Source organism: Balaenoptera physalus, assembly GCF_965194825.1.
Source record: "Balaenoptera physalus genome assembly, chromosome: 17".
NCBI classification, from domain to species: domain Eukaryota; kingdom Metazoa; phylum Chordata; class Mammalia; order Artiodactyla; family Balaenopteridae; genus Balaenoptera; species Balaenoptera physalus.
In genome coordinates, this window is record NC_138895.1 from 29,095,559 (window position 1) to 29,672,274 (window position 576,716).

The 576,716-nt window shown below is 37.7% G+C and overlaps 3 protein-coding genes and 2 long non-coding RNA genes across 6 annotated transcripts; 3 read left to right on the forward strand and 2 right to left on the reverse strand.

The window, feature by feature from the left end:
- Positions 1-35,141: 35,141 nt before the first annotated feature.
- Positions 35,142-465,384, reverse strand: CA1 (carbonic anhydrase 1). 2 transcript variants are annotated; one of them, XM_082434050.1, is made up of 9 exons: positions 459,990-465,384; positions 81,883-88,281; positions 45,332-45,392; positions 44,632-44,829; positions 43,173-43,291; positions 40,510-40,605; positions 39,703-39,765; positions 36,981-37,136; positions 35,142-36,032 (listed from the first exon to the last, which is right to left on the reverse strand). In XM_082434050.1, the coding sequence occupies exons 3-9, from the start codon at positions 45,366-45,368 to the stop codon at positions 35,916-35,918; spliced, it is 786 nt and encodes a 261-aa protein (XP_082290176.1). In that variant the 5' UTR covers positions 45,369-45,392; positions 81,883-88,281; positions 459,990-465,384; the 3' UTR covers positions 35,142-35,915. The 2 variants fall into 2 exon arrangements, with proteins under 2 accessions (XP_082290176.1, XP_082290177.1); XM_082434051.1 differs by lacking the exons at positions 81,883-88,281; positions 459,990-465,384 and adding an exon at positions 55,556-61,217.
- Positions 161,009-170,523, forward strand: CA3 (carbonic anhydrase 3). Its single transcript, XM_082434052.1, has 7 exons — positions 161,009-161,368; positions 162,113-162,310; positions 164,500-164,618; positions 166,357-166,449; positions 167,512-167,574; positions 168,431-168,586; positions 169,542-170,523. Exons 1-7 carry the CDS (start codon positions 161,335-161,337, stop codon positions 169,659-169,661), a joined length of 783 nt encoding a protein of 260 aa, XP_082290178.1. The 5' UTR covers positions 161,009-161,334; the 3' UTR covers positions 169,662-170,523.
- On the forward strand, positions 185,237-200,277 carry CA2 (carbonic anhydrase 2). Its single transcript, XM_082434053.1, has 7 exons — positions 185,237-185,399; positions 186,502-186,699; positions 193,356-193,474; positions 193,903-193,995; positions 194,997-195,059; positions 197,947-198,102; positions 199,466-200,277. Exons 1-7 carry the CDS (start codon positions 185,366-185,368, stop codon positions 199,583-199,585), a joined length of 783 nt encoding a protein of 260 aa, XP_082290179.1. The 5' UTR covers positions 185,237-185,365; the 3' UTR covers positions 199,586-200,277.
- LOC309647097 lies at positions 227,198-265,042 on the forward strand. Its single transcript, XR_014255792.1, has 2 exons — positions 227,198-231,234; positions 257,038-265,042. It is a non-coding gene; the product is annotated as an uncharacterized lncRNA (long non-coding RNA).
- A 12,192-nt stretch (positions 465,385-477,576) lies between the features above and the next one.
- Positions 477,577-494,385, reverse strand: LOC309647022. The gene is made up of 2 exons (XR_014255736.1): positions 484,284-494,385; positions 477,577-480,556 (listed from the first exon to the last, which is right to left on the reverse strand). It is a non-coding gene; the product is annotated as an uncharacterized lncRNA (long non-coding RNA).
- Between the last annotated feature and the right edge of the window lie 82,331 nt (positions 494,386-576,716).

Genomic DNA, 576,716 nt, shown 5'->3' on the forward strand with positions numbered 1-576,716 from the left:
TCTTGTAAGTAAATATAGTCAAAGTATAGCATAGTGCAGGTAAGGCATTTTTCTATACTACCAGGAGCTGTAGGTAGGAAAGAGGAAAATAAGCCACTGAAAGATAATTGAAAAAGTATTAAAAATGTTTGAAATTTACCTGTGCTTTCTTATTAACCATAGTAATTCAGATGCAGAGAGGGAGAACTTCTATAAGTGAACTTAAAAAAAGCACGATTGAGACATAATTCACATACCATACAATTCACCCATTTCAAGTGTAAAATTCAATGTTTTTTATTGCATTACAGTTTTGAGTTTTTTCATTGCAATAAAATATACAAAAAATTTGTCATTTTAAGTGTGCAATTCAGTGGCATTCATTACATTCACAATGTTGTGTAACCATCACCACTATTTCCAAAACATTTTCGTCACCCCAAATAGAAACTCTGTAACCATGAAACAATAACTCCTCATCCCTCCCTCCTCTCAGTCCCTGTAACTTCTTTTATTTTTTTTTTAACGTCTTTATTGGAGTATAATTGCTTTACAATGGTGTGTTATTTTCTGCTTTAGAGCAAAGTGAATCAGCTATACATATACATATATCCCCATAACTCCTCCCTCTTGCGTCTCCTTCCCATCCTCCCTAACCCACCCCTCTAGGTGGTCACAAAGCACCAGCTGATATCCCTGTGCTATGCGGCTGCTTCCCACTATCTATTTTACATTTGCTAGTGTATATATGTCCATGCCACTCTCTCACTTCGTCCAATCTTACACTTCCCCCTCCTTGTGTCCTCAGGTCTATTCTCTACGTCTGCGTCTTTATTCCTGTCTCGTGCCCCTAGGTTCTTCAGAACAATTTTTTTTTTTTTTTTTTTTTTTACATTGCATATATATGTGTTAGCATACGGTATTGGTTTTTCTCTTTCTGACTTACTTCACTCTGTATGACAGACTCTAGGTCCACCCACCTCACTACAAATAACTCAATTTCATTTCTTTTTATGGCTGAGTAATATTGCATTGTATACATATGCCACATCTTCTTTATCCATTCCTCTGTCGATTTCTGTTTTTACAAATTTGTCTATTTTAGATAGTTCACGTAGTAGAGTTCTTTTGTGTCTGATTTGTTTACTTAGTATAATATTTTCAAGGTTTATTCTTTTACAGCATGTATCAGAACATTTCTTTTTATGACTGAATAATATTTCATTGCATATATATGCCACATTTTGTTTACCGTTCATCTCTTGATGGACACTTCAGTTGTTTCCACGTTTTGACAATTGTGAATAATGCTACAATGAACATTGGCATATAAGTATCTATTTGAGTCCCTGCTCTCAGTTCTTTGGGTATATACCTAGTTATGGAATTGATGGATCATATGGTAGTGTATGTTTAGCTTTGTGAGGGACAGCCGAACTCTTTTCCAATGTGGCTGCACCATTTTACATTCCCACCAGCAATGTACAAGGGTTCCAATTTCTCGGACCCTCATCAACACCATCCTGGTAGGTGTGATGTGGTATCTCATTGTGGCTTTGTGTAAATGAACTTTTAAACTCAAAGCAATTGCTGAAAGTTTTGACTGCAATGAACAGAAATAATTTATGTTGTTTTTCCATGATGTTTGCTACTACTCCCCAAGTTACTCCCAGATCATTAGTGGTCTAGCTCTTTCCCTTTCTTAGAAAGAGCCAGGTCATCTGGAAGGAGACTCAGGAACAGGAAATAAAATATAGATGTAGGAATTCTGTGCAATAGGGAAGTGTATGTGGTAAATAAAAGAGGGCGAGAAGGGAGTGTACATAAAGAGGTATACAGTTTATAAAGGATTATAAAAATTACGTAAGATAGAAAACATGGGTGTATTCATGGAAACATGATAGAGAAAATGCAAAGCAGCTGCACTCTGTGAATATAAGTCATGGTTCAAAGTTGTCAGGTCTATGACTTTAGGCTTTGTTGTAGAGAGAGGATGGATTTGGATTCCTTAAATCCCACTTAATGAAGAATGACAATATCCCCTTCTTCTCCCCTAGGGCAGGTAGGAGCTCCTGACACCCTGTTAAAGACAGGAAACTCATTTCCCCAAGCCACCTTCAACTGCCACAGATGATCAGACATGGCCCAGTGGATCTGCTGTGGGTGCTAAGGCCAGTCTGCAAGATTTAGGGAATCTCAAGTTTCCCTCAAATGAGAGCAAAAACCCGATATTATTTTTTCCTAAGGAGATTCTCTTTATCAAAGCATTAGAGCCTATATTTTGTTGATTGTCCCTGAGCAATGACAACTGTGATCCCATATGGAAGAGGACTCCTCACTGTCCCTAGGACACCAGGTGTGCCTTTCAGAGGAAATTATGCAAATTTCAGAGGAAAAAAGCTTGAAATATGCCTACTCTTTCATCTTTTGTAAATTTATGCCAAGAAAAAAACTGCCAGTGTGTAAATATTTATGTACATGTTGTTCAATACAATCACCTCAGAGTCACCTGAAAAAAAATATTGACAACAACTCAAATGTCTAACTGTAAAGGATAAATTATAGCATTTACTAGAATACTATGACTTACTAGAATACTATTTTGTCATTAAAGATTACCTTATAGAAATTTATTAACTGACATGGAAGAACATTAAAAAATTATTGACAAACAAAACAAGCAAATCATAAAAGCATAAAGTCTCAATTTGTCCTCCGTTCCTTCCTCCCTCCCTCCCCCCCTCCCTTTCTCTCTCTCCCTTTTCCCTTTCTCTCTCTCTTGCTCTCTCTCCAGGTTGATTTTGTCTATCTAGAGATTGTGTACCAAAATCTGAGTAGTGGTCTTTGTGTAGTAAGATTATGGATAAGTTTTATTCATTCATTAGGATGATTTGTATTTTACAAAATGAACTTGTATTACAACACTGCATCCTCTACACACACATCCTGGAAAATGCCAGGTGATGGCAACTTCACAGTTCTGTTTATGAAAGGGGATGCTTCTCCTGCACATATATAGCATCATATCTCCTAGTCTCCATATATTCAGAAGACTAGCGTGATATTCTGGGTCTCCTTTAAAAAAAAGCGTTCTAAATTCTTCTTAGAGAAGACCAGCAAGATACAATGCTACAAGGCAGCAAATGCTGATGGGGAGAGTAGAAGTGAAGATGGTTCAGCAATGACGAATCGTACTGGTTTGGTTACAGAAAAGGGGAGCGTTGCCAGTTCCCGTAGTCGGGATGCCTTTTGTGTTCTGCGTCGTTTTTTTAGCTCAGGGATTATCAGAGCAAGGTTTCCATTCCAGAGCATTCAACACGGCACGCCCACTCAAATTCAGAGCTCAGTGTGATTACTACCAGCTTTTAAAAACTTTGCTAGTTAAAGACTTAGCTCTTGTTAACAGGGTCCATTTCTTATGGATAACGTATTAGTTCAGGAAGTAAGGAAAAAATGCTATGGTGACTTTAATGCACCACAAAGGCATTTGCTTAGAGTCAATTTCAGCAGAATATAATCTTTCAGTTGCTTTGTTACCATAATGTCCAAATCGTCTTTTCCACACTGACTCTTTATATACTTGGCTCTCATAGTCTGTGGGTGTCACAGAGACACACAGGACCTGATGGTCTAATTGCCATTTATGCTGTCAGTAAGGAGCAGTGGCAGAACTGAGCTCAATATTCCTTAGTTCACCTGATATTCATTTTTAAGATCTAAATAAAATATTAAAAGTGAACTTTTGAAATGTTACACCACAGAGTGAAATGTGTAGATTTTTAAAATTATTTTTTGTAGTTACTTCTGAAATGTCCCTTGAAAGAGGTTGGGTTGAGCCAGTGTTTGGTCTCTAAGCCTGTTTTTCCAGAGGCTCCCATTAACAAGGTCCTGAAGGGAATTGTAACAAATCTAAGACCATCAGGTCACAGACTGAGAAAGATGTTTCAAAATTGAAGCCATGCACTGATAAGACTTAGGTTCTTAACTCAATCTGGTTAAGAGTGTACGAGAAAAGATCTTTATTCCAGTAAACTGGAAAAGGATTGAAGAACTTTCTTCACGTAGAGTGATTTGGGAAGTCCCTTAGCAAGATCTTTTAAATGGGATCTTGAAGTTTTCTATATCCTAGTTCTCATGTAAACTTGAGATAACTTTCTCTCTTTCTCCTGGAAATATCTCTTCTAAAGGACAGTATTTCTACTCGTTAGAGTCAACAAGATTTATTGAATGTGGACTCTGCCTCTGATTCTTTAATACTTGGTGCCTTAGAATATTCTTTAAAAATCATTGTTGTCTCAGAATAGTCTCAAAAAAGTATCATCAATTTGCACATGAGAAAATGAGGTCCAGAGGGCTGCTTTCGTCTGTCCGCTAACTGGTTTACCCCTCCTCCTGTCTTGCCCAACTCCAATCCATCCTATTCTTGCTGGTAATGTTTCTTTAATTGGACTTGTTCCATATGAGAAGTTTAGGAAATGGAAGATTTTGGAAGTTAATAAAGAACTTACATAGACAACCATTGGGTTGTCTGTGTAAGCCTTGCTACTACCATACTAGAATTCTGGCAGACATTTTCTATATAATTTCACAAATCTGCTCTTTTTTTTTCTTCCCCAAGAACAATAAAATTTCACTCAGAACAGAAACAAAACAAACTTACCTACTGACAAATGTGTTGTCTGTATCAATGAACAAATATTTGTGTAGTACCTACTATGTGTCAGACAGTTGGAATGTGGCAGTGAAATGATAAACAAGGCCTGTGACCTCATGGAAATCTCAAACATCAATCTGTAATTATAAGTGTGATGAGTGCTGGGAAGAATGGCAATGTGGGACTATCTATTGTTTTCTCTCTTTCTCTTCCTTTAATGACTCCTATTAAAAGTTAATGTTATCATATATACAATGGAATATTACTCAGCCATAAAGAGAAACAAAACTGAGTTATTTGTAGTGAGGTGGGTGGACCTAGAGTCTCATACAGAGTGAAGTAAGTCAGAAAGATAAAAACAAATACCGTATGCTAACACATATATATGCAATCTAAAAAAAAAAAAAAAAGGTTCTGAAGAACCTAGGGGCAGGACAGGAATAAAGACACAGACATAGAGAATAGACTTGAGGACATGAGGAGGGGGAAGGGTAAGCTGGGACGAAGCGAGAGATTGGCATGGGCATATATAGACTACCAAATGTAAAGTAGATAGCTAGTGGGAAGCAGCCACATAGCACAGGGAGATCAGCTTGGTACTTTGTGACCACCTAGAGGGGTGGGATAGGGAGAGTGAGAGGGAGGTGCAAGAGGGAGGTGATATGGGGATATATGTATATGTAGATATATGTATATGTATAGCTGATTCACTTTGTGATATAGCAGAAACTAACACACCACTGTAAAGCAATTATACTCCAATAAAGATGTTAAAAAAAAGTTAATGTTGTGTCTTATGCCTCTGTGCTCTAGAATCTACACTCACTATGTACAGCAAATGAATTCTTTAAGAATATACTATGAACTTGTAGACAGTATAGAGTGTGCTCAGAGAATATAAGAGCAACAGCCTGAAGCAGGAAGAATACATTGTACAGTATTTCCAGAATTGTGATATTGGATGTCTCTCTGTCCTTTCATCTATCCTTCTTTCAATTCTAGCAGGCCTCCTCAATTTTCCCATTGGTAAATTATCACTCTATGGATTAGTACAAATCTATGGCATTTCTACTATGACATCACCATCTTGACTAAATCCATTTATATGGACTGTTCTTACTTCAACAGGGCAAGTGGCTTGTCATGTTCCTTCATATATGATTCCTCTGTTGACATTTGATCTATTTCTTAGTATGCTTTCTGACTATACTATCTAGTTCTGCCTGCCAGGGTAAACACAGAATTATGTAATATCCCCAGATTTATAAATTTAAATCCCTCCCATTTCTGGCCATGTTAGCAGGTACATTTTATAAAACCTGTGCCTGGCTATTTTATTTTCCTATTAGATTATAAAATCCTGAGGGTAGAGAATATCTCATGAAAAGTTTATAAGTCTGATAGCATAAAACACAGTGACAACACCCTCAAATCCCATGAAGTAGCTTAGTAATACAGATCTATGGAGCTAGGATAATTCTAATTTGTTCAGGAACAAGCATCAAAGTCATTGTCTTAGCTCCAAAGATGACCTGACAGAAGTCATTTCATTTCATTTTTTTTTTCATCAGGAAGGTATCCACGATTTTTATGTACTTCCTGTACCATAAAATAAATATAATAGTGCTTATAAAATCCTTCAATATCCAAAGTCTTTTAGGAGGAGCATGCTGTATTTTGGAGGAGCATGCTGTATATCTAATGACATAGTTATTTAAGCTCATTTCTTTTATTCACATTTAGCAATAAAATATATTACTTTTTTTGACTTGTTGTCTACTAAACTTTTATTGATTTGCTGTTTGGATTTAAAACAACTTTCCCCTTGAAATCTTTTTAGAACATCGTGACAATTAAAAAATTAAATAAAATTTAGCTTTAAAAAGAGCACTTTTCTTAAATTTTCATAATTTATGTATATGTACATATATTTCAAAGTGATCATATCTGGAAAGAAAATTCATTTGGTGGTTAAGGGTTCAGGCTCTGCTGCCACAAAAATTGGAATTCCAGTCCTGGTTTTGCTACTTTGTGGTTTTTGGGCAAGCATATAAAGCCCTTCAAGCCTCAATTTCTTCATTTGTAAAATGAGGATAATAACTGTACATAATTCATAGCATTGCTGTGATGATGAAATGAGATACCGTGTCTAGTGAAACCTAAACAAATGTTATCTGATTTAATTTAGGGACTGATTTAGCAAATACTAACTACCTAACGTGCAGCCACAATTTTAAGTTTTTCTAAATATTAACTCATTTAATACTGCGTTTAATACTTCAGCGCTAGCAACAAACTTTTGAGGTAGGCACTCATTACTTCTACTTTGTAGGTGAAGAAATCCAGGAGCTGAGAGATGAAGAGGTTACTACTCTAGATTAAGAGACAATATCAGAGCCAGGATCGCAACCTGGGCAATTAGGCTCAATAATTCATGTCCTTAGACAATGCTGCCTTGTTTTATTTATGTATTAATTCAACCAATTTATTTAACTTCTACCACGTGTTAGGACTTTTCCTAAGCACTTGGTTTACAAAGATGAAGAAGTCTCTACCCCTGAGACTACCACAGTTAATACCAAGAAAAAGTTTGTGAAAAAATAATTATAATGCAATATTACACATCCATAGGAGACAAATGTGCAGGGGCTAAGGAAGCATAGTGGAGAGAAAGCTTAACCCAGGCCCACTCATAACATTTGAGGGGCTGGAGAAAGTACAAATGGAGACCCACATTCCGTATGCCCAAATATTTAAACATTAAAAATAAAGTTTCACAAAGCAGTTTCTGTAATGAAAAAATTAAAAATATGTGTAAATCTATGAATTTTTTATTACTAGAAGTTGGCACAATATCAAAGGCAACTGAATTAAATATTAGTGGGCATGTCTGTGTATTCTGTGGAAGGGCTGGCAATATTTGGATGGGTAATAAAATAAAAATAAGCACAATTAATAAACAAAACATATATTTCACAAATATATTTTTCTGGACCTAATTTTAGCAAAATAACAAATGATAATTTAATAATTGAGATTTTCATGTAGTTTGTATACTGTTGATGACTAAATGTCTAAATATACACTGTTTAAAGTGTATAAAATTTGAACATATTTTCATCAAATTGTAAGTTTAAACAAATATAGAAAATGTAAAATTTAAATTATTCTTTCATATTTTTTCAAAAATGTATTTTTATGTATTCAAATATATCTATTAAAAATAAAATAGAAAGTGAAAACTTATTAAAAATTTTTATTTAGCTACAGCTGAAATTTCTTATTCATTCTTTTGAAAATTTAATGAAATTGTATTAAATATTTTTATAAAAATCAAACGAATCCCAATTAACAATCAATATCCATGTAGTTGTCAGTTGAGGTGATGAGTTACACATGTTACATCTAGACCTATTTATATACAAATTTAAAAGTAATATGGGGCTTCCCTGGTGGCACAGTGGTTAAGAATCTGCCTGCCAATGGAGGGTACACGGGTTCGAGCCCTGGTTTGGGAAGATCCCACATGACACGGAGCAACTAGGCCCGTGAGCCACAACTACTGAGCTTGCGCGTCTGGAGCCTGTGCCCCGCAACGGGAGAGGCCGCGACAGTAAGAGGCCCGCGCACCGCGATGAAGAGTGTCCCCTGCTCGCCGCAACTGGAGAAAGCCCTCGCACAGAAACGAAGACCCAACACAGACAAAATAAATAAATAAATTTATTTAAAAAAAAAAAATAAAAGTAATACGTATTGCAAAATTTTCCCAGCTGCCTGTTGTAAATACTAATTTTTGAGTAGCTCTGGAACCATACATTTGAGCCCACACACGAACAAGAAAATGGATACTTGTCTCTACTGAGACAGCAGTTTGTTTTGCAAGGACGTATGCTATCTGAAAAGAATGATTACTGTGGCCTTTCTCTTGCCTGTGGCCCGTGGTTGCTGCTCAAATCCTCCCCACACTCTGCAGCAGGGGCAGAGCCCACAAACATTTGTGACATTCAGACACTGTTCCTTTTTGTTTCAAGGATGTAGGGCTAGAGATATGGAGAGGCTCTCCTGGGGAATGAATCATGTTAGTCATGAGAACAGATATTTAGGGCTATGGATCTTGCTGTGCTAGTGCTGAGCACCAGACCCTGAGAGACAGAGGTGTCCATATGATCTTTCATAAATTTATTTTTGCTTATGATGTCTGAGGCCCTCTGAAGGGCAGAGCCCAGCCCAGGGTCCTTCTACCTTGGGTCTAAGGGTGATACTGTGTAACTACTACCTCTGGGACCAAGGAATTTTTAGATGAGGCAAATATTTGGTTGAATCTTGAAGGAAATAGAGCACCATGAGGCATGTTGCTGGCGGCATATGCAAAGGCACTGAGGTATTTAGTTGTGTAGCCTGTTCAGGGAACTGCAGACCTGCCTGTATGGCTACAGCACAGGAGGCCTAGGGAAGTAGTGGGAGGTGAAGCAGGAGAGACAAGGAGGGACACATTACAGAGGTCTTAAGGACCACTTAGAGTTTATCCCAAAACAAGGAGGAACAGTAAAGGGTCTTATACGGGGGAGGAGTTTGGATTGAACCTTGTTGTGGAGCACAGTTAGAGCAGGACCAGAACAGAAGCAGAGGTACCACTTGGGTCGGCCAAATTATTCCAGTGAGAAACAATGATGACCTTAACAAAGTTGTGGTGGTGGAAATGGAAATGATGAGAGGGGCTGAGGGGGATTTGGGATATCAGATGCCAGACGTCCTGGTAGGCCTGGCACATTGTAGTGGTTTAATAAATGGTTGTTGAAGTGAAATGTGCTCCTGTTTCCAGTGCCTCCAGCATTTTAACTATGTACACTATCACATACCTTTGTTTCACTGTGAATTAATTTAAATATATTGTTTTAATACTTTGAGTTGCAAAGTGGGTACATTCTTACCAAGGAAAGATTGATTCCAAGGAGAGTCAGTACTAAGAAGTTCTCAGTGAAACTGGTCTGATGCTGTTACACAACTGTGTTCAATCCCAGTATGAACAGTTTCTTGGCTACTGTCTCCTTGAGTCCAAGATGTTCATCTCACAGGCCTGTCAGGTCATAGATAATTGGGTTATAATATAGCTGCTCATCAAAAATTTTCTGTACATACTATATTGCCCTGCAGTTACCTTTGGTAAGAGTCTTTGTCTACTTTGTTCAGTGGGAAACAGTTGGAATCCTTCTTGAGTTTTCTGAATAGACTTTAACTTTACAGAATGTTCCTTTGTTTTTTAAAGTGCTGAATCATTTATTTATAAATCAAGTTTAACTTAAAATGACTTTTTTGGGTTGCTTTGTTGTGTTTTATTTGACTTCATGTAACCTTTCAAAACTGATTGGGAGCAGATTTATAACACTTGTAGCTTGAAGTTGACCAGGCAATGAGGATTATGCTGTTTATCTCTTCTAAAAAATTCTTTCTTATTCATGCTTATTATATATCGTCTCATCATAGCTGGGGCCACTGGACCACTTGATGCAAATTTAATTCTGCTGGTCTCTAAAACTTATCCTGACCTTAAATAGAGGGATATGATAAATCTAGCCATAACCTAAGACTACACACCTGCCAACCCTGCTACTGACCTTGTTACTACAGCTTCGAAAATTACTGCTTCTGCCCAGACTGTGTATAGCAAATTCCAGGCAATGATAACCCAATTCGCCTAAAATATGGACAATAATTGCTTTAATCCACTTTTAATTTCACTCAGGAATTGAAGTCTGGTTCCTCAATCTCAGATTTCTGTCTGGTGTTCTTCATTCTGTGACCACATTCTGGATTATCCAACTGGTCCTGGTTTTCTCCAGGGCATGACATTAGCTTGTGTTTGAACTTTCAGTATATGTCCACTACTTTTTGTCTGTTGTCTTACCTCTTACATATTTTACTTTGCATGACAAGATGGCCTTTCTTCAATTCACTGAGTTAAGTCTATTCCCCTAGCACATTCCTCATTCCAGGAGACAAGACTGAAAATAGATTCCAAACTCTTCTATTGTGTCCAACTTGTTGAAGCAGGTTGATTGTGCCTTGAAAGATAGACAAATTTGTATCTCATATAATGGTAAAGAAACCTGGCTACATGAATAGAAATAGGAAATTAAAGTTAAATCATTCTTCTTCTTCCTTCCCATAGCATTTTTTGCATTTATATTATTATATTTATATTATTATATTATATTATATTATATTATATTATATTATATTATATTATATATTTAAGCCTAATTTGATTTACAGTTGTTTACATGGATGTCTCCCTCAACAGATTGTAAGCTCCTCTGTGACCCATTCTATTTTTCTTTATTTCTGTATTTACCCAGCATTAGCATTAGTATAGTGCTCTCCAAGTGGTAAACACAGAGTAAATGGCTGAAGAAACAGACATAAAATTAGAGTTTGTAAGATGCTTATTAATAGGATCAGTGTTTTATTCATTTCTTTATCTCCCACAACATTAGTGTAGTGCTTTCTACATACGAAAATACTTTGTAAACGTTTGAAAGAAGAATAGAATTCTAATTCAGTTTTTCAAATGTCTGAGTTAATAATTTACTGTTTGAGATTTTTCCCGCTTAGAATCAGAAACCACTATTAAATTGGTTGTTTTTGCTTAATTTTCAAAGGCAATGTGTTATTCTTTTTTATAGCCAGAATAACTACATGTTTGTTCAAGTCAAATACGCTAAATGCTCATGATATGCTCTAACTTTTTGAGTTGTTCAGGAGACACAAAGATGAGTGGTACAATGAATCACTGCCTTCCTGACTTTTTCTTTCACTTGCTCTTTTTGAGATGTTTATAGGTTAAAAGAAGAGATAAATGAAGTGTGCAGGAATTATGAAACAAGACAAGAAAGAAGAGCTCAGTGAGATGCCCATGTAATGTTCTCTGGGGAATTCTATGCTAGGGAAGACTTGTATCCAGCTGTGGCAACTCAGGAAGCTTTCTTGACAAGTGACATTTGAAATCAGCCTGAAAGTATGGGTAGGATTTTAATGGTAGAAGGAGTAATAAGCCATTGGAAAAGGGAAGAGCATGAGCAGAGTCAGGGAAGCACTATGTCTAGAGAATGACAAGTGGGTTTACCAGGCTAAATCATAATGTGCAAATAGCAAATAAGTGGGAGGTAAGTCTTACAAGGTAAGGTGGTGATGTGGATGGGTGGAGCATAATATAAGCTTTAGGGAACTTGTACTTACTTTGGAAGATGATGGGGAGCCACAAACTATAACTACAGCAGGTCATCATAATCACTTGGGGGATCTTTGAGGAAGATATTGAATCATCTCGGGTCTGTAGAATGAGAACATTAGGGTGACTTAGAAAACTATACTTAAAAAACAAACAAAAACTCCTCCGATGATTAATATTTCCCAGGTTTGGGAGTCACTTATGGATTATAGATTACTGGCTAGGAAATTCTATTCATTCATTTATTAAAAGTCTATTGAGTACTTACTGTATAACAGACATTGTGCTAATTACTGGAAATATAGAAAGGAAGTCAACAGACACTGTCATTGATCCCAAATTATAACTGTATTAAGTACTGTCAAGAAGTATAGGGTGTCATGAGAACATATAATGGGGAGCCTGACAACTCTGGCTGGGGGAGACCACCTTGAGGAGGAAGAACTTTAATTAACCTCAGGGCTCAGGTAAGGAAAATGTTTGAAAGCCATTTTACCAATAGTAATTCAGGGTAAAACAAAGACCTGAAATAGAGTAAAGGAGGGGCTTGATGTGTTTCAGTTTCCTCGTGAAACCAAAGGAAAAAATATTACAAGAAAAGTACCAAGAGGTAAAGCAAAAAAAAAAAAAAAAAAAATGAGCAAGAAGAACGTGAGCCAACCTATTGATGGAACTATACCTTTGCCAGGTTTTTAATGACACTTGATGCCATTGTCTGAGCAGTTAAATTTGGACTTGAGACTTTGCTCTCTGGAATTGAGAACTCACTAACTGCTCCTTTAGTGCAACAGAAAACTACATGGCTGCTGGGGTAAGGAATTTAGAGTTTACAGATCATTCTTGTACAATGCAGATTTACAAAAAAACAAAAGGGAATACATTATTTTTCCAATTTTAGAAAGGAAAAAATGGCTAAGTGATCTCTTAGTTTTGAAATATTTCTCCAGATATCTTTTCTCTCTTTAGCTTTCACTGAGTCTTAGACATCTAAGAAAGTGATAAGTGTCACCAAGGAAATCAATTTCTTTTTCTTTACTTGTTCTTTAAGTTGCAGAACTTTCTGGGCTCCTAATTTCTATGGAACTAACAAAGGCCCCTGTTTAACCTATGTTCCATCTGAGAGCTTAGATATCATTTTGAGTTAGTTTTCTGAAGATCATAACAACTTGTTTTTTCCTGGACCTGGCTTAATGATTAGCTCTGGCACTTACAAGTAAAAATAATTTCTTGACCTGCTATTCAATTCATGTAGTGAGTGGAAGGAAATTGCTGCTTTTGAAGCCCAGTTGCCATTGCATATATTAGGGAACATTCAAGATTTCAGAGTTGGAGACATCTTTCTAAACTATGGCCAGTTTAAACTTTACCTACCAGTCTAAATATTTCTTTTCTTTGTTTCTCTCACCTTTAAGGCAGTGGTAACCCATTTTGGGGTTTCCATTTGTCTCACAATAACTCTCTAAACTGCATCTGCTCTCAGAGACTATCTGTTCCTGGAAGCCAGTGAATTCAATGGGATCCCCATCCAGTGCCCAGCCAGAGTTGATAGGACCAACACTGAGCTCCATCCAAGCTGGGTCAATTGAAGTCCTTTTCCTAGGAAACTGAGACTAGAAAAATGCAGAAAGTAACTACTAAACGGGAGTTTAGCTTAGTCTGAGAGCACTTTGCTTTTGATGACAGTGTTGACCTAAAACAAATAGAATGTCAGTTATTTCTTTAGAAAAAAAAAAAAAGAGGGGGTTATTTGGGATCAATTGTTTTTTACAATTCAAGGTATGCAACCATGGTGAGCCATGTGCAAGTTCCATACAGCAAGGGAAGGAGAACTCTTACAGAGAGGAAAAGAAAGCTGGGAGGGCTAAAGTAAACAAAAAGTTCATGGTTTTTCATTGGATGAGTTTTTGCCAAGAAAGGAGTCTTTCTTCTTTCTTGTTGGGCTCCCCCTTCTGGTATCCTGACTCTATTTGATTGAGGTTTCTGTTTATTAATTTTTTACATTTCCCACTTTGATCAAGGTCTTTCTCTGAATGCATTGTTGATCAAGTGTTAAGATTCCTGGTTTCAGTAACTTTTTGTCCCTCAGTAATAGAAAGAACCTTTCCTGGGTGTAATGTCTCATGTTGGAGGGAAATTTCACAGACTGGAAACCTATTGAAGTCACATTTGTGTAACAAGGAAAGGTAGGAGGGAGAACTCTTAGGCACTTTTAATCTAAAATCCGTATGCTATCAAGACCAAAGATCAATGTCTAATTGGAGATCATCTAAAGCACATGTCGTCATCAAAGGATTGGTGACAAACTTCTAACAGGCCTGATCTGGATATCTAGGGAAAGCTGTGTCATCAGATGTCATCTGCTTCAATTCTGGATAATGTTTACTTTCAGGTCACCAGATGATGTGCAGGTCCAGTTGGGGTTCAGTGCTTTCTTCAGGTATGTACCCTGAATCCAAGTATCTATTCCTTAGAATTTGGTGGCACAAGAGTTGGTTAGCAGTACCTGATAGGGGCCTCTCTAGTGAGATTGAAGTGTTCTGGAGGTGCCTTTTCCAATGGACAAAATCTTCAAATTGCATGGTGTAATGCTTAAGGTCTTCGTCTCCTGAGAGCACACTGTGAAAAGATTGCTCTACCAAAACATGGTTCTTTTTAATAAAAGCAATTGGGCCTTTGCAATAATTGGAATATCTCTCTCTTTATGGTTTGTGGGTCGAAGGAGGCAGGATTGAAGTGCACTGGGCATCCTGTGACTATCTCAAAGCTTAAGAATTTATGAACTCCTAAAAGTGTGGATCTGAGACTTATAAAGACAAATGACAATGCTTTTGGCTGAGGTATTTGGAAGGCCTCTACAAATTTTGCCAATTCTGTTTTAGTAATGATGTTAGTGTATTAGACTAAACCAGAGGATTAAGGGTGGTAAGCACAGTGAAAGTGTTGTAAAACTGACCAAATAGTGCACACTTGTCAAAATATCTGACAAGTAAAATGGTTCTTTGATCACTATGATATTTGAGAGGGCTTCCCCAGGTAGGGATAATCTTTTCCAAAAGGACTTTAGCCACATAAGAAGCAATAGCCTGTCTTTAAGGGAAGACTTCAGGCCACTGTGAAAACATATAGACCATGACTAAAATATATTTATATCCATTAGACAGAAGAAGCTGTATGAAATCCATTTGCCAGATCCCAAATTGCTCATCAAGCAGTTTAAAATGTCTGGAGCAGTAAGAACAGGCTTCCCTGGTTTGTACTTTGGACAAGTGGGTCTAGTGAGGCAGACAATTTTTGTGACTTTGTTCATTTTTTCCACCAATATTGATTCATGAAGGCTATCACTTTTTCAGTAGAACAATAGTTCAATGCATGTACAGTGGTGAGAAGTGAGAATTTGAGAGTCTCCAGTAGGACTAGGTTGTTATTTGGTCCAAACCAGAGCCTTCTCTTTTTATCAAACCAACAATTGTTGAATTTCCCTTTTTTTTTTTTTTTTTTCCTGAGGCCAGTTGTTGGGCTTCTCTAGTCAGTTTTTTGAAATCAATATTTGGGGAAGTATCTCCTTGGAGCATGACAGAAGTTTGACTGCTGTTGGTTCCTCTAAAGGCAGCATTCCTTGCAGAAATATCAGGAAGGTGATTTCCTTTAGCTTCCAGAGTCAAGTTTAGACTACCCCCAAATCTTAATAATAGCTAAAGTAGCAGGTAAAAGTATTGCGTCTAAGAATTCCTGAATATAGAGGCTATTTAAAATTTTATTTCCACTGAAAGTAAGGAAGCGATGTTGCTTCCACATTTCAAAGTCATGAGGTATACTCTAAAAGTATATCTACTATCAGTATAAATGGTTCTGTTTAAGGGCTTTCATTTGCTGAATTTGAAGATTAAGCATTTTGGTGGTCTTCCTTTTAGGTGCCTTATCCAGATGTATGAGAGAGCTGATTTGCCAGATTAACTAAATCTGCAGTGTACATAGTTTCTCATTCCATTCTGGTCCATTTTACTTGAAGGGAAGGGTCCTAGTTCAGCCCATTAATAAACATAGATAAATAATAACATAATAAACATAAGCTACTCAGGGGGAATCAATATCTGAAGGAAGACCAGAATTTTCTTTAAAAATAATCCGAAGTCAATTGTAATAGCCATGAACATATACATCAGATTTTTGTGTGCAGGCCTGAATTTCGTTCCAATCAACAGGCTTTTGAAAAGCCCTAGGATTTGTCTGATGAAATCATCTAGCAATTGCCCCAACCTGATCATATTATAAGTTAGCTGGCTGGTCTCCAAATTTTAATTCTAGAGATCTTTCAGGATTTTCCCAGTTAGCAGTTTTCATCCAATGCTGCACCTGGCCCTCACCAATGAGCATATGAACTAGCTAATACAAATCAGAGAAACCAGGTTGATAAGTTTGAATGACTATATTAAATTCCTCCACAAATCTGTGAGGTTCTTTGGCTACTTCGGAAATTCTTTGACTATGGCTTGCAGTTCAGCTTCAGTCTGGGGAATACAAAAAATTAAGGGTTTAGCTTCCAGATCCTCAGAAAGCTTAATTTTAAAGGGACAGGCTCTGATAAGTTTAGAGAAAAAGAGAGTGGGGAAAATTCCAGAGAAAAGGGTAAGTTCGATGAGAGAAGTAGTATGGGAGAACTGAGTGTAGAGGAGGTGTAAGCAGCACACAAGAGAAAGAGGAAGATGGTGCTGGTGCTGGGGCTGGGGCATGACCACCAAGACCAGAGAGAGAAAGATAATGCCAGCAGCAGAGCCTGAGACAAAGAAGCCAAGGAAGAAGTCATGAGGTTTTGGAAACCATTTTATCTATCTTTCTTTAATAGTTTGTTTGCCTCAGTTATTCTTTTTTTTTTTTTATTGGAGTATAGTTGCTTTACACTACTGTGTCAGTTTCTGCTGTACAGCAAAGTGAATCAGCCATATATGTACATATATCCTCTCTTTTTTGGATTTCCTTCCCATTTAGGTCACCACAGAGCACCGAGTAGAGTTCCTTGTGCTATACAGCAGGTTATCATTAGTTATCTGTTTTATATGTAATAGTATATACATGTCAACCCCAATATCCCAGTTTATCCCATCACTCTCCCTTTTCCCTTTGGTGTCCATATTTTTGTTCTCTACATCTGTGTCTCATTCCTGCTTTGAAAATAAGATTATCTATTCCAAATTTTTGGATTCCACATATATGCGTTAATATAAGATATTTGTTTTTCTTTTTCTGACATACTTCACTCTGTATGACAGTGTCTAGGTTCATCCACGTCTCTACACATGACCCAATTTCGTTCCTTTTTATGGCTGAGTAATATTCCATTGTATATATGTACTGTACCACATCTTCTTTATCCATTCTTCTGTTGATGGACATTTAGGTTGCTTCCATGTCTTGCCTATTGTAAACAGTGCTGCAGTGAATGTTGGGATGCATGTATATTTTTGAATTATGGTTTTCTCTGGGTATTTGCCCAGGAGTAAGATTGCTGGGTCATATGGTAGTCTATTTTGAGTTTTTTAAGGAACCTCCATACTGTTCTCCATAGTGGCTGTATCAATTTACATTCCCACCAACAGTGTAAGAGGGTTCCTTTTTCTCCACACCCTCTCCAGCATTTATTGTTTTTTTTTTAAAATTTAATTTTATTTATTTATTTTAAACATCTTTATTGGAGTATAATTGCTTTACAATGGTGTGTTAGTTTCTGCTTTATAACGAAGTAAATCAGTTATAGATATACATATATCCCCATATCTTTTCTCTCTTGCATCTCCCTCCCTCCCACCCTCCCTATCCCACCCCTCTAGGTGGTCACAAAGCACCGAGCTGATCTCCCTGTGCTGTGTGGCTGCTTCCCACTAGCTACCTATTTTACATTTGGTAGTGTATGTATGTCCATGCATTTATTGTTTGCAGATTTTTTGATGATGGTCATTCTAACCAGTGTGAGGTGATACCTCATTGTAGTTTTGATTTGCAGTTCTCTAATAATTAGTGATGTTGAGCATCTTTTCATGTATTTGTTGGCCATCTGTATGTCTTCTTCGGAGAAAAGTCTATTTAGGTCTTCTCCCATTTTTTGATTGGGTTTTTGGTTTTTTGATATATAGCTGCATGAGCTGTTTGTATATTTTGGAGATTAATCACTTGTCAGTTGCTGTGTGCAAATATTTTCTCCCATTCTGAGTGTTGTCTTGTTTATGGTTTCCTTTGCTGTGCAAAAGCTTTTAAGTTTAATTAGATCCCATTTGTTTAGTTTTGTTTTTATTTTCATTACTCTAGGAGGTGGGTCAAAAAAGATCTTGCTGCAATTTATGTCAAAGAGTGTTCTGCCTATGTTTTCCTCTAAGAGTTTTATAGTGTCTGGCCTTACATTTAGGTCTCTAACCCATTTTGAGTTTATCTCTGTGTATGGTGTTAGAGAGTGTTCTAATTTCATTCTTTTACATGTAGCTGTCCAGTTTTCCCAGCACCAGTTATTGAAGAGACTGTTTTTTCTCCATTGTATATTCTTGCCTACTTTGTCACAGATTAGGTGACCATAGGTGTGAGGGTTTATCTCTGGGCTTTCTATTTTCTGTTTTTGTGCCCGCAACATACTGTTTTGATTACTGTAGCTTTGCAATATAGTCTGAAGTCAGGGAGCCTGATTCCTCCAGCTCCATTGTTCTTTCTCAAGTTTGCTTTGGCTATTCAGGGTCTTTTGTGTTTCCATACAAATCGTAAAATTTTTTGTTCTAATTCTGTGAAAAATGCAATTGGTAATTTGATAGGGATTGCATTGAATTGGTAGATTGCTTTGGGTAGTATAGTCATTTTGACAATATTGATTCTTCCAATCCAAGAACATGGTATATCTCTCCACCTGTATGTGTCACCTTTGATTTCTTTCTTCAGTATCTTATACTTTTCTGAATACAGGTCTTTTGCCTCCTTATGTAGGTTTATTCCTATGTATTTTATTCTCTTTGATGTGATGGTAAATGGGATTGTTTCCTTAATCTCTCTTTCTGATGTCTCATTGTTAGTGTATAGGAATGCAGGAGATTTCTGTGTATTAATTTTATATCCTGCAACTTTACTAAATTCACTGATTAGCTCTATTACTTTTCTGGTGGCATCTTTAGGATTTTCTATGTATAATGTCATTTCATCTGCAAACAGTGACAGTTTTACTTCTTTTCCAATTTGGATTCCTTTTATTTCTTTTTCTTCTCTGATTGCCATGGCTAGGGCTTCCAAAACTATGTTGAATAATAGTGGTGAGAGTGGACACCCTTGTCTTGTTCCTGATCTTAGAAGAAATGCTTTCATTTTTCAACACTGAGAATGATGTTTGCTGTGGGTTTGTCATATATGGCCTTTATTATGTTGAGGTAGGTTCCCTCTTTGCCCACTTTCTGGAGATTTTTTTATCATAAATGGTGTTGACTTTTGTCAAAAGCTTCTTCTGCATCTATTAAGATGGTTTTCATTCTTCAATTTGTTAATATGGTGTATCACATTGATTGATTTGTGTATATTGAAGAATACTTGCATCCCTGGGATAAATTCCACTTCATCATGGTGTATGATCCTTTTAATGTGTTGTTGGATTTGGTTTGCTAGTATTTTGTTGAGGATTTTTGCATCTATGTTCAGCAGTGATATTGGTTGGTAAAATTCTTTTTTTTTTGTAGTATCTTTATCTGGTTTTGGTATCAGGGTGATGGTGACCTTGTAGAATGAGCTTGGTAGTGTTCCAGCCTCCGCAATTTTTTGGAAGAGTTTGAGAAGGATAGTTGTTAGCTTTTCTCTAAATGTTTGATAGAATTCACCTGTGAAGCCGTCTGGTCCTGGACCTCTGTTTGTTGGAAGATTTTTAATCACAGTTTCAATTCCATTACTTGTGATTTGTCATTCATATTTTCGATTTCTTCCTGGTTCAGTCTTAGAAGTTTGTACTTTTCTAAGAATTTGTCCATTTCTTCCAGGTTGTCCATTTTATTGGCATATAGTTGCTTGTAGCAATCTCTTATGATCCTTTGTATTTCTGCAGTGTCAGTGGTAACTTATCCTTTTTCATTTCTAATTTTATTTATTTGAGTCCTCTCCCTTTTTTTCTTGATGAGTCTGGCTAGAGGTTGATTAGTTTTGTTTATCTTGTCAAAGAATCAGCTTTTAGTTTCATTAATCTTTGCTATTATTTCCTTCATTTCTTTTTCATTTATTTCTGATCTGATCTTTATGATTTCTTTCTTTCTACAAACTTTAGGTTTTGCTTGTTCTTTTTTCTCTAGTAGTTTTAGGTGTATGTTTAGGTTGTTTATTTGAGATTTTCCTTGTTTCTCGAGGTGGGATTTTATTGCTATGAACTTCCCACTTGGGACTTCCCTGGTGGTGCAGTGGTTGAGAGTCTGCCTGCCAATGTGGGGGACACGGGTTCGAGCCCTGGTCTGGGAGGATCCCACATGCCGCGGAGCAACTAGGCCCGTGAGCCACAACTGCTGAGCCTGCGCGTCTGGAGCCTGTGCTCTGCAACAAGAGAGGCCGTGATGGTGAGAGGCCCACGCACCACAATGAAGAGTGGCCCCCACTTGCCACAACTGGAGAAAGCCTTTGCACAGAAACGAAGATCCAACACAACCATAAAAAAAAAACAAAAAACAAAAAACTTCACTCTTAGAACCACTTTTGCTGCATACCATAGGTTTTGGGTCATCGTGTTTTTGTTGTCATTTGTTTCTAGGTATTTTTTGATTTCTACCTTGATTTCTTTAGTAGTCTCTTGATTATTTAGTAACATATTGTTTAGCCTCCATGTGTTTGTGTTTTTTAGTTTTTTCCCTGTAATTGATTTCTAATCTCATAGCATTGTGGTCAGAAAACATGCTTGATACAATCTCAATTTTCTTAAATTTACCAAGGCTCGATTTGTGAACCAAGATGTGAGCTATCCTAGAGATGTTCCATGTGCACTTGAGAAGAAAGTGTATTCTGTTGCTTTCAGGTGGAATGTCCTATAAATGTCAATTAAGTCTATCTGGTCTAATGTGTCATCTAAGGCTTGTGTTTCTTTATTAATTTTCTGTCTGGATGACCAATCCATTAGTATAAGTGGAGTGTTAAAGTCCCCCAGTATTATTGTGTTACTCTCACTTTCCCCATTTATGGCTGTCAGCATTTACCTTATGTATTGAGGTGCTCCTATGTTGGGTGCCTAAATATTTACAATTGTTATGTCTTCTTCTTGGATTGGTCCCTTGATCATTATGTAGTGTCCTTCCTTGTCTCTTGTAATAGTCTCTATTTTAAAGTCTATTTTGTCTGATATAAGTATTGTTACTCCAGCTTTCTTTTGATATCCATTTGCATGGATTATCTTTTTCCATCCCCTCGCTTTCAGTCTGTATGTGTCCCTAGGTCTAAAGTGGGTCTCTTGTAGACAGCATATATACAGATCTTGTTTTTGTATCCATTCAGCCAGTCTGTGTCTTTTGTTTGGAGCATTTAATCCATTTACATTTAAGGTAATTGTCAATATGTATGTCCCTATTACCATTTTGTTAATTGTTTGGGGTTTGTTTTTGTAGGTCTTTTTCTTCTCTTGTGTTTCCCGCCTAGAGAAGTTCCTTTAGCATTTGTTGTAAAGCTGGTTTGGTGGTGCTGAATTCTCTTAACTTTTGCCTGTCTGTAAAGGTTTTAATTTCTCCTTTGACTCTGAATGAGATCCTTGCTAGGTAGAATAATCTTCATTGTAGGTTTTTCCCTTTCATCATCACTTTAAATATGTCCTGCCACTCTCTTCTGGCTTGCAGACTTTCTGCTGAAAGATCAGCTGTTAACCTTATGGGGATTCCCCTGTCTGTTATTTGTTGCTTTTCCTTTGTTCCTTTTAATATTTTGTCTTTGTATTTAATTTTTGTTAGTTTGATTAATATGTGTCTTGGCATGTTTCTCCTTGGGTTTATCCTATATGGGACTCTCTGTGCTTCCTGGACTTGGTTGATTATTTCCTTTCCCATATTAGGGAAGTTTTCAACTATAATCTCTTCAAATATTTTCTCAGATGCTTTCTCCTTCTCTTCTTCTGGGTTGTGTATAATTCGAATGTTGGTGCATTTAATGTTGTCCCAGAGGTCTCTGAGACTGTCCTCATTTCTTTTCATTCTTTTTTCTTTATTCTGCTCTGCAGCAGTTATTTCCACCATTCTATCTTCCAGCTCACTTATCTGTTCTTCTGCCTCAGTTATTCTGCTGTTGATTCCTTCTAGTGTATTTTTCATTTCAGTTATTGTGTTGTTCATTACTGATTGTTTGTTCTTTAGGTCTTCTAGGTACTTGTTAAACATTTCTTGTATCTTTTTGATCCATGCCTCCATTCTATTTCTGAGATCTTGGATCATCTTTACTATCATTACTCTGAATTCTTTTTCAGGTAGATTGCCTATTTCCTCTTCATTTATTTGGTCCTGTGGGTTTTTACCTTGCTCCTTCATCTGCAACCTATTTCTTTCTCCTCTCATTTTGTCTAAGTTACCGTGTTTGTGGTCTCCTTTCTGCAGGCTGCTGAGTCGTAGTTCCTCTTGCTTCTGTTGTCTCCCCCCTGGTGGGTGAGGTTGGTCCAGGAGATTGTGTAGGCTTTCTGGTGGGAGGGACTGGTGCCTGCACTATACAATTGCCTGGGTTCAGTCACGTATTCAGTCGGTCTCAACATTTTATTCTCTCAAGGCAGCATCCTTGGAACAGCACTCACTGAGGGAACGGTGGGCAGATGACCTTCCAAGAGAGCTGAGCTTGTGAGGTGCCTCGGAGTTATATTCAAAATCTTGTAATAAACTATAATGGGAAAGAATCCTCTGGCAAACTGATGCACCAGTGTGTCCCTCTGGCTCATTCTCTCTCTCGCATGTCCTCTGGGTGCTGAGGCGGGATGCAGATCTCGCCACACGCAACGGCCGCACCTTCCACCCCAGACTAGAGCTGCATGGTGCCCCAGTGATGGTGAAGGAGCTGATACAGACACAGCTGCGGAAGGCGAGCAGCGCAGCCCTCCCCGTGGTGCTTCAGCCACGCCACCTCCTGCTCTGGCTCGGTGCTCACCACTGGTGCTGGAGGACAGTGCCTGCCTCAGTTATTCTTAAAATCTTATTTTGCAGAGAGGCAAATTTAGGCTTCTGATAATGTTTGGATGCCTTCAAATACCAATCAAAATAAGCATTCTGTTCAATTTTAACAGTATTGTAGTGCAATTCAGGTTTAAGAAATTTAAGTTGGGGATTTCAAAAATTCCCCATAATGGCCACTGGTATTCTAAATTATTTTTGGTCAGGTAGGTCCATTTAGCTAGAAATGCACATGAGGAAGGACATCACTTTTTAAACATAAAAATCAGCTGGAATTTCTGTAGGGGGTGTGCCCTTGAAATATTTAGATAACTGGGATTCCATTTCTCAGAGGTTTTTTTTTTTGTTCAAAGAAAATAAGTATTTTCAAAACCTTCAACAGCACAGAGAGCATATAGCTCAAACAATTCAAACAGCTTTCAATTCAAACAATCTGCAGACCTAATACCAGTCAGTTCTAAGGGAACAGCTTGATCCCGTAGGAGCCGAGCCAAAGGATTTTCAGCCAGTTCCCATAGAATAGCCCCTATTTCAAAGGAGTAGGCTGAAGGCTTAACTAGCACAGTTTCTGTTGAAACAGTCTTATCTCAAAATCAGATCAAAGTGCCGAATGAGTAGTCACACATAGAACAAGACCTTAACTGAAAAGATGAAACCTTAAAACAGATCCTGGATAAAGCCTGGAGAGCTTCAAATGCAAGAATGGCGTAAGTTTGGATCCAGGAGAGAAGCAAACCTTCAAGCTCCAGTGTCAGTGAGAAAAACAGTGAGATCAATGGTCTCAATCGTGGGTACCCCATCTGTGTGTTCACCAGCCCCAGAGCCTATGGGGGTCTTTTCTGGTCCCTGAATGGGCCATCAAAATGTTGACCTAAACCAAATAGCCTGCCAGTTATTTCCCCAGAGGTGAAAAACAGATTGATTCAAGATCAGCAGAGGATTGCAATTCGGGGTCTTCAACCATGGTGAGCTACCTTCAAGTCGCTGCATGGCAAGTGAAGGAGAAGGCTTTTATAGTGGGGCAAAAGGAAGTTGGGAGGCTACAGTAAACACAATCCCTGGCTTTTCATTGACAGAGTCCTTGCCAGGGAAAGTAAGTCTTTGGGGCTTCTTCTTGTTGGGTTCTGCTACTGTCACAGGGCATGAGAGCTCTCCCTCTGGTCTCCTGACTCTATTTTATTGAGGTTTCTGTTTACTAGTTTTTTTTAGAATAGACAAAGAGGGTTATAGCGATAAAGGGAAGGTTATATTTGAAAGTTAGAACCAAAGGAATCACTTCAAGCTCAGTGGTGGCATCAGTTAGTCAGGGTCATATTTTACCTGTTTCCACCCTGCAATTGCTCCCTGGGCTGTGAGCAAACCATCCTGCCCTGTCACCTCTGTGCCCACTGGGGCTGGTAGGCACCAGGTCTGGGTGGGCTCCAAGAGTTGTGTTTTGAATAGGTTGAGATGTCCTTGTGACAACGAAGTGGAGACATCAAACAGTCAATTGGATGAGAGAATTTGAAACTTGATCTCAGATGAAAATATAAATTTAGGGATCATAAATGTAAATAAATAGAATTTATATAGCCTTTGGAATCAGGGTAATAGATAAGATAATCACATTATAGCAAATCTAAAATTCTGCAATTTAAATTTCCTTTCCTACATTGAACTTATAGTTTACTTAGTTAATTTTTGGTAATATAATTTCTTCTGGAACACAACTTTTGCTTTATTCGTGAGCAGACTGTACTATTGATATTTTATGCTCTTTCCAGCAATGTATGAGTTTTTATTTCTTTACTTCACTGACAACACTGTGTATTATATTTAAAATATTTACCACTATTATATGCAAAGAATTAGAGAACATTGTTTAAAGTTGTACTTCTTTGATTATTAAGATTGAGCATTTTTTCATATATTTATCAATCTGTCTTTCTTTTTTACAAAGTTGCCTGTTCATATCTTCTTGCTATTTTCTCTTGGGGATTCAATTTTTATGTTAATAACTAGGGAAAGCTTTTTCTATAGCAGAGACTTTGTATCTGTGGATGTCATTTATATTGAAAAATTTTCCCCAGTTATCACTTTCCTCTTCATTAAAATTTTTTTATTATTGTTGCTTGACCTACATATTTACATTTTTCATAGTTCAATCAATTATTCTGTTATTTCTTGATCTGTGCATTTGGTGTGCTTTTTTTTTTTTTTGAGAAAAAGTTCTTCTCCAACCGTATATTTAAATATTTACTTATTTTTATAGTACATTAATTATTTCATTGAAAAATCTAACCCATCTCAGATTTATTTTGGTGTATGAGTGAGATAAGTGTCTATTTTTTTTTTTCTGAGTAACAAAGCATTATTCCTGCATGGTATGCTTGTTTGTTTTTGCTGGTAGTTTAGGTGATTTACTAACATGATGGAAAATAACATATCCAAATAGCTTGGCATGTATCTGTTTCTAAAGGGTGTTAAAATACTTGTTGATTATTTGAGGAAGTTATATTCTCTAGTCTTTGAGGGGAAAAAAATAAGGCCACTTAAACTCTATTCCTTTCTGACGTAATTGCTGTCTCTACCTTCTCATAGTAAAGGGATTAGTCCAGATGCCATTCTGAGAAACCTTTAGTAAGTGCACTTGTCCTCTGAGCATTCTAATGCCTGCAAACATTACCCTTTGTCCATCCATTTACTTTTAGGATAAAGATACTAAAGATACAAGATGAGGGTATACACGATTCTTTAAGACTCTAGGTTACTCCTAGGAGTTGCTTCTCAATTGAAAGTGAGATCTGTAAGCAGGAGTGCTTGAGGCTCTTTCTCCTAACTTCTTTCAAGCATGTTACATTTCTATTAAGATCTTTTTTATTTTATGCATTTTCTCCTTAGCTTTATAAATGTGTCCATATAAGCCTAGGAATATAAAATCCACTATCTTCTTGCAGTAGGTTAAATAACCCACTATTATTCTAGGACTGCTCCATTTTGTCAAATAGAGAAGTCCTAGAATAAATGCAATTATCTATTCATTTATATCTATGCTTATTTGTCTATCTGTCTCTTTGTCTATCTAGTGAGATTTAAAATAGTCAAATCTAATAAGAGTAATAAGGGAATCCTAGTACAGTGTCTCAAAGAGAACAGTGGGTAAATAAGTATTTGGTATTTATAGATAATCATGAAGAAAATGCTGAAATAAGTATTTCTTTATGCTTTCATGGTCTTAGATACAAAGTGTGTTGATGACTTTCAGAGTGATTTGGGCCCAGTATTATCTGATGATATCTTCCCCAAACAATTTTTCTTCTAAGCCTTTTTACTCTCATTTGTAACTCTTTGTTTGTCTACCCACTAATAAATGAACCAATTCACTAAGGTTTGGATTATCTTTCTTTTTTTATCTTTTTATATCTGTTTTACAGTGGGACCTCATACCAACTCAAAATAATATTTGGAAAATAGAAAAACAACAAAAAAATAATTCATGAGCTATAGTGGAAATATACTGTCATTCCACCTCTAGGGATCTGCTGTAAAGAATGAAGTAGAAAAGCAAAAATAAATGTTAAGTTAGAAGTGAGATCAAGAGAGACATGGAGTCCATTGTAGCTCAGTTTTTATAGTTTAGAGTCAGGATCTTATCCTGGGGTCCAGGACTGACTTTGTGATGAGAAAGGAAGGAAAGGAATGAGTCCCTACATACTGTAAAACTCAGTGTAAAATTTCAGCTATATATAATTATTTACATTTTGGGGGGAGGTAGGGAGAAGATTCATAGCTTTAATCACATATTTATAGGAATTTGTGGTCACAAAATTGTGAAGAACCACTGATAATAGAGTAACCAGGATTATAATAAATGAAAATTTTCTCTTTTGAGTTCTGTCAGGTAATTAATTCTTTCAACATTTCTCTCCCCTCCTTTCCTTTGCCCTAATTCCCTCTGATGAATTTAATGTTTTTAGAGTTATTTTGCTAAAGCTTACCAAAATGAATAATTTAGAAAATATCTTGAGTTACCTGGACTCACAAATTAGCTAAAAGGTTTCATTAATGCTCAGCATGATATTTATGAAGAGGGAGGTGGTAAATAAGACAAAAAACAGCAGGGAGTAGGAGAATCCTTCTACCCCTGAGCCTACTGCTGAGCCCCATCAGTTGGTATTGTCATTCTGGATGATTAGAAGCCCAATAGATTTGGCATAAAGAAAGTCATGGAAGAGATAGAGAATCCTTGCAGGATGTTCGAAGTCTCCACCTAAGTTGGCAAGGGAAGAGAGCACACAGCAGGAGGGTGAGTCACAGAAACATATGAGTTGCGTTCTCAGATGATCCAGTGCCTGTCCACATACCTCCTTTCAACAGCTGCTTTTATCGGCTACTTCAGAGAAGAGTGGAAAGCTCCCATAATGCACCTCGTCTGTTCTGCCAAATATGTGAAATTTTGGCAGAAGCAAGTAAGGGGAAACATGCTTCCCAGTTGGCATTTAGCTTAGGGATAAAATTTGATGGCCATCATATATCTTCTGTCACTTCTTTGCCCTTTTCATAATAAGACTTACAGATTTATATTTAAATCCTGGAATCCATTTTAACATTCTTAAAGAATATTGGTCATCAAGTCAAATACTTTTCAGGTCCTTGTCATGACATTTAATTTTAAATTGCACAATTTCTTTATTTTGTTTTTTTTTTATTTTCTATTTTTTTATTTTTAATTTTTTACAACTTTATTGGAGTATAATTGCTTTAAAATGGTGTGTTAGTTTCTGATTTATAACCAAGTGAATCAGCTATACATAGACATGTATCCTCATATCTCCTCCCTCTTGCGTCTCCCTCCCACCCTCCTTACCCCACACCTCTAGGTGGTCACAAAACACTGAGCTGATATCCCTGTGCTATGCGGCTGCTTCCCACTAGCTATCTATTTTACATTTGGTAACATATATAAGCCCATGCCACTCTCTCACTTCACCCAGCTTACCCTTCCCCCTCTCCATGTCCTCAAGTCCGTTCTCTACGTCTGCGTCTTTATTCCTATCCTGCCCGTAGGTTCTTCAGAACCTTTCTTTTCTTTTCTTTTTTTTTTTTTACGATTGCATATATATGTGTTAGCATACGGTATTTGTTTTTCTCTTTCTGACTTACTTCAATCTGTATGACAGACTCTAGGTTCATCCACCTCACTACAAATGACTCAGTTTCTTTTCTTTTATGGCTGACTAACTTTCCATTGTATACATGTGCCACATCTTCTTTATCCATTCATTTGTCAATGGACACTTAGGTTGCTTCCATGTCCTGGCTATTGTAAATAGAGCTGCAATGAACATTGTGGTACATTACTCTTTTTGAATTATGGTTTTCTCAGGGTATATGCCAAGGAGTGGGATTGATGGTTAGTATGGTAGTTCTATTTTTAGTTTTTTAAGGAACCTCCATACTGTTCTCCATAGTGGCTGTATCAATTTACATTCCCACCAAGAGTGCAAGAGGGTTCCCTGACTGGTGTGAGGTGATACCTCACTGTAGTTTTGATTTGCATTTCTCTGTGATTAGTGATGTTGAGCATCTTTCATGTGTTTGTTGGCAATCTGTATAGCTTCTTTGGAGAAATGTCTGTTTAGGTCTTTTGCCCATTTTTGGATTGTGTTGTTTGTTTTTTTGATATTGGGTGGCATGAGCTGCTTGTAAATTTTGGAGATTAACCCTTTGTCAGTTGCTTCATTTGCAAATATTTTCTCCCATTCTGAGGGTTGTCCTTCCGTCTTGTTTATGGTTTCCTTTGCTGTGCAAAAGCTTTGAAGTTTCATTAGGTCCCATTTGCTTATTTTTGTTTTTATTTCCATTTCTCTAGGAGGTGGATCACAAAGGATCTTGCTGTGATTTATGTCATAGAGTGTTCTGCCTATGTTTTCCTCTAAGAGTTTGGTAGTGTCTGGCCTTACATTTAGGTCTTTAATCCATTTTCAGTTTATTTTTGTGTATGGTGTCAGGGAGTGTTCTAATTTCATTCTTTTACATGTAGCTGTCCAGTTTTCCCAGCACCACTTATTAAAGAGGCAGTCTTTCCTCCATTGTATACTCTAGCTTCCTTTCTCAAAAATAAGGTGACCATATGTGCTTGGATTTGTCTCTGGGCTTTCTATCCTGTTCCATTGATCTATATTTCGGTTTTTGTGCCAGTACCAAACTGTCTTGATTACTGTAACTTTGTAGTATAGTCTGAACTCAGGGAGCCTGATTCCTCCAGCTCCGTTTTTCTTTCTCAGGATTGCTTTGGCAATTTGGGGTTTTTTGAGTTTCCATACATAATGTGAAATTTTTTGTACTAGTTCTGTGAAAAATACCATTGGTGGTTTGATAGGGATTGCATTGAATCTGTAGATTGTTTTGAGTAGTATAGTCATTTTCACAATGTTGATTCTTCCAATCCAAGAACATGGTATATCTCTCCATCTGTCTATATCATCTTTAATTTCGTTCATCAGTGTCTTACAGTTTTCTGCATACAGGTCTTTTTTCTCCTTAGGTAGGTTTATTCCTAGGTATTTTATTCTTTTTGTTGCAATGATAAATGGGAGTGTTTCCTTAATTTCTCTTTCAGATTTTCATCATTAGTGTGTAGGAATGCAAGAGATTTCTGTGCATTAATTTTGTATCCTGCTACTTTACCAAATTCATTGATTAGCTCTAGTAGTTTTCTGGTAGCATCTTTAGGATTCTCCATGTATAGTATCATGTCATCTGCAAACAGTGACAGCTTTACTTCTTCTTTTCTGATTTGGATTCCTTTTATTTCTTTTTCTTCTCTGATTGCTGTAGATAACACGTCCAAAACTATGTTGAATAATAGTGGTGAGAGTGAGCAAGCTTGTCTTGTTCCTGATCTTAGTGGAAATGGTTTCAGTTTTTCATCATTGAGAATGATGTTGGCTGTGGGTTTGTCATATATGGCCCTTATTATGTTGAGGTAAGTTCCCTGTATTCCTACTTTCTGGAGGGTTTTTTATCATAAATAGGTGTTGAATTTGTGAAAAGCTTTTTCTGTATCCATTGAGATGATAATATGGCTTCTCTCCTTCAATTTTTTAATATGGGGTATCACGGTGATTGATTTGCATATTTTGAAGAATCCTTGCATTCCTGAGATAAACCCCACTTGATCATGGTGTATGATCCTTTTAATGTGCTGTTGGATTCCCTTTGTTAGTATTTTGTTGAGGATTTTTGCATCTATGTTCATCAGTGATCTTGGCCTGTAGTTTTCTTTCTTTGTGACATCTTTGTCTGGTTTTGGTATCAGGGTGATGGTGGCCTCGTAGAATGAGTTTGGGGGTATTCCTCCTTTTGCTATATTTTTGAAGAGTTTGAGAAAGATAGGTGTTAGCTCTTCTCTAAATGTTTGATAGAATTTGCCTGTGAAGCCATCTGGACCTGGGCTGTTTTTGTTGGAAGATTTTAAATCACAGTCTCAATTTCAGTGTTTGTGATTGGTCTGTTTATATTTTCTATTTCTTCCTGGTTCAGTCTCGGAAGGTTGTGCTTTTCTAAGAATTTGTCCATTTCTTCCAGGTTGTCCATTTTAATGGCATATAGTTGCTTGTAGTAATCTCTCATGATCCCTTGTATTTCTTCAGTGTCAGTTGTTACTTCTACTTTTTCATTTCTAATTTTGTTGATTTGAGTCTTCTCCCTTTTTTTCTTGATGAGTCTGGCTAACGGTTTATCAATTTTGTTTATCTTCTCAAAGAACCAGCTTTTAGTTTTATTGATCTTTGCTAATGTTTCCTTCATTTCTTTTTCCTTTAATTCTGTTCTAATCTTTATGATTTCTTTCCTTCTGCTAACTTTGGCGTTTTTTTGTTCTTCTTTCTCTAATTGCTTTAGGTGTAAGTTTGGGTTGTTTATTTGAGGTGTCTCTTGTTTCTTGAGGTAGGATTGTATTACTATGAACTTCCCTCTTAGAACTGCTTTTGCTGCATCCCATGGGTTTTGAGTTGTTGTGTATTCTTTGTCATTTGTTTCTAGGTATTTTTTGATTTCCTCTTTGATTTCTTCAGTTATCTCTTGGTTATTAAGTAGTGTATTTTTTAGCCTCCATGTGTTTGTTTTTTTTGCATATTTTTTCCTGTAATTGATATCTTAACTCACAGCGTTGTGGTTGGGAAAGATACTTGAAACGTTTTCAATTTTCTTAAATTTACCAAAGGTTGATTTGTGACCCAAGATATGATCTATCCTGGAGAATGTTCCATAAGCACTTGAGAAGAAAGTGTATTCTGTTGTTTTTGGATGGCATGTCCTATAAATATCAATTAAGTCCATCTTGTTTAATGGGTCTTGATTTTGTATCCAGTCAGCCAGTCTATGTCTTTTGGTTGGAGCATTTAATCCATTTACATTTAAGGTAATTATCAATATGTATGTTCCTATTACCATTACCTTAATTGTTTTGGGTGTGTTATTGTAGGTCTTTTCCTTCTCTTCTGTTTCCTGCCTAGAGAATTTCCTTTAGCATTTGTTGTAAAGCTGGTTTGGTGGTGCAGAATTCTCTTAGCTTTTGCTTGTCTGTAAAGGTTTTAATTTCTCCATCGAATCTGAATGAGATCCTTGCTGGGCGGAGTTACCTTGGTTGTAGGTTTTTCCCTTTCACTTTAATCACTTTAAATATGTCCTGCTACTCCCTTCTGGCTTGCAGAGTTTCTGCTGAAAGATCAGCTGTTAACCTTATGGTGATTCTGTCTGCTATTTGTTGTTTTTCCCTTGCTGCTTTTAATATTTTTTTCTTTGTGTTTAATTTTTGATAGTTTGATTAATATGTGTCTTGGCGAGTTTCTCCTTGGAATTATCTTGTATGGGACTCTCTGCGCTTCCTGGGCTTGATTAACTATTTCCTTTCCCACATTAGGGATGTTTTCAACTATAATCTCTTCAAATATTTTCTCAGTCCCTTTCTTTTCCTCTTCTTCTTCTGAGACCCCTGTAATTTGAATATTGGTCCTTTTAATGTTGTCCCAGAGGTCTCTGAGACTGTCCTCAATTCTTTTCATTCTTTTTTCTTTATTCTGCTCTGCAGTAGTTATTTCCACTATTTTATCTTCTAGGTCACTTATCTGTTCTTCTACCTCAGTTAGTCTGCTATTGATCCCTTCTAGAGATTTTTAAATTTCATTTATTTTGTTGTTCATCATTGTTTGTTTGCTCTTTAGTTCTTCTAGCTCCTTGTTAAATGTTTTTTGTTGCATTTTCTCCATTCTATTTCCAAGATTTTGGATCATCTTTACTATCATTACTCTGAATTCTTTTTCAGTTAGACTGCCAATTTCCTCTTCATTTGTTTGGTCTGGTGGGTTTTTACCTTGCTCCTTCATCTGCTGTGTGTTTCTTTGTCTTCTTATTTTGCTTAACTTACTGTGTTTGGGGGTCTCCTTTTCACAGGCCGCTGGTTTGTAGTTCCCATTGTTTTTGGTGTCTGCCCCCAGTGGGTAACGTTGGTTCAGTGGGTTGTGTGGGCTTCCTGTTGGAGGAGAATAGTGCCTGTGTTCTGGTGGATGAGGCTGGATCTTGTCTTTCTGGTGGACAGGATCATGTCCGGTGGTATGTTTTGGGTGTCTGTGACCTTATTATGATTTTAGGCAGCCTCTCTGCTAGTGTGTGAGGTTGTGTTCCTGTTTTGCTACTTGTTTGGCCTAGGGTGTCCAGCACTGTAGCTTGCTGGTTGTTGAGTGGAGGTGGGTCTTAGCATTGAGATGGAGATCTCTGGGAGAGCTTTTGCCATTTGATATTACATGGAGCTGGGAGGTCTCTGGTGGACCACTGTCTTGATCTCACCTTTCCCACCTTAGAGGCACAGGCCTGACACCAGGCCGGAGCACCAAGACCCTGTCAGCCACACAGAAAAAAAGAAAACGGAAAAATATATATATATCATTGCTCCCAAAGTCCACCGCCTCAATTTTGGCCTGATTTGTTGTCCCTTCAGGTATGCCACAGATGCACGTACATCAAGTGGGTTGTGGAGATTTAATCTGCTGCTCTTGAGGCTGCTGGGAGAGATTTCCCTTTCTCTTCTTTGTTTGCATAGCTCCTGCAGTTCAGCTTTGGATTTGTCCCCACCTCTGTGTGTAGGTTGCCTGAGGGCATCTGTTCTTTGCTCAGACAGGATGGGGTTAAAGGAGCAGCTGATTAGAGGGCTGTGGCTCACTCAGGCTGGGGGGAGGGAGGGGTACGGAATGCGGGGCGAGCCTGCAGTGGGAGAGGCCAGCATGAGTTGCACTAGCTTGCTGTGCACTGTGTGTTCTCCCGGGGAATTTGTCCATGTATCGCAGGACCCTGGCAGTGGCAGGCTCCACAGGCTCCCAGGAGGGGAGCCGTGGATAGTGCCCTGTACTTGCACATGGGCTTCTTGGTGGCTGCAGCAGCGTTTCATGCCCATCTATGGTGTCCCCGTTGATGGCTGTGGATCGTGCCTGTCTCTGGAGCTCGTTTAGGTGGTGCTCTGAATCCCCTCTCCTCACGCACCCCGAAACAATGGTCTCTTGCCTCTTAGGCAGGTCCAGACTTTTTCCCAGTCTCCCTCCCGGCTATCTGTGGTGCACTAGCCCCCTTCAGGCTGTGTTCATATAGCCAACCCCAGTCTTCTCCCTGGGATATGACTTCCGAAGCCCGAGCCTCAGCTCCCAGCCCCACCCATCCTGGCCGGTGGGTGAGCAGAGAAGCCTCTTGGGCTGGTGAATGCTGATCAGCCCCGATCCTCTGTGCGGGAATCTCTCCGCTTTGCCCTCTGCACCCCTGTTGCCACGCTCTTCTCCGTGATTCTGAAGCTTCCTCCTGCCACCCCCTGTCTCTGCCAGTGAAGGGGCTTCCTCGTGTGTGGAAATTTCTCCTCCATCACAGTTCCCTCCAAGTGGTGCAGGTCCCATCCCTATTCTTTTGTCTCTGTTTTTTCTTTTTTCTTTTGCCCTACCCAAGTACATGGGGAGTTTCTTTCCTTTTGGGAGGTCTGAGGTCTTTTGCCAGTGTTCAGTAGGTGTTCTGTAGGAGTTGTTCCACATATAGATGTATTTCTGATGTATTTGTGGGGAGGAAGGTGATCTCCACGTCTTACTCTTCCGCCATCTTGAAGGTCTCCCTGCAATGATCACACTCCAGCTACAGAAGCCGTCTTCCTGTGTGTTCCATTCAATTTCTTTTCAGAAAACACTTTCAAACATTGTAGGTCAAGAGCATCTTTTGCAAATATATTTCTTGAATTAAACTCATACTCCTCTTTTGGCCTTCATGATGACCACTGATAAATGTAGATTAAAATCCTATCAAGGTAACTTAAGTGAAATAAGAGGGCCATAGGACAGGTGTAACTGTTTCATGCTTTCTCAATATCTGGTAAATATATATTAATATACACAGTCAAATTACTTTTGCAAAGAAAGTATTTTATTTTTATAGACAAATTATGGGGGTTGAGCTAAATGAAGTGTTACTTGGGTCCATTACATTTTTTTTTTTAAAGATTTATTGATTGATTGATTGATTGCTATGTTGGGTCTTCGTTTCTGTGCGAGGGCTTTCTCTAGCTGCGGCAAGAGGGGGCCACTCTTCATCGCGGTGCGCGGGCCTCTCACCATCGCGGCCTCTCTTGTTGCGGAGCACAGGCTCCAGACGTGCAGGCTCAGCAGCTGTGGTTCACGGGCCTTGTTGCTCCACGGCATGTGGGATCCTCCCAGACCAGGGCTCGAACCCGTGTCCCCTGCATTAGCAGGCAGATTCTCAACCACTGCGCCACCAGGGAAGCCCCCCATTACATTTTTATTAAAGAAGATTCACTTAAATTCTGGGCTCCAAATAAAAATATCAAAACATGTCTCCTCGGATTTTTAGGTAGAAAATAAACACAGCCTTTACACAAAAGCTCCCTCAGAGTTATGAAAATCTGCTTTGTCTGCCTTTTTAGCTACGATTACAGTTATTGAGAGGTTCTGACTGATTCTGACATTAGACAAGACTAGAACATTGGAATGGATGTGCTCTTTGTCTCTAATATGATTTCTCAGAGGAGAGAAAATAAGTAAATCACAAGACTAAACAATGGACACAAGATTTGTAGAATTCTGAATGTAGATATGGCTTCAGAAAGAACGGCTTCAGGTTCAGGTTATCATTTTTATAAATAATTCACTGGTAACTTTTCTTCCAAATTTGAAGTACAGATTCTCCATGCTAGCTAACTAGTTATAATAATGGAAAAAAGAAAAACAACACAAAAACAGTGACCTTGCTAATGGTGGGTGGGTGGGGGGAATGGAAGCAATAACCAGAAGCATCATTTCCTGTATGAAATATATCATTTTTATCACAGGGTACACGAATGGTAGCAACGTTGGCCCAGCATAATAATATTAAATCCATTGTCATCCTAGGTGTCTTTGTCTTCAAGAGTAAGCAAATGAATTCTCAACATTTCATCTCAAGCTACTCTTAGGTTATTACATTTGAGGCAAAATAATGTTGCAAATAAAACATTTAAAATTCTTGAATGTAAGTGGGGTAGAAACCTAATGCCTTTTAAAAGTAGACTACATAATAGACAAGAAGAAAAGGATACAGTTATTTTATTAGTTCAATTAAAATGAATAAAATGGAAAGATAAAAATCACTAAGAAATTAAGTACAAATCACTAAGAAATTAATTGCATTATAAAGAATTCAACAAAATAGACTTGAATTTAAGCACAAGTTTTGTAAACTTACAGATTACTATTTGAGTTAAGCATTAAGAATAAAAATTAAAGCTTTTTAGTTCTGCAGATTAAATTTGAAAGTAGACTGTCTTGCTAGTATTAAAATAAACTTGTTTCTTAAAATTTGCTTTATTGGATTACATCAGAAGCAGAGTTGTGTTCCTTGAGGGAGGATAAGTTTCTTCCTGGGCCCATCAGAATGAAGCTTTCACTGTTCTGCCCTTCAGAGGCTGGGGTGGTCGGTTGTTGTGCTTAATGGGGACTTCTTTATCACCTTCCACATTTGATAGAAGACTGCGGAACTGTGCCAGCTTGGAAGGAGGATAGAATATTTAAAGAGTCAAAAGCTATTAAAGTTACACAGAACACTTTTCTTCTAGTATAATTGATGCACTGATATGTAGAAAATCAGGTTGAAGGTTGCAATGGTTTCACAGATGGGAAGGGAAGAAGCCAAAAATTCCTTCACATTTCTTTGCACTAGGCATTTGGCTTAAATTATCAATGATTGACTGGATTAGAATACTAGCTTTCTCACTCTTGGGTAAGAGACTTATCTGCTTGGTGCCTCAGTTTCCATATAGTACTATTTCATTGCATTGTTGTGAAGACTAAATGGGTCAATACGTGTAAAGTTCTTAGAATGGTGTTTGGCCTATGGCATATGCTCAAGAAGTGTTAGTTACCAATAGGTCACACCGCCTGCCCTAAAGGTTTGTTATGAGAATTGACTGACAAAACGTACATAAGTAACCTAATAAAAGTAGTTGTTCAATCATTGGTAGTTACTATTTGCATAATTATAAACAATAATTAATGGGATATTTTGTTGAACATTTAAGAGCTTAAGTTTCAAAAAAGAATAAAAACCCATGTCAGCTATCAAAATATGCCACTTGAGAGTCACAATTCCCCAAAGTCTTAATAGTACTTCTAGTGCCAGTTTTTTCTTGTTTTTGAAACTCTTAGGAAGATATTTAACAGAGTTGGATTTTTCCTTATTAAGGCGAAAAGAATAGCAAGAGTTCTGAATCTCATATATTTTTTCCACATAAAGTAAAAAAAGTGTTTATAAATACACTTTTATTTTTGATTATTCAATAGACCTTATGTCACAAATAAATCTTTTTCAGTTGGAAGGGAAAATGAACTCTTCAAAATCTAATTGAAATAATAATTTCCCCCAATAATACTAGGAATTGAAATGGTATTCCTGCTTTGCACTTCTAATGCTCACTCATTCACCTTTGATACTCTACCTGCTCTGAGCTGATACTGATGTTTTCCTTAAAGATGATCCAGATTATACTCTCATAAAGGGGAGGATGAGTCAGAGAGCCAAGGTAGGTCCAGTAATCCCGGGATGAAGGAAGGAGAACAGAGGGGTCAAAATTTGTGAATGGGGCTTTTTTGCCCTGAAAGAAAAAGAAAAGTAATATATTATTATATCATGATATAAACTATTTGCATCATTACATATATGACATATATGTTATATTATTTAGTAGATAGATAGATCTTAGCTAAGAATTTAATCAATTTTTCTACTATATAGTATTTCATGACTGGTATGTTTGTGGATATAAACAATAAAAGTAATAGAAGACTGAGAATATGCTACACTGGAATTTTGACTGAGCAATCTGCCTCCTTCTTCATTTGGTTGAAGATAAGCAAAGTTTCAAAAACTTTTTATAATCTGTATTCTTTAAAAAGATATTTAATTTCCAATATAAAACATTTATTGCTTCTCTAGGAATGATACCAGATACTGTTCCAGTGGTAAAGATATTTATTGACATGTATATTGGTATGTTTTATCTTTATTCTATTTATTCCTATTTTCTTTTCTGATTGGTTATATTGGTGTATAGAAAATGAATTGATATTTGTATGCTAATATTTTATGTAGTCAACTTTATTAAACTTGTGTATTAATTCTGTTTTTTACCTGTTTGATTTGTATTTTCCAGGTGGATGTCAATGATCATATCCTCTGCACTTGAGGATAGATTTGTCTTTTTTTTCCTAATATTTATCCAAATATGTACTCTTATTTCTTTTCTTTCTTTATTACATTGATTAGGACATTCATTGTAATGGTCAGTTGTGGTGGTCACAGTTGACACCCTGGTCTTATTCTTGATTGAAATTGAAAGGCTTCAAATATTTCACTACTAAGTTTGATGTTTGATCCAAGTTGGTATGTGGTATTCTTTCTTAAGTTCAATAAGTTTTCAGAGACATTTCTTTCTTTTTTTTATTTTCAGGAATTGGCATTGAATTTTTATCAAATGCTTTTCAAGCATCTAACAAGTTTGTAATATGATTTTTCACCTTTAATTCGTTACTGTACTGACATATATTGGAAGATAGTCTAATATCAAACCATCCTTGCATTCCGGGGATAAAGTCTACTAGTTTGGAAGCATTACTCTTTTAATATACTGTTGAATATGATTTGCTGTAATCGATTTCAGTATTTCTTTTAGCTATATTCCTAAGAAAGATTAGCCTATGATTTCCTTTTTTGTGGTGTTCTTACCCAGTTTGGGTATTAGGTTTCATTTAATAAAATCAAAATAAAGATTTCTGTCCCCTCATCTGAGCAGTTTAGTTAACAGTGGCATGATTGTTTCTTAAAAGTTGTGGAACACTTCCCCATAAAGTGGTCTGGGCCTAGAGTTTTCTTTCATTAGATACATTTTTTACTATTTTTTCAATTTCTTTTTAGATTCTTGATCTGTTTAGGCTTTCAACACATTTTGAGTCAGTTTCTCTGCATTTTCCTAGAAATTCATCCTTTTAATCTAAATTTTCAAATTTACTGGTATAGTGTTATACAGCTGACCCTTGAACAATGTGGGGGTTAGGAGTGCTGACTCCCTGCACAGTCAAAAATCCACGTATAACTTTATGGTCATCCCTCATAACCATAGTTGTGCATCAGCAGATTCAATTAAGTGGCAATTTTGTAGTGCTATAGCATGTATTTATCAAAAAGAAAAATCCATGAATAAGTGGACCTGTGCAGTTCAAACCCATGTTGTTCAAGGGTCAAGTGTACAAATTTTTCTCTTTTAAAACTTTTTACCACATCTTTAATTATGACCCAATTCCTTATTTCTAATAAATTTTTTGTATGTGTACCTTTTTTTCCATCATCAAACTTGCCAAAAGTGTGTTTTTTGTTGTTTTTTCCAAAGAATCAACTTTTCATTTTATTAATAAAATTTTACCTTGTATTTATTCATTTTCCTTCTTATTTTATTAATGTTTTGCTTCATCTTCATTAATTATTTCCTTCTATTTTCTTTTCATATATTATTTTTTATTTTCCTGAGTTGAGTGCTTATTTATCTTCAGACTTTCCACTTTATAATATATCCATTTGAAGATTAATTTTTTAGACTAAACATGAACTAGATTTATTTTATATAAAAAGACCATGAAAGAAAATGACATATCTCTGACATATGATTTAACTATTTACTATTAAAATAGTAAAGCTAAGGTTAAATATATCAGAAAATCCATCTTTTTTTTTTTTAAAGCTGACAGGAGGAATCATGGTTATAAGACACTGCATATTAAAGAGATTTTAAAACAATACCCTTAACTTCTGTATTTTTGTATTGATAAAAAATAAAGATATCTTTCTCCATGATGTAAAAAAATTCACATTTTAGTTGGTTATAGTTTTTAAACAAATTTGAACAGCTATGAAACCCATTCTTCTACAGGCTTCATCCTGCCGAAATAGATGACCAATAACTATGAAAAACAAAACTAAAATAAAACAAATATCTGAGTCAGAGACCTTCTCAGAAGCAAGGAACATCTAAGTAGTACCTTGATTTTCAGATTGGTAGTTTTTGCTTCAGACTTCCTACTCCTCACATCAAATATGCAGTTAAATGACTTCTGTAGTTCTGCGGATTCTTGTTCTCTGATTTAAACTAACTTAATTAGTCTATTTACCTTAGTTTTAACTGCTTTTAGGGCATCAAGTACTTTCTGCAGGTTTGGATTGGCCTGACCCACCTGGAGATTAAAAAAAAATAAAGTGTGAGATAAAAATTGTTATCAAGTCAAATCCTATTTAGTTAATTTTTTTCAATTAAAAACAGTAACTGAAGAAAAAATATGCAAGTCAAAATATAGGAATTTAGCAAAACGGTAATACAAAAACAAACCTCTTACCTTTTGTTCTATTAATTATAATTAGTACAATGAATGGCATGTTGTAAGTGTTCAATAAAGGTTAACTAGAATCACTATAATTCCAAAAGTTAGTCACCCAAATATACCCACTCTAATAATAACTTCCCTATAGAACTTTTCAGGGACTCTCCTACAGAAGATGTGAACAAATCTTCCATTTTAAATATCAATTGAACTTTCTTTATGGGACAAAAATCCTCTTAATATATTTTTCTTATGAAATATTAAATTGATAAACTCCTGACTCTATGAGGTAGGAAGTTTAGAAGAAAGGGACTTTGGAAGAGCTGAAAAATAAAAAAAAAATTAGCCTCACCTTCAACACCTTTCCATTTCATCTCTACCTGAAATTTATTTCTCTCTTCAAGTGGGAAAAGCCAAGAGAAAACAAACTAACAATACGCTAAGGAACTGTTTGTTCACCTGTGGTCAGTCATTAGTAGAAGGGGAACTTTCCAAAAAGAAAGAAAGACTCAAATATTCTTTTGCCTTATTTCATCCTATTTTGAGGTCTGATTGGTAAGAAATAGTTTTAGCAGAGCTCTGTAACTCTCTATAACTCACCTTCACCAAAACACCAATAAGTGCCAAACCATCAGCCTGTGAGGCAGCTTCAGCAAAGCTGGAGTACTTCGCAGAATTCCAGTGAACTATATGAAGCTAAAAATGACAATGTGGTTGAGTAGTTATTTATACGTTGTGAAGGTAAAAAGTAAGTTAGACGTTAATGTGTTAATATATAAAGATATATCTTGGCTTTGATAGATAAAACTTATGTGACCCTTCATCCAGGGCATGGAAAGGGCTATGTTCTCACTCTTAAGAAGGGTTATCTGTGTGTTGAACAGAGTGGGCAAGTTGCAAATACTGGAACCAGTAAGTAAAATTTCTTTTCTAACAATGTCATAACTATTCAATATTACTCCTTTTAAAAAAAAAAAACCTCTTTGGTATAAGAAGATCAGGAATTCTGGCTAACTAGTTTGGCGACAAAAACTTAATTTGCTCTCACTTGAGGTACTTAGTAACTTTATGAGAAGGCGTTCCTGAAGTATCTGGAGTCTTGGCCAAGGACAGATTCTCTTGAGCACATCCAGACACCTCTCAAGCCAACATCTCTAGCCTAACCTCTCTATGGAACTCTAGACTTGTATATCCAAGTATGTGTGTATGTCTTCTTGATATTTTCTTGATATCTCCACATGGATGTTTAATATGAATCTCAAATTTAATATGGCCAAACTAGAACTCTTGATTTCCTCCTTGCCAGACCTGTTTCATTTTCCCTTCTTAGGAAAAGGCACCACCTTCCATATAATTGCTCAACCAAAAAATACAACAGTTGTCATTAATTTCTTACTTTTCTCCACTTATCAACATCCATCTTTCAGCACATCTCATAGATTATACCCCTTCACTTGGTTCACAATTTTGAGTCTTTGCATTAGCTGCTGATTTTCTCTGGGGTGTCCTTCCCCATAATCTTTCAACAGCAGGATTTTGACTTGAATTAAGGCTGAATTCAAATGCCAGTTCTGAAAGAATCCTTTTCTGACCACCCAATGTAAAGTGATCATCTGGTCACTTGTATCACTCTAAATCAAACCAATTCTCTCCATGCCATGTATCCCTTCCCTTCCCTTCTCTTCCTTTCCCTTCCCTTCCCTTCCCTTCCCTTCCCTTCCCTTCCCTTCCCTTCCCTTCCCTTCCCTTCCCTCCCGTCCCTTGCCCTCTCTTCCCCTGCCGTCCCCTCCCTTCCCCTCTTCTCTGTCTCTTCTCTCTCTCTTTCTCCCCACCTCTCCCTTTCTCCTGCTCTCCCTTCCATCCTCCCTCCAACAATCTGTCATATGTTGAACTTTGTGGCTAAGTGCCTGTCATCTCTACCCTGGATTAATTTTATTTTTCTCAAATTAGATGAGAGAATAACCAGTTTATATTTCTTAAATACAACCAAATACCCTCCTCCAAAGATGCTATTAATACTAATTTAGGCTTTCAGCGCATTTGATTTTAGTCCACCTTCAATTTTATGAAGGAGAAATAGGAAAAAAAAACATTTAATGGATTTCTGCAACATTGAAAGTTATTAGCCTGGCTTTACAATGTAACATAAAGTAAGTTATATTTGTATACTATTCCCAAATCCTCTATTAAAATGAAAAATGCATATACCCTGTACCTAACAATCTCTCTTATGAAAATCTGCCCTACATAATTGCTTTCACTAGGGTGTAAGATATATGTACAGATGTATTTATTGCAGCATTTTTTTTCCCTTTGGTAAAAGCAAAAAACCCAACAGAACAAAAAGGAAAAGGCATTGTAATTGTCCATATGTAGGGCTCAGCTAATAAATTCTAACATATGCATACACTGAAATATTGTACAGACAGTAAAAGAAGAGGTGCAATTAAACCTACTGACTTGAAAAAATGATCATGATAAATCGGTAAGTGAAAAAAAAAGCATGTTGGAAAACTATATATATTATGAACTCATTTTATAAAAGTAAAATAAAAATGCCAACCAGTCTATATTGGTACAAATGTATTGTATATTCATACATATGAAGAAAAAAAGTTCTTTGTTTTCAGTCTTCCATACCCTCTGTTGACAGTTTGCTGCAAATGTTCTTTATTTTTCCATGGATATCAGACAGAATGTCTTGAATTAGATCACAAACTTCCATGTGGGGACGAATCAAGAGGCCAGAGGGTAGTGGCCTGCAGCCAGGGAACCTCAAACCCTTATCTAGAGTATGCTACTCTGTGATGACTCCTGTGATTAAACTTGCACTCTTAGTAGAGTCTTACCAAAGTGTTCCAGCCTAGTTACACCTATGCTACTGGTGTGTCCAAACATGAACATTTAAATAAGAAGAGAATGATGGTGTGTTCCATTTGGGGGTCAGAGCTTTAAAAGGAGAGCAACATTTCCCCTTGAGGCTAGACTGACATCAAGATAAGTTTTCAAGGCATTCTGAAATGAGAGTATTCTGGGGCTCATGAGTTTGACTCCAAGTTCACCTGCCACTTTCACATGAAAAATTTCCCTCTACTGCCAAACACAGTGTGTCTGTATTTGATTTTAATGGAGCCTGGGAGTGCCTTTCAGGGACCAGAATGCTCATTCATTTGGAGCCATTATAATGGTGTCTTATGTTATAAGGGAGCTGCTTCTGGGAGGACTCTCAGTGTAGTTCTCGCTCACTCGCTAAGCTACCTTACCTCTGCAGAATATTTGACTCCATCCACTAAGTGCTCAGAACCATAGTCATCTTTGACACCCCAGTGAAAATGGAACTGATGGAGCCTATAGCTTTCAGGGAGAGGACCGCCTTTCAGCACTAGAAGAAAAAGGAAACTACTGTTAGTGTTACAATCATAAGCTCCAGCTTATCTTTGCATTTAATATAAACTAACATTAAATTGGATTCAGTAGAAATGAAAACAAACAGTAGCGCCAAAACTTCCATCTTGTTGGTTTTTTTCCCCACATCCACAATGATGGTCTTCATATGTATGGTGCACCCTAAGATAGTGCATGAGTTATATATAATTCTCAGCACATGAGCTGTAATTTTACCTTTTTCTGCCTTCAAGAAAGCATATTGGAAAATGAGTGAATTATATGATTACAGGGCTTTCCTTAAATCTGCTTTAATTTGCAAGTTCATTCATTCATTCTTTTAACAAAGACAGTAGTGGGCAGTATGCATCAAGATCTTTAGTAATTTATTTTTAGTAACAAATTATTCAACACATACCTTGTAACTGATCAGGACACAAGAGGGTATCTTGACAGCTTTGTTGAGAATCCCTAGCCAGGGACCAAAAGAATGTTCCAGTAGAACAGTACGGTCACTTTTAAAATTCTAACATTGAATGACCATGTTTCTTTAGAGAGTCTATCCAATCATATGATTAATAAAACACACATAATACCAGACCTAATCCTAACAGTGGACATAGCAGCAAGGTGTCTAAAATTTAGGCTCAGAACCTTGTAGGAAAGTGCTAAAATAAATTTTGCCTTTTGTCAGTAGAGTTGTTTTATGGAATTGTCATTTAATAAATTATTCAGTAAACAGTTTTGAAAATTTTACTATGTGCTAGATTCTGGGATATGAAGATAATTCAGTCACCATGGCCTAGCAAGGAGAGGGGAATATAGACAAGTATACTTATGCACAGAATTGTTCCATGCAAGATGCCCACAAGATCATTTTCTTACTGGCACTTCACAGTTACGGAGCCATTTTTCTGGTCACACAAAATAAATATATTCTTCACCTCTGTTTTTCTTCCCTGCTAGGATCCTCCACCCTCATCTCGATTAGAAAATATTTGCCTTTTCAGTTTTTATATTCATGATAGTTCCTAGACCTTTTTGAAAAGCTACTGTTTATTCAGAGGGTGTGAAGTGAGCAAAAAGACATTGGAAACAAGAAGAAATGGAATAGTGTCCCTGTAAAGGAGAAGGACTGAAAAAAGACAGATCTGGGGGTCCCCAAAATCATCTTTACCACTTGTAAATTTTCTAGAAATTCAAGATAGTTCACCAGATTCCAGCAATGTTACACACGTGCACAAAAGACTGCAGATGGTCGTTTGTGTTTCTTAAAGCCCCATTGTTTTAATTTCCCCAGTAAAGTCAAAGAAAAATTAGAAGGGTCTTTTGGCTCACCTGATCGATTATCATTGTCCTCAAAGTTTACATGGAAGGAATGTCCCACGTTGATGATTTCTTTGGCTGTGTCTGGACTGTAGGAGACACTGATAGGTTTGAGAGAGGCATCATGTTTGGTTTCACTGGTTTTGATGTCGATGGGAGATTGTCTATTTCCATTTGCGATGGGGTACAGCTTGCCCCACTGTTCAGGACCTACCAGGACAAACATATGCTTACAATCAAAACTTGATCAAATGCTCAAATCCAAGTTTTAGGAATATAACTTTGTTTATTAGATTAGGATTTACTGAGGATCTTAAATGATATTCTGTTTAACTTAATGGAAATTCAATGTTTGAGAATGCCCCTTTTCTATGCTATACAATAAAATAGTGTATTTGTCAATACAAGTAATATGCTCATAGTCTGTGGGATCAGACTATACATATTTTACTGTTATAGCAATAGATTTCTAATATACACATATGGAGAGAGAGACAGAGGGAGAGAGAGGAAGAGAGACAGAATGCATTTTGTAGACAACAATGACCCAAAGGACAACTGCTAAGAATACATGCAAAGCTATTATAATTCAACGTCAGGCAAACCAAATCATTAATCTATGACTACATAGGTATTTTAAGTGCTCAATATCTCTTTTATTGGAAAAGAGAGGAAGCCGTTATTTGATCTACATGAACAGAAGAACGCTTACCATTTTCACCGTCATATCCCCAGTCAGGACTTGCCATGATCTTCTACTTAGTTTTCTTTTTCTGAAAACAAAGATAATACCTGAAATAACTGACTGCAACTGAATGTGCAATAGACAACTGAAACCACAATTTGTAGGTTTTTATAGAACCATCTCTACCCTTAATATGTTACTATTTCATCACCTCTACCTATCAGGAAGTATATACATGTAAAAAAAATAAGTATTCTAAAAGAAGCCCACAAGGGTAAGGTCAGTTCCAATTGTTTTATTTTCTTATATTGTAAAAGAGAAATACAGAAATCTTAGCTTTTATAAAACCAAGCGCTGTTTCTCTCATGTTAGTAGAAGATATGGCTGAGTATTATCATATATGATTCTTTGAATTTCTAACTGAAAATGACTGTGCACTTGAGATTTCCAATTTTTACCCTTGCTGGACACTTAAGCAATACTAGCAACAGTAATTTAGTAAGAAGAATAATTTGCGTGTTTACAGGCTGATCAGAACAAGTATCATGATGTTAATTTAAAATCAGGTAACAGAATCACTAATTATTTGTAATATATATTATTCATAATGGTACATTTCAAAGACACACATGATGAGAATAAAGTCCTTCATTTTTAAAGGAGTTTGGATTCATAAATGGAGAAGATTTTATTAATATTGAAATTAAATATGGTCCAATATTTATTTTACACATCAAATAGAGGTCTTCTGTATAGTTCTATACAATTTATAGAGCACTTTCATATTATTTTATTTTACCATCACCACTACACACATAAATCCTATACAGTGAGAATTATCATCTTGTAGCTGAGAGATGTTGAGGGTCTTCACCACAACTAGCAAGAAGCCAAGAAGCCAAGACTTCAGCCTCCAAGTGCAGTTGTTTTCTTTACTACACCTCTGCTGAATGCCACACTGAGCTATGAGGTGGATGATCCCTAATTCTCTTTCTATGCCCACAATTCTCTTAAGTCCAATTTAAGCTTGGACCATGGTAAGACTTGCCACTTGTTGAGTGATGAGAAGATCTACAGGACTTTTCAAGGAGGCAAAGAAAACCAATTAGTATGTGTCAGACTGGCTAGGTCCATATTTCCAAGGCTCTAAATGTGCTCAGAGGAAACACAATTGGAAAACATAAGCTTCCATAGTAATGACTGATTTCCATGCCTTGGTAGTCATACTTCCTTTCACACTCTGGAATTGTCTGAGCTACCTAGGCTTTCTGAAATAAGTGAATCTGGCACAATTTTTAGCAAGGCTGACCAGAGGCACATTATTTGTCCCTTTTGGCTAATGATAGCCAACTAGCTCAGATGCAGATGGACTATGTATGGCTCATGAACAAAGTTAGAAGAGGCCTAAGCTTCCATTCCACACTTTAGTAGGCAGAAGAAACTATTACTTGAAAGGGAACTTTTTTTAAACATACCATTTATTAAATGTCCAGTATTACTCAAATGCTAGGCTAAACAGTTTATATGCAGTAATTTATTTAATTCTCACAATAACCAAATTAGGCATTAAAATGTGTATTCCATATAAGAGGAAATTGAAGACAATTCCTCAGGGTTATGCAAAGCTTGTAAGTGGCTGCTTATATCTTACAAGCCTAGGGTTTAAACTTAGATCTGTCTAACTCCAAAGCTTGTACTCTTTCTTAAACTTCCACTGTCAACAAATGCCCATTGACCTCCACTTGATTCTGTTTTCTGGAGGATTGGATTGGTTGATCTGGTCTGGTCTGGCTCATGATGACCAGTAGTCAGACTTGACCCTTGGGCTATTTCATTCTAGACCCAGAGTCTCAGATTGGCCAGAAGCTCATGGAATGATAGAAACAGGCTACTCTTTGCCAGATAAGTTGCTCCTCCTAATTGCTACTTTGTTAAAAGTAACTTTAAATCAAACTACTATACTAATCAACCTATTTGGAAAAAAGGACAACTTCCAATTGAATCAGGAGCAAGTAGGCTGATGGAAAAACCTATAGTTTTTTTAAAAAGTAATGTAAAACTGGATAAATAATTTTGATTAAGAATTGGTTAATTGGTAACTCTTAGAAGTATCAAGTTATATGTCAATTATATGTCAATAATATGGAAAAAAAACCAATTGTAGTACTTTAAATAGAGATTTTTAAATGTTGAAAGAATGATGTGCAGAATGTTTAATTTTAATAATTACATTGGTTTAATTTGCAAATTTGATGAAAATGTATTAATGGGCTGAGGGTAGAAGGGAAAGAAAGATTTCTTCTTTTACCTTATGAAATGGAATTTTAGAGGCCAAATATTTACTGAAAAAAATATTTAAAGATAAAATGTTGATATTATCTTACCCTTAAACCATATGCCATAATTTTATCTTTTGACCTTCTTTCACAATAAATAAAATTCTTGCAACAAACACACAAGCAAAAAGAATTATGAAAAGTGATAAAAGATTTACTATTATTATTAAGGAGAGCTATTTCACCGTGCACTCATCTAGGGGTACTGGAGTAGGTTAGAAAAGACTATTGTTCATTGAATAATTACCATCTGTCGGATCCTTTAAAATAATGACTTAATTCAGCTTCACAGTAGACCTAAGGATTAGGTTAGTCTCACCCCACTTTTAAAGAGGAATAATTGAGGCTCAGAAAATTCAAGGAGAAGAGCCAGGATTTGAATCCATTTCTGGTTACCTCTAAAACCCATAAGTGCATCCTCTTCTCTATTTTATTACACCACCATTTTAACAGGCTGTCTATAAAACATTTGCTTTAAAGTTACTTAATAGGACTTCCCTGGCAGTCCAGTGGTTGGGACTCTGCGCTCCCAATGCAGGGGCTGAGGGTTCAATCCCTGGTTGGTGAACTAAGATCCCACATGGGCCTGTGGCCAATAAAATACATACATACATACATAAATACACAAATACATAAAGTTACTTAATAGCTTATTACATTTATTTATTGAGTAGCATCAACTAACTTTGTTGAAGATTTTTTAGTGCCCTGAAATGTTTTCAAAAAAGCAGAGACATTTTCTCAATGTTTTACAAAATTTGAAAACAATGTTTAGCTAATTTTAAATTATATTTAGCATTTCTTATTTGAATTTTTTTCTCCTAATCTCTTAAATGAACATTTTCCTCTGATTCCTACTTCAATCTTTTAAAACTGAAAGCATGAACTCTTATGAAGGCAAGTAAATTATGATGAGTTTCAAATTTAAATTTATAATTAAAAAATAATTCTTTGGTATGGAAGGAACTAGGAATGTGAAAGAGTGCTGTGTCTAACTATGGTAGAGATCTGCTAAATGCCACTGAAAAGAAATTCCAAAAGGCAATACAGTTCTATAATCCTTAGCATTACATAAGGATAGGTGGCTTCCCTGGGACCCATATTTTCCCTAAAATAAGGAAATATACATAGTGAAAATCAAGTGTCATGTTTATTAAATTTGGCATAACTCTCACTTTGCTCCCTAATTTCCCTGCTTCTCCAGAATTGATACTGTTTAGGGTGACAAGAGAAAGCTTATTTCTAGTGGAGAAGTGGGTCATGGAAAATGGTTATATTATCTTGTACATTTCTGCAGTAAGACAACTGGAAATTCTGCTGAATCAGTTTAAATGGCAGGATGGTTTATCTGGATTTCACAGCTATTATTTCTTCCAAACTGGTCTTTCTCTCCACTTGTAACAAGATGTCTTACCAACTTTATTCTTCCCAGTGGATGTCTTTGTCTCCATCCATACCAAGCTTGTTCCCATTTTAGGACTTTTGCACTTGCTGTCCCCTCTGTCTGGATGCCTCTGTATCCAGATCTTTACACAGGCTCAAATTTCACCTCCTCAGAGACAAGTTTCCTGACGTCTAAATTTAATATACCCCCTGCTTCTCAGTCACTCTATTAATTCAGTCTGTCTTCTTTCTTTCATAGCATTTGTTACATCCTGAAATTATTAATTTTTTTGCATCCTGAAATTCATTTGCTTACTTGCTTAGTATCTATAACCATCTCTATAATGACACCTGGATAATGATGGACCATTTTATTTTTTTAAATCACTGCATGGAAAACAGTGGTGTTCAATAAATACTTTAGAGAGAACAATTAAGTGGTCATTTTAAACTTCAATTATTGTATTTCTATAAAGACTTAGAAGAAAAAACACTCATCAGGGACTGCACCCACCCAAACGTACTGGTCTGAAATCAGGGGTGTGTGAATGAGTTTTGCTGGAGATGAACTCATGTTCGTATTTGGAACTAAGGAAAAAGAGCCTTTCCTCTCTCAGTTCTATTAATGGAGGAATGAAGTGACCCGTCTGTGTCTGTCAGTCATTGCTGGGAGAGTGAGAATGTTGGTCTTTATAAGTGTCAACTTTTTTGACACTTTGTAAGTATCAAAACTGAACTCTTGAAATGTGGTTTGAACTTTTGACATAGAAATTTCACAGATCCATAACTCATGGATTTTATTACTGTAATAAAAGAAAAACTTTCAACCTTATATTTCCTGCCTTGGAACATTTTATTTTTATTTTTGAAGGCAGTTTTAAAATTCACTAATGAATATTTTTTATTAACCTAGTCAACTCTACATAGGTAACTATTTTAATCCACAGCATAGAGGTATTCAATTTCTTACAATTTCTTGCTTTTGAAAACATTACATTTTAAATATACCTAGTTGATTGTCATATGCATTGAAATTACTGGTTGGAACGATATATACTGAATACACTGAAAATATAGGCTGTGCACTTTTTTAAAAAAAATTATTTATTTAAAAATTTTTTTGAATTTTATTTTATTTACTTATTTTTATACAGCAGGTTCTTATGGCTTGTGCACTTTTAAGCTAATTGTTAGGAGTCTCTTCTACTGGATGAATGGGTAACTTGTGCAGATTAATTGTACCATCTTTATATTTATTTTTAAAACAGACAAAATAATATTTGTCTTATCTCCTATAACTGTTTAGGGAATTGATGGGCTCCTCTATAACAGATGACATAATTAAGCAATATTTTTCATCTCAGAAGAAAATAACACGCATAATCCTTAATGAACCTTAAAATACGGCACAAATGTAAATGATTAACTTCAGCCTCAAAAAAAAGTTTGATTTTAACTCTCAGGTAAATACATAATATAAATACATGAAATAAAATAAAATAGTTCGAGTGATTGCATGTGGCCTGAAATTCAAACAATTGAGTAAAATACATCTGCTTGCCACAGATTAAACTAAAACCCACATGTAAACGTGAAAGGAGATAAGTTCTCAAATGTAAATATTAATGGAGGTGAAGGTCAGTCACATCAGTCACCTTATCTTAAGATGTTTCATGCAACCTTTGTTGGGGTCCATCTACCTAAAAATTATCTGAAGATTTAAAAACATTTTCTATCGACTTCCCCAAATAATTCTGTTAGCTCTCAAACCCTTTTATCAAAGACTAGATTTCTAAAACACATTTGAAACTGAATATGTCCTCTCTTAATACCGTGTTTCTTAATGTATAATCTGTAGATCACCTGCTTCAGATTCACATATATGTGAACTAAAATGCACATGCATGTCTCATCCACTCCCTTACTTTTGTGAGATGACCTGATGCAATTTAGATTGCTAACATATATCAAGCTCTGTTGGTAAGTATTGGTAGCCTTTTATAGACGTATCTGGGGGCTATAGGAATCTGCCTTCACAATCTAATTACTAATGATATGTTTCAATGAAAACAAGTCTCTGATCAAACCCCCTCCATTGTACATCCATTAGTAGCAAATTGGCACAAAATAGTCATGTGACTTGTCTGCAGTTTCAGGAGGGCTTGCTGCAAGTGAGGCTCACCACCCAGCACCTTGAATGAAGGACTCACTTCAAACACGCTTTGATGATATCAGGACTGGTGATCTTTGTTGTTGGTTCAGGCAGCTGGGTCCACTGGGGCCCAATGGGGCCTAGACTTACATACTACATCAATGGCATTCAAGTATTGTACTTGTCCACTCATATATCTTGTTCATGTAAGAACTATGGATTTAGCAAATTTTCTCTAGTCACTTATTACTCTTGATACCACTAATTTCATGAGCACAAAATTATTTTGAATATCCTTTATAGTAAATAACTAACCTTTCAGTGCTGAGTTAGCTGTAGATATGGTAAGTAGTCACCTCTGAAGATCCTAGGTCCTGATTAGGATGCTATTATGCATTCCTATTAAGCATTAGATTATATTAACAAACACATTATTAATACTGAAGTAACACCTACTGAATCAAAATTTCTTCACAGGAGGCCTGAGAATCTGTTTTAATGAACATTCCAAGGTGACATTTTAAAACACATTTGGACACTTTTACCAACACTCTTTTAAGAGGAATGTCATTTTCCTCACATGCCTTCCTCTTTTAGGAAGAATACCAAATATTAGCAGCCACTTGTAAAAATATTTACTGTTTTACTAGTTTTTATCCTCATAAGACTTTAAAAATCCTTTAATGCTTTTACTAGTACCTGCCTCCAGAGGAGAAATCTTTTTTTCATTTTTTTTTTTTTTTTTGATGCTTTTTTATCTGTTGGGTCAATGTGCTAACAACAGGGTGGTGACGTCTTCTGCAGGGGTTTTTGAATCAAATGCTCAAGTCGGTTACATGGTTAAGTGAAGACAAGCATAATAACCAAATGCCTTTTAGTAGTGGAAATATCCATGGCTGCATGCAAGAAGTTGCCACTTTAATTCTCTCTTAACTGATTCCTGTCCTAGTAGGGCTACCAAAGAAAAGCGGCAAGACCACTAATTGAAATACCGGTTTGCAGAATGACTCAGAGTGCACAGAAGAAGTACATTACAGAGAACCCCTTTACTGATCTTAAAAGAGTGATCACTTTGTTATAAAGCAGAAACTAACACACCATTGTAAAGCAATTATACTCCAATAAAGATGTTAAAAAAAAAAAAAAAGAGTGAACACGGACACCTAATGCGGATGAAGCCATAGCTACAATGCTCCTTTGGTCTCTAAAGACTTTCTTTAGAGTCACAGCTATTTTCAGGTGTTGTTAGCATTAACTAAAATTTGTCTATCTGTCTAACCTAATTTCTCTGAATCATTCTATTTCTTTATTGTAAAGCGGGCTAATGATCGTACTCACCTTGAAGGTTTTGCTTTTTTATGAGGATTAGAGATAAAGGCACATAGCAGATGCACAGTAAAAGATAGCTATTATGTTTTCACTGAGTGTACTACTAATAATGGAAAACTGCGTGGGTTGTGGTTAAATTGGATGGGAGAGTTAAATGACCCTGAGAGTTGAGGACACAGGTCTGTGTCAGAACTTCCAAGACTTTGACTGATGAAGTATATTAGCTAATCAGCCTTTAAACCATGGGACATAATCCTCCTTAGGGTTTTTTTTTTTTTTTCTAAGAAATAGGTAAGAAATAAATTGAATGATTATAGATGCTTTTCAAGAAATAAACTCTTTCTTCTAGAACAGGCCCATAGAAAGGGGCTTTTACTCACTATAATTTTACTCACATGATCTTACTTATAACTTTTAAGAAGATTGTGAGCTGAGTAGAACAAATGTTAGTATCCCTCTTTCAAAATGAAGAAAGAGGCTTTCACAGATGAGAAAGTTAAGCTACTTACCCAAAGTCAGATGTAAGTGTTAGAACAGTGTCTTCAAGCTCTGTATCAAGCATCCTTTCCAGTGACGAATTATAAAATCAAACTAAAAATAGTGTTTCTTTCATCATTTTGTACTTCATTATTAAAAAAGAGTTCAGTGATATGGTTAGTTATTACCTCTCAAACAGTCTTTGTATTTTCCTTAAAATAGACTTCTTAATGTCAACATAGACAGGGCTTGGCTTTTTTGTTCATGGGAGGGGTCAGGGTGCTATACGGGCCATCATCTTTCCTGAATGATGGCTGCTGTGGGTTTTTGTATCTCCAAAGCCAGGCTGTCCAGGCCCACAGAGCCATCACACATCCTTCTTGATGTTCTTTCAGTGTCTACCCTTCTAACATTTCTGTAGAGAAACCAAGCTACACATGATTTCAACTCCCTGGTTGCAATGTAGCTCGTGAACATATATCTCTACATTTCCACAAAAATCTACTTTATTTCTTCTAGTCCTAGGGTGAAGGATCAGAGCCAGGATGGAACATAACAGATCCTCCTCCCTTATATTTCTAGGTCTGGAGGAAGAAAAAGTAAATTTATATTAGATTCCCTACAACAAAATTTCAAAAACAATCTTTGTTCTTTTAGCTAAAGGCTAAATAGCAAGATTTTAATGAAAGTCCTTCCAGATCCTGTCTCCTGTAAACAGATTACTTGTGTAATTTAGTTGCTAAAGGCCATATGTCTTATTCTGACTTTTCTCTGCTTTTCTTTAAATTTTTTAAAAAGTTGCTCTAGGCAAATGAGAGCTACTTAAATATATAACTTATACTAAGCTGATCTCAAAGATAGACTTGGCTACAAGTAAGTGAAGAATATTAAGAACTCTTGAAGATCTCTGGTAAAATATAACTCTTCCTTCAGCACTGACTCACATAGTGAGAGTGCACAGGGTCTTTTCCTGTAGTTTCTTAGGGATCCTTTCTGGAATCAGAAAACTTTGGAGAGGCTACTTGGGCAACAGTTCTCAACTGTTGACTTGAAAGGCCTTGGGTTTCCAAACTCCAGGGTTGAGAGTGAAAAGATGTTGATTGCATTCCCTTACACCTCTTTTATCTGGTCTGTGGTGGAGTTCCTTAATATGCAATAGTTAGGTAGTTCAGTAACAAGCCTAAGTCCTTTAAGACTGTCCCAGACTGTGCCTTTAACTACTTGGTAAAGTTCCACACAACTTTTGTGCAACTGCCTGAGGATTACAAAATGAGGCAATGACATGTAGATTAGTGCCTTAGTTTTCCGTCATCACCCAGGAGGCAGCCGGAACCAGTCTGGTGAGAAAGAACTCCAGGAAAAACACTTCCCCAGGTTCATGTCAGTAATGCTTTTAAAATGAAGACCCACAGAGTCCAAAGGACTCCTTAAGGGCCTTAGTGGCTAAGAATGAAGCTCCAGTTAGAATGAAGCTTATGAGCATAAACTTCCTAGAACAAATAGGACTGTTTTATGCAGTGATTTGATCTGGGGAAGATGAATTCCTGGCAATGTTATCAGTTCCTCCTGTTGGTAATTTCTGGGGGTGCTAGCTAGCTGGGTTTACATTTGACGTTCTTACAATGTGGTCTTTTGTTTCTCCTGTTGCAGGCTCCAAGAGTTCTCAGAGATCCCCCTCAGAGTTGGACATGATTCAACTGTGCGGTTGCTTGCAGCTGGCACCAGCTGTTGCTACACTTTTCAATCTTAATTTTGTTTTTTGGTTAAGATTGTGTTTCTAGTCCTCCCCCAACTTCTGATACTACACATATAGTGCCAAGTTGTTTGCTGGTGAGCATGATATTATTAGTAAAGGCCAGTGGCTCCTTTCAAAGGAGCCTAAACTATTAACATAAAATCACTTCTGGAAATAAGGCTGACTGTGTCATTTATTTTGGTTACTACATTTTTAAAAGAATCATTCTAAGTTTAAAATAAGAGGTGGCAAATAAAACTTTGCTTAAGGATTCAAGTCATTAAAACATAAAGTTGGAGTGGTGAGGAAGAAAGGAAATCATCATTTAGCAGCCGCTAAACGTCATAAAGCTTGAAGAAAAGATAGGGTGACTTTTATTAGATCAAATATTAGCAGCAATGCTCTGGCATGATGAACATGCCTTCTGTATGACATGAGTTTGATATCCACTCAAAAAACAGCCTAGTGAGGAGAGAAACGCCAACCATAATAGATGTGACCTTTCAGTGCCTTGGCCATTGGCATTGCATGAGGGTAATCCTAGATCACCCATTTTTCCATTTGGATGTAGCTGAGACTGACGGGGCAGGTGTCCTGCCTAAACCAACTAATTTACGATCTGCTTTCAGTCTCCTTCCTACTTGCCTCTTCCAAAGTGAGCTTGAAAATCCAATTCTTTCCACTACCTCTTCAGAGAACCTAGAGGTAAGGTAGCGATATAGTATTTTTGTTACTGGTAAGGCTGCTTGAGCCAATGCAAAGATTGATGATCAATGCATGCACCTGAAAAAAATATTTAAATCTATTGAATTTAGTAAGATTGAAATGCAGCTACTCACTGAAGACTTGAATTGCAGTGTCTAGAGAAAGCTAAATTGAGCACAACTTAATCCCCTCATCATAATATGAACAAAGCATAAGACAAATGGTACCACGGCAGTCGGGCACCACAACTTATGGTTGTCAAAATGAGCTATGGATTGATTTTGTGACTCACAATTACTCACACACTTCCATTAAGGTCACCAGGCTGCCTCCTTAATCATCAGGGCTGCCCCCAGATCATTCAATCCAACTCCAGGCGATGGACAGTGACAATTTGTTGGGATTTTGGTGACCCATCACTTCTTAGAGTATAAAATTGGGCTGGACAGCACTGCATGTGAATGGGGAGAGAATCACATTCACTACATGTTACAAGCAACACTTACAGATTCCTGCTCCTCTCTGATTTGTCCTCAGCAGGAAAAGTGCTTAAAACCAGTCCAGAGGGGATGTCATAGTTCCATTCTGGAGTAAACATGTGTGAACCTATCTTTTCTGGAAGTTTAACTCTGTTTTTAGTGCCTGGCTTGAATGTCAAACCTACACTTGTATGCCCAGGTTCAGTTCTATCTGATGCCATCCAGAGAAGCTTCGCTCTCTGAACCTCCCACCTGGACTCTGACCTTGCCTTTGTCTGGGGCTGGCCATCACAGATGGACTGCTGCCTGCCTCAGGACCCATGTGCCTTCTCTGCCTATCCCCTGCCTGCAAGCTTAGCCCAGCTTCTCATCCAGAATCCTCTTATTCTATCCTGTTCTGTGACCATTAGTTGAATTCAGGCTCAGATGACCACTTAGACCAGAGGCTGAGAGTATTTGCCAGAGAAGAATACTGTCCGGGGACCTAAGTGACAGAGGGATAGTGCAGCCTGGCATGAGCCAAAAACAAAAAACAGTGTGTGCTCTTCAGTGATCAAAAATGTGTGGAAAAACATCTGGCCTAAATGGGAAAAAGGTGAAAGCAAGAAGAACATGAGCCATTTATTATGTGCCACACTAATGACTAATGCCAAGCTGTGCACTTGTAACTCAGCTGACTTGGGTAGCATTTGTGTCTTGAGTCTCTCACACATTGTGAAAAATCATTCATGGATATATTTATTTATGACTTTAATTTTTTGAATGGATAATAAGTTCATATTGTTCTAAATTATGAAAGGGTACAGAATAAAAAAAATCTCCCTCCCATCATCCCAGAGAGAACCAAAGTTATCAGTTTTGCTCATACTCTTCTAGTTGATGCATATACATGAAAATAACTGCATATATTTTCTCTTTCAAAAAATACAGATAGTATTCTCTGTATACTTTTTTGGCCCTCACCTTTCCCCTTTAACACGTTATTTAATTTTAAAATTAAATGTCTTTTTGCTTGAACAAATGACCCCAAACTTCTCTTGGGATCAAGTACAGCTAATACCTTGGAATCACAGAATGAAGTTACTTTAAAGAAAGCAAGAAGATAAGGCACATTAGAAAATTCCCTAAATTCCTCTTTGTGCATGAGAGGAAAATGATATAAAATTACTTCAACTTTGAAAAAGCTTTGTGGACTATAGAGTCATTCACAAATATAACAGATTACCAGTTGCTCATCTGAAACACTTGGGACCACATGTGCTTCAGACTGTAGAATGTTTCAGATCTTATAAGAGCATTACAATGCAAATATTATATAAGTAATGCCCTTAGTGGTGCCTAGTGGAGCACCCTGTAATTTAACACATTACTATTTTTATAGCAAAATGTATAAGCAGTCATAATAAGTGGAATAAATAAGGACTATAATTAGCTTCATATCAGTTCAGGTCAAGTTTTGTTCACAAATGAGTTCAGGTCAAGTCAGGTCAGAATTTTGCAGAAAAACTTGGTTTTCAGAAACTTTGGGATTTCAGGGTTGGAAGCAAGTCATAGTGGACCTGTATGTCCCTCTCCTATGTTGAGTGGGTCAACACAACGGCAATGTGGGTGGTAGGAAAACAGTCAGATCTAGACTCAAGGGTCTAAATACCTGCTCTACCATTTAATCCTTAGATGACACTGTGGACGTTTCTTGACCTCTGTAAGTCTCTGTTACCTCATCTGAAAAATGAGGAAAAGAATTCCTACCTTGCAGGACTTAGTGAGGGCTAAATTATGTTTCAAGTATCTGGTACCTGGTAAGCAAACTAGGATGATTGACAGCTGTTATCATTGTTTATGGAGGTGTAGTCTAATGAAATAGAATTAAAATCTTTTATTTTTCATGAAGAATTTGAAAGTAGCCAGAGAGAGAGGTAGGAATTTAGTATAAGAATCCCAGGAGAGTTCTTTAAGGAATAAGGAGCAATACCCCAAAGTTCCCTTTCTGGAATTTAAATTTATGGAAACCTGTTAGGGTAGACAGTGCAGTGCTGACCTAAGCTCAGAGTCCTGGAAGTTCCAAAGAGCTTCTGAAAATGAAATCTCCAGAAAGTGGATAGTCCAAAACCAACCTGGAATGAGAAGGACAACAGTAGTCTGGACCCATCAGGAATCGGACATATGAAGATGTCCCACTCCAGGCATTTGTGGTCACACTTTCAGACTGGGATTAACTATGTTAATTCCTTTATTAATTCATTTAGCAATTATTTTTGAATGCTGAATAATCATTGTTCTATGAAAATATTCAAGAAATTTTGGGACATGACCCTATTTTATATGGGTATTATAGCTTATTGGGGACTTATAATAAATAAGTAAACAATAAGCAAATTACTGAAAATTGTAAATTCTTTAAGAGAGAAAACTGGGTAGGGAGTAGTGAGGGCAAGAATAGGCTACGTTAGATTAGGCAGACAGAGAAAGCCTATTGAAAATAGTGATCTTCAAGCTGAGATGAGAAGGCAGCAGCTGTGTAAAGAGGAAGTCAGGAGGTGGCCAGGGAGGGTAGTGGTGGAGGTACAGGAGCTATTTCTTCTGCTTGGAATACTCCTTGCCTGTAACGCCCTGTGGCTGGCTCCTTCTCATCATTCGGATTTCAGATTCAGTGCCATCTGCTCAGATCTTCCTGACCTTCTTGCTAAACTTAACTTCTCCACTTTTGCCAGTCACTTTCTACCCACTACCCTGATTTATTTCTTCAGAGCTCTTATCACCATCTAAAATTATCTTGTTTGTCGTTGCACTTGCTTACTGTGTGTTTCCCCTCTTTAGAAGGAAAACCTCGTAAGAGCCCTGAGCACTTTGTCCAGTACCTGTGGGTATCTAAATATTTGTTGAATGCCTAAAAAAAGAAACTATGGAAAGACCCTAAAGTAGAAAAGAACTTGGTGGATTCCAGGAAATGAAATCAGGCCTTTGGTTCTTGTCACATTAATGGCCCCCAATGAATCTTGCCTCCTGGTATCCATGCTCTTACAAAGCTCTCTCCCACATTGACTTTGGGCTTGGTCACATGACTTCTTTGGCCAATGGGACATCCATGAACAACATAAATTTGGTAAGTGCTTATTTGGAACACAGATGAGCCATGAGAGAGAGCCCTGTCTGGTCTTGCCTCCTTCAAATGGAAATACCACTTGGAGAGCAAAGCCCTGTCATCTCAGAGTCCCAATTGAACTTTGCTTCCTGCTGATCCTCTGGTTAAATACAGCTGCATGAGTGGCAAAACCAGAAGAACAACCCTCCTAATCCCCTGAACCCCCACACCACAGAAATGTGAGATAAAAAATAGTTGCTTTAAACCACGGAGTTTTGGGGTGGTCTGTTACATGCAAAAGAACTGGACCAAAGCTGAAGTATAGTGAGCAGGGGAAAGTGATATGAAATGAGTTTAGAGGAGTAGACAGGGAAACAATCATTCAGAGCCTTAAACATGTAAAGTTATTTTATATTAAATGTGATGAGAAATTATTAATAGGTTTGAAAGAAAGAAAGAATTTATGATTGAAGAGATCATTGAGGAGGCTATTCCAGTCATCTATTGATGCTTTGACTAATGGAATATCGTAAAAGAAACTTTACTGATTTCCAGGCTCAGGCCTCGAGACTGACACCTTCTACTTTCTTTCTCCAGAAATAATCTCTTAGAGGCCTGAGCCTCCATTTAAAAAGTTGATCCTCTGCTGGAGAAATCATGTTAAGAGGCCCTAAGTCACAGAACGCCCCCAGATTCAACAGGAGCGGATCTACTCCAGCTATCTTTGGGAAGAGTCCAGTCTGCCGTAAGGCCCCAGATATTATCTTTCATTCCTCACAATAACACTCTTAAGTCATTAATATCATTTTAATTTTTATGGATCAGAAAAATAAAGTTTAGTTGGGTTATACCACTTTGTTTAAACTTTCATAGAGGTAGAAATTCCAAAAGCAGACTACTTCTACTATAAGAGATTAGATGGGATCTGGATTGGTAATATACGAGAAACTTAGTGGCAGAAAGAGGAGAGGCAAACGTTGTTAGAGTCAGGGAGAAGATAAGAGAAAAGGAAGGAATATTCCAGGAGAGCAACTCTTTCTTCTTACTGCCCTTTTCCCAAACTATACCCCACCCCAAGTACCTTCAGTGACAGCTATAACCACAATCTCTGAAGAATACCTCCTTATTCTAAGTTTTCCACACTACAATTGCTTCAAATCCCTTTAGAAGGAAAAAAAAAATTATTAAAGCATTTTTTTGCAGTAGTTAATAGCTAAAAGCTGGAAACAAATATCATCCAACAGAGAGATGTACAAATACATTGTGACATTGTCCTACAATGGAGTATAAACAGAACTATATGCATCAACACAGATAAATCTCAAAAATGTAAGCAAACTAAGCAAAAAAAAGTTAAATTGAATAACAATGGATATAGTATAATACCAATTACATAAAGTGTAAAATATACATAACAATGCAAAATATTATTTATGGATTTATACTATGTAGTAATAACAAACAATATAATTGAGGAAAGTAACCATGAGTTTCAGGTGATCATGGTCACCTCTAGGAAGGGAAAAATAGAAAGAGAACAGGAGGTGTAGACTAAAGGCTTTAATTGTATCAATAAGTTCTTATTTTCTTAAAAAAAAAAAAAGCAAAATGGCAAGTAGAAGTCAAAGGAACTGTCTTTAAAATGGATTTTGTAAGATCAAAGGCCAAAGCAAAATTGTTTAAGGGCCCAGCTGACAAATTGCAACAACTTGGGGGACATTCGACCCATTAGTTCACAAAATACCACATAGTACCTGGAACACAGTGGGAACTGAAAGAAGTAAACTGCAACATGATACCTTGAAGTAGTGCAGTTGGGGAAAAAAATGCATGGATTTTACCCTAGTCAGGGATGTAGCATTCCCACAAAGGTTTTCAGCAGCCAAGGTAGTGGGGTGGCATCTCTTTCAAATTGCTTTTGAGATAAGTAAGGCTATAACAGGAAGGCAGATGGAGGAACATGAGCAGACTTGCCCCTGAGCATACAAAACATCCTGAAAGACTCCAAGGGTGAAAATGGGGTGAGGTTTTGATTGGGGTGGGAGTATAGAGAATCTTATTCTAGCAGGTCGGATCAAGAAATCAGTGATTTAATTTGCCTTATAGGTTGGTGGGTGAGGCCTAGGGAAATATAAGTTATACTTAAAAATAGAAAAACCTGGATTAGCTAACATAAAGAAAAATGAGGTTTGACCAAATGCAAATGATAACATCAGGACCTTTTTAATTTTAATTTTAATTGGTGGAGAGGGTTTGAAAGGAGAAAAACAATGGGCCTCAAACTAAAAGAAAGGCTGACATGGAGATAAAAGTGAGGCAGAAAGGGATGCTGGAGAAACAGAAGACCAATTTTGTTGAAGGTTATTTTCTTTTCTCTTCATCTTTGCAAGAACCCAGTGGAAGCTGCTTGCAATGGTACTTTACATCTAGTTGACAACTTAGTGAAAGTTATAATAAAGCTCATTTTACCATGACCCATGATGAACACTGGCCTCCTTCAGTTACTCTGAAATACCCAGATTCTCTGAAAACTGAGCCCTAAGGTAAGCACAACTGGCTAAAAACCATCTACTGGTGTTATATATGACACACTAATGAGGAGACCAAATTCCTTGGAGGAACACAGAGAGCTTGTGGTAATGCTCCAGACAGATTATGTTTCTTGGTTGTAGCATTTGGTTAAATGGAAGAAATTAAAAAACAAAAGACATAAAGATACAGAAAGAACAGTTTAAGCTCCATTAAATTTTTGTCAGCCAATCTTTGGGAACAAATTACATAGTCCTTTCCCCATAAATCCTTCCAGGAAAATAAAAAATATGAGATTTTATAGGTATTTTTTTTATCGCCTGTAGCCCTACATGCATGAAATAGTCACTTTTTCATATATTAAATAGAAAATTAAGCCAACCAGATTTTATTTATAAGTTGAAATACCAGCATCCCCTGAAAATAGGCATACATGTGTTCTAAAGACACTACTCACCTTTACTTGTCAACCTATCAGGTGAAAGTTATATATCAAAATTGGCCCAGGAGGTGTGTTCAAGATGGTGGCCTACAAAGATCCTGAATTCATCTCCCAAAGACACAACAAATCTGCAACTACATATGAAATAATTCTCTCTGAAAGGGACATGAAAAGTGGATGAACAGAGCCTCCACAACAAAGGGTAAAAGGGTATCATTGAGATAGGTAGGAAAAACTGAGATATGGTCATGCTGAGGTAAAAACCATATCCCAGCCTTGGTGATCCACAATCAGGAAGGATCACAAAGGTAAGATTATTTTCCCTGAGAAGCAAGAGATTTGAGCTCCACATCAGGCATCCCAACCCTTAGATCCTGCACAGAAGAGAAGAGCTTCCAAAACACCTGGCTTTGAAAATCAATGGGAAATCCAGGAAAACTATTAAAACTACAGGGAATGGGAAACTCACTCTTAAAGGGCTTGCACACAGACTTGGCCCCAAAACCAGAACAAAAGCATTAGATTGAAAATTGCATGGACCATAGGTAAAGGGGATCCACTTACTAACTTTGAAATATCTGCTGGAGAGGCAGGGAATAGTTGGAATGCTCTCTCTGGGGACTGAGACACTGGCAGGAGCCACCTTGTTAATGCCAGCACAGGTTGCATTTTGGAAATCTCCATCTAACCTGTTAGCCCCAGTGGGCACACCTGCAGAGAGCCTTGCTCACCCCTGCAACCTAGCCAGGACTTACAGCTGATTGGGCAATAACCATGCCCACCAGCACCTGGCAGCATCCATGGCCAGGCCCCATAGCAGTTCTGAGGTCCAGCTTTGCCCATCAATACCCAGCAGCTGCCATGGCTGGGTTCCAGAGCCATTCCAGGGACTATCCCTGCCCACCAGTGGACTGCAGCAGCAGCTGCAGCCCTACCACAACAGGAGAGTGTATGTAGCCCACATAGGAGACATCACCTGAGCATCTGGCTCTGTTGGCCAGTTGGGAGTGCACTTCTGAGCCTCACAGAACATATCCTACATAAGTGTACTCCTTTAAGACTGGGAGAGGCAGCAGATTTACCCAGTACATAAAAACAAAAACAGAGAATTAGGCAAAATGAGGAGACACAGAAATATATTCCTATCAAAACAACAAGACAAAGCCTCAGAAAATGATATAAAGAAAACATAGATAAGCAATCTACCTGGTAAAATGTTAAAAATAATTGGTCATAAAGATGCTCGCTGAACTTGGGAAATGAATGGACAACACAGTGAGAACTTCAACAAAGAGACAGAAAATATTAAAAAATGCCAAACAAGTTATAATTGAACTGAAAAATACACCAGAGGGATTCAACAGCAGATTGGATGAAGTAGAGGAATGAATCAATGAGCTGGAAAACAAAGCAATGGAACTCACCCAGACAGAGCAGCAAAACGAAAACAGAATTTAAAATAGTGAAGATACTTTAAGGGACCTTTGGGACAACATCAAACAGAATAACATTCACATTATAGGGGGTCCCTGAAGGACAAGAGAGAAGAAAAATTATTTGAAGATATAGTGGCTGAAAACTTCCTTAATCTGTAAAGGAAACAAACATTCAGGCCCAAGAAGCCCAGAGAGTTTCAAATATGATGAACTCAAAGAGGCACACACCAAGACACATTATAATTAAAATGGTAAAAGTGAAGTATAAAGAGATAATCCTAAAAGCAGCAAGAGAAAAACAACTTGTTATATACACAGGAAACCCTGTAAGGCTATCAGCAGATTTTTCAGCAGAAAGCTTACAGGCCAGAGACAGTAGCATGACATATTCAAAGTCCTAAAAGGAAAAAAAAAATCTTTCAAGTCAAGAATTCTCTACCCAGCAAGGTTATCACTCATAACTGAAGGAAAGTTTAAGAGTTTCTCAGGCAAGCAAAAGCTAAGGGAGTTCACCACCACTATACTGGCCCAACAATGTTAAAAAGGGCTCTTTAAGCTGAAAGAGATGGTACTAATTAATAGTAAGAAAATGTATGAAACTAAAAATCTCACTGGAAAAGGTAAATATATAATAAATGTAGTGGATCAATCACATATAAAGCAGGCATACAAGTTAAAGACAAAACTAGTAAAATTAACTAAAATTACAAGAATTAACTAAGAGGTACATAAAATAAAAAGATGTAAAATGTATCATCACAAGTATAAAAGGGGGGAAAGATAAAGCTTTGGAATGTATTCAAATTTAAGTTGCTACAAACTATTTACATAAGATGTTATATGTGAGCCTCATTGTTGACTACAGGGGAAAATCTTATAGTAAATACTCAAAAGGAAATGAAAAAGGAAACTAAACATAACACTACAGAAAGCTACCAAGACACAAGGGAAGAGAGCAAGAGAAGCAGAAAGAAACAGAGAGGTACCACAAAACAGCCAGAAAACAATGAACAAAATTGCAATAAGTACATACCTGTCAATAATTACTCTAAATGTAAATGGACCAAATTCTCCAATCAAAAGACACAGAATGGATGAATAGATACAAAAACAAAACCCATCTATATATTGCCTACAAGAGACTCACTTCAGAAGTGAGGACACACAGACTGAAAGTGAAGGGATAGAAAAAGATATTCCATGCAAACGGAAATAAAAGAAAGCTGCAGTAGTTATACTCATATCAGACAAAATAGACTTTAAAGACTATAATAAAAGACAAACAAAAGCATTACATAATGATAAAAGGGTCAATAAGCAAGAAGATATAATATTTATAAATATATATGCTGCCAACATAGGAGCACCAACATATATAAAGCAGATATTAATGGACCTAAAGGGTCCATTACAATAATAGTAGGAGACTTTAACACCCCACTTACATCAATGGATAGACCATCCAGACAGAAAATCAATAAGGAAGAGCAGACTTAAACAACACATTATCAGATGCACTTAATAGATATATACAGATATAGAACATTCCATCCAAAAGCAGAAGAATGGGGCTTCCCTGGTGGCGCAGTGGTTGAGAATCTGCCTGCCGATGCAGGGGACACGGGTTCGAGCCCTGGTCTGGGAGGATCCCACATGCCGCGGAGCAACTGGGCCCGTGAGCCACAATTACTGAGCCTGCGCGTCTGGAGCCTGTGCTCCGCAACAAGAGAGGCCGCGATAGTGAGAGGCCCGCGCACCGTGATGAAGAGTGGTCCCCGCTTGCCGCAGCTAGAGAAAGCCCTTGCACAGAAACGAAGACCCAACACAGCCATAAATAAATAAATAAATAAATTTGAGAAAAATATAAAATAAAATAAACATTTAAAAAAAAAAAAAAAAAAAAAAGCAGAAGAATGCACATTTTTCATGGCTGCACATGGAACATTCTCCAGGATAGATCACATGTTAGGTCACAAAACACGTCTCAATAATTTCAAGAAAATTAAAGTCACATCAAGCATCTTTTCCAGCCACAATGGTATGAAATTAGAAATCGATCACAAGGGAAAGAATTGGAAAAACCACAAAAACATGGAGATTAGACAACATGCTACTGAATAACCAGTGAGTCAAAGAAATCAAAGAAGAAATTTTAAAAATACCTATAGAGAAATGAGAACAGAAATACAACATATCAAAATTTAAGGGATACAGCAAAGTGGTTCTGAGAGGGAAGGTCATAGCAATACAGGCTACCTCAAGAAACAAACAAATAAAATTCCCAAATAAATAATCTGACTTTATACCTAAAGGAACTGGAAAAAGAACAAAGACCAAAATTAGTAGAAGGAAGAAAATAATAAATGTCAGAGAGGAATAAGTGAAATAGAGGCCAAAACTACAATAGAAAATATCAATAAAACTAAGAGCTGATTTTTTGAAAAGATAAACAAAATCAATAAGCCATTAGACTAGTCAAGAAGAGAGAGCTCAAATAAAATCAGAAATAAAAGAGAAGTTACAACTGATACCACAGAATAGACTACTATGAACAATTATATGCTAACAAATTGCACAACCTAGAAGAAATAGATAAATTTCCAGAAACATTGGTCTTCCAGGACTGGACCATGAAGGAATAGAAAATCTAAATTGACCGATTACTAATCAGGAGATTGAAATGGTAATCAAAAAGCACACAACAAGCAAAAGACCAGAACCAGAATTTTCACTGGCAAATTTTACAAAACATTCAAAGAAGATTTAAGACCTATCCTCAAACTCTTCCAAACAATTGAAGATGAGGGAAAATTTCCAAACACATTTTACAAAGCCAGCATTACCCTATTACCAAAAGCAGACAAGGATAACACAAAAAAAGAAAATTACAGACCAGTATTCTTGATAAGCATCAATGCAAAAAATCCTCAATAAAATATTAGCAAACTGAATTCAATATATTAAAAGGATCATACACCATGAATAACTGGAATTTATTCCGCAGATGCAAGATGGTTCAACATTCGCAAACCAATCAAATGTGATACATGACATTAACAAAACGAAGAATGAAAATTATACTATTATCTCAATAGATTCAGAGAAAGCTTTTGACAAAATTTATCAGCTATTTATGATAAAAACTCTCAACAAAGTGGGTATAGATGGAACATAACTCAACATAATAAAGGCCATATATGACAAACCCACAGATAACATCACATTCAACAGCAAAAAGCTGAAAGCTTTTCCTTTTAAGATCAGGGACAAGACAAAAATTCCCACCCTTGCCACTGTTATTCAAAATAGTACTGGAAGTCCTAGCCACAGCAATTAGGCTAGAAATAAAAGGCATCCGAATCAGAAAGGAAGAAACAAAACTCTCACTATTTGCAGATGACATGATACCATAAATAGAAAAACCCTAAAGACTTCACCAAAAAATTGTTAGGACTAATAATGAATTCAGTAACGTTGCAGGATACACAATCAATATACAGAAATCTGTAGGGTTTCTGTACATTAATAATGAACTAACAGAAAGAGAAATTAAGAAAATAATCCCAAGTACAATTGCAACAAAAAGAATAGAATATCTAGGAATAAATTTAACCAAGGAGATGAAAGACTTGTACATTAAAAAACTATTAGACACTGATGAAAGAAATTAAAGAAGATATCAGAAAATGCAAAGATACTCTGTGCTCATGGATAAGAAAAATTAATATGGCTAAAATGTCCATACTACCCAAAGCAATCTCTATCAAAATGCCAATGGCATATTTCACAGAACTAGAACAAACAATTCTAAAATTTGTATGAAAACATAAAAGACTCCAAATAGCCAAAACAATCTTGAGAAAGAAGAACAAAGCCGGAGGTATCAAGCTCCCTGATTTCAAATCATACTACAAAGCTATAGCAATCAAAACAATATGGTACTGGCCCAAAAGCAGACATATAGATCCATGGAACAGAACTGAGAGCCCGAAAATAAATCCAACACACATGGACAACTAATATGGACAATTAATCTACACAAAGGAGAAATGAACATACAGTGGAGAAAGGACAGTGTCATCAATACATAGTGCTGGGAAAACTGGACAGCTACATGCAAAAGAATGAAACTGGACCACAATCTTACACCATACACAAACATTAATTCAAAGTCGATTAAAACCTTGAATGTAAGACCGGAAACAATAAAATTCCTAAAAGAAAACATAAGTGGTAACTTCATTGACATCAGTCTTAGTAATGTTTTTGTGGATCTGACTCCAAAGGCAAGGGGAAAAAAGCCAAAATAAACAAATGGGACTACGTCGAACTAGAAGACTTTTGTACAGTGAAGGAAACCATCATCAAAATGAAAAGGCAATCATAAATAGAGCTACAATGAACATTGTGGTACATGACTCTTTTTGATAGCCAGGACGTGGAAGCAGCCTAAGTGTCCATTGACAGATGAATGGATAAAGAAGATGTGGCACATATGTACAATGGAATATTACTCAGCCATACAAAGAAATGAAATTTAGTTATTTGTAGTGAAGTGGATGGACCTAGAGTCTGTCATATAGAGTGAAGTTAAGTCAGAAAGAGAAAAACAAATACCATATGCTAACACATATATATGGAATCTAAGAAAGAAAAAAAAAGGGGTTCTGAAGAACCTAGGGGTCTGACAGGAATAAAGACGCAGATGTAGAGAATGGACTTGAGGACACGGTGGGGGGAAGGGTAAGCTAGGATGAAGTGAGAGAGTGGCATGGACATCTATACACTATCAAATGTAAAATAGATATAGTGGGAAGCAGCCACATAGCACAGGGAGATCAGCTTGGTGCTTTGTGACCACCTAGAAGGGTGGGATAGGGAGGATGGGAGGGAGACGCAAGAGGGAGGAGATATGGGGACATATGTATATGTATAGCTGATTCACTGTGCTATAAAGCAGAAACTAACACACCATTGTAAAGCAATTATACTCCAATAAAGATGTAAAAAAAAAAATGAAAAGGCAACCTACTGAATGCAAGAAGATATTTGCAAATCATATATTCAATAAGGTGGTAATATCAAAAATATATGAAGGATTCATACAATTCAACAAAAATTCCCAAAACAACCTGATTTAAAAATGGACAGAGGATGTGAAAAGACATTTTTCCCAAAGAAGCCATAGAGATGGCCAACAGGCACATGAAAAGTTCAACATTCCTCTCAGGGAAATGCAAATCAAAACCATAATGAGGTGTCACCTCACACCTGTTAGAGTGGCTATTATAAAAAAGTCAAGGAATAACAAATGTTGGAGAGGAAGTGGAGGAAAGGGAACCCTTGTACACTGTTTATGGGACTTTAAATTGGTACAGCCACTATGGAAAACAGTACGAAATTTCCTCAAAAAATTAAGAATAAAACTACCAGATGACCGAGCTATTTCACTTCTGGGTATGTATCCAAAGAACATGAAAACAATAATTCAAAAAGATATATACACCTATGTTCATTATGGAAACAAGCTAAGTGTCCATTGATGGATGAATGGATAAAGAAGATGTGGTATATATAGATATATATACACAATGAAATACTACTCAGCTATATAGAAGAATGAAATTCTGACATTTGTGACAACACGGATGGACCTTGAAGATATTATGGTAAGTGAAATAAGACAGAGAAGGATAAGTATTGATTACTATATGATTTCACTCCTATGTGGAGTCTAAAAACAAAACAAAACAAACTCATAGATACAGAGAATGGATTAGTGGTTGCCAGAGGGGAAAAGTGTTGGAGGGTGGGCAAAGTGGGTGATAGGGGTCAACTGTATGGTGATGGATGGTAACTAGACTTGTGGTGATGATGACTGTAGTGTATATAGGTGTTGAACTATAACACTGTCCACCTGAATCATATATTTAAAAGTTTGGCCTGGACACTCAACATTAAAGCTCTTTTTAGAATGAAACAGAAGCTAGCAAAGTTAACATGTCCAAAATGTAACTCTAATCTCCCATCCCCCACAATGCTTCCTCTCAGTATTCCACCTATAAGTGGCACTACTACCTTCCCTATTTCTTGAGGAAGAACCCTGGGAGACTTTTTTGAGCATTTCTTTTCATAAAACCTATAAAATAAACACTAGCAGGTTTAATATTTTCTTCCTTTTAAATATATTTTAAGTCCATCTACTTTTGCCCAACTTCATTACATCTTCCCCTTTGCCACGAGTTCTCTCTTACAGAACTACCAGGCCCTGGAGAGATTTCACTCTTGGAGAAAATTCTGGTCATGCAAGAGGTAATTGATCCTTTCAGGAAATGCACACTCTCTCTCCTAAACAAACCCCTAAATTGAGAGCCGGGTCTTAGGGACAGGTGTGGCATCACCCTTAGAATGGGTACCAATGACCATTCTGAGGCTTGGGTCACTGGAATCTGAACCCATTACTCTCCTGCTGAGCCAAGACTCTCAAGGGAACTGAACTGGCCCATGTTGGGGGTGATAGCCACTGTATACTGACCTCTCTGAAGGAAAGATTGCCCAATTTAGAATTTAGAACTCCCACAAATAATGATCAGATGATGAGCTTACTACAATCAAAGACTGTGCATACTCAAGAAGACAAGCACTGTATATCTCACAGACATTTAAAAAGATAATACAGGAGAAAAAGTCAAAGAGGTAAGATATGTAAAGCATTTAGCACAATGTCTGAAATGCAGTGGGGGCTCCTTACTAGAAGCTCTATTTGGATCTCACTTCTTCCTTTCTTCTCTGAACCAGTGCACTCAGCACTGGTTCTCCAGCTACTGTCATACTGAGCTATGCACTGATCATATAAGTTACCTCACTCTGAGCAAGCAGTCCACAGCTTCATGGTCCGGGGTTCATGGCAAAAGATGCATAGAGGTAATATAGTAGTTTCCTACTGCTGCTGTAACAAATTACCCAAAATTTAATAGCTTAAAACAATGCAAATTTATTCTCTTAACACTTCTGGTGGTCAGAAGTCTGAAATGAGTCTTAGGGGCTAAAATCAAGGTGTTAGCAGGGCTGCATTCCTTCTCGAGGCTCTAGGGGAGATCTGATTCCTTGCCTTTTCTAGATTCTAGATACTGCCAGGATTTCTTGTCTCATGGCCCCTTCTCTATCTTTAAAGCCAGCAGCTTAGCATCTTTTCTCTTTCTGCTCTTCTGCCTCCCTCTTATAAGGAATCTTGTGATTATATCAGGCCCACCTGGATAATTCAGAATAACCTTCCCATCTCAGGATCATTAATTTAATTGCTTCTGCAAAGTCCCTGTAAAGTAACAAATTCACAGGTTCTGAGGATTAGGACATGCGCATCTTTGGGGGCCATTATTCAGCCCACCACAGTTAGGGAGCAGAGAGCAGCTTCTCAAAGATTCATTGAATAGTGGCGGAGATTGGTGGTGGTGGTGTATTGAGGAGGAAAGTGGCTAAATGGGGAAAAGAGATGAATTTCAGCCCTGGACATGATGGGCTTGGCACATTTAGGGAAGGAGAATCAGGGAAATTAGCTTCATCTTGAGCTTAAAATGATCCAGGGATTTTGCTTTCTAAAATGCAGGTATAATTGTGTGTGTTATGGGTGTGTTGGGGGCGCGGATAGGGGTGCTTGAAATAATATGATAAACTAATAGTTTCATTACTACTGTAAAGAGTAGTATTCTTTGGATATTTTTTAATTGACTGTGGTTGATATAGCAGAAAGGAGTAGATTTTTCTACATTGCTATTTCGTCTGGTGATCTTACTGGATTTTCTAAGTTCTAATTGGTCACCCATTGATTCTATTGGATTTTCTAGGCAGATAACATATCATATATTATTTTCAAGAAAATATCAGTGCAGATACTTGAAGAAAATATCAATAATAGACACATAAGAGGAAGTGGTTAAGGAGAGCTGAAAATGTATATTTTGGCAAAATGATTACCAATAAAGTCATTTATGTGCACTGTTCACCTTTAATTCCCCTGCGGCACAGTAGCACGAAGGTGAGTCAGATTGATTTTGATGTGAGTTTTATTTTATAAGGGCTGTTAAGTCTACACAGCTTTCCTTAGTCATCATGGTTGGTGTTTTGTGGCATGTTCATCCCCTCACAGCTTAAGGAAAAAGTAAAGGGAACATTTTTCTTTTTCAACACTTTGGCTTCAGGTTGCCCCTTGTTACTTTTACTACTAATGGGAGAAACTCCAATTTCTTAGTAGTTAATTTAAACACTAACTTTTTTTTTTTAAACATCTTTATTGGAGTATAATTGCTTTACAATGATGTGTTAGTTTCTGCTTTATAACAAAGTGAATCAGCTATACATACACATATATCCCCATATCTCTTCCCTCTTGCATCTCTCTCCCTCCCACCCTCCCTAGCCCATCCCTCTAGGTGGTCACAAACCACCGAGGTGATCTCCCTGTGCTATGCGGCTGCTTCCCACTAGCTATCTATTTTACATTTAGTAGTATATATAAGTCCATGCCACTCTTTCACTTTGTCCCAGCTTACCCTTCCTGTTCCCCATAAACACTAACTTTTACCCATATCTTTCCCGCTCCTGGTGGAGTGCCACGTACAGGAGCACAGCACAATAAATAATTTTGTTCATACAGGTGATGAATGTTGTCAAGTGTTCCATCTGTTAATCATTTAAGAAGTGTAGATTTACATACTTGCAAGGCATAGCTATGAAAATGTTACTTCTTTAACTAAAAACTTATCTACTTGATCTTTCTGCTAAAAGATCAGCACTAACTGAATGTCTTGCCCTCACTCTGAGCTCTTCCTGCCTCCAGATGATCTCATGCTCGTTCTCCTCCTGTCTCCAGTATGTTGGTTAATGTTGCCACCAAAGCCCAGGGTCAGGGTCTAAGCCCACAGGCCTGGACTTCTCATGTCCTCCTTCCCTTTCCTTAGGCTTCCACATGTGAATGCTGTCCATTTTATCTCCACAACACCTCTGGCATTCCTCCCTTCCACTTCCTTTTCATTGCCACTGCCTCTCACCTGCTGACTTAAATTGCATCCTACCTGGCCTCATTGCCTGAGCCTCTCTCCCCTCCAATCCAGCTCAAGTCCTCCTGTGAGAATAATATCCCTGAAGCCTAGTACCAATCAGCTCACTCCCGGTCTGTTAAATTGCAACAGCTTCCCAATACTTTGCATAAAACGTGAATACCACAGCCTGGCATTCAAGGGGTGCAAATCTATTTTTCTAGTCTTGTATCTTGCTAGTTCCCTTCATATTGTTTATGTTTCAGTCAAGAGGATTATATGTTATCCCCAAGTTGATTCTGTGTCTCTCTCCACCTTCAGGCTTTGCCACGTGCAGCTTTCATGTGAAACATCCAGCTTCTCAGCCCAAACACACATATCCACTTGTGAAAATCCAAACTATTAATCAAAGTGCATCTCAGATGATAAGTATTTCCTTAATGAAGTCTTTCGTGAAATTCATACTCTTCCAAGTGTTTTGGCTGCATTGGGTCTTCGTTGCTGCGCACGGGCTTTCTCTAGTTGCAGCGAGCGGGAGCTACTCTTCATTGCGGTGCCCGTGCTTCTCATTGCGGTGGCTTCTCTTGTTGCGGAGCACGGGCTCTAGGCGCGCGGGCTTCATTAGTTGTGGTACGTGGGATCTAGAGCGCAGGCTCAGTAGTTGTGGCGCATGGGCTTAGTTGCACCGCGGCATGTGGGATCTTCCTGGACCAGGGCTCAAAACCATGTCCCCAGCATTGGCAGGCGAATTCTTAATCACTGCGCCACCAGGGAAGCCCTGTTTTGTATCTTTCTTATGACACTTCTCATATTCAAACCTTGGTTACGCTTATGTGTATACTTGTCTCTCCACTGGATGATAGGATGCTAGGAATCTTCCACTATCCTTAACAGATCCTCAATAAGTATTTGTCAAATGTTGGATGGATAAACAAGGGAGTTGAGTTTGTTCATTTATTTCCATGGGATGTGTGTGATGCTGGGAACAAGCAATGTCAGGCCACCAGAATATGTGCCTGGAGCTGGAATGACAGCATTTTCAATCGAGGAAGACTGTTGTAATATACACTAAGCTAAGAATGATCTCGTCTCAGGAAAATTGGCCAGAATCTTAGCACACCATTTTCAGGAAAGGGATACTGTCTCTTTACCTAAGACTTGGTCTAATCTTAGTACCAGAAACCTGAAACCTCCTAACTGGAGAATAAATGTTTCAATTTTTAATATGTCATAAACGGTGACAGAGGTGAAAGTATCATATTAGCCTGAATACTGGCCACCCCACCATGCCAGCCAAGGGGTATGTGGTGACAGAGCAGCTAGAGAAGCCTGAGGAGGGTGGGTCCTCAGCTTCTGGTCATGGTACTGGCAGCAACAGCTGCTACTTGGCTCTGAAGGCAGCCTTCTGCCCTCCCTCTTTGGCTAAGAGATGGATGAGAAAAGTCACACAGCTAAGAGATCCAAGAAGCGATGGGGAGGTGGGTGTACAGATGGGGCAGGGGCTCCAGGAAGACTCTGGCCTCAGAAGTGCAGCTGAGCTGCATGAAACAGGGTGACTCGTTAGATTGTCTTCAGCCTATACAATGGTGATGATCTCTAAATTGAGTCATAATATCTGCTTGAGAGACTGGGGTGTAAACTTACAGGTGCCTCAGTTTGGAGCAACATGAAAAAATTACAGGCACATAAATCTAGAAGTAGATAGCTTCGGCTCTATCATAATGGATGATGAAAAGTGAGATTAAATGATTCTGAAATTTTACCTGACATGATAAACCTCTATGACTTAAGAAAGTGAAACCTGCTTGGCTGGACACAGCCTCCCTAATATTATTATGGTAAAAGGAATTTCTTATATTGCAGGTCAGGGAAGCCAAATATGGTCTTCATGTCACAGTGTCCTGCACCCATCCATACACAAGATATTACTTTAAGATTAGCATTTGCAAGAATTGGTAAATCAGTTAATAGACTTTGTGTGGGTTTTATTCTAGATAAATATATAAAGGGTTGATCCACTTTTAATATTTAAAATTTTTTCTCCTTTTCACCTTCAATATAGCCTGGACTTGTTAATTTGTTTTTAAGTTCATGGAGAACAACTGTGGCCATAATCTCTTAGCACACAGATGAAGAAGACACAAAAAATTGGGAAAGATGAAAATCTGATTGCAAATCCATGACCCCCTCTCCTTGTCAATGCCTTGCTGGCAAGATTCAACCAGTTGATAAGCAATGTCTGTGGGTCTCCAAAATACAAAGTCTTAAGAACACACACAAACGTGGGCATCAGTGTTTACAGAACTGAGGAAGGCAGTGGCTTCTGGCTGGAAACAGGCTTGATGTTCTAGGGTGAGAAACTCAGAAACTTTGGCTCCCAGAGTGGGGACAACCAGTTAAGCCCAGTGGATCCCCCTTGGTCTTTGGAGAAAATTTGCTCAGCCAGTTTCCAGTGTGCAGCCTGCTTCTTGGAGGTCAATTCTAGAAGCTCTGGGGAAGAACTGCAACTTTGTGCAGAATTTGCTAATCCACACAGTTGAAGAGGGGAGAAGCCCACCATGCTCTTTCTCACAAAACACAAAAAGGTTTTTTGCCTTTTGCCTTTTGCATCCAAAAGAAGAGATTTTAGACTCTGCTCACCAATAGGCAATAGTGTGTGAAAAGACTCTCTATGTGACCATTGTGTAGGAAAATGAAATTCAAAGCAAAGAGAAACCAAAAGAATGGGGGGTAAAATGCAAAGCATTGATAATATTCCTTATCGAAGCATAAAGTGGTACAATCATTAGTTTGTATACTCATTTGAATTATAAATGGATATAGACTTGGGTCCCTAAATCTCATGTTTAGAACTCTATGCTACTGAAGAATTGACCAAAATAATTTGAAGTATAAGGACACTAATTGAATCAGAGTTTGTAAGAGAAGGCATTTCAAAGTAACCTAAAGACTGAAATAATGATCTTAGGCAACTGTGCTTGTAATATTTTAAGTGTAAAAAGTGAATTGCAGAGCAACAGCATAATATGATCCTGATTTTGTATATAACACATTTTTTGCATGTATACATGCTTATGCATTCATTGAAGAGTGAGCGGAAAAAAAACACTAACCTGGTAACGTTTGTTGCCTTGAAGGGAATATGATTGGAAAGAACAGGAGATGAAGGACTCAACTTTTACAGCTACTCACATTAGAAAATAAATAAAAACACAGAGTATTGGAGGGAAAAGAAGGCTGATTATTTGTGAATTGCATTTGTAATTTAAAAAATCCTTTCTGTCTTTAGTTGTGGTCCATAACTGCTTTAAGCATATGGAAGTATTTTTTCCATTTTATTTCTATAAAACAAACATAAATACCCTTTTGATGTTTGTGTTTTATTCTAACTGAGGCAATTGACATGCACAGTAAGCTCTTTTGGGTTTCCCTATAATATTTTCAAGACTGACCCTCTGCCTTTCTTAAAATTTAACTGTTTTTGAAAAAGAGAAACATGTTAGAAAACTCCAGATAGATATAATTATGTAATATTTGGGGGAGGGGTAGTGTTCTATTCCTAAAATGGTCCAATAGCTATGCATCAAACCAGGAAGTTCCAGGCTCGTCACCATCATGTCAATCTTACAACTTTCCCAACAAGGTCCTGCCTCCCAGAAACTAAATCTGACTTTCTCCTTGAGCCAGTACCAAGTCTCTGGGCAGAGCTTTAATGGGAGGATTTTGGGGTCATGGGTTTTCTCCAAGGAGGCTCAGAAAATGCTTCCCTTGCAGTTGGAGTTTGAAGGCTGCAGCTCAGTGGCAGACCAGGACAGCTAAGAATATTTTTAAGCAAGTAGCCACTTTTCTTCTCCTCTCACAGCCTTGTATGTACCCTGTTCTCTGTGCTCTTCCCTCTGAGGTTCTCCCCTGTTCCAATTAAACTGTACATCGTAATTGCATGGCCATCTCAGATACACTTTAAAATAACATGTTTACTTTGTGGAAGCTCTTACTTTAGGGAAACCAGAGGTCAGGATTGCAGTTTGTTGACACATTTGTGAAATGGCTTTGCCGTCCTACTTCCTTGTTCACATCCATTTTATCTTTCATGGTATTATCTCTTTTCCAAGTTTATGGTTTTCTAATACTACCTCTTGTCTATACTACTTTGGACATTGGACTGCCTAGGACACATCTCTCTACCTTCCAACCCTGTATCCAAGCTTGTCTAACTTTAGCAAGTTAACCATCTTGAAATGAATTCACATCAGTGTGTTAATGGCAGAAAATGGTTTAATATGTTAACTTCTTTCAGTCACATCTGCATTTTATATAGTGATTTTAAACTCAAGTGAAAGAATATATTTTCAACAACATTTTCATGGACTAGCACAGGCTAGAGAAGGAGAGATCTTTGGCCACAGCTGCTTCTCAGGGTCCCTCACATTGTAATAGTTACCCCAAGTTGAGATGTTGCAAAGGTTGTACTTGACAGGAAACAAGTGAACAATGTTCTTTTTAAAAAGCATACTCTCAGCCTCTACCTGAAGAGGAAATGAATGGGCACCCTGAAACTGTGATGGATTGATCTCAACATCCTCCATTCATCCTAAATCCATTACTCATGTTATTATATTCCTTACTGATTGGAAGTTATGTTTACTTGTGTGATCCTTGCATGTTCTTTGAGTAGCCCCCAGCTATTATGACTTTATTACCATCTTTAGCATCGATCTACAGGCTCTGGACCAATCCCGCGTGTAGGTAGAGGGAGTTTAAAGGAGATTTAAATTATCCCTCCAGCTTCACTGACACTTAGGGCTGGAAGCTGATTCTGTGGCTTAGTCCTATCTTGCTTAAGACCTGAACCTAAATCACAATTTGTATAAAGAGCTCTATTTTTTTCCTGAACTTCAGACTCTGACTTGATAATTGGTCAGGTGCCCCAGGCCTTCTAGATTTGTCATTTTTAATCCTTTTTGGTCATGAACTCCTTTGAGATTCTAATAAAAGTCCTATGTATGTCTGCACATATTCTCAGACTCACATACCCTCCTCAATTTCAAATATAGTTTTAAGGTTTTTATGAACCCTAAGGCCCACCTAGGAATGGGATCCCCAAATCTTGTAGGCTTTTGTGTCACATATAGTGCACCCAAGCAGAAATCAGCTCAGCTGAGGTGGTACCTAAAACACATGCTACTGATCTCATCTGCCCTTGGGGCACCAAAATCTCGTGAGCAATAGTCAGGTAGAGTCCACCCAGGACAAATATTTGTCTAAAGTAATACCCAGAGAGGCTCTTTGACTTACAACTTTATGAGAAAAATAAAACTATTTGCTGAGCATGAGTGAGCACTAGAGAAGGAGAACAATACAGAGTTTACTATACTGATAAGACCTTAATTGCATAGAATGAATTACAGAGCAGCAAAATTCTGATATGTACTTTCAGTTCTGCACTAAGGAACTTTTGAACTCCTATATTCACAGTGGTTAAAAGAATTGTGACCTGTGCTCTACAGACTAATATAAGCTCAACCATGAAATATTTGTTAAACGCTGACTGTGTGTCAGACCCCAAGCTAGGTTTTGTATATAAAAATATGAGTGAGAAGCTCAAATATAGTACAGGAGAAAGATGTGTAAATAAATAATAGTAAAAGTACTGCTACTTTCTAAGTGTAGGCACTGTGTTAAGGGTGTCACATATATTACTTCACCAAATCTTCAAAACAATTCTAGAGGCTGGCTTATTATTACCCTCATTTTATAAATGGGGAAACAAAAAACATAGAGAAATTGAGTAAATTGACCATATACCATGGTGGAGCTGAAATTCAGACCTGAGTCCAGGGAAGACCCAAGTTCTGGGGACCCTCTGAAATATGGAATACCCTTCATACACATTAGTTGGCTATTATCAAAAGCCAAGAAAAACGAAACCAAAAAAACAGAAAATAACAAGTGTTGACAATGATGTGGAGAAATTGGAATCTCTGTGCACTGCTTGTGGGAATATAAAATGTGCAGCCACTGTAGAAAATGGTATGGTGGTTCCTAAAATATTAAATATAGAGCTACCATATGATCTAGCAATTCCACTGCTGGGTATAAACCTAAGAGAATTGAAAGCAGGGACTTGAACAGATATTTGTACTCCCATGTTTATAGCAACATTATTCACAATAGCCGAAAGGTAGAAACAACCCACATGTCTGTGGACAGATGAATGGATAAGCAAAACATAGTATATACATACAATAGATTATTATTCAGCCTTTAAAAGGAATGATACAACATAGGTGAACCGTGAAGACTATGCTAAGTGAAAAAAGCCAGACCCAAAATGACAAAGGAATAATACAAATATAATTCCACTAATAAGAGGTACATAGAATAGTCAAACTCACAGAGCTGGAAAGTACAATAGTGGTACCAGGGACTGAGGGAAGAGCAATTGGGGATTTATTGTTTAATGGATATGGAGTTTCAGGTTGAGAAGATGAAAAAGGTCTGGAGATGGATACAGTGGTGACAGTTGCACAATAATGTGATATACTTAATGCCACAGAACTGTACACCTAAAATGGTTAAAATGGTAAATTTAATTTTTTCACAAAAAAGAATACAAAATTAATAATAAAAATTAGTTACTAAAGTGAATATCTACTTAGGACGAAAAAATCATAACAAACATTAAAAAAATTTAGCAAATATCAAAACATCACAAAATCCAGAAAAATAATACAATATTTTATATTAAGCTGCCTGATACAACTCTGTAATACCTTTTCCTTACATTTTTGTTTCATAACCTTCAATTACCTCTTCATATGACAAAAAGTATATCATTTTCTATAGATAGAATAGAAAGATAATTTAGTCTTCCAGCCTGGTTGATTAAAATTTGTTTTTTGTTATTGATAATGGGATGCATAAAACTTCACACACATTTGAAGTTCTGCTTCACATTTGTGCCTTACAAGCAGGATTCTCATAAATTTAATTTTGTATTATTCCCATCAAAAAATATGATGTGGTTTTAATTGTATATAAAGCACTATCAGATCTATTCCTAAGAGGAAAGAATTACTGTCTTGACTAGGATGAGAACCAAATTCTCTGTCTACAATTTTATATATTTGGTGATTGAATTTTTTTTCCGACAATCTGCTCTGTCTCTACATTTCACAGTCTCTCTTCCACAGTCTACCAATTTCCAGAGCTGGGAGCTGTTAGGACACTTTTGCATTTTGATAAGACTTTGGGCTCTGCATGTTTCTTTTGGCATAGTGGATGCTACCATAATGGCTAGCAATAAATTATCAATATACAGAAATGACTGTGAACCACATAAATATATCCCATTAAACCCAAACTAAAATTCAACATTCCCTCATCTGGATCTCAAAATACCTGCAGCCTCTCTAACAACATCTGACACAGGAAACCTGATGATGGTGACATGTCAAAGTATAATTGTGGTTAAATATCTTTTGTAAATTTTATATAAACATATGACCACCTGAAGACATTTCTAGGGCCTTTCCAGGATCTTGGAAGTGGGTTCAAGCAAGTTGAAGTGTCCTGAAGCTTAAGCATCATATTTTCACATTAACACCACCTTTACCCAAGTCTCAACGTTTTTGCTTCTCAAAACAATACTATTCCACCACAGACAGTTATAAAGTAGGCAAAGGCAAGAAGAGAAACCTAACTAGACATTAAAGTCACACCAACAAAGGACACATAAAACAGCCTGGGTCAAGGAAGGCTTTGGATGAATTCACCTACCTCGTGCTGGCCTTTACTAGGATAGCACTGTCGTATTTCAAGCCTTTCATCTCCACTTTCAGAAAATTAACACTAAGCACCTCTAATTCCACATCTTGCCCACCTGCCTTATCCTGCCCAATGGTGCCATAAAAGATCTGTTTACTCCTTTTTTTAAAAAACAAAAAGCTTTGTTTAGAACACATATTTACAACAAATTAAAAGATTAAAACAAATGTCGGCATGACAGAAGCAAAGAATAAAGTAGGCAAAAGTTCCCAAGGCAAGAGCTCCATGCTTTCAATGAATTTATGTCTTTTCAAGAGGTATAAGATGCATGGTATTGAGGGAATGTTTGGATAAGATGGATGAACCGCAACCAGGAACTCCAAGGTACAGTGGAGACTCCCGTATGATGACCGTATCCTGGCACCTGCTAGCCCAAACCGCAGAGATGGAAGGGTGTATGTAGGTGAGCTACAAATCGTGAGCTCGATGCAACCCTAGGTAATATTCTAAAATAAGTATCAAATCAATTGTGTTAATCAGGTAGGTAATAGTCAATAAAATGACAATAGGGTTATCGATAATGAACAAGATACGTAAAGTACAAAAACATGCAGACTTCAATCATGCAATAAAGAAGTAAATTAAATTTAGTCAAATGGTGAAGAATATTAGCCTGTAGAGGGAGTATCAACTAACAAATCAGACAATTAAAAGTTATAAAAGAGATTAACATTAAAAACTGGGGAAAGATACACATAATGTACAAGGTTGTACAAAATAGTGTGAGCTTGAAAAGTTCCATTGCCTCAAGGACACACCCACATGTTGACCTTTGGCTCATGAGGAGGCCCCCTGGTCCTGGGTAATACCTAACTGCGTCCCTGCTCCTCTCTCAAATTCTTTAATTGACATTTCAACCTCGACCCTGATCTTCTGATACAGTAACCTCAGCCCAACGAGATCATATGTCTCTTCTCTTTATTTTAATCAGAGACTATGCAAAACTGTGAAAACAGTAAAGTTGAAATTAATCAAACCTACAGTATTAACATGTTTGTATTGAGTTTAGGAATAATTTAACCATTGGAATAATCTATGAAATATTATTTTTAAGGTGCTTAAAACAGTTAATAGAACTTGACATTTTAGAATATTATATATATGAGCCATTTTATTTCAAAGGTATAAGAGAACTTTCTTAAGTTTGTACAGTGTTTAAACATTTAAGAGAACATAATTTACTAATGCATACATTTGATTTATTACTTTTACCAGAGTTACTTTAATTATTAGAAAAGCCTGTCCCCCACCCCTACCCCAGCCTTTAACTTGTCAAGTGTGTAAAAGACTAACATGTCAGGCATTTGAAATATTTGAAAGACTCCAATAAACTAAATTTATAATTCATATATTTTAAAATATTTAAAGCAACTTTTAGTTAACCAGGCCTATCAATTCCATTGTATGTTTAGGGGAATTAACATTGGATTGAATACTCATCAAGGATTAAGTATAATTTGTATTTTCTACCTAAAAATACAAAAGCTTTAGAAAAACTAATTTTTAAACTTGGCAGCTTTAATACAGTAAATGGTGATTAAAGCCTATGTAGGACTATATTTTATAAGATTTAAAGATACCTTTGGTGGTGGGGCACAACACACTGAAAGGCAGAACTTTTTGTTACTTACAGCTCTGAAGGAGAGAAGGCTGCCAGGCAGGGTGGCACAGTGGGTTGCACCTGGAGACAATGTAACAGCAAGCTTGAGCTGTAGGAGCAGGTTATGTATGGCAAGCAGGGTGGGGTTAGCTAGGTTTCCCGGGCTCTCTATGGATTGGCTAATTTTAATAATTTTGGCGGGCCCTGGGGCATGGGCATGTCCCCTAGTTGTCTGATACCTGGCCTGGTAGAGATTAGGATAAGTGTACAGAGGCCCCAGAGTGTGTGAGCCTGATAAGGAAAGTGGTTGAGGTGTGGACTTAATCAGTTGTTCAAGAAGGGGAGCTGTCTAGTCTCTAGCCAGGGCCTCAAAACTGAGTCAAGACAGCACAATAAATTAAAAGTTTATTAAATTAAAATTAAAAATTATGTCTATACCTATATATATCTCAGTTGAGCCCTTAATGTTTTGACACCAGTTTTCTTTTTTTTTTATTGTGGCATTATTTTTAATTGCAAAACATCAAAAATAATCTGAATCCCATACGTGAGATATTGTTATATTATGAAGCTATACCAAAAAAGAGGGTGATGTGTATTAATTATTTGTGATTTTTAGCATATACTGTTGGGTTTTTTTAAACAAGTAAAGTTAGCATGCTTTTTAATGTCAGAAATTAAGAGGAAATATGCATGTACGCATGTTTGTTTATACATATATAGTCCTTATTTTTGCAAATGAAAACTAGAAAGGTATTATAATAAGAAATTGGTTACCAACAGATGGTGATTTGTAAATAAGGAGAAAGGAATGAGGAATGAATGACACTTCTTTACATATGCGTTTTGCATAGTTTTGATTTTGGAATTTTTAAATATGCATATTAATAAAAGAAACTAAATCAACAAAAATGGAGAAAAAAGTAAAATTGAATGTAAATGTAAAAAACCCCAAGTGTATTTCCAATGAACAACACCTCACATAGAAAAAGAAAATACAAATAATTTTGAACACAGCACTTTGACTATATTCTCTCAGTCTAAGAATAAAAAGAACTTAAAAAATATTGAGCCCTAATTAGTAAGCCTGTTGTTCACAGTGATAGGGGTGTAATAACTCTGAAACTGCATTGTGTGTTTTATAGGACTGAGCAAATGAAAAAATATATTGATTGACATCAGTTTTGAGCTCAAATATTTGGGTATTTGAGTGGCCTGAATAGCAGAGGAGACCTCTAGAGAGTAGGATATAAGTTGCCCTAAACAGCACAGAAAACATTTCATTATGACAGTAAAAAGGAGGAAATGAAAGCAGAAGCAAGAAAAATATGAAGAGTCCTTAAAGGCTGGTTTGCAGCCAGGCTCCACATTTGTTTGATGTTAACCAGAAGAATAAATCAGTCGTGAAAGAGGCCTCCAGTAATATTTTGGTTGAATTACAGAGTACATTAAAGGCGCAAGTTATGCTTTTTAGGATGTTGATTTCGTGGTCCAGGCTTTCTGTTGAGTGGACACTAGGTTGGTGTTCTTATCCCATGTACAAAGGGAAGTATTAATAACATCACAAACTTCTCCTTGACTAGCTAGGGCAAATCTATTGTCAAAAACTATTTTTGCCAGGGTTCTCTGGCCTTGATTAAGCAGGCTTAATATTTGTTGTACTTTAGAAACATGAGATACTAGAGTTTCAGACATTGGTAGGTTAGTTTCAATGATTTTTGACTGTTGGGTTAGAGCATTGGCCTAACCCTGTGGCCATTCCAGCAAGTCCCAGAGTAGTAGCGAATCCCAATATTACAGGTATAAATGCTGCATGTCGATGATGTTTGGCCAGGGTCAGGAAAAATTATTACAGTTTATATAAATTGAAGATCATTAGAGGCTGGAGTTCATCATGTGGCTTGTGGCTGGGAGGTAATGGAAGGGCAAAGTAGAGGAGATGAGACCCTCGCTCGTAGGACCACAGTGTAGTTCTGTGCTGTTGCCTTTAGATTGAAAAGCTGTACCTTGATTTTGGTAAATGGTAATTATCAAAGAATGGGATTGGAGGAAGACAGCAATTTTTGCTGGGTATATGTTGAGGGTCAGTAGCTCCCACGTGGTATGTACTGAGGAAACGTGACAGCAGTGACTTGCCATGAGGGGGCACTCCAGAATCAGGGGAGATGGCTACTTCCCGATATTTTCCTCCTCTGGGCCAGATATCACCTGGATAAATGTGTGATGTGGTATATGTGGAAACAGATTGATAGCAAATCCGACAGTTATAGGTAGTCAGTGCCTGAGAGGCTATTTCAGTCAAATGTATGCCTATGTTAGATATGTAAATATTCAAGAGTCTAGGGTATTGGGTTTGCATTTTACTTGCCTTATAGTCTTTTAGAGGGAAAGAGGCATAGACACTTAGGCATAGACAGACTAAGGTGTGGGTGTGGGTGCTGAAAACTGTGGAGGGGGAGGGGAAGAGGATGAAGGGGAATGCATGGTCTGAACATTGAGAGGCCAGCAGAATTCTCCTGTTAAATCTAGGAGAGCACACAGTGTGGATACTTTGGTAAGGCTGCCCTTTAGGAAGGAGCGGTGGATGGTATTAGAGCAACCTGAATCTTGGGAGCATTGGGGAGACATTGGACTTGGTCCCATAGGGGCTTAGAATGGTATAGGTTGAATTATAATCATAGGGATAGAACTTATTGTTTTACAGGTATCAAAACGTAGAGTTGGGTCATGCAACAAGCAAATTGCTATACCTGGAAAGTCACTCAAGTCTGGTGGGTCCCACCTTTTATAACAGGACTCAATAGTGATAAATCATTGGAAAATCAAGAGTCTGGGTCTTCTGTGGGTGGTGAGGCTTTCCCAGCTCTGGTATAGTTGGGACTCCTGGTAGTTGGTTGAGAGTCAGAGGTGAAGTCATCTCTTGGGCACTGTGATACTGCAGTATCCTTCCCATGTAGATATCCACTCAGGTTGCTGTGGGTCATATCTTTGTGGCTCTATGGTTTTAAACTGAGGCTGAGCAGCTTGTAGAATTTGAAGATAGCGTTGGGCCCTGGAAGCTTCATTTGCAAATATCTTTTAAGTCAAAAGTTTTGTGGGTACACAGCTAGCATGATGCTGGCATCCATGATACTGCTGTCATTAGAGCAAAGTGCCAGAACATGACAGGCATAATTAAAGCTCCACTTAAAAGTAGCTGAATCTAAAAGTTCTCAGTTGTCCAAGGTTTTGCCCAGATAGGTGATGAGAGGAGTTCTGCTGCAAACAGGTTTTAAATCATAAGGCCTGATTTGGATCCATGTGGTTAATAGGCTTTTAGGTGGTTTGACAATTAAAATATCCATGGCTGAGGTTGGAGCTCCAGTATTAGCTTCAGACAAGCCCCCCAATTTAACCAATTACTATGGGGTTTTTGTCTCAGTTATTTTTTTCTTGGTTGGTGTTGGGCAAGCCATTGAGATTTGGGGCTACAGGGTTTGCATTATTGAAATTCAATGGCATTTGGGCCTCAGAATTTGCCATATTTGGTTGAAATAATGGCTTATTTGGAGGGTTTGTGTGTCTGGATTGCAAACCAATGAAAGTACCTAGACCCATAATAAGACCAAGATCCAACAGAATGGTGTGCAGCTACATCTTAAAGGTTTTTTGTTGCTTGGTGTTTCTGTCTGGCATGAATTATTACCAAGGAGGGGATTCTGGTTTTATCATGATGGGGTAGAGTGTTGGTTCTAACATTATTTTTAAGTGTGATTTTAATTTATCAAGTGGAATTGCTCATCTCCCTTCTTGGTAGTCCACATCATCTGTGGAAATGGCCCTGGAGCAATAATTTCAATTTCCTTGAGGGGTTGAGACTGAAAGGCTGGATTAATCATCCATCCATTATAGCTTGAATAGTACAGAAGATTTTTAGGTGATGGAAATTTAGGTTCAAATGGGTCCCCTAACAAGTGGATGCATGCCGAGCCTGTAGGACAACCTATCATGGATGGGTCAGCTTGTTCATTGAAAAGAGCCTCAGGCCTGTTGGCCTTGGTATGAGCAGGGACATAGGTGACCCAGATTTTAAGACAATACTCATCAGCTGTTGCCAAATGGATGGCCCCTATGGCTCATTATCCTGGATAACGAAATTGTTCTTTTTCTATTGGCCAGACCAAAAGCAAGAACTTTGGCTATTACCCAGGAATTTTATAAAAGTTGTCAGTCTTTGAACATTATGTGGAGTGATAGCCAACCTCTGATTTGAAACCGAGTCACTGTGGCATCCAGGTCTTCCTGGATGGCCTTTAGTAATTGAGATTTTAAGAGAATATCATATATATAATGACAGCAGTGAGTAGAAACAAAGTAGGTATATTATCCAGGTCTTGGTGACAAAGGTTATGGGCCATGACAAGGCTGTTTAAATATCCCATAGGTAAATAAGTAAAGGTATATTGCATACCTTGAAAGAAGGCAAATTGAGTCTGCGAAGCCTCAGTATAAGAACAGAATAAAACACATTGGCTAGGTCAATGACAGCAAAATATTTCCCAAGTGCCTTTGTCTTCAGTCACCTCAACAATATTGGGTATGGGTGCTTTGATGGGAGAAACCACAGCATTTAGATCATGATGACCAATGGTAAGCCTCCATTTTTTTAATGACCCTTTGTACATTTTTATCATTAAGATTTTACTTTCTGAAGAGACTTTTAGGTTCACAGCAAAATTAAGAGGAACATTCAGAGATTTCCATATATCCTCTACCCAGACACACATACTCTCTCCCACATTATTAACATCTCTCACCAGAGTGGTACTTTTGTTACAATAAATGAACCTACATCGGCACATCATAATCACCCAAAGTCCACAGTTTACATTGGGGTTCACTCTTGACATTGTGGGTTTATGTTCATTTTATGTGTTTGGATAAACATATAATGACATGTATCCATCATTATGGTATCATACAGAATATTTTCACTGTCTTAAAAATACTCTGTGCTCTGCTTATTCAACTCTCCCCATTTAACCCCTGGCAACCACTGATCTTTTTATTGTATCCGTAGTTTTGCCTTCTCCAGAAAGTCATATAGTTGAAATCAGACAGTATGTAGCATTTCAGATTGGCTTCTTTCACTTAGTAATATATATTTAAGGTTCTTCCATATCTTTTCAAGGCTTGATAGCTCATTTCTTTTTAGTGTTGAATAATATTCCATTGTCTGGATGAATCACAGTTTAATTATGCATTTATGTACTGAAGGACATCTTGGTTGCTTCCAAGTTATGGCAATTATGAATAAAGCTGTTATAAATATCCATGCATAGGTTTTTGTGTGAACGTAAGTTAACTCATTTGAATAAATACCAAGGAGCACAATTGCTGGATAAAATGGTAAGATATGTTTAGTTTTATAAGAAACTACCAAACTGTCTTACGAAGTGGCTGTATCATTTTGCATTCCCATCAGTAATAATTGAGAGTTGCTGTTGCTCCACATACTTGCCAGCATTTGGTGTTGTCAGTGATATGGAGTTTGGCCCTTCTAATAGGTATGTAGTGAAATCTCATTGTTGTTTTAATTTGCATTTCCTTGATGACATATTACGTGAAGAATCTTTTCATATGTTTTTTGTCATCTGCATATTTCTTTAGTGAGGTGTAAGTTAAGGTCTTTGGCCCATTTTTTTCTTTTTGGCTGCACCACGCAGAATGTGGGATCTTAGTTCCCCGACCAGGGATTGAACCCATGCCCCCTGCAGTGGAAGTGCAGAGTCTTAACCACTGGAACACCAGGGAAGTCCCATGGCCCATTTTTAAGTAGGGTTTATTTTTTATTTTTATTTTTTATTTTTGGCTTTTACCTTCTTATCACTTCTTTTTTTTTTTTTTTTAACATCTTGATTGGAGTATAATTGCTTTACAATGGTGTGTTAGTTTCTGCTTTATAACAAAGTGAATCAGTTATACATATACATCTATCCCCATATCTCTTCCCTCTTGCATCTCCCTCCCTCCCACCCTCCCAATCCCACCCCTCTAGGTGGTCACAAAGCATCGAGCTGATCTCCCTGTGCTATGCAGCTGCTTCCCACTAGCTATCTATTTTAATTTTGGTAGTGTATATATGTCCATGCCACTCTCTCACTTTGTCCCAGCTTACCTTCCTCCTCCCCATGTCCTCAAGTCCATTCTCTAGTAGGTCTGCGTCTTTATTCCCGTCTTTCCCCTAGGTTCTTCATGACCATTTTTCTTTCTTTCTTTTTTTTTTTTAGATTCCATATATATGTGTTAGCATACAGTATTTGTATTTCTCTTTCTGACTTACTTCACTCTGTATGACAGAATCTAGGTCCATCCACCTCACTACAAATAACTCAATTTTGTTTCTTTTTATGGCTGAGTAATATTCCACTGTATATATGTGCCACATCTTCTTAATCCATTCATCTGTTGATGGACACTTAGGTTGCTGGCACGTCCTGGCTATTGTAAATAGAGCTGCAATGAACATTTTGGTACATGACTCTTTTTGAATTATGGTTTTCTCAGGGTATATGCCCAGTACTGGGATTGCTGGGTCATATGGTAGTTCTGTTTTTAGTTTTTTAAGGAACCTCCATACTGTTCTCCATAGTGGCTGTATCAATTTACATTCCCACCAAAATGCAGGAGGGTTCCCTTTCCTCCAAACCCTCTCCAGCATTTGTAGTTTGTAGATTTTTTGATGATGGCCATTCTGAATGGTGTGAGATGATATCTCAATGTAGTTTTGATTTCCATTTCTCTAATGATTAATGACGCTGGGCATACTTTCATGTGTTTGTTGGCAATCTGTATATCTTCTTTGGAGAAATGTCTATTTAGGTCTTCTGCCCATTTTTGGATTGGGTTGTTTGTTTTTTTGATATTGAGCTGCATGAGCTGTTTGTAAATTTTGGAGATTAATCCTTTGTCAGTTGCTTCATTTGCAAATATTTTCTCCTATTCAGAGGGTTGTCTTTTCGTCTTGTTTATGGTTTCCTTTGCTGTGCAAAAGCTTTTAAGTTTCATTAGATCCTATTTGTTATTTTTGTTTTAATTTGCATTTATCTAGGAAGTGGGTGAAAAAGGATCCTGCTGTGATTTATGTCATGGAGTGTTCTGCCTATGCTTTCCTCTAAGAGTTTAATGGTGTCTGACCTTACATTTAGGTGTTTAATCCATTTTGAGTTTATTTTTGTGTATGGTGTTAAGGAGTGTTCTAATTTCATTCTATTACCAGTAGCTGTCCAGTTTTCCCAGCACCATTTATTGAAGAGGCTGTCTTTTCTCTACTGTATAGTCTTGCCTCCTTTATCTAAGATAAAGTGACCATATGTGCATGGGTTTATCTCTGGGTTTTCTATACTGTTCCATTGATCTATATTTCTGTTTTTGTGCCAGTATCATACTGTCTTGATTACTCTAGCTTTGTAGTATATCTGAAGTCAGGGAGCCTGATTCCTCCAGCTCCGTTTTTCTTCCTCAAGATTGCTTTGGCTATTCGGGGTCTTTTGTGTTTCCATATAAATTGTGAATTTTTTTGTTCTACTTCTGTGAAAAACGCCATTGGTAGTTTGATAGGGATTGCACTGAACCTGTAGATTGCTTTGGGTAGTAGAGTCATTTTCACAATGTTGATTCTTCCAATCCAAGAACATGGTAAATCTCTCCATTTCTTTGTATCACCTTTAGTTTCTTTCATCAGTGTCTTATAACTTTTTGAATACAGGTCTTTTGTCTCCTTAGGTAGGTTTATTCCTAGATATTTTATTCTTTTTGTTGCAATGGTAAATGGGAGTGTTTTCTTAATTTCACTTTCAGATTTTTCATCATTAGTGTATAGGATTGCAAGAGATTTCTGTGCACTAATTTTGTATCCGGCTACTTAATCAAATTCATAGATGAGCTCTGGTAGTTTTCTGGTAGCATCTTTAGGATTCTCTATGTATAGTATCATGTCATCTGCAAACAGTGACAGCTTTACTTCTTCTTTTCCGATTTGGATTCCTTTTATTTCTTTTTCTTCTCTGATTGTTGTGGCTAAAACTTCCAAAACTATGTTGAATAATAGTGGTGAGACTGGGCAAGCTTGTCTTGTTCCTGATCTTAGTGGAAATGGTTTCAGTTTTTCACCATTGAGGATGACGTTGGCTGTGGGTTTGCCATATATGGCCTTTATTATGATGTGGTAAGTTCCCTCTATGCCTACTCTCTGGAGGATTTTTATCATAAATGGGTGTTGGATTTTGTCAAAAGCTTTCTCTGTATATTGAGATGATCATATGGTTTTTCTCTTTCAATTTGTTAACATGGTGTATCACATTGATTGATTTGCATATATTGTAGGATCCTTGCATTCCTGTGATAAACCCCACTTGATCATGGTGTATGATCCTTTTAATGTGCTGTTGGATTCTGTTTGTCAGTATTTTGTGGAGGATTTTTGCATCTATGTTCATCAGTGATATTGACCTGTAGTTTTCTTGATTTGTGACATCTTTGTCTGGTTTTGGTATCAGGGTGATGGTGGCCTCGTAGAATGAGTTTGGGGCTGTTCCTCCCTCTGCTATATTTTGGAAGAGTTTGAGAAGGATAGGTGTTAGCTCTTCTCTAAATGCTTGATAGAATTCACCTCTGAAGCCATCTGGTCCTGGGCTTTAGTTTGTTGGAAGATTTTTAATCACAGTTTCAATTTCAGTGCTTGTGATTGGTCTGTTCATATTTTCTATTTCTTCCTGCTTCAGTCTCGGAATGTTCTGCATTTCTAAGAATCTGTCCATTTCTTCCAGGTTGTCCATTTTATTGGCATAGAGTTGCTTGTAGTAATCTCTCATGGTTCTTTGTATTTCTGCAGTGTCAGTTGTTACTTCTCCTTTTTCATTTCTAATTCTATTGATTTGAGTCTTCTTCCTTTTTCTCTTGATGAGTCTGGCTAATGGATTATCAATTTGTTTTATCTTCTCAAAGAACCAGCTTTTAGTTTTATTAATCTTTGCTCTTATTTCCTTCATTTCTTTTTCATTTATTTCTGATCTGATCTTTATGATTTCTTTCCTTCTGCTAACTATGGGGTATTTTTGTTCTTCATTCTCTAATTGCTTTAGGTTTAAGGTTAGGTTGTTTATTTGAGATTTTTCTTGTTTCTTGAGGTAGGGTTGTATTGCTATAAACTTCCCTCTTAGAACTGCTTTTGCTGCATCCCATAGGTTTTGGGTCATCGTGTTTTCATTGACATTTTTTTCTAGGCATTTTTTGATTTCCTCTTTGATTTCCTCGTGATCTTTTGGTTATTAAGTAGTGTATTGTTTAGTCTCCATGTGTTTGTATTTTTTACAGATTTTTTCCGTAATTGATATCTAGTCTCATAGCGTTGTGGTTGGAAAAGATACTGGATACGATTTCAATTTTCTTAAATTTACCTAGGCTTAATTTGTGACCCAAGATCTGATCTATCCTGGAGAATGTTCTATGAACACTTGAGAAGAAACTGTATTCTGTTTTTTTTGGATTGAATGTCCTATAAGTATCAATTAAGTCCGTCTTGTTTAATGTATCATTTAAAGCTTGTGTTTCCTTATTTATTTTCATTTTGGATGATCTGTCCATTGGTGAAAGTGGGGAGTTAAAGTCCCCTACTATGATTGTGTTACTGTTGATTTCCCTTTTTATGGCTCTTAGTATTTGCCTTATGTATTGAGGAGCTCCTATGTTGGGTGCATAAATATTTACAATTGTTATATCTTCTTCTTGGATTGATCCCTTGATCATTATGTAGTGTTCTTCTTTGTCTCTTGTAATAGTCTTTGTTTTAAACTCTATTTTGTCTGATATGAGAATTGCTACTCCAGCTTTCTTTTGATTTCCATTTGCATGGAATATCTTTTTCCATCCCCTCACTTTCAGTCTGTATGTGTCCCTCGGTCTGAAGTGGGTCTCTTGTAGACAGCATATACATAGGTATTGTTTTTGCATTCACTCAGCCAGTCTATGTCTTTTGGTAAGAGCATTTAATCCATTTACATTTAAGGTAATTATTGATATGTATGTTGCTATTACCTTTTTCTTAAATGTTTTGGGTTTGTTATTGTAGGTCTTTTCCTTCTCTGTGTTTCCTGAGTAGAGAAGTTCCTTTAGCATTTGTTGTAAAGGTGGTTTGGTGGTGCTGAGTTCTCTTTGCTTTTGCTTGTCTGCAAAGGTTTTAATTTCTCCGTCAAATCTGAATGAGATACTTGCTGGGTAGAGTAATCTTGGTTGTAGATTTTTCCCTTTCATCACTTTAAATATGTCCTGCCACTCCCTTCTGGCTTGCAGAGTTTCTGCTGAAAGATCAGGTGTTAACCTTATGGGGATTCCCTTGTATGTTATTTGTTGTTTCTCCCTTGCTGCTTTTAATATTTTTTCTTTGTATTTAATTTTTGATAGTTTGATTAATGTGTGCCATGGCGTGTTTCTCCTTGGATTTATCCTGTATGAGACTCTCTGTGCCTCCTCACTTGGTTAACTACTTCCTTTCCCATATCAGGGAAGTTTTCAACTATAATCTCTTCAAATATTTTCTCGGTCCCTTTCTTTTTCTCTTTTTCTTCTGGGATCCCTATAATTCAAATGTTGGTGCATTTAATGTTGTCCCAGAGGTCTCTGAAACTGTCCTCAGTTGTTTTCTTTTGTTTCTTTATTCTGCTCTTCAGTAGTTATTTCCACTATTTTATCTTCTGGGTCACTTATACGTTCTTCTGCCTCAGTTATTCTGATATTGATCCCTTCTAGAGAATTTTAAATTTCATTTATTGTATTGTTCATCACTGTTTGTTTGCTCTTTAGTTCTTCTAGGTCCTTTTTAAACGTTTCTTGTATTTTCTCCATTCTATTTCCAAGATTTAGTATCATCTTTACTATCGTTATTCTGAATTTTTTTCAGGTAGACTGCCTATTTCCTCTTCATTTGTTAGGTCTGGTGGGCTTTTACCTTGCTCCTTCATCTGTTGTGTGTTTCTCTGTCTTCTCATTTTGCTTCAATTACTGTGTTTGGGGTCTCCTTTTCGCAGGCTGCAGGTTCATAGTTTCTGTTGTTTTTGGTGTCTGCCCCCAGTTGCTGAAGTTGGTTCAGTGGGTTCTGTAGTCTTCCTGGTGGAGGGGATTAGTGCCTGTTTTCTGGTGGATGAGGCTGCATCTTGTCTTTCTGGTGGGCGTGCCCATGTCTGGTGGTGTGTTTTGGGGCATCTGTGGCCTTATTATGATTTTAGGCAGCCTCTCTGTTAATGGGTGGGGTTGTGTTCCTGTCTTGCTAGTTGTTTGGCATAGGGTATTTAGCACTTGAGCTTACTGGTCGTTGAGTGGAGCTGGGTCTTGGTGTTGAGATGGAGATCTCTTGGGGATTTTCACCATTTGAAATTACGTGAAGCTGGGAGGTGTCTTTTGGACCAGTGTCCTGAACTTGGCTCGCCCACCTCAGAGGCACAGCCCTGAGGCCTGGCTGGAGCCCCAAGAGCCTGTCATCAACATGGCTCAGAATAAGAGGGAGAAAAAGAAAGAAAGAAAGAAAGAAGAGAAAGTAAAATAAAATAAAATAAAAGTTATTAAAATAAAAAATAATTATTAAAAATAATTTTTTAAAGTAATAAAAAAATGAAAGAAAGAAATAAAGAAGAGAGCAACCAAATCAAAAATCAAATCCACCAATGTTAACAAGCACTGAAAACTATACTAAAAAAAAACAAAAAAAAAAACCGGACAGGGGCTTCCCTAGTGGCACAGTGGTTGAGAATGGGCCTGCCAATGCAGGGGACACAGGTTCGAGCCCTGGTCTGGGAAGATCCTACATGCCGCGGAGCGATTAGGTCCGTGAGCCACAATTACTGAGCCTGCGCGTCTGGAGCCTGTGCTCTGCAATAAGAGAGGCCACGATAGTGAGAGGCCCGTCCACTGTGATGAAGAGTGGCCCCCACTTGCCACAACTAGAGAAAGCCCTCGCACAGAAACGAAGACCCAACACAGCCATAAATAAATAAATAAATAAATAAATAAATAAATAAATAAATAATAATTAAAAAAAAACAAACCAAAAAAAACAGACAGACAGTACCCTAGGACAAATGGTAAAAGCAAAGCTATACAGACAATATCATACACAGAAGCATACACATACCCACTCACAAAAAGAGAAAAAGGGAAAAAAATATATGTATTGTTGCTCCTTAAGTCTACCTCCTCAATTTGGGATGATTCATTGTCTATTCAGGTATTCCACAGATGCAGGGTACATCAAGTTGATTGTGGAGATTTAATCCGCTGCTCCTGAGGCTGCTGGGAGAGATTTCCCTTTCTCTTCTTTGTTCGCACAGCTCCTGGGGTTCAGCTTTGGATTTTCCCCCACCTCTGCCTGTAGGTCACCTGAGGGCATCTATTCATCGCTCAGACAGGACGGGATTAAAGGAGCAGCTGCTTCGGGGGCTCTGGCTCACTCAGGTCGGTGGGAGGGAGTGGTATGGAGTGCGGGGTAAGCCTGTGGTGGCAGAGGCTGGCGTGACATTGCACCAGCCTGAGGCATGCTGTGTGTTCTCCCTGGGAAGTTGTTCCTGGATCACGGGACCCTGGCAGTGGCAGGATGCACAGGCTCCCGGGAGGGGAGGTGTGGATAGTGACCTGTGCTCACACACAGAATTCTTGGTGGCGGCAGCAGCAGCCTTAGCGTCCCATTCCTGTCTCTGGGGTCCGCGTCGGTAGCCGTGGCTCGCGCCCGTCTCTGGAGCTCCTTTAAGTGGAGCTCTTAATCCCCTCTCCTCGTGCACAAGGAAACAAAGAGGCAAGAAAAAGTCTCTTGCCTCTTCGTCAGCTCCAGACTTTTCCCGGACTCCCTCCTGGCTAGCTGTGGCACACTATCCCCCTTCAGACTGTGTTCACGCAGCCAACCCCTGTCCTCTCCCTGAGATCTGACTTCTGAAGCCCGAGTCTCAGCTCCCAGACCCCACCCGTCCCGGCATGTGAGCAGACAAGCCTCTCGGGCTGGTGAGTGCTGGCCAGCACTGATCCTCTGTGCGGGAATTTCTCCACTTTGCCCTCTGCACCCCTATTGCTGCACTCTCCTCCGCGCCTCCGAAGCTTCCCCTCTCTGCCACCCGCAGTCTCCGCCCGCGAAGGGCTTCCTAGTGTGTGGAAACCTTTCCTCCTTCACAGCTCCTCCCACTGGTGCAGGTCCCATCCCTTTTCTTTTGTCTCTGTTTTTTCTTTTTTCTTTTGCCCTACCCAGGTACGTGGGGAGTTTCTTGCCTTTTGGGAGGTCTGAGGTCTTCTGCCAGCGTTCAGTAGGTGTTCTGTAGGAGTTGTTACACATGTAGATGTATTTCTGATGCATTTGTGGGGAGGAAGGTGATCTCCACGTCTTACTCTTCCACCATCTTGAAGTTCCTCCCTTCTGTTTATTTTCTTATTGTTGAGTTTTAAGAGTTCTTTTTATATTTTGGATAACAGTACATATTTTATCAGATGTGTATTTTGCATATATTTTCTCCCAGTCCATGGCTTGACGTCTGATTCTCTTGGCACTGTCTTTCACAGAGCACAAGTATTTAATTTTAATGAAGTCCAGATATCAATTATTTCTTTTACAGATTGTGACTTTTGTGTTATATCTAAAGCCATTGCCATTTCAACAGTCATGTAGATTTTTGCCCGTGTTATCTTCTAGGAGTTTTATAGTTTTGCATTTTACATTTAGGTCTCTGATCCATTTTGAGTTAATGTTTTTGAAGGGTGTAAGTTATGTGTCTAGATTTGTTTATTTGCATGTGGCTGTCAACTTGTTCCAGCACAATTTGTTGAAGAGACTATCTTTGCTCCATTTTTTTGCCTTTGCTTCTTTGTCAAATATCAGTTGCCTACAGTCAGCCCTCTGTATTAGGGAGTTCTGCAACTGTGGATTCAACTAACCACAGATTGAAGATGTCTTACTTCTTCCTTTCTGATTTGTATGCCTTTTTAAAATTTATTTATTTATTTATTTATTTATTTATTTATTTATTGTGCCTGATTGCTCTGGCTAGGACTTCCAATACTAAGTTGAGTAGGAGTGGTGAGAGGGGGAATCCTTGTCTTATTCCTGATCTTAGCAAAAAAGCTTTTAACTTTTCACCATTGAGTGTGATGTTAACTGTAGGTTTGTCATATATGAGCTTTATTATATTGAGGTATGTTCCTTCTGCACCCAATTTGTTGAGAATTTTTAATTATGAAAGGATGTTGAATTTTGTAAAATATATTTTTCTGCATATATTGAGATGATCATATGATTTTTATCTTTCTTTCTATTAATGTGGTACATCACACTTATTGATTTGTGTATGTTGAACCATCCTTGTAACCCAAGAATAAATCCCACTTGATCATGGTGAATGATCCTTTTAATGTGCTATTGAATTAATTTTGCTTGTATTTTGTTGAAATTTTTGCATCAATATTTATCACAGATATTGGCTTTTAGCTCTTTTCTTGTAGTGCCTTTATCAGACTTTGGTATCAGGCCTTTAAAATGAGTTTGGGAGTGTTGCCTCCTCTTCAATTTTTTGGAAGAGTTTGAGAATTGACATTAATTCTTCTTTAAATATTTGGAGAATTTACCAGTGAAACCAACTGGTTCTAAGCTTTTCTTTGATGGGAGGTTTTTGATTACCAATTCAATCTCCTTACTAATAATTGGTCTGTTCAGATTTTCTATTTCTTCATTATTCCATCTTGGTAGATTATGTGTTTCTAGGAATTTGTCCATTTTTTCTAGGTTGTCCAATTTATTGGCACATAATTATTCATAGTAGTCTCATGACCTTTCACATTTCTGAGGTATTAGTTGTGCAAATCAATTTAATAGTTAAAATTATATCATCATCTTAATAGATGGAGAAAAATTATTCTGCAAAATTCAACATCTTCTTTCAGTTTGATTTTATTTATTTGAGTCTTCTCTCTTTTTTCCTTGGTTTGTCCAGCTGAAGGTTTGACTATTTTATCTTTTCAGTGTTTCAGTGAGTTTTTTTCTATTATTTAGTCTCTATTCCATTTCCCTGAACTGAGGGGTTTAATTAACTTGATATCTGTACCTGAGAAAAGTATATAACTAAAGGAATGAAACACTGTCCCTGTCTTCATGGAACTCACTCCTGAAACTCTAACAGGCAGATAAGGTGGAGACATGGTTAGTTCAATAATGGACATAGCACAGGCTGCTTAAAAATAGTACTTAGACTGCAGGGTGGCTGGGGTAGAGGGCTATTATAGGAGAGATTTATTTGGACAGGTACAAGTTAACCAGGTGAAATAGTGAGGAAAAGCAGAGATAATTCCAGACAGAGAATACAGAATGTCCAAAAGCACAGCTGAGATGAAGAGAATGATTTGGAAAACTATAAGTACAACTCTGAGAGACCGATATTACTGTCTTGTTAGTTCATTCAAGATTATTTTATTAAACACTTACTATGTACCCAAGTGCTTACATGTGCAACCGAGATTCAGATGGTTTGTATTTTGCTTAAGATCAAACTTAACATAAGAGTTGAATGAGCTGGAGCCAGGATTCAGGCTCAGCCCTTCTGATGTCACAAATACCATGCTCCTTCCCTCTCTCTCGTCTTTCCACAAGTGGTAGAGAAGGAATTCTTGAATTAGATGGAGAGTTGGACCAGATGACCTGCAAGATTTGGGATTGTGTTCTGTGAATAACATTACTAATCCTTTAATGGTTTCTGACACTCTTGGAGGTCCATCCATGACACCTGTCTACAGACAATTTAAAGGTAGAGCAGTTGTTCTAAAATGTTTCTGAAATAACTGAGCAGTGAGTATGAACTTCAAACATACACAAGGGAATGTTTTAATATCCTGTTCTTAGGTAAATGCCAGAAGCAGGCTGGCTGAAGGTCACTGGAGAGGACACATAGCTGGGCTTAGAGAATCTGACCTGGGCAATATTTGAAAGTCATAGACAATGACACTACTTAGGGGTCATGGCAATGCATTGGCCTGGAATTGAGGCAGACACTCAAAGGAAGGGATAAGGTAGAAGGTCAAGACACTAGGAGTCAGCAGTGGTGTGAAAAATATAGTTCCAAATGTATTTTAATTGATCTACAGATTAAAATATCCTTTGTGACAAAGTAGATTACTGATCAATTCATCACCAAAAATGGAAAAGAGTACTCTGAATCATTCCAATGATTTTAATCCGTATTTTTCCTTTCATCATTTACATTCTTATTTCTTAAAAAGAAAGTGTGTGCTCACTAAAATCCATCTTTATATGACTTTCTTTAAATTTTAGAATACAAATTTAGATATATACCCAACCTCTCATTCACAGGTTAACAGGCACAGAGAACAAACATATATAAAAAAAACATATAAAACATATAAAAAAATTTAGATATATACCCAACCTCTCATTCACAGGTTAACAGGCATAGAGAACAAACATATAAAAAATTTAATCTATAAGTAATTGAAATGCAATCAGGTTAATTTCAAGTTCTTTTCTTTTTAAAAATAATTTGCAAAGTTGTTTTCCTGTTTCCTCATTCTCCATGAACCTTTTAGTAACTGGCCAGCAGACAGGTAAAAACAATAGGAGAAGAAACACAGAATCTAGATAATTTTTAAATTCTATGTTCAGCTTTTACTTTAGTTTAGAATTATTTACGAATACTTTAGGGGCAATTTAGTCTACATTTTTGTTATTATAATATTTTAAACTGCTTGGTGTGTTTTCTAAGTCAGCCCTAAGATTAGAGTGGCACTAAAGCTAAGCATCATTTCTCTGTAAGTAAGAAAACTCTCCAAAAATAAAAATATTCTCCACAAATCCCAGAGGAAAGGAAGAAGTGAAAGTTTATTATTTTAATCATGATTGCAAAAGCTGCCAAGTCTGCAAATGCACAATCAATCAATCAATCTTGCTGTTAGATTCAGTGCCATGTCTCTGTAGGGTTCAAACAAAGCCCTTTCTGATTTTAGATTTTAATGGGCCATTTGGAACTATCACTCAAGAGTCAGGACTCTGAAGTTAGAGTTTAAAAATCCTTATCGTCAATGATGACATTTTTCTCAGCAGACAAGTGATTCCACCTGAAATTTAAGTCTGGCTTAAGGCTGTATTTAATGTCTAGGATCATCATCATCACTGACTTTCTCTGATCACCTTGGCTTATCTGAAAAATAGCAGTTATAAATATCAACTGTGTAGGGGGCTTGTAAAGCTTAAATAAGATAAGGTTTAAAAGTACTAACATAGTGCCCAGAACCTAGAAGTTCTCAATAAACTGTAGCTTCTTTTTTTGAAAAAATATGACTTTGTGTATTTGTATGCATGACTTTTGTGCTGAACTAGTTTTTATCTAACGTGTTTGATTAAAATGGCTTTTTTTCATAAATAATCACAACTTTGAGGTCAGAGTCTATCTAAATATTAAAGACCTCCTACATTTTGATTTTGTTCATTTGTAAATTTAGAGATACTTACACAATTTTTTCCTTCTTTCACCAAATCTTCTGAAATCTAATATGATATGTGTGAACAAGATACTGTATATTTCCAGTTTAAGTACTTTATAAGCATTGTGATTTTAACTATAATCCTAAAATATGTATAATATGCATTGTTCATGTTAAATTCTTTAACAGGTCTTTCTATGAGATTTCTTTTAAACATTTAAGACATGAGTGACAGAAAAGAAGGCTTTGTGTTTCCCAAGGAACTGATAAAATTTCTCCTCTCTGAAAGTTAGAGTTTTGCAACAGATCATAATTTCCTTTCTGCCCCTGGCTTCCATATGACCATTTCACTATTTCTTGATCCTTATTTCATATTTCTTTTTTCTTAAACTCATGTCCATATAGTTTAATGTAAGCAGTTTCCATTTTGGGGGGAAAATAGGTAGCACATTTTATTAAAGAGTTTTATAGTTACTATCATATGGACCCAATGTGGGCTTCTAGCATTTTCAGGAAAATGTCAAGGGTTTTAAGACATTTTGGAGAAGTCCTACTAACTTCCTCCTCTTCCTCTTCCTTCTTCTTCATTTAAAAACAACTTTATTGGATATAATTCACATACTATACAATTCAATAATTTCAGCTGTACAATTCAATGGTTTTATATATCCATAGATACATGCAATCATCATCACAGTCAATTTTAGAACCTTTTCATCACCTCAAAAGGAAATTCTTCTAGCTATTACCTGTTTCAGCTCCCCCAACTGTTGCCTCTAGTGCTAAACAACCACAAATCTACCTTCTGTCTCTATAGATTTCCCTATGTTGGACTTTCATATGAATGGAATCATTTAGTATGTGGTCCTTCATTACTGGCTTTTAGCACTTAGTATAATGTTTTCAAGGTTCATCCGTGTTGCAGCATGTTTCAGTATTTCATTCCTTTTTATTGCCAATAATATTCTATTGTGTGGATATACCATATTTTGTTTATCAGTTTGTCCATTGATGGACGTTTGGATTGCCTCCCTTTTTGGCAATTATGAATAATGTTGCTATAAACATTTATGTGTAAATTTCTGTTTAGACATATCTTTTGATTTCTTTTGGATGTATACTTAGGAGCAGAAATCCTGGATTATATGGTAACTCTATGTTTAATTGTGTGAGGAACTGCCAAACTGTTTTCCAAAGTGGCTGTACCTTTTTACATTCTCACCAGTAGTGGATGAGGGTTCTGATTTTTGCACAGTCTTTCCAACACTATCTGACTTTTTGTTTCTAGACATTCTAGTGAGTGTGAAGTAATATCTCATTGTGGTTTTGATTTTTATTTCCCTGATGATTAATATTGCTGATCTTTTCATGCGCTTATTTGTCATTTGTATATATTCTTTGATGGAGTGTCTATTCAGATCCTTTGTTCATTTAAAAAAATTGGCTTATCGTCTTTATTACTGAATTGTAAGAGTTCTTAGTAAATTCTAGATATAAGCCCCTTGTTAGATATATAATTTGCAAATATTTTCTCCCATTCTTTGGGTTGTCTTTTCTCTTTCTTAGTGGTGCTTTTGAAGGACAAAAGTTTTTAACTCTGATTAACTTCAATTTATCATTTTTTTTCTTTTGTTGCTCAGGCTTTTGGTGTCATATTCAAGAATCATTTGTCAAATCCTATGTTATGAAGATTTAATCCTATGTTTTCTTATAAGAGTTGTATGAGCTTTACTCTTACATTTAGGTCCTTGATCGAGTTTGAGTTAATTTTTGTTATGGTGTGAGATGATTCATTCTTTTGCATATGGCTATCCAGCTGTCCCAGCACCACTTGTTGAAGAATATTCTTTCCCCATTTAATGGTCTCTACACGCTTGTTGAAAATAAGTTGACCATAGTAGATATATGGGTTTATTTCTGGACTCCCAATTTTAATCCTTTGATATATATATCTGTCCTTGTGCCAGTACCACACTGTCTCCAATACCATTACTTGTAGTAAGTATTGAAATTGTGAAGTATACTGACCTCTTCTTGAAACAAATAGATCTTGAAACTTCAACATTGTTATAGTGTTCTTTAACTCTAAAATAATAACATCATATACTCTTTTGGCACAATCAGGTTTGCACTTAATTTTTTTACATTTTTATTGGAATATAGTTGATTTACAATGTCGTGTTAGTTTCAGGCATACAGCAAAGTGAATCAGTTATACATATATGTATATCCACTCTTTTTTAGACTCTTTTCCCATATAGGCCATTACAGAGTATTGAGTAGAGTTCCCTGTGATACACAGTAAGTTCTTATTAGTTATGTATTTTATATATAGTAGTGTGTATAAGTCAATCCCAATCTCCCAATTTAACCCTCCCCCCCTTTGCCCCCGGTAACAGTAACCTTGTTTTCTACATCTGTAACTCTATTTCTGTTTTGTAGATAAGTTCATTTGTACCCTGTTTTATGTTCCACATATAAGCGATATCATATGATATTTGTCCTTCTGTGTCTGACTTACTTCACTCAGTATGACAATCTCTAGGTCCATACATGCTGCTGCAAATGGCATTATTTTGCTCACTTTTATGGCTGGGTAATATTCCATTGTATATATGTGTCACATCTTCTTTAACCATTCCTCTGATGATGGACATTTAGGTTGCTTCCAGGTCCTGGCTTTTGTAAATAGTGTTGCAATGAACACTGGGGGGTATGTATCTTTTCGAATTATGGTTTTCTCCAGATATATGCCCAGGAGTGGGATTGCTGGATCATACGGTAGCTCTATTTTTAGTTTTTTAAGAAACCTCCACACTGTACTCCATAGTGGCTCTACCAATTTACGTCCCCACCAACAGAGTAGCAGGGTTCCCTTTTCTCTACAGCCTCTCCAGCATTTATTGTTTGTAGACTTTTTGATGATCGCCCTTCTGACCAGTGTGAGGTGATACCTCATTGTAGTTTTGATTTGCGTTTACCTAATAATTAGTGATGTTGAGCATCTTTTCATGTGTTTTTTGGCTATCTGTATGTCTTCTTTGGAGAAATGTCTATTTAGATCCTCCACCCATTTTTAGATTGGGTTGTTTGTTTTTTTGATATTGAGCTGCATGAGCTGTTTGTATATTCTGGAGATTAATCCCTTGTCAGTTGCTTCATTTGCACATGTTTTCTCCCATTCTGAGAGTTGTCTTTTTGTTTTGTTTAAGGTTTCCTTTGCTGCACAAAGGCTTTTAAGTTTAATTAGGTACCATTTGTTTAGTTTTGTTTTTATTTTCATTACTCTAGGAGGTGGATCAAAAAAGATCTTGCTGCAATTTATGTCAAAGAGTGTTCTGCCTATGTTTTCCTCTAAGAGTTTTATAATGTCTGGCCTTACATTTAGGTCTTTAATCCGTTTTGAGTTTATTTTTGTGTATAGTGTTAGGAGTGTTCTACTTTCATTCTTTTACATGTAGCTGTCCAGTTTTCCCAGCACCACTTATTGAAGAGGCTGTCTTTACTCCATTGTATAGTCTTGCCTCCTTTGCCATAGATTAGTTGGCTATAGGTGTGTAGGTTTATCTCTGGGCTTTCTATGCTGTTCCATTGATCTATATTTCTGTTTTTGTGCTAGTACCATACTGTTTTGATTACTGTAGCTTTGTAGTATTGTCTGAAATCAGGGAGCTTGATTCCTCCTGCTCTGTTTTTCTTTCTCAAAATTGCTTTTGCTATTCGGAGTCTTTTGTGTTTCCACACAAATTGTAAAATTTTTTGTCGTAATTCTGTGAAAAATGCAATTGGTAATATGATAGGGATTGCATTGAATCTGTAGATTGCTTTGGGTAGTATAGTCATTTTGACAACATTGGTTCTTCCAATCCAAGCACATGGTATAATCTCTCTATCTGTTTGTGTTATCTTTTATTTCTTTCATCACTATCTTATAGTTTTCTGAGTATAGGTCTTTTGCCTCCTTAGGTAGTTTATTCCTAGGTATTTTATTCTTTTTGATGTGATGGTAACATCATATACTCTTGACTAAAGTAAGGAATCTTCTATTAGGAAACATCATCTTCTATAAGAAAATGTGTAGTGTGTAGTTTTCAAAAGAATGTCCATGGACTCAAATAATTAAAAAATTCAGTAATGTAGAAGGATATTAAATTACTATAAAGAAATAATCTGTATATACACAAAAATAGCCAGTTAAATGATAAAATGATACAGAAAACTCTATTTACATAGCAAAAGAAGATAAAATTCTTAGAAATAAACTTAGCAAGAAATCTGCAAAATCCGTGTGAGGAGAACACAAAGGTAGATTTGAACAAATGAAAAGATATCCACTATTTTGGGGTAATATGACTCAATCATAAAGATGTCAATTCTCTTTATGTTAATTTACAAAGTTAATACAATCTTAATAAATATCAAAAAAATTTTATGGATTTAGATAAATATTTACTAATATGCAGAAAAAAAACATGTCACCCAGAATAGACAGCAGAATACTGAAAAAGAAAAGCTGTGAGATGGGACTAACCTTCTTCCATAGCTATTAACATATACTAGAAAGCCTTTATAGTTAGCACAGTGTGGTAACTGGCACATGAATAGGCAGATAGTTCAGTGAAATCAAATAGAAAGTCCAGAAATAGACCCAAATACATATTTAAATTCATATATAATTAAAATGATGACTCAAATCACCAGAGAAGAGATGGACCTCTTTTGAAAAATGAAAACCATTAAATAAATTGCTGCAGAAAGAGAAAAACCATTTGAAAAATAATACAGTCAGATCAATACTGCACTCTTCACTCAAGGAAAGCATCACATGGATCAAAGATTAAAGAGACAGGAGAAAGAAAGAAAGAAAGAAAGAGAGAGAGAAAAGGAAGGAAGGAGGGAAGGAAAGAAGTTACAGGTACTAAAAAAAAAATGGGTGAATTCTTCTATAATCTAGGTGTGTAGGGAAAGACTTTATAACGATGATTCAAAATCCATATTCAATAAAAGAAAAGATTGATATATTTGACTACATAAAAAATGTTCTCAAGACAAAAATTCCATAAATGAAGTAGAAAAAAACAAATGGTAAATTTGAAGTAATTTTTTGCAACTTACGTCACAGATAAAAGGCTGATATTCCTAATACATAGGTAACTCTCAAAAAATTGAGAGGAAGAAAGACCAAAATCCAGTAGGAAAAAACAGGCAAAAGACAACAGGAATAGACAACACAAAATGTATTTTTATATTTCACAAAAATTATATAAATTATCTTTAAACATATGAAAAGTTATTCAACCTCAGTTAACAAGAGGAATGCAAATTAAAACTACACTGATACCAACTGTCACTTATCAAATTGGCAAAAAGTGTAAAAGTTTAACAACATACTCTCATATGCATGTTCTCACGCATTGCTGGTAAGAATGCAGAATGGTATGACCCTTACGGAAAGGGATTTAACAGAACTACATGTGTGTTTAATTTTTGACACATCAGTCCCACCTCTGGGACTTTCCCATGAAGATACACCTTACAACAATAGAAATATTATGAACAGGATTATTCAATGCAGCATTTTTTTGTCATTGCAAAATATGGACACAACTAAAATTCCCATACATGAAGATCGGGTGTGTAAACTATGATATGTCAGGCAACTTAGTATTCTGCAGCTGTTTAAACAAAAAGAAAAAGAGGGAGGGAGATGATTACTATAAACTGATAAGGCACAATTTTCAGGAACATTAAATAGGGGAAAAAGCAAATTTAAAAGTGTCTGTAATATGCTCTCTTTTGTGTAACAGAGAATGGGAAATGAGAAAATAAATATGTATCTTCTTATTTTTTAAAAGAAACACAAGAGGGGTGGGCCACAAAGCAGTGTGATAGGTTTCCTACAGGTGGTTAGTGACAATGGGGTAGAAGAAAGAAGGGGGTCGAGGGAGGGATGTGTCTCTAGTATACTTTTTTGTATAGTTTTGACTTTGGAAACTTTGCTAACTTTTGATGTTCCCCCCCAAAAATAAATAAAACCAGAAAATATTGGGGAAAATACAAAATTCAGTACAAACAGAAACAAATGAACTGAACTTTCTTACACTTTTTTTTGAGGTCAAAGACCGATATTTCATTGGACTTGGCTTTGACGAGTACTGACAGACCTTGTAGACACAAATACAAAATGATTTTTCCCCCAATTTTTATTTTAGAATTTCAAATACAGAAAAAATGTTTAAAATAGTACAATAAACCTATTCTTTACTTATATTCACTAATTGTTAACATGTCACTGTGTTTGCTTTACCTCTGTACAGTTTAAGGATTACTAACAGACATTGGCTTCATTTTTTTCAATTAAATAAGTATGTTAATACAGATATTTGTAATAATAATCTAACTTTATTTAAACATCTTTATTGGAGTATAATTGCTTTACAATAGTGTGTTAGTTTCTGCTTTATAACAGAGTGAATCAGCAATACATATACATATATCCCCATATCTCCTCCCTCTTGCTTCTCCCTCACACACACCTTTTCCCACTCCTCTAGGTGGTCACAAAGCACCGAGCTGATCTCCCTGTGCTATGCGGCTGCTTCCCAATAGCTATCTATTTTACATTTGGTAGTATATATAAGTCCATGCCACTCTCTCACTTCGTCCCAGCTTACCCTTCCCCCTCCCCGTGTCAAGACCATTCTCTACGTCTGTGTCTTTATTCCTGTCCCCACCCAGGTTCTTCAGAACTTTTTTTTTTTTTTAGATTCCATATATATGTGTTAGCATACGGTATTTGTTTTACTCTTTCTGATTTACTTCACTCTGTATGACAGACTCTAGGTCCATCCACCTCACTACAAATAACTCAATTTCGTTTCTTTTTATGGCTGAGTAATATTCCATTGTATATATGTGCCACATCTTCTTTATCCATTCATCTGTCGATGGACACCTAGGTTGCTTCCATGTCCTGGCTATTGTAAATAGAGCTTCAATGAACATTGTGGTACATGACTCTTTTTGAATTATGGTTTTCTCAGGGTAAATGTCCAGTAGTGGGATTGCTGGGTCATATGGTAGTTCTGTTTTTAGTTTCTTAAGGAACCTCCATACTGTTCTCCATAGTGGCTGTATCAGTTTACATTCCCACCAACAGTGCAAGAAGGTTCCCTTTTCTCCACACCCTCTCCAGCATTTATTGTTTGTAGATTTTTTGATGATGGCCATTCTGATGGGTAGGAGGTGATACCTCATTGTAGTTTTGATTTTGCATTTCTCTAATGGTTAGTGATGTTGAGCATTCTTTCATGTGTTTGTTGGCAATCTGTATATCTTCTTTGGAGAAATGTCTACTTAGGTCTTCTGTACATTTTTGGATTGGGTAGTTTGTTTTTCTGATATTGAGCTGCATGAGCTGCTTGTATATTTTGGAAATTAATCCATTGTCAGTTGCTTCGTTTGCAAATACTTTCTCCTATTTTGAGGGTTGTCTTTTCATCTTGTTTATGGTTTCTTTGCTGTGCAAAAGCTTTTAAGTTTCAATAGATCCCATTTGTTTATTTTTGTTTTTATTTCCATTTCTCTAGGACGTGGGTCAAAAAGGATCTTGCTGTGATTTATGTCATAGAGGGTACTGCCTATGTTTTCCTTTAAGAGTTTTATAGTTTCTGGCCTTACATTTAGGTCTTTAATCCATTTTGAGTTTATTTTGGTGTATGGTGTTAGGAAGTGTTCTAGTTTCATTCTTTTACATGTAGCTCTCCAGTTTTCCCAGCACCACTTTTGAAGAGGCAGTCTTTCCTCCAACTGTATACTCTTGACTCCTTCATCAAAGATAAAGTGACCATATGTGCATGGGTTTATCTCTGGGCTTTCTATCCTGTTCCATTGATCTATATTTCTGTTTTGGTGCCAGTACCATACTGTCTTGATTATTGTAGCTTTGTAGTATAGTCTGAAGTCTGGGAGCCTGATTCCTCCAGCTCCATTTTTCTTCCTCAAGATTGCTCTGGGTATTTGGGGTCTTTCATGTTTCCATAAAAATTGTGAAATTTTTTGTTGTAATTCTGTGAAAATTGCCATTAGTAGTTTGATGGGGATTGCACTGAACCTGTAGATTGCTTTGGGTAGTATAGTCATTTTCACAATGTTGATTCTTCCAATCCAAGAACATGGTAAATCTCACCATCTGTTTGTATCATCTTTAATTTCTTTCATCAGTGTCTTATAGTTTTCTGCATTAGGTCTTTTGTCTACTAAGGTAGGTTTATTCCTAGATATTTTATTATTTTTGTTGCAATGGTAAATGGGAGTGCTTCCTTAACTTCTCTTTCAGATTTTTCATCATTAGTGTATAGGAATGCAAGAGATTTCTGTGCATTAGTTTTGTATCCTGCTACATTACCAAATTCATTGATTAGCTTTAGTAGTTTTCTGGTAGCGTCTTTAGGATTCTCTATGTATAGTATCATGTCATCTGCAAACAGTGACAGCTTTATTTCTTCTTTTCTGATTTGGATTCCTTTTATTTCTTTTCTTCTCTGATTGCTGTAGCTAAAACGTCCAAAACTATGTTGAATAACAGTGGTGAGAGTGGGCAACCTTGTCTTGGTCCTGACCTCAGTGGAAATGGTTTCAGTATTTCACCATTGAGAACTATGTTGGCTGTGGGTTTGTCATATATGGCCTTTATTATGATGAGGTAAGTTCCCTCTATGTCTATTTTCTGGAGGGTTTTTATCATAAATGGGTGTTGAATTGTGTCAAAAGCTTTTTCTGCATCTATTGAGATGATCATATGGTTTTTATCCTTCATTTTGTTAATATGGTATATCACATTGATTGATTTGCACATATTGATGGATCCTTACATTCCTGGGATAAACCCCACCTGATCATGGTGTATGATCTTTTTAATGTTCTGTTGGATTCTGTTTGATAGTATTTTTTTGAAGATTTTTGCATCTATGTTCATCAGTGACATTGGCCTCTAGTTTTCTTTCTTTCTGACGTCTTTGTCTGGTTTTGGTATGAAGGTGATGGTGGCCTCATAGGATGAGTTTGAGTGTGTTCCTCTCTCTGCTATATTTTGGAAGAGTTTGAGGACAAGTATTAGGTGTTCTTTACATATTTGATAGAATTTGCCTCTGAAGCCATGTGGTCCTGGGCTTTTGTTTGTTGGAAGATTTTTAATCACAGTCTCAATTTCAGTGCTTGTGATTGGTATGCTTATATTTTCTATTTCTTCCTGGTTCACTCTCGGAAAGTTGTGCTTTTCTAAGAATTTGTCCATTTCTTCCATGTTGTCTATTTTATTGGCATGGAGTTGCTGGTAGTAATCTCTCATGATCCTTTGTATTTCTGCAGTGTCAGTTGTTACTTCTCCTTTTTCATTTCTAATTCTATTGGTTTGAGTCTTCTCCCTTTTTTTCTTGATGAGTCTGGCTAATGGTTTATCAATTTTGTTTATCTTCTCAAAGAACCAGCTTTTAGTTTTACTGATCTTTGTCATTGTTTCCTTCATTTCTTTTTCACTTATTTCTGATCAGATCTTTATGATTTCTTTCCTTCTGCTAACTTTGGGTTTTTTTTTTGTTCTTCTTTCTCTAATTGCTTTAGGTGTAAGGTTAGGTTATTTATTTAAGATGTTTCTTGTTTCTTGAGGTAGGATTGTATTGCTATAAACTTCCCTCTTAGAACTGCTTTTGCTGCATCTCATAGGTTTTGGTTCATCGTGTTTTCATTGTCATTTGTTCCTATGTATTTTTTGATTTCCTGTTTGATTTCTTCAGTGATCTCTTGGTTATTAAGTAGTGTATTGTTTAGCCTCCATGTGTTTGTATTTTTTACAGATTTTTTCCTGTAATTGATATCTTGTCTCATAGTATTGTGAGGAAAAGATACTTGATACGATTTCAATTTTCTTAAATTTACCTAGGCTTGATTTGTGACCCAAGATATGATCTATCTTGGAGAATATTCCATGAGCACATGAGAAGAAATGATATTCTGTTGTTTTTGGATGGAATGTCCTATAAATATCAATTAAGTCCATCTTGTTTAATGTATCATTTAAAGCTTGTCTTTCCTTATTTATTTTCATTTTGGATGATCTGTCCATTGGTGAAAGTGGGGTGTTAAAATCCCCTACTATTATTGTGTTACTGTTGATTTCCCCTTTCATGGCTGTTAGCATTTACCTTATGTATTGAGGAGCTCCTATGTTGGGTGCATAAATATTTACAATTGTTACATCTTCTTCTTGGAATGATCCCTTGATCATTATGTAGTGTCCTTCTGTGTGTCTTGTAATAGGCTTTATTTTAAAGTCTATTTATTTGTCTGATATGAGAATTGCTACTCCAGCTTCTTTTGATTTCCATTTGCATGGAATATCTTTTTCCATCCCTTCACTTTCAGTCTGTATGTGTCCCTAGGTCTGAAGTGGGTCTCTTGTAGACAGCATAAATATGTCTTGTGTTTTCATCCGTTCAGTCAGTCTATGTCTTTTGGTTGGAGCATTTAATCCGTTTACATTTAAGGTAATTATTGATATATATGTTCCTATTACCATTTTATTAATTGTTTTGGGTTTGTTATTGTAGGTCTTTTCCTTCTCTTGTGTTTCCTGCCAGAGAATTTCCTTTAGCATTTGTTGTAAAGCTGGTTTGGTGGTGCTGATTTGTCTTAGCTTTTGCTTGTCTGTGAAGATTTTAATTTCTCTTTTGAATCTGTATGATATCCTTGCTGGGTAGAGTAATCTTGGTTGTAGGTTTTTCCCTTTCATCACTTTAAATATATCCTGCCACTCCCTTCTGGCTTGCAGAGTTTCTGCGGAAAGATCAGCTGTTAACCTTATGAGGATTCCCTTGTCTGCTATTTGTTGTTTTTCCCTTGCTGCTTTTAATATTTTTTCTTTGTATTTAATTTTTGATAGTTTGATTAACATGAGTCATATCGTGTTTCTCCTTGGATTTATCCTGTATGGGTCTCTTTGCGCTTTCTAGACTCGATTGACTATTTCCTTTCCCGTATTAGTGAAGTTTTCAACTATAATCCTTCAAATATTTTCTCAGTCCCTTTCTTTTCCTCTCCTTCTTCTGGGACCCCTATAATTTGAATATTGTTGTGTTTAATGTTGTCCCAGAGGTCTCTAATACTGTGCTCAATTCTTTTCATTCGTTTTTCTTTATTCTGCTCTGCAGTAGTTATTTCCACTATTTTATCTTCCAGGTTATTTATCCGTTTTTCTGCCTCAGTTATTCTGGTATTGATCCCTTCTAGAGAATTTTTAATTTCATTTATTGTGTTGTTCATCATTGTTTGTTTGCTCTTTAGTTTTTCTAGGTCCTTGTTAAATGTTTCTTGTATTTTCTCCATTCTATTTCCAAGTTTTTTGGTCTTCTTTACTATCATTACTCTGAATTCTTTTTCAGGTAGCCTGCCTATTTCCTCTTCATTTGTTTGGTCTGGTGGGATTTTTCCTTGCTCCTTCATCTGCTGTGTGTTTCTGTCCTCTCATTTTGCCTAACTTACTGTGTTTGGGGTCTCCTTTTCACACGCTGCAGGTTTGTAGTTCCCATTGTTTTTGGTGTCTGCCCCCAGTGCCTAAGGTTGGTTCAGTGGGTTTTGTAGGCTTCCTGGTGGAGGGGACTGGTGCTTGTGTTCTGGTGGATGAGGCTGGATCTTGTCTTTTGGTGGGCAGGACCATGTCTGGTCATGTGTTTTGGCATGTCTGTGACCTTATTATGATTTTAGGCAGCCTCTCTGCTAATGGGTGGGGCTGTGTTCCTGTGTTGCTAGTTGTTTGGCTTAGGGTTTCCAGCACTATAACTTGCTGGTTGTTGAGTGGAGCTGGGTCTTAATGTTGGGATGGAGATCTCTGGGAGAGCTTTCTCCATTTGATATTACGTGGAGCCGGGAGGCCTCTGGTGGAGCAATGTCCTGAACTCGGCTCTCCCACCACAGAGGCACAGGCCTGACCCCTGGATGGAACACCAAGACACTGTCAGCCACAATGCTCAGAAGTAAAGGGAGCAAAAAAGTAAGGAAAAAATAAGTAAATAAATAAATAAAATAAAGTTGTTAAAATAAAAAATAATTATTAAAAATGAAAAAATTAAAAAGTAATAAAAAAGAAAAAAAGAAAAAGTAAAAAGAAGGAAAGAAAGAGGAGAGCAACCAAACCATAAAACAAATCCACCAATGATAACAAGCGCTAAGAGCTATACTAAAAGAAAAAAATAAAATAAACCTGACAGACAGAACCCTAGTTCAAATGGTAAAAAACAGAGATATACAGACAAAATCACACAAAGAAGCATACACATACACACTCACAAAAAGAGAAAAAGGAAAAAAAAATATCTATATTTAAAAGAAAAAAAGGAGGAAGCGAGCAACCAAATCAATAAACAAATCTACCAATGAAAATAAACTCTAAATACTAAAGTAAGATAAACATAAAACCAGAAAGAAATTAGATGTAGAAAGCAAAGCCTAATTCTACAGTTGCTCCCAAAGTCCACCGCCCCAATTTTGGGATGATTCGTTGTCTATTCAGGTATTCCACAGATCAAGTACATCAAGTTGATTGTGGAGATTTAATCTGCTGCTCCTCAGGCTGCTGGGAGAAATTTCCCTTTCTCTTGTTTGTTCTTACAGTTCCTGGGTTTCAGCTTTGGATCTGGCCCCACCTCTGCGTGTAGGTCACCTGAGGGCATCTGTTCTTCTGTCAGACAGGACGGGATTAAAGTAGTAGCTGATTAGGGGTTTCTGGCTCAGTCAGGCCATGGGGAGGGAGGGGTATGGAATGTGGGGTCCAGCCTGCAAGGCAGAGGCCGCTGTGACGTTCCAACAGCCTGAGGTGTGCCATGTGTTCTCCCAGGAAAGTTGTCCCTGGATTGCGGGACCCTGCCAGTGACAGGCTGCACAGGCTCCCGGGAGGGGAGGTGTGGATAATGACCTGGGCTTGCACACAGGCTTCTTGGTGGCTGCAGCAGCAGCCTTAACATCTCATGCCCGTCTCTGAGGTCTGCACTGATAGCCGCGGCTTGCGCCCGTCTCTGGAGCTCCTTTAAGCGGTGCTCTGAATCCCCTTTCCTCACACACCCTGAAACAATGGTCTCTTGCCTTTAGGCAGTTCCAGACTTTTTCCTGGACTCCCTCCTGGCTAGCTGTGGTGCGCTAACCCCCTTCAGGCTGTGTTCACTGGGTGCAGCCAACCCCAGTCCTCTCCCTGGGATCTGACTTCCAAAGCCTGAGCCTCAGCTCCCGGCCCCCACCCACCCCGGAGGGTGAGCAGACAAGCCTCTCTGGCTGGTGAGTGCTGGTGGACCCCAATCTGCTGTGTGGAGTCTCTCTGCTTTGCCATCTGCACCCCTGTTACCGTGCTCTCTTCCTTGGCTCCAAAGCTTTCCCCCAGCCACCCCCGGTTTCTGCCAGTGAAGGGGCTTCCTAGTGTGTGGAAACTTTTCCTCCTTCACAGCTCCCTCCCAGAGGGTCAGGTCCCATCCCTATTCTTTTGTCTCTGTTTTTTCTTTTTTCTTTTTCCCTACCCAGGTACTTGGGGAGTTTCTTGACTTTTGGGAAGTCTGAGGTCTTCTGCCAGTGTTCAGTAGGTGTTCTGCAGGAGTTGTTCCACATGTAGATGTATTTCTGATGTATTTGTGGGGAGGAAGGTGATCTCCACGTCTTACTCTTCTGCCAACTTGAAGGTCTCCTCCAATAATCTTACTTTTGAATTTGAATTCTGAGACAGATAAAGCACAAAACCTTGCAATGAGTTTGTCACCTAGAAGAAACAAGACATCACCTTGAATTTTTCTTTTAGATACTTTCTTTGCTTTGCTTCCATGGCACTTTCCCTCAGGAGAAGTGCTTTTGTAATAATTGAAAATTAACAGTTATACAACAGTTGGAGGATAGAACAGAGGAAGTCATTAGCACACCCTATCGCTTACTACTACTTTATAACATATTCAATTTAGAATATTGCAACAACAGATACAAATACTGTTTTTCTAACACCATATTTTTGTCTTAACAGAAACATATACAAGAAAAGGAAAGACACAAAGCTCCACTGTGCTATCTGGTGCCTTGATATAAAGGAGTTTTGGATGATATCAACATGTTGAATTTTCCCTTTATACATGAGGTGATGAATAGTAAAATCAGGAAAGGTGAGAAATAAAGTGAAAGATGGTCAACATCATTTAAAGAGACCTGAACAGGGTCAACTCTTTTAAACAGAGGCATTGCCAGCACGTGAGGTGAAAAGATAAAACTGCAAACCTCAACAGATCTATAAAGAATCATGAATGAGGATGAGTACATCAATGGAGAGATTATAGATATGCCAGGTGAGTACAAAGATGCAGGTTAAGCATTACACTCAAGAGACTTTCAAATATTCACTGTCATCAAAAGCATTTGGGTGAAGGGGGTCAAAAGGTACAAACTTCTGCACGTTTGAGAGTTGCTGGGAGAGTGGATCTCATCACAAGAAAAAACAAGTTTTCTTTTGTGACAGTGTGGTGTTACATATGTTGAAAAAGAATCATTTGAGACTATGAAGAAAGACAGTGTCTGAACTCAGAGTCAGGACAGTGGACATATGAGTATCAGTAAAAACAGCAATTTAGGAGGGAAATGATGGGGTCAATTCTTATTTTACTTACTGTACATGTGACTCTTCAGTAGTTTTTGTCTATGTTTGACCGATCTCAGAATGATGGCTCTGATACACATTTGCAGCATTTGTATGTCAGTTCATTTTACAGAACCATAGGAATTTATATCTGACCTTTGTCCTCTCTTAAAGCTGGGTTAGGGATCAGTAGTGTGCCTCTCTAGTAAGAAGCTGGAAGTACCAGCCCATCCTGTTCTTTCTTTCTTTTGTTTTTTTTTTTACTTTTTTATTTTTTAACATCTTTATTGGAGTATAATTGTTTTACAATGGTGTGTTAGTTTCTGCTTTATAACAAAGTGAATCAGTTATACATATACATATGTTCCCATATCTCTTCCCTCTTGCATCTCCCTCCCTCCCACCCTCCCTATCCCACCCCTCTAGGTGGTCACAAAGCACCGAGCTGATCTCCCTGTGCTATGCAGCTGCTTCCCACTAGCTATCTATTTTACATTTGGTAGTGTATATATGTCCATGCCACTCTCTCACCCTGTCACATTTTACCCTTCCCTCTCCCCGTATCCTCAAGTCCATTCTCTAGTAGGTCTGTGTCTTTACTCCTGTCTTGCCACTAGGTTCTTCATGACCTTTTTTTGTTTCCCTTAGATTCCATATATATGTGTTAGCATACTGTATTTGTTTTTCTCTTTCTGACTTACTTCACTCTGTATGACAGACTCTAACTCCATCCACCTCACTACAAATATCTCCATTTCGTTTCTTTTTATGGCTGAGTAATATTCCATTGTATGTATGTGCTACATCTTCTTTATCCATTCATCTGTTGATGGACACTTAGGTTGCTTCCATGTCCTGGCTATTGTAAATAGAGCTGCAATGAACATTTTGGTACATGACTCTTTTTGAATTATGGTTTTCTCAGGGTATATGCCCAGTAGTGGGATTGCTGGGTCGTATGGTAGTTCTATTTTTAGTTTTTTAAGGAACCTCCATACTGTTCTCCATAGTGGCTGTATCAATTTACATTCCCACCAACAGTGCAAGAGGGTTCCCTTTTCTCCACACCCTCTCCAGCATTTATTGTTTCTAGATTTTTTGATGATGGCCATTCTGACCAGTGTGAGATGATATCTCATTGTAGTTTTGATTTGCATTTCTCTAATGATTAATGAAGGTGATCTCCGCATCTTACTCTTCCGCCATCTTGCCCAGACCCTCTCGTTCCTTCTTATACATCAGGTTTCTTCCTTCTTCTTTATGAAAATCTATCATTCTTTCGCTTTTTCTAATACTGTCTTCTCATACAATCTTTACTTACAAAGAAAGAGAGCTACATTTCCTCATTTAATTCACTATAATTATGAAAGCAGAACTGCAATAATGTAGCATATATTCTATTCTTGGATATGTTCATAACAAAACTTGAAGTCACAAAAGACCACATACGAAAGATCAGTGGTTGCCTAGGGCTGGCTGGGGGAATGAGGAGAAAAAAATTTCTCCTAATGTATGTGGAGTTTCTTTTGGGGATAATGAAAATGTTCTAAAACTGATTGTGGTGACAGATAAATGACTCTGAATATACTAAAAGCCATTGATTTGTATACTTTAAATAGGTGAATTATATGGTATGTGAATTGTATCTCAATAAAGCTGTTAAAAAACAAATTAAGTAAAATTTATGGCTAAAACATAATAAAACCTGGATTCTTTGATCGATTAAATAAAAATTGAATTGAGAAATGATTAGGGAAGTCCCAGGAGTTAAAGGTGTATGTTTTTTTCAAATGGTGAATTCAGTTTTAAAAAATATGTTACGTTTGGGGGAAAATGACTTTATTATATTCCAGAACTTTTTAGATTGCCTGACTTCATTTTTATGTTTTCCCATTTTTAGTTGAGGAAAATGGAACTTCCTTGTACTCATTTTGGATAGTTGTTTAATTATTATATGATCTACCAAAATCAGCTAATTTTGGCTTTAGTTTCCAAAATACACATCACCCACTGGGTAGTTCAGTGACAGGTTACTGAGGATAAAACCTACTGGTTCGAAGGTTTCAGTCTGTTTGCTCTTCTTAAAGCGAGATACTATTGAAACAATGATTTCCAGTCTACCCCTACAGATTTCAAAATACTAATGTGGATTCTAGAAGCCAGCTTGTTACTTGAAATGTGCTTAAGTGGGAAACCAGCACTTCAGTTTACTTCTATTCAGGGGGTTATATCAGTGTAGGTTTTTCATTGAAAAGCGAAGCACCTCTTGGGCTCCTTTCCTTCCTTTCTTTCTTTCTAAATATGTTTCTGAGAATAGAACTCTATTAATTAGACCTTGACATTTTGGTGACATTGTATTTTCAAAGTGTTTTAAAAAACAACACATCCTAATCTCATCAGAATATAAAACATCTTTTCTTTCCTCAAATACAATACATCTTATAGCCAACGCTTGCTCAGTTTTCTTAAAGCATCACCCCTTGTTCACTCACCCCTTAAGAATTTATAGTTTTTTCTTTGCTATCTATTAAATTAAGTCTTAACTTCTCAACCTCATTAATTTGGGATTCATTAATTCAAAGAACCTTAAAGATAGAACAACACAACTTTCATACTTATGGGACATATTCCAGCTTTTTAGATATGGGAGAACTAAAACCTGGGATTGAATATACCTGTTAAGCCTGTTTCTCCTGACCACCAGTACCCATGAAAAAAGTTGAACATTTCTTATTGAAACCTATCTAGAAAGCAGCTTGGAAACTGAAAGACCAAGAAGGTAAGGGAAGTCAGCCTATAGTATGGCAGTTATGGTTACGCTAAAGGCTCAAGTGGCTGTTAGTGGTAGTCAAGATTCTTGGAGCAGGGTTTTAGCACACTGGATGAGCAGAAGAAAATCACTTCTTTCTGCTTTTCTTCTGGGAGTAAGCGTGCTAAATTCTTCATGGATTAACTCTTTTAATCTTCACAAGCTTTTAAACCTCACAACAAGGAGGAGGTACTCTTATAGAATAATTTTGTGTGTAGAGTAAAATAAAGTTAAGCAACTAGCCACAGGCAAGCAGAAGGTGGTAGAGTTGAATTCAAAGCAAGGCAGTCTGACTTGAGAAACTAGAGAGGAGTCTTTAAATGAATATGCTGTGTAGCGAGAGAAGGCTACAAAAGACCTCACATCCCCAGAAAATGATAAGATTTGGAGGCTCTCCCTGATTTTTTCAACTAATATTGGAATGTCAGTTTTTTGGGCCCTCTTTCCACTACCTCAGTGTGCTACACTTTGGGTGCTAAATGGTACAGGAAAAAAATATGTAAAGGAAGAAGTTCTTAGAAGGGAGCAAGATTAAGGCTGGGTCAGCTAGGGAAGGGAAGTGAGTCATGAACATGACCTTGAAGAACAGGTGGAACATATATTTTTAAAAGAGGAGAAATCAAGGAGATTTCAAGCAAGAGAAAGTTCCTTTCTCTCACTACTATATCCAACAGTCTTATAATACGATCATTAATATCTTCTATACAATTCCATTTCCATAACCTTTAGTTTTCATCATTACCTGAATGCTCTTATTCTTTTTGTCAATTCAAATCCTTTCCCATAAGGTCTGCCTCACTTCTCTCCACTGTGAAACTCTGCCCAGGCCAATTTAACCCCCAAATGGTTCTTTTCGTCATCTGAAATGCCTTCAGTCCTCATGGTCAAAATTGACAGGGTACCACCTTGGGCATCAGTGCTTGCCTTACCATAGCTCCCCAGCTGTGCCATGTATGTGATTCTTCTCTCCTCAGACTCAAGGGAAAGAGTCGTCTCTTTTACCTCTTTTGTGTCTTAAGAAGTTTTTATTTATGTTTTCACAAACTATTTAATGAGTGGCTCCTAGAAGTCAGGCAGTTGACTAGACGCTGGGTACGAAAGGTGAGTCAGGCCCTGAGTCGACCCACAATGAGGGTGCTAAAGCAATGGAAAAGACAAGAATGCAAATTCTTATTATTCAGTTATAAAAATTTTTATTATGGAGATATGTTCTAGGGAACTCAATTGAAAGTAGTCAACTCTATTTTTTCTGTAACTCTACCCTTCAAGATATGTTGGGACACAATAACTAAAACATTAGACACAAATGACTTGTATTGTGAATATAATTTTCTATGTGTGGCTCCATAGCAATTCAACAAAGTATAATGTTGGAAGAATTTCTGACTTTATAAAATTACAAAATTTGTACTCAGAGTCTTGCCAAGGTTAACAGTTTTTTTTTTTTTTTCTTTTCTCTAGTTTTTAGTACTCTTGAGTCTCTCTATGACTGACAAACTCCCAATCAGACTTTCACGGTCAGTTGGTTTGAAGATAGATTCCAGAATTAGAAGATGCTGAGAATGAACCCCAGTATGAACCCTCATTCTGTCCAGACAATATAGAATGTATTTGCTTTTCTTAGAGAAACCAGAAACAGAAAGGATTTTTTCCTCCATTTACACTAGGTGAGTGAAAAAAGAGTAATGAATTCATTCAGGCATAATAGGGGTCAAATTTGGGAGCAGAAGCAAAGTTTTGGGCCCACAGTAAATGTTTAATAAACTCTTGGTCAGTGAAGCCCCTTAAGGCATGTGCCCCCTAGAATTCTCTCCTGGGTTATAGTTTTAAAAGACTCTCAGTTCCTCTTAACTCTCTGGCTTAGGAGTGCCAATGCTCGGAGGTTTAAGCTCAATTCTAGAGTAGCTAGCAAAGCATGCTCAAATGTATCGGCATGGGGACCTGCTTTGTACTCTAGGAAGCCACCTATACAGGGTGTCAGAGAGGTTCGAGAAATCAGATCTGTGGAAGTGAAAAGGAAGTTGCAGCCCTGGAGAGGTTTCAGAACCACCACAGTTGGCTGCCAATGGCTGTATAAGGCATTAAGACATTGTAAGGGTAAGAGGGGACAGAGAAGGATCATCTAACTGCACAGAGCCTGTCCAAAAATGTCCCATGGAACAAGCTATTTTCTCTGCCCTGGGATTATAGAGGCTCACTGAAAAGGAAAAAGTCACTTCAGATTCCTCTGTTATTAGTTGTTAAAGGAGCTACCAGAATGGATGCAATGTATAAACTATCATAATAAGGATAAATTATAATGCACAGGACATCCTACAAGGACATTGTTTCTGCACTGTGACTTATAATTGTTCTGAACTTGATGTTTTGATTAATAAACACAGCTACCATGGAAATATATGAATATATTAACCTAATGTGTATAATGGATGAGGATATAAACAAAAATATGACCTAAGAGAAACACTTGCAAACTTTCTAAATGTTGTAAATTATAAATGTTGAAATTGTTGGGTAACTTGGCCCTGAAGGATGATCAGTTTTGATTACTGATAGTTATGATTCATGTAGTAAAAGAAAATATCTAGACATTTGCAACTAAACATAAGCAATGTCAATGAATTAAAGCCATTCATTCATTTACTCAACAAATATTTTTGACCTCTTATACTATTCCAGGCTCTGTGTTAGATACACAGACTTCAAGAAGCTCACTACCGGAGGAGAAAACACATTAACATGTGATAAGAGTGCAAGATGAGCTCTGAAGTTATAAAGACAGACCCCTTTGCAATGGGAGTCTACATTTGTTTGGGACCACAGGATGTAGCACCTGAAAGACAAATAAGTGAATGAATGAAAATAAGGAATCTCACAAGTGGGAAAACAATTACAAAGGCATGAGATATGAAAGCATGTTAGATATACTAGACAGGATACTTTTTTCTTGCAATCAATAGAAACCGATGCTGGTTAACTTAAGCAGAAAAGTGATGTATTGAATGATATTTGCATAGCCCCCAGAATCCTCAGGAAGTCTAAAGAACTAAGCTCAGAATAGAGAAAAAAAAACAATAGGAGACTGGGTAGCTAGAGGTGGCACTGATAGACCCTGGAAGCATCCACTGGCAGTCTTGGCCTTACTGGTCTGGTCACTGGTCACCATGACTGCCATTCCTGAGACCACTGCCTCTTGACACTGGACTTTGCTGCTGCCAGAGCCATAACTGAAATGAATGCTTTACTGTCCCCTCTTCTTTACATCTCTTATTCCAGGGACAAAGTCCTGGGAGCGATATCCCTTTGGGTAAATGTAGGTGCTCTAGCTTCAGGGAACTCAGAAAGGGAGTAACACTATTCCATCTTCATCTTTCAGAGTTAGAAGCAGGGCTCCACTTTTCATCAATCTTCTCATTTCCTCAAATAGGAAGGTTGTTTGGATGCTGGTTATTAAGCTCTGTCCTTCTGTTCTCTGCTTAGTGGTGCTGGGGCTGAGACTCTGCAAACCACATTTCTCCTTTGCCTGCTGTAACCCTGATAAATTCTGCTAATAGGGGGTACTAGAGGAAGACTAGAAGGTTACAGGATGGAGAAGGGGCTTGTTTCTTCCTCTTTTCCTCCATTCTCCTATCAGAGTCCCCCTAGAAATGGTTGTTCAACTTGATAGGGGCAGCTGATTCCAGTCTTGAGTTTTTCCCCACATGCCAAGAAGCAATGTCATAACTGCCCATCTCCCACCGAGATACCTGCTCCAATAAGCCAGTGCCCCCTTTTCAGTAATCTGGAACTAAGCTACATGGAGACTTACTTCTGAGATACTAAAGCATCAGGAGGGCTGCACCTCCTCTTAGGATGTCTGGATCCCAACTCTACAAGGCCTTTTCCCCAAGCTTCCAGGTTCTACTAATCCCAGTATCTTCCCTTTGTTCCCCCAACCACAGGCTGACAGATGCCTCCTGAAGTTACTATTTGTGTTGCCTCAGTTGTTTCTTTTGCCTTTTCAGTCCCCCAGTACATATTCAACTGATTCATTTTGTTAAACTCTTCCTATTAACAAAACTACTGTGGGTCTTGGGTTTGTTTTTTTTTTTTTTTTTCTTGTTGCCGTTGAGCATCCAAAATGACAAATGTTCTCTAGAGCACATATGTTTATAACTTAGTATTTCTGGAGCACAAAGTACGAGAACAAGCATGGCAGGAGATGAAGCTGAAGAGTCAGAGAAGAGCCAGATGACGGGGGATTTGTTTGATCTTTAAGGAGTTTATACTTCATTCTATAGGTGGCAGAGAGCTATCAAATATTTCTAAATAGAGAGGTGAGAGTCAGATTTATTTGTTAGCATAACAACTCTGGTAGTGCTATGGGATGAATTGAGGAGGACTGAGTATAGAGAGAATAGTAGGAGAGTACTGCAAAGGTACTAAAACTATTGAAGCAAACACAACTGGTTTGGATGACCAGAAGTTCACATTCATTAAGAAAGGGAATATTGGAGGAAGAGAAGACTTGAGGGTTAAGATGAGGTGATTAGTTTTGGAAATGTTGAATTTGAAGTGTCTGTGGGAAGTCCTGGTGTATGCTTCTGATATACAGATATAAATTTGTGAGCTGTAAATTTGTGAGCCTTTAATTCATAAGTGGGAGTTGAAGTAATCTGGTGAGATAATATAGAGTTAAAATATCCTCCCACCCATCAGGAGGGCAAGGGTGTGTTAGACCAATGCATCAACCATGCAGGTCAATACCCCAGGACTAGAGCTAGGTCCAAGCAGCCCACCTGAGGCCTTGAGAAGGAAGAACAAGAAGAGAAGAGTTTGCAAAAAAGACATACAATGGCCAGGAGAGGCAAGTCGTTAGATGGGACCAAAGGCTACGGGTGGGATCACAATTGGGAAAGAAGTCAAAATGAGGCACTGGTAGCAACTGGAATAGAACCATAACAAGGCTGAAAAATATTCACTGAGATTTGCAATTAAAGGTTAACTGCTGACAGTAGAGAACACAGATGCAGAAGAGTAGGGGTGCAAATGTCGGTGGGTAGAAGACTACACAGCAAGAGAGCAAGTGGAGTTAACAGAGTAGACCTCCTGCTTCTAGGAGAGAAGCTATGCAGGGAAGAGAGACTTAGGCAGGGTAATTGAAGGCTTTTAGTTTTGCTTGTTTTCAGATGTGAGTGAATTAAGCTTTTTACGTGCTGAGAAGAAATGGAAGAGGAAAACTTTGAAGACATAAAAGGAAAACTGTGTGGGTTGGATTGAGGTTCAGAACTCAGATAAAAGGATTATGTTTGGTTGGAGGAGCAAGAAATCTTTTGGTGTGGGTGTGTATGTGTGTGTGACAAAGGGAAAGAAGGTATGGATGGAAAAGGGCGGGTAATTTTGCAGCTAGGATTGTTGAAGAGGCTCAATCCAGAATGCTTCATTTTCTCTGGAATCACAATCTTGGGTGGTGGATGGGGAGCAGGCAAAATATGGAGACTGCAAAATTGTTGTGAAGAATAAGAGAAAAAGATAAGAAAGGCAATAGAAGAAGGTTTTCATAGACTGATTAAAGCATAGCTGAGTCATTTTATGTCATTGCCAATTCCATGATTCAGAGAAGAAAGCATTAATATTTTAAGAGGAGAAAGTTTCAAAGTGAACCAATTGGAAGACATTTCACAGTTTCTTATAAAACTAAACATACTCTTATCATGTGATCCAGCAGTAGCTTGGTATTTGCCCAAATGAGTTGAAAACTTATGTCTACACAAAAATCTGCATGCGGATGTTGATAGCAGCTTTATTCATAATTGCCCAAACTTGGAGACAACCAAGATGTCCTTCAGTAAGTGAATGGATAAATAAACTGTAGTACCTTCAGACGATGGACTACTATTCAGTGTTAAAAAGAAATAACAAGCCTTGAAAAAACATGGAGGAAACTGAAATGCACATTACTGAGTTAAAGAAGCCAATTTGAAAAGGGTTCATAGTGTATAATTCCAGCTATATTACATTCTAGAAAAGGTAAAACTTTGGAGACAGTAAAAAGATCAGTAATTGCTGGGAGTTGGGGAGGGGGAGGGAGGAACAGCCAGAGTACAGAGGATTTTTAGGGCAGTGAAACTATTCTGTACGGTGCTATAATGATGGATACATGTCATAAATTTACAACCCATATAGTGTACAACACGATAGGGTGTACTTTCACCCCTAATATAAACTATGGGTTTTGAATGATAACAGTATATCAATGTAGGTTCATTGATTATAACCTCTCTAGTGGGGGATATTGATAGTGGGAGAGACTGTGCATGTGTGCCACCAGGGGATATAGGCGAAATCTCTATACTTTTGGCTCCATTTTGCTGTGAACCTAAAACTGCTGTAAAAATTGTCTATTTTTTAAAAAAGTCTACCAATCAGGATCTTAAAATTTTGTTCCTGTTTTTTTCTTTGAAACAAAGGCTGAATTAATAATGAATATTTAAGGCCCCAGAGGAAATACAAATTTCATTCTTCAGTCTTATGCTGATGTAGCATTCCTTTCCACAGGAGTGAGGTAGCCAATCTCAGGGCTGGCCCCCAGCTTGAGTGGAGAACTGCTGTGGAAAGATTAGATATGAAGTAGCTGTGTCAATCAGATTATTTCTCTTGGCAGTTTGAATTTACAAACATGAAGCGAATCAGTCCTCTGAAGGAGAGCAGAAGTGAATTGGCCACTCTGAGAGAGGCTGTGAGGGCAGTGGGCCAAAGTTGTGAGTTTCATTTAGGTGGAAGCAGGGACCTGAGGTTAGGGGAGAAGAAAGTGGGTAGCAGTAGTCAGCACCAGGATGGTAGCCGGCAGCTGAGTGAGGGGCAGATCGCATGGTCTTCTGTTGTTGATGGGACACAGGTTGTCAGCCTTCCAGTTCCCTTCTCTGTGACACAGCTGTCCTGTTGTGGTTCCTGTCCTCAGAGGTTTACAAATAAGGATCCTGTTGGCTTTAGTCTTAGTATCCTTACAATTACCTTTCTTCACTGAGCTATCTGGGTGGAGTCTTTATTCCATGCATCCAAAAGAACCTGTTTAACATGGGTACCATAAAAAGGGAGAAAGCATATTGTATATTCAAACAAGTTTAATTCACTTTATGAATTTTTCAAGTCATCTCTCCTAGTCAGAAAATATGCTCTTTGAACAGGAATTGTATATAGTAATCAAACATTTGCCAAGACAGAATTACTCTACAGTGAAAATCCTTTTCTGCCTCATATCTTCCTTCTTAAGTGTAGTAGTTCCATTAAGAATACACCTTCTGGTTTCTGAATAAAGTAAAAATTTGATAAATCAGATTATTCGGGGGGTTACTTATCCCACAAGTCTTTATGATGACCTTAACCCATCTCTTTTATAGGCTTAACAGCCTGCTTTTTATTTCCTTGATGCTAGCATAGTGCTAACACATGATTGAAAATTAACTTATTGTCCTCACTTTTGTAATATTTCTATATCTTTATTTTATGAGTATAGAGATTCATTGATAAGAAACAAACTCTTAGTAGGAAGTTAATAGAGTCAAGCAACTAAAATGTATAGACCTGTCCTATGCCCTGGCTACTCTAAAATAGCCTCGCCTCTCCTCTCCAAGGAGCTTACAGTCCAGTGTAGGAGATAGAAACATAAAATAAATTCAATATAATGTGACAACTGCTAGAATGGAGCTAGGTGTGAAATGCTCAGAAGCACAGAGAGAGTGACTAACTCTGAGGGAAGAGAGAGAAGGAGGAGTGAGGGAGATTTCGATCCATCACAATATTGCTGGTGTCATAGGAGCACTTGAGTTGCAAGATCTTGAAAAGTGAGTGGAATTGTCCCTGGCTGACAAAGACAGGGGAGATGAATGTTGAGGAATGTGGGTGACTGTTGGAAGCCATCCAGACACTGCAACACCATGACAAGGTCATGGGGTGCTCCAGTGCGGAACTGCAAGGTGGAACCACACGTGGAAGGTGGACTACACTCCTCGTAAAAGCAATACTTATAATTTCTATATATATAAATTTAAGTGTGGCAGGATTTGCCCCAAGGAAAAATCTTAGATTTCCTGACTTCCCCTTTGAGTATTGTTTGGCAAGGCCCGGTGCCTAAAGAGGGACATTGGGAAACAGTGACTAAATCTGGACATAGGGAAATGTTTCTTTGGAAAACACCATCCTCCCTAGAGATATGGCCATATGAGGGTGTTTATGATGGTAATAATAATTTGTGGTTCAATATTAATGGTAGTTTAATGATATTTGATCAATTAACTGGTGAACAGATATATTCTAGATTAGGGACAAATAGAAATGATTTGGAAAGTTATTCTTTAATAGATTATTGGGATCCTAATATTGTTTGTTGCTATATTAAATTGCCTTTGAGTAGCAATATTCAAAATAGAAATTGTAAAATATATTTTAGATATTTTTATGGCATTATAAAAAAGGAATGTCCATGTAGGAAAAGCTATGTGGGGGCTAAGGATATATAGAATATAAGGATATATTTAGACTTAGGTGTTAAGGTTGGTTAACCACCAAGAATAATTCTTAGAACATGTGCTGTACGTAATGGTAACCTTGGAATTTATCTTATGAGAAAATCTAGAAACTAAAAGGTATGGTTTACGTAATCTTTTAAGGAAATCTTTGTGGGTTCAAAATGATTCATTCTTTCGAATCAAAACAATAATATTACAATGTATGTTAATGATTTATGTAATTCTACTGTAATCTATATATGAGTATATGAAATAAAGAAAGCACGAGATGGTGCTATTTTTACTTGGCTGAGTCCACGAGTCTCAGTCTCCTTCTTGTTGACTTGGCTGAGTCCACGAGTCTCAGTCTCCTTCCTGTTGTTCATTGCCGACGCTGTCCATCCTTTTGGGGTATCTTGGATCCTGTTGGAGCTGGACTCCGACAGGTGACATATTAATAACCATGGACTGAATTGAGACTTATTTTAAACAGAGAGAATAGCATCTTTAAAAACAGTGAGGAGGTGAAAGGTCATTTGTGTTCAGGAACTATAAGCAGTTTGGTATTTATATCATGTCTATCCATTCTGTTTGGCCACACTAAAGCTCTGTAATAAATTATTCCAAATCCAGTGGCTTAAACAACAAGCATTATTATTTACCATAAATCTATGGGTAGGCTGAGTGGTTCTGTGGATCTGGCTGCATTCTGCACATCTAAGCAGGATTCACTCTTGCATCTGTGATCTACTGGCCTGTAGCTGGGAGCTGGCTGGTGTAAGATGGCCTCAGCTAGGATGACTTGTCTCTGCTGCGTGTGAACTCTCCTTCTCCACCAAACTGGCATGGGCTTGTTTTTGTGGCAGAGGCAGGGTTCTAAGAGACAGCAAAAGCACATAAGGCTTTTTGAGGACTGGATATGGAACTGTGCCCCATCACATTCAATTAGGCAAAGCAAGTCACTAGTAGGAAAACCAGTGGGTGTTCTATAGTCACATGGCAGCGTCGGGGGGTGGGTAGGGGACTGGCGTCATTTTTGCTATCAATCTATGTCACTAAATAGGAATGGAAGGAGCATGTGAGAGGGTGGAGGGAGGTGAGTCTGGAAAGTTTATAGCACCCCAGGCTTTGTAAATGGAGGTAAGAAATGCGAACTGGTGGGTCAAGTGAGACTTGGAAGGATTGGAGGCGGAGCAGTGATAGGATCAGTTTCTCACTTTAGGAAAATAACTCTGGCAGCATAAAGAGGATGGATTGGAGGCATCAGACCTTTTCCTTGTAAACAAATATCTGAGATGGAACTCTGCATAGTTATCTATTTATTTATATCCCACCTCATTCCAAAAAAGATATGATGCTGCAACTCTTCCATAGTTGCTCTCAAAAATATACGTATTTACACCCTTTCTATGTCTAAAAAGAATTTGAAGCAGCTCTAGTTGAATTAGGCCCAAAAACCATCTTGGAAGTATGTTGTTGTCTGTCTTAACTGAGCCACCGGTAAATGAAGCTCCCAGAGCTTCTAGCCAAAGAATATTCCTGGAGGTGAAATAAACAGAGGTGAATTTGGCTGCTTAAAAACACATGTAAGTTCTTTATTTAGAACTCTGATTCCATGGTGGCTGAAGAGAAAGAAAGGTATGGCAGGCAGGGTGAGTTCAAAAAGAATATTTACCATTCCAGTCCATCTTAGGAAACACTGCAATAATTTCTGCTTAGCAGACACAAAAATAGGCTGGTAAAACTGATACCCTGCAGGCAGAACAAAGCTGAAATAACCAAAAAGGCTCTGCAGAGATTGAACAAGTAATTGGCAAAGTTGAAGTTGCCTTAAGCTTGTGGTTAACATTGGGATAAACTTGAAAATATCTATTTCGCTTTCACTCTTACATTTGCATGTGAAAACAAAATGAAGTAGAAGTGAGGGTTAGAAGCACTGACATTTTCTTAGGAGGTTCTTCCTGAAACTCAATCAGTGTGGTTTTTAATAACCAAGAGGGAAAATTCATTTCTTTAGTTCAGTGTTAGTCAGTGTAGTAAATCATATACTTTTCAGGATTAAGAACCTCGATCACACCATTTTCATTTGACTTACCTACATTTATTGAAGATGCATTGTGCAGCTCTGTGCTGAATCCTGAGGCTCCAGAGATGAGTAAGATAATGCTCTTTATTCTTGAGTTGCTCACAGATAGGCGGGGAATAAAGCCAAGGGCCATATATCTTTCAAGTGCTAGTATCTAAATATGAACAGAAAGGTGTGGTGCCACAGGAAAGAGGGCAAAAGCCGTGGTTTACTCTGTATCACTGCCCTTTGGTCTCAGAGTTTGTATCCTTGGGACAAAAGGCAAAACAGAATTATGTTCTCACTTTCTACATACTAACATGTATTGAGGCTCATTTAATCAGGGACCAAGACCAGAGGTGAGGCTTCTAGCTGGTACTATCACATAGGCTTCTCTTGTCTAAAATGATCCCAGAGAGCTTGTGATACTTCACGATGCATATGAACAGCTGAGATGCTTGTCTTCTTATTTACAGACGTGATACTAAGAAGCAGTCTTCCACTTCTTGGTGCAACCCCAGTTTCTGTCTGTTATCCGAAAGTATTTATTAATAACAACCCCCTCTAAAGAGTTCTAGTTTGGCTGATAAATTATATGGTCACCATACTAATATTAATGACAGACCCTCTGTTAAACCTGAGTAACTGAGCTGGTTTTCCAGTCATGATTCTTTTTGGTGGGCTCCAAGTCATCCCCACTCTCTTTTTTGACCAGGGATGTGAACTCTCATGATGTCCGGCCTAATTTAAGAGTGCTGTTAGTGGTTATGCAACAAGTTTTTCTCAGAGCAGTGATAACTACTCTGTGTGGAGACCATGACCATGGGACCATGACCATGGTTCCCCTGCACTAACCGAGAGGGAAGCTGACTCTAGTAACAACTTGATAACTGCAACCCTGGCAAAGAGGAGAGAGACAGTCCCTCCATATGCACCTGAACAAAAATTCACATGTCAATCTTGAAGGTTCACCACTGTGTTATTTCAGTACTTGAGTATTTGTTAAATACTTGTCATGCTTCCTAAAATATGCTGAAAATAAAGGTTTTAAAAACAATTTTGTAAGGTCTTATCTTAGGACAAAACCTTTTCTGCTTTGTGTGTGTTATGGGCAGGACTAGGATTTTGGCCTTCGTTCTCCTTTCCTGTCACAAATGATGCATAGATTTTTCACGTAAATTGATGGCTCTTCAATTAACTATCCTTAGGAACTTTACAAATTGGATGTGACTCAACCATTCCTTGTTTGGTTAGTAAGCTTTTGTGGCTTGGATTTCTATATTACTTACTCTTTGGAAAGGGCCTGGTTTGAGTTCTATTATTACATGAACTCCTGGAAAGACAGACTATGGTCTTTAGACCAGTTTTTGAGCCTGAGCTTTGCCAGTCTATAACTGTGTGACCTGGAGTAGGTTACTTACCTTCTCAGACCACAGTTGCACTATTTGTCAAATGGGTATATTAGAGTCTCATGTAAAGAGACTCTAGAGTGGTATTGTGAGGACCATTATAAGGCTTTATATCTAGTAGATGCTCAACACATGCTAATTCCTTCCTCTTGTGAGGACCATTATAGGGCTTATATCTAGTAGATGTTCAACGCATGCTAATTCATTCCTTTGCGTCCTACTAAAGAAAATATCTCTCCCAACCTTTTGACTCTACTATTTTAGGGATCTTATCTTACTGTCATGAAACTACCTGTAATCAAATTCTTTGAGTATAAATATCCATAAATAATATAAATATTCTTGGAAGAATGACACCAATGGTTCTTCAGGCTTCCGATTTGGGGGACTCTTTTGCTAATTCAAATGCAAGTGTCTGATTTAAGGAAATAAAAAACTGGTAGGCTGCTTTCTATTTGTACATATAAAGTGTTGGATTAAACATTTGTTAACTAACTTAAATATAGCTTTCTAAAATTAGCTGGGATTATTTTTCTAAAAATTTTAAAAAATGTGTAAAAAGATTTCTCTAGTAATAGAGAATAATGACCCACATAAAAAATAATAGAAACTGGCAGCTTGTTCTGAAAGAAAAATACATTGCAGCATGTGAGGAAGATTTAGAAGAGTGAACTTGGAGACTATGTCCAAAAGCAGAAATTTTGTAGAGGACATATATCTATTATAAGACAGTCATGGTATAAGACAAATGTTTCTTTAAAATGCCATTTAGAGGAACAAATATCTCTCCTACTGGGAGAACACACCCTCCATTGTAAGCCGTGGAAAGATATTTGATGAACTGGAAAAGGGACAAGTATGCATGGAGGTGGAAGAACACCACACAAAAATGAGGTAATGTTTTACACAGGCAGAAAGGCAGGTGCTTCATGTCAAAGGGAGACTTTGAATGGAAAACATCATGACAACTACTTGAACAGAGAAACCAAATCACGGAAATATTTTCTAATTTTTTGTGCAAATGTCATCCTTGCAGGGAAGAAAATTACCACTCATTGTGAAATCAGGCTCTCACACCTCTCATCTTTTTTTTAATTAGCGTCTCACCTTTTTCTTTTCTCTCAGAAGTACTAATCACATTTTAAATTGCTGTACAATTTACTTAGCAATTTTGTGTATTGTCCATCTCCTCTAGCTAGAATAAATGAAGGCAAGTACATCTGTCCATTTTTTCTTTTGTTCACTTTTATATCCCTGACATATAGTAATACAAGTTTCTTGAATGAATGTATGCTCACATAAGTCAGTGATCATAGGATGGAAAAGATGGTATCTTTTAGGAGAAGGGAATACTGCATGTTAATTCTATTCAAAATTTATTGTGTTACATGCTCACATGCACAAACATTGACAGAGTGTGAGGTAGATGGAAGATCTCCCAAAACTGAAAACTCTCATTCTAAATATATAACTAGAAAAGATTCCTTAGAGTGACTCCTTCCTTAAGTTGCTTTTGGGGCTTTTTATTGTTTTTGTTTATTTGTTTTTCTTTGTAGATGTAAATATTACTGATATGGCATATTTGTCTTCATTTGATAGATACAAAAATGGCAGTGAGTGTGCCTCAGATATGAAAGGACCAAAGGACAGTCTGATTGTAGCCTTCAGGAAGAAATCAGAGAGGAAAGCACAAATATTGGAAACAAGGTCAAATGCAGAAGAGAGACTCAGAAACAGAGTCGAATGTGCCATATATTCTGGAAAGGCAATTCTCATCTTTATTCTCACTTCTTTTGCCCTGCAAAAGGACAGAACAGTTAAAAGCACCTGATTATGAACAGTAGTAAAAATCTATACATTTTATTATTCAATAAATATTAGGCAAACGTAGTCTTGTTTAACAGGTTAATTCTGGCTAAAGATAAAAGCAAAGTCACTTAACTAAGGGAAACACCCAAAAGGGTAAAGACATGTAAAAATAAGAATTATATAGGAGTATTAACATTATACTAACATTCAGAATAAGCTAAACTTTGTGAAAAATGTAAAGAACAACAATTAGCTATTATGCCTGAAATGTCAAATGCAATTGTATGCCATATTTCTTTATGATTTTTACTAATCTAGATATTTTGAAAGACTGACTACCTCTTAGAGTAGATGCTAAAATTTTAAGAGGAGAAAAAGAAAATGATCAGTTTCTCTTTTTTGCAAGTGGAGTGATCTTTAAGTTGTAAAGGGTAGAACAAATAAAAAGATTGTAAAAGAATATAGTGAATAATTGTGTACCAACAAATTAAATAATCTAGATGGAATTGGCAAATTCTTAGAAAGAGATAAACTATCAAAACTAACTAAAAAGGAAATAGAAAATCTAAATAAACCTATAAGAAGTAAAGAGATTAAATCAGTAACTGGTAAACTTTCAACAAGAATAGTTCATGATCAGATGGTTTCACCTACGAATTCTACTAAATATTTAAAAAATAATTAACATTAGTCATTTGCAAACTCATCAAAAAAGTGAAATCCTTTTCAAACTCGTCCCAAAACTTTCAAACTCATTCTATGAGACCATGATACCAAAACCAGAAAAACAGATCACTTCAGACTAATATCCCTCATGAATAGAGATGCCACAGTGAAACCACAGTGAAATACTACTTCACATTCACTAAGATGCCTTTAATAATTTTTAAAGTGGGGGGGCATTGTGCTATTCTTCAAATAGTTAAACATAGAATTACTATCTGACCCAGCAATCCTACTGCTAGGTATATACCCAAGAGAACTGAAAAGAGAGACTCAGGTACTTATACACCAATGTTCATTAAAGCATTATTCATAATAGCCAAAAATGAGAACAACCCAAATGTCCATCAAGTGATAGAAACAATGGATAAACAAAATGTCATATATTCATAAAGGGAATATTATTCTGTCATAAAAAAGAATGAAGTATTGACACAAGCTACAACATGGATGAACCTGAAAACATCATACTAAGTGAAAGAAGCCAGGCATGACAGACCACATATTGTATGATTCCATTCATATGAAATGTCTAGAATAAGCAAATCCAGAGAAAGCAGATTAGTGATTGCCAGTGCTGGTGGGAGGGGGAATGGGAAGGGATTGCTTAATAGGTATGACATTTCTTTTGGGGATGTTGAGAATGTTCTGGAATTAGATAGTGGTAATGGTTCCACAGGTTGAGAATGTACTAAAAGCCACTGGATTGTATACTTTTTTTTTTTTTTTTCAGATTGTATACTTGAAAATGGTTAAAATGGTGAATTTTATGTTAGGTGAAATTTACCTCAATAAAAAATACACAAGGCTGATAGGAAAATAGGGTTAGGGATATAACACTCATAAACTTCTCAGCGGCACATTAAAAAAAGATAGGAATGTAACTTAAAAAAAAACAGACTGGATTCTAATAAAATTTGTAGCCCAGTTTTAAACATGTTAAGTGATTAAGGAATGAATAAATACTGTAATACATATGGTACTTTACTTTGAAAATCATCTGAAGTTTGCTTGTAGAAGTGGGTGCCTTCACTTTCATCAGGCTTGCCTATTTTGGATCTCACTTCTTTCACCACATGTACCACAGGAAGAGAACAAAGTAAGAGAAAAGAGAGATAAAAAAGAGGAGGGAGAGGGAAAAATAAAAACAAACTGAGAGGAAATGGGAATGTTAAAGAGTTTAGAGCAGGAGCCATGTGGCATTGGCCATGAGAAGGCTTATAGCTTGAGAGATTCTGAGAACTAGTGACAGGTGTTAAAAGGAACCTTATAACACCAGATATGGATGGATGTGGCCCAGTATACTCATGAAGTATGTGTCTGGATGCATTTTATATAGTCCTATGCAGCTTCATTCAGCTGGGGGCAGTTTATTGCATTCACCTAATGGTTCAGGTTAGAACAACTTTAGATTTTCAAAACATGCATTAAAGCAGAACTGACTACATTTTAATAGTTTTTTTTCATATAATTATGGCTAATTTTTTAATATTACCCTAAAACTCAACAAATAGTTGTTAAAGATTAGCTTCACTGTAGAATCTAAAACCATATTAATAAGTTTTTCATATTCTGTTACATTAAAATTTATGATCTATCTTGTTCTTTAAATAGATTGCTTACCCATGCATGATTTTGTAATATCATCCTTTGGCTATTTGGAAAATATTGGTTCATTGAGTTACTAGCAAACTGACTCCAAAGATATTTTAAAAAAAGGATTATATTCCACGACCACATGGGATTTATTCTAGAATGCAAGGTTGTTTCAACATATGAAAATAAATAATATGAAATAAATCAACATATGAAAATAATATGGTAATGCACCATATTAATAGAATAAAGGACAAAAATCACATAATCATCTCAAAAGATGCAGAAAAGCATTTGACAAAATCCATCACCCTTGCATGATAAAAAACATTTAACAAATCAGGAATAGAAGGAAACTTCTCCAGCTTGATAGAGGGCACTTACAAACCCCCATAGCTAATGTCATACTAAATTATAAAAGACTGAAATCTTTTCCACCAAATCAGGAATAGGACAAGGATGTCCACTTTCACCACTTTAACATTCAACATACAATACAACATTGTACTGGAGATTCAGCCAGCATAATTAAGCAAGAAAGGGAAATAACAGGGATCCAAATCGGAAAGGAAGAAGTAAAATTTCTGTATTTGAAGAAGACATGATATAAGAAAAAATCATGAAAAATCCAAAAAATATCCTATTAGAGCTAATAAACAAGTTCAGCAAGGTTTCAGCATACAAGTAATGATGCAAAAATCGGTTATATGTTTATAACACTAGCAATGAACAATCTGAAAGGAAATTTTAAAAAATTCCATATACAATTGCACCAAAAAGAATAAAATTGTTACAAGTAAAATCAACAAAAAAAGTTCATGACTTATACACTGAAAACTACATAACATCACTGAAATAAATTAAAGAACCAATACACGGAAAGACATCTTATGTCATGGATTGAAAACTTGATATTGTTAAGATGGCAATACTCCCTAAACTGATCTTCATAGTCAATGTGATTCCTATTAAAATTCCAGCTGTCTTTTTTTTACAGAAATGGGCAATCTATCCTAAAATTTAGATAAAAATACAAGACACCCAGATAGCTTAAACAATCTTGGAAATGAACAAAGATGAAGGACTCACATATATCAATTTCAAAACTTACTACCGAGCTATAGTATTCAAAACAATGTGGTACTGGCATAAGGATAGACATATAGAGTACTAGAAGAGAATTGAAAGTACAGGAATAAACATTTCCAGTCAACTGATTTTCAACAAGGATTCCAAGAATATTCAACACAGAAAGATCAGCCTTTTTAACAAACTGTGCTAGGACAACTGGATATCCATATGCCATAGAATGAAGAAGGACCACTATCTCACACCATATACAAAAACTAATTCCAAATGGTTAAAGACCTAAAATTAAGAGCAAAACTATAAAACTCTTAGAAGAAAATATAAAAGAAAACATATATATAACTTTGTAACTTTGGATTAGGCAACGGTTTCTTACAGATGACACTAAAAGCACAAAAACAACAAACATGCATACATATATACAAGTTCATCAAACTTAAAAAAATGTGTGTTTCAAAAGACACTATCAAAAAAGTTAAAAGAGGGACTACCCTGGTGGTGCAGTGGTTAAGAATCCACCTGTCAATGCAGGGGACATGGGTTGGATCCCTGGTCCAGGAAGATCCCACATGCCGCGCAGCAACTAAGCCCATGTGCCACAACTACTGAAGCCCGCGCGCCTAGAGCTCATGCTCCACAACTAGAGAATCCACCGCAATGAAAAGCCCGCTCACCTCAACGAAGAGTAGCCCCCGCTCCCTACAACTAGAGAAAGCCCGCACACTGCAACGAAGACCCAACACAGCCAAAAAAAAAAAAAAAAAACAAAGTTAAAAGATAACCCATGGAATGGGAGAAAATATTTGCAAATCATACATCTGATACAGGACTAGTATCCAGAATATAAAAGACCTCTCTCTTGCAACTCAAAAATAAAAAGACAAGTAATACAATTGAAAAATGGGCAATTTCTTTGGATATGCATTCTTCAAAGAAGATATACAAATGGCTAATAAGCACATGAAAAGATGCCCAACAGCATTAGTCATAATGGAAATGCAAGTCAAAACAACAATGAGATACCTCTACACACGCACTAAGATGTCTATAATCAAAAAGTTGAACAATAGCAAGTGTTGGCTGGAATGTGGAGAATTGGAACTCTCTTACACTGTTGGTGGGAATATAAAATGCTACAACTGCTTTCTTTTTAAGATTTTTTTGATGTGGACCATTTTTAAAGTCTTTATTGAATTTGTTACAATATTGCTTCTGTTTTATGTTTTGGTCTTTTGGCCGCGAGGCATGTGGGGCCTTACCTCCCCAACCAGAGATCAAACCCGCACCCCCTGAATTGGAAGACAAAGTCTTAACCACTGGACCACCAGGGAAGTCCCTGGTATAACTGCTTTTGAAAACAGTTCCCCAAGAGGTTAAACAGAGTAACACTGTAACCAATAAATTCCACTCATGGGTATACATCCAAGAGAAATGAAAACACATGTCCACCCAAAAACATGTATGCAAATGCTCATAGTAGCTTTACTCATAATAGCCAAAAAGTTGAAACAACTCCTATTTCTATCAATTGATGAATGGATAAATAACACATGGTACATCCATACAATATTATTTGGCCTTAAAAAGGAATGAAGTACTGATACAGGCTACAACCTGCATAAACATTGAAAAGATTAAGTGAAGGAATACAACCACAGAAGACAACCTATTAAATGATTCTATTTATCTAAAATGTTAGATAATAGGCAAATCTGTAGAAACAGAAAGTAGATTAGTAGCTGTCTAGGACTGAAAGTTTGAAAGAAAATGGGGAGTGACTGCTAATGGATACAGGATTTCTTTTCATGGTGATGAAAATGTTCTGAAATTAGATTTTGATGTTTGCACAACTCTGTGAATATAATAAAGCCACTAGACTGTACAATTTAAAAAGGTAAATTTAATAATATGTCAATTATATCTCAATAAAAAATGGAGAGATATAGTGATTATTAGGAGCTAGCAATGGATCATTTAAGAATAAATAATACTTTAATAATCTCATTGACTACCATTTTTTCATAAGTGGACCAGACATATAGATCAGAGAAGTGACATACATGTAGGCAATGTATGTTGATTTAAATAAGTAATTTGACCAAATCATCGTTCCTTTATTTATTCAGTAATTCATTTCGCAAATTTACTGAGAACGTGCCTGAAGTATGCTGGCTATTGGAGATATATAGATCAACATGAAACAATTCTTTATGGAATTAGCCTACTAATTAAAAACTATTTTGTAAGTTAGACAAGAGAAGTTCAGAGATGTTAACTAACTGCCCCAATATCACACAGGCAGTCCGTGACAAAGCAAGGATTTGAACCCAGTTACATTTGGGTTCAAAGCCCGTGATGTTCCATTACATCACACATCCAACAGCAGCGTGCTGGTAGGTAAGAATAGGAACTGGGTAACAGTGTAATTAGGGAGATTTACAAAGAGAATAACTGTATGCAGAGAATGTTAATTCATGGACTGATCTCAACCTGGAGGGACATCGTCAGAGTGGTCAAAAAGTGTTCTTCCCATGGCTGGATCCTATTTGATAGTCTTATCAACAACATAAATGAAGACACAGAAGGCAGACTGGTCACATTTGTTGTTGACAGAAAGCTGGAAGTGATAGTATGCTCATAAAAGAATCAGGATTCAAAAAGATTTCATCAGACTGGAAATATGGGCTGATATTAATACAATATGCAGGGACAACTGGCTTAACAGGAATTCATGTGAAAAAGACTTGGATATTTAATTGAGAGCAAGCTCAATATCATTCAAGGGTCTGAGCCAAAAAAGCTAAGGCATTCTTACCTTGCATTAAATGAAAAGTAGTGTCCAGGAAAAGGAATGTAATTGTACTTCTAGTCACTGCTCTTGTCAGACAAATTCTGAAGTATTTTGTTCAGTTATTGTTAAGAAGAATATTGACAAAGTGGAATATGTTCAGAGGAGAGAGATCAGGAGAATGAAATGTGTCATGTGAAGAACTGGAGATGTTTAGCTTAGTATGAAGGGTTGGACCGTACAGTGGAAGTGGGAGGAGGGAAATGAAATAGCTTTTTTCAAAGACTTGAAGGCATATCTTAGGGCTGTAGGTTTAGTTTAATTCCATTTATTCGAACAAACAGAACTAGAACCCACACAAGATAGGAAGACAGATTTGTGCTCATAAATTATCTTCAAATAATTGGAGTTGTGGAAAAGAGAATAATCTACTTTGTAATTTACTGAGCAGTTACTCATGGGAATCACTCAAGAAGAGTCTGGATGACCACTTGTAAACTGGAGATACCTGGAACTTCACTGCAGTTTGGATGAGATGACCCATGAAATCCGTTTGAAGTCAAAGACCCAATAATAATTATAATAATAATCATTATTATTGTATCAGCTAATATGTATTGAGAAAGCTACTATAGAAAATATTCTACATGCATTATCATATTTAGCTCTGACAAGAACTTAATGAAATATTTTATTATCCTCATTTCATAGATGAGGAAACTGGGGCCTTAGACAGGTAGAGTAACTTTCCCAAGGATGCATGGCTTGTTAGACGTAGCACGCAAACTTAAGGTGCTGTGATTTCAGAGCCTCAGATCTTAATGTTTTCTAAAAACTCTTTTAATCTCTATGTTATTTAATGAGTTATAAGACTGTGATTGTGAGATAATTTAGCTCAAATTCTATATGTTCACAGTGAACAGATTGGAGGGTATTGTATTGCTAGACATCTGAATAATTCAAGGTCAACAGGAACTCTTATCTTTGTGGAGAGTAAAAGCCTGTCCAGTGGAATTTCAGGATTGACACGTTCAGTGTTTAAAAAAGCAAACAGCTTAGCTCGTATTTTCATTCTTGGATTATTTTAAATAAGACAGTGCCAGAGTATATAAAAGCAGACAGCTTGGTTTCAGATTTTTACTCCTGAATTGAGATTTCAGTATGTATGCCATGATAGCAGATGCCTACCAAAGAATGGAAGGAGTAAGGGATGGAAATTACTGTATTTACTCTTGCGGTAGGCAGATAACATTTCTTCAACTTACATAGTTGTTTTGATTTCCTATAAATAGTGAACCAGTGATGAACAGGTGACGTCTGATATGCCTCTCAGAAAAACGTGTTTAATTTGAACTTGTAGGTCCCACCACAAAGTTTAAGTCTTTGGAAGAGACAAAGGACAACAGGTGTTTTGCTTCAATAAATTCTTTTCTAGTTTAGAGTATTTCGAGGACAGTCAAATCAGAAATAAATTCATTCATTCATTCATTTTAGGTAACAAACAAATTACTATAGATTTTAATAAGTAGAAGAAAGAATATACATATGGTGCGCTCACAAAAATTAAGGAGAGTCTACTTGGGTGAGATGACCAAGAAAGGGCACTTTGAGTTGGTGACTATTTAAAATTTTTTTTATTGACGTATAGTTGATTTACAATGTCATGTTAGTTTCAGATGTACAGCAGTGATTCAGTTATACATATATAGATATATATGTATATTCTTTTTCAGATTCTTTTCCCCTATAGGTTATTACAAATTATCAAGTACAGTTCCCTGTGCTATACAGTAGGTCCTTGTTGGTTATATATTTTATATATAGTAGTGTATATATGTTAATCCCATCCTCCTAATTTATCCCTATCTCCTACCTTCTCCTTTGAGAACCATAAGTTTATTTTCTATGTCTGTGGGTATGTTTCTGTTTTGTAAATAAATTCATTTGTATCTTTTTTTTTTTCAGATTCCACATATAAGCTACATCATATGATATTTGTCTTTGTCTGGCCTACTTTATTCAGTAGATTAATCTCTAGGTCCATCCAATGGCATTACTTCATTCTTTTTTTATGGTTGAGTAATGTTCCATTGTATATACATATATATATATATCACATCTTCTTTATCCATTCATCTGTCAATGGACATTCAGGTTGCTTCCATGTCTTGGCTATTGAAAATAGTGCTGCAATGAACACTGAGGTTCATGTATATTTTCAATTATGGTTTTCTCCAGACATGTGCCCAGGAGTGGGATTGCAGGATCATATGGTAACACTATTTTTAGTTTTTTTAAGGAGCCTTCATACTGTTCACCATAGTGGCTGCACCAATTTACATTCCCAGAGTTGGTGACTTTTAAACTGAAGCCTGAGTAAAGGGAGAGAGCCCAGGGAAAGAGCACTCCAGATAGAAGACACAGCAAGGTGGGACTTCCCTGGTGGTCCAGTGGTAAAGAATCCACCTTACAATGCAGGGGATACGGGTTCAATCCCTGGTCAGGGAACTAAGATCCCACATGCTGCAGGGCAACTAAGCTCACGCGCTTCAACTAGAGAACCTGTGTGCCACAAACTACAGAGCCCACGTGCCCTGGAGCCTGCGCGTCACAACCAGAGAAGAGAAAACCCGCACGCCACAACTAGAGAGAAGCCCGAGCACCTCAGTGAAATGTCCTGTATGCCTCAGCAAAGATCCTGCGTGCCACAACTAAGACCTGATGCAGCCATAAATAAATAAATAAATAAATAGAAGATTATAGCAAGCTGAAAGGTGCTGTGGCTGGGAGGAGTTCAGTATATTCTAGGCATACATAGAAGAGACAGCAATCGTCCAGATGAGGGATGTCTGTGTCTTGGACTAGGATAGTAACAGTACAAATGGAGATGAGTGGATAAACTAGAGGTATATTTTGGAAATTGAAATCAGACACTAGAATGAATACTATGCCTGTATACAATATCCTAGGTGCAGCACATATGCGTACAAATAGCTCTAGAATCCCTATTCTAATTCTATATAATCTCAAGAAATCTTCGACACGTTTCAGTCTTTTATCAAAAGTCTTGAATATAAGCAATTCTTTTTCCTTAATGGGATCCTCCTTCAGACAATTCACTTTATGTTAGTTAGAAAATCCCTCCCTCCCTCCCTCTCTTCCTTGCTTCCTGCATTCCTTCCTTTTTGCCTGCCTATCTTTCTTCCTTCAGTAGTATGTATCAATATTACATGGCTACTTGGTGTCTAGCAATGGGTTAGCTACTGGGCATATGGTTATGACCAAACAGTCCTGGTTTCTGCCTTCATGAAATTTTCATTTAATTGAAAGCTAATTAACCCAGGGCAAAATGTTACCGCTTTTACATGCCTATGTTTTTTAAGCTAGTAATTGCTGAATGCTTATTAACATCAGACAGTATTCTAAACACTTTATAGGTGTTATCTTAATTAATCCTTAAAGCAAACACATCCCCACTCTACTAATGAGGAAGCTGGAGCTCAGCAAAGTTACTTTCCCTAAGAAAATGGCAGAGCTGAGGTTGGCGCCCAGGTCTCTGGAACTCTGAGTTCTACCTCTTAATTGCAATGCATTGAAGCCTCTCTAATTCTATTTTAAAACTAACTAACCAAATATAAAAATAAAAGCCAAAGAATGGACAAATAAAAACTTGCTCAAGCATCAGCTGTTTCTTGCCACAGCTGAATCTGTGGTCTTCCTTTAGTTGGAAGGGAACTGGAGAGTTTTATACCTCCTTTTCTCAGGCTGCTCTGGTCTACGTGCGTTTAGATATATTTCAAGAGAAGTCATAAAATGGCGATCACCAGGCACAATATCAATGACCTATTAGTTAACCTGAATCTCTAACTGATAACCATTCATTATCTCCTAATGTGAAGAAAACAAGGTATTTTTGTATATTTCCATTGTCTAATTTTGAAAGTAACTAAGTTGAAATGTAGAAATTGAGTTTTGTTTCTTGTTTCTTCCTCCTTGTGCAGCCACACAAATTTCACTAGTGGTACTACAAACTCTATTTGAGATCTGTAGCTTCATCACATGAAGCTACATAATGCAAACTATTGTTCCCCTCTTGCTTTTTACCTCCAATTCCATTCCATGTAGTAGTCAGAGTGATCTGCAAAGGTGAATCAAGTCGTATTCCTCATCAGCATTACATTCTCCAACAACTGCCATTGCACTGAAGTAAAAGATCAACACTTCCCTGCAACCTACATGGCCTTACATGGCCTAGCCTCTATCATCCTTTCTATCCTCTCCTTGTACCACCCTCTCCCTTGATTACTACCCTCCAGACAAAGTGTTCTTGGAGTTCCTTCCACCTGAAAAGCTTTCTTGAATTCTTGCAATGGTTAATGTTTTTCCATGTTTTAGTTCTTTTATTTCACCTCCTCAGGAAACTCTTCCATAATTATCATATCTAAAGAAGACCTATCTTTTCCAGTCTCTCCAGTGGATTTTTCCCTATAAGCAATGGTTATTGTCTGTTTACTTGCTTTTTGTCAGTGCCACCCAACTAGAATGTAAACTCAATGAGGGGCACAATCTCTCTTGCTCCTTAATTTATCTCCAGTGCCTAGAACAGAGGTTATAGAAGCATGTAGAAGGCATTAAAAAACTGTGTTGGATGCATGAATAGGTGATATTCTTTCAATTACATTCTTTAGATATATTTTAAAAACCTACTGGATTTTGATAAAATAGTATTCCATTTGGAATTTGCTGAATTGGGTATGTCAAATATACTAATAGGAACTTCAGAAGTAATAGTTACTATGATTAGTCACCTGTATCACAGGCTAAGAGGACAATGTTGGACCAGTCATTGAATGAAATAAATAAATTTTTGCACTGTAATGACTTGAAAATTATGAAATGAAATGTGATGACCTCAGAAGTTTCTATCTGTTAGTTGACAAAGAAACCATTTCTGAGAGACAGGATTTATGCTAAGATTTGTGATACATCATTTACCTACACCTGTAGTAAAATCTAAATGGAAGGTATATGTTCGAGTCAAAGTATATTAAATTTATGAAATAAATGATTATAATTTATATTTTCCATGCAATTCAATACTTGTATTTCTGGATTTTAAAAATTACTCTGTTCTTATTAAAAGAACAATAAAATTCTTTACAAGGTAAGTAGTAATGAACAACTTTTTCTAAGTTACCACTGCCAAAGAGAGATCCATCTTTATTTACTTAAATAATGTACCTTAAAAAAATCAATGTAGATGTTAGTAACACAACATTTCAGCAATGTGAAAGTGTGAAGAAATTGTTGTTCCTGAATCAGAGCTGACAGATTCATTTTTTAAAGTTAGTTTTGGGTTCATGCCACATTTTAATTATGGCAAGGAGAAAGTTTGTGCAATATCAGATATGCTAGGCTGTCATTTATTTCTCTCATCACCATGTCCCAGACTAGGCAGTGTTGGTGGTTGCAAACTGAGTGCTGAACCCTGGGCAGCAATGCCCATTACTCATCCTCTCAATCAAATATCAATGTGGAAAGTGGTGACTTAGGCCAAAGATGAAAAGATCTGACCAGCTGTTCCTCTCCAGCTCAGTTCTGATTCCTGTGTGAAGAAAGAATACCTTAGAAAAGTAATTTTGAGTCTGAATACAGTGATTGCCAAGCAAAGAATCCAGCTCTGTTTATTTTGGAAGGGCCACATGCATCAATCTGGCTGTGAACAAGGTATAGCAAGGTTCATCCATCTCATTTGAATGGAGATTCCTCTGAGTGAATTTTTTGTCTTCTCTACCCTATCCTTGGCACCTTCTGAAAAGAAGAATGTCTTTAAGGTCAATAATAAATGATTACTAATTATGCATGAAACTGAAAACCAAAAGTCTGGTCAGAATGGGCATCCTTGAGGATTCAAGATCTGACAGTACAGAGGGATAAACTGTCCTAAAGGTTAATGTCAGTAGAACATAGGAGTTTAACGAGGGATTAACGAGGGATGATGAGGCGGCAGGATAGATCTCCAGGCAGGAGCAGGACACTCTTGGTCTCTGATCATGTTATTCCCCATCTGACTCACCACTTTCCCATTGGTTCTTGTCTGTGCTTCTTACATATCAAGTCTAAATTGGAACCTTCTTGGCCCTGAAGTGTGGATATGCTTTCCAATTTTTCCAGGTTGTTGACATTCATAAATGCTAACAATGATTAGGTTCTCTGGTCTAAAGAAGCTCTGGCTCTTCCACATTGCAATTTACTTCTACATGTCATACAAGTAATTTTCATTCAGTTATATTCCATTTTCAATAGGATATTCTGAAAAATTAAGTTATGAAGACTAATTCTGGTTTCTATTAAGTAGTATTTTGTTTCAAGGTTAAAATATATTGGATCTTAGAAAAGAATTTTTTAGTGTTAAATATAAATTCCTTAACGTCTTTTGAATTCATATGATACTTATGATGTATGAAGAAAAACACATTTTACTAAAGACAGTTCTGATATGGAACTTTAATTCCAGGAGTTTCAATTCTAGTTACACATTGAATTGGCTCCAGGAAAATATTTATTCTAACATGTAACAAAACACATTTGTTTTAGACATCAATATTTATGTTGATGTCTTTCAACACTTTTAGTTTTACAGGGTTTCATATGATTAGCTATTTATACTGCATTATGCTTTTCAAGCTACTTTTTTGTTGGGGACATGGTGAGCTAGGATTTCACAAAGGAGATATTAAAATTTTATCATAAACGTTCCTCTGCTAAAACAAGGCAGATAACTTATGTAGCAGAGCACAACATAAAAACAATAGATTAGTGCAGCTATTCACTCTCCAAGTGGAATTTCCCCTTCCTAATCTTACATTTCATCTGACTGAGTATATACTGTAATCACCTTGAAGACGATGTAGCTTACCATATTGTGTTAATAGTTGTGTTTTTCTTTACATTGACAATAGTCAACTAAAGAAGTTTCTAGTTTGAGAAGATTTACCTCAAAATTTCACACTGGTTTTAAGTTATTTGAATACCAAAGACCAAACTATATGCCAGGGATTTCAGTTGATTGTAATATATAAGAGAAATTAATAATTTATCTTAAAAATTAAATTAAGTAAATAATTAATTTTCCCCATATCATTACAAATCAAGAGGATATATTAGGTTGAGTAAAACAAAGTAACAAACAATGTTATAAAGCCATATCTGAATAGAAATTAGATTTTTTGCTATTTTTTTGGTTTTCATGATAATAAGCATTATATAGTTTTTAATGAATACACGTTAATGCCTTAGTACCTGGGAGAAGTATTAATTCCTCAAAAGATTAAGGTCTACCCACTTAGAGAATTCAAATATTATATGTGATATTTGATGATCATTGATATTCAAAGATGAAGGGACATTCCCAATCTGTAGTCCAGTCCTCTCATTTATGTATAAGAAAACATTACTTGAGATGTTAGGCAAATTTGCAAGGTTACACACATAGTTAAGGATGGGACTAGAATCTGGGTTTCCCCATGAAGTTCAATGCAGTTATCAGCTCCAAAAGTGGCTCATTTATACCTTCAATGTTGTCAAATGAATTTTTTTATCACGTAGAGAAATGTGAGATACATGGCTATGAATTTATCAGAAATTACACTTTTTTTTACACGACAAGATAGTCCTTATCATTTAGAGTCAAAATCAGAAGTGTCCAAATAACTTCTTCTAAAGACAGCAGATAAAAGTTAATCATATCGTAAGGTATGAGGCATGCTGAGACACTATTGAATGAATTTTTTTTAAAGTAGTGCATGATGGCTTAATTGACAATATTTTTTTTCTTAGTGGGACATAAAATAATAATTTATCCTAGGATCAATAGCATTTACAATGGAGGAAATGAAGATATTTAAATAGCATTTTTTTGTAGAAGGAATTTTTACTTTTAAAATACTGAAAATTGGAAATAGGAAGAGGTTAGTAAAGGGGTACAAACATTCAGCTATAAGATGAACAAGATCTGGGCTTCCCTGGTGGCACAGAGATTAAGAATCCGCCTGCCAATGCAGGGAACACGGGTTCGAGCCCTGGTCCTGGAAGATCCCACAGGCCGCAGAGCAACTAAGCCCGTGCACCACAACTACTGAGTCTGCGCTCTAGAGCCCGCGTGCCACAACTACTGAAGCCCGCACACCTAGAGCCCGTGCTCCATAACAAAAGAAACCACCACAATGAGAAACCTGCACACTGCAACGAAGAGTAGCCCCCACTCGCTGCAACTAGAGAAAGCCCATGCACGGCAATGAAGACCCAACGCAGCCAAAAATAAATAAATAAATTAAATAAATAAATATTTTTAAAAAGATGCATAAAGTCTGAGGGATTTAATGTATAACGTGGTGACTTGCTAAGAGAGTAGAACTAAATGTTTTCACAGTACAAAAGGATAAATAGGTGAGGTGATGGATGTATTAATTAACTAGATGGGAGGAATCTTCACAATGTATACATATATCAAATCATCGCAATGTACACTTTAAATAGCTCACAATTTTACTTGTCAATTATACCTCAATAAAACTAAAAAATACAGAAAATTATGCAATTCTATCAACATAAAATATTTTAAGAGTAGATTATTTCAATTTTATTATTTATTTGGAATAAATATGATAAGATAGCTGTGGGGCATATTACACTAATTCAAAGACTTCTATTAGTCCTGATTACTTAATTTTGGGGAAAAAATTACTTAATAACATTAAAAGCCTATAAAATTTAAACACTTAATGCAGATATTTTTCTGCTGTTATTCAGAAATTTGATGAAAAGCAATCTCTAAGGTCTCTTTTTTTTTGTGGTTAAAATGTTTGATTTTATTTTATTTTTTTAAACATTTTTATTGGAGTATAATTGCTTTACAATGGTGTGTTAGTCTCTGCTCCACAACAAAGTGAATCAGTTATACATATACATATGTTCCCATATCTCTTCCCTCTTGCATCTGCCTCCCTCCCACCCTCCCTATCCCACCCCTTTAGGTGATCACAAAGCACCGAGCTGATCTCCCTGTGCTATGTGGCTGCTTCCTACTAGCTATCTATTTTACGTTTCGTAGTGTATATATGTCCATGCCACTCTCTCACTTTGTCACAGCTTACCCTTCCCCCTCCCCATATCCTCAAGTCCATTCTCTAGTAGGTCTGTATCTTTATTCCCGTCTTACCACTAGGTTCTTCATGACCTTTTTTTTTTTTTTTTCTTTTTCCCTTAGACTCCATATATATGTGTTAGCATACAGTATTTGTTTTTCTCTTTCTGACTTACTTCACTCTGTATGACAGACTCTAACTCCATCCACCTCACTAGAAATAACTCAATTTCATTTCTTTTTATAGCTGAGTAATATTCCATTGTATATAGGTGCCACATCTTCTTTATCCATTCATCCAATGATGGACACTTAGGTTGCTTCCGTGTCCTGGCTATTGTAATTAGAGCTGCAATGAACATTGTGGTACATGACTCTTTTTGAATTATGGTTTTCTCAGGGTATATGCCCAGTAGTGGGATTGCTGGGTCGTATGGTAGCTCTCTTTTTAGTTTTTTAAGGAACCTCGATACTGTTCTCCATAGTGGCTGTATCAATTTACATTCCCACCAACAGTGCAAGAGTGTTCCCTTTTCTCCACACCCTCTCCAGGATTTATTGTTTGCAGATTTTTTGGTGATGGCCATTCTGATTGGTGTGAGATGATATCTCATTGCAGTTTTGATTTGCATTTCTCCAGTGATTAATGATGTTGAGCATTCTTTCATGTGTCTGTTGGCAATCTGTATATCTTCTTTGGAGAAATGTCTATTTAGGTCTTCTGCCCACTTTTGGATTGGGTTGTTTGTTTTTTTGTTATTGAGCTGCATGAGCTGCTTGTAAATTTTGGAGATTAATCCTTTGTCAGTTGCTCCATTTGCAAATATTTTCTCCCATTCTGAGGATTGTCTTTTCGTCTTGTTTATGGTTTCCTTTGTTGTGCAAAAGCTTTTAAGTTTCATTAGGTCCCATTTGTTTATTTTTGTTTTTATTTCCATTTCTCTAGGAGGTGGGTCAAAAAGGATCTTGCTGCAATTTATGTCAAAGGGTGTTCTGCCTATGTTTTCCTCTAAGAGTTTGATAGTGTCTGACCTTACATTTAGGTCTTCAATCCATTTTGAGTTTATTTTTGTGTATGGTGTTAAGGAGTGTTCTAATTTCATACTTTTACATGTACCTGTCCAGTTTTCCCAGCACCACTTATTGAAGAGACTGTCTTTTCTCCACTGTATATGCTTGCCTCCTTTATCAAAGATAAGGTGACCATATGTGCGTGGGTTTATCTCTGGGCTTTCTATCCTGTTCCATTGATCTATATTTCTGTTTTTGTGTCAGTACCATACTGTCTTGATTACTGTAGCTTTGCAGTATAGTCTGAAGTCAGGGAGCCTGATTCCTCCAGCTCCGTTTTTCATTCTCAAGATTGCTTTGGCTATTTGTGGTCTTTTGTGTTTCCATACAAATTGTGAATTTTTTTGTTCTAGTTCTGTGAAGAATGCCAGTGGTAGTTTGATAGGGATTGCATTGACTCTGTAGATTGCTTTGGGTAGTAGAGTCATTTTCACAATGTTGATTCTTCCAATCCAAGAACATGGAATATCTCTCCATCTATTTGTATCATCTTTAATTTCTTTCATCAGTGTCTTATAATTCTCTGCGTACAGGTCTTTTGTCTCCTTAGGTAGGTTTATTCCTAGATATTTTATTCTTTTTGTTGCAATGGTAAATGGGAGTGTTTTCTTAATTTCACTTTCAGATTTTTCGTCATTAGTGTATAGGAATGCAAGCAATTTCTGTGCATTAATTTTGTATCCTGCTACTTTACCAAATTCATTGATTAGCTCTAGTAGTTTTCTGGTAGCATCTTTAGGATTCTCTATTCTAATGTCTCTTAATGCCTTTATAAGCCATGATTTTAGGTTTACCAGGTTTGTGCCTTACAATTTAAAAAAAAAAAGATAATTTGAATTTCTTCCTAAATGAAAACTCCACAGCTCTTAAATATTTATTCAATTAACTGTTTAAAGTGAGAATAATGACAAATGTGAAATGTTAGTTTTCAAGTGCTTGCACACATGTTATTTCTTTTGATGCTAATAACCAAGTGTAGTGTGCAGGGCAGTTATTACTTATTCTGAGAAGCTAACTGACTAGCCTAGGCTAGCAACACTTTACAGGAAGAGCCAGAAGTGGAATTGGAGTCTTTCTAGCTCTTAGAGAAGTGAGGTTGATGCTTGATTTTGCTCAGGGAAGCAAAAAAAAATTTACACTGTATGGGAAACAACCCCCTCCCCCCCCCAGTAAAAATAATACAAAAAACAAGTCAATGCAACTCTAACAGTGGCTTGGCCTTGAGTTAGAATGGCAGCAGAGAGGAAAAGAAAGCAGGTTTAACAGAGAACTGATCTTAAAAATGAACCAATGCCGTTTCAGTGTGAAATTTTACATAAACACTCACTATGTAGTCTGCAGAATGGTTCATGTAAACAGTTTAGCTTTACCAGGTATAGACAATGAAAAGGACAATGGAGTCAAAGAGAATAGTGTGTGAAAAGGCATAGAGGTAGGAAAAAATAAAGTGTGTTATGGGAAGAAGGAAGGATACTCTGTAGCTGAAGCAGAGGGTAATTAAATTTGGAAGGAAAGGCAGGGATAAAGTAGAAAAGCAGGTTGGATAGACTTCTGAAGACCCTGAATGCCATTCAGGAGAGTTTGCATTTCACTTTTAAAAACTCATTTATCAAATAATATAAATAAGTGTTAAGCTTTGTAGGAATAAGAGTCTTTTTAGTTCTTATCACAGGGCTTTTGAGTGTCAGTTAATTTTGTTATATTAGATTAATACATTTTGCACATAAATGGTCACATACGGTTAAAAAAGTTTACTTCAACTCCCACTGCGTGAAGGGTCCATTAGATAGAGCAGCTCAAAATAGTTCAAGGAGAAGGTGAATGCTATGGGTATTAATTTTATCTTACCCCAGCAGAATGCAACCTTCATCTCAGTAATGTCTGTGGGTTAGCTCCTGTGCTCTGTGACATGCACAAAAGGCACTGTTTATAACCAAAAAGGAACGAAGAATTTTCAGGGTAGTTGATTGTCCAACGAGAAACTGGATAAAATGAACAAGGCCACAGAGGGTACTAACTTTGCTGAGACTGGCCTAGACTGTGATAAGTCCTTTACTATGGTATCTCACTGAAGTCTCACAAGAACCCTGTAAGGCAGGCATTATTCTCCTCATTTCACAGATGTGCTGCTTGCAGCCAAAGAAAAATTTAGGCAAATGGCCACCTAAATGCTATGAAATGTCAAAACAAAACACAATTCTACCTGTTAATTTTGCAGGCAAATATTGTCATTAAGTTATTGAAAACTAGAATTGATAATCTAAATTTGGTCCTAAGAAAAGGTGTCATAAATTTCAATTAATGCATTTTCCTCAGTTTAAGATGCTATTACTGTATTTCAAAAGAAGAATTTGTATTTGAAAGAAAATAGTGTGAATTTATGAACACTGATGATCAAATATTATTGCATAGATCTGTGGGGAGGGGCTCTTCACCTTTAAATTCATGCTCCCACTCTCAAATAAAGTGACTATCTCAGGTCAATACATTTAGTGAGGGACACCAGTTGGGACAAGGTCTCAGGCTGCTCTCCAAAAAATTTGCTGTGAACAGGAGCCAAAATCTAAGATTTTGTCCAAGTAGCTCAAACTGGTGACAAACTCAGGGACTGGGCCTATCAGGTTTTTACCTTCTTTTACCTGGAAGAAGGTAAAAGTTTAGTTATATATCATAGTTAAACAGATGAATTTAAAATTTTGATTTTAGAGGGAGAGATGGATAAAAGGAATCACCTCTGTGGTGATGGGTAGAAACTAAATTTTTGGTGGTGAGCACACTGTAGTGTATACAGAATTAGAGATAGAGGGGAGATCAAGAGGGTGGAGGAGGATGATGCAGAACTTACTTTCCCCCAAGAATGCAGCAAAAATACACCTACATGTGGAGCGATTCTCACTGAAAACAAACTGGACACTGGCAGAAAGACTCTTATCCAACCAAGGCTCTAAGCAATATCTGCATGAAGTCAGGTAGGAAGGGAAGATAAGGGATCAGATTGGGACCTGTGAGCCAGGGAGGGGACACAGAAGAGCAGGGGATTACATGGGCTCAGAGATCCTCCCTAGGGAGTGAGTACAGTAAGTCCCCTACATACAAACCTTCAAGTTGAGAACTTTCAAAGATGTGAACGTGTGTTCACATGTCTCAATCACATAAGTTAGTTCACATGTCTGGAGTACAGTGTCATATGTGTGTATCCTCTACAAGTGGTTGTGCTTTTGTGTACTTTACTGTAGAGCACTGTTGCTGTGCAACATGAGGAGCTTATTAACAAAGACCTGATGGAATTGGAGGTCCAGAAAAAGGATGTGAAGAGAGACAAGAGGAAGAAGTAACTGAAGAACTGAAGAGATCCATGAAGCAGGAAATGGCAAGTGGATTTTCTTTATTTGAGAAGACACTGTTAGTTTTTGAGGCACAGGACCCAAACGTAGAACGGTACATGAAGGTTGCAGCAGCCGTTCGGAATGCAATCCAGTGCTACCATGTCATCTATGATGAGAGAAAAAGAGCTACTACTCAGACATCACTGGATCGTTTTTTCAAGAGGGTAGATAGAATTGAATCCAGCAACGAACCAGAACCTGTGCCATCCATGTCAGGCGTGAGTGAAATTTCAGCTTGCCCTCCATCTCTTATTGCTGATGAACCTTCAGCTCTACCATCTCTCACCTCCTCTCCCTCCTCCAGTCAGTAACTCTTGTTTCCTGTTCACTCGAGGCCAACCCCTGTATGCCAGCTGTTGTACTATACTATTGTACTTTTCAAGGTATTGTTCTGTAAGAATTAAAAACATTTTCTTTATTTTCTGTGTTTGTTTGTTTTTTACATGTTATTTGTGTGAAAAGTATTATAAACCTATTACAGTACAGTACTATATAGCCGATTGTGTTAGTTGGGTACCTAGGTCAACTTAGCTGGACTTACAAACAAATTGGACTTACAAATGCACTCTCGGAATGAAAGTCGTTCATATATAGGGGACTTACTGTACTTCAAGCCACATATGGAGCACCCTAGCCCTGGGGTCCGACACTAGGGGGGCATGTCTCCTTAGCAGGTTTGAGAACCAATGGGACTAACAGGAGGGCTGTAATAAACCTAGACTCTGCTCATGTGCACACGCTTGCTTACTCTTGAAACAAGGCAGAGGAAGCAGATTGAAACTGCCCAGGACTTGCTGGTTTCCTGCAACAGCCCCAGTATGTAACACAGCCTGAGTTGAGTGCTCACTCAGGCCCTGCCTGCTCTGCAAGCAGTTCCTGGGATGAGGGCTGCAGTGGACAAGAGAAGTATGCAGTTGTGAGGGATGTAACCAGCTGGGATCTGAATGGGGTAGGGGCAACCATTGCTAGCACTTACAGAGGCAGTGAATCGGGAGCAGTCCAGAACTCTGACTGGTGCTGGAACTGCCACAGCCAGTGCCCCAACTCATGCTGAGCACCTACTCCAGCTCCTCTTGCTCCAGCACTGTTCCTCCTGGGGTGAGGGCACCAGTGTTGGGAGAGGGGAAAGCACACACTTAGAAAGAATGGAGACAGCTCAGACCTGATCCTCAGGGATTCTGCTCCAGCAACTTAGAACCCACTCCTGCTCCCAATAGGGTGGTGCTGGCCACTGAGCAGAGGAGAAAACCTGCTCACACCTGGCTCTGGCTTTAGCCATTCCATCTCCAGCCCCACCTCCCACCAAGGTGGTAGCTGCCAGCACACCCTGGGGAAAGACTTGACTCATGCCCACATCAGCTCCAGCCTTCCCACCAAAGCCACTGGCATGTGCAGACTATATAAGGATGCCCCATATAAGGACACCCCTCAAGACCAGGATAGGTAATGGTTTCACCTAATTTCATAGAGTCAGAAAAAGTTAAGCAAACTCAAAGGAAAGAGGAATTTGTTTCAAATGAAAGAACAAGAAAAAATCTGAAAAAACTGCTAACAAAACAGAAATAATTTATCAGATAAAGAATTTAAAGCATTAGTTATTAATAAGAACGTTAACTGAATTACGGAACAACAAATGATCAGTGAGGATTTTAACAAGAAACTAGAAAATATAAAAAATAACCAGTCAGAGCTGAAGAATAAATAACTGAAATGAAAAACACACTAGAAGGAATTAAAAACAGACTAGATGATACAGAAGATCACATAAGTGATATGGAAGACAGAATAATGGAAATCACTGAGTCAGAACAGCAAAAAGAAAAGCAATTAAAAAAAAACTGAGAACAGTTTAAGGAATCTCTGTGACAATATCAAACATACTAACATTCATAATACAGGGTTCCCAGAAGGACAACACAGAGAGAAAGGGGTTGAAATGTATTTAATAAAATTATGGCCGAAAGCTTCCTGAACCTGAAGAGGGAAACAGATATCCAAGTACAGGAAACAAAGAGGTCCAAAACAAGATGAAACCCAAAAGACCCACACCAAGACATATCATAATTAAAATGACAAAATTTAAAGATAAAGAGAGAAATATAAAGGCAGAAAGAGAAAAACAGAGTCACATACAAGGGAACACCCATAAGACTATCATTTGATTTTTCTGCAGAAACTTTACAGGCTAGAAGGAAGTGGAAAGATATGTTCAAACTGTTGAAAGGGAAAAACCTGCAACCTAGGATACTTTATCCAGAAAAATTGTTTAAAATTGAAAGATAAAGAAAGAACTTCTCAAAGAAGCAAAAACTAAGAGTTCATCAATATTAAACCTATCCTAAAGGAAACGTTAAAGGGTCTTCTCTAAGTGGAAAAGGAAAGGCTACAGCAAAAAGGTAAGAATTTATAGGAAAGAAAAAGTCCCAGTAATAAAGGCAAATATATAGTAAAGGCTGTGGATCAATCACTTATATAACTTAGTATGAAGATTAAAGAAAAAAATTATAAAATCAACTATAAAGACAATAAATAGTGAAGAGATAAACATGAAGATATAAAATATGACAACAAAAACACAAAATGTGGGGGAGGGGAATAAAATGTAGATCTTTTAGAATGTATTTGAACTTAAATGGCTACCAGTTTAAATCAAGTAGATATAGTTATAGGTCAACATTTGCAAACCTCATGGTAACCACAAATCAAAAATCTACAATAGATACACAAAAACTAGAGAGAATGGGACACAAGCATACCGTAAAGAAAATCATCAAACCACAAGGGAAGAAACTATAATAAGAAGAAAAGAACAGAGAAGAACTACAAAAACAACCAGAAAACCAGTAAAAAAAAAAAAAAAATGACAAGAGGTACATACTTATCAATAATCATTTTAAATGTCAATGGACTAAATGTTCCAAGCAAAAGATATAGGGTGGCTGATTGGATAAAACAAGACCAATTTATATGCTATTTACAAGATCCTCACTTCAGAGCTAGAGACAAACAAAGATTGAAAGTGAGGGGACAGGAAAAGATATTTCATACAAATGGAAATGACAAGAAAGCTGGGGTAGTAATACTCATATAAGACAAAATAGACTTTAAAACAAAGTCTATAACAAAAGACAAAGAAAGGAATTATATAAGAATAAAGGGATCAATACAAGAAGAGATATAACACTCATTAACATATATGCACCTAATATATAAAGAATAGGATAGAAGCACCTAAACGTATAAAGCAAGTATTAACAGACATATGGGGAGATATTGACAATAATACAATAATAGTAGGGAACTTTTTAACACCTCACTTACATCAATGGACAGATCTTCCAGAAAGTAAATTAATAAGAAAACAGTAGCTTTAAATGACACATTAAACCAGTTGGATTTAATAGATGCCTACAGGAAAATCCATCCAAAATCAGCAGAATACACATTCTTTTCCAGTGCACATGGAACATTCTCCAGGATAGATCACAGTGTAGGTCACGAAACAAGTCTCAACAAATTCAAGAGGATATAAATTATATTAATCATTTTTTTTCTGACCACAATGGTATGAAACTAGAAAGCAGTTACAGGAATAAAAATGGAAAAACACAAACACATGGAAACTAAACAACATTTTATTTAAAAACAATGGGTCAGAGCTTCCCTGGTGGTGCAGTGGTTAAAGAATCTGCCTGCCAATGCAGGAGACACAGGTTTGAGCCCTGGTCTAGGAAGATCCCACAGGCTGTGGAGCAACTAAGCCCATGCACGACAACTACTTAGCCTGTGCTCTAGAGCCTGTGAGCCACAACTACTGAGCCCATGTGTCACAACTACTGAAGCCCATGTGCCTAGAGACCATGCTCCACAATAAGAGAAGCCACCGCACTGAGAAGCCTGCACATCGCAACGAAGAGTAGGCCCCGCTCTCCACGACTAGAGAAAGCCCACATGAGGCAACAAAGACACAACGCAGCCAAAAATAAATTAAATAAATAAATTTTAAAAAACCAACAATGGGTCAATGAAGAAATCAAAGAGGAAATCAGAAAATACCTCGAGACAAATGAAAATAACAACACAAATTTCCAAAATCTATGGGACACAGAAAAAGCAGTGCTAAGAGGGAAGTTTATAGCAGTATAGACCTACCTAATGAAACAAGAAAAATCTCAAATAAACAACTTAACCTACCATCTAAAGAAATTAGAAAAAGAACAAACAAAGCCCAAAGTGAGGAGAAGGAAGGAAAAAATAAAGATCAGAGAGGAAACAAATAAAATAGAGACAAAAAAACATTTAAAAATATCATGAAACCAAGAGATTTTTTTTTAAAGATGAACAAAATTGATAAGTCTTTAGCTAGCTCATCAAGAAGAAGAGAGGACTCAAATAAACAAAATAAGAAATGAAAGAAGAGAAATAGCAACAGATACCACAGAGACACAAAAAATCATAAGAGAATACTATGAGCAGTTCTATGTCAACAAATTGGACAACCTAAAAGAATTTGATACATTTCTAGACATATGCAAACTTCCAAGCCTGAATCAGGAAGAAATAGAAAATCTGAAAAAACATTAGTAGTGAAATTGAATTTATAACTTAAAAAAAACCAAAAATCCTCCCAGCGAACAAAAGTCCAGGACTGGATGGCTTCACAGGGGAATTCTACCCAACATATAAAGAACAGCTAATACCTATCCTCCTCAAGCTATTCAGAAAATTGAAGAGGAGGGGACTTCCTCGGAGGTCCAGTGGTTAAAATTCTGCACTTCCATTTCAGGGTGCACGGGTTCAATCCCTGGTCGGGGAACTAAGATCCTGCATGCCACACAGCACAGCCAAGAAAAAAAAAATTGAACAGGAGGGAACATTCCCAAATTCGTTCTACAAGACCACCATTACCTCATAACAAAACCAGACAAAGACACTACAAAAAAAGAAATTGCAGGCTAGGGGCTTCCCTGGTGGTGCAGTGGTTGAGAATCTGCCTGCCAATGCAGGGAACACGGGTTCGAGCCCTGGTCTGGGAAGATCCCACATGCCACGGAGCAGCTAGGCCCGTGAGCCACAATTACTGAGCCTGCGCGTCTGGAGCCTGTGCTCCCCAACAAGAGAGGCCGCGATAGTGAGAGGCCTGCACACTGCGATGAAGAGTGGCCCCTGCTTGCCGCAACTAGAGAAAGCCCTCGCACAGAAACGAAGACCCAACACAGCCATAAATAAATAAATAAATAAATAAAAATTAAAAAAAAAAAAAAGAAATGGTCCATGTCACTTTCACTAAAAATAAAAAAAGAAAAAAAAATTGCAGGCTAATATCTCTGGTGAATATAGATGCCAAAATCCTCAACAAAATATTAGCAAACTGAATTAAACAATACATAAAAAAGATCATACACCATGATCAATGGGATTTATTCCTGGGATGCAAGGATAGATCAATATCCACGAATTGACCAAAGTGATACACTACATTAAGAAAAGGAAGAATAAAAATCACATGATCATCTAATAAACGTAAAAAAAGCATTTGACAAAACTCAACACCCATTCATGACAAAAACTCTCATCAAAGTTGGTACAGAGGGAACATATTTCAATATAATAAAGGCTGTTTATGACAAACCCGCAGCTAACACCATACTCAATGGTGAAAAGCTGACAGATTTTCCTCTAAAAACAGGAATAAGACAAGGATGCCCACTCTTGCCACTTCTGTTTAACATAGTATTGGATGTCCTAGTTACAGCAATCAGGTACGAAAAAGAAATAAAAGGCATTCAAATGGGAAGGGTAGGAGTAAAAGTGTCACTATTTGCAGAAGACACAATACTGTATATAGAAAACCCTAAAGTCTCCACCTAAAAACTGTAAGAACTAACCAATGAATTCAGCAAAGTTGCAGCATACAAGATTAATATACAGAAATCTGTTGCTTTTCTATACACTAGAAGTGAACTATCAGAAAGAGAAAACAAGAAAATAATTCTGTTTGACATTGTATCAATAGAATAAAATACCTAGGAATAAACTTAACCAAGGAGGTGAAAGACTTCTACTCTGAAAACTATAAGACACTGATGAAGGAAATTGAAGATGACACAAATAAATGGAAAGGTATCCCATGTTTATGGATTAGAAGAATTAATATTGTTAAACTGTCATTACTACCCAAAGCAATGAACAGATTTAATGCAATCCCTATCAGAATATCCATGACATTTTCACAGACTAGAACAATAATCCTTAAATTTACAGGGAACCACAAAAGACTCCAAATAGCCAAAGCAATCTTGAGAAAGAAAAACTGAGCTGGAGGTATCATGCTCCCTGACTTTAGACTGTACTACAAAGTTGTCAAAACAGTATGGTACTGACACAAAAACAGATACATAGATCAATGGAACAGTAGAGAGTGCCCAGAAATAAACCCACACACCTATTGTCAATTAATCTATGACAAAAGAGACAAGAATATACAATGGAGAAAAGACAGTCTCTTCAATAAGTGGTGCTGGGAAAATTGGACAGCTACAGTAAAAGAATGAAATTAGAACGTTTTCTCATAGCATATACAAAAGAAAACTCACAAAACCAAAAACCTCAAAATGGATTAAAGACCTAAATGGAGGACCAGAAACTACAAAACTCCTAGAAGAAAACATAGGTAGAACACTCTTTGACATAAATCGTAGCAATATTTTTGGATCTATCTCCTAAGGCAATGAAAACAAAAAGCAAAAATAAGCAAATGGGACCTCATCAAACTTGAAACCTTTGCACAGAAAAGGAAACTTCAACAAAACAAAAAGACAACCTACTGAATGGGAGAAAATACTTGTAAATGATATGTCCAATAAAGGGTTAATATCCAAAATATATGAACAGCTCATACAACTCAATATCAAAAAACCAAACAACCTGATTAAAAAATGGGCAGAAGAACTGAATTTTTCCAAAGAAGATATATAGATGGGCAGCAGGCACACAAAAAGGTACTCAACATTACTAATCATCAGAGAAATGGAAATCAAAATAATAAGAAGATATCACTTCACTCCTGTCAGAATGGCTAGCATCGAAAAGTACAAATAACAAATGTTGGCAAGGATATGGAGAAGAGCGAACCCAAGTACACTGCTGGTGGGAACGTAAACTGGTGCAGCCACTATGGGAAACAGTATGGAATTTCCTCAAGAAACTAAAAATAGAACTACCATATGATCCAGCAATTCCACTCCTGGGTATATATAAGAGGAAAATTAAAACATTACTTTGAAAAGATGCATGCACCCCAATATTCATAGCAGCATTACTTACAATAGCCAAGATATGAAAGCAGCCTAAGTGTCCATCAACAGTTGAATGGATAAAGAAGATGTGTCACACACACACACACACACACACACACACACACACACACACACACACAGTGGAATGCTGCTCAGCCATAATAAAGAATGAAATTCTGCCATTTGCAACAACATAGATGGACCTGAAGGGTATTATGCTTAGTAAAATAAATCAGACAAAGACAAACACTGTGTGTTATCACTTATATGTGAACTCTAAAAAATAAAAGAAATGAACGAATTTACAAAACAGAAACAGATTCACAGATTTAGAGATCAAACTAGTGGTTACCATTGGGGAAAAGGAATGGGTGAGGAGCAAGATAGGGATAGGGCATTAAGAGGTATAAACTACTATGCCTAAAATAAATAAGCTACAAGGATATATTGTACAACAGAGGGAATATAGCTGATATTTTATAATGATTTTAAATGGAGTATAATCTATAAAAATATTATACACCTGAAAATATTGAGTTGTACACCTGAAATTAATATAATATTGTAAATCAACTATACTTCAATTTTAAAAAAGAATTAGAAATATAAGGATGTACACATGAAACTTACATAATGTTATAAACCAATGTTACCTCAATAAAAAATAAATTAAAAAACAGATAAACTGAAGGCTAAAAATTATTTTTTTTTATTTTTTATTAGCCATATTTACATTTGTATCCCAGAATTTGTCCTCTGAAAATAAAAATGTGTTAGAAAATACATATCCCTATAACATATACGATATTTAAGCACAATTATGTAATTACTTCAAATCCTAATTTATTCTTTGATCGCAGAGGTGAATAAATAGGCAATTTCTCACTTCTTTTGTTTGTTTCTGATGCAATAGAAACACCAAATGTATCAACTTGCAGAAGATTTGACTTGGTTATATTACCTAGCATCTTGCAAAATAAAATGCCAAATCGAGAGTAAAAATATGTTTAAATTTTATCAACTTAGATCTGTCGAGTTTATAATTTTAACATACCACCTGAAACTTCTACATTCAGACACTCCCTCCTCCCAATAATTTTATTTATCCAAATTATCTTCTTTGATTACTCTGTTCTCTCTCTCTCTCTTCCTTTCCCTGTATGAACACACTCATTTTGGGGGATAAATCTTACAAATTGACCAATACATCAACTTTCCAATAATAGTGCTGAGAAATTCTATGTACATGCTAAGGGATAATTTGTAGCTCTTTTTCTGGCATTATTTTTCTCAGTGTATACCTAACAGTTTTCTTTTTTCAAGCCAATTCCAGAAATCTCAGTGTCTTGGACACAATTTAGATTTTTCTCTTTGCTCTGTTGACAGGGAATTTTGAAATTTATAGACAAACATGCTGGAGTAAATCAATTCAGATGCAGATGATTAATTTGGGGCTTCTGAAAAATATATTATGGTCTAAAATGACATGATATAAACTGTCTTGAAATTCCAATTTTGATTAACTCTCACAAGAAAGTACAATGAAAAAACCAACATTAGTTTTCAAGACCACAAGGCCAAACCTATTAAACATTTCACTTTGCAAATTCTAACTAGTGTTTATGTGAAATTATGTGCTATTGTGCAAGTGTTTAATTTATTACTTTGCACAGTCTTTTTAAAATTTTAATTAATGACAACCCATTTTAAAACTCTATGCATAAATAGTAACAATATGATGAATTCCTGGATTGTTGGCCTTGTTTGGTATAAAGGCTTTATTAAAAAACTTTACCTGTATCATTACTGTATCAAATAACATGAAATTTAGTTACCAATCTTCTAACCACATATAGCAGAAAAAGAGAGATGGAAACAATTTCGTGAATTGGCACAGGATAGTAGTTTACTAATACAAATAATTATGCAGAATATAACCTCTATTAACCACAAACTACAGCGGCACACTATCACAGTGAAGCAGAAAATGGCCCAGATATGCCAACTCAGTAGCCTTTCTAATCCAACACTGACATATTTGAGCTCAGAGTCTAAGGGCATTTGCATTGATGTTTGCTTGGATTTTCCAAACCATCTCAGTTCTTGATTCCACATCGCTATTGTGTGGATCAAATAATCCCTGGTCACAAAAATACGCTGGGGAGTGACTCCCCTGGCGTCCAGGTTATGAGTGTGGTTAGTCATTCCACATGCCTTGGGGATGAGCTATCTTTACCATGATGAGAGATTTCCTTTTCAAGTTTTGTAATCCCCAGATACAAAAGCCTAACATCAATAAAAGTCAAAGTAATTAAGAAAAGGTATATTACAACCTTGTTCAAGACAGCACTGGAATTAGACTTATCTCTTCTTGCTGTCTTTTTTAGAAATAAAATTAATACTGACCTGGAACAAAGAAAAAAATTTATATACTCTTAAAACTGTAAATATCTACTACACTGGTTTCTCAGTGTGAACTACAACCAGACGTTTAAAAATATATCTTCGACATGTGCACGCTGGATACGCCAGTTCTATTCTCCTTTTGTGTGGGTTATCGTACTATAAAACAACTTGGGAGGGGGAGAAAAAAATACAAAGCAATTCTGGAAAATTTTCCGCTCTCTTTTCTTCCAGTCTTTCATTATGTCTTGGAAAATGAGGTCATACGTTTTACACAATATGACTCACTTTATGTTCGTGGCCTTCCAACACTCCAGAAGGTTCTCGACTTTTCGTGAGCAGACTTACAGCTCACGCAGTCGGTAAATCAGGCTCCTGCTCTGCGGTAACTTGCATCCAGGTCTCTCCCCGATTCCCGAGACCCAGCCCTCGGAGCCCTGAGGACCAAAGGGACCCACGAGGTTAAGAAATGCTGCCTGGTGTGGTTCAGGGATCTGGCATCGTCAATCTCTCAAGAATAACAGAGTTAGAGAACCTGCCCTCCGGCCTCTTTCTTCCCATCCTTTGCTGCTAGGATTTTACAAGTTGCCTGCAAGGGAGTCAAACATGGGTCAGGCAAACAAACGTGTTCTTTCCAGCCACCGAAACCGGATCGCTGGAGCGAAATAAACCCGCAGAAGCATCTGGAGACCGCAGCCAGACCGGCAGCCTGCGCTAAAAGCAACTTCTAAGTGAGGCTGCAAGTGCCGGCGGGGTGCAGATTTCAGTTGGATGCTAAGCACAACTACCACGCCCCATCCCCCCTTACCAAAAAAAAAAAAAAAAAAAAAAAAAAAGCTTGGAGGAGGGAGGGAGGGAGGAGGAGGAGGCGAAAGTCGCCGGCATTTCTGCACATCGGCGCCCGGGGTTAGAGAGCCGTGCAGCTTTAGGAGCCGGGAGGGAGGAATAGAAGGGCCAGAAGAAGCGCTCCCAGGGAGAGGGGAGGGGAGGGGAGGGGGAGGCGGAGGGAGAGGTGAGGGGAAGGATGCCCTCCGCCCATCTCCCCCCACCCCGACAGCTGTCCAACTATTGGAATTCATTGGCTTCCCCACTCCGCCTCCCAAATACCACCCCAATCCTGTTTAGCCCCCCACCCCACCCTCGCTGACCTAATAAGGCCGTGCAAGTGTGGGGGGACCTATATAAAAGGTGAGGGCTCACGGGGACTGTGCACGGCGGAGGAGAGAAGGCAGCAGCCGTCCAGTGCCCAAGAAAACGACCATGGCCAAGGAGTGGGGCTACGCCGACCACAACGGTGAGTGTGGGCAGCGGCTGCCGGTCAGTCCGGGATGGTGCTGCTCAGAAAGTGCGCAACTCCAGCAAGTGCGGTGGCGCGGATGGAAACTAACATTTACCGGGCACTTCCCGAGTGCCAAACACTGCTGACCCTTTTACTTTTTATCTGATTTAGTTCTCCGTGGTGTGGAGCTGTTATTACTCCCATTGGAGGAAACTGAAGCGCAGAGAGGTTCGGTAACTAGCCCAGATCGCAGTGCCTCTGACGGAGAAGTCAGACCACCGAGGGCCAGTTCTCACTGTCCCCTTCTCCGTGATACTGGGCAAGCACTTAACCTCTCTGAGCCTGGTATTGGTCTAAGCTGCTCTGCCTGCAGCTCCTGCTTACCCATGGGAAAAGGAATATGGATATGCTCTGAAATCTACTTAGGGTCAGTGTTATTTTATTCCAGCTCTATGACAGAAGATGGCATTGGTAAAACATGTGATGAAGTCCACTTCAAAAATAAGGCTTTGAGGCTATATTTGAGCAAATACACGGAAAATTTGAGGAAATACATGGAGTTAAGTATAGTCTCCAGGTACACTATTAACAAAACTATGAACAGGTCTTAAACACTAAGCCTTGTATTGCCCAATCTGATATTCAAGACCTTTTTATAATCACTGGCTAGCCTCTGTGTATTTTGCTGGTTTAGTCACTTAGAAAGAGGGCTTGGATTGTGCCACCAAATAAATAAATCCCCTCAATTTGATTTCCCAGGTCCTGACCACTGGCATGAACTTTACCCGATTGCCAAGGGAGACAACCAGTCGCCCATTGAATTGCACACTAAAGACATCAAGCACGACCCTTCCCTGAAGCCATGGTCAGCATCTTATGACCCCGGCTCTGCCAAGACCATCCTGAACAATGGGAAAACCTGCAGGGTTGTGTTTGATGATACTTATGACAGGTCAAGTAAGTATCACACTTAGGTAGAGACACGTGAACATTTTCAACATCCATATTGGCAAAATGTGATTTATGACACAGCAACAGAATTGGTGGGAAGCAGGGGGCACTTCTTCTCTGAAAAAGGAGATGACATTTGACTTTGCTCTAGTCTTGAAGAATTATATTTATACATAGAAGAGGAATGTCTCACTCTCTAATGCTGGTCACGCAGGCTGCTACAAAATGGCCCCATGCCCAAGCTAAAAGTTGGCAATGCATTCCTGAAATGAAGCTTGATAGGGAGGTGATGGTAATGAGTCCAAATGAGTGTTCTTCAGGCTCTGATGGTCTACACCTGAGGGTTTTTTTGCTTCCTAACCAAGGCCTGGAGAGCAAGGCTCCCAGTCCCAAAAGTAGCATAGATTCCATTCTACAGAGCAAGGAACATAGCAAAGAAACCAAGTAGGTACTCTCTTCCTCTGCTGTGTGGGTAGGGGCCAATCCAGGGGAGAGAGTAGACCCACTGTATGAATCAAGAAGACTTGCCTTCAGTGCTTCAGTGGGGTTCATCTGACTAATCATTTTGGTGAGTGTTTTTGAAGAATCTGACAATTTCTTCTTGAGTTGTGATTTGTATTTGTGTGAAAATGAAAAATCTCATGTTTAAAAAAATCTCTTTATTTCACCTACACTATTAAGCAAATCAATGAAATAAAAGAAGGCTAATTAGAAATGCTTTATTTCACTGTGAATGAAGTAAGAATCTACCTTTAGCATTTTGGTGCTTGATATACAGTAATACATTTTCCTATAACCACATTTGTAAAAAATTTAAAATTATCCTTACTGATGTATAGGAATGAATATTCTCAACGATGTTGTAATTAAAGAGTAATAGTTATAATTTCTACCTACTAGCAGGTTCCAGGTAAGGAATATCATAAAAATATATTTTCTTAAACAATAATCTCGTTGGTATCTGCTACTTTTTTTCTCTTATCCATTTAAATCAAGTTCCATTCTGAAGGATTAGTAACAAAATTAAACAGTATCTGTTAGGTTGGATCACATGAAAATGACTTTTTGTAAGCAAAAATGATTGACTATTGACAATTTCATATAATTCATCCTAATAAATTGGACTCATATGACCAAATAATAACTGTTCCTAGTGGTTGGGTAGAAAAAATGCAATTAATCAAACTAGTCGTTCCTACATGACCAAGCTTACACAAGCCTCATTCTATTGTTTTAGACCTATACTATGGCTTTCAATGCGCCATTTCAGCACCAACAGTTGGTAAATCTTTTCTAGAATAGCTACCCTCTGAATTCCATTTTGATCTAGCTTATGTTGCTAAATTTTGATTTTAGGGTTTCTGTATAGTTTCCAATATCCTTTAGAAAATATTTGAACTTCTAAATCACTCCCCAGGCTGAATGAAGTGAAACCAAGTTAAGTGCCAGGTTGAGGTATTTGGACAACAAACTCACATTCATGCTATGGAGAATCATCTCGTTTAGGGGTCCACAGTGATTGATTCCCTGGGAAACTTCTGAATTTTCCATTTCATCTCATTTGAGTAAACACAGTCTGAATTAGACATGGATGAGAGCTCTTGCCTGTAGTACTGAAGAAAAGTGTAGTGAGGCGAGACATGGAGAAGGAATTCACATTTGTTCAGTGATGACTCTGCTGGGCACTGTGATGAGCAGTTTAAAGCCCTTAATCTCATTTAATCCTCACAGCAGCTCTGAAAGGTCAGTATTATTATCACCTTCAGAGAGATGCAGAAATGGGTTCAGAGAAGTTTAGCAATTTGCCTGAGATCACACAACTAGCAGGGGGTGGGGCCGGGATTGAAACCTAAGTCTGCCTGGCTCTCAAATATCCTGTTCTCCCCAGTGCACCACACAACAGACCTGTGCTTTGGTTGTTTTCATTGCCCATCTCCTGTTTTAATTTTATTTTCATACATGCTAAATTGACATTTAAAAAATAATAAAACAAGCAAACAAAATCAGAAAGACAGAGAAGAGAAAGCATTTATTTTGATATAACCCAAGACTTGACTTTGTGAGAAAGAGACCAGTGTGCTTGGGAATGGCACCATCAGCCCAGCCCATCAAGCTTGGGCTATACGGGCTGTTTAAAGCAGGGCTCTGTAAAAGAAGTGTGAGTTCACTGCTGACCTAGCTTCTCTGAATCACAGTGCTGAGAGGTGGTCCTCTCACTGCACCCTACCGGCTTCGCCAGTTTCATCTTCACTGGGGCTCCTCGGATGATCACGGCTCTGAGCACAGCGTGGATGGAGTCAAGTATGCAGCGGAGGTAGGAGGAATTGCCATTACCTACTCTGGATCTCACCCAGTGAAAACTGAAAACTGAACGATAATGACAGAATAGCATCCAATGCGTTTGCTTCAAGCCTGTAGTTATGAAAAGAGCTGCAATAGTTTAGCATAAACTGAAGCTGCCAAACATTCTAGGTTAGACAGTTAAGAGAGTGTAGGTGAGTTAGTGTCACGCATGAAGAATTTCAAGGTTGTATTTAGAAATTGGATAGCAGCTTAATAATAATATTTTTTAAAAAGCCAGGGACCTGACTGGAACTGAAAAGATAATGGTAGCTAATACTTATTAAGTGCCTACAAGTACTAACTCATTTGATCCTCTCAGCACACTATGAGATGGGCTACAGACAAGGAAACTGAGGCACAGGAAGGTTACATAACAAAGTCACACAGCGCATGAATGCTAGACCTGTGCTCTACCTTATGCTGATTGGCGTCATAGTTCATCATCCTGCCCAGTGCTCTAAGCTGCCTCTTTTACAAGACTGTGGTGCTTTAAAAATAGCACTTAGTAATTCTGGCTAATGCTCATGCTCTAGTCTCTTAATGAAGGGTATGCATATGTGTGTGTATGTGTGTGTGATTTTATATGTACATATGTACTTATACAGAGATAGCTAGATATAGATACACACAATTTAATATGAACAAATACTACTCTCTGTTCCAGTTAACCCATTAACGGAAACCCAGGATTTGTAGCTCAGATCAAGGCATCAAATTACAAGGAAATAAGACAAGCCTCCTGCATGTTCTCTGTATAAAGCCAAGCCTATAAGGGGTGACAAATGCCCTGGAGGTGAGGATAATTCCGTTTGTACTGCCAAACTCTTCCAGAGGCAGACTCTGGTCAACCATAGCAGCTGAGACAGAAACCTTGGAGCCACCTGTGGACACTCTCTTAGGCAGCATCATTAGGCAGCCTAACTAAATTTGACTAAACAGTTAAACTAAACTATAGGAGACCCAAAGTACTTCCCTGTGATCATTTCTCTACAGCCCATCTAGACAGCCAGTGACAGGATAAATTAATTGAGAATGCCTTCCAGGCATCTTCCCCCACAAATGGGGAAAGTTTAGTATATTCCTTACAAATGTGGGCAAGGCTTGCAGTTCGGTCTTTACATGTGGGATTATCTCACACTTTTGGTCTTGAATAAAATACTTCTAAATTGCCATGAACTATTGTATTCTCTTGCCATTCTATATAATGCAATGTGAAAAATTTGACTAATTTAACTAGTGTCTATGTTAGCACCTTAACATTATTAAGGTAAGGTGACCACCCGGTTCTAGACCATTTGTTGCTGAAAGGAGAGAGGCATGAAGACACCTAAGAATTTGTCCCCTTATTTTTCCTCTCCTACTTCCCAGTTAATTGTGACTTTAGAATGCTAGCAGATTCCTGTTTATAACTCTGTGTTTCACTGTTTGATTTGGTCAGAAAAAGGACTAATGTTATACAAAGCTAAAATAATATTTTGAATTGGTTTAACGAAAGATCAGTTTTCACCAATTCTACCTATCATAACTTTTCATTTGAACCATTAAAAGTCTTACCAAAATATTGCATGTTAACTTTTAGAATTCTGTCAACTTCTGTGAGAGTGTTCAGCAACCTTAGACTGTATAATTATTGGGTTTATTGTGAATAATTTTATACTTATTTCCTTATTTTAGGAATTTACCTCATAACCTCTGTTCTATGGTTTCAGCTTCATTTGGTTCACTGGAATTCAAAGTATAACAGTTTTGCAAGTGCTCTGAAGCAACCTGATGGAGTAGCTGTGATTGGCATTTTTCTGAAGGTAAGGTAAAAATTGACCATGTATTTTTTTCAAAGTTTAGTTCCTTATCAATGCTTAAGTTTTACTCCCTCCTTTTATTTAACGGGGAGAGAGGAATGAATTTCAGTATTCATTCAACTATTCAAGATATTTCTGTTAAGATCAGTTCAAAATTTTTTGCTCTCCCTTAAAAGAGTAACTTTTGCCATACTTCAGTACCCCTAGCACTTCTAAATTTTCTTAAGATGCAGGATGTATGTGTGTGTGTGCGTGTGTGTATGTGTGTGGTGTGTGTGTGTAGGGGCGGTGGAGATGGAGCCTTTGAAGGAGCTTATTTCACTGGCAGTGAGGGCAAGGGCAGCCTTGTTCATTACCCTTTCCTGCTACTCCATGTCAATTGCAGTGGAAACCAGAAAAGCCAATGTTGGGAACGTCTGTGATGCCGTGTCCCTGGCTGGACATCCACTCGGCTTAGGGTGGCCACCAATCACATGATCCCAGACTAAGATAGCACATGGAATGTGTGTGTTGTTGAGCCAGCCTTGGTTTAGAGAGGACTTGGTGTCATTAACACATGAATTTAGTGGTAACATAACCAAGATTTTAAGCCAGAGGTGAAAATCTAGCTTCTTTCTTTTTGAATGACCTAATTTGTTTTATGTTCTGAATTCATTGGGTCATTTTCAGTGCTTGAACACAGTACTACAGGAAGTGGAGTGGGTCTGAGCAGAAAGACAACGAGTTTAGTTTTAGATACACTGAGTCCATCCTAGCTCTAATTCTATTAAAAAGAAAAGTAGACTGACTTCACAGAGAAGGTCAAGGATATAGATGTAAATCAACATGTAATTTGTGGTTTTGTACTTCAGAGGTCTGGAGTCCAAGTTTAGTTCAGAAAATATATACTCTAAAATCTTGGGGGGGGGGAAATAAACTTATGTTTTTGCTTAGTACAAGATATTCTGACAGATTTATAAACACTAGTTGTAGATGGATGGATTAAAATTAGTTTTTAAGACAATCCTAAATTATGGAGAAGAGAAAAATATAGTTGTTGGTTTACTTTTTCTTTTTTTTTTACAGATAGGACATGAGAAAGGCGAGTTCCAGCTGCTCCTTGATGCGCTGGACAAAATTAAGACAAAGGTAAAAAAAAATCATTTTCCCTCCCAGACCATAAAAGCAGGGTATGTCAATTTTTTTCTTTTTACATTTTCAAGCGTATTTCTTTCACCTAAAATCTGTTAGTAAGTTTGATGAATATGCTAAGCATACATATAAAAGCAAATGCTATTATATTTGTATGTATATTTTTATGGTTTATAGGTTTTAGAGCGGTTTCACATACATAAGTTTATTTAATCCTCATAGTCAACCTGTCAGATAACTACATTTTTAATGAAGTGTTTGAGAGAAAAGTTGAGTGGTGTTACCCTGCCCAATACACACACACACACACACACACACACACACACTTACACACATGCAGAGGTACTAAATGTTTGGGTCTTAGTGTTTCCCTTTCTCTCCTGCGTGGCACCTGTATATTTTAAATCTTAACAGTAGATTCTTCTACTTAGCAGACTCACTTTAATTCTTTCTGTTCTAATCAAACGCTTTATAGTTTTACCACCAGAGAAAGTAAGTATTCTGAGTATGATACTCAATAGAAATGCAAGCCTGTTTTGTATCATCAAGAACCACAGCATTAACTTGTATGATATATTTCTGTTACAGTTTAGAATGAGTTTGTCCTTTTTCTTGAGAAATGATAGATTTATAGTGCTACCTAGAGTGAATAAGGAATAAAATTGACTGTGGCAAAGTCATACCATGCAAACCGGCCTCCCCCATCTGCCCTTTATATCTGAAAGGCACGTCCTTGTTCACAAGCTCCGTTTTCTCTGTTGCATTTGAAATCCATTCTCCCCAAACGGTGAGACGCTGGGGCAGGCGATGCGCATGCGCCCACTCACCGCGCTGGGTCCCCGCTGTCTCCCAGGGCAAGGAGGCGCCCTTCACGAACTTCGACCCGTCCTGCCTGTTCCCCGCCTGCCGAGACTACTGGACCTACCACGGCTCCTTCACCACGCCGCCCTGCGAGGAGTGCATCGTGTGGCTTCTGCTGAAGGAGCCGGTCACCGTGAGCCCCGAACAGGTGAGCGGCGGCCGCGGGCCGGCCTTGAGAGCACGCTGACTTACCGTCGCCGGCGGGCTCTGTGAGATACAGACGCTAAACTGAAAATATAAGGCAATAGATGCTTACCGAACAGCTCTGCGACTGGAGATTTCATAGTTTGCCCCGGTTAATTACGATCAGCCTGTTTAACTTTCTAAAGCTCAACTTCCAAAGGGTACCAGGCTAAATGCAAGAACATTTAAAGGTGGCGGTGATGCTGAACAATGCCCAAGTTTGTGCTCTAGAAACACTGAAGGGTACAGATCCATATGAGTTAGACTTTGCTAATTTGGAGAACTCCCAAATACTGAGCCCTGTTTAGGAGATGGAATGGTAAATACAGGCCCGGGGATAAGATGCTAGTGGAAGGGATTGAATATCCTTGTGAGGTGTGTACTGGTTCCCCAGTTTTACAGCTAAGCAGGCTGAGGCTCAGATAGGTTAAGCAGTTTGCTCATGATCGCACAGCCAAGGGCAGGATCTGAGATTGCACCTCCAGTCTGTCTTCTTTCAATACCTTCGACCTCTCTCCTCAGGCCTCCCTTCTAAGTGTTCATGTAAATTGACTTCATTAACTTATGCAATGAAGGGCCAATTGAGCTTATTATTTGCACTGTCTTCCACTCCTACATAAGGGATAGATTTCATACTGATCTGTCAAATTAAAATAATTGTTTCAGAATTCAGGAGGAAAAGGTTTTGACCAGAGGGTATGGTGATCCTGTATAAAAGGAAGAAAAGTGTTTTTACAAATTAAAAAAAAAAAAAAAAAGGTTTTTGTTACTCAGAACCAAATAACTCTGGACTGGACATTGGAGACAGGTTTTGTAGTTTGCTTGTTTAGAAAGCTGGCGATTTCTAACTCTTTGTCACACGCTTAATGTGTCCACTTGGTCCAAATGTCATGCTGACAGCCTTCCCTCGCCCATTGCAGATGGCCAAGCTGCGGGGCCTCTACTCCAGCGCGGAAAATGAGCCCCCAGTGCACCTGGTGAGGAACTGGCGCCCTCCACAGCCTGTCAAAGGCAGGATAGTGAAGGCCTCCTTCAAGTGAGGCTGCTGGAGCTTGCCCTCTTCAGGAAAGGAAACCGACAGTGCAGAGCTTGGTTCCTTGCCTCCTTTTGGTGCTTCTTACTCCAAGTATATTTCACTTTTCCATACCAAGCAATGAAGATGAGAGATGTGATCACCGAGAAACTGGAATTAACTATTGACAAGATCTAATATGAAAGCATTTGGCCTTTTTAATCATCACCTTTCCTGTAAAAACAGCATTTCTAGTAAGGTTTCAAAGAAGAAGAAACAGAGTTGGAAGAGGAAAGGTAGAGAAAAATGGCTGTTGGGCACTGTTTTTGTGTCATCTTAAATTTCACAGAACTTCAGTTTACTCTTTTCATGTTACGAGTTATCCATCTTAAAGAAATAATGAGTAATTATATACATGGGGGTAGAGGTGTCTGAAGATCGTATAGCAATTCAGCATAAGCCAGAAATTAAAATGACTGTGGATACCGAGAACTGAGATGGTGATGTGTTTTAACCTTTAAATAAAACCAATAGGAGGTCCATCACTTATTCACATTTAAACTACTGTAAAGATTGCCTGATTTTGATTATCAATGAAAGTAAAATACACTGACTAGGAATTTTATTAAAAAATTGACCCATTATTTGAATGCTTTCTTCATAAAGATGTTGACTTTATCCTAATATTTTTCTTTACCTGAAGGAGGGCCATTTATTTTTCATTTTACTGCTTTTATCTTTGCATGCTTATTAAAATAAAAACTGCCTCTGATATCTTTCTAATTTGAGCGTGGGATTAATGATTCCTAGAACATGCAGGAGTGAATGCCTGCACTTGAAGTAAAAGCAGTTGTACTGATCATCAAAACTAATAAAGACATGAATGTAAACAGTTGAGTGTTGTGTTTTTTAAGGAGGGAGAACATTGTAAGTTTGTTTTTATAACTGAAGTGACTCAACTTCTGAGTTGGATTGGAAGCTACATTCCTTGTAGAGCAGCTGAAGCAATTACTGGGGGCCTTCCGAGGAGATTGCAGACAGAAGAGGAATGTGTAGCCATACATTTGACAGTGTGGACTAATTTCCAGAGGCCTCAAAGTTGGTTTAGGATTCTGGGGTGCATACCAGTACCATGATTGCTAACTTAGGGGCATGGAATCAACTCAGACTGTAGCCTTTATGTCCTTATTTTTTTTAAATGTGCATCAAGATAACACCAGTCTAACACTGAAAAAATCCATACATTGAGACCTTCAAAAATATCTTTAGACATAAAGTCTAATTTTGCAGTTAGTGGCTTTGATAAATCTTTTATCACATCACTGGCTAATATGTTAACTTACTTTCAAAAATGGCAGCAATAATTGAATTACCCTAAAGAATGAAAATGGTATTGGGTCAGGAGAGTCCTGCAATGCTGGAAGTCAAGTCATGTGACAGAGTCCTAGGAGGCTAATGTTACTTAATGGTTTACCATTTGGGTGAAGTAAAACCAGGTTGGTCAGTGCAAACTGGTTGTGTTAATTAAACCCCTTGAAATTAGTAGGTGTGGAGCTTTCATCAGTTAGTGGTAATACACAAACTGATTCTCTCAGGGTACTTGGTAATGCTGGGAGCACGGTAAAAATGTACCCAATGTACACTCGTATGTGGTGAAGGAACATATGACTTAATTCTAGCTACAATGGTGCTTACACAAGCTTACACAGGCTGGACAAGTCTGGAACTGTTTTAAGGGAAAATGTCTAATCAAGAGAAGGTATCTCCCTAGACCATGAGCTCCATTAGGGCACAGACATGAATCTTGTACACTTACATCCCCCTTTTTGCCTAGTATGGTGTCTGGCACTTGATAAGCACTCAATAAACATTTGATTTCATGAACATAGATGAACCCAGGACAAATACTCATCTTCTTTAACAACACAGGATTAAGACTAATACTGTTTTTTGCTCATCTCATTCAGTTTGGGTCTCCTTGGAAAGTGATCTCTTTAGCTTCAGGTGGTAGCCTTCCAGTAGAACATATATTCCCTGACCCCCATCCAAGTCATTGCAAATGATCACAATTATCACCCAACTTAAAACTTCCTCTCAACTTCTCCCTGCAACTCAAAGTGCTGAATTATTATAAATGTCCATTAGAATATTGAAACCACACTTGTGTCCTTATTCAGTAGGGGGACAATTTTCCTGATCATTCACAGTCTTCCAAACAATTACATTTTAGGCATACACAGCCTACAGAGGGGACATGGCTAGGAGCTGCTGTGGTGAAAAATGTTTCCACATCTGCCAACTTTTGTTCTTCAGATATAATCATTTCAGATATTTTAAAACTTCAGCAAAGGGCAGAAACTAATCTGAATGACGTGTGTTACAATAGTCAGATGATTATATCCTTAAAAGTCTATGAATGGGGCATCATCAATAAGAATTTACTGAATATAGGGCATTGCTACATTTTGAGAGGGTGTATATTATTCCTACCCCTTTAATGGGGAGACAGAATATATTTATGAAGAGATAAATAACTATTCAGGACCACTGATCCAAAATTCTTTACGTGCAATCAGTGAATACTTATGCAGATGAATGGGAAGTATTCTACATAGAACATGTAAAACTGAAGATTTTGGTGTCTAACTATAATCATTTACATAATTAAATAAATATGGGTGAAATTGATCAACTATAAACAACTGGATAGATGTGAAAAATTAGTATGTCAGTTACTCAAATAAGAATTGGCACAAATAAAATTGTTCTAAAAGAAATACATATGGTCCAAAACCACATCAGATACCATGTATAAATAAAATTAATGAGATTTTAGTTTCTCCTCTAATACCCTCTTATTTGATACTAAAAAGGAGCTGTGGACATGAGCAAAATACATTATTTTAGCAGACAAAGAATAAGTGAGAAGTAAGAAAAACTGCAAATGTCATATTTTTAGAAATTCTAAAAATTTCAAGTTTAGTATATGAAGATTTAATGATTTTTTTTAAATGACCCCAAGGTAGCACTTAAAGACTTAAAATGCAAATAAGAAGACAAAATCAAGTTTGCATGTTATTTTCATTTAGATCACTGGATGGCAGCAACACATTTAAAAAATTTCATTTAGGTCCCTAGATGACAGCAAAATAATTACAAAAATGGCAAATGAAATGTCATTCACAGAGCAATGAGGGTTTTTATTTTTAAATCCTGAATACCCTATTTCCTTTTCCCAAATGTTCAATATTAACCATCAATATCTATCGCAACAGAAAAGATGGTGAGAGAGTCTTACATATTTCTGATAATTTTTTTTTTAAAACACATGGTCAATCTTTTTCTTAAAAAAAATTAATTAATTAATTTTTGGCTGCATTTAGTCTTCGTTGCTGCACGCAGGCTTTCTCTAGTTGCAGAGAGCAGGGGCTACTCTTCGTTGCGGTGCACGGGCTTCACATTGCGGTGGCTTCTCTTGTTGCAGAGCACAGGCTCTAGGTGCGTGGGCTTCAGTAGTTGTGGCTTGAGGGCTCTAGAGCACAGGCTCAGTAGTTGTGGCTCACGGGCTTAGCTGCTCCACCGCATGTGCGATCTTCCCGCACCAGGGCTCGAACCCGTGTCCCCTGCATTGGCAAGCAGATTCTTAACCACTGTGCCACCAGAGAAGCCCCTTTCCGAGAATTTTCCAAAAGTGAGGCCTGTGTGTTAGTAGTTGGTACACTAAAACTGAGACAAATGAGAAATGAACATTCTACAATCCTGTTCAGTCTTCTGGAGGCCTGGGTACAAGGTACACAGCACTCCCCCAACACGTGGCCTCAGGCAAGTTAACTTCTCTGTGCCTCACTCTCCTCATCTGTGAGCAAGAGTGATAAAAGTACCTGCTCAGAGGGTTAGGTATTAAATGAGTTAATATATGTAAACCTCTTAGAGTAGTTGTTCCAGACATAATAAAACTCTCAACAGCAGTTAACTATTATCTTCTGTAAGTTAATTTTACTTCAACCAAGAAAAATTCCATTGGCTTATTTAATACTTAAAGTCATGTTTCTTTCTTGATGTTTCTATGAGTAAGGTCATGAATCCATGTCTTATCAATTTAGACAAGACTAAGGAGTTAGTTACCATAATGGGCTCCCCTAATGAATTCCCTGTGTGCTTGGCATTGGGGAAATTGTTTCTAAAAATAATGGCGATAACTCTTGTCTGATACTTTTCAGCAGCAAAAACAAGTTGTGGCTCCATTAGAAAACAGCACAAAGCTAGAAGGGGTGATTTGGGGAGGATCAGAAAATTTTCTGGAGGAGGTTTCTATTCCAGAGCTCTGCACCTGACCTTCTGAGGAAATGTATGATTAGCAAAACATCCAAAAGCTAAACCAAAATAGAGAGGTGAGAGAACTATGGTGTTCACTCTGTTTTGCTGACTTTGGAATGTTGGCAGGATAGAGTAGCTCAGAGTGCTGTGTGAAGTGGAAAATCTATCCTCACCATAAGTACAGGAAGTCTCTTGCCATGAAATTAATTTGGGACTTGTCTAGGCATATCATAAATCAGAATCATGAATGAGATGCACAAGTCATCCTGGAGGATGAGTTTATCCATTTTGGGGCAACTCAGCTCCAATTGTACAAAAGGAAATAAAACAGTCGAGGCTTAAAATCCAGGATCCAGGGAATGACTAGAGAACTAATTAACTACTTCAGATTTGAAGGCATTTAATGGCAACCACTTGACAACTTGATGAGGTGGATAATCACAGATAATCAGCAGGAGTAAGAGTGAGTGTAACGGTGGGGTCACAGGGGACCAAGTGCACTACAGAAGCATAAAACCCAGTGATTTAAAAACTAATTTTAGCCAGGTGAGAATCGACTCTGTGCAGTAAATGAGGAATAAGATTCTCCCTTGTATTTAAATTATTCCCAGGTAGAGGAGCCTGGAAGCTCAGGAAAAATATTTTGGCCATTAAATGTACATATTCTGTTTCAGCATACCCGTACATTTCTATCATACTCACTCAGCTCATTTGAAATTTGGGTGGTTACAAACACATTTGTTCAAGGGAAGTCATTCCCCCAAGGACAATTGAGTCCCGTGAAAGTATATGACAAATGGAAGTGTCTGAAAATACAGTGCAACTTGGGTTCAAAGAATTCACACTTCTCCCTCCTGTGTGTGTGATTGGTTTAATGCAACGCAGGACCCCAGAGAAGGGGCCTGACATGGGTAGGGAGATTGTACAAGCCAAGCAGAGAAGATGGAAGGGTGGGGCCCAGCCCAGGGAAGAACTGAGAACTAAGCAAGAAAAGGTGCATTTCGACAGTCAACAATATGGAAACTTTCGTCCAGTGAAGACCTAGGGCTCAGGTTCTTGTACCAGGAATTAATTAATTTTAAGAGTAACAAGATTACTTATCAATTCTATCTGTAATGTAAGTCAGTGTATGCATGTGTGTATGTAAGTGTGATGAGTAGTGGGGGCAGGGAGATTTAGGAGGGTAAGGACTCTCTCTGTCTTGTTATAATACAGAGGCCCCAGTACCTAACACAATTATCTGGAACATAGTCAGTGCTGGAAAAGTACCTGTTGAATGAAGGGAGGAATGGACGGATGGATGGACAGATGGAAGAGGCAGTGAGAGTCCTAAAATAATGAATGCCAATCTAAGTTCCTGAGCTGGTGGGAGCTATGTCCTCATCCTAGGAAGGTCAGTGACTGATATCTGGAAGGGCTCTTGGAGAAAAGCAGGGGTTTCCATTGCTGCCACCCAGGCTTGTCTGTACAGAGAGTGTGGGTGCCAGAAGAGAAACAGTTTTACATATATCCAAACCTTATCATTTGCAAATTTAACTGAGTATAGAAGAGACATATTTTAAGAGATATACAAGGAGATTCTCTACCAGAGTATTTATCTCTTAGCACCCATGTTTCTAATATGCAAACTGAAGGTAGTTGGCAATGAGCCTGTGACATTGGGCTCTGGTGATACTAACTGGCACGATTCATGCTAGTGCTTGAAATTTTATAAATTTGCCTTTATTTTCTCATTTGTCATTTTAGTTCTTCATTTCATTCACCTGTGTGCTCATAGCAATTCCACATACATAATCAAGATAACTCTTTAACTCAAATGCTTGTGTTATGGCCAGAAATGAGCAAAGTATGATACTTTTGAAAATTCAGTAAAGAGTTTCAACTGACAGGTTCCACCCCACCCCAAGCAAATGACGGTCAATTCAGGTAAATGTCCTGCCCTCCACAAACAACACAGACATATACACCACATATATCCTCACACACTTGTAATTACTACCTGGAGCTTTACAATATAGTGGATGATTCTTTGAGAAAAACATTTACTCAGGCAGTGAATTTACCAGAAATCAAACTCAAGTTCTGTTTTGGCAGGTGGGGAGGCGGGGTAGGAAATGCTAGTTGGCAGCTCAATTCATAACTAAAAGTGTAAATCTCTGGTTACCTCTATAATTTTTATTTTAATTTAAAGAAGTATTTTAATGATATTTCGTCAGAGGTCTAATTTCTTTCTTTTAGTTTGTTTTCTCTAACAAAGGGCCTGTTGTCAAGATTGTGAGGCGCACTAAGCCTCTTGTTCTTAGCAGCTTGATATGGAACATAGATTAGGCCCTAGTAGAGGTGGGGAGTTTCAGAGGAATTATGAAATAACCACAAGGAGCAAAGAAGAAAGTTTGCAGCTTGCTAAGATTGTAGTGGTTTTAGCTGGGCAGAAGCATTCAATATTTGATATATAATTTTAAAAGTATTTGCAAGTGACTAAAAAAACCCTTTTCTTTAAAGGATTTCATGCTTTTCAAAAGCAATTATGAGTCGAGTATAAAAGAAATAAAAGTAGGTCAAGGATCTACCTGGAAGCATCAAGGAAGAGAAAAAAAAAATGAAAAGAAAGAGTCCACCTTCAAACATTACTCAAGAGAAATTGTACTAAATGTGGCTGTGACTGCTGAGGAGAAGGCCTTATCGGGCATGGCCATGGTGCCCAGCATACTGGGCATGAAATACATGGTAAATAGTGATATCAGTGTCATTGGAAAGAAGGAAAAGATAGCAGAACCAAGGGCACAGGCGACCTGCAAAACCTGGCCCTGGGTCACCTGGGCCTCTAGGCCAATAGTGGACTCCAGACTCTTTTTGGATGATGTAGCCACTAGGGCTCAGTTTTAGAACATGAACCTCCAATATAGAATTTTTAAAAATGAATTATATACTCACAGTATTATACTGCTATATATGTTATAAAATATAAATAAAGTGGAAATTTTCAGGGAGTGAAAAAATAGCTATTAAGAGAAACATTCTCATGGTTTTTTTTCCTGCCATGGATTGGTCCTTCATGTGCACCCCAAGGTGTGTGCGTTGCGTGTGGAGGCAGCTGGTTTGGCACTGTCCACTAACAAGACCAGCTTAGACAGTCTCCTGCCAGCCAATCAACTTCACTCTGTTCTATGATTCCTCACCTCACTGGGCCACTGTTGCATTCACTGTCTCACCCAGTGGGGATTAGCTGAGTGTAGAAGTAGAAAGGATAACTCTATCATACGTGTTAGAAAAATAGTGCAAATAGGCCCTGTTGTGAATTGTGAGAAGTCTAGCACACAGTTTTGACTGACCAGTTTTGACCTTGGGTTGGGTGGTTTTTTGAATTAGTTATAAACTCTTTTCGCTCAGTCAAAGATGGCCAAAGAAAAAAAACAAGAAAAAGAAGAAACAAAAAGGCATCCCATCATATCAAAGATAACTCAAGGGATATTTACTATACTATTCCTTCTGTCCCTTAAAATATGGAAATTTATTGGGCTTCCCTGGTGGCACAGTGGTTGAGAATCTGCCAATGCAGGGGACACGGGTTCGAGCCCTGGTCTGGGAGGATCCCACGAGCCGTGGAGCAACTAGGCCCGTGAGCCACAATTACTGAGCCTGTGCGTCTGGAGCCTGTGCTCCGCAACAGGAGAGGCCGCGATAGTGAGAGGCCCGTGCACCGCGATGAGGAGTGGCTCCCACTTGCCACAACTGGAGAAAGCCCTCGCACAGAAACGAAGACCCAACACAGCCATAAATAAATAAATTAATTAAAAAAAAAAAGTTCACTGCTCTGCAGCCTTTTAAAATATGGAAATTTATTAATTCAAGTGTGTATTCTATACAAGGCACTATGCTCTAGAGGAAGAGAAAGAGAAGGAAGAAGAGGAAGAAGAAGAGGAGGAGGAGGAAGAAGAAGAAGAAAGAGGAGGAGGAGGAGAAGGAGAAGAAGAAGAAGGAGAAGAAGAAGGAGAAGGAGGAGAAGGAGGAGAAGGAGGAGAAGAGGGAGAAGAGGGAGAAGAAGAAGAAGCAGAAGAAGAAAGAAGAAGAGGAAGAAGGGGAAGAAGAAGAAGAAGGGGAGGAGGAGGAGGAGGAAGGTGGAGAGGGAGGGGAGAGGGAGGGGAGGGGAGGAGGAGGGGGAGGAAGGGAAAGAGAGACAGAGGTACTCAGATATATGGAGAAAATTTGTGTGGAATAACTTTGAAAATGTTCTGGCTTGTAAAACAAAGAAAATTTTTGTGAAGTGGTAAAACAAATGCACATAAGTAATATGAAGCAAAGAAGTATAACGGAAATGCTATGGAGTTGCAACATCAGGAGCAATATTTTTAGGTTATGGACTACTTCTCTTTTATCCCCAAATCCTCATTTAGCCATCCAAAACTTTCAAGATATCTTTTCTTTTTTTTCTTCAAGATATCTTTTCTTGCATAAAATAAACTTACTTTCTGTTTAGGATTAACCTGGATAAGTACAAAATGAGCAAACTACAGAATTATAAAATGTAACCATCTCTGTTTCCTGTGGCCTATCCATATATATTTTAAGATTATAAGAGTGCTGGTTTCCCATTTGTATACTCTTAAGACAGTTTCCAGAAAACCAAATTTATCTGGATCTAAACCTTCCATGGGCTATTATGGCATGAGTGATGCTCTAGAAGCATAAAGTAATTTACTTTACTCCTGTTCTTAAAATGATGGCTAAAGGCTAAGGTTCTCACTGGGGGAAAAGACATAACTACATGGAGACACTTGAGGGCACCCTAACCAACAACCTAAAACAACAACAACAAAAGTCATTAAAAGTATATATTCAAATGTAAAATTTGGGGTGGGAAAGTATGTTTTGCCTCTAGTTTATGACACCAGTGAATCCTGACTCGTGCCCTTGATAAGGGGGAAAAAACTGCTTGTCATGCCTATAATTCCCCTTGCATGGAAAAGTTAAATTGTTCTGGTTACTAAAAGGAAGTCAAAAATTCCCCATTCAAGGTGGTGATTTATAAGCAAATGAGAAGTTTAATCATGTGATAAAGTTACTACTAACATAACCAACTCTCATGATTTAGTAGAAAAGCCATTATTGAAGATATGCTGAAGCAAAGTGAATAAACAATCATTGTAAGGTGCGGACGTGAGATTTTACGCTTTTCTATCCAATCCAACCAACAAAAATGAGTGAGAGCATATTATGGGCAAAGCACTCTCCTAGGGCTCATGTGTTGCTGGATACATACATAACTTTCACAAAAGCATTACCATACAGATACTCTTAAGGCAGGGTTTCATGATCATGGTACTATTAACATTTTGGACTGAGTAATTCTTTGTTACAGGGGGCTGTTATGTGCATTATAGGGTGTTTAGCAGCATTCCTGGATGCCAGTAGCACACTACCCCCCAACAGTTGTGACAAGCAAAATGTCTCCAGACACTGTCAGTTTTGCCCCCAGGTGAGAACCAATGCTCTAAGAAGAGGTGGACTTTTATTAAATTGAATACTTCATGGTGCTACGTGTGGTAGCTGCCATGGAACATAAAATATTTTAAATGTATAATTTGCATTTTTAGTGTAATTGTCTCACTTAATATTTTCATTCCAGTTCTAGTTGATTGAAACAATGTTTGAATTCACCAACTACTCTTAAAAACTAAATAGATTTAATTACTACGGAAACGTTGAAATGTTACTAGTTTCCATGAAAGAAAAAGACACATTTAGGAACTAACTTTTTAAACGTCTGAAAAGCAGTTTACTAAGGGAAGTTGAACTCATCTGTTTATTAGATGTATACTTGGTGCCAGCTCCTGCCACTTTAGTGATTGGTAGGAAACCCGAAAAGTGACAAGTATGTCTATATAACTTTGTTTTACAGAATAGTAATGCATGCATAATCCGAATGCACTGTTACTATATCACCTTGAGGCCACACAGCAGATGGCTAAGTACTCAAACTCTAGAGTGGGACAACCTGGGGCAAACTGACCTACATCTATGCCTCAGGGCTGTGTAAAACTTTCAGAGTCATGCTTGCAGCATAATCAGATTTCCAAAAATGTTATTTTTTTATAAGAGTAGGAACTCCAAACATATTCCTTAAGTAAATGTGAGTTTTTTCATCCAAGTTAGAGAAACAAAAAAGCCAATTCATGATTTTACAATGGGAAGTAGTATAATAATAATTATACCATTTATTAAATAAAGAAAATGTTCCAGAACCATATCTGCTATCTTCCAGATGTTAGTTCTCATCATAATGCTTCAGACCTAGAATTTTCCCCTAATTAACAAATAAAGTAAGTAAAGTTCAGAAGGATCGTGTAGCTCACTCAAGGTGATGGTAACACAGCACGTGAGTGTTAGAGCCAGAATCTGGACTCAGGTCCATCTTCTCAGAAAGTTCATTCCCACTGCACAGTTCTATGCCTCTCTGCTACACTAACAAGAATCCTAACGGAACAGCTAACAACATCAGACATCATGCTAGCTTACGTGACTAAATCACATGAATTTGCCCATCTAACACTCCCAACTACCCTAGGTACTCTTATTACATTTGGATGTAGAAACTGAGGCTTGCGGAGGTGAAATAAATCATCCAAGGCTGAGTAGAGGGTAAGTCGTAGAAGCTGAATCCAAACTCAGGAAACCTGGGCTCTTGGCTACTATGTGATACTGCTTCCCATCCTATGGTAGAAGAGTGTCAAGAGACTCAGAGGCTAAGAAGGAAGCCAGAACCAGGATTAAAATGGCTTGATGGGTCAGGAAAAGGAGTTTTAATCTTTTTGTGAAAAGTCATTGTCAGATGGTCAAAGGCAAGAGAGTGAGGGAACAGCAAGTGCATTCTGGGAACCTCTACAAATTTCCTCATCCATAAAATAAATAATCAGACTAGATAATCTCTAAACTCCTTTTAGTTCTGAAGCACACTATATTATTGCAGTTTGTATCATTTCCTTCCTTCCGACCTCCTGGTGGTTTCCCTGCGCAATTAGTATAAAATCCTTCCGGGGGAGTAGGGTCTGAAAGGCTCTGCGGGTAGCTGCCCCTGCCTGCGTCTGACTTCACCTCCTTGTCTTCTTTTCCTCGATCACAATGCTCCCATCACAAGTTTTTCTGTTCTAGAAATGTCCTTGATCAGGGCCTTTACATTTACTTTTTCCTCTGCTTGAAACGTCCTTCCCCAGATCTTTCCTTAATGGTTCCAGAAATGCCACTGCCTTCAATAGGTCTACCATAACCACTGCACCTACAATAACATCCACCCCGTTATTCATTACCTCACTGGAAATTCACTTTTCTTGTTGCTTATTCATTTATTGTATTCTACCCCCATCCATCCCCATGTAAGCTCCACGAAGGCAGGGACTCTGGATCTGGTGCATGGCTGCAGCTCGTGTGCTGCAGCCTGGCACGTAACAGTACTTGACAGATTTATTGAATGGATGAATGGATAGATGACTCCAGTTTTTACAGCCCACGTAGTACCTAAAAAATAGTAAACACATAACAGGAGTTCAAAAAACATATAATAGTAGTAATGATAACTAGGATTTATCAAGTTCTAAATATCGGCACTGTGCTAAATCTTTTATACAAATTATGTACATTAGTCCTTGCCTACTCTAGCAGGTGGGTAATTTTATTATCCTAGTTTTTCAAATGAGGAAATTGAATCTTTGCAAGACCAAGCAATTTGCCCAAGGTCAGAGTGCTAGTAAATTAGCCCAGATTCAAAACCAAGTCTAATTACAGCACAATGCTATTTGTTAACCGACTGGCTTCTCTGTATAGAGCAACTGCTATTGCCTTCATTTGGATTAGTGACTTCATAATTTCAAAGAGCATTACTTGGGTAGTTACTGGTTGTTTCCTGGGGCTCATGCCAGATAAAAGTGATACATACCTAGGATTCGGAGGTGAATAATGTGATACAGTTCCCCACCTCAGGTGGCTCAGTTTAATAAGAAAAACAAATATGCAAGTGTGCTAGAATGGACTTCTCCATAACCCAAACACTCCTCCCTCTCCCCACAAAAAGCTGCATGCTGCGGAAAGCTCATTCTTCTTGTTTCCCTGAACCTTGCCCAAGTATTTAATTTTGCATTCATTACATTATATTCTAACGGTTTAGCACTGTCTGGGGTGAACTGAAGAGCCACCATTTACTGAGCGCCTTGATGTAGCAGGTGATTTATACATAGTCTCTAATTGAATCCTTACAATAACCCTGAGGTGGGTGTCATTATTCCTACTTCACAAATGAGCAGCCAGCAGCTTCTTGGGGTGGTGGATTACAACTTGATGATCTTAATAGTGTCTGATTAGAATGTGGTATCGAAAATACTTGGATGGATGAATATGTGTGCAAAGACCTACAGGAGCCCCAAGAAGGGATTGGCTCTTAGCCTCCATAGATATTTACTTGAAAACTATGATTGTAACAAACATGAGACTAGTTAACTTTTTATTAACTTATTAGTTTTGTAGTTAAATGTTTAATAAACTATGTCTATTTCACTTTGTAAAATATATTAACAATATCTTTACTTTGAGGGGGGAAAGCAAATACTTTTCCATTTTATTTTATATTTTTAGCAAGATTAATATGTTAGAAGCCTTTTTATTATGATAATTAGAGCATGGACTTCAAGATTTTTATAGTATATTTCCCTGATGTATAGCCTGCCATTTCTTCCTCCTGGGGCAGGAAAAAAGTGCCTTTCTTCAGGTACTGTACAGTTTCTTTATTTAGAATTATTCTTAAATGAACAAGTGTTTCCATCTAGTAGAAACATGGGGACAGGATAATTAATATTTTTTATATTTAAAAATCTAATCTTAGAGTAGTCTTTTGAACATAACTGAATCATGACTGCCTGCTAAGAATGCCCTCAGTAAAATAAAGTTACATTCTGAATGTATCTACATGAAGGCACAAAGCCATCTCCATCATTGAAAAAAAATGGACAGAAAAAAGTATTAAGACAATCATTGTAATAAAAAAAGTTAATAAAAAAATGTAGATCTCTGCTGAATATCCAAAGGTGAGATATATTTTCTGCCCTGCAGTGAGCGTGTGACATTCTCCCCAAGCGCAGCTCTGTGGGGAGGGCGTGCTCCACTGAAAATGAGTTCATTTTCCAGAAGTGAGAGAGAAGGGGGAAACTCACTTGAATAATAAGAATCTATTTTCTGAACTGCAGTTTGGTGGTGTTTGAAGTTTTAGAGATATTTATTAATCAAAATATACTCTTATTACTTCCATGTTAGTAAAGCCACAATCCAGCTCCACAGAAAATGAGAAAGACACAATGATTCCAGCAGATCTGAAAGCCTAGCTACCTTCACAGAATCTTTAGAACCCACTTTAAATTCATAGACTTAGTATTCAACTCTTAGCACTTACCAACTTTACATCCCCAGGGCCTAGTGAAGAGTCTCGTAGAAACTGCAAGGCCCTCTCCTTTTGAATTAAGTAAATATTTCAAAATTATGCAAAGAATCAAAATTATTTTACTGGGCTCCACAAGACACTATGCAGCTACAGAGGCATAAATAAAAGTTTCTTTGTAACTACGAACTACATTTTCTGATGTTACTAGAAATCAAAAATAGCTCACTGCCTAAGAATTCACGGTGACATCAACCAGAAGACCCCAGCACAAAGAGATATACACTTTTCTGGAGTCTTAGGACAAAAGCAAGTAAATCTAAATGTGAATCATATTTGTTTGTGTGGAATTGACTGAAATAAATAGTAAATAATGATTTTGAGATCAACATTGCAAAAATTTACACTAATATTATAATTTATCCTTTTATTTATTATAAGAGTAATATGATGTTAAGGCTGATAGAACTGTGTAAAACTGTGTCCTGCTGCCCCAATTTTAACTCTAATACTATGCTCTCAAAGATCACAGAGATCCACAGGACAGAAAATCCTTCTCCACTTTTTGTGGCAAAGTCCCTTGAGGGAAATGAATTCTGTCCCCACCTCAAAACAGTCCTGACTTACCCATTAGGTACAGGAAAAACAGTGACTCGGGCAACACTTTTAGATATCCGTGAAAATATTTTCTTTTAAAATCAGAAGAAAAAATTGAACATTTAGATCAAAGAAAATGTTTAAATATATAATATTAAGGTATTAATCTTTATATCAATACAGCCATAAATACCTGTATGTGTGTGTGAGCTTGTGCGTGTGTGTGTATGTTTATGAAGAAGGGACCCATAAAGGCAAAATGCCTAGGGCCCAGGAAAGCTATAATGTTGCCTTGTCCCAAAAATATCCTGTCTTAAATTTCTTTGAATTGGTTTTTAGGTATGCCAGATGCCAAGTTTCCTTTGTCAGCCAAGGAAATTCTCATCTTTTTGCAAGAAATTCTTTCTTTTACCCAATTCCTGTTAGAAAAGTGATTCTTTAGAAGTTTTGATTACTTTAAATCAATATGTACTCAACTAGGAAGTCTCTCCCGCAAAATTAATTTTTTAAAGAGAAAAAAGAAGGTAGGAGGAGATGAGCACTTTATATGAGACCTTGACAGCTCTCAAGGAAATGCATTCTCCCTTGCTCGCCTCAGTTTGGACTTAACGCAAGAGACGCTCTCCTCTTTCTTGATTTATTCCACGGCCTTCCAGCAGGGGGAGCGTGGTTCTCAGCCCTAAGCGGCTCGCTCCCCAGCGCCTCAAGGGACCGTATCCCTATTTGCCCCAAGGTCATAGCTCCTAACCGAGCTTGCCGGCCCAGGGCCGGGGATACCGGTCAGCAACCCTCCGGGCTGGAGACCTCGGCGCGGGTGGGGCCGATGGGGCGGGGCGGGAGGGCTCCGAGGCCAAGGATGCGATCACAAAGGGGACAGGGGATGAGAGGCACCGGGCCCGGGACCCGAGCTGTCAGCGCTGCCGCCAGCCTCAGCGCCCCGGAGGGGGATGGGGTGCACGTAGACGCTCCGCAGCCCAGTCCAACCCAGGAGCCCAGGAGAAGCTGCCCCCGCCGCCTCCACGCGCGCGCGCGGAGGGCTCGGAGCCTCGTGGCTGCCCAGGGACCCGGGGCCCGCGCCGCGGGCCGAGGGAGCCGGGCGTTGGGAGAGGAGCTCCTGAGCCTGGCCGAGCGCCCGCCGGGAGGGCGTTCTCCCCGCCCCCGGAGCCTCGCCAGCCCGGCCCGCCCCGAGCGCGGGGAGATCACCTCCGCCTGTCACCTCCTCCCCGCGTCGCCCAGGTCCACCCGGGGCCCCCCTTCCCCCGGGCCGCCCCCAAGCACGAAGTTGGCGGGAGCCTTATAAAAGCCGGCGACGGCGCGTCCCGCGGACACACGTTGCAGGCGCCCGAGCAGCCGCCGCTTAGATCCGCGCCAACTCCTCTGCCCGGACCTACGGCGCGACCATGTCCCATCACTGGGGATACGGCAAGCACAACGGTGAGTGCGGGCGGCGGGCGGGGCGGCGCCCGGGGCCCCGGTACCCGCAGCGCCCGCACCAACTGTTAACCGCTGCCGTCCGGAGCACCCGAGGCTCAGGTGCGCCTCCGGCGCCCGCCCCGCCCGCCGCTCCCAGGCGCGGGATGCCCCCAGCGCAGAGCCCGAGACCACTGTCGAGGAATCCCTGCGTCCCGCTGCGGCGCGCAGGACCCGGGGAAAGGGGTGCGCAGCCGCAGCCGCGGGACCCACGGACAGCCCCTCCAGGGTCACGAGCCGGAGACCATCCTATCCCGACCCAGGAATAAACTAGGAAGGGTTGTAAGGAAACAGTTGTTGATCGCAGAGAAATTAGGGAACCCCCTTCACCCCCCCCCCCCAACTTCATCCTCAGCACCACCTGTGGCTAAGACTCTCAGCACGAACTGTTCCGGGGCATTTTCTTGGGCTGGTCTGAATCCTTTGCGCTGATTTCTGTTTTCCCTTCATCTCTCGACTTCTTATGTTAGGAGGTCACCAGGAACCCAGCTTTATCAGGGCCACAGATCTGGGTTCTACCGGGCCAGCAAACGCAAGGGAAAGATGTGTCTGGCGCATCTTTGAACATCTCTAGGGGTTTGGGGATCCCCAGGTTATGGGGATCCTGACCATTAAAGGAGGGGTGCCCGGGCCTGAGCAGTTGACTCTGTCCTTACATCTAGTCCGAGGACTAGAGGAAGGAATTCCGATCTGCTGGAGTGTCTTAAGTGAGCTTGCGTATCCCAAATCCTAATCACAAACCCAGTGTCAGTTGCTCAATTTCAGTAAAAGGAGCATAAAAATGGCTAATATTTATATGGCGCTCACTACTTGTTCTAAAAGCTTTACATGTATTGATTCTAATTCTCACACCAACCTCTATAAGGTAGATGTTATTATTACCCCCTAATACAAATGAGAAAACTAAGGCACAGATCAAATGTTTTCCCAAAGGTTATTCAGCTGTTCGGCGGTGCCGCCAGAATTGGAGCTGAGCAGTTTGGCTCCAGAGTCATTGCCCTTTTCTAGGGGTCTGCATGTGCCCTTCCCCACATTGCGGGGTTCACACATCTGTTCTCAAACCCAGGACCCGAGCAATGGCATAAGGACTTCCCCATCGCCAAGGGAGAGCGCCAGTCCCCTGTTGACATCCACACCCAGGCAGCCGTTCATGACCCTACCCTGAAGCCTCTGTCTCTTCGCTATGAGCAAGCGACTTCCCGGAGAATTATCAACAACGGTCACTCTTTCAACGTGGAGTTTGATGACTCCCAGGACAAAGCAGGTCAGTGTTTAAAAAATAACTTGTGCATTTCAGCCAGTAGCTGTTTTCCCAGCTTAACAGGAGCAGCAGCAGGACCCCTGTAATACTACACTCTGATAATCTTCATTAGGTTGCGGTCTCTGAGGAGTAGGCTGATTACTTTGAAGTGGCAGCGGCTGTCTCTCCCTGTAAAATTCCTGGTTTCTATGTAGGGCATTGAATAACTGTGACATGCCTGCAAAAAGTCACAAAACGCAAGGTCCCCTGGCAACAGAGATCAGCAAAGATGAGATTTGCAAAAATTGAACTTTTAAGACCCTTTCTAAAATATTTGTTTTCCAGAATTGATGCCTATCCAGTAAAAAGCACATCCTAGGGTGATCTTCAAGGTAGCAGTGAGAAGAGTGATGAAAACCTAATACTTTAAAATCCTGAAATTCTTGGAAACATTGTATTTACAAATAGTTTCTCAGCATTGGGCTAGTGTGATAAAGGTGGCCGTGTATCTTGGTATCCACCCAGAAATTCATTCCACAAAGGAAAATGTTTTGGAGTTGGTTGGACATACCTGGTCCATTACTGACAAAACCAATTACCATAATTTATTTGTAGTAAAGCTCTTTACAGAATGCCCTTTGAATTGTTCTTTTTTTCTTGTTTAGAAATAGGAGAACAATACCCTTGATTTTGTTGCCAGTGTCCTATTTTTCTGAGTGCTTTCCTCTGAAGGGCACTGAGTGAATGGAGCGACAAACACATTATGTGTGGTGGTGTGGGAGTCTGGGGGGGGGGGCGGGGAACATTGGGGCAAAATGAGGGAAGATAGAGACAACATTCAATAATGCTGTCAGAATGTTGGAGTAATGACCTATAGTACTCACATGGTATATAAATGTAATTATAGTCATTATAATAGAGTTGACTATTCTCTTTCAGTAGCTATCCAATGTATTCAGTACAGTTTTGAAAAAATTCTTCCTTCCTCCCCTCTTGGGAGTGACAGTAACTTACCCTAAGTTTTTGTTTTCTTAACTGTAAAATTGGAGTAGCAGTAGTATCTATTACAGAGGAAGGATTGAATGGGACAGACATATAAAGCCTAGTGCCTGGTAGCTAACAATTCCTCAGTAAATGACCACTGCTCTTGTCGGGTCTGCACACAGTCTGACTGCCTTTATTAGGCAATTGCTGTAGCTATTGCACCTCTGATAAGTTTTTTGAATTAAGTTTTTAATTAGCTTTAAAATTACTTCCCATCACTTGATGGTATTTTAAAATCTCACTTTTATATTGTCCCAAACATGCCATTTATTATATTAAACTATGTACTGATTTTATATATGACATTATTACATAGTAATATGTTTTACCATGAATATGTCAAGTTCTGATGGATTTCTACATAAGCAGGAACTAATGAGAGCTAGCCACCTTTGTCTAACTACTTCTGGTGAATAACACATACATTACTAAAGCAACTGGCCATGTTTAGATTGTGAAACAGATGAAAATCAAGTGGTTCAGATAGAGGCTCAAACCCATGTCTTTAGAGACAGAGGTATTATTCACCTAGTTTTTATGTAAAAAAAAAAATTCTTACGAACACCACTTATATGTAAGACAAGCTAGGCATCTTGAGGGCAGGATGGAGTCCTGGTCCCTCTCCTGCATCCCCGGAGGCCATGATGGGGATACCTCAAGTAGAAAGACATAGAAATAATAGATGCTGACAGTCACTTTGATAAGTGCAACAAGGAAGTATTCCAAGGAAATATGGAAAGCAGGTTTGGAGTTGGCCTGAGCAAGTCAGAAAAGACTTTTCAGGGTGAATAAAGTTTGTGGTTGAAGGATGAGGCTTGAAGGATTTCAGTGTCTTGGAGGAGACTCCAGGCAAAAAGAAGTAGGAAACGTGGGGGACCTGAGAGAGCCAGGCAAGAGGTATAGTAAAAACAAGAGGAGTGAATGTTAGAAAGACTTGTTCTCCTTTACATATGAAAGACTCCTTTGTAACTTTGCCCATACCTCTTCAACATTTGCAGTTGTTTTGATTAAACAAGGAAGCATTTTTTTTTCTAGAATACAGAATATATTAAATGTTGATGTTAAGGGAAAACACATCTACAGGATAGAAAAAAGAAAACAAAGTGAAACAAAACCAATCATCCCATGCAGAGAAACACCCTTTAGACATTTTTTTTTAAGATCCTAGACTCTCAAATTAGAACAAATGGTAGAGATACTCTAGTCAAACCCACTTAAAATAAACATGAAGAAACAGAACGCTCAAGAGTTTAAGTTCCTTGCTAATCATCTCCTTCCTAGTTTGTTGGAATGAGACTAAATGGCAACCACTTGAAAATAGAAATTGAATAAGAATATTTGAAGGACCATCATAGTTAATATTTAGTGTGTTCGTACTTGTACCATGTTTTTAAAAACTGATATACTTTTCTGTTCACTTAAGTCGAAAAATATTTTTTCATTTTGGTCACTCAGTTTTTTAAAATGGACAGTTTATCATCTCTTTTTGTTAGGAATTATTTTCATGGTGTTAACATTTTTAGATATCCTTTATTTTCTGTATTTAAATGCTTCAGTTCATTTACTTCCCCCCTCCACCCCCAGTGAGATTTCAGTCTTTTAGAACTTCTCATAGACTCAGATTTTCAGATGTATCCTAAATGTTATCTTATACCCAAACTTAAATACTTGGGTATAAGGAACTGAACTGGTAGAATTTATTGCTATGTTTAAGCTTGAGAGAAATCTTTTTAAATGTGGAGTTAATAGGCTTTAACTACAAGCTTGGGTTAAAGCTCTCATCAATCTTCTAAATTCCTTTAAAAATAAACCACCTTAAATTAATGAATAATTGTTAATCCTGTTAGGTTTTTTTTTTAATTATTAAAAAATAAATCTTCCTGCTTGAGATCTTTTATTACATGCTTCATCTGGGATAAAAGAATAGTAGTCAAATTATTAACTCCTGCTAACTTATTAACTTTTATTAATGAATTTAAAACTCTCCTGCTTTATAGCAAAGTTAGAGGCAAATATTGAAAAACCAATGCTTGAATTATTGGGCCAACCCATATACAACTCTCATATCATTTCTGCTTTTAGAAATTGGAATATTTTTATCTGTTTTTATTATTTCAAGAAAGAGAAGGAAGGAAGCTGAGTTTACCTGTGTTCATTTCAAGCAGATCATTGTTTGTATGATACAATGGATCGTCATACAAGAGTCCTGCTTGATTTTCAGGGACTTGCTTTTGAAGCTTTAACATTTTCCTTTTACAAACAATTATAAGTTAAAAGGAAACAAAACAACAAAAAATGGAAGGGCTTGTCCTGCATACTGCTAATGGTGTGAGCAGAACCCTAAGCTTCTATAAAACTGACAGAAGCATTCTAGACATTGTATTTAATTATGTTCATGTCAAAGAGTTACTTTTTTTTACTCTCCTACAATTGCCATAAACCTGAAACTGAAAATTTCTGTTCTCTTGAATCTTAATTGTGTTTACACTAGTGAAAGTGACAGCTAAATATTTCACTACATAAAAAGAAATGGAATGTGGGTGTCTATTTCTCAGATTTGTCTACACTGACATTTTTTTTAACCTTAATAGGTAGCCCTAGGATTATTGACCACTGCCGAAAAACCAAAACCGATTTAATAAATTTCAAATTATTCATAGAGAAAATTATTCACCTGCTAGAAGTATGTTTTTAGTAGACTTATTCATTTACTTCATTAATAGGAAATCCCTTAAATTTTAGTTTTAAACTAAGGATTATTGGGAATAGTTTATTTATATTTTGGATTTAAGAGAGATTATTGACATTCACCAAGGTCTTTAGTTTGTTATTTGGATGCATCTTATATTAAGTAATAATAAAGTGATCAAGAAGGAAAACAATTTTTAATGTTAAATTTTGTCTTTAATTTGCATAATTATCTAATTTATTTCAATATTACTGGAATGAATCTCTTTTCACAAGTAATGTATAATTTACGTAAGTAATATGTATAGGAAGACAGATTATAATATTACATTTAGTGCTTATTTTGTGTTTTATATATAGTATGTATAACTGATGGAAGATCAAAAAGTTAAAATCTTCTGGGGCTCTTGGTTTTGAGATTTGGATTTAAATTAAGTTTGGAGGGGTCTTGAAAAAGACATTGAGTCTTTGAGTAGAAAACCCCATTTATGTATCTCTATCATCACTTGTGGAAAACATTTCTGTGTACAAGTGGTGATTGACTCTTCAGAGCCCCACTAACAGATTTTACAGAGGAAAAAAAAACAATTTTTAAAAGAATATCAGCAATTTCTGATATTCTTTAAAATTATTTTTGCATTAGAAAAACAGGTTTTATTTTAAACTGGGGTAGTTTAGAAAATGGCTTGGAGCAATCAAATTAAGTAAAAAAATAAGTAGATCCAGAATATTGCGTAAGCTCCATCTTTAACCTTGTCTTTCCTATTTCTCAAATAAAAAGATGTATGCTACCTTTATTAGAGTTGATGGCAATTTATTATTATAACAATGTTTTGAGGGATTTCATTGACTAAACTCCATGCTAAGAATTTGCTGAGGAATGACCAATTAGTTGAAGAAGACCAGAAATGCTTTTTGTAGCAATTAAACTTTAAGAATTTAATACCTTTCCTAATTACAGTGGGCTTCTAATCTACATAGCAACATGGTTTTATTTTAACAGGAGTTCAAACAGGTATCTGGGAATAATAGATTAGCCCTGAAAGTGTTTAATCTTTGAACCTAGAGTGTTTCTTTTTTTTTTTTTTTTTAGTATTAGAAAGCCTTATTTAATAAAAGCTCATATACTCTTGCCTAATTCTAAATCTTTTCTGAAATAAGATCAGTTATCGTAGATGCTTACTACGGTTTTATTTAACTAATTTTGCCACTTGGTAGAATTAATGATATTACAAATGGTTTTTATGATCAGCCAGTTAGTTAGTAGTTTTAAAAAGTTATTATAAAGGAATTAATTTTGGTATCAATTTACCTTATAAACATGTATTTTGTTTTAAGGGTATATATAATTATGAAAAATGGGAATTCCTTCATTTTGGAAAAAGTCTATTTTGGGGATATAAGGATAATTCTTTCCTTATCAGATTTAGAAAAACACTTTTACAATAAAAGTTGTTCTTAAGTTTCAAGAGATGTGATATTATCAGAATACATCCAAATTCATGTTTCTTAAGAGATCTGTAATGTAATACCATTTATAATTTGTTCTCTCTTTCTTTATTTTTTATTCTTTTCTTCTCCTGGCCTATTGTAAGGCAGACCTGGCAGCCAGAGTTTGTATCAGGAGCCATAGAAAGGCCTGACTGCCTAAATATCTTCCAGCCAGCATTATCTTTTCTTTGAATAGATGAATGGGTATTGCTACCATCTAAGCATATTTAGGTGAAGTTGAGCGAACAAACTTTTTTGTACAGACTTTGTCCCTTGGTTTTACAAAGCCAAAATTAGTTTGGGTTCATTACTCTGTGGAATTATAAACCAAAGCTAATAAAATACACTTATAGCAAAAGGTGTTCTAATCCCAGTTCTAGAGATATAAAATTGAAGTAGTAGAACTAAACTAATTTTTAAAACTTTTAAGTATATCAGTTAAATCCCATTAATACATATAAATTAGGTAAACGGCTTTTTGGAGGGAATGGGAGAAAGAGTGATTTCTTACTACTTTAATCCTCTCTTAAGACACAGCTCATTAATTATCTACAGATAGACTATAGTCTAAGAATGTGATTTCTAATATGGATTTAAGTATAACAAAGTTACATTAATACCAGAACAGTAGAATCATGGGATGGGATGATTATTAAAGTTAGAATTTCAAGAAAGCATTATGCACTGCATCTCACAGATGATCAGTCAATTCTTAGTGAAGTAGTAAATAATTGGAGGTATCCATTCTACAGATGAGCAAATTAAAATCAGAAAGTCAAATAGAACATTTTAAGGGTATAAAGCTAATTAGTAGCAGTGACAATCTGCTGTGTGAGGAAAATTGTAAGCCTGTGTAAGGAAAAAGCCTGTGTAAGGAAAATTGATTTTATGTTGTTAAGCTCAAGGGAATGCTTATTGTTTCACAAATTCTGGTAAGAACTGGTATCAGAGGTTAGCAAAGCTGGCTGAAGGTCAGTCACTGGGCCATGGCAGAGGAGAGATTCCTCAGCTTGCAGGTGTGCAGCAGACCAGCACTGGCGAGCAGCTGTGGGCACTTCCTCACTGATTCACAGAGGAATTCATAGTTCCCCTGAAAATTTCCTCTCTCTGAACCTCAACCTGAACCTATGAGGAGGTCCAAAAAAAATCTGGAAGAGAAGTGCCACTGTGCTCAGAAAACAGATGGGAAAAGCATCCATCCTTCAGTCAACACAAGTGAGGGAAAAAAAAAAATAAACAGTTGAAATGATCCTCTTTAGCTCTGTAGACTAAACCTGAGTCTAGATTTAATTTTCACAGAGTGAAAATGTTGGTTCAGGCATAAATTTAGTACTATAAAATGGGATTAAAGATTGTAATATTCAGTAGTGTGTGTTTCACGTGCATATGTATGAGTGTGTGTGTATGTAAATGTGTGTGTGTGTATATATATATATATATATATATTTTAATTTTAGTGCTGGAAGGAGGACCCCTCACTGGCACCTACAGATTGATTCAGTTTCACTTTCACTGGGGTTCATCTGATGAGCAAGGTTCTGAGCATACTGTGGATAAAAAGAAATATGCTGCAGAGGTAAGATACACTTTTTTTCTTTCAAAAGCTTAATTTTGTAAACTCAAACCACCTCTTTTACAAAGGACCTTCACATTTGCTTTTTATAACTTTTATTTGTGATATTACGATTAATGCTGCAAAACTTTCTCTAAGACCTCCATTTGCACAAAATTAATGAATTCAAATTGGAGGATCCTGTTTTAATGGAAATCTAGAAATAAACTTTCTGGCTTTCCTCAAAAGTATGCAACTCTTTGTCTTAGAGTTGTTGAAGGAATCACTTGACATTATGCCAATTAGAATTAAAATACAAGTTTAGATTTAAAATTATCCACATTTTCACTTTCTTTAGTAACCTCTAACTGTGAAGAAAAGATCTCTAGAATGCTGTGTAGGCTTTTATCATGCAAATCATTTGTTGTTTGTGGTTTTGTCTCCTACTTTAGCTCCACTTGGTTCATTGGAACACCAAGTACGGGGAGTTTGGAAAAGCAGCGCAACAACCTGACGGACTGGCTGTTTTGGGTATTTTTCTGAAGGTTAGTTGATGGCCCAATTCTTTTTATCCCCTGTTTTCAAAAAAGATTAACCGGACAGAACATTCATAACAAATACGACATTCTACAAAGAGCCTAGGAAATGCCTTTGGCTCTGAAGTATTTTCAGGCTTATTTTCCCATGTATCTGCTAGTAGCAGTAGAGATGGAGGACAAAAAGACAATTGCAGAGGTATTTCATAGGTACCATTTGGATGTAAATGTGAAGGGTATATACATGTGAAATGTGAAATGAGAAAGAGGCATATTTTGGATGAACACTAGTATTTTTTTTCCATTTAACCTTAAGCTAGATAGTACTATTTTATGATAGTGCTAAATTAAGACCAAGTTTTGGAGAAGTGAAGGACAGTGATAACATATTGGAGAATTCAGGCAACAAGAGTAGGTCATACAGGTTGAGCTGCCCTCTGTAAACCCAGTGGAGAAGGGTCTGGGCTGCAGATTCATGGTTCCTGGAAATCCTGTGTCAAGGTGGAAGCTACAAGTGTATATGAAATCATCCAAGGAAAGCATGAAGAGGGAGGATAAAACTGCTCAGCAAGCAACCCTAAGAAACTGCAAACTGTAAGGAAAGATGCTGATTAAATGACTGAAAAGGAATACAGGAGTCAAGGGAGATTTGGGAGGCTGGAGAGCAGAAGGAAAGCCAAAAGAGGGGAGAATTTTTAAAAGGAGGGAAGGCAATAGCGTAAAATCCTGCATGATGCTTAAAGTAAGCACGTGAACAGTGCTCTTTGCTTTGGCAGTTGGAGATCACTGGTGACATTTGAGAAGGTAATTTTAGGGGAACTACAGGGGCAGAAGCAGAAAGAGGTTGTCAGTGAAAGTAGGGAAATCAAACTAAGACTGATGGGTGGCGTGTAGCAAATGGTGGGTTTTGGTTAGCTATTTGGAGAAATTTTACCATAGAGCTGCCCTAATCAAAAGCTGGTGTAGTGCTAACTGGAATACACTATCTTGTCGCTTGTCTCTTTCTATAGATTGGTGATGCTAAACCAGGCCTCCAGAAAGTCGTTGATGTGCTGGATTCCATTAAAGCAAAGGTATAGTTGAATTTTTTGCCACCTGAATAAGGTACCTATTTTCCATACCCCACTCATTTTTGAAAATTCTTTTTTTTTTTAATTAATTAATTAATTAATTTATGGCTGTGTTGGGTCTTTGTTTCTGTGCAAGGGCTTTCTCTAGTTGCGGCAAGCGGGGGCCACTCTTCATCGCGGTGCACGGGCCTCTCACTATCGCGGCCTCTCTTGTTGCGGAGCACAGGCTCCAGACGCGCAGGCTCAGTAATTGTGGCTCACGGGCCTAGTTGCTCCGCGGCATGTGGGATCTTCCCAGACCAGGGCTTGAACCCGTGTCCCCTGCATTGGCAGGCAGATTCTCAACCACTGCGCCACCAGGGAAGCCCCTGAAAATTCTTTTGCTCAAATTGAGTAGTCTCGGTTTGACGTGTGGTGCTTAGATGAGCAGTTAATAAAGGTAAAATGTTGCTTATGCGTTTATTTAACTTACCTTTATCCCAAAGTTGATCCTAATGCTTGTATAATTTTAAGACTTGTATTTATTTAATCTTGCTTCCCATCATTTGAACATCCACATGCATGCATCAGAGAAAATCATGATTGCAAGGAGGCTGAAAGATCATCTGGTCAAATTATTCACTCATTCATACAGCAGATATTTGCTGAGTACTTACTACATGCTGGTCACTTTGTTAATCTAGGAAATACAGTGGTGAACATGACAAGTAAAGTCATGCTTTGTGGAGATTTATATTCTATGACCTCTTTGAATTCATGTTTAAATTCGCTCCACAGCACAGTTGTGCTGAGGTCATGGCGCATCTGCTTATAAATAACTACCATCAGCAGTAGCAACCTGGCTTTATAAAACTCATTCTCAAATTGAAGCAGCATCTATCTTCTGAAATGCTCACCTGTTACCCTGAGCTTGACTCTCTTGATTCATATAGAATAAACCTGATCCTACAACACTAATTCAAAAAGATATATGCACCCCCTCATTCACTGGAGCATTATTTACAGTTGCCAAGACAGAAACAGCCTAAGCATCCAGTAACAAATAAATGTATAAAGAAAATGTGGTATATAGATAGATAGAGATAATGGATTCAGCCATAAAAAAGAATGAAATCATGCCATTTGTGACAACATGGATGGACCTTGAGGGCATTAGGCTAAGTGAGATAAGTCAAAGAAAGAAAGACAAATACCATATGAACTCATATGCGGAATCTAAATAAATAAGCAAAACAAACAAACAAACAAACAAAAAACCAGCTCAAAAATACAGAGAATAGATTGGTGGTTGCCAGAGGTGGGGATGAGGCCAAAATGGGTGAAAGGGGTAAAAAGGTACAAATTTTCGGTTATAAAATAAGTCGTGGGGATGACTTATAAATAAGTCAAAATAAGTACTATATTGTCTATAGTTAATAACACTGTATTGCCTACTTGAAAGTTGCTAGGAGTAGATTTAAAAGTTCTTATCACAAGAAAAGAAAATTCTGTAACTATATATGTTGACAGGTGTTGACTTATTGTGGGTGATCATTTCACAACATATTCAAATATTGAATCTTTACATTGTATTCCTGAAACTAATATAACATGTCAATTATACCGCAAAAAAAAAAAAGAAACAAAGCAGAACCTAATCTTCCTTCCACTTGACCCTATTCTCTATCAGCCTTTTACCTACCCCCAGGCTAATTATCTTTAGTCCTCTTTAATTAGTCTTACATGACAGTTGTCTCTTTGCAGCAAACTTGTCACTCTTCCAGTAACTCTTTCCTGTTGCTTCTGTTGCTCTAAAAGCATGGTGTCCTGAACTGAATACAGTTCTTCAGTTCTGACCGAGCCATCAAATAGGACAGCAAGACAATTACCTCCTCATCAAGGATACTATATATTTTCTGTTACAGCAACCTAAAATTGCATCATTTCAGTGGCAGTAATTTCACTTTAAATACTGGCTATGATCAGTTAATGACTTAAAGAAAAATACAAGGGATTATTTTAGAACAAGGGTCCCCAACCCCCAGGCCACAGAAAAGTACCGGTCCGTGGCCTGTTAGGAACTGGGCCGCACAGCAGGAGATGAGGGGCGGGCGAGTGAGTGAAGCTTCATCTGTATTTGCAGTTGCTCCCCATCGCTCACATTACTGCCTGAGCTCCACCTCCTGTCCGATCAGTGGCAGCATTAGATTCTCATAGGAGCGCGAACCCTACTGTGAACTGCACATGCAAGGGATCTAGGTTGCGCGCTCCTTATGAGAATCTAATGCCTGATGATCTGAGGTGGAGCTGAGGCGGTGATGCTAGTGCTGGGGAGTGGCTGCAAATACAGATTATCATTAGCAGAGAGGTTTGACTGCACAGAGACCATAATAAATCAATTGCCTGCAGACTCATATCAAAACCCTACCAGTGAGTGGCAAGTGAAAACAAGCTCAGGGCTCCCACTGATTCTGCATTATGGTGAGTTGTATAATTATTTCATTATATATTACAATGTAATAAAGAAATAAAGTGCACAGTAAATGTAATGCGCTTGAATCGTCCCCAAACCATTCCAACCCTCCCCTGGAAAAATTATCCGTGGAAAAATTGTCTTCCATGAAACCGGCCAAAAAGTTTGGGTACCTCTGTTTTAGAGGACAAGATGAGAAAATGGATAGGTGAAATTAATAGTCAGGTTCTCTTGCTCATATCTGCCAATCTAAATTTCCATGTCAAATGTCTTCTGTTAATTTGTTTTATTCTGTTTTCTGGTGAACATGGAACTTCTCTTTAAAAAATTTGAAAGTTTTCTGGGTACCAGAGGGGAATACTTCTGTTTCCTATTCTCCTGCCTCCACCCTACTCTGATCCTGTGACATTTTTAACCCGTGTATTTGCCTTGTTCCAGGGTAAGAGTGCCGACTTCACTAACTTTGATCCTCGTGGCCTCCTTCCTGAAAGCTTGGACTACTGGACCTACCCCGGCTCACTGACCACCCCTCCTCTCCTGGAAAGTGTGACCTGGCTCGTGCTCAAAGAACCCATCTCTGTTAGCAGTGAGCAGGTCTGTTTGCTAAAGTCAGGTGGAGCATTTATTCCAGGCAGAATGACTTAGCCTTTGGAGACAGACAGACCTGGGCTTTAATCCTCCTCCTGCTGCTTCTAGCTGTGCAACTAATGCCAACAACAGTGCTTAGCAGATATAATCAGCACTCAATAAGTATTTGTTGTTGTTAACTATAACCTTAGGCAGTTTTTTCTTTTTTACTCTAAAGTTGGGTAAAATTGAAGATTACATGAGAAAGGTGTCTGTCACCTAATAAATGCTTTTTTGTAAGCTATGAAGAAACTGAGGCTGGGAACAAAGAGATGTTACATTCAAGGGTGCATAGGTACGGGTGATAATTCCCAGCCTACTGCTCACTCACCTAAGAGCTCACTGCAGTTTATTTATGTCAGAATACATTTCTGGATCCTGACAAAGGCGAGAGTCATCCCTTAGAGAAAATGTGTCTCTTAAAAGTCACTCCAGGTTGCTTTAGCAGCTTAGACCAGACACACATTTCCTATACAGTGTAGTTTGTGCTGTTCGAGTGATCAGTGCACTGCAGTGACAATGGTTGTGCGTGTTACGGTAGTTGACTCACATGAAGTTGACTTCCTGGGGGGTGATCGAGGGAATATTAGTGGACCAAAGAGATCAGGTTCAAGGCTATTGATTCATGGGCAGCTACATTACTTCCCAAACCACCCTTCTTCATTTAGATAAAGTCATGCTTAAGGAAAGGGAAGTGTCACTTTGCAAAAACAACCTCAGAGAAGAAGGAAACTGGTTGAGGGCTGCCTATGTCACATCACTGTGCCGGGAACTGATGCAAATTTAAAAGGGAATCAAAATTAACCAATGATAAGGATTTGAAATCCCAGCTTGGGCAGATTCATTCCTGTGTTTCTATAAATTTAAGAAGAGATGTCAGCCCATCATTCGGCCCCGGAATTTGCAGATCCTGGATCACTTCATCTAATTGTACAGATGCTGTCGTTTATCTTCCCTGGGGTAGAAAACAAAACCTTAATTGGGATCTAGAATTGTTAGTATTACTTTACATCTCAGAATTATTTTATAGGCTTTTGATATTTGATTATAGAATTAAAAGAGGAAAAAAAACAAGCTCACTGAAAATTTCCTTTCAAATGACAGCAAGATTTTGTGTGTATTTTATAGAAATTGATTTGTTGTATAAAAGCATATATATGTGATCTATATGTGATTATATATCTATTGGGAATCAAATTAAATTTTGAACATTGCAACATGGAACTGTGGATATTGGGGAATGTATTTCAAGATTTAACACAAACACATAATTGAATACTACTGTGAAGCTTTTATTTTTAAATTTTTCATCTTCGATTTTGTCTTTTAGATATCGAAATTCTGTACCCTTAACTTCAACGCAGAGGGCGAACCTGAACACCTGATGGTGAACAACTGGCGCCCGACTCAGCCACTGAAAAACAGACAAATCAAAGCTTCCTTCAAATAAGATGGTCCCAGAGCCAGTGTCCAATGAAGAGTCTTTGGGTTTCCCTTTAGCTAAGCGCAAGTCTACCTTGGTGAATTGGACCCTGGCTGCTTTGCATCTATCTGGTTTTCTAGACCCTTCATCTCTCACCTGACATTCTTACTACTAAAATGTGAAAACCTAGACCAATTGTCAGGCTTGACAGAATTGCTGTGACTGGTACTTTGCTTATGGTAATAGCCTTTTTGTAATAGAGAATAATACAAGGAGTAGGAGAAAAGTACCTTGATTTTGTTCATAGCACGTGGGCTAATGAGCACTCACAATTGTTCACTAAAATGCTATTTTTAAAACATAAGAAAGTAGGATGATTGAATGCAAAGCCATATAATGAGATAAACTGAGCTGTGTAATATAAATCAGGTAAAATAGTCATGATCCTATGTAATGTAAATCAGATAAAATAAATGTTTGTGGTTCCAATATGGTAAATTAAAGAAAAATTTTAAATTCTTATATATTTGTAACAACGTTATCTTAAATATGAATTATGTTGTAATTTAGTGACTTTTGAAATATAGGGATGTAAATGAAGTATTATCTGTAAAGATTGTTATAGTTGTGATACAGAGTATATTTCCATTCAAATAATATATCATAACTTAATAAATATTGTATTTTAGATATATTCTCTAATAAAATCTGGAATTCTATTTTGGGTTATTTTATTTTATGCTGGGCAGTGGGTAATAGTGGAGGAGCAAATGTGTACTTTTATAATTCATATTAATTTACTGTTAATAATAAGCCATCATAATTGACTTTCTCATAATTGATGGAGTCTCCATAAAAGGAAAACCCCTGAAAGTCATTTATTATTTGCCAAGCACTGTTTTAAGTGCTTTGTGAGCACTCACTCATGGGATCTCCATGAGGACTGATCCTGCAAAGGAGAGAGGAAGTGGTGATATGAACAGCAGAAGGGGGGCGGGGGGATGTCCTGAATCAACACATGCTCCCTGGAAATACAATAAATAAAAATCCATTTTATTCAAAAAGGGAATCCAAGTGGTACCCAGAAGTAAAAGTGTCATTTGAATCTTAGGAAGGTAAATTACACTATTACAGGTAGGAAGAAGAGTGGGTAGATGAAATACCAATCTCCCACTACTATGGCTGTTTTGGATCTAGCTCCGTGCCAGGACCATGGGATGTTTGGCTAATGAGTTATTATGGGAAGCCAAATTTAACACATAACTCAGGTTCCACACTTCAAGGAAAAAAAAACTCTTTGTTACCAGAGATAGCAAACTCTCTAAACTCACTCTCACCTGCTTTCCTAAAGAATTAAGCTGAGTTTTCTGCAGAAGAAAGATCACAAGCTTTGGAGTTTGATGATTTGTTTTGAATCCCAGCTCTTCTCAACCTCTCTGATCCTGAGTGTAAAAAGTGAATAACACCCAGGATATTCATAATTATATGAGATAATGTCTGGTGTATAAGAGATGGTCGAAAATAACACATTTTAAATGTGTTTTGTGTGTGTGTGTGTGTGTGTGAGTCTGTCAACTTAGTTTCCTGGAACAAGGTTTGTCCTCTAATTTGTTGTTTTTTGCTTTGAGTATGGAACCCACAAAGTCAACCTTAAACAGAATCGTGTATGAACTAATGCAAGAGGGAGGAGACATGGGGATGTATGTATATGTATAGCTGATTCACTTTGTTATACAGCAGAAACTAACACACCATTGTAAAGCAATTATACTCCAATAAAGATGTTAAAAAAAATCACTTATTTTTCAAATCAAAAAAAAAAAAAAAAAAAAGTAAATCTACTCCAGGTGAGCTGCAGAGGGCCTCTTCTAAATACGAAGAGTTTAATTTATGCATATTTTTACATATTGGTTTTCAGTTATATATGGAAGCAGAAACTTGTCAACAACTGAGTTCTATATACAGATGAATTATGATGTTCTTGGTGCCTAATAAATGATCTCTATATTCTGCAATGAAAACATTTTATATCACTTTTAGCTGGGATTACACGTAATCAGGAGACATTATTTTCTTGAATTATTTTTTGAGAAACAAAAAACTTTCACAAATTATTCTAATTTATACCAGTGCTTTTCAGATGTTCCATTAAAATATTCCTTAAAGTAGAGAAGAAATTCCTTAGGCACAGTTTGGAGCAGATCATTGCTTCTTTAAAGTCTCATGTTTTACTAAATTTACTCAAAATTTCCATTCTACTCTGTATTATAGCCATGTTCATTTTTAACATAAAATGTTTTAAGTGGCTTATTACAATTAATAAAATTGGCACTGGAGTAGTGTTTATCCTGCAACTTATTGTCACCTCTGGTTATCAGGTGTACCTGCTGGGACCCAGGTAGTCCCAGTTTGAGAAGTACTAATAAAGTAATGTTGGGAGGCAGGAAACAATTTAATGTTAACTATTGAGGATTTTGATTATATAATATTTATTTCTCCAAGGACAATTGTTAGTTTTAAATGGTGTTCACCTTGATACCTTAATGCAGCAGTCCCCAACATTTTTGGCACCGGGGACCGGTTTCCCGGAAGACAGTTTTTCCATGGACCAGTTGGGGAGGATGGTTTCGGGATGATTCAAGTGCATTACATTTATTGTACACTTTATTTCTATTATTATTACATTGTAATATATAATGAAATAACTATACAACTCACCATGATGCTGACAGGAGGCAGAGCTCAGGCAGTAATGCAAGCGATGGGGAGCGGCCGTATGTACAGATGAAGCTTCACTTGCTCTCTTGCCTGCTGCTCACCTCCTGTTGTGTGGCCCGGTTCCTAACAGGCCACCAACTGGTACCTGTCCATGGCCCGGGGGTTGCGGACCCCTGCCTTAATGGATATCATACTTGGTATAAGTATGTTTACATTTTTTAAAGTATATTTGAATTTTTCTTTTGCATTTCACTAATAGGATTCTAACTCAGTTATTCATACTGAATAAAAAGAAGGGAAGTAACATAAATGATACTGTAGTAGGCATACAGGGGCCCTCCAAAGATGCCTATATCCCAAAATTGTGAATATGTTACCTTACATTGTAAAAGGGACTTTACAGGTTTGATTACATTAAGGATTTTGAAATGAAGTGATTATCCTGAATTATCCTCATGGGCCCATTGTAATCACTAGGGTTCTTATCAGAGGGAGACAAGAAGGTCAGAAGCAGAGGAAGGAGATGGGGCAACAGAAGCAGAGACTGGGGTGATGCGGCCACAAACAAGGGAAGCTGGCAGCCTCCAGAATCTGGAAGAGGCAAGGAACAGACTCTCCTCTGGAGCCTCCAGAACCAGCCCTGCTGACACCTGGATTTTAACCCTGTAAGACTCACTTTGGACTTCTGACCTCTAGAAAGGTAAAATAATAAATCTGTTGTTTTAAGCCATAAGGTTGTGGTGATTTGTTATAGCAGCAATGGGAATATAATACAGATGCAGGAATTATATGGAAAATTCATATGAAAATAAACTGTGATTAGCCAAAAGTTTACCTGTCCAGCCTTGGAGTCCTGGTAGAAATCATTCCTTGGCTTAGAATGTTCCTCCTCTCCATCCCTGTGAAATCTTACCTGTCCTTGGATGCCGAGCTCTAACATCAACTCTGAACATCAACCCCCAATCTCTCATTCAGAAGAATTTGTGATTCTATGGCTTCTAACACCAATGCCCTTCTCCACCTGGGACTACAATTGTGACACATCTGTCTCCCTTTCAGCCTTGAAAGCCCCTGGAGGGCAGCTTTTGTTTCACTGCAGAGCTCTGTGTACATAGCTGGTGGTTGGCAAACATGTGTGGGATGGATTTAATCAGGAAAAGCCTTCTGAGGGGAGTGAACTTTGTCCTAGATCTGAAATGAGTCGAGTGGGTGGGTGTTGGAAGATGCCCTGCTCTCAGACGTGCACTCTGCACTTTGTGTGCAAAGAAAATGTAGCTCTTTATTTACTAAGGCTCATCTCATCTTCCCCAGGCCCACCCTCATCCACAATGCTCTGTGTAGTGGTTGAAAACTCAAACATGCCACCAAAGAGCATCTCAATCTATTCTGGTTTGAAGCAGATTTTTAAAGGTTTCCTATCTCTAATTCCACACCAGTCCTCACAAATGGCATGCCTGGGTGACTGGAGCAGTCCTGGATCCGTAAGAGGTCCCCTAGGTGTTAGTTTGCCTCTGCCGTGGAGTGGCCTGCCTAGGCTGGCCCTGGCCTCAGTCTGTGTCTGCTGACACTTGTTTCATCTGGTCTTTGGAGGTGTCTATGGCTGAACTTATCCCCACCACTGCCCTGATTGCAAAGTCCTGTACTCTCCCATTATAGCCCTAGGAGAGGGTCCAGGTGAATGCTGTTTCCAAAAGGGAACAGAGTATAAGGGAAGCCCCTTTCACACAGGAAGAATCACACAGAGACAGCCTCCCTCTTCTGACCCAGGTACTGGGGGCCTTGCTTTCCCCTCATCACCCAGATTTGACCCTGAAAGAAGGTGGCAGTGGGGATGAGGACATTGGTACCTGACCTCTTTTCTAACTTCCCCTCCCATCCTCCTCTTTACACTGGTCAGAAAGGTAGTCTGTCTCTTCTTCATATATGATGGGGCTGCCCTTATACTGTTTTCTTCTGGAAGCAATATTCACCAGGACCCTTCCCCACAGTCATAACAGCAGATAAAATGCACATAAAGAAAATTGGTTTCACCAGTAGAGGAAGGTCCATCAGAAAATATTTCAAAATTACTATCGTTGTTATACCTAGCAATATGTAGTTATGGAGACTTCAAGAGATCTCTTTAACCTAATTGGTAAAAATCTAGAAGATATTTAACTTGTGCTTCTTCCCCTTTTCTCTCCATTCTCTCTCTGTCCTGAAACCCTACCTTCATTATGAAGTAAATAGTGATTAAATAAGTCAACGACGGGTAGCATCATTACTTTTCTTCTGAAAGGTTTATGTTTAACAAGTAGACAATCACACAACTTCCTTTATATGTGTGACACCCTAGGGTCAGATGGTCTTTCTGTGGGATTTGGGAGAGAATCACAACACCAGGATACCTGATGGAGTTACATTCTGCAGAGCAGCATGGTGGCTCTGCTATTGAGGCTCTGCCTTACAAGTTTACATGGTCTATTATGCTTGGAAGGAGGCTCAGCCCTCAGCCCCAGGGGCCTGCGGTTGCTTGTGGAGAGAGTGGGCCCAGTGCAGTCCCCGCCCCCTGCACACTTTCCTCCACAGGGACTGGAACTGCCAGCTTCTACCATCCAAGCTGGCGACCCCAGGCATCTGAAGATTTTCTCCACACACCTTTGGTGTTTGGATGTCCCCAGTGTTTTTAGAGAAGGCATTGTTCCTGGACTTCCTCTTAGAAGAATGATTCTGGCTTGTGTGGCAGAGGCCAGCACACCCTCCCAAGCAGGGCTCTCCAACACTCAGTCACTAGTCTGTCTTTCTCTCCCTCCCTTCACTCCACCTGAGTTTCTCCTTTGTAAAAGTTTTCAAGTCTGTGTGCTTTGTTGTCTGAAGTTTATTCTCAGAAAGTTCTGGCAGGAGGTATCATGCCTTTCAGCTCTGAGACCTGTGCATATATATAGAACTGCAAAACAATTTTTGTTAAACATACACACACACACAGAGTGACTGGCAACTTAACAATGATTAAAATGGTAAACTTTATGTGGATTTTATCACAGTTTTTTAAAAAGTCAAATGTAAATTCCTTTTACATTATCCACTGTTTCATTATTCACTTCTCCCCTGTCAGTTGAAAACACGGTCAAAACAGAAGAGACATTTACAATCTCACTTGAAAGATGGATAGGGCCTTAAACAAGATTGTGGCACCAACATGAGCAGGATATAAGGGCAGCAAATGTTGTGGTTAATCATAATGGATTGTCTAGATTCAATGCCTGGCTTTTTGTCTCTTAGAGCATGAACTGGGGCAAGTTATTTAATCTCTTTAAATCTCCTTTTCCTCATCTGTAAATTGAGGATTATAATACTAGCTGTCACATAAGGTTTTTGGAAGATAATCCATGTAAAAGGAATACTATCATGCTTAGAAAACAATAAAAAATGTCAGCTATGACTAGTAAGAAGTTATAGACCCCAAAAGTGACTAAAGATAAAAAGTCTTCAGTATTAGTCCAACTCAGACCAGGCTGCTGCTTGCAAATAGCTGTGAATGACTCCCTATGTCATCTTTCCTCTCTTTCTCCTAGGGATCAGGATGCCATCTGTGCTGCATTCTTGGACAATGCGTCCAAGAATTCAAGTGTGCCCTGATTGTTCTGTGAAGTACATACTAGATGAATGAAGAACAAGCTTTTTTCCCCTTTGCTTCAAAGTCTACAGAGCCCTTATGCAACCAGAAAAGGAGATAATGAATCCGTTTCAGATTGACATTTTTACTTGTTTTACTTACTGACCACTCTGGGGGAGATTAACTACTATGGAGAGCACTTTCTTAGCTTATCTTAGCCGGCTGGGGCATGAAAATAGAAATATCAGCTTCGAGGAAAAAGGTGTTTCATACGCATCATTGTTATCCATAGAGTTTTATAGGTACGGTATCAGAAACAAACCAAAAAGAAACGTCAAGAAAGTTTAGAGCAGGAAGTATATAGCCTTTAGAGTCCAACTGAGAGATGTTTTTCAGACTGTGTGACCTTGAACAAGTTGTTTAGTGACTCAAACCTGTTCCTTCGCATGTAAAATGGTGATAATATATATCAGAGGGTTGATGTCAGAAGTAAATGCGGTTTGTACGAAGAGCACCATTGTAGTCTGGCACATGGTAAGTGCTCAAGAGATAGTCGCTCTTGTATGCATGCTCAAAATAAGATCTATTTTCCTGTCAGACAAAACTAAGGCCATCTCTTTAGTGAGGATCACATCAGCCTCCATCTACTGCCTGAGGTACAGTAAGGCAGAGGGTAAGAGTATGAGGGTCCGGCTGCTGACATTTGAACACGGGCTCTGCTATCACTCACTGAGACATGATAGGTAAGGTACTTAACCCCCCAGAGCTTCAGTTTCCTCATCCGTTCCATGGAGATAATAAGGGTACCTTCTTGTGAGGGCTGCTTGGGGGATTAAAAGAGATAATCTAGGTAAAACTCTTAATCACCATACTTTGCTCATAGCAAGTGCTCCATACATGCTAGCTATGGCTATTAAAAATTCATTGACTCAACCACGCAGAAATCCACTGGATTTTTTCCAGCCTTCTGGAAATGCATCACCAAAGGGATGACTTTCATATGCTGCCTCCAACAATGGTATTGGGGTTTTTCAATTCAGAACACACACTGATCATGCTGCGAGCCCAGTGCAACGTCTGAGTCTTCTGGGTATAGCTGTGGAACACTCACCATCACATCTCCAACAGTGGAGGCCATATAGCAGATAAATGGCTCATTAACTGTGGAATGGAATGAGTGTGTGAAGACTCAGTATCTGACGCCTTCTTTGGTGTAGAGATAGAGCTGTCAGCCCTGACAGGCTCTTCTGTTTATTTTTTCAGCTGATCTTGTAGTGTTCAAGAAACCTCTTTCGGGCCACCCCCAAGTTTTCACAGTGGAAAACCCCAAGGTTTTCCACTGTGCCAGTGAGCAAACCTTCACTGTTTTTGCTTAGTTTTCATTTACCTGCTTCTCAGGTAAATTTACTAACTACAAAATAGTTGTTACAGCCATGAGGTTACAATATATGGGTTTTTTTAAATGCCATTGTCCTTGAAATAATTAATTTTAAATACATATTAAAGACAATAAATTGACTTTAAATGTATACTAGTAAGATTGCTATATCCAGATTTGCATACAAGTCAGGAAACATTTATATTAATGTTTAAATTTTTGATGCTTCAATCTTATCTGATAGGCTTGCAGAAACTTTGATCTGCGCTGATAGATTCTTTCTCTCCAGATATTTGTTCAGGTCTGATGGGTGCCTACAATTATTCAAAAATTATCCCTTGGGCATAATATACTATTATTGCCTGCTGAGGAAGCAGAAAAAATCAGACATTCCTTGTGGGAAAATTCCATAGGTGATGCACCCCTGAAGGTTTCTGATTCTGTGTTTCCATCGCTCCCGCTCCCAGTGAGGGAATGGGAGATCTGCTATTGCAGTCGGGGCTGGGAACTCACCACATCACTGGTGGTACTGTCAACCTGGCCAGGGCTTTCAGCTTGAGCCTTGATAGTCCCATGGCCTTAGTGCAGACCTCCTTCTGCTCACACAGGTTGTGATGCTCTTGGAAAAAAAGGGCATTCAACTTGCTTGGGGCTGTCCTACCCACTACAGAACTGTCTGTGCATTCTCTCTCTCTCTCTCTTTCTCTCTCTCTCTCTCACACACACACACACACACACACACACACACACACACACACACACACACGTCATTATCTCCAGGATGCTTCCATAGCACCAGGGCTGTTTGGCCTTCGTGCTGCAGGCAGCTCAGGGGCCAGACTTCATCTGCCCCGGTAGTATTATCACTTCCATGGTTCATTCTGATTTTAATCATGTGCTACACAGTTTGCATGCTTCTATAAACTTGAATCCCAAAGAGGTCAGTGTTCCTGTGTCTTTTCAAAGGCAGATTTTCAGCTCTTACATACATTAACTCATCCTAATAGACCGGTGGGGTATTGTCCAGCTCTGCTCCTCCACAGCTGCAAGCTCAAGGTTCTTATAGATTCCTTGAATGAAGGAGATTCCTAAAGCCACTCACCAGCAGCAGCTGACCATCTATGTTAGTTTACTGGGGTTTCTGTTAACACAGTACCATAAACTGAGTGGCTTAAGCAACACTTTATTGTCTCACAGTCCTAGAGGCTGGAAGTCCAAGATCAAGGTCAGGGCCTCTGAAGGCGCTAGGGAAGGATCTGTTCCAGGTCCCTCTCATAGTTCTTTGACTCATGGTAGCATAACTCTAACACTCTTGGTGTTCCCCTGTGTGTCTGTGTCCAAATTTCCCCTTTTTATAAGGACATCAGTCATATTGGCTTAGGGGCCCACCCTACTCCAGCACGACCTCATCTTAACTAATTAAGTCTGCAATCACCTGATTTCCAAATAAGGTCACATTCTGAAGTACTGGGGTTAAGACTCCAACATTCCTTTTTGAGTGAGGAGAGACACAATTTAACCCATAACACTAATTAAATGTCCTTTTACATAATATTTGTGTTCAATGACAAAGTGAAATTATATTCTTCAGAAATTCTTAAATATTCCTTATTTGGACATATACTTTACTTAATTATGATTAGTTCCTTCTAAAGGATTTAATGGAATATACATGGCAAGGTTTAATCACTGCAACTGAAATTTTTAAATTTTATTTTATTTTTATTTCTTGGCCAGGCCGCACGGCATACTGGATCTTAGTTCCCTAACCAGGGATTAAACCAGTGCCCCATGCAGTAGAAGTGAGGAGCCTTAACCACTGGACTGCCAGGGAAGTCCAGAAATTTTAAAAAGGAAGAGGGGAAAAAAGAAAGCACAATTTAGAGTTCCCATGTGTTTATACTGTATGTAAACTTTCATCTTTCCCAAGAGGCAGAAATTTTTACAGAATATTTGTGTTTGTGCCAAACTGAAAAAAATAAACACTTCCAATCCAAGGCAGATCCAAGGCCTTGGATTGGAAGAATCAATAATGTGAAAATGACTATACTACCCAAAGCAATCTACAGATTCAATGCAATCCTTATCAAATTACCAATGGCATTTTTTACGGAACCAGAACAAATCATCTTAAAATTTGTATGGAGCCACAAAAGACCCCGAATAGCCAAAGCAGTCTTGAGGGAAAAAAAAGGAGCTGGAGGAATCAGACTCCCTGACTTCAGACTATACTACAAAGCTACAGTAATCAGGACAATATGGTACTGGCACAAAAACAGAAACATAGATCAATGGAACAAGATAGAAAGCCCAGAGATAAACCCACACACATATGGTCAACTAATCTATGACAAAGCAGGCAAAGATATACAATGGAGAAAAGACAGTCTCTTCAATAAGTGGTGCTGGGAAAACTGGACAGCTACATGTAAAAGAATGAAATTAGAATACTCCCTAACACCATACACAAAAATAAACTCAAAATGGATTAGAGACCTAAATGTAAGACCAGACACTATAAAACTCTTAGAGGAAAACATAGGAAGAACACTCTTTGACATAAATCACAGCAAGATCTTTTTTGATCCACCTCCTAGAGTAATGGAAATTAAAACAAAAATAAACAAGTGGGACCTAATGAAACTTCAAAGCTTTTGCACAGCAAAGGAAACCATAAACAAGACGAAAAGACAACCCTCAGAATGGGAGAAAATATTTGCAAACGAATCAATGGACAAAGAATTAATCTCCAAAATATATAAACAGCTCATGCAGCTCAATATTAAAGAAACAAACAACCCAATCCAAAAATGGGCAGAAGACCTAAATAGACATTTCTCCAAAGAAGACATACAGATGCCCAAGAAGCACATGAAAAGCTGCTCAACATCACTCATTGTTAGAGAAATGCAAATCAAAGCTACAATGAGGTAGCACCTCACACCAGTTAGAATGGGCATCATCAGAAAAACTACAAACAACAAATGCTGGAGAGGGTGTGGAGAAAAGGGGACCCTTTTGCATTGTTGGTGGGAATGTAAATTGATACAGCCACTATGGAGAACAGTATGGAGGTTCCTTAAAAGACTAAAACTAGAAGTACCATATGATCCAGCAATCCCACTACTGGGCATATACCCAGAGAAAACCATAATTCAAAAAGACACATGCACCCCAATGTTCACTGCAGAACTATTTACAATAGCCAGGTCATGGAAGCAACCTAAATACCCATCGATAGATGAATGGATAAAGAAGAAGTGGTACATATATACAATGGAATATTACTCAGCCATAAAAAGGAATGAAATTTAGTCATTTGTTGAGACGTGGATGGATCTAGAGACTGTCATACAGAGTGGAGTAAGTCAGAAAGAGAAAAACAAATATCGTATATTAGCGCATGTATGTGGAACCTAGAAAAATGGTACAGATGAGCCGGTTTGCAGGGCAGAAGTTGAGACACAGATGCAGAGAACAGACCTATGGACACCAAGGGGGGAAAACTGTGGTAGGGTGGGGATGGTGGTGTGCTGAATTGGGTGATTGGGATTGACATGTATACACTGATGTGTATAAAATTGATGACTAATAAGAACCTGCAGTATAAAAGAAACAAACAAACAAAACAACTAATACTAAACTTTCATTGGGTTATTTGTATGGAAATATGTTAATATAAATGTTTCAGACATTACATGAAATTTCTAAAAATCTTATATGTTCTGGTATAATGTTATAAGTCATAATTCTAGTTATTACTTTAAAATGTATATCTCAGAAATAACTAAATTTCCTTGCCAATTGCATTATTATGAACTTTCATCAAATCTTTAACCGTGGTCATTTTTAAGTCTTTTGTCATTTACAGACAGTTCTGGGTGTACTGTGATGCTTTTGCAAATATGTTCCTATAAAAGGATTTCATCTTCAAGGAATTCATGGAAAAGACTCTGACAAGTACAGGTTTCTGGTAACTGACTGTACTGCTAAACTGAATGAATAAGCATTTTCAGAACTCTAATGAAAAGCTGATGAACTCATAAAAGTGCTAACAAAAGATCAAGATAAAAAAAATTAATTACATGGGACTGAGTGAACTGATGAGGATGATTATAATTTTTGTGACTTTCTGTTTGAATTAAAAAAAAAAAAATCCCACAAGGACTCAGAGGCAAAGAATATACAAATCAATTTTCACTGCAAAGTAAAGGAGCTGTTGCAGTGGAGGATTACTGGACTGAATGTCAATATTATGACATAGCATGAGTGTGTTTCGTGTTTGGTAATTGCAGTCATTGTTGCTTTTGTTGTGGTCATCCATTTACAATGCTTGGTGTCAGTCTATTTATCTCCTGTGAAAATAAAATACAGTGTGTGTGTGTGAAAAAAAATAAAAAAAAAATAAACACTTATCAAGCTACACTCACATCCCTAATGTCTTCAAATGCATTTTGTTAGAAACCTTCATTTTCTCAGGAAGCAGTGAGTCTCTTACTCATGTTGTGTGTTTCACCAGCATGTTTGTTATTCTAGAGTTTCAGTTACAAGGCATGTTCTTTTACAATTGGGGCAAAACTATTTCTATATACATTAGAATATGACCTACTGCTAACAGTGTATCAAATTTCTACATTTTATGTAAAATAATGCTCTAATAGCTCTATTAGTTGAAACACTGCTTTTTGTATAAAGGAAGTAGTGCATGAATTTGGTTTTGTGTCAACTCATTGAATCTTTAAGGAGAAACAATTCACTTTCAAACTTCTTCCTTAAGTGTCTAAAATTCTGGCACATCTAGATTTCAGATAAGTTCCTCTTTAAAAAGAATTCTGAATCGATATTTCATGTAATTTTCCTCTGCTCTTCAAGGACAGGAAGCAAAGCCTTAGACTTGTATTGAAATGACCCGGTCAGAGAGTTAGCCAAACCCTGTGCAGTTCTCACAAATTAAATCAGCTCATTAGGTGAAAGATCACAGGAACTAATGCGTCGGTCATGATCACCTTGCCAAGTCGCCTTCCAGCTGAAGTTGTCTCTTTGCTATCTTCCGTTCAGAAAAGCAGGGCTTGGTTGTTCTCTGAGCACTGTTGACCACCTATTGGACTGAGCGGGGGACCCAGCTCAAATCTGGACCAAGAAATGGCCTGGAATAAAGTTTTCTGCCCAAAGAGATAAGAGTGAGTAGGTGAGCCTATCAGGCAGACCTTTACAAATCAGACTCGAGATTACAAAGAGAATTGCCTAATAGAAATAGGGGAAGAAAACAGCACAGGGAGCCCACAGGCAAAGATCTTGAAGCCCAAAAGAGAGGAGGGAGAAGCTGGTCCCCAGGTCTACCTGGGTCTCTGCCAGCTCTCTGTTTCTGACTATTTATGTGAATTCCTAGCCTCCCTGTTCTTAAGGTAGCCTGAGCTATTTTTCCTTTTTATTATCCAAAGTACCTAGCACACACATAATCAGAGATCACTTTATTTCCATGAATATTTTTGAGCTCCTCCTATTAGGTGCTGGGCTCTGAGCTAAAGACTTCCAGTCTTCCAGGAATGTACAGAGAAATCCTCTATGAATTGTTCTTCTTTATCTAAATAAAAGACCACTTAAATGTGTCTCTTTCATTAATATACTAACAGAAATATATTTGGTTTTCATTTCTGTCTTCCTGAAAGATCTTGTAAATGGATCACAAACCCATTTTGAGTCAGGGGTGCAGGAATTTCTTCCCTCATGTGTCACACTTACATGAATAACATGTGATTTGCATGATCAGGCCCCTCAAGATGGCTGCTCTCTTGATCTCTGTACATCCCCTGCTAGACAAGTCCCTGTCTCACCTACACTCTATTCCCCCACTGACCTTCCCTCTTAATCATAGGGCTGAATCAGCAAATGCCTACATATTCATCCCCGGCCCCAGCTAGTGATTGTTCTAATCTTTAGATCAGAACATCACCACTATGAAATTTTATCAAAGGGGCAGTGAGGGGCATGCTCCTCTGCTGGTTTCCCTGGTAACAGATGGGCCAACCTGATGTCAGTTCCCTCTATAACTGGTAACCTTCCCCTCCCCTTGGTGGCAGAGACTGCTGCCCTGTCCTGCCTGCCTTCCACCATCCACAGTGTGGTGTTTCTCCAGGACTCTTCTGCCTCAGGCGTGTAAGATCCCCTATCCAATGAACCATTATGTCTCTGTCTCAGGGCTGTTTCTTCGGTCTTGAGCCTGGACAGTTACAAGGCTTGTAGGCTGTGGGGTGCAGCCCAACACTTGTGGTCACAGTCAGATGGAATGGAACGGTGTTGAGTAGAACTCTAAGAATTCCTACATAATGCCACTATTTTTCTTCTTCAAAATAAATGTAAATAAGAAATAAAGCCATTTGTCATAGTTATGTGACAAAGTTTTTGCTAATGTGGATGATGACATTATACTTAATTGTTGCAGTTGGAATTTGGATGGACCCTGCATTGGCTTCCTGATACGGTACGTTAGGGAATTAACTTCCCTGAGTTTCAATTTTTCCATCTTGAAAAGTGTAGATAAATGCTAACCCTAAAAGTGTTAGTATTTAACAAAAAAGGTTCTTTTTTGATCTTTGGTGAGAATCAAAAAAGAACACATTTTAGAGTACTTAGCATAGTGCTTGGCACATGACTGATCAATAATTGTTAGTGCCTTTCCTTTCCTCCTTCACTTCTTCCTTTCCAATTCTTGTTATCAATAAAATCACATGCAATCTTTAAAAGTCTATTTTTAAATTTTACCTCAAGAACCGCATCCTCAAACCTAAGTGGCAGCATATTTTATTATTCTGAGTCAACTCTACTTCGTGTGACATTCATTTCTTATTTCACATATACTGGCTGACCTTAAATGCAAACCAAAGAAAAATAGTTTTCTCCCCATGTCCTATATAAGCTTTCAGAGGAAGCAAGGTGAAATCACTTGTAACTCTGCTCTTTCTACAACAAGGCATGTGCTTGGGAAATGGGAAATATTCTCTTTTGAAAATGGGACTCCAAAAGTATACAAGGTACAGTTATTTCTTCCTAGTGACAGACATGGATCTTTTCAGTGATTAAATCTGTGCCACACTTCTTCTTTCTTTGGACCCCTCCCAGCCATCTAGTATTCCCAGACCTCTTATCTAAGCATTGACTCTGATAGGTGTCAATATTAGGCTAATTGGCTAACCTGTCTGATTGACTGTAGTAATATTTAGTTAAAGATGAAAATTAAAGAGACGATGTTAAACAAATACACAAAACTCTTTAGATACAAATTAAAACAGAGTATATTTGATTAAAAGCTTGTCCTATATTCAGGGTCAGAAACTCTGAGGTTCAAAGCAAGGGACTACTCACTTACTATCTGTGCACACCTGGGCAAGTTATGTCAAGCAATTCAGCTACAAATCCATGTCCTTGTTCACAGCAAATCTCTAAGAGTTGTCTATACCTGCTATCTCCACTTCCTCCTTCCCTTCTCTCCTTGACTCACTCCAATCAGCATTTTGTCTCCAGTGGACCACTGAAGTGGCACTAGGGAAGACTACAAAGACACCCTTCTCTCTCCTCACCTTACTTGGCATCTTGATGCATTTGATACAGTGCATCACCCCTATTTTTTTAACACTCACTTCAGTTAACTTCAGTGATGCCACACTCACAGCTTTCCTCCCAGGGTACTGCCTGTCCCATGTTAGCCTCACAGAAACCTATTCTTTGCCCATTTTCCCTCTAGCTACACTTTCTACCTAGTTTATCTCATCCAGGATTTCAGCTTTAAAGGCTACCTACATGTTGAAGACTCCCAATTTTTAATCTCCACTTGAGACCTCTTCTCAGAACCACAGCCCTTCCTTTCCATTTGTCTATTTGACTTTGCTACTTGGATGTCTAACAGGCATCTTAAACTTCAGTATGACCAAAAAGACCAATTGAGCTCTGCAATCTTCTCTATTCTCACGGCCTTTTCTAGTTCGGCAAGTGGCATCACCTCCCACCCAATTGCTCATGCCAAAGACTTAAAAATCACATCTGATTTCTCTTTCCCTAACACTTTCCATGCAACCCTTGTCCAAGCCATCACTGTATCTTCCCTGAAATACTGCAATAACATCTCAACATGTCTTCTGCCTCTATTCTTGTTACTTTGTTGTTTATTGTCCATACAGACACCAGCCTTGCCGATCTAAAACATAAATTAGATCTTATTACTCTCCTCCGTGAAACCCTCCAATGACTTCCCATGGAATTGACAAGAAAATCTAAACCTGTCCTCAAGGCCCTACGCGATTTGGCTTGAGCCTTCCGCTTTGAACTTGCTGCCCTCTTTTCCTGTTTCACTGCATTCCAGTATACTTCCATTTTTTTGTGTGCCTCAAGGGCTTTACACATGCTATTCCTTCTCCTTGGAATGCTTTTCTCTGAGGTTTTCAATTGGCCCTTTCCTTTCATTTGAGGTTTCAGCTGAAATGATGCCATTTTGTAAAGTCCTTACCTTACTATCCTAGTTAAAATAGCTCCCCCATTTCTCTATCTCTGTCACTCTCCAGAGTATCATTCTATTTTATTTTCTGCAAGGCACCTACCACTATTTGAAAAGATCTTATTTATTTATATGCCTTGGTTTATGGTATTTCTCTGGCCTCTAGAATGTAAGATCTTTTTGTATCAACAGCACCTAGAACAGTGGCCGGCACACAGCAGGGGCTTCTTCCATTAATAGTTGTCAGCTGTCTTACTAGATGCTTTAATTTCTCTGTAAGGTTGGGACAGAAACAAGACTTTTATCATCTTAGGACTGTTTATAAAGTAATATATCTGTATCTATATCTATATATATATATCTGTGCCACACGGCTTGTGGGATCTTAGTTCCCCGACCAGGGATTGAACCCAGGCTCTTGGTAGTAAAAGCACAGAGTCCTAACCACTAGACCACCAGGGAATTCCCTAAAATATAATTTTTGGTCTAGAAAATTTGCTATCTATTAGCTATTAGTAATGCTGAATAGGTGTGATGAAACAGACATTCTCAGACATTGCTGGTAGAAACTGAATCCTCTTAGAGAGCTATGGGACTTATGCAGCAAGACCTCCAACTGTTATGAAAGACCTTGGTAATTTTCATACTCTTTGATTCATAAATATATGAAGATATGAGAAAATTATATCTATATTTTCATAAAGTAAACTTAATTTTAAGAACATTCATCCATCATTATTTGTAAGAGTATGAATGTAGAAGCAACCTCAATAGGGTAATACTTAAATACAATATGGTTATAAAATTTATACAATAATATGGAAATTTTAAGTACATATTCTTAAATTAAAAACTTACACAAACTTGTACTATGGTAAGTGTCTCCCCCTCAAATAAAAATCCATTGAAAAATGGGAATAGAAATACATAAACAGTGATTTTTCTCTAATTTCAAAATTTCTTTAATTATTTCTATTTTTATTATGAGTATATGATAAGTAAACAGAAGTACATATTCATAAATTTTGATTAAAGCAGCTTTTTTTAACACAACCTTATATATCCAGTAATCTAGCTTTCCTTTGTCAATTACTTTTTAAATAGTGAAAAATATAGAAAAGTACCAAAGTATTATAATAAATACTCATATTCTCATCATCCTCTATCAACTGTTAATATTTCCTTGTTTTGGCTTTGTCTTTTCTCCTCAGTTATTAATTAAAAAAAATTACATCACTAAGATTTGCAAATATGCAAGTCATATTTCTTTGTTGATTATTAGGCACCTTTTCAAGAGTATTAATAATTCTACTCCCTTTGTGTCTCTATAACCAGTCAGCCAAGTACCTTCAGGACCCCTAATTGAACTACTCTTTCTAGGTCTTTGATTTTGACAGGAACTCTTTACCTCATCCGAGGCTGACATTCTTTCTTTCTCATTTGTCACCATAGTTATTCTGAATATTTAATTCTCAATCTCAACCATGCACTAATCCCTTCCTTTCATCAGACAACCTTACCTTCTACTTCAATGTGAAAATAAAGGTCAGGTCACTAAACACAAACATCAACTTTCCTCCCCATCGCTCAGGACTGATATGCCCCTTATATACACATGGGTTGTTTGAGCCAATCTGTTCCGTAACATTGATGCCCCAGGTCAAACAGATTAATCACTGTTTTGAATATCGTTTCTGTCGCCACTTCAAAATTTACCAATATTTTATTCTTACTTCCGTCTGTCTCAGAAGAAGAAAATTTCACTTTCAGGCAACAGCTAACTTCTTTATTTCACTTCTTTATAATTTTGCACCAACAATTTTTCTGCCTTCCCTTTGATATTCAACCTCTTCCTATTCACCAACTCCTTTTACTCCATGTGTGACTTACTCAAACACTCCTCAGTATTAAAAAAAAAAAAAATCCATGAAGATTTTAGACCTAACTTTCATTTATAAAAATGCGAGAGTAGAGGAACTGACTGATTTTATCGAGAAATCTTAAACATGAAAGAAAAAAAAAAGGGGGGAGAAGGGCTGTTTTAGATTGCAAGAAACTTAAAAGGAGGCGTAACAATCAAATTCCCTGATTCCAAGAAACTAACTGTAGAGGACTTTTTTTGAGACAATAGGAAAAATTTGAACATAAACTGGGAACTAGGTATAATAGAGTTACCATTAATTTTGTGGATATAAACATGGCATTATATTTATAAAGGAAAAATACAGATTTTTAGTGAAGCATGGTGAAGGATATGGGGATTAAATAACATGATGTCTGGGATTTGCCATAAAATAATTCAGAAAAGAGAGCAAGAGAAAGGAAAAATGTAGTAAACATAGCAATATAATTATTGATAATTGTGTAGTCTGAATTGTGATGGTTCATTTTACTTCTTTCTACTTTTGTGTATGTTTCAAAGTTTTGCTTCGAAAAGTTGTTTTAAAAAGCTATATGAACAAAAAAGTCTCCTTTAACCTCATTTCCCTGCAAGGTTCATTCTCTTCTCTCTCTTTTTTTCTCTTGCTATTTCTAGAAATAGCTGTTTGACTAACCACCTCCACTTCCTTATTTACCTACAGCAATTTGATTTTTACACACACACAATCTTCTTGAAACTGCTTTATCAAAAAGTGGTTTATATCAGTCATCTGCTAATTCATTTTCCCCTGTAATGTGGAGCAGGAAAGGCTGTCTCACCACAGAGGGAAGGAGACAGGATGACAGCGTTTGCGCGTGGGAGGGGCGGAGGGTCACTCCAAAAACTGTTAACATGATGTCTTAACTTGCATGATTTGTTCACAGACATAAGGTCACCACGCAGGATGTTATAGTAATCCTTTTGAAGAAGTAACTAACAACTATGAAAACCACAATAGCCTTGACTAGCAGAGGATAAATTCCTTCTCTGCTTGCCAACGGATCCGTCAACAGAAAAATAAGGGTGTGTTTAGATATCGTCATCCGCTTCATGAGGATAGTTTGAGGATTCTTGTCACAGGAACAAAACATGCCCTTAAATAAAGAACAAACTCTTCCACGTGACCTCTAAGGCCTGGCAGGATTGGCTCCAGCAGCTCTCCCTTTGGCACATGCGCCCTGTGTTCTGCACTGCAACCCGCATGCCACTGGGTCTTTGCATTCCCTATCCTCTCTGTTCCCTTGAGCACCACTGCCCTTTCCCCATCCTCTCTCCAGAGCTTCTGAGCTCAACACAGTCATTCCTTTCTCAGGAAAACCTGTCCTCCCGGAGGAGACAAATCCTCCTGCGACCTGCTCTCCCAGCTCCTTGCACTGTTCCTTCCTAGCTCTTATCAAGCTATAATTTTACATTTATTTGAGGCTTTCATAAAGTATGTCTCCATTACACTATAGACTCCATGAAGGCAGGGACGAGATTTTATTTGTTTGCCCTCAGTAATCCTTAGTGTCTTAGAAGTAGTATGCTCTTAATTAGTCCTTGATCAATCTCCCAACATGTAAGCCTGGAGTCATTTGATTTCTCTCTCATCTCAACCCATACTGCTCCATACCTCCTATTTATGACCCACATTTATCTGTTCCTTTTCAGGCCAATCCCAAAGCTATATACTATGGGGGCCTCAGGAACTTTGTGATTAAAAAGAGGAGTCAATATTCTCCTAAATCCCAGTTGTTGTATCTAAACCCAACTGCTTTTCCTTCCTTATGTAAAACTTCACTGTCTTTAGTATCTGTCCTCCTACTGGTATACTGCTCACTTCCCAATAACAAAAGGTTTTGAAACTTACTCTTTTAGGTACCTCATGTCCTGCCAACTTAACAGTGACTGCCATGGTCATGTGAATGACCCACGTGAAACCTGGTTGTGCAGTCAGTCCCTTGATTTCCTTATCTCCAAAGATCCTGACCTTCCCTCCACCTCAGCTGCACCTAGTCAGACTCACACTCTGGACTTTGTCACTAACCCAGACTAATTCCTATAAGAAATCTTCAACCCCAGTAACCCACCCTGACCATAATCTCCAATATTCCAGTTCTTATTTTTGCCAAAATATGCGTGTTAACTTCAGCTGTAATCTTTCCTGACCGCTTTGTAGTGTTTGACAATATTGCCCAAATATTTCTTATAAAAACTCTAAACTCTCATGAAAATCATCTCTCCTTGTCATACTCTTTCTTTTCTCATTCCCTCTTACTCTCATGCATGAGAATTTTTTCCTGCCTCTCAAACTATTGCTTCTCCAGTTTCTGTCCTTGCCCACTGCTCTTCTCATTCAGTATGTCTTTCTGGGTGACTCACATAGTTTACATAACTCCCAATTTAAATGGATTGAAATAAGATGAGCAGCCATCTCCTTTGAAGTTCACTAACTGTGCTATGGGTAAATTCAAATACCTAATAGTTTTGTTCACAGCTTTGATATACAAACTAGAAAGGACACATTATTGCCCTCTCACTTTGCCAGTGTAACCATAATTGCTTCCTGTTCTCACAAGTTATGAAACAAGTTATGTATTGCAAGAAATACTGTGATGTCTCACCATTATTTCTTCTACCAACTTTGTGATCTATGAAAATAACCTACAGATGATCTAATAGATTCCTAAAGTTCAATCTGTTTTAACAGTCAGCAAATCTGTAACTCTATGAGTGGATGGATTAATAGCACATAGCACCTAATACAATAGACATTTACCTAATCTGGAAGGATATGAATTCTAAATACCTATTCTGAAACAGGAGCCTTACATAAGAATACTACTTAGTTGCCACATAGTTATCATACAGTTTCCAGAAGTGTAACATAGTTTCAGATATAAAAAAATAAAATTAAAAATATGCTGGCTGTAACAGAACACTTTTTTTAAAATTTTTACCAATGCACCCCAGTATCACACTTCATATTCCAACCGTTTTTGAGTCTAGTTGGTAGCCTTAGAGAGAGGTGATTTTTATTTGTGCATGATTCAGCAAAGTTCATTTCCAATGGTATCTAAATGTCCTCATCCTAGAGGGAAATAAATTGATAGATGACTATGAAAGCATCGTCAGCTGCAGAGTTTAGAACTGTGTCCTCCTTGGTCAGTAAGGTATTCATTGAAAAGCCCAAGAGAACACCAGCGGCAACATTTGAGCAAATCTTCATTGTTTTTGTCTGAATATATTTAGCACACAACTTTCTGGGAAGGTACCAGGGTAGAATTACCATAACTAACAATACATTTCCTTTCAATGTAAAAGTGGAAGTGATTGCAAAGATTGTTATTTGTGTGGCTCCAAAGAGACACTGCATATTGCTTCATAATACAGTTGTACCATGGAATTTGCAAAGTTTCCTGACATGATCTCATGAAGCACCCGCTGATTATTTTGTTCATCAATTAAATAAGGTTTTAGAACTACAATTTGTTCTACGTCAAAGTGTGCTGCTTTGTACTAATTACTCCATTAACTCTTGGTAAATAGGAGAATAACATCTATACAACATGTCAGTCATGGAATGGCTCTTATATGATTTTTCTCATCAGGTTAATGCTTTGAAGCCATCAGGAGCAGGTTTTCTCTCAATTAAAGAGAAAGCCGGAGCTATCTGTGAAGACCTTAGGAAGAACTGGAAATCTACAGAACTGCAGGTAAAGATTGGTTTACTGGCTTCAAGAACTCCTAAGCTTTCTACTACATTAAGCTTCCTGGAGAAACTGAGTTTAGATGAAGAAGATGCAAAGACATTTCCCTTGCATTAAAACAATGGAAAAATGTAAAAGGTTACACTCTGAATTAGATTTTTAATTTTCATTACAAGGTCTGATAGAATGGTCTACCTCCAGGATCTCTACCTCACAAGGGAAGCACCAGCACCAGGGGTTAAGGCTGCAAAGATCAACTGATAGAGCATGAGTACCAATGGACATGTAACTGTGTTCATATGTCTATTAGGATTGTTAACTGCCCTTATTAGTGCTTTGTTTGCAAAAGTTCCATAGCTTTTGAAATATCTTCCCTGATCCTACTCTTCCCATAAGCTCTCTTATTTTTAATGTGTGATTTTGCAGAAAGTGAACATGCCTTATAATAGATACACCTAAATCATTTCCATTTTATAAACAGGAGAAATGTACATGTATGAGAGACTAAAACCAAGTCACAACCAATTCAAAGGCAGAGTAAAAATTGGGATTTATGATTATTAATTCTTATAAGACTGTTTTAAGTAGTACTTATTCATCTATACTTATTCATTGGAGATATGTGGGTTCATAAAAATTGAAACTTTTCAACTACTTTAATTTTCCTTTTATTTTTACATATTTATTTCCAAAGAGACTGATATATCACTGTAGAGGGACTCAGTGCTTTATGACCTTTTCAGGGCTTCCATGTAACACATTTTAAGACATGGTTAAAATAAAAGGTATGCAAGTGAAAAATACTACACAGCTTTAGGATTGTGCTTGACAACTTTTCAAAAGATAAAGGCCAACATTCCAAAGACTTTCCTACTGAGTGGAGAAGGGTGGAGACATACTTAGCATCTGATGGTAAGCTGGCTGGTAGAGGGTGATACCTTCATGGTGGATGAGGATGTGAAGGGTGGAGGTGGAAGCCATTGTCCTGCAGGACAGAGTGACACATGGCCAGGCAACAAATGCATGTGATACCAAAAATCAGCCCTGGGGCCATTTTGCCATGTGTGTATGGGTTGCTGAATATGACATTTCTCTACGTTAATTAATTAATTATGCACTTGACCTGAGAAACATGTATTGTCCATCTACTGTATTCTAAGAACTGTGCTCAGCATGAGGGAGAGAGATGAAAGACACAGAGTCTCTGCTCTCAAGCAAGTCCACAGCCAATTACAATCCAGTGTGGTAATGAGTATCTTGTTCTGTGGGAGCAGAGGAGGCACTTCTAACTTGAACTGTGGTCAGGAAAGGCTTTACAATGTGAAGATAATGCTTGAGTTTAGATTCCAGGAAAACCTGGGAGCCTACTAGGTAAATAAAGGAGAGTAGGAGACTTTCACACACAGAGAATGGCATATGTAAAGTCATCAAATAAAGGAGAATATGGGAGTCTGTGGAAAATGCAAGTGGGTGTGATTCAAGCATAGCCTGTGAGTGTGTGTGTGTGTGTGTGTGTGTGTGTGAGTATGTGTATGGGCAATATGTGGGTAGTGGGAGTGGTGGGGAAGGAATAGGGGGTTGGAGGTTGAAATTGAAGTCAAGGAGCAGGCAAAATCCAAATCATAGAAGAGCTTGTTTATTAAGAGGTTGAACTCTGTACTTTTTGACAACCAGTTTATTTATTCTAAGTTGCTTCCGATATCTGTTTTCCCCCACAGCATTTCCAGACCTTTACAAGACATTTGTCACTATGTGAATAGAATTCATTGTTACCATTTTAAAAAGGAGAAAACTGAGGCTTATGGCTGTTATGCGAATAGATCAAATTCCCACAGTAAGCAAGTAGTAGAGTTTGAACATTGTCCTAACTAGCCTTATTGAATCCAACCCAAAGAAACATTTCAGGGAGGAATTACTTGTTCAATATGTGTGTGACATTCTATATGGAAACTGTTCATCCATCATTTCATTTATCTGATATTTATTGACTATCTATGATATACTAGGCACCATGGTAGGAGCTTGGGGGGAAAAAATTAGTAAAACATGAAGACTGACCTTAAAGCAATTTGCCATTTGCAAATCCCAAACTTCAATGTTAAGACAGGTAAGCATTGATTAAACATAGGAGATGGTTTTCTAGATTGACTAAAAGAATCTCAAACTACTTTGGCTGAAACAATTTCTCTTAGATACCTCAATAAAACAATAAAGGAAAGAGATATGTTGGACTAATAATACAAGATAATTTGAGAAGATTGGCTTCAAACATGCTTAAAGAGTTTTTTTTTTAAATGGCAGACAGTTCATATAAAATAACAGATTACTTACAAAATTACATACATAAATGAGTCAGAATACTTGCTAAGCCTCATGTTTACTCATTTAGTGTGGTGGGATTTGAGAATAATGAAAACAAACAGTATTTGTCTTAAAATGTAGTGTATTTTCCAGCTTGGCAAGTATTAACTGAATGCCTACCGTGTGTCAGGATGCTTCATAGGTATTTGCCATTCTGTTGTGTAACAGTAAGCAACTTAGTTCCCATGAGTCTCAGTTGCCCATCTGTAAAACAGAGATGCTAATAATACCTTCCTCACCACATTGTTATAAAGATCACATGAGATATCACGAGAAAGCACTTGGAACATGTAGCTTTTCAATAAATGTTTGTTCAGTCTGAATCATAGAATCTTCACTATTATTCTTAAAATAAGACTGAAAGACCTTTATCAAATCCTATGTTTTAAAGCTGAAAGCTCTTCCATAACTTTATTAAAAATACATATTGTCAGATATATGCAAGCTTTATTTTCGGCAGAAGAGCAAATATAATAAAGAAAATGATAGCAAAGGTCTGAAAATAAAAATAAATTATAGGCTGGATTATAACATTTTAGACAAATTATTCTTAAATGTATTTGAAAGGGCTGTATATTCCCCCAGGAACTTAAAGAAGTGGCATATTTTTTCATATCTTTTTTCTATTATGCATTGCATTAAGATCAGGGCTACTAAATGAAGCAGTCAGTCACATTCTCTACCTAGGGTAAGAAAGTATAAATGTCATATAAACAAAGTAAAGCAATGGATTCATCCTGTAAGAAAAAAAATTGATCAACTTAATCTCATAACCATGAAACAAATACACCAACATATTATGTGATTAAGTGTTGACAACGCTGTAGTTTATATAGATTAAACTGTACCTTTATTTATTTTAAATTTATGTCCCATCTGTTTCTGAAAGAACGTAAGGCAGTGTATAGAATACAAATGGTTTAAAGTTGCAAGAGACACTGAAACATAACACTAACAAATCAATAAATTCCATCAAAAACCTAAATAACCTGTGCTTTCCAGTTTCTGGGGAAAGTGTGCTTGGTTGCTTGAGGAAAAAATAGACTCGACTTCCTCTTATCCATTCTCTTAGGAGTCTCTTAGGGAAGCTAGAGCTATTCTGGTTGCTCTTATTAAGTACACTAAGTCATGTGGGCTGGGAAGGTGGAAGACTTCTATTCAGCTCACAACAATAATGTGCTAGTGAAACCCCACTGAGGTATATTGTTGCTACGGACTTGATACAATGAATAATAATATGTTAAGATTATAGATCTGGAATATATCTATTTTACAAAGTACATAAGAAGATATAATATTAAAAATATTAGTATATATTAAGAAAATAGCTCTAGAACTTTATACTTGACTAGAAGGAACTTTCTTCCATAACTTCTATTATAGTAAATGATACTCCAAATAATGATTCTTTCCTTTTTTAAAATTTTTAATTTTAAAAATTTATTTATTTATTTATTTACATTTTGGTGGGAATTATTTTACTGAAAAAAGCAGAATCGTATTTTTCACTCACTCACTCAGCCATTTCTACAACAAACCTTTATTGAACACTTAATATGTACTGAGCAATGGACATGGGCTGAGGATGCAGTGATGAGTACAGCATGGCCCCTGCCTCAGAGAGTTCTTGTCTTACTGGGGAATGAGAATGTCAACAGGCTTTACACCACAGCCTCATTGGTGCTATGGGAGCAGTGGAAGAGCACTTCACAGCGATGAGGGGTCAGGATCCTGAGTGAAAGGATAATCTGAAGAATAAATAGATGGTGTGAAGTTAGTTTTCACCCAGAAGGGAAACCTTGGACAGTCTTCCCAGTTCGTGCAACAAATTCAACATACTGTGGTGGCAAAGAGTTAAGCTGGAGTCAGGTTTAAAATGTTCACCCAAGTCACGCTAAAGAGATAGACTCACCCTGAAGTCAATGAGGAACCACTGGAGAATGTCAAACCTGCTTATCATTGAGTTTTAGAGACATTTTCCTGACCGAAGGTAGATAGTGTGGAAAACGTACTGGGGTTGGGAGAGTCAAGAAGAGGCCATCACAGAAATACATGGGAGAGATAACAGAAACCTTAGTAATATAATGGCTATAGGGATGGAGATTTTAAGACTGGCTTCTATAAGCAGGGAAACAAGTCTAAGATTATTCATTAGGCACAAGCACACAAAGAAGTTTATGATCTTTCACAGAGATTCCCACATCCTGAGATTGCTCTCCTATCATTAACATCATTCCATCTAAACTCATCGAATATCATCAAGCAGTAAGATGGTTCCCATTTTGTCCTTTTCAGCTATTATCTCACTCCTTTGCTCTCTTGCCAACCTCCCCTCTTACAATTATGGTTCTGAAACAGAAAAGCTGGAAACATCAAAACAATTAGTACTTACCTCTTTTTGAATTCCCACAAGTCACTGAGAGGTGTGATGCTGTGAAAAAACTATGATAAGGAGTCACTATATCTTACATTTTTACTTAGGAAATCTAGATCTAATACTTGTGACTAAAAGTAAGAAAATTAGAAAAAGATATATAGTGTTAGGAAAGATAGTGACCTTGCAGTTAATTTCAAAATAACTACGAGTTTATTGCATATATTTTTTCAGTTCTTAAATTTCTTATCAGAAATTGACTGGAATAATAAAACAAAATGGACAAAATACGGAAAATTATTGAAGCTGGGTGACTTGTATACAAGACTTCAATATACTATTTTCTCTACTTTTGGGTATATAATAGAAATAATATAATAGAATAATATAATAGAAATAATCTTTCTTATCATGCTTTGGACCGACCCCAGAAAAGTCCACAAATTTCTTTAAAATGTAATAGATTTGCAATATGTACTGATAAGGCTGGCAGCTGATAATATTGATAATATTGATAATGCCAGAGTTCTCTAACTCAATGACTTCCTCAAACCCTAGGAGTTTCCCACAATGCCTTTCGTGCTGCTTCCTCTGCTCCCTCTCAAACCCCATTTCACACCACTCTCCCCTCACCCTCTGTGCTCCAGTCACACTGGTCTTCCTTGAGATCCTTGAATAAGTCAGATTTGTTGTCATCTTAGGACATTGGCACTACCTGTTTTCTCATTTAGATGCTATCCTGTCTGATTTTAGCAAGGCTGGTTCCTTCTTGTCCTTCAGCCATTCAGAAAAATGGCCCTGGGTACAGCTGCCTAGTAGACTCAACTTAACTATTAGATCTTCTCTGACACACAGTGCAAATTAGCCACCTAATTATTCTATTATGTTATCCTGTTTTAATTCTTTGTATAGCTCAAAAAAATATCTACCACCTTATACCTTCTTGTTAACTTCTTTGTACATTACGTACGTGCCCTGCTAATATGTAAGCTCCGTAAGAGAGACCTTGTTCGTCAGTGCCTCCCATCACCTAGACTAATCACTGACAATAGTAGAGCCTCAGTGCATGAGGGAGGGAATTCAATAAACTACAGAAAAACTGTATGTAGTAATTGAGACTGATGTTTTTCTGTGAAGCTGACAGGATTTATTAGAGACTCAATTTTAAGACACTTAAAATGAAAAGGTTCAAATATAAAACACTGTGAATTCTATTGTTTTAAAAGAATAACTTATACTAAATAGGTAATGACTACTTCTATTCCTGAGTTCCTAAATGTACTATTTTGGTTAGGTTAAGACATTTTTTCCTTTCAGGAGAGGTACTGGAATTCCTTCACTAGATGCTTAGATACTGTTATGGTCTTTTCTAACAGTTATGAAAAGAAGGACAGTTCAATAATAAAGCTAGAGGTTTCTCTATCAGAAATGATTTGCCCCTTATGGACTTAGAGGTGGGACTTACTGATTTGTTTGGATGCATTCTTCAACATATCTATTCCTACTTTCCAGCACCAGGGAAAATAAGGAGTTGCTGGTTTAGCGGGTCTCTTTGTCTCCATGCCCACGACAAGGTACCTGATTGTGCCAGAGAGAAGGCTCCAGCTCGCTTAGCTGCTTCTTTGCCCTTGGATTCTCACAAAGTGACCTCACCTAGAGGCAGCTGTCTCACAGGAAGCTGTGAAGGAGGTGGGAATCCTCATGCCTGCTGATTTTTCTGGAATGACGGACAGCCTAAGAGCCAGATGCAGTAAACTCTTGAAAGCAAAGTTTCTTAAAAACGGTGAAAAAATATTATAAAAAGCCACATTTACTTTGATCTAGAATTCAAGCAAACTTCAGTGTTTGAGTCTTTGGTAAAATCTCAGAAATGGGAATTTGGGACTCACCATAATTTTCAGGCTTCTTCTTCTATTTACAACTGCCTTAGTGTATGCTTGGGTTTCACATTATGCCCCCACCTTTTCCTGTGAATACAGTTGAACAACAACAACAGCTACAACAAAATACCCGAAAAAAGTTTAGGAACTGAAGTGGTCACATACCGGTCTCCCTGACATCTATTCCTCTTCTGCCAGGTGTAGCAGCCTGTGATCTGGGTGGGATTTGCCCCTCTACCATGTCCCGTGGGGAGCCTTGATTGGTCCTAGACAGTCAGGGAGGTCCTGCCCCTCTGGCCACGGTGACTGGCTAAGGAACTCAGGCACAAGCCAATCAGGGCCTTTCTCTGGCCACAGGAATTGATTCTGCAAGTGGCCAGATTCAAACCAGTTAGATGAGAGTTTTTATTGAAGAGGAATTTGCTTGCTTTTCAGAGAGAGTAACTCAAATAAATGATCTCTCCCTGGATATTTTGGTGCACCAGTGTGACATCTGGAGTGTATGAGCCATTTTGCCTCCTTGAGGGGGATCCATCTGAAGAAAAAACTAAATTCTAGAGGAAGACACAGCTGAAAAAAAATAAAAAGGAAAATGGAATGGAAATGTTGAAGGTATTGCACTGAGGACCCCAGTTCCATGAGTCAATCAACCGCCTGTTACTGTTTAAGCCTGTTTGGGAAGGGTTGTCAGTGACTCACAACAGAAAACACTCTAAATGGCATATGTATTAACTGTGATTATAATACTTCTTATAATTTTCATTTGTCATTAACATTGATCAGAAAGAGTTGCACAAATGATTCATGCAAAGAAATTCTTTGGTTTAAAAGTTCAACTCTACTGTTGAGTAAAACCTAAGGAGGGTTGTAATTTAACATTTGATGACTTTGATAACAGTAGAAAGATTTTAATTGGGTTCCTTTTGTAAGTATATCTCAGGCTTCTTCTTCACATAAAAATGTAGTTTATCTAATTTTGAAAACATTATACCAGGCAACCAGAGATATAGTCAGAACATTTAAAAAATGACTGAAAATATGCTCACAGATCATCAATTCTAATACTAGCTTCTAATTTCCATTGTCCTTTCTTGAAACTATTTAGGAGATTTGTTTTGTCTTGATGGAATTAAGTATCAATCTTCTCTGGAATAATTATGAATAATCAGTAAACCTATTAATTAGAGGGGTCTTTATTCATAGAAAAACAGTGGATAATAGTTGCTGTGGTACAAAAAGCATTAAAATACATGTTTCATAAATAAATAATCAAAAAGTTTAAAACATCTGTCCTTTCTCTTTTGTAGAAAATTAAAGTCAGATGAGGGAACTAAACTTAAATTCCCTATTTAGCTGAAATGTAGTCAATAATTGAAATCAATTGAAACTTTAATTTAATTCTACTCTGTGACTGCATTTGTTTGCATCATTGCTCTTGGGGCGGAATGAAAAAGCTGACAAGTAGCTTTATAGAAATTGCTTAATAATTAATTCACTTTCTAAAAAGTAGCCAGAGCACTCAGTGAGTGAGATAAATCCTAAGGATAACAAAACTGAATTAAATATGTCTGTTATAGGTAATCCTGACTGATCTCTTAGTTTGTTTCTTCTTTTCTCTGTAGAATTGGATTATTAGTCATAACAGGCAACTCTGACTTGCATTTGGGTTCTGTTACTGCATTTCTTTTTTATCTGATGAAAAGGGTCAGATGAAGTATAATTCATTCCCCTTCTCTGGCCTAGAGTTGCTGGCATATTACTCAGATGAGAAAAAATAGTTTTGAGGATTGATTAATGTCTCTAAAGATGTTGAAGAAACTCCATTGGTGCTTTGTGCTATTGTAGCTGTACTCATGAATGTGTTTTGGTTGTAACTGATCTGCATGCTTCATGCATTAAACTGTTCAAACTGACAGTATTCATTATAGTTAAAAAATAGATTTAAAGGCCATTGTGTGTTGTGATAGAAGAAAGCAGAATACCAGAGTCAGCATATTCCTGTGATAATTTTATATTTTTGGCTAGACATTGCTTGGCCAGTAGAATAAGAATAATAAGAAGTTATATTTCAAATATCAGAATAACATATAGTTATGTTACTGTTTTTATTTTGGAGGTTTCAGTAAATATGCAGTGCCTAGAATAGTTCTGGTAATATAACAAACACTTGATAAATTCTTGCCAAATATATTAATTAGAATTACATAGAACTACCATATGATCCAGCAATCCCACTCCTGGGCATATATCTGGAGAAAACCATAATTTGAAAAGATACATGCACCCCAATGTTCATATGAGCACTCTTTACAATAGCCAAGACATGGAACAACCTAAATGTCCATCAACAGAGGAATGGATAAAGAAGATGTGGTACGTATATACAATGGAATACTATCCAGCCATAAAAAAGAATGAAATAATGCCATTTGCAGCAACATGGATGGACCTAGAGATTATCATACAAAGTGAAGTAAGTCAGACACAGAAAGACAAATATCATATGATATCACTTATGTGTGGAATCTAAAAGGATGAAACAAGTGAACTTATTTATGAAACAGAAATAGACTCACAGACAGAAAACAAATTTATGGTTACCAAAGGGGAAATGTGGGGAAGAGGGTTAAATTAGGAGTTTGGGATTAACACATGCGCAGTATTGTATATAAGATGGGTAATCAACAGGGACCTACTGTATAGCACAGGGAAATCTACTCAATATTGTGTAATAACCTCTACAGGAAAAGAATTTGAAAAAGAATGGATATATGTATATGTATAACTGAGCCACTTCGCTGTACACCTGAAACTACCACAACACTGTAAATCAATTATACTCCAATATAAAGTAAATATTAAATTAAGAAAAAGAATCACATTAAATATACTGTATTTACTTACTTAATATACTTTATTTTTTAATTAATTAATTAATTTATTTATTTATTTTTGGCTGTGTTGGGTCTTTGTTGCTGCGCTCAGGCTTGCTTTTAATTGAGGTGAGCAGGGGCTACTCTTTTTTGTGGTGTGCAGGCTTCTCATTGCCGTGGCTTCTGTTGTTGCGGAGTACAGGCTCTAGGCGCATGGGCTTCAGTTGTTGTGGCATGTGGGCTCAGTAGTTGTGGCTCGTGGGCTCTAGAGTGCAGGCTCAGCAGTTGTGGCGCACAGGCTTAGTTACTCCGCGGCATGTGGGATCTTCCTGGACCAGGGCCCGAACCCGTGTGCCCTGCATTGGCAGGTGGATTCGTAACCACTGCAACACCAGGGAAGTCCAATATACTTTTTTACCAAGGATTTGAGTAGGTTTAAAAAATACACAAAATGAAAAGTAACTAAAGTAAATAAATGAGAGAATTAGGGCAAAGGAAAAATATGGACAGGAAAATAATAAATCTATGGTAAAATTGGCATACAGAAATGCATATATTTTGTTGTGAAAGGTTGGCAATGATTTTCTCTGTGCTTCCTAGAGGCCAAATCAAAGAAGAAAACAGGATCAAATAAATGCAATTTGGTGTTCTTGAGATAAAACAAAAACAGTTATTCGGAAGAACTTTTTGACCAAGAGACCTGGGAATCATTTCTGATGTGTCTTCATTAATGCAACAACTATCATCAACATTGCCAGTTTTGCATATTTAAGTAAAAATAATTCATAAAGGTCTAAAGCAATACAATTTAAGCATGTAGTTCTCTGATAAGAGAACTTTACTATGATGATAAAGAGATCTCACTTGGGATCAGACACACTGATGTGAAGACTAGTGTGTTCATATTAATTATGAAGATAATTAATAGCTACACATGACATGGCTATAAACACACAGTTAGGTAAATGTCTTAGCATAGGGCATGGAATAAGTGCTCAAAGGATAGTTATTTCTGAATTCATTTATTAGTTCTAACAGGTTTTTGTTTGATGACTTTAGAATTTTCTACATATAATGTTATGCCATTTGCAAAGAACTGGCATAGTTCAGATGCCTAAGATACTGGGGGAAAGGGCACTTTCCTGCAGCTGGTTTGGCTCTTGGAGCCTTGGAGAAGGTGTAGCCTTACTTATTATAAAATAATTAAGAATAGGAGGGGCTCAGTAACTTGAGTAACTGGGAAAGGTGCAGATGCAATTAATTTAGCTGAACCCTCTCTCCATTTGGACTAATTTCACCTATGAACTTGGCCAGCCTCACTTTGGTTGGTTGCAAGAATGTAAACATTCTATGATCTCTTATCTAGTTTGTCTCAATGCCTTGCTGAAAAATATATACTTCAAAATTCAGTGACAAGACATATGTAATCTAGTATGTTGCCCTCCTTCAATACAGTAAGTTTCTTTTTTGAACATCACTACTCAAACTTTCCTCACTGATTTATTGCCTTTCTAAATTTCTTATCTCCCTATAAAAGTTCATCACTGCATCTCCCCACGTCCTTCCTTCTGACCCTCTTCTTCTGGCAAGCCTCTTCAATTCAGCTGTTAAGGTCAATAGTCCCCAGTTCAAAAATAGGCATATTATGAAAGGTTATTTTAATGTTTGTTACTTGGAATCATAATGTACAGTCTAACAAAATTTATAAAAGTGGTGGTTGGTTTTCCAAACTAACAAGCAAAAGTTTACTTAATCTCTAATATAGGTGTGGTACTGTTCATTTATAATGAATGGGAGAATAAGACAATGTTATTGCAGTATTAAACTAAAGGAATAACTAAGAGGAAAAAACTAATGACATTGAATAATAAATAATGATATATACATTTAAAAAATTTTCATTAAAGGATCATAAGGAGCATCTTTTGTGGAGATCATAGTAAGGCTAACTTTTATTATTATGAATAATTTTTATCTAGAACTAAGTAGTCCTCTATTCTTGGATATAAACGCACCCAGGTCGCACTTGATATCATTCAGTCCCTCTTATCTTTTGGAGATCTGCATGGGTCTGGAAAAATAATAAACCCTCCTCCCTGATTGTGGATTTTTGATTTCTCTTTTTCCTTTCACTTTGTATTCCTGCACCCAAATCTGCTCTCTCAATTCAGCCTTATTCTGGTTTCCATGAAAAAGAAAAAGTAAAAAGACACTCTTGGCAAGCATCTTGTGGTGCTCATAGCTTTCCTGAAGATCTAGAGGCATCACTGGAGAGGGATGAATCACACACTCTCACCTCCCTGGCTCACTCTTCACAATCTGCTCCCTCTGCAGAGCTTTCTCTCTGGACACATGGATCCCCAGGAAGTGGCACAATTGGTCAGGCGGAGCAGTACTGCCAGCACCCTAACTTCCCGGCCCTCTCGATTCTCTCTCCTCCTACCATTCAGCTCCTGCCAGGTGGTCCTCTCCCCACAGCTCTCTCTCTGGGATCTCATTGCTGCTTCACTTCCTTGCCCTTCAGGTCCAGGCATGGTAAGAGTCCCTTGCTCCTACTGGCTCTGGGGTGTTACACTACCCCATGGAGAGTCCACATCTCACCCATACTTTCTGAAGAGTCCCTTTATTAAACTCTCATCAAATTACCTGATTGGTACATGACTCTGTTTCCAGTCGTCACTCTGGCAGAAGTGAGATAATACTTACCAAGTTGCTCTTGTGTCTTTTTGTTTTTTTTTACAAACTTCTTTACCACAAGCTATTTATTTATTTATTTATTTATTTATTTATTTATTTATTTATTTATTTATGGCTGTGTTGGGTCTTCGTTTCTGTGCGAGGGCTCTCTCCAGTTGCGGCAAGTGGGGGCCACTCTTCATCGCGGTGCACGGGCTTCTCACCATCGTGGCCTCTCCTGTTGCGGAGCACAGGCTCCAGATGCGCAGGCTCAGTAATTGTGGCTCACGGGCCTAGCCGCTCCGTGGCATGTGGGATCCTCCCAGACCAGGGCTTGAACCCGTGTTCCCTGCATTGGCAGGCAGACTCTCAACCACTGCGCCACCAGGGAAGCCCTGCTCTTGTGTCTTAACCCAGAATAGAGCAAATCACATCAGGCTAATGTGAAAAGGCTTCTCTAGGTAATAAACATATAACAAATAGTTTTTCTTGGACTATTGAGCTTGATCTTCTCAGTTCAGCAATTTGGTAATAAAAAGGAATGAAGTAGTGATACTGAGGGAATGAAGTACAACATGAATGAACCTTGAAAACATGATGCTAAGTGAAAGATGCCAGTCACAGAAGACCACATATTGTATGATTGCATTTATATGGAATGTCCAGAAGAGGCGAATCTATAGAGACTGAAAGTACGTAAGTGATTGCTAGGGTCTTGGGGGATGGAGGAATGGGGAGTAATTGCTAATGAATACAGGGTTTCTTCTTGGGCTGATAAAAATGTTCTAAAATTAGATAGTGTTGATGGTGGCACAATCATTTAAACATACTAAAAAACACGGAATTGTACATTTTCAAAGAGAGAATTTTATGGTACGTGAATTATTTCTAAATAGAGCTGTTATATAAAACTTTGTCTCAGGAGAGTTAAAAAATCAGTTTATTTCACTTCTGTCATAATACAGCAGGACAATTTTCAGTTCTTTTAAATTACATTCTAACATGGGCTGTGTAAAAATCAGTATTCATTTGTTTGATATTTTTTGTCCTTATGGATAGCCTATAAAGGGCTTGAATATAGAGGCACTTATAAAGGAAGGATAAGTGGCCAAAAGTTCTTTATCCCAGTTTTCAGTCAACATTACCCACATGTCTTCTTGTTGGAATAAAACTTGGGACCTCTGGAGAAGATCTTTGACCTTTGTCCTGCCACCACGCTGTTTCCTAGTTCTCTGCCTTCCTTGTGACCATGACTCTAAGGTCTTCTTCTGGGGAAAACCACCATTTTAAACTGTGATAGGAGTTTCAGATTCCAGCTTTAATCCTGACTTGAGTAGATGAATGTAAGCAAGAGTTATACACAATCTCAGGCCAGGGACAGAGCAGGCAATTCTTTTATAGCAAAGTTTCTGAAAATAAGGTGAAAGAAAACCCATTGAGCCCAAAATGTTGGTTTCAGTAGGAACAAAGCAAGTACTAACCTGACCCAGAGGGATACTCAGTTTTAACAAAAGTGGAAACAGTCTCAGAACAGAACCCATCTGAGTTACTTGCAATTAATTGACTTTAAAAGTCATGAAAATTAAAGCCCATCCAATGGCCTTTAAAAATTCGAGTCAGTGACTTTGAAAGTGCTCTCTATATTTTAATGGCACAGGTAATCTGGTGCTCAGATTGGAGGGGTCTCTTGGGGAGATTTTTTCGTCCTTTGAGAAAGAACTGAAAATTAACAAACTGATTTCATTTGGGGTACAAACCTTTGCACAGCTCTTGCAATATTCATTGAAAGGTATTTAGCACAGAAGGAGGACCTACAAACTGGCTCATAAAAAGAAAGCAAAAGCAATTACACCCCCTTCCTCTGCATCACTGTAATATTTAGTAGAGCTGTAAGAAAACACAAGGTCGAGCAGCAGCACATTGCCTCAGTTAGTTTACAAGATCTTTTAACCAGAGCTTTTTGGGGGTAAGAGGGCAATTTTGAATCAAGAAGACTTTGTTACTACCTGTTAAAAATTTACAGAATATTTTGATCCCTTTTAGCCACGTCTAAGACTCTTAGGTGACTTCCATGTCATGAGGGATTTGTGGAGCAAAGGCAAATATGTTAATGGACAAAGGATTTGGAATCAAAGGTAATAGTGACCAAAAAAAGTACAGGAGAGTTTTTAGGTGAGAATAGAACAGAAAATGAAAGCTCTTATTTCCCAAATAGTGACAAATCCCAGGAGAACGAAAAGGGGCTCTGGATTGAGGCCATTATAGACAGTCTGCCATTTTGCTTTTGATCAGGATTAAAATGCAAACTAAGTTTTGTTTAGCATTTTATTAAACCCCTTAGAGAATTATACCTTACATTGTTTTCGATTACCCAAAAAAGTCAAATAATGTTTTATTTTTTAAAGAAAATTAACAAAAGGAGGCTTTATTCCATGTAACACTAAAATACATTTCTATTTTAAAATGTCAGGTAATAAATAAAGTCTGACCTTGGGATACTTTTCAGGAAGTCTGATTAAAATGTCATCTTAAGAAATATTTGAATGATAATGTTCCTTTTAAAGAAGAAACTGGTGCTCAGTTGATCCTTGGTATTATGAAGAGGTGAGTGTATAAATCAATAAATCTTGATACATTCATTGGAAACATTGATCTTTGGGTTAAAGTGAAACTTTACATTTTGAGTGTGTTTTAAGTGATACAGAGCTTGATCGTGATTTGCAAACTATAGGTCTCAGATTTTGTGTTTCTTTGGAAGATAGAAATGTTTAATGAGTTTTGAGTTGATTTTGGAGGCTTTAAAAGTTTTTGAGTACATAATAGGGCACAAATACCTTAAGAAGAAAACCATTAGCTTTAGGTTCTGGGTGTTTTGTTTTGGTCACAAGTTTTCAATTTAAAAACTATTTTATCTCTTGCGGGCCAACAGGCAGCCACATGCAGGATTCCGGAACACTGGAACTTTCTACATGACTATGATCTTTTCTTTGCCTGTAACAATCACATAAGTTTGAAACAGTCTCTTAACCATTGGGTTACTTATCAACTTTCTCCCTTGGAAGAGCTGGAACAGCCCTTGAGATCCTGCATTATTTTTGTGTGATCACATTCCAGTGGGAAATAGCCACTTAACCAAATTTACATCAGCACTTCAATGATAGCTACTGGAAATTAAGCACAGACAAAAATGTTGCTCTCTATTGCATTTTTGGGGCTCTTATAGCCTGTAAAAAAAAATAGATATATTTTGACTCTTCCTTTCCACATTTTTTCCCTATGATGAAAAATATTTTGAGCAAATAATGAAGTGTTGGCATTTGATCATTCCTAAGAACCCACTAAATAAAAGAAATTGTACCATGCTGTATTAGTCTCCTAGGGCTGCCGTAACAAAGTACCACAAAATGGGTGGCTTAAAACAACAGAAATTTATTGTCTCACAGTTATGGAGTCTGGAAGTCTGAAATCAAGGCATCAGCAGGGCCATGCTCCCTCTGACACCCAGAAGGAAGAATCCTTTGCTTCTTCCTAGCTTCTGGGGGTTTCCCAGGAATCTATAGTGTTCCTTGGTTTGTAGATACATCACTGAGACCCTCTGTCTTCACGTGACATTCTCCCTGTGTGTCTTTGCATCATCCTTCCTGTGTATCTATTTCTGTGTCCAAATTTCCCCTTTTTATTCTGACACCAGTCATATTTGATCAGGGCCCACCCTAATGACCTCATTTAAACTTGATTACCTATGTAAAGATCCTATTTCCAGGTAAGGCCATATTGTGAGGTTAAGAGTTCAACATATCTTTTTTAAGGGGGACACAATTCAACCCATAACACATGTCATCCATACAAATTTCTGAATAATCATGGAACACAAGGTTTAATAATATAATCATGGAACACAAGGATTAATAAATATAATCTTTGGTTTATAGCATCAAATGTTGTTACATGTGGAAGCAGGATGTAGGTCTTGAAAAGGAAGAGGATGAGTGGTTGCAGAGCTGCCCCAGTAAATACCTAGTGCCCTCTGGTTGATGACATCTGTAATGGTCCACCAGTCAGCTCTCCATCCCACCAGAGAGTTAAGTAATTGACCTCAGTTTAGAACTCACAATTGGAGTCAAGATTCGGACCCAGGCAGCCAATCTCAGAACCTTCATGCTTGATCACTCCAGAGACCCACCATTTCATTTCACAACTTAAGAAACTAAAGCTCAAAGAAAAAGCCTTTGGGGAACGGTTGCCAAGGTTTCTGAAGAGTGCTGGTCTTTATTTTCAGGCTTTAGGTAACTCTTTGTACACCTCAGGATTTCTGATCAGTAAGTAGAAGTAAACGGCAGCTATGAATGTATTCCTCCATTCTGTACTTTTCTGTTCTGCTCCCTGATGACACAATGAACTGATTTCAGTAACTATCTCACACACACATCCCCACACACTCACATACATACACTCATATACACACTCATTTTCACCCCCGCACTCACACATACTTACACACATACATACTTACACACACACACACACACAATGACTTTCCTTCTTCAAAGCCTTTGCTCAAAATGTCTCCATCGTGTAGAATGAGCCTCATCAAACCCCATTCCACTCCTCTTTCTCACCTCAATCCAATTCCTCACACACATCTTACTAGAATGAACTACGGGGTAACCTCCCCCTGAATCTCCACTTTGCCCTGTAACTGTCTGCCCAGCCCCAGGCTGGGAGAGATGCACCTCTTCCGTGGGCCTCCACTCCCCAGTACCCTGCACAGGCACCGTTACTGTATCTATCAGTCTGCTTTTTTAAGTCACTTCTTGGTCAGCTTCTTTAGGGTAGACAGTAGATACTTAATCATTCCTAGTGTTTAACAGAGTACTTGGCACACAGCTTCCCTTAGAAAGTATGTACTGAATAAATGAATGAGTGAATAAATGAAGGAATGAAAATGGAAAATGGAGTGAAGCTGGAAACTGACTGCAGTCACGAAGCCACCTCATCCCACCTAGATTTTATTAAATGGGTCAGAAGTACTTCATCATATATTTTAAGAATATTTTTCAATCTGCTCAGCCAAGAGACGCCATGGATGAGCAGAGTCAGAGGAACTGGAGCGGGTGTGGGGAGCAGTAGCTGTCAGGAGAGAAGCCACCTGGTCAGAGACTACAAACGTTCCCCTTTTTGGTGACAGCATCCCGAGGCAGGTTGAGGCAGGAGACAGATGGGCCCCTGGGCCAGACAGCTGATATTTGTCAAGTGGAGTAAAATTGAAGCTTTGTTTGCCCCCAGACACTCCAAGACAAAGCTAATGGCAGAAGCTGAACTCTGCTGAAGTAAAGAGATAAGATGACCACTCCTGAGGTCAAGGAAAACTTCCCTGTCTGCACATGTACAGGAAGGCTTGGGGGTCAAAACGGGAGGGGGCACCACCCCATAATGTGTGGGCATGCACCCACAGGCCTCTGCAATGGAATCCATCTTAGCAAAAAGTTGTGCATGCATGTTGGGAAGGGTCCTAGGACTGGTCAGGTGTGAAAAAAGAAACAAGATAATTGGCCAAATGTAAACAAAGACCTGGAAGGACTGTCCTACATAAGTGAGTTAAATCAGGGGTCCCCAACCCCTGGACCACGGACCGGTAGTGGTCTGTGGCCGGTTAGGAACCGTGCCACACAGCAGGAGGTGAGTGGTAGGTGAGTGAGTGAAGCTTCATCTGTATTTACAGCCGCTCCCCATCATTCTCATTACTGCCTGAGCTCCACCTCCTGTCAGATCAGCGGCGTCATTAGATTCTCATAGAAGCACGAACCCTATTGTGAACTGCACATGTGAGGGATCTAGGTTGCACGCTCCTTATGAGAATCTAATGTCTGATGATCTGAGATGGAGCTGAGGCAGTGATGCTAGCACTGGGGAGCAGCTGCAAATACAGATTATCATTAGCAGAGAGGTTTGACTGCACAGAGACCATAATAAATCAATTGCTTGCAGACTCATATCAAAACCCTATCAGTGGGTGTCAAGTGAAAACAAGCTCAGGGCTCCCACTGATTCTGCATTATGGTGAGTTGTATAATAATTTAATTATATATTATAATGTAATAATAATAGAAATAAAGTACACAATAAATGTACTCTGCTTGATCATCCCAAAACCATCCCCACCCCACCACCTCCAGTCCTTGGAAAAATTGTCTTCCACGAAACTGGTCCCTGGTGCCAAAAAGGTTGAGGACTGCTGATTTAAATCACCTGTTTACTGCGTTCCTCATTCAGGACGTTGGCACTCCTCTCCGGGTGTTTATTTCTGCCTTGCTTCTGACTTAAATAGTTTCTCTGTGTTCTCTCCCATACTTTGTGCCATGTCTCTAATAATATACTTTGTATCTGTTTTTGCCTCCTTGAAATACATTTTGTGTTCAAATGGGGCAAGAGCCAGGGAACTTTGCTTATAGCCTCTAGCCCCTGGTGGACTCGTGGCTGAGTTCAATTCCTGAGCACCGAAATAAGATCCTGCTTCAAGACTGCTGTCCCTCTGAGAACAAGGTGAGAGGGCACCTAACCCAAAATGAAGGGTCACAAGCAGCTAGGTCCACCTGGAGGGCTACCCAGCAGTTTTCTGTGTCTTATGGGGAAAATTTCATCTCCAAGTGTATTAAAAAGCAATCAAATGAGAGAAAAAGATTACCTAGTGACGTTTGAAGCTGTGAAGTAGAATGTTCTGAACTGTGGGAAGAAAACTCTCGTATAACCTTCAAACCAGCCTCCTCTCCAGTGCTTGGCAAAGTGTTAAAAGACACTTTTTCTTTTCCAAGGACATTTGCAAGTGGATTGATGTTTGACTAAATCAGACTCTGGACTGTGCTGCCAATTTTCACTGCCTACTCCTTGTGGAGGCTGTGGAGTAATTCTAAAAAAGACTGTCTATTGAAAAGTAAGGTTACAAAAGATAGTATAAAAATTGATAATGCATTAGAAAAAAACCGAGTTTAATATATTTTTCAGTACAGAAGAGAGAAATGACCCCCTGTTCGTCTAGCGAAGGGGAAACAACTCTGAACGTGGACTCAGAAATCTGGACATGAATTTGAGCTCTGCCTTTACTGGCCAGGACCTTGAATAAGTTATCATGAATGTCAGTTTCCTAATCAACAAAATGGTGAAATAACGCCTACCTCACAGGATTATTATGAAGAGAAAATAATTAATGTAAGAAAAAAAAAATAAGCTAGTGTCTGAAACAGAGTAGTATCTACATTATTTAGTGGAAATGAATAATTTACCTGCTTTAATTGCTTAAAAAGCTAGTGTTTACCAAAACATTTCTCTTTTTTTGTCGATAATCTCAACCACAGTTTTAGTCACCAATAAAATTAAATACTAGGTTCCTAATATGCTTCTAATCTGGTATTTTTAAAAAATCTCCAATATTATTAATCCCCAGCAGAAGGGGCGAAAGTTGGTGGGAAATCCATGAACAGAAGAGCAACGACATCAACAAAGCACAGGACAGAGTCAGTAGCAGGGTGATCGCTCAGCTGTGGCCTGATTTTCCCTGGCATTCCTCGAAAAATAGGGGAGGGACCGGAGCATAATGCAGCTAAGTGGTGTCCAACTCTCTTAAATCAGGGACTTTCAGATTAAAAAGAAAAAAAAGCAACACAACAAAACACCAAGTGCAAATTCCTTGGTGCTCTCCCTTCAGTTCTGAAGAATCAGAGTCTCTGGGAGTAAGGCCAGGATATACATGATTTTAAAAAGCTCCCAGGTGATTCAGCCACTTTGAGGAGCCACTGTCAGAGGTAATACTTTGAGATTTATACGTAGCTTTTTCTGACATCATTAATCATGATTCCAAAGCACAAGGTGTAGCAGAGGATAATATTTGTCAAATATGTAAAATTCTACTTAGCACTAAATTGTGAGGAATAATCATCTGTTATGTAAGATGTCATTCTTTTCTTTCATTTATTAACATGTGATCTTCCTTTGAATCTGCATAGAACTTCAGTAATTTTTTTAAAGTTTTTTTTTTTTTATGTTGGTGTATTGCCTTCTTCATTCAAGAAAAACATCTGTGGGTTGGATTCCTCATTAAATTGTTTCCAAACACCAGGCACTGTTGAAGCTCTCCTATTCTAACATTCAGTCTGTATAACAACACTGTGAAGCAGGTACTATTGCTATTCCTGAGCCAACAGCTACCAAGAGCTTAATTATTTGCCTACAATCACACAGCAAGTATCAGCGCCAAGATTTGAACCAAGGTAGTCTTGTTTTTAACGTTCTTCACTATTATTACCTTAGAGGGATTAATTGCACCATCGTTAAGCATAAGCCTTGGAGCCAGGCTACCTCTATTATCATTCCATACATACAGTGTAATAGCTAAGGACATATGAGTACATTGTGCCTCAATTTCCTCCACTCTAAAATGGGGTTAACTCATAAAGTTGTTATGAGAATGAAATGTGATAGCACATGTAGATTGTGAGGCACCTAGTGAGCACTCAATACACATTGACATCCAGTCACTATTGAATGGCATCTAAACTGAGACCTGGAGATTGTCAAAGAATGAGCCCTGTGAACAGAAGGGATCATCTAGGTCAGTTCAATCTGATAACGTCTTGCTTTATTAATACCCTTTTGAAATGCTAAGAGCCTCCCTCAGTAGAAACACACCTGTAATCCAAACCCAGAAAAAAATAAATTACTAGTCTGCAGGCAAAGCTAAAATATACTCATCTGCTATTGATTTGTCAATTGACAAAGTGAAATAAATAAGAATGAAAAACAATTTAAGTTTTCATATAGATTTTCCTTTTATTTATTTCACTAGCCTTGCATTTTTCTTCTCTGAGAATATTAGTGTGAGACCTTTGCTATATTTATTGATTTAGAGAAACAGAACATATTTCGTAGCCCCAAAATCTCAAGAACTGCCTCAAATATACTCTTGCAATGTGTTTTTCCCTACCACCTCTTTTTCCCCCAGGGTCTATCTATTCCGTAATTATATATAGCTCAAAGTTTAAGTCACAAACTGACTGAAAAAATTATCTAGATTTTTAATATTTATTTGAGAAATGTCCTGGTCTGCATTTTCTTTTTTTTTTTTACAGTCATTTGTTGGAGATTTTTAATAGTCAGTTTCCACTGTGACTGAGAGGGCAAACACTGTTCTAATCACCTAGGGTGACCTGGATTAAAAAAGAAGTGAAAACTGAACTTGTTGATGACAACATCGTGGTATTATTTAGCTCTTACTGACATCTAATAATGTAGCAGGCTTTATATATCAAGTAGAATTAGGTAGAGCACTTGTCTGGTGGATTTATTTCACCTGGACTGACAGATTGGTAAACTAAAACCTGAGAAGTAGACAGTCAGTGATATTCACAGATGAGATCTGTCAAGTAACGGAAGTCCTGTAAATCTGAACTCTGTCATCTCTAATCTCACGCAAGGTGTGCCCCCGGCAAAATGAAGTTAGGGGAGTTTATATCGTTGGTGTCCCTTCTTCCCTTCTGGCCTCCTTACTCCTCTGCCTCTCAGTTAAAGTGGATAGAGTTTGTTCCAAACAATCCCTGTTTAAATTATCAGTGATGACTACTGCAAAATTTATTGGTGGTGATGGGTGGGGGAGGCAGATATGTTACCTACTGAGAGGATTTATTAGAAAACCAAACCTCTTCAAGACTCCCAGCAACATGTTGTAAAAATTGCAGTTTCATTGGTGATCAAACTTGATAATCTTGAGCAGCAAACCTTGTCCCCCCTTCCCACTCAAATTCCTCCTCCAACTTCCTTAGCTGGCTCATAGTCTGCTTCTGGAATTAGTTTTATTCAGGAAATAGGATACTGTCTTGAGAAAAAGTGGCTCATGAGATTATCTCAAAGATATACATTTTGAAAAGAGAGCATAGTTATTTGACACAAAAATGTGAATAGTTTGTTCAACAAATATTTATTGTGCAAATACTACAGAACAAAGAAAACCCCCTGCCTTCAAGAAACTCACATTCTAGTAATACGATAAAGGTTGTTCTAAGCAAATGGTTGGGTGGGACAGCTCTTTGTAGAAAAGCACAAAGAATCATTTGAATTTTTACTTCTAGGCATCTTTCCTAGAGAAATAGACCTGTATATAAGTAAGCACATATAAATTGTCATTGCAGCATAATTTTTACAGTGAAAAATTTGAAACATTTAAAAATATCCATTGATGAGGAATCGTTATATAGTTTGTATGATTGTTACAAGTCAAAACCTCAGGTATGAAAACAAAATTGGTAATGTTCTTTATTTTTCTGTAACTCAAGATAAAGATGCTAAGTTCCCATTTAGTCTGATGGCAGAAAACTTACTCTGGTCACTTCAGACAAACTTGGTCGGTTCAGGACTTTCTTCTTCTTTCCTTCCCCCTGGAATGCCTGGTAAATTCCCAGGTACTAAAAGAGCTTCAGACTTGGGGTTAGGGAGCCATTGCTTGGTGTCTGCGACACTGGCATCTGCTGAAGGGTGTGATACCATTCTCAAGGCGTAGACATCTGTTATACCTTCTTCTGGGAATTCACTCCCTTCTCACCACACCCACCAGCCCACTCCCAGCCTTCCCTAGATGGCTGCCACCTTATCTGCTTCCGGTTCAAGGGTGGCATGGCTTTCCTGTGGAGAAAGCCATTCCCCCTTCACCACCAAGATGTCCGTTCATACTATGCAGGCTCTCTTGTACCCATGCTCTCTCTCAGCGTATTTTCCCATCTTCTGGGGAGTATGGGAAAATCCAGCTCTTCTCCCTCCTGACTATGGGCAGCAGGAGGTCTGACAGGGTTGCCTCAGGGCCCCTCCCTTCTTGGAACTACACTTGTCATTTTTAGCCAACTGCTACTGCATTTGCTGTGATAGTGAAGAGAGCTGTGAGGGGCCTACTGCCTGTCAGGGTCCCAGACAGGAAGCAGAGAATGAGTTCTCTCTACACTCAGATAACACAAAACTTATCTGAGGGTCTGCAGTTCTATTGTTCTTCCCTGAGGCAGACTGTATTTTCAAATGATAGCCACAGGCATATCTCCCAACTCACATGCTTTTCTTACAAATGAGACTTTGACATTCCTCTCACCAAGAGGTCGGGTGGGTCTCTGTCCTCTTCCCTTGAACCTAGGCAGGACTTCGTGACTGCCTCAACCGGTCGTGTGTGGTACAAATGACGTTATGCGACTTCTAAGCAAGGTCGTAAAAAAGTCATGCACTCTGCCTCGTTCTCTTGGGACACTTGGCTTTGGAGTTCTGAGCTGGCATGTAAGGAGTCTGGCTGAACTGAGGCCACTCTGCTTTGAGGAAGCCCAGACTAGCACGTATGTAACAGAGACCACACGGGTGGCCCTGAGACTTGGTGAAGAGGGACAGTTGCCCGGCCAGCCCCAGCTGCCACCACTGCTGTTCTGCTCAAGCCACTGTCTGGCTGCTGCTGAATGGGAGGATCCTGAGCCAAGACTGGCCAGCCAAACCTCTCTTGAATTTCTGACTTGCAGAAATTTTGAGAAGTAATAAGAGAATTGATTCTGTTTTAAGCCACTAAGGTTTTGTGGTAATTTGTTATGAGGTAATAGATCATTGGGACCTCCCTCCCTCCATTAATTTAATGGTACCTGGTCAAAATGTTCTATCCCCAAAGACCCAGGTGGACACCTGACCTTCCAATCCCTTCCATCCCCAGGACTAGCAACATTAACTGGTGTGCTGGTGCGGGTGGGGATGGAGGAGAAATAGTTATTCTGCCTCTTCAGCTGTTCTCTTTCCAAGCTATTGTTTATGGATTTTTATTGTTTCAGCTCTGCCTGAATTTTAATTTTGAGTATCAAAACTAAGCACAAAAGCAAAAACAAAAACAACCTTTTGTCAAAAGAAAAAAAATGACTTTTAAGACTTTTTTTGGCCATGACTCTCCAAAGATTACTTAGAAGCTTAAAAGTTAAGAAATGAACTAACTGAGTCATTTGGGTGTGTTAGCACTCCTCTGAAGCAATGAATGCTGCTAACTAAACAGAAGAAAGGGTCAGGGGATAAATGTCTATGGAGGAAATAAACTTTATGACCATCTTAATGCTTGATCTTATTGCTGTTTAAAAAAATAAACTACAGTGAGTCCTTACTATAAACTAGTAGGCATCAGGTAAAAATAGTGAGGTAAACCTATGTGGATCCTGGAAATATTGTTAAATAAGAAAGCAAGCTGCGGAAAAATAAGTATGGTACCATACCGTTTAAGTGAAAACCTTTTTTAAACAAAACAATGAAACAAATACATATACGTATTTATTCATGAATGCCTATATAAACTTTAAAACAATCAGGGGAAAGCGCTGGTTTATGGAAAAGTCAGGAACTTTATTTTGTATGATTTGAATTCTTTATTTTCTAGAGTGAGTAAATATTAATTTGGTAATCAAAAATTTTAAAAATTATGTTAAATTTAAGAATGAAATGCCTTAAGAGAACTGAGCTATCAATCTGCCATCAGTATTAATAAATGTACTCTCACATCCACAAACATTAGGATATAGTTTATGGAAAAATATAACAAAGATTAAAGTTCAAATCAGTTTTTGAAATAATATAAAAATCTTATATATCTAAATTTTAAGTTTGTAAGTTATAAGAAAAAAGTTATGACATGTTTCCCAAAATGTCATGTCTTTTAGATATTGTTACAAATTTTAAATATCATTTTGTTGCATAGCCAGAATAATCATTTTTCTCCTGACACTAATTAACCCTGGAATTCTTAGAATTATTGTAATAGCTCATAAAACTACCCACATCATTTGTTCATTAATTAAGTCAATATATATTTAATGAGTGGCTATTATGTGCCAGGAAAAGAAGTTGGGCAGAATTTAGAATAGAGATGATCCCTGCCCCTGTGGAATTTACAGTCTAGTGGAAGAGAAAATAATTTATAATCACACAAATTAACATAAAATTATAAATTAATTGAGTTCTCTAGAGAAGTGGTTTATGATCTCAATCAGGGGTAGTTTTGCCCCCAAGAAGACATTTGGTAATGCCTGGCGACAAATGACTAGGGTGCTATTGGTATCTAGTGGTAGAGGCCAGAGGTGTTGCTCAGCATCCTACAATATATAGGACAGCCCCCTTCCGCACACAAAGAAACACCCAGCCCAAAATGTCAATAATGCCAAGGTTGAGGAACCCTACTATAAAGGAAAAATATAGAGTATTTAGGAGCATATAGTGATAAGGGGGTTGGGAATTTAGGTAAAGCCTCTCTGCTATCTAGTACAGAAGTTCACAGAAAGTTAAATTACTCACCAAAGACAAAGGGCATACTTGTTCTGTCCTGATTTCTTTGCTTGCCAACATACACAGAAGTGTAGACTTCAAATAGAGAAGGTTCTTCGTTTCCTTCTCTAATGAGAGAGTCAGAAAATGAGAGGATATTTGGAGAGCCCCAACTTGAGGAATGAAGGCAGAAGATGGAACAAGACCATCTCAGTAATATAATCAGCCTTGTAGGGTAAGAATCATGATTATCAGAAATTTGACTTAGTTTCTTACTTATTTCTCTTGCCCCTAATTTTCTCAAGATTAAAAGCAAAACAAAACAAAGCAAAAAAAGCAAATCACCCCCCTCTCCAAACCCTGACAAACCAAAAGGGCCTACATGGTTGACATTGAAAGCAGCATGGCACAGGGGAGCCGGGTAGGGGCTGAGTTCCAGTCTGCAGCCAGTGCTGGGAAAGAGCACGACAGTAAAGAGCTGCAGCTCTACAAGTGCAATGACAGCTGACAAATGCCAGGAGTTTCTGGAAATGGAGAAAGGCCTGGGAATTGATCCAGGATTAACTACCTAAAGATCTACCTAGGATTTGCCGGTGGTAAGCAGTGAGCCTGATGAAATTATCAGCTCTGCCTATCAGCCTTGTCTCTTTCTTGCTGGTTTGGTGAGGTTACAGTGGTTAATGATTAATGAGTTCACCAACCCCTCATGTAAGACGTTTCTGGTACGTTTCTGGAATTTTCCATCTGTACAGGAGGAGAAATGTGGAGGAGTAGAGCCAGAAGAACATTCCTAACAGGAGAATATGGTATAAATCTACCCAGAAACTAGGAGGTCATCACCAATCCAGACATGAAATGACAAGTGATATCTTTGTCCCTATATAGTCAAAAATAAGGTCAGTGGAATTTTGTAATTTATGCCACATTCCTGCCTGAAAGTTATCCTGGAAAAAGGAAAATGTTGTCTTTTCCCCCTTTCTTTGTACATGTAGTTCAGCACCTCCTGGACTCTCCAGCACCTCCTGGACTCTCTCTAAACCTAAGGTATTAATATCCCTGGAAAGAAGCTAACTTAGGGTAAAATCAAATGGTTGATTCTTTTTCATTGTGATGGAAAATTCTCTACATGCATGAGCTATGTTGTAACAATTTTTCATAAAAAACATCTTTGGCCACATTTGAGTTAAAAATCGTTACCGAAGTGTTTTCTTTTTAATTTGACCTTTAAAAAATGATGTGTACTGTAGGATTGTTTCTTACTACACAAATAACATGAAAGAACTATAAAAAATTTGGAAAATTCCAAAAAACACAAAGAAGAAAATAAAAACTCTTTTAATTTCATCCCAAGGCAATAACATTGTTAATATTTTAATTATATCTTACCTTTATCTTTAGTTTATGGATATATTAACGTACATTTTAGAATGAGATGAAATAGATAAAAAGACTTTATGGTCCAAAAATATATGAAGGATTTCATTTTTGAAAGTTACAGTTTACTCTGGCATATTCTTGTGCCCTATGTAAATAAGCAAAGTAGCTTAAGAATTGACATAGAATAAAGAGTAGTGAAAATATCAGTCATATGATTTCCAATGTTCTAAAATATGGTTAAAATCAATTCCTGTATGATTAATTTTGGGTCCAGAGTTTTTAATATTTAACGTATCTATAAATGGACTATTATTGAAATAGAGAATTCTGCCTCCTTTCCAGAGAGAATTATTTATTGATTAGTCCTAGCTTTTCAACTAAGCAGCTGGTACTTATTTGCAACAAATGAGTCACTTAATAGAACCACTTACACATAATTCAATAGTCTTTGTTTTCTGCAGAGAAAAATCAGTGAAAAATGTATTTGTGCTAATCTATAACCTATTACTTGAAATTTGTGTGAGTCTAAAAATATTAGTGAATAGAATGGCATTCTATTGCTTAATTATTTCATGTCCTGGGACTGGGTGTCTTAGATGCCTCTGTTGCCCAGATTCATCCTGGCTGCCACCATCTCCAATTTCAGCTGTGTATTGTACGCAGGTCTATGCAGGCTTGACTCACAGAAAGGAGGGAGAAGCCCTTGACCAGAGGCTTCATGTATGTACTGCCTGTTTCTGCTTCCTGCCCTAGGGCTCTGCAGAGCTCAGGTACTGGCAGGGTCTTGCTTGGTTATTACATATGTTACAACTCAGAACCTTGGGGCAATTAACACTCCTGAGGGCAGCTCTCAACCAATGGGGCCAGAAGTTAATGGAAAATTCCTTCTGTCTTTCCCCCATCAGGTAGCAATTCTAGGAGGTATCCAGTACATTCTCCTGTGAGAACTGAGACCCATTGTCACAGCGTGGGGATTGTTTGTTTGTTTTTCTTTTTTTGTATCATTATTACATGACTTTATCTCTTTTATTTTTATCTTTATTGGAGTATAATTGCTTTACAATGGTGTGTTAGTTTCTGCTTTATAGCACAGTGAATCAGCTATACATATACATATATCTCCATATCTCTTCCCTCTTGCATCTCCCTCCCTCCCACCTTCCCTCTCCCACCCCTCTGGGTGCTCACAAAGCACCGAGATGATCTCCCTGTGCTATGCGGCTGCTTCCCACTAGCTATCTATTTTACATTTAGTAGTGTATATATGTCCATGCCACTCTCTCACTTTGTCCCAGCTTACCCTTCCTCCTCCCCGTGTCCTCAAGTGCATTCTCTAGTAGGTCTGTGTCTTTATTCCCGTCTTCTTGCCCCTAGGTTCTTCATGACCTTTTTTTTTTTTTTTTTAGATTCCATATATGTGTGTTAGCATATGGTATTTGTTTTTCTCTTTCTGACTTACTTCACTCTGTACGACAGACTCTAGGTCCAACCACCTCACTACAAATAACTCAATTTTGTTTCTTTTCATGAGTAATATTCCATTGTATATGTGTGCCACATCTTCTTTATCCATTCATCCGATGATGGACACTTAGGTTGCTTCCATGTCCTGGCTATTGTAAATAGAGGTGCAGTGAACATTGTGGTACATGACTCTTTTTGAATTATGGTTTTCTCAGGGTATATGCCCAGTAGTGGGATTGCTGGGTCGTATGGTAGTTCTATTTTTAGTTTTTTAAGGAACCTCCATACTGTTCTCCATAGTGGCTGTATCAATTTACATTCCCACAAACAGTGCAAGAGGGTTCCCTTTTCTCCACACCCTCTCCAGCATTTGTTGTTTGTAGATTTTTTGAGGATGGGATTGTTAACACATACTTCTATTGGCTAGTCCTCCTTCTGTGCCTCATGCTCCTCCCCACCCCTGCTCCCTGGGCTCATCTCCCAAATAAATTGCAAATCCTTCATCAGGTTCTGTTTTCAGGAGACCCCAACTAAGATAACAGGTAAGGGTGGTCTAATAATTCATACACAAGTAACATTCTAATGAAATTGACCCATGTTATTCTGTATATGATATCAGAGGTATGTTAAATGGAATCCTAGAATGCATGACCTCTTGAAGAAAAACAAATTCAAACTGAATCGAATTTGTAAAGACTTTATTCAGACTTCTAATGTGAATTCAGCTCTAACACCATTAATTCCTGGCTGTGTGACCCAAATCAGGGTTTCCAATATTACGGAAACCTAATTTGATTATCTTTATATTAAGCGTGATAATATCTACCACAGAGAGTAGAATTCAAAGGAGGAATCTATAAAAGATAAGAGATCATGAAGTACCCTGTAATTCATGATAAGAAGGATGTATTATATCCGGAAGCAATGGAGACTAGGGAAGGGTTTAAAGCTGAAGAATAACTGACTAGATTCACATGTAAGAAAGATGCCTGGCAATAGAATAGAGGATGGATGTGAGGGAACCAAGAATGGGAAACCTGATAGGAGACTGTCATTAAGCAAGTGAGAAATGATGGTGACATCATCCTGATGATGACCACCTGAATTAGAAGGCTAGTGAGGGGCTGAGAGTGACTGAGAAACTTGGTAATGAAACTGATGTTGGAAACAGGAACAGTAGAACCAACAGTGGCATCCTTGTTTCTGTCTTGGGCCACTGCCTGCTGTGGAGTCATTCACTGAGGCAAGGAACACAGGAGGTCGATGAACAGATTTTGTGGACTGTGGGGACCTTGGATCTGTGCACGTTGAGTCTGAATTACCTATGAAAATTTTCAGTGTCAGGAATGTCCTTCACCTAGAAATTTTATTAGGAATTACACACCAACAAAAGTAGTACAGGGGTGGAACACTGAGTGGCACACTCTGAATTAAAATTAGCGTTTGGTTGTGAAATGGCTCTCTTGTTTAAAAACCACATCCTTTCAGACGGACTCAGAGAAAGCCAAGAGTGTCTACCATTTTCTTTACAAATATAAAATATTGATAGCACATTTGTCTAATTGGATCTCTTTTATTATGCTGCCCACAGAGTTGAAATCTACTGTAGATTTTAAAGCATGTTTAACCTTTGGCTATGTGAAGAATCGTGTAATAATGACACTGCAGTTAAGTTGCTAGAACAAATGCAATCAGACACTTGGAGAGGGGGAAAGAAATCTCTTAGGTGGCAAATCTAAATAACGAGCTAAGGGATAGTTGCCTGAAAAAGAGTTGCTATAAGGAGAGGCATCCAACACAGACAACAGTAAGAATTCTTGTTTCATTTTGCCTTAATACACCTGCAAGCACTGTGGATGCTTAATTCTTCTGACATGTGATCTTTCTAGCTGGAAAGCATTAATATGCTAAGGCTTGGGAGTCTGGATTTAACTTTGCCCTAAACAAATATTGGATTTGACTTTTTTGTTGCTCTTTTTGCAGTTAAAAATATTTTAAACATTAAATATGTACACACACATATATATACATACACACATAAATATACCTATACATTAACACACATGTATACATACTATGTTCATATATATACACATATATACCCACACATGAAAATAGGCAAATATACATATATGTAATTTTATGACTTCTAGGCAAATACTGGAAGTGACCTCAACATATTTAAATAATTCCGAGAATTTTAATGTTGAATAGCTTGAATGTATGTTTGTCAGAGAGCTAGTTGAGCTAATTACTGGTCTATGGTGATTCCTTAAAAATGTCATAAAACAATTTCAAAAGATCACCAAAAAAATTAACTGACACTTTTTAAAAAGGTATCATGATTTCTGATGCACAGGGATTTTGTCTAGGTATAAAGAAGCTTGGTTTGGTTGACTTAAATATGTAGTATGATCTCTTGAAGTTTCTTATTTGCTTGTCCTTTCTAGGTTTTCAAGAGTTCCTTGATTTTGTCAACACTGGCACACTCCAAAAGGTAATCGTGGTACACTGGAGGTGTCATTAGTGTTTGAGCTTGCTGTTATGAAATAGATTTCCACACAGTAAAGAGTTTTAGATGGACACATTTTCTATATAGGTCAACGTACTCTGAGCTAATTAAAAATTATGGGCTTGTCCTGGGGGTTGATTAAAGTTCACAAGATCACTGATTGTTGTTGTTGTTATTTTAATGATCACAAAATTACTGGTTAAATAAAATATGTTCAACAAAGATGCTTGTATCTTTGCTCAGTACTTGCTCCTTGCTATCTTCCAGGGTAGCAAATGATTCTAAAGAGTGAATGTCTGATTTTTGTGGATATAGTTTCATCTCTACAGTTTTCATTTCTAAAGAACAAGATCTGATCTTCCAAGACTCCAAAGTCTCTCTCTCTCTAGAAAATTCCTCTGTGATGCATTTTCAGCAAATCAGGCTGAGCTTAAGGATGAGAGAAATCAGCTACTTTTGTTGTTGGTGTATATCTTGGGGGCAGACAAAGATGTTGTTAGAGAGATACTGGAGGAATACCAAGAAAAAGAGGAAATAAAATGTCAGAAAATGAGAGGTAGAGTTTATATTTTTAAATGAAAAAGGATTTTTAAAAACTGGAAGCCATTCATGCAAAAACATCTATATTTAGTATCTCCAGACACAAATCCTTGCCCTCTTGGTATGGTTAAGATACATTAGTGATACTGATACAGGCAGGACTATGCCTCTCTTTTTTTGAACCATCTATAGGGTCATATCATTATATTTCTTATGCTTTTCCCCTCTGTAGCCAATATTTAAGTCAATAAAAGGAAATTTGGCCTGGCAGAAAGAGATGACAGCTGTGGAACCTAAAATTCCTGATCAAATTGATCAACAATGTAAAGAAACACATATATTTGTAAGAGGTTCAGTAGTATTATCTTGGAATTTCTCTAAATAAATAGAGTCTCTCTAGCTCGTTCATATTTTGTAATTTAGTATTAATAACAATAAATGTTTGAGTATCAGTGTGTGTTAATTTGCATATCTGCAGAGGTTAGTGATGGACTTAAATCTAGCAGTTTTGTTTGGTTGTTCGTTGAACAGTGTATGCATGCATGAGGGATTAGATGTACATTAGCCTCTAAAAGCCTAGCCTCTAGGCAAGATTGGAGACTCATGATTGTAGGATGGCATTCAGATGTCAGTACCCCATGAATAAAAGAAATGAGTTGAATACTTTGGGGCTTCTCCCATTCCACCAGACCTATCCACCTTAGCAGATTCCAGATTCAAATGATATCAAATATTTTTATGTTTTAGATAAGATTTGTTCCAGAACATGGACTGCTGAAAATAAAATTCTAATCTCAGGACCTGAGTCCTTCTCACCTAAGGACAGGCCAACCTCTCAGTCTCTCTAGATCTTCTCTACTCCCTCTCTGCATAAGGGAACCCAATACCCCATATTTCATCCTCTTCAACATCTGGTGGCAAAGGACTGCCAATGGCTGGGATTTTAGCTACAAACTTGGAAAGTAAAAGGTCAATTTTATGTTTAAATATAAGACATCAAAGGTGGATAAAGTTTAATATGACTCTCCAAGAGATCCAAGTTCCAAATGTTAAAGTCTTAATTGCATTACTTTGATTGTTTTACTATTTCATTACTTGATTTATATACACACCACACTCTCATTCATATTACACCTGTTCTGCATAGTTTTCAAGGGATGGTGAACAGCAGGTAGGCAAGGTCCATTTGGGTTGAACTGTTAACAGTATGCCTTAGAACTTTACTTTCCTGAGTCCAGATGGGATTACATCAACCTTTGCAGCAATTAAGGCTTCATTGGAATTATTCAGTGTCTTCCTTCAAATAATCTATTTTCTTTTCTGCACCTCACCTGTGATGAGGCTGGTTTCTTATCAGTTACCCTATGTTCCTTAGTTTTATCATTTGGTACCAGATTTACACCTGGATGCATATAAACCAGGTGGATTCTTACATAGGCCATAAATTGTGGATGAATTGTCTTTCAGCTTTTCTTGAGCCAAATTTAGTTTTGTAACTTCTCATAAAACTTTCCCACACTTCATTCAACCAGTGGTACTACACTTAGTATCTTTCCTCATTGATATATTAATAAAAATCCAATGAAGAAGACTCCAATTACGACATCGATTGTAACCTTACCATTCCAGGGGCTTTTAAGGATGTTGTTTTTGCTCTGTTTACAGCTGGACTCACAACCTTCTGCCTGGTGTTCTCTTTCTTGTATTCCTGGGTTTGCCCTTCTAGAGTTTGGTGATATTGGAACAGATGGCTGTGATATTCAAGAACATCCAGAGGTGAGGGAATTGAGAAAAGATACATGAGAAATTAATGGGCAGGGATCTCCGAAAGCCCTGGTGCCAGCTCATAGAGTGGAGGATGTAGTAGAAGCATAAAGAATCATAATGTTTAGAATATGGATCTAGGACTTTTGCCTTTTAGTCATTGTAAATTTGATGTTAAATAACAGATCAATGACTCTCAGTAAGCCAGATGCAACATGAGGACAGGGATTATGTCTGTCTTGTTCAGCATGGCAACCCAAGCACAAAGCCTACAGGGTTTGACATGCAGTGACCATGAAAAGCTTTTCAATGAATCCTCACATCAAATTTATGAGATTATTACTGGTGTTTCCCCCAATTTACAGATGAGGAAACTGAGACAAAAAAGTTAAGTAACTTGCCCAAGGGAACACAGATCATTAGCGGTGGAGACAGTATTCCAACTCAGGTATCTGGCTTCAAGCCCTTGCACACCCATTAGTTTAGAAAGGAGGAGAGTGAAGGAGTGAAGAAAGCAATGGGCCTGAGAATCTCTTTCTCTCCCTTTAAGAAAAGCAACATCTCCTTTTCTTCAAGACTTGAAAGCCAAAGAACAGCAGGTATACTGAAGACTTAGTGGTCCTAAATCTATTGGTCCTAAGAGTAGACTCCAGAGCTTTATGAAAATGTGCCCACCCAATGCTTGTCTGATGCCACCATGTGAAGAGCTGAACTCCAGAGCTTAAACTTTAGAAAGGTCCTGAACTCAAGGCTATCAATTTGCAGCAACCACCAGAAAACGTTTGTTTTGCTGCTAGGAGGGATGGCAATCTAAAAGTGGGACAGCCTTTCTGGTAATGAACAGAGATTTCGTATGTTACAGGAACTGAGGTTGACGAGGAGAAAAGAACAAAGAAACAAAAAATGTGACAGAGACAGAGAGTGAGGCAGATGTTCTCTGACATAGATGGCTAAAGATAAGCAAGACCATTCTGTGTGCATTTAACAAGAAAAATGGGCCTTAGCAAGCTTGAGTTACTCTATTTATGTTTGGGGGTTTCTCAAGAAAAAATAAGGCTAAGGGCTTGTAACTCTTGATGTAGGGGGCAGGGGGTTGCACAAAAGATCTTAAGCCTTCACACTGCCAGGCTCTATGGGTGTAGGTGTTGAAGCAGAGCCCAGAGCCTTCCTCAGTCCCAAGGCTCATTACTGGGGGTTACCATGCCCAGCATTCAAAAGTGAATAAAACTTTGCTAAATGAATGAATGAAATAAAATTATTATAACATATTAGAAAGAGCCAAAATACTTATCATGGTAAGTATTATGAAGCAAAACATTTAAGAAAGTCCAATAGATAGCTAAGCAGTCATTTTACTCAGGCTATCAATTTTGCTTACCCACTGCCCTGTAAAAGTTTTAAGCACTCATAAAAATTATCAGTGTTAGGGTGCTTCTCATATTATGTTTACTTTTTAAAGAAAAGTCTCGTTAACACTAACAACATAAAACAATAAAGGAAAATTTTTTTCACATGCTTTTGTCATTCAGACACAGCAATCTTTACTTTTTTCTACATTACCTTTTTGCATGCCTACATTTCTGCGTAGTTCTTACCTATGATTTTAATATTCCTTTTTTGTTATACAGAAGTCATACATTTTCTGTCATTGAACCTCATGTGAAGAGTTGATCACGCCCTCAGTTGATGACACCCCCTCATGCTCAGTGCAATCAAGACCTTTCCAGTCCCCTTTTCTTTATCCACATTTTCCTGACCCCCCAAGCGCATTCTCTTCTCTGTTGGACATCTAATTTTTGGATATGTTTTTATCCTTCTAAAATATAATATTTGTAAGAGTTTTAATGTGCATATGTGGCATTTTGTGGTAGACAACTAAATTGCGTCCAATTTCCAGGAATCAAATAATGCTGCAATGAATACCCTTGCAAATGTCACATCATGGACTTTGAGAACATTTCCCTGAGATTTATAGCCAAGTGTGAGACTGCTGGGCCTCTGGGCTTTTTGCATGATGGGTTTCATTAAGTACCATCAGATTGTTCTTCAGGGTAACAGGAATCTTCTGCTCTCATCTGTAATGCATGAGGCTTCCAGTTTACACACATTCTCATCAGTATTGGGCAGCATCCAAATTTTAAAAATTTTCTATTTTGATGGCTCTAAAGCGCTGTCTCATTGTTTAATCTGCATTTCTTTTGTTACTGATGAGTTTGAGGATTTCTTACCCATTCAGTTTCCTTTTTGTATGATTCTTATTCTAGTGCTTGTCCATTTTCATTTTCTTTTGATTTGCAAAGGTTTCCTATTTTTAAGATATGAATCCTTTAGCAGTTTTAGATATTATTGGTAACTTCTGCCATTCTGTAATCTTTTAACTTTGCCTATAGTATTTTTATAAAAGAGAGATCCCTAATTTTGAAATAGTCAAATTTATTAATTTGATAAGCATATCTTGTATGTCTTGTTTAACTACATATTTTTTCTACCACAAGATCACAAAGATATAACCTCTGCATTTATTATATTGACTTCATAATTTTATATTTATATCTTTAATCTAGTGTTCATCTTTATATAAGTAAAGATCCAGTTTATTTATCTATATCTACTGAGTGAGATTTCCCAACATAATCTACTAAATAATGAATTGTTCTCCAATGGTTTTGACGCTTTTATCATATGTTAACTTTATATACATATAAAATTATATATCTATACAGTATATATAATATATATGCATGCATATTAGCTCTCTTTTCACTTTCATTGATTTATTTGTCTGTTTTCCATCAATATAATTTTCTTTTTATTACTAAGGCATTGTTACTTTAGTATCTAGCAGAAATAGCACCTCTCTTTGCTCTTATTTTAGCCTTGTTGAACTATTCATAGATTTTATATTCCATATTAATTCTAGAGTGTTTACATATTTTGAAAAATGTTGCTAAAATTTTTATTTGGATTACAATAAATTCAGAGATTATTTTGGAGGAATACTGACAACTTTACTATGAAAGTTGCCCATTTGTGAACATGATATATTTCTCCACTTATTCACATCTTTCTTAATGTCCTTACAAGCATTTTAAAATGTTCTCTGAAAAGGTATTGTACTGTATCATTTAAATTATTTCCTAGATATTTTATAGTTTCATTGTTATTGTGAAAATAATTTCATTTCTATACCATTTTCTGCTTGGTAGTTGTTGATGTAGAGCAGAGGTTGGCAAACTATGACCTAGGGGCCAAATCTGATCTACCACCTGTTTTTGTAAGTAAAGTATTATTGAAACATTGCCTTGTCCATTCATTTACATACTGTCTATGATTGTTTTCATGCCACAATGGCATTTTGACCTTAAGGCCTGCAAAGGTGAAAGTATTTACTAACTTGCTTTTTTACAGAAAAAGTGTGCCAACCCATAGGGTAGAGGAAAACATTGGTCTTGTATTCTGCAGTTATTCTGAAGCCTTATTAGTTCTACTGGGTTATTTCTTACTTTTCAATTCTTAAGCAGCATATTCCTTTCTCTTATATCATTGGCCATTATCTCTAATATTATGTAATAATTGACATCCCAAAGTCAATATCTTACCTCCCCACTCCTCTTTGCTTCCACCCCTTTTCTCAGGGCATTTGCAGTTGCTTCTTCTTCTGCATGAAAAATTCCCTTTTCCCAACAGCCACTCTCTTTTGGGTTTTCCCCAAAAGCCACCTGACTTTCAGGTCTTGTAGGTCTCTGCACAAATGTCAGTTAGCAGTGAGGCTTTCCACTGCTGACAGCTCCCCTTTCCCCTGCCACCATATGCTGCTTTCTTGGTACTTCTCACCATCTGATACAATGTATTTACATTGTAAACAATACATGTATATATGTTCATTACCTATACCTAAAGTGAAATATAAAAAATAGGATATATAGCTTCCATGGGAGCAGGAAGGAATATTGGAAGACTTGGAGGAGAAAAAGGAGGTGGGCTTGGGACATGTGGAGTATGAAGGGCATGGTTAATAACTAGGAGGGAATACCTCCTTGTCTATATGGTTGTATATGGGTCTGAAGTTCAGGAGAGAGCTATGAGTTAAAAATATTGATGTGAGAGTCATTAGCCCATTATTTGGCATCAAGAATCCATAGGGTCTTGTTTCAATTGTTTGATGATTAAAATGCTTCTAGCAAGCATTAGATACTTTTAAAGACCAAAAACACCTTAGAGACTTAGGAGAGGATCTATTTTCAGGAAAAGATGAGCAATGAACTGGGAATTATTTTAAGACTAACATTCTCCAAAGAGGGATGTGTCTGAGGAAAGTGCTCTAGAAAAAGCCCTCTAAATGATTAAGTCAAACCAGGGAGGAATTCAAGGGTAGCCACATGGTCTAACTACGAGGGGAATTCAGCCAAGGACAACCAGCTATTCTACTAAAATACTTGTATTTATTGATGGAGGCATGTTCGGGGTAGGGTGGAGTGGATGAGAGGGTCAGGATGGAGGCAGCACGAGTCAGGGAATCCAGTTTATGACAGGGATAAAAATAGAGGAGACAGTTTAGAATAGCAAGTAGATTGCGAAGTGGACTATTACTAAATAAAGAACGAACAGGTGCCCACAACTCTTGGGCTAGCTAGGACGAGTGACGTTGCTGGAAAGGGGAGCCTCCCTTCCCATGCTCAGAGGGTGACCTCGCTCTCTCACAGCTACACAACAGGAAAATGGCCTAATCTAAGAGTCTTGCTGGCTGGGAAATTCTGACTCTTCTTCAGGGGCTTTTTCCTTGAGGTTTGCTTCTCACTTTGAAAGACCTGCTGACTAGTGTCTGACATCAGAGTCCCAAGTCTGTCACTGCCTAAGTATTATCATGCAGGTGCATTCTAACTCTAGGCTATGGCCTTCTTGCTGGACTCTTAAACTAATGAAGGTCACGTGGAATCTCAGTGTAGTCTCTGGAGGTCACCTGGAATGCCCTCGAGTCTCATGCAAACAGCCACCGATTCTCTAGGTTCTCAGACAATTAATTACCTAGGGACTTGCTGAAGGAGTCTTCAGAAGCATCCTTTCAACCGAGACCCTCCCCAACCTCTCTAGGAATCCCTGGCTGGATTTGATGGCTTTCTGAATGGTTTCATTTTATAAATGGGAACGAACCATATTAAAAAGACTAAAAGAAGATTCTGATAAAAACATTTAGGATAATTGGGAACTGCTTTTTAAAGCTTTTTTTTTTTTTTTTTTTCCTTTTTGGTTAAAGATTGTGTCATCCTTAGCTCCTTCACCCCTTGGCTCTATTTCATGTAGGTGAGAGACAGTGAGTCACTTATCAGCAAGTGGGGAAAGTTGAGATATAAACAGGAGCTCTGATTTTCACACTGTCTTATTTTAATTATGGATAGTTTTTTTCATTTGGAACTTTCATGGGGGAAAATTTTGTAAACCAAAAGTCAATGAAGAAAAAAGTCTCAGTTGAATATACAGACAGATATGAAAGCAGACAGGTGGATGGATGGATGGATGGATGAATGGATGGAGTGATAGATGGTAAAAGAGAAAGGAGAGAGGTAGAGAGATAGAAAGACAGACAGACTAGTACTTCTTTTTAGTCCTAGAAGTGACTTTTGTTAAGAAGTATTAGCTGATCCAGAAGACTTTGTGCAGGAATCACATCTTGGGATCTGAAGAGTTCCAGATCTTTCTGATTGGTAACCAGTATCTTGCATGCTTGAATCCTTACTCTCACTCACTCCTCAGTGAACCTAAGGGAAAACAATTGTGATTCAAATAAAATTGGCCCATTTTAAGACTGGTACGAGTTTGGTATTACATATGAAAGAAAGGAAAGGAAGAAATAAAGAAGGAAAGAAAGAAAAACAATTCCAGCTCCAAAAGTCATTGAAAAGTAATGTAGTCCCTTACTGAAAAGTACTTGAAGACATCCAAATGGGAATTACACAGTGGAGTTTACATACTACATTATAAACTAGACTTCTTAAAGTTCTTTATTAGGTATCCCTTCCTCTCCCACAAATTCTCTGTGGTTATTCAAATCTCTGCATACCCTCAACCCCATTATAAGCCTGTCTTTTTAGATGAACTCTTATATGTAGAGCAATCTATTCCCTCCCTAAAAAGGCATAACAGCATGTGTGTGTTTCAGAAGGGGGGGGCGTTATGTGTTATTATTACTTATTTTTGTTTTTATCACATAGAGATTGACCCTTTCTTTCTCATTAGGAACAAAAGTTATAGATGTATGGATATACAAATTTGTCTTTGTGGTATTAAAGATTTCTTTCAAAATTTATAAAATATATGCCTACCCAGTTGCCCTCCCTGTAGTCCTGAGAGCTGGCATTTCTTTGGCAAGGTAAGAGGAAGGAAGGAGAAGAAGGAAGCTAGGAATCATTTGGGGACTGCAGAGGAAGTGCATACCTTTTTCTCATAGTGCAGTGGGAATGTCACAAGGTCAAGTCTGAAGACCTGGCTTCAGTCCCCAGCAGCCTCTTCCTGCTGCAGAGGCCTTGGGCAGGTCACCTGGTCACCTGGTGCCTCACCCTCCCTCACTCATCAGTAATGTGGAGTACTGGTCTACCTATCCTCCTCAACCTTAGCTGCTGCCCCTGCAAGTGAATCAAGAGGCTTGGTGCTGATTTAGTCTGTCATTGAGCAAGTCTAGGCTCTCCTCTCAGTCTCAACCTCTCCCCCCATTAAATGGGTTTGTTGGGAGGCACACAGGAGATGATAGACATGAAGATGCTTTGAAAATTATAAGCACAATCCAAATAGAATTCATGGATCCAAGAGAAAGAGTCATGGTTCTCCTTCCTTTTTATGAATTTTTTGGGAAGGTTTTTGGTATAGGAGACTGTATTCATTTGCTAGTGCTGTCATAACAAATACTACAGACTGAGTGACTTAAACAACAGACATTTATTTCTTCATGATTCTGGAGGCCAGAAGTCCAAGATCAAGGTGTCAGCAGGGAGAGATGTCATTCTGTGGCTTCTCTCCTTGGCCTGTAGATTTGTCATTTTCTCCCTTTGCCCTCTCACTTTCTTCCCTCTGTGTATGTCTGTGTCATAAGACACTTTTCTTGTAAGGACACCAGCCACATTGGATTTGAGCTCACCCCAATGACCTCGTTTATCTTAATTACCTCTTTAAAGTCCCTATCTCCAAATACAGTCAAATCCTGAGATATGGCTGTTAGGATTTAACATATGAATTTGGGAAGAAGGGACACAATTCAGCCCATAACAGGGACTGTCACCTTTCTTTTTTGAGATGTTAGTTTTGCTTTCAAGATTTGTTATATTACTGACTTATTGTAACTGCCTTAAGTTGTTTTGTGAGCACTTGCTATTTGAGGAAACATTGAAATTCTGAATTCCATATTTTCAGGCTTTCGGTTGGTTACGGTTTCAGGCAGGAGCAGTAATGTCCTTGAAACCTTGTTCTTCAGTCTCCTTTGAGACTTGTTTATGGTTTTCCTATTGATTCACAAAGAAGTAAACATTACTAGTGATTCATCTTAGTTGATAACCACCTTCCAAAAAGGAAAGAACATTTCCGTTATTTAAGATCTACTTTAAAGGAGTAATTCATTGTCAATTGTAATTGCCTAAACCATTTTCTGGTGACCAACTAAACCTAGTACTTTTCTGTACTTTTGTAGATCAAAGACAAAGAAATGGAAACTATAATTTTCCTTAATCTCAGCAAAATTTGTATAAAGTGATGAAACACACAGGATAATTTCTTAGGGAATGTTTACCTTCTCTATTTGTTAGGGTGGCAAACGTAGAATATATCTAAGGCCACCAAGAGCCAGAGGAGCCACAGGTGTGGCTCCTTGCCTCTCTGCTGCCCTCCTCCCCGCTTCCCAAGCAGTGGCAGCCTGCAGCCACGGGCCATCTCTAAAGTCAGGCTGATGTCAGATCTGGCCATGGAAGTGGTCTGAGAACAGAGGGAGAAATATCCTGATGCAAATATGCAACACGTGCATCTTGGGAGACACTTAAGAGAGCATGTAGCATTCGAGAGTGTGCCATTTCTCTGGAAATTTCTAGATGGAAAAACTGAGAATCAGAGAGGGCTAATGATCTCTCAGACAATTTGTCAGTAGCCGTGTGGCTGACAGGGTCTTGGTGCTCCACACATCAGGCCCGTGTCAGGCCTGGGCCTCAGAGGAGGGTGAGCCGAGTACAGGACGTTGGTCCACCAGAGACCTCCCAGCTCCATGTAATATCAAACAGCGAAAGCTCTCCCAGAGATCTCCATCTCTACGCTAAGAACCAGTCCTCTCAACGACCAGCAAACTACACTGTTGGACAACCTATGCCAAACACTATCAATACAGGAACACAACACCACCCATCAGCAGAGAGGCTGCCTAATATCATAATAAGGTCACAGACACCACAAAACACATCACCAGACATGGTCCTGCCTACCAGAAGGACAAGATCCAGTCTCATCCACCAGAACAGAGGCACTAGTCCCCTCCACCAGGTAGCCTACACAACCCACTGAACCAAACTTAGGCACTTGGGGCAGACACCAAAAACAATGGAAACTATGAACATGCAGCCTGTGAAAAGGGGACCCCAAACACAGTAAGTTAAGCAAAATGAAGAGACAGAGAAACACACAGCACATGAAGGAGCAAGGTAAAAACCCACCAGATCTAACAAATGAAGAGGAAATAGGCAGTCTACCTGAAAAAGAATTCAGAGTAATGATAGTAAATATGACCCAAAACACTGGAAATAGAATGGAGAAAATACAAGAAACGTTTAACAAGGGCCTAGAAGAACTAAAGAGCAAACAAACAATGATGAACAACAAAATAAATGAAAATAAAAATTCTCTAGAAGGAATCAATAACAGAAAAACTGAGGCAGAAGAACAGATAAGTGACCTGTAAGATAAAATAGTGGAAATAACTACTGCAGAGCAGAATACAGAAAAAAGAATAGAAAGAAATTAGGACAGTCTTAGAGACCTCTGGGACAACATTAAATGCATCAACATTCAAATTATAGGGGTCCCAGAAAAAGAAGAGAAAAAGAAAGGGACTGAGAAAATATTTGAAAAGATTATAGTCGAAAACTTCCCTAATATGGGAAAGGAAATAGGCAATCAAGTCCAGGAAGAACAGAGAGTCCCATACAGGATAAATCCAAAGAGAAACACACCAAGACACATATTAATCAAACTATCAAAAGTTAAATACAAAGAAAAAATATTGAAAGCAGCAAGGGAAAAATAAGAAATAACATGCAAGGGAATCCCCATAAGGTTAACACCTGATCTTTCAGCAGAAACTCTGCAAGCCAGAAGGGAGTGGCAGGACATATTTAAAGTGATGAAAGGGAAGAACCTACAACCAAGATTACTCTACCCAGCAAGGATCTCATTCATATTCTATGGAGAAATCAAAACCTTTACAGATAAGCAAAAGCTAAGAAAATTCAGCAACACCAAACCAGCTTCACAACAAATGCTAAAGGAACTTCTCTAGGCAGGAAACAAAAGAGAAGGAAAAGACCTACAATAACAAACCCAAAACATTTAAGAAAATGGTAATAGGAATATACATATCAATAATTTACTTAAATGTAAATGGATTAAATACTCCAACCAAAAGACATAGACTGGTTGAATGGATACAAAAACAAGACTCATATATATGCTGTCTACAAGAGACCCACTTCAGACCTACGGACAAATACAGACTGAGAGTGAGGGGATGGAAAAAGATATTCCATGCAAATGGAAATCAAAAGAAAGCTGGAGTAGCAATTCTCATATCAGACAAAATAGACTTTAAAATAAAGACTATTATAAGAGACACAGAAGGACACTACATAATGATCAAGGGATCCATCCAAGAAGAAGATAAAACAATTGTAAATATTTATGCACCCAACAGAGGAGCACCTCAATACATAAGGCATATGCTAACAGCCAATAAAGGGGAAATTGACAGTAACACAATCATAGTAGGGGACTTTAACACCCCAATTTCACCAATGGACAGATCATGCAAAATGAAAATAAATAAGGAAACACAATCTTTAAATGATACATTAAACAAGATGGACTTAATTGATATATATAGGACATTCCACCAAAAAACAACAGAATACACTTTCTTCTCAAGTGCTTATGGAACATTCTCCAGGATAGATCAGATCTTGGGTCACAAATCAAGCCTTGGTAAATGTACAAAAATTGAAATTGTATCAAGTATCTTTTCTGACCACAACGCTATGAGACTAGATATCAATTACAGGAAGAAAACTGTAAAAAATACAAACACATGGAGGCTAAAAAATACACTACTTAATAACCAAGAAATCACTGAAAAGATCAAACAGGAAATCAAAAAATACCTAGAAACAAATGACAATGAAAACATGATGACCAAAACCTATGGGATGCAGTAAAAGCAGTTCTAACAGGGAAGTTTATAGCAAAACAATCCTACCTCAAGAAACAAGAAACATCTCAAATAAACAACGTAAACTTACACCTAAAGCAATTAGAGAAAGAACAAAAAGAAAACCCCAAAGTTAGCAGAAGGAAGGAAATCATAAAGATCAGATCAGAAATAAGTGAAAAAGAAATGAAGGAAACAATAACAAAGATCAATAAATATAAAAGCTGGTTCTTTGAAAAGATAAACAAAAGTGATAAACCATTAGCCAGATTCAACAAGAAAAAAAGGGAGAGGACTCAAATCAGTAGAATTAGAAATGAAAAAGGAGAAGTAACAACGGACAGAGCAGAAATACAAAGAGTCATGAGAGGTTACTACAAGCAACTATATGCCAATAAAATGGACAGCCTGGAAGAAATGGACAAGTTCTTAGAAAAACACAACCTTCTGAGACTGAACCAGGAAGAAAAAGAAAATATAAACAGACTAATCACAAGCAATGAAATTGAGACTGTGATTAAAAACCTTCCAACAAACAAAAGTCCAGGACCAGATGGCTTCACAGGCAAACTCTATCAAACATTTAGAGAAGAGCTAACACCTATCCTTCTCAAAATCTTCCAAAAACAGCAGAAGGAGGAACACTCCCAAATTCATTCTATGAGGCCACCATCACCCTGATACCAAAACCAGACAAAGATGTCACAAAGAAAGAAAACTACAGGGCCATATCTCTGATGAACATAGATGCAAAATCCTCAACAAAATAAGAGCAAACAGAATCCAACAGCACATTGAAAGAATAATACACCATGATCAAGTGGGGTTTATCCCTGGAATGCAAGGATCCATCAATATGTGCAAATCAATCAATGTGATAAACCATATTAACAAATTGAAGGAGAAAAACCATATGATCATCTCAATAGATGCAGAAAAACCTTTTGACAAAATTCAACACCCATTTATGATAAAAACACTCCAGAATGTAGACATAGAAGGAACTTACCTCAACATAATAAAGGTCATATATGACAAACCCGCAACAAACATCATTCTCAATGATGAAAAACTGAAACCATTTCCACTAAGATCAGGAAAAAGACAAGGTTGCCCAATCTCACCACTATTATTCAACATAGTTTTGGAAGTTTTAGCCACAGCAATCAGAGAAGAAAAAGAAATAAAAGGAATCCAAATTGGAAAAGAAGAAGTAAAGCTGTCACTGTTTGCAGATGACATGATACTATACATAGAGAATCCTAAAGAAACTCTCGGAAAACTACTAGCGCTAATCAATGAATTTGGTAAAGTAGCAGGATACAACATTAATGCGCAGAAATCCCTTGCATTCCTATACACTAATGATGAAAATTCTGAAAGAGAAATTAAGGAAACACTCCCATTTACCATTGCAATGAAAAGAATAAAATACTTAGGAATAAACCTACCTAAAGAGATCAAAGACCTATATTCAGAAAACTATAAGACACTGATGAAAGAAATTAAAGTTGATACGAACAGATGGCAAGATATACCATGTTCTTGGGTTGGAAGAATCAGCATTGTGAAAATGACTATATTACCCAAAGCAATCTACAGATTCAATGCAATCCCTGTCAACCTACCATTGGCATTCTTCACAGAACTAGAACAAAAAATTTCACAATTTGTATGGAAACACAAACGACCCTGAAGAGACAAAGCAATCTTGAGTAGGAAAAATGGAGCTGGAGGAATCAGGCTCCCTGACTTCAGACTATACTGCAAAGGTACAGTAATCAAGACAGTATGGTACTGGCACAAAAACAGAAATATAGATCAATGGAACAGGATACAAAGCCCAGAGATAAGCCCATGCACATATGGTCACCTTATCTTTGATAAAGGAGGCAAGACTATACAGTGGGAAAAAAACAGCCTCTCCAATAAGTGGTGCTGGGAAAACTGGAGAGCTACATGTAAAAGAATGAAATTAGAACACTCCCTAACACCATACACAAAAATAAACTCAAAATGGATTAAAGATCTAAATGTAAGGACAGATACTATCAAACTCTTAGAGGAAAACATAGGCAGAACACTCTATGACATAAATCACAGCAAGATCCTTTTTGACCCAACTCCTAGAGAAATGGAAATAAAAACAAAAATAAACAAATGGGACCCAATGAAACTGAAAAGCTTTTTCACAGCAAAGGAATCCATAAACAAGATGAAAAGACAACTCTCAGAATGGGAGAAAATATTTGCAAATGGAGCAACTGACAAAGGATTAATCTCCAAAATTTATAAGCAGCTCATGCAGCTCAATAACATAAAAACAAACAACGCATTCCAAAAATGGGCAGAAGACCTAAATAGACGTTTCTCCAAAGAAGATATCCAGATTGCCAACAAACACATGAAAGAATGCTCAACATCATTAATCACTGGAGAAATGCAAATCAAAACTGCAATGAGATATCATCTCACACCAGTCAGAATAGCCATCACCAAAAAATCTACAAACAATAAATGTTGGAGAAAGTGTGTAGAAAAGGTAAGTCTCTTGCACTGTTGGTGGGAATGTAAATTGATACAGTCACTATGGAGAACAGTATGGAGGTTCCTTAAAAAACTAAAAATAGAAATACCATATGACCCAGCAATCCCACTACTGAGCGTATACCCTGAGAAAACCATAATTCAAAAAGAGTCATGTACCACAATGTTCATTGCAACTCTATTTACAATAGCCAGGACATGGAAGCAACCATTGACAGATGAATGGATAAAGAAGATGTGGCACATATATACAATGGAATATTACTCAGCCATAAAAAGCAACAAAATTGAGTCATTTGTAGTGAGGTGGATGGGTCTAGAGTCTGTCATACAGAGTGAAGTAAGTCAGAAAGAGCAAAACTAATACCGTGTGCTAACACATATATATGTAATCTAAAAAAAAAAAAAAGGTCTGAAGAACCTAGCGGCAGGACAGGAATAAAGACACAGACCTACTGGAGAATGGACTTGAGGACATGGGGAAGGGGAAGGGTAAGCTGGGACAAAGTGAGAGAGTGTCATCGACTTATATATACTACCAAATTTAAAATAGATAACTAGTTGGAAGCAGCCGCATAGCACAGGGAGATCAGCTTGGTGCTTTGTGACTCCCTAGAGGGGTGGGATAGGGAGGGTGCAAGGGATATGCAAGAGGGAGGAGATATGGGGATATATGTATATGTATAGCTGATTCACTTTGTTATAAAGCAGAAACTAACACACCATTGTAAAGCAATTATACTCCAATAAAGATTTTTAAAAAATAAAATAAAATAAAATAAAATAGAATATATCTAATATGCATTTCTAAGATATATAAATATAGTCAATTTTCCCAGGTCTCACCACCTATGGTACAAATGCGGTCACTTTAGCAGAAACAATTCAAATTCTACCAGCTTTTTAAAGCTTGCCCTGATCAAGAAGAAGCTCAGCTTCCTAACTAGGTATTTAGGGAGATCTGAGTCCAGGGAGTTCAGCTTAAAGAGAGATATGTCATCATAGTAAATGAAATTCAATCCTTCTTTCTTAAAACTAAAATTTCCTTGCTGAGCCACGTGCCTTGTGTCTGAATCCTCTAGTTAACATGCAGTCTCTCTTGGAAGGCTCTTCAGCCCTCTTGCAAGCACACTTTAGTTCACCTAGATGGCAAGTTCCTCAGACACATCCATGTACTCCTGAATCCTGGGGACAAGTCAAGTGAGGACTTCGACTTCACAATGAAAACTTTTTTATAAAGACCTTCCCTTCAGATTAACTCTTTCAAAGTAACAATGTTTGTTAAGTACAATTGTTCTAATTTTGGAGATGAGAAAACGGAATTGCAACAACGTTAACTAATTTGCCAAGGTTATATCTCTAGTAAGTGGTGGTCCTAAGCTTAGAACCCAGACATTTCAGAATCAAGTCCAGAGAGTTGAGAGTCTCTATATCTATTTTGGATATGGGATAAGGTGACACCCACTTCTCTCTGTTATGGAATCACACTGGCTGACTTTACAATGGCTGAGGAACCACCTGTGAGAACCTTGTCTACAATTGGGATCCAATATGTGTTTGTGCCTGATTAACTAGGAGAGGGGAAAATGGCAGAAGACAAATTATATGAAGGAACTGAAGGACCCCCTGAAATAATTGATCCAAAGTGAGAAGAACCAGGGGGGAGTAGGAGATCTGGATCTAGGCTGTAGCTGTCACTGGAACCCACCCTGATATCAGACAACCTGAAAGTCTCCTCACATTGTGGGGATGAAAGCTTGTATTTAAACTTAGTGAGCTCTCACAGCTTGGGTCACATACATCTCTGCTGCCCTACTGTGCTGAGAGAACTAATCCAGAGGAGAAAGAAGCTGTCTCCTCATTTTCCAAACAACAATCAAGTGATGATTTGCAGTAAGTAGCAGCATTCAAGAGAGCGATTGTCCTGAGGGCACTTCGAGGATACAACAGGCATATGCTTAAGTAGAGCATCTTGAGACCTGGTCTGCTGTACACTGTGGAGATGATGGGTCCATACAGATTCATGAGTCCACAGAGATAATCCCCCGGGACTCTCACAGGTAAGAGGGAGAGAAGGGGACCCTCAGAATTGGTCTGAATGGTGGCATTGAACTGAAAGGTGAGTCTAAATAATACAGTGACCTCACCTGTATCCACAGGTTAATGAAGTCAGCAGACAGACTTAGTATTTCTGGCGTTAGGAATAACAGTTTATTGTTTGTGCCTGGTCATTGATTCCAAAGATGAGGTTAGAATACACCTAGTTTTCTAAATATGAATTCCAAGTCTTAGCATACTGACTCTATATAACTGCATGCATAAATTCCCTCTTTGTTTAATTTTTCCCATGGCTTAGGCTGGTCTGAAGGCCTGGTCTAACAGTAAAATACTGTTCTTTCCCGAGGCAGTGCTATACGTTCAGAAAAACACATTGGTGTATTTTTATTTTCAGAAAGAATATGTCAGTGAATCCAAAATGTCCATTTGTAAGGGTTACATTTCAGATGTCATTTGAGATGTGCTGACATTTGCTTATTAAAGGTTTAGGAACTGAGAACTTAAGACTTTTCTTCTCTTTATTACTCAGTATTGACTGAGACCCAAAGAACACTTGGGCCCAGAGCTCTAGAATTTACATTTGTGTGAAGCAGTTGCCTCCTGATTGCTGTCTGCACAGGAGAGATTGTCTAAGTATCACTCTGAGCTCTAGGCTCAGAAAGTCTTTGAACAAACTCATTTCTTTGAGAGAAAAAAAAAAAGAAAGATTCTCTTCTTCCTGTTGTCTGCCACTACAGATACCAACACTGGGAGCATTTAGTTGGTTTCCAAGAGGGATTTTCTTCATTGAAGTTGGTGCTTTGAAATAGTTCTGTTTTCTTTCCTTGTTATCTAAGGGAGAAATAAAAGTTATACTGAAAGTATTACCTATTCTGTGAATTTTTCTCCCCCATGCAAAGCCTAATTGTTGGGCTTCTAACTTAACCCACTTCCCCTTCTGGAAAAGGGAAATTCAAATTCAGAGTTAAACAAACCTCTTCTCTGCCCCATTTAATTACAGAATTGGAGAATGAATAACCAGGAAAAAAAAAATCTATTTATATATAGAGATTTCTTAGAATTTAGAAAAAAAATTTTGTTAAATATTCAAATGCTTTAAATTAGGAAAATCTTTTATTTTAAAAAAAAACTTGTTATTTGCCTTTGTAGCTAAAGGTGTGGGAAATAGATCACAGACTTAAATTTTAAAAATCAAAATTTTGCCATTTATGAGAACAAAACTTCAGGCAAGAAGGAGAGGGCTCACCAGTCAGGAGTTAGAATCAGTCCATCCTGATCCTTAATATTTGAGAATCACAGGCTTTCTTATACTCTAGTATTCACAGCCAACCCCCCGCGCCCCCCACACACATATAATCAACACACATATTTATTATAGTAATTGCTTTATGAGAACTGCTTCATTATCTCCAGGAGAGGAAGGGTCTTGTGGTTACAAGTAAACAAACTTTGAAAGTGAAAACTAATAATATACATTTGAAAATATGGCAAGTCACAGTGTTTATGTAAAAGAACAAAGAGAAGTATGACATTGAAGTTCTGCAATGAGCTCCCGATGGTGTTTCAAAGGAATAAAACGTGAAGGATATTTTTCGTAGGTTGAATGTTTGTTAGGCTATGTAACATAAAGTTTTGCTGGTTATGAAGGGACTGTGCTACTTCCCCAACCACTTACTGAGTCTTTGTTATATATCAGACATACAGGCCGATTACTGACTCATACCCTCAATGACACAGTGAGGGAATACTATTATCATCCCATTTTAAAAATGAGGAAACTGAATCACAGAGAGATTAAGCACCACATTTAAAGTCACACAGCTTGTAAGATGGAGAAAGGATTTAGACAGGGTGCCAAAGTTGCTACAATACCCCACCTTGAAACAACTGTAACATCAACTTGGAAAAAGCTCTCATCTTTCATGACATTATTAATACCCATACACAGTTTCAATATCAAATGGATTGAAATTCCATCAGTTAGTAGTAGAACTGTCTCAAAACTAGATGAATGTAAGAAATCATGCAGTATATTTGATGAAGAAAACTTATTTGTAACTACTTAATTATAAATAATCTCATGAAAATTCACAACTGTATCAAGTATATTGTTTTACTTTTATGTCAAAAATCAATATTAATTTATTCCAAGTAATTAAGATGTATTATCTATGTATCTATCTATCTACCCATATTTTACTCAAAATTCCAAAAAACTTATAAATTAGATTGTAAGGGTTTGGAAACTAATGACTGTTAAATGAGAACAATCTCGGAGTGTTGAGAATTCACTGGACTGAGAAGCTAATATTTTTATGGTTTACATAAATGATTTCATAAGAACAAGCTGCCCATGATTCACCATTTCTTTTTCTCACATTTTTATGCACCGTTTGCAAAGATAAATTTAAGAATTGTGTCTACTTGCCTTTTTTCTAAAATAAATTTCTTTCTTTAAAAGGAAACTTATGGTTTCAGAATTAGGATGATACTAACTTGATCTATAGAGGGATTTTTAGAAGTAAAGGAATCAATGAGCTTAATGAGTCAGATACAAATCAAAGGAAAATACAAGTGGTTCCTATTACCTTATAAAGAGAGATTCCAAGGAGCTGCTATTTCAAAACATGTTCATCCTTGTAAAGAAAAATGATGTAAAACACAGCTCCATGAATCAGGAAATTAATGGTTATACTTCTAGTATGTCAGATCTTTGGAGAAAAAAAAGGATTTGTTTTTGTATAGTAACAGTTAAAAATAATGACTAATTGACACACCAAAGACCAATTTGGGGAAGGAGAAAAGATGGTATAAAAGAGAGAAAAAAAATCACATAATGATCATAAGTAAATATTCTTAGTTAAATTAATAGAAAATATTAGGAAAGAAGAAGTAGTTGAATGGAAGAGATGAGTCTAAGGGTCAGGGAGTTGGTGGTGCTGATAACAGGACTATCAAAATAATCAGAATGTGATGGAAGGGGAAAATGAGATTAAAGCCTTAAAAGATACAATAACAAATTTCTTACGGTTTTGGAAGTGCACTTTTTAAAATTATTTAAGCAATAGGATTTAGTTCTCTTTCTTAATATGAATATAAGGAACTAAAAAGAAAAATTGAATTGTAAAATAACTCAAATTCCTAGAACTAATCTATTCATTGAAAACCGTAATAGGAAATATTTTAATTTAGACTTGTAATAATCCATGAATTAAAGAAGAGTATGGATCCAGTGACTTTGACTGGGAGTCACGAACTGGCTCTCATAACTAACCCTGAGAACACCACAGCTTGGACACAACATAATTTCAGTTTCCTCAACTAAAAGGAAACCAGTCAATAATTTTTAAGTCCCCCTATGTGCCTAGCACTGAGGGAGGCATGTACGTATTAAAAGAAATGAGTAAAACACAGAGTTTGTCTCAAGGATCTTGCAAATATGGCAGAGTTTTCTACGAATAATTACTTCTGTCTTATTTCCTCTAATGTGCTTTGAAAAAGACAGAAACCATCCAGGCATTACGAATGACAAAAGGAAAATATTGGAAATAGTTGCAATAAATTCTTCTTGCTTATAATTTTGAGCAGAAAATGGATATTATAAGTCTTTATTATCATTATGAGGGTGCATAAGATCTACACTCAACTTTGGTCCACTCTGACCCAGGACCCCAACACAGTTTCCCACACAATTTAGGGATACTGCAGTGTGAGGGGCTCTCAGAGTATCACTGATTTGTCTCACCCACAGGTTATCACATCATGTTCTGTGTGAATTGAGCTCAGTCATACTCTGGGCAGTCTGCTCACTAACTGGCTTAGAATTGTCCCCACCTGTGTCATGGCCTCATCCATCCACTTGGTCTTTGTCTCGACCCCTCAGACCACGGGCCTGGAATCTCCCTGCCTTGTCTCCCTTGTTTTCTTTTCTGGCTTCCTTTTGGGTTTTTTTTCAGGTTTTCCTTCACCTTTTCCCCTATTTTGGTCCTCTAGTTTTGAAATAATTTAGCACTCATATTTTAATTGCTCCTGAATCAGAAGCAGAATTCTAGCTATGTCCACACCTGCAGATAACTATATTCCTCAGAATAGTTCCTTTATTTAAAAAAAAAACATAAAAATTGCATACCTGTGATCTTATATTTGCAACCGATCTCAATGTCTCTGCTTTCCTTTTTCTCCCTCTCCCCTCACATTGATACAGAGTTTATTTCCAGAACTCTGTAATCACCCTGTTGTGGGAGAAGGGACAGTTTTCTCATAGCAGATGACATTACATAGTCTGTGTGGGCAATGCTTAAGTAAAGCAGAGCCTTGTATAATTATCTTAAAGCACAGTCTATTGAAATAATTCTACCCCAAATCTTTCATTTCCTGAATTAGTGGCTTCTCCTTATTGGCTCCAATGCTTACCCATTAAAAATGAAGAAACCAAATGTTAGGTAAGAGAATTCCATTGTCCAGGCTCTTGTCCTATTTTTTTTTTTTTTCCCAAAGATAGATAGTCACAATGGTTCTGGGTATACAAGATAAATGAAATGCGTCTAAGCCTAAAATAATCCCTGTGGTGAGAAAGATGCATGAGGATGAGGAGGACGGCCTTCATTCCAGTCTTGCTTTCTTGCTTTTCTCTGTTCCCTCCTGGAAGGACAGATCCCCAGCTCCATACCATCCACCTCCTAACACTCTTCTATACACTGAGATCAATTACTCTTCTCAGTTGTAGGCCTTGAGTCATCAAGTCAAATCTGACTTTAGGTACAGTTACTAGGAAATTGGCTCTTGCTTTGCTACTCTTTACTACCAATTCTCAACTGCCTTATTCCTCTATGCCTGAGGCACTGGGTAGATTACCAAGCCACAGACTGATTCTGTCTGTGACTAATGATTTGTCTTGCTGTAAAGTTTAGAGTTTGAAACAATCCTCCCAGGGACAAGTCTTGTTCTTGAATGTTAAATCTGAGCTCCTTGCTTTTATGCTCTGCCCATCTCAGCAATAAGCCTAGAAACATCTATCTTCATTTGGACTTCTGATGTTATATTCCCCAGATGGCTTCCTTTTTCCTTCTGTCAGATTCCACTAAGCATCATCTACCTATCCAGACTTTTCTCTGTTGAGCCTCTGTAAGCTCTGGTCTGACTTTACTTGCTCTGTCCATTTTTGGCTCACTAAGGCCTCATTCAAATAAACGGTGGTTATACATATCACATTCATGGTTCTATAAGTCAGTAGAAATACAGTCACAAATTTTACAGGAAACTAAAAATCATAATGCATACATACTACCCTGCCAAATGAAGCAATGCTTCTTTCTGCACCTAAAGGAGTTGAATCTTATTTTCAGCTGAATATCTTTAATGTGCTTGGCGCTCATTTGTATGTTTTGTTTCATTTCCCTAGTTAATGAAAGTAATATTCATTTCTTTCTTTTTTCCAATGAGCCTTTATCTCAGCTAAGTCAGAATGTTCACAAAAGGCATTATATCAGGTAATTGGATTTCATAGTGAAATTAGGTCTGAAAAAGAGCACCCTTTTAGTTGTCCCCTTGTAGAAATATTTCTAAGGTATAATAGATATTGTTTGCCTTAGTAAACAAAATAGAGTAGTTCCCCCTTATCTGCAGTTTCATTTTTCACAGTCTCAGTTACTTATAGTCAAACGCAGTCCAAAAGTATTAAATGGAAAATTCCAGAAATAAACAATTCATAAATTTTAAAGTGCATGCCCCAGGCTGTTCTGAGTAGTGTGATGAAATCCCATGCCCTCCTGTGCCATCCTGCTGGGTCCTGCCAGGGATGTGAAACATTCTTCTGTCCAGTATATCTACTCTGTATATACTACCTGACCATTAAGATAGGAAAAAAACATATATATAGGGTTAGGTACTAACTGTGGTTTCAGGCATCCACTGGGGTCTTGGAACTTATCATCACAAATAAGGGGTAAATACTGTATAGTAAGTGGATTGACTCTTATTTGTAGGATTTCAGTTCTTGCCATGTTTTAAGGCACTGGATCATTAAGGTCAAATGTTTTCATTCTTTCAATGTTTACTATGTACAATGTCCTTAATGATGTATAGGTTCTGCCTTAAGAAATCTTAGAGTCCAACAGGGGAACATAAGCCTCATATAAAGTAACATTCATGCAGAACAGAATGTACTAAGTGCCTTATCAAAGAAACGTGATTTTTCTAAGTATAGGAACTACAGATGTTATAGGGTATTGGCATAACTAATGAACCATGTCCATCCATTCATTCAAAAACAATAACTGGGTACTTTCAAGCCCTGAGATACAGCAGTGAAAAAAACGGTGTTACTGCTCTCATGGGGATGACTTTCCTGAGAGGTGGGGGATAGACCATCAACAAACACACCTAAATGCACAGATGTTAAGTGGTAGTGAAAGCTATTCAGAAAAATAGAGCTGAAGAAGGGCAATAGGGACTGTGGGGTGAAGGTGAGCTGGCTGTTGACACTAGATGTTCAAGGAAGACCTGAGGGATGGTGTCGTTTGAGCAGAGACCCAAAGTAAGAGGTGATCATGTGAGTAAAAAAGGAAAGAGTGATCCAGGAAGAGGGAACAGGAGCAGAAGTCCTAGGATGCAAAATTCTCAGAGCTTCTGGAACTTCTTGGTAGTGTTTGAGGTAGAGCAAGGAGGCCAGTGGGGTTTAACAGGGTAGGTCTTGGGGTGGGGGTGGTGAGAGGAGAGGGGCTCAGAAGCCTAGAACAGGCAGGGGCAGGTCCAGAAGGGTCTTGAACGCTTTGTGCTATGCAAGCCCCCAACCCCAACACATTTTCCCTCCTCCTCATTCTCCTATTTTGTTCTCTTGTTGTCATTCTCCTATAAGAAGAAACTGGAAAGGAAAAAAAAATGTTAATTAAGGGTTCTGGTGAGCTGAATTCCATTTAATTGAGGTGGAACTGTAATATACTGTTTTGTATTTAATTCTTAAATCCTTTCACATGGATATTTTTCTTGTCCCAGTTAGATAATATATGATCAAAATCACAAATAGTCTCCAATTCTTTTTCCTATTCTCTTGGAGCTCTTAGATCCTAGAAGGGCTCACAGTCTAGGGCTAAGAGTCAACTTTTCATATTGTGGTTTACCCTAGACAATAACTCCAGAGAGGTGATTCTTCTGTACCACCTTTGAATCTTATCCCTCAGTCTCTAGGACTGGCCCTTTCATGTCATTGTAAACTGGCCAGGGATTGTAGGGAGACTGTAGCCACTTGTCATCTAAGAGAGAGAGAGAGAAATCTGGAGATATGGAAAAAATAAACATTAACAATTTTTCTCTGTATTAGTCTTTTATCTTAAGAGTGTTTGTTTATGGGTATATCTCAAGGTTCTGGTAGCTATTTGGTAAAACAGTCTAACACATCAAATATTACATGAGGAAATAAGTTACCTAAAGTTAAAACATTTCTTTTAAGTTGGGCTCAGCATGTTTGCCATAAAATAAGCAAAGCTGAATCTTCCCTGCAAGAGAAACAACCAAGTTGCTCTGACAATTATTAAAGTGCTCTGAATTGACCAAACCTAGGGTAAGGAACGGCATTCCCCAGGTTTTTTTGTTTTTAAGTTTGAAATAATTTTAAACTTACACAAAAGTTTCAAAAACAGTATAAAGTGTTCTTGCATATCCTTCACCCAGTTTCATCAGATGTTAACATCTTACATGAACATAGTACAATTACTGAAACCAGGAAATTGATACTATTCACTAAATACAACACTATTAACTCATCTACACACTTGGTTAGATGCTTTCATGCTCATGCTCTGTTTCTGTTCCAGAATCTAATCCAGGGTCCACACACTGCATTGAGGTGTCATGTCTCCTTAGGCACTTCAATCTGTGACAGTTTCTATTTGTCTTTCATGACATTGACCCTTTTAAAAAAGATATTGATTCTTTATTTTGTAGAATGACCTCCAAATTGGATTTGTCTGAGCTTTTTTTGATTAGATTGAGGTTATGCATTTTGGGCAATATTATCACAGAAGTGGTATTGAGTGCTTCCTGGTGCATCGTAACATCGGGAGGTATAGAATACTGACAGGTCTTCTTACTGGTGATGTTGACTTTAATCATTTGGTTATGACAGTGTCTGCCAGGTTTCTCCAATGTAAATGTTCTCCATGACCAGCATTGTGTTTTAACTTGTGTTATACTCTAGCACCCTGCCTGAGTCATGCTGGGTGTGCAATAGATGTTAATTGAAAAAAACAAATGAATTAACTTAAAACTAATGTAACAAAAGTAGGTTTAATAGTAGGATTAGTTAAATGATTCCACTAAATTTTCTGACTTAATTACTTTAATTTGGTTCAGAATTCACCACCAAATTCCAACAAAGCTAAACGTGAGACTCTGTATCTAAATCACCATTTTTTGAAAGGTGCCTAAGCTAACTTAAGCAATTTTGATATTGGATTGCCTTTCCCTTGCTACTGGTTGTGTTTGTTGGGATCACATTTAAAAAACTTTTGAAATGATTTTTATATTTTGAATAGGAAATGCGTACAAATAGTTAAAAGAATAAGCATAAGAGTATACAATGAAAAGCAAATCATTGTTATCTGCTTCTGTGTATCACCCCAGAGATAGTCTATGCCTATACAAATATATATTTATACGTGTATATGTGCGTTTCTGTATCCTTTGTATTACTTTTTAAACACAAATGAGGTCATACTTCACATACTGTTCTACATCTTAGTTTTTTTTTTAAGTTAACAGTATGTCATGGAGATCATTCTTTATTAATTTACTGAGATTTACCTCATTCCTTTTAGTGGCCAAAGAACATTCCATCATACTTACACACTATAATTTTTTTCATGAGTCTCATTAAGAGTCTATTTATGGTTATTTCCAATATTTTGTGTTTTAAATAATGCTTTAATGGATATCCTTGGAATATACTTTGGTCTTTTTGGAGTTTTTCTTATTGATTATTAAAGATTTTATATACAGGAAATTATCAACTTAACAATAATATATGTTGCAAATATTTGTTTCAGCTTGTTTTATATCATTTAGCACTATACACTTATCTTGCCATTTTTCACCAATCAGAAATTTTTAATTTTTACATATTAAAACTTATGATTCTTTTATTTTCTGAATTCTGAGTTTGGTTAGGACACAGAAATGCATTCTCTACTCCAAAGCTAAAAAACCATTTTCCTTTGGTGAATTTATTTACTTTATTTCCATTGAAATAGAACCATTTCAAATTTTGTTTTGGTATAAGAAAGAAAGTAGGAATTTTATTTTATTTTTTCCAGAGGTCTTCACTGTATCAAAACCATTAGTTCTTCCCCCACTGAATAAATGGGTGCTGTCTCTTTAGCACATTTCCAAAAGGCAAAAGAGTACCAAGTAGTCACTGAAGCTGATTTGGTCATGTTGCCATTTATTTACCCAGATTGAAACCATTTTTAACTTTTATAAAATGTTTTCTTTCCTCTCCCAGGAACAATTCAGCCACATCATGCTGGCAATTAACCAAACCATAGTGCTCTTGAGAATGGAAACTGCTTGTGCAATTTTGTGGTTGTCATTTACAGCTAAGCTGACGTCTACATCATAGTCTTCATACGTATCGGGATCAGTCTGAAGTGTGCTCTGTTATATTGTTATCTTCAACTTTATTTTTTTCTGTAAAGAAAATCAGGCAAACAGGATATTTATCTCCATGTCAAACTATAACATAATCTATAACCAGTATGGTCTTTAACTCAGTTAGATAGTGCTTGTAAATGTCTCTATTTTATCTTTCTCTCCCAAGCCACAAAGACACAGAGGAGAACAACTGTGAAAGGCTGCTTCTAAAATGACTCCTAATGAACCTCCCTACTGGTGTTCACTCCCCTTAGGTATGGGATGGACCTAGTAATTTTTTCTAATGAATAGAATGTGGCAGAAGAGATAGTTATGTTACTTCTGAAGTTAAAGTATAAAAACTGAGACTTTTGTCTGCCTGGTGCTCTCTTTCTCTTGCTGTCTTGTCTTGCTCACTTTGGTGAGGCAAGCTGCCATGTTGGAAAAGCCTATGCTGAAAGGAAATAAGGGTAACCTTCAGCCAACAGATTACAAGGAACTGAATCTTGCCAACAAGCACAGGAGTGAGCTTGGAAATGTATCTTATCCCCGCTGAATCTTGAGATGTTGTAGTCCCAGCTAACACCTTGATTTCAGCCTTGAGAGACACCCTGAAGCAGAGCACCCAGCTAAACCATACCCAGATTCCTGACCTATGGAAGCTGAGATAATAAATGTTGGGGTTTTTTTTATAAATTTATTTATTTTTATTTATTTATTTTTGGCTGTGTTGGGTCTTCATTTCTGTGCGAGGGCTTTCTCTAGTTGCGGCAAGTGGGGGCCACTCTTCATCATGGTGCGTGGGCCTCTCACTGTCGCGGCCTCTCTTGTTGGCGGAGCACAGGCTCCAGATGCGCAGGCTCAGTAGTTGTGGCTCACAGGCCCAGTTGCCCCGCGGCACATGGGATCTTCCCAGACCAGGGCTCGAACCCGTGTCCCCTGCCTTAGCAGGCGGATTCTTAACCACTGCACCACCAGGGAAGCCCCCAAATGTTGTTATTTTAAACCACAAGGTTTTGGGGTAATTTGTTATGCAGCAATGGATAAGTAATACAGCAAATAAGGAATTGGGTAATAATATTAATATTATTAATATTAATAATATTAAATTACATTATCATTAGTATAATATTAATAATTTAAACTATTAAATTTATATTAATGATAGAAAAGAATGTAATGTTAATTATAATAATATAATGTTAGAAAGCTTATTACTAGTGAATTTCGTATGTGGAAATCACTATTCTAAGAATTTTGCATATGTTACTCTATTTAATCTCATAACCCATGAGAGAGTTAATACATTTATTTGCATTTCATAGATGAGGAAACAGAAGTATTGAGATATACAGAGGCAAGACTTGAATCCAAAGTCCATACTCTGAAAACTGTGCTGTAAGATTGCAAAGACAAAAAAAATAACTCTATCTGCCAACATCACTGGGTTTGCAAGAACAAAATGTCTTTCCTTTCCATAGCAGGGCCTGCTCCCATCATCCATGCTGAGGTTTGACTTGACTTTGATCTTGGTCTGTAGATATAGTAACCTCCCTCTGAACTGCCTGAGGGTGTGTATCACCAGGCACATGGCAGGTATGAAATAGATATCTCTTAAATGCACGGATCAAAGTGTGGTTGCACATTCCATCTTTGCCACTGAGAGATGGTGCTGCTCTCACAGCTGGTAGCATGGAGTGTGGAAGGAGTGTGGGAGCTGGTGATGCGTTGGATGTACAAATTCCTCCAGCACAGGGGAATTTACTCATCTATGCTTCCTTACAATGATTTCTTTGCATAGTTCTAACTCTAGCTAGTCTCTGCTTATGACAGGAAAATACATGAAGGTAATTTATCATCTTGTGTTTTTACTCCATTGTCATTACGGAAGAAGATAATGACTGCAATTTCAGATCCTTTGAACTGAGATACAGAGAAAATGCTTCTTTTTTTTTCAGCTAAATGATGCTTTTCCTACTATATACTGCTTGTAGGGGTATAACTCAGAAAATCCTCTATGAAGGAAAAATTTGCAGTATATATCAAAACCATAAATGCACAGAACTTTTGATCCAGCAATTCTACTTCAAGGAATTTATTTTACATAGATACGTACATGTGTGAAATGATAATATATTTCAGAAAGAAAGATTAGAAGCAACTTAATAGCCCATCATTAAGAGGCTGGTTTAAATAAATTATGATATATCCATCCTTACAAGAGAATACTATGTAACTAAAACAAAACAAAACAAACAAACAAATGAAGGAAAATTTACATGTGTTGATTTGGAATTATCTCCAAAATGTATTAAGTAAAACAAATTAAGAAGAAGAGTACTTTTTGTACTAAATTTGTGTTAATAAAAATAGATTGTATATATAGGAGGGTTTGAAAGTATATAGACAAATTCTTTGACCATCTTCCCTTGAAAAGGTAGAGTCTAATTCTCCGCTCTTTGAGTGTGGGAATACATTAGTTACCTGCTTTTATAAATATAAAATATGTTTAGACTAATATTCGAGACACTGAAAACTTTGAGAACTTCTAGGGAAGAGACCTTGGTCATCGGGCACAAGGTGAGAGCATGCATATCTCTTATACATACTCTTTGAGCCTCTTGGATTTTGTGATTACCTATTTAAAAATAAAATAAAATACTAACAAATACTAAGCTAGGTACTCTGTATTTAATAAGTAAGATAAAGTGGTATATACCATTTTTTATTTTCAAGTATACTTATGAATGCCTACAGGTAGTTCACCATCTTAGAACAGACTGACTAAATGCTTCTGTTGAAATTAGAATGGCAGGATGTTGATAGAGACCATCCAGGGAAAGAGATGTTTGAAAAATACTATAATCACTTCTTAGGTTCAAATAAGGAGGGAAGAGGGCTACTGCAGGAGGAGGAAGGACTGGGTGGAAACAGTGATGAAGGGAGGCCTTAACCTTGCTAGCTGTTGATCACCTCGGTGTAAGGTGGCAGTCCACCCAGGGTTACTCAAATTGGAGTGGCAGGCAGATGTGACTCCCTGGCACACCAGAGGCAGGGCTTCAAGACAGGCTGGTCGCCCTAAGAGGCTTGGTGAGAAGCACTGAGCTTGGGTGATTGGGCTGAGTGTGGGGAAGCTGACAGGCAAAATGCAGAGGGAAAAGCAATGAGATGTACACCTTCACTACTGATGGCAACGAGTTATTAAGTAACAGATTTTCTTTCTTCTCTTTTTCTTGCTGGACACACATAATCCATTTGCTTTGCAAAGCGATTTTAGAGTGTTGTTTATGGTAAGGTATAAGGTGCCTTATGGCAAAAAAATCTCTCCCAAATTCATGTGTGGATTCAAAGCTATTCCAATCCTAAAACATTGCATTTGTTTTTAGAGATACCTGTTCCTCCATTCATAGTTTCAGAACAATGAAATCTTCCTCATAGGTTGTCGAATGGATTTAATGAAATAAAGTTAACCGAGTGCCAGAATCGTCCCTCCTTCCCCTCCATAGCCCTGGCACCCCCGGTTCCTCTCCTCTGAAGGGTCCCCCACCACCCCTGGCCATACTGCTTGTCCTCCAGCACAGCACTCTCTGTGCTCCATCCTATTATGTGCCCAGTGTTGTCTGATGGAATCTTGGAATGTGAATCATACTCAATTTCGGGAGTTTGTGAGGGCATCCTCACAAGTCATCTGGGGGATGGTTCACACAACTGACTCAAGGTGGCACAATTAGTAAGAGTCAGGGCCACAGTACAAACCCAGGCTGCTCTTCCCCACCCCTTGTTCCTCCGTTGCCCTGGATGAGGGTGCATAGACAGTAAGAGCCAAAGGGGTCCTCCCGCGCAGATCCAGTGATTTCACTGTCAGAACAGTCAGTATACTGGGGTCCAAAAGAGAAGTAACAATCATGACTCTGCATCCATGTTCCTATTTTGTGAGTCTTTATTGAGTGATCAGACACTAGCCAATTTTGATTAACTGTGCCAGAACTTAGTAAAACCCTGGATTTCCACTCTGTCAGACAAGTTTTAAGGAATTGAAGTGAGGCCAAAACAAAAAGGCATTTATGATGAATTTTACCATTCCTGGCATTTTATATTTTTTTATAGCTCAGTTGTGTTCTGTGGAGATATAATAAAAAGCGTGTTAATAGAAATCACTCTGAACTTGTTACAACAAACAAAGGTTTGTTAAACAAACCTTTAGGGAACAGACATTCTAGGCTAAGAGGTGGTGTCCATGGCGGTTGTTTAAACATCCAAACAACTTGAAAATTATTTTACCTGTAAAAATCTGGACCATGATCTCAAACAGGTATAAACTAATTATAGGTATCAATTAAATTTAGTCATGGTTGTATGTATATATCCTGTGTATATGTATATACACATATATACCTACATACTGACTGTCCAACACTTCCTTTCCCCCATTTGAAGCTATCAAGCACAAGAGTGGGCAGGGTACCTGCCTCCAGGTGATCCCATTAGAGCACTTCCCTTCCCCCACCTCAGTAATCGGTCCAAGTCGGGAGCTTGTGTTATGTAAACTGGGCCAATCTGAATCTTCCCTAGGGTTTTTCAAACTGAAGTTAGTAGAAAGAAGCCTCTTTTCCTCCTAATTTACGGAACTGTTAGAATATGAAGTCAGAAGTATGTTGTTTCTCAGAAACTGAGGGGAGGGCTCGTGGAGAAGCCGGCTGACATAACACTTCACTCAGAAGGTCATGGGGTGGCCGGGGGGAGATGCGAGTGCACTCTGCTGGTGACATTAAAGTCCCCAATTATAGACCTCCCTAAAACCGGTATTACCCCTGCCCTTCTCAAATTTGGCTCAGTAAATTCCTCCCATTATGTTTACTTTAGTTCCTATTAAGACTCAGGAACTTGCTTCCTGTAAATAGAGTGGTGCAAATGCTATCCTTGATGGTGTTGGAGAGAGCTCTCACATTCACTGCTGCTGGGTGTAGGCTTTTTTTTTTTTTTTTTTGGCATGGCAATTTGGTAGTACCTACCAAAATTTACAATGGTAAAACACTTTGTCTCAGAAATTCCATGTTTAGGAATCTCTACCATAGAAATATTAGCAACCCCCTTAAAGAATATATGACAAACATGTTCATTGAAACATTGTTTATACTAGCCCCAAACTGATGACCATCTAACTATCCATAAATAGGGATATAAGAGAATAAGTTATGGCCCGCTCACCATGGAATGCTCTGCAGATAAAGAAATAATAAGTTGTCTGTATATGGAAAGATACCCAGGATATATTATTGGAAAAAAATCAAATTATAAAAGTATAATGCCATTTTGGTAACCACAAACAAAAATTAAATAAGTATACATGTATTGTATATGCTATATACAGGCATGAAAAGATAGCTGTAAGAATAATAAATTGGGAGTGAGGAAAGGAAAGCTTAGAGCTTTTATATTTTACCTTATAGGCTTCTGTATATTACTTTGTTAGTTTGTAAAAGCAATTTCAAAAAGAAGATAGTTCTATCTACTTTGTTACACTGTCTCCTTAGAAGAAAAACTCCTTAGGAAAGGCAGAAAGGTACACATTGGCCAAAGGCCTCTAGGTTTGACTTTGGTTCCACCTCTAACATGCTTGACGACTTGGGTAACATAGATGCATCTCTGTGACTGTTCATCTGAAAATGGGGGATTCGAGCTGTATGGGCATTAATGTCCCTTTCAGTTTCAATAGTTTATGAACACAGATCTTTTTAGTTTTAGGTTTTATGATATGCACAAACACAATTTTGAAGTTAGAATGACATTTGGAAGAGGTACATTAAACAAGATGCATAAGTATTAAATATATCTCAATGATAGCATAGTGACCAGTATTTGAAACCAAAAGGGTTGTTTTATCTTTATTCTCTAGATGAATTGTTCCTGGTGAAATGATTACTGCATAACTTTTATGTAAAATCAAAACCCATAATACCTTTACTTGCCTTAAATTTTGAGATCTCCCGGCATGGGGGAATTCTGAAAAAGAAGGAAAGATGGCAAATGGTCAAGTCCCTGGTGGAGCAGAGAAGCGCATGGCAGCTTCCCATCTACCAAGACAGGCATCTCAGTCTACCGGGAGATCCCAGTGCACTGAGTGGGAAACCCTGTGACACTTATTTACTGATTAATCAGGGCTAAGAAGCTGGTCACTTGGCAGGCAGAATCAGGGCTACAGACCTTTCTTTGGCAGGTCTGCACATTTTCCCCCCAGGGCGATGTGAATCCCTTTAGGCAGGGTGTGCACACACTCTCCATTTAAACTCAGCTCCCACCTTCTGGTTGCCCTAGGCTGGCTGGTTGGCTAGTCACTTCACTTATCACCCTGTCTGCCAGGCTGTAGAAGTCCTGTGACTTTTGTAAATCCTTTACGTGTTAAAACCACCTGCAGAATAACATAACAGTGTGGGGAAATGGAAGAGGAGACACAGCAGCAAATTCTTCATACTTAGTCATAAGAACAAGTAAATGCAATGACCTTGGGTCTTATTCAAAGGCATAGTCCCTTTGAAACAGATTTGTCAATCTTAGAATAGGTTATAAAGCAGCCTGTGGATTCACTTTTTACCCCATTCACTTCCTTTTCATGCATTGCCATTGTAAGGTTAGTACTTTTCTAAGTAGAACACTATGCTAGAACAAATACTAATTTTATCAGATAAATAACTCTTTCTTAGGCATCACTTACTAGCTTATTTTTATAGGCATCTATCTATAAGTTGGTGTCACCCACTAGACAATGAAATTTTTGAGGACAGTCTCTCCATCACACCTAGTCCAAGGCCAGGCATTTGGAAGAGTACAAAAAGCCTTGTTGAGTGATCTAATGAAGAAATAGTGTCTGGCTAATTCTAAATTTGAACTGTGAAAGAATAAATCAGTAACTGGCACACAATTTAAGCTATTCAGTTTTATTCACTATCTGAAGTTGATTGAATTTTCTAGAATGTAAACTCCAAAATGTGAGGACTTTTACCATTTTGTCCACTGGTGGATCCCAAGTGCCAGGAATTACCTACCCCCATCCTCACTCCCACACACAGCTTCCTGACTATAGTCACATGACCTCACCACCCCATTGTCTTCATTCTCCTCCCATTCGAGGAGACTCTTGCCCAAGCACATAACTTGATTATTCATTCCATTAACTTCCAGAAAGACCTCTCAACTTGTAGGGAGGAAAAATAATCTTTTCTCTACATCTCTAGGTTCTTGGCTGAGGCCCCCTAGTAAATTTTTTTTAAAGGCAGGTTAACAGAGAAAACCAAATTTAATTACTTACATTCATGCAAGAGCCCCACAAAAATGAGACTCAAAGTGACTAGAGAAGGAAGTTTTTATACCTTTTAGACAAAGAAACAATAAATTTGTGAAAATTGACTAAACAAGGGGATTTGGGCTTGGGGTAGTAAAATGGTGAAGGAATAACAAGATTAGTTTATATGGCCTCTTTGGCCCTAAACTCCCTGCCTTTGGTGATAAGGATGCCTTCTACTCTCCTAGTACAGGGAAGGTAACTTTCACGTGGGAGATTTATCCCCTGCTTCCTCGGGGGTCCAAGGAAGGGTCAGAGTGTTATTTTTGCATTGGTTATTTCTCAAGTACCTTTAATTTAAAATAATCAATATACCAAAGTGTCATACTTTAGGGTGATTATTTTGAACCCCTACAAACTGTTCACTAGAAAACACAAGACAGTTAACTGCTGAAGATTCTTTGAATCCCTTGCCTCAGAAATCCTCACTTTACCTTTTCCACCAATTCTAAGCTATTAAATCACGATCCTTACCCAATCCTAATCAAGGCTCCCCCTCCCACGGAAATACCTGCCTTAAATCAAGCTTCCAATTCTCAATAAATCCCACCCTTGCCTTCCTCATTAGAGGCTCTGCTGCTGCTTGGTCAAGCTGGTGATGCCTCTTACCAATGAACTCAATACACGCAGTTTGGTCTTGTCTGCAGGTTTGTTAGTGATATCTGGGGAGCAGAATTCAATGCACATAGAACAGCGTTGGGCACAGATTAGGCAACTCAATAAATATTTGTTGAATGAATGAGTGGATGCTGTATAATTATACATGAAGGGATTTTATAAGCCCTATTAAGCCTAAATCAGAGTAGAGTCAGTCCATGTAAATCTCTTTGTAAGCATGACTAAATCTGGGAGTAGAGACATGTTACAGTATAAGCATTAACATGTTATTGGGTGACTTCTAAGCCAGAGATGGTGTATTTACCATGTCTTCTTGACCTTAAATTACCTTCTTAGAGTTTGAGCCAGACAGTACAAGACAATGGTTCATGAAAGATCAATAGATGAATATTTTCAGACTCACCATTCTTTACAAATGGCTGAGGTGACATAAAGGGATCCTAGTTTATTCATCATTGGAAAAATGTCTGTCTGTTGATTTACTTCAGGTTTCCACAGGAGGCATTTTGATTTCCTTTACTGGTTTTTTTTTCCAGGAAAAATAAGTTTTCCTTGAGGGTTTTCTAAGTTCAAATAAGGCCTTCTTGTTTTATCTTTAAGGCACCCAGATGACAGTGAGAAGCCAACTTCTCTGATTTTACACAGCAGTTGCTTGCTATTATAATTCAACCCATAGCTGCTTACAGTCAGCTGGTAGAACTCTCAACCATATGCATTATTTAATAGAGGGGAAAGAAAATGAGCCATTTTATAATGAAGAATTTAAATATGTGTAAGTTCCACTGCCCATTCAACTGGAATATCAATCAGAGAGGTATGCTTATGTGCTCAATTTGAACTGTAGTACTAACTCCCAAATATAAAAGCAAGCCCTTTCATTTCTCCAATATCCCACAGTAGGACAGTCAGATTTGTTTTTAGCTTTTGGTTTTTTTTTTGTTTTAGATTTTACTTGCAGAATGTATAAAGCTCCAGGAGTTTAATCCAAATATAATTCAAACCTCTGTATTGTATTATTTCTCCCAAGCTACTCAAACCTGAAATACAAAATAGCACAGGAGGACAATTTTCTTTTTCTTTTTTTCAAAGGAACAATAAATACCCTGGTATTTATCAGGACTCTGAAAAATATCTTAAGTATTAAGTACGTACTTTGGGAGGTGGTGATAGAAGGAGATGACTTAGATCAAGGTTGTTTGCTGAAGCTCCTGGAAATCATATTCTTCTCTGGGTGGAGTTTATGGTAACAGATCTGTTACGACTTTGTTACCATAATATAAAATAGCTTTGGTGTTTCTGAAACAGTCTGGGGGTGGAACATTTCCACAAAGCTAGATAGCCAAATTCCCAAGAGGCCAAACCTCAAGGCAGATTCCAGGAGCCCTTCATACTTCCAGCCTCCAGAGAAACCCAACTCTCTAGAAGCAATTTGTTCTTCTAGACTTTATAGAAAAATATAGATCCAAATAATTTTATCTGTGCTTGTCCAAACCGTACAGTTTTGACAAGAAATCTCTGACTTAGGTTCTAAACCCAATATAGGTTTTGGTAACTGACTTAAGTTTTTCATTAATTTTTTTCTCATTGTCACAGTCAAAAGACCCTTTTTTCTATTCCTATGTTTACCAAACTATCTCTTCTTAAAAAAAAAAAAAAGAAAGAAAGAAAAACTCATTATTTTCTCTCATCAAGTTAAACTTTCTTTCTCTCTTCATTCTTTTCCTACCCTTCTCTCTCTCTGCCCTCAGAACCCATATCCTATGAAATAATAAAAATGGTGAATATGTATGTAGTGCTAATTAGGTGTTGAAAATTGTAGTAGGTGTTAACAAACCTGGCCTTATTTAATCTGCATAACAAAACATATGGAAACTATTTACAGGCCTAATTTATAGTTTGTAGTTTGAGGGCAGTGGAGTGACCTGCCCAGGATGGCATGGGGTCAGTGGGACTGAGACCACACAGGCCTGTCTGACTACTAACTAATCCTACACTCTGCTCTTCTGCAGACTTCACAGTACAGGGTAGCAGGAGGTGCCCCCACTAATACGCCTCTTTGGCATAAGGATTATTTTGAGCTGATAATTATTAAGAGACTGCGGACAGATGAGAAGCTCTGAAAACAGAGTAAAACTTATCCTTTTGTAAGGGAAATTTACATTTGTAAAAGAAATTTATGTTAGAAGGGACGCCTGTCCCAGAAGAGCACCATTACTGGAGATAACTTTTATCCCTGAGAGACTTATCTACAGGCCAGGGCAAACTTTGTTTACCAAACATTTCCTCTTCTCACCTTCCAGGTGAATTGTCTTCCTTGCTTTGCAGCTCTAGGCCCCTATCCCTTTCCTTAGCCCTGGATGGCATATAAGCCTCAAATGTCTGGCCACATTTTGAGTCTCATATTTTGTGGGGCTCCCGTATGTCCGTACATAATTAATTTTTTTTTCTTCTGTTAATCTGTCTTTTGTTACAGGGGGAGTCTCACCCAAGAACTGGGAAGGCTGGACAGAAAATTATTTTTCCTCTCCTACAACCCATACTTTTGTGTCTGAGACTTTCTGCATAAAGCATTGTAGATGGAAATTACACCTTGAAAAATATTTTCTGTAAATCATTGCCACAACTATAACCTGGAGGAAAGCTACAGGGGACAAATGAAAGCATTCACTTTCTGTTGCTGCAAGCAAATTAAGCCTACAGACCACTTTTCAAAACAAAAACATTATTAAATTATTAGCTGCTTTAGAACTGCCTGCACTGACAAAGGATTAAGCTGCCTCAAAATTTCCTATGGCGCTCTGATAACTGTTATTATTTAAATATCCTTAGAATTCATGGGAGCTAAGGGGGGCAGTGAAAACTCAAACATGGTTTCTACTACTATTAAAGAAAAATGACCAAAATAAACAAATTATTGCCCTCCCCCACCAGCTTGAAGTAATACACAGTCACAAATCACCTTGAAAAGCTGATTTCAAACAGAACTGAGTGTCTAACTCCCAGCATGCATTTTAACATGTAGAGATTACAATCAGAATGGAGACTCCTTAGCTGTTAATTTTCACTAGTTGATGGGTTACAGTCAACTTCAATATGCCGTTGTTCCTATGTGGATGTATTTAACAATCTCTCGCTCTCAAAATAAATAAATAAATAAATAAATAAGAAGCCGAAATGTTGTTGAGTGAAAAAAAATGCACAACGTGAAAGTTGTGAGTTAAGTTTTATTTGGGGCAAAATGAAGACTATAGCCTGGAAGACAGCATTTCAGATAGCTCTGAGAAACACGCAATCATGCACATATTTTTTGCAGAAGGTTGAGGCTAGTGTCACGAATGCTACTGCTAGTCATGAGGAGCAGAGGTCACCATGAAGGATTTTAGTGCTTTTCTAGATATGAGGAGATGCAAGAACTGGGCTCCTAAAATCTTCTCCTGAAAATATCTATCTGAAGGCCTGTTCTCCCAGTTTTTCCCAGAGCACAGAGTGCTACATTCCTGATCTCTACCCTAAATGCCTTTCAGGGGTGTTGAAAGTCAGCGGCTACAACAGCTCATAATTTAATCCTGTAGAGGTAGATGGCAAGTGCCAATTTGTAGTTGACAATATCGCTTGTATGTAGAAGGAAAAGAGCAATGTGACGTTTGTATAAGACATTCTATGGGGAAAATCCAGATTCTAGGTTGAGCAATTCTGTAAGGGAACCTATAAAATATGATAAATAATGTCTTTAAGTTGCATAGTTTACAACTGGAAAGCCAATAACGTGCCTCTGGTAGATCTAGTCAAATGAATGATGGTAAACCAGATGCATGGTAAGATTCAAATGAAATTACAATTTGATAAACAAATGTTTCATAATAATTTTTTTTCTGTTATTTCCACTACATCTCAGAGGAACTGGTAAGACAGGAATAGACTCTTGAGAACCTCTGAAATCTTTATATCTGAAATCTCAACTTCAGATAAAAATTTGGAGGAGGAACAAACGTTCCATTTAGTATTCTGGCTCCATCGCTTATGGTCTGTAACCTTAAGCAAGATATTTAATAAAGCTGTGTCACTTTTCAATCCCCATGATTCTATACCACAATCTACCTTTTACAGATCCCTTGGTACTTAGCAGGCAGCATGCTCAGTGTTTTACACAGCATCCCAGAGCCACCTCGCCTAGCAGGCTCTGTGCAGCCTGCTTAACCTTATGCTACAGCCTGGAGTTTACTTTTAGGCTGATAGAATCGAATGTGTCACTAATTTTAGTGGCTAAAAATGATGTCAGCTTTTTCATTCACAACTTCTGTATCAGCAACTCTCAAGCTTTTTGGTTTTAGGACTCTGTTTACACAAAAATTATTAAGAACACCCCACATAATTAATATCCGACCTATGTAAATGGCTCATACAACTCAACATCAAAAAACAAATAATCTGATTTAAAAATGGGCAGAAGGGATTTCCCTGGTGGTCCAGTGGTTAGAACTCAGCACTTTCACTGCCATGGGTCCATGTTCAATCCTTGGTTGAGGAACTAAGGTCCTACAAGTTTCATGATGCGGCCAAAAAAAAATAAAGGGCAGAAGAACTGAATAGACATTTTTTCCAAAGAGGAAACGCAGATGGCCAATAGGAACATGAAAAGATGCTCAATGTCATTAATCATCAAGGAAATGCAAATTAAAACCACAACGAAATATCACCTCACACCTGTCAGAATGGCTATCATCAAAAAGAACACAAATAACAAATGGAGAGGATCTGGAGAACAGGGAACCCTCATACATGGTTGGTGGGAATGTAAATTGGTGCAGCCACTGTGGAAAACAGTGTGGCGGTTTCTCAAAAAACTAAAAATAGAGCTACCGTATGACCCAACAATTCCACTCCTGGGTATATATCTGAAAAAAACAGAAACACTAATTTGAAAAGACCCATGCACCACAATGTTCATAGCAGCATTATTTACCATTGCTAAGGTATGAAAACAACCTAAGTGTCTGTCAACAGATGATTGGATAACGAAGGTGTGGTGCATATATACAATGGAATACTACTCAGACATAAAAAAGAGTGAAATTTTGCCATTTGCAGCAACATGGATAGACTTGGGAAGGTATTATGCTCAGTGAAATAAGTCAGACAGAGAAAGACAAATACTGTATGATATCACATATATGGAATCTAAAAAAATACAACAAACTAGTGAATATAACAAAAAAGAAGCAGAGTCATAGGTACAGAGAACAAACTAGTGGTTACCAGTGGGGAGAGGGAAGTAGGGAGCAGCAATACAGGGGTAGGGGATTAAGAGGTACAAATTATTAGGTATAAAGTAAGCTACTAAGATATATTGTACAACATGGGGAATACAGCCAATAGTTACAATAACTATAAATAGAGTATAACCTTAAAAATTGTAAATCACTATATTGTACACCTGTAACCTATATAATATTGTACAACTATACATCAGTAAAAATGGAACCTCCCACATATTTTGTTACATGGGTTATACCTATCAAAATTTACCTTACTGGAAATTAAAGTTGAGAACTTTTAAATTATGTACTTATTAATTTGTTTAAAAATAAAAGAAAGGTCCATTATATAAATGACATATTTTTATGAAAAATGGTTTTCCAATTGAAAAAAATTCCAGTGAGAGAAGTGTAAAGGAGATTTTTACAAATCTCTGTAACATCTGTCTCAGTAGGTAATAACTAGACTCTCATGTCTGCTTCTTTATTTGGTCTATTGTAATCTTATATATGGACCCTCTGAAAAATACCACTCTAAACTCATGAAAGAACAAGAGTGAAAAAGAAAAATAACTTCTTACTGTCGTATGAAAATGCTCTGACCTCTCAGAGCCCCTGAAAGGGTTTTGGAGACCCCAGGAGTCCCAGACTTCCCTTTGTAACTGTTGTTCTATATGATGGAGTAGTCACTCTAAATTATAAGGATTTACTTTACATATATATAAAGAAATAATATACATAATGGTATATATATATATATTTATTTTATTTTATTCTTTTAGTCGCACCACACAGCATGCAGGATCTTAGTTCCCAGACCAGGGATCGAACCTGGGCCCTTGGCAGTGAGAGTGTGGAGTCCTAACCACTGGACCACCAGGGAATTCCCATATATATAAATATATTTTTATACCAAAGAGTTATGTAGTTATGTTCACTGTGAATGAAAATAACTGTCAGTAGAGCTTTTTATTTTTTTCTGAATTGATCCTTAGAATAACAATGACAACAAGACCTAACACTTATAAAGCACTCCTTATATCAGGCACTGTACTAAGAGCTTTGCAAATGTCATTTCAGTTAATCCTCAAAACAATACTGGAAGACTGTGCCACTAATATTATCGTTTCACTGAACAAGTGAAACTGGGCATTGGAGGGGATAAGTGACCTGCCCAAGGTTACACCACTGGCAAATTCTAGACTTGGCTCTTGTGTTTAGATAGTCTGACTCCAGACTACACCAGATCCTAATAAGGATACATTATTCTACCTTCAGGAAAGGTTGCTCAGCACTGAAATAATTTTCTCATGTAATCCTCCCAAAAATTCTGGGAGGACAACCTCATAATCCTCACTTTTTGGATGAGCAGAATATGCACCATGGTTGCCTCTCCTCTTTCTGTGCCACTAGCCTTTGGCCTCCCATGTAGGACTGGTATAATCCAGAAACAGCCCGAATAGTTCACAGGTCAGGGGAGAAAGAACATTAGCACTTATTTTCATCATTATCTAAAAAATGAAAAAAAATCAGCTTTTAAAATATTTAATACATAAATGGATGCTTGCCCTTCATTGAACCACTTAAGATGTGAGATGGGTCCTGAGGAAAGAGTGGGTTGTCCTCAATAGAGGATTGTTGCTCTCAGTACAGAGGATGAGTGCCCAGTCAAGCTTTATGGGTTTCTTATTATTTGCTTTATTTTACATAAAGTAATACAGAAAGGGCAATTGGTTTATAAAGATTTCTTTGAGAAGCAAAACAGAACAGTTTGCTTTAGCAAACTGAAACAAATGCTAATAATTCAGGCACAAACAAATAAGAAAATGGCAGAACTGACCCTTTCTCTGAATTATTACTAGCCTTCTATTAGCAATGTTACATGAATTTTTTAAAAGTCTATTTAAGCAATACTGGGAATAAGTTGGCCAAATATGTGAAATTATCAAAAGGATATCTGGACTATGGATTTTCACCCACTGTTGTTAGTGATGACTCTAGCAAAGTAAATACTTTGCAAATAATGAAATGAAACAGTCATGGTTAGTAAGACATTATAAAATATTACCTACTTCATCTTTAAAATGTTCTTCTATAATTCTAGTTTAGGTGTACATTTTATAAGATGCGCAATATATTAAAACAGTAGTAGAGGAATATAGTTCATTAGTAATACACATATATTCAACAATTTTCTATTCATAGAAGACCTTGGTCAAATGGTTTGGAGAATTCTGCACTATGGTATTTATCTTTATAAAAAAGCTCCAGACTCTTTCAGGCTCCAATATTTTATTATTTTAATTTTTTGTCAAGTTACTGAGTTTTTAAGTATGGGTCTGAATTAAGAGTGGGAGAAAAAACCCAAAATTTATTTAATTATATTGCTTACTCTAACAGAGAAACACAGAAAATTATTTTCTTTTGATAGCCAATACATTCATAGAACATTGCTCAGCAAATAGTAAGGGCTTAACATGTTAATTGATTGTTAAGTGACAGGTTATCACTTATCAATAGATGACATTTGTTTTGTGATGAGTGCCTACTATCCAATTTCATCTTTTTTGCTTCTTTGTTAATAATGCCATAAATTTCCCATGTAAGCCATCCTTCCCCAGTGTTCAGCCTTTAAGGCTCAGAGAAGAGCACATTATCTATGCCTAAGTCAAATGGGCATTCTCCCAACCTAACCTCTTGACTCAACTCAGGTCAATGAGGAGACTGTAATTCTACTGCATTTGCACTTGGAAGGATGTCGGGCTGCAGCTGCTGGCAGGTGTCGTATTACCACATGGACTCTGATATTGAAGCCAGTGGAGAGAAGTACAGAGGGATGGAAAAAGACTCCAACTAATACAACAGAGAAATTATGACCAGGTGACTTCTTTTTTATTCAGTGTTACTTAAGCTTAACAAGAAGCATGTTCTCAAGACCTCTCTTCATGAATGATACAAAATTGATTATTGTTAAGCTCTTTAAGAGAGTAAGTCTTTTCTTCCCTGAGATTCAGGAACAGTCCTTTAGTTTTGGTAAGATGTTTCTGACACATGAAGTCTTCAAGGTCATCTGTTATCTCACAGAGAAAGAAATTTCTGTGTGATTTGGTCGGAGATTATACCTTTATCACACATGGCTAATGGCTATAAACTTTTACATTCATCTCTTAAGGGGAAGAAAGGGCAAGGAGAAAATATTTCAAAGCAAACGTGAACTGAAAAACAACAGAAAAGCTAAGGAACAAATAGAACAACAGAAAAAACAAGCACAGTCTTTTACATTTTCAAATGCCCGGAATTCCATTAACCAGAACATTCCACCAATCGACACGTCTACAGAACCAAGTGCAGTAATTATTACTTTATGTAATTACAATCGTGAACCACTACTGTAAGACCTCCAACATGTATCAAGCTTACTTTGGCTCTGATGACTTCAGTTTAAACATTCCTAACTTACATCCTGATAATACACTCCTAAAGAATGGGTATCGTCCTTGGATTTTTCTCAGTATAGTCATAGAAAAAAAATCCAAATGGAAAGAACAAAAGGACCAGGGTAGGCAGATGGGGTTGGTGAGTGTGAAGAAAATAGCACAGAAATGTGGAGTGCATGCAGTTTACTTAGACGCAGCCCAAGATAATGGCAGCGATTTCCTCTGAGGACAAAAATACACAAAGAATTACTAGGTGCTGGTGGAAGAGGTGTGAGGCAAGCTGTGAAAATAGCACATTTACAGGGGGACTGTGTTGATTTGCAATCTTAATTAAGCATATTTTCTGCTTTTATGAAGTAAGAGCCAGATTCACTTTTATTACCACAGTTGAACAATTTTTTTACAAAACCTAGAATAAATAAAATGCATCTAACTCATTTATGATCAAAACAAAGCCATCCCATTAAGAGAATGCTTATTTTCTCTAGTGGAGTTTCCTCTTCTTTGTTAATATTTGTTATTCCCATCAAGTAATTAAGTGATTATAATGCACCCAAGTAAATATATTTTGCTAACTCTATCTATTAGGTGATCATTTATTTAATGTTCTACATAAACAAGCCTGTCTCATACTCCCATTACACATTATAGTTATGTCTATCGGCACTTACATGTATATTGTAATTATTTGTTACATCTCTCTTTCTCTGACTCCTACTAGACCGTGAACTCCAAGAGGTATGTATTTCTTCACTACCAGAAGGGCCAATATTTATTGACTGTTGAATTATGTGCCAGATTTTGTTTTTTGTCAGGTGAGTTATTTAATTTTCCTCATGAAATCTTATGACATGGATACTATCAGTATTCTCATTTTAGCAATAAGGATATTTAAACTCAGACATTTTCATTTGTTTGTGTTCACAAAGGAAGCTAGGAAGTAGAAGCCCTAACATATATCTGAAAAGATATATGTTTTTATTGGCCTTGGATTCAAGAAACATATCTCTAAAATAAATATGTTTTCTTTACCATACCTTAACAAGCTTGGGGTGAGTTCAGAGGTGGGTAACAGTCCAACAGTATTTAAAACTCAGATCTCCACTGGTGTTATAATTCTTTCTCCAGGGCTTCCAAGTTTCTACTCTCCATAGATCTTAGGCAGTTCAAATATTTTGTCATCTTCTGCTACTATTCTTCTAAAGCCATTTTTGGTCTTATTGCTAGTTTTCATTCACTCATTCAACAATTATTAATTAAGCAACAGTCATATACCAGGAAATTTCTAGGCACTGGAGATTAAAAAATAAGTGAACAGCACACATGACCCCTGCTCTCTTGCAATTTATAGCTTGACAATGGCCCATAACTAGACAGAGGGACATTTGAGTGACATTGTTCTGTTTCACCCTCATCCAAGATTTACTTGTATTTGGTGCTCAAATCCAAGCATTGCTTGTTTCTATTTCAACAAGTAGAAACAAGAGAAAACTGTCTTTACCTCCCCAGCATCTAGCACAGTGTCTGGCACATAGTCGGTACGTCATAAATTTGCTGGGTTTTTTTTTTTTTTGAAGTATAGTTGCTGTACAATATTATATAAGTTAGAGGTGTACAATATAGTGATTTAAAATTTTTAAAGGTTATACTCCATTTATATTTATTGTAAAATATTGGCTATATTCCCTGTGTTGTACAATATATCGTTGTATTTTATTTTATAACTAACAGTTTGTACCTCTTAATCCCCACTCCTCTATTGCCCCTTCCCCCTTCCCTCTCCCTACTTGTAACCACTAGTTTGTTCTCTGTACCTGTGAGTCTGCTTCTTCTTCGTTATATTCACTAGTTTGTTGTATTTTTTTAGATTCCACATATAAGTGATATCATACAGTACTGGTCTTCCTCTGTCTGACTTATTTCACTTAGCATAATGCCTTGCAAGTCCATCCACGTTGTTGCAAATGGCAAACATAAATTTGCTGTTGAATGAATAGAAGATGTGTATGATCTAGAAAGTAACCATGGAGTTATATGGACTGGCAATTTCTTCTGATAATATGTTTTACCAAATCATTGCCCAGACATAGGACTAATTTTACTCCATACTCCTGCATTGGATAGGTAACATCCTCCTGGTCCTTTCTCATTCAAAGGAATAAACCAGAAATAAATGTAGGAAGGTCAGAATAAAGCAAAGGAAATATTTATTTAAGAAATGTAATTCTGTTTAACTTTCATTACCCTGAAAGATTTTGACACTGCTTTTAAATTTGCTATCTGAAGTTTTCAGAAAGACATAAAACACAAGACATTTCCCTCAGCTTAAAGGGCGGAGTTTATTTTTAGGAAGAACTTTTTACAAGCTTGGGCCTAGGATCTAATGGATTCTTGCACAGGAGAAGATGTGAAGGCCAGCAGACCTGGACTCTTGGTTTTCTTCAATCCTTTGATCATGTTCTGTGATCATTCTTCTGTGATTTTATTCCAAGTAATGTTGTTTTGATAACTTTTCATGTTCTAAGATAGAGATTTCATTAGCTGGGCTAGTTCAGCAATTCTTAACTTTTTTCTCCCCTATCTCAAAAAATATGTTAGTGATGTTCAAATTTAGGACACATTCTCATGGAGACACTTATGGCTATTATAATTCTCAAAGTATACCTTAAGGTGTCATCCTGTTTTCCTCTTTCAGGAAAGTATGTATGCTATGGACTGAATGTTTTTGTCCACCCCTTTCCCCACCACCAAAGTTCATATGTTGAAGTCCTTATCCCCAGGGTGATGGTATTAGGAGATTGGACCTTTGGAAGATAATTAGGTCATGAGGGTGGATCCCTCATGAATAGGATCCATGCCCTTAAAATAAAAGACATGAGAGAGACGATCTCTCTCAGCCATGTGACTCTTTTAGCAGATATGTCTTTTGCAAATATTTTCTCCCAGTCTGTGGCTTGTCTTTTCATTCTCTTGACAGTGTCTTTCACAAAGCAGAAATTTTTAATTTTAATGAAGTCTAGCTTATCAATTCTTTCATTCAAAGATCATGCCTTTGCTGTTGTACCTAAAAAGTCATCACCAAACACAAGGTTATCTAGACTTTCTCCTATGTTATCATCTAGGCGCTTTATAGGTTTGTGTTTTACATTTAGGTCTATGATCCATTATGATTTAACTTTTGTGAAGGGGTAAAGTCTGTGTCTAGATTCAATTATTTTTGTATGTGAATACATAGTTGTTCCAGCACCATTTGTTGAAAAGATCCAAGAACCAAGAGCAACGATATCCAGCTCAAGCTCAGAGTGAATTTGCCCTTCCTCCACCCAGGCCTCAAGGGATTGTGTGATCCAGCCCACCTACATCGGTGAAAGTAAATTTCTTTACTCAGTCTACTGATTCAAATATTAATCTCTTTTAGAAACACCCTCATAGACACACCCAGAAATAATGTTTTAACAGCTATCTGGGCATCCCTTTGTCCAGTCAAGTTGACACCAAAAATTAACCATCACACATAAAAATTAAAATAGCTGAAGATTTTTAAAAATTCAAATATAAAAATGCCATCCCAATATTTTCAACCTAATTGATATTTTCAAAAAGAAACAACAACAACAAAAAACAGACAAAAAACACCTTATACGGCTTTGTTAACATTATTTTCTATTGACTTTTGCTTTTATCTTTGTTATTTCCTTCTTTTTTCTTACTTTGGGTTTAATTTTCTCTTGCTTTTTTTTTTGTAACAGATTTTTTTTTTTTTTAGAGTAGTTTTGGATTCAGTGCAACATTGAGCAGAAGGTAGAGAGATTTCCCATATACTCCCTGCCCCCACACACGAATAGCCTCCTCATTATAAATATCCACCACTGGAATAGTACATTTGTTGCAATTTATGAACCTACACTGACACATCATTAACATTCAGTGTCCGCAGTTTACACTAGGGTTCACTCATGGTGCTGTACATCTATAGGTTTAGACAAATGTATAATGACATGTATCCACCACTGTTGCAGGAAGGGGGACCCCTTCCAGGACCTGAGAGTGGGCTTTTTTCTAACGTTTGGAAATAAATTGTCTGATGAGACACACATGCTGACAAAGCAAGAGACTTTATTGGGAAGGGGTGCCTGGGCAGAGATCAGTAAGGTAAGGGAACCCAGGAGAACTGCTCTGCCACATGGCTCACAATGTCAGGTTTTATGGTAATGGGGTTAGTTTCTGAATTGTCTCTGGCGGGTCACTCTGACTCAGGGTCCTTCCTGATAGCGAGCTTGTCACTCAGCCAAGATAGATTCCAGTGAGGAGGATTCTGGGAGATTGGTAAGATGTATGGACTGGAGTCTCCTCTCTCCTTTTGACCTTTCCCGAATCTTTCCAGTTGGTGGTAACTTGTTAGTTCTGTGTTCCTTATCAGGACCTCCTGCTGTAAGATAACTCATGCAACTGGTTACTATCTTGCCTGGCCAGGGCAGGTGGTTTCAGTCTGTGGTTCCCCTAACACCACTATAGTATCACACAGAATAATTTCACTGCTCTAAAATCCTCTGTGCTGTGCTGATTCAACACTCCCTCTTCCCCAAACCCTTGCAACCATGAATCTTTTTACTGTCTCCACAGTTTGCCTTTTCCAGAATGTTATATAATTGGATAAAACAGTATGTATCTTTTCCAGATTGGCTTCTTCTACTCAGTAATATGCATTTAAGTTTCCTCAATGTCTTTTCATGGCTTGATAGCTCATTTCTTTTTAGTGCTAAATAATATTCCATTGTCTGGATGTACCACAGTTATTTATCCATTCACTTACTTAAGGATATCTTGGTTGCTTCCAAGTTTGGGAATTTTTTAAACCATTTTTTTATTGAAGTATAGTTAATTTACAATGTTTTGTTAGTTTCAGGAAAGTGATTCAGTTTTATATATATATATACACATATATATATATAAAATACATATATATATATGTGTATATATATATATATTTCAGATTCTTTCCATTATGGATTATTATAAGATATTGAATACAGTTCCTTATGCTGTACAGTAGTCCTTGTTGTTTATTATTTTATATATAGTAATATATATGTTAATTCCAAACTCCTAATTTATCTTCCCCCCTTTGGTAACCATAAGTTTGTTTTCTATGTCTGTGAGTCTATTTCTGTTTTGTAAATAGGTTCATTTATATCATATCTTAGATTTCACATATAAATGATATTATAGGATATTTGTCTTCCTCGGTCTGACTTACTTCACTTAGTATGATAATCTCTAGGTCCAACCATGTTACTGCAAATGGCATTATTTCATTCTTTTTTATGGCTTAAGAATATTCCATTGTATGTATATATACCACATCTTCTTTATCTGTATCTGTTTATGGACATTTAAGTTGCTTCTATGTCTTGACTCTTGTAAGTAGTGCTGCTATGAATATTGGGGTGCGTGTATCTTTTTGAATTAGAATTTTCTCGGGATATATGCCCAGGAGTGGGATTGCAGGATCATATGGTAACTCTATTTTTAGTTTTTTAAGGACTCTTCATACTGTTCTCCATAGCAGCTGTACCAATTTACATTCCTACCAACAGTGTAGGAGGTTTCCTTTTTCTCCACACCTTCACCAGCATTTATTTGTAGAATTTTTAATGATGGCCATTCTGAGTGGTATGAGGTGATACCTAATTCTCTAATAATTAGCGATATTGAGCATCTTTTCATGTGTCTGTTGACCATCTCTGTCTTCTTTGGAGAAATGTCTATTTAGGACTTCTGCCCATTTTTTGATTGTTTGTTGTTTTGATATTAAGGTGTATGAGCTGTTTGTATATTTTGGAAATGAATCCCTTGTGGGTAGCATCATTTGCAATATTTTTTCTCAGTCTGTAGGTTGTCTTTTTGTTTTATTTATGGTTTCCTTTGCTGTGCAAAAACGTTTAAGTTTAATTAGATCCCATTTGTTTATGTTTATGTTTATTTCCACTACTCTAGGAAAGCTTTTAATTAGGGGATTTATGAATAAATATCTGTTTATTACCTGTGTGGAGGCATTTGTATGAATACAAGCTTTCAACTCTTTTGAGTAAATACCAAGGAATTCGATCGTTGGATCATATGGTAAGAGTGTGTCTAGTTTTGTGAGAAACAGCTAAACTGTCTTCCAAAGTGGCTGTACCATTTTGCATTCCCACCAACAAAGAATGAGAGTTCCTGTTGCTCCACATCCTTGCCAGCATTTGGTGTTGTGTTTTGGATTCTGGTCATTCTAATAAGTGTATAGTGGTATCTCTTTATTGCTGTAGTTTGCACTTGTTTTAATTTCATTCTTTTACATGGAGCTGTCCAGTTTTCCCAGCACCACTTATTGAAGAGACTGTCTTTTCTCTGTTGTATATCCTTGCCTCCTTTGTCATAGATTAGTTGACCATCAGTGCATGGGTTTATCTCTGGGCTTTCTATCCTGTTCCATTGATCTATATTTGTGTTTTTGTTCCAGTACCATATTGTCTTGATTACTGTAGCTTTGTAGTATAGTCTGAAGTCAGGGAGTCTGATTCCTCCAGCTCCATTTTTTTCCCCTCAAGATTGCTTTGGCTATTCAGGGTCTTTTGTGTCTCCATACAAATTTTAAGATATTTTGTTCTAGTTCTGTAAAAAAAATGCCACTGGTAATTTGATAGGGATTGCATTGAATCTGTAGATTGCTTTGGGTAGTATAGACATTTTCACAATATTGACTCTTCCAATCCAAGAACATGGTATATGTCTCCAACTTTTGGTATCATCTTTGATTTCTTTCATCAGTGTCTTATAGTTTTCTGCATATAGGTCTTTTACCTCCTTAGGCAGGTTTATTCCTAGGTATTTTATTCATTTTGTTGCAATGATAAATGCAATGGTTTCCTTAATTTCTCTTTCAGATCTTTCGTTGTTAGTGTATAGGAATGCAAGAGATTTCTGTGCATTGATTTTGTATCCTGCAACTTTACCAAATTCATTGATTAGTTCTAGTAGTTTTCTGGTGACACCTTTAGGATTCTCAATGTATACAGTCATGTCATCTGCAAACAGTGACACTTTTACTTCTTTTCCAATTTGTATTACTTTTCTTTCTTTTTCTTCTCTGATTTCCGTGGCTAGGACTTACAAAACTATGTTGAATAATAGTGGCGTGAGTGGACATCCTTGTCTTGTTCCTGATCTAAGAGGAAATGCTTTCAGTTTTTCACCATTGAGAATGATGTTTGCTGTCGGTTTGTGGTATATGACCTTTACTATGTTGAGGTAGTTCCCTCTATGCCCACTTTCTGTAGAGTTTTTATCATAAACAGGTGCTGAATTCTGTCAAAAGCTTTTTCTGCATCTATTGAGATGATCACATGGTTCTTATTCTTCAATTTTTTAATATGGTGTATCACATTGATTGATTTGCATATATTGAAGAATCCTTGCATCCCTGGGATAAATCCCTCTTGATCATGATGTATGATCCTTTTAATGTGTTGTTGGATTCTGTTTGCTAGTATTTTGTTGAGGATTTTTGCATCTATATTCATCAGTGATATTGGTCTGTAATTTTCTTTTTTTGTAGTATCTTTGTCTGGTTTTGGTATCAGGGTGATGGTGGCCTCATAGAATGAGTTTGGGAGTGTTCCTTCCTCTGCAATTTTTTGGAAGAGTTTGAGAAGGATGGGTGTTAGCTCTTCTCTAAATGTTTGATAGAATTCACCTGTGAAGCCATCTGGTCCTGCACTTTTGTTTGTTGGAAGATTTTTAATCACAGTTTCAATTTCATTACTTGTGATTGGTCTGTTCATATTTTCTGTTTCTTCCTGGTTCAGTCTTGGCAGGTTATAACTTTCTAAGAATTTGTCCATTTCTCCCAGGTTGTCCATTTTATTGGCATAGGGTTGCTTGTAGTAGTCTCTTATGATACTTTGTATTTCTGCGGTGTCCACTGTAACTTCTCCTTTTTCATTTCTAATTTTATTGATTTGATTCCTCTCCCTCTTTTTCTTGATGAATATGGATAAAGATTTACCAATTTTGTTTATCTTCTCAAAGAACCAGCTTTTAGTTTTATTCATTTTTCTTACTGTTTTCTCTGTTTCTATTTCATTTATTTCTGCTCTGATCTTTATGATTTCTTTCCTTCTACTAACTTTGGGTTTTGTTTGTTCTTTCTCTAGTTCCTTTAGGTGTAAAGTTAGATTGTTTATTTGAGATTTTTCCTGTTTCTTGAGGTAGGCTTTATTGCTATAAACTTCCCTCTTAGAACTGCTTTTGCAGCATCCCACAGGTTTTGGATTGTTGTGTTTTCATTGTAATTTGTCTCAAGGTATTTTTTGATTTCCTCTTTGATTTCTTCAGTGATCTCTTGGTTATTTAGTAATCTATTGTTTAGCCTCTATGTGTTTATGTTTTTAACTTTTTTTTCCCTGTAATTGATTTCTAATCTCATAGTGTTGTGGTCAGAAAAAATGCTTGATATGATTTCAATTTTCTTAAATTTACTGAGGCTTGATTTGTGACCCAAGATGTGCTCTATACTGGAGAAAGTTCCATGTGCACTTGAGAAGAAAGTGTAAAATGCTGTTTTTGGATGGAATGTCCTATAAATATAAATTAAATCTATCTGGTCTATTGTGTCATTTAAAGCTTGTGTTACCTTATTAATTTTCTGCTTGGATGATCTGTCCATTGGTGTAAGGAGGTGTTAAAGTCTCCCACTATTATTGTGTTACTGTCAATTTCCTCTTTTATAGCTGTTAGCAGTTGCCTTATATATTGAGGTGCTCCTATGTTGGGTGCATATATATTTATAATTGATATATCTTCCTCTTGGACTGATCCCTTGCTCATTATGTAGTGTCCTTCCTTGTCTCTTGTAACATTCTTTATTTTAAAGTCTATTTTATCTGATATGAGTATTGCTACTCCAGCTTTCTTTTGATTTCCATTTGCATGGAATATCTTTTTCCATCACCTCACTTTCAGTCTATATGTGTCCCTAGGTCTGAAGTGGGTCCCTTGTAGACAGCATACATATGTGTCTTGTTTTTGTATCCATTCAGTCAGTCTGTGTCTCTTGGATGGGGCATTTAATCCATTTACATTCAAGGTTATTATCAATATGTATGTTCCTATTACCATTTTCTCAATTGTTTTGGGTTTGTTTTTGTGGGTCTTTTTCTTCTCTTGTGTTCCCTGCTTATAGAAGTTCCTTTAGCATTTGTTGTAGAGCTGGTTTGGTGGTGATGAATTCTCTTAGCTTTTGCTTGTCTGTAAACCTTTTGATTTCTCCGTTGAATCTGAATGAGATCCTTGCCGGGTCAAGTAATCTTGGTTGTAGGTTCTTCCCTTCCACCACTTTAAATATGTCCTGATGTCCTGCCACTCCCTTCTTGCTTGTAGAGTTTCTGCTGAGAAATCAGCTGTTAACCTTATGGGAGTTCCCTTATATGTTATTTGTTGTTTTTCCCTTGTTGCTTTCAATAATTTTTCTTTGTCTTTAATTTTTGTCAGTTTGGTTACTATGTGTCTCAGTGTGTTTCTCCTTGGGTTTATCCCACCTGGGACTCTCTGTGCTTCCTGGACTTGCATGGCTATTTCCTTTCACATGTTAGGGAATTTTTTTGACTATAATCTCTTTAAATATCTTCTCGGGTCCTTTCTCTCTCTCTTCTCCTTCTGGGACCCCTATAATGTGAATGTCATTGCATTTAATGTGGTCCCACAGGTCTCTTAGTCTGTCTTCATTTCTTTTCTTTCTTTTCTCTTTATTCTGTTCCACAGCAGTGAATTCCACCATTGTGTCTTCCAGGTAACTTATCCATTCCTCTGCCTCAGTTTTTCTGCTATTGATTCCTTCTAGTGTATTTTCCATTTCAGTTATTTTATTGTTCATCTCTGTTTGTTTGTTCTTTAATTCTTCTAGGTCTTTGTTAAACATTTCTTCATCTTCTTGATCTTTGCCTCCATTCTTTTTCCGAGGTCCTGGATCATCTTCACTATCATTATTCTGAATTCTTTTTCTGAAGTTTGCCTATCTCCACTTCATTTAGTTGTTTTTCTGGGATTTTATCTTGTTCCTTCATCTGGTACAAAGTCCTTTGCCTTTTCATTTTGTCTATCTTTCTGTGAATGTGGTTTTCCTTCCACAGGCTGCAGAATTGTAGTTTTTCTTGCTTCTGCTGTCTGCCCTCTGGATAATAGTCTTTTATCATCTTTGTCATTTGCAAATATTTTCTCCCAGTCTGTGGCTTGTCTTTTCATTCTTTTGACAGTGTCTTTCACAAAGCAGAAATGTTTAACTTTAATGAACTCCAGCTTATCAATTCTTTCATTCAAATATCATGCCTTTGGTGTTGTATCTAATAAGTCATCACCATACTCAAGGTCATCTAGATTTTCTCCTATGTTATCTGCTAGGAGCTTTATAGTTTTGTGCTTTACTTTTAGGTCTATCTTCCATTGTGAGTTAATTTTGTGAAGGTTGTTAGGTCTGTGTCTAGATTTTTTTTTTTTTTTTTTGCATGTGACCATATAGTTGTTCCCACACTGTTTTTTGAAAAGTCTATTTTTTATCCATTGTATGGCCTTTGATCCTTTGTCAAAGACTAGTTGATTATATTTATGTGGGTCTATTTCTGGACTCTCTATTTTGTACCACTGATCTATTTCTGCATCTTTTCATCAATATGGCAATATCTTGATTGCTGTAGTTTTATAGTAAGTCTTGGAGTCAGGTAGTGTCAGTCTTTCAACTCTGTTCTTTTCCTTCAATATTGTGCTGGCTATTCCGTGTCTTTTGCCTTTCCAAATAAACTTTAGCATCAGTTTGTCAATATCCACAAAATAACTTTCTGGGATTTTAACTGAAATTGTGTTGAATCTATAAATCATGCTGAAACGAACAGACATCTTGACAATATTGAGTCTTCCTAATCTTGAACATGGACTCTCTCTTAATTTATTTAGTTCTTATTTGATTCTATTCATCACGGTTCTGTGGTTTTCCTCATAGCGATTTGTACATATTTTGTTAGATTTGTAACTACTTCATTTAAGTGTAATGCAAATGGTACTGTGTATTTAATTTTGGATTTCACTTGTTCAGTGCTGAATACAAGTGACTTTTATATATTAACTAAGTATCCTGCAACCCTGCTCTAATTGCTTATTAATCCAGGAGTTTTTCAAATCAATTCCTATGGATTTTCTAAAAAGACAATCATGCCATCGGCAAACAAAGACAGTTTTATTTCTACCTTCCCAATCTGTATATGTTTAATTTCCCTTTTTTGTCCTACTGTTTTAGCTAAGACTTCTGATACAATGTTAAAAAGCAGTGGTGATAGGGGATAGATAACCTTGCCTTGAGCCTGACCTTAGTGGGAAATTTCTCACCATTAAGTATGATGTTAGCTGTAGGTTATTTGTAGATATTTGTTATCAAGTGAAGATGTTCTCTTCTATTTCTAATTTGCTGAGAGCTTTCATCATAAATAGATGTTGTATTTTGTCAAATGCTTTTTCTGAATCTATTGATATGACCATGTGATCTTTCTTCTTTAGTCTGTTGATGTAATGGATTATGTTAATTAATTAATTTTCAAATGTTGAAACAGCCTTGCATACTGGAGAATAAATCCCACTTTGTTGTGCTATATAATTATTTTTATACATTTTTTTGTTTCATTTTGATGATATTTTGTGGAGGATTTTTACATCATGTTATGAGAAATATTAGTCTGTAATTTTCTTTTCTTGTAATATCTATTTCTGGTTTTGGTATTAGGGTGATGCTGGCCTCATAGAATGAATTAGGAAGTAATACCCCTGCTATACTCTATACTTTGAAAGAGATTGTAAAAAATAGGTATAATTTCTTCCTTAAATATTTGGTAGAATTCACAAGTGAACTCATCTAGACTTGGTGCTTTCTATTTTGGAAGGTTATTAATTATTGATTTTTTAATTGATACGGGTCTATTCAGATTGTCTGTTTCTTCTTGTGTGAGTTTCAGCAGATTGTGTCCCTCAAGGAATTAGTCCATTTTATCTAGGTGATCAAATTTGTGGGTATAGGATTGTTTATAGTATTCTTTGATTATCATTTTAATGTCCATGGGATCTTTAGTGATCCCCCTCTTTCACTTTTGATTCTAGTAATTTGTGTCCATGGATCTAAGAAGAATTGTTGATTTTTCAGTCTGATCAGCTTTTAACTTGTTTTTAGGACAGAGTGGTGACTTCCAGCTTCTTACATATTGGACTGGAAACCAGAAGTCCCTCTTTTTTTTTTGCTTTTTAAAGATTCTTAAGGTGGAAACATCAGTGACTGATTCTAGACTTTTCTTCTTTTTTAATATAAGCATTTAAAGCTGTAAATGTCCTTCTAAGCACTGCTTTAGCTGTATCTCATGCGTTTTGATATATTGTATTTTGTTTTCAATAGTTGAAAATATTCTCTAATGTTCCTTGTGATTTATTCTTTGACCCATGGGTTATTAGATTTCCAAATATTCAGGTATTTTCCAAATACCTTTTTGTTATTGATTTCTTATTTAATTCTGTTATGGTAAGAGACTATGTTCTGTATGATATTCATCCTTTTAAATATTAGGATTTAATTTATGGCTCAAAGTATAATCTGGTATTTATTTCATATGCCCTTTAACAAAATGTGTATTTTACTTTGTTGAGTGTAGTTTCTATAAAGGCTGTGAGGTCAAGTTAGTTGATAGTGTTGTTCAACTCTTCTATATCCTGACCTCATTTTCTGATCACCATTTTCTACCAATTATTGAATAAAGAAAGTTAAAATTTTTAACTATAATTGTGGATTTATCTATTTCTCAATTCAATTTTGTAAGTGCTTTATGCATTTTGAACATCTATAATTATGTACATACCCATTAAGTGTTAGTATACCTTCCTGATGAATTGACCAATTTATCATTAATAAATGTTCCTTTTTAATCTCTAGTAATACTCCTGATCTTGAGGTCTACATTTTCAGATATTATTATAGCTACTCAGCTTTCTTTTATGTGATGTTTTCATTATCTCTCTCTATATATATTCTATAATTTTGCTTCTTAACTTATCTGTATATTTATATTTAAAGGACATCTTTTGTAACAGCATGGAGTTGTCTCTTGCTTTTTTATGTAATCTGACAATTTCTGCTTTTTGATTGGAATGTTAGTACTATTGATATGTCTGGGGTTAATTTTATCATCTTGGTATTTGTTTTCTATTTGTTCCATCTGTACTTTATTTATTATTTTTTCCTATCATTCTTGGATTAATTGTATATATTTTACTCTTCCATTTTCCTCATCTATTGGCCTTTAGGTATACTTTTTGTGGTTGTACTAGGGATTTAAAAGGTATCCTTTACTTGTCATAGTCTACCATAAATTAATACACCTCATATTAAATATAAGAACTTTATAAAAATATACTTTCATTTGCCCTTTCTTATTCTTTGTGCTATTTTACTTCCACTTTTGTAATAAACCTCACGATGCATTGTTATTATTTTTTCATAAACAATCAATTATATTTTAAAGAAATTAAAACATGAGTAAAAATCTGTATTTCTTATACAGCTACTGTTTTGGGCATTCTTTATTCCATTGTATATATCTGGTTTGTAAGTGGTTTCATTTTCCTTTATTCTGAAGATTAAAGAAGAGCAACAACCTATTTCTTATACTACAAGTCTGCAGGCAACAAATTCTCTCAGCTTTTATTTGTCTAAAAATATATTTCACTTTTATTTTTAAAAGATATTTTCACTAGATGTAGAATTTAAGGTTAACAGTTTTCTCTACTTTCAGTACTTTAAAAAATTATTCTACTGTATCTAGGCTTGCATTATTTCTGATGAGAAGAAAGTAATAATTTTTATCATTGAGCCTCTGTATGTGAAGTGTCTTTTCCCCCCTCTGGTGGTTTTGAAGGTTTTTCTCTTTATATTTGGTTCCAACACTTAGACTTGATAGGCATAGATGTGGATTTCTTTTTTTTTTTTTTTTAATTTATTTATTATTTATTTATTATTTTATCTTTGGCTGTGTTGGATCTTCGTTTCTGTGCGAGGGCTTTCTCTAGTTGCAGCGAGCGAGGGCCACCCTTCATCGCAATGTGTGGGCCTCTCACTATCGCAGCCTCTCTTGTTGCAGAGCACAGGCTCCAGACACGCAGGCTCAGTAGTTGTGGCTCACGGGCCTAGTTGCTCCGCGGCATGTGGGATCTTCCCAGGCCAGGGCTCGAACCCGTGTCCCCTGCATTGGCAGGCAGATTCTCAACCACTGCACCACCAGGGAAGCCTGGATTTCTTGTGCTAATCCTATTTGGAGATTGTTGAGCCTGAACCTATGGGTTAATATTTTCTATCAAATTTGTAATAAATTTGACCATTGCTTTTTCAAGAATTTTTCTGCCCCATTCTCTCTTTCCCCTCCTCTGGTACTTCAACCATAAGAATTTAAACCACTTGATATTTCCCACTGGTCCTAGAGGCTCTGTTTATTTTTTCTTAGATTTTTTTTTTTTTTTTTGCTTTGGTTTAGATAGTTCCTATTGTCCCTTCATCAAGTCACTGATCTTTTCATTTGTAAATTGCTCTGAATTTTAAACTTTATGCATTATATTTTTTAGTTCTAGAACTGTATTTTTCATAGTTTTTATTTCTGTTGAAACTCTATTTATTATGCAAACTTTTTATTTAAATTCTTGAATATAGTACCAATAACTCTTTTAAAGTTTTTGTCTCTTAATCCTAATATCATTGTTATTTCTGGCTCTCTTTTTATTGACTGCTTATTTTATTTAATATCTAGTAATATTCTGGTATAGAGGACATTTTGGATATTATGTTGTAGATTCTCTGTATTTTACTGTCTTTAAAGAGTATTGGATTTACATCTGGCTGGCAGTTAGTTTGCTGATGGAGCATACTGACATTTTAGGCCTTGTTATGGAAGGTCTAGAGCAAGGGTCAGCAAATTACACCCACAGGCAAAATCTGGCTCACCAAATGTTTTTGTAAATAATGTTTCATTCGAAAACATCCATGTTCATTTCTTTATCTATTGCTTATGGCTGCTTTCATTCTAGAATGGCAGAATCAAGTAGTTGAAACAGAGATTATGTGGCCTGCAAACCTAAAATATTTACTCTTTGGTCCTTTACAGAAAAAGTTGGCTGACTACTAGTTGAGAGTAGACTTTACACTAAAGCATGGCTTTTCTAGGGCTTCAATTGAATGTCTAGGGTGTTTACTAAGGTCTCTGTACTCTCCATTGGTTCAATGTTTTCAAGCACTATGTGGCCTCCAGAATCTACATTCAGCTCATAGCTCCCCGATAGCTACTCTGCACCAGGCCTTGTAAGTTTTTGCTCTACATGCAGTTTATTATTTGGCCAAAGACTTAAGGGGATTTCTATGCAGATTTTTCAAGCCCCTTCTCTGCATAACTCTCTCTTCTCCAGTATTGTGTGTTCCACAAATTCCAGCTTCTTCAGAAACCCTGAACACCAATCTCTGCCTCTTCAGGTCAGTAAGACTTCAGTGTTCTGCTTGGGATCTACATCCCCTGGCACAGTCCAAAAATGCCTCCAACTGAAAGCCTTGGACAATTGTTGGGCCCACCTCAAGTTATTTCCTTTTTTTCCCCAAGGATCACAGTTTTGCTATGGTTATTATCCAAAACCTGAAAACAGTTTCTCCATATATTTGTTTACAGAAGAAGGACTAGTCTGATACCCATCTCAAAACATTTCCTTCTTTACTTTTCTTTTTTATTTCTTTTATTTTTCTTTCTTTCTCTTTCCTTTTTTCCTTCCTCTTCCACTTCCTTACATCTTCTCTCCTTTCTCTATCTCCTTCCCTCATCATTATTTTTTTGTCATTCCTTCTTTTCATGTCTTTATTTCTGAAAATACTTTTCAGACAAATGCTTCACTATATAAGGCGTCTCCCCCACCTCTTTCATGCTCAAGAAAAAGAAAAAAGGAAAAGTTTGCCTAAATTTTGGGAATTCCTTCCTCATATATTTCACCAATTTTAGTATCTTCAAATACTAGAAGGATATTGAAAGTTTCCTTTTCCTGCATTGAATAAATGACCTTGAATTTATTACTACTTGATGCAGTTACTCAATCCTTTCAATTATTGTTTTCATCAGTCAGAACACACACAACTTAAAATAAGGCAGTCTAGACTTCTGTCTGCTATTCATATTTTCATATTTTTCTGTGGTGATGGTTTGAGGCTACATAGATTTAACAATCTGACAGCTTTACATTGGCACTCTATAGGCCTCAGACTCTTATTAGGTATCAAATAAGTGTGTGCAATGGGCTGAATAATGTGCTCTTATAGGGCTCTGAACTACTAATTTTAAATAGCCCAATAAGAGTTAACAGAGTTAAAAACCTGACTTTCTGTGTTATTTCTCTACTACTTCTTAAAGAAAATAAACCCAACTCTCCCCCTATTGTCCACACTGTAACTCGTTGACACAAATATCTGACAATATCCACCCACATCCCTGTAGATTTTCAATGGCCCTTAATACTGATGGCTCTTGAGACAATGATAGGAACTTCTTAATATGGACCACAAGGACTTGCATAGGGCTACCACTGCCTTTATTTTTGGTTCCTCTTGCCCTCTGGAGAAACTAGCCATCTTTCCATTTAACTCCTACTCCTCCTTTAGATTTTGTCTTATACATTCCTTCTTCTGAGAGTCTTCTCTTACCTCCTGTCCCATTAAATTTCTCCCTATCATAGACTCACTACCATTGTTAATACCTACTCCCCCTAGTAGCAAACGTTTATAGTGATTAAGAGTGCTTTACCTAGGTCTATTGTTACATGAGATAACAATGGAGACCATGTATATTTTTTCCTCTCCATTATGCTAAACACAGCTAAAGCATGCAACACTCAATAAATATTGCACTCAATAAATATTCAACTGAATAAATAGGTAGGTTGGTAGATAGATGGATTAATAGATTAGATAGATAGATAGATAGATAGATAGACAGATGATAGATAGATATAGATATAGGTATATCTTTAAAAGGACATTGAAACCCCTTAACCCTTGAGAATCATACTGATGCTCCAGTCTTAATCTTCCTTGAGCACACTTCATAACTAAATGCTCAACCCAGAACACTAAAAGATTGCCATCAACATCTAAATAACAGCTAAAGTATGTTATTAACATGTAACCAGAACACTTTGGAGGTTCTTACCTCCAAACTTGAATTAGAGTCTTCTGATAGTCTGCTAAGCTTTGTTCTCACAGTTGGCTATTATAGGCTGTTGGGTTATGGTTTTTTGTTTGTTTGTTTGTTTGATTGACTGTTGAAATGAATTTTCTCCTAAGTTCCATCATTCATGTAATTCATGAGAATCCTAGGAGAATAGCTGGGAAAATAATTGTTTGCTGAATAAATGTCACAAAATATCTTGCTAATTCTGTTTGTTTTTAAAATGATTTGATAATTATTCATTAGATCCAACAGGTGTCTGGCTTCTAAGTGAATCAGTTCTACATAGTACAAGGCAGAGAAAAGAGCATCTTAGGGGCTTTTTGTGAGTTACCTCAACTATTTTTTTACCCCCTATTTCATTGGGTACAAAAATGTTGACTCCAGTTTTTACCATAGTGGAAATTAACTTCCAAATAGAACGAGGCTAGGGTCCTTAATAGATTGAAAGTGATGTAAGCTCCTTGAGGGCAAGAATCTACTCATTTTGTACCTGCTCACACATCTTCTCCCCGTCCCTCTTCTTTACATGGTGTTGAAGGTTATTTAAAAAGTGCTTTCTGAGTAATTGCCTGAAATAATTTATTCATATAATCTTTATAAAAGCAAGATATGACCAGAATAACTTTCAGTATCTTTGAAACTGTTTTAAATTTCAAGTAAAGTGGGTTTCATTACTCATTTCATAAGAAGACTTCTGATGTTAAATGCATTCATTAAGGAATGAGAACTTAAAAAATAGCTCAATTATATTAAAACATTGGACAACCTTCATATTCAACAGAAATGCTAAACCAGCTATTAATGCAATGACTCTCTTTGATTGCACCTACACTCATTTTGGATATCACTATGGAAACCAAGGAAACTGTCCTTAGCGAAACATAATGGGGCTTTTAAAAATACATTTTAAAATCACCTGCAAACAATGGCTTTTAAACCAAAAGCTCTAGAAATCATTTTTCTCCCTTTTTGAGTCCTAAACATAATTAATATAATTCAGTTACCTAACAATGAGCAGTGAGCTCCTTTTTCATAAAGAAATTTATCCTCAATATTATTTTAGATTGGAAGAAATATGAAGAGCATGTTTGTTTTCCTCTTGTTTGTCTTTCTGGTTATTCTGAACTGAGATGGACAAATGAATATACACTGAGATACAAGGATCAGCTGAGTTCAAGCTATTCTAAACTTGGCTGACACCAGAAATGCTAGAAATCTCATGAGAAATCAGTTATGTTTGTTGAAGAAAAAGCATTGGGGAATAAACTTGATATCAATTGATTTTTGTTTTAGAGTTACACACAGTGCTGAGATAACTGAGTCCATCTGTTTGAGGGAGCTGAATGGGCGTTTGGTTCCATCCAGCACTGCTGGTAGGTTGGAGCAACCTACTCCATTCCTAGAGGGCAAGAGACTGTATTCTGGTTGTCACTCTATTTTAAGCATCTAATTGGAGGGTATAGGATAAGTGTTCTTGTTTACCGAATGTTCAACGAAAAGGTAAATGAATATAAACAAATAAATGAAGGAAGCTAAATTCTCAGTACACATTCATTGACAAAGCCCATAGTTCACCCAGCACTTGAGAAGGATTTGATGGTTGTAGAGAAAAGACAAGACATGAAAGGATATAATGCTGTCTTATTTATGATGAACTAACCCAATCGGTTATTAACCATGGCTGCACCAGGGGTACTTTGAAAAAATAATGTTTTAATCCACATCTCTCCAAAACTGGACCAGGCATTCCTTTGAGACACTTGCATATTTTCTCTTTTCCATGTTCTTACTTAGATCAAAGGGTCCAATTCAACAGTTTCAAAGAACAAAAAACAGGAAACTATGGTCAGTCCACTAGCCAAGATCTGCTTCTAATGTCACAATACTTTCTCAGGACACACAGGGGTCCTCTAATCCCAATGTAATACTAGAACCATGATATTTCACATCAAAATAGGTTGAAATTCCCACGTGGAATTGCTCTTAGTGCTCAGCTCTGTACTTCAAACACATTTTATTCCAGGCAGGCTGAGCCACATGCAGCCACAGCTCTCTTCCAGTCCTCCTCTCTGGGACCAAGGCCTTTTCATTGACCTCAGGTCTGTCCAGACAAGACCCTTTTCTGTGATGACTTTCTTTTCTGGGATACTGTTAACCTTGGAGACCAACTGCCTCTCTCAGGAACATACCAGTCCATCAGATATTCTCAAACTACTTTGAACTTTCAAGGAAAGGCTTTGGGATCTGCACCTTTTCCTTTGAATGGTTCTTTGGCCCCAAAGTAAAGCCAAAAGTTCGAATAGAAGTTCGTGGAATGCAGTTAATTTCACTCACCACCAGCATTTATAACCCAGATCCTTGCAAAAGTACTCTATTACTCTCTTATCCTTAGGATATTTACCTTATCTTTTTTTTTTTTTTAATTAAAAGGACCATTTGTTGACTATCATCACCGAGAAAATAAAATCTATGAAAAATGTGATTTAATTTCTACATCTCTCAAAATAGAGACTGTTAACAGCTTTTAAATGGTAATTCTCTCACATAAAAAAACATCAAAATAAAACCAGTCCAGAAAACCACAAAATTTGAAAAGTTCTCTGGTGTGATTTGGCATTAATATAAGCAATTTGTCAACTACTAAAGTTTTATGCAGAGTAATTCTATTCTGCAAAAAAATGGTGTTCTTGAATTTGTTTTAATTTGAAGGAAAATTTTCCTCTTATAGATATAAACATGCAATTGTCCAAAAAATCCACATTTCTGAGAGAGTTATGTTCGTGTCGTTTTATGGCAATGGTGAAAAACTTGAGAGTAGAAGTTGGGCTGCACCCCACAGGCCTACAAGGCCTGTACTTGCCCACCTTCAAGACTGGAGAAAGAGCCTGGAGTGAGCAACAGAGACATCAAGGGTTTAATGGATGGGGGAGCTTACATGTCTGAAGCAAGGTCCTGGAGCGACACCCCACCATGTGTGGCCAACGGTGAGCAGGACATGGCAGCAGTCTTCGCTCTGGGGGAGGGGTATGTTGTCAGTTATAGGGGAATTCATGTCAGATTGGCTCATTGTGTTACCTCGGAAAGTAGCAGAGGGACACGTCCCGCACCGCCGCTTTGATAAGGACAGTCACTAGCTGGGGCCTGAGGCAAGTATGTAGGAAGGTCAGTCATGTGAGCAGGGTATAGGTGAAGCAGGCACTGGTTGAGCAGGGGATGTACAGAGAGGAAGAGAACAGCCACCTTGAGTGGCCTGACCATACAGTAGATTTGCATTTTTTCGTTTCACTTTTAATGATTTTAGGTATACATAATAATGTTGGTAAGTTGTTTATTGCTATATTTGACCCTTTTTCACAATGGAATTTTATCTCTTTTAATTAATTAGCTATAGTAAAAACTAGTACCAATTACCAACTCTATTTGACCCTTGAAGTCTTGCATTGAGATGAGTGGCTATTATGTCAATTAAATAATAAATAACTAGGGGCCCCATAATCCTTCTATTCAAAAAATTTAAAAATCTGTAGGGGACAGAAAACTACCACTTTGACTTTTAAAAAACATCAGTATGGGAGTTTGGGGTTAGTAGATGCAAATTATTACATATAGAAAGTTTGGACAACAAGGTCCTACTGTATAGCACAGGGAACTATATTCAATGTCCTGGGATAAACCATAATGGAAAAGAATATAAAAAAGAATGTATATATATATATATGTCTAACTGAGTCACTTTGTTGTACAGAAGAAATTAACACAACTTTGTAAATCAACTACACTTCAATCTTTAAAAAAAGTAAAAAAAAAAAAAAAAATCAGTAGCCCAAAGCAGACATGCAAAATCTTCTAAATACCAAAGAAACTTTCTGAAACATGATTTTTTTGAACCAGGATTTTTTCCTCCCAATTTACAAACCAATGGCTTGTGTCCTCTGTCATGGACGTGGTGGATTTGCACACAGCGTCTAGCCTACCCTCCTTCTCCTGGGCCTTTCTGCACAGCAGATGCCGAAAAACTAAAATTACAGTTTGAAGGAATGCTTATAACCAGGTTCCTAGATGTGATTAGGTTCACCCTATTGAAAGGCAGAAAGGAGGCAGAAACCATGCTTCTCTACTTCTGCTTCTGCTGTTTGTAGAGCTGTATGGTTTACCCACGGCAGCAGTAGCAATAGTACAAGGACCGCGGAGTAGATGGGGGGTTGAGAGGCAGGACGTGGGCATCCATTTTTCTGGCACAGAATGCAGCAGGCACTGAATGGTCTGGAAACAGCAGCTGCAGAAACAGCAGCTTCCTGACTGCAGTGGCTCCCAAGAGAGCACAGCATCACAGGACTGCGGCAGGTTCCTCACTGTCACCAAGATGGTTTGGTTCTGGTGCCACTGCTCCCAGTTTAGCATGGTCACAGAAGAATATCCAAAAGTAGGCCTGGAATTTGTGTGTGTGTGTGTGTGTGTGTATGTGTGTTTTACTTCGGTGAAAAAGTCATATTTGATGATAGATTAGGGTCATAGACTTTTCCAATTTCTTCTTTTGCAAGAGTATAAATATGGAGACACAGCTATGGGACTATATATCTTCAAATTGTTAATACATGAAATCATGTTACTTATAGGTATTCTTTGACTTTTTGCAGCATTAATAAAGTTTAAAAACAAAGGAAATGTAAGTAAAGAGCTTATAGAAGTAGGCACAGAAACACAGATATCTCTCATGGTGAGATTAGAGTAGGTTTTTCATTCTATTTGTATGCCTTTTTTTACACATTTCTACAGAAAAGGAAACATGAACATATGTAACAGGACACGAGTGGCTTCAGACACAGTTGAATCTAGGGCCTCAAATAATGTCAGGTTATTAGGTTGCTAACTCTGTGCCCTTCAGTTAGGCCCCCAATGGCCACCAGCATCTCATAGACGCATTTCCTAACTGCAAAAAGTCTTTCTCAATAGTTTTTTTTTTTTAATGTCTTTATTGGAGTATAGTTGCTTTACAATGTTGTGTTAATTTCTGCTGCATAACAAAGTGAATCAGCTATATGTATACATATATCCCCCTATCCCCTCCATCTTGCATCTCCCTCCCACCCTCCTTATCCTACCCCTCTGGGGGTCACAAAGCACCAAGCTGATCTCCCTGTGCTATGCAGCTGCTTCCCACTGGCTATCTATTTTACATTTGGTAGTGTTGATAAAACATCCTAAGAAGGTCTGATTAGTCCAGCTTGCATCAGCTGTCATTTTAGAATCACTTACTGTGACCAAGAATAAGAGATAATTTGATTGGTCAGGACTGGCTAGATCCAGACCCTATAGCTTGAGACAGGAGGTAGAGTGGGCCCCAACTGAACAGTATGGAATGAATTTTCTCAGGAAAGAGGAGGTCTGATCCCAGAAGTAGTGGGAGGTGATTTGTGCATAGCAAAAACAACATATGCTCACTATGTGCAGATTAATAAATGTGTGAGAAGTATTCTTTGTCTATATAAAGTCTGGATTATACCAAGTTATTCTGAAAGATAAAATAATTTACTGAGATGTTGTTACATACTCAATTTATATTATATTATTGCAATTGAAAGCATTCTAATTGATAGCAATATGTTTTAATGATATCAACGTTTAATTTATGATGATTAAATCATATCATTGGTAGATAGGACATTGTTCCTATACTCACTAGGACAGGGTGACAGGAGAGAAATACCGACTTCATCTAAATTGTCATCTCATTAAGATGCTCATTTAAATATAGAGGGTCTAAAATACATCCTATGTTTATACCACTTAATATTATTGTATGTTCTTTCAAAAAATCATCACTCTCAAACTACCATAATATTGTAGGCCAATTATTCTTCAAAAACAAACAAACACACTCATAAAAAAACAGATCAGATTTGCGGTTACCAAAGGCAGGGGTGTGGGCAAGGGGGAATTGGATGAAGGCAATCGAAAGGTACAAATGTCCAGTTACAAGATAAGTAAGTACTAGGGATGTCATGTACAACATGATAAATATAATTAGCACTGCTGTATGTTATACATGAAGGTTGTTAAGGGAGGAAATCCTAAGAGTTATCAACACAAGGAAAACAATTTTTTTCTATTTCTTTAATTTTGTGTTTATATGAGATGATGGATGATCACTAAACTTATTGTGATCATCCATGTACACCTTAAACGTATACAGTGCTGTGTGTCAATTATAACTCAATAATACTGGAAGAAAAAGAAGAAGTAAAAAATGAAAAAAAAAAAGACCGTCATTCTGATTCTGGGTGTGTTATTAGAATACAAATTTTGCTAAAATAGTTTTTTCAATTAGGAATTGTATTCAATTGCTAGGACCTAAAATGGCTTTTCCAAAATAGAGGCTTGTTTCCCATTATTGCAAAGCACATTCTTGGAGCTTCCTAGAATGGTCTGAGGGTTCCATAAAGTCAGCATTGTCTCAGGCTCCTTCTATCTGCCTGCTTAGACATTCTTAACATCCAGCTTCCAACCCCAAGGTAGCTTCATGCTCACAAAGTAACCACTGTTGCTCTAGCCATACTGTATCAAAAAGAAAGTGATAAAATAAAAGATGAGTGTGCCTTCCAGATTAGTTAATTCCCTTTTAAAGAGATTTCGTGGACCTCTCCCCACAGTAACATTTACTTACATTTAATTGATACCCCACCAAAGATGTGAGTGAGATATATAATAGCTTATATCTGGAAAGATTTCTGCTCCCCAGAATATAGAGACTCTTTTACTAATGACTCTGATGTGTCTTAAGCTCAAACCCATAACCCACCACAATGTCTATATGTTACAGACTGGTAGAAGTCAATAAAAGCCATAACCTTATGTGTTTTGACAATTTCTATATGAATCAAGCATATGTTACTATCATCAAGACTGGAGTTTTATGCTTGAAATTATTTGTTATTAAGAAGGAAGCCATGATAAAGTTTAAATGAACCTTGAACATTACAATAGGCAAAAAATTTAGCAGGATGAATTTAACTTTTTTTTTAAAGGGACTAAACTTTATTTTAAAACCATCTAGGGAGAATCATATTTAAGGAATTTCAGCATAACAAAAAACGGTAGCTTATGAGTCAGAACAAATGTTAATGTTTACAGAATAAACAGTCCTGTCAGCCAGTGTCTGACATATTTCCACCTGCTTCCAGAAATGAGGATTTTAGAACAGGATGATTGCTTCCTTTGCTTGGTAGAGCTCTGATGGGTACGTTAGTTAACTCAACATAAAGGGCCAGTTAAGGCTGGTACAAGACATCTCCAAGGGAAGCTATCTAAAATCTAATTTCGCCAATCAGGAAGGTTATAGCTTATTCAGTCCCAGGTGGAGAAAGGCAAAGGGATCTACACGGTTATCTAGGGCTAGTGAGCTGAAAAAAAAATAGGGTTCCTAAACATGTAGAGTGACATGTGCCTCTGAATCTCCTCTTCTCTGAGCCATAATACATTATTTTAAAAATGTGATCATTATTATTAGAATAAGGAGTCAATGGCAAAGAGTTTCTCCAAGTTTTATGTGCCCTTATCATTTTTTGCTAATATAGGATTTATAGATTTATAATATGATTTTTACATAATGAATTATGTAGCCCATTGGTAGTCCTCCTGATATATGGCTTACTAATCTAGTCAGGCATTAAATTTGCTTCTCAGAAATTATTATCAATATAAGAATAAGAGGTATAAGGCCCATGTTTGTTCATACATGCAATTGCCAAGTCTGACTTCAGGTATTCACTGGTTAATGTGAATTATGAAGAGGTGACTATTTCAAGAAGCAATTAGAGATGAATATAAGTTTTTTTTTGTCAACAAAATGTACGTTAGGTTTCCTAACTCCCGAGTTTTGGTGGTCCCACTAATACGTTTAAGCAAGCTTAAGGGCTGCTTCATAGAAAAATAGTATGAGTGTAGAATGTTCACTTTCAAGATCATCAAAAATACTTTGCCATAGTATTAAGGTACGAAGAGCTGTCTTTATGTAACATATTAAAGTAAAAGTGAAAGGAGAAATATTTATTCATTTGGCAAAATTTTTAGTAAATTTGGCTAAAGGGTTTTCTTGTGAAGTCCTACAATTATTACTAGGGATGTAAGCCTTGAGAAATATTCAGCTGGATTCCAGATTGCCTATGCATCAAGATTTAGTAGTTTTACCTATCACTATCAGGCACAGAGAAAAGAGTTGTCAGGTTGAAATTACATTTATATATATATATGTGTATATAGAGAGAGAGACTGTAGGAGGAGGAATAGGAATTTTAAGTAATATAACTCCATTTGGGGGGAAAAAAAGATTAAAAATGGAAAGAAACTGCAAACCATGTATCTGATAAGGGGTTAATATCCAAAACATATAAAGAACCTATACAACTCAATAGCAAAAGATCAAATAACCTAATTAAAAAATTGGCAAAGAACCTGAATAGACATTTCTCCAAAGAAGATGCACAAAAGGCCAACAGGTTCATGAAAAGATGCTCAACATCAGTAGCCATTGGGGAAATGTAAATTAAAACCACAATGAGATATCACCTCTCGTCTATTAGAATGGCCATCATCAAAAAGATGTGAGATAACAAATGCTGGCATGGATGTGGAGAAAAGGGAAGCTCTGGGCACTGTTGGTGAGATTATAAATTGGTACAGCCACTATGGAGAGTAGTTTGGAGGGTCCTCAAAAATTAAAAATAGAACTACCATATGATCGAGCAATTCCACTTCTGGGAATATATTCAAAGGTAGTGAAAACATTAACTTGAAAAGATACCCATATCCCCTTGTTCACAGCAGCATTGTTTACAGTAGCCAAGACATGGAAACAACCTAAGTGTTCATAGGTGGATGGGTGGATGAATGGATAAAGAAAGAAGTTGTGGCATATGTGTGTGTGTGTGTGTGTGTGTGTGTATGCAATAAAATATTATTCAGCCATAAAAAAATGAGGAAATTCTACCATTTGTGACAACCATGCTGAGTGAAGTAAGTCAGATGGAGAAAGACAAATACTGTATGATCTCACTTATATGTAGAATCTAAAAAACCACAAACTAATAGAAAAAGAGATCAGACTTGTAGTTACTAAAGGTGGGGAAGGAGAGAGATAAGAGGAAGGCAGTCAAAAGGCACAAACTTCCAGTTATAAGATAAATAAATACTAGGAATATAATATACAACATGATGACTATAGTTAACACTGCTGTTTGATATACTGGAAAGTTGTTAAGATAGTAAATCCTAAGAGTCCTCATCACGAGGAGAAAAATTATTTTCCTTTGTGCTTTTCTTCTTTGTTTTCTTTTTATTGTATCTATATGAGAAGATGAATGTTAGCTAAACCTATATTGGTAATCACTTCACAATATATGTAATTCAAACCATCATGCTGTGTACTTTAAACTTATACCATGAGGTATGTCAATTATTTCTAATAAAACTGGAAAAAATGGGAAGAAATGAATTCCTTTTGTGAAGCAGGGATAGTGAAGGTCATATGATGCATTTGAAAGGCCAGTGGAGATAAGTTCTAAGCCAGACTCTAACACTGACTAGCTGTGTGACTTTGGACGTGGTTTTTAGCATCACGATACAGCTGAAAAGACAAACCACTCAGTTTCACAAGTAGCAAGTAATAGAAACAGAATTCCTAAAAGAAATAATAATGTAAAATAAACATGAGAGATGCTCAACTTCACTCACGATTAAAGAACTGTAAATTAAAATGGTAAGAACAAATTATTTCCATTTGTCAGATTAACAAAAAATGTTTAAATATTGTTAAAGGTAAGAAGAAATGGGCACCCTCACACAGTGAGGGTAAACATAAAATAGTGTAACCTCATTTTTCTTAATTTAAAAGTTTTTTCTTATGAAAAATTTCAAATACACATAAGAATAAAGAGAATATTATAAAGAAATTCCATGTGTGACACCTAATAATTGTCACTAATTCCTTGGTATCACCTAATAACTGCTGATCTCTCTGATTGGCTGAAAAAGTCTTTTTTATATTTTGTTAGTTATTATTAAGAACTAGACGAACTCTGTTAGGTCTGTCTTCACTCTTAAAGTCTCTTATTTAAGGCTATCCCCAATCATTCTTCCCTTGTACATGATATTGGTACGTAAAAAACCAAGTCAATTGTGGGATAGAACGTTCCACAATTTTGATTTGTCCTTTACATTTCCTGTAAATGGGCTTGATTAAATTTTGGTTCATCTCTTTTGTAAGAATACTTCATAGGCAGTGCTATATACTTCATAGTGCCTCACACTGAGAATCATACAATCTTCTATTTCTTACATTTAGAGATGCTGAGATTGATTAGTGGATTTAGGAGCTAACTCCCTGATGTTTCCTTTGTAAAGATACCCATCAATATTCTATTTAATGATTACCTCTATTGGTGCTTTTCTTCTGAATCGATTGTCTTAGAGATTGCAAAATGTTGATTTCCAATTCTAATATCCCTTTAACATTTACTAAGCTAGAATTCTTTCATAAAGAAAAATGTTTCCCTTATCAAATAAGGTTATTCAGTTATTTGGAAATATAATGCATATAGAAATGCCATATGATGAGTGCTCAATATTTCTGCCTTTCTTGCCAATTTTTATTATGTGTTATTAGTGCCTAGTGTAATCTTTCTGAAAGATTATACACACACACACACATGTACACACATATTGATGGTTAGTTGTATGTGTCAACTAACTGGGCCATGGGGTGGCCAGACATCATTTAGTCAAACATTATTCTGGGCGTGTTTGTGAGGGTGTTTCTGGATGAGATTAACGTTTGAATGGGTAGACTGAGTAAAGCAGATTGATCTCCCTAATCTGGGTGGGCCTCACCCAACCAGTTGAAGGCCTGAATAGCACAAAAGGGCTGAACCTGTTGTGAGCAAGAGGGATTTCTCCTGCCTGATTGCCTTCAAACAGGGCATTGGCTTTGTCCTGCCTTCTGACTTGAACTGAAACATCAGCTCTTCTTGAGTTTCAATCTTGCTGGCCTTTGGACTGGTACTGTGCCATCAGTTCTCTTGGGTCTTCAGCTTATTGAATGCAGATCTTGGAACTTGTCAGCCACCATAATCATGTAAGCCAACTTTTTATAATAAATATATTTTTTATATTTCCTTATAATACATCTCTTTATATATATGCTTTATATATGTGTGTGTGTGTGTGTGTGTGTGTGAGAGTGTGTATGTAATGCTTGTGTCTTCCCTCTAAAATTCATATGTTGAAATCCTAACTCCTAGTGTGATGATATTTGGAGATGGGGCCTTTGGGAGGCGATTGGATAATGAGGGCTCCTATGGGTTTAGTACTCCTAAAAGAGACCCACAAGTAGCTCCTTCATCCCTTCCACCATAAGGGGACACAGCAAGAAGCCAGCCAACCATGAACCCAGGAAGCAGGTCCTCACCAGACACTGAATCTGCCAGGACTTTGCTGATGAGCTTCCCAGCCTCCAGAATTGTGAGTAATAAATTTCAGTTGTTTATAAGGCACCCAGACTGTGTTATTCTATTATAGCAGCACAAACAGACTAAGATATATTTGCAACACTATCTAGTATAATGCTAGTATAAGTATAATGCTATCTAGTCTCTAAATGCCAAATTAGAGCATTGACATTATAATATGAGGTACCCCTAGGTCTGAGAACCCTGATTTATTTTAATGATAAAGAAAAAAATTATTAATTGCCAAAGGAATTGGAAATTAACAGAAATCTATTCTTTGTTGTTAAGTCTATTTGTCTTGGTACTCTGGGTCAGTCCTTGAAGATACACACAACTTGATTTTTGAGATAAGATACACACAACTTGATTTTTGAGATAAGATACACACAACTTGATTTTTGAGATGTTATCTGAATGAATGAATTAACGTAAAATATTTAATAACCAATTTATGTTAAATAAAAATAAGCTATATTGTTAAATTTGTTGTTTAAAAGTTAGAAGTCTCTTGAGCCCCTATGCTGCCTTTGGGTGATTTTTATAAAGGCCATGAGTAAGTCTGGTTGTCACTGGTGACAACATAGAAAAGTCCTAAAATCGAGTTAATTGATTTATTTGAATTTTGAATTAAAAATATGTGCCACAAAGTACTTTGCAGAGGTGGGATGTCAAATCATAAAGCTGCAAGCAAAATATTTGAAATCATACACTTTAGTAATGCTTCAAGGCAGAACAGTATAGACTTAAAAACAAGCAAACAAAAAGCAAACTAAACCCTAAGACCTTCTTCAGAACTCACTGAGAGATCATCAGGGTCAACTTGAACTTCATGTTTCCATTACAGCCTGGTAGTCTCTCCCCTTCTCATACTCTGAGGAAAGAGATTAAAATTTATAATTTAGGAGTCTTTTTTAGTCTTAGACTCTTTTTAATTTTGTCTCTAGATCTGAAAAAAAAATCAAATCTTAGCTTTCACTAGTTAAATGAGCATTTGGATCCTTAAAACTGTTTATTGAAAAATCTTAGTATGCAAATCCCTGTGGGCTATTCCCTAAGTCAGTTCAGATTTCTGCCTAAGTGGTTTCCTCAACAAATAAGAGAGGAGGAGAAAAAAGGATACTGTAGATCTTTTATCCTTCAGGGTGATGGACTAAATCAGAATTGAGTTCAAGAAAAGTTAAAGACAAATATATTGCTAAAAGTAAAACTGAGGCATATTACAAATTTTAACCATTTATTGAGCAAAAATCAATTCGAATTGGGCAGCACCCAATCTAGCAGATAGAAAAGAGCTCTGTAGGACTTCCCTGGTGGCACAGTGGTTAAGAATCTACCTGCCAATGCAGGGAACAGAGGTTCAAGCCCTGGTCCGGGAAGATCCCACATGCCGCAGAGCAACTAAACCAGGCACCACAACTACTGATCCTGCGCCCTATAGCCAGCGTGCTACAACTACTGAAGCCCGTGCACCTAGAGCTCCACAACAAAGAGAAGCCACCGACATGAGAAGCCCGCGCACCGCAAGAAAGAGTAGCCCCCGCTGGCAGCAAGTAGAGAGAAAGCCCGCACAGCAACAAAGACCCAACGCAGCCAAAAATAGATAAATAAATACATTTATATTAAAAGAAAAGAAAAGAGCTCTGAGGACCTGTACAAAATGAAAGACTTGTAGAGGCAGAAGGGAGCAGGAACAAGGAACTTACACTAGGCAAAAAAAGCAGGTTGGTTATTCCAAGGTTACTGTCCTTTGGGGGATGGTAGGGGTCTATCAGGCAGATTATGTCACAGTGCTGAATCAGGCAATTCCTGATTGACTGGTTTAAGATTCCACTTCTGGGAAAGCCAAAACTGTAATTAAGTCTCTGTTTGGTGCTGTGGGACTTAGCATAAGCAACTCCATTTTGGGCCAGTTGTCTTGTTTTTAACAATATCCTAATTTGGAAATCAAAGGAACTAAATTAGGCTATGTTTCGCTTCTCAGTTTATTTTCCTTTTTAAATTGTTATTTTGATAAAATTTTGGCCTAAGTGGTTGAGATTTAGGGGGAAAAAAAGGGAGATTTTTATTTTAACCAGATATTTGTGTCCCTTTAGGCTACAGATAAAGAGAATCTCAGAGGGCAAGGGGCAGGAAGAGAGACAGAGTGCTGGAGATAACTATAAAGGAAGTGGAAATAAACATTTTTTTTCAGGATAAAAATAGTTTGGCAGGTCTAAGTCTTAATGACAATAATTTGCTTTGCCTCTCTTGTCATTGAATAGAGTTGGTTAATGTTCTCTCTCACCCTCAAGCCTTTAGCTCCCTCACTTGTTAACCCATCTGCACCAACCATTTACAATGTTGACAGTAGTACAAAATAGAAAGCAAAAATTGGCCCTTGTTTGAATGCACTTAAATTCTATTCAGGCAGCAATAAAATTCTGCAGAAGCCAAAAAGCTTTTCAGGAGTACTCAGGAAGTTAGAAATCTTCTAATTCAAGCCCTTCGGGGAAAAGACTTTGCTGATGAGTCCAATAAAAGTTTTCTGAATCTTGTTAATGACCACATTCATGTAGCTTCATAGATTTTGGGAGGATAAAATGAGTAAGTGAAAGCAAAATAAAAGGCAATTTGAAACATACTGAGTAAGAAATTTATAGCACTTTCTAAAACAGTGCTGTCCAGGAGAACTACAATGTAAGCTACAAATGTGAGACACACGTAATTTAAAATTTTCTAGTGGCCACATTAAAAATGGAAAAAAGTAAAACTAATTTGAGTAATATATTTTACTTAATCTTGTATGTCCAAAATGCTATTTGAAATACTTACATTATTTCAACATGTATTCAATATAAAAATTATTGTGATATTTTACATTCTTTTTTTGGTATTAAGTCTTGGAGATTCACGTGTTTTACACTTACAGTGTATCTCAATTTGGACTAACCACATTTCAAGTGTTCAACAGAGACGTGGCTAGTGACTACCCCATTGGTCACTGCAGTTCTACAGCATGAATCCTGGGGTAATGAGCAATACAAGTGGTTTGTGGTCATCAGGTGTGAGAATGGAAACCTGATTTGACTACCTGAGCTATTTCACTTGGTCCAATTACTTATCCTCTCTGAACCTCAGTTTTCTCATCTATAAAATCACAATAATATTTACTTTGAAGAACTTTGTAAATCTAAAACCAGGAAGCATGGCTTTGTCATCTTGGTTTCTTTCCTCATAGCCTAGGGAAGGATTTTTGCACAAAGAAGGCATTCAATGAATTCTGATGGAACTGAATAGAGTTTGAAACTATCCTCTCAAATGAGGTGAATTGTTGTATCAATGGTCTTATATCCTCCCTTTTCTGTAAAATATTTTTTTTCATATACAAGGCACAATTTTAGGAGCAAAACAACACAAATCCCTTTCCTATAACACCTTAAAAGCAAGTGCTTTAAAAATTAAGAGTAGCAAGTATAGCAGCATATTTAATAGATGTGTTTATTTTAAATCCTGAAAGAAGTTCCTGCTTTTCAGATCCTAAAAATTATTGATGACAATTATTTTTAGATTTTTCTACTAAAATATGAGACAACAAATGTAGTACTTGACAATATAAAACACTATTTGAGAAATATTAAATAACAATAAACAACATATGCCCAAAATGTAGCAATTTTCAGAGATGATTTTTATTATCTTGGCAAATAAATTTTGCAAATGAGAGCCTTGGACATGAGACACAACTATGTTTTGTCAGTAGCTGGAATTCAGTTGTATAATCAGTGATCAATCAAAATCAAAATTATGTAATGAATTACTGATCAGGCAAAAGACCCAATGAATTTCTAACAATTTCATAGGGAAACCAAGTAGTACTGAAGTGTTGCCACAGTTCAGAACACATTTAAATCTAAAACAAGGACTTAAATCTAGTGGGTAAAATAAAAGGAAAGGAGAAGGGGCACATCAAAAACAATATAGGAAATCACAGCTGCTCAAGAAGATGAATCTTCAGTTGGCTCCAGTTCATTGTGGTTTGTCCCCACTGAACCTGAACTTGAACTGTGGGGCATGGGACTGTACTTAGGTCCTCTTGAAGCAGATTAAGAAATAGAAACCAGTAGGACTAGGTCATGATAAAAATATCTACTGGGACAGATGATAGGAGAAATGTAGAATTATTATCTGTGAAAATAAATATAGAAAGCTAGGTTTACCTAAAATGCATCTGTTCTTTCTTCCAGGGGAAAGAAAAAGAAGACTTATAATTAATCAATATCTTACTTTTGTGAAAAATAGAATGTTTCCAATATTTTGAATCAAATGTGAGAAAAGAAGGCCTTGCTTTAGAAAGCCAAGCATAAAAATTGCTGAGTTATTTTTGGAGGACTCAGTAATAAATGCGGGCAGGCAAGAATCAAGTCAGTGATAATACAATTACATAAAAAGATTTGATTATAATAAACATGATGAGAGCAATCCCCTGAATTACAATTTTTGCAGCATTTGACATTTTTGAGACATTTGTAATAGCTTAGAGGAAAACACATTACAAAATGCTTCTTCCATCTAACAAGATTTCAAGTCTACCTAACCTAAAGTTAGGATTATAAATTATCTCTTCAGTTTAATATTAACCAAATTAAAGGTGTCAAAGTTTTCTCTGATTAAATGAATGACTAATTTTATTCTTAAAAATTAGGTCTTTACTCTTGTAAAAAAGAAACTTTTGGGGGTAATCTTTATTTAGGAATTACTTCCTCATCCTTAAAAATATTTACTGAATACCTAATTGAGACTTGTACATAATATGTGTCCCATAAATTTTGATGACTGAATGAATTAGTTATAATTAAAAAATTCAAATCAGTTAATAAAACAGAATAATAACATAAATGGAGAAAGATTAATATGTAAGAGTCGGGGTTCAGATTTGTACCTTCTTGAAGAAAGAAAACATTTTGTGAAAAATGCAAACACTCTAAATTTAAGTGGTCATTTATTAAATGCACTTCCTGTACTTCAGATATTATGTAGTCATTCATAAGTAAAATTCTGAAAATAAAAGAAATATAAGAATTTTGAAATATTGTACATAAGAATAACCACAATTGTGGGGTTACATTGTGTGTTTTTATTTCCAGTGGGTCAACTTAGGTAAAGCAGCCGCCTCCCATTTGATCCCAGTTGCTTCTGACAACTGAAAGTATGAAATTGAAAGTAAAGCAAGACATATCTGTTCTTTTTTTAAATACATTTGCCTATATATTGCCTTCATTATAATTGTTGTGGTCAAAAGCCATAGAGTTTTTAAACTCTATAGCCTATATATATTCATATACCACCTCATATTCACATATATTCATTTATCAATTTCTTAAATTCAATGTGATTGTACAAGCACCTAATTAGAAATCAAATAAATACATTAAAATATTGGTTAATCACAAGGACAAGAAAACTGATGTTTTGAATAAACACTGTGGATTATCTTATAGATATTATCAGTTTTCAGTTCTAATTCTAATGGTCTACTAATAATGGCCCCTTAAATTCAGGTTCTGGATATACATAGTGAACAAAGAACTTTGCAGTATATTGTATACTCTGGGTTTGTAATATAATTTGAATTACAACTGAAATATCTCTCCCTAGGTCCATCATGTAGTAAATGCACTAATGAAAAAATGACAAAGAGTAGGTTAAATACAGAGCCAAGCCCTAAATGGTCGGAGTCCTAGCAAAGTCTTAAGTCTTCACTAAACAGAGTCCTGTGATTGATACCCTAAATTACCTTGCTCACTTCTCTTGTTTTCTTTGTTTCAATTCTCATGTTTGTTAAGTGGGGATATTAGTCAAACATGCCCTAATTTATACTTTAGTTGTGAGGATTAGTGGGTTAATGTCTACATATTTCACTCCATTTTGGAAAAGTGGTGCATATTTAAAAGATGCCATTGTTATCTAGGTAGAGAGTGGTAATTGTGCTATTTTTGCTTGGCCATTAAAAACTTGCCCAGAAAAAGGTAAGGCACACTTCAAAACAAACAAAGGACCAACTAATACCCAATGCTAAGATGCCATATCAGCCTAGACTAGGCTCTGAAAAGATTTTCAGGCTAAATATTATACGTTATTATATCTTAAAAAATCATTTAAGTTTGTCTTAACTATAGTTGGGTATTTTATGAATGAAATGAGAAACATTATCTTTATCTTTCTAAAAACTACAGATCTTTTTACAAATGTGGCAACCTGATTTAAAAAGGTAGAATGTTGGATTACATAGTTTTTGGATATACAATTAACTGGTTTTTCGTCTATTTTAGCACTGTATATAACACCATCTGAAACAGTCTCACCACATAGAATTATATGTATAATTGGTTTCTTGAATCATTTTTGTGTGTGTTCTGTGTACATGTGTCTGTGAATATAGAATTCAATGATGAGCTTTAAAAAGACTTTAATTAAAATTCAAATTTTCCAGACAGAAATAGATGGTGAAAATGAGATTATATCTTAGGGATATTATGGAACCTACCTCCCCCATATTGCAGATTTTGTTGGAAGCTCCATTAACTTTAGGATTTTCTTCTCACTACTTTTACTTAACAATTACAAAAGTGATCCAAGCTGTAGATAAAATGAGAGAACAAGCATTATTAATTTAATGACTGATTGTGTGGATAAAGCAATATTTTAATAATACTAATAGGAATAGTAATACTATACCAAATAATAATGGTGTCATATTAATAAGCTTTCACTGTGATGTATGTAAAATATTACATTAATCATCTTACTTCACCTCTACAGGAGGTGAAGGTATATTTTTATCTTAATTTTACAGAGAGGAAACTGAGCATAAGAGATTAAATAATTTGCTTGTGGTACGTATCAGGGCAAGGATATGAAGGTAATTTGACTCCAGAGCTCACACTAATTTTCCCTTTGTTTTTCATATTATGTTTAATATTATAGAAAAATATTATGAAAAAAATTCTCGTATAATTAGATTAGTATGTATTATTGTTCCTAAATATTCACTGCCCTTCCCAGGGGAAAGATTTTACTTCCTGGCCTCATTGATGTCAGGTTTGGCCCTGTGATTTTTTTTTTTGGTCAATGAAATGTTCTATTTCCCAGTAGCAGCTTTAAGAGCCAGCACCTGGTTTGCCATACTCTTTCTCCTTGGTCACAGGAGTGGCCATGGCCCAGAGAGGAACTGTTCCATCAGACCAGGTCCTGAAGTGAACATGAAAATAGGGAGCACAGCCATGGCCAACACATAATGCACATGCAGCAGGAACTATAATGAATACACCTTTGCTGTTGTAAGTCACTGAAGTTTTGGAGCTGTGGAGTTGTTATTAATGTAGTATAATTTAACTAGCCTGCACTGACACTTACAGAAATGGGTGCCCACAAAAACAAAGCCAGGTTGTGAGTAGAAAGGAACAGTTACTTGAGGTTAGTCAAATGGTAATTTATGTTATGAAATGGTGAAATAGTTCATAAAACTGTGGCCTCTAACAACTTAAAGAGCAATAATGTTCCTAATGAGCTTGTTGCTGTAGGCCAAAATGTTGGGAAACAGTGTTGTGTGTCTTGGTTGCTGCTGACTGCATTTGATAAGGTACACTTGACAGAGAAGAGCTAGAAAAACATTGGCCAGTTTGCAAGAAGGAATGAAGGAAATAGAGAAAGTCAAGAGTTTTGGGAACTTGCAAAGTTCCCAAAGGGAACTTTGGGTTTCAACTTTGGTTTGAAAGATGCTACCTATTCTCAACTATAACCCATGAATGCTAAAACTGAGACAGCTTTTGTATGACGAGGGGAGCCAATTAAAATTCAGCCAAGAACAAATCAAGCATATGGCTATCACATCCTTTGTTAAAACCCTTGAATTGATCAATGTGACACACAGTACATCTTGCATTGAACAAAGGGCTCAGGGAAAAGGGACTAATAGTGTGGCACTGCTAAGGAGGCATGATAGGCTCAAGATACCTAAATTAAGTGCAGGGAGAGGGGCATGTCTACTGGCAAACAAGAGTTGTTGGAATCAAATAGGCAAGAGACCAGCTATGTTTCTGAGTGAGTGGTACCATCAAAAAATACCCCATGGACTAAAAGAGACTGATTTCTTGAAACTTGGGCCCCTAAACTTCCACGGGTAGAAAGCAGACTGAGAATGCATCTCAGCCCCCAATGAGCATGATCTCCAATGTTCCTTTCAGGTGTAACCAAAGAAAATAATAGAAAGGAAGACTTCTCAGAGGGCAGTTAGAGCCTGTGGAAAATGATGGACTTCAGAGCTATTCCCAGGGGTGGAATCAGAGAATTATCAAGGAACATTTCCACCTTTAGGTGACTTCAGACTTTCATAGACCATTGACTGCTGTAGCTCCCATTCTTCCCTCCTCTGATTCAGAATACTTATTGCAATTATCCTGATCCTGCTCAGCCATTGTATATTGGATGTCTATGGGGTTGAGAATTTGTTAATAGGCCTCCAGACCAATGTAAAAACCATTGTGAGCACCTGGATTTTGAGCCTGATGACATGACTAGTAGGATTATCTCCTATGGGGAGTGGGTAAGTGTGGTCTGTATGTGGGAGTTGAGAGAAGTGAATATTTGTGATATTTAATGTCCCTCCCTAGAATCAGGTTATACTATCCCAACCCACTGATGTCAGGCTTATACATGTGACTTTCCTTGGCCAATGAAAAAAGTGAAATGAATAGAGCAACAGCTGAGCTTAATGAACATAAAGCATGAGCAAGAAATAAACATTTGGAGTCATTTGTTACTGTAACATAACTTAGGCTATGCTGACTGATACAATTTATATTCATTAACTAGTTGATGTAACACTTATTAAATAATTACCATATGCCAGGCACCTGAGGTGCAAAGATGTTGTCAGAGGAAAGCAAATGCAGTAGAGTAAAAGGGCAACTACTTATACCTGATCTGAGTGTAGAATACCTGCTGAGAGTTCAAGATATGGAACTAGAAAATGCACTTTTATTGCTTATGATTAATCATATATACTTGTGTGTGATTTGTGTGTGTATATTTTTAAGCTAAGGGGAGCAGAGTGGGGTGGGCAGTACTATGACATATGTAGCATACCTTTGAGATGTGTATTTCCTATCAAAAGTTCATTTTTTAGACTTCCAGTAAAGCTTCATTGCCTCATAGAAAGAAAGAAAGAGAGAGAGAGAGAGAGAGAGAGAAAGAAAGGAGGGAGGGAGGGAGGAAGGAAGGAAGGAAGGAAGGGAGGGAGGGAGGAAGGAAGGAAGGAAAAAAAGAAAAAAATGAAAAGCATCCTCAGAGCATCAGGGGAGCCCTGGCTGGCTTTGTTGCTTCTATTTTTAGCCTGCCCTGCATCTGTCAGACTGGGTCAGTGCTGAATGCCAGGGGCAAGATGGCCTCCTTGGCAGAAACAAGACAGTGTAGTAGGGATGTTTTTTAAAAGCTGCACCTAAAAACTCAGAGAGTATATAATGGAGTAATTTTTACTTTTGAAGGGACTGTGTTGTGAACTCTTAAATATCAAAAGACTTCGAATTGAGGAGATCCCACAAATGCCCTCGATCAAGTGAAATAAGCACAATCAGCCACCTTGCTTTTCTTTAAACGCATTTTAGTCTGGGAATTGCAGTGCTGATGCTTCACGCCCCGTAAAGGTCAGTGCTCACTAGATCTTTATTTGGAAAGATTATCTATCATCACAATGTCTTACAGTACAATTTAGTGACAGGGTCAGAAACAAATCCTGAACTGTAGATCAAAGGAATATCTTAGAAGGATAAGAGGGATTAACCTTGATTCTTGGGTTCTCATAATCATTACACAGAATTGCTAATTAATTGTGATACCTTCTTCCCAAAAGGCACTACTTTGTTGTTTTTGTTTGTTTTTTTATTAAGTGTTTGTTAAGAAACCAGATTGATTATCATACAGTTTCTTTCTGGCTGACTAATAGTCCTAGCCTTTCAATTCTCTTTTAATTCACTTTGGTTTTTATTCTATCTGAATCTACAAAATCCCACTAAGTGTTCAGGAAGTTGCTGTCTTTAATATCTTTGGCCCTGGCTGTGCAGGAAGACTTTGTTTCCCCATTGGACTAACTACCATATCTTTGCTAGATATCTCATCATGTTTCAGAATATTATGTTTAATAATTGTGGTAATAATATTATTGTTGTTCCCTTTATCAAGCACATAGTCATTAACGAGCCCTGTGATGAGCACTTTGTAAATACTTATCAGTGTGTTCCTCAGAATACAGTAAATAGATCCTCAAAACACTCAGTACAAATAGAGATGATTAGGCAAATACATTTCAAAAATGTTCCTTATTATATACCTTGCTTAACTACTTAAACACTCTGAAATTTTTTTTGTAGTTTTTTTTAACCACTTTTTAAAAATTGAAGTATAGTTAATTTACAATGTGTTAGTTGCAGCTGTGCAGCAAAGTAATTCAGATAGGTAGATATATAGATTTTTTTTCAGATTCTTTTCTATTATAGGTTATTACAAGATATTTAATATGGTTCCCTGTGCTATACAGTAGGTCCTTGTTGTTTATCTATTTTATATATAGTAGTGTATATATGTTGATCCCAAACTCCTAATTTATCCCCCTGCCCCCCATCTCCCTTGGTAACCGTAAGTTTGTTTTCTATGCCTGTAAATCTATTTCTGTTTCGTAAATAAGTTCACTTATATCATTTTTTAGATTCCACGTTTTATATTTCCTAATTTTTTAAACCAGAATTTTCTCAAATTAGTACCTATCAACATTTCACAAAACCAGTGTCCTGTGGTACACTCCTTGAAAAAGGCAATATTTTGTCAATTCTTTGTTATAGAAAACTGGGAAGTTAGACATTATTATCCTCATTTATAGATATATAGTTAATTTCAGAATGATTGGAATTCTTGCTCAGTTTAACAAGTCATGAAATAACAGGATTGGACATCAGATATAAGGCTGTCTGATTCCAAGGCCCATGCTCTTAATCACTCTGTTTTTACTACTTCAACATTGCTAGTGTTTAAAAAAAACTTATTTTAAAACAAATATTTTCTGACATTTAGCTCTCCCAATCCCCACAAATTGATCGACTTTAAATGTACCACCTGGATTTGAAGGGAGATAAGATTTGCAATGCTCTGTAAGCTCCTTAGCCAGGTGTTTTGCTTCATAGCACTTCTGTGACACATCCCTTTTGGTGACTCAGTTTAGTGATGTTCTGAAGCAGTCCTATACTGGCTTCTGAGAGTCAATTGTTAAATTTCCAGAAATTTTCTGAGTTAAACAACCATTATTCAAAATTAAATTACATAAACCTGTAATTAAACGTTATATTGAAAACAAAGGCATTAAATGCTCCCAACTCATCAATTCCTAATTATTTTACAATATTTCACTATTATCTATGCTCTTGAGATTGTAGGGGAGCAAAATTAGCCACCCAAAATACCTCTTTTGTATGTGGATTATTTTGAGCTGAAAACAATTACGAAACAGAAGACTCAGTAAGTCTTTCTTTTTACCTCTCCTTTAGCTGCCTAGTAGACCTGAAGCTAACACAATGTTATAAACCAACTATATCTCAATAAAAAATAAAAATAAAAAATAATTAAAAAACAGAACAAAACAAAAAGAGTTTAGAGAAAGGGTCTGTTCTGGAATAGAACTATCACCAGAGATACTGCAAAGAATACGGCCCTGGTGTTGTAGGGGCAACTCTAGGCAACTGTGTTCAAATGCAGGAGGCTAAGAAATCAATGTTAATACTTCTGTGACTTTAAAATTCAATAAAAGTCTTTCTAAAAATTGAATTTAAAAGGATTTAGGGCTTCCCTGGTGGCACAGTGGTTAAGAATCCTCCTGCCAATGCAGGGAACATGGGTTCGAGCCCTGGTCCGGGAAGATCCCACATGCAGTGGAACAACTAAGCCCGAGCACCGCAACTACTGAGCCTGGGCTCTAGAGCCCAAAAGCCACAACTAATGAAGCCCACACCCCTAGAGCCTGTGCTGCACAACAAGAGAAACCACCACAGTGAGAAGCTCGCGCACTGCAACGAAGAGTAGCCCCTGCTCACCACAACTAGAGAAGGCCCGTGCACAGCAACGAAGACCCAACGCAGCCAAAAATAAATAAATAAATAAACAAATAAATAAATTTATTAAAAAAAAGGATTTAAAATCTTAAATTCATTTAGATGATATTTGGTACTTACTGTTTTCTGACACAAGTGGTTTGATGATTATTTTTAGCTCACAACCAAGTCTTTCTTTATTAAATTTGAGATATCTCAGCTGTGAGAGGTGGCACTTGCTCTCAAAGTGCTTCCTTAATCAAATTATCACAGAAAAAGTGTAAAATTGCCACTTTTACAAGTGCTATGATGAGTGGCTGGACTCATAGAGGTCAAGGAAGGCTTCTCTAAGGAAGTGGTACTGTGAGGTGTGAAGTATTAGGAGGGAGGAGGGGGGGAGGGTGAGCTACCTTTTGGGTAAAGGGAGTGGCATTTGAAAAGGCCCTGTGGTGGGAGGGAGCATGGCAAGTACAAGGGAAAGAGGCTTTTGAGGATGGAACAAAGAAAGCAAGACGAAAGGGGCTTCCAGATGAGGCCAGAGAGGTAAGGATGACACAGATCTACATGTAAGCCGTGTTGCTGATTATTGTATTTTACCCTAAAAGCAGTGGGAAACCTTAAAAGCAGTTGGACGTGGCAGTAGGGGTGGGAGGGGAGCAATGCAGACTGACCTGAATAAGGTAAGGTGTGCATTGTAAAAGATCAAAGCTAGCTACAGGGTAAAGAAACAATGGGGGAGGATGCAGCGTTGAGGCAGGTGGATCAGTTAGGAAGCTGTTCCCAGGTAGGTGAGAGAACAGAATACATTGGAATAGAGAAGTAGTGGTGGAGAAGGAATAAAGTAGATGGGAACATTCAGGAGGCAAATCGCCAGGATTTTTTGTAATCTCTACTGAAGCACAAACATTAGTGTTTCTCACAGAAGAATAAAAAGGCCATTGGCCAGGCCTCAGTAGGGTGTGTACAGTAGACTCTTTTTCTAGCAGTTGGAGGGCATTTGTGCTGATCAGACACTCGTTTGCCATGTTCTCATGTGGCTTGAGAAACACAGGCTTACATGTATCATCTGTGTCCAAGAAACAGAGCAAAGCACATTGGCTCAGACATGAAGAAGTCAGGCGCTGAGTTTGCCCTTCAGGCTCCCATGGGGAATAACCACTGTGCCAAATGCCGTGCTTTATACCTCCTTCTCTCTGAGCTCTCAAGTCTTCTCCTAAGGGATGGTGGGTGGTTAAGGCTTTCATCTTTCATATATTTAGATCAGTTTAGTGTTATTTGGATCAAGTAACATCGAAATATATTGGTACTTTAAAACAAACAGCGTACAGAAATTAAAAAATAAAATGTTGAGAACATTAAATTTATTGCCAGTATAATTTCTAAGTCCTATATATTGTGACTTAGTTATCTTAAATAATTTTAAGGTAGATACTTTTTTACTTGATTTTTAAAATATTTTTATATTGGGGAATATTTTCAACTAACAAAATTAAAATTAACATCACCCACTTTCCACATCCATTTTCCCTACACTATACACATCTCTCTCTCTCTCTGTCATCTGGTTAGAAATACACTTTCTGGTGTTTCTAGCAGCTGTGAAAACTCAGGAAAAAATATGCATGTATTTACTCAGAGAGCACTAAGAAATGGCAAATTACTCAATTTCAAAGCTTTCAAAAATCAATTGTGCAACAGAACTCTTTAAGTATCCACTTAAATGACATATAATTCTACAAGAAAAAGAAATATTGATGGCATTTTTAAAAGGTTCACTTAAGTTTATTTTTATTTCCCCACAAAGGAAGTCATCCTCTTTGCTTTTTTATTTTTTGTCAGTTAGAACATGGTGGGAACGTGTATGCTATTGAGCTGGCTGAGAGAAGCTATGACATTGATTCTGTGAAATAATATACTCCAGTGGCTGTTGAATAAAGCTTATTGTTTTTGAAAACCACCATCAGATTCTTAAAGCTGTGTGTTTACCTTTCATTACGTAATTGTTAATCAAAATCATTGTGTCCTTGTGTCCCATTATTGATACAAGGGTTTCTCTACTTGGTTAGGGAAATCCTTGGGCTGAAATTTATTTTTTTAAGGGGTAAAAGCTACTATGGCTGTACGCATGAATGTACACTAGATATGTTTGCTCTTCAGATTCAACATATACCTTACATCCTCTATACATAGTGCTCAGTTTAATGTTATACTCTACCGTATAGGAGGGCAAGACACAGCCGTGCTGTAGCTGGGTCACCAAGCTCACAGAACAGTTCTAAGGAAGACTTCATTTGGTAACTAATGGAACAAAAAACAGGAAATAGAGCTTTAGCTATCTCAGTGAAAATAGAGAATGATACTCCGGATTTTATCCCACTTTTTACAATGAGATGAGAAAGGAAATGGTCAATAAACACTGTATCAGAGAGACTTCCCTGGCAGTCCAGTGGTGAAGACTCCGCTGTTTCGACTGCATGGGACACGGGTTTGATCCCTGTTCCAGGAACTACGATCCCGCAAGCTGTGCAGTGTGGCCAAACAAAACAAACAAACAAAATTAAAATCAAAAATAAAAACAAAAAACACTGTATCGAAAAAATCGCAGAATAATTTTACTTGTAATGCATATTGTCAAAAACTTTATTGCATTCCCCATCCTGATGCCCTTTTACAGATAATCAAGGACATGGCCCCTGTTGGAAAAAGAGAAAAGAAGGAGGAATGTTCGCTATTTTACAGTGATGTAATCGTGTTTTAGAAAGCCAAGTGAAATGAGGTTCCAGGAGGTAAATAGCCACACTTACTATTAAATGTTTTGTAAGTATTTTCATCTGTTACAAGACTTTTACTAAGTTAAGTCTGATATTGGAAGAAGTAACATTTTGATTACTTAGTGTCATGCCCTCTTATAAGCACTTTGTATGTTTTATTTCATCCTCACAACAAGTTTGTTAGAAGGATGCCATTATTAGCTTCATTTTCAGGTAAAGAATCGAGGTACATATACAGGGAGTTACAGTGTAAGTTATTGTCAGAGCCCAGATAAAAGGGTGGTAAATGCATGTTCTCCATTTGTTGAACCAGCTGCTTATAAATATGTTGTGAAGTTGTGAAATATATGCAGGTTGTGGAAAAGGTATCATGCAAACTTCAGTGTTTTGTAAAAGAGAGGTTCTTTTCTCAAATATCATATAAATCTATTCCTGCCTGCTTTGTCATATTTATGCATGAGTGTGTGTATCACGTTTTGCTAAATAGGATTACACTGAAGACTAGAACCCAGGGCTTTGTACTTCAAATTATTCTAGAATTCAGTGAAGACATATTCAAAAGGAACAGCATACAAATTAACCCTCTAATTTGTCCCTGTTCTTTCTCTAGGAAAATTAAATTGTCTTCCAAAATCTGGATGAAGGATAACATATAATAGCAGTAACACAGATTTGGTCAGGATAGATAGCACTGAGTCACAGGTTTAAACAACTAAGCTTTATTCTTAGAAAGCATGACTGTAAGCAACTCAAAATCTGTACTAATAATCCCTGGCTCTCTTTACTAAGAAATATAATTAAAGCCATAAGCTCTTTAAATAATGGAGTGCTATTTTTCTGTGCCATGAACTCACAACATGAACTGTATGTTGTGGATACAGTTGTATCCACATGTGTGTCTTATTTCCCACCTATCCTGTTAACAAATAGCTCCAAATATTTTCGTTTTTAAAAAATCTGTCTATAGCTAAATTCAAAATAAAAAATTAAACAAGGTAAAGCCACATACTGAATCCTAACTCTTGATATATCTCCTCATGAAGATAGATTGCTCTCTAATCTGAAAAGGACTGGTTATATGATTTGTTTTATCCTCTTTAGTGAAGTGTAGACAGACCCTGTTGTCACAATCCCACCGTCAGAATGTAGAGTATTTCTTCTGTTTCCTTTTGTGCTCCTTTGCTAAACAATGCCTATCTAATTAAGCTCCTCTCAGTCAATACATTAATTTTAGGTAGAATTTTGAGAGATTTTAAAACGTCTCACTGTATAGCCCACTCACCTACCAGTGAAGTGTACACAGACATGCACTCACTGTACTTTAAGAGCATGTGGTTTTCATAGCATCCTTGCCAGAAACGTATAGTCTGGAGTACCACTTCCTGAATGTGAATCCTGTGACCGCCTTTGTAAACTTGGGCAAACCATTTAAATTCTTGAGTCTCAGTTTTCTCATATTTAAAACTGAAAAACCAGTAACTATGATGATTTTCACTAATATGTTCTAAGTAGTTCAAATGTGCCAGGCACTGTTTTAATCACTTTACATACATTAACTCACTTAATCCTCACCACAGCCCTAGGAAATAGGTATTATTATTATTATTATTATTGCTTCCCCCATTTTAGATAAAGAAATGGAGGCACAAAGATTTACTCAGGGTTATACCAGATAACTGTCTCATCTTTATTTCAAATGTTGATATTTTCTTCACCATGGATTTATTTGTGTTACTTCTGATTTTTTAAAATATTGCATTAAGATATTATTTATCTTGATAATTGAACTTTTTCTTGTCCCCTTAATTTTGTACCTGAAGTGAGTGTCTTCTTGCCTTACCCTGGTCCATGGCCTTGAATTATGTATCTCTAAGAGTCTTTGTAGGCTTTAGATGATGCATGTAAAATACTTTGCTTTGCCAGTAGCTTGTTAAGTGGTAGCTGTCATTATTATTATTCTTTCATGTAAATGAGGAAAAAAGAAGATCTAAGTAACTTTTATAAATAATCATATAATGGCACATAATGAAGAAGAATTTAGAGGTCTTACCTCTCTCTTCACATAATAGTATATAACTTAAAAAGTCTGCTTTTATCACTACAGTTACCAAAATTTGTATAATGCTTTCTCCTTTTACAAAACACTTTAATGTATAATATATTAAATATTAGTATATAAGTAAATATATATGTAAATATATAATATATTTGTATGTATATAAATATATACATGGTTTGTGTTTTACAAGAAGAAGATTAGGTAGATAGGGAAAGTAATTTTACCTTCTTTTTAATATACAAGAAAACAAGGACTCAGTGGGATTAAGTGGTTTGTTCAAAGGACACAGCTAACAAATCATGAAAAGCTTTACATTGTCTTTTGCACCCATTTAAGGGAAACTCTTAGTAACTGCAGGATCCAGACACTTTCCTGCCTCAAAATCTATACAATGTCAGTTTAACACAACTTCTGCCCATTCCACTTTCTGTTCTTCTGCAGAAAAAGTGATGAAGGGGATAGAAGGGATGGGGGAAGTGCTACAAATTACTGAATCCCACAAATCCTTTCTTTTCTCCCTAAAGGAGCCATAACTGCTGCTCCTGTGGGGGCCAGGCTAGGATGAGCACCAGTGGAGGTGATGGTTGTACTTAGCAATGAAATAAAGAATTAAAAATTTTTTTTCTTCTTTGTTGCTTTTACATTTTCAAAGTTCTCTGTCAGAAACTGCATTCGTTTTGTAACTTCATTTGGGAAATGGTAAGAAACAAAAAATGTTTGAGTCTTTAGTCTGAGTGTCTTTAAACCCTGTTACCCTTTATTGATATGCCTAGTACACTTGGGAAAATGATTGTTGTAATTTTGTTTCCTCAAATAATTTAATTTTAAGGAGTTTTATTTTCAGCCTGGGCTTTATGATTAATCTGATCTTGTCCTTTCTCATTTCAGATTTTGATTATAGGTCCCTAAATATGGAAGGCAATTAATCACAGTACAAAAGGTAATGCCCTTAATTTTTCAGAAACAACACCTAGTCTTATGACTTCTGAAATCAGCTGTTCATACTTTGCTCTTATAGAGAAAGGGCAGTTTTTGTGCCCCTTTACAAGAAAAATGGAAACAGCAAAGATACAATGTATAGCATCAATAAAACAGTCATGGAGAAAAGTGGTTTTTTCTTAAGCTTTCATCTATGGATTCTCTCTTTTTTTATTACTCTAATACTATGAGATAATCGCTACCACTGAAGTATTTTAAATTCTGATTTTTTTTTTCATTATTTTTTATTGGTGTTTCTCACTTTGAAGTCAAAACAGCAAGCTCATAAAATAGGGAGGAATTATAATTAACAACCATGTAAAAGTCAATGAACACTTGGTATAGGATAAGTTCATTAAATTGACTAGTTTTCATAATTTAATATTCATTATTGAGGATTCTTTGATCAGAAGTATCACCTAGTGGCTAACGGAGTGGACACTGGAGCCAGTTTGCTTGGTTTTGCATCGGGCAAGCTCTGTGACAGCAGGCAAGTTCTTTAATCTGGCTAAGGCTTAATTTTGTCCTTCATAAAATGGGACAAATAATAACATATATCTCATAGGATCTCTTTGAGGATTAAGGTAGTTAAATTATTAAAGAACATAGAACAATGCCTGGCACATAGTAAGTACTCTGTAAGTGTTAGCTATTATTATGATGGTCAGAACTGAATACAATGCCTTATGGTGTAGTGGTTCAGAATGAGCCTCCCCTAGAAAAGAATTTTGTCACTTTTGCATGAGGATTATTTTGGGATAAGGGCAATTGAGACCCTGTAGTTTCAAGAGAAACTACCACCCCTCCTTTACCTACCTAGAGAAATTTAAATTGGGTATTTTTCCCAGAAAAAGAGTTATCACTGGAGGTAAATTTTACCTAAGTGGCTGCATCTATAAGGCAGGGCACACATCTAATTACCAAACATCTACTCTTCTTGTCATCCTGTGAATGACCCTCCTGTCCTTGGATATCCCAGGCCCATATCCCATTCCTTAGCTCAGGATGGCATATACACTTCATTTTACCCTTCTGTTTCTGAACCTCTCATACACGTGGGGTTCCCGTATGTGCAAAAACTAAATTTGATTTTCTCCTGTCAATTTAATTCTTAGACCAGCCAGAAAAAACAAGTAGAGGAAAGTTTTCTTCTTCTCCAACACTGGTTACTGTAATGAAGCTGTAAGATAGATATTAGCTCCAATTTTGTACACAAAGCTTACTCATATTCTATGAAGGTTGACTGGCTGTAGTATGAAATAATAAGGAAGGTTGTGACTTAGGTTATGGTATGGCCATCTACCATATTCCCTAAACAGTCAACCAGTAATTATCTCATTCAGTCATTCATCTACACGTACTTCCTTCAGCATGTCTTTACCACTATGAAAACACTGAAGAAATAACATTTTACAGACACAAACACACACAAACATTGAAGAGAATTCTCAAGTCCTTTGGAAAGACTGAGCTTGGACAAGTCAGATAAAGCTTGAGTTAAGCCTTTTGTGAAGTGTAGGACTTGGATTTTAGAAGAAATGGAAAGTCTCTACAGGCAGAGAAATAGCGTTCATAAGGCAAGGTGAGGGGATCATATTACTTATATTGCTAGTTTAATGTGTGTTTTCATCAGACTTCATGAGAACAGAGACCACTCCCATCTTGCTAAACATGACATATTTGGTGATAAGCATCATGGTGATAAGCACAGAAGGTATTTAATAAATATTTATTAAATGAATGAATGAGAATGAGCAGTGCATTTAGGGTCCCTTACAAAAGTCCATTTTGTAAGTTGATCCCTGGACAGAATGGAGGAGATCTAGGAAAAGGAACTGTAATTCCAGTTAGAAAACTTACCTAATAACTGTTTTATCCTTATGTTTAACAACATGATTTACTTTCAGTTGCTTCAAATATTATAATTTATATCACAATTTTTCTTAAATCTCCCCTTCCCCTGAACATTCAAAGAAATAAAATTTGAAGTCAATTAAGTAGAGTGAGTTCCCTACCCAATATAGCCAGAATTGATTTCCTATTACATAAAGAATATAACACTTTGGAAAACATTTTACATTTTTATGGGTTTTTTAAATTTAGTTTTTATTTCTATTAAATTTTTAGATACACACACACAAACACACACAGAGTCAATTTTTTAACCTGCATTTTTTTCCCACAAGTTGTGAAAAAATGGAGCACTTTCTTGAAGGTAATCAACTTCACTGCAATTTTTTTTGCTATCCAAAAGCAACCATTTTCAACTTTTTAAGTTAATTATTTGGAGATTTACCACCACTTCTCTTAATAAATGCTGACAAGCTTTCTTCTTAATTTTTCATATTGGTTCATTACTTATGGACTCTCCCCTATGAAATATAAGGATTGGCTCTTGTTCATTCCCTCCACACTACTTTCCACAACACTTGCCCTGTTCCCAAGCACTGAATATCATCAAACATTTGAGTATTTCAAACAGAAGACTCTGCTAGAGCCTTCTGACCTGCTCCAGTTTGGAATGGAGTTGTGTGGGATCACTGACAGCTATCATTTTGGAATCTCCCTTCACTATAATCCTGGAAATTCCCTTTGCCTCTCTTATGTTAGATCCCTTGATTCCTGAATTCCATGTCTACCTCTTCCTTGGTTCATTTCCTCTTTTGATGAAATACATCTTCTAGTAGATTCCTTATAAGCGGTATATAGAATGTAAATTATTGACATACTGCGTACCTGGGAATATCTTAACATTCACACATAATTAATAGTTTGGCTTAAAATAGTTAGAAGTATATATTTTTCAGAATATTGAAGATATTGTTCTACTGTCTTGTATTTTCCAGTGTAGTTTTAGAGATACTCTTTGTCATTCTTCAAAGGAATTGTTTACCCTTTACTCTTTAATAATAGACTTTCTTTATTCTTCCTTTTTTCCTTTCTCTCTCCCTTCCTTCCTTCCTCTCTTTCTTTCTTTCTTTCTTTCTTTTTCTTTCTTTCTTCTGTCATATCTTCTCTCTATCCCCAGTTGTCTGAATTTTCACTTACTGTGGATTTATCTTCACCTATTTTGCTCACTATTTGGTCAGACTTTTTAAGTCACAAATCAATGTCTTTCAAGTCTGGGAATATGTCTTGAATTACTTTATTTGTTATTTATTTCCTTGTTTTTCTCATTCTAGACCTCATTATTTAGCTGTTGGACTTCCTTGAATTATCCCCTAATTCTTTTATCTTTTCTTTCTAAATTTTCCATCTCTGTTTTTACCTTACTTCCTGGGATATTTCCTTATTATTATTGTCAACCCCTCTATAACATCAAAAAGATACATTAGAAAGAAGAAACACTGAAAATCAATGGTCTAAGTGTCCATTTCAAGATGTAAGATCAGTGAATTAAGTCAAAGAAAGTAAATAGAGGAAAATAGAATTATGAGCAGAAATTGACATAGAAAACAAACATTTATGAGAGAGATCAACAAGGCAAAAGTTGGTTGTTTTGGAGAGAAAACTAAAATGGTTACAAACCCCAAGGAATACTTAACAAGAAAAAAAAAGAGAGAGGAAACACAAATAACAATTGTCAAGAATAAAAGTGTCATCACTGTATATCCTACAAAAATTAAAACAATAATAAGATAATATTAAAAACAAGTCTGAGCCAAAAAATGTTTAGATGAAGTGAGCAATTTCTTAGTAAAGTGGGACTTTTCATAGGAAGAAAAATATCTGAAGCATTACATAGTTACAAAATAGACTAATCCATCATTTTAAATATTGCCATAAATCAGAGAATGGACTAGGTTTTGTGAGACCCGATATTTACATAACTTTGAAGACCTTATTTAAGGAAAAAAATACAAAATTAGAAATACAAAATTGAAAATTTCTTTGGATGAAAAAATAAATCACAATAAAATATAGGTAACAAAAAACTGCCCAGTATCAGAATAAAACCGCATCCAGAAAAATAATATATTACTTTTACTAATTAGATGCCTGACACACTTCTAATAATTTTGTTCTGTATCATCTGTCTTAAACACTTTGATCACCTTTATAAATAATAATAATTTTGTAATATCATTTCTGTATTCTGAGAATAAGATTATTCGAGTCTTTTTTCTAGTTGAGCAAATTTGTCATTTTATTTCTGATAGGTTAGTAAAGTTTCATATTTATAACTCATTATTTTAATACCACATAAACTTTTAGAATTACTGTCAAATTTGGGAGAAACTTTTACCAATTTTCTTTAATATGTGAGTTATAAGATTTCAGGGCATTATCAAGTATATTCCTGACAGGGGAGGACTTTTATTTTGACTACTCATTGAGAAAATCTATATTCTCTGCTTACAATCTATGTATCTCATGGATGATGGGAGAATTCTCCACATATCAGCTTCAAGTTCCACATTTGTTTCCTTTTGGTGCTAGGTGCCATAGGATAAGATTACAATCTATACCTTTGTGTCAGGATACTTGGTAAGGCAGTATAATAGCTTTATGGTAAATCTATTCCTGACACAAAGAATATTCCAGATCCAAAAGGCTTCACAAAGAAATTCTTCCAAACGATTAATGAGGAAAGGGCATCAATCTTTCACAAATCCTTCAGCAAATAAAAGTGGAGGGAATAGTTCCCAACTTGCTTTACGAAGCTGTTAAAATTCTGATCCTGAAATCTAACAAGGACATTGCAAGGAAGAAAAAATTGCAGTCAATTTCTCATGATTATAAATGTAATAATATTAAACAGAGTATTAGCAAATCAAATCTAATAATATATAGCATGAACAAGTTGGATTTATTCCAAGAATTCTAGGTCTCAAATTAACCTTTGAAATTAATCAGTGTAGTTCAAAACATTAAGAGTATAGAGAAGAAAAATCAAATGAATATCTCAATAGAAGTTTAGTTGCCTTTATGGAAATATAACATTTATTCAAAATAAAAGTCATTAGCAAACTAAGAAAAAAGAAAACTTCCTTAATCTGGTAAAGGACATCTATAAAAATCTTACCACAAAATTAATGGTGAGATCAGGTATGAGATAGGAATGCCTGCTAGTCAAAATTGTACTCAAGGTCTTAGCCAGTGCAACAATACAAGAGAAAGAAACAAAAGAGATGAGGATTAAAAAGGAAGAAATAAAACTTTTATGCACAGGTGGCTCATTTGGGTATGCAGAAAACCCAAACAAATCTACCCAAAGGCCGTTAGAAGTAGTAAGGGAGTATAACAACGTTGCTGGATATAAGATCTCTATCTAAAACCAACTGTAGGCTCCCTCTTGTGAGAGCACTGGAATCACAACTAACTGCTGAACAATCATCAACAGGAAGACACTGGAACTCACCAAAAAGATACCCCAAATCCAAAGACAAAGGAGATGCCACAATGAGACAGTAGGAGGGGTGCAATCACAATAAAATCAAATCCCATAACCGCTGGATGAGTGACTCACAAACTGGAGAATGCTTAAACCACAGAAGTCCACCCACTGGAGTGATGGTTCTGAACCCCATGTCAGGCTTCCCAACCTGGGGGTCTGGCAACAGGAGGAGGAATTCTCAGAGAACCAGACTGTGAAAGCTAGCAGGATTTGACCATAGGAATTCGACAGGACTGGGGGAAACAGAGACTCCACTCTTGGAGGGCACACAAAGTAGTGTGCACATCAGGACCCAGGGGAAAGAGCAGTGACCCCCATAGGAGACTGAACCAGACCTACCTGCTAGTGTTGGAGGGTCTCCTGCAGAGGCAGGGAGTGGCTGTGGCTTGCTGCGGGGACAAGGACACAGGCAGTAGAAGTTCTCAGAAGTACTCCTTGGCATGAGCCCTCCCAGAGTCCGCCATTGGCTCCACCAAAGACCTGGGTATGCTCCAGTGCTGGGTCGCCTTGGACCAAACAACCAACAGAGAGGGAACAAAGCCCCACCAATCAGCAGACAAGCAGATTAAAGAAACACCCACCAATGCAACAGCCATCTCTACCTACCACCAGTCCCTTCCATCAGGAAGCTTGCACAAGCCTCTTAGATAACCTCATCCACCAGAGGGCAGACAGCAGAAGCAAGATGAACTACAATTTTGCAGCCTGTGGAACAAAAACCACATTCACAGAAAGACAGACAAAATGAAAATGCAGAGGAAAATGTATCAGATGAAGGAACAAGATAAAACCCCAGAAAAACAATTAAATGAGGTGGAGATAGATAGGCAACCTTCCAGAAAAAGAATTCAGAATAGTGGTAGTGAAGATGATCCAGGACGTCGGAAAAAGAATGGAGGCAAAGATCGAGAAGATGCAAGAAATGTTTAACAAAGACCTAGAAGAATTAAAGAACAAACAGAGATGAACAATACAATAACTGAAATGAAAAATACACTAGAAGGAATCAATAGCAGAATAACTGAGGCAGAAGAACAGAAAAGTGACCTGAAAGACAGAATGGTGGAATTCACTGACACAGAGCAAAATAAAGAAAGAAGAATGAAAAGAAATGAAGACAGCCTAAGAGACCTCTGGGACAACATTAAACACACCAACATTCGCATTATAGGGGTCCCAGAAGGAGAAGAGAGAAAAAGGACCTGGGAAAATATTTGAAGAGATTATAGTCACAAACTTCCCTAACATGGGAAAGGAAATAGCCACCCAAGTACAGGAAGCACAGAGAGTCCCAGGCAGGATAAACCCAAGGAGAAACATGCCAAGACACATAGTAATCAAACTGACAAAAATTAAAGACAAAGAAAGATCATTAAAAGCAACAAGGGAAAAACAACAAAATCATACAAGGGAACTCCCATAAGTTTAACAGCTGATTTCTCAGCAGAAACTCTACAAGCCAGAAGCGTGTAGCAAGATATACTTAAAGTGATGAAAGGGAAGAAACTACAACCAAGATTACTCTACACAGCAAGGATCTCATTCAGATTAGATGGAGAAAACAAAAGCTTTACAGACAAGCAAAACCTAAGAGAATTCAGCACCACCAAACCAGCTCTACAACAAATGCTAAAGGAACTTCACAGAGAGATCTTCAAGATGGCGGAGGAGTAAGACATGTATATCACCTTCCTCCCCACAAGTACATCAGAAATACATCTACATGTGGAACAACTCCAACAGTACACATACTGAACGCTGGCAGAAGACCTCAGACTTCCCAAAAGTAAAGAAACTCCCCACATACCTGAGTAGGGCAAAAGAAAAAAGAAAAAACAGAGACAAAAGAATAGGGACGGGACCTGCACCTTGGGGAGGGAGCTGTGAAGGTGGAAAAGTTTCCAAATACGAGGAAGCCCCGTCACTGGTGGAGACAGCAGCTGGGTGGGAGGGGGAAGATTCAAAGTCACAGAGGAGGCGCAGCAACAGGGGTGCAGAGGGAAAAGCGGAGAGATTCCCACACAGAGGATCAGTGCCGACCAGCACTCACAAGACTGAGAGGCTTGTCTGCTTCCCAGCTGGGACAGGTGGGCACTGGGAGCTGAGGCTCGGGCTTCGGAGGTCAGATCCCAGGGAGAGGACTGGGCTTGGCTGCGTGAACACAGCCTGCAAGGGGCTAGTGTGCCAAAGCTAGCCAGGAAGGAGTCCGGGAAAAAGTCTGGAACTGCCTAAGAGGCAAGAGACCATTGTTTCGGGGCACGTGAGGAGAGGGGATTCAGAGCACCGCCTAAACGAGCTCCAGAGATGGGCGCAAGCCGTGGCTATCAGCATGGACACCAGAGACGGGCATGAAACACTAAGGCTGCTGCTGCAGCCACCAAGAAGCCTGTGTGCAAGCACAGGTCACTATCCACACCTTCCCTCACAGGAGCCTCTGCAGCCTGCTACTGCCAGGTTCCTGTGATCCAGGGACAACTTCCCCAGAAGAACTCACAGCGTGCCTCAGGCTATTGCAACGTCAAGCTGGCCTCTGCCACCGCAGGCTCGCCCCGCATTCTGTACCCCTCCCTCCCCCCGGCCTGAGTGAGGCAGAGCCCCCTAATCAGCTGCTACTTTAACCCCGTCCTGTCTGAGCAAAGATCAAACGCCCTCAGGTGACCTACATGCAGAGGCGGGGCCAAACCCAAAGCTGAACCCCAGGACCTGTGCGAATAAGAAGAGAAAGGGAAATTTCTCCCAGCAGCCTAAGGAGCAGTGGATTAAATCTCCACAATCAACTTGATGTACCCTGCATCTGTGCAATACCTGAATAGACAACAAATCATCGCAAAATTGAGGTGGTGGACTTTGAGAGCAACTGTAGACTTGGGGTTTACTTTCTGCATCTAATTTGTTCCTGGATTTATGTTTATCTTAGTTTAATATTTAGAGTTTATTATCATTGGTAGATTTGTTTATTGATTTGGTTGCTCTCTTCTTCCTTTTTTTTTTATATATATATAGATATATATTTTTTCCTTTTTCTCTTTCTGTGACTGTGTATGTGTATGCTTCTTTGTGTGATTTTATCTGTATAGCTTTGCTTTTATCATTTGTCCTAGGGTTCTGTTTGCCTACTTTTTTTTTTTTTTAATATTGTTTTTAGCGTTTGTTATCATTGGTGGATTTGTTTTTTGGTTTAGTGCCTCTCTTCTTTCCTTTTTTCTTTCTTTCTTTTTCTTTTTTTATTATGTTAAATTTTTTTCCATTTTTAATAATTATTTTTTATTTTAATAAATTTATTTTATTTTATTTATTTATTTTTTCTTTCTTTCCTTCATTTTTTCTCCCTTTTCTTCTGAGCCGTGTGTCTGACAGGGTATTGATCCTCCTGCCAGGTGTCAGGCCTGTGCCTCTGAGGTAGGAGAGCTGAGTTCAGGACATTAGTCCACCAGAGAGCTCCCAGATCCACATAATATCAAAGAGTGAAGGCTCTCCCAGAGATCTCCATCTCAACGCTAAGACACAGCTCCATTCAAAGACCAGCAAGCTACAGTGCTGGACACCATATGCCAAACAACTAGCAAAACAGGAACACAACCCCACCCATTAGCAGAGAGGCTGCCTAAAATCATAATAAGATCAGAGACACCCCAAAACACACCACCGGACATGGTTCTGCCCACCAGAAAGACAAGATCCAGGCTCATCCACCAGAAAACAGTCACTAGTCCCCTCCACCAGGAAGCCTACACAACCTACTGAACAAAACTTAGCCACTAGAGGCAGACACCAAAAACAATGGGAAATACGAACGTGCAGCCTGTGAAAAGGAGACCCCAAACACAGTAAGTGAAGCAAAATGAGAAGACAGAGAAACACACAGCAGATAAAGGAGCAAGGTAAAGACCGACCAGACCAAACAAATGAAGAGGAAATAGGCAGTCTACCTGAAAAATAATTCAGAGTAATGATAGTAAAGATGATCCAAAATCTTGGAAATAGAATGGAGAAAATACAAGAAAACTTTAACAAGGACCTAGAAGAACTAGAGAGCAAGCAAACAATGATGAACAAAACAATAAATGAAATTAAAAATTCTCTAGAAGGAATCAATAGCAGAATAGCTGAGTCAGAAGAACGGATAAGTGACCTGGAAGATAAAATAGTGGAAATAACTGCTGTAAAGCAGAATAAAGAAAAAAGAATGGAAAGAATTGAGGACAGTCTTAGAGACCTCTGGGAAAATATTTAACGCACCAAATTCAAATTATAGGGGTCCCAGAAGAAGAAGAGAAAAAGAAAGGGACTGAGAAAATATTTGAAGAGACTGTAGTTGAAAACTTCCCTAATATGGGAAAGGAAATAGTCAATCAAGTCCAAGAATCCCAGAGAGTCCCATACAGGATATATTCAAGGAGAAACACGCTGAGACACATATTAATCAAACTATCAAAAATTAAATACAAAGAAAAAACATTAAAAGCAGCAAGGGAAAAGCAACAAATAACATACAAGGGAAACCCCATAAGGTTAACAGCTGATCTTTCAGCAGAAACTCTGCAAGCCAGAAGGGAGTAGCAGGACATATTTAAAGTGATGAAAGGGGAAAACCTACAACCAAGATTGCTCTACCCAGCAAGGATCTCATTCAGATTTGACAGAGAAATTAAAAACTTTACAGACAAGCAAAAGCTAAGAGAATTCAGCACCACCAAACCAGCTTCACAACAAATGCTAAAGGAACTTCTCTAGGCAGGAAACACAAGAGAAAGAAAAGACCTACAATAACAAACTCAGAACAATTATAAAATGGTAATAGGAACATACATATTGATAATTACCTTAAATGTAAATGGATTAAATGCTGCAGTCAAAAGACATAGACTGGATGAATGGATACAAAAACAAGATCCATATGTATGCTGTCTACAAGAGAGCCACTTTAGACCTAGGGACACATACAGAGTGAAAGTGAGGGGTTGGAAAAGGACATTCCATGCAAATGGAAATCAAAAGAAAGCTGGAGTAACAATTCTCATATCAGACAAAATAGACTTTAAAATAAAGACTCGTACAAGAGACAAAGAGGACACTACACTATGATCAAGGGATCAATCCAAGAAGAAGATATAACAATCATATATATGTATGCACCCAACATACGAGCACCTCAATACACAAGGCAAATGTTAACAGCCATAAAAGTGGAAATTGACAGTAACACAATCATAGTAGGGGACTTTAATACCCCACTTTCACCAATGGACATATCATCCAAAATGAAAATAAATAAGGAAACACGAGCTTTAAATGACATATTAAGCAAGATGTATTTAATTGATATATAAAGGACATTCCATCAGAAAACAACAGAATACACTTTCTTCTCAAGTGCTCATGGAACATCCTCCAGGATAGATGATATCTTGGGTCACAAATCAAGCCTTTAAGAACTTTAAGAAAATTGAAGTTGTATCAGGTATATTTTCTGACCACAATGCTCTGAGACTAGATATCAATTACAGGAAAAATCTGTAAAACATACAAACACATGGAGGCTAAACAATACACTACTTAATAACCAGGAGATTATTGAAGAAATCAAAGAGGAAATCAAAAAATACCTAGAAACAAATGACAATGAAAACACAATGACCCAAATCCTATGGGATACAGCAGAAGCAGTTCTAAGAGGGAAGTTTATAGCAATACAATCCTACCTCAAGAAACAAGAAACATCTCAAATAAACAACCTAACCTTACACCTAAAGCAATTAGAGAAAGAAGAACAAAAAAAAAAAACCCCAAAGGTAGCAGAAGGAAAGAAATCATAAAGATCAGATCAGAAATAAATGAAAAAGAAATGAAAGAAATGATAGCAAAGATCAATATAACCAAAAGCTGGTTTTTTGAGAAGATAAACAAAATTGATAAACCATTAGCCTGACTCATCAAGAAAAAAATGGAGAAGACTCAAATCAACAGAATTAGAAATGAAAAAGGAGAAGTAACAACTGACAATGTAGAAATACAAAGAATCATTAGAGATTACTACAAGCAGCTGTATGTCAATAAAATGGACAACCTGGAAGAAATGGACATGTCTTATAAAAGCACAACCTTCTGAGACTGATCCAGGAAGAAATAGAAAATATGAACAGACAAGTCACAAGTAATGAAATTGAAACAGCAATTAAAACAAACCAAAGTCCAGGATGAGATGGCTTCACAGGTGAATTCTATCAAACATTTAGAGAAGAGCTAACACCCACCCTTCTCAAGCTCTTCCAAAAGATTGCAGAGGAAGGAACACTCCCAAACTCATTCTACAAGGCCATCATCAACCTCATACCAAAACCAGACAACGATACTGCAAAAAAAGAAAATTACAAACCAATATCACTGATGAATATAGTTGAAAAAATTCTCAGCAAAATACCAGCAAACAGAATCCAACAACACATTAAAAGGATCATACACTATGATCAAGAGGGATTTATCCCAGGGATGCAAGGATTCTTCCATATGCGCAAATCAATCAATGTGATACACTGTATTAACAAATTGAAGAATAAAAACCATATGATCATCTCATTAGATGCAGAAAAAGCTTTTGACAAAATTCAACACCGATTATGATAAAAATTCTCCACAAAGTGGGCATAGAGGGAACCTTCTTCAACATAATAAAGGCCATATACCACAAACCCACAGCAAACATCATTCTCAATGGTGAAAAACTGGAAGCATTTCTTCTAAGATCAGGAAAAAGACAAAGATCTCCACTCGCCGCTACTATTCAACACAGTTTTGGAGTCCTAGCCATGGCAATCAGAGAAGAAAAAGAAATAAAAGGAATACAAGTTGGAAAAGAAGAAGTAAAACTGTCACTGTTTGCAGATGACTTGATACTATACATAGATAATCTTAAAGATGTCACCAGAAAACTACTAGAGCTAATCATTGAATTTGGTAAAGTTTGGGATACAAAATTAATGCACAGAAATATCTTGCATTCTTATACACTAACAATGAAAGATGAGAAGGAGAAATTAATGAAACAATCCCATTCACCATTGCAACAAAAAGAATAAAATACCTAGGAATAAACCTACCTAAGGAGGTAAAAGACCTGTACTCAGAAACTATAAGACACTGATGAAAGAAATCAAAGATGACACAAAGATGGAGAGATATACCATGTTCTTGGATTGGAAGAATCAATATTGCAAAAGTGACTATATTACCCAAAGCAATCTACAGATTCAATGAAATCCCTATCAAATTACCAGTGGCATTTTTTAACAGAAGTAGAATAAAAACTCTTAAAATTTGTATGGAGGCAAAAAAGACCCCTAATAGTGAAAGTAATCTTGAGGGAAAAAAATGGAGCTGGAGGAATCAGACTCCCTGACTTCAGACTATACTACCAAGCTACGGTAGTCAAGACAATATGGTACTGGCACAAAAACAGAAATATAGATCAATGGAATAGGATAGAAAACCCAGAGATAAACCCACGCACCGATTGTCAACTAATCTATGACAAAGGAGGCAAGGATATACAATGGAGAAAAGACAGTCTCTTCAATCAGTGGTGCTGGGAAAAGTGGACAGCTACATGTAAAAGAATGAAATTAGAATACTCCCTAACACCATACACAAAAATAAACTCAAAATGGATTAAAGATCTAAATGTAAGAATGGACACTATAAAACTCTTAGAGGAAAACATAGGAAGAACACTCTTTGACATAAATCACAGCAAGATCTTTTTTGACCCACCTCCTAGAGTAATGGAAATAGAAACAAAAATAAACAAATGGGACCTAATGAAACTTCAAAGCTTTTGCACAGCAAAGGAAACCATAAACAAGACGAAAAGACAACACTAAGAATGGGAGAAAATATTTGCAAATGAATCAACAGTCAAAGGATTAATCTCCACAACACACAGGCAGCTCATGCAGCTCAATATTAAAAAAACAAATAACCCAATCAAAAAATGGGCAGAAGACCTAAATAGACATTTTTCCAAAGAAGACATGCAGAAGGCCAAGAGGCATGTGAAAAGCTGCTCAATATCACTAATTATTAGGGAATTGCAAATCAAAACTACAATGAGTTATCACCTCACACAAGTTAGAATGGACATCATCAGAAAATCTACAAGCAACAAATGCTGGAGAGGGGGTAGAGAAAAGGGAACCATCTTGCACTGTTGGTGGGAATGTAAATTGATACAGCTACTATGGAGAACAGTAAGGAGGTTCCTTAAAAAACTAAACATAGGGAGGCTGGGCAAGATGGCGGAAGAGTAAGATGCGGAGATCACCTTCCTTCCCACAGATACATTAGAAATACATCTACACGTGGAACTGCTCCTACAGAACACCTACTGAACGCTGGCAGAAGATGTCAGACCTCCCAAAAGGTAAGAAACTCCCCATGTACTTGGGTAGGGCAAAAGAAAAAAGAAATAACAGAGACAAAAGAATAGGGACGGGACTTGCACCAGTGGGAGGGAGCTGAGAAGGAGGAAAGGTTTCCACACACTAGGAAGCCCCTTCACGGGTGGAGACTGCGGGCAGCAGAGGGGGGAAGCTTCGGAGCCACGGAGGAGAGCGCAGGCACAGGGGTGCGGAGGGCAAAGCGGAGAGATTCCCGCACAGAGGCTCGGCGCCGAGCAGCACTCACCAGCCCGAGAGGCTTGTCTGCTCACCCGCCGGGGCGGGCGGGGGCTGGGAGCTGAGGCTCGGGCTTTGGTCAGATTGCAGGAAGAGGACTAGGGTTGGCTGCGTGAACACAGCCTGAAGGGGTTAGCGCACCACAGCTAGTCGGAAGGGAGTCCGGGAAAAAGTCTGCAGCTGCTGAAGAGGCAAGAGACTTTTTCTTGCCTCTTTGTTTCGTGGTGCGCAAGGAGAGGGGATTCAGAGAACCGCCTAAACGAGCTCCAGAGACAGGCGCAAGCCGCGGCTATCAGCATGGACCCCAGAGACGGGCATGAGACGCTAAGGCTGGTACTGCCGCCACCAAGAAGGCTGTGTGCGAGCACAGGTCACTATCCACACCGCCCCTCCCGGGAGCCTGTGCAGCCCGCTACTGCCAGGTTCCCGTGATCCAGGGACAACTTCCCCGGAAGGACGCACGGCGCGCCTCAGGCTGCTGCGATGTCACACCGGCCTCTGCTGCCGCAGGCTCGCCCTGCATCCGTACCCTTCCTTCCCCCCGCCTGAGTGAGCCAGAGTCCCCGAAGCAGCTGCTCCTTTAACCCCATCCTGTCTGAGCGAAGAACAGACGCCCTCAGGCGACCTACGCGCAGAGGCGGGTCCAAATCCAAAGCTGAACCCCGGGAGCTGTACGAACAAAGAAGAGAAAGGGAAATTTCTCCGAGCAGCCTCAAAAGCAGTGGATTAAAGCTCCACAAACAACTTGATGTACCTGCATCTGTTGAATACCTGAGTAGACAACGAATCATCCCAAATTCAGGAGGTGGACTTTGGGAGCAGGATATATTAATTTTTCCCCTTTTCCTTTTTTTGTGAGTGTATATGTGTATGCTTCTGGGTGCCATTTTGTCTGTATAGCTTTGCTTTCACCATTTGTCCTAGGGTTCAGTCAGTCCGTTTTTTTTTTTTTTTTTTTTTTTTTTTTTTTTTACTTAAAAAATGTTTTTTCTTGGGCTTCCCTGGAGGCACAGTGGTTGAGAATCTGCCTGCCAATGCAGGGGACACGGGTTCAAGCCCTGGTCTGGGAAGATCCCACATTCCGCGGAGGAACTAGGCCCGTGAGCCACAACTACTGAGCCTGCGCATCTGTAGCCTGTGCTCTGCAACAAGAGAGGCCGCAATAGTGAGTGGCCCGTGCACCGCGATGAAGAGTGGCCCCCGCTTGCTGCAACTAGAGAAAGCTCTCGCATAGAAACGAAGACCCAACACAGCCAAAAATAAATAAATAAATAAATTAATTTAAAAAAATGTTTTTTCTTAATAAATATTTTGTTAATAATTTTTTCCTTATTTTTTATTTTAAAAAATTTAAAAAAATTTTTTCTTAATACTTTTTTCTTATTTTTTATTGTAATAGCTTTATTTTATTTTATTTTATCCTCTTGCTCTCTTTCTTTCTATTTTTTCTCCCTTTTATTCTGAGCTGTGTGGATGAAAGCCACTTGGTGCTCCAGCCAGGCATCAGGGCTGTGCCTCTGAGGTGGGAGAGCCAACTTCAGGACACTGGACCACAAGAGACCTCCCAGCTCCACATAATACCAAATGGCGAAAATCCCTCAGAGATCTCCATCTCAACATCAAGACCCAGCTTCACTCAACGACCAGCAAGCTACAGTGCTGGACACCCTATGCCAAACAACTAGCAAGACAGGAACACAGCCCCATCCATTAGCAGAGAGGCTGCCTAAAATCATAATAAGGCAACAGACACCCCAAAACACACCACCAGATGTGGACGTGCCCACCAGAAAGACAAGATCCAGCCTCATCCACCAGCACACAGGCACTAGTCCCCTCCACCAGGAAGCCTACACAACCCAATGAACCAACCTTAGCCACTGGGGACAGACACCAAAAACAACAGGAACTACGAACCTGCAGCCTGTGAAAGGAGATCCCAAACACAGTAAGATAAGCAAAATGAGAAGACAGAAAAACACACATCAGATGAAGGAGCAGGGTCAAAACACACCAGACCTAACAAATGAAGAGGAAATAAGCAGTCTACCTGAAAAAGAATTCAGAATAATGATAGTAAAGATGATCCAAAATCTTGGAAATAGAATAGAAAAAAATGCAAGAAACATTTCCCAAGGATGTAGAAGAACTAAAGAGGAACCAAGCAATGATGAAAAACCCAATAAATGAAATTAAAAATTTTCTAGAAGAGATCAATAGCAGAATAACAGAGGCAGAAGAACGGGTAAGTGACCTGGAAGATAAAATAGTGGAAATAACTACTGCAGAGCAGAATAAAGAAAAAAGAATGAAAAGAATTGAGGACAGTCTCAGAGACCTCTGGGAAAACATTAAATGCACCAACATTCGAATTATAGGGGACCCAGAAGAAGAAGAGAAAAAGAAAGGGACTGAGAAAATATTTGGAGAGATTATAGTTGAAAACTTCCCTAATATGGGAAAGGAAATAGTTAATCAAGTCCTGGAAGGACAGAGAGTCCCATACAGCATAAATCCAAGGAGAAACACGCCAAGACACATATTAATCAAACTATCAAAAATTAAATATAAAGAAAACATATTAAAGGCAGCAAGGGAAAAAAAAACAAATAACACAAAAGGGAGTCCCCATAAGGTTAACAGCTGATCTTTCAGCAGAAACTCTGCAAGCCAGAAGGGAGTGGCAGGATATACTTAAAGTGATGAAGGAGAAAAACCTACAACCAAGATTACTCTACGCAGCAAGGATCTCATTCAGATTTGATGGAGAAATTAAAACCTTTACAGACAAGCAAAAGCTGAGAGAGTTCAGCACAACCAAACCAGCTATACAACAAATGCTAAAGAAACTTCTCTAGGCAAGAAACACAAGAGAAGGAAAACACCTACAATAACAAACCCAAAACATTTAAGAAAATGGGAATAGGAACATACATATCAATAATTACCTTAAATGTAAATGGATTAAATGCTCCCCCCAAAAGACACAGACTGGCTGAATGAATACAAAAACAAGACCCATATATATGCTGTCTACAAGAGACCCACTTCAGACCTAGGGACACGTACAGACTGAAAGTGAGGGGGTGGGAAAAGATATTCCATGCAAATGGAAACCAAAAGAAAGCTGGAGTAGCCATTCTCATATCAGACAAAATAGACTTTAAAATAAAGACTATTACAAGAGACAAAGAAGGACACTATATAATGATCAAGGGATCGATCCAAGAAGAAGGTATAACAATTGTAAATATTTATGCACCCAACATAGGAGCACCTCAATACATAAGGCAAATACTAACAGCCATAAAGGGGGAAATCGACAGTAACACAATCATAGTAGGGGACTTTAACACCCCACTCTCACCAATGGACAGATCATCCAAAATGAAAATAAGTAAGGAAACACAAGCTTTAAATGATACATTAAACAAGATGGACTTAATTGATATTTATAGGACATTCCACCCAAAAACAACAGAATACACATTTTTCTCAAGTGCTCATGGAACATTCTCCAGGATAGATCATATCTTGGGTCACAAATCAAGCCTTGGTTAATTTAAGAAAATTGAAATCCTATCAAGTGTCTTTTCTGACCACAATGCTATGAGACTAGATTTCAATTACAGGAAATGATCTGTAAAAAATACAAACACATGGAGGCTACACAATACACTACTTAATAACGAAGTGCTCCCTGAAGAAATCAAAGGGGAAAACAAAAAATACCTAGAAACAAATGACAATGGAGACACGATGACCCAAAACCTATGGGATGCAGCAAAAGCAGTTCTAGGAGGGAAGTTTATAGCAATACAAGCCTACATCAAGAAACAGGAAACATCTCGAATAAACAACCTAACCTTGCACCTAAAGCAATTAGAGAAAGAAGAACATAAAAACCCCAAAGCTAGCAGAAGGAAAGAAATCATAAAGATCAGATCAGAAATACATGAAAAAGAAAGGAAGGAGACAATAGCAAAGATCAATAAAACTAAAAGCTGATTCTTTGAGAAGATTAACAAAATTGATAAACCATTAGCCAGACTCATCAAGAAAAAAAGGGAGAAGACTCAAATCAATAGAATAGAAATGAAAAAGGAGACCTAACAACTGACATTGCAGAAATACGAACGATCATGGGAGATTACTACAAGCACCTCTATGCCAATAAAATGGACAACCTGCAAGAAATGGACAGATTCTTAGAAATGCACAACCTGCCGAGACTGAACCAGGAAGAAATAGAAAATATGAACAGACCAATCACAAGCACTGAAATTGAAACTGTGATTAAAAATCTTCCAACAAACAAAAGCCCAGGACCAGATGGCTTCAGAGGTGACTTCTATCAAACATTTAGAGAAGAGCTAACACCTATCCTTCTCAAACTCTTCCAAAATATTGCAGAGGGAGGAACTCTCCCCAACTCATGCTATGAGGCCACTATCACCCTGATACCAAAACCAGACAAAGATGTCACAAAGAAAGAAAACTACAGGCCAATATCACTGATGAACATAGATGCAAAAATCCTCAACAAAATACTAGCAAACAGAATCCAACAGCACATTAAAAGGATCATACAACATGATCAAGTGGGGTTTATTCCAGGAATGCAAGGATTCTTCAATGTATGCAAATCAATCAACGTGATACATCATATTAACAAATTGAAGGAGAAAAACCATATGATCATCTCAATAGATGAAGAGAAAGCTTTTGACAAAATTCAACACCCATTTATGATAAAAGCCCTCCAGAAAGTAGGCATAGAGGGAACTTTCCTCAACATAATAAAGGCCATATATGAAAAACCCACAGCCAACATTGTCCTCAATGGTGAAAAACTGAAACCATTTCCACTAAGATCAGGAACAAGACAAGGTTGCCCACTCTCACCACTATTATTCAACATAGTTTTGAAAGTGTTAGCCACAGCAATCAGAGAAGAAAAAGACATAAAAAGAATCCAAATCGGAAAAGAAGAAGTAAAGCTGTCACTGTTTGCAGATGACGTGATACTATTCATAGAGAATCCTAAAGATGCTACCAGAAAACTACTAGAGCTAATCAATGAATTTGGTAAAGTAGCAGGATACAAAATTAATGCACAGAAATCTCTTTCATTCCTATACACTAATGATGAAAAATCTGAAAGTGAAATTAAGAAAACACTCCCGTTTACCATTGCAACAAAAAGAATAAAATATCTAGGAATAAACCTACCTAAGGAGACAAAAGACCTGTATGCAGAAAATTATAGGACACTGATGAAAGAAATTAAAGATGATACAAATAGATGGAGAGATACACCATGTTCTTGGATTGGAAGAATCAACGTTGTGAAAAGGACTCTACTACCCAAAGCAATCTACAGATTCAATGCAATCCCTATCAAACTACCACTGGCATTTTTCACAGAACTAGAACAAAAAATTTCACAATTTGTATGGAAACACAAAAGACCCTGAATAGCCAAAGCAATCTTGAGGGGAAAAAAATGGAGCTGGAGGAATAAGACTCCCTGACTTCAGACTATATTACAAAGCTACAGTAATCAAGACAGTATGGTACTTGCACAAAAACAGAAATATAGATCAATGGAACAGGATAGAAAGCCCAGAGATAAGCCCACGCACATATGGTCACCTTATTTTTGATAAAGGAGACAAGCATATAGAGTGGAGAAAAGACAGCCTCTTCAATAAGTGGTGCTGGGAAAACTGGACAAGTACATGTAAAAGTATGAAATTAGATCACTCCCTGACACCAGGCACAAAAATAAACTCAAAATGGATTAACGACCTAAATGTAAGGCCAGACACTATCAAACTCTTAGAGGAAAACATAGGCAGAACAGTCTATGACATAAATCATGGCAAGATCCTTTTTGACCCAACTCCTAGAGAAATGGAAATAAAAACACAAATAAGCAAATGGGACCTAATGAAACTTAAAAGCTTTTGCACAGCAAAGGAAACCATAAACAAGACGAAAAGACAACCCTCAGAATGGGAGAAAATATTTGCAAATGAAGCAACTGACAAAGGATTAATCTCCAAGATTTACAAGCAGCTCATGCAGCTCAATAACAAAAAAACAAACAACCCAATCCAAAAGTGGGCAGAAGACCTAAATAGACATTTCTCCAAAGAAGATATACAGATTGCCAACAGACACATGAAAGAATGCTCAACATCATTAATCACTGGAGAAATGCAAATCAAAACTGCAATGAGATATCATCTCACACCAATCAGAATGGCCATCACCAAAAAATCTACAAACAATAAATCCTGGAGAGGGTGTGGAGAAAAGGGAAGTCTCTTGCACTGTTGGTGGGAATGTAAATTGATACAGCCACTATGGAGAACAGTATGGAGGTTCCTTAAAAAACTAAAAAGAGAACTACCATACGACCCAGCAATCCCACTACTGGGCATATACCCTGAGAAAACCATAATTCAAAAAGAGTCATGTACCAAAATGTTCATTGCAGCTCTATTTACAATAGCCAGGACATGGAAGCAACCTAAGTGTCCATCATCGGATGAATGGATAAAGAAGATGTGGCACATATATACAATGGAATATTACTCAGCCATAAAAAGGAATGAAATTGGGTCATTTGTAGTGAGGTGTATTGAGTTAGAGTCTGTCATACAGAGTGACGTAAGTCAGAAAGAGAAAAACAAATACAGTATGCTAACACATACATATGGAATCTAAGGGAAAAAAAAAAGGTCATGAAGAACCTAGTGGTAAGACAGGAATAAAGACACAGACCTACTAGAGAATGGACTTGAGGATATGCGGAAGGGGAGGGGTAAGATGTGACAGGATGAGAGAGTGACATGGACATATATACACTACCAAATGTAAAATAGATAGCTAGTAGGAAGCAGCTGCATAGCACAGGGAGATCAACTCGGTGCTTTGTGACCACCTAGAAGGGTGGGATAGGGAGGGTGGGAGGGAGGGAGACCCAAGAGGGAAGAGATATGGGAACATATGTATATGTATAACTGATTCACTTTGTTATAAAGCAGAAACTAACACACCATTGTAAGGCAATTATACTCCAAGAAAGATGTTAAAAAAAAAAAACAACTAAAAATAGAATTACCATATGACCCAGCAATCCCACTACTGAGCATTTGCCCAGAGAAAACCATAATTCAAAAAGTCTCATGCACTCCAATGTTCACTGCAGCACTATTTACAATTGCCAGGTCATGGAAGCAACCTAAATGCCCATCTACAGACAAATGGATAAAGAAGATGTGGTACATATATACAATGGAATATTACTCAGCCATAAAAAGGAATGAAATTGGGTCATTTGTAGAGACGAGGATGGACCTAGGGACTGTCATACAGAGTGAAGTACGTCACAAAGAGAAAAACAAATATCGTATGCTAACGTATATATGTGGTATGTAGAAAAGTTGTACAGATGACCCGGTTTGCAAGGCAAAGATAGAGACACAGACGTAGAGAACAAACATATGGACACCAAGGCGTGAAAGTGGGAGGGGGTGAATTGGGAGATTGGGATTGATATATATACATATTAAAAAAAAATCATTGTGGCAGGCTGGAAAAGGCCAACCAAATAACTTCATTAGAGGAAAATCTACAGCCTTCATTTGGGTAAAATAATCATTTGAAACACCTGCCCTGACAGCGAGATTAATTTCGCTTTTTCAAAAGTGTGTTGTGAGCAAACATACTTCCAGGAGTTGCTTCCCAAAGGAAGAGCCCTGGGGAAAACTAAGTATGGGAAACGCTATATGTTAAATGTATCTCATGATCATCCACAACACATACTAGCATATTAAAAGTTTGTAGTAAAGAAAAAAAATAAAAACAACTGTATTTTTGCATAACAACAACATCAGTTAGACATTAAAAATTTTAAAGGTACAAATGCAAAATAATCCTATCAAATACCCATGAATTAAAGATGTGTAAAACCTCTATCAAGAAAACAATAAAACATTTTTGAGAAATTAAAGAAGATAGAATAAATTGAGGCATATACCATGTTCATGTATTAGAAGTTTCAATAATATGAAGGTTTGATTCCTCCCAAATTAATGAACTCAATGCAGTCCCACTAAAAAATCTCTTCCAGCTCTTGTACCATTGACTGGCTAACTGGGTAAACATAGGCAAGTTGACTTCTGTGTCTCAGTTTCCTCATCAGTTAAATAGCCCAGTAATAGAATCTACCTCATAGGTTGAAACAAAGCTGTCAGAGAACTGACGTGGTGGCCTTATCGTTTTGTAAATTTGCAAAAGTAAGATATTTAAAGCACTATAGATAACCAAAGTCACAATTAAACATGAAAACTGCAACACTAGTTATTTATCCACAATTCTTTATTCATAAAAAGGCACATGAAAATCTAAATTTTTTAAGTAAGAATTTCATTTGGTGAGTATAAAATCGAGGAAGGGATTTTAATTGGGGGAAACAATTCCTCTCAATTCTAGGGAAGTTAGATGAAATAACTCTGCCACCCACGAAGTTCCATCTCTTTAGTGAAAAGATTGCTCTCCCCTCCCAAATGCATTCTCTCTCACTCACTCAACTAGTCCTGTGTGACCTCTGTGGCTCTTGTCTATCAATATGTCTTTCCTGCTGACCACTCCTTCTTTCTTCAGTTGAAGTCACTTTCTTTAGATGTAGTCAAAGTCTGCACTGGTCAAAGGCACATTGTGTCTTTAGGCCTTGGAGGCATTTTGTCTTCTCCCATTATGTGCTGATTTAATTAGGCTGTTTCTCAGAATTCCCTGGCAGACTCCACAAAGGACTATGGAGTTCTCTACTTTCACAAATCCACAAGCATTCAGCCAGTACCTGTGTGGGCAATCTTTTACAAAATACAGCTTTTCTTAACTTAATCTCCATTTTAGTATAGAGGATATGTATGCTTGAAGCCCTGGAAATTATTTTGATTACAGGTAGGGAGTTTGTTTTCAAGTACTACTTATAATGTTCTTTGAAATATGGCATCACATTGATCATAACGATGGGGCAGAATTACAAAGCAGCCTATAGGTGGTAGAAAAAGGGTATGGATCCAGCAAAGACTAGAATAGTTAAGTGCACAAATTGCACAATCAGCATGGCAGAGACAAAGCACTTGCCATATGATCCCAACCACAACTGCATCTAAGACAATGGTTTGGTGCCAAAAGATATCCCCCCAGTGGACTGTAGGAGGATATGGTCATCCCCCCTTTGTCATTCCCAGAGACCGAGGGGATTCCACTTTCTCTTCTTTGTCATTTATTGCCTCTGACACACACAAATTAGTGCAAAGCTTTTAAAAATCTAAATTATCTCTATTCCTCATTTGGAACAAATTCTATGATTATTTCCTTAAGTGAAACACATTCTATGTGACAATGTACTAACATTTTATTTATTTATTCATTTGCCTCACTCATCTCTCAAAGATTACTCATCGTGTCAAATGTTTCAAGAGTCAACAGGTTTGTGTTCACTTTATTTAATACTATTTTTTGTTTTCTAGATTTCACCTTTGATCCTTCTTAATCTTTGAGTTTACAGGCTGAGTTCTAAACCCTACTAAGGTGCTAATACGGGCATCATTGATCTGCTACTAAGAGGAATCATGACAACTCTTGTATTAGAAAATTTTATAAAGTTTTCAAAGGGCAACTTAACTAGTGTCAACTGAAAAAAATGCACAACCTAAAACTTGAGAATTATGTCTTATTTGTCAGACAAAACTGAGGACTTAAGCTCCAGACACAGCAACTCAGATAACTCTGAGAGACTGCTCCGAAGAGGCAAGGTGTGGAGCCAGGATATATAGGAGTTTTTGCAACAAAGACCATGTAGTCAGAACATCAAAAGATTAATGTCAATTAAAGAAAACCAGATATCTCAAGTTAAGGAATTTAGGGCTTTTCTATGTAGGGGAAAATGCAAGAGTCTGGGCTCACTGAAATCATTCCTTTGATATGCACCTCAGCTATTTGAGGCCAGTATCCCCTGCTTTCTCATCCTGAGTCTCCTCAGGGTGTACCACTAAGGGTGGCTGCGGCAGTTGACTGCTAGATGGCAGGCTTCCTGCCTCCATCCTAAGCTCCCTCAGGGCTCACTATCGAGGAGGCTGTAATGTGATGGTTTGATGGCTGCAACATCCTTTGTTTACTGATATGGCAGGCAATATTTTTCATTCACACTAGTAATTAGTAACTTATATAACATAGAAAATGAGATGGTGGCTAATAGCATTGGGAGAAGATGACTGTATCTATTTTCTAACAAATTATCACAAACTTAGTGGCTTAAAACAATACAAATTTATTATCCAACAGTTTCTGCAGGTAGAAGTCCAGGCATGGCATGGCTGGATTGCTGTTCAGGATCTTACCAGGCTGAAATCAATTTGTCGGCCTGAGCTATGTTTTTCACATGGGGCTTGAGGTCTTCTTCCAAGCTCACTGGTTGTTGGAAAAATTCACTTCCTTGCGGTTGTAGGACTGAGGCCCTGATATTCCTGCTAACTTTCACCTAGGGAACATTCTCAGTTCCTAAAACATTCTCAGTTCTTGGCCACATGGCCCCCATAGACAGTTTACACACAGAGGTTTGCTTTGCATTCTTCCAGGCTAGCAGGAACACATCTCTCTGATTTTCTCTTCTTGACCAGCCAGAAAAACTCTGTTTTTAAAGGGTTCACCTCATTAGGTCAGGTTCACCCAGGATAATCTCCCAATTTTAAGATCGAATGATCTGAGAACTTAATTACATCTGAAAAATTCCTTCACTTCAGTAAACTGATGTTTAATTGAATAACTAGGAGAAAGTGTGAGTATACCAGGGGCCTGGAATCTTGGGGACATCTTAGAATTCTACTTATCAAAATGATCTAGGAAGAAATGGAGTTTTTTTAATGCTAGACATCTAGAATATACAGAGAACAAGCTTCTTCTAACAGATGGATGTAAGAGATGAAGTCACAGCCTAGTCTAGGTGCAACTTGTCTCTCAGTAGAGGTTTCTGGGCCAAGAGAATTTCCTCTCCAACAGCCTTACCCATTTCCTTTCCACTGATGGCAAGTTTATAAAGAAATACCTACATATAATGAAAATAAGGGTCTTCAAGTCTTCTGAATTTGATATGCAATTATAGATCTGTTAGTTGGCCCATTTTTTAAAAAATAAGCTTTATTGGTGAAGTATTACATTCATACAGAAAAGCAACAAGATCAGAAGTGTACAGCTCAACAAATTATCACAAAGTGAACATACCCATATAACCGCACTCAGCTCAAGAAATGGAAAATTGTCAGCATCCAAAAGGTTCTCCAATGTCCCCTACCAGGTTCTATGGCCTCCTACCTTCCCCAGATTAACCACTACCCTGATTTTTAAGACCGTGGATTAAGTTTGCCTCTTTTTCTGAACTTTTTTATAATTAGAAACTCACAATAGGTAACATTTGGTGTCTGATTTCTTTCATTCAACATTATTTTTGTGAGTTTCTGTTATAAGAATATGCCACAGTTATTTTCTCCATCCTGTTGTTGATGAACCTTTGAGTTGATTCTCATTCTTGACTACAAATAATGGTTGTTGTGTGTATTCCTAGAGGTGGAACTGGTTATGAATACACATGAGGTCTACTTTAGTAGTTACTGTGAGGAGAATCCCCACCCTTAACTGTGTTTAATGTCTGCCAGTTTGGAGACTCTCTCTTTACCTTCTACAGAGAATAAACTTCCAGTTTTCTGCCAGAGTGGGGAGGCTCAGTCATCCAGCTTGTGGAGTGAAGGATCTGAGGATCCAGCTGCTTCTTAGTTAGTTTTCAATTCATTCTCCTTATTTTAGCCAGCCCATCTCTTTTTATCCCCCTCCAGGGGTACTTGGTGCTGTCATCTCCAGAACTTTTGGGGTTTCACCATATAAATCAGATTGGTTTTCAGCTTTTCCCACTACACGTTTTAAATTTACCTTTCTCGGGCCTGCTGCCTTTTCCATCTTCCCAGTTTTCAAAATTTTGATGCTGTCATGCCCTTTTGCATTTCTTCGTCCCTCTGGGGTTTATATCTCTAAAACAAAATCCATTGTCTTTTGTTTTAGTGGTCAGTTGCAAAAGCACAAAAGAAGAGAGCATGTGTGTTCAATGCAGTCTATTTGGTAAGGTAATTTTTTTATTTTTTATGTGTTCAATGTTCCTCCTACAGTAACAGAAGTTACTTTGTATTACGTGAAATGGCTCACAGCTTCACACAAGATTATCTCTGACTTCCTGTGGTTTGGAATTTGTTTTCCTTTTTTCTGTCATTGTTTTGGACGTATTTGTGCATTTTTAGCTTGCTCGTAAAGTGTCACAAGGAAACATAGCATCAGCAGCGCCATCTAATATCTCAAAACCGTATGTTGATAGAACCAAGATATTTATGAGCTAAGACTTCCACAGTGATGGGTTAGTTATTAAGATAATAATTATTACATGTTACATTTCTGTTTCATTTCTGGAATTATTTACATGTTTCATTTCTGTTTTATGCCAGTCATCTGAAAAATGGTGTAGCTTAGATAGAAATATAAACTGTTCTGCTGGATAGATTTGGGAGGAACAGATAACACTGGTGTGATTAGCAATATCATCCAGTTGATGGATTCCCACAGGAAGTAAAGGGGTATCTGGTGAGATGGACTCTGAAAATTGTGCCAGGTTCTTCTATGCCTAGAGCCAGAGTCGCCTTGAAGCAAATTTTTAAAAAATTATTAAAAAAAAGAAAATTATTTTAGGTGAAATTACTTAGGGTGGCCTACATTAGTTATGGCAATGTAAGGCCAATATGTACCTTTATATTGGAGGGAAAAAATATAGAACCATGTGTGGTATCCCGAAAGTGACTCTCTAAATACCACCTGAATGGGAACTGGTCCTGGAGAGAAGGTAGGAGAATTTACCCAGGCACCAAGGAACTTCTTGGAAGTAAAGGGATAAAGACCCCTCTCCCTTTTGAATTTCAGCCTTAGAAAAACCTCCCTACTATGCTGGAATTGCGATGACAGGGGTCCTCTGGTAGGAAAGGACAGCACAGGCCTTGGAGGGGAAGACACCATGAAGGAAGGTAGAGCCTGTATGGTCATTTGGGCCTAGAGACTCATGGCCAAGAGCTGATTTGGGCACTGTGGGCAGATGAGGCTGATGCCCCTGCAGACCCAGGCTCCTCAGGCACGTTGCTCCTGTTTTGGAATCAGTGGTTGAGGATGTGAATGTAAACTAAACAGCCCAACTAGGTGGGTTTCCCAGCAGCCTCTGCAAGAATCAAGACCAGCAGAGGCTTCACTGGCAGAGAGAATAATTGTCCTTTGGACCCTGGGGCCATGGAAACATCAAAGTGTTCACTAGGACACTGAGGGACAGTAATAGATACTATGAGACGGTAGCAGAATCAACAACATGAGTGGACCAGCTAGACGTTGCAGTTTGCTCTCTGCCTGGCACTCAAAGGGAGGATTAATTCTTTTGAACTGAGTAGGTTTGTGAGGCTCACTATGAATACAATCCTAGACATTTTATTAATGAGTGCATGTGAATTCCTAAACAGTTAATAGAAAAAATATGAGACATATGTATATTTTCAGCTGGCAAAGCAGGTTGTACCAATATTCATTAATGAGCTCCCACCTTCCTGCTGTATATATATATATATATAGTGTGTTATTAGTTAATGTCGAAAATGACAGTACCCACATTACAAGATTGTTATTTGCCTTAAAGAGAGTAAAGAACACAAACGTTTAACAAAGCACTTAACACAGGGCAGATGCTAAATAAATCTTTGCTGCTGCTGCTTGCCCAGGTTCATTCTGGTAGCTCCAAAGTGTCTGTAGCACCAGGGCATAGAAAAATCATCTATGTCATTGGCTCTGTTATCTTAAGCAACTTATAGTCATCCCTCTGGACCATGATTTCTTGATCTTTAAACTGCGATACTACAGCAATCTCACAGGGATCTGCAAGGATTAAACAAGGTAAGGAATGTGGCAAGAGTCTAAAATACTAAGGTTGATGTAAATGGAAGCTCTTCTGATTTTTAGGATCATTCCAAGGAAACGGAAATCTGGTTCATTAACCAGGCATTTATATAGCTATTCCTGAATTGATCTCTGCGTGTAAGTTTTTCCCATTGAGACCTCAAAGGACGGAAAGATTGCAGGTGCGTTCAGACTTTCTTCATTCCTTGAGGAGCATGTTATTTTCCGTGATTCTTCAAGGATTTTTGTTGCTGGTATTTCTCTATGGACATAAAATAGTGGCCAAAAATATATTAGTAAATACCGTTTGAGTGGCTTTGAACTGTGAGTTTGACTGACTCCCCCCACCCCTGCCTTGGGCATCCTCCTACTCTCCGGGCACAAGTTCCACTTCCTTGCTCTGTACCAGGAAGAGTTTCACAGTCTGTGCGGGGAGGGAATAATTGGAACCAGCAGAAGAAGAACTAGTTAAGAAGAGACTCAGACTTGACTCAGTGACAACCCACTGAAGGAGAGTGGCAAGGGTCCACCAAGGCCACTATGTAATTCTTTGAGAGTGCTGAGCTAGTTCCACAAGAAAACCAGGAAAAATCCCACGAAGCCAAATCTCCAGGCAGGTGAAGTTCCATAGGGCAGAGGTCCAGGCTAGCTCCTTTCTAAAAAAACTCTTGGAAAAGTGGGAAGGCAACCCCGTTTCCCACGGGTGCTGGATAAATACCACACACCCTGCGGGAAGCCAGCTCCCAGGACGCCCCACGCATGGCGCTACTCTGGTTAGTCCTCAGCGCTGAGCTCCCATCGCAGCCTCCGCGCCACTACTGGGAAGCTGATTAAGGCCCTGGGAGCACTACTGCTCATATGAGGAGGATGCCAGCTCGATGCCCCAGGGCTCTCTCTTCCACTCTGCTGATTATCTATTCTTTCTTACTTGCTATCATTCTTTCTGATTGTTTCCCTGGCATGAGAATGCATTTTTGTTGTTTCTGCCATTGGAATTGATTCCCTGCTCTTCCGAACATCAGCTAACGAAGCCTGGAATTCTAGCCTCGGTCCAGGCAGTCGCTACCACCCAGTGATTCATCGCATCTCCTCCAGCCGACCCTCTCCTCCCTTCCCTGCACCCTTTCCCACGGGTCTGGCGATTAGCAAGCGAGGCAGCACACAGCTCTTCCTCCTTTTAGCTGCTCTGCAGTAAATTGAAGACTCCTTAACGGCTGCTGAATTACCTTGGAGAGAAGACAGCCCTTCTGCAGTGGGAGTGCTGTTTTCGCCGAGTCTCCACAGGGTTTCCAAACACAGTGTCTCATGCAAATCAGGCCACGTGGTGACTGTGAGAGGGATGGGCAATAACAAGGCGTGCCAACACTGAACAGAGATTTCCCATACATGCAGGAATTTCATTATTATTCTTGAGCTATAGCACGGTGCTTTAAGATCTGCTTTATGCCTTATTCTATATTAAGTTTCACAGTGTTTGTCATACCAGGGCATAGAAAAATCATCCATCTCTCCCCTCTACGTTACCTCAGACACATGGGCAGGTTTAAAGGTTTCAATCTTCTTTATGTTGCAAGATTCCTCGTTTTCCCTTTGTTTTGCCTCACAGGTTTCATCCTTTCCCTGGTATCTTACACTAGTGCAGTTTTTCACCTTCAATACTATTGACATTTTATGCCAAATATATATATATTCCTATTTGTGACAACCAAAAATGCCACCCTGGGGCAAAATTACCCCTAGCTGAGAACTGTTGGTCCAGTGGAGGATAAAATGAGGAAAGGAAAAGGATGAAGAAGGCTCGAGTCCACGTCTTAGTCCAACGGCTTCCTGGGGCATCTTCTCACTCTCAACTTTGATTCTGGAACGTGCTGTGTATTATAGTCTGAGAGCTGGCCAGTGCTGCTGGCAAGCTCTCTGGGATAATGAGGCCAAAGCTGTCTGTCTGATCCTGAGCTGGGCCCCAAACCTGGTCAATTCCATGACCCCAGACTGTGCCTCTAACCCCATGCAGCTGTAGTTTTGGAAACTCACTCTTTTGGAAGACTAAAATTCTTCTGCCTGTCCTCATCCTCCAACCCTCCACCTCCCAGGGGGCTAGTGTTAGAAATATCTTAGGCGTCCTTCCCCAGTCTCTTTTTGAGTATACCAACAATGTGAGTATAGATTTTTATTTCCCATCTATTTACCCAAAAGGGGGGCATATTTTACTGAACCCTTTCTTCTTTATTAATGAATCAGAGAACGCTTTCCATATCAGTATATACAGTGTTATCTCTTTTTTTGTGTACAGCTGCATAGTATTCCATCACATAAATATATATTTAACCTCTCTCTCACAGAAGGATACTTGTACTATTATTTTTTAAAGTGCTGTAGTAGAAAATGTATATATATATCAAGAAGTGGAATTGCTTGGTTAAATATAACATGTATTTATAATTTTGATAGATAGTGCAAAATTGTTCTCCGTAGGAGTTGTAATAATTCACCCTCCCACTAGCAGTACATGTCAGCACCTATTTCTCTTCAGTCAGACCAACAGAGTACCTCTACTTTGGATTTTTACTGATTGGTGGAAAATTGTGTTTCAGTGTAGTTTTAATCAGCATGCATCTTAATTTGATGAGGTTGAGTGTCTCCTCATATGTTTGAATCATTTTAATTTACTTTCCTGTGAACCATCTGTTCATCCCTTGTTCATTCTTCTTCTGGGTTGTTGGGTTTTTTTCTCATGAATTTCTAGAAGGTCTTTATATATTAGGGAGGTTAGCCTTTTGTGATATGAGTTGAAAATAATTTTTCCAATATGTCAATAGTTTTGTGTTGTTGCTTAAAGCATTTTTTCCCCTAAACAGGCTTTTAAAATAAAATTTTAGTTAGACTAACAATTTTTCCTTAATGATTTTTGGTTTCAAATGATAAAGAAATTCTCCACATTTTTCTTCTAATAGTTTTAGGATTTCCCCTTTTTTAACATTTAAATTTTTGATCCATGTGGAATTTATCCTGTTAGCATAATGTGAGTTATAGATCCAACCTTGTGTTTCCCATATGGTTACCCAGATGTCCAACACCATATATTAAAATATCCATCTTTCCTACATTTATTTGAGATATCACCTTTATCCGATACTGAATCTCTTCTTGTATTTGACTTTCTATGAATTGGACTTCCTACTCATTTCTGGACTTTCTATCCTGTTCCTTTAATCTGTCTGTTCACGCAATGCTGCCTCACTATTTTATACACACACACACACACACACACACACACACTCACACGTTTTAATATTTGGTTAGGCTAGTACTCCATTATTGCTCTTTTTTTTTTTTTATCAGAACTCATTGGCTCTCTTGTTTATTTTTTCAGTACATTCATTTTTAAAGGGAGCACACTAATATAAGGGTATTTTCCATGCTTCAGTAGACCCTTCAGGAGTCAGGGGGCTGGACTGCGGTTCAGGGCTGTGGGTCATCACCTGAGGCAAACTACTTCAAGGTCACTTACTTTCCTTTCACAAAATCCTCATGTAGTTGTTCATAGGATTTGTGGGATGTGATGAGGTGAAAGAGCATGTAGAATAGGAAAACCCTACTCTCAGATTTTATATAAACCTGGCCAATTTGAAAGGAATACCCAGCAGATGAAGTGATTAGGAGTTAGTAAGCTCATTCTTGAATCATTGAATCTAGCCTGCATATCTCAAGCATTTGACCTTCAAATGTTTCCCTTCAAGTAAAAGCACTCACTCCTCTGTTGCTGCACTTGGTTCTTCTTTTTCCCTATATTAACCTGTCTTGCTTGAGTAAAAGAAAAGATACTATGAGGACAGATGGTTCTTTCAGTCCCTTGCTATTCTCAGGAAGATCTCTAACCTAATAGTCATTTTCTTGGAGGGAAAATAGAGCAAGATCCCATATTTAAGTAGGTCTACCCACAACCACTGTTTCCTATAAAAGTTCTTACTATTTCCTTGCCAACTTTTGAAGCTCGTTGTTGAGCTGGTCTTGCTTGATACCTTCGTGTGCATGCCAAAGCCTGACTACAGACATGTCTATTACCCCTTCAGGCCCATTTTGTCAAGCTGTACAGAATAAGAGCTGCGGTTCTGGTTGATGAGCAACAGCACCCGCGCACCTTGGCAGCAACGCATAAGCACGGAATTACTAATGTGAGAAAAGAAGTGTAGCTTAAGAAACATCAAAAATCCCAATGATTCATTAGGAGGACATCATTTATCTATACAGTCCCAGACTCATCCTGTATTTCTTATATGCTGTGTACCTGCCAACGATAATCCTGTCCTTTATTTTATAGGATTAAAGTCAAGAATTCCTGAAGCATGATACTGACTTTGAAAGTCCCAGTCACCTTGATTCATGGCAAGAACTGTTTTGTCTGAACTGATATCTAAAAAAAGTGCTTGACAATCACTATGTTTTGAAGGCTATGAATATATTTGCCTAAGAACAGCAGGAATCAGTCCTTTACCTGTTTAATGTCTCAAGGTGTTAGAAAAACCAACAAAACGAGCAGAACCCTTTGATTTCCTTTGTTTTGAAGATAATACACTTGCTTAATTTGAAACATTATTTTTAGAGAGCATTATATAGTATGAAAATGATGACGGCAGCAGTAGCTATACACAAACTACGGTGTATGAGCCGCAAACCTATGGGAATAGGCTGCTTGGAGACTGCTCCGCGGTGTAAAGTCTCCCCACACGCTGAAGATCAGTACTGTTCTCACCTGTTAGTCTGCACATCTCAGGCTCAGAAAGGACGAAGGGAAAGAAAGGGCATGCCGTGGATGTGGTGGCAAGGCTAGCACCGTTCTGCCCCACCGTTCACACTGTCTGAGACCTCTTGCCGGCTTTGCGCCTTTGGCATCTACCTCTCCAAAAGGAAGCTTACATTACTGAGTTCCTGCTTTGCTAACAACAGTAAAGGAGAAATAGTCTGCCCCCCCCCCCCCGCCCCATGAATTTGTGAACACCTTAAAGTCAGTGACCACACTGTCTTAATTTTTACTTCTTCCAATTCCAGCTTTGCGCCTGGTACAAAAGAAACTGGCGATACCTTTAGAATCATCCTTGATTCTCTGACAGGTAACTTGGTTTCTCTTTGCAGTGCAGGCAGCAACGTGGGGCTTCCGACGTTTCACAGTCACTCTATGTTGTGGATTTCTTCTCTAAAAATGAGGGTTCAGACTTAAGTAAGTGCTGTATAAAGCATTTAAAGGTTTCCTTGCCATGCCCCTACTATGATTGATTTTCTTAGAATTCAAGCTAAGAACAAAAGAAATATGTGTGTTGCAAAGGTGAGGGCAGAGGTGGGTGGGGAGAATCAACCTGGGAAATGAGAGCAAGACCATTTGACCTCACGGCTTTGCATTCTGTGAAAGGTTTCTTCCAGCAAGCTGTCCAAAGAGACACTGCCCAGATAGACAGCTTGTCTTAAGTGTTCTTTATGCCACTGTCAGATTTACTGGATAGTTAGGAACTTTCATATTAATGTTGTTTATCAAAAGTCTGAGTTCAGAGGGTAAATTTCTTACCTCTTCCTTACTGTGGATGACTTAAATATACAAAAAAAAAAAGGGTTTTTTTTTGTATATTTAAGGTTTTGTATGTATTAAGGTTTGCATCACGAACACCTTAATCTTTTCTCCTGGGCCATGATCCTGCCTGTTTCCTCTCATTTCTCTGGGCAATTTGGCTGCGCCAGCTTCTTTCAGCTCATCCAAACATTACATCAGCATCATTACAGTAGCCCTACTGCCCACATTAGAAGGATCTTTGTGTTCTATTTTAGCTCTTCGGCCCCACAGGTATGGCATAAATACGGACTGTCAGACGGGCAAAGTGCCTGCACGCTGTTATCTGCTCTTGCTCCGTCTTCAGTGGTGGCTGGCGCAGGCCCCGAGACTCCTGTCTGTTAGAGAGAATTGGTGGTGTATTTAAGGTCTGGACCTGCTGTTTAAGCAGAATGTGTATCTGCTTACGTAATGAGGTTTCAAGGGTGAGAAGCCAAATCTGTCCCTCATCACCGAATGCTGCCTAAACTTTGACTTTGAGAGTACTATCGCTTTATCTTTCAGCACTAATACAATACACTGCACAGTGTGGAAAAAGTGGGAAAGGAGCTAGCAGTTTTGAAATCTATCATGTGACCAGTATTCTTTCAGGTAGAATCACTTAGCATTATCTTATTTGTTTAATCCGTACAAGAAAACTGTGAAATCAATGTCATTGGACCCATTTTATGGATGAAGAAACTGAGGCCTAGCAAGATCCCAGGTAGTAAGCATGGCCCCACCATCAGCACAGTCAATAATTAGAGAAAACAGGATTTGAACTCCACTCTGCCAGACTTCAAATTCCTTATATGCTGGGAGGAATCTCAGAGCAGTTTTCCCACTTAGGGAATAGCATCTATGGGAAGGGAAAGGGACAAGAGGACTGAGTTTGCGGGATATCATCGGCTGCCCATGGGTATGTTGGCCCGGAGGTGGCTCTGCAGGTGGTGGCTACAGTAGGTCTCTCTCGGGACTCCAGTGGGAGCAGGTCATGCAAATATATGATCAGAGAGCACCAGAGTTGTATGGGACACTGGAGACCACCTAGCCCAGTTCCCTTTCCTCACTGCAGATGAAGAAACAGACAGGAAAAGACTTGCCAGGGAAGACTTGCTCAGAGAGAGTTAGAGGCAGTTCTGAGTCTACAGCCCTGCCCTCCAATCTACCAGCTGCTCCAGCTTCTCAAACTCTCTGTCTTCTCAAAGTGTTGTCTTAGGTTATTATTCTCAGTCCACACTTCAAAATCCATAACTTGATAATGTGCCAGCTTCCTACAACTATAGAAGTGAATTGTGAGGAGTCTTGTATTAATTTATTTATGTCTTCCTGTATCATTCAGACTTCTTTTACCCAGGAATACATTAATATATGTGTAAGTTACTCCTAATGCACATCATAACACTCTCTCCTACATCATTATACATCTATCACAAGTGTCTGTGTCTCAGCAGCAGTCGGGACATTAGCATGGCTTCATAACACATGCACGACTCAAAGACATTCCACATTTCCACTCAGCCTTCCTTTAACTTATTTCTTGAAATTATAAGAATGTTTTCATTATTCCAAAATGAATAGGATGGAACAAAGCTCCAGCTTAGAGAGTTAATTATAGCTTTTAATTTCAAATTTACCTCTTCATAAGGTCACTCACTGACTTAAGAACAGTCTTATCCCAAATTGCCTGCAGCTCTTATTTCCTCCTGGCTTTCCAGGGCTCTGCTGACTCATAACATAAAAATCACATTACCTTCCAGTCCCTTGGGTTTCTCATCTGTAAACTGGAGAAGCTAATACAGACCAGCTTTGGGGTATTTTTGTGACAAGCTGTGAAACATGAGAGCAAGCTAAATTGTAGCTTGCTTGTACTCAGAGGAAAAGGCTTTTCTCAAAGGTCTAAGTGACTGTTGAGGCCAGCAAATCAATAGCACATTTGATTCAATATTTTTTCCATTTTTGTTTTGCAATTCCATCATATAATTTAATATAAGAGGGGATATAAACTTGAGACTTCTTAAAAGACATATAGGAAAAAAGTTAACTTCCTTTGTTGAGTTCTGACATAAAGAAGATCACATTAAGTAAAAGTAGGTCAGAAAAATGATCAAAATTTTCACATTGTGCAGAGTCATCAGAATCTGTAAGGAAAGGGAAACTGAATTATTATGCTGGATCAAAAGACACTTGAAGGGTGGATATGACAAAACTTCCTTCTCTCTGCATATATTCTGTTATTTCTTAAATACACTTCTTTTAATGTTACTGTCATTTTTTGTTTCTGTTTAGGAAAACTAATCTAATCTAGTTGTGGTGTGTATGTTTAGAGAATGTTACATATTAGATTTGAAAGGATTAATGAATGTTTTGAAACACCTTCTCCTTTGCTAAATCATCTTAACAGAGATTAAAGGTGTTTTGTGTTCAAAATAATTCCTCCAGGAAGTATTCACAGACACATCCATCTAGTATTACTTTCTCTGCCAACTTTGTGCTTCTTTGTGGCTCTATTCCTGCCATGCCTCAGTAGTTTATGGTGTTGGTTTGCAGGCTGTCCCCTGCCTTTGAGGAATTTTTTCTGTGTAATCTCACTATCAGCATTATATCTGCTATAAAATGGATGCTCAAAAAAAGGCTTATTGATTAAATTAGTGAATTGGTGAGTGGGCGGATGGATGGTACCAAACTAGAAATATGTAATTTTGACCATGAGAGGTGTTTGACATGTGAAAAGCACTTAAGATGCTTCTACTGTAACCAGAAAAAAAAAAAAAAGTGACCAGTGAGATAACTGTGGGCATGATGGAAGTGCCTTAAAGCAGTGCTTCTCAAACTTCAGTGTAAACGTGAACCGCCTAGGAATCTTGTTTAAATACAAATTCTGATTTATTACATCTGGGTTGGGGCCTGGGGTTCTGCATGTATAACAACCTCCTAGGTGATCCTGATTCGCTGATTCATGGTCTGAGTAGTAAGACTTCCAGGACCTGGCCTGGCAAACTGACGGGCTGTCCTTGAGAGTGGCTGACACTGGGCACAAAGTTAGCAGGACCCTGCTTGTGGAATTACAGTGGATTCTTGTTCTTTGTGGTAGTTACCTTCTATAAAGTCACTGAACACTGAATTAGCAAATACTGAACTATTGATACTGGGGGGAAATACAGAACTAGGTCCCTGTGAGCCTCTGGTCACAGCATTTTTTCCAACCAATCAATACATAACCTTGTTTTACATGTTTTTCTGTTTACAGGCACCTTATTAAATATATATTATTGATTCATTAGCATTAAACTCATGGCCATCAGCACTGTAACTCATGCCTGAATGCAACTTATCTAACACATGTACTTTCTCCGTGAAGCACATCACAGCCTTCTTGCACTCAGGGATACTTCAGACAGGCAGTACTATGTTTGGAGGCCATTATAAACAGCAAAGACACCCCAAAAAGCACAAAAACATGTGTGAAATGTGACACTAAATACACTGCAAAAAAAGACATGTGTTTACAGTCTGAGAGCTCAAATAGGAAGGCAGAACATCACCTCGTTTGACCTCAGCCGGGAATGTGTGAATCGGGTGACTCAAATGTTTCACCTCTTTGTACGTCTGCTACGACTATGAAAATGCCATCAGTATTGATTTGGGGCTTACAAATAAATTTTGGTGAGTAGATGAAACCACAAATATGGACTCTGTGAGTGATGAGGATTGACTGTATAATATTCAGATGTGTGATGAACCAGAAAGACCTAATAATTGTAGCAACTTCAGCAGAACAACAGCAGAAAATTTCAGGACACCATGATAAAATAATTGGATCCTTCTGGGAAACTACAAAGAGAGCCTGTGAGTCTCACTGGCCAGCAGGCAGGGACCACTGTGAAATCCCAAACGCAAAGCTTGTCAGTCTCAAGACAGTGCAACAGGTGTAGCTCTAGTCACGTTTCAGGCTTCCCCGGGGAAATGAAGACACTGCAACTAGACAAGACCACATTGGTGTTCCCATGTAGTCATTAGTTATAGAAGTGTCTCCCAATCAGCATTTCTCAAACTTTCCACCCAAGTTCCTCTAATAGCAGAGGAGAGTCAAAAATATATTCCCAATTAAGAAGAAGTGGTATATACAGATACAATGGAATATTATTCAGCTATTAAAAAAATTTAAAACTGCCATTTGCAGCAACATGGATGGACTTAGAGAATATTATGTTAGTGAAATAAATCAGACAGAGAAAGACAAATATTATATGATATCACTTTTATATGTGGAATCAAAAAACTAATACAAATGAATGTATATACAGAAACAGAAACAGGCTCACAGATATAGAAACAAACTTGTGGTTACCAAAGGGGAGAGGGAAGGGGGAGGAACAAATTAGGGGTACAAGATTAAAAGATACAAACTACTATGTGTAAAATAGATAAACAACAAGAATATACTGGATAGCACAGGGTATTGTAGCCATTATCTTGTAATAACCTAGAATGGAATATGATCTGCAAAAATACTGAATCACTATGCTGTACTCCTGAAATTAACACAATATTGTAAATCAACTACACTTCAATTAAAAAAAAAAAAGTATTCCCAGGAGCCTGCCTCAACAAGGTCCAGTGTTATATTCTACTCCATAAAATATCTGGGTTTGTTTTAATATAACAGTGTTTTCATACTATTTACCACCAGATAAACTGACCTTCCATCAAGGTGGATCTCATGCCTTTTCATCCTCCTGGCACACATAGCCTGGGGAGGGGCCCTTCCTCAGCCTGTGTGCTGGTCTTCTAGATTGGGGTCCCCAACCCCCGGGCCACAGACCAGTACCAGTCTGCGCGCGGCCTGTTAGGAACTGGGCCTCACAGCAGGAGGTGAGCAGCAAGAGAGCAATCGAAGCTTCATCTGCCGCTCCCCATCACTCGTTTTACTGCCTGACCATCCCCCTATTCAGGCTCACATTATCGCCTGAACCTCCCTCCCACACACCCCCGGCCCATGGAAAAATTGTCTTCCACGAAACCGGTCCCTGGTGCCAAAAATGTTGGGGACCACTGATCTAGATCAGTGGTTGGCAAACTACTGCCCATGGGCAAAGTCTGGCCCACCACCTGTTTCTGTAAATAGAAGTTTTTTGGAACACAGCCATGCCTACTCATTTAAGATTGTCTATGGCTGCTTTCACACTAAAAAACAGAGTAGAGTAGTTGCAACACGAGACTATAAGGCCCACAAAGCCAAAATTATTTGCTATCTGGCTCATTATGGAAAAAGTTTCCCCACCTCTGGTCTAAATTGTTGTGTTGCTCTTTCTTAATTATTGATGTTATTACTTTCCCAACTTCATATGTAAAGAAGTCCTTCAGATATTAAAAACCAGGCAAGCCTGAATTCATTAGTTTCAACTGATTATCAACTCAGATATTGATTTCTATGGAGTGAGACAGATCTTCAATTAGACAAGACTCACATAACTCAAGTGGAACCAAACAGGATCTGGACCTGCTAACATGAACCAGTTTTTTTATCCTGAGCTGAGCCTGTCCCTTTGGACTGGAAGAGCCAAGGGTGTTTTATATAATGTAAATGCAAATACTTCACTGTGTAAACGATTCTGTAATGGGTGATGAACAGGGGGAAATTAAGAGCTTAGACTGCCTAGTACTGATAAATGTAGATTAAAAGAAGGAATTTAAACATAAAGGGGCATAGGAAAGGGAAGAAGTATCCATATGCAGGCCAATGGAAGGGATTTAGCTGCCTAGAGTCTGATAGCCCAAGACAGTCGAGGACAGAACCAGCTAGGGCAGAGTTCAAACAAAGCCTTGAGAAAACACTGAGGGTTTAATCTGGGATAAATGTGACTGACAAATCCAAAGGATAGGCATTAGGCTAAAAATAGCAGATAAGCCAGGGGAAAGGAAACACAGATTTGAAACAGAGCAAGAGAAAGGGTGACAGCAAAGCTAGGAAATATCTGGAAGTTTGTACCCCAAAGAGAGGAAAACTAGCTTGCCTTTAATGGCTTTTTGGGTTAGTGTTTGGAGTTTGGGCAATTTGAATCAGTTGGAAGAAACTGAAGGTGTTTGGTAGTGCCATCCATTCAATAAATAGAATTTTCAGGAGGCTTCTGAAATTCTTTTTTTTTTTCTGAGATTCATGGCAAGACTTGGAGACTCACACAGAAAAAAGCTTGATTCTTCAGGGATTGCGAGGTGGAGTGGAAAAGCAGAATGAAATTTGTAAGACAAAACACATTACTTGGAGCAAAGTTTGAAAACTTACTCCTAGAAGGGCTTGGCTTAAACGAATAAAAAGAGAGATCCATACCTGGGAAAAATCTCGAAGATTTTTTTTTCTTAAACAGAGTACTATGGTTTCTATAATTATATTATGTGTGAAATTTGATTGGCTTTATATATTATATTACCTATCTCAAGAATTTTCACATCTGGATAAAGTACTCCAAATAGGTGTTCCTCCATCCTGCCCCCTGCACATAAAATGACTGGGCCAGTTCTTGTTGATTATTCACTATTAATTAGAGGTACAGAAGTACAAAAGGACAAGAATTTCTCCTTGAACAATGGAACATTGTAGTTTCCCTTGATTCCCACTGCCCTTCATGTTGATGAATGAAGTTGGCGTTCGGGTGAGGATGACCCAGAGGATAACTAAGTGGTGAGACTGAAAAGAACCTTAGTGTTTGCTGGCGTTATGGAGCTCCTGGTATACTCTTTGCTGGACTTCCAGTTATGTGAAAGACTACATTTCTTTTTTTTTTTGGTCATTTGGGGTTGGAATTTCTATTACTTCCTGCCAAAATCATACTGATAGGTGCCAGGTTCTCCTCCAGATACTTAGGCTACAATGGTGAATAAGAGCTAGACACAGGCTAACTGGGAGAGCAAACAAAGAAACCAGATGATTTTAGTAGAATAATCTACTATGGATATTAGATCCCCAAATTCTGGTTATCCTGTTGATGCTACTCTTGATTGAATGATTTGAGTTTAGGGAAGGGGATGGTTTCTGGGGGAGCAATACAAACCCATAGTGGAGGTTAAGATTTCTAAAGGTGAAGGAGATATACATGGTGAAGCTTAGGGGGAACATTGGTGATAGGAGGATGTTACAGTGGGGGGAGACAGGAAGGAGATGGAGGGGTGTTTCTTCTAGGGAACTCCTTTGAAGGAAACTCAGAAGGAATCCAAGAATGTGGATGAAAACCAGAAGAAAATGGAATGAAAGAAGCTGAGAAAAGGGTATTTAAAGGAGACATTCATTGGTCCACTGTGTCAAGAGCAGCTAAGAAATCAAGAAAGATGCAAACTGTAAATTGTCCATGTTTGACAACATGGAGGTCAATAGGAACCATCACAAAAGTAGTTTCTGTATAGAGAGAGTGGGGAGAGTCAGAAGGTGTTGCAGGAAGGAGAACTTCCAGGGCCCAAGAGTGGGCTCTTGTCTAACACTCGGAAATGAATTGTCCAATGAGACACACGTGCTGACAAAGCAAGAGACTTTATTGGGAAGGGGGACCCGGGTGGACAGAAGCAGGGTAAGGGAACCCAGGAGGACTGCTCTGCCACGTGGCTCGCACTTTCTGGTTTTATGGTAATGGGGTTTGTTTCTGGGTTGTCTCTGGCCAATCATTCTGACTCAGGGTCCTTCCTGGTGGCACACACATCGCTTAGCCAAGATGGATTCCAGAGAGGAGGATTCTGGGAAGTTGGTAGGACATATGGACTGGAGTCTCCTCTCTCCTTTTGACTTTTCCCAAGTTCTTCCAGTTGGTCGTGGCTTGTTCTGCATTCTTTACCAGAACCTCCTGTCACAAGATAACTTATGCAAATGGTTATCATGGTGCCTGGCCAGGGTGAGCGGTTTCAGTCAGTGCTTCCCCTAACAAAGGGAGTGAGTTGAACAGGGAAAGGAGGTAAAGAATTAGAAATGGCACTGGTTACTTTTTCAGCCAGATTAGCTGGGAAGGAGAATAGAAAAATAAGGAAGGTTGTGTACATTTGGTGGGGGAGAGGTGGGAAAAGAGATCTGAAAGTTCTATGGGAAATTCCTTTTGGCCTGCTGATGGAGAACCTCTAATATAGGGGAATGATTGAGGTCCTTTAGCCCCGATTACAGTCCCATATCATACAATCCGTGTTTAGAAAGGCCTGTTGTAAAAGGCCCACCCTGTGATTCACACATTGAACAAAGGGAGTTAAATGAACAAGCAAGGATTTCCCAACAGTACACTGGATTTGTTGAGTCTGGCTGTCAAAGTCATGGCTTTTCATTCATTGTATAAGGTTGCTGTAAGCTCCTTTCTCAGGAGATATGCTTGCTCCACAGTTTTAAATCGAGTTCACAGCTTATTCGGCAAAAATTTTAAAAGGTTGTTTTTAATTGTAAGAGTTATATATATATATATATATATATATATATATATATATATATATATATATATATATATATTATAAGTGATAGAGAAATCACCCTGGCCCCCCCTACACACAGAGGGAAAACATCTCTAAACGTTGTGGTCTATTGCCTTTTAGTCTTTTGCTGTTCATGCGTTTATTAGTAACCCTCATGTCTTAGTACTTCACTAGGCCTGGGCACCCTGAGAAGCAGCTCTGAGATATGAGGTCTAGGCCCTCTCTCCAAGCTCTGACAATATATTTGAGAATATAACACATACAGAAATGAGTGGGCATTCAGCAAGGTGGACCAAATGTGAGGGCCAAGACTGTGGTGAGGTGAGAGAAGCCGCATCATGCAAGTCCAGGAACAAATTCTGTCTTTATTTAAAATTCTGACATTTTGTTCACTATGAATTTTTTGCACTAATTTTGATTTTTTAAAAAAATATTCCATTAAAACATTATATATCTTGATTACCAAGTTTTGCACTGAAGGTGAATGGCTCCCTCGCCTCACTTTCACCCTGGCCTGGTGACACCCTGGCTGAGAGACGGACTTTAGTTTCAGCTGTAGGTTTGAACCCATCTCTTGCACTTACTAGAAGTGTGACTTGAGCAAGTTACCTGCCTTCTGTAAGCTCAATATCTTTATTTGTAAAGTGCAGAGAGTGAAATTGAGTTAATACAGGTAAAATGCTTAGCTTAGGGATAGCAAATATTCAATAAGTAGAACATGATTCCAAAAGCATAGATGAGCAATCTAGATAATTACTATACAATAGCACTGTCCAAAAGAAATTGAATGTAAACCATATATGTGATTTTACATTTTCTAGTAGTCTCTTTTAAAAACGTAAAAAGCAAAAGGCGAAAATAATTTTAATTATGTTGCTTATCCCAATATATCAAAAATATTATTATTTCAACATGAAATCAATAGAAAAATTATTAATGAATGGGCTTCCCTGGTGGCACAGTGGTTAAGAATCTGCCTGCCAATGCAGGGGACATGGGTTCGATCCCTGGCCCAGGAAGATCCCACATGCCATGGAGCAACTAAGCCCGTGCGCCACAACTACTGAGCCTGTGCTCTAGAGCCCACGAGCCACAACTACTGAGCCTGAGTGCCACAACTACTGAAGCCCGCATGCCTAGAGCACCTGCTCCACAACAAGAGAAGCCACGACAATGAGAAGCCCACACAGCACATAAAGAGGAGTAGTAGCCCCCGCTTGACACAACTAGAGAAAGCCCAAGCACAGCAACGAAGACCCAACACAGCCTAAATAAATAAATAAATAAATAAATTTAGAAAAAAAATTATTAATGAAATATTTTACTTTTTTAAATACTAAGTCTGGGAAATTGTGTACGTATTTTATACTTTACAGGACACCTCAATTTGGACAAGCAGCATTTCAAGTGCTCAGTAGCCACACCTGACAGGTGGCTGCTGTTTTAGATGCACAGATACAGACATTCTCTGAAGATTGTTGGAGGCGAGAGCCACTGGGACAGAAATGCAGGGAAAGGAAAGCTACTTTTAATCCTTTCAGTAAGGAACTTTGGAAAGAACACAACCTCCAAGTCCAGGACAGTTTCTACTATCCTTTAAATAACTCTCTTGTGGCCATTGAAATACAAAAGGCTGTGAACATTTGGGAACACAAATAGAAAAAAAATAATACCCATTAGGAAAATTACATTACCTGTTCTTTCATTTCTACCAGCGTATCAAACACTCTTTGCTTATTCTTTTGTTCTATTGGACTCTAAGAGCATCATAATATTACTTATAAGCCCAGTAACCATGGATTTTAAATACATTGAGGTTTGCATCAGTCTGTTCCCTGTGCCAAAAATTGATAAGCATTTGAAAGTATAATACCCAGACACTTTACAGATATTTTAAACTCTCAAAAAATTCAAACCTAAAGGAGGGAAAAACCCAGCTAAACTAAAAGTTGGAAAGGATTTATAATTTTAAAGAAAGTCTTGCATAGAGCCAAATTCCTAAAAAGATATCAGTCCTGTGGTAGTATATTGTTTATTGAAAAGGTGAGAATCTGTGTTTGTTTAATTCACTTAATTCACTTGTGTCAAGAAAAAAAGAAAACATTTCCCAAAGAATATGTGCAATATCCATAGGTACAGTGTATGATCAGAAACAATTTTTAAAATGTGAACTCTGAGTACATTTGCTTCCTGGCCTGCCCCGGCACTCTCAGTGGCTTCTTTACCTGGTTCATCACACACATGCCACCTAATGTTAGCAATGAGTGCAGACCAGGCACTGCATTTAAGACAAAAAACCCCAGCCAGATTCTTCAGGGGAAAGTTATTTTCCTACCATGAAAGAAATTTCTGCTTTTTTGTATGCGCATAGTTTATTTACAGCATTTAACATTTTACTTGAAGTCAAGACATAATTTTGGAATACATGAATTGACTTTTTGGAAATGGCAGGGATGAAATTTCTTTAACCAAAAGTGCTTTCCCCATGACCTGTATATCTTTAAGGTAAATGCTGAGTCATTCATGGTGTATTAAAAAAAAAAAAGCTTTTTTCTTCCAACTCCACCCTCTTGGATTGGGAATGAGTATGCCAAATCTCACATAGAAATCATTTCCGGAGGTTTTTCAGGTCTGAGATTATGGAAAGGAAGCCATTTAACATACTACAGCCTCAACTGCTCCGCGTGTGTGCCTGGACCAGCAGTTTCAGCCTCATCTGACAGCTCATTAGAAAAACAGAATCTCCAGCCCCACTCAGACCTATCAGATCAGAACCTTCATCTTATAAGATCCACTAGATGGTTCCTTTACACATTAACGTTTGAGAAGCACCAGTCTATAGAGCACAATAATCACCATGGTTTCAAGACATCATAATAAATTGTTTCATTACTACTATCATTCTTCAAATTAAAATAAAAAGTTTCCATATTTAACTGTTTAACTAACTTTAAGATTTCCCTCACAATAATGTATAATACCATGCTGCTATTTAAATGTCGCTGTGATTTGACAATTACTTTAAGAAGTTTTCATGTAATCTACAAGTATCATTGTAATCTCTGGGGGTATTTGCAGTGTAGAAAGCTGTTCTTAGGCATCCACAATGCCTCTGTGGATGAGGCCAGGGCATGGGTGTTTAATAAAGCTTTCCTGGGGAGGCTAATATGCAGCCGGGACCAAGAGCCACCGCTGTCTCCAGAATGTCTGATCCACAACCTCAAGGGCTTTGCAGGATTCAGAACCAATGGGAACAGTGCCTTATTTTTTTACATAGCTTTAGCTCTGGTTCATTCACATGTGTGGTCCCCCATAGACTGATGAAGTAAGGGGTTCTTTCCTGCCTTTCCCAAGTCCGCCTGGGTTTCAAGTTCTCAGCCACACCCTGAACATTCATTCTTAGTGTTCTTCTGCCCTGACTTCACTCATTAATCATTTCCTTTCATACTTCTGGTCTCTTTCCAGCTTTCCAGGGTCTTTCTGGAATCCAGGAGCCTGAAAATAGCATCCCAGATGTGTCTACCTCCTTTTTCCTCCCTCCCTTCTCTATGATAGTCTTCAAAACAGCCTGAAATAGAACTGGCCTTTTCTTGCTGGGATTTAAACATTCTCAGGCAGTTTTACATTTTTAAAATGAAAAAAAAATCTGGAATAGCTAAGTTGCATATCCAACAATTCAAATCACTGATTGCTTTTCTACAAAGCTATACGTTATATTTAAAAACTAGAGATGCTGATGGAAAGGTAGTGGAGCTCAGAATGAGGTAAGTTGCAGCCTGCTTCTCCTCTCCAGCCCTGGGTCAATGATTATAAGAAGCAACCCAGGGCTGGTTTCTAGAGAGGATGATACCCTACCTTGCTATGTTTATTTTTAAAAAAATTTTTAATGCTTTTTCAATGAATAGTATTAAAAATACAAAGAATGATGAATTTAACCAAAGTTAATTCTATAAAACAAATAAGAATAAGTTAATATATTAAAAACAGTTCTGACCAATTACTTTTCCACATAATTTAGAAAACATGCATATTGCACAAGTAGGGAATCAATTTGGATTTGAGAATATAGCTGTGAGAATGACCTTCATATTATATTTCTATCTGCTTGGTTTAGGGACGCTTTTGATAAGCCTTTAGGTACTAGTGACAGTTCTTAAAGAAGAAACAAGTTTGCTTTCATATGTCTAGAAAACAAGAGTGCTGGATTCTCTTTTCTACTTCAGGAATCACTTTAGATCTTTTTACCCTCAGGCCCATGCTTCCCCTCACTTTGTGTTCTGGGCTAAGAGCTCCCTGCAGCCTGTAATCTATTTTTCCACTAGATCAGTCTACTAGTTTGATCTTTAATAATTCACATCTGCATTGAGCCTTAAGACAGGAAGGCATGTCAAGCTGGCACAATGAGAAAACCAATGTAAAGATAGAAAGGAGCATTAAATGATTGCCTTGGATTTCGAGTTCACTGTGAAGAGAATTGAAAGTGCTCGAAGTCCTGGATTCATACAACTTCTTCCACCAATATTCTGGCCAGTCAAGGGACCCAAATCAAGTAGGGTGGTGTAATTTGCCAGGAAATGTACTTTTCAGGAAAGTTCTTTAAAAATAAAGATTAAAAGCACTATAAGAGACCTTAATGGCAATATCATCACTCAAGGGAATGCTTAAAAGTTCAACTTTTACTACAAAACTATATAAATAAAGGTGGGATCATTAAATGTTTTAAAGTGCAAATTATCAAGATTTAAAATTTTAAAGAATGAAATATTGCCATTTGCAGCAACATGGATAGACCTAGAAAATATTATACTAAGTGAAGTAAGTCAGACAAAGAAAAACAAATATATGATATCACTTATATGTGGAATGTAAAAAATAATACAAATGAATCTATATACAAAAAAGAAACAGACTCACAGACATGGAAAACAAACCTATGGTTATCAAACAGGAAAGGGGGGGAGGGATTATATTAGGAGTGTGGAATTAACAGACACAAACTACTATAATAAAATAAATAAGCAACAAGGATTTACTATATAGCACAGGGAACAATATTCAATATCTTGTAGTAAACTAAAATGGAAAGTCATCTGAAAAAATGCATGTATATAACTGAATCACTTTGCTGTACACCTATACTAACACAATATTGTAAATCAACTATACTTCAATTAAAGAAAAGATTTAAAATTAAAAAAAATTGACGTAGGAATTTATAAATGGAACCATAATCTAGTGTAAACTGTTTGGGGGAAAAAAAAAGATGTGATATAAATGAATAAATATATATATTTTTAATTCTAGGTACTCTCAAATAGGCTATATAGAACTCATGAAAGCACTTCTAAGAGAGACATTCCAAAAGATAACCCTTCACATTTTAATATATTGTTAACTCTCCATTATGTAGTTTGCCCTCCCAGAGTATCAGCAAAGTCCAAATTGAAATCCTGAGCTGCCTTCCTCATTGCCAACCCATATTCAATCGACTTCCAGCTATCTTTTCTAATTTACCCAGCTAGTTTGTGCCTAAGCACCATAACTTGGCTTTAGTGTCAGCCGAGACACGTCTGCGACTGAAAAAGAACAAACTTAGCCCTACATGTAAACCCTTATTTCCTTAGACTAGAACAATCACAGCGAAAAATCAGGTCTTCAGTAACAACCACAGCGGGATTAGCTCCAGTGCCAGCAACTTGGTTATTTTGAGTCTAGATGCCCCTATCACCTGGCTGGCCCAGTACAGGCCAGCCAGGTCAGCCCAGTGGGACTGACTGGGAGAAGTTTGCTGCGCCGCTGCTGTTCCCACTGCTGGCCTGCCTCTCCTCAATGCTGCTCCCCAGTCAGACCCGTCAGCCCTACAGGGTTCCACCCCACCCTCAGCCAGGCCAGAACTGACCTCCATTTGCCCCACTGGAAGCCCAGGTGCTTTCTGCCTGAAAGAAAAAGAGACGTTACTTCCAAATGGATTGTTTCCTATTCGGCCCTAGGTAGTGTGGGCTGACAGAATGACAATTCTTTGGACTCTTTCAGGAGTATTTTGTGTTTCCCTTTAGCCTGGTAGTTTTGAATCCTCCCAGTACATGGAAATACTGAGGGAGCTTTTAAAAATCTATTTCGATACAGGCCTTAAATTTTAATCTAATTGATCTAGGGTGAGGTCCAGGCTAAGTGCCTTTGAAAAACTCCCAAGGGATTTTAACGTTCAGCAGGAGCTTAGCTTGAAAAGTGCCCCCTCAAGCATTTCTGAGAGTCCAGTGTGCTCAGGATTATGTCTGGTCAGTCACCATTGGGCTCTATCCCTCTACCTTCCTTTTCCGGTTGTGCCCTCTTCTGTTGGGCATCTTCCTGTCTGCTTAATGTTGCCACATCCCTGCTCTCTCCCACCAGGTACGTCTGTCTCTGTCCAGTCACCAACACCATTTCTACAGGCTCTGCTACTCACCCCAGGGGCGGCCATGGAGTCAACTAGGTACCATCTTCAGAATTAGGGCCACTAGGCCCCAGCAATAATAATAATAAACGCTTTACTCTTCCTATGTAGAACTGTTCTAGGCATGTTACATATATTACATTATTTGATCCTCACAACGACCTTATGAAGTAGGCATTATTATTATCCCAATTTACAGATGAGGAGCCTGGAGCACAGAGAGGTTAGGTATATGAAGGCAAAATCCTAAAGAGGAACCCCCAAGATTCCATGCCCTGATTATTCAGTCAAAGACGAATACAGATACTGCTGTTGACGGGATTTTGCAGATGTACTTTAAGTTCCAAATATATTTCCCTTAAGGTTCAGAGATTCACCCAGGTAAGTCTGATCCAATCAAATGAGTTCTTTAAAAGTAGAGCGTTTTCTCCAACTGACAGAAGAAGAGGAAGTCAGAGAGATTTTAAGCATGAGAAGGGCTCAACATTTTAATGCTGGCTTTGAATGTGGAGGAGGGTATGTGACAAAGAACGCGGGTGAGCTCTAAGAAAAGACAGTGACTGGAGGCTGACAGCAATGAAATGGAACCTTAGATGTAGGGTCGTGAGAAATAGAATTCTACCAAGAACGTGAATGACCTGGAAAGTGAATTCTTCCCCAGAGTCTCCAGATAAGAGCCCAGCCCACATGACACCTTGACTTCAGCCCTGGAGACTCCAGGAAGCAGAGAGCCCAATCACACCCTGCTAGACTTCTGCCCTTAGCACTGTGAGCTGATAAATGGGTGCTGTGTTAGGGCATAAAGTATGATGATCTGGTACACAACAACAGAAAATTAATAGTGACAACTTGCCCCAGATAAGCCAGACAGTAAGCAATAAAACCAAGATTTAAACCCAAGTAATATAGGTCAACAGCTCTTTCAAACTACTTTAAATTCCCACACCAAGTGGATCCAAGCTGCACTGAATGACAGACACCATCCTGTGCTATCCCACTCATGACCTCCTGATAGAGGCTTTGTAATTAGGGTGAAAGTGCTGAGCTGGCTGTCTCCTCTCTTCTGAGGAAGTCTCCTGGCAGGCTGCTTCATCACTTAGGCAAAACACTTTGGTAGGTTTGCATCATGTTCCCCAGAATTAACTCCACTTGGACTTAGGTTTGGACGTGATATCCTTTGTACACAGAGTTATAGTTCTCTTTGTTGGGAATGTATAACACTGAATGCCTAAGAAGTCCAGGGCTCTTTGTACGAGGACACATTCATTGCCCATACTTAGCCTACATTTTGAGGCCTGAACTGATATTCAGATAAGGGGTGCATTTGCTTGGATTCTCTTCTGCTTCATTGTGCACGGATCACTGGGATGTCTACATTTCTCTTTTTCCCACTAGAATAGCTATTGAGAATTCACTGGTCAGTATGTCATAGCTTTTCTTTCTATAGCTCTAAAAGTTTTTATTTACTGAATAACAACTATGTGCCAGATAGTATACTAACTGCTTTTCAAATATCTCATTTAACCCTCCCAATAATTCTATGATGTAGGTATCATTATTTTCATATTATGGATAATAATTGAAATACAGAATTAGGAAAGAAGAATCCATCTGAAGCACACAGATGACAAGGAGGGGAGCTAGGTTTCTCCATGGGCTCTTCAACTTCAAAACCCTTCATTAAAATAAAAAGCCTGATGCTTTACTTATCTTCAGAGCACCCCTGGCAGTTTAGACCGACCCGAGGACCCAGTGCTTTAATATGGTTCAACTGAATGGCTCAAAGCTCCCTCACAAACTCAGTCTTCAGGCAACACCTACATTAACTTGCTGTGCTGTCTATCCCATACCTCCATTTCTGGTTCTATCCCATACCTACACATCTGGTTCTAGCTCATACCTTCACTTCTGATTCTATCCCATACCTATACATCTGGTTCTAAATTCCAAGAATTAAAAATAAAAAAAACTTTGTGGGAATCCATTCTTAATCATACTTGATTAGTTCATTTAGAACAAATAAATCACATTAATTCTCTGAGGTGTCATCTATAAATTTCTTGTGTTTTCCAATAAAGAAAATGTTTATTGTATGCATATATAAGAGATTTCTTGTTATTATCAAGAGACCATTTATGGATAAAGCATTTCTAGATATTACCATAATTCAGTCAATAATAATGACTGTTTCTATCAAGAACCTGCCAATTAAGCAATTTTCTGATTAAAATCAAGTTTATTTCTTCATTTGCAAGCAAAACCTTCATTAACCAAGGTTAATGAAATGATCACATTTTTGTTTTCCACTGTATCCTAAAACGAAGTTTGTGAATTTTTAATGCAGAAATGAAGGGGAAAGGAGTCACCAGAAGAAGGACATCACGGTATGTTTGAATGTGCTCTGGGCTGGGAATTAGGAGGGCTGAAATCTTACCCTGACTGTGTCACCCCCAAACTATGCTTTCTTGGGTCTCTGAGTTCCAGTTTTTATATATAAAATGAAGATAATGCTTAAAGCACTATACAAATTTATTTCTATTTTGTTAACTATTATCAAAATTGAGAAATGACTGTGGGTAGTTATCCTAGACCCTCATGGTCATAAAATCCTCTGTAGGAGGCTGTTCTGACCTAGCTTCAATTTTCCAGGTAACTCCCTTTTTGTTTTGCCTATAGAGCCCTTTTCAGGCAGCAAAAGAGTGAGACGATGCTCTTATTGCAGAAATAATTGGTGCGGTGGTACCCAGCACTGAAGGTGACTGTGATTATCTGCCCAACTTTGGACTTGGGAAAGCTGTAAAGTACAAATGTGAGCTTCACAAAGTTTGGGGGAATGTCTCATTCAGGATATGCCCAAGCACCCATCACACAAAGTGCTTGATAAAGTGATTAATGAAGGAATAAATAAAGGAATGGCTTTTAATCTTTAAATGGAGCTCAGAGTCAATGATCAGGCTAGGAAAATAAATCATAGAAATATTTCTTTTTCAGTTCCTCTAGAAGATTGTTAATCAGAACTTTTGTCTCTTGGAAATTAAACTTCAGATATAACCTTTCTTAAGGAATGAAGTGCAAGTGTTAAATAATGTCAGATACCTTCCTTAACATATAAAAATGTATATTTTACCATTAAGTATTATCATTCATTCATTTATTCACAGATTCTGCCAGGCCATGAGTAAGGCTATTGGTTTTTTCCTGAAGTCCCAGCGCTCAGTAAATTTATCCATTTGATAAATAGTCACTGAGTTCCAGGCACCTTGGTAAGCTAAATATTTACTCTGGTGAAGCTGCCAATGATAACATTTTCAGAACTTCTTTTTCATTTGTTTTCAGGGTCTGAAGTGTGTTAGTTATATAACACCTTGTATTCATGGAGCCAGTGCACAAACATTGTCTAATCCTTAGGGCATCATAATGATATATGTGAAGGGAGCACATCTAACAGGAGCTCAATATATACTTGAAGGGCTCATTGTTAACCATGCTTGACAGATGAAGACACGGGGACTTGAAAAAGTAAACGACTTTCACAAAGTCAGCATCCTAAGTGTAAGAACCCAGACTCTCAACCTCTGACCCTGAATTGAGGGTCGGAGTTTTTTAAAAAATTCAGTACACCTATATCTTCAACAGTGACAAATCATGACTTGGGAGATGGTTTGGTATTTAGGAAACACGCAAAAATCATTAAGAGCTAGTTATTATAAACAAGGTGGGGAATCAAACTGGGTAAGAGTTGGGGGTTTGTATTGTTTGCTTTGTTTTTATTAAAACTGAGGCATTAAAGGAGGCAAGAATATACAATGGGGAAAAGACAGTCTCTTCAATAAATGGTGTTGGGAAAACTGGACAGCTACATCCAAAAGAATCAAACTGGACTACTCTCTTATACCATGCACAAAAATAAATTCAAAATGGATTAAGGAATTAAATGTGAACCTGAAACCATAAAACTTCTAGAAGAAAACATAGACAGCACTCACTTTGACATCGATTTAATTATATTTGGGAGGATATGTCTCTTCAGACAAAGGAAACAAAAGCAAAAATAAACTAATGAGACTACAACAAACAAAAAACTTTTGCACAGTGAAGGAAAATATCAACAAAACAAAAAAGCTACCTACTGAATGGCAGAAGATATTTGCAAACAGTATATCCGATAAGGGGTTAATATCCAAAATATACAAAGAACTCATACAATGTGATATCAAAAAAAGCAAACAACCTGATTAAAAAATGGGCAGAGGATTTGAATAGCCATTTTTCCAAAGAAGACATACAGATGGCCAAAAGACACATGAAAATTTGCTGAACATCAGTAATCATCAAGGAAATGCAAATCAAAACCACAATGAGATATCACCTCACACCTGTCAGAATGGTTATTATCCAAAAGAAGAATTAACAAGTGTTGGTGAGGGTGTGGAGAAAAGGGAGCCCTTGTTCATTGTTGGTGGGAATGTAAATTGGTACAGCCACTATGGAAAACAGTACAGAGATTTCTCAAAAAAAATAAAAATAGAACTACCGTATGATCCAGCAGTTGCATCCCTGGGTATTTATTTAAAGAAAACACAAACACTAATTAGAAAAGATATATGTACCCTATGTTCATTGCACCGTTATTTATTAATAAAACTATGACCAAGATATGGAAGCAACCTAAGTTTCCATCAACAGATAAATGGATAAAGAAGATGTGGTGTATATATATATAGACAGTGGAATATTACTCAGCCATAAAAAAGAATGAAATCCTGCCATTTGTGACAGCATGAATGGAACTTGAGGGCATTATGTTAAGTGAAATAAGACAGAGAAAGACAAATACTGTATGATTTCACTTATATGTGAAAACAAAACCACTGAACAAACACAACAAAACAGAAGCAGAGTTATAGACACAGAGAACAAACAGGTGATCACCAAAGGAGAGGTGGGTAAAGAGGAGGAGAGAAAAAAATGTGGGAGATTAAGAGGCACAAATTTCCAGTTACAAAATAAATGAGTCACAGGTATGAAATGTTCAGTGTGGGAAATACAGTTGACAACTAAGTAATATCTTTGTATGATGACATAAATCATAACTAGACTTATCATGAAATAAGTAATATCATTTTGAAATATATACAAAAAAAATCACTATGCTGTGTAACAAGAACTAACACAATGTTGTAAGTCAATTATACTTCAACAAGAAAACAAACATACAAACAAATTCATAGAAAAAGAGATCACATTTGTGGTTACCAGAAGTGGAAGGGTAGGGGGAGAGGGAACTGGATGAAGGCAGTCAAAAGGTACAAACTTCCAGTTATAAGATAAATAAGTACTAGGGATGTCATGTACAACATGATAATTAGCACTGCTGTGTGTTACATATGAAAGTTGTTAAGAGAGTAAATTCTGAGTTCTCATCACACACACAAATTTTTTTTCCATTTCTTTAATTGTGTATCTCTATGAGATGACGGATATTCACTAAACTTACTGTGATAACCATTTCATGATGTATGTAAGTCAGATCACTATGCTGGACACCTTAAACTTACATAGTGCTGAATGTCAATTATATCTCAATACGTAAATGTAAAACTAAATTTTAAAACTTGAGGCATTGACCAAAATAATAAACCATATTTTCTTGAGTGACTTATGAAGTGGCTTTGTAGACAATGCTGGGAAACTAATCCTAAATTTTTGTGAGCTGTGCCAACATCTCTAAAAGAAGCACACCTGTGTGTTTCTACAAGACTCTTTTTGGAGGAGTGGAGTATATTTATGGGATGTAGAAGGGATCACAATTAGTTTCAGGAATCTTGGGTCTGTGGTCCAGGCTGGATCTTTCCTTGAGCATCCACAGCACTAATTGCATTCGTTGGTTACTTTAAAACAGACAATAGAGCAGGAGACCTGAGGCTTACTGATCACACAAACAATAGTAATTTATAGAATAAATATAGAAAAATACACACATGTAAATAAATATATATTAAAGACATATATAAATCAAACAAACAAACAAAAAAACACAACTTAAAATGAAACAAACCTAGACCCAATCAAGACAGGAAATAAGGGTGGTATCATATACCAAGAAAACTCTGCCCAGGTCTTCCCTTTCTGGCGATTATGCCATAAGCACAGGAATGAGGCAGCTTAGGCTAGCAGTCGGTAATTCTAAATAGAAGCCTGTCTAGTGTCTTTAGACCTTAAAGTAAATGGAGTAAGCAACTAAGGCAGGATCACTTAGTTTCTGATAAGGTTTCCAGATAAGGGTTGCAGCCCTCTGGCCTACCTGTGATGAGGCCAAGGAGAGGATGTTACATAAATACAAGTCAGGAGGGTTTTTGAAATAGATATCTTTGTGCTGCCAGCTGATCAGGCTGAACCATTGCACCCTCAGGGGTAAACACAATACACAGAGTGTGGTTTCAGAGCATAGGAGAGCTCAAATTCTTAGCCTTTCGTTTTTTAATTTTAACTTTTAATGTCCATAGCTAAAATCTGACATAATCTCAAGATTTCTACATCCCATAGCTATCAAATAACAGCAAGCAATCTGTGACTAGTCATTTTGCAGGAGGATGGAAATAACTCATGGAAATATCAAAAGTAATCTTTGACTCTTGGCATGCTAGTGTTCATTTGTTTTTTTCTGCAAGAAACTTTGTTAGGTGAACTTTCACATTGCAATGAGGTTGTTGGAGGTTACATGGAGAGACAGTCGAGTGTCAGATAAATCACTGGGCTAGGTTTTATTATTCATGATCTGAGAAACTCACCTAAGGAAATAAACATTTCTAAATATCAAGGCTGATATTCAAGGAAATGGATGAATAAAACAAAGCTGGATAAAAATACAACAATGGTTATCATCTAGCAGAAGAAAATGTATAAGGCTGGGACCATTGGAACAAAGCAGTTATTGAATGTTAGGCCAGAGATAGATAACCAAAGATCAAAGCATACTTAATTAAGAGCACCACCACGAAGAGTTAATCTGAAGACCTATTAGAAGACAAAAATGTTGAAAGGTCTGATTAGTTCAATGGGAACCAGAGAAGATGACTTCTCTCTTCTCTCTGGAAATGGAAGAGTCTAGAATTGATGGATCATTTACTCATTGTTTTATTTTTGACATCAAGACCTCCAAAGAGACAGCCAGGACACTGTAAAGTATAAAGGGAACATTATGCTATTTAGAATTTTTCACAGTCCCTTTCAATTAGAGGGCCACTCAACACTCATCCTGAGAATATCAGAGGGAAGTTGACCACCATCTGGAAGCACAGCCATGGCAACGTGCTTCCTCTCCTCAGCCCTGGGATCATGTGACTCACTAAGGTGCCCCATCCAGGACCACTCTTAGTGCTTTCCCAACCATACCTGCCACACTCATTAGAACTCCTTAGAAGAAAGGACCACTAAGAAAAAAAGACCTGGTTCCACACCACAACCACTGGCATTGCTACCAAGCTCAAACACTTACCCTCTCCTAAGAGGGAATCAATCCACCTTCCACTTATTCCTGCTTTTACCAGTTATTACTCATGAAAAGTCTCCTTTGTTAAACCAACCTGTCAACTCAGATACAGAGAACAGATTGGTGGTTGCCAGAGGCTGTGGATGGGGGTGGGGAAAATGGATAAAGGTCGTCAAAAGATAAAAACTTCCAGTTATAAAGTAAATCAGTTCTGGGGATGTAATGTACAGCATGGTGATTATAGTTAACAATGCTGTATTATCATATATTTGAAAGTTGCTATGAGTAAATCTTAAAAGTTCTCATCACGAGAAAAAAAATTTGTAACTATGTGAAGTGATTGATGTTAACTTATTGTGGGGATCATTTTGCAATGTATACGTATACCATGTTATATACTCTGGACTAATACAATGTTGTATGTCAATTATATCTCAATAAAACTGGAAAAACAAAAGAAAAATAACACCTCTGCTTTGAGGCTTCTACCTCTGAGCTGAACCATCCTCTCTCCTCCTCAACGGACTCCTTCACTGGCTTCCCAGTCATATCCCCTTCAATGAAGACTTGAAGTCTGAGAAGCAATTCTTCTCCATCCCAACATCAGCCACCTCCCTAGGAGACTTTAACTTTTATATGGATATTTACCTTCATTTCTGCCACAGCCATTCTCCCCATGGTTACACCAAGGACCTTGTCTTTAAGGTGAAACAGTCCGACTTCCTAAATCACTAATTGAAAATCACACTCCTCTTAACAATCTAGCTAGCTGCCCTGTTCGCCCACTCATGACTGCAATTGTTCCTTTCCATTATTGAGTTCACTAAAGCCTTGATCACCCCTTCTTTGCAAGGAAGATACCTGTCTACCTATTCATTAATTCCCTTCAGTATTCAGTGCCTCTGGCTCAGATTCCACAGTATGTCTGTTCAATCATTCTCTTGCAAATACTCTCCTCTCTTCTAGCGCCTGTCCCTAGGAAAAAAAAAGTCTCATGTTAAGTCCTCGTCTCATATCACTCTTAACAGTCTCACCAAGTAATATGATCCACTCTCATGGCTTTACATACCATCTCTATGCTGACAACTCACCCCCATGCTCTCTTCTGCATTCTGAACACATACACAGTTAACTCTTTGCTTTATACCTCTCAATGGATATTGCACAAGCACCTCAAATGCATTATTGCCCAGAACTGAGGAATGTCCTGAGACGTGGGGCTTTCAGTTTTAAAACCAGGAAAATCCTAGGCACATTGACAGTGTCTGTTACTTTAATCTTCAATACCTAGAACAATCCTCAGCACATGCTTGTAAATTGAATGACTGAAACGAGGAGCTTCTCCTTCTAGACCATGTGAACATGGTCTTTTCTCTTGAAATCTTTGAAGCCCTTCCTGACCTTTCCACCATGTCTCTACCTTTCAACCCAACCAACTCCATTGTTAGGTTTTCCCTTCTCTGGGTTCCCATAATACCATGTGTAGAACTCTATTTTAGCACTTATGACATTGCATTGTCCTTGTACTTGTGCATTTATAGATCTATCCTCCCCGCTGGACTTTGAGCTCCTTGCTGATAATGACCATGTGTTTCTAATCTTTCTATTTGCAGTAACTGTTACAGTGCCTGGTACGTGATAGACACCAATAAATATATGAGGAAAGAAGGGGGAGAGGAGAAGAGACAAGAAAGGAAAGGAAAGGAAAGGAAAGGAAAGGAAAGGAAAGGAAAGGAAAGGAAAGGAAAGGAAAGGAAAGGAAAGGAAAGGAAAGGAAAGGAAAAGAAAGGAGGAAGGAGAGGAAGAAGGAAAAGAGAGAGGAAGGAGAGAGGTAACAAAGCAGACAGTGACCCTCCGGTTACTTGACACAGTGTATGTAGTCATATATAGCCTACTTGTGCTAATTATGCCTGGTGGTGTGATTCCTCTAGTGAGAAGTGGCAAGCAAGGGAGCAGACTAATGGAACAGAAGTTTGGGATGAAAGCTTTCCCAATTCACCCCAAATAATTGCCATCTTCTGTGCTTATACATACAATATTTCCAGATATGTATAGAAGCATTTTTCTCCGTTCCAACATGCTTAACCTTAAAAAAGTAATTTGATGATATGGGCTTGGGAATAGACATTACTTAAATGTTAGTTCAGAGCATGCAGCCTTAACACAACAGCTCCCATCACCCCTCTTGTTCCACATGCCCTCGATGAAATAACAATCTTGAGTACTAATATCAATTTGCCTATTTACTAACTTTGTAACCTATGTCTGAATTACCTGCTTGGGACAAAATTAGTTTTTTTATCTATAAAATGAGGAGGTTGGATTGTGCGTTCTTATCAAACTCTGAAAGTCTATGAATTTCTGGATCTATTTTGCTTTTGTATGGTTCCCTATATCTGCCTATGTTCTTTCTTATTCATAAGCTAAGGTGAGTGCTGTGGGTCTTCCCAGGTATATTAACTAGAATACTCTAGAGATGGAGAGAAGAATGAAAGAAATGGGAAGAATTCTGAGCTATGTAATATAACTAAGTAAGTGGAGACAGTTGATGGATTTTCTTAGGATTCCTCTTTTGAATAAGAATCATACAAATTATTCATTAGAGTGCATTGGGTTGGAAAGATTTAGAATCTATTGATTCAAGCACAAGTGTGCTTTTGTAATCCCAGGTACTATCTCATATGGTCGGGTTATAAAATGCCTGTGGTCTATTTGGCTGCCTAGTTATAGCAGGTGTCATTAACTAGACTCTTCAACTTCTTTGAAATAAAAGGAAAGTATGGATTTTTTTAAATAGTGGCAAAAAAAATTATAAAAAAGGTAGATAGAATCGGTGAGCCTGTGAGGAAAATTACAGAAAAGAGAATAAAGGGAGTGAGAAACTTATCCCCTCTTCTAACCTCCAGAAAGTACATGGAACATTTTTCAGAAGTCAGAGCTGTCAGCTGCAGTGTTGATATTTATGAAGCAATGTCTCAAAACTATTTTTCATGAATGGGAGAAAATGAGATAATCACACATGCAGTTGCGTGCATGCCTGCCCATGCACGTACCTACACACACACTAGATTCATGCATTCTAGAACTTCTCCCAGTGACTGTAACATGAGTTCATTTTTATAAATCTTTGCTTGTAAACCTTTAAAATGCTTGTACATTGCTAACTTCACTCTTTTCTTAGATCTAAATAAGCATTTTTAAAAGGGGAAGATAGAAGGTAATGCCATTTCTGTATTTTTATATCTATATCTAACTATAAATGTTGCTCCCAAGTAAGTGATGAGATTACTAATACGTTTCAAGAAAATTATCAAAACCTATGTAATTATATGTCCAGAAAGACCAATCTATACATGCCACATTCCCCTTCCCTTTCTCCCACGGTATTTAATGAAACAAGGAGGAGGCATAGAAAGCGTATTAAGAGTAGTGAACTCAAGCAGCAGCTTATAACTTGGTCTGTAGCATAGCCAGTTTCCTAAGCAAGGATCTATGGTAACTACTAGATTATATAGAATTTGAAAGAGTTCCGATAGCCAAGTAAATATGACATTTCCTGTTGCCAGAACAATAGAAAAGATTGGCTAGTGACCTGAAAGAGGACAGGAGATGCAGGAAACTTGTGGGATATTAATTAGGAGGCTGTTGCAATACAGAGGAAATGGTGAGAACCTGAACTAACGCTCTGCAGGGAAGATGGAGAGAAGGTCATGGATGCAAAAGATACGAAGGAAATAATGTCTCTAGGACTTGGTGACTGATTTGATGTGAGGGTTGGGGGAGAGGAAGGCACCCAGGGTGATGCGCATATTTTCAGGTTGGGAAGGGTTGGTGAGGACGTTCCTGAGATAAGAATTCGGGGCTCAAGATGATGAGTTCAAATCTCTCCATGATAAGTTTAAGGTCTCTAAGGAAATTAAGAGAAAAGGTGTCCCATAGGCTGTTGTATTTATGATGCTAGACTTCAGGACAGAGATCTGGGTTAGAGATGTGTATTTCAATGTCACCAGCATATAGATGGTGGTGGGCTTTAGAGAATAAGAGGACCAAGGACAATCAATGTGATAATAATACATGGTGTGTATTTTCTCAATCTAATAAGTGGCATGAGTGTGGGTGAGCTTCCCCCAAACACCAGGATCACTTCACATCTTGCGGTATTCTGACTCAATGTGTTGCTACCATGTTATTTACAAATATAGTCAGTGCGTAATAAACACATATAAGCTCTATGACTTCATGCTTTTTTAAAACCTATTTGATCAACAGGAAAAAAAAATGTGGTTTATCTATAGAGATTTCTATGAACTATCAGCACATTGTCATGAGAAAACTACTGGTCTGGGAATTAGAACATCCAGGCTTTGTTCTAATTTTTGCCACTAACTTGTATGTAATCATGAGAAAATCCATTTCCATCCCTAACCTTCAGGCTCTGCAGCTATAAAATTATGGGGTAGAACCCTTCCAGTTGTGATATTTGTATTGTCTATAATTTTCAAAAAAGAAGTACTGTATATCTCTCACTAGACAGATCAGTTTCAACTAATAATTTATAACCCTTTAAAAATGTCCAATGTGCAGAACTTCTCCTAACCAGCAAAGTTAACTAGTAAAGGAGGATTTATTCTCTGTGCCTAGTAATTTTCTCAGTAAGAGAATTTAATTGTTATGTGGGTTCTAAAATGAAGATAGGCTAGAATCTGCATTATACCTTAGATAGTGATCCCAAAATAGCATGTTTGTATAACTAAAGAGAAGAGAATGCACTGAGAATGGAAAAGAACTAACTACTGCAAAGGTGCTACTTGGAAAATATTTGGAGGAGAACTTCTGGCTCATACACAATTCATTCATTGATGCTCGTTTATTTGTTTGTTTGCTTGGGGAAAAAATAGTCCTGGGGAGGATTTTGTACATCTAATAATAGAGCCAGAAGGCTTGCAACAGTGTTTCTTTAAATATCTTTCTTTAATTTCCTGTCTCTTTAACTGAAAAAGGAACCTAAGTTAGAATTTGTTGTTAATTGTTCATTTCTATCTAAAGACTAAATACACAAGGCTCAGGGAAAGAGTGTTTGGTGTATATCTAAGGAATGTTTGTCTTTTAAGTTTAATCATGGTGTAACCCTAAAATGATTAACTAGTTCAGTTAAAACAGAAAAAAACACTGCTCAAAAAACCTCAACCACCAGCAGTTTTTTAAAAAATTAATATTCAATATTTTTGAAAATTTATAAATGAGTATGGTTAATATGATGTCAATAGTATTTTAAGTAGTTATTTTTTAAATAGCAAAATGGACATTTTCTTGTATTCCAAAAGGAAGAGCTTTTGTTTGACCCAAAGTAAAATATTATTGAAGTCCTTAGCAAGATTTAATTCAATTTCACTAATTTCCACCATGATTATATTAACAATCTAGAAGCTAGTATAACTTCTAATACATTAAGAAAATAAGAAAATACATTAAGGAAATAAGATAAACATCTGTGTTTGCTTCATCCAATTAATTTTATTATTTTATTTTTTACATATTTTTATCTTATTTTATTTTTGGTTGTGTTGGGTCTTCGTTGCTGCGTGCAGGCTTTCTCTAGTTGCAGCGAGTGGGGGCTACTCTTCGTTGTGGTGCACGGGCTTCTCATTGCAGTGGCTTCTCTTGTTGTGGAGCACAGGCTCTAGGCACGCAGGTTTCAGTAGTTGTGGCACACGGGCTCAGTGGTTGTGGCGCATGGGCTTAGTTGCTCCGCGGCATGTGGGATCTTCCTGGACCAGGGCTCGAACTTGTGTCCCCTGCATTAGCAGGCGGATTCTTAACCACTGTGCCACCAGGGAAGCCCTGATTCATCCAATTAATTTTATTAACCTCTAATCTGTTCCTTAAACATAGTGAAGTGGCCCAAGTGATGAACTGGGAGACAAGAGCAAACCAATCAAAAGAAAAACCAGTTCTATGTTTAACATGTTTGTGGGGAAAGTAGGTTAAACAATGGGGAGACTGTTTCTTTACTGAAGGACTTTTCAGAGTCGTTATATGCCAATGTGCATTTTTCAATCTTCAAAGAGAGTTTGCAAATCCAAATTAATTTGGCCATGGAAGGTTTTACCCCTCCCCCCAAGATTTCCTGTAACTAATGAGTCATAGAACACATGCTGCTACTCCCTAGCTTCTACAGTTCATCCCCACACTAACTAACCACAGCACATGATGGCAGCCCTCTAAAGTTACTTTTACTGAATTGGCTTTGACATGATATAAGTCCCAAAGTACAGACCTTTAAAAAAGTCTTATGTGTGGCTGTTTTTTGTAAAGATACCACTCAGAATGCTGTACATGGTTGGGTCTCCTTCAGGGGGATTAATGGGAGAAATTCCTCTCAGTTCTCAGCCCTGAGAAATGCTGCCCTGAGCCTTGGTGCCACTTGTTTGTATCCTTTGGATACAGTGGATCAGCTTTCCCCTGAAGCATTAGCTGTTACACTGGTTAGAGCCAAGCTTGAGTCTTGCCTTTTACTAACATGCAGGAAGGACCTCATCCCATTTGTTTTGAACTTAACTCATTCCTGACTTCTCTCTTACTACCCTTATTTCCCCAGTCACAAAATTCTAGTTTGCTTTGCTCTATTCACGTTGTATTTCTTTGTTAAAGCTGTTTTGCATCCTTTCTGGGTGGAGAGGAAAGGGGCAAAGGGAAGGGAATGAGAAAGGAAGCAGGAGAGAGAGGGAAGGAAGGAAAAATCTACCCTGTGAGACTCACAAGCTGCCTTGTGAGCCTTTTGGATTCCTCCTTCCTATGTGTAACCAAAATCTTAAAGCAAAAATCACCAGGAAGTATTTGCAAACAGACAGTTTTCCAGAAACTTCTGGCAAATGGAAATTTCTTTCAAGTGTACCAAGGAACATGAAACAGATTAGGCTATATTTAAAGAGAGGTGGGAAGCAAAACTCACTGACTGTAATAAGAGAGAAAAATATAGTTTTGCAACAGGGCAGATCAAAGATGGATTCTGCAGCAAGGACCCCAAAGAGAGTAAGGTCACAGATGAGCACAGGAGACTGGGAGGGGAGAGCTGGTTATCAGACAACATAATTTTGGCAGAACAAGAAATTGGAATGAGGCAACTGAGAAAAGAGATGACAGGACAAAACAGTGTCTCTGAAACAGAGTTCATTGCAATCAGGAGAGCCAAAGAACAAAGGATTAATATACGCTACAGTGATAACGTTTTATGAGCACCATGCTTCACTAACACATAATTTGGTTTTACCCACATGTACATCTAACTTGTAATTCTACTACTGCTATGTCATTCCCTAACATCACCACCATCTTCTATATTGAAGTGAGCAAAGGGGAGCATTATTCCTTTAAACCGTAACTACCCAGGGTTTCACTAGACTTCGCTTCTATATTGAGCTGAGGCAGAGATACATAAGCTTGGTAAAGTTTAGCTTTAGAAAGAACTTAATCACACAAACAAGAGACTAAAGAGGTGGGATAAACAGATAGAAAGCTCAACTAAAAAGGATCTAAGTGATCATCTAAACCAAACTCCTTAAATCAGAATGAGGAAACTGAGGTCCCCCAGAAAAATGACTTGACATTTACTCAGTTTATAAACTGTAGGTCAAAGCAATGTAAACAAACAATAAAACAAACAAACAAACATACAAACAAAAGCCCCACAAAATGTAGTTGGATATGAGGAACAGGATAAGATCCAAGTCTCCTAAGGAAGTCCACAAGGCCCACTCCAGTGAAGCCCTACATTTGGTCCAGCCTCACTGCTAATCCCCATCTCCCTCCCACTTCACATCAATTTCCCTGGGACCCCACCCAGCAGCAGCAGTAGCACATAGGCCCCTTCACGATGGATGCTGTGTGTCACTCTCAAGCCTTGTCTTGACTCACATTATTCATTTCTACGATGTCCCACCTGTTTTTCTTCATCCCTTTGCTAGCTAACTCCTACTCAGTCTTTAAAGCTCAGCCTGAGCTCTGCCTTATTCTGAAAGTCTGCCCCCTGAGCTGCCTCCATCACCAGCCTGGGTGAGGCACCCTCTCTGCATAGTGTCTGAGAACAAAGTCAGATGGCCTGCACTTGAATCCTATCTCTACACCTGATTGTCCTGTATGACCTTGGTCAAGTCCCTCTTTACCTCGGTCTCTACACCTGTGAAATGGGAATAATAATGTGTTTATATCCAAAAGGACACTATTATATATTAAAAAAAACTTGTACCTATAAAGTTCTTAGAATCTTACCCGGTACATAGCTCAATAAATATTAGCTACTACTATGATTATCTCCATTACTGATCTGACCAAACATTTATGAGTTCCTTGAGGATAGAGAGAATGACTTAATCACCTCTATCTCCAATCCCTAGCATGGTATCTGTCACATGGTAGATGCTCAGAAAGTGTTTCATAAATAAATAAATGGATTAGTAAAGGCTAAATTTTTTATTGTCATTCAGTTTGCAGAAAAGATTTAGGGTAAGACATATTTGAAAAACGGTGGTAAAATGGAGTAGTTAAGTAGGTCGATTACATTTTAAGGCAGGCAGATCTGGTCTTATATTGGAATATTGATAATTTCTGAGATAATTTTTTTCATACAACTAAACCTTTAGCTGTTACTAGAATCCAATTGCTGGGTCTAACAGAACAAGGATGGGAATTTAAACCATTTAGCCATTATATCAGAATGGGCCTGTTGCCTCTTTTAACTTCATGCCTGAGAGTTTTATACAAAATCTCTCTCTTTTTATATCATTGACATAATTATTTTATTGTTAATATTATCAAAAGACAATTTTAATAATAAATATTAATTTAATTAATATGCTAATTATATTGTTAATATATTAATTTAATATTAAATATTCAAAGGCAACTTGGAAAGGTTGTGTTTCAAATGGAACTAGTTAAAATCAAGGAGGAATTTGTTGACCCTCTGTATATATATTCAAGTAAACTCTTACCTACCTCCTCCACACTGAGGTCTGAATGGACGTTTATTAGCAGGAATGAAAGAAAGTATTATGAGCTGCAATTGTCACTAACTATGCTTGTGAAAGCACAGACAATAAGAATAATATATGGTTGTGTTTCATCCCCATTTAAAAGGAAAAATAATAGTCTATTCTGTTGCAGCTTTGACACTGTCTCATGAATGAAATTTTGTCCTTCCCTGGCTACTGTTTGGTTAATACATATGCAGCCTGGAGCTTTTGTAACCAAATATAGAAAGTGTAGTGACCATGAAGATTAATGCTAGTGGGCAGACCGGAGTATGACAAGACTGGCAAAGAACAAAAGACAACATATCTATTGTGATTTCTAGTTTGGGAAACACAATACAAAATTATAGCTTATAAGAATCTAGTCCTTGCTAAACTTGGGGTATAAAGAGCACCAAACCTGGAAAACTCTGTAGATCATTGGTTTGATTCCTCTTTGTCAGACAAACAGAGTCAACTTTGAAGCAGAGCCTATAGTGATGATGCCATACAGTAGTAGGTGACTGACATCCAAACTAGTAATCCCTGGTCTACCTCTGTACATTTCTGCTTGCTATCACCTGTCTCTTAACCTTCCCTTGGGAGTTTAGTGATCTTTTCTAGGGTAACCTCCTCCATCTGGTTCTTCTTTGGCAGAAGAGAAACAAGACCCTCTGTACCAGGCCCCAGATGACCTTAGAATCTAGTTGGAGATTTGGGAGAGAAGAGATTTGCTAGAGATATCAGCACCAAACCTCTTGCAGTGATTTTGAATCCCCCAAAGAAGTTTAAATCCATACCCAGAAACCTTGAGGTAGAAAATGATTTTTGATGACTAAAGACTAGTTTCATGGAAGTTTAGAAATAACTTGAGTCTCCTTTGATTCTCTGGAGCTTTCCCAGGTACATCCACCAAGGGGTTTCCCAATTGTCCCTGCAGTAATCAGCCTCTTCCTCACCTGCTTCACCACTACTATTAGCACTTTCATTATCTTTTCTAAAAATTACTTTAATAGCTTCATTTACTTTGAGTGATGCAGAAATTGCTATTAAACAATTTCTTTCTCTTCAAAATTTGGTTAATTTTAGTATCCACTCCAGAGGGGTGATGTCCAGATTAAACTATGAAATAATCCCTGTAACAATGTTAAACTTGACACATAATAAGTGTTCAATAAGATACTAGAATTATAATACTCCTAATACATATTTCTGTGTGCTTGATTTCATAAAAATAATGCAAGTTTTTGTTTTTTTAGATTTTCATGAAAGACTGATTTTTTTGTTGCTGACACAAAGTCTATTTTTCCCAAACAAAAGTTAAATCATGGTGGAGTAGCCCAGAAGCACAAAAGAAGCACATGACCCAGTAATTGTGTGGTAAGGAAGCTTTTGAGTAATGACTTCTGGTCATTTTAAGAACTGTAATCATAATGCTTAAATGTTCACAGAGCAATTATCAAGAGACCATTTACTGAAAAGGACATTAGTCCTGGAAAATATTGGAAATTTCATTCATAATATTGTTTCCATTAATGAAGATTGTGTCACTAAAATGCTAAAGGTTTTTATTTCTGATTTCAGAGGTTTAAGTTGGTAACAACCTGAAAAAGAATCAGAATGACCCCGCAGCTGAGTGAGTAACTGAGGACCAGGCGAGGTCTCATTGGATGACTGGGCTGGGCTGAAATCTTCTCTTACAAACAATGGTATACTTTTGGGGAAGGGGTGGGAGCTTAGAGTGATTGTATAATTCAAACTGCAAATCAAAATTTAAATTTTTAGCTTTTCTAATAATTGCTTTACTATGTGAGGTACAACAAGTGGTTTAACCACTCTGAAATTCATTTTCAAAACTGAATGAACTCTAAGTTTCTAAGTGTGTTTCTAAGTGATGTGGGGGAATTAAGACTGTGATTTATGGGACTTTCCAAGATGTTTAATTATTTGTCTTATTTCTCAACCTGAACACATGGGTTAGAACTAATTAGAATAAAGACTAGATTGATTGATTTCTCCTGTCCAGTCAAAACTGAATTTATGGGATAAATTTTTCAGGAAAAGTTTGCCAGATTTCACTAAATTCAAGACGTTTTTCCTTAACTTTTTTGTTTTTTTTTTACACAACGTAGATAATTTTTTTCTATATATTTCAAAATGATAAACATGATAACTCTAGTTAGGATATGTCACCCTACAAAGATAATACTTAGATATTGACTGTATTCTCCACACTGTGCATTTCATAACTGGGATTCATTTATTTTGCAACTGGCAATTTGCACCTCTTAATATCCCTCATCTATTTCTTTCCTCCCACACCCTCTCTCCTCTGGTAACAACCTAGTAACATAATGCCCTCAAGGTCCATCCATGTTGTTGCAAAGGCAAGATTTCATTCTTTTTTATGAGTAATGTTCCATTGTGTGTGTGTGTGTGTGTGTGTGTGTGTGTGTATACCACATCTTCTTTATCCATTCATATATTGATGGGCATTTGGATTGCTTCTGTATCTTGGCTATTGTAAATAATGCTGAAATGAACATAGGGGGATATATATATATATATATATATATATATATATAAGAGTGGCATTGCTGGATCACGTAGTAGTTCTATTTTTAATTTTTTGAGGAATCTCCTTACTATTTTCCATAGTGGCTGCACAAACTTACATTCCCACCAACAGTGCACACGGGTTCGCTTTTCTCCATATCCTCACCAACACTTGTTATTTGTTGTCTTTTGAATAATAGCCATTCTGATAGTTGTGAGGTGATATCTCATTGTGGTTTTGACTTGCATTTCCCTGATGATTACTGATGTTGAGCATCTTTTCATGTGACTTTTGGCCATCTGTATGTCTTCTTTGGAAAAATGGCTATTCAGATCCTCTGCTCATTTTTTAATCAGTTTGTTTGTTTGTTTGATGTTGTATGTTATGAGCTCTTTGTATATTTTAGATATTAACCCCTTATTGGATATATTGTTTGCAAATATCTTCTCCCATTCAGTAGGTGGCCTTTTCATTTTGTTGATATTTTCCTTCACTATGCAAAAGTTTTTTAGGTTGATATAGTCCAATTTGTTTGTTTTTGCTTTTACTTACCTTGCCTGAGGAGACATATCCAAAAAAGTATTACTGTGACTGATGTCTAAGAGAATACTGCCTATGTTTTCTTCTAGTTTTATGGTTTCAGGCCTTACAATTAAGTCTTTAATCCATTTTGAGTTTATTTTTGCATATGGTGTGAGACAGTAGTCCAGTTTGGTTCTTTTGCATGTAGCTGTCCAGTTTTACTAGCACTATTTATTGAAGAAACTGTCTTTTCCCCATTTTATATTCTTACCTCCTTTGTTGTAGATTAATTGCCCATATAAGTGTGGGTTCATTTCTGGGCTCTCTATTCTGTTCCATTGATCTAGGTATCTGTTTTTGCACCAGTACCATACTGTGTTGATGACTGTAGCTTTGTAGTATAGTTTGAAATCAGGGAGCATGATACCTCCAGCTTCATTTTTCTTTCTTAAGATTCTTTTGAAGTTTTTTGTGTTTCCATACAAATTTTAGAATTATTTGTTCTATTTCTGTGAAAAATGGCATTGGTATTTTGATAGGGATTGCATTTTTTCCCTATGTTTTTAGGATGAGTTGTTCCTGAGCAGGATGGCCTGTTCCTGAGTGTCAGATGGTATTCAGTTTTGCAAGTTTCTCTTATTCCCAGGTGATCCTGGTCTTTCATTGTTTGGAGCATTCATTTAAATTAGCTCCAGTTGGTCAGCAGCTCTCACTTCAGTTGAGCTGAAAGCCAACATAACTAGATGCTTTTGCTCCAGTCTTTCTTCCTCTGAAGGGCAAGGGACATTTTTCCACCTTTGAAAATCAATAGGAAAGTTGCAGACTAAGAGCTCTATGCCAAGAGAACTGATGCATGAACAACCAAAATAATGAAGCCAGAAGAAAGGTTGGTTCATTTTTTGTTGTAATGCACAGTTACTTACAGGTGTGCCTATTGAGGAGATCAAGACAGAGCAGAGAATTTAATAGCCCTGCCGACAAAATAGGTAAACAGAAACCAGTAAAAACGAGTCAATATCATCTGATAAAGAAGAAAGCATTTGAGGAAAGCATTGAGGAAAGAAAGCCCACGTAGAGTGACTCAGAAGTTTCAAAATGTTTACAGTTGCTAAGAATACCAGTGAGGCTCTCAGTAGTTTTCCATAGAGGTGTGTGGGCAGCTTCCACCTATTGACATGATCTGAGCTTGTCTTGTACTTCCTTTTATTAAGCACTGGACACTATATTTTTCCAGATGCTACAGTCTAAATATCAAGTTAGTCTCAAACTCTAGAAGAATGTTTTTAGGTGACTAGATGGAACCTATTTTGAAGAGGCTTTTTAAACTCTTTCATTAATTTTCTGAGTTTATTGCTTAGGACTTAAGAAGTCCTAGAGATTGATTTAAGAACTGCAAACAAATCTTGATTTTTTTCTCAGTAGGTTTGTTTTTCATAGTGGCATGTATACAGCAATCCTGTAGCTTCTTTTTGTGTATTATTAGACTGAGCAACTGAGAAGAAAGGAGATACAAACAAGGGAGAACATTGTGGGGTTGGAATGAAATTGGAGGCATCAGTATAAACTCATTAGTTCTGATATATATAGTGGCTTGACTCCAAAGATGGCTAGACAGAGATTTTGGGTGATTTACTACTGAAGCATAACCTAGCCTATTCTAACTGATTTACAAACATTATATTAAAAAATAATAAAGTACTTAATAGCTAATAATGAGAAACCACTATCCCTTTTCTAGCTCTTTCCCACTCTCAGGAACAATCCATTTTTAAAGGTTTTAACTATTTCTTCTGATAGCCATCACTAAATTATATTTTTATACTGCTATTTTTTGATTTATCAATTTCAGGCACTATTTATTTCCTGCTGTAACAGACAATGATTTAGTTCTCTTTCACTCCCACCTCATTATCTACCTTTCCACAGTAGTTGTGAAATAATCATTTTTTTGGCATTCAAATGTTATCTATTATCATTTTTTTCTAGATCCCAGGTCTTCCTCTTGATTTATTCTTTCAAGAAGCTTCCTGAAAGAAAAAAAGATTTCATGGAGATGTTTTCTGAGCCCTTGCATGTCTTAAAATATTTTTTCTACCCTCCAACTTTGATTGATAGTTTGGCTGAGAATAGAATTCTGGATGAAAACTATTCCTTCAAAAAATTAAAAGAACAGCTCTACCATCTCTGGCATGCTGTTGACAAGTCATTGAGCATGTCATTGAAAAGTCCAGTGTTTTTCTGATTCTCCTGTGTTTGTAGATGATGTATTCAAGATGTTTTTCCCTCTCAGAGCTTTTAGAAAATTCTCTTTTGTAAAATTTCACACAATGTTCTTTGTGTCATTTTTTGTCATTCAATGAGCTAGGCACTTATTTGGGCCTTCTCTTCCCTTGTGTGTGAGTGTGTGTGTATGTGTAACTCCCCCTATCAGCCTCATGTAAACTCACTTGGATAGACTCTTTTGTCTTTTCTTACACATATTTCATCTTTTTTCTTTCTGTGTGTTATTTTGACTTTGTATTTTTGTTGTATTTCCAAGAAGATTTCTTTGAATAAATTTTTCAACTTGTTTTTTTAACATCTTTATTGGAGTATAATTGCTTACAATGGTGTGTTAGTTTCTGCTTTATAACAAAGCGAATCAATTATACATTACATATGTTCCCATATCTCTTCCCTCTTGCGTCAACTTTTTTTTTGAAATTTTTATTTTGACAAACATATTTTTGATGTCTATTAGCTTTTGATGACTGTCAACATCTCGCTTCTCTTTCTCTTCCCACAACTTTTCTTGTCAGGGCTACAGAGTCAATTCCTGTCCCCACTGGGTCATCCAAAGTTTCTGCTCATTCAGTGCTCCAAACTGGCTACTTACTATTTTATTTTTCTTATTGTGTTATAATCTTGATTATGTGAAAATTGCCTGGCACTTTTCTTTTACCTCCATATTTAAATCCATAATATCCATTGGAATATCTTTAGACTATAAGAAGTGTATTTGAGAAATTCCTAATTTTTTTGTTGGTAGTTAACTTTTTCTGAAAGTGGAGGAAGCTGTGGGAATATATTTTTCTAATCCTGAATTTCAAAAATAAATCCTCTCATAAAGTGTCAATGCAAAACTTGTGATAAAATGTAATCTCTAAATTTGGGAAACCCAAGGAGGAAAATCTAGTCACAATCACACATGCTTCCTAAAACTTAGGAAGTTAAATATCAAAAAGTCCAAAGAAAAAGTCAGATGTAGATTTATTTTAAAGGGGAAATAATGACTCAGAAGAGCAGAGAAATTAATGTACACTTAACACCTTTGAATAAAAAGACAGGGCTTATTAATATGGTTACAAAAGGATCTTTCCAGATGGCCTACAGAAAACATGGAAGGAAGAACCAATATATCATAGTGGCGTACAGACTCTGAAATAAAATTGTTCATTTTTGTCCAGCTCTGCTGCATACCAGATGCCTGACTTTGTTGAAATACTTAACTTCTTATCTGTAAAATGGGTTAGTGACACATGCCTCATAGAATATTGTGAATTTCAAATAAGATAATGTATATAAAATGCTCAATAAATGTTAGATTAAATTGTGACATATGGTTAAGATGAATACAAAGTGTGAAACAAGCCTTCTATAAGAATAGTCTAACAAAGGTTAAAGCTAGGAATGAACCAAGGCTTGAAAAAATATCAAGAACAAACTAAGAAACATTTGTTTGAGATAAGTGCAGCTCCAGGAAGATAAAGAATAGGCCTGCTGATTAGGATGAATAGCATCATGTTAATAAATGACAACGTGAAAATGTTCCAACATTTTCTCTGCTCTGTCAAGGAGATAATTGTCATATTGGGAAGAAAATTTTTTTAATTATTCAGTGAAATTAAACCAGAAATTAGGGTAGAAAATTGTAAGAGAGAGCCAGTTTTTTATTCTGAATGAGCTTAGATCTCTTGGATGAATCTCTTACAAGGTACAGTGAAAAATTCCAGCTTAACCACTGAACTATTGTTCACGATCTTTAAGGAAATGTTGACCCCGTAAAAGGTATTCAAAGACAGGAGAGAGGTTACTATTTTTCCAAATTTGAAAAAAGAAAAAGGTAAATGTTGTAAACTATAATCTGGTCATCTTGACATCCGTCTCTCACACAAAGCTCTAGAACAAATATGATTTGGGCACTGCTTAGAGAATAAAGACTCATTACTGTTAATAAGGGATTAACTAAGAAAATATCTTCCATTTTTGGTGAGGGCTTTAGCAAGGTGTCTGGCAAAGTATATTGTTTTACTTAAAACAAACAAAAGTATATTGTTTTACTTAAAACAAACAAAAGATTGAGTAATGAATAAATCTAATTTAAGTGATGTTTTATAATGGTATAGGCCCAGTATTCTATCCAAGACGAGTTGTGTGTGCGTGTGTATAAATGTTTTTGGTCAGTGACTTTAGTGAGGACATGCAGGACAAATTGGGAAATTTATTAAACCAGTAATTATTGAGATAGCATGAAGGTAGAAGGAAAGAAAATGTTAGAGAAATTGATTTTAAGGTTATGATAGATATAATAAGACAAAATTTAATGAGGTAAATAAATATTTATGACATATAATATATAAATGAATATGAAATGAAAATATAAAATAAAGCTCATTTCTATGTTTTATATAATATGGTTATATAATACATAAATGCTATATAAATGTTACATATTCATATAGTAATAAAAAATAAATACATAAAATATAAATAAAAAATCCATCCCATCAATAATCACAAGTTCAGGACAGATGGTCATGGCTGAGTAGTTCACATGTGAAAATCAATTTGGTGCTTTAGTTACCATCAAAAATTAAGTACAGTCAATAATGCAATGGGGCTGAGCCAACAAGTCATGTAGTCTAAGCTACACACATTTTATAGAGTCCAGAACAAAGGAAGTGATTTGTTTCCTCCACAGTTGTGTACATAATAGAAGATCATCGAATTTCTATGTACATTTCAGGGAGACACTACAGGGGTGTTTGACAAATTTTAATATTAAGAAGACAGAGGAAGAGAAAATGTAACTATTTGGTATGAAGAAGAAAGGTTTTTGAAAAAAGAAACCATATGCTGCAGAGACTTTGTTGAAGATCACTGGATTTGTAAATGCAGACGATTAGACATATTCCTTTGTAGTTCAATAGTACAGAATGGGCACAATAAGTGGAAAATCATATCCACACATATCGTCTATGATTCTATCTACCTCAAAAGGTCTGGAGAAGAGGAAGATAAGAAAGTTTATGCTAACGACTTAACACAGTGCCTGACACCCTCAAACCACTCAATACACAGCACCTATTGTTGTTGTTGTGTTTATTCTTTGGGGAGTTATTTCCCGGACCTTCGTCATTGATTCAATATAAATTCAGACTTCTTCAATGAATTGTTAGGTATCTTTTCTTAGAATTGTATGGCAATGAAGGAGATAAATAAAAGTATTTAGAAAGTCAATAAGAATAAAACTTATTCCTGCTACTACGGTAATCACAAAAGTTTTCCCAATTATATTTCTCCCAGGAGACACTGTCCCTTATTCACTTGTCTGTTAGAGACTGGCTGAGAAGAACAGTTGATAAAGTTATCTTTCATTAAGAAAAACTGTTTTATTTTTATCATTCCTGTATTCCTGGATTTACCTCTGGGAGCTATTTTAGACACTTTAAAACTAAATACTTGACAAGCCAGCCCTAAGCAAATGTACCATGCTTATTTATGTAACCTAATAATGTGACATTGGTGACTATGTATTTCAGACAGGAAACATGGTTAATGAATGATTATAATAGCTTAACTTTACTGAAATAATTGCCTTGCATTAAAGCGGTTCCTGAATCATTAGGTCTCAAGGATATTTATTTGATCATGTTTTCTTGTAGTTTTCAAGAGTACCTGTGACTTTGTCCCCAGTTAAGAAAATGAACTACATATTTATGAAAATATTCAATCATCCAAGTTTATGGTAAGTCTGATATATATCTTAACAATAAGCAAACTTTAAAAGACATTATCTTTCAATAGTATGATTTATCATCATCATCATTAAAGGAAAGAGAAAATAATTAGAAATGGCCAGAACTTTTATCATAATTAATATCCAGAATTAATACAAGTTCCAACTTCAAATTAATTCTGTGAAAATCTATGGGATGTTGTAAGAGTACATAAATGCTTTTCTCTACTCTGCTCTTTTTCTCCTTTATCTCTACATCCTTCCTCCTCTTGTTTTCTCTCTTTCAATTTATTCATTCATCTTCGTCCCCCACGTTGCTTCTTCTCTCCACCATTCCTTATGGAAAAGTTGAAGAAAAGCCATAGTTTATACATGAATATCTACTTGTGGCCTAATAAGAAATATATTTGGTGTTTGTCCCCAGTCTGGCACAGATTTCCTAAAACGTTTGGAATTTCCTGAGTGATAGAGGTACCTTTTGTTATTCATAACAAGCCCCTTTCAATCACACCTGAGTTTATAATAAGATGACTTACAGTGGGGCCCCTAGATAATTTCAGGATGGGACTGGTCACTATCAAGAGATGAGAGGGTTGGAATTTTTAGCCCCATCCATCTGCCTCCTGGGAAGGAAGGGTTTGCTGGAGATCGAGTTCTACTAAAACTCTTGAACAAGATTCAGGGAACTTCCAGGCTGGTGCACAGACGGAGGCTGTGAGAGGGTGGTGTGCCTGGAGAGGGCATGGAAGCTCTGTGCCCTGCCCCCACCTTGCCCTATACGTCTCTTCCATTTGGCTGTTCCTGAATTATATCCCTTTTAATAAATTGGTAAACGTAAGTGAAGTGTTTTCCTGAGTTCTGTGAGCCATTCTAGCAAATTATCAAACCTGAGGAGGGAGTTCTGAGAACCTACAGTCAATCAGAAATCTGAGTGGCTCCGAACTAGCAACTGGTATCTAAAGGGGGAGCAGCCTTGTGGGACTGAGCCCTTAATCTGCATAATCTGATGCTAACTCCAGGTAGACAGTGTCAGACCTGAATTGAATTGTTGTACACCCAGCTGGTGTTGGAGAATTGAAGAATTGTTTGGTGTTAGAAAACACCACTCTACAAATGCTTCAAAATTAATGGCTGATTAGATAACTGCCTGTGATAATTAGGTCATTGGTTATTAATAAAGTATTCAAGGGTCATTTATTATATTTGCGCTTTGTATTCAAGGGCTGACTTTTGCTCACTTTTTAAATGACTTAAAAGTAGAATAGGTGGGAATTTCTGATGTAACCTTCTTTCTTAAAGGCCACTGAATTTGTAAATGCCAAGCAATATGAAGACATTTTATGCAACGTTTATTAGAATAGGTCATGTTTAATACACATGCAATATCTAATTATTATTGCACTAGCTGAGAGAATCTTCTCAAATTACATGACCCATTGCTTAACTTGGGAGCAGCACCAGGTAGCCAAACATATGCCTTAGATAAAAATGAATGAGTTATGAGGTCAGGGTGCTTGCTTTTTTATAAAAAAACACATACATATTAAAATAAAATTTGTAAAACACTTCTATTGGGATGAGATTTGCACTGTGGACAATTTCTTTACATTCCCAAACTATTTACAAAGGATTCTTTTATAAAATAATGTGAAATATGTTTTCAATGGTTGAAATAACTCAAATGCCTTTAAAAACTAGCCAAATAACAGGCTAGATCTAGGCTAATGAGTAATTGTGAAGACTATGAAATAGTACATTTCAAACTAAAATCATTCACAATCAATCTATTTAAAAATGATGAGTAGGCAAATAAATGCAAGTTTAACAATATTATAAAAGATAAAGTTCTATTTACAAAAACACCAAAAGAGATGAAATCATTAAGAACAAACAATAAGAAAATGGTAAAGGTGTATGAAGATTTCAATTATAAACCCCCAGTCTACAAAAATAAGAACACAAACAAACCTTGATCTCTTGGCAGTGGGTTTGTTTTTCATGGTATATGTATAGCACTCCTGAAACTATTTTGAGCATTTTGTTAGATTGAACAACTGAGAAGAAGGGAGATACAAAGGAGATCATTGTGGAGTTGGGATGAAATTGGAGGTACCAGTATAAACTCATCATTTCTAAAATAAATAGTAGCTTGTCTCTAAAGATGGCTACTATCAACGTCTTCCCTACCTGTACATGAACACCAGACTGCCATAGAGAGGTGGTATCTATTTCTCCACCTGCTTCAATCTGGGATTGTCTGTGTCTACTTACACCAATAGAATATGCAGGAAAGGACACTGTACCAGTTCCAGGCTTTGCTTGTAAAAGGATTGCAGTTTCAGCTTCCTCCTCTCTCCCTTGTCACGCCTCTTCTCAGAACCCAGCCATTGTGCTATGGAAGCCCAAGCCTCGTGCGGAGGCCACTTAGAGATGCTCCAGCTGACACCCTCAGCTGAGCTTTCAGCTGACAGCCAGCACCAGCTGCCAGCCCTGTGAGTGAGCTGTCTTGGATGTCATTCCAGTAGAGCCTTTAGACAACTCCAGTCCCAGGCACCATTTAACTACAACTGTGTGAGAAAGCCCAAACAAGAACTGCCTAGCTGAGGCCAACCAACACAAAAATTGTGAGAGATAATAATAAATTTTTGCTTCAAGTCATTACGTTTTGGGGTCACTTGTTTTATAGCAACAGAGCCAAAAACTGCTGAAAGCCCATGGAAGTAATATATCTCAGAAGCAATGATCTCAGTGCCAGGTCGGTGTCCAGATTTTTCTAAACATCATTCTCCACCAAAAGAAACCAGTCTTTGTTTGTTTATTTTAGAAATGGCTGATTCTGGGGCTGAGGCAGGGAAAGTACAAGATGAATACAGAACATATTGTGCCAGAAAATAAAGAAGTGCTAATTAATTAATTGACTAATAAGTCAAAGGACATAAGTAGACAATTTGAAGGAGACAGATCTGGGAAAATTTCAGAATCAAAATAAATGAAGACAGTAATGGATGGAAACAAAACTGAATAAAAAATAATCCATGGGTTCACACTGATAAGAAAGAGAGAGGGAAGAGGAGGAAAGGAGGAAAGAAGAGAAAGAAAAAGAGGAAAAGAAAGTCAGCTTCTTCCTTACAGTACACTGCTGACTAGTATAGAAAAGGAATGATGGAATTAGAAAATCATGACTTTACAACTATCATAAGAAAAAATGATTTTAGGCAAGAATCATTAATGGATGCTAAATTAAGGTGGGGAAGGGAGTTGGATAAGGAACAGGATGCTTACATAGTCTCAAAGCATCTCCCACAAATTACTTAATTACAAAAGGAAAACGGTGTAACAATACAGTGGAGAAAATAGAGAAAATCTTGACCAGGTGATTAAAATTAATATCATCTGGGTGTGGATAGGCATCTTGCGCTACCAGATAAGGTTCCCTGAGAAAGACACAACATCTGTTATGTTATAGTCCAGCCAAAAATGCATAACCTAAATGCAGTCATGAGAAAACTGGAAAAACCCAAACTGAGCAACATTCTATAAATTAACTGACCTGAATTCTTCAAATATGTTGTTGATGTCATAAAAAACAAATAAGCAAACCCAAGAAAATGCTGAAGAACCATTCCGGATTGAGGAAACTAAACAGACAAGACAACTAAATACAAAATGTGATCTTAGACCAGATTCCATATTGGGGGGAATTGCTTTAGAGAACATCACAGGAACAAGTAGATAAAGTGGAATATGGAAAGTAGATAAAAGAAATATATCAATGTTAAATTTGTTAAATTTGATAATTGTACTGAAGTTATGGAAGTTATCATTTTACCCAAGTTATCATTGCTCTTAGGAAATACACATTGAAGTGTTAAGGTGTAAAAGGAAAGATATATGCAATCTACTCTTAAATAGTTTTCTTAAACTGTGTGGGAAAAAAAAAACACACACACACAAAAAAAAACTGTGGGGTGTATGTGTCTGTGTGGAGAGAGAGACAAAGAGAGAAAGAGAATGATAAAGCAAATGAGGTGGTGAGTTTAGGTAAAGCATATATAGATGTCCTTGGTTCACATTTTCAAAATTAAACATTTTCCAAAGTTTAAAAATTATAAAACAAAGTCTGTGGGGGAAAACAAAGACAAAACAATCTATAAGTCAAATTCTACGCATGAGCTGCCAGTTTGTGGCCTCTGATTTAAAATATCATTGACTTACCTGAAATAGTTAAGGAAATAGTTAAAACAAACAAACAAACAAAAACGCACCTAATTGCAGTGAAACTGAAATCAATGAAAATAAAAGACTTTTAAGCCTTCCAGCTCAAGGCTGATTCTTCACAATGCCTGGGTGTGATTTCTTCACAAAAGTTACATTTAAAAAGGATGGAGGGGGCAAATTTCAAAAAAGCCAATATTGTGAGAATTTTAGCTAAGAGTCAAAGACTTGAGGATTGTCAAGGGCCCCGAGAGTCAGATTATCTGCCTGTCCAGCTCCTTCCTCTTATCAAAGAACAAAAGCAATGCTCTAGCTGGCGGTTTGGAGACTAAGGAGTTATACCATGTGACTGTTTTCCAGATAACAAGCGTTCACTTTAAATGCTCTCTTAAAAATAAAGATTTAAAAAAAAAAATAGTTCTTGTCATTAGGGTCCACTTTTACATATCTTCTGTTCATCATGCTTCAGTTAACGTTATTTGGGTTTTATCTGTCGGTGCCATGAACACAGGATTTATGTTCAATTTGCTGATAGAATACTGTTAAAAGGCAAGAATGTCCTTAGTTAAAGAAAAAATATGTGGGCTTCAAGAGAGAAATGCAGATGGATTATACAGACCCGTTGGTGGCTTATCTTCCACCAACACTCTATGTAAATCTTGGCAAATGATTTCTAGTCACTGGACTCTAGTTCATTTGTAGAAAGACTGAATCAAATTATATCACCTCCAAGATCTTCCCAGATCTAATAATCTCTGTCATCTAATTCTGAAGTTAATCTGCTACATCCTCTGCTTGAGATTGGAGAAGATGTAGTCATTCATACCAGTCATCCACATGTTTTTAACTGTGCTCTCCAGGAAAAAAGGTTAATTACGGATGTATATTAATCCACATAAGATATCCATTTACTGTTCCACTAAGAGATAAATAGAAAAAAATGCATTAAAAATAGACATTTAAAAAGAAAGAGACAAAAAGCAAATTTTAAACGGGACCCTAGTACTCCTTGCCCACTCTATTTTGGAGACACTGTTTTGTAGAAAAATCTGAATTCCTTCATGTGTCCTTGGAGGACAGTCAGAGTTCACCCTCCTCGGTCTGCTTCCCACTTCTCTCCTGTCCTCTACACTCCTGCCACCTGGGATTACTCACTGTTCTCTGGACCAGTCACATTTTGTCACGTTCCTGTCTTGACTCCTGCTTTCTCCTGTTTTTCTGGTCAGGGGGAAAACAAACATCACACACATGCTACCTAGTCTTTAAGACTTTGACCCAAAGTCACCTCTTTGTGACGCCTTCCTCCTCCCATCAGTTTTTTTTTTTCCTTCTCTCTGAGATCACAGTGCAATATAGTTCACCAAAGTAATTTATGTAAATTATTATGTATATAAATTACATGAGTCTGTGAACTCTTCCACAAAATGTTGGTCTCTGAAGACCAAAATTGTCTTATTTTTATCTTTGCCTAATTTCCAGCACCTAGTACATGGAAAGAGCTCAATAAAAGTTCATTTAATTTAGTGTCTATGGACTTCCCTGGTGGCACAGTGGTTAAGAATCCACCTGTCAATGCAGGGGACACGGGTTCGAGCCAACATGCCGCGGCCCACAACTACTCAAACCCGCATGCCTACAGCCCATGCTCCACAGCAAGAGAAGCCACCGCAATGAGAAGCCCGCACACTGCAACGAAGAGTAGACCCCGCTCGCGGCAACTAGAGAAAGCCCACGTGCAGCAATGAAGACACAACGCAGCCAAAAATAAATAAATAAATTTATTTTAAAAAATAATAGTAATAATTTAGTGTCTTAAGGGAAGTTTTACCCTAGTCGAACTCTTCGTTTTAAAATAAATTTATTTTAAATAATAATAATTTAGTGTCTTAAGGGAAGTTTTACCCTCGTCAAACTCTTCATTTTAAAAGACCCTGTTCTCTAGTAAAGCTGTTAAGGCACTGATCCACTGCAATGAAGATTAAAAGTCTAGTCCACAAGCACCTTATGTGGATCAAAGACTATTTGTTATTGAATATAACAATTGTGATGAAACTGTAATTCTTGATTTCTTCTTTCAGTAATATCTTCCAAAATGTTGTCCAAGGAATGTTATTCCTGTGAGACTGAGTCTTTAGCAACTATGGAGACAGACAGCAGACCTGAGCGGCAGGAGAAAGCATCGTTACTGAAGAAAACACTTGAAAATTTGGAATAAATTAGAAGGGGAAGAAACAAAAAAGTGCCATGCGATTGGGATTGACATGTATACACTGATGTGTATAAAATTGATGACTGATTAGAAAAAAAAAAGTGCCATGTTCACTGGGGGTTGAAATGGTGGTATTCTTTGTGGGGAAAAGTAAAGATTAATCTGCAGCATGCATCATTCCTTGGCTGAAATTAAAAAAAAAAAAGCCTTAAAAAATAAAATAAATAGCAATTTAGTAAATAAATAGCAATTTAGTAAAGCATTAGTTAAATATGCCTGCTTCATTTAACATTTAACTGGATCAGGCTAATAATAACACATTTCAGGAATAAACTATGACCATTAATCTATTTTTTCCCCAACCATTTTTAGCTTTTCTGATTCACGGTGAGTGTGGCCGAGTGTCTTGTGGCAGCAACTGTGAGGGGACCAGATTAACCCAGAAACGGGGTGGTGAGTCAGGATCACAGAGTTCCTGGTTCACACAAACGACTGTACTGCCTTGAGCATGTAAGAACCAAAGAAATCCCACAGCCTGGGGTTTAATGAATGATATTACAGCAAAACTCATGCAAAAAAAGAGGTGTTGCCTTTGTGGTTACAACTTTCTGTATGTAAAAATGAGCATGGGTCACTCCAGGGACTAATATAGTGTTTGTTGTTTAACTGGGTGCTAAGCTAATTGTAAAACTAAGACTGATTACTTTTAGAGCAATGGTAGGTCCTAGATCAAGGGTTTTTAACCATTTGTTTGCCCAGGACTCCTTTGAGAAGCTAAAGAGAAGACATGAAAACTTTACGAAGATGTGTCATGCTCTTGGGAAAAATCTATGCCTGGGATGCCAGGCTAAAAGGTCCTAGAGCTTCCTTTCTCTCCTACGGTTTCATGATTTTCATGGGAAATTCATTATTTGTGTGTTGTGCTTTTTCAAAATCACTCTTGGGACATTGAAAAACTTCTTAGAACTCAGAACATTCACGTAAGGACTCCAGAAGCATTTTGACAGAAATATTAAAGCCCAAGTATCAATTCAAACTTCCTAGGAGTTTTAGCAAAGCTCTTTTTTTTTTTCACATAAACAAAACATCTTGAATTACATCGTTCATAAGTTCCAAGATACCCATTTTCCTAATAAAATGAAGAATGCATAAATAAGGTTTTAATATATACTAGAATTAGGTTGACTCTCTCCATGTTAAACCTGGGCCCTCCTAAGACAACACTCAGTAAAAACAAATCACAGAGATTCCTAGTTATATGGCTAATATCAAAAGCTCATGTGACTGTTCTAATGTACTTGAATCAATATATTATTTGCTTTATTAAACCTAGACCAGCAAAAAGATTTATATGAACAATACTGTATTATATGAAACTCTTCTTTACAATAATACATTCATTTATTACTACTATATCCTGAAAAAGAAAAGAAAACTCAGGCCACAAAATTCAGCAAAAGGATTAGCAGCTCTAAGAATTCAGCTGACAGGAATGGTAATAAAAAAGGAATGATTTTTAAAATTTAGCACAGGAAACTCAACTCAGTATTCTGTAATAACCTATATGGGAAAAGAATCTGAAAAAGAATGGATATATGCATATGTATAACTGAATCACTTTGCTGTACACCTGAAACTAACACAACATTGTAAATCAACTATACTCTAATATAAAATAAAAATTAAATTGAAATAAATAAATAAATACATAAAATTTTGGTCTTTGACCTCAAACTAGAATGGCAGATCTACAAAAATCTCAACCTTATACATGATTCTGATTAATCCTATTTTCTAAAGTAGACACATTAAATTATTAAATTTAAAGGTATCTATTACATTGTTCAAAAATTCAATTGAGCATGTCCTTATAAAGCAAAGGGAACATTTCAACCTGATTTCAACAAGATTGATTTAGAAAGCAACTCTAAGAACAGGGGAAAAAAAAAAAGGATTCTAAGATATATAACTGACTTCGCCTAAAACCTAAAATATGGAGAAACTTGAATACCTCATCCAATTTTTCTGTGGCCATGTTTCCCTTGTGAGGCACTGAAGGCTTTATAAACACAAGGTTGGTGTGTAGTCGGCCAAGATCTCAAAGGGCAGGCTATTTCTTATTCTGTTTGTGTTGGGACTTTGATCTTATCTCTTCTGCTTATCCCAAACCAAGCTCCTATTGCCCCAACAGTTAGTCCAGTTTGGGAGCTAAGGGGAGCAACAGCACCATTAGGGCTGGAGAGACCATGACTGGAGGGGTGGGAAGTGGGAACCAGGGAGGAGAGAATGCAGAAAGCTGGCTGAGCAGCGGCCGAGGTGGTGAAACCACAGACATCCTGTCCCAGAGAACTTCGGGGACTATCACATGAAGTCAGGGTCCATTGAGAAACTATATATTTATTTGGCCACTATTTTTACCCAGTGAGGTAAAAATTAAACTGTAATAAATGGTAGCTGATTAATAAAGCTATTTTATTAAATGCCTCCTTAATTATTCAAACTGCCCAGAATTAGATATATAGACTTAAAATGGACATGCAGGTTTAGAAACTTAACTCTATCAGATGGAAACAAGAAGCTATATGCTGCCAACTATAATTCACAGGGGAAAACTAGTTGATCCCAAGGCAAACCTAGCTACACTACTGGTTGGAATCTAAGAAGTAAACCGATGGTGCTTGTTTGGTCATGGCCTAATATTTCATAATTACACAGTAAACCCTATGATATACCCTTATGATATTCTTAACTCTCTCTTCCTCAATCTCCATATCCACTTAGTCACCAAGATTTACCCAGTTGAAGTGATTCTTGAATAAAGTGCCTCTTCCACCATCCTGTATCACTACTTTAATTCACTCTTCCAGATAGTCTGTACACAAGGCTACCAAGGTTATCATTCCAAGCAAGTGGCAAATATGCTCTCTTTTGCACACAGGATAAAGCCCAACACCTTGGCATGGTCTCTGGGACACTTTGCAGTCTGGCATCATTCTACCATCATCTAGCCTCACTCTCACCAAGCCCTCTCTGTAATCTATGCACACGAGATTCTTTACTATTCCTCCAACATCCCTCTCAGACATCCAGCCTTTTACATAGACTAGTCCCTCTCCCCAGAAAGACATTTCTTCGGTCTTCCAGTTCAAATGTCCTCTTCTCTGTAAAATTCTCTTTAATCCACCCACTCACTCCCACAGGGAATGTAAGTGGCTCCCTTGTTCCTGAAGCATTTTGCTCATATCCTTATTAGGATACTTAATCTATTTTCATGCCATAATAGAGCATAAAGATCAACTTCAGAGGTGACTCTGTCACAAATTGCTGTGTGACCTCATTGAAACAACTGTACCTCCCTGAACTTAATTTCTTCATCTGTGAATGGGAATAAATATAGCTACCAAACAGAGCTGTTATAACAATTCAATATTGCATTAAAGCATCGACACTGCTCCTGACCATAGTAAAAATTCAACAAATAGAGCTAAAATAATATTATTAATAATAATTATTACTGTGTTAATTATACATGTAAACATCTATATAAGGTTTATTAAAATTACACCAGGATAAGAACTGTGTCTATTTATACAATCTTAATCACAGATACACATAAATTTACTTTTTTGGTTTATATCCTAGATATGTGAATGATTTTCTCTTTTCTGTTGTAACCCCAGATGTAAAATTTCTTCCTAGGTCCTTGTCTCTGGAAAACATGCCAAATCTGAAATGGATGTACCAAAGTCCAGCTAAACTATGATAAGACACAGGCTCTGATGGGAAATATAGTTTTCGATAACTGTAGTGGTTCAGTGGTGAGCTAGAAATATTTATTCTAAATATTTATAGGTCCTTTCTTTTAAATAAAAACCTAAATTATTTTTGGTGAAGGAGATAGCAATGGGTTGGGTAAGTGAATATGCACATGTATAGAATATATATTATCATGGAATAACCAAAATGTTTAAATTATGTTTGTATTGCTCATTCCCAGTACTTCTAAATGTCTTAAATCTTCCCCAATGCCCCCAAAGAGATTAAATTAATACAGCTATATTGAATACTTGGTTTGAACAGAATTTTAATCATAAACATCCCATTAGACCTTTATATTTTAGATCATATTCAGGCCACTCAAGAAATACGCCCTTTCAGGAACTTTATTTCCAGCCTCCTAACACATCCCCCGAAGTGATTTGTGTATTATAAACTGAGGCGTTAAGGTTAAAATTGCACTGATGAAAGACTACAACACATCTCTTGGCTTCCCATTTTTATTTCTGCTGTGATAGCATTTACTGACATGAACAAAACCCACTTCCTGCATCATCCAGAATTGTCCAGAATTCTTTTAATTATATATTTTAATTATATTTATATTATATTATATATTTAATTATATTTAAATTTTATATTTTATTTTATATTACATATATCTTTTCATTTCTTCAGATATTTAAATATTACACATACATATGGCTTATCTTGGCTAATTAGGCAACACTCATCCAAATTCTAGAGCATGTAAGGCCATTACTTTCTGACCAGAGAGGTACAATAATAACATATACATTAGCTGCTAGGCATTGTTGAAAGCATTTTGCATGTATTCAAAGACTTTACACGCCAATGAAGGTCACAACTGCCCATATTCTTTTCTTCAATAATTTCTCATGCTGCCCAGTTCATTTAACGATTGTTGCCTGTAGCCTTTTCCACTAGAAATATTTTTAGAAACTAGTAGTGTCTAACAGTTACCTGTCTTAGAACATAGGGTTTAACAAGAAACAAGCCAGGAGACCCTGATAAACATTTTTGGAAATGAGGATGCCTGGTTGTCTATCTCGAGATGTGGACATGGAAGGTACACTAAGATCTCCATTCACTGGAGCCCTCAGAACCTTGGTCGCTGCTCTACAGTGAGGGAGACCTGAGCCATCATTTTCCCTTCACCATTTACTACCTGTGTAACTTTATTATGTCTCTTCACGTGGGCTCAGTTTTCTCAGGTGTAAAAGTGTATCCTAAGGACAGAGTATTAGTCTCTGATATTTTAAAATCACCAATGGTTCTAAAATCTAGAATTTGTTTTATTTCTGTGAACACCAGAAAATACATACTAGAGTTATATTCAGAAAAGCAAATTTTGGGATATGTCCTAAGTCTAGCACATATATAATCTAATAGGTGTCTCTGTTTCTGCCTCTAGAGTAATCAACTCTACCTTTCTTTATGCTATTCTCTTGTTCCTGAAATATCACATCTTCCCAATGAAGTCCTACCTACCAGTCCTCATGTGCCACTCATGAGCAGTTATCATCTCTGTTGCCAACTAGTTTTTTGATTACAGTTTATCCTCTCTGTTATGTCAAATATGCAGTGTGTTGTTAATTCTGAGATGCACACTTTTTTCATACTTAACATCTCTCAAAGCAGAATACAGCTTAATCAATGACATATTGCGAATATACTTGACTATTCTTTTATCTTTTTAATGTCACAAAAGTAATTGTGTATATCATAATCTACGGCATCTTATATTCAATGAAAATATCTTGCTGGTATTTGAAATGTCATATCCTCTCTGTATACTTTATTTCCCAAACTTGTATATAAGATTATACTTTTATATTATTGTTCCTCTAATCACTAGAATATTATTAATGTTGTAGGAATTCAAACAAGAATTTGATTAACAACTATGGAAACACCATGATCCAAGGAACCAAAATATTCTAGATTTCTAAAGAAAGATTCAATAGTATTCAAGTGTACATCAACATAATGTATTTATTGAGGTAGAGATATAGACCAATATATTTTAAAAGATTTTCTACAAGGATTAAGTTAAAAAAATCCATCTTTTCTTTATCATTACGACACAAATAAATGCTTTTCTTTTCCTTATCCTTTCTTAGACTTTCCCAGAATCTCAAGGATGGTAGGAATCTCTAACAGTGTTTTGACCATTCCATCTTTCTGTTCAGGACTTTACCTAGAATGCTAGGGGGATATAAGACAAACTTTAACACAGACGTGGAGAATGGACTTGAGGACACGAGGAGGGAGAAGGGTAAGCTGGGACGAAGTAAGAGAGTAACGTTGACATATATACACTACCAAATGTAAAATAGATAACTAGTGGGAAGCAGCTGCATAGCACAGGGAGATCAGCTCAGTGCTTTGCAACCACCTAGAGGGGTGGGATAAGGAGGGTGGGAAGGAGAGGCAAGAGGGAGGGTATATGTGGATATACATATGCATATAGCGGATTCACTTTGTTATACAGCAGGAACTAACACAACATTGTAAAGCAATTATACTCCAATAAAGATTAAAAAAAAAAAAAAAAGACAAACTTTAAAAACTAGTTTTCTTCTAGTTCACATTTTAATGTTTCTTCTCGTAGCAAGAATTCATTCCAAGGTGTCCTACACTGGACAGTAGAAGTAATGATGTCCATTCAGTTTATAAAACTGCTTCCACAGCTGTCTTGCAACCAAATAAAGTCCACAATTAACCCACAATGCAGAGATAGCATTAAACATTCATATTCCAAAGGTCTGGGCAATAGTGGCTCACCTTTAAAAATCTCCACTTAAATGTATATCAAATAAATTGAGGAACCAGAAATTAATTTTCAAAACTATGCTGAGCTGCATTTCTCTTATGTTCACTCACTGCTGCCTCTAGCCTGACATAATATGGCACTGGCTTTACCTCTCTTCCTGGCCATAGAGAGATTCATTTTTTAAACAATTGTTAAACACTGGCTATGTGTAGGGACTCTGCCAGCTCAGTGAAGATGCAAAAATAAATTGCCTTCAAGGGACTTACAGTCTAATATAGATATACAGGATGTGGGACCCCACCCACCTCCTGAGAACTTCACCATTGATGGGGAACAATAATTCTGGAAGGTCTCCTCAATATAAGCATAAATATTTATATTGATGCTGTGCTGGAGTAGACATTGAAGAAATACTGCTTCAGCCCCCTTACCTTATCTAGCTGTCAGAGGCCTAAAATAGTGTAGACATTTTTAAAGGAACCAGTGCCAGAAGAAATACAAGATATTTAAAAAATCAGTATCTATTTGGCATAAAGAACAAGTTTTTACAGTTCAGAAACAGATGAATTTTCTGAGCTCAGAAAAACCAGGCATCCAGGCATTGAGATTCCAAGAAAAAGAACTCACTTCAGAACTCTGAGAAACATGTGAGAAGAGTTGCAATCTGCTCTTGCCTTCGTCGTGTCAGAGGGACGCAGGAGGAGATGGTGTGTTATTTGACATGAAGCTTATGTGAGGGCACGCACATCACAGCCTCACCCTGGCTGGGCAAGATCTGACTGCTATCAGACTATGCAGACTGGTGGCAATACAGAGACCCCTTCTAGACAGCTGGGACCGACAACAGGGCAGTACAGAGTTTCTGAGGCCACACACTTGTGTGTGTGTGTAAATGTTTAACTAGGGTACAAACTAACATGAAAGGAAAGTACATCTTGGGAGTCATAAATCACTATATCATTTTAGAATGAGAACTAACTGTTAAAATAATCTTATTTTGCTTTGGAATTCACGAACGTGGTAACCAAATCAAATGAATATTAAGGACAAGAATGTACAGAGTCAAATAAATTTATGGGAGAATTTGGAAAAATAGGTCCTGCAAAATTTGGATTGCAAAGATGTCCAATTAAATAATAAAATAACATTAAGAAAATGTTAGGTAAAAACAAGTAGGTAAAGATATTAGTCATTTAGAAACCATTTTTTAAATCCTAGAAATCCATTTAGAATTACTATGAAGTTAATTCTATCACATTTACCACACAAAATATACCAACTTGAGTCTTTATACTTGATAAAGAAAATGAACCAAACTGGGAGTTAACCACCTAAATTGCAATTTCACTTAAAAAATGTCTCTTTTAAAAATTTACTTTGATTTAAAAATTCATGTAACTACCAACACAGCTACACTAAATACAATCATATGGTTTCATAGATGCAAACATAGTTTAAACTTTGTCAAACTGTACATTTTAAACATGTACCCCTTATTGTATATCAGTTATATCTCAATAAATCTGTAAAAAGTATCCATGTAAGTATTTATGAAGTTATACTAATACGTGAGACAGCATAGCAGACATATGGTATTACTTAAGAGATAATGTTTCAGAGATTGGTATCAGTGCTTTAATCAAATCTTAAATTCCATTTATTCAGATATCCTTTCTTTCAGAAGTAGAATTTGTTGAAACAGCTATGAAGAAAGGACAATAATGTTAAATGATTAGCCAAATTAGGGACAATTATAATTAAAAAATAAATAATGAATGAATAAAAATAAATTTATAATAAAAATATATGAATAATGAAAATAAAATTATAGCTGCAAAACTTCCTTGCTAAAATTGGGAGAAAATGCAAGGAAGAAATCAAAGACTACAGAAGATCATCTTCCTGCTAAAAAACAGATATAACAAAGAGCAAGCATAGTACTTTATTTAAACCTCACCATAATTAATCCTGGCCTCCAAATATATTGACTTTTTTATAGTTGTGGGAAGAAAAATTTCTCTTAAACTAGGGAAATTTAATTTGTTACGTTCAATAATTTCTGTTGAAAAGATTAGGTAAATTCTTAGACTGCCTCTCTGGTGAATTAATTTCTACAAGTTCTTTTATATAAACTCAGGAAGAACAAACCAGGAAACAGTATGTCTGACTTAAGTGTCATTCTAACAGGAAAAGACATTAGGTTAAAAAGAACAGTCTCTGCCAGTGCTCTCCACCCTTGTGAATTGTTAAATATCATAAACCAAACAACGGATAGCCTAGTATAACTAAGGGGGGATATACGTGTAAACAGTTAATAAGTTTGTTGTTTGAAGTTTTTGACTCAGTGGGAGATAAAAATAAAGCAGGAAAAAGAATGAGAGTACCAGGGTAAGAAAAAAAAAAAACCACTTGTTTTGATTTATATACAACATACACATAAAAAAATAAAAATAATATATAGCATGTGACTTTGATATTTTTTAAAAAGTACGAAAGTGTGTATTTTGTTCTAAACAATTTGCAAAGACCTTCAGGGCCACACCTTGTCAAACTCGGTGTGAAGGCACAGTGAGAGACCATGTCTGCTGAGGGTAGCTCAGTGCATGCTGAGTCACAGAGTTTATTGGCAATGCCAAGACTTAATGGTCTTCAGCATGTGTCACATGCACTAGCATTTTGGCAGATTTATGGCTCTGGTTTTGTAAAGGGAGGGTCTTTCAGGAAGCAATAAATATAGATTAGCCCCTCCTTAAATAGTCATAGCCCAAGAGTATCTACATCACACAGTTTGAGCTTTTTATGGCAAATTCTTTTAGTCTATAAAAATGGTTGATAGTACAAAAATTAAGAAAATGATTATCACATTATTTAATCTTTGCATATGTAAAGATGAAAGAATAAGAGTTGACTACAGTTTTATGTGACTAAAACATTAACTTAGAAACATTATAGCTTTCTGTTCTCATGAAATGTGCTCCTCTCCTCCCCTCCAAATAACACTTTTCCTGGAATAACATGTAATGGGCAACGTAGACATGGAAATGGCACATATATAATAAATTTTTAAATGATTTTGGATAACGACTACTCTTAGGAGAAAGATACAGCAATTATATTCCTCAAAGAATTAGCTTTTAACTTGGCTTCATCTTGGTAACTATCAATAATAATAACAAAATAATCCATCTCTATACCACTTGGAGTGGTGGATTACTTCAGCTTTTGTTGCCTGTCTTCATACTCTTGGCAACTTGATTCCATCACGGAGGAAATGTGAGATGAAATTTAAGTCAAGTAATTTTTCAACTGAAATGAAACTTGGTGGAAAAATAACACTATAATTAATGTGTCATGTATTATTATCAAAATAATCGGTAAACTGGGGTGAAGTAAGCACTTTCTCTGGAGAGCCCTACCCTACTTGTTCCAAATTCCCTCTTCTTGCCTAGTAATTGTGCAACCTTGGGAAATTTGCTCAGTTTTTCTGAGTACCCTTTTCTTTTATCTGTATAATATGGAGAATAATGTCTATTATAGAAGTTTTGCAAGAATTAATGTAGATAATATTTTTAAAGCACAATCCCTGGCACATAAGAGAAATACAATAAATGGAAGCTATTACCATCATTTTTATTATCTCAGTGTTCATTATGATGTTCCCCTTTGTAGTTCTCACTGGTAATTGAAAGTTGCTTCATGAACAACTCTACATGGAATTAACAGTTAACTTTGCAGAAGCAAGTTAGTTAGCAACTGCATAATAATGAGTAAAAGAATAAGGCTCTTTCCCAAGTTGTCCCAGAAGCAGAGCCAGATAGCTGAGCATGGATGCCACCCTAGAGAAAGAAAGACAACCAGAACTGTTGGTAGGAAAAGACTATTGTACTGAAAAATTACTATATATAAGAGGTAGAAAGAACTAAAAGGAGCACTCTAAGGTCTGCCAACCTTCTTCCCCAACCACCGATCCCTAGGAAAGAATACCAGGGATGACTCATCTTAAAATAAGAAATCATTCAATGGAGAAGTCTAAGGTTTAAAGAGGAAAAAGCTTCAAAACACATACCGTCCATCCTCCTATCCTGCCCCCTGCTCCCAGACCCCAGGCAAACAGTAATTTACTTTCAGTCACTATAATTTACTTTGAATTTTCTATAAATGGAGTCATATAGTATGTACTCTTTTTGAGTACAGGGGAATGGGAGGCCTATCCAGAGTTTTTCCCCTAACTGCTGTAAGGTGCTTGAAACTCCATTCCAGTTCATTACCTACTTACTGTGGTTCTTAACCTTGGTTATGCCACAAATCCCTCTGAGACCCTAATAAATTCTTTTTTTTTTTTTTTTTTTTTTACAAAGCTACAGTAATCAAGACAATATGGTACTGGAACAAAAACAGAAACATAGATCAATGGAACAAGATAGAAAGCCCAGAGATAAACCCACGCACCTATGGTCAACTAATCTATGACAAAGCAGGCAAAGATATACAATGGAGAAAAGACAGTCTCTTCAATAACTGGTGCTGGGAAAACTGGACAGCTACATGTAAAAGAATGAAATTAGAATACTCCCTAACACCATACACAAAAATAAACTCAAAATGGATTAGAGACCTAAATGTAAGACCAGACACTATAAAACTCTTAGAGGAAAGCATGGGAAGAACACTCTTTGACATAAATCACAGCAAGATCTTTTTTGATCCAACTCCTAGAGTAATGGAAATAAAAACAAATATAAACAAATGGGACCTAATGAAACTTCAAAGCTTTTGCACAGCAAAGGAAACCATAAACAAGATGAAAAGACAACCCTCAGAATGGGAGAAAATATTTGCAAACGAATCAATGGACAAAGGATTAATCTCCAAAATATATAAACAGCTCATTCAGCTCAATATTAAAGAAACAAACAACCCAATCCAAAAATGGGCAGAAGACCTAAATAGACATTTCTCCAAAGACATACAGATGGCCAAGAAGCACATGAAAAGATGCTCAACATCACTAATTATTAGAGAAATACAAATCAAAACTACAATGAGGTATCACCTCACACCAGTTAGAATGGGTATCATCAGAAAATCTACAAACAACAAATGCTGGAGAGGGGGTGGAGAAAAGGGAACCCTCTTGCACTGTTGGTGGGAATGTAAATTGATACAGCCACTATGGAGAACAATATGGAGGTTCCTTAAAAAACTAAAAATAGAATTACCATATGATCCAGCAAGCCCACTACTGGGCATATACCCAGAGAAAACCGTAATTCAAGAAGACACATGCACCCGAATGTTCATTGCAGCACTATTTACAATAGCCAGGTCATGGAAGCAACCTAAATGCCCATCGACAGACGAATGGATAAAGAAGATGTGGTACATATATACAATGGAATATTACTGAGCCATAAAAAGGAACGAAATTGAGTCATTTGTTGAGACGTGGATGGATCTAGAGACTGTCATACAGAGTGAAGTAAGTCAGAAAGACAAAAACAAATATTGTACATTAACGCATGTATGTGGAACCTAGAAAAATGGTACAGATGAACCGGTTTGCAGGGCAGAAGTTGAGACACAGATGTAGAGAACAAACGTATGGACACCAAGGGGGGAAAACCGCGGTGGGGTGGGGATGGTGGTGTGCTGAATTGGGCGATTGGGATTGACATGTATACATTGATGTGTATAAAATTGATGAGTGATTAAAAAAAAAAAGAAAAGAGACCCTAATAAATTCTGTAAGCTAACATCCCAGAGAAAAAAAAAAATGCACATGTGTACATTCCCACAAAATGTTGCATAGGGTTTCAGGGCATTCAGAGGAAAGAATTTGCTTTATCTTAAAGCTTCTGTAGCTACCAAATATACGATCAGACTAAGAATCTCTGTTTATCACATCAAAACTGGAATGATAAGAGGAACCCAAAGCTGTGCAGAGCTGTGAATTCATATTTTGGATGTTGACCAGAAGGATTTATATCGCTTAGTAGATATTTATCTATTTTCCTTTTTAGGGAGCACTAGACACAATGGCACCAATTTTCCTCTGTTCTCTAACAGAAAGGTTGCCTTTTTTTCTTCTGCTTCTCTTTCATTTCTGTACCTGGTTTTATGTGTGAGTTTTTTGAGAGGGAAGTATTCTTGTTTTGTTTAATATGAAAACCAGGTTTGAATTAATTTTAGACTTCTAAAATTCTTAGACTAAATTTTAAAATATTTATACTACTTTTCTCTCAGATTTTTTCTTACTCATTAAAAAGAGAAACAACAACAAAAAAAACTTCTGTCAGCAACTGAGAGGGTAATTTGATGCTTACATCACTTTCAGTAGGTGAATTATCACATGCAGCCTATATAAATGATACCTCTTAAATGTTTTGCTTAGAAGATTGACTATTTAGCTGCAGCTTAGATCATTGACTCCAGTAATGCTCCTTACAACTATCCAGAAGTATAATTTAGAGATAATACATTAATGTGATATTAATGTATATATATATATTTATATGTGTGTGTATATAGATCTTTTTATATTATAATATATATAATGTAAGGGTGAGCTTACTCAACCATTTGCAGATATAAATTATCTTGGAAAATGATGTGTGTATCTACATGGAAAATCACCCCTCAGATTAAAACACTATTTGCTATGTCTCAAAATATTTCATTTTATACCTAGATGATAACTTTCTCTCTTCCCTTCAGCAATAAATGCTGCAAAATTATTTATCAAAGGAACAAGTATGAAAGAAAAGATATTGCTTTGAAGAGAAGATAGATAGATCCCTTAGCTAACTACAGCTTGTGGTGCAATTTCTTAAAGTTCAAATTCCTGAAAATTGAAATGAAAGAAAGCTTTAATGCCAGCTTTGATCTCAATTATAGGAAGTTATTAACAGAAAGCGTGTGTTTACATTTATGATTCAAAAGGGGATATACTATGAAATGTTTAATAAAATGTTGATAAAAGAGTAATGGATGGCTTTGTACTATTAATTTGAAAGAATTATCTATCTTTTTTTAAACAACTGAGAACATACACTCCACTAAGCATATGTAAAATCTTAGCCTCGATAGAGATAATTTTTTAAATGAATAATAAGAATTAAATAGAAATCATAGGCTTGTTCATTCAATGGACAATGGTGGGGTTCAGTTAGAAAAAGCACACAAAAAACTCAAATTCTAGTCAACTTTTAGTATATAAACACTATACAGTTGTAGACATCTAAGAGTAATCTTTATCAGACTCAAATGTTCTAAATACTGTTTTCATATTCTTTGGCCTGTCAAAAGTTTTTTTTAAACTTAGTGAAGAAATTATTTCATATTCTTTAGGCAAATATTTTTGAGGTAATGGAAAAACATCTCAGAAAAGTCCAGAGGAGCAAAAGGATTAAAAAGGGAAAGGGAGAGAGAGAGAGAGCAATATAAGGTACAATATGGAAAATATTGTCTCCTGTTCATACTGGAGAGTAGCCAACTTAAATCAGGGAGACAAAAAAAAAAAAAAAAAACACAGCAAACCCATGAATAAGCCAATAGCTTCAGATACTAAGATATTTTCATAGCTGGGTTAAAATGTTACGAGAGTGTTCAGACTACAGCTGTCTTTCTTTTTCACCAGTGAATCTCTTTTTTTTTTCCTGAGGAAACATATGCCATGTCCAGACAATCTGAGAATGAATATTCTTCTTATTACTACTCCAGTCTCCTTTTCTTTCCTAGCTCCTTTGCTGTTCTTTGCAGCCCACAAGGAAAAGGCAGGCCGAGTGGGAGGCAAGGGAAGCATATTCATTCCAACATGGCCCCTGGAGTCATGGCCCTGTAGATCAGCTCCTCCGAGCACCAAAGGGGTGAGTCAGGTTCTCACTTTGCCATTCAGAGTACCTGAGACCTGAAGGAAAAGTGGCAGGTCACCTAGTCTAGCCTTTTCCCAATTCAGAGCTATTCGATTGCCACAGTCACATCTTTTTCATGTATGGGTATCAATTGGGCTGTTATTTAGTAAATACTTTTCTTTAAATGTCTCATTATTTATTTCAAATACTTTTTAAATGGTATTTTACTAACCAGTTTAATTTAGCAAAAATAGAAATTATACATAAACATATACACAATGAAATCAATACAGTATAATTTAATTCCTACTAAATACTGTTGCCTCCTAAAACTGCAGCCTGATCTCTGCCCTCTCCGTTAACAAAGATTACTAAGATGATAAAGTCTTAACAGCTTGAAACTGAGACACCTTTCCTTGACAAAATCAAAAGGAATGGAAGATAATTAAGAAAGAATTGTCTCACTTTATGATTCAAGATTATTTAATGCCCTGTCTAGAAATCATTAATAATCTTTCCATACAAAGTGGAACTAAAAACAAAATGGAAATTAGGTATCTTTTGCTGTTATCAAAGTGAAAAAAAAGTCCATTTATTCTACAAAGACTCATAAATTTTAGACTGATACATTTGAAAGCAATCTAGTTTTCCACTTCACACAGCATTTACTCTTGCTTCTGCATTAAAAATCTCAAGAAAATTTTTTAAAATAAAAGTGAAAACAAAAATCTTTGTCAATAAAAATATTATGATTTGGTTTTGGGGAGAAAGCAATCACATGAACAATAGAGAATGAAGCAATTGTTTGAGTGTCAGATAACATAGAAATAACTGTCCTTTGTCCTTCTTTTAATAATCATAAATTGATATTTACTACGGGGTAGGCAAGGTGTTAAGTGCTTTACAAACATTTACCAATCCAGTGAGGAAAGTACATTGTTATTCCCATTTTTGGATGAGGAAACTGAGGTTCAAAGAGGAAAATAAGCCCAAGGTAACACAACTGACAATTGGAGGAGTAGGATTCAAACCCAGCCTATCTCGGTTTTCTACATTAGTTATTGGATAAGGAATAAAATTGTCTAAAGGAATAAGCCAAGAGAACTTAAGTACTTGCTTTTCATTTTATTTTTGGTTCCTACCTACTATATATCATAGTTTCGTCTATATAGAATGGTGGCACATTTAAGATCCTCAACATTTAGGTGCAGTTTAATTCCTGACAGCTGTCAGAATTGTCAGAAGAACTCTTCTGGAGCCCAAACTCCCTGGGAGAATGCATTGTGTGTGTGGCCCAATGCAGTGCCCAGTGCTGGGAGGGTTATCAGAAGATGGTGCAAAAATCCTCCTTCGATCTGCCCAACTGGAACACAGGCCATGAAATTAGCCCAGGTGATTAGTTTTAAAAACAAAACAGTGGGGGGCTTCCCTCGTGGCACAGTGGTTGAGAATCTGCCTGCTAATGCAGGGGACACTGGTTTGATCCCTGGTCTGGGAAGATCCCACGTGCCGCGGAGCAACTAGGCCCGTGAGCCACAACTACTGAGCCTGCGCGTCTGGAGCCTGTGCTCCACAACAAGAGAGGCCGTGATAGTGAGAGGCCCGTGCACCGCGATGAAGAGTGGCCCCGATTGCCACAATTAGAGAGAGCCCTTGCACAGAAATGAAGACCCAACACAGCCAAAAATTAATTAATTAATTAATTAATTAAAAGTACCTGAACCAGTAAATGATAAAAAAACAAAACAAACAAACAAAAAAAAAAAACAGTGGCCTCTACACTGACCATTCCCCAGCCTGTGTGGAGGGGTCAGCAAAACCATATAGCTCTTAGGCATTACCATGGGGACAGAGGGTAAATAGTTTGCTTTTTCAAAATTTCAAGCTTGCCCTAAAGTGTGACTCAAACTCGAAAGGCACATTCAAATAAAAATCATGAACTAAGACATGATGAAGGGACTGTTAGTAAAAGATCCACCTGAAGACCTGGGAGAAAATTCAAATTGCCACACAGCCTGCCTCAGCTAGAGGGTATCACGTGAAGCTAACTCCCTGTCCTGGGTGGAATATTCGGGCACTGTGCTGTCATGTTTTAGGAGCTCCAGCAGATGTTCTGTGGAGTTTGCCCAAAACAAGAGGGGGCCTACTGCAAACTGAATTATTCCTGAAGGTGTTCTAACCTCAGCTACCATTCTTTGTACTCTCTCCACCTTCTCTCCTTGAATCTGTTCCAACTCCTTAGGTTCACATCATTTAGAAATCCATGTATATAACAGCAATTAAAAACAATATTAAGATGGAATGCCAATAAATATTAATATTCACTCTGTCAGCAAGCCTAACCTGTTTCCTAGGCTAATTTCTAGATGTGAAAAATTATTTGCTTTTAGAAATTAAAGTGCAAACAAATTACACTGTTTGTATACTTAAAGCATATGTAGGTTATAATGAAGGAGCAAAGAATATACAATAGGGAAAGGAGGATCTCGTCAATAAATGGTATTGGGAAAACAGAACAGCCACATGCAAAAGAATGAAATTGGACCCATATTTTATACCACACACAAAAATTAACTCAAAATGGATTAAAGACTTGAACATAAGACCTGAAACCATAAAATTCCTGGAAGAAAATATAAGCGTTAATCTCCTTGACCACTGGCCTTGCAATGATTATTTTTGGATTTGACAACAAAAGAGAACAGAAGCAAACATAAATAAGTGGGACTACGTAAAACTAAAAAGTTTCTGTGCAGCAAAGAAAACCACCAAAAAATGAAAAGGCAACCTACTGATGGGAGAAAATATTTGCAAATCATATATCTGATAAGGGACTAAGAACTCATATAACTCAAGAGCAAAAACACAAACAATCTAATTTAAAAATGAGCAGGGAAGCTGAATAGACATTTTTCCAAAGAAGACATACAGATGGCCAACAAATACATGAAAAGGTGCTCAACATCACTAATAAAGAGGGAAATGCAAATCAAAACCACAATGAGATATCACCTCACACCTGTTAGAACGGCTATTATCCAAAACACCACAAATAACAAGTATTGAAGAGGATGTGGAGAAGGGGGAACACTTGTGCACTGTTGGAGGAAATGTAAATTGGTGCAGCCACTATGGAAAACAGTATGGAGGTTCCTTAAAAAACTAAAAGTAGAACTACCACATGACCCATCAATCCCACTTCTGGGTATCTATCTGAAGAAAATGAAACACTACTTCAAAGAATATATGTACCCCTATGTTCATCACAGCATTATTTACAATAGCCAAGATATGGAAGCAACCTAAATGTCCATTGATAGATGGATGCATAACAAAATAGTGGTGTATATATATATATATATATGTGTATATATATATATATATATATATATATATATATATATATATATATATATATATAATGGAATATTACTCAGCCATAAAAAAGAATAAAATCTTGCCATTTGCAACAACATGGATGGATCTAGAGGGTAATATACTAAGTGAAATAAGTCAGAGAAAGACAAATACCATATGATCTCACTTATATGTGGAATCTAAAAAACAAAACAAAACAAAATAACCAAGCTCATAGATACAGAAAACACATTGGTGGTCACCAGAGCTGGGGGGTGCGGGTGGGTGAAATGGCTGAAGCGAGGATCAAGCAGTAAAAACTTCTAGTTATAAAATAAATGTCCTAGGGATGTAATGGACAGCATGGTGACTATAGTTAATGATACTGTATTGAATTTTTGAAAGTTGCTAAGAGAGTAGATCTTAAAAGTTCTCATCATAAGAAAAATAAATTTTGTAACTATGTGTGGTGATAAACGCTAACGAGACATTCTGGTGATCATTTCACAATACATACAAATATTAAATCATGTTGTAGCCTGAAATTAATATATATAATATAATATAGATATGTCAATTTTTAAAAAAAGAATATGTGTATTTTTTTTTAATTTATTTATTTATTTATGGCCGTGTTGGGTCTTCGTTTCTGTGCGAGGGCTTTCTCTAGTTGCGGTGAGCGGGGGCCACTCTTCGTCGCGGTGCGCGGGCCTCTCACTGTCATGGCCTCTCTTGTTGCGGAGCACAGGCTCCAGACGCGCAGGCTCAGTAGTTGTGGCTCACGGGCCCAGTTGCCCCACGGCATGTGGGATCTTCCCAGACCAGGGTTCGAACCCATGTCCCCTGCATTGGCAGGCAGATTCTCAACCACTGCGCCACCAGGGAAGCCAATATGTGTATTTTTTAAGTGCCTTACATGAAACCACTGAAGCCACAGCAAGCCCTCAGGACTAATAGACTATTCCTGCAGCTGCTATTCTTACCAAAAACCTGACTGCTAACATCAGCAGCAAAGGACAACAAATGAAGATGAAACAGCTGGGATATGGGTATGCCTTAGAAACTTTCTTTAAATGTCATGTTTTTATTTAACATGCTTTAGTAATTATTATTTAAAATCATTAGTCCCTCAGTAATCAATCTACAAAAATCAGTAATACAGAGTCTTGTGTGAAGATGAACTGTCTCTCATGTACCATCCTTTTGGCTTTCTTCAGCAAAGAAAGTCAGATCCATCAACTAGGACTGTCAATACAGAGAAACAGCTAGGGAGCTTTTTAGAAATACCAGTGCAGGGACCTACTCCGAGCAAATTCAATCAGAATCTTTGGAGATGGGGTCCTCACATGAGTGGATTTACAAGTTTCCCAGTTGATTCAAATGTGCAGGAAGAGATGGGAACAGTTGTTTTAGGTTGTGAAGTCCTACACATGAAGAATAACATAATGCAACGGCTTAAAACAGAAAAGGTAATGTTATTTATTTTGCACTTGTGCAGAAATCAAATATGTATAAATATATATTTTTATTACACCAAGAACTTGGTCAAATTCTCTGAAACAAGTTTTGTATAGCTTCCTATTCCATTATTTTTAAAGGGAGAGAATGAAATTATTGTCTTAGGAAACAAAGAAGGCAAAATTAATTTTAGCCTTCTTTGTTTCAAAATTAATTTTAGTCATAAAATTTTTTTAATGTTTCATTTTGGGAAGACTACTAGATATTGCACTAGTTTTTATGTTATAGATAAAAACTTACTTAATAGTAGTCTGACTTGTATTCAGGATCTGCTTAATAAAAGCATATGGATTGTTTTGTACACATATATTTTAAATTTAGTAGCCTGAGTCCCTGGACATATAAACTTTAATAAGAATACAAATCCCTTAGAGATGATGATGATGATGGTGACGGTAATGATGATGTGATAATGATCCCCTTTACACTGTGCTGACCTCTGATCTGGATAAAAAGTGTGTGTGTGTGTGTATATATATATATATATATATATATAGTTGTCTAACATGTTTAGTTAGAAGACTGGAAGAATTCTTAGTGTTCTCTAAAGAAGAGAAGGATGGGAGACTAGTATTTGTTGAATGCCTACCATGTGACATGCATTATATTAGGCATATTATCTTACTGAATCTTCAAATACCCCTGTAAAACAAGGGTCAGCAAACTATGGCCGATGGGCCAAATCACCTACTTGTAAATAAAGTTTTATCGGTACATAGTCACACTCATTTACCTGCTGCCTATAGCTTCTTTCTTGCTACAAAAGCAGCGTTTAGTCTTTGTAACAGAGACCATATAATCCAAAAGCCAAAAATATTTACTATCTGACCTTTTACAGAAAAAGGTTGCCAATCTTACTACAGAATGTGTGTAATTATCTGTTTGAACCATCTCTTGAGAAAACTATTTGTTGACTTATAACATGGCCTAAAGAAGTGAACTAGCTAGAAAGAGGCTAGTGATTAAATAAATATTGTCTCCAAATTGAATATTACTTCTCTAGTTTTGAAATAACAGGTATTTTCCCTTGTGTTTAGATTTCATGTGAGCCTCTCACTGTCTCTTCTGTGACGGAGAATCCAGAAATAATGAGTTCAATAACAAGTTAATTATTGAATTTGTATAAATGTATTATAGGTAACAGCTATGAGGAACAAAACTTATAATTTAGTCATGAAAATACTCCATTACTTGAAATGTGGATACATGTCAAGGGACAGAAAATAATCACAAAAGACTTCTGCAATAAACAAAATGATCTGTTGAACTTTTATTTTATGTTAGTGAGAGGACACTTCCTTCCCATTCTTGATGTTTTCTTCCATGTGGAGGGTACTGTACTAGCATAACTCACCTGGCCCATCTCTGTACTTTCTCTTTCCTCACCTGGGGTTGTGGTGAAAGAGGGACTTAGATTAATGAGTTTCGAAGGTAAGCCAAGGCAGGAGCCCAGGCTTACTCCTCACTCTGATGTCATGAATACCCACTAAGATCTTTGACAACACTGAATACAGTGGGTTTTCTCTAGGTTCTGGGAACAAATCTTTGCTTGAAATAACTGGCCCAGGGTCCCAAGACTGGCTTGTTTTCTAAATTTGGTCAGTTGGTGAGGCCAGTTCTCAGATAATCTTTTGGGACTGTCAAGTGAAGCATGAGGAACTTGGCTTGAGATAGACTTGCCTGTAGCTGCTGAAACAATCACACTTCCTAGGCATCAAGAACCATATGGCTGAGACTGAGCAGAACCAGAAGGTGGGGTAGTTAATGAATTTTGGACTTTAGTTCCTGTGAAATTAGCCCATAGGACAAGAAGATTTGATGGTGGACTTGATGCTTTGTACTTTGAATTTCAGGGATTTAATCTTTGGATTTAATTCTCTTTGGCAATCTGAAAATGCAATGGGGTTTTATATCCAAATGTGGGACACTTTATTACTCTCACTTTACTGTTGGGTTATGTAGTAGATTTGATGACTCTTCCCAGCTACTACTTGTCCAATTAGCTTAAAAGAATGGGACTATTGGGAGGAGATACTTTCCATTCATGTTATTCTTTTTTTCACGCAAGGGAAGTATCATTTCCATTACATTCCTTGCTTCTCTGATTTAATTTGACTAGTGAGTTTTGGAAGAAAAACTGGACAAGTGGAGTCTGACCCTCTCCTCTCTCTCCTTTTTCTCTTGAGTACAAGCTGCCCATGTGAATAATGCATTCTGCTCAACAACTCTGTACTGTAAGCTTTATAGAGTCAATCTTTGCCCCTAAGTAGGAAGGTTGCCCAAATTTTGTACTACCAATGCCTTGAGCGTGATAATATGAATTAACTATGATATGAATTAACTACACTGCTGAGATTCCTGAGGCAGAATTATAAGATGAAAAATTTCCTACGACTATTGCTGTCAAGGACTGGAAAAGCAGTGTTGAGTGTGTGAAAGGCTATGCTGTTCCATCACACAGCATCCATCAGTCAACCGTTTTAGGGAATTGTGCAAGGAAGTCAGATGTGGGGACTGGTCATGAGAAAGACATGAGTTTTGCTTGGAATAAGCTGATATTGAGATATAGTGAGAAATCCAGTAACTGAGAGAGAGATGAAAAGTCAGCGTGAGATTTGGGGTCATCAGCATGATTGATATTGAAACCTCTTGGGTTAGATGAAAATAATTTAGAAAAGAAGGACACAAGAACACATACAGAATTACCCTCAAGCAATACCAACAACTTTGGAAAAGGAGGAGAAAAAAGCTTCAGTGAGACACTTCTAGAAGGTTTACACATGAGGAAACTGTAATATTTCAAAAAAGGTGGGGCGGCGGAATTTTCAGAAGGAGAGATCACTGAATACTGTGAGATTAACAAAGAGAATGGATTGAAAATCTATCATTAGGTTCAACAATCATGTGGTAATCTTTTAAGAGAATGGGTAAATAGAAATATTGTCAGGGTCGTGCCGACTTTTTCTTATTCATGTTGGGAGATACCAGAAGATAGTTGAAGACAAAGGAAGTACAACCTAAGGAGAGTTTCCTAGAAGTTAATGGAAGTGTTTAACTACAGTTCATGTCTTTAATTATTCTTAACACACCTTCAAAGAAATGGTTCTTAGTAATCATTGGAGACTAATCCTTTCCATGTTAGAGCTACACATTCTTTTTGTGTTCACTACACATTTCCAAATATTAGAATTTTTAGCAGAATATTTGAAGGGATTATAACCTTTACCATTGTTATACAGCCCAAACATATAGAGTGCAAATCTCAAAATAGATATAAACAATCCAAATAGTCATGACACAAAATCACTATTAAAGAGCCACAGTATTTTGTAGAATCTCTGTACACATCCATATTTCCTGCACTACTTGTCTGGTTGTCCTTTAGCAGCTGTTTGAATAATATTGTTTACAGCCTGGACACACTCAATATACTCAAAAGGCAAATTTCTCATAAGTTCCATAAGCAGAATATTCTTTTTAACATTAAACTTAGCAACAAAGTATGGCTCTTTCCCGGGTGACCACATGTCCCAATTTACCTGAACAGTCCAGTTTGTGCCCATTGGCTTGATGTAATTATCAATGGCACTTTTTCTCTCAACAGTGTCCTTGTGCAAATGATAAATCATACAGTTACCCTACTCTTACCTCTGAGTTTCCCTATGTTATAGTCCAATGCAAGATTCCTCAGTGCCACATTCTGCCTGATGAATGTAGTTGTCAAAGTATTTAAAATCAGTCACAATAAAATAAATATTACACACTGATCAAAATGTGTGAGCTCATAAGAATATTAGGGCTTATTAATTGAGAATCACTCTTCAAGATAAATAATGGTAGAAAATAGATTGGCGATAGAAATCACAAACATGTGGCAATGGCTAGTAATTCTAATTTAGAGTTATAAAACCCTGAAACTGAGGTTCACAAAGAAGCCTAAAACCAAAAGGTTAACTATCAAAGTTGAGATGAAAGATAACTTTTACAATGGATTACTTTCAAATTCCTTTCTTTAAAAACTGCTACCATATTTAATACTCTCAAACCTCAAATCAATTCTGTCCCATTCAGGTTCAGAAGCACTCTGTGACTGTTACTTACACAGCCTTAGCTGGACTTGCCAGGTTTGCAGTATCCAGCTTCAACCTCCTTTTTCAAATGCATCTCCCCCTCATCTAAGCAGCTTGGGATTCTTTTTCATATTCATTACCATCAGTTGGCTGCATTGCTCATGAGGTGGCAGCAAGGTTTGGCTGCATTGCTCATGAGGTGGCAGCAAGGTTTCCTAGCTTCTCTCTGCTTCTTCAACTTAACTTTTCTGCTCCAAGTAACATTGTGTTGCTCACCTTGATTACTCTTTCTCCTGACTGCGAATCACCTATAGGATACCAAATCTGGCTGATCTTCTTAATGAAGTGGAAAATTTTATAAATAACATTTCCCAAGCATCATTTGAGACTTACAGGGTCAATTTTCTGGGAATAGAGTCCAGAAATCTACGCTTTCTAGGTCATCCTCACATGTAGGATTTATACCACACACTGGGCACTTGAGTTTTGCTCCAATAGTATTTCTTCTTTATATGTGCTTCCCAAGGTCACCATGTTGCTAAATGCAATGGTCAGCTCTGAGTCCTCATCTCCTTGACCTTTAAGTTGCATTTGACACAGTTTACAGTTGACACCTCTCTCTCCCTCTCTCTCTCAGAGCAATTTCTACATTCTGTTTTATCCCTATTTTGGTTTTCTTTCTACCTCACAAATTTACTCTTTCTCACTCATTTTTGCTGGATTCTCCAATTTTCTGCACCACTAAGTTGGGAAGAGATCCCGGGGCCACTCACTGGATCTTTTCTCTTTTATAAAAAAATTATGCCCTAGATGATTTCATCCAGTTGTATTGTTTTAAATACCATCTCTATGCTGACAACTTCCAAATTTATATCTCCAGCTTGGACTTCTCCCCTCAGCTCCAGGCTCCTATATCATGGCCACTTGGCTGTCTAATAGGCAACCAGAGCCTAACATGACTAAGGCTGAACTTCTGATTTTCACCACCTCACCCAAACCTGCTTGTGCTTTGGTCTACTTCATCTCATGCTTTGCTCAGACTGAAAATTCCAGAGGAGTCTTTGGAATTTCTCTTTACCACATTTAATCGACCAAACCCTCCTCTGGATATACTTTCAAAATGTACCCAGAATTTGATCCGTTCTTACCCATCCCCACTCTATTCCAAGACACCATCATCTCTCACCTGGATTATTTCCATAGCACCCTAAAAGGTCTCCCTGCTTCCACCTTCTTCCTTCTCCCTAGTCACTACACAGCAGCCAAAGTAACATTGTTAAAACGGAAGTCAGGGTTTCTGGATGCGTCAGATGCTTCTGCCTCTTTAGGGGGAGATCCCTGGGCAAGTAACGAAAAGAGATTGGTACAAGATGGCGGAGTAGAAGGACGTGCTCTCACTCCCTCCTGCGAGAACACCAGAATCACAACTAACTGCTGAACAATCATCGACAGCAAGACATTGGAACTCACCAAAAAAGATACCCCACATCCAAAGACAAAGGAGAAACCACAATGAGACGGTAGGAAGGGTGCAATCAAAATAAAATCAAATCCCATAACTGCTGGGTGGGTGACTCACAAACTGGAGAACACATATACCACAGAAGTCCACCCACTGGAGTGAAGGTTCTGAGCCCCACGTCAGGCTTCCAAACCTGGGGGTCTGGCAACGGAAGGAGGAATTCCTAGAGAATCAGACTTTGAAGGCGAGCAGGATTTGATTGCAGGACTTTGACAGGACTGGGGGAAACAGAGACTCCACTCTTGGAGGGCACACACAAAGTAGTGTGCACATTGGGACGCAGAGGAAGGAGCAGTGACCCCATAGAGGCTGACCCAGACTTACCTGCTAGTGTTGGAGGGTCTCCTGCAGAGTTGGGGTGTGGCTCTGTCACACCGTGAGGACAAGGACACTGGCAGCAGAAGTTCTGGGAAGTACTCCTTGGCGTGAGCCCTCCCAGAGTCCACCATTAGCGCCAACAAAGAGCCCTGGTAGGTTCCAGTGTTGGGTCGCCTCAGGCCAAACAAGCAACAGGGAGAGGACCCAGCCCCACCCATCAGCAGACAAGCGGATTAAAGTTTTACTGAGCTCTGCCCACCAGAGCAACAGCCAGCTCTACCTACCACCAGTCCCTCCAATCAGGAAACTTGCACAAGCCTCATAGATAGCCTCATCCACCAGAGTGCAGGCAGCAGAAGCGAGAAGAACTACAATCCTGCAGACTGTGGAACAAAAACCACATTCACAGAAAGATAGACAAGATGAAAAGGCAGAGAGCTATGTACCAGAAGGAGGAACAAGATAAAATCCCAGAAAAACAACTAAATAAAGTGGAGATAGGCAATCTTCCAGAAAAAGAATTCAGAATAATTATAGTGAAGATGATCCAGGACCTCGGGAAAAACATGGAGGCAAAGATCAAGAAGATGCAAGAAATGTTTAACAAAGACCTAGAAGAATTAAAGAACAAACAAACAGAGATGACCAATACAATAACTGAAATGAAAACTACACTAGAAGGAATCAATAGCAGAATAACTGAGGCAGAAGAACGGATAAGTGACCTGGAGGACAGAATGGTGGAATTCACTGCGGCGGAACAGAATAAAGAAAAAAGAATGAAAAGATATTAAGACAGCCTAAGAGACCTGTGGGACAACATTAAATGCAACAACATTCACAAAATAGGGGTCCCAGAAGGAGAAGGGAGAGAGAAAGGACTCAAGAAAATATTTGAAGAGATTATAGTTGAAAACTTCCCTAACATGGGAAAGGAAATAGCCACCCAAGTCTAGGAAGCACAGAGAGTCCCATACAGGATAAACCCAAGGAGAAACACGCCAAGACACAGAGTAATCAAACTGGCAAAAATTAAAGACAAAGAAAAATTGTTGAAAGCAGCAAGGGAAAAAAGACAAATAACATACAAGGGAATTCCATGAGGTTAACAGCTGATTTCTCAGCAGAAACTCTACAAGCCAGAAGGGAGTGCATGATATACTTAAAGTGATGAAATGGAAGAACCTACAACTAAGATTACTCTACCCAGCAAGGATCTTATTCAGATCCGATGGAGAAATCAAAAGTTTTACAGACAAGCAAAAGCTAAGAGAATTCAGCACCACCAAACCAGCTCAACAACAAATGCTAAAGGAACTTCTTTAAGTGGAAAACACAAGAGAAGGAAAGGACCTACAAAAACAAACCCAAAACAATTAAGAAAATGGTAATAGGAACATACATATTGATAATTACCTTAAACGTGACTGGATTAAATGCTCCAACCAAAAGACACAGGCTTGCTAAATGGATACAAAAACAAGACTCATATATATGCTGTCTACAAGAGACCCACTTCAGACCTAGGGACACATACAGACTGAAAGTGAGGGGATGGAAAAAGATATCCCATACAAATGGAAATCAAAAGAAAGCTGGAGTAGCAATTCTCATATCAGACAAAATGCACTTTAAAATAAAGACTATTACAAGAGACAAAGAAGGACACTACATAATGATCAAGGGATCATTCCAAGAAGAAGATACAACAATTGTAAATATTTATGCACCCAACATACGAGCACCTCAGTACATAAGGCAAATACTAACAGCCATAAAAGGGGAAATTGACAGTAACACAATCATAGTAGGGGACTTTAACACCACACCTTCACCAATGGACAGATCATCCAAAATGAAAATAAATAAGGAAACACAAGTTTTAACTGATACATAAAACCAGATGGACTTAATTGATATTTATAGGACATTCCATCCAAAAACAACAGAATACACTTTCTTCTCAAGTGCTCAAGGAACATTCTCCAGGATAGATTATATCTTGGGTCACAAATCAAGCCTTGGTAAATTTAAGAAAATTGAAATTGTATCAGGTATCTTTCCAAACACAGCACTATGAGACTAGATAGTAATTACAGGAAAAAATTGGTAAAAAATGAAAACACATGGAGGCTAAACAATACACTACTTAATAACCAAGAGATCACTGAAGAAATCAAAGAGGAAATCAAAAAATACCTAGAAACAAATGACAATGAAAACACGACCACCCAAAACCTATGGGATGCAGCAAAAGCAGTTCTGAGAAGGAATTTTATAGAAATACAATCCTACATTAAGAAACAAGAAACATCTCAAATAAACAACCTAACCTCATACCTAAAACAATTAGAGAAAGAAGAACCAAAAAACCCCAAAGTTAGCAGAAGGAAAGAAATCATAAAGATCAGAGCAGAAATAAATGAAAAAGAAATGAAGGAAACAATAGCAAAGATCAATAAAACTAAAAGCTGGTTCTTTGAGAAGATAAACAAAATTGATAAACCACTAGCCAGACTCATCAAGAAAAAAATGGAGAAGACTCAAATCAATAGAATTAGAAATGAAAAGGGAGAAGTAACAACTGACACTGCAGAAATACAAAGGATCATGAGAGATTACTACAAGCAACTATATGCCAATAAAATGGATAACCTGGAAGAAATGGACACATTCTTAGAAAAGTATAACCTTCTGAGTCTGAACCAGGAAGAAATAGAAAATGTAAACAGGCCAATCACAAGCACTGAAATTGAAACTGTGATTAAAAATCTTCCAACAAACCATAGCCCAGTACCAGGTGGCCTCACAGGTGAATTCTGTCAAACATTTAGAGAAGAGCTAACACCCATCCTTCTCAAACTCTTGCAAAAAATTGCAGAGGAAGGAACACTCCAAAACTCATTCTATGAGGCCACTATCACCCTGATACCAAAACCAGACAAAGATACTACAAAAAAAGAAAATTACAGACCAATATCACTGATGAATATAGATGCAAAAATCCTCAACAAAATACTAGCAAACAGAATCCAACAGCGCATTAAAGGATCATACACCATGGTCAAGAGGGATTTATCCCAGGAATGCAAGGATTCTTCAATATGCACAACTCAGTCAATGTGATACCCATATTAACAAATTGAAGAAGAAAAACCATATGATCATCTCAATAGATGCAGAAAAAGCTTTTGACAAAATTTAACACCTATTTATGATAAAAACTCTCCAGAAAGTGGACATAGAGGGAACCTACCTCAACATAATAAAGGCCATATATGACAAACTCACAGTAAACATCATTCTCAGTTGTGAAAAACTGAAAGCATTTCCTCTAAGATCAGGAACAAGACAAGGATGTCCACTCTCACCACTATTATTCAACATAATTTTGGAAGTCCTAGCCACAGCAATCAGAGAAAAAAAGAAATAAAAGGAATAAAAATTGGAAAAGAAGTAAAGCTTTCACTGTTTGCAGATGACATGATACTATACATAGAGAATCCTAAAGGTGCCACCAGAAAACTACTAGAGCTAATCAATGAATTTGGTAAAATAGCAGGATACAAAATTAATGCACAGGAATCTCTTGCATTCCTATACACTAATGATGAAAAATCTGAAGGTGAAATTAAGGAAACACTCCCATTTACCATTGCAACAAAAAGAATAAAATCCTAGGAATAGTCGTACCTAAGGAGACAAAAGACCTGTATGCAGAAAACTATAAGATACTGATAAAGAAATTAAAGATGATACAAATAGATGGAGAGATATACCAATTTCTTGGATTGGAAGAATCAATATTGTGGAAATGACTATACTACCCAAAGCAATCTACAGATTCAATGCAATCCTTCTCAAACAACCACTGGCATTTTTCACAGAACGAGAACAAAACATTTCACAGTTTGTATGGAAACACAAAAGACCCTGAATAGCTAAAGCAATTTTGAGAAAAAAAAAAAAAAAAAACGAAGCTGGAGGAATCAGGCTCCCTGATCAAACTATAGTACAAAGCTATAGTAATCAAGACAGTATGGTACTGGCACTAAAACAGAAATATAGATCAATGGAATAGAATAGAAAGCCCAGAGATAAACCCACACACCTATAGTCAACTAATCTATGACAAAGGAGTCAAAGATATACAATGGACAAATGACAGTCTCTTCAATAAGTGGTGCTGGGAAAACTGGACAGCTACATGTAAAAGAATGAAATTAGAGCACTCCCTAACATCATACACAAAAATAAACTAAAAATGGATTAGAGACCTAAATGTAAGACCGGACACTATAAAACTCTTAGAGGAAAACACAGGAGGAACACACTTTGACATAAATCACAGCAAGATCTTTTTTGATCCACCTCCTAGAGTAAGGGAAATAAAAACAAAAGTAAACAAATGGGATCTAATGAAACTTAAAAGCTTTTGCATAGCAAAGGAAACCATAAACAAAACAAAAAGACACCCCTCAAAATAGGAGGTAATATTTGCAAGTGAATCAACAGACAAAGGATTAATCTCCAAAATATATAAACAGCTCATGCAGCTCAATTTTAAAAAAACCAAGAACCCAATCCAAAAATGGGCAGAAGACCTAAATAGACATTTCTCCAAAGAAGACATAGAGATGGCCAAGAGGCACATGAAAAGCTACTCAACATCACTAATTATTAGAGAAATGCAAATCAAAACTACAATGAGGAATCACCTCACACCAGTTAGAATGGGCATCATCAGAAAATCTACAAACAACAAATGCTGGAGAGGGTGTGGAGAAAAGGGAACCCTCTTGCACTGTTGGTGGGAATGTAAATTGATACAGCCACTATGGAGAACAATATGGAGGTTCCTTAAAAAACTAAAAATAGAATTACCATATGATCCAGCAATCCCACTACTGGGCATATACCCAGAAAAAAACATAATTCAAAAAGACACATGCACCTCAATGTTCATTGCAGCACTATTTACAATAGCCAGGTCATGGAAGCAACCTAAATGCCCATCGACAGACGAATGGATAAAGAAGATGTGGTACATATATACAATGGAATATTACTCAGCCATACAGAGGAACGAAATTGGGTCATTTGTAGAGACGTGGATGGATCTAGAGACTGTCATACAGAGTGAAGTAAGTCAGAAGGAGAAAAACAAATATCGAATATTAATGCATATATGTGGAACCTAGAAAAATGGTACAGATGAACCGATTTGCAGGGCAGAAATTGAGACACAGATGTAGAGAACAAATGTATGGACACCAAGGGCAGAAAGCCGTGGGGGGTGGGGGTGGTGGTGTGATGAATTGGGCGATTGGGATTGACATGTATAAACTGATGTGTATAAAATGGATGACTAATAAGAACCTGCTGTATAAAAAATAAATAAACTAAAATTCAAAAATTCCAAAAAAATAAAAAAATAAAAAACGGAAGTGAGGGAATTCCGTGGTGGTCCAGGGGTTAAGACTCAATGTTTTCACTTCTGAGGGTCCGGGTTCAATCCCTGGTCAAGGAACTAAAATCCTGCAAGCTGCACTGCGCAGCCAAAAACAAAAACAAAAAACAAAAAACAAAAATGGAAAGTCACATACATCTCTCATCTGTAAAAAAAAATGAGCAAAACTAAACTAAACAAACAAAAAGCCCTGTAACAACTTTCTGACTCAGAGTGAACGCCTGAGTCTTTCTAAGACAAACAAGGCCCCGCATGACCTGGTTCTCCATTCCTCCTGTGATCGCATCTCCTGCGGTTCCACCCCTCCTACACCCTGTTCAGCCATCTGCTTCCAGCTCTTCCTGCCAGGCACACTTGTTACTTAGGCCCCTGGCACCTGCTGTTTCCTCTGCCTGAACTGCTCCTTTTCCAGGTATCCATGAGACTCACGCCCTCATTTCCTCAGGTCTTTACACAAAACACACCTTCTCAGCAAGGCTTTCCCTGGCCACCTTATCTACTATTTCAACTCCCTTCTCACACCCTTCATTTCTCTACATTACGTCTTATTCTTAGCACATATCCCTCATCACTCTCTAATTTGTCTGCAATTTGCCTATACTCACTGTCTTCCCCAATTAGCCAACTAGAATATAATATAGAGTCTGGCACATGGTAGGCACTCAATGTTTATTGAATGAATTAATGTGTGTATGCCTTATTTCCCCAACACAATACTTCAGTCCAGCATAATATATGACATATAGAAGAAGAATCTCAATAAATATCTGTGGGTATTTTTTTTGTTTTTGTTTGGTTTTTTTTAACAATTAAATAAAGCAGAGTTGTTTTTGTCTTCTCAACTTTGGCAGGAACCAACACTTCATAGCTTTAAGACTATCTTTCCTGGCAATGGTGGTCCACTGCAGTGAAGGATTTTTTAGGGAAGAAAATATGTGGCAGATATATCAGTGAAATTTTACAAGAATTTTCCCAGATAATTCTCATTTAATAGCATGTTGTTTATGACATAATTCACATCCACATACTTTCAAAACTCACCACTTCTAAGAGTGTCTGAAATATTAGACAAGAACTCTTATGACAAAGTAATCTAAAGAAGTACCACTGGGGAATTCCCCAGTGGTCCAGTGCTTAGGACTCCGAGCTCTCACTGCCAGGGGCCCAGGTTCCATCCCTGGTCAGGGAAATAAGATCCTACAAGCTGCGAGGCAGAGCCAAAAAAAAAAAGTACCAGAAACCAAAAATGCAATATGATACCCACATCAAATATCAAAAAGGGCATCATCATCTGCTTCAGATACTATCTTCTGAAAATCCAAGTGTCATTCTAAGCCCATGTTTCTGCTTTAGCTCACATCACCAAATTCTTGACAGTTCCACTCAGGGACAGGACCCAATTCATTTCTTTCCCTATTTTTAAAATTTAATTTAATTTGATTTAATTTTTTTACATATACATGTCTCTACTCTTTTTCAAATATTGTTCCCATTTAGGTTGTTATAGAATGATAAGCAGAGTTCCCTGTACTATACAGTAGGTCCTTGTTGGTTATCTATTTTAAATATAGCAGTGTGTACATGTCAATCCCAAACAGGACCCAATTCATTTCAATGGCAGTTGCCAGCATTATTTCTTCTCATTTTTTCCTTCCCCTTATGATGTCTCTTACTTTACAGACTTTTAATCTTTTTTATCTTTTTCCCGGATTTGCATTTCTTACCATAACTTTATGGTACATTTCCATGCATCAGCATATTTATATATGAAAAGGAAAAATAGCACATTTATACTTTCTTCTTATTTATAAGTGATGTGAACTTGAGAGGCACAAGAGTAATAAAGAACGAATGCCAGTAAATATCACAGTCATATTATCACAGTCAATATTAATAGGAAAACAGCAAGATAAACCCATGATAAAGAGATGTACCTTCTTCCCCTGATGCCATCAGAACTGTATTTGTGTTGATAATTCTCACAGACTGAGAAAAGCTGACTCATTTCTTCTTTACATTTGCTCCTAGTCATGAACTCATGCCCGTGTTACTCAGGGAGGCTACCTGTTTTGATCAAAAAAAAAAAAAAAAAGACTCTGTGAACCTGTAATTACCAACAAATAAGGAAGAAGTTGCTTTGGTTGACATTTCTAGAGCCATTCACTAACCCTTTAAAGAGAACATTATGCATTGAGACTTCAAAATTTCTAACAACATTCCTGGGGAATTTCTATTTTGAGGGTCTACCAGCCCCTCAAAATGTGCCAGCCCCTCCCAATAACACAATGAGGTATATATTCACAACTCCGGTTTTTATAAATGAGGAATCACAGCTGCAGGGAGATGAGGTCACCTGCCCATGAGCATACACTTAGGATGTCGAGCTGGATTCAAACTGAAGTCTTTCTGATGGCCAGGCCTTTACCACCCCTGCAACAATTATGTGCCACCCACACAGGGTTCCAATCTGGCCAGTGCTTAAGCTGCTGCAGATCTGGGGCTTGACACTTACTTATATTTCTAGTCCTGCATTTCTGAAGCTGTGAGTCCCCAAAATAAAATCAGTATTCCTGGGGCAATGATGCTGTTACACAATGTCAAAGGGTCCACTTAACTGAGCTTCGCAGAGGCTTTAAGATGCTTAGACACATCATGAATCACCAAGAGAGGCAGCTTTCCAAACTTATTTACCCACACTTATTTGCCACGAAACTCTTTAAATGTATGTGTGGGTGAGTGGGTGTGACTCTGTGTGTGTGTGTGTGTGTGTGTGGAGAAAGGGGAATAGTGATTGAGGAAAGTGAAAAATATTTTTTTACAATCTCAAGAGACATTGTGCTCTACAACATTTTAAAAATACTGAACTAGAAGATGAAATGTCACATTTATATTTTAATTTGGGACAAATTTTCTGTGGTTTGGGACTTTGTTTACTTCACCTTTTCAGCCTCATATATTTTCACTTGAAAACTATTTGACCAATTTTAAATGAAATACTAAAAAAAGTAAATGTTATTATTAGGAAGAAGTTCTGCTATTTTACAATTAAATTCTTTCTTTACTTTGACTTTACTGTCCAGGGTGGTGGTAGTGGTGGGGGGAGGGTGGGGGAGATAGGTGAAGTAAGAAAGAAAAAATAGGCTCAAATGTGAGATGTATAAATTCAAGAAATTATACGGAAAGAAGAGTCAGTGATTTCTCTCAGGTAGGCTGCATACCTCTGGTGATAACAAGATGGTAAAATTCTAACCCAATTTTCTTGTTTTATTTACAGTGCTCTATGTTACATTTGATTATTTTTACTTGTTAAAAACATCAGTGACTCCAGTGATATCAAAAAGTTTGAAAAGAAAATAATAATGGCTGTCTAAACAGCTTTCTGCTGGAAGTCTGGCAGGAATGGCTGCCTTCTAGCAATCCCACATCTGGCTTTTAGAGATAGAACATACAGACAGAGAAGACACAGACGTTGGACATTTATCCTCTTGTCAACAATGGTCAGACTCTTCCATCAGGAAAATTCAACTCCATAAACTGCAAATACCAAAGAAGACTCTAAATGCCACTCATGGAAGGAATCTTAAAGACATTAACACTTTTTTTTTGAGAAGGATGTGTCTTTTATTTACTTATTTTTTATTGAATTATAGTTGATTTACAATGTTGTGTTAATTTCTACTGTACAGCAAAGTGATTCAGTTATATATATATATATATCTATATATATACATTCTTTTTTATATTCTTTTTCCATTGTGGTTTATTACAGGATATTGAATATAGTTCCCTGTGCTATACAGTAGGACCTTGTTTTTTATCCATTCTATATGTAATAATTTGCATCTGTTAATCCCAAACTCCCAGTCCATTCCTCCCTGACTTCCCCTCCCCCTTAGCAACCACAAGTCTGTTCTCTAAGGACATTAACCCTTTTGACTTGATTTAATTTCAAAAACAAAGTCAAGGTTATATGATTGGGATTGACATATATACACTAATATGTATAAAATGGATAAGTAATAAGAGCCTGCTGTATAAAAAAATAAATAAAATTAAATTTAAAAATAAATAAATAAGGTTATAATTAGTCTTAATCTTTGACAAGCAGTATGTAAAGAAGCAAAGGAAGCTTTTCACATAGAGAGAGGTATCAGGAACTCAGACATTCCATAAAGAAACTTCAAAATTCAGAGTAAGTACAGGGCAGGGCTTTACACTTATTTGTATTACGATAAAATATACTGTTATCACATCTGGAGCAAGGTACTGCCAACTTGCTGAGGAATTTTACTGGCAAATCGAATATGTTTAAGACTGGGTATAACAGGAATCAAGTCCTCCTTGTTTTACTGCTGCTTCTGTGGGATTCTTGTGTTCACATTGAATTTAAATTTGAATTTTAGTGGAGGGTTGGTCATAGTGCCAACTTAACAGGCTTGTCGGTAGTATTTTTAAGGGGCAGAGTCTGAAAATGTCTACTTACTGCATTTTTAAAATTGGAGCTTGGAAGTGCAAAGGTGGAAGGTTTACCTTGAAGGACCCAATGAAAGACAGATGTCAGACCATGTGCTGAAACAGTGATCAGAGTGGTACAGAAGCCAGAAAGTTGTAGGTGACCAAAACCCTGGTGCTCCCTGGAGGGTGTGCAAGAGGAAACCTTTAGAATAACTGAAAGTCATAACAGATGGTGTGTCTGTGCTTCTTGCAGTGCCATTTCAGGCATATTTGGAAATCCATTCTGCACTTTCAAGTGCTCCAGGAAGAGTCATTTCCCAGATCAGTGCTGTTGGGTCACCAGCCAGCACTGAACCAGCAGGATGAGATACGGTCCGACTGAGTTGGCAGAAATTCTCACAGTCCCCTAAGCCAACTTAGTTCAAGGCTCAGTCCATCCTAAAAGAATCAACTTCACAGAGTTTTGCTTCATTTACTATGTTTATGCACATGAATTCTCTCCTAAAAGAAAAAGCATGCAGTTTTAAGTCAGAACAGAGTTTCAACTCCTCCTCTGACATCCACAAGCTGGATGAAGCTGAGCATATTACATATATTCCCTGGCCCTTAATGTTTTTTTTTTTTTATAAAGTGGGGGTAATAATGTTATAAACTGAAAAGATTTCAGGGAAGAATAATTTAAAAACATACATAAAGTGCACCTAGTAGAATGCCTAATTCATAATAGATATTCCCTAAATATTTGTTCAGCTTTGAAATCTTTATATATAGTTTTATTAAGGGAGTAGAAAACTGGCTTGCAGTTTAATATTTCTCATCTGCAATTATTGACTAAAAGATGGAACTCTTAGAACTATAGCACAGAACATTATTTTTCCTAGGGCTAATTGATGAAATCTTACAAGGTACAGTTTGAAGAGTTATTAGAAGATCATTCAGGTTAATAGTTAAACTGGGGAGTAAATCTATTTAAATTCATATTCTCATTCTAATAGCTTTTAATTGGGTAATATTTTTAATGTTTATAATATGTTTATTCTGTATTAGACACTGTTCTAAGGACTTTAAAATTTCTTTTCAGAAACCCTTGATGTAGGATAATTATTATCCTTATTTTATAGATGACATTTTTAGTCATGAATACAGTTGAAGAATTTTTTTTAACATCTTTATTGTAGTATAATGGCTTTACAATGGTGTGTTAGTTTCTGTTTATAACAAAGTGAATCAGCTATACATACACATATAACCCCATATCTCTTCCCTCTTGATTCTCCCTCCCTCCGACCCTCCCTATCCCACTCCTCTAGGTGGTCACAAATCACTAAGCTGATCTCCCTGTGCTATGCGGCTGCTTCCCACTAGCTATCGATTTTATATTTGGTAGTGTATATATGTCCATGCCATTCTCTCACTTTGTCCCAACTTACCCTTCCCCCTCCCCGTGTCCTCAAGTATATTCTCTAGTAGGTCTGCATCTTTATTCCCATTCTGCCGCTAGGTTCTTCATGACCTTTTTTTTTTTTTCTTAAATTCCATACATATATGTTAGCATATGGTATTTGTTTTTCTCTTTCTGACTTACTTCACTCTGTATGACAGACTCTAGGTCCATCCACCTCACTACAAATAACTCAATTTCGTTTCTTTTTATGGCTGAGTAATATTCCATTGTATATATGTGCCACACATTCTTTATCCATTCATCTGTCAATGGACACTTAGTTTGCTTCCATGTCCTGGCTATTGTAAATAGAGCTGCAACGACCATTGTGGTACATGACTCTTTTTGAATTATGGTTTTCTCAGGGTATATGCCCAGTAGTGGGATTTCTGGGTCATATGGTAATTCTATTTTTAGTTTTTTAAGGAACCTCCATACTGTTCTCCATAGTGGCTGTATCAATTTACATTCCCACCAACAGTGCAAGAGACTTCCCTTTTCTCCACACCCTCTCCAGCATTTATTGTTTGTAGATTTTTTGGTGATGGCCATTCTGATTGGTGTGAGATGATATCTCATTGCAGTTTTGATTTGCATTTCTCCAGTGATTAATGATGTTGAGCATTCTTTCATGTGTTTGTTGGCAATCTGTATATCTTCTTTGCAGAAATGTCTATTTAGGTCTTTGCCCATTTTTGGATTGGGTTGCTTGTTTTTTTGATATTGAGCTGGATGAGCTGCTTGTAAATTTTGGAGATTAATCCTTTGTTGGTTGCTTCATTTGCAAATATTTTCTCCCATTCTGAGGGTTATCTTTTCATCTTGTTTATGGTTTCCTTTGCTGCGCAAAAGCTTGTACGTTTCATTAGGTCACATTCGTTTTTATTTCCCTTATTCTAGGAGGTGGATCAAAAAGGATCTTTCTGTGATTTATGTCATAGAGTGTTCTGCATATGTTTTCCTCTATGAGTTTCATAGTGTCTGGCCTTACATTTACGTCTTCAATCCATTTTGAGTTTATTTTTGTGTATGGTGTTAGGGAGTGTTCTAATTTCATTCTTTTACGTGTAGCTGTCCAGTTTTCCCAGCACCACTTATTGAAGAGGCTGTCTTTTCTCCACTGTATATTCTTGCCTCTTTTATCAAAGATAAGGTGACCATATGTGTGTGGGCTTATATCTGGGCTTTCTATTCTATTCCATTCATCTATATTTCTGTTGTTGTGCCAGTACCATACTGTCTTGATTACTGTAGCTTTGTAGTATAGTCTGAAGTCAGGGAGCCTGATTCCTCCAGCTCTGTTTTTTTACTCAAAATTGCTTTGGCTATTCAGGGTCTTTTGTGTTTCCATACAAACTGTGAAACGTTTTGTTCTCGTTCTGTGAAAAATGCCAGTGGTAGTTTGATAAGGATTGCATTGAATCTGTAGATTGCTTTGGGTAGTATAGTCATTTCCACAATGTTGATTCTTCCAATCCAAGAACATGGTGTATCTCTCCATCTATTTGTATCATCTTTAATTTCTTTATCAGTATCTTATAGTTTTCTGCATACAGTTCTTTTGTCTCCTTAGGTAGGTTTATTCCTAGGTATTTTATTCTTTTGTTGCAATGGTAAATGGGAATGTTTCCTTAATTTCACCTTCAGATTTTTCATCATTAGTGTATAGGAATGCAAGAGATTTCTGTGCATTAATTTTGTATCCTGCTATTTTACCAAATTCATTGATTAGCTCTAGTAATAATAGTGGTGAGAGTGGACATCCTTGTCTTATTCCTTATCTTAGAGGAAATGCTTTCAGTTTTTCACCACTGAGAATGATGTTTGCTGTGGATTTATCATATATGGCCTTTATTATGTTGAGGTAGGTTCCCTCTATGCCCACTTTTTGGAGAGTTTTTATCATAAATACGTGTGGAATATTGTCAAAAGATTTGTCTGCATCTATTGAGATGATCATATGGTTTTTCTTCTTCAATTTGTTAATATGGGGTATCACATTGATTGATTTGTGTATATTGAAGAATCCTTCCATTCCTGGGATAAATCCCTCTTGATCATGGTGCATGATCCTTTTAATGCATTGTTGGATTCTGTTTGCTAGTATTTTGTTGAGGATTTTTGCATCTATATTCATCAGTGATATAGGTCTGTAATTTTCTGTTTTTTGTAGTATCTTTGTTTGGTTTTGGTATCAGGGTGATGGTGGCCTCATAGAATGAGTTTTGGAGTGTTCCTTCCTCTGCAATTTTTTGCAAGAGTTTGAGAAGGATGGGTGTTAGCTCTTTTATAAATGTTTGATAGAATTCACCCGTGAAGCCATCTGGTCCTGGGCTTTTGTTTGTTGGAAGATTTTTAATCACAGTTTCAATTTCAGTGCTTGTGATTGGTCTGTTTATATTTTCTATTTCTTCCTGGTTCAGTCTCGGAAGGTTGGGCTTTTCTAAAAATGCGTCCATTCTTCCAGGTTGTCTATTTTATTGACATATAGTTGCTTGTAGTAACCTCTCATGATCCTTTGTATTTCTGCAGTGTCAGTTGTTACTTCTCCCTTTTCATTTCTAATTCTATTGATTTGAGTCTTCTCCCTTTTTTTCTTGATGAGTCTGGCTAGTGGTTTATCAATTTTGTTTATCTTCTCAAACAACAAGCTTTTAGTTTTTTTGATCTTTACTATTGTTTCCTTCATTTCTTTTTCATTTATTTCTGATCTGATCTTTATGATTTCTTTCCTTCTGCTAACTTTGGGGTTTTTTGGTTCTTCTTTCTCTAATTGCTTTAGGTGTAAGGTTAAGTTGTTTATTTGAGATTTTTCGTGTTTCTTAAGGTAGGATTGTATTGCTATAAAATTCCCTCTTAGAATTGCTTTTGCTGCATCCCATAGGTTTTGGGTCATCGTGTTTTCATTGTCATTTGTTTCTAGGTATTTTTTTATTTCCTCTTTGATTTCTTCAGTGATCTCTTCGTTATTAACTAGTGTACTGTTTAGCTTCCATGTGTTTGTATTTTTTACAGATTTTTTTCCTGTAGTTGATATCTAGTCTCATAGCGTTGTGTTCGGAAAAAGTAGTTGATACGATTTCAATCTTCTTAAATTTACCAAGGCTTGATTTGTGTCCCAAGATATGATCTATCCTGAAGAATATTCCATGAGCACTTGAGAAGAAAGTGTATTCTGTTGTTTTTGGGTGGAATGTCCTATAAGTATCAATTAAGTGTGTCTTGTTTAATGTATCATTTAAAGCTTGTGTTTCCTTATTAATTTTCTTTTTGGATGATCTGTCCATTGATGAAAGTGGTTGCTAAAGTCCCCTACTATGATTGTGTTACTGTCGATTTCCCCCTTATGGCTGTTAGTATTTGCCTTATGTATTGAGGTGCCCCTATGTTGGGTGCATAAATATTTAAAATTGTTATATCTTCTTCTTGGATTGATTCCTTGATCATTATGTAGTGTCCTTCTTTGTCTCTTGTACTAGTCTTTATTATAAAGTCTATTTTGTCTGATATGATAATTGCTACTCCAGCTGTCTTTTGATTTCCATTTGCATGGAATATCTTTTTCCATCACCCCACTTTCAGTCTGTGTGTGTCCCTGGGTCAAAAGTGAGTCTCTGTAGACAACATATATATGGATATTGTTTTTGAATCCATTCAGAGAGCCTGTGTCTTTTGGTTGGATCATTTAATCCATTCACATTTAGGTAATTATGGATATGTATGTTCCAATTACCATTTTCTCAATTGTTTTGTGTTTGTTATTGTAGGTCTTTCCCTTCTCTTGGGTTTCCTGCTTAGACAATTTCCTTTAGCATTTGTTGTAATGTTGGTTTGGTGGTGCTGAATTCTCTTAGCTTTTGATTGTCTGTAAATTTTTAATTTCTCTGTCGAATCTGAATGAGATCTTTGCTGGGTAGAGTAATCTTGGTTGTCGGTTTTTCTCTTTTATCACTTTAAATATGTCCTGCCACTCCCTTCTGGCTTGCAGAGTTTCTACTGAAAGATCATCTGTTAACCTTATGGGAATTCCCTTGTATCTTATTTGTTGTTTTCCCCTTGCTGCTTTTAATGTTTTTTCTTTGTATTTAATTTTTGATAGTTTGATTAATATATGTCTTGGCATGTTTCTCCCTGGATTTATCCTGTATGGTACTCTCTGTGCTTCCTGGACTTGATTCACTCTTTCCTTTCCCATATTAGGGAAGTTTTCAACTACAATATCTTCAAATATTTTCTCAGTCCTTTTCTTTTACCCTTCAACTTCTGGGACCCCTTTAATTCGAATGTTGGTGTGTTTAATGTTGTCCCAGATGTCTCTGAGACTGTCCTCAATTCTTTTCATTCTTTTTTCTTTATTCTGCTCTGCAGTAGTTTTTTCCACTATTTTATCTTCAAGGTCACTTCTCCGTTCTTCTGCCTCCGTTATTCTGCTATTGATCTCTTCTAGAGAATTTTTAGTTTCATTTACTGTGTTGTTCATCATTGTTCATTTGCTCTTTAGTTCCTCTAGGTCCTTGTTAAACGTTTCTTGTATTTTCTCCATTCTATTTCCAAGATTTTGGATGATCTTTACTATCATTACTGTGAATTCTTTTTCAGGTAGACTGCTTATTTCCTCTTCATTTGTTAGATCTGGTGGGTTTTTACCTTGCTCCTTCATCTGCTGTGTGTTTCTCTGTCTTCTCATTGTGCTTAACTTACTGTGTTTGGGGTCTCCTTTTCACAGGCTGCAGGTTTGTAGTTCCCGTTGTTTTTGGTGTCTGCCCTCAGTGGCTAAGGTTGATTCAGTGGGTTGTGTTGGCTTCCTGGTGGAGGGGACTAGTGCCTGTGTTCTGGTGGATGAGGCTGGACATTGTCTTCCTGTTGAGCAGGTCCGCATTTGGTGGTGTGTTTTGTGTTGTCTGTGACCTTATTATGATTTTAGGCAGCCTCTCTGCTAATGTGTGGGGTTGTGTTCCTGTCTTGCTAGTTGTTTGGCATAGGGTGTCCAGCACTGTAGCTTGCTGGTCATTGAGTGGAGCTGCATCTTGGCACTGAGATGGAGATCTCTGGGAGATTTTCTCCATTTGATATTACGTGGAGCTGGGAGGTCTCTGGTGGACCAATGTCCTGAAGTTGGCTCTCCCACCTCAGAGGCAGAGCCCTGACACCTGGCCAGAACACCAAGACCCTGTCAGACACACGACTCAGAATAAAAGGGAGAAAAAAAGAAGAAAGAAAGAAAAACTTAAATAAAATAAAGTTATTAAAATAAAAAATTATTATTAAAAGTTTAAAAAAAATTTAAGTAATAAAAAAAAGAAAGAAAGAAAGAAGAGAGCAACGAAACTAAAGAACAAATCCACCAAGGATAACAAGCGCTAAGAAGTATACTAAAGCAAAGAAACAAAAAAACGGACAGAGAGAACCCTAGGACAGATGGTAAAAGCAAAGCTATACAGACAAAATCACACACAGAAGCATACACATATGCACTCACAAAAAGAGAAAACGGGAAAATTTATATATATATATATATATCGTTGTTCCCAAAGTCCACAGCCTCAATTTGGGATGATTCGTTGCCTATTCAGGTACTCCACAGATGCAGGATATATTAAGTTGATTGTGGAGATTTAATCTGCTGCTCTTGAGGCTGCTTGGAGAAATTTCCCTTTCTCTTCTTTGTTCGCACAGCTCCTGGGGTTCAGCTTTGGATTTAGCCCCACCTCTGCGTGCAAGTCACCTGAGGGCGTCTGTTCCCGCTCAGACAGGACTGGGTTAAAGGTGCAGCTGCTTCGGGGGTCTCACTCACTCAGGCCGGGGAGAGGGAGGGGTACGGAATGCGGGGCTAGCCTGCTGCGCCAGAGGCCAATGTGACGTTACATCAGCCTGAGGCGCACCGTGTGTTCTCCCGGACAAGTTGTCCCTGGATCACGGGACCCTGGCAGTGGCGGGCTGCACAGGCTCCCAGGAGGGGAGGTGTGGATAGTGACCTGTGCTTGCACACAGGCTTCTTGGTGGCTGCAATGGCAGCCTTAGTGGTTCATGCCCGTCTCTGGAGTCCACGCTGATAGCCTCGGCTTGCGCCCATCTCTGGAGCTCGTTTAAGCGGCACTCTTAATCCCCTCTCCTTGCGCACCGCAAAACAAAGAGGCAAGAAAAAAATCTCTTCTATCTTCGGCAGCTCCAGACCTTTTCCCGGACTCCCTCCCGGCTAGCTGTGGCACACTAGCCCCCTTCAGGCTGTGCTCACGTCGCCAACCCCAGTCCTCTCCCTGCAATCCGACCGAAGCCCGAACCTCAGCTCCCAGCCCCCGCCCGTCCCGGCGGGTGAGCAGACAAGCCTCTGGGGCTGGTGAGTGCTGGTCGGCACTGATCGTCCGTGCGGGAATCTCTCCGCTTTGCCCTCCGCACCCCTGTGGCTGCGCTCTCCTCCGTGGCTCCGAAGCTTCCCCTCTCTGCCACCCGCAGTCTCTGCCCGCGAAGGGGCTTCCTAGTTGTGTGGAAACCTTACCACCTTCACAGCTCCCTCCCACTGGTCCAGGTCCCATCCCTATTCTTTTGTCTGTTTTTTCTTTTTTCTTTTACCCTACCCAGGTACGTGGGGAGTTTCTTGCCTTTTGGGAGGTCTGAGGTCTTCTGCCCGTGTTCAATATGTGTTCTATAGGAGTTGTTCCACATGTAGATATATTTCTGATGTATTTGTGGGGAGGAAGGTAATCTCCACGTCTTACTCTTCTGCCATCTTCAGGCTCCCCTGGGTAATCTTGTTATTTAATCTCTAAGGGTTTCAGTTGCCTCATCTATAAAATAGGAATCATATTAATAATTATCTTACAGGGTAGTTTTAAATGTCTGACACACATCAAATCCATATCAGCTTGTATTAGAAATATTGCTTGTTGTTTTATTAGAATTATTATGAATTGTTCTCTCTGTATTAGTTAGAATAGCTTAGGCTATATTGCGTTAACTCTCCCAAAATTTCAGTGGTTAAAACAACAAAGCTTATGCCAGTCACCAATGTGTGTGGCTCACTGCTCTGTTAATCTTAGAGCCTCAAGAATCCAAGCCAATGGCAGCTCCATCTTTACACATGTGGTAGCAGAAGAATCCTTTGGAGTGTCTGGCACTGGCAATTAAATGTTCAGCTATGGAATTGACCCACAATCCACTGGCTGGAACCAGTCACATGACCCCACTCAAATGCAAGGGGTTTGAGAAGTGTAATCCTCCCATGGGCCTAGATGGGTACAGCATTGGATGTTGGTGAATAGTAGGAGAGTCTACTACATTTTTAATTCCTTTTTTCAAGAGCTTCTCCTGTTTATAGTGATATAAGCAGAAACAGAGAATTATTCAGGGAAAGGGAAAGAGGATTTTATTTTCTCCTGAAAACTAAAGGATGAGAATTCTTAAGCAAGGAAGGCAGAATTGGACAAGGAAAGAACATTTATTCATTTATTTATTTTCACATTACTTAAAGAAAGGAAAGCATAACTGTAATTGAGCTCTAGATTTCTTATGACAGTTATAAAAAAGTTGAAAAAGAAATTATTTAAAATTCACTTAGAATAAAATGGGAATAACCACTCAAAATCTATTAAAGAAATAACTTTTGGACTTCCCTGGTGGCACAGTGGTTAAGAATCTGCCTGTCAGTGCAGGAGACACGGGTTGGAGCCCTGGTCCGGGAAGATCCCACATGCCACGGAGCAGCTAAGCTGTGAGCCACAGCTACTGAGCCCGCATACCACAACTACTGAAGCCTGCGCACCTAGAGCCCACGCTCTGCAACAAAGAGAAGCCATGACAATGAGAAGCCCGCGCACCACAATGAAGAGTAGCCCCCACTCGTGGCAACTAGAGAAAGCCTGCACACAGCAACGAAGACCCAACGCAGCCAAAAATAAATAAATAAATAAATAAATAAATAAATAAATAAATAAATAAAAGAAATAGCTTTTACCTAGTTATCACAGAAAATATAAATTCTCTATTAATTTTCATTTTATATTACCAAAAAAAATTGTTCCCTTCAAGATTAAACTGTTTGTCATGGATGAATCAGATTCTTCTCCATTATCTGAAACTGTTAGGAAATTAATTCTTTGACAAATGTTGTTATCCTGGTAGCCTGTGATATTTACTTTGCTTCACAAGAATAGGTAATGTATCACTGGAGTCTGACTAGTATCTCGTGACTACAACGTGATGTTTTTGCAATAGTTTGCAAAATGAGAAAACCTAAATATGTAATATTGACATATGCATATTACATATCCTCTGAGGGCTGAGTCCTCATTACCAGTGCATAAGATATTGAAAAGCTTTCACCCAATTCACCTCAGAATTATATAACCGAGGCTGATTAACTTCTGTGTGAAAAAGAATGGTTTGGAAAACTTCAGTTCAAACCTCCACAAGATTCTTCTTTTTTCCTTTTAACAGCAATGATTTCCAAACATTCTTTTTGATTTTGCTTTACTTTCCAGCTCAATCTTCCAAATCACTTGCAAAACTGACATTCACAAAAGTCTGAAGCTGTCTCTGTTCCATTAAATTCTCTCCTTTTCATTACCCATTAACTCATGATTATTGATACATGTTTAAAATTTTAGATTGTGGGTTTTTCACTTTGCCCACGCTTCTGTTCAACACTGAAGTCATTAAGCGGAAGGTGACAATAGTCCCCTGATGACAGGTAGAGCATACTCCTTTTTCTTGTTCAGTAAACACAACATTGCAGGCTATTCTAGAAACCACTTTGGAAACTATGATTTTTGAAAGTAACTTTTATACATATTTTTAAGATCTCATGTAAAAGGAGTCTTGTCCTACTGAATAAGCTGCCCAGAGCTAGCAGTCTTCCATTGCAAACTAAAGTTGGATCTGCCAGGTCACTAGACCTTCAGTTCGAAAGTCCATTTACCTCTTGAAATTAGATGCAAAATTTTATGTGAATTTGCCTACTTTTTTCTGCAGAGAGGGCTTACAGTTCTCATCAGCTGCTCAAAATGGATTTATAACACTCCAAATTGTTAAGGGTCACTGAGTTTGCTAGGTTTCCATTACAGAGCATACAGTGATCTAGAGCTCAGGATATGTCTATGTGAGCAGTGGAAGTACAGTTCCAGGTATGACAGGAGATCCAGTCTGGCAGGTGTGTGTAGCATGCAGGTTGCAGGTCGACAACTACAGCAAACATCTGGAAAATTCAACATAAACTATAGGATGACCCAGAAACCCAAAGGACCTGGTGGGAAACAAAACCAGGATCTGCATGTGGCAGATCTGGCAGAAAGGCAGCATTGGGGAGTCTACTCACTGCTGACTACAGAACCCAGGCACTGGACACTGAGCCTCATGAAATAGTGGCAAGAAGGATACTGGGACTTAGGACTAATTAGAGGAGGACAGTGAATTTTACAGAAAAAAACGTCTTAAGCACAGAAATAAAACACAAGATAGAAATTATAACTGGAAACAAAAGATAGCTAAGACTGCTAACTGATCACTAAAAATCATCTCTCTTCCTCCAGAGTAATAGTTTTGTGCTGGATGCTCAGGAAAAGCAAATGTGATATGTGTATACATGTGTGTGTGGTGTGTACATATATATATATATATATGTATATATATATATATTTGAAAAGTATAAATATTTACTGAGATTATATGAAAATCCAGGAACTGTGCCCAATTTAAGAGGCACAAAAGTAAGAAATAAATGATTCTTGGACTCAATGTGCTTAAAACCTATTAGGGCAAGACACTTATGGTGAAAGATTAGAATCAACATGTTATATTAGAAGCATACAGGGTGCCGAGGGAGTTGAGGGAAATGAGGGCTTCAAACTTCCCAGATCTCAGAAGCAAATTCTCATAAGAGTGGGGCTTGTGTGCCCAGCCCACCAGCCTCTCCTCCCGGGGGTGATGCTGTGCCTACTGATGAATGTCAAGTGTTCTTGGCTGTGAGGAGAAGAGGCCTGCAGTTGGGGACCAGGCATGCACTGATGAAGCCCAGGGTCTCCATCAGTCTGGGCCACTATAACAGAATACCATAGACTGGGTGACTTCTAAACAACAGACATTTATTTCTCACAGTTCCAGAGGCTGGGAAGTCTAAGACCAAGGTGCTGGCAGAGTCAGTATGTAGTGAGGGCCTGCTTCCTGGTTCATAGACAACTGACTTCTCCCTATGGCATCACATGGTGGAAGGGATAAGAACTCTCTGCGGCTTCTTTTACAAAGGTGTTAATCCAATAACAAGTGTTGACATGGATGTGGAAAAATGGAAACTCTTGAGCATTGCTGGAATGTAAAATGGTACACCACTGTGGAAAACAGTATAGTGGGTCTTCAAAAAATTAAACATAAGATTACCACTTGATCCATCAATTCCACTTCTGGATATAAACACAAAAGAATTGAAATCAGGAACTAGAACAGATATTTGTATAATGATGCTCTTAGGAGTTATTCCCAAATGTCCATCTACATATAAATGGATAAACAAAATAGGTATATACATACAATAGAATATTATTCAGCCTCAAAAAGAAATGAAATCCTGGAATAAGCTACAACATGGATGAAGCTTGAAGATATTATGCTAAGTGAAATAAGACCAGACACAAAAAGACAAATAATTGTGGGATTCCACTTATATGTGGTCTCCAGATTAGTAAAATTTATAGAGACAAAAGTAGAATAGTGATTACCAGGTTCTGGGGGAGGAAAGAATGGGGAGTTATTTTTTAATTGGCACAGAGTTTCAGTTTAGGATGATGATAAAGTTCTGGAGATGGATGGGAGTGATGGTTGCACAACAATGTACTTAATGCCACTGAACTGGACACTCAAAACTGGTTAAAATGATAAATTTCTGTTATGTATACTTTATCACCATAAAAAATTTAAAGAATTATTTAGATGAAGTCTGAAAAGCAATTTCTAGTTTCTCCAAACAACTGCAGTATGACTTTATTACATAGGTTGTTAAATATATACTTAATGATGCTATGAAATCTGAGGCAGGTATTCCTTCAAAGTTTGCTCTGTGAAAGTTACTGAGCCTCCCCTCAGTTTCCTCTGGGAAAAGTATCAAATGTATCAGCGCATAACCGATGCTCATTGGGAATTATCTGTAGTATTCCACATAGTTTCATGCACATTACCCAGCATTGCAATTGGCGTGAGTCTACACACTTTATTGGTTAGATGCATATTCCTTGAGGATATTTATTATTTCAATAGTTCTCCCTATCTCTTTCCATTCTCCCCATGTAGATAAGGTACAAATATCTGATTGTGACAAATAGTTTCAAAGTTTCTTATAGTAATTCATTTCAAATTCATCAAAACGGTATAAGAACGACAAGTAACATTTTGATAAATATACAAATACCTATCTAAATATACATATAATACATGTTATATTAATACAATATCATATATATGTGAGAGAGAGACAGATGGATGGATGGATGGAGAGACAGAGAAGCAAGTATTTAACCTTCAATGGGCAATGAACCTACTAAGTTTGAGGCCATATTTCTTACTTGGTTTTCCCCTTTTTTTAAATGTCATTGCCACAATAAGAGTGTTACATAGAATCTTAGGTTTAAAATGAGGTACCAGGATCCGGAATTTGTATTTGATGATTCTGGACCACTTCCTCTAGGAATCAGAGGCCAGAACCTATGGAGGCCAGAATCATGTAGGTCAATATCTAAAGGATCATTAGCTGGCCTTTGGGTTTCTGGATGAGATTATTCAAGTAATAATTAAGGAAAACACAATAAACTTTATCCCCCAACACTAAACTTAAACACTTTTAATGATTGACTACTATTTTGAATAGATTTTAAAAGGTCATAAGACATTTAAACACTAGTTTAGAAATCAGAAAACTTGCATTTTCATTGTAGCTTTCCTACTTAGCATCTAAGCGACTTCAGGCAAGCTATCTAACACATCGGAATGTCTGTTTCCTCATCTGCAATCTGACGTTGATAATAATCGCTCTGTCTCCCTCCAAAGTGGATGAGTGGAATAAATCAGTTGTAAGTACTTTGAAAATTATAAAGTGCTTCTACAAATGTAAAGATTATTATCACTCCATAGTTCCCACAGATAATGAATCATGAAAACAGAAAGAGAAAAAAGAAAGAGAAAAAAAACTAAACTACATTATCCAGCAAATGTTGAAGTGGAAATAATTCTACTTTTGGGTGAAACAAAAAATTGAGATTCTATTCTTACACACTTAAGGATAAAATAGGAGAAGTAGGCCCAGCTGTTGTAAACTATATGTATGAATCAAAGAAACAATCTAAGCTCATAGAGTCTGCCTAGAGTTCTGCTTCTCCAACCCTGTCTCCCTCTCAGACCTGGATCCCCGCCTACAGATCTAGCTCTGTCTTAGTCTCAGTGACCACTATTGAAGTTAGGCAGGTGGATTCATCCCATTCATAGGAGCTTCAGTTAATTTCTGAGGGATTCAGCAACAAGTCAGCTTCTCCACTAATTGTGTTCTGACCTCAAGGGCCTTTTCTAACAGCTGGATTGAGTCCCCAGTTTTGACCCTACTTTGTACACCCATTATTTTCTCTGAATTCATGTACTTTCCCTGCACCTGAACCTCTTCTTGACAACCCTGTCCTCAGTCCCTCTTTCCTTGTATCCATCTTCTCTCAGGAAGTGGCCTCCTCCCCATGAGGCCCAGCTTCTGTCTGGGGCCTTCGTCTGCTATAAGACTCTTTCCTGGTGCAGCCTGCCAGGACATGAGAGCACTGCCAGCTGATAGGCTCCTGGTTGTCACCCAGTCTGCCTGTAAGTGTGCTCCTGACCTTGAAATTCCCTGACAGTCCTCCCTGGTGCTGCCTGCTGCATGGAATGTCGAATGTTCTCCATTTGTGAAATTCTTCCTGCTTCGATGAAATTTTTCTTAGTTCCTACAGTTGATTTACATCTAAGTGTCTATCTAACTCCAAGGATTGTCACCTTATACTTTCTTCATCTGCCACATGCTTCTTTAGGGCCAAGACTTACCAAGTACTATTTCCAGCTCTGTGCACAAAAAGGCTTGCATTAGCTGTCTATTGGTGCTTATATGTTGCCCCCCAAAATGTAACAGCTTAGAACAACATTTATTATCTCACATTTTCTGAATCTGGGAGCAACTTATCAGGGTAGGTGGTTCTGACTCAGGGTCTCTCCATGAGGTGGCATCAAGATTTGGCCATGGCTGCAATCATCCAAAGGGGCTGGAGCATCTGCTTCCCAGATGGCTCATTACATAGTTACTGGATGGAGCTTTGAATCCCTCTCCACGTACATCTCTCCATGGAGCTGCTTGAGCACCTTCACATCACAGCATCTAGCTTCCATCAGAATGACAATCCAAAAGAGAGAGTAAGGTAGATGTCCAATGCCTTTTACAACCTAACTGGAAGTCATGTGCCAACACTTCTGCCATATCCTAATGGCCACACAGAGAGCTCCTGATACGGTGTAAGAGGGAACTCTACCAAAGGGTGAATACCAGGTGGGGATTTCTAGGGTCCACTACAAGGACTACATGGAAACAAATTTTCTGTTAAAACAAACAAACAACAAAATACCCTAAAACATAAAACCAACATGGATTTCTCTTTAGGCTGTCCCTGACCCCTTTATATTTGACTACTCTGCCGAACTGCCACAGCCAATCCAGAATATAAGCAAACTAAGAGCAGTGGCACTTACGCAATTCCCAATAGACTCCAGACCATCGATTCTCCACTTTCTCGCTCTTACTCCTATTTTCTTTGTTCGCAGATCCCAGACTGTCTCAATGACATCTTGCATAGAAAACTACTGGCTCCATTCCCAGGCCCAGAGAAATGTCCAGTTTCTCATTATTAATCAGATATTGCTCTAGGAAGGTGGAGGAAAAATAGAGAAAAAAAGGTCATTGAAGGACAGAGAATACTTGCCTACTTGTTGAATCATCAGTATACCTCATTACGTTGAGTTCAGTGTATGCCGCTGAGCTAGACATCTTTTCCTAGCACTTTCAGATGGTTCCCAGAGGCTATTTGTTTTCCGTTTTCCTGCAACTTTATTTAAGAATTCCATATATCCCAGAAAAGATGCTCAGTGCAATGTTTGTACTAATAATATTCAGTGAATTAATAACAGTGGCAAAGACAATCTTCTTGATTTGATTATGAATTATAAATATATAATCTAGTCAAGAAATTATCATTTAGTTCAACTTCTCTGTACTATTCTCCTCTTCTTCCTCCCTCTCACTTTTTTCTTTTTGAATTAAGAATAAGAAAAGACAGAAATCATGTTTTCCTGAAAGTAAAAATAGGAGACTAGGGCACAGAGAGATGATGGAAAATATAATTTCTTTTGCTCTTTTTTGACAATCTTCAGGCTGTGGTTCCCTACCTCTTTGCCCCACAAATTCTCTTTCTTAGACTAAATATCTAAAAGTGTATCTCTCAGTTTAATTTGGAGTCAGGCCTAGGAGATGTGGAGTATGTGGGGAAACCATATTAGAAGAAAGCTCAGACTTTAGTGAGCACGTGTCTCTCTGTTCTTCAGAAACAGGAGCTTAAATGCCATCACGTGTCCTTTCTAGTAACTCAAGCAGATTCTGCAGGTTATCTCCTCTCTTGGTTCTTTTTCTGTGTCTGCTGTTAGTTCTCCTTCTACATTTAACCTTTCAAAGTTGGTGTTTGTCACGCTTGATCCGGGGCTCTGAGGTCTTCCTTCTACAGTTTTCCACCTAAGTTATCTCACTCTTTCCTGTGGCTTTAAGTGCCTTCTACACACCATTGATGCCCAACTTGGTGTTTCCAGTCTAACTGCCTCTCTGAGTTTCAGTCTTATAAATGCAACTGCCAACTGGTATCATCATTTGCAGGTCCTACATGTCTCTCCAACTTAACATATCTGTGATACACATGAACTTATTTACAAAACAGAAACGGACTCACAGACATAGAAAACAAACTTATGGTTACCAAAGGAGAAAGGTGGGGAGGGACAAATTAGAAATTTGGGATTAACATATACACACTACTATATATAAATAACCAACAAGGACCTACGGTATAGCACAGGGAAGTATACTCTATATTTTATAATAACCTATAATGGAAAAGAATTGGAAAAAGAATAAATAAACATATATATATATATGTTTTATATATATATAAAACTAAATCACTTTGCTTTTCACCTGAAACTAACACAACATTTTAAATCAACTGTACCTCAATTAAAAAAAATTTTCAAACTTAAAAATAAATTAATTAAATAAAAATAAAACAAAACAAAACAAAACCCATTCTTGATTGTGTGCCCTCCTCCCAACATTTGCTTGTCTCAGTCTTCACATCCACGGCATAAGCCAAAAACCCTAAGAATTATCCTTGAATCCTTTCTTTCTCTCACACTCCCTACATCCAATATATCACACACATCTGGTCATTTCTGCCCCTAAAATAGTTGGCAATTCTCTTCTCCATTCCGTTGCTCAGGGCCCCAGTCCAAGTGCCATAATTTCTCACCTGGTTTCCTACAATAGCTTCCTCATTTCTCTTTAACATCTGCTTTGGTCCTTATAAATCATTTCCTCACACAGCAGCCAGACTAATCAGTTTAGAATTTTAGACAACTCTATCCAAGGATTTTCTACCACACACAGAAACCAGTCTAAATTTCTAACCATGGCCTGTGATGCCTGCAGGACCGATTCACACCTACAGAGTTATACTTTTTTATTCCTTCTCCTCCTGGCTGTTCAGTCACCATGGCCACTTTTCCCTTCCGGAAACACAACAATACAAGAGGCTCTTTCCCTCGTCAGAGCCTTTAGATGTGTTTCCTCTGCTTTGAACCTTCTCCCACACCCACCTGTAAACCTCAGAGGAAAGGCCAAGGTGGCAGCTAACACCCTGCAATCAGCCAGGTTAGGATTTACAACTGACCACTTGGAGAAACCTGGGGGACCCTTTCCTCTCCCAGAGGAAAACTGTAGCTGAGATCATAACGTTAGCACTCTTGCTGGGTAATTTGTCATGAACATGACGATGTAATTACTTCATTGAATGTTACTGAGTCACATATGCCTTTTTCCTTTTTCACAGCATTCCGGTGGTAGCACAGTGAGTAGTTAAGAGCCTGGGTGGAGGTGTGGACAGAAAGGAGGCTTCCAAGAACTCAGTACACAAGAGAGAGACAGAGGGTTTGAAGGAATATCCTAGGGACTAGTTGAAATGGTTTGCTCTGGAAGTTAATCTGGGTAAGTGAAGGCATGAGGCGGTGAAGGACATTGGATCCTAGTGAGTCAATGGATGGTTGGATGGGGGACAGTAAATGAAGCAGCTGAAAAGAGAAGGGGGCAGGAGAGAGCAGGATGGTTACAACTGAGATTGTAAAGTAAGTGTCTAAGGGAGGGTGGAGGGCAAGATAACAGGAGGGAAGAAGTCAAGGAACCAAGAGACTAAGGTCCTGGGAGGATCATCAATGTGACTATTAAAGACTACAATGGTCAATGTGACCGGGGCAAAGTAAGACAGAGTGACCCAAAACCTCGAGGATTGAGGAGAAGTGGCATGAGAGGGTTGGCAGGTGACTGCAACGAGGAGAGGCCATGAGTTAACTTTCAACCACAGAATTGTATTAAGAATAGGTTACTTTCGTCGAGCTTTACTCTCTAGAACACATTTGAATACACATCACCTCTTTTAATATTTTCATAAGTTTAGTGAGTAGGACTTTGTGGAGAAAGACAACTAACGTTTGTTCAGTCTGTTCTCTGGACCAGGAACTGTGCTACATTTTTCACATCTTCTGTCTTTTATTCCTGAACCTATGCATCTGTTTGGCAACTTTAATTCTTTCAGGAATATTCTTGGAATTAATAGGCTCCCTCACTGAATAATAGTACTAATGAAAAGAGCTGTACCTTCTTGAAGACTTTTTGACTGGCTTTCTCAGCTTTTCCAGATTAGTGGGGTAGTAATTAAAACAGTGTTAATCTTTGGGGGGGGGCGGTGACTGGGAAACTGAACAGAAGAGGTCAGATAGGCTGGACCAAAGAGAAAGGGTAAAATGAGAATGTTAAATTTTGTTGCCTTGGCTACATGAGAATAATTTAAGAGAGGAGGTGAGATATTAAATAAGACTTAAGAGCAAAGCTCCCACTTGAGAGTTGGATAAGAAAGAGTTGATAATCCATGCTTTTAGACAATCCTGCCAGAGTCTTGAATCCCTCTCCACCTCCCCTCCCCCACAGAACAGAACTGTTCGACCGTTAGGAGAGCATTCACCAATTATCAGGCACTTATTGTACACAGGCACTGAGCCAGACACTTGCATGTTGTCTCTCCAGGACAGCTGTGCTGATACACAGCTATGATGGGTGTTTTTATGGAAGTATATCCTCACCCCTCTTTCCCTTCCCCTTCTCTAAAGCCTGAAAACCCCCACCTGTGTGGCTATAAATCATCAGTTTCCTTCCCAAGAGAAAACAGAGACCAGATATTGTTGAGTTTGGGGGATTTTTGTGAGCTTTATTTCACACAACATTCATTTTCTTGTCCCTAAAGGAAAACTGAGACAGCCTGCATGCGAACTCGGTGAGGTTGAGCAACAGTCATGCTGGGGTCAGGGCTCATGCTTTGCATTCATGGAGCAAGTATGGGGCCTCTTGCAGGGATTAAGACCCCTTGATCCTTTGAGGCTGTGGAATGTCTAAGTGGAAAGAACAGAAACTTTGAGTTAAATTCCTAGTGCTGGCACTTGCTAGCTGCTGGACCTTAGGCAATTTACTCTGTCTTTTTGTACCTTAATTCTCCCACCCCTAAAATGAAGATGTTTGTAATAATATCTGCCTTCTTGAGTTGTTTTTAGATGTAATGAGTTAATATATATTTTGGGCTGACACTAGTGGATGCTTAATAAATATAACTATTATCCTAAGGTCAGGAGTACCAGTGAATGCATTTATCATCTGAATTGTATATGCTTGTGGGATAATTGAGGATTCATTATCCTATTAGATGCTCCATACTGGCAACATCAAATGCTGTTTTTAAACTACTTTGTATGTGTTAATATTTTCTTTCTTTTTTTTTATTTTAACAGAAGAGACAAGAATTTTATCCTGCTACTTTTGTTTAACCTTTGGTATCCAAGAAATCTTTTTAGGTCTGCAAACATCTCATCCTCAAAGCTAAGCAACAGTTGAAGGAGAAGGCAGCAGCTGTCTTCCCTCTGGTTCAGTCAGGGAAGCCTGAACTGGACCAAATTAAAAGAAAGCTCAATGGGGCCAAAAGCCTGGGTTACTGGGCGATCCCAGAATCAGGCCAGAATAGTCAAAAGAAGGGCAAACTGTATGCTTCACAGCCACAGTCTGTCCCAAAATGGAGAGGACAAGATGCGGGCAAAGCTTGGCATGATCTCTCTTTCCCTGAATGCAAACATCCTCTGGTTTAAAGTTAAGTTTCATGAATGAATGTGAGAGAATAAAATGGAAAGCAGGAAAGTTTAGGTTAGATATTTGTTTTCTAAAAGTATTTTCCCCCCAAAATTTTTTTTTCTGTTTCCAAGGGCCCTTGTTTATTTGGCTTGTCTCTTTTAAGACAAAGACAGAGTGGTCCCGAATGCGCAGGGCTCTCTGGAGGCCTTATAGTTATTCCTGCACTTCAAGGCTGGGGAGATGAGGCCTCCCACTCCTGCAGCGTGATCTTGGTTTCAGGTAATTATGTCTAGAATCCAAAAATATAGGACTGGAGTGATGGCATTTTTTTTTTCTGATTTATGTATCTAAAATCTAAAGTTGTTTCTCTACCTGATTGACTAGGCACCTTAAGTATTTTCCGTAACAATGGAACATGAACAAACTCTTTTCTCCTTGTGCTCCAGCAGCACTTCTGAACCATCAGTTTCTTTCGAGTAACAGTATTTCAAGTCTATCTTCTCTAGACATGTAATAGATCATCACGCTGGGGGACAGCACTGCCCCTGGAGAAAGCAGCAGACCTTGCTTGCAGACCACAGTTCTACTGGAAAATTAATGCAAACAGTCAGCTTGTTTGCTTGACTTGGAGAAACCAGAACAGAAATTCAGCTGGAGCCTTGGGGAGCTCACTTCTTTACACAGAGTTAATTTGGATATAGACGTTGTAGATGGCACATCAGCACAAACATTGGTTTCCTGGGCTGGTGATGGCATGCATTATAGATGCACAGAAATACTTAGCGTATATTATTAAAACTTAGCTTTGGGTACATGTCATATAAATATTCAAATGTTTTGCAAACTGATGGCTTCATCGGCAGAATCTGGTCCTTGAAAAATTTGTCTTGGCCATTTTACAATTGGCTTTGACCCCTTTTATTATTTTTTTTAATTTAGTTTTATTTATTTATTATTTTTGGCTGCATTGGGTCTTCATTATGGCGTGCGGGCTTTCTCTAGTTGTGGCAAGCAGGGGCTGCTCTTTTCTGTGGTGCACAGGCTTCTCATTGCGGTGGCTTCTCTTGTTGCAGAGCACGGGCTCGAGGCACACAAACTTCAGTAGTTGTGGCACGCGGACTCAGTAGCGGTGGCTCACAGGCTCTAGAGCGCAGGCTCAATAGTTGTGGCGCGTAGGCTTAGTTGCTCTTCAGCATGTGGGATCTTCCCAGACCAGGGATCAAACCTGTGTCCCCTGCTTTGGCAGGCGGATTCTTTTTTTTTTTTTAATAAATTTATTTATTTATTTTTGGCTGCATTGGTTTTTTTTTTTTTCTTTTTTAATTAATTTATTTATTTAGTTTTTTCGTTTCTGTGCAAGGGCTTTCTCTAGTTGCGGCAAGCGGGGGCCACTCTTCTTCATGGTGCGCAGGCCTCTCACTATCACGGCCTCTCTTGTTGCCGAGCACAGGCTCCAGACGCGCAGGCTCAGTAGTTGTGGCTCACGGGCCTAGTTGCTCCGCGGCATGTGGGATCTTCCCAGACCAGGGCTCGAACCCGTGTCCCCTGCATTGGCAGGCAGATTCTCAACCACTGCGCCACCAGGGAAGCCTGGCATGCGGATTCTTAACCACTGTGCCACCAGGGAAGTCCCTGACCCCTTTTAGATAAGACTAGCGATCTAGTGCCTCACTGACCTCCCCATTCCTTATTGTCTTATATCCACTCAGCTTCACCTATTGGCATTACTTTTCTATTCCCGAAATAATTAATGTTTGTGGAAGCCTAGTAAAGGTTTATTTTTGCCCTTAGCATCACAAACTTTTTTTAGCCAGAAGAAATTTGACTTAGTATGGCTTGATGTTTTTACATCAATAACCTTTTAAAATATATATAGGTCTGGAAGCACAAAGGCTGGGAGTTTGTGAAAGCTGTAAAATGAGTGAAGCAGGCTGCATCCAGGAGGGAAACCAGATGCCTCTCTCTGTCCTTCCCAAAGAAGGTCTATTGTATTGCTGCCCCGCCTTGGTTTGCTGCTCCACAGATGGAAATCTGTTAAGTTCAGCAGTGCAGAGGGAATGCAAAGGGAGCGGGGCTGGAGACATGGAAGGCACAAAAGGAGACTGGGCGTGAGTAGGCAGCAAGTTCAATGCAAGAATAATTTGTTCCTTCAAGGGAGAAGCAAAAAAAAAAATTCCTTTGGTAATAATGAACTTTGTTTTATTGAGGAACATCTATGAGTGTGAGGAGACAGAGTGTGTGGGCTGTAACCGGGGTAACGAGTGGGCAGTAGTTCAGCAATCTGGAAATTTATGGTGAGACTTAGAAAGGGCTCATCTGCTCACTTGAGTCTCCTCCATCCACAGTGGCACCTGATGCTGTGATTGTGAGCTCAACCCTGGGTCTGGGAGAGGAGGACTGACTAGCAGTTGAAGAACCTAGCCTTATTCATCATCAGTTCACCAGGAAAGGGGAAATGAAGAGAGAAAAGAAAGAAAATATGAGAAAAGTTAAGTAAGACATGGTAAAAAAAAATAAATTGTCTATTTTTAGACATGTACAAACAACATAATAAGAATCTGCATGACAATGACCAGATATTCTTGAGCCTGTTTGAGACAATAAATCTTCAGTGCTTTGTAACCCTAGCCTGAGCTCAAGCAGGAAACCCCAGCTTCTCTGGACCTGATGCCTCAACTGCCCTTATCATTGGTTGATGGAAACTTAAAGAAAAAGTCCTTCTACTAAATGTGCCCAGTAAAAAATAATTTCTGGTTGGTAAAAAAAAATGAACTAAGTATATCAGATTAGCACAGCACATGAAGCTTACAGATTTGTAACATCCTGAATAAGGAATTACCAAGTTATCATCTATTCTACTAGGAACTTCTGTGAAAAGAATTAAGGCCCAATATGATTAAGTATATTCCTAAATTTTCATTGATCAATATATAGAAGGCTGCTATATTAGCAATATCTTCAAATTAGCCAATTCCTCAGGTTTGTTAGTCTTCTAAAGAGCCGTAATCAAACTGTGTGTCTACAAATCACTCAACAGTGTCCCATTTATTTTAATTTTGTAATGAGTTAATATTTTAAAACTAGAACTTTAAAATATGACAGGGGTTCTCCCGAATTATCTCCCAAAGATTAATTTGGTAAATACTAACAAAGGCTGATGTTTGAAAGGTACAGTTTCTAACAATCTGCAGACCTCATGCTACCCAATTTCATGTTGATATATTGACTTTTTGTCTTAGTAAAGCTACAGATACCAGTAAACATATCTGAAATACAGGAAATATTCTATTGGCTGCTGAAATACAGGAAATATTCTATTTACATTCTTGGAAGTATTTTTTTAACATATAATGTCAGAAGTGGCAGGAAGATCTTAAAAAGTGGGTTATTTGGAATTGATGACTTCCATATTTATTGTCTCTCTCCTCACCAAAAAACAGTGGCTTGAATGTTCTTCTTTTCTGGGAAACAGATACTGAGCTTTACTAATATGGCATTGTAAGTTTTAGCACCTTGTCTTATTTTACCACTCATTATAGACTGACATTCTCTCGCAGGAGTCCTCATTGCAATGCAAATATGAACTTATTTTTTTAACGTCACATTCATGATGAAAAAATTGAAACTTTATTTCTCCTAATGTTTATTTCACCCATATTTCAAGTAAGAAATTGGTCTTTAAGTCTGTCTACTACTAGTTGACAAATCACAGTAGATGATACCCTTCTAACTAATCTTATTAATTAACATGGAATGGGAGTGAAAAACCAACTCTCTTGTTTCTCTGTAGACTTTATTTTAGTATCTATTAGCATTAATTATTTTTGTGGTCTATTCCAAACTTACCATGTCCCAGGAATGATGTATTTGATAATAAGTTTCAAAATAAACCATGAAATCAAAATTTCTCTTTTTATCCTAAAATTCCATGTCTTTCAACAAGTTTCAAGCAGTAGAGAAAATTATAGATTAAACAGGGTGGAGTATTTCCTAACCCTTCTATTCAAGATGTGACCCTCCATTGTATAACTGACCATCCATAGGCATCCATGTGTTTCATACTGCTATAGACTTCATGTTTTTGTTCCCCCCAAATTTATTTGTTAAATCCTAATGCCCAATGTGATGGTATTAGGAGGTAGGTCTTCAGAAGATGATTAGGTCATGTGGGTGGGGCCCTCCTGAATGGGATTAGTGCCCTTCTAAAAGAGTCTTCAGAGAGATCTCTTGTACCTTCTGCCATGTGAGGACACAGCAAGTAGACAGCTGTCTATGAACAGAAGCACACTCTCACCAAACACCAAATCTACAGGTGCCTTAATCTTGGACTTACAGCCTCCAGAAATGTGAGAGATAATTTTCTATTGTTTATAAGCCACCCAGTCTGTGGTTTCCTGTCATAATAGCTTAAGTGGACTAAGACATATTTGCTTTGGGATTGGAGTCTTTTAAGGATAAAGTGAAGAGTTAGACAATTCCACTGGGTAACACAGTCTAACCAGTTTTGAGGCTGCAAAATCGTATCTTGAAAAAGGAAATAAATGCCTCACATCCCAAGCCAAACTTATTTTTCTTATGCACTGCAAAACAGTGTGGTGCTTTTCCACACTGTATTATTCTTCCATGTTCAAAGATGTGTTCTAATCATTTCCATTAGTTAACTTTCATGTTATGATTCCTATCATAGGACTAAGAAAAAAACATTTCTGTTTCCAGTAAACAACAAACTAGATTTGGACAAAACTCTTGCTGGAAACAAATAAAATACTGTGTAAGTTTTTTTTTAATCCTCTTAAAAGAATAAATATTTAACGAAATAGTAAGAGACTATCAAGTTGAAACCTAAAGGAAATTGGGAACCAGAGAAATAAATGAAAGGATGAAGCTTCTCTTGAAGCCTTGAGAGCATTTGCTGAACTCAGTAAATTTGGACTCAGGAGATGAAACAGTCAGAAGTTATGGCAGAGAGTCCACTCCAGGTGGTAGGTTTATGATGAGACCCTCCCCTCATTAAGCTAGGTACCATGGGGCTTATTTCAGGGCAAAAACTAATCAGAAATAAGTCCGCTACCCCAACCCCATACACATCCCTCAGGTGACTGTAGAGAAGGTTAATGCCATGATACAGTGTAAATGGAGGAAAAAGATAAGAGGGCAGAGAAAGTTCCTGAGAAGTTGTGGTCACCACAACCTTATCCTGGGATAGGTCCAAAGTTTGGGTTATATTATTTGGGCAGTCAGTCAATTTCAAGCCATAAACTTGGTTGGTGGCATTACCAAATTAGTAGTGCCCACGGGGTCTGCAGAAGGAAATGCAGATTGTCACTGCAGGAAGGCACCTTAATCTTAGGCCTCAAAGAATCATAAAAAAAGTAATTTTTCAAGAAATATTGAGTAGTCCACAATAAAAATAATAAAGTAAAAATACACAAGAAAATAAGGCACCATGAAAAATAATCAGCAGCAAAATAAAGTTACAGAACAGATCCCAAAATATTTGAGATGTTGAGATGATCAGATCCAGAAATAAAACAAGTATGCTTACTCTGCTTAAAGATATTAAAGAAAATGAAAATTCCTACAAGGAAAGGAAACTATAAAAATAAACCTAGCAAATTTGAAAAAGAAAGAAAGAAATAGTATAAAAGAAACAAACATAAGAGACAAGCATAATAACTTAGTTGAGGGGTGAAGAGATAATGAGATACAGCTGGAAAAGATTTAGTGAGTTGGAAAATAGACCAGAAAATTAACTAGAATTCAGCATACAGAGACAAAAAGTTGGAAAATACGTTGTAGAGTTAAGAGATGGATGATAGAGAGAAGAGTTAACATACTTTTAATCAGAGTTCCAGAAGGGGACAAATTCAGAAAAGTGATAAGGACAGAGGTAATAATTAAAGGTAATAATTAAGGTAATAGTGGATAATTTTCCAGAACTCAGTAAAACAGATTCAATAAATGAAACCACATTTAGAAATGTCATAATGAAACTGCAAAACACCAAAGAAAATGCAACTCTCTTAAAACAGGCACAAGAAAAAAGGTAGATTATCAAAAGAATGATACAGATATAGGTTTTTTTTTTCATGCTTCATTTACTTTTTAACATGGCTACCAGAAAATTTTAAATTACATATGCAGCTCACCTTATACTTCTTTTGGACAGTGCTGCTACAGACCAACATATAACCCATAGCTCTACTGAAACTAAAAATAAATCCCTAAGATCCCAGCAGTGTTTTAGAATAGCACCAAGCAAGCTTGTAGCAGGCGTGACCTCCAGCAAATTCCTTAACCTATCCAGGTCTCAGTTTCCATGTCTATAAGAGGAAACAGGTAAAAATATTTGCCCCACTGGGGTTTATTATGAAGGTCAAATCCAACATGTGAGCACAGGCTCTGGGGAATGTAATGTATGATGCATTCTGTTTTATGGGCTCCCCTGAGAAAAACCCCACACCACAGCTCATCTACCACCACCTTCCTTAATCCAACATCCCTGAGCTGGAGGAGAGTGTAAGTTAAGGTGAAAATGGAACTATCTGGACAACCAGAGATAAGCTTGCCCAACAGGATTCATTGTACTACATAGGATGCTAGAACCACAGCTGAGTTAAGAGGACAGGTTAACTTCCCTTCACAAATGCCTGATTTGTTCTTGCTGCAGTGTGTTGGTATCAGGTATAAAAATCTTACTCAAAAATGTATGGTTTTAAGAGCAACAATAGAAGCTGGAAATCAGTAGTATGATTGTATGATATGTGTAGAAATAAAATAATTGCCAATCCAGAATTCCATACCCATAAAAGTCATCTTTTAAGAATGTGAATGGACTTAATGCTTCAGTTACGAGACAGGGATTGTCAGACTTGTTTCTAAAAACGATGTGCTTTTTACATAAGGATAAGTTTAAAGAAAAGAACACAGGGAAGTACAAATCAAAACCACAGTGAGATATCACCCTACAGCTGTCAGAATGGCTATCATCAAAAAGATGATAACATAAATAACAAATGTTGGCAAGGATGTGAAGAAAAAGAAACCCTTGTACGGTGTTGGTGGGAAAGTAAATTGGTGCAGCCACTGTGGAAAACAGTATGAAAGTTTCTCAAAAAACTAAAAATAGAACTACCATATTATCCAGCAAATCCACTCCTGGGTATATATCCAAAAAACAAAAGCACTAATTTGAAAAGTTACATGTATCCCAATGTTCATAGCAGTTTTATTTACAATTACCAAGATATGGAAGCAACCTAAGTCTCCATCAACAGATGAATGGATAAAGAAGATGTGGTATGTATAGATGATGGAATATTACTCAGTCATAAAAAAAAGAATAAAATTTTGCCATTTGTAGCAACATGGAGGGACTTGGAGGGCATATGCTAAGTGAAATAAGTAAGACAGAGAAAGACAAATACTGTATGATATCACTTATATGTGTAATCTAAAAAATACAACAAAGTAGAGAATATAACAAAAAAAAAGCAAATCCACAGATGTAGAGAACAAACTAGTGGTTACCAGTTTTGGGGGGAGGGCAATATAGGGGTGAAGGAGCAGGAGGTACAAGAATGTATTGTATTATATTGGGTATAAGATAAGCTCAAGAATGTATTGTAAAACACGGGGTATATAGCTAATATTTTGTAATAACTGTAAATGGGAAGTAACCTTTAAAAATTGTATTAAAATATAGAAAAAGAAAAATATTAAAGAAAGGAACATAAAGAGATATACTATGCAATTCTAACAAACAACATGGCAGATGTAGCTATATTAATGTTAGGCAAAATTCGCTCTTAAGCAAAAAGCATTACCAGAGATAAAGTCATTTTACATTGATAAAAGGTTCAATTTTTACAAAGATGCCACACTGTTTAAATTTGTAAGCAAATAATAAAAATCTCGAAATACAAAAATCAAAACTTGACAGAAACAGAGGGAAAACTAGATAAATATACAATAATAGTCGGAGATTTTTGTTGTTGTCATTAAAGAGGGTTTTCCCCTCCAACATTTTGCAGTTATAATTATAATACATGCATCCTTTTTAGTGTACAATTCAATGAGTTTCTACAGATGGACACAGAATATTTGCAACTCCCCAAAAGTTGTCTGATGCCCCTTAATAGTCTATCCCTCTATTGACTCCAGTCTCAGGCAACCTATAACCTGTTTGTTTGTTTTTTTTGTCACTATAGGTTAGTTTGCATTTTCTAGAATTTATATAACTGAATCTTACAGTATGTATCATTTTGTCTGGCTTCTTTCACTTAGGATAATGATTTTAAGAGCCATTTCTGTTGTGTATATCAATAGGTAGTTTTTATACTGCTAATAGGTATATTCCTTTGTATGGAGGTACCACAGTTTGTTTACCCATTCACCCATGGATAGACATCGGAGTTTTTTCCAGGTTTTGCTCCCCCAAAAGTTCCCTTTCCAGAAAAAGATGAGATTGTGACTGGGAAGAGGCATATCAGGACTTCCGGCATGTTAGTAAGGTTCTATTGGCAGTAAAACAGGTACTTACTTAATAATTATTCACTGGAATGTGCATACAAGTTACGTTTAATTTTTTGTCAGTATGTTATATTTTACCAAAAGAGTAGAAAAATCAAGTATTTGCGATTACATCTGCATGAAAGTGAAGCAGCTGTGGTTTAGTGAAGAAAGTCATAGCTCTGATAAAAATGAATTTGGGCAATGTTACTTAACCTCTCTCAGCCCCATTCATTTGTGAAGTCAGGATGATAAAACCAGAAAATTATATTACAGCACTTTGTAATTTGTACCATGCTATACCCATGGGAGATATTATTATTATTACCATTATTATTATTATTATTATTACAAGAGAGTAGACAAAATGACTTGAACCAAAAGATTCCAGTTTATCTGTTCCCTGTCTAGATTGTGGGTTCTTCTTTCCCACTGGGCAGCCACAGGGCTGTGCCACTCAGCTCCTCCTTCAAGAGAAAACCTTCTGCAAAGTGTGTATTGGTTGACACTTCCAGTGGCCACATCCTCGGGGTCTGCTGAGGCAACACTCTCCACAGGCTGCTCCCCCCAAGTCTGAGCCTGCTAGGAATACTAGAGTTGGGCCCTTTCTGCCCAACACAGGAGTCCTCAGCGGGTAATCTTTGTTCCAGGGCTCCACCACTGGCCTAGCCAAGGCCTTCTCAGAGCTGTGCTGGGCTCGAAGGCTCTTCCTACCTAACCCTCCCACTTTTCCTCCTCTCCTTCCACAGTCAGACCTGCATCGTTGTTTGAAGGCTCTCCCTGACTACTCCTTCCCCTCTCTACTTCATCTTTCACAATACTTTTCCCCTAGTAAATCTCTTACATTTCTAATTCTGTCTTAGCATCTGCTTAGCACCTTGGAAGACCAGAACTGACTAACATAGGCAGAACGGTGTTTTTAATTAGCAAGAACTATGAAAAATTTTTAAATCATAAAATAAGAAATGATATGAGATGTTTGCAGACACTGAAATTCCTGACTTATAAACAAACAGCCTCATACAGACAGTGCAAGCCCAGTTTTTAATTTATATTTGATCCTGATGTCCCAGCTCAATATAACCAGATTCATAAGATTAATATTTTTATCTAAAAAAATCCCTGAATAGAACAGTTGAGTCTTCAAAATGCTATTTATTTTGAAACTAAACTACATTTTCTCTCTCTCTTACTCATTTCTACATTTAATCCATATGTTTATTAGAGGTCCATTAAGTCTGGATTTGCTGAAGTCTCTCAAGATAAAGTCACCTAAATTGAGGATCTGTGTCAATCTGGAACCGTCTCTAAGCTGTAGAAGTCAGATGATACAGGGAATTTAAGGATTTGAGTAAGCAGAATATGTTAAAAAATCTTTGTATCCATATTTTGAATTTATGTTCCAAATATTTACCAAGTCAGCAGCCAAATGAAAATGATTTTTGCATAAACTGTGAATTAAAATTTTCAAGAAACAAGGCATTTAAATTTATTTCATTTAAAAATAGTCGTGGCGTTTATAGCATTCATCATTTTCTTATAATTTTAAAGGAAACAATAGGAAATATAATAAGTGAAGGAGGTTAACTGTATGGTAGTAGACAGTTACTAGATTTGTGGTGATGATCACTCTGCAGTGTATACATACGTAGCTTGAACTATAATGCTGTACACCTGAAACATATAATAAAAAATAATAATCATTGAATAAATTAGAAAAAGTAATAAAACAAAATAAAATGATTGATTTTAAATCAGTGTATTTTCCTAAAATTAAACATGTCTTTGATTTGCCTCTAGTATTATTACTCTAGGAAGTATCCAATCCAAATCCAAATTCACACTTAATTTCATTATTTGTAGGCCAAATACTGCATTAAAAGTCAATATGGGGCTTCCCTGGTGGCGCAGTGGTTGAGAATCTGCCTGCCAATGCAGGGGACGCGGGTTCGAGCCCTGGTCTGGGAAGATCCCACATGCCGCGGAGCAACTCGGCCCGTGAGCCACAACTACTGAGCCTGCGCGTCTGGAGCCTGTGCTCGGCAACGAGAGGCCGCGATAGTGAGAGGCCCACGCACCGCAATGAAGAGTGGCCCCCGCACCGCGATGAAGAGTGGCCCCCACTTGCCACAGCTAGAGAAAGCCCTCACACAGAAACGAAGACCCAACACAGCCATACATACATACATACATACATAAATAAAAAGAATGTAAGCAGACAAGAATAGCATTAAAAAAATAAAAAATAAAAAATAAATTTTTTTAAATAAAAAAAAATTTTTTTAAGTCAATATGTAAAATGTATCACTTTAATCATATAGAAAGAAAGTAAAACTGATTATCTGCACTATTTTTTTTTTTTCTCGCCGCACCACTCAGCTTGCAGGATCTTAATTCCCCGACCAGGGATTGAACCTGGGCCACGGCAGTGAAAGCACCAAATCCTAACCACTAGACAACAAAGGAACTCCCTATCTGCACTATTTTAAGTCATATTTGAAACACTGGTGGGTAGGATAAAGTGTCCTGTTAAGAATCAAACCTGGGTGAGAGGTAAGAATTCCATCACTGATTCAATGACAACTAGTGTTTGTGAAAGACTCCATCTTGTTGACTTTGCTACCAAGTTTCTCTCCTAAATCTCCTCTGATTCTTTTCTTATTTCCTTGGTCAACCAGCTCTCTTTTTTCCTATACATCTGCTCATTTTCTTCCCTAACTGCTTGTTTACTTATCTGCTTTATGATCCATAAATCAAATAGATATTTGAGGCCAATATCTATTTCTTAGTCTTTCCTTCTTTCTGTCTCTCCCGTTACAAATCAACCCAACTTCTTTTTTTTTTTTTAATATTTATTTATTTGGTTGCACCGAGTCTTAGTTGCGGCAGGCTGGCTCCTTGGTTGCGGCATGCATGTGGGATCTAGTTCACTGACCAGGGATCAAACCCGGGCCTACTGCACTGGGAGCATGGAATCTTAACCACTGTGCCACCAGGGAAGTCCCCCAACTTCTTTTACTTTCATTGTATCCTTTCAAATGCCACCCTTGGAGTTGAGTCTTCCAACTTTCCAGACCTCCTTCTATACAAGCATCCTGAAATTCATCCCTTATTCCACTGCCTCATCTTCCAGATTTTGTCCATCTTTCAAAACCAATTGACACGTCTACCTAACAACAGGTGAGTTTAATACAATTAATTGTATTTGAATGACTTCAAATAAAAATAAACCCTTAATTTAATTTTTTTCTAAGACCTTAAACATTCAAATGTCTTTTCTGCTTATACTTAAATAGACATTAAACCACCTCATTGTTTCCTGGACCAGCTTCCTTGGTAAGAGAAGGGGAGTTACTATCATAATGAACTCTTAGGTGTTTACAAACACACAAAGCTCCACTGGGAGCACAGCTAATCCTGGGAAACCTCCTTCTGGTCCTAGAATGTGTTTCTATTGCAGCAGGAGAGAAATGGAAAAATGTGGGGAGAAGGAGTTTCTTAAATAGAATCAGTCAAGACCTCTAAATAATCTGCTCTTCTTGTTTCCAAAATCTGCAGAGGCATTTCCGTCTTCTACCCTGAAATATTTCATGGATACCCAAAACCATGTTTTGAATCTCAGAGCTCTTTGTTCATTCATTCATTCATGTACTTACTAAATGCATGCTTTATAGCAAAAGCTGAGCTAGCCCTTGGCTCTGGTTTCAAGGAGTGACTCATAAGATACATTTACCCTGTCTTCTTAAATTCATCAGTCACAATAATTTTCAGCATGGTATCTGTCCTCAGCCAGATGTTAGGACCAAATTGATTTCCAGGAGTGTTAACTAATTAACCCAGATGGATCTCCAGCAGATAAAGTCTGAGAAAGTGTGGAGGATTTAGCTTGGATCTTACATGAGGAGAGAGGGAACTCAAAATTCTTTAAATCACACACTTCAAACTCCATTCTTGTTAACTAGACTGGTCTGATGTTGGCAAAGGATGAAGTTGAGGCCCCAAGCTTCCTCTCTTCCTCATTCAATTACCCTTTTTCCCATCAGCTTTCTACTTGGAATCCAAGGCCTAGTTTGGCCCAGTCTGACACTCTCCTTTCAAGGAGGCAGAAAACTCCATTTAAGAGAGAAAGAAGTTGTGTTAACCAAACTCAAGTGAGTACTGAGAACACATTCTTATCACCTGGAACATGGGCATTTCTGCTAGATTAGGGTAAATAGAAAGTCAGGCCCTACTTCCACACCAGCTGCTATAAAAATAGAGGCCAAGTATTTAACATTATGCTGAAATTTCACGCCAAGATGATATATATCAACCAATACATGCATATCATTGCTACTGTTCATTTCACTGCTCCATTCCATTTGGAAGATGCATCTTCTCACCAGCCAGAAAACCAGGTTAGATTTAGTCATCATCCTACTACTCTAAGCACACATCCAGAGTATAAACATCCATCCAAATCACCATGCTGTCACCCACAAGGCTCCTCTTAATCATCCTCTTTGCTTGATTGTTGTAATTTCAACCAGTTTTCTTCTTCTCCTCTAATGTCTTCAATAGATTGCTTCTCCAACTGACAAAAGATTAATCTCCAAAATTTACAAGCAGCTCATTCAACTCAATACCAAAAAAACAAACAACCCAATCCAAAAATGGGCAGAAGATCAAAATTACAATGAGATGTCACCTCACACCAGTCAGAATGGCCATCATCAAAAGGTCTACAAACAATAAATGTTGGAGAGCGTGTGGAGAAAAGGGAACGCTCTTGCACTGTTGGTGGGAATGTAAATTGATACAGCCACTATGGAAAACAGTATGGAGGCTCCTTAAAAAACTAAAAATAGAACTATCATAGGATCCAGCAATCCCACTACTGGGCATATACCCTGAGAAAACCATAATTCAAGAAGAGTCATTTACCTCAACATTCATTGCAGCTCTGTTTATAATAGTCAGGACATGGAAGCAACCTAAGTGTCCATTGACAGATGAATGGATAAAGAAGATGTGGCACATATATACAATGGAATATTACTCAGCCATAAAAATAATCAAAATTGAGTTATTTGTAGTGAGGTGGATGGACTTAGTGACTGTCATACAGAGTGAAGTAAGTCAGAAAGAGAAAAAACAAATACCATATGCTAACACATATATATGGAATCTAAAAAATAAAGTTCTGAAAAACCTAGGGGCATAAAGACGCAGACTCAGAGAATGGACTTGAGGACGGGGAGGGGGAAGGGTAAGCTGGGATGAAGTGAGAGAGTGGCATGGACATATATATACTACCAAATGTAAAATAGATAGCTAGTGGGAAGCAGCCGCATAGCACAGGGAGATCAGCTCGGTGCTTTGTGTCCACCTAGAGGGGTGGGATAGTGAGGGTGGGAGGGAGACACAAGGGCGAGGGGATATGGGGCTATATGTATACCTATAGCTGATTCACTTTGTTATACAGAAGAAACTAACACACCATTGTAAAGCAATTATACTCCAATAAAGATGCTAAAAAAACAATAGATTGCTTCTCTTTTTGTTCACAGAGTCTTGGTTTCCCTTCAGCCAACTTACTAATTTGCTCTTCCTGTCTGAGGAGCACATCAATTTCTTAATTAATGAGACAGGATGGGCAAAGTATTCTATTAATATAAGGAAACAACAAGATATAAGCTATCATTTCTAACAGACTTAAGCTATCATTTCTAAGTTATCTTGAATAACGTGAGAAAGGCGAAGACCATCTTCCTCTACGTCTCTGATTCAATTTATCACTTTGTCTGCTCTGCCAGGTGCTACCCAATAGCTCCTCAGCCAGAGGGAAATGTACTAAATAGGGTTAGCACATCACATAGAGTTTGTTACTTTTTTAAAAAGAGGCAAGAGTATACAATGGAGAAAAGACAATCTCTTCAATAAATGGTGCTGAGAAAACTGGACAGCTGTGAGTAAAAGAATGAAATTAGAACATCCTCTAACACCATATACAAAATAAACCCAAAATGGATTAAAGACCTAAATGTAAAACCGGAAAGCATAAAACTTCTAGAAGAAAACATAGGCAGAGCACCCTTCGACATAAATCACAGCAATGTTTTTTTTGGATCTGTCTCTTAAAGCAAAGGAAATAAAAAAGAAAGTAAACAAATGGGACTTAATTAAACTTAAAAGCTTTTGCACAGCAAAGGAAACCAATGACAAAGTGAAAAGACAACCTACTGAATGGGAGAGGATATTTGCAAATAATATGACTGATAAGGAGTTAATATCCAACATATATTAACAGCTTATGCAACTCAACATCAAAAAAACAAACAACCCTATTTTAAAATGGGCAGAAGAATGAATAGACATTTTTCCAAAGAGGAAATGCAGATGGCCAACAGGAACATGAAGATACTCAACATCATTAATCATCAGAGAAATGCAAACCACACCTGTCAGAATGGCATCAATAAAAAGAACACAAATAACAATGTGGGTGAGGATGTGGAGAAAAGTGAACTTTTGTACACTGCTGGTGAGAATGTAAATTGATGCAGCCACTCTGGAAAACAGTATGGAGGTTTCTCAAAAAACTAAAAATAGAACTATAATAAGACCCAACAATTCCACTCCTGGGTATATATCCAAAAAAACAAAAACACTAATTTGAAAATATATATGCACCCCAATGTTCATAGCAGCATTATTTACAATTGCCAAGATATGAAAACAACCTAAGTCCATCAACAGATGAATCGATAAAGAAGATGTGGTATATATAGACAATGGAATACTTAGCCATAAAAAAGAATGAAATTTTGCCATTCGTAGCAACATGGATGGACTTGGAGGGCATTATACTAAGTGAAATAAGTCAGAGAAAGACAAATACTGTATGATATCACTTCTAAGTGGAATCTAAAAAATACAACAAACTAGTGAATACAACAAAAAAGAAGCAGACTCACAGATGTAGAGAACAAAGTAGTTGTTACCAGTGGGGAGAAGGGAGGGGGAGGGGTAATACTGGGGTAGGAGATTAAGAGGTACAAACTATTATGTATAAAATAAGATACAAAGATATATTGTACAACATGGGGACTATAGCCAATATTTTATAATAACTATAAATGGAGTATAAACTTTAAAAATTGTGAATCATTGTACTGTACACATTTAACTTATATTGTACATCAACCATACTTCAATAAAAAAGAAAATTACAAAATAAAAACAACCACACAAAAAAGAACCAGTTAATTCACAAGTTGTGCATGAAAACATTCTAATTTTAAAAATACATATAAAGCCCAATTCTCCTTGGCTTTCATTAATTCTCCTCCCTTTTCATTACACACTACAGGAAAACTACCATTGACAATTTGGCTTGTATCACCTCAGACCATTTTCTAGATAGATAGATAGATAGATAGATAGAGATACAGCTAAATATATATATATATATGATGCAGTTTTGTTTTGTGAAATTTTGTTTTGTTTTGCTTACAAAAATGGAATTATACTGTTCATTTAGTTTAGCAACATGTTTTAAGTTGATATGTCTTGAAAATATTTTCCCATCTCCAAACATAGATCTTCCTTATTCTTTCAACTGCTGCATAGTTATGAATGTACCATCATTTAATCATCAGTTTCCTGAGGTGCTTAGCAATTTTCACTCTTCCCAAAAACTGCTAAACAAAATATTCCTAAATATCACTTTGCACATATGTAGGAGTATTTTTCTAGTAAAGATAATTATTTTAATAAAAACCACCAAATTTCTCTAAAAGCTACTTAACTAGTTTGCATGCCCTTCATTTTTCCACATCTTCATGTAATACTTAATCTCCAGTTTTTGTTTGTTTGTTTTTAAATATTTGTTACAAATGTTTCAATTATTTAACTTTTTCCCCAAGTGAATAGCCATTGGCACAAAACCATTTACTGAATAGTTAATTCTTTCCTCTCTGATATGAAATGCTACCTTTATCATTTACTAAACTTCAATGTATATATTGTTTCTGAACCCTCTGTTAGGTGTAATAGCTCTATTGTTCCATTTTTGCATGAATATCAGACTGTTTTAGTTACTATAACTTAAGAATACACTTTACTATAGAAGAAAAAATTCCCCCTTATTTAAAAAAAATAATTTCTTAATCATTCTTGTGTTTTATTTTCCAGATGAATTTTATATTTAGCCTGCTAAATTCCATAATATTTCTTATTAGAATTTTTATTTATATTACTTTGACTTTATGGGTACTTATCACATTTTTACAATATCTAATTCTTTAACTAGATGTTAAAAGCAAAAAGAATTGCCTTCAGGGAAACAGAAAAATTCCTTTGCAATCTTGATAACCAGATACTGCATTTTCTATTGAATGTATGAAGTGATGAGGAATTTTAATGAATGGAAGGAGAGATGAAAGACTTGCTTTTCAGAAACTTTTGCTAATTGCTTAAGAAACTTACTAAAAGCAAAGAATTAGGTTAGGATTAGGGTAATGGAAGAAATAGTCTCGCAAAAGGTAAACAGTTAGCTGACGGCAGGAATCTGGTCCTAAGGTGATGAGTATCTGGCTAAGAAGTGCTAAGGAGTATGAAGAGGAAAGAACACATGGGAACTATTTCCAAGGAAGAAATGGGCTGTCATCACACCCTTGTTTGATAATTAAGGGTCTGAGGCATTACAGGGAAGTAGCTTGGCTTCCTTGTCCTTGGGTCTCCACCCAGGACCGAAAGTCTTCCAGACCAGAAATGGTTATTCCTGTTCTTTACTTCATTTGTGGACCTTTGATATGCCTGACTTGTGTTCAGGAACCTTGCAGGATTAGAGTCCAATATTTTCTGACTGTGACTTTGAGCAATGTTGCCTGGGGTTTTCACACATAGTTAATCTTCTGATTGACTTTTATCTATTTACACAAGCCTGATTCATTTAAAAGGCAAAACAAGCCTGTATAACCCTTGTTGTTATTTTTAAAGTCACAAAAACATCAAAATTAAACCTGTATATTTCATTACCCAGAATATTTGGAATCTCCCAGGATTCTAGGTACTGGGATCCCAAGAACATTAGTATTCCAAAGGATACTCTTCACCATCATAACTCTCAGCATTTATTGACTAGTCACCATGACCCAAGCACTTTGTTAAGTACTGTGTACATATTACTTAATTAATCCACTCTTCCAAGGAGCAACTTCCCAGGAGATAGATATGATTAGTATTTCCATTTTACAGGTGAAGAAACCGAGGTGAACAAAAGTTAAGTAAGCTGTCCAAAGGCAGGCTACTGCTAAGTTACACAGTCTCTATGTTAAACACAGCAGTTTGATCCCTAAGCCTAGACTGAACAGGTATTCTCAATGGCTAAATTAACAGCATCTTTTCTTAGACATAGAGATCTTTAAGAAGTTGCTAATTACCACTCACCTCTTTGTTACTTTATTTGAGAACATGTCTTCTTTTCCTAGTGCCATATTTAGATGTATTGAGGCCACATATTTGTGTTCAGAGCTTTTATTCAAATGAAAGAGAAAGTGAGTCATCAGGTTTTAGATGCTTCTTTGACTCGAGTGTTCTAATTTTGCTTGTTCCCCCTGGAAATGTGCAAACATCCTGAAAGTTTGTGTGACTGAAGCTTCTGAAGTTAGAGAGAAACATCCCTTACATCACTTCCCATTATTCACCCTCATGTCGGTCACTTAACTCTTCTGCAAACTCCATTCACTGCCATCCTACGTAAGCACCTAACATCTGGTCACCAAAGATAAAATTTGTCATTCTTCCGCTTTTTGTAAGCTGCCGTATTTTCGTGTATTTGAGGTTTGAGTAACAGTTACTGAAAGCCAGTTTCTCTCCTGGATACATGAAGATGGAAGTATTTGAAAGAAGTGGACCCCTGCAAATGATTGATTTCTGGGTGTTTTTTTTTTTAACATCTTTATTGGAGTATAATTGCTTTACAATGGTGTGTTAGTTTCTGCTGTATAACAAAGTGAATCAGCTATACGTATACATATATTCCCATATCTCCTCCCTCTTGCATCTCCCTCCCACCCTCCCTATCCCACCCCTCTAGTTGGACACAAAGCACCAAGCTGGTCTCCCTGTGCTATGCAGCTGATGATTTCTGGTTTTGAAATCGTTGGTGGTACTTGATGAAATATAATCCTTCAATTCAACTTGAAGACAGTTGCAACATGTCAGTCTAACCCAGAATAGTCTTAATTTACTTGATAGTGACTGAAGAGCTGTGTAAGGGGTTCAGCTGCATTCATCTAATTACCTTGTGACAAAAGAACAAGCTGCTTCCCAGTCTGCCTTGACACCCTAACTGTAACTGTAGGCAGATCTGAAAAAAAAAATTGTCTGGGCCTCCATACAATTTAGTTTAAATAAGGTAAAATGAAGAAATTACTGCTGTTGATATTTCTCACTTTCTTTTTGAGAAAACGTCTGACCGTATTGGCATCAGGAAAAAAATCCCACAAACCATCTGTGCTAAGAGCTGTATGAGTTCAAACTCTCAGAGTGGAATTCCATGCAGCCCCTCTCAGAGGCAGAACCGCTGCAGAAAACTCCCCAGGTGTTCTGTTTACAAGAGGGTGGGGAAGTGGAGAGTGTTCTGCTAATCGGATGTGCCGTCCCAATGTGATGGGCTCTGGTGTATGCTGGTCCCGCTGGGGTTATTTGCTGCAGGAGCACAGACTCTGGACACCATCACACCACACAAGGCAGAGTTTTCAGTCCAAGGCATTTATCACAAGGAAGGACCAACTTATTTCCCTCATTTGGAGTGTATCCTTTCTTCGGTCCTGCCCCAAATGTCTTCCTAGAGATGCAAAGCAGAAGAGATAGAAGTTCAGCAAGTAGAATGAGAAATGAGAGGCAACCGTTTTTACATATTTTCACAACCATTTGAGATATTTTCACACCCATTTGAGATATTTTCCTCCATTCAAATAACACACACACACACACACACACACACACGAACACACACAGATTTTAAAGCCATATTGGAAACATGGTTTGAAAAATTGGAAGTAAATATTGTGCTAACTTTGAAAGTATATCGAGGTCTGAGACGAATCCAAGGGGATCATTGGTTATGGGCGGGTATGCCTTCTCCTGGGTACACATTCAAATTCACAACGGAATGAAAGAGACAACAAATACCAATTCCTCACAAGTCAAGGTCAAGAGTATATTAATGGGAAGACAAGCCACAGCAATGAGAAGCCCACACACCGTGGCAAAGAGTAGCCCCTGCTCACTGCAACTAGAGAAAAGCCCACATGCAGCAACGAAGACTCAACGCAGCCAAAAAAAGAAAAAAATTAAATAAACAAATAAATAGATTTATTAAAAATAAATAAATAAACCACCCCCGCCCTGAAAGGAATGAGAAAAAATCAAATTTCTAAAAAAAAAAAAAAAAAAAGTACATTAATGGTCCTCCATTAATAAATCTGAATTACACAGCATCGTGTGTTCTAAGTTGAAAACATGAACATCATGTGTTCACGATTACGACAAGGGCTAAAATGTTTACATAGGATGAAAAAGAAATGAATAATTCTGAATTATAATTGATTTCTCAGCTGACAGAATCTCACATCTGAAAACTTGTTTATATTAATTTATAATTCAGGATCATGTGGTTTCCATTATACTTCCAATCAGCCCCACCAGCACCAAACCATTTTTAAAATAGCAAAGTAAGAAGCATAAACCAGGAACTCAAGCCCCAGTTTCAGCACTATATAATATATGCAGTTTTCTCACATTCCTCCTGTGACTGTGAGATAAGATGTCTGAATTTTTTCTTCTTCTTTCAGGCAGGGGATAAAACTTATCAGAATCAATGTTTTTTTAGGTCTATTGTCAGCGTTTGAAATAGTGAAGTTATTGTAGAGATCTGGGATCATCATTATTTTTCATCACAGAATAATACATGGCAGTACTAAAAGAAAAAAATCACATTTTTATTTTGTTAAAAATAACTGTGGTGTTTTTACCTCAATGTGAAAAAAAGAAAAGGAGTAGAAGGTTTTTCTTTCCCCCTTTAGTATTTAGTTGACCTGATATCTGGGCCCTCTTGACTTCTCACTTCTAGTTTCCAACCACTGGCCACATTTTCATTCCATCAGAAATTGTCTGTCTCCTAAAATAAGCCTGCTCCTGCAACCTGCTATGAGTAGGCTATGGCAGAGTGTATTTTCCAAAGACAGCAGCAATATTCTCTCCCTTCCCAAATGCTCCCCTAGGACCCTGCTACTTCCCCTTCAGTCTTGAATGTGAGCAGGGTTGTGAGAGATATGAAGGCACTGGAATGAAGCATAAGTGATGTTGCGTGACTTCTGAGGCTAGGTGAGCTTCCCCGTGTACGCAGGAACACTCATGTCAGCGCCCTGAACCGCCCTGCAAGCGGCCCAGCTGCCCCAGAGCCGCCATCCTATGAGGAAGCCCAATCTAACCCCCACAGAAAAACAACTCAAGAAGACTTGGGACAACACGAAGGGAGCCCACAGCTACTCCTGCCCATGCTTCTTCAATTCAGCCACTATCTGCAACCACATGAGCACCCTGGGCCAGAACCACCCCGCCAAGCCTCTCTTGCCAAACAGCTGCCCCACAGAAACAGTAGAGATAAGGAAATAATTGTATGTTTTAAGCTACTAAGTTTTGGGGTGATTCATTACATGGTAATAATAACTAGAACATAGGTACTGAGAAGAAAGTAAATTCCCAGTCAAAGTAGTACCCCAGCTTCAGAAATTCATTGGCAAAAGAATTTCTGGAGAAGGTCTATTTAAACATAACCATTCTGCTTGGCAAGTTCCACCATTTCTCATTAGGATGTTGAAAACTCTAGATCATCATTGGTGTAGAGATCGAGACATTTAAATCATAAAGGTTAACCTTATTTTCTTTGGTCTATAACTACCCCAAATGAAATTGCGGAAGAGTCAAACCCAGAAAGAAAGTGGAGTTATAGGGCAAGTAGGTTGAAGTTACTGTGAATCAACAAGAATTTTTCCTGAGTACGTCTCCCCTCTCTAGCGGGCAAGGTCTCCCCATTTTCAAAGCGGTAAAAACCAGAATGACCTCCTACTGTGCTGCTGGAATTGTATTCTCCTCCATGGAAAGGAGAGCTATGATCATAAGACAAAATGGTCTAGGAGGCGACATTTTCCTCATTCTTCCCTGAAAGCGCTGGGTTTTAAATTCAGGTATATTAGGTTGTGCTTCTGGCAGCCTGCTTCATAAATAGAAGTTCTTCAACACTTACGTGGGTGTCGTGTGCTTTGTCTCATAAGCAACAAAGAGAGAGGAGCTCTGTCTTCTCCAGGACCTTATCGCTCCCCACGGCACCTACCACAGCCCTGCACCTCAGAAAAACTTGGAGAATGTGAAGTGTGAATAGGAGCGTTCCATCAGAGATCCAGCAAGATCTTTACAAGTGTCTCCAAGGTAATAATAAATAGCTATCAATATCACACTCATCTAAGCTAGACTCTGTGTCAATCATGTGGATGGAAGTGAAAAATGGGGTAAAACAAAGGAAAATGTTACCTCCTAGGAGCTGTCTTTCCTGATAGTATTATCTAAAAGAGCTCTTGTTCCTTTGGTCTCACGGCCTCTGCCTCCTGCCCCTTCAGAAATTCTTACCCCACCAGGCACACGATGTACTGACAGTTTATCTTTGGTCTTGCAGGACTAGATTGCACACTCCTGGGATCAGGGACAGCAAGGAACCCTGCTGTGTCTCCAGGGCCTGGAAGAGAACCTGGCACAGAGTAGGTGTTCAACAAATATTTGTGGAATAATTTACATTCAGACAGCAAGAAGAATTAAAAATGGGTAGTTGGATGAGAGAAAGATTTAGGTGAAAAGAAAGGAGAAAAACCCCTGCTTCTGGGACTGAAAACAGATAGGCTCTTGGTGCAATACATGAGAAAACTTCAAAGATTCCCACCCTTTGTTCCAGGCTTCATTTTTTAGGCCAAAATTAACAAGACTCAGGAGAGCAGCAGACACATGATTTAGCAACACGCTGATTCTAACCACACAAGAAGCCTCATTTTCAAAATACCTTTGACCAGAGAGGAAATAGTAGTTGTGTTGGATTCATTTTCCTTTCTCATGGTTATGACATTGGCAGACATTACCTTTTCATTTTTATTGACCATGTTATATATATATATTTAGTGAAAAGGCTCCCAGCAGCATCCTTATCACTTTGGTACCATAATCCAGAGATTAGGACAATATCTAACACTCTTTAAATTACTTACCTAATGCCTCTAAAAGAATGGGTCAGATTATTCCTTTCTTCAGGCATTTAGCAAACACCTACTGTATGCACACCTGTATTGGGCATTGTCGGGAAACCAAAAATGATTCAGATGCAGATCCCATCCTCAGAAGCCAATATGGGCCCCACCAGGCTGCACTATTTTCAGTGAACACCTGTACAATGTTTCTTTTCTGTAGAAGTAAGTGACAGTTTATATTAAATCACTGAGTTTATTTTCACTCATCTCACCAGCTGTATAGCAGCTTTCATGATATTCTTTAATGTCATGGAAAATTTCTTCTGAATCGTGTTGTCCTGTCTCTTTCTTTCTTAAAGCAGAAAGCAAGGGGAAAAATATTAGGACAGCTGGTCTATGTGCCTGTGGCGAAGGAGGACTGAATACGTGAGAGTTTTTCTCCCTTCGTTGCTGCATTTATCACCACGACATGGAGAATTAGTCATTTCAACAAATCTCCAGATCACAGGGCTTCTCTTTTTCTTTTTGAATTTCTGACTTTACGAAGACATTTTTATAGTCAGATCTATCAAATTCATTTACTCGTTCATTCATTTATTCAACAAATATGCCTCGAGTTACTATTGCCTGCCAAGTAGTACCCTATCTCAAGGAGCTTATGGTTTTGAGGGCAAATAGACATGAAAACACACAATTTTAATACAAGAACTTTGATTTAATAAAGATATGTGTAAGCCTGGGTGAGGCGGCAGGGAGGTAGCAGTGGGGGTGGGGAGGAGCAGAGGAAAAGGAGAATGAGGGAAGATTCATAGAGAGATAACTATTCGGCTGCAAGCCAGAGAGTAAGTAAGATGTATTCTCTGACTGCTAGGCAGAGAAGCAAGAGGGTTGTGGGGAGGCCTGGGGAGGCAAGGGCGTGTTACAGGCAGTTGGAAAAGTTAAAAAAGATAAGGATGCAACACAGGTTGTAGTATAGTTGGAGTGTAAAATAAAAGGGGGACGTGGTAGAGAAACTGGAGGGGGAAGCATCTACTCATGGAAAGACCTTGCATTTCATGAAAAGAGTTACATTATTTACCCCAGGGGGCATGTGAAAGCACCGAAAATTTTTGAGCAAAAGAATGATAGAATCAGATTTTGTTTTATAAAGATCTGCTGACAACATCGTAAGGATCGAACTAATGATAATGGATGAGAGGGTGGAAAAAGCAGAGGAGAGACGGAGAGACAGGTAAGGTAAGTTGCTGAAATAACACAGGTGAGAGATGTTGTTCTGATCTAAACAGATTCTGTTTGGACTCTTTTTGATTAGCTAAAATCAGATGATCAATATGAAATAACGAACAGAGAAAAATTAGACTAAAGACATTACTTTAACAAATACTTATTTAGTACCTATTGTCCACCAGATGATGTGGTAGTTGCCAGGGAGAGAAAGGTGAGTCCTTGTCCTAAGAAAGCTCCAAGCCCCAGGAGTGGGACAAATCAAGTCAACAGCATTAGCATACAACAAGATAAGGGCTATACTGAAGCCTGAAAGGCCCTGGAAACAATGATAGAGGATCTACATTCTCTGATTATCACAAACACTAACTTCATAAGAGCTAGCATGGTTTTTGAATACCTACTTTGTGCCAAACTGTGGGTATGCTTTATCTACACAATCCATAAAAGGCAAGATACTAAAAGTTACTTTTAAATTGTCTGTCTCTTCCTTCCAAAGGACCTTAGCTACCCAACACTATTCTAACTAATTATGTGGTGGCTCTTTTAGACTACACTCATTTCTTTCTTTCTTTCTTTCTTTTCAGCTACGGTAAACACTTTATTTATTTAAAAAATACCAATTTAAAGGAAACATGGTAATATTTGTTAATATTTGTTAAATCTAGTTTGTTAGATACATGGATGTGTTTGTTATCTATTATTCGTTTCCTTTCCCATGCTTATGACATTGGTAGACATTACCTTTTCATTTCTGTTTGACTAAGCAATAGTACTTTTGCAGTTCCTAGTTTTCCCCTGTGGCTATGATTATCCAAAACACACAATTATCAATATGTTAATTTTTTAAAAAAAGACATTAAAGATAACCTTTTGCAAAGGTATACATTTGGACTGCTAATTACAGCACCTAATTTATATTGCTCTGTTAATGATGGATTTAGCTTTTGCTTAACAAGATTTTAAGAAAACATTAACAGATTGCAAATTTTGTCCCTACTTTTGTGCTCTAGTTAACAGCCCAGATGAATATTAACCAGCAACTAGTTTTACAAAGGATGGAGCCTGAGGTCACTTGGAGCAGCGTGTTCAACCAGCGTACCTGACATGCGTCCTGCTGCTGGTCCTGCCACAGGCCAGGGATGTAAAACCGAATGCATTTAAAACTGGGTGCATTTTGTCAACAACACAGCCTGGCTTCCCTTGTGTAGTTACGTTGTGTGCTGCACGGCTGTTGGGAAGACATGGTGATATGGTTGACAAACGTTTATGTGGAGGTAAATCTATCTCAAATTGGCTCTGAGATCCTTAGACAACAGATGCCTGTGACAGCACCTTTATCAGTCAAAAGATTTTCTGCTTTATACTTTATTATAACTTTATTCAAATCAAAGAAGCAGGTTTTTATGAGCTGCAAAGCTCTCTGGTCCCAGGACCATGCTCCGTCTACCATTCGTGCAAGCTGTTTTCCTGACATCAATCTTTTCCCCAACTAAACTGTAAATTCCCTAAAGGCAAAAATTATGTCTTATATTTATTCTGCAAACCCCAATATGCTGCACATGAGATGTGGACAAAATACTTCTACATTTGGTTCTGCTCCTTGCCATCTGTCTATCTTAAGCAAAGTCCCTTCACTTCCCCAAGCTTCAGTTTGCTAATGTATAAAAAGAGGGAATAATATCTTCTGAGGATTAAATTAGGTAATAAATTTTAAAACTGCTCCGTAAACCTAAATAAAATTGCCAAACAAATATAATCCAAAACATATTAATAATACATATATTACCAAGCATTTTACTCATATGAATATAATCTTCTTGCTATTGATGTTTAAGCAAAAACAGACCCCCACCCACCGTATATGGCAAACCTTTTAGAAAAAGAATTTCTGAAAGGAGAAAAAAAAATTGTTTTACATGATTTGTACAGTACTGTCTCATGTGACAATGATCTTACTATTTTTTATGATAATAGCAATGCTATCAATTATCTCCAGAAATTATAGTGCTGAGGAAATCTATGATATTTACCAAGAAAACATGTTTTAGCTCAAAATACAGTCCATTTAAAGTGTTTTTAATTGCAACTGGAAAAAAAGTGCAAGAAGTATTTATATTCAATGGCAAAAAGATGGAGAAGAAAAGAGATTCAAAGAATGAAAAAATATGAAATTAATATATATTCAAAGTGATGGTCTTCTACAAAATAAATTCCTATTTTTAAAATCACAACAGAAGAGGGAAAGAACTGTAAACATTGTGGTCCTTCTGGAATATTCATTTGGTTTCTATACATTTCATTGGTACACTTGTTTTGTTTTTAACTTGAAGGATTGAAGTTCTATTAAAGAATAAGTGATGCTGTTTTTGAGAGGGTCTAAGATTGAGTTGGAGATACTAAGTCCAAACCCCTCATCATCTTAGGTTGTGTGAAGTATCTTCTTTATAAGCTTTGTCAACGGAAAAAAAATGCACAACCTAAAAGTTGAGAATTATGTTTCATTCAGCAGACATACTGAGGACTTAAGCCTGAGATACAGTCTCTCCAGGGTACATAGGAGTTTTTACAAAAAAAACCAAAAAACAAAAAACAGGCTGTTGAAACATCAAAAGATTACTGTTAATTAAAGAAAACCAGACATCTCAAGTTTATGAATTTAGCACTTTTCTATATATGGGAAGATGCAAGAGACTGGGCTCATTGAAATCATTTCTTGGATATACACTTTAACTATCTAGGGCTAGTATCCTGTTTTCTTCATCCTGAATCCCCTCGGGGGTATACTGTTGGGGGAGGGGGAGCCACTGCAGTGTCCCCAGCATCCTTTGTTTAGTGATATGGCAGGGGATATTCTTTGTCCACAGACTCAACTCACTCTTTTTACCTGGGAAGTCAATGAAACATGCAGTAGGAACTAAAAAGATATCATCCAGATCTTAGAAGGTAAGGCAGCCAATGGGTTTATTCCCACCAATATATCATCTCTATTCTTTAGGATCAAAGATTCCACAGCTGCGTGTCTTCCCTTTAACCCACTGTAAATGAGAGAGCTAGCTATCTCACCTAAGTTGGAGCTCAGCTGGGGGCTGTCCACTTCCCCCCAAATAAGAATATGCCTTAGTGGGGACTGAGATAGGTGGGAGGAAGTAATCCTATATTAGCATACCCCAAAGAGCAGTTTACAAAATGCTCACAGGAATTCCCTTAGTCCTTTAGAGACTGACCCTTCCCAGACTTAGTAACTAGAGGATTTTCTTAAAGATTTGTCTGCTGGGTGTTTCCTTGACTAGCCACCACTGTTCTTGTTTGTTTGTTTTCTTACTAATGCTACATTTTCATTATGCAAATAGTTTTGAATTGTCATGTTTTTTTTTTTTTCTTTTAATTTATTTATTTTTGGCTTTGCTGGGTCTTCGTTTCTGTGTGAGGGCTTTCTCCAGTTGTGGCGAGCGGGGGCCACTCTTCATCGCGGTGCGCGGGCCTCTCACTATCGCGGCCTCTCTCGTTGCGGAGCACAGGCTCCAGACGCGCAGGCTCAGTAGTTGTGGCTCACGGGGCCAGCTGCTCCGCGGCATGTGGGATCCTCCCAGACCAGGGCTCGAACCCGTGTCCTCTGCATTGGCGGGCAGACTCTCAAACACTGCGCCACCAGGGAAGCCCCGTCATGGTTTTTTATTAACTCTAAACAATGGTATTATAAAAGGGTGACAATGGCCACAGTGTGCCTATCACCTAACTTATTACCAGCACTGTAGAACTCAATCCTTTGCATTTTGGAGGCCCTGATGACCACTTGGTGAACGGCCACTAAAGTTATAATGTGTGGTCCCAAAGAGACTGAAAGTAAAAGAAAATCCTGCCATTTCACACAGGTCATAGAATCCAGCATGTATTTTTCCTCAGAAAAGAGGACATTTTCAACATAGCCAGATTACAGTGGGTGACAGTTCTTGAAACACTAGTTTTCATTTATAGACTAATTGTATTCCTTTGAAGACTTGAGATACCAGAGTGGCTTTAAACGGCATCTAGAGTCTCTTTTTTTGTTGTTGTTAAACTTACCAGTGTCAGAATTCACCAGTGCTATCAACAAAGGGACATATTGTTTCATCTAGTTATAATGTGTTTTTAAAATTTATTTATTTATTTATTTATTTGACTGCGTCAGGTCTTAGTTGTAGCACACGGGATCTTCCGTTGCGGCATGCGGGCTCTTTGTTGTGGTGCACAGGCTTAGCTGCCCTGCAGCATGTGTGATTTTAGTTCCCCGACCAGGGACCGAATCCACATCCCCTGCATTGGAAGGCGGATTCTTAACCACTGGACCACCAGGGAAGTCTGAGTCTCTTTTTTCTGATCTTCCATCTACCTGATGTCAAACTATTCCTAACTCTGAAACTATACATTAACCTTTTTTCTTGAAAAATTATCTCCAAATTTTAAAGAGACATACAGGGCCTTATTATTGATCACTTTTGTTGAAAATAGAGCATTATATTCTGATATAAAATGACCAATGATACTGTAATCAAATGTTCTTTATATTTCCAATTAAGGATTGATTCCTTTCTAGGACCAAAATTCTTTTCAAGTAAATGAATAACCGTTTATGCATCCAGTAATGCATCCTGAAAACTTATACTGAATCCTATCTATGTTCTGTACTAAACAGATTATCCAGCATAGCTTGGGGCTGGAGCATGTCCTGACCCATTTATGAGTGGGTCAAGGTGAGGCCCATGACTAATGTTAGAGGGTGGCTCTACCAGATCTTTAGAGACACTGAATGCAGAATGAGGGTGACATAAACATCAGAAGTCTTCAGAGAGAAGAAACACAGATGTCTCTTTGATCTCCTATCCCTTTTCTACCCATCCACCACGTTTCACATTTCTCCCCTAATCTATATTGCTTAGAAAACTGCTTTTTTTTAAGGCACCCTAGATGCCCACTGAGTGCCTGTATACTTTGGCAGTTGCTTGATAATCATAAAGATAAATAACCAACATTACCATAAAATAGTGAATGTAACTATTGCTTATAAAATTCAGCACAGCGAATGTAATTAACATGAAGCCAAAATTGCTTTTGCAGTTTACCCAAGAAAGAATGGTGTGTCTTTAGAGAGGAACCTAGACTTCAATACCCCTAATAGAGAAAGAAAAGCACCCTTCCCACGGAAACCACGCTGTTTTTCATCCATGCAGCATTGGCGCCCCCTCCCAGTTCAGGACTGAGAATGACAGCCCAAGTGAAGACGTGAGCAAACCAAGCACTCTGGCTCCGTTATAACTCTGAATTCCACCAAAAAGGCAGAAGAATTAGGTCAACAATTTTCATCTAAGTGTGGAAATAAGCATCATGCTGGCAAGACTGTTTTGTGGACATTATTTATTTCATCCATGTGTTTGTTACTGGGTCATTTCCAGTTATGTTTTTTAATCCAAAAACCTGGACCTAGTCCAAAATGAAAATGACAACTGGGTATTCTTAAGGTTTAACAGCTGAGAGTTGATCAAATATATTTACCTTAGAAAAAACTTAGAGGAAAGAACTCCACATATAGTGAAAACTGTTAACCTAGCAGTGCATGTTAGTACCTATTATCACCATCATTTGCCTCACAAACAGGATCTGCAGGACTTGTGAAAAATAGAACGAATGATGGTACTCCCTTGAGCAATACCTAATTCCAACCACCACCACACCTGGTGTGACGAAAAACGAGGTTTTGTTCTCCTTACTCCTTCAGCAAATATAATGTCATCGTGTACCCTTAAATATGGAAACAGAACATAACTCTATGTGAAAACCAAACAACAGAGGATACCTGTACATATGTGTGTTTGTGGGTATAATCACCAATGCTGTTCTCTTTTTCTTTAGATGTCATAAAGCTGCCTGTAAAGGGCTAATTTTTCATTCTGTAGAAAAATCAACTCAAGCTCAAAAAGAATAAGTGACTTCCCTTGGGTTTTAAAATTCATTCTCATGGAATTTCCAAGAATTTTCCAGTCTTATTCATTGAACAACTCTGAATTTTAGAATATCAGAATTCTGGTTGGTCAGATGGTTGCTAGAAAGTAGTAACTGGCTATTCATGCCCATTTTTATTACAGAGTAATTGAAGAAAATTAGGAAGAAATAACTACTTGCAGATTTTACTAGGTTCAAGAAAACATAAAGTTAGAGGAAGCTGTTGTTTGGTTTCTTGGAATTTGTTCCTCTTTTTCAAAATGCCAACCCTGGCTGCAATTATGGGCATGCAGTTTTCTGAGGAAAACTCTCTGACAGCTTTTGACTATTATTCAAATCTTCTTTATCTCAGATTAAGTAGCTATTAATGTTTATTCTGAAAGGAAAAGGGATGGAACTAGACACCCAGGCTCCCACCGTTAGAAAGCCATTAGGTAGGGTGTTACTTACTGTCTTCAACTGAGTCCAAATTCCACATTTATCTGCTGAATTTTTTTCCTTTTGTTTTGGACTAATTTCTTTTAAGAGATTTGAGGTGTTTGCATAACCCATGCACCACCTAGTGGTTAACAGGTGGAAAAAGTCCACCTAGAAAAATAAAACACGAGAGCCTTTCAGAGAGAACAATTGACAAAATACAGTATTTCATCTTTGAAATACTACTTAATGAGATATGCCATTTTGTATATAGAATTAAACAATCTGAAATTATTTTAATAACCTTTGAACTGTGCTTATCACGAGGATTATCTATGGCAAGGGAAAGGCGTATTTCTGGATTTTGTATGTTGAAATTCTTTGGAGACAATTGCTATTGTGTTTTAGATCAGCTTGTAATCATCACTCTTTCACACGCTTGCCAGAGCAAGAGTGGGTCAGGGATCAAGCGCTCCGAATAAGGATCAAACAAGCTGGTATCAAATTTCTGGCTCTGCTTTCTACTACCTGAATGACCTTTGGCAAAATTACCTAATCTCTCTGGCCTTCTGGAAACCTTTCCTGTAAAAAGGAGATAAAATTAAAAACCACATGTTAAGCACTTATAAAAATGCTTGACGCATGTTAACTATTCATTAAATGTTAGGTATTATTAATTATTATGAAACAAATCAGAAAAAAAATGTGTAACAATTTCATATTTACCTAGTTCTTCAATCAAGTCAATATAAAAAGCTAAAGTTTTTTTCCACTAACATCACTGGCCTGCCATTAGCCATGGCTGGCTGCTCCAAGAATAGATAGAATTTACAAATTTCCATGGGAATTTCAAAGGCCCAACAGGGGTCATTTGGGCCCACTTAGTAAGTCAACAGCAGTGCATCCTTCAGACAATGGGTGTGGAGGGGGTGTTAGCAAAATGGAATTTCTGCCTCAATAGACATCGGCCCAAAACACAATCCTCTTTCAGTCTTTTAATAGATACTGGCCTATTCTCGAACTGTTTAGTAAACAATCTTTCCACTTTCCGCTGATGGTGCTTGAGCCAGTCCACTATTCATTACTGAACAATGAACAAAAGAGAGTGCTATTAAAATACATTCTAATTTATTTTATTAATTGGGTTGCATGAGACGTCAAAGAGGAGGAAAGCTATTGAAAGCACTATCTGTTGAACAAGGCTTTTTGTGAAAGAGCATATGGTAGATGAGATTTGATTGATGGAAAGTTAGAGGAGCAGAAAGATTAAAGGAGCAGAATTCAGGTGCTGCTAAAAGAATTGGGGAAAGGTGCCTGGGCAGTCATGGGACAACATGTGAGGTTGGACTGCTTGGTTGTAAAAGACCTTGACATCCTCTGTTCACTGTACCTTGCCTCATCCTGGGGCCAGCAATTGATAAATTACTTCTAAAACACACTCTCATTGACTATAGCTCCATCATCAACTACAAACTAAATTGACTCCTTGCTTTTTGATTTATTCAGGAAACTTCTGTTGAGTATATGCTTCACCACCATCATTAAGTGGTTTCTCCATACATAGAGAGTAGTGAATTACTAGCAATAAGTCAATGACTGACTCTCTATTGTTGATGAAAAATTAATTAATAATCAATCTAAGAAAGAAATAGAAAATTTTATTCGAGCCTATCTGAGGATTGTAACCCAGGAGACAATCTTTCAGAAAAGTCTGAGGACTCTTCCACCTATTAGAAGTCAAGCACAATTACATATGTTTCTGAGACAAAGAGTTACACATCAAATGACGTTCTGACAGTTAACACAATCCAGATCTGCATGTACAAAGTGAGTAATGGGTCATCATGACAGCTTACAAGACTAGGAAGGAATATTATCTCTTCAGGATTAATGCAGAAGTACAAGACACGCTGAAGGGAAGGGAGGAGGCCAAAACGGGCAGAGATAATTTTTATGCTTAAATTTTCTTGTCTTCCATAAAACATGAATTTTATTTCATCACTATTCTTTGCATTCTTAGTGTTGAAATATGGTCTGCCCATACAAAAGTTCATTCAACAAATATTTTTTTAATGCCTGCTGTGTACTAAATACATGTGCATATGACCCACTGGGATTTAGTGACCTAGATGGACAAAGTGCCAGCTTACATTGTCGGGGAGTGCAGTAAGTAAACCGACATGTAAAACAAACAAGAAAAGAACTAGATCATGATAAGGTCTACTTTGAGTTGATTGGTCAGGAACTAACTCTTTTTGAGAAACTTAAATTTAATTTAAGATCTGAACAAGAGCAGCTAGTCATATAAACATCACTCCTATAAACATCCTTCCAGGAGAAGGAACAGCCAGAGAAAAAGATAGAAACAAGATTGGCATGTTCAAGAAACAGCATTCCTCACATGAAAATTTTCTCCACTTCTCTTTCTGGATTCCCTACTTCCTCTCCATGAGAAGGGATTATTTGCAGCTAGTAGTCTCTGGCAACTAAAGTAATTTCCTGCCTAATTATGAAACTGTTACTAAAAAGAGTTGGATGGAGTACGTCCTTTCTCAATATTGCTCTATACCCATTAAAAACAGCCTAGAAAAAGCATCCAATTTCTTTAATCAATTGTTGGGGGTTTATTAACATTCTAGTTGCTTTGCTAGACATTTTGCATGCATGACCTTGTTTAGTCCTCATATCAGTCTTATGATAAGGTAAAAAAGATCTCTGTTTTATATATAAATAAATAGGGCACACAGTTATTAAGTGGCAATGCTGAGATTCAAACTCAGATTTCTCTGAGGCCTCCTTAAAAAATATAGAAGCAGCCATGGGCAACATCGATCTACTCAGAAACAAGATCCCATCTTTGGGTACCATACAGGTGACTAAGAGATAAGCAGGGCTCTCCAGCTATGTACCCATTACCAGCACACCCACGTGCACATGTGTGCACACACACACGCACACACACACACACACACAGAGAAAAAGAGAACTCCAGCTATCTAAACTCTTCTAATTTCTTATTGTTATTATTCCAACATAATTTTGAGGAGCACTGGTATTGCTATATAAAGAGCACTTCTTTTGTATAGAAAACTGGGGACTCAGAAGTTTAGAAATATGTATGAAAAGAAGAGGAAAGTCTTTAGGGTGTGAGAAATGGGCAAAGAAAATTATCAATTAGGTTTAGTGTTTAGTAGGAAATAGCCATTTCATTTTTTTAAAAAAAGTCAAGTCTGATGTCTCAAGAAGTTTCTCATCTAAATGGAGAAAAAATAAGTATAAAAAACAGTTTTTGCTCAAGTAAGAAATTATCTGAGGATCAGGATTTACATATTGGAAGAGGAAGCTGAGAAAATCCAGAGTATCAACAAGGCCGTTGAACAATGACCAATTCACAGTGACCTTTATTTTATTGATATAGAATGAGTCATTTAACTAAATTTTGTGGAAGTGTTTTAAACCAATCTGCCATTTTCAAAGCAGCTAGATCTGGTATATAAGTATATTGTGGACCTAAGAGTGGTTTTTTGAGTCAATGTGGTGTCAGGATTTCCTAGGAGACAAAAGTAAGAGAAATTTAAAAGAAAAAAAAATCATAGAATGGCACAGGGTATACTCTATTATCTGTTAAATATAAACTAATAGACATTTTAAAATTATCATAACCACAACTTTCCCTTTGATGTGAGCCCTTGGGTATATTTACAGAGAGCAAGAAGGCTGTATTGTATCACAAATCTCCAGATTAAAACCTGTCAGTAACAATACACACTGCATCACTGCAGTGTTTCACCATACTTGTGTAATCAAGCAGGAAGTCCATGGATCACAGCCCTGTACTGTGCATCAACCACATCCTCTTCAAAGGAGAATGTGTGATGGATGATGGCATTGCATTTTTATATTGCTCTTTTGAATCACAACTTACTAAAACAAGAAAGCTTCTTTCATAGATAGCAAATCCTTTCTTGTAAAAGCTAATCAATTCTGTTAGCTTTGGAAGATTTCTGTTTCTCCAAATCAAAAATACTTGATAATATTTTTTAAACAATTGTTAATATTGGATTTGGCTTGTACTCCATTCAGCTGATATATGCCCTTGGATGGTATATACAGAAACCATGTAAATCATATACTATTCATATCCTTAGAGAGATATTGAATATTGAATCAAGGAACAACAGGTTTTTTTTTTTTTTTAATGAAGGAACCCAAGTAGGTTTTGGAAAACAAAAAAATAAAATATTACAGCAGAAAAATATACATAAAAAGGGCTTAAAGATGAAGAAATATGACTGACAGGTCAAATATCTAATAATTGAAGTTCCCAAAGGATGAAAAAAGGCAGGTGAGAAGAAATTATAAAAGCCATAAATCAAGAATATTTTGCAGAACTGAAGGACTTGAAATCCAGATTAAAAGAACCACTGAATACCCAGTATAATGAACAACAACAAGAAAATGATGTACCTAGGGATCATCATCATGAAATTTTACAACCCTAGGAATAAAGAGAAGACCCCACAACTCAGAGAGAACAAAAAGGTCATCTATTAAGAAAAACATTGTGCTCCTAAGGCAATATTAGAAACTTGAAAAAAAAGGAAAAGCAACATCATCAAATTCTTTGTGAGAAGCATTTTCAGTCTAGCATTCCATACCCAGCCAAGCCACTAATCAAGAACAATGGTAGAATAAATAGACCTTTCTGAACATCCATGGTCTTTGAAACTTTACCAAGGTATTTGAAACTCTAGTTCTGGAATTTTCTCAGGAATTTCTGGAGAATGTTCTCCATCAAAAAAGGGGAATACATCGAGAAGAGGAAGACATAGGATCCAAGAGAAAATGAGATCTCACAGAGAAGAATGTCAAAGGGGATCCCTTGATGACAGAAATTTCCAGGGCAAAAGCTTTACAGTAGGCCATGAAAGCAACCAGTACAGATTGGAACGGAATGACTGATAGAAATGTCCAGAAGAAAACAAACAATCAAAAAAATGAAAGTGATAGATTTTCTGATGTATTTATGAGGAAAAGTTCATTAAAAAAAAACAGCTGGGGTACTTGAGAAGAACAGGCATATAAAGTAAGGTACATAGAAAGCTAAGCAAATTAAAAAGAGAATAAGAATTATCTCAGGAGGAAGACAAAAAGTTGTGCAAGAATAGAAAAATAATCACAACACATTATGGGAATCAAAACAATGTAGTCATTGATCGACAGGGAATGATGTAAGAGAGCAAAATCCTCATCTATGGAAAAGGAAGTCAATAGATACTGTACTGCTCAGTCTTTAAATACAGTACTACATTCCAGTAAAAGGAAGGAAAGCTTCTTAGAGAAATGCCTGATTTCAGGTCTGGAGTAAGAAATGCACAAAATGAGCCCAGGACAATTTGTCATGCCTAAAAGCAAGGATGCTATCAAAGAAATGGATTTATTTGAAATGTGAAATTTTTTGAAGTTTGAAATTTGAAGTTTCAAACTTTGAAGTTTGAAATTTTTCATTATAAAAAGAAAAAAAAAAGAGTTGGGGTGTAGGGTTGGGAGGAAGTAAAGAGAACTTTTCTAGTAAATGAACTTCAGTCCTATTTGAATATTTTAAATAAGAATGTAAATGTATGTATTCCTCATGTAATTTCTAATTAACTGCAATTTTAGATTAAAATTTAAAAGAAACAATAGTGTAAGCGTATTACTTAGAAGTGTGAAGTTAAGTCCCATGGAGACTAATAAGGGTTGAAACTCTTGGCCAAAGGGAAGTACGACAGGATCATGAAGAAGGGTGAGCAGGGAATTGCTGTTTTGTTGTTTGTAAGCCTTTTGATCTTATTTGGCTTTTAAATTATGTGCATATTTTACTTCAATAAAAACAAACTTTAATTTTAAAATATTTTTAATAGACGATAATGGGCTTTGGGATCACATAGAACTTCATTAAAAACTTAATTTGGGCATTTACCAGCTAAGAGGCCTTGAGCAGAGGTTTAATCTCTCTCAGTTTGTTCACCTATGAAATGAAGATAATACATCCACCTGTGGAGTCATGAAGCTTTAACGTAATACATTTGAAGCACTTAGCCTGGCACATAGTCAGTATATGGTAGACATTATTACTGTATTATATTTAGAACCTTTGCCAAAGCTGAGTTCTAAATCTGCTAAAAGCTGAGACAGATCTTCAAAGACTGCCAAAATACAGCATGTATAGATATGGGCGTTGAGTGGGGGCCAGGTAGTCTGTCCTCTTCCAATTTAAGGAACAGAGAAAGTTGGAGTAATTGTGCCCTTAGTGTATGAAATATCCTCAGGAGTGGAAGTCAAGTTTCGCTCATGTAAAGGGACAGAGAAGCTTTCTCCAAGACACAAGAATACTAACAAGACTTTAGTGACCAGTCTATACTAAACTAAACTCTGGTGATTTAAGATCCCAAAACTCTTCAAATCCAGTTAGGTGGTTGCAGCTTGAATTAGATCATGAGGGAGCTGAGAGTAAACAACCTGGCTTTTCTACACTTTCAGTACATTGTTAACAGAAAGGCAGAGAGAATAAAGAAACTCTTGGATCAAATAAATGGTGATCAGTATCAGTAAAACTAAATCAGGAAGACACAGGGACTTCCCTGTTGGCACAGTGGTTAAGAATCTGCCTGCCAATGCAGGGGACATGGGTTTGATCCCTGGTCCCGGAAGATCCCACATGCCGCGGAGCAAGTAAGCCCGTGTGCCACAACTACTGAGCCTGTGCTCTAGAGCCTGAGAGCCACAACTACTGAGCCCACGTGCCACAACTACTGAAGCTCGCACGCCTAGAGCCTGTGCTCCGCAACAAGAGAAGCCACTGCAATGAGAAGCCTGCGCACCACAACGAAGAGTAGCCCCTGCTCACCACAACTAGAGAAAGCCCGCACGCAACAACGAAGACCCAACGCAGACAAAAAGAAAGAAAGAAAGAAAGAAAGAAAGAAAGAAAGAAAGAAAGAAAGAAAGAAAGAAAGAGAAAGAAAGAAAGAAAGAAAGAAAGAAAGAAAGAAAGAAAGAAAGAAAGAAAGAAAGAAAGAAAGAAAGAAAGAAAGAAAGAAAGAAAGAAAGAAAGAAAGACACAATTTTTATATAGGTCTCAAATTTCTTTAAAATTAGTTATAATGATGTGTCAGTTTCTTATACACTATAGATGGGTTAAATTTATGCTTTTTATTTTAAGTTTTGTTTTAACAGAGAAGACATAATTGACCACCCTGTGTTGCCAATTTGTTCTCCCTCTCTCTCTCTCTCTCTTTCACACACACACACACACACACACACACACACACACAATTAATTCATGTTAGTCTAAGTATCTAAGTGAAACTTTTCCCATCTTTACTAAAAAATCAACTGCATTTTGAGTGGCTGTGATAGACCCAGGTGGCTGGTTAACCCGCTCCCCTTTCCTCTACCCACCTTCACTCTAGAGGCTGGAAGAGGTCACTCTGGTAGACTTCTTCACAGCTAGGTTAGTCATGTGACCAGTTTCCAACCAACAAAGTCATGACGACATAAGAGGACATTTGGGGGCTTCTGGTAAGCTTTTTACTCTTTGCTTCGCTTCCCACCTTGAAGGAAAATGTGGGCTTCCACGGGAGTAGACATCTTGAGACCATGGAAAGTCACACTAACATGCTAAGAATAGTGAAATGAAAAGAAGAAAAAGTGAGCCTGGGTCTTCGATGACAGAGTTGAGGAGACGAACACATCCCTAACTGACACAGCAGCGCTTTAGATTTCTGTCCTGTTTACTGTTGAAGTTTTTCTTTTTTCATATACCAAGAAAACATTAAGATGCAAATCTGTTATACAAAATTTACAAGAATGCCATCTAAATGCCATCACTCCTGAAGCATTCCCCTTCAAAGATGCCACTTTTCCCCCAAAGATGTAAAGTGTGTTGAAGACTCCACCATCTTACTTCTCTTCACTAAGATGAAGAAAGGAACACAGGAAACAAAGGCAGAGACAGGCTACACAAATAATGTATTAAGTGAATTCTTGGTGGAGATGAGGGATGTTTGAACCATCGTGGATTTCTTTTTTCCAATTGCTTCCTATACTCATAAAAATGTTTACTACTGGTTTACTTTTTATTTTATATACTTTATTCTAAACTTTAAGCTAAGTGAAGGTGCAGGCTCTTTAGATTCCAGCCCCATAGGTTCCAAATAGTTGCTCATTCTCTCACATCTCTGTGACCTGAAACAAGTTACCTGATCACCTTAAGCCTCGGTTCCCACATCTATAAACTGGGGATAATGATGATACCAACTTCATAGGGGTTTTGTGAGGGCTAAAGGAGCAAACCTACACAAAAATGTTAAGCACAGTGCTTGGCACAATTCCAGGCTCAGCAAATGTTAGCTGTTATTACTGTAACCACTACAACTCTATTTAACAAACACCTATTTAGCATTTACTGTATGCCAGGCACTGCCTTAGTGCTTGGCAAATATTAATTTTCTTATTATTCATAAAACCCTGTGAAATTATTATTACTATTACTATTATTATTATTATATCAATTTCATATTAGAGAGCACAGAAAAATTGAGGAACTTTTCAAGGATCACACAGCTCAAAGGTGGCTGAGCTGGAATTTGGACAAGGAAATCCTGGCTGTAGAATAGGTGCTGTAACCCCCTGCTCTGCTACCCCACCTTCTCCTCTCCCTTCCCTCCTTCTTGTTCCTCTCTAATGTCCTAGTGAGTGGTAAGCATTAAACAAACAGACAGGACCAAAAAATGTTTCCAGTAACAGACACAGAGGTAATTTTTAAAAGACCTTGAAAGCTTTTTGGTCACCTTTACTTAAAATATAAATTTTTTACTTAATAATATTTCTGTTTATTTTACTAAGTATCAGTTGCCATATTATAAGAGAAAGTAGAGTTTGAATAACATTAGCTACAATGAGTGCTCTCAATCATCCTCATTATTTCTGCATAGCAAGGAAAGAAGGCTCTCTATGTTTAAAGCAAGGAAACTTGCCAATTGTTTTCATCAGTAGGAGTGAAGATACCCATATCACCTTAAGGCTGAGATATGAAACAGAAGAAGACATCCTGAAGTAACTATTTTCAGTGAGATTTGAAATTTAACATACTAACTTGAATTTTATTTGCAAACATTACCTCTGACCAATGGACCTGCTAAAGACAGAGGCTGTTTCTTCTTTAAAAGACTGGAAGTATGGTGTTCCCAGAGAAGCTTTTCACATGAGTATATGAGATGCACAGTCTGCACTTTCCAAACTCCTATGCAGACACTGCCACTTAGAATTTAACATTGTCATGTTGCTACTGGGACAGCTAAGTGTTATAGCTTCTATCTGCTCATGATGTACCTTCTCACTGTACCAGCAGCTCCTTAAAAATGTACATCACACACACATGAAGCATCCCCCTATGGGCCATGGGCTCCAGTTACCTGTAAAATAAACATGGACAAAATTAACAGTAGGATACATGTGTGCTTGTAGGATGGCATTGGCTTCAGGTGAAAAGTGGAAGATAAGAAGCCAAAATCCTAATGACCATCTCATTCTAACAAAGTCAGCTAAAAAGATGCTGTAGACCTTTTCTTCCTCTTCATTCATTTGTTGACTGAACTAAGGTCACACTGAAAGATACTAGTTTGCATGGGGTAACACTTAATTCATCTCCTCCTCCTCCCTGCCACCAAAATAATCCAGAGTGGCAGGGGTTCCAACAAAATTAAATGCAGGAAAGAATAAAGATACTGGTATGTCTTGACTATGTTTTACTCATAACACTCTAAAAATTCATTGCTAAATGATTAATTGAAGAAGTAGAGGAGTCAGCAAACCTGGGAAAATTATTTAACTTCTCTGGGACTCGGATTTCACAACGCACATACTCTGCATTTAAGCATACTAAATTATTTTCAGTTTCTTGAAGGGACCACGTCTGTTAAATATTTGTATGTCCAGCCTCCACATCTATTGCCTGTCACTTAGTAGCTTCTCAGTAGATATTGGTTTTTTAGGGTTTCAGGGAAATCTACCATAATCAATAACTGGGAAAGAGAAGGAATATAGCTGCTCATTTGCTATTTTCTGTTTTGGTCTCTCATTACACAATTAGTTATGCTTGTATGAATGTACAAGCTCTGGGAAAATAAATCACTTCCAAGAATTATTAGAGCGAGAGGCTTTGCCTTGGAAGAGATCAGAGAGTTGCAGCAATGTCTCTACTGTTAATATAGTACACTTTTACCTTGTTTCTGGATGGATATAGTTTTTAAAATGAAAATGAAAGATGTAAAGAAAATCCAGAAGCCTGAAAGAGATCCAACTAAAAAATAAATTATCAGGCCAAGAATAGCTCTCACTGTACTATATAGCTTTCATTTACTTATGTGTCTGTCCCTTCTACCAAACTATAACCTTCTTGAGAGCAAGAACTATATCTTACCCATCTTTGTATCCAGGGATGCTACTCAATGTATTTCACAACCAGTACAGGAGAAGCTTTGACCAGTCAGAACAGATGCTGACTGTAAACCACCCAATGTGGCCAGAGTTTTGTGCTGGTTGAATATTAGTCCTAATCTATTCCTAGTGCCTACTAGCACAGTACCTGGGGAAATACTAGATGCTAAATAAATGTTTAGTGAATGGATGAAGAGAGGAATGAATAAGTGCATGAATGCCACAAGCCAATCAATCATCCCACCATAGCCTAGTTCTTCCAGCATTGTCCTACTATCACTCTGTAAATTTCTTTTGGACTCAAAGGCCTTGAACAATGCAGAGAGGAGGGCTGCAGGTATTATGGAAGCCATGTGACCTAGAGTCCCCTGGAACTGTTGGCAATGGATTCAGTTAGCCCAGGGCTTTTTGACAGTCCCTACAACCTTGGGTATTTTTAAGAACATAATCTCAGTAATAAACACAGAAAGCAACGTGAATGAGGCTTGTTGTTCCAGAAAACAGGCTGAATTTCTTTGTGTTTTTGATACAGCCATGCCTAGTTTGGATACAGAAATGACTGATTTGTAAGAGGCTTCTAATAGTTATTTTATGTTAAAATAGGATTCTGTTGAAAATATTTTTTATCTTCCCATTCTGTAATTTTGGATAAGCATTTTTATGTGTTTCTTTATAAGAATGTATTGTATAAAGGAATAAAAATTATTATTGAAGTTTATGAAAAGATACACTTTCCTACTACATAAGTTTGTAAAATAAGTCTTAAACCCTATTTCTGCCCATTCATCATCAACAAGGCATTAAATATTTACCAGATCCTCAAATGGGCAGTTGTCAATTGGAAGCCACCCAGAATGCATGCTCCTTTCTTAAGAGATGTGTATAGTCTCGCTGGGGCAGGAAATCCAGAGACTTCCCTCCATCTAAAAAAATTAAAGAATTGCCAAGGGCTGTCAGGTCCTTCTTCTCACTGTCCAGGCATAGTCGAGGGTGAACATGCAGCCTAGACTAGTCTGATCACTCTATGCAGGCATTTTTTAATTGTCAGCAGAGTGACCTAAGCATAGAAAAGCAGATGGAGTTGACTGATCACAGTGGTTGTGTCGATGGAGGATTCTCAAATGCTTCCTGCTGCAGAGATCTACTGGACTTGACTATGTGTCCTGGGCTTGGATCTTCATCTCTCCCTTCAAGCTTTCAAGCTCTTAACTTATATTTTCAAATAAATGTAATTCGAGTTGAAGTTAAACAAAATTAGTTTCTGTTATTTGCACTGAAGAACTAAAACTATATTTGGTATAAGGAATTAGAATTATAAACAGGTGTATAGTACTGTCCTTGTCCTCAGTGACTAGACAACCTAGTTGAAGAGAGAGAGAACATAAGTCAAAGTCCAAGCAAGAGGCAGAAAATAAGCATGAGTGGTATTGGAACAGAAGGAGAGAATCTGAGTAAATTTGGGGGTCAGGTTTGGGATGAAAAATCATCCCCCTTCACCATCCTCACTCCTAGACTTTGCTCAATTAATTGATAGACAGCCTTGACTGCAAGGTGTCTATATAGGCTAGATAATGGAGACAGAAAGGGAGCAAATGTGGCTGCTGCACTCATTCTGAGAAGTGCTATCTAGTTGGAGAAACATGTCATACATTAAAATATTAGAAAGTAATACAAAACAGGATATAGCTCAGTGTTAGACTTGGTCATGCAAACCTGAGGTACTATAGGACTTCAAAGAAGAGAGTATGTATAACAGAGAAAAACAAACCTGACTCCGTTTTGGATCTATTCCTTTAGCTCCAACCTCTGTGCTCTGTTGCCTGTGCTTAGTTATACTGGCTCTGAACCTTTGCAAAAGAATGTTGCCTATAGCCTGAAATATACATGATAGCTCTTTCTCAAGGCTCTGCCTCCCAAGCTTGACCTTTAAAGGTAGAACACTTTTCCATTCATACAGAGATAAAAAGTTGCAGAATAGAGAATAACATCTATTTTGTTGGAGGTTTACAGGAACATCATGACCAGACATACTTGGACAGCTGCAGGAATAAAGGACTGTCACATCCCCTCTATGGTCTGGAGAGCAGCAAAAAGTTTATAACAACCAACCATACCCCCTCCTCTTTTTGTATAAAAGAAGCCTGAATTCTAACTTGGGTAAGATGGTTCTTTGGGACACCAGTCTGCCATCTTCTCAGTCTGCCGGCTTTCCAAATAAAATCACTATTCATTGCCCCAACACTTCATCCCTTGATTTATTGGCCTGTCATGTGGCGAGCAGTACAAGCTTGGTCTCGGTAACAAATGGACCGTAATAAAGTCAGACATCAGAGAGAAGCTGGAGCATCAGCTAATTCACAGCAACCTGTAAATTTTGCCAATTCCATGAAAATATTCAGTTTATTTGTTTGCTTCTAGGTATTATTTAGATCCAAAATTAAATCCTCTCATTTACGTTTTTTAAATCTTATTTCTTTTGATATCATGGACATCTGTAGCCTGAATTAGATTTAAGAAAAATAAATTGGCTGCATTGTCAAAATACACACACACACACACACACATACCCTGATAATAGAATTTACATTTAGTTTTATCCTTCAGTGAGAGAATAAATGAACAGAGAACATCAATTTTTTATATTTTAATTCTTGAAAGTAATAATTTCTCATGAAAATGTATTTCAAAAATTGTTAACTCTTATAGAGAAGTTACAATGTACCAGCACTGTCCTAAACACTTTACATATGTAGTATTAACTTCTTTAATGAAGGCTGGTAAATATTAAACAATCCCCCCAGGGTTGGGGGTGGGTGGGGCACTGATTTGTAGAGTCTACCAATTTCTGTGGTGTAAATACTCCCACCCTGGAGGATGTCAAGCTACCAATGTGATTTCACTGAGTGTGGAGGTGGAAAGATGAGTACTCTTGGCTCTCCATAGTCCTACAGTCAGCTCTAGCACACTACTTGTTCGGACATCTCATGTCCTTGAAACTGATAGGTGGGATCTGAAAAAAGACTTAGAGGTCAACTTGCACAACATCCACATTTTCCAATATGAAAAATTAGGCCCCCATGTTGATTATTGACACACCCATGATTACATTAGCAATTAAGAACTATGGGACCTGAATAGACAAGAGGCTGAACTCTAAGCTAACTGGTCAAGTTTCCATTCAAAATGCAGTCCAGTTCTGAAAGTGGTGTCCATCTTCTTAGTTTGGAGAGATGTCCAAATTTCAAGTCTCCTTTTCATATTTATACACCCTTCCTGGCTATTAGTTCAGGCTTCCCTCCCTAAAGAGTGACTAGATAATCTTGTCACTGCCTTCTGTTTTGTTTCTTGCACAATATATGAAAAGACAATCAAATTGGGACCAGCATGTCCACTTATTCTGTGCCTATGTGACTATCTGTGGGATGGCACTTGGTCCCACAGTAGCTTTCCCACATTCTGTCACCATTCCTGAAGTTTCACAACTTATTCCTCTGGATCTTAAAAAAATTTTCTACTTTCCTAAGTCCAATACCACAAAACTTCCTGGGCAAATTATTTCACCATATATGTTAGGGAAAGTCTATTTATAGAAAACTGAGAAGAAGTCATGGAAATCAAATGTGTCCAGTATTTTTTAAAGTTCATTATCAAAAGTGGACTTAAGAAATAATCCACCTTCATTTATTTAACAGTTTTGCCCATGTTTGAAGTTAATATCATAGAAACTTTTCCATATGGCAAAATTTTACTGGTAAAGTCTACTAAAATCTAAAATTAAATTCTGTTAGATAACTCTCACGAACAATAAGAAACTATATTTTTCTTCTTTTCTGCTTGTTTTTTTTTAATAATAAATTGTTTAATAAGTGCCTTCTGTGTTGTTTTGACTCTCAAATGACTTTTTTTATTACTATTTAGAATACTCAATAAAGCAACTGTTTTGCAAGGGCCTATAGACCTTGTTACCAAACTTACAACTGTGCTAGTTTTAGAACTGCTTTTGGATATTGGTGGTGGAGTGTGGGGTTCATTATGCTTTTGGAATATTACAGTGAACTGGCTGGTCATCAGCCCTATAAAAGACAATCTGTTCAGCTGACTGACCAGCCAGAAGATTGTTTCCTTTGGCAGACGACACAGAGAGGATATTTGCTTTATCCATGAAATATATATTTACTATAAATAGTAAGCGTAACTTTGCATCTCTGAGTGGGTGAAAAATGATCTATTTACTCTGAGAATGTCAAACCAGCAATCTTACAGATCTCAATGAAAAGGGGGAGAAAAAGGATTTGAGGGACTCCGTGATGACCGGGATCATAGAATGTGTCAGCTAAATCATCTCCTATCCCATTCGCCCCCTTCACTCTCAGATCTAACCTTCCTCTTTACCTCCCCTCCCCCCAGAAGCTGCAGCAAAGATACCTTAGATAGCTGCCTTCAAACAAAACCAAGATATTGCCCCTTCTCCCATTTCAGGAGCAAGATTTCATAATCGTTCACCAGCACCCATCCTCCCTCCCATGGCAGAGCCTAGACAAGCCACTGTGCCCTCCACTTGGAGATGCCCCCACCTCGACCCCAAGCCCTGGTACTCTTTGGCTTCTGGGCAGTTATTCATTGATTTCTTGAGGGTTTGTTTTGCTCTCTTCCCAAAAAAGATTTATCACACACACACAAATCAACAAAGGTGAGGAGATACCTCAAAATATATTTAAGAGGATTAACCAAGATGGCAGAGTAGAAGGACGTGCTCTCACTCCCTGTTGCGAGAGCACCAGAATCACAACTGGCTGTTGGACACTCATCGACAGGAAGACACTGGACTTCACCAAGGAGGATACCCCACATCCAAGGACAGAGGAGAAGCCACAGTGAGATGGTAGGAGGGGCACAATCAGAGTAAAATCAAGTCCCATAACTGCTGGGTGGGTGACTCACAGACTGGCGAACACTTATACCACAGAAGTCCACCCACTGGAGTGAAGGTTCTGAGCCCCACGTCAGGCTTCCCAACCTGGGGGTCCGGCAACTGGAGGAGGAATTCATAGAGAATCAGACTTTGAAGCCCAGTGGGAATTGATTGCAGGACTTCGACAGGACTGGGGGAAACAGAGACCCCAATCTTGGAGGGTGCACACGGAATAGTATGTGCATTGAGACCCAGGGGAAGGCGCAGTGACCCTGGGGGAGACTGAACCAGACCTACCTGCTAGTGTTGGAGGGTCTCCTGCAGAGGCGGGGGCTGGCTCTGTTTCACCGTGGGGACAAGGACACTGGCAGCAGAGGTTCTGGGAAGTACTCCTTGGTGTGAGCCCTCCCAGAGTCTGCCATTAGCCCCACCAAAGAGCCCTGGTAGGCTCCAGGGTTGGGTTGCCTCAAGCAAAACAATCAACAGGGAGGGAACTCAGCCCCACCAATCAACAGTCAAGTGGATTAAAGTTTTACGGAGCTCTGACCTCCACAGCAACAGTCAGCTCTACCCACCACCAGAGCCTCCCATCAAGTCTCTTAGGTAGCCTCAACCACCAGAGGGCAGAGAGCAGAAGCAAGAAAAACTACAATCCTGCAGCCTGTGGAACAAAAACCACATTCACAGAAAGATAGACAAGGTGAAAAGGCAGAGGGCTATATACCAGATGAAGGAACAAGAAAAAACCCCAGAAAAACAGCTAAATGAAGTGGAGATAGGCAACCTTCCAGAAAAAGAATTCAGAATAATGATAGTGAAGATGATCCAGGACCTCGGAATAAGAATGGAGGTAAAGATTGAGAAGATGCAAGAAATGATTAACAAAGACCTAGAAGAAGTGAAGAAGAAACAAACAGAGATGACCAATACAATAACTGAAATGAAAACTACACTAGAAGGAATCAATAGCAGAATAACTGAGGCAGAAGAACGGATAAGTGACCTGGAAGACACAATGGTGGAATTCACTGCTGCAGAACAGAATAAAGAAAAAAGAATGAAAAGAAATGAAGACAGCCTAAGAGACCTCTGGGACAACATTAAACGCAACAACATTCGCATTATAGGGGTCCCAGAAGGAGAAGAGAGAGAGAAAGACCAGAGAAAATATTTGAAGAGATTATACTTGAAAACTTCCCTAACATGGGAAAGGAAATAGCCACCCAAGTCCAGGAAGCGCAGAGAGTCGCATACAGGATAAACCCAAGGAGAAACACGCCGAGACACATAGTAATCAAAGTGGCAAAAATTAAAGACAAAGAAAAATTATTGAAAGCAGCAAGGGAAAAACGACAAATAACATACAAGGGAACTCCCATAAGGTTAACAGCTGATTTCTCAGCAGAAACTCTACAAGCCAGAAGGGAGTGGCATGATATACTTAAAGTGATGAAAGGGAAGAACCTACAACCAAGATTACTCTACCTGGCAAGGATCTCATTTAGATTTGATGGAGAAATCAAAAGCTTTACAGACAAGCAAAAGCTAAGAGAATTCAGCACCACCAAACCAGCTCTACAACAAATGCTAAAGGAACTTCTCTAAGTGGGAAACACAAGAGAAGAAAAGGACCCACAAAAACAAACCCAAAACAATTAAGAAAATGGTCATAAGAACATACATATCGATAATTACCTTAAACGTGAATGGATTAAATGCTCCAACCAAAAGACACAGGCTTGCTGAATGGATAGAAAAACAAGACCCATATATATGCTGTCTACAAGAGACCCACTTTAGACCTAGGGACACATACAGACTGAAAGTGAGGGGATGGAAAAAGATATTCCATGCAAATGGAAATCAAAAGAAAGCTGGAGTAGCTATACTCATATCAGATAAAATAGACTTTAAAATAAAGAATGTTACAAGAGACAAGGAAGGACACTACATAATGATCAAGGGATCAATCCAAGAAGAAGATATAACAATGATAAATATATATGCACCCAACATAGGAGCACCTCAATACGTAAGGCAACTGCTAACAGCTATAAAAGAGGAAATTGACAGTAACACAATAATAGTGGGGGACTTTAACACCTCACTTACACCAATGGACAGATCATACAAAATGAAAATAAATAAGGAAACAGAAGCTTTAAATGATACAATAGACCAGATAGATGTAATTGATATTTATAGGACATTCCATCCAAAAACAGCAGATTACACGTTCTTCTCAAGTGCGCACGGAACATTCTCCAGAATAGATCACATCTTGGGTCACAAATCAAGCCTCAGTAAATTTAAGAAAATTGAAATCATATCAAGCATCTTTTCTGACCACAACTTTATGAGATTAGAAATGAATTACAGGGGAAAAAAACGTAAAATACACAAACACTTGGAGACTAAACAATACATTACTAAATAACCAAGAGATCACTGAAGAAATCAAAGAGGAAATCAAAAAATACCTAGAGACAAATGACAATGAAAACACGACGACCCAAAACCTATGGGATGCAGCAAAAGCAGTTCTGAGAGGGAAGTTAATAGCTATACAAGCCTACCTAAAGAAACAAGAAAAATCTCAAGTAAACAATCTAACCTTACACCTAAAGAAACTAGAGAAAGAAGAGCAAACAAAATGAAAGTTAGCAGAAGGAAAGAAATCATAAAGATCAGAGCGGAAATAAATGAAATAGAAACAAAGAAAACAATAGCAAAGATCAATAAAACTAAAAGCTGGTTCTTTGAGAAGATAAACAAAATTGATAAACCATTAGCCAGACTCATGAAGAAAAAGAGGGAGAGGACTCAAATCAATAAAATCAGAAATGAAAAAGGAGAAGTTACAACAGACACCGCAGAAATACAAAGCATCCTAAGAGACTACTACAAGCAACTTTATGCCAATAAAATGGACAACCTGGAAGAAACTGACAAATTCTTAGAAAGGTATAACCTTCCAAGACTGAACCAGGAAGAAACAGAAAATATGAACAGACCAATCACAAGCAATGAAATTGAAACTGTGATTAAAAATCTTCCAACAAACAAAAGTCCAGGACCAGATGGCTTCACAGGTGAATTCTGTCAAACATTTAGAGAAGAGCTAACACCCATCCTTCTCAAACTCTTCCAAAAAATTGCAGAGGAAGGAATACTGCCAAACTCATTCTATGAAGCCACCATCACCCTGATACCAAAACCAGACAAAGACACTGCCAAAAAAGAAAATTACAGACCAATATCACTGATGAATATAGATGCAAAAATCCTCAACAAAATACTAGCAAACAGAATCCAACAACACATTAAAAGGATCATACACCATGATCAAGTGGGATTTATCCGAGGGATGCAAGGATTCTTCAATATATGCAAATCAATCAATGTGATACACCATATTAACAAATTGAAGAATAAAAACCATATGATCATCTCAATAGATGCAGAAAAAGCTTGTGACAAAATTCAACACCCATTTATGATAAAAACTCTCCAGAAAGTGGGCATAGAGGGAACCTACCTCAACATAATAGAGGCCATGTATGACAAACCCACAGCAAACATCATTCTCAATGGTGAAAAACTGAAAGCATTTCCTCTAAGATCAGGAACGAGACAAGGATGTCCACTCTCACCACTATTATTCAACATAGTTCTGGAAGTCCTAGCCACGACAATCAGAGAAGAAAAAGAAATAAAAGGAATACGAATTGGAAAAGAAGAAGTAAAACTGTCACTGTTTGCAGATGACATGATACTATACATAGAGAATCCTAAAACTGCCACCAGAAAACTGCTAGAGCTAATTAATGAATATGGTAAAGTTGCAGGATACAAAATTAATGCACAGAAATCTCTTGCATTCTTATACACTAATGATGAAAAATCTGAAAGAGAAATTATGGAAACACTCCCATTTACCATTGCAACAAAAAGAATAAAATACCTAGGAATAAACCTACTTAGGGAGACAAAAGACCTGTATGCAGAAAACTATAAGACACTGATGAAAGAAATTAAAGATGATACCAACAGATAGAGAGATATACCATGTTCTTGGATTGGAAGAATCAACATTGTGAAAATGACTATACTACCCAAAGCAATCTACAGATTCAATGCAATCCCTATCAAATTACCAATGGCATTTTTTACGGAGCTAGAACAAATCATCTTAAAATTTGTATGGAGACACAAAAGACCCCGAATAGCCAAAGCAATCTTGAGGGAAAAAAAACGGAGCTGGAGGAATCAGACTCCCTGACTTCAGACTATACTACAAAGCTACAGTAATCAAGACAATATGGTACTGGCACAAAAACAGAAACATAGATCAATGGAACAAGATAGAAAGCCCAGAGATAAACCCACGCACCTATGGTCAACTAATCTATGACAAAGGAGGCAAAGATATACAGTGGAGAAAAGACAGTCTCTTCAATAAGTGGTGCTGGGAAAACTGGACAGCTACATGTAAAAGAATGAAATTAGAATACTCCCTAATACCATACACAAAAATAAACTCAAAATGGATTAGAGACCTAAATGTAAGACTGGACACTATAAAACTCTTAGAGGATAACAAAGGAAGAACACTCTTTGACATAAATCACAGCAAGATCTTTTTTGATCCACCTCCTAGAGTAATGGAAATAAAAACAAAAATAAACAAATGGGACCTAATGAAACTTCAAAGCTTTTGCACAGCAAATGAAACCATAAACAAGACGAAAAGACAACACTAAGAATGGGAGAAAATATTTGCAAACGAATCAACAGACAAAGGATTAATCTCCAAAATATATAAACAGCTCATTCAGCTCAATATTAGAGAAACAAACACCCCAATCCTAAAATGGGCAGAAGACCTAAATAGACATTTCTCCAAAGAAGACATACAGACGGCCACAAAGCACATGAAAAGATGCTCAACGTCACTAATTATTAGAGAAATGCAAATCAAAACTACAATGAGGTATCACCTCACACCAGTTAGAATGGGCATCATCAGGAAATCTACAAACAACAAATGCTGGAGAGGGTGTGGAGAAAAGGGAACCCTCTTGCACTGTTGGTGGGAATGTAAATTGATACAGCCACTATGGAGAACAATATGGAGGTTCCTTAAAAAACTAAAAATAGAATTACCATATGACCCAGCAATCCCACTACTGGGCATATACCCAGAGAAAACCGTAATTCAAAAAGACACATGCACCCGAATGTTCATTGCAGCACTATTTACAATAGCCAGGTCATGGAAGCCACCTAAATGCCCATCAACAGACGAATGGATAAAGAAGTTGTGGTACATATATACAATGGAATATTGCTCAGCCATAAAAAGGAACGAAATTGAGTCATTTGTTGAGACGTGGATGGATCTAGAGACGGTCATACAGAGTGAAGTAAGTCAGAAAGAGAAAAATAAATATCGTATATTAATGCATGTATGTGGAACCTAGAAAAATGGTACAGATGAGCCAGTTTGCAGGGCAGAAGTTGAGACACAGATGTAGAGAACAGACATATGGACACCAAGGGGGGAAAACTGCGGTGGGGTGGGGATGGTGGTGTGTCTGAATTGGGCAATTGGGATTGACATGTATACACTGATGTGTATAAAACTGATGACTAATAAGAACCTGCAGTATAAACAAACAAACAAACAAAACAACTAATACTAAACTTTCATTGGGTTATTTGTATGGAAATATGTTAATATAAATGTTTCAGACATTACATGAAATTTCTAAAAATCTTATATGTTCTGGTATAATGTTATGTCATAATCCTAGTTATTACTTTAAAATGTATATCTCAGAAATAACTAATTTTCTTGTCAACTGCATTATTATGAACTTTCATCAAATCTTTAACTGTGGTCATTTTTAAGTCTTTTGTCATTTACAGACAGTTCTGGGTGTACTCTGATGCTTTTGCAAATATGTTCCTATAAAAGGGTTTCATCTTCAAGAAATTCATGGAAAAGACTCTGACAAGTACAGGTTTCTGGTAACTGACTGTACTGCTGAACTGAATGAATAAGCATTTTCAGAACTCTAATGAAAAACTGATGAACTCATAAAAGTGCTAACAAAAGATCAAGATAAAAAAAATTAATTACATGGGACTGAGTGAACTGATGAGGATGAGTATAATTTTTGTGACTTTCTGTTTGAATTAAAAAAAAAAAAATCCCATAAGGACTCAGAGGCAAATAATATACAAATCAATTTTCACTGCAAATTAAAGGAGCTGTTACAGTGGAGGATTACCGGACTGAATGTCAATATTATGACATAGTGTGAGTGTGTTTCATGTTTGGTAATTGCAATCATTGTTGCTTTTGTTGTGGTCATCCATGTACAATGCTTGGTGTCAGTCTATTTATCTCTTGTAAAAATAAAATACAGTGTGTGTGTGTGAAAAAAAAAAAGAAGAAGAAGAAATACAAACTTAAGCATAAAAATATATATATATATTTAAAATGCATTAAGAACTTAGGTAGTTGCTTTATCTCAGGACACTCTAAATTAATTTCTGCGCTGTATCCTTGCCTGACCTCAGGGAGTTAACGTCCACAAGCAGGATTAGAGTAGAGACAGGCAGGGAGAGATTAGACGTGCTCTGGGACAAAAATAAGCAAAGGAAACAGGGTTATGCTTTCAGGCGTGGATTAATTTAATTTTCTGGGAGGGAAGAAGAGATTGTTTAAGGGCTTAAATCCATAGGGGTATCTCAGATGCTGATGAAGTTTGACTTTTCATGTTGTTTTTTTCTTTTTTGAAAGATATATAAAGATGAGCAGAAAAACAACTCATTACTTTTCTGGGAAGGAAAGACTATAGGGGTTTATTTTAATAATTTACGTCCTATTTCCATAACATACTCTTTGCGCAGACTATACCTTTTAAACTCATTGTTAGGAAGAGGCTGATATTCAGTGTGATTTCAGTTCAGAAACTCGATAATTAATCCCTTAGAGACAACAGAATGTTTAACCACTTGATATTTATTCGAGAAATCACTAATGAAAAATATTCTGAGCAGCCCAATTTTACAATTTATACATGGAATGAGAAAATGTTCATTTGGGGGGAAAATATTGAAATATTGAGTAATTGAGATGGGGATTTGCTTATAAATAAGATGGACTCTAGTACCTGTGAGGGGCTGGGGAAAAGTTTAAGGGTGATGGTGGAGGACACCTAACAGAATCCTCCAGGAAAGCCGGCTCCAAGGAAGTGTTCTGGGCAGGGGCCTGACAGCCTAAGGTCCTCTCCTGGACCAGCTCCGACCAACTCCGACCTTCATCACAGGAACCAGCTCCATTTCTAGAGGTGCTGGGGGAGGAAGGAGGGAGTGTGAGAAGCCAGAGGGGCCGGTGTGGTTAAAGGGCTTTGAAATCCAAACATGTTGAAACTAAGTGGTATCACCACAACCCCAAACACCTAAAAAGAAGGTTCCCTATCTGTGAGGGAACTCAGCATCTTTAAACAAGGTCCTAAATACACAAAAAAGGATGGTTAGGAAACTCTCTTTTTTCCTCAAGGCTAAATTAGGAATGCTTATTAAGCAACTCAGACAAATAGTACAAAGAGAAGGAAAGTGAATGACAAGTCACAAGGACTTGCTAATGTAGCTACAGTCTAACACCAAGTCCAATACCCTAATTTAAATGACAAAGTATGTTTTCCCATGACACTTTCAGCCAGAAACACTACTGGCTACTTAACTAAGGCTAGGTGATACTTCTATGGGAATAGGAGACCCTTCTCCTCTGAGCACTTCCCAGCACTGTGGCTTTATGGGTGACACAAAAGAAGAGGCAGCTCAAACCGTGTGGTCTTCTGTGCATCACTTTACCTCTTGCCCTGTAGCTCTGTGTCCTCCAAGGAAAGGTTATAACTGTTCTCAAAGGTGACTTTATAAGCAGGTAGGGTAGGGAAGTCCCTGGAGAAAGAGAACCAGGCATGGCTTTCTTGACATAAGAGAAGCCATTTTTGGCCTAAGCCATTTTGTGATCTAAGCCTGGCCACAATGCTCATCCTTAAACAGGTCTCAGTAATTAATGATCTTAAGGGAACAAAAGAATGCAGAAGCAAATGACTGTTATCAGGCAAGAGATAGCAAAGATAATATATCTGTTGTAGAGTTCTGCTTCAATGGTAAAGATTAGCCAGGAGCTCTCAAACGTCAGATCAACTAAAACCTAAGGGATGATTATGTTGACCTTTTCTGACCCTCGTGACTTCAATCAACTAAAGCTTGGACTCTGTCAACAGCCCAAGCCCCTTCATGAGACACTGCTTTGGGAAAGATCCCTGGTATACTCCTTACTTGCTGCAAGTAATACATTCTTCCTTCTGCTCTTTGGCTTGCTTGTGTCTTTTGGCTTAACACCTACCAAGAGGCAGTTTTCAGGTAGAAAATTTATAGGTAGGTCGAGTAGGCGGCTGTCTGCTCTGGCTCAAGGCTCCTTACTCCATCAAGTTTTGTTCATTTGTTCCTTTTTTAATGGCTTTATTGAAGTATAGTTTATATACAGTAAACGGTACATATCTAAAATGTACACTTTGATATGTTTTGGCATATGTGTACAACCGTGAAACAATCATCAAAATCAAGATAGCAAACATATCCATCACCCCCAAAAGTGTCCTTGTGCCCCTTTGTAATCTCTCCCTCCTGTCCCTTCCCACCCCCTCAAATTTACTTTCCATTTTCTAAAGTTTTAGATACATCGTATCATATGATATATACTCTTTTGGTCTAACTCCTTTCACTCAGCGTAATTTTTTTGATTCACCCATACTGTTTCATGTATCAATAGCTCATTCCTTTTTATTACTCAGTCAAGTTCCCCTATACAACCTCCTAAAACTTTTAACTCCACTATGAAACACCCCTTTTAGTTTTTGATCTTTGACTTGCCACTCTTAAAAATGCAAATCTTTATCCAAAATTTGTCAGTTGACAACTTTGTTGGGGGTTAGGTGGTAGCTAGCTGTGAATCCAATGCAGGCTCCAGGGAAGAATATAAACAGGGATTAGGGCAGCAGGACTCACCAGAGATAAATTTTGAATTTTTGCTGTCTTAGGGATGACCACACTTAGCCTATCTCGTATGGCTACTCTAATTAGCTTCCCTGTGTTCAGTAACTGAATCACTATCTTTCATTCTTACTTGGTTTCACTGCTAGCCAGTCTCATGCAAGCTCCAGGGTTGGGGCTTTCTCTTACACATTTCCATCCCTTTTGATTATTGAAAATGACCATTCTGTTGCAGGGAGCTTAAATGTGTCCTGTACTGCTGAGACAGTCCACAATCTCTGGGATCAACTGGGATCATCAAAGTCTCTGACAGTGGAGAGTTACGTGGCACCTTCCCCAAAGCAACAAGCTGGGCTTCTCTGAAGTCTCCCAGCCTTGCTCAGCACCTGTGGTCCTCAGTAGTCTCCTGCACCACCTCCATGCATGGGGTCCAGCCAGCTCCCATTCTCTCCTCTCCCCTCCCTCCAATCTTCTGTAAGGTAATTTCCTAACTCCTGCTCCTCCTCCATAACTCCTACTTCTTTCTAGAAACCCTGCTTCTGGTCTCAAGGGATGGGAGGACAGTGTGGGTGGAGCAATTTGTTCTTCCATTTCATTCCAAATCTATTGTTAATTCATACCATCTGGGGCTTGTTTACTTCACATCTTTCTTCTTGATGATTATCAAGACTTGGATAATTTTTTTTTAAATAATAAGGATGGGCAAACTGTTAATCTTTTAGTCCCAGGAAAACAATCTTACTTCTGGGATTAATGTGGAAGAAAGGTCATGCATAAATAAGTGGGGAAAAGTAAAATACCAACATTAATATTTCAAGATATTGTGTTACTACATATATTTAAATAATTTATATGTACTTGCAATCCCTTAATATTAATGTACTCAGAAACATTTTTAAACAGAATTTAGTAAAATATTTCCAGGTCTTAGAAATACCTACAATATAGCAGTAAGATTTACCCATCAAGATATGCCTTTTGACCCAGAGAGCCTACTTAGCTGTGGTTAAATGGAAAGATTACTTTGCAGTGCTTTAGAAGGACAAAAACTGGACATTTTTAAAAACTGATATCCTCATTATACAAAACCATTTACCAAATAAATGTAGCAGGTCTGCTATTTTGAGCAAGGGGAGTCAAATTGGGTGAACCTGCATGAGGCCCTGAGGACCACTTCAAGACTATCACTTTCCCTTGATGTGAAAAATTTTTATCCCTCAGCAAAGCAGGGGGCTTGGCAGCAAATAGGAAAGAGCCATTCAGTGTAAAGAAAGAGGGTTAGGGTTAGAGTTAGAGTTAGCCTGCAGTTAAAGAAAAACTGAGACTTATAACCAAACTTGTTTCAAAGTTTTCGGAAGGCAGTGCAGCTCCCCGTGTGCCCCTGACTAATGAAGGGCTTCCCTCCACCCAGGGGATCTGGTGTTTCATTGAGACCATATGGGCAAAGGTCTGCACATCCTGGAAACGCATCAAGAAAACCATGCCAGCAGATTTGATCAGAGGGGTCAGTCGAGTGGCAATTTCACCTAAAAATGCACCCTCGTACACACGTTTGAAGGTTTCAAAGACCGTTCATTCATCAAGTGCTGTCTCTATGATCAGCTCAAGCCAGCAGGGAATGAATCTTGCCCTTCACAGAATAAACATCTCTTCTTGTCTCAAAAGCACCTCAGCTCAATATCCTTTTAGAGGCAAGATTCCTTTATTTTCATTCAATGTACATGAGTTTGTCTTATCTTTCAGGGGCCAAGAGGAGATTCATAGTCTAGGAATCATAACTGATAACCCTCATATATTTATTTTTTTAAGTAATTAAATGGCAATATAACTATTCTAATACACTTGGCAATCATGACATCTTCAGTTTATTTTTTTCCTTTTTATTTTTTAAATTTTTATTGAAATATAGTTTTTTTGGGGGGGAGGGGGTTTTGGCTGCATCGGGTCTTTAGCTGCAGCACGTAGGATCTTCGTTGAGGCATGTGGGCTCTTCTGTTGCAATGCACGGGCTTCTCTCTAGTTGTGTCATGCAGGTTTTCTCTTCTCTAGTGGTGGCGCACAGGTTCCAGGGTGCATGGGATCTGTAGTTTTGGTGCACAGGCTCCAGAGAGCATGGGCTCTGTAGTTGTGGCGTGCGGGCTTAGTTGCCCCGCTGCATGTGGGATCTTTGTTCCCTGACCAGGGATTGAACCTGTGTCCCCTGCATTGGAAGGCAGATTCTTTACCACTGTACCACCAGGGAAGTCCCCTGAAATATAGTTGATTTACAATGTTGTGTTAGTTTCAGTTGTACAACAAAGTGATTCAGTTATAGATAGATAAATAGATAGATAGATAGATAGATAGATAGATAGATAGATAGATAGATGATAGATAGATACACATATATTCTTTTTGTACACTCTCTTCCATTATAGGTTATTACAAGATATATAGTTCACTGTGCTATACAGAAGGTCCTTGTTGGTTATCTATTTTATATACAGTAGTGTGAATATTTTAATCCCAAACTCCTAATTTATCCTTCCTCCCATCTTTTTCCTTTTTTAAAAAGCACCTAGATTTCCTTGAGATTCTGAAGATACCAGGAAATATATATATATATGTATACGTAAATGATTGTATTTATATGACATTCTGGAAAAGGCAAAACTATAGGAACAAAAAGCAGATCAGTGGTGGCCAGAGATTAAGTGTGGAGAGAGGGGTGATATAAACACACAGCAGGATTGGGTGTTGGGGTGTGTGGGGCTGTCTGTTCTATATCTTGATTTCTGTGGTACTCACAAGACTTTATACACTTGTCAAAAATCTTAAAACTGTACACCCCAAAATGTGAAGTTTTCTGTACGTAAATTTAAAAAGAAAGTGCACTGAATCTTATTAAATTGGCTTCTATAAGAAATAGAGTTTGGAAAAATAGTTGAAATGACAGAGACTCAACTTCTATTTTGTTCTGTTGACATCTGGGGAAATCATTTGTTTCTGTATTATTATAATTAGAATAATCTTAACCATCTTCTTAAATTATGAATTATAAGGACATTATGGCACATAAAGGATAGCAAAGTAATTACAGCTACAGCCTTGGCCAATATTAACAGAACCCCTTAAGCATTATTCCCAGCCCCCATCAAACCTTCTTTGCCTTTCTCTTCCTAGATAGACCCTTATTAAAAGGATATATTGTTTTTTTATCCTGAAATACTTGGTGTTTACCAAAAAGCCAAACACCCACCCCGTCAGTGGAAACTAATTAATCATGTTCACATATTAGATTGTTTACTGGTAAAACTCGACCATCTTTGGAGTTCTTATTCACATCTGTGTCTCCAGAAGCTCTTTAGACTGCTCATGTGTTAGTAGCCAAAGACCTTTTCTCTTGGGTAGAAACTGCAAATTTGCTAGTTAATTCGCTAATTTGTTTCCATGCTTTGTGAACAGTGCTCATTTGTCCTCCCTCTTTCCTCAGATTCATGCTGCTTGATTCTCTTCCAGTTTGAGCATCTGCCACCTCCCCCAAGCCCCAAATAAGATGACTATGGTCAATTCATTGCTTACAGATTTCTTTCGTGTGTGTGTGTGTGTGTGTGTGTGTGTGTGTGTGTGTGTGTGTGTTTAATAAAAAAGATAAGAAATGAAGTAGTCTGGAATACTTTTCTAAGGATCTCTCTGAGAGAAGTAATAGTACTTCTTTTTAAAATAAAGTTTCCAGTTGATATGTGGAGACAAGCAATGTTAACTTAGATCAGTTTAGGGTGATATCTCCCAGCCAATTAAAAGAAGCATTTGCTATTTCTAAGCCAGATATTCCTATAGGAACATTCCTTACAGTTCTTCTGTTTAGTCAATAGAAACAAAAGACTTAAAGTTTCCCCAGCTATTACACCTCCTGGTCTTGTCTCCACTCATTTGGCAGCTCATTAAAGAAATAATTTCAGGGTGAGATTTATAATCGGCTCAGCTCACTAAAAATAACATGACTATCTTCCTGTCTCACTACACTGTGGATACCAAAGATATTGCAAGAGTTTTAGTATCAATATCTTATCTGACTGTAATGTTTGTCACCCCTTCAGCTTCTCTTCAACTTTGGCATGCTGGGAAACTGCTGAGGGGTATCTCACATGTCTCTTCAATTTATTCTGTATCAGGACTCACTTCTCATTACTGTTGATCAATGCTTTGCTCTGATAGGCTACCACCCTCCCATCAATGCTCCATTCTAGGCTGCCGCTTGCCTGTGCTGCCATCTTTGGTCAATGTTCAGCTCTGAGACAAAAGCACCTGCTGCAATATGGCTTCTTAGGCTGTCATCATGAATCCCTCCAGGCTGGTGGCTCTGGGACTGCTTAGAAGTTAGTTGCAAATAAAAAGCTGAAGACTTTCCTCTCCTCCGTTACACCTATTGATACAAAAGGAGTCCCACAGCATGACTCTGTGGAACTGCAGAATTACATCTAGACGTTTCCTTCCAGCAGACACGTCTGCACCAGAATGGCTTTAGGTAATGGCCTGTATGTGGCACCAGGGTTGTCCATCAATACTCAGGTCTTATTTATGTGGAGTATTAGTACCTGAGTCTACATTTCCTTAGGATGACTTCTCTCTTAAGGTATTTATTGGAATTTAAATACTTCTCTCCCCATCCCAACACTCTCAACTCTCCAGATGGTGTCATATATATATATATATATATATATATATATATATATATATATATATATATATATATATATATACACACACACACACACACACACATATATACACATACTTGAAACTCATTTGCAGACACAGTTCAAATCCTTTTCCTAGGAAACACTTTTGAACCTCTGTATACCAGTAGTTGCAAAGAGATGCCTGGGCAACAGGGGTCTTGCCTGATTCTACCAACAGATATTCCCAAATCTCAGTCCCTTCCCAACTAGTACCCCCTCCCACCCTCACATAGAAAATTGACCTCTCCTCATGGAATATTTATGGCAATTAAGATTATGTGATGTCTCATAGATCAATGGAACACAATAGAGACCCCAGAAATAAACCCATGCACCTGTGGTTGATTAGTCTATGATATAGGAGGCAAGAATATACAATGGAGAAAAGACAGTGTCTTTAGCAAGTGGAGTTGAGAAAGCTGGACAGCCACATTTAAATCAATGATGTTAGAACACTCCCTCACACCATACACAAATACAAACTCAAAATGGCTTAATGGCTTAAACATAAGACAGGACACCATAAAACTCCTAGATGAGAACACAGGGAAAACATTCTCTGACATAAATTGTAGCAATGTTTTCTTAGATCAGTCTCCCAAGGCAAAAGAAATAAAAGCAAAAATAAATAAATGGAACCTAATAAACTTAAAAGCTTTTGCACAGCAAAGGAAACCATCAACACAACAAAAAGACAACATACAGAATAGAAAAATAATATTTGCAAATGATGCAACTGACAAGAGGATAATATCCAAAATATACGAACAGTTCATGCAACTCAATATCAAAAACAAACAAACAAATAAACAATCCAATCACAAAATGGGCAGAAGATTTGAATAGACATTTTTCCAAAGAAGACATTCAGATTGCTAATAGGAACATGAAAAGATGCTCAATATTGCTAATTATTAGAGAAATGCAAATCAAAACCACAAGATATCACCTAACAGCTATTAGAATGGCTATCATCAGAAAGTCTATAAATAATAACAAATGTTATTTATGGGATGTGGAGAAAAAGGAATCCTCCTACACTTTTGGTGGGACTATAAATTGGTCCAGCCACTGTGGAGGACAGTATGGAGGTTCCTTAAAAAACTAAAAGTAGAGTTACCATATGATCCAGCAATCCCACTTCTGGGCATACATCCCTAAAAAGCAAAAACACTAATTTGAAAGATACATGCACCCCAATGTTCATAGCAGCACTTTTTACAATAACCAAGATATGGAAGGAACCCAAGTGTCCATCGACAGATGATTGGATAAAGAAGATGTGGTGTACATATATATATGAATATTACTCATCCATAAAAAAGAATGAAATATTCCTATTTGTAACAACGTGGTTAAATCTAGAGAATATTATGCTTAGTGAAGTCAGACAGAGAAAGACAAATACTATGTGATATCCCTTACATATGGAATCTAAAAAATAATACAAATGAAAGTATATACAAAACAGGAACAGAGAGACATAGAAAACAAACTTATGGTTACCAAAGGGAAGAGAGAGGGGGCAGGGACAAATTAGTGGTATAGGATTAACAGATACAAACTATTATATGTAAAATAGATAAGCAACAAAGATTTACCATATTACACAGGGAATTATACCCAATATCTTGTAATAAACTATAGAGGAATACAATCTGCCAAAAATACTGAATCACTATGCTGTACACCTGAAACTAACACAATATGGTAAATCAACTATACTTAAATTTAAAAATTGCATTAACTGTCAAAAAAGAAAGATTAGGTGATGTCTGGGCAGCATTCACAAACTTTTCTTTCAGGGCTTTCAATAAATGAATGTTTTGCTGAAAGCGCTTTCGGTTTTAAGGTTCATTGGATTCGCTGGCAAAATAACCACTCAGCTCACACAAATAAACAGCTTTAATCAATTCTTTAATGAAAGGTGATTTAACTTAATTTTAATATACAATCAATATACAAAATAATATACAAAAGAATAAGAATATTAAAAAAACGTAACATGGTATACATCACCGAACTGGGCCGACACCTACTTCCAGATCCAAACAGCAGCTGGGAAGGCCCGAGTAACAGCAATCTGGAGCCCCAGTTGGGAAGGGTCCCGGGCAGTGCGTCTACCCCACGGGCGAGACTTCAGGTTGGAGTTCTGGGGACTTCCGTTTATAATTCCAGGCCGCAAACTGATATCATCAGTTTGCGGGCAAAAATGCAGCTCTGGTTCAACTGTAACATTGCTGTTAATTTCACCATGTGAGTCCCAGGATTTTCCAGATCCCGGGGGTCTGGTCAGGTCCAGAAATTCCAAGGTCAAGAAATTCCAGGTCAAGAAATTCCAAGACCCACTCCCTTTCTTATTGTAAGAACCGCTTGACTTGCTAACGGCAATTGTTAGGTGTGAAGCAGGTGCACAGTCTAAGCAGGGTCACAGGTCCGTCAGAGGCTTGCTTCTGCCTCTGAAGCCTGAACAAGACTACTTTATTAATTTTCCCAACAATGAAACCAAAACCTCTAAATTGGAATTACTATGCAAATATGATATACTTCAAACTGATCTCAAATATTAATTTTACTAAACCATTATTTTTACTGAAGCAAAATTTTATATTTAACCTTCTAGAAAACCCATATGAACCAGAATTACACATATTATCTGCATTTTACAGCTGAGAAAAATTGAGGCTTAGTCTGCATAGAGGGCAGCCTCTCCTCCAGCACTCCTAGTTCCTCTAGGGCAGGTATTCACCTCTGAGTTTCTGGTACCTGTAGAGGGCAGGCCATATAGTTGATGCTCAAAAAAAATTGTTGAACTGAAATAGAAGCTCATAATTTGTCCAAAAAACAGCAGGACTAGGACTAGGACAAAATTCTCCTGGCTCCAGGTTTCCTTTGTTTATCTGCAACAAAAATGTATCTATAATTGCACACTCTGATCACATTACTATGATTATTTTTTTTTATCCTAAGGACCATACTTATCTTCCCCTTACTTTTAGGTCAAATATGAGCAGCCCTTCTGCTTCCAAGACCATTTGCACTTCTTCTCTGGCCCACTTATTTTGCTTGTTTTCTTTGTTTATTTGTTTGTTTGTTTTAACTCCACTCACTTTCTTCAACCTAGATAAATGAGACTTCTTATTGGGTTCTTTATTTTTTCTCATAGCTTTACTTTCCTTTCTTCTTTATATGCATATGAACGAAATAAATGAGCTCACTATCCTGTTTTCTTTTCTTCCATAACACTAATCCCTTCTCAACCCCACCTTCGGAGCCAGCGTTAGTCGCCTTAAAATTTCCAGGGTCCACTGAACAATGCTGAGCATTCCTGCTTTCTGGTGTATTAAGATCCCCTTCCTCTTGAGTGATTCCCATCCATTCTCTGTGACTTGCCTGTGTCACATTCAGATTGTAAACCCAATGGATGAAGAACGTAACTAATGCTGTGTTCACAAAATCCAGCAACAAAATGAATATTGCCGGTAGCAGCTATGACTATATCATTCAGAATTTTAATTAACAAGCAGACAATTGCATTAATATAGTTACTTTAAAACTCTCTTGGAACATATTTGACTTATTTTAGTCACTGCTGAAGTAATGAGCACAAGTGAAAAGCTGATGTAATGTTGATTGCCTCAGGAAAAGTTCTCTGGAACAATCTTCAGGGTGTTCTTATACCTCAGAACACATAACCTCTTTTGTTGCTAAATCATATCCATTTCAGAAATGCTGCTATTAAGCAGCCAAACAGTATATTACATACATTCTCATGTTTTACAGACCATGTATTAATGGGCAAATATGCAGGTTGGTGTGTAGATAATTCAACACAGAAATCTTATAATTATTAGTGAGAATTACAACCTTCCCTCTGTGTGACACTGAAAATCTGAATCTAAAAGCCTAATTATCACTCGCTGCCTTCTCTTCCCAGACCCTGTCATCCACACAGCAACTTGGCTCACTCTCCAGTTCTAAACCCTCTCTTTGTTGCAAACATCAGCATCTCAGCATTTTGGCTTCATGCACACCTGGTAAAACAAACCTGGTTTGGTAACAATTTCTATTATGACACTTCTCTCTCCTTCATGAACAATAACCCTTAGGGAAACTTGGGACTTTCTTCTGCCAGACGAGCTCAGCCCAGACCTTTTAATCCATCTAATAGCCTTGATTTCCAAAGGAGGCAGAATTGTGTTCTCAATCTTTTTCCAGGGTTTATAACTCAGGAGAAGATTATTTGACTGCAATCTTTCTCTTCCTGGAAGACTGAATAGCCCCTTTTTCAAATCCCCCACTACTCCTGGAACTGCATTCTACTTTCACAAACTAAAGAATGGTTAGGAATTCTATGACAAACAAAGAATATTGCCCTGTTACACACCTCCCCTGGAATATTGGTTGTCTGTTTGTTTTGTTTTGTTTTTATAGAATCATAGCTAAAAGTATTTCAAATAAATCTTCCCAAAACAAAGCCAGTCTTCTCCAATGTGACTTGTAATCTCCTCTGGTAAGCAAAGCAGTCACTCATAACTTTTATATGGCAATTTTCTTGGAAAACGATATAAAAATGCCACCTCCCCCCCCCCCCCCAGTTTTTTTCTCCTTGCTGGGTATTCCAATGTACAGGGTGACATTTTAAAAACCTCCTGATTAGTTGTACATGTCAAACTGAATCCACTTAATTTCTTATTTTGTTTTTACCTAGAATACGAATCTACAGGAAACTGTGTCCCTTTCCTTCCTTCATCTCCTTTTCCTTGTGTATGAGTCTTCTCAGGCTGCCATAATAAAATACCACAGACTGGGTGACTTAGAAATTTATTTTTCATGGTTGTGGAGGCTGGAAGTCCCAGATCAAGTCCAGCAGGGTTTGGTTTCTGGTGGGAACTCTCTTCCCAGCTTATGGTTGGCCACCTCCTCACTATGGCCTCACATGGCCTTTCCTCTCAGCACATACAGAAAGAGAGACATCACTCTCTCTTCTTCTTCTTATAAGGCCACCAATCCTATCGAATTAGGGACCCACCCTTCTGGCCTCATTTAACCTCAGTTAAATCATAAAAGCCCTATCTCTTAGTATAATCACATTGGGGGACTTCAACATATGAATTTTGGAGGGACACAGTGCAGTCCATAGCACCTTCCTTCCTTATATTTTCACTGTCCCCTGAATTCAATGTTTCATTCCTTTGACTGTTGCTAAACTTTTCATAGCAATACCCTTATTCAACATCTAAATGCTAGGAGGTAAGGATGATGACAAACTATGACATGGTATTACTGTCATTAACAAATTGCAATCATCTCAAGGATATTACTTCTTTCTTACCAGAAAGAACACAAATAAACTAATATCAGCCTAAGAACATGCTCCCTCTCCTGCATTTATTCTTATTAAATCAAAGAAGTTAAAGTCAGAAAAAAAATAAGGTCAAAATAAAGGAGAAACTGCAGGTACGTTACTGATATCTAAACTTCCAGTTGATAAGCAAAACCACAGCCAGAGAATTGCCTGCAACCTCAGGACCTCTGGCTCAAGCAGAATTGATCAATAAGCAGATGAGTACATTTTTCTATTTTCATTTCAAGAAATGTTAGTTCCTAGAGTCATCAGAAATTTAATTTTAAATATTCAATACAATGGTAGATTGCTATAAACTAATATAGTCTCATCAATAAATACAATTATGCTTTGATTAATTTATGATCCATTTTTCTAAAAATTTAGGAAATTGATTATTACCAAACAAACTTTACAGAAAAGAAAAACACAACATTATCATTGGGAAAATTCACAAGAGCCACATTACATAAGTTTTATTTCCTGAGATTTGTCCTGACAATAAATTCTAGTTAGCAGCAAACTTCTTTCTAAATAATATCATTTAATGAGGTTCAAAGAGCAGAAAATTAAATTACATCAGATAAGCTTTCAATAGTAAGACAAAGCTTATTTTATAAATTCTTCATCTAAAAACATATCTATAATGCGTATGAGAGCTTGGTTATATTGCCAACCTGGAACTTTAAACAGGAGTATCTGCCTGCATGACACTATAATTAAAATTTTTCTACAGTCCAAATTGCTTATTGGAGGTCTCCAGAAGAACTAAGTAACATCTTCTTTGGGTTAAAGACTATATTCATAGATGTCAATGTGTAGCCATTTTTCTATTGACTCTCTCTTGACCTCAGGCTGTGGATAAATAAATGTAACGTCACTGTATCATGAAGTAACTGCTATTTGTTGAATACTATATAAATATATACTATGTATATTTACCCATATATATATATATATATATATATATATATATACACACACACTTATAGATATATACAGATGTATTAATATATATGTTTACATACATATAATTTAATTTTCTCAATAGCTCTATTGTGTAGGAATCAACCATTATCCTGATTATTGGTCAGGGAAACTGACACTTAAGCAGTAAATGGTGGATCTGAGCCCCAAATCTGGTTAGGTTAGCTTCAAAATTTGGACTTCCCCATTTTCCTTCAGTGTTTTTCACTATGCTTGTTATAAGCTTGACAATGTTCTAGGGTCTGTGGAGGGTTTAAAAGAAGGATAAAGAATTTTCAATATCTTGAACAAATTTTAAACTTTGTTTTGATGGCAAGATAAATCTTATGAAACTATAATAAAGAATTACAATATCTAAAAGCTTTTGGATGCTTTATGTCAGGCACTGTCCTAAACTCTTGATGTGTAAGTATTCACTTAATACTTATAACAACCAATGGAGTGGTAGTAATAGTTCACATTTTACAGATGAATGTTAAAGAGTTATTAAGTGGCCAAGCTGGGATTTGAACCCAAGCAGTCTGATTCCAAAGTCCATGAATCTGGAAAAAGAAGATCCAATGAGTCAGAAAAGTATTCTCTGCCCAGCACAAGAGAACTTGATTATGATAAGAATTAAGTCCCCCACTACCCATTCCTTCAGCATTGGGGAGAATTGGTGACATAGGCATATCCGGGGAGTTTCGGCAGAGAAGATAATAGTCCTGGTTCTTTTCCTACTAGGAGACAGATGTTGGCTTGGCAGGGCCAATAAAGAGGCACAAGAGTTTCCTGGGTATACGAAATTTAGTCTGAGTATATACAATTTAGTCTCAAGAAAGTTAGGAGGTTGAAGATGGGAGGAAAGACACCCCCAAGTTCTTGTGCCAGCTGGGAAATAATAATACTAAATGGTTTCCAGGAATAGTATTTGGAGAGGATAGTGTCTCTTCAGAAGTACTGTGTCTATTTCTTGGCTCACCATGAGTGTTAAATGAGTTACTGTTTGTCAAGCGTTTAGAACAGAGCCTGGCACATAGTAATCTCAATATCACTTTTTGTTCAATAAAATAGATACCTATACTTAGTGGACAGACTCAGTGTCTTAAATCCATCATGTTTCTCCTTCCTCACACTCACTGTTTTATCTAACTCTCATGATTTCCCACATGCATCACTGAAACTGATTCTTGTCTGGCTCCTGACTTCATGAGGGTGGGGGTGAGGTACCATAAATGAGGGGAGATTGGACAAGCACTTCTAAAACTAACAATGCAATGAAGCAAATAGTAACCACTGAGTGGATGTTACGGTTAGTAAATGCTATGAGTTCAAAATCTCTGGGCAAAGTTGTGATGAATGTATAGAGGATGGAAGAAAGAATAGAATGAGACATGGAAAGGATGTGAAGGGGACATTTCAGAAGACAGAAACAGTGTAGAGAAGATTCAGAAACTGGAAGCACATAGTTAGTCCAGAAACCATTGTGTCCTTCAAGTTTTCTGCTTCATAAACCTGCTGCCTCTTACACTTTGAGTTCAGGTCAGAAAATGTGCACAAATGTGTCAATGAGATGAGAACACTGATTTCCTGAAAACTGTCATTTTTCCATGTCATTTTCCGTTCTTAGCCTCTCCAGTCTCCCGTTAAAGTAATTCCTCTTTCATATCGAAAATAAAATCTCAACTCCTTGAGCCTTGAGTTTTTATTGTTTTTAAATATGCACTTTACTGATCCTTCTCGTCTCTTAGAATTTCTGTTCTGTGTCTGAGGTCTTTTAGGATGAGGAAATATTTATAATTTTAAAGTATTTTATTTTTTATGTAGTCTCTCTTTCAAGAGAGATAAAAACATTTTTTATTCTGAAAATATGGCTTTTCTTCCATCTGTGGACACCTGTTCCTCACCTGGTTTCCTGCACACACAATAATAGAAGCTCGCTCTGTTCTCTGAGCTGACACAATTTCAGGCAAAGATATTACAGATTTTATTATATTCGGTAGAAATAAATAAAGCTCTTAACATTGTCTAGTATTGCTCCTGCAATTTATAAAGAGTTTTTTAAATGGCGCCCTGCAAATGTTCTCACCTCCACCACAGGCCAGAAATGTCCACGGGAAACTGCTGTTGGCTTCATGGCAGATCCTAACTCACGCAGTGGAAATGACACTTCCAATTGGGTTGTCACTGGTTACTTTCGATTCTCTAGCTCCTTCACAATGCTTAAAATTTTCCTTTCTCTCTGTTATTGCAACGATCTGTGTAAGTCTTCAGAATGTTAACACTTTTAAATTTTTTATGGCTCCTCAGAAAAATATGAACAAGTCTTCTCAGCAGTTTTCATGGATTAATGTTAGGCTTCGATCAATGACGTCAGGAATACAATAAAGAGGGACTGAAATCAATCCTCTGCTTCCACCAAGTTGCTCCTCGTAGCACAGCGTGGGAGAAGAAATGCATTTGGTCCTCATTGCTCTTTCTCTTTCTCTGCCTTTCTCCATTCTCTCCCCCAAATGTGAAGAATGTCCCATTATGTTGTTTAACTTTGTGTCATTACACATTCTGAGTTTTTGTTTGTTTGTTTGTTGTTTCAGTTTGGGGTTTTTTTTGGCCACGCCACGTGACATGCAGGATCCTAGTTCCCTGACCAGTGATTGAACCTGTGCCCCCTGCAGTGGAAGCGGGGTCCCAACTGCAGCACCACCAGGGAAGTCCTTGATGTTATTTTTTTTAATGTTTGCTCCCTTCGAAGCTAAATGCAAACACTCCATTTTGGCATTTTCTCTTTCCTCTCCAGGATTTCGGATTCACAGGGAGTCCAGGCCCTGAGAGAGCATGGACCTACATAAGTGCAATCAGATCCTCCCTGGGCTCGACACCTAGTTCCTGAAGGAAGTAGCCTCACAGCTACCCTCCTCACCAAATGCATCCTCCTCTTTTTCCTGGGCACAGTGCAGAAACTAAAGGTTATAGCCACACACACTTGCAGCTAAGGGTGGCCATATGACTAAATTTCTCACCAGTAGAGTGCAAGCAGAAGTGATGTATGCAAACTCTGCTGCACTTTGTTAGTAGGAAGCTATTTTTCCCTTGACTTGCTGTGTTACCCCTTTGTGCTAATTGAACACAATGATGCCTGAGATGCAGCTTCAGCCTTCCAGATAAGCCAGTGCCCTGGGAAAGGGAGGAAAATGATGGAAGCAAACCATGTCCCTGAATGACTATATAGAACAGAGCCACCCCACAGCCTCATTCAGGGACACTGTTGTCAAGCTCTAGTCTGTTGCAGGCCACTGCATATTGTTTATTTGGGTCTTTTTCTTCAGCAGCTTAGCCTTAACCTTGACTGAGCTGAGACTGATTTATTCGTTCTCCTCCCACATTCTCCCACAAGAGATGAAAATACAACTCTGCTGGCCTCTTCTACAATCATTCCACGTACGGCCCATTCAATCAATGTTTAATGCCCTCGTACCTTGTACAGCACTCTGGGCTAGGCATGATGCAAGATATGATACCAGCCTCACTTGCTCAGAAAAGAGGGGAAAACACGCCCAACAGGAGGGATCATGAGAGACCTCAAAAAAGATGTAATGTTGGATGAGGGTGTCATGTATGCAAAAGATTTCACAGTTGGAGATGAAGGAATGGAACTTCTAAGCAAGAGAGAATATACTGACAAAGAGATAGCGGAAGAAAATTCTCAGCTTGGCTAGAATATGATGGGCATGAAGAGAGAATGGAAGATAGAACCAAAATATATAATTGGAGGCCATTTCTGGAGAAGTAGCAGGTCAAAAAGATAGGTCTGGAACAAAGCATGGAAAGTGGGTAAATGACAGGCTTTATTGTTATACAATAAGAAGACACTGAAAACCTTAATTTTCAGGCCTCAGAATTCAACCAGGCCCAAGCAAATATTCTGTTCGTCTTTTGATTTGAAATGACTTTTGATGCTGGTAGGTGATAAGTGAAAGCATTCATATAGTGAATTATCTTAAAGATAGGAGGCACTTCATAAATATTGATAGTAAAACTTTAATATTATTTTCTAGTATAGTATAAGGCTAGTAGAGACCATGCCACTCAGTTACTTAGTATTCCTATGAGAGTTCCAACTATTTCCATATCTATTTCTCAGTCTGATTAGTGAGTTATAGGGGAAATGTTGAGCTGATTGAAATGTATTTAAAACTACATTAGTTCTAAATCTATACATTTAGTGTGTTTCTCCTCTGATCACACTGTCAAATCAAGATGCATACTTAGGTGCTTTTAATTAATATACTTGGTTTTTAAGACATTTTTTAAAAAGTGAGTAGGAGGAAAGTACATATTTCCTATTTGTTTGTGTTTGGATTACACCCTTCACAGTCATAGTTTCTTTTCTTCACTGCTTGCAAAACTAATTCATTATTATTTCCTTCTGAAAGGAATTCTGATGGGTTAGCATTTACAAGCATATATAGCATAAGGTTCATAGTAAAACTTTTCTGGATGGGTTACTGCACACTGACTGGAAGAATTATAAATGCATCAGGTGAGCTTCAACTCAGGTGAGCTCCCAACCTGGATGGGATTATGGGGAAATGACGCTTCATGGAAAAATTTTATCCAAAGATTATTCTTAATTCTGAGAATGAAATTGCTTTCAAAATTCTTAATTCGTAACAATAAATTACCATTATTAAAAAGTGGAAATAAAATCTGTAGTTATTATAGAAACAGATGCATATATACATACATGCATACATACAAACATAAATTTTTTTTTCTGGATTATATATAGCTCAGTATGTCCAGAAACTTACTATCCTCCCCATGACCCTTGCCACACTCACCCTTAAGAATTTTGTATCCTCTCTATTAATCTGCTAATATAGAATAAGAGAATATGAGGGAAATGTGATACTAGAAATCACTAATATCCTTCTCAGGAAAAGGTCAAAAATTACTTTAGACATTATTGTTATTGACTCACTTTAATTATTTTCCAAAACTAATTCCCAATGCCCCACCTATCCAGACAATATTAGTATTTCAACTGTGCTACTGCATATACTCTTTCCATTGTCATTGGAAATATTTCAATTCCTGTCTTACTATAGAAAAAGAAAGTCACTCTTACCTCATTGTGTTGAATTTTTATTCCCAGCCCCCCATTACTTACTTAGACTAGTCTACTATTCTACTTAAACTATTGGGTTAGGGATGCAGAGAACTGGTCATTATCCAAAGTACAAGTTGTGGTGTACAGAGAATTTGGAGACTCAAAATTTCCTCCTTGGTCACAACTCCAGCCTAACATACTGATCTTCTTAAAAGCCAAATGAAGAGGATCTGATGAAGGAAAAAGTTAAGAATGGGATTCATTTGCTCAGCACCAAACACCCAAGAGAAACTGAAGTGGCTTCACAAAGGACCATGTAAAACGTGTGCACATCTCCAGAGCACATCTCCCTTGGCTCTGACTTACCCCAGATCTGAGAGCAGTCTGGTTCTTGCAGCTTCTCTCTATGACTCCTACCATCATATCCCACCCGAGTCTATATGCCAACCCTCTGTCACCCACATTCTGGCCTGGGAGCATGGTCCATAGTTAGTGCTCAATAAATGTTAGCTGCTGTGTCATTTCCATCACCACCACCACCATCATCATCATCATTGTCATCTCCATCATCTGTAGGAGTCCCGATTCCTGGTTTGGACTTCTGACCCTTTATTCCCTAGTTAGTTAGCTTAGGTTAGCAATTTTGTCTAATTGGTGGTGTGTACTCTCAACTTTGCTCAGAAGTACAGAATTTACCTGACCTCTTCCTATCTTAGCCAATTTCCCTGGCCTTCCCTGTATGTCTTCCTAAATCTTCATCACCTTTTTCTCTCCTTCCATAGAATCTCATCTTGCTAGAGTTAGAAAGCACCTTAAAGAAAATCTTGCTTAACCCCTACTTTTTAAAGGTGAGAAAAGCAAAATTTAGAATTAGTAGGTAGACTAGCCAGAAGTAGCCATCCTTCCCCTTCTGAGTCCAGGACATCTTTTTCTATAGTCATGGTTCTCAGTCAAGGATGATTTTGAACCCCCAGCAACATCTGGGGACATTTTTGATTGTCATAATCAGGGAGGATCAGGGAGGGAGGATCCTTAGCAGCATCCTTGGTCTCTAACCACAATTAATCCTACAACTGTTAAAGGTGTTATTGCAAGTAGGAGGAAAATGAGGTTAAGAAATTAACTCAGGGCTTCCCTAGTGGTGCAGTGGTTAACAATTCCCCTGCCAATGCAGGGGACACGGGTTCAAGTCCTGGTCTGGGAAGATGCCACATGCCGCAGAGCAACTAAGCCCATGCGCCACAACTACTGAGGCCACGTGCCACAACTACGGAAGCCCGCGTGCCTAGAGTCCATGCTCCACAACAAGAGAAACCACCGCAATGAGAAGCCCGCACACCACAACGAAGAGTAGCTCCCACTCGCTTCAACTAGAGAAAGCCCAAGCGCAGCAACAAAGACCCAATGTAGCCAAAAATAATTAATTAATTAATTAATTAATTTTAAAAAGAAATTAATCCAAGTCCCTTGGCTAGTAAGTATAAGAGCTATCAATGCCAGGTCTATCTGGCTTCCAGACACCATCCACCTCCACTGTGGTGCCTTTCTAATAAGAAAAGTAAAGAATTAACTCACAGGGTTAGTGAGTTAATTACATAACATTAGATAGTATACTATATTATCATTTCTTTTCATTTTCCCCAAATTGGATCATTTATAGTTTTGCTGAACTTCGCAAATATAAACTTATCTTCCCAGGGGAAGAAAATTACTACTGTCCTCATTTGGTGAGAAAAGAAAAAAGCTCCAATAAGTGGTGCTGGGACCTCACCAGGTCCCTGGTGGAGTCTTGCAGAGATTCACTAGCTCAGCAAAGATATGGCCACCTTGCAAATAACACTGGCAGCTGGAATAAGTTACCATATTTTGTTCTCATCTGAATAAAATTAGATGAGAAAAGAGACATTTCCTGGACTTGCATGCACTTTTCTTTCACAAGCTATTTCCTTTGTAAGTCAATATGCCCCAGAAGCCTTCTACCAAAAAAGGGCAGCCTTTCTGTGGGCTCTTGGATATGAGGCAGGTGGCACCAGGTCACAGAGCCCTGTGTGGAGGCACAGGAAGAGAAAAACAAACAAACAAGAGAAACAAAAATTTCCTAAGAAAGCCTTTCAGAGTTACATCCTGTCAACCACCTGCAGTAGACAGGGAAGCAAAACAAAGCCTTCTGATTTCTATGTTGGTATTTTTATCAAGACTCTGTGGCTGACAATTTCATTGCTGATACTGTGACGTTTACTATTTTCCAGACTCAGCAATCAGCACTCATGTTCTCTGTTCAAGCCAGAGTCTCAAGTGTTATTAATGATTCAAAGTATACTCCTATAATTTTTTGCTGTATGTGCAATCTATACATGCAGACTTGTGGACAAAAAATGTCGCCTGCCGTTTCAGTAAACAAAGGATGTTGAGGCCATCAAGCATCAGCCATTGCAGTGGCCCCTGACGGTATATCCTGAGGGGAATTCAGGATGGAAAAAAACAGGATACTGACCCTAAATAGGCAAGGTGCATATCAAAGGATAATTTCAATAAGCCCAGACACTTGGATCTTCCCATAGAAAAGCGTTAAATTCATTAATTTAACATGTCTGGTTCTCTTTAATTAGCAGCAATCTTCTGATGTTCTGAGTACCTGGTGGTTTTGGGGTGTTTTTTGCAAAATACCTCTGTATCCTGGCTCCTCCCTTACCTCTTCGGAACAGTTTCTCAGAGCTATCTGAGAGGCTGTATCCTGGGCTTCAGTACTCAGTAAATTTGCTGATTAAGACATAATCCTCAACTCTCAGGTTGTGTTTTTTTTTTCAGTTGACAGAATTAAATCTGCAAAATTATAAGAATGTTTTGATTGAATTGCATTGCCTCTCGGTAGAATCTGGTTGGTGATTTGGCTTCAAGCCTTATAATTACTGAGTGACATGAGACCTGAAATAGTCAGGGAGACGATAATTACCGTAAATAATGTTTTGAGGAATTACAGTCCATTTTTCCTTTCTTTTGCCCCAGCATTATTTCTAACTTAGCACTGATATCGTTTTATCGCTTCCTTGTTTACCTGACTGATTCATCTAGAAGCTTATAAATTCCTTGAAAATAGGAATCGTGTCCTATTTTTCTCTTTATCCCCAGAGCCTCTGATAGTACCTGGCACAAATTAAGTGTTTAATAAATACTGGTTGAGGTACCAAGTGAATGAGTCAATAATTAATTGCATGACTGGATAAATGAACGACTGCTGGATTTCTCAGTAGGTCTTTGCCATTCTTAAGGCCAAAGAGCCCACCTTTTGTCACTATTAGAGGATCAAGAATGAAATAAGGGAGGAGCCTCTGAAATACCAGGAAACTTTCTCTGGGAGTGAAAGCTAAGCAGCTTCTTAACATATTATTCAGAATTCTGAATAAAGATACCAGGTTTCTGGGGTCATGTTGACCACACATACTAGTTAACTTGAGTGCTACACTACTGAAGATGATAAGCTCACTGTTGCAAAACCTCAACGGGATCTAGAAAAAACAATATTGTTCAAGCACAAAGAGCTCTGTGTCTTCTACCTCCCAAAGGTTAAATACCTGTACACTGGTGACAGTGACCTGGATGAACACCGCAATCCCGCTGAGCTCAAACATTCTGTCACTACTAGGCAAACTGTAAGAAAACTGTAGAGAGAGGATTCTAAAATAATCTTCATGTTGGCATATCCTTTCTATTCAATTCAAAGCCTCTGCATGATAGCTGGCAAGTTGCTTATCCTCCTAATCTCAGTATTCTTGTCTGAAAGACAGAGATTAACAAATAAGTGAGTTTATAGCACTGGGCAGAGAACCAGGCACACACTAAACAAATGTTCACTGATAAGATTTATAATATAGTCCCTGACACTAAAGACACAAAAGCAATCATTACACCAAAAGCTATAAATTCAGAATGCTACAGGAACACCAAAAAGTACCCAAACCAGTGCAGGGCTGGGGGAGGTCTCCTGAAGATGTTGCCTCATCTGAGACTTTGAGGATAATTAGGAGTTTAGGTGTCATCAAGTAAAGGGGGAGATGACATTGCAGGCACAAAGGACAGTATGAACAAAGACACAGAGGTTGGAAGCCACGTGGTGTAGGCCTGAAACCATGAGCAGTTTGGTATTGCTGGAGCCGGAAACCAGACATTCAGCAGGAGAGGTAAGCAAGGGCCATTTGATGAGAGCCACTGAGCTGTGCTACACAAAGGGCCACCTGATCACACACATCATTCAGAGAAAAAGTTCTTGTAGCTGATAGAGGATGGTGACAATGCTGAACTTGACACGAGCCCTGTGTTCCTGGAAAATGGGGAAGCTTTAGAAATTCCTTTGTGTTCTGGAAACACTTACTTACTGCAAAGAAGTTCCCATGTGACTTAGGTAAGACTCGTGGACACCCTGCATTTACCTCTGACAAGGCCAGACATAGACCTTCCAGATTCCCATTTTTGCCTCATAAATAATTAGCTGAACTGTTTTGTCCCCACTGCTCAATCAGAACAAAGGGTTTGTTAATCAAATTTTGGATAAGGTGAGCTTTGGCCCCATCAGCCTGAGCCAGCAAGCAGCCCCTCCTTAAACCCCTCCTGAAAGCAGACTGAATCCTCAGAACATTCTCGGCCACACGGTCCAATAGGTCACTCCTATTCAACCCACGTGCCCGCACCTGATTCTCTGCAGCCTTGTTTACTCCTCCCCGCAAAAGAAAAACCCTTGCAGATCTCACGGTCAGAGCATTCTCCCTATTGCTATAATCCATTTCACACTCCTCGCTTAGCAATTATCCTTTGGAACAAAGTCTCTCCTTACTAAGTCAGGACTTGTTTTTTATTTTTCAACAGATTGGACATGAACAAGCTGGAGACCACATGGGGACCATTGAAATAGGCCAGGCCAGAGTTGATGGGCATCCGAACTGGGACACTGCAGTGGTACAGAGCGGCAAGAAACATTTAAAGGTTAACTGGGTGGGAACTGATGATGCCCTGAACAAGGGGTAGAAGGAAGAGTCCGCATGCTTCCTAGGTGCCCTTACCCTGTATGTTCTCTCCTTGGGGCCCACTCAGAGCTACCTGGTGCCACACCTGTGCTCCTGCTGCACCGACTGCATCCCTCTGTCCCTGTGTCATTGTACATGCACTGTGTAATCAGGTGTTTCTATAACTGCCTCGCCTGTGGGCTGTGAGCTTCCTGAAAACAGGGTTCATGATTAGTCAACCCATACTCTCAGCACCCAGCTGAGTGCCTGGTGCCCTAGGAATGGTCACCAAGTGTTCACTGAATTGAATTAGACATTAATTCATAAAACTGATTGAAGATTTCTCAAGACGTCTGTATGTATGCAAGTCCTCTGGCTTCTGAATTGATAGGAACGACTGGGAAAATAATTTTAGCTAATATTTATTCTAGATTTACTATGTGCCAGGCATTGTGCTAAGCGATGTGAGTACATGATCGCCTTTAATCTCCATGAAAACCCTAAGAACTAGGTACAGTTACTATGATCCTTAGTTAACTGATAGGTACACTAAGACTAGAGAGGTTGAGCAGTTTTCAATAAGAAGCAGAGATGGGATTCTGAGCTTCCGTCTGGCCCCCGAGCTCACACACTTAATCCCTACATGCTATTGTCTTCCTTCAATCTCAGAAATAGCTGTGACCAGCTCAGGAGGGACTGCTCACCTTTCCATATAAAGGAAGATCTGAATGATGATATGTCAAAGAGACAGATGATTGAAATGAGCAATGGAACTTACTCTTTCAGGAAAATGCCAGAAAGACAAAAATGGTTTGGGAATGTGCATGCAATATTTATAACTCAATAGAAATGCTGACTGAGGGATTAACTGAGATTGTGAGTGCCTTGATGTTCTGTGCTAACCACACTCAGTGTAAAGATTACCTTCCAAAGAAAGCAACCAGTCACACAGAAAAAACTGAAAAGCACCATTTTTGCACAAATGTTTGTTTGCTTTTCCAAAACACTTTGTGTACATTTTCTTGGCACATTTCTGTATGTAAGCAGCTCTAGAATGCGGAGATGTAGAAAAGCCAACATGGTGCACGGTGGAGCTGATATCTGCAAATGTGAGCTTCCTCGGGAAGAGCTTCCCAGCCCTATGAGATGTGACTCTGAGAGCCATCAGCACTTTCATTGCACCTGAGACATGTTTTAGATTATTTTAGCTAAGACGCATTGCAGAGTGATGGCCATGTGATAGGCTTCAATATACAAGAAGCATGATTAACATGAGCCTTAGGCCTAGCCTGCTTCCAGAAGGGAATAGAGACATTTAAGAACCAAGATGATCCCTTGTACACCTGAAACTTACATAATATTGTAAATCAACTATACCTCCATAAAAAAGAAGAAAAGAACCACAATGATCCTAAGATCACTTTAGACTGAATTGTTTCCTTCTGAGAGGCCGGGGACAAAGCACAAACCTCACTGTCTCTGTTTTCTAACCTCTGAACAGGGAGTACTAACACCTCTGTTTCTGGGAGTTCTCAGGAGCAGTGATGAGTGAGGTCAATGACTGGTATGTAAACGTTGCTCAATCGATGTTCCATAGTTTTTCTTGCTGTTATGCAGATTTTTGAACTGAATTTCAAACAATTGGGTTCATTCCTAGAAAATATAGCCTATCAAAATGAGATACCCTTCAATAAAAACAATGAAAACATAAAACAAGGGTGAAGTGGTGAGAATAATTGTTGACCAATGACATTCTCTCTGAGGAAGTGAGATTAAAGAGGCCCTCATGTACCCTTGGATCTGAGCCACTTTGTGAGGTTGGGAACAGAGGCAGGAGGCCCAGGCAGGACACTGCTGCAGGGGTCGGAACTAGAAGCTTACCAGACAGTGAATTGGGCAAGGGGTCTGGAGTCCAGCTCTCTAGCCGTGCCCCATCCAGTAACTGCAGGAGAGTCAATTCCTGCACTTCTGTCTCCCTATCCTTTTAGTCGTTTGTACTACTCAGTCATTTGCCAGTCAAACGTTTATACTGCTCTTCTCAACATGTGCTCCTTCAAGTTTGGACAACATTACAACTTAGTTCTGACTTCATCGAGATCCCACAGAGTGAAAAAGAGAGAGAGAAAGAGAGATTGACCTTGCTAACGTGGGTGGGCCTCATCCAATCAGCTGAAGGCATCAGCTGCCTGATGTTAGGGCAACATCTGCGATTTCTCAGAGAAGGAGTTCTGCCTCAAGACTGTAACAGAGGAATCCTTCCTGAGTTTCCAGCCTGTTGGCCAGCCCTACACACCCCACACTCAAGACTGCAAATCAGGGCTTCCCTGGTGGCACAGTGGTTAAGAATCCACCTGCCAATGCAGGGGCCATGGGTTCGAGCCCTGGTCCAGGAAGATCCCACATGCCGCAGAGCAACTAAGCCCGTGAGCCACAACTACTGAAGTCCATGCACCTAGAGCCGTGCTCCGCAGCAAGAGAAGCCACCGCAGTGAGAGCCCACACACTACAACGAAGAGTGGCCCGTTCTCGCCACAACTAGAGAAAGCCCACGAGCAGCCACAAAGACCCAATGCAGCCAAAAGTAAATAAAAATTTTAAAAATAAATAAATTTATTAAAAAAAAAAAAAAAAAGAAAAGACTGCAAATCACCTCTCACCTATGGCCTACCCTACAGATTTAGGACTTTCCAGCCCTCACAATTGCATGAGCCGGCTTCTTAAAATAAATCTATATCTGTATCCAAAAAAAATTCTGAAAAAGTTCTCTTCTTGTTGGATCTCCTCTGTAGTGTTTTTCTTGGAAAAATATCTTTCTTTTTTGATGGAACAAACAGACAAAAAAACCACAAATGAAACAGCCAAGGCCTTCAACTTCATCTTTGTCCCCTCATCTGTAGCAGGGTATGTTCCTACTACCATTTGCTCTGTTCCGAGATTGTTTGCTTTGTGATTGTATTCGGTAATGCTACAACAGAGCCTGGAATGAGAACACAATCATGGGAATTCCCTGACGGTCCAGTGGTTAGGACTCTGTGCTTTCATTGCCAAGGGCCTGGGTTCAATCCCTGGTCGGAGAACTAAGATCCCATTAAGCTACACAGCATGGCCAAAAACAAACAAACAAACAAACAAAAAGAAAACACAATCATAACTAATTCAAGATTAAAATCAACACGATATGTGTAAATATACGTAAACCAAAATGCTGATATTCCATTTGCTATTCATTAATCTACAGTCATATAACTTCAGGTAGGATTTTGTATTAGGGAAAGAGCTGTGAAGCAGAGAATTTGATTTCTAGTCTGCCATAATCCTGGGCAATTTAAACAACCTCCCTTTTCTCTGTTTATTTGATTGTGAACTAACGCTTGATGATCATATGTAGTCAATAGTTTTAACGAACATAAAATGAAGTAATGTTATAGGTTGTGTCACCCAAAAGATATGATGAAGTCCTAACTCCCAGTATCTCACAATGTGACCTTATAAATAGGACGTAATTAGCTGGAGGTGTAATTTGTTAGGTTGAGGTTATACTGGAATACAGTGGGCCCTTAGCCCACAATGACTGGTGTCCTTATAGAAAAAGGAGAGACAGACTCACAAGGAGAACAGCATGTGATGATAGAGGCAGAGACTGAAGGCTGCAGCTACAAGGCAAGGACTGACAGGAAACCACCGGAAGCCAGGGAGAGGCAAGGGAGGAGTCTCTCCTACAGATTTGCAGGGGAGTGTGACCCTGCCAACATCTTCATCTTGTATTTTTAGCCTCTAGAACTGTGAGATGATAAATTTCTGTTTTAAGCCACCCAATTTGTGGTACTTAGAAATAAGATAAGGGACTTCCTTGGCAGTCCAGTGTTTAACGCTCTGTGCTTCCACCGCAGGGGGCATGGGTTCGATCCCTGGTCGGGGAGCTAAGATCCCGCATGCTGCACAGCACAGGCAAAAAAAAAAAAAAAAAAAAAAAGAAGAAGTAAGATGATAAAATTTTTGAAAGATACAACACATCAAATTTGAAAGATTTGACACAGTGAAAGGTGTCATGGTGCATTTACAAATATGGGGCACTATATTAGTAAACAAAGGACACGTGTCAGGCACCACAATACACACTTCACTTGTGTCATTTCATTATATTATCACAATAACCAAACGTGGCAGGAACTACTATTATTCATATTTTACAGCTAGTAAAAGCATGACACAGACAGCTTAGATGCTTACCCAAAGTCACATTGCAAGTAGATCTAGGCTGTTGTGGGAACACCATGACATTTCTTGCTCTTAAGGACTTCTTTAAAATCTAGTAGATAAAAGTTAAAATATATGCATGTTAATTTAGTCATTCATTGGTTTTGTTTCTAATGTTTTTCCACTTGAAATATTACTGAAGTGATTCAACAAAGGGATTGAAAGAGAGAGGGGAGCTGAAAAAGAGAGACAGAAAGAACATGTATTGGGGCGATGAAATCCTCAGCAGACATAAGAAATATTAAGTACAAACCTGCTAGGTTCTCCATATAATCATCACATATAAGAAGAATTCAGTTGCACAATCCCCAGAGTCATATCAACATTCTGGTTTGAGGTGATTTTCTAAGTTAACATCATTTTTTTTCTTGGAATTTCTCAATTCTTTGTGGATTCTGCACATAATTGCCTCCCTCCCATTTTCTGTGGTCACCCTGGTGGTGAGCAAATAGGGGTTAAATGAAAAAGATCTTGCCCTTCGTGATAAAATGTGAAGGAGAAAAAAATTACCAAAATTTTTGTTACCGAAAATCTTTTCTGCATATTTTGTTGTGTTTTCTTTTTTAAACGTTCACAATGTCTAGGACTGGACTTTGGAAGTTATCGTTGTCTTGGCTGTGCTAACCCAGCGCTCAGCCAGTCCCTCCCCACTGCATCTCACCCTCCACTCCTGCCAAGAGGAGGAGAGACAGAGATTAATATCTGCTCCTACTAGCCATTTCTTTTAAAGCTCTTCTATTATGACCTTTCTCATCCACGGCCTTCCACTTGCCTAACTACAACTTTTCTTTGAATTTTCTAAGCCACGTTGTATAAGAATTTACACATAACTCTCCATTAACTTGCATGTTTTAGCTCATTTCATTCTTTCACTACGATGACAAGAGTAATGACTGCTCCAAAGTTACTCCAATCTTTCTGCCTCCTAGTAACCAAAAATGTGATTTGCAAAGCTCTTAATTGTCACAAAAATGATTAAGGCAAAACTACTTGTATTCAGATTACAGCCTTAATGACTTCAGGGTCTCAGGGTGACAGATGTGCAGATAGCTGTTGTTCATCAGTCACTGGGATTTCATCATATAGAGCCTGGGAAGGAATATTTAATAAGGTCCCAGAAAACAAGACTCATTTCTAACTTCAGTGAATTTCTAATGAGGCAGCTCTCGAGTTGAACAATGACTGATTCAGCCTCCATGGACAGGAGACTGGATTCTGATGTGCACTAAATACATCTCAGATAACAGTTGGACCTTTTGTCAGCTAATATTTATGCAGTGTTTCCCTGTGCCAGAGGTACTGAGCTAAATGCTTTACAAGCATGACCTCCATCCTTATGCAGCCCCATGAGGTGAGTAGCATTATTTTCATATCGTTTCACAGCTGAGGAGACTGAAGTTTTAAGGGGTTACTAGTTTACTCAAGGTAGAGCCAGCATTCAAACCCAGACAATCAGAAGCCAAACTTTTTGCTCTGAACCACTGTACTATATATACTGCTTTCTGTCTCCTTCTAGAAGAACTCCACTGAGGAGTGAGAAAATCTGCACTTGCATTTGAAACCCTCTTATTTGCCAAAGTAATAAAGGCAGTCGCGTTTATGCTGAAGAATTCTCTTACTGTATTTTCTAGTGTGAGAACCTCAGAAAGGAAGTTTCCACCAGAGATATGCCAGACAAAAAGTGTATCTCCCAGGAAGTTGTTCATCGCCCTGCTATTTTTAAATGGACAAAGTAAACTGTTTTCCCATTGCCATCCCTGAAAGATACCTCACACATTTCTCAGTATGGTGTAGAGGGTTCCTCACAACCCAACCACAGCCTGGCCTCCTGGCCGAGGTCGCCTCACTACACACCACCTGTCTCCACCCCGTTTCCACTCAGTGTCACTCTGATCTTCAGATTAGCTGTGATTCCCCAATACCTTCGTGCGGTTATGTGCACATTTCTTCTTGCTGGAATTCCCTTCCTTCTTTTTGCCAGGTTGCAAGCCTCTACTCACCTTTCAGGACTTCGTTTGTGGTCTCCTCCTCCATACAGGCTTCCTACAGATACTCCAAAACAGAATTAATCGCTCCTCTGTACTATCATGCATTTCTATTGATATCACAGGTATTGCTCTTATTTGTTCTCTTATAACTATCTGTTCAGTTGCCTCTTGTCCCAAAAGCTTGTCAGTATTGACACTATTGTAAGTCCCGCAGCAGAGAACGATGATCTCAGCTGTTACGCTCTGCGTGTCAGTTTCCCTCGGCCAGCATGTGTGTCTCTATTCTTTACGCTCGAGAAACATGAAGTCTCACATCCACAAGATAACAGATGCCTTTTTTCCCTATCTTGGGTGCAACCAATCTATGACCTTTCAACTTCAAGTTCATTACCAATCTCCTATGTTTGAACAGTTCATTTATAACTTAATAATCAGAATGCAGAAAGCAAATATACAGCCAAGATGCCCAGTGTGTTAGAGAAGCAGCAATCAGAGTGGAAGGAAGGTTCATAAAGGAAATTGGCTCCTCTTAACGCCTTTTAACGCCCCCCCATGCAAAATAAAAATAACCCTCCAGGCACACCACTAGGAGATCCATCCAGCTTGCTTCCCACAGACCTGTGAGGGGCTTATTCATATTCCCTCCACCCAAGTTCCTTGCTTCTCACTTCCCATCAGTGTCCATTTCTTCTGGTCTACACCTTGCCTGTTTCTTCTTGTCCCCCTGGACTGAGGACCCAACTTTGGGCTGTGGGTTCTGCCCCAGCACATCTTTGGATGCTGTTCCTAACAACTGCCCCTGGGCTCCACGCATTGCTGCTGAGCTGAAGTGAGAAAACCCACAAGCCTGGGCACTGTCCGCTCCCTGGAATAACATCCTGATAGGACCCACAGGACTGGCCAGTAGAGAAGTGCACAGACAGGCCCATTATATGACTGTGAAGGGCCTTATCACCTGTAAAGGAGTTGCCTTGAGCCTTTGGGTTTGGGGTCACCATCACCACAGGGGAGGACTGGGGTCAGGTCTGTGTTTAAGAAAGCTGCCTCGAATAAGTGTGAAAATGGATTTGAGGGGGACAAGCCTGAAGCCAAGGACACTAGTTAGAAGGTACTAAGCAATCCAGGTGAGACTGATAAAGCGTGACCCTAAGTAAGGAAGAGCAAATACAACAGGGGGATACATTTGAGAGGCATTTTGGAGTTAGAGTTGACATGCTTCAGTGAATACTTAAACATAGGGGACAATGAAGAAAATATGTTGAAGATAGTCTGAGGTTTCTAGCTTTAAAAACTGGGAGGACTGTGACGCCATTAAAAAAGCAGGAAGAAGAGCAAGATTCATATAAAATCAGATCCAGCACATATGAGCAGGATGACCCCACACCAGAGTCACTGGCGGTACCTGCGCTCAGCGGCTTCATTGCTTTCATGAGCCTGATGCGGCCTGTAGCCTCCCATAGACTGTCTACGTGAACTGGGAGGGGGAAGAATGTTTCTAAGGGTTAATTTTAAAATGTCCTTGGATGAAAGATATCTTCATTACAATGATTCCCTACTAGTAAATTCCCAAGGAATACAACTCTGTTTTTACTGAGGTATAATTAACATGCAAAAAAACTGTCCATGTTTAACGTATACATCTTGATGAGTTTGAAGATAACATACACCTGTGAAACCATCACCATAAATAATACCATAAAACATAACCATCACCCCTAAAAGTTTCCTCCCTCTCACTCTCTTCCCCACTCCCCACAAACAATTTCTGTCTTAGATTCATAACTTTTGGAGGTCAGCATGTGGAGAGGAGGGAAATGGGGACTGGGGCAGAGGAAAGGAGAGACTATTGAAAAGAGAGTGGGCGGCAATAACGGAGAATGTGTTGGCACCATCTGGAGCACCTTCTGTATCAGCCTCTTACAAGCCTGGCAGCTGCAAGGGCCACATTCCAGGGCTCACAAAGTGGGTGTTGCCCAAACTGAGCGGTCATATCACCAGAGATGGGAGGCAGAATCATGGGAGGAGACTGCCTGAGAGAGGCACAAATCCTGCATTTTCTGCCAACATGAATCCACAGACAGGGTGAGAATTCCAGGGAGATTTCCAGATTGCTTCACCTGGAAGAAAAGAAAAGAGCAAAGTAGCTGTCAGAGCCACCCCTCACAACTGATAGCCTTCTGTTTGTGATGGGTCAGGCAGGGGAGGCCCTGGGAACCCAATTCACATCACCCGAGAACAACTATTACTTGCTTCCCCTCCTTCTAACTTATCTTTCTCAAGGCAGGGTTCCTTTTCAAATGGTAAAAATGGACTTCCGTTTCCTATGAGTAGGTATTACTATCATGCTTTATAAATGAGGAGACTGAGGTACAGAGAGGTTAAGTAACCTGCCTGAGATCACACAGCTCGGAACCAAAGATGTCAGAATGCAAACCAGGCAATCTGGCTCCGGAACCTCCATCTTTATTTAACCTCTGCACTAAATTTCTTCCCCAATAGGCTCTCTACAGCAAGAGGTAATGAAAAAGAGCCAAAAAATTTTTTAAATAAGAAATATAATTACTGGAACAAAAGATTCAAGAGTAGATTGGACAGAATTGAAAGAACTAGAATTGGAAGTTAAATTTGGGGAAATTACCCAGAATATGATATGGAGTGATAAAGAGAAAAAATAAAATATTTGGAAGATAAATGAAGGAGTTCCAATGTTTATTCACTAGAAGTAGCAGAAATAGTGAATCTAGATGGTCAGGGAGAGCAAAAGAAGAATTTTTCAGAATTAAATATTAAAATTCACATCAAAGTACACTTGGTCTTTGACAATATGACACTATTTTGGCATTTATTTGAGAGAACGTCATTGCTACTACACTCCTGCTTTTGTGGAGAATTTTTTTCTGCCTCAGAAGAGTTAGCAGTTGAGTGTTTAGCTCCTGACCTACCTATAACTTATAGGCAACACTACTGCCATTTAAGTGATTATTTGCCTAACAAAGGGTGTTTTGGTTTTTTCTTTTTGGTAGATTATACAGTGCACAACTTTAGTGACTAGGTATGTAAATGATTTGGTGCGAGTAGGTGTACAAAACTTAGCAGAGTGGTATGGTATATTTTATGGAAGAGAATTCATTGGAGGGAAAATTAAAGTATATTGTGAAGTGGGATTTAAACAGCATGTACCCTCTGGTTTGCAATTTATATACACTGTCTTATAAATTTTGTTCCTGTTACCTAAAGGAGAACTCCTAAATCTGTTAAGAAGGTCATGCCTGCCACATTGTTAAAACAGTGATTTTATCCCTGCCCCAAACCATCAGATTCCTCAGGATTTCAGAGAAACTGCCTAATGGTTAGAATTAGAAGCTGTGGTAGAGATGATTTGGGTTATACTGAGTTCCATATACAAGTGGGTGTGAAATCCTGATTAAAGCAAACCTACTACTTACCAGACAAAAACCTCTAACCTCACCTCCAACCCCCAAGTATGTGGCCTTGCTGGGTCACATGGTGACTAATGTTTCCCAGATTTCCTCTAAATTCAGGGTAGTAGTGCAATTGAACTGGGGGAGGAAGGAGTCAAGGAGGAAAGTCTGCTGAAGATCTTTCTCCTACTCAAGGGAAATATATGCCCTAGAGCTGTGCCAGCACCCTTGATGTCTGATTTTTTTTTAATTGAATATGGGTTAGAAGAATGAAATTAGATGACACTTGACTGCAAAAATGTTTATAAGCAAATAGCTTAGGCTTCTTACATTTTGGTATAAAGCTGCAAACTTCCTAACTTTGTAAAGCAAGATTTAAAGCAAATATAAGGGGAAAATAAAGTACTTTTACTAAAAAAAAAAAAAAAAAAAAAAAAATGCATCCTGGCATTTCTTAACAACACTATCTATTACAAATTACTTAACATCTCTGAGACTTAGTTTTCCCTACCATAAAATGGGAGTCATGAAAACTATTTCAAAGTTTTTCTTTATTTATGTTTGGAAAACACTTAGCCCAGGTACTAATACACAGGGGCACTCAATAATTATTTATTTATTAAATCAGAATTTATTTAATCAAATATTTTTATACTGTAATTCTATTTTTCTGATCTATTTCCTTACCAGTGGTATCTCTTCTTTTGTCAAAGTTTTCTGAAAATGAAGAGATTCATGGAATGCATCTTCATTATTACACGTACCATTAACTTGACTTTTATACTATCTTGATATAGAAGAGAGTGAGTGCTTTCAAAGACAAATACTGTATGAATTCACTCATGCGTGGAATCTAAAAAAACAAAACAAACAAACAGACCAAACAAACCAAAACTCATAATACAGAGAACAGATTGGTGGTTTCCAGAGGGAAGGGGGGCAAAATGGGTGAAGAGGGTCAAGAGGTAAAAAGTTCCAGATAAATAAATAAGCCACGGGGATGTAACATAGAGCATAGTGACTATAGTCTGTAATATTGTACTGAATATTTTAAAGTTGCTAAGAGAATAAATCTTAAAAGTTCTCAGTACAAGAAAAATGCTTAATAAGCATTCCTAATTTAGCCCTGAGGAGAAAGAAAGTTTTAAAAATAGTGACAGGTTGTTAACTAGACATTATGATGATCATTTTGCAGTGTTTGTGTTGAATCATTATGTTGTACACCTGAAACCAACAGAATGTAGTATGTCAATTACACTTCAGTCTAAAAAAAGAAGACAGCAAGTGTTTAATAAAGGTTAGGCCTGAAAATATGAAAAATGGAATGTTTTGCCATTTGGTAATAATATCTACATATTATTTTTAAATAAAAAATCTATTTTGTAACCATACAAAATGTATGTCTATAATCCATTAGTTTTTGAAGATTTTATAACTGTGAAAAAGGGTAGACTTTAGAAACTGTGCCTTTTCCTTAATAAATTTTTTAAACCTCAAACTCTAGTTTGAACTAGTCTCACTCCATACCGCCAAAATACTAACACATGAATGCCTTATGGCGCCATCTAGTGTCAAAGAGTTATTAATACAATCTGCTCTTCTAGGACTAAAGTATCCCTATTATACAGCGATTTCATGAGCCATTATTTGGAAGGGGCCAGTCCTTTGTCTCTGTTAGCGTTATACTCTATACTTATTACCCATTGAATCTATGTGATTTTCTTTTTCCCACACATGACTTTTTCCCGTGTCCTGGACAGGTAGGAACCCAGTCTCATTCCTCTCTGTGGCTACCATGTTGTTCGCAGTACCTGGAACAATGGATGAGAATAGAAACATAAACAATGTGGTAGAATTACACTGTGTTTTAAAAGGAAAAAAAAATTATGGCCCAAATAATTTCCTTACAAGATAAAGGCGTATCTTTACAAAGAATAACAAACATCTCTGGTGGTAAAATTATATACAATCATTTCTTCTCTAAGTTGCTTTAGTTGAGGCTTTTGGCATTTTGAGCTTTGATAGCCTGACTGTGTTGATAGCCCTACTCACAGAGCACACCTCACATGTGTGTAGCAGTCCAGAGAGAGGCGCTGAGGCTAGGGGTTTGTGATGACAGCGTCTGCCTGATCAGAAGCACAGGGAGCCTCAGCTCTCTTGATCTGTATCCTTGGGGATGGTACACAAAGCCTCAGTGAAGAATAGCCCATTCTGTTTGCTTGTGTTTTTGCTTGTGTGTTTTTCAAAAGTAGGAATTGGTTTCTTAATTGTAAATTGAATTGTCTCAGATATTTCAACAAAATAAAGTAAAAAATTGGTATTTTTATTGCTTGTGACAAGTTGTTAGCTATTGGTAAGAAGTGTTTTTACGTTTTGCCCTTATTGGCTAAGGAAATACCTGTGCGACACAACGACTTCCCAAGTTTGAGCAAATCCACTTGACTGCAGTTTCCCTGAAAGCATAAACAAATAGATCCACAGAATTCAGTGAGAGCAGGCACTCAAAGTAACAATAAGGTTGGTGTCCTTTCTTTTATCAGTATTTCAGCTCACAGAAATTCAGGCGCAAATGAAATCTATCCCTGCTCCTGCCTCAAACTGAAGGTCATGATCACACTACGGTCATTCAGGTCGGGTTGACACAGGTCTCAACCCTGACCGGGAAGTGAGGCAGCCCTTTCTAGGCTCTGATGTTGGCAGCAAAGGGCAGGGCAAGAGGGTTACCAAGAATAGCTCATTAAAATAAGCTACTTTGTATAATGTGTCAATAAATTATAGAATAAGATATTTCTGCTCTGGATTTTGTCTGTTTTATTCCTGATAGGTAAAACAAAGGAGGGAGGAGGGGTTTGAATGTTAAAAGCTTGCCAAAATAACGTAACACACTATCCTTGCATACGTATGTTTAGCTCTGTTCTCTACCTTCTAATTCATCTTTGGGATCATTTGCAACTGAAAAGTAAAAAATCCAAGTGAATCAAGATATCATTTTTTTACCTATTTGAGTTTGCCAGATTCTTTTTAAACTACCAGTACCCAGTATATTGGCAAGGATGTAGGAGGTATAAACTTATTTAAACTTTCTAGAGAATAAAAAGTGCATGCCCTTTGACACATCAATTCCATTCTGAAGATTTACCCCAAGAACAAATGTGGAAAGAAGGATGTTACATGGATTTTCATTACACCTTTTATTTACAATAACAAAGTTTTAGAAACAACCGAAACACTCAAAAGTAGCATAAAGGCTAAATAAGTTATGATCTATCCACATGATGAAGCACCGTGTAGTCATTTTGAAAAGTGTATGAAAGAATAAAGAGAAAATTTTCACAACATAAAAATAGAGGAAAAACATACTATGAAACAGTGTGTGCATATTTATAAAGTACAGCAATGTGAGCAGTAGCTATCTTTGGGTGTTGTTATTACAGGTAATTTGATTTTCTCTTTGCAGTTTATGGATTTGTACAATGAGCATGTATGCCCATTGTAATCTGAAAAATAAACAATAAAAGTTTTCTATAAAAAATTAAGAAGAAGCGTCATGTGTTGGATAGAGTCATGAGCCTGAATGAAGAAACAGAAACAGCCCTTGTTCTTCCAAAATAATCATGACTCTGTAACTGCAACTCAGCAGATACAACAGGGGCCAGCCAAGTGTCATTGCTGTTTAGGACCTAGGTGATGGGATTACATGAAATTCCTCCGGCTTTTATTTTCATAATAATTTATCCTAATGTCCTGCAGCAGGACTAGGCTAGGCAGTGTGCCTGTGTAAGGTTCATGCTGAGTCAGATGGTGAGAATGGGGCTCACACAGTGTGCCAAGACTGCACAGTCGTGGCTGGGAGAAGCTACAGTGTGCACCGTGTTTCGGTAACCGGGAGGCTACAGCGTGACCACAGCTCATGGTGCAATTAGGGAGCAGGGAGAAAACTGGAAAGATGACTTTAAGTGCCTTGGAAAGATGGTATGAAAGAATTCTACTTGGAGTTTGGACATAGTCAGTAGGTCGCTGGCAGGACTTTTTTTCAAGCATTTTCAGCACACTGATGCCACAATTAACATCTGTGTTTTAGAAATGTGTGTGTGTATGTGTGTGTAATGTGGAAGCTGAATTGAGAGAAAAGAAACCAGAGGCAGATTTGTCAGTCTGGAAGCCACTACAGTAGAGCAAATTTTAGATAATAAAAATAAATGGCCATTATCAAAAAGTCTACAAATGCTGGAGAGGGTATGGAGAAAAGGGAACCCGCCTACACTGCTGTAGATGTGATAATCAAAACTTGTAAATTGTAAATTGGTGCAGCCACTATGGAGAGCAGTATGGAGGGTCTCAAAAAATTAAAAATAGAGTTGCCAAGAGACTTCCCTGGTGGCGCAGTGGTTAAGAATCCGCCTGCCGGGCTTCCCTGGTGGCGCAGTGGTTGAGAATCTGCCTGCCAATGCGGGGAACGCGGGTTCGAGCCCTGGTCTGGGAGGATCCCACATGCCGCGGAGCAGCTGGGCCCGTGAGCCACAGTTACTGAGCCTGCGCGTCTTGGAGCCTGTGCTCTGCAGCAAGAGAGGCCGCGATGGTGAGAGGCCCGCGCACCGCGATGAAGAGTGGCCTCCACTTGCCACAACTAGAGAAAGCCCTCGCACAGAAACAAAGACCCAACACAGCCATAAATAAATAAATAAATAAAGTAAACAAACCCAAAAGTTAAAAAAAAAAAAAAAGAATCCGCCTGCCAATGCAGGGGACACGGGTTCGTTCCCTGGTCTGGGAAGATCCTACATGCCGCGGAGCAACTAAGCCCATGTGCCACAGCTACTGAAGCCTGCACACCTAGAGCCCATGCTCCGCAACAAGAGAAGCCACCATAATGAGAAGCCCATGCACCACAATGAAGAGTAGCCGCCAGTCGCTGCAACTAGAGAAAGCCTGCGTGCAGAAACGAAGACCCAACACAGCCAAAAAAATAATTAATTAATTATTTTAAAAAAAGAGAGTTGCCAAATGATCCAGCAATCCCTCTCCTGGGCATATATCTGGAGAAAACTCTAATTTGAAAAGATATATACACCCCAATGTTCATAGCAGCACTATTTACAATAGCCAAGACATGGAAACAACTAAATGTCCATCAACAGATGAATGGATAAAGAAGATGTGGTGTATATATATAATGGAGTATTACTCAGTCATAAAAAAGAATAAATACCATTTGCAGCAACATGGATGGACCTAGAGAATATCACACTAAGTGAAGTAAGTCAGACAGAGAAAGACAAATATCATATGATATCACTTATATGTGGACTCTTAATAACTGATATAAAAGAACTTATTTACAAAACAGAAATAGACTCACAGACATAGAAAACAAACTTTATAGTTACCAAAGAGGAAAGGGGTGGGGAGGGATAAATTTGGAATTTGGTAGATACAGACTACTATATATAAAATAGATAAACAACAAGGACCTACTTATAGCACAGGGAACTATAAACAAAAAATAAAAATAAGAGGCCTAAAATAGGACTAGACCAACAGAAATGGTGGTGAGAAGGAAACAGATTAAAGAGGCATCGTGGAGGTGGAGAGAACAGGGCATGGTGATCCAGTGGAATCAGAAAGTGACTGAGAAAACATTTAGAATGTGACTGATTGCTCAGCCATGATGGTGGAACCAGCACACACTTTGGAAGTTTTGATTATCACAATTTATGTGAGTGGAAAACATCCTACAACTACAAATCTGGTCCCCTTTAGCACGTGACAATGTGCCACTCTACTCTTAGCTTCTTATAGCCACAAAGAGCCATAGCCACAAAGAGCCCCTACGAACCTTGGAGTAATAAATGGAATTTATTACTATATGTCCAGCTACCTCTGCGTCAAGCACAAGGTCAGAAGAGCAATGATATGTATGCCTTAAAACTGGATATTTTTTAAATATTTGTTTTAGAATATAGGTTTTTTTTTAACTTTTAATTTTATTTTGGAGTATAGTTGATTAACAGTGTTGTGATAGTTTCAGGTGTATGGCAAAGTGATTCAGTTATGCATACACATGTATCTATCCTTTTTCAAATTCTTTTCCCATTGAAGTTGTTACATAATATTGAGCAGAGTTCCCTGTAGGTATATTTATTAAAGAAGCACATTTTGACCTAACCCTCCCACCAAAAAACAAAGAATTCATTACAGGTATAGGGTTTTTTGTTGTTACTCCTACTGCTACGATTTTACTATTAAGTAACGTGTGAAGCAACATCCTCAGCTTTTCCCTGAGCCTCGTGTCACTTCTCAGGGTCGGGGCCCAAGTTGGACGAGACAGAAGGGGGCTGGTGGGTGAGGGTGATGGTTTTCCTCATCCAGCAGGGAAGCCACACTTGAGTCATATGTCTGTCTCACTGGCTCCCCGTGGAAAGTGCAACAAATCCTCCAGGCAAAGCGTCTGTGTATTTTTTGGTCGTTGACCCCTATAGGCTGCATCTCACTTCTCATATTCCTCTCATCTGCTTACATTGGTAATGTTCATTGGCTGAACAAATTTCAAAATTGGCATTATACTTTTGAAAGTATATTTACCATTAACTTGGAAAGGCTACTACAGTCCATTGAAGACTTAAAATAGAACCTGGTAAATATATGGTTATATTATTCTTAAAGATTAAAGTTGGTTTTAGCAGAACAAAACTTTTCAAGAAAAAGGTTTTAAATAATAGTGCTTTATATAGAGAGAAGCCTGAAAAAAATGATGCTGATTGGCTAACAAGGTGATATTCTGCCCTCAAAACTATTTAAGGATTGTTATGAACCTTGAGCTTCAACCCTGACCTCTTTGATTATAGTATCTACAAGTTTATCCCTTCTCTCTGCAACTAGAGGTGGTCTCTCCCATTTTTAAAAGAGCAATTCTTTTCCTAAGTTGTAAACTATTAACTTACTAGACATTGCAAAGAAATGCCATTTCCCATTTTTATTCTTGACAAATTAATTATAGACTGGGCTATTGACCACAATTGTATACTCTTAACCCTTTGGGGGGAAAAAATCTGTTAGGAACAAAAAAATTATTTGTGGCTTTTATTGGCCTTTCTTCTGTATTTGACTCAGTGAGGTTACCTTCATGAATTCAAAGCAGAGCTCAGAATATTCAATAATATCAATAACTTAAATCTGAGTGTGCTGATCATTAGAAATACTCTTTTGATAGCTTAGATAAATGATCCCCAAACTTTCTTATCTAGTTTTTATCAGTAAATGTATTTATATATTTATATATAAAATTATTTGCAAATACTATTATATTAATAGAGACTTTAGGGAAAATACACAAACTAGTGATTTCAAAACGGCAAGCTAAAGGTAAAATAATATTTTTTTAATTTAAATTTTATTTATTAATGATAAAATGTCATTTGTTAATAAAATATATTTCACTTTTATTAAAATATATATTTAATAAGATCATATAATTAATTATGCTTCATTATTGTTGGAAACCTTGTCTAAGCTTTGCAACATTGTAATTAGATGTTTGTTTCTAAATGAGATGTATTTCTCTGCTTGGTTTGAATGGCTGTCACAGTTGTGAAATGTCCTCACATAGATGTGTACATTCCAATGGAAGCAACGTATCAAATGTTGCATTTTCTAAGTTACGACACATATTTCAACCTATCTACCAGTTATATACAGGCTTTTGATAAAGTTGTGCTCATAGGTTTCCTTCCTTCTTGAAGGCTTGAATGGGTAGGAATTTTGAGGACCCAATTCTGGACTGATTTTTGCCTCTTTTTTTCTCTCTCTCTTTCCATCCAGCAGCTACAAGGGTTTTGTTTGTTTGTTTTGGCTTTTTTTTCTTTCAAGACTTTAAAGAAAGCCCTATTTTCAGAAACACCCATATCTGAACATGGAAAACAGTTGCTCCTGTAATACTGGTCTTTCATGGAGAATAATTCCCACTGTAGGCAATGCACTGTCCACTAAGAAGACTTTCGTTCACGGGGCACTTCACAGTGGCTTCTGTTCACAGTCACATTTCCAAAGTGCCACCTTCCTCCCTGGCTTTCCTGCCAGACAGCAGTGAGCATACCCCCCTCAGCTGTTGGTGTCTCCTGCTTTGTCAGGGATGCCAGCGGAGACCAGCCATCCCTTGGAAAGGTGCCAGTCCAGGTCCTCTGTCTTGGCAGGAGCCTGGATTAGTGAAAACCTCAACCCAAGGTGGGATTCACGACTCCTTCTGGGTCGCCTTCTCCACTCCAGAGGGCAGCTTTGTTTCAGATTCGCTCTGGCTGGGGAAGAAGAGTCCCTTGGTTTCTTCAACAACATTGGAGTGTATGCTAAGAAGCGACCTAGTCCTTGACTCCCTTCCCTTTTGTTTTCTGTTTCTCTTTTGCGCACAAATCTCTTCTAAAAGTCCGTGAAATGCTCTCTCCCACACCATCCACCCCCTTCTCACTATTCTGCTTGTCCCTAACCCACACTGAGTAGATGGCAGTTATCGTGGCATAAATGTTCTTAGCGCTGAAGTGCTGCTAATGCATGGCATCTAGCACTGGACTGCACTAATCACTTTCAACCCGAAGCCAGCCCTGGCACAGAGTGAGTAGGGCTCTTCTGAAGTTGCTCTAAACTGTAGCCAGAGCCGCCACACCAAGTTAGTACCAGAAGAACTGCCTGGGGCATGAATCTAACTTTAGACGGTTTGTAAGAACAAGCAGAATTCTGCCTCTGTATCCAGAGGAAAACTATCCAACTGCACCCCGCAAGTTAATCCCCTGGACAGCCCCACAGACACGGAGCAGCATCTGCGCCCTCCTGCTCCAGGCTCTCTGCCCCATTTTTTGAATGCTGGAGGTACTGGTGTTTAAGGGAACAGGAAGTGTGTGTGGTCAAGGACCCAGCCTAAAAGTGACAATACTTTCACCCATCCCAAACCTCTGCAGTGATGGGAAGCAAGTCAAATTGCCTTTTCTCCGGTCCTTGCCACTGAGAGGAGATTATCTTCTATCCGTAACTAGATCACCTATTTTATTAAGAAAATGTGTTAATTATTTGTAAGGACTCCTGTATAAAATAAAATCATAGGTAGCCACTTTTTAAAATGCAGGATAAGAGGCTCTGTTGCCGCTAACTAGGTATGCTTTCAATAGATGAGTGAGCCTATCTGATATCTGTTGGAAAGAAGGGCTAGTGATCTTTTAGAATCAAAGTCATCATTTTTGTCAGATGATTCCCAACTTTTAACTAGCATAAAGCTATTAAGTCTACACAACATGTTAATTTACTGTTACCCTAGTAATAGTTTTTTATGCTAGTTTATTTCAAAAGTTACACCAAGAAAAAGCACTATTTAACAGTAAAGGTTCTGTGAAACTTTATTGAAATGTTTTTACATATGAAGAAAATATTTTGCCATAGACATTTAAAGATTTTTCAAATAAAAAACATCTACACCATTTGCTGTGGAGCTTTGGTGGCCCTGGTTGCCCTTTCCTCAGGGCACTGCAGCAGGCCCCAATTCCTGGAGAAAATCCTGGTGGCCCCCAAGGCTGTGCCCTCATCCTCCCTCCACGTGGGGAGGGTGGGCAGCTTCTCTTCAGCATGTGTGCAACATAGGTTGTCAGCCTGCCCCTCTGGCTGCCAGCTGGAGCACATGACAGCTGACATTGCAGGGAGCCACCCTCCAGGTTATTTTCACTAGAACAGCCTGATGTAACTGCTGTGCAATACAAGCCAAAATCGTAATGAGAAACAGTATATTTGGAATATCACTTGGAAGACATGTTAGCTATCCCTTCTTTTTGATTTTCTAAAAATACCTCTCTCCAGCATTCCAGACAAACACTGAGCTCTGTACCTGGACCAAATGCTTTTGAGCTCCCTGTAACTATTTTCACCAAATTACCCAGAGGTTTATATTGAGGGACATTACAAACAAGAAACCTGTTGAAACTTCTCACTGTGTTTAAAGATGCTGCTAATTGCATTGCACTTGCTAATTACATGGCACATTCTCACCTGGAGATCCCACAAGAAATTTTCTAATCGTCAGGAATGAATGTACTTCCTCCAAGCAACTAATTAAAATTAATTTCCTTTAATTTTATGGACACTTTGAAGCACATACCTGCTTTCTTCTTTGAATGGACTGCTAGAAAGTTGAGAGTCAAATTTGAAGTTTACCTTTAGCAGATCACCTTCTACCATTTATGGGTTTTAATATTTTTATTTATAAATTTTATGTAATAATTTTACCTTCTAGCTTCTTCCTATCCCTTCTACTCTCATTTTCATTTTTCCTGCTTTCCTCTTCTGTTTAATTCAAATTGATTTTTACCTCATTTTTATCTATTTATGTAAGATACCTTAAAACCTTTGAAACAGGGAAATGAATAAATAAAGACTGGAATATCTGGTACTTTAATTATTTATCAGAGGCAAATAAAAGTGTTCTCTTTTCCTGATATACTAGGAAATAGAATAGAATTATAGAATTGGAACAATTCTATGGAATATAGTTTTTAAAAAATCCACTAGTTAATACTCTGAGTACCATTTCATGAAAGATTGGAAGTGGAGCCCCAAGGCCAGGGCCACAGGCAACAGAAAGAGGAAGACAACGGTTTAGGAAGCCAGGTCTAAAGGAGGACGCCAAGTGTGACCTCAGAGCTGCAAATATAGGTGATAATTCCCATCTGTAATGGGTTGAATGGTGACCTTAAAACACATGTCCAAGCAGAACCTCAGAATGCAATTTTATTTGGAAAAGGGTCTTTTAAAATATAATTAAGGTAAGGATCTAGAGATGAGATCATCCTGAATTAAGGTGGAAAATCCAATGACAAGTGTCCTTATAAGAGTCAGAGAAGGAGACACAGACACACAGAGAAAAGCCATATGAAGACTGATGCAGATACTGGAGGGCAGCCACAAGCCAAGGAGTGCCAAGCATTGTCAGCAACCACCGGAAGCCAGGAGAGAAGCACGGAGCAGATTCTCCCTCAGAGCCTCCACAAGGAATCAAACCCACAGGTACCTCGATTTCAGACTCTGGTCTCCAGAACACATTTCTGTTGTTTTAAGCCACCCAGTTTGCAATCATTTGTTCCAGCAGCCCTGGGAAAATAATGCACCATCTTAGGTCTCCAGATTCAAATTCACACCAATCCATGTTTTAGGTTTCAGAACCTTTCTTTATGAATTTAACTCTTGATTAAAGTGACTTTTTGAAAGTGAAGCTTCTTCACTTTGAAAAAATATTTCAAACACAAATCAGTAATTATTAAGATATATTCAGTTGAAGATGTTTATACTGTAGCCTAAACGCTTTAACTTTCCAGAAGTTTGTACACTTAAAGACTATTCTCCATCACATTTTTATATTACGCATTTTAATAAACGATGGTATGATATTCAATAGAATGAAAAAATACAGCCCATATGTGCATGATTTCTATTTCTTTTTTAATTTTAACCTTTTTTTTTTAAATTTTATTTTATTTATTTTTTTATACACCAGGTTCTTATTAGTCATGCATTTTATACACATCAGTGTATACATGCCAATCCCAATCGCCCAATTCAGCACACAACTATCCCCACCCCCCACCACTTTCCCCCTTGGTGTCCATACATTTGTTCTCTACATCTGTGTCTCAATTTCTGCCCTGTAAACTGGTTCCTCTGTACCATATTTCTAGGTTCCACATATATGCGTTAATATACGATATTTGTTTTTCTCTTTCTGACTTACTTCACTCTGTATGACAGTCTCTAGATACATCCACGTCTCTACAAATAACCCAATTTCGTTCCTTTTTATGGCTGAGTAATATTCCATTGTATATATGTACCACATCTTCTTTATCCAGTCATCTGTCAATGGACATTTAGGTTGCTTCCATGACCTGGCTATTATAAACAGTGCTGCAATGAACATTGGGGTGTATGTGTCTTTTGGAATTATGGTTTTCTCAGGGTATCTGCCCAGTAGTGGGGTTGCTGGGTTGTATGGTAGTTCTTTTTTTAGTTTCTTTAAGGAACCTCCATACCGTTCTCCATAGTGGTTGTATCAATTTACATTCCCACCAACAGTGCAAGAGGGTTCCCTTTTCTCCATCTCCTCTCCAGCATTTGTTGTTTGTAGATTTTCTGATGATGCCTATTCTAACTGGTGTGAGGTGATACCTCATTGTAGTTTTGATTTGCATTTCTCTAATAATTAGTGATGTTGAGCAGCTTTTCATGTGCTTCTTGGCCATCTGTATGTCTTCTTTGGAGGAATGTCTATTTAGGTCTTCTTCCCATTTTTTTTTTTTTTTTTTTTTTTTTTTTTTTTAATTTTTATTTATTTATTTATTCATTTATTTTTGGCTGTGTTGGGTCTTCGTTTCTGTGCGAGGGCTTTCTCCAGTTGCGGCGAGCGGGGGCCACTCTTCATCGCGGCGCACGGGCCTCTCACTATCGTGGCCTCTCTTGTTGCGGAGCACAGGCTCCAGACGCACAGGCTCAGTAGTTGTGGCTCACGGGCCTAGTTGCTCCGCGGCATGTGGGATCTTCCCAGACCAGGGCTCGAACCTGTGTCCCCTGCATTGGCAGGCAGATTCTCAACCACTGCGCCACCAGGGAAGCCCTTCTTCCCATTTTTGGATTGGGTTGTTTGTTTTTTTAATGTTGAGCTGCATGATCTGTTTTTATATTTTGGAGATTAATTCTTTGTCCATTGATTCGTCTGCAAATATTTTCTCTCATTCTGAGGGTTCTCTTTTCATCTTGTTTATGGTTTCCTTTGCTGTGCAAAAGATTTGAAGTTTCATTGGTCCCATTTGTTTATTTTTGTTTTTATTTACATTACTCTAGGAGGTGGATCAAAAAAGATCTTGCTGTGATT

Coding starts and splice junctions, on each gene's coding strand:
- CA1 (XM_082434050.1), bottom strand. CDS start 45,368: ATGGCAAGTCCTGACTGGGGATATGACGGTGAAAATG. Junction 44,830..45,331: donor GGGATATGACGGTGAAAATG/GTAAGCGTTCTT, acceptor TTGTCCTGGTAG/GTCCTGAACAGTGGGGCAAG. Junction 39,766..40,509: donor TTATTGGTGTTTTGGTGAAG/GTGAGTTATAGA, acceptor TTTAATCTCCAG/GTGGGTCAGGCCAATCCAAA.
- CA3 (XM_082434052.1), top strand. CDS start 161,335: ATGGCCAAGGAGTGGGGCTACGCCGACCACAACG. Junction 161,369..162,112: donor GGGCTACGCCGACCACAACG/GTGAGTGTGGGC, acceptor TTGATTTCCCAG/GTCCTGACCACTGGCATGAA. Junction 166,450..167,511: donor TGATTGGCATTTTTCTGAAG/GTAAGGTAAAAA, acceptor TTTTTTTTACAG/ATAGGACATGAGAAAGGCGA.
- CA2 (XM_082434053.1), top strand. CDS start 185,366: ATGTCCCATCACTGGGGATACGGCAAGCACAACG. Junction 195,060..197,946: donor TGGATTCCATTAAAGCAAAG/GTATAGTTGAAT, acceptor GCCTTGTTCCAG/GGTAAGAGTGCCGACTTCAC. Junction 198,103..199,465: donor TCTCTGTTAGCAGTGAGCAG/GTCTGTTTGCTA, acceptor TTTGTCTTTTAG/ATATCGAAATTCTGTACCCT.